The sequence below is a fragment of the Mastigoproctus giganteus genome, chromosome 7 (genome assembly GCF_048544385.1).
Source record: "Mastigoproctus giganteus isolate SK-2022 chromosome 7, ASM4854438v1, whole genome shotgun sequence".
NCBI lineage: Eukaryota > Metazoa > Arthropoda > Arachnida > Uropygi > Thelyphonidae > Mastigoproctus > Mastigoproctus giganteus.
In genome coordinates this window covers 230,930,130-231,506,845 of record NC_143581.1, presented here as the reverse complement: position 1 = coordinate 231,506,845, position 576,716 = coordinate 230,930,130, and the positions used below count along the sequence as shown (strand labels likewise).

The window sequence follows — 576,716 nt, the reverse complement described above, 5'->3', positions numbered from 1 at the left end:
CAAGAAAGAGAAGAATGATGATATCCAGCTCAGGATCCTGGGTGTGCCAAGTCCAAACTCACCAGATGTGAGACCCTGGGGTGAACTGATTTGAACTGGAAACTAATACAATTTATAAACCACACTCACGACCTTTTATATGGCCTTAAGGTCAAGCTCGTGACCTTAAAAATGACATTTTAGAGAGATAAATAGCTTAGTTATACAGCCAAAATTTGAACTTCCGAGATCTCGAAACGAATTACCAAAAAACAATGTGTTATTAGGTTCACATTACGATATTTTAACATATGATGGTGTCTCTGGAACTTATTAATATCGTAAAGCGTTAATATCAACAATCTACAATAACAAGAATTTCATGGCTTTGCTCTTAAGCTCACTATTATCGCACCATTAGACCAATTTTAGAATTTACATCTAAAATTGGAATTAAAATTTTAGATGAAATACGGAAACACCTAAGAAAAAATAATATCGTATTTTTCGATAGTTATAATATATTCGATATAATATCGATATTTACCAATAAAACCAACCATAAAAGATCCCACCATTCCAATGGGAATCGAATGGAATTCGTAGTGGAAAAAAATGATATTTCAAAACATTTAACTTGAAGTTATTTAAACGACTTGCTCAAAATTTATTAAATGGTTCTTAGAATTTTGAGTAACTTGATTAAGAAATATCGATGATGCCAGAAAGATCATTGATGTAGTGGTTTTAACAAGTTTAACAATGGTTTTAACAAGTTTAACGATGGGTCATCCTTAAACGTTGAACAGCAGGAAACCTAGAATCCTGAAGTACTCTGCCTCATCCAATAAAAAAGTCTTGTCTTAAGGCCTCTTGATAATATGCGACACTTGCGGTCAGCTAAGCAGATACGAATTCATTTAAGTAGAGGGTCACTGACATAGGAGGAGGAGATACAATTTGTGAATCAAATTTTCGTGGGCCGCACAGAATATTTTCGTCGGATCGGTATACACAGACGACAGCGACTCGATCTTCTGCGCCAAAGACCGCTGTGACCTCCCGCCAGAAAGTCAATAAATTAGTGACTACAGAATCGACGGAACTCATGTAATGATGTTTCACAGAGAAGTATTCTTCGATAAATTATAAATAGGTTTAGATACTAAAGATGAATTTATAGATACTATGATTTCAAATAATTTTCCAAATTCTTCCCGCTTATTATATCAGATAATAAACAAACTGCCTCCGAGATACAGATCGCTTGGACGTATTTAATCGATTTTTTTTCTTTCTTTCAATGAAACTCGATTTTCTCCGCACATTTTCAAAGTTCCAAAATGAACTTTAACCGCAAGCTTAATGTATAAAGGTTTAAGGTTTGACAGTTTTTACCAAAACTGTCATCCAAATGCTGAATGTTAAAACAGATATCAAGAATTTATTCAGCTGAAGGATGATTTGAAGCAGAAGATCAAGTCGATGTTGTGTATGCAGACGATCTTTCGAGAACATATTCATGTGGTCCACGAAAATTTGATCACAGCATTCGTATGATTGGTATTTTTCAACTAGCTTTCAATTTCCAGTTGCACTGACCTAACTGGCAGTGCAACTTGAATTGCCGAAGCTTTTGATACTACTGATAACTTCTGCTGGAAAACAAGTAGGAGTCGTCGTTTAGTTGTCTGCTGGAAAACAAGTAGAAGTCGTCGTTCAGTTGTCTGCTGATTGGTATTTTTCAACTAGCTTTCAATTTCCCGTTGCACTGACCTAACTGGCAGTGCAACTTGAATTGCCGAAGCTTTTGATACTACTGATAACTTCTGCTGGAAAACAAGTAGGAGTCGGCGTTCAGTTGTCTGCTGGAAAACAAGTAGAAGTCGTCGTTCAGTTGTCTGCTGGAAAACCATACAGTCCTTCACATGGTTTTTCTCGCTAACAAACCATCAGAGAGTACATCTAATGGTACGTGTTCTCTTCTCTTTAAAAGAGAATGGACAACGCATTATTTGAACACACATTTTACAAGAGTGGTCTAGCAAAGATCGATATTCACTAGAATCCCTGGTCACAGAAGACTGAAACCTGACATTTACTAGTCCTTCCCACACAGCCACCAGCTAAGGGAACACATTTCTGCCACGGATGGATACACATTTCGTGTTTATAGAATAATTCTGTTTGCCCTTGAAACCGTGACGCACTCTCGGAAAAAATGCGATATCAGTCAAATTGGCTTGCAAACCGTGTGACAAGAAGTAAACTATGTGCAGTGCCACTCAACGTGTGTGTGTGTAGATTAGAGAGAGAGAGTAGATTGCCATTATGCTGCCTAAAGATAATCTTCCGTTGCAACGTAGTCGGCATACATCGTTTGGAGAAATCTGTATTCGAATCCCGCCGACGACTGGAGGAATTCTTAACTTTCGAATCAGGGTTTTACTCAACCAATCTGAGTAAAACCTTGATTCGAAAGTCAGTCCAGGATGTACGGTCCTCCCGTATCAGTTATTCGGCTGTGAGTTATTTTTCCGCCCGCAAAACATTCAAATCGGCCCGTGAACACGCAGTTCTGTAGACAAATAAAATATACGAATATGCCCGACGATTTAATTAAAATCGGAGAAATAAAAAAGTCGGCAATTCATATTTCTTTGCCCGTTCCTCTGTCCGTAGGCAACAATAACTCGACTCCTAGTGAATGGATTTTCATAAAAAATTGTATTTGGCACTTTTAGTAAGATTTGTCGGGCATCCCCAAATTTTAAATAAAATACAGGTTAGAGCTACCGATAGAAATCCAGAAATTATTTCATTATGCACACAAATCACATAGGCTATCCATTGACAGTAGACTGTCGAAAAGAAAAGGGAAAAAAAATGGCATGCCACGTGATTACTGTATTTGTTTACGTTCGCCGTTTTCAAAGTGAATTCTGTACGTACTGATATCACGAATTATACCGCTGTTTCACATTTATTTTAAATTAAAAACCCCTCACTATGGCTCCTAAAGTTAATAAACCTCATACAGAGAAGAAAAGATGAACAACATTTAAAGCTTAGTGGCAAAAACTCGATATAATCCAAACTATTAGATTAGGGTCACCCGGAAAGTTAATTCATATACCCCTGTGTATTGTGTCTGTAAATTGCGCGTGTTCTCTGCTCGATTTGCCTGTTTTGCCTGACGAAAAACCCCAAAAAACCTTGCTATCTACGCCTGACACCCACTGCTCAGACACGGAGTGAAAAAAAGCCTATAAAAGTTCTTCGCGTCATCGACGGGATTCGAACCCGGGCCTTTTCCACCCGGTGTGGGGAGAATGGTGATGATATCACTGTGCTACCGCACAGGCTAAACGTGATATAATGAAGAAAATAGAACGGGGCGTAAGCAGGAGGGTATTAATGGCAGAATATAACATTGGATCGTCAACATGTTTATGTTTTTTTTTTTTATGTGCAGTTAATAAAATCGCATTCTTAATCTCTCTATTTCTGCATTAAATGCATTAAAAATAAAACTTTCTAGATAACGGGAGAAATCGAAATAACGGCACCTTGAATCCCTGAAGGTGCCGTTATTCTGAAAGTCTACTGTACCGTATATTATAGCGAAAGCACTGGTGATGTATTATGGCGGATGGGCAGAAAAGAATTGTTCTCGGTCATTTGAAATGTTTTGTTCACAAAGAAGTCATTGCTTTTGCTTTTTTTTTTTTTTTAATACAAATCAGAAGAAATTATTTATATTTGTTAGCGCGCCTGAAATATAAAGCACTGCGTACATTAACTTATTAATTAACAGTCATAATCATCATTATCTACTAAAGAATGGAGGATAAAAAACAGGTCTCAAGGTCACTCACTCAGCTTTCTGCAGTCTGGTTTTAATCTCGTCAATGCAATGAAGAACTACCGATTCCTTTTCAACTTCGATATGCCATCAGGTGGTGTAAGATTTTCCAACTAGAGAAACCGACCTAATCAAACGTTTCGCGGTACATACCATGAAACATTTCATCTCGGGGGCTCACATCTGGTGAGTATGAGCTTGGAAAACCCAGGATCCTGAGCTGGATATCATCATTCTTCTCTTCTTGCTTTCTTGGTGATTCCCTTCTACTTCTGACACTCTCTCTCTCTCTCTCAGGGTAATGCGGGAATTTTTTTTTTTTTTTTTGGCTGGTGCAGCATAAGCCTCAGGCTTACTTGCACCATATGGCTAATAATAATAATAATAATAATAATAATAATAATAATAATATCCAATGGAAATAAACTGATTTTTAGATAACACATAAATTAAAAGTGGTTCATTCTACTTTTAACGAATGACTCTATCAGCACTTCTATATACAATACTCTTATTTTGAGAGAATACACAGAGGTACCGTTTTTGTTTACAGTGTCATTAATTCCCACATAAATACCTTCGTTCACTGCTCACTAAATTCCTTTCAGCGCCTTATTAACGGAAAACCAGACACAAATGTTAGCTGTTTTATTACTTGTACTTCGTGCCAATTCGGCGGCTAGTACATGTACATCATTTCCATTTTCCACTTTTATAGTCAGCTAAGAAGCATCGCATTCATGTTGCTTTTAACTTCTCTTCATTTATGAAATTACTTTTCAGTCTGGTTTTTGGACTGTTTGCTCCACGTTTAATGTTATATGACTTCTTCATCCCGGAGCTAGGGTGTGTGGATTTGTATGCAAATAAATAAAGAAACCGTGGGTTTAGCCCTCATGTAATAAATACTCTCTAGTCTCGTATTTGTTCTTTCATTCATGTTGAAAGAGATTATTATGTTCTATACTTCCGCTAATTCGGCATACACTATAATTGAAAGTGACAGCCCACTTATTCCTATATAGTTTTTTTTTTTCTTTTCGTTTCCATTCCAGTTCTTTCTTCCATTTCAAATTTATATAGCAGCCAATGTTTGAGCCCCCGAGTCTTATGCTGTATCCATTTCCAAACCTCGCCTTTAAAAGGCTGCAAGCTATTTTAAATAAAACAACGCGTAATTTTAATTTCAACAGTGACTGATTGTGATTTTACCAGGGGGCGCAACGCGCAAACGATGTCAACCGTCTTCAAATGGCTGTCAACAGCTAAATATCTCGCAGTTTCATGCAGACATCGTCACTTCTTTATTGACGCCTTTGAAGGATTTTTTTTCCCTGCTTTTATGGGAAAGTTTGTTGGGCTAGTGAGAGGGATGACACCAGTCTTACCATTCAATGGGAGTGGAGATTAAAAGGATCGAATATTTAATTTTAGACTAGAACGGATGAAGGTCGGATAAGGCGATAATTATCTTCCTTTTGTGTGGCGAGGCAATCAATCCCTACAACGAAGTTCTGTTATTAAAAAGGGGGACTATGAAAGTTCAATGGATCATGTGTGAGAATAAAATCTTGATTATTAAGACAGTGTAATGAGGTTGAGTATAGGCTACGCGCGCAGTTAAGCTGGAAGTGAAGAAGGTAAAAGCCAGATGATATTTGACGTGGCGGACACAGATTATAATCTGTGCCTTGGGCACGTGGTTGACATTGATCGGTGGGCAACCTATCAAGAGGTTACTGGAAATTTTATTGCTTGTTAAAACATTATCCTTATTTGCACGACTGGTTTCGTTCGTAAACTAAAAATGTTAAAGTTTAAGGGATGATTAAGATTTAACTCTTAGAGATTAAGATTAAAAGTATAATTCTGCGTTATACATTTCGAGTCAGGATAGCTCATGACTTTGGAGTACCATTCAATAAATTTTGTGTAGACCTCGTAAAATGGGTGAGAAATATTTACAACTAATTATTTGACCGAATAATTTCATTAATTGTATTCGGAAATCATGTAGTATTGAATCACGGTAAACGGAAACACTTGCACTATTATGGTCTCGCATGGACCACTCGATACGTCAGGCACAATACTGGTAGAATCTCATAGTAATGCACCATTGAATAATCTCGGACTGCGAAGTTACGCTGCTCGGTGTGGAAGGAGACTGTTCCATTTTAATTGAAAGTATTCCAATGGAAGAAGAAGACGTCCTTGATATCACTGTTTCTAATAATGATGCTTAAAATGACAAACCAGTATAATTGAAATATTTCCAATCTACAGTATACCTGCAGTATTTATTTTAATAAAGGTGCACACCAAGAAACAGTTAGCAGACAAATGGATTAAACTCATACAACAAAAAGGACTGCAAAGATTTCGATCGATAAAAAAATCCAAAAGTTTTCTGTTCTGGAGAGCAGTTTATTCATGATAAAGTTAAAATTTGTGAACGGGTTTTACATGTGGATAATCAACTATAAACCCGCACTGTAAATCAACTGTCGACATTGATTCACGTTTTTGTTTACGGTTCATCGGATCCCTTCGCTGTATGCCTTAAAATATACCTTTTATTTTCATAATATCACTGACCGGCGACTGCATCCTCCTCCCAAAAGTATTTGGTTGCTTTTCGTAAGATAGTCAAGCATAGTGCAGATAAAAGCTTGCAAAAACACCAGAAAGAGCAGAAGCAGCTGCACTTTAAAACGAAAGTAGCTTAGTAAGTTCTAAAGACATATGACTGATGATGCCAATATATCGGCTTGTCTTACGACTGACGGTTTTCAATCATCGAAGGCAACAGCGGCAGGTATTACGAAAATATGGAAGGTTGAGAATGATACAATAATTCAACTAGGGTCAGGTAGAAAAGGAAATTAAAAAACGTGAACCTTCAAAGAAGATTCTTTAGGGTTCTCATTTTTGCATCAGACTTTACATCAGGCCCAAAGACTTCTCTACAAAACCTGGTCACATCTGCATCTTATGGATGTCGACAGAAAGTAAAAAAACAAAACAAACATGTTACTGTCAGTAACATGTTTGTTTGTTACATGTCAGTAACAATGGCCTCCGTAGCCGAGTGGGCAGGAGCGGGAGTGCAGTAGCACACGCTCTTTGAGTAGACCGGGGTTCAAGCCCCTGACTGCTGAATACGGTCGATCTGCCAACCCGCACTGGACCAGCGTGGCAGATTATGGTCCATTTTCCCTCAGCATGAATTGTTGAGGAGGCTTCCACCCTGCAGTGGGTTGATAATGGCTGCACTTTACTTTTTTACTTTTTACTGTCAGTAGGAAGTTTCAGGGGGTTAGTTATTATGGGAGAGCTATAGCAAACGGCCTCCGTAGCCGAGTGGACAGGAGCGGGAGTGCAGTAGCACACGCTCTTTGAGTAGACCGGGGTTCAAACCCCTGACTGCTGAATACGGTCTATCTGCCAACCCGCACTGGACCAGCGTGGCAGATTATGGTCCATTTCCCTCAACATGAATTGTTGAGGAGGCTTCCATCCTGCAGTGGTTGATAATGGCTGCACTTTACTTTTTTTATAGCTGCCAAGATTCATTGAACACCAGACATCGTTTACGGTGGCGCACCCCATCGATCACAGATTCCAGATCAATGGAAAGATGTCCATGGAGCGACGGCATGCGTTACAAAGTATTCATATATTAACATTCGAATTCCAAGAACGCTCGAATTAAGTTTGAATGGCTAAATCTGCTGCTGTGCATCATCCCAATAATAAAGTTCAGACTAGGATCCTTAGAATGGCAAAAAATCTCAATGTCGCGTCGGTTGTATACATCTATTAACAATTCTTTCGTCTGCCAGTTCTATTGAAGTGGTCATTTCATTTTCAGCACAATAATGTTCCGTTTTATTAAGCCCGGCTTCTACGCACTGAAGGAGATTCCAGAATTAGCCCAGTTGTTCCACAGAAGAGATAAAAATCCCAAGAGATTGAACTGAATCAGCGTGGCAAGTGTGGTCTACTTCGAATGCGGTTATAGCGATTGAAGTGAAGGAGGAATGGCGCCTCCGAAGCCAGGTGGGCAGAAGCAGCAGTGCGTAGCACACGCTTCTTGATTAGACCGAGGTTCGAGCCTGACCACCAAATACGGAGGAAGCGGAAAGGTCAGGGAATGACCACCGCATATCCCCAGAGCAATATGGCCTTAGTTGCTAACGCTCCTAAATAACAAACACCGAAGGAGGAATGGCACCAGGTTCCAGCTGGCTACTATCGTGATTTATTCCTCGAAGAATCAAGGATGTCATTCAGACACACATAGATAGATATCAACGGACCATATCATATTCTTTGTTACTTTTCACTGTTTACCTAAGAATTAAATTCCGAGGCAGACTCCTATTCCACTGTCAAATTAAGATCCTGAAGATTTCTAATTTCAGAACGGGAGGAGAAGGGTCATATTTTTTGTTTGAATTTGATTAACTACTTTTCGACTTTTTGTTTAAAAAAAAACTGTTATATATTTGCTGATTCGTGTGTAACTGAAAGAGGTTGCAAAACGTTTTTGAAGGCCGAGAGAAAGTATAAAATCAATTAATAAATGAAAAGAAATAACAAACCAACCTAGTAACATACCAACAGCGTATCATTCTATTAGCAGAATAAAATCACGCAAGTTAAAACTGTACTATTGGATTTTCGCTGCTATCTGACACTGGAGGGGGGTATACGTTCAAGAAATGGGAAGATAACACCAAAAAATCAATAAATATAACTGGGGCAAGCTATGGATTGTTCTAAATATGCAAATAAGGTCATGAGGTATCAGCATACTGTGGTTGTGAATTTCTGACATCCTATGGTCGATTTTTCTGTTTCTTTTTTACGTTTAAAATTGCCAGTTTTCAGTAGGAAAATCCCTTCAACCCTCGTCCGAGAAAGACTGACCCCAGTAAAAGTTTCCCTCATGTCGACAAAAGTATTTCTGAACTTATAGCAGTGGAATCGAAACCACATGACGCTAGACAGCAGTAGCAGCGACCATAAACTCAATGTTTCCTTTCAGAAGTTTCCTAAACTTTCTATTATTCCAGGCTTCTTATGATTCATTGAGAGAGAGAGAGAGGTTGAGAACGTGAGAGATTTGTGTTCAGGTGATGTTAGAATGCTAATTTTTTTCACTAGTAGGATTTTAGGGTACAATTTGAATTGTAAATGAAGTATGAAAGGGTTTACTGAGAAATTACTTTAAAAAGTAGACTTCTTGGCCAGAAAAAGCGGCTGTGCTGATTCCCATCAAGGTAGTCGTTTGTTGTTCGTCCAATGAATTATGAACTGCCTCATCAACATTCCAAAAAACTAAATTATGCATTCATTACTTCTGCAATTTGAAGAGATCCATTCTCTGCAGAGAGTATTCATATTTTTTTACGTTTTATAATGCCGATCTAAATCGCCACTGTTTTAAAAAATATGCAGTTTCTTTTTCTCACCTACTGAAGAGACGAACACCATCGAAACAGCTGTCGAATACATATTTTCGGAAGGGAAGTGCCTTTCATTCGTATTGGATTACCCCGGCGACGATTCATAATTACAAATGTGCACTTAACTGCTCATTTCTATATATTTGTAATAATTAATGTTTATTATCAAAGTAACCTTCTTTAAATATATACAGCGCTAAGCAAATGAATCCATTTAATTAAATAAATGGTTCTTATTGTTACTGAGGGTTTATCCTCGGGTGTCTTACTATAGCCATATTATACTGACGAGCTCATGATATCCTGATGCCTCATGAGAAAGAAGTATTACACCTCAATTTCATGCAAATAAAATATACTGTATATCGATATATACACACACACACACTCAGTAATCATTGAATTATGACCACCCCATCCGTAATGGTCTATGCGTAATGGACTTGGCTCGCAGAAGTGTAAAAAGCTGAACAGCCTCATACGTTAGAGTAGTGGTAATTTGCATCTCGTCGTGCAAAGTCAGAGTGATAAAGTAGCAGTATGGGGTGTAGTAAACATATCACGGAGTTTCAGAATGGAATGATTGTGGGAGCTCGTGCATCGTGTGCTTCCATATCAGAAATGGCATGTCTTGTCGGTTGCTCACGGCCCACTGGTGTACAAAGAATGGTGTCGAACGGTCAACCCACCTGTCGCGGACAGAACTGCAGAGGAATTGCGCAAGGTTCATGGCATACGAAAGGTACAGTGCGTTGTACGGTGTCAACGGCAGGTCACTGTGCGACAGCTGACTTCGCAATATAATATGGGGGAATACAAGAACAATAATATCCCAAGTGACGAAGCGCCGCACACTCAGACCTATGGATTTCCAGGTTCCACAGCAGACAACTCAACAGACACCCTCTCCTCGCCGCTAATCATCGTTGACGGTTGTCGTGTCAACAACAATACTGCTTGGACACTGAAGAACTGGAAATGTGTGTGTTGGTGGGATGAGTCCAAATACCTGGTGCAACACGCTGACGGGCGGACGCCTTCGTGTTTGGCGCATCGCAGCATGTATGATGGGTCCATGAGTTCTTGGACCCATCGTACATGGTGCACACTATCCAGGCATATGGCGGCGGTTGCTTAATATGGAATATGTTTTTCTGGACAGAACTAGGACCCCTAGCGCGTATGGACCAACGTTTCACTGGTGAGGTCTATTGGCGGCTCTTAGTAAACCATGTTGCATTTTTTTCCGGACAGAAACGGGTCCTTCCAAGACGATAATACGCCGTGTCATCGAGCCCGCAGTGTGTATGAGTGGTTCGAGGAACACAGTGATTATATCACCCATCTTGATTGGCTTCCAAATTCGCCTGACTTCAATCCGATTAAACACCTTTGGGATGTTCTGGAACGGGAAGCGTATGGGCACGCAACCGTCATCTATTCAGACGTTGTGAGCCTTGCAAGCAGCAGGCTGCAGATCCCTACGAACGTCTTCAGGCATCTAGCAGAGTTAATAGGCGAATAGCGGCTGTTATCCGTACGAACGTTGGCCGAACACGGTAATAAGTAGGTAGTTGGTCATAATTAAGTGATCACTCAGTGTGCGTTTATATAGTATTAGCCATGGCCACATGGTGCAAGGAAGCCTAAGGCTTATGCTGCGAAATATACTCGTATATATAAATATATAGAAAAACATAGTACAAAGTCGGTTTGCCTTTAGCCTAGAAAAGCAACAGAAAATGGAGCGAATACTTGGTTAGACCCAAAAATAACGATCCCTAGAGATATCGGCCTGAAATCCTTCAGGCCGATATCTCTAGGGTGCAGATTACCGAAGATTTCTTAGAAAAATATACACCCCCGGCGATAGCCTTGCATTCCTTCCATCACAAGCTGCAATATCTACGCACAGCAATTCCGTTTGTTAGTGTGCGAAAGGCTTTATGGTCGAAAAGAGGTTGACCATAACAAGCTTTCTAGACACCAACTTCAAGATGTCCCCAAGAAAAAAAATTTAATTAAAATAAACAGTTTCCAGGCAACCCGAACGGCGGAGTCTCTCCAACTATCTCCATTTCATAACCATGGTCCAAGCCCATATGACTACTAAATAGTGATGTTTTTATAGAATATCTATGAATGGAGAGTCTAATATTGACGTTACTGTGACATCTCTTCGTATGTGCGATTCTGTTTTTAATTGGGAAGTCAATCCTGGCTTAGTAAATAGTGATCACCGTGCATTTTCTTTTGATCTATGTTTCGAGGGAGGGGAAAAGGGCTTGGCTATGAGTGATCTGTCTAGATTTTGTATGGACCGTGTTAACTGGAACAATTTTAAAAATTATTTGACTACAGTTTTCGATAATGATAATAATGAGATACCTGGGGAGAGTTTAAATGCTATGACAGCTTATGAATATGTAAATTATGTACAGTATCATATTTTCCAGGCTTGTGTGCACACCACCAGGAGGAAAAGGACTAAGAAATTGTCGGTCCCGTGGTGGACTCCAGCTTTGTCCGCTCTTAATTCCCAGGTATGCCAGGCTAGGAAAGTATATAAAAAAAATAGACATCTCTCTAGTGTTGATATGAAATCATTTAAAAATGCCTATAAAGAGAGAAAAAAGGCTTTTCATAAGGCTATTGCCGAAAGCAAGAGAACTTGTTGGCAAAATTTGGTTAATGAGGTTGGTAACAGAGATCCCTGGGGTCTCGTGTATAAAATTTCTCGTAATAAATTGCTTTGTGGAGAAATATACAACACTGTATTGAACAATAATGATGAGACATCGGATTGGTTTTCTACTATGGAAACGATTGTTAGAAGGTTATTTCCTCAGGATCTTCCTCAAGATGATTCACCTGAGGAAGCGGAGATACGCCGGATTAAATCTGAGTTTACAGGAGCAGGTGACTCTGATGCTGAACTGTTCAGTATGGTAGAGTTGGGTGTAGCTGTAGCTAAATTGAACGTTAAGAAATGTCCGGGTTTGGACTTAATTGAAAATCAAGTAATTAAGTTTTATGATTATTTTCCTCAAATTATGTTAAATTTATTTAATAAATGTTTCAATGAGGGTACTTTTCCAAGACGGTGGAAGATGGCACTGCTAAAGATATTGCATAAGCCTAGGAAGCCTAAGACTGATCCGAGAGCATGCAGACCAATTTCTTTCTTGGCGAACATGGGTAAGGTTTATGAAAGGTTACTTTCTCCCAGAATTTTAGGGACGTTGGAGGATAAGCATCTGTGTTTTGCTGATCAGCATGGATTTAAGAAGAGGCACTCTACAAAGGACGTCATAACATCTCTTTTAAACTACGTCAAGGATTCTTCTGATAAATATGTTCTTATGGTCTTTATAGACTTTGAAGTAGCATTCGATTCGGTATGGTGGGAAAGTGTCCTTCGATCTCTTGTACCAACACAGTGTAACAGTTACATATTTAATACTATACGGTCATATTTTCAGGACAGATTTATTACTGTGCGTGTAAGTCATCTGTCATATAGTGCCGGTGTTTGAGAGGTTTTCCGAAGGCTTGGTTTCGGGACCTCTCTTTTGGAATGCAGATTTGGATCAGGTTTTGATGATTTAATGCAGTGGGCTGAATTGAACAATTTGCAATAATCTGCAAGCTAGACCTGTTTTATGGTTTTTAAGAAACAATTTGGTTACGGCAGACCTCCAAGAGTTCTGTTTAGGTGGAGTTCAGATTCCTTAGAATTGGGTGCAGATCCCAACTCTAGAACTAAGTATTTGGGATTAATCATAGATGACAAACTTTCCTTTTTGCCACATGTTTCACACTTAAATGTAAAAGTAAGACACTTTACTGCCTCCATTGCTAGGATTTCTCATAAGGAGTGGGGATTGAATAAGAGGGTTTGTCATTGTATTATAAGACTATTTTTCTCTAGATAGTGGCATATGCGGCTGTTGCTTGGTTTTCTGTGGTAAATAAAACTAGGATTCGATCGAAACTTTTATTACTTCGGCGCTCTATGTTATTAACTTTACTGAAAGTACCTAGAACAGCATCTACAAACGCCCCACAGGTAATTGCTGGGACCATGCCATTGGATTTATTTAGTGTCTACAGAGGCTTTTTGTACAAATTGAAAAAGGTTATGTCGTTAACGTTTTTGGGCATCACAATCGATTTAGAGAATAATATTAAAGAAGAAAAACAACGAATATGGAATAAATTAATGGATTTATGGCAGACCAGATGGGAAAATGGTGATGTTAGAGCTGTGACGAGGAAATATATTCCCCAGGTGAACTATGCATTGGCAAAAACCGTGGCATCTTGGTTTACGCCTTCTATGTACACTTCTTATTTGTTAACAGGACACGGCTCACTTAAGGCAAAATTATATGAAAGTGGATTGGAGACAGATCCGTTCTGTACATGTGGCGAACAGGAGACTTGGATGTATGTAATTTTTTTATGTCGGGAGTATGAAGAACAAAGGCAGACTTTGATGGCAAATATTCCTGGCTTATCGTGTGATACAGTACATTTACTTATTGGAAATCGTGACTGTTTTAATTCATTTTAGGAGTTTTCAGCTGCTGTTTTGCAAGAAGAACTGTTCTTGGAGCCTTTCTTTGAGGGGCAAACCTGGTTACTGGATTGTCTTCATGGAGTTTCTTGTTAGACCCGTATGTCGGTTCTGTGATTTTGGAGAACATTGCCTTCAACTATTGGATTCTCACTCTGGCTAGCGGCTGGAGTGCTGGACCTGATTCATGGTGTTGGGTCTGGTGCTCTGGTTAGTTGTCTTTTGTGCTGCGATCATTAATACTTCCTTCTGGATTCTGGGTTGTTGGATCTGCATTGCGTCAGGTCTGGTGCTCTAATGGTTCTATTTTTCCATGGCGGACAGTTGGACATTTGCTGGACAGTATCTGTATTGAGTTTTAGGTTCCAGTGCTTGTGGAACAGCAAATGAGGAAATATTCAGTTGAATTGTTATTTTTGAAGTTTGTATTGTGCCGTCCAGACTATTGATTATTAGTGTTCACTGCTGGTTCCCTGGTATGGGCAACCCGGGGAGCGGGATTGCTGGCACCCACTGGTATTGCACTACCTCCGGTGGGTGCGGAATTTCATGCGCGAATTGCGCTACAGTAAAACTGTAGCGCAATTCGCAAACCTGCTTTGTAAAGACTACACATTTACAAGTTTTCAAGGTTGAGTTGGGCTTATGCCTAGGAGCTACCTTAATTGAAGAACACACACACACACACACACACACACACACACACACACACACACACACACACACACACACACACACACACACACACACACACACACACACACACGAGTGTTTAATGATATGTACAGAGCATCGAATTATATGTAAATATATAAAAGAATGAAAATGAAATGTCATGTGATCTTCTATGACCTTATGTGGTCGTTCCACATTATAAGCAAAAAAATAAGTTATTTATTTGTATCCAAATAGAATGAACAGATCAAAGGCTTCTACTTTAAGTCTTTTGGCAGACAGAGAGAGAGAGAGAGAGAGAATAGTAAGTGTAGATTAATTCAGTCATTACTTTTAACCTTGCGGGTAACATACAACTTAAATCACTCGCTCTTTGTAAGGAGCGCAGCTTTCATCGAAGATACACTGTAAGAAGTCTTTCCTGTAGCATCTCGTAAACTCTCGCGAGGTCACATGACGCAGCTGAACAACGATTAGTTTGACAGCAACTTTCAAAACACAACGGAAATAGGATCCACTGATAATTACACTAAATTATCCCTGGAAGCAGTTAAGCTGTTACATTATAAATGGTGCAACGCTTAAAGTCGTCTGTTGTGTCCGGACAAAGTTCAATTCTTACGGAGGTGTCGACGACACGCATCTCACGGTCGCTTTAAAGACAGTCATTAGAGATAAGTGATTAGCTACCTTCGGGAAGGTTGCCGCGCGAAGAATTCGTTGCTTGGGGGCTTACAATAAAGGGGGAAGGGGCTGTCGAGATTTCAGTACGTTTGAGAAGTGATCTTCACGTGAATAAAGAGCGGAGATGCTCCTATTGGACAACTCTGCTGCTGGAGGTTTCCGATTTTGCTGTAAAAGTTCTTCAAGGCGCACCGGTGGTCTGCGCACCAACGATTCCAAGAAGAGAATAGGAATGGTATCCGGAAGAGTTTCAATTAACAATGACCAATCTTCCAGATACCGTTCTTATTTTCCCTCTCTTTCTCCTACCAAGGATGGATACTTGAAAGAATCTAAGTTTTAGATATTTTGCCATTTATACTGCAATCTCTCTCTCTCTCTCTCTCTCTCTCTCTCTCTCTCTCTCTCTCTCTCTCTCTCTCTCTCTCTCTCCTTCCTTCCTTCCTTTCCATCAATCTAAGTTTTAGATATTTGGCCCTTTATACTGCAATTTTTTGTATAGCCCTGAAATTCGAACCTTGACAGTTTCGTCTGATATCAGGATACTACAATGAAAATGGACATGGAAGACTATGATAGATATAAGCTGGTCTGTAACCAAGTCACAAAGGAGATTAGGCAGGCAAAGGCAGATTATGAGAAATCCTTGGCAAGGGACGTAAAGAAAAACATAAAAGAGTTCTTTACCTATGTAAACTCTAGAAGGAAAGGGATGAATCAGATTGGTCCACTGGATATTGATGGTTCAACTGCTGATGATCCTGCTCAGGTGGCTAACAAACTAAACGAGTATTTTGCATCTACATTCACACATGAAGAGGTATTCAGGAAGGGGAATGCCAGAGGTGAAATAAACTCTGGCAGTGAGCTAGATGATTTTAAAATAACTGAGAGGAAAGTGGGGGAGAAATTGTTGACAATAAACATAAAAAAGGCACACATGAGGAGTTATGCAGGAAGGGGAATGCCAGAGGTGAAGTAAACTCTGGCAGTGAGCTAGATGATTTTAAAATAACTGAGAGGAAAGTGGGTGAGAAATTTTTGAGGATAAACATAAAAAACGCACCCGGGGTGCATGGGATCTATCCAGTTATATTAGGGGAGGCAGCAAAGGAAGTAAGCAAACCCTTAGCCATAATTATGAGAGCTTCTTTGAACTCAGGGGAGGTACCCATAGACTGGAGATATATATGCAAATGTGACCCGAATTGACAAAGGGGGATCAAAAGCTGACACAAGTAATTATAGACCTGTGAGTTTAACTTCTGTTCCAGGAAAATCAATGGAGGCACTGGTTAAAGAAGCACTGCAGGATCATCTAGACAAGACTTCAGTTATAGTCTCGGACACAGCATGGTTTTGTTAAGGGAAAGTCTTGCCTGACCAATTTGATTGGATACTCTGATGCAGTCACAAAAGAACTGGATGCAGGGAATAACTTTGATATTATATATTTCGATCTTAGAAAGGCTTTTGATACTGTTCCACATGGAAGACTGCTGCACAAATTGGAGCAGTGTGGCACTGGAGGAAAATTGCTGCTATGGATAAAGGGATGGTTGAGGGGAAGAAGACAGAGAGTGGTAATCAATGGACACTGCTCTTCGTGAACTAATGTTATTAGTGGAGTCCCTCAGGGTTCAGTGTTGGGTGCATTGTTGTTTTCTGTATTTATAAATGATATTGATGATGGTATATCAAGCTTAATGTCCAAATTTGCAGACGATACAAAGGTTGGCAGGGTTGTTAAGGACACTACTGACGGTATGCTACTGCAACAGGATCTGGAAAGGTTGAGCAAATGGGCTGAGAGGTGGCAAATGGAGTTGAACATTGACAAACGTAAAGTTCTACATATGGGAAACAGTAGCCCCAGAGCAACGTATCAACTCTGTGGTACCACACTGACAGTGGTAGAGAATGAAAAGGACCTGGGGGTAATTGTGCAGGCAGACATGAAGTTTTCTGAGCAGTGCAGACGAGCTGTAAGAGTAGCTCATGGTGTCTTGTCAATGATATACAGGAATTTTTCTAACAGGGATAAGGAGTGATTATTCCCTTGTATAAGGCAATGGTCAGGCCACACTTTGAGAGTGAGGCCTCCAGACCTGTATACAGGTCTAGAGGCCTCATTTAAAGAAGGATGTAGAGCTGCTGGAACGTGTACAGACAAGGGAAACAAGATTAGTGAATGGAACAAAGGGTTGCTCTTACGAAGAAAGGGGCTTAAGTTTTGCAAATTACAGTGTCTGGGGACTAGGCACCGGCGAGGTGATCTGATAGAGGTGTATAAAGCCTTGAATGGTTTGAGCATGCTCAATGCTGATCGGATTTTTCCTCTTGCTCAGAATAATCACCTGAGAGGGCATAAATTCAAATTAAGGAAAGACAGAAGTAGGATAGATGTGCGGAAATTTGCCTTTAGCCAGCGAGTAGTTGGTTGGTGGAACAAACTTCCATCCCTTCTTGTGGATGATAGCCTAAATAAATTTAAGCCTCAGCTGGACAGGTATTTTGAACGAACTGAAGGGTGAAATGGGAGTGGTGGTTTTTTTTTTTTTTCTTTTTGTCTGATGCTGCATAAGTTTGCTTTCTCCAATGCTAAAAATGCTAAAATTACTGCCATCATTGGGTGCTTGTGTCCTGATTTGTAAGGTAAAGCTTTCATTATTCCACTTAAAAGAATTTGGGCTCGAACATGGTGTGACCTTTTTCAGATATTACCACAGCCTTCTTCGTGCTGATCCTGTGATGATTTATTTTGCTTGGGACTATGCAAACATTCAATGCAGTTTTTATATCCTCTCACATCTTTTATTATCTTATTGAAAACAAAATATAATTCTTTTTCCCCCTGGCATTATCTCGCAGTAAAGGGATTTGTATAGTATTTTTTGTTATAACAATAACAATCATGATAAAGTTTACTTTTACTTTTCCTAATAACAGAATGTGAACTTGAACGTTTTAGCTGTTTGTTTTGGGGATTTTATGTGTATCAACTGCATTGATCATAGTGAATCACATGGTACATCGTGTGTTATGTTCGTACATGCTTTCATTAGCCGATTACTGTATTTTCATGTTGTGCAAGCTGAAGAATCTTAATAACCCACTGGAGAACCTTACTACAACCCCAATTTAAACTTCCATAGAATTCTTCTCGTCTCCGACAGGTTTCGAATTCAGATCTTTCCCTTTAACTATTTTCGAGGTTAGAACTATAGCTGTCAGAACGGAAACTTTACCGTGATCGATTAATTCAGCCACGATGTTAAAAAAAAGCCATAAAAGCTCCTCCTGTCGAGATGGGAGTCGAATCCAGTGCAGAAGGACAGCGAATATAACTACTGCGCTAGCAGCAAAGGCCTACAACGAGTGACGAGTAGCGAAAAAAACGTATTGTCACAGAGGACGAAACACAATCAGCCAACAGAAGAAATTTCAATGGCCTGTCACCAATACATATCCTGAATTACAATTCATGCGTATAGTAATTCAGTTCTCGGATAGATCCAAACTCTACCAAATTGTTCTCTATTGCTACGCTTCAATCAAAGTTGCATCAGAAATTAACTGAATGTAGCTGAGTCGTAAGGGATTCTACTTCCTACTCCCTTAAAGTTATCTCAGGGTGCTTAATTACACTTCATTACGCCTACCATTGTGGTCTTTTAGTTTGCTAAAATTTCTAAAAACAGTACAGAAAGTGTTGCCGAAGCTCGCCCAAGTGTATTTAACGCTCCATTAGGTATTGATTTAATTAGTGGAGCTTCGTGTAATGTTCCCTAATCGCAAGGGAACTTAAAGAGCAAAGCAGAAATGTGCGGAACAACGCAGAACCCAAACAAGAATGTTAATTACAGTTCCATTTACGATGGCAAACTCGAGAAAAACAAATATACGAGTGCAAATGAACTGTTTGCTTTGATCCATTGAAAGTATTCCCGGTAAACTCTCTCAGAAAAGAAAGCAGGTGGAAATTTAAGCATTTAAGTATCAGAGATGATGTTCTATTTGTGTATTCTAGACATGGTGAGTGTTTACAGCAAGAATCTATGTGTATCATTAACCGATCAGCGGTGTTATTATGACAAAAAGAATAACTCCGAAATGAGACATCTGCACGAGGTAAAGATAAAAAAACAAATGCTTCCCTACAGGACTAATACTCGTAGCAATTCTAATCAATCATGAAGAGGAAAGCCACATCGATTCCTATTTCTTTCCTTTTTCTCCACTAGGAAAGAAAGTACTCTTTTTTTATTTTTGGTTAGATGGTTTTGCTTTTTTTCCATGAACAGAAAACAGAGAGAGAGAGAGAGAGAGAGAGAGAGAGAGAGAGAGAGAGAGAGAGAGAGAGAGAGAGAGAGAGTTGTTGGTTTTTAGGATCATCAGCGACTTAGCCCATATTGCCATTGTGTATTATGTTTGTACAAGTGTTCCCGGGCCGATTTGCATGTTGTGCGGGAAGCAAAACCCGAATAGCTCATGGAGGACCGTACTACTTCCTCCTGACACTGGCTAACTGAAGTCCCCGACTGAACAGACCTTTAGAAATTCCTTCTGTCATGGACGGGATTCGAACTCAAACCTCTCGAGACGAGTGGCAAATGGCAAAACTACTGTACTGTACGAAGGACGAGAGAGAGAGATACACAATATTACCAAAAGTAATGGAAGATCATAGTTTAAATACATGATATTTTTACTAGTAAATTAATAAGAGGAGTTTACCTCAATATAGTACGTGGAACACTTCCGTATGATACCCTCCAGAAATTAAAACGGAAAAAACGAAAAAATCGACAACTTACCGGTCCATTAAAGTAAAATATAAATAATTAAAGTAAAATATAAATAATTAAATAATCAATTTAACACAATTCAAAATCAATTCAAAACAATTAAAATTCAAATTAACGCAATTAAAAGAATAACGAAAATATTCAAAACGATCTTCCTTCCTGAAGCTGACAATGCTTTTCGACCGACTGTCGTGATCACAGGAATGAAAATCACCGAATCAGGCTAAACCTGCAACTTAAATAGTGATTATGTGTCTTCGCGCATGCGCGTAAAGGTCCACGCATCGGAGATCAAATATGGCCGCCGAACATTAACAGAATTCTCGTGTAATTTAATTTCAATGGTTTCTGCAATTAATAGTCGCGTATAATTACGTTGAACGTTAAGTATTTTGGCCTCGTTAAATAAAAAAGTATGTTTTTCGTTAATGGCATGAAAGGCTAATTCTGACGCTGCTGAACGAGAAGCACGAACTGAGGCTTCGTGTTGATTTACACGAATATTAAGAGAAAACCGCGTCGAACCCTGATAAGACGAGTCGCAATCACCGCAAGAAATGTTGTATACTAGATCATTAATTTGTGTTGCGAACGCGGAAAGAACCGAGCGATTGTTCAGTATAGTGTGTAACTTCCGTATAGGCCTAGCTATAATTTTAAATTCGGTATCTTTAAAGAATCTGTTAAGCTGTTTGTGCCACTGTTCAACGTATGGGACAGAAATAAAGTATTTTTTGATATTACTATTGTTGATTGGTGCAGTATTTTGTATCCTATCCTTAGCTTGTACCCTAATTCGATTTATTGTGTTAATGGGATAACCCCTGTTCAAGAATCTGCTAGTTAATATTTGTATTTCTGAGTCCAAAGCAGAATCCGTCGTTGAATATTTATAGGCATTTAGAAATTGATTAAAGATAATCGATCTTTTGTAGGTGAACGGGTGGTAGCTATTATAATGTAGAAGCATACCGGTGTTTGTGGGTTTTGATAGATGCTAAATTGTATTTTGTTCGAGTCCCGGGTAAGCGTGAAATTTAGAAAGTTTAATGATTTAGTATCCGTATCTTCCCTTTCCAATGTAAATTTGAGTCTAGAATGAATATTATTAAACGAATGTAAAATGTCTTGGATAGTACTACTATCGGTAATAACTAGAACATCGTCTAAATACCTCCCATAGTATGTGATACGGGGACGAAAAGGTGTCAAATGTATCTGCTCAATCGTTGAGAGATAGATCTCTGACATTAAGCCACTCAGGCTCAAACCCATTGGTAATCCAAAAATGGATTACCAATGAGTGGCTTAATGTCAGAGATCTATCTCTCAACGATTGAGCAGATACATTTGACACCTTTTCGTCCCCGTATCACATACTATGGGAGGTATTTAGACGATGTTCTAGTTATTACCGATAGTAGTACTATCCAAGACATTTTACATTCGTTTAATAATATTCATTCTAGACTCAAATTTACATTGGAAAGGGAAGATACGGATACTAAATCATTAAACTTTCTAAATTTCACGCTTACCCGGGACTCGAACAAAATACAATTTAGCATCTATCAAAACCCACAAACACCGGTATGCTTCTACATTATAATAGCTACCACCCGTTCACCTACAAAAGATCGATTATCTTTAATCAATTTCTAAATGCCTATAAATATTCAACGACGGATTCTGCTTTGGACTCAGAAATACAAATATTAACTAGCAGATTCTTGAACAGGGGTTATCCCATTAACACAATAAATCGAATTAGGGTACAAGCTAAGGATAGGATACAAAATACTGCACCAATCAACAATAGTAATATCAAAAAATACTTTATTTCTGTCCCATACGTTGAACAGTGGCACAAACAGCTTAACAGATTCTTTAAAGATACCGAATTTAAAATTATAGCTAGGCCTATACGGAAGTTACACACTATACTGAACAATCGCTCGGTTCTTTCCGCGTTCGCAACACAAATTAATGATCTAGTATACAACATTTCTTGCGGTGATTGCGACTCGTCTTATCAGGGTTCGACGCGGTTTTCTCTTAATATTCGTGTAAATCAACACGAAGCCTCAGTTCGTGCTTCTCGTTCAGCAGCGTCAGAATTAGCCTTTCATGCCATTAACGAAAAACATACTTTTTTATTTAACGAGGCCAAAATACTTAACGTTCAACGTAATTATACGCGACTATTAATTGCAGAAACCATTGAAATTAAATTACACGAGAATTCTGTTAATGTTCGGCGGCCATATTTGATCTCCGATGCGTGGACCTTTACGCGCATGCGCGAAGACACATAATCACTATTTAAGTTGCAGGTTTAGCCTGATTCGGTGATTTTCATTCCTGTGATCACGACAGTCGGTCGAAAAGCATTGTCAGCTTCAGGAAGGAAGATCGTTTTGAATATTTTCGTTATTCTTTTAATTGCGTTAATTTGAATTTTAATTGTTTTGAATTGATTTTGAATTGTGTTAAATTGATTATTTAATTATTTATATTTTACTTTAATGGACCGGTAAGTTGTCGATTTTTTCGTTTTTTCCGTTTTAATTTCTGGAGGGTATCATACGGAAGTGTTCCACGTACAATATTGAGGTAAACTCCTCTTATTAATTTACTAATATTATTATCAACGTAGAACATATTGAGTATTACAGCTCTGATTCATACTATCTAATGATATTTTTACGTAAAATATTGAAATGTCAGGTATTATTGTAAAAGGCGTCCTCATAGTGTCTCTGTATAGGTAGAATGCACGTCTCTGTATAGGTAGAAGTCCCCTCTCCCTATCAACCAATGACAACCCCCAGAGCACTTTGACGACTGAAATAAATGCTGGGTTTACTAGACAACCTAACTTTGCGCAGATTGCGGCCATTAGACCGAAGGCACCGCAGCAGAACAAGACGAGTGAATCTGCCCCATCGATACCCTCTCGCACAAATCAATCCATGTTTGAGAACAATCTCGCGGACTATAGGGTTCAAAAAACAAATCAAATCAATGATGAGCACAATAGAACCGAGACCACAACTAAACGTGTTGCGAGGCTTGCCGATAGATTTAACATATCCTCTGTACAAACCAGAGGAAAGATATTTATCTCAAGACTCAATCCGCAGACAGGTCCAAATCTTATTAAAGAAATGTGCGACAGAGGATTGGGGATTGACGTGGAGGTCAAGCAAATACGCACACGACATCCTGCATATTCCTCTTTCATACTCTCCTGCCCACTAAATAGTGAAGGACGGCTCTTGGACAGAAACATCTGGCCATTAGGAACGCTAGTGAAGACATACAGAGAAAGTTCTGGGAGGCCCACAATTAGGAACAGCACCGCGAACCTACGAAGAGCCCAATAGCAATCAACAGTCAATTTTTCTCTCGCAAAAGACTCGAACCGGATCATTATCTTCTTGCAAAACGTAAGAAGCATATCGAATAAGCTTCACGCACTACAAACCTTGCTACTCAACTCGGAGAATGACTGCGTATGCTTAGTTGAAACATGGCTCCATAATAATAGACACCTGGACGCCCTTGCACACTCCTCCGGTTACAACTGCATCGCAAATGGAAGAGAGGGTAAAAGAGGAGGCGGTGTAATGATTCTTTTCAAGAAAGGATTTTCAGTAGTCAAAGAACTCGAGGCGCAATCGGAGAATTTCGAGGCTATCATTGCCACTCTTGGTACGGAAACGAGGAGATTGCAATTAGGCGTAATATACCTACCACCGGAGCACACTAAAGAAAACAGAGCCGAGCTTCTTACGTGGCTCACCTCAAATCTGAGCACGAACACAGACACAATCATAATGGGGGACCTCAATATGCCACTACCAAAACATCGGGAGACAAAAAGCGAGTTGGACGATACAATGAATGCTTTAAACATGATCCAATTGAAAACATCAGCAACAAGAGGAACTCACTGCCTGGATCTCATATACTACAATACCCCAGATATAAAGTTGAGGAATAGCTACATGAAATTCACTTCGGATCACCAACCACTCACGTGTGAAGCCACTTTAAGAAGAATCCGGGACATCCGCCAAACTGGTCCGCATCCAAAAAGCGATACAAAGATAATTTTCTCATCAAAATATATTAAAAGTGACGTCATTCTGAAACATCTGATGGCATATAATTGGCAAAACCTATACCTTTTGGCCACTGATGATGCCTTATCAGCGCCCTCACAATCACTCATGCATATGGCTGAAGAAGGAGCATCTAAGGAAATTAAATTATCAGACAGGGCAAAGCCCTGGTTCAACTCACAGTTGAAAGCAATCTTCAAAAATAAGCAAAAATTGTTCAGGAAATGGAAAAGAACTAGGCATCCAGAGGACCACACCCGGTATAAACATGAAAGAGCACGTTTCATGAAGGAGAAGAAACGGGCACACATCGATATGGCTAAAGCAAAACTAAAAAAAGGCAAAAGAATTGTCAGCAAAAAAAACCTCGCGCATAAAATGACTGAGGCATCCTTTAAGGAATGGACTGAAGCCACTTTCGGAACACCCCTCAAGGAAAACCAAATTGACAGCGAAGCAAACAATAACAGGATACAACATGTAATCAAGGGGTTTAAGGAATCTATCAATAGTAATCGGATTGTCACTAACAATGAACATCTAAAGGAAATCAGTATTAGCAGAGACAACTTAAAAAGTGCAATCAGCAGCCTCCCAAATAAAGCAACGATTGGGCCAGATAATTTCCCACTATTTATGATCAAAATCTGTAGCTGTTACATCATCGATGTTCTACTACACATATTCCAGAGAATTTGATGGAGGCGAACTTCCCGAAGCTGTGGAAAAGCTATTTTGTAAAACCTATCCCCAAAATAAAAAACCCAAAATCTGTAAAAGACTTCAGACCAAATCGCTATCGGATGCTCATTGCAAAAAATCTTTGAAAAAACAATCCTGCACACCATCATCGAACATTGCTTTAAGCACAGGCCAGAATACCTGCACTCAGTACTTCCGCAGAGATCGACCATCACCAACCTCATGGGGACACTGCTAAGGATCCAGCAAGCACTAAACAGCAAGCAGCAGGTGGACGTAGTCTATTTAGATGTGGCATCCGCGTATGATAACATATCCATCCCAGCTCTCATAGTCATTCTGCGTGACTACTTTCACATTACAGGAAATGCCCTCCATTTATTTAAGAGCACTCTTTGGCGCAGACAAATTGCGGTGACAAACGAAAACATGTGCGCAACGTATGAGGTTGATAAAGGTGTCCCGCAAGGAGGAGTATTGTCTGCCACACTTTTTGCCATAGCCCTCAAACCCTTCTTAGCCCAGCACTTCATCACATACGCCGATGATATAAAATTTTTTATTACCTCAGGAGATCAGAAATCAGCTGACTACCACAACCAAATTGCTAATACTAAAATAAAAGAACTTCAAGAGTATCTTGATTGTATCGGACTGCAGTTGAACGAAAAAAAGACGGCACAAATGACTTTCACAAATAAAATAAAGCCAAACAAAATGGCAATATTTGTGAACGGCATCCTCGTCCAAAAGGCACAGTCACACATTGATCTTGGTCTCAAGTGGGACGAAGGCCTGACCTTCCGCCCGCACTTCGCATACATCCGTAACAAAACATACGCGGCGCTTTGGGCAACCAGGCAGGAGCTCACCGGTATTAGAGACCCCGGTCTGATGAAGCAATACATCAACAGATGTGTTACTCCTATTCCCCTATACGCGGCACAAATCTGGTCTTCAGCTCCCGAATGCAGTATCAAAGCCTTTCTAGGACTCGAATACTGGCTCTTGAGATGGCTGAACAGAATTTCAGCTAAGCCTTTTACCATCTCAAGAGCTATACTATACTCCAATTTAGAGGTCACACCCTGGAGACAAATAATCACGTCAAGGAACATAATGACCCTCGCTCAGCTTTTAACGGGACGACTGGACGCACCGAAAGCCCGAGAGTGGATAAAAATACCCGGCGAAAAATCAAGACGAGTTGCAGATAAGGAACCGCAACTCAAAGCGGCATTTACGCAGTTGGATAGCCTCGGAAGATTCTTTCCAGCAAACACCATCCAACTATTCAACAACCTAAATATCAATCCTGAAAAGCTCTGCACTTGCAAATCCTACAGAAAGGAAGTTCTCAGAAACTCTTACTCGCAAATACAGATGTAAGGATACAGTTTCAGCACCTTGTTCGGCCAGACACAAGCCACTGGGCTTTAGGAAACCCGACTCATCAGGAAATAGATGTCAGGATTGCCCTACCTACACAACTCTAATCCCCACAGAAGAAGACGAATGCTGGAAAATTGAACTTTCAAATTTTTTATTTTGCTGTATCGCTGTCATTCCTGTGGTTTCAAATGCTGTACATTGCTGGCTGTAAATATTTGTGTTTATGTAAATATGGTGAAACTCCCATTTGTGTGTGTGTGTTTAAGCAGAAGGTATGCTTCAATTTTCATGATATTATGTTCTTACCAGTTTACGGTAGTAAAAGCCTTTGTGAGTAATCGATAACTCAATTATTCTATATTCCAGATAATTATAAATCAGATATTATGTATTTCATGTATTTTATAACTGTAACATATTTGTATGTTTTGTAACATAGTTGTATATGTATGTTCACCCTCTAGCCTGTGGCTGTAACCGGGTGTTCTCCTAAGAGAAATAAACTGATGATAATAATAATAATAATCTTTCTGTTTAAAATGTGAAGTGGAACTCGCATTTAGCGAGTATGGGAGTTGACCACAGGAACTCTGCGAATTAGAAAGGGGATAAGTAGTTGTGTGTCACATAAGCCTGTGAAAGGACGCTATTTTTCGTAGGCGCTTTTTTCCTTCTATAAGACCTTGTTTATGGTCTTGTAGAAAGAAAAAAGGTTTCATCAGTTTTAATCTGTTAAGATTTCTGTAGAAAAAAAATCCAACGTGAAGCCATAAAACAAATACTTAGCTAAGTGGCAAGGTTATCTTTTATAAAGATCACTACGAAAAGTAATTGAATAGATATCTTTAAGCCTCCTATCCTGAGGAAGAGCCCTTGCTGCACTTCGTTTTTTCCAAATTATTAAAAACAAGGTAGTGTGCTTAAATTTTTGCGTTCTTCAGACAAAACAACAAGAAAAATCACTTATTTTATTTTCATACAAATTCTGGTCGTTACGGACCCTGTGAATTTTCGAAAAAAAAAAAGTTTCAGAATGGTCAAACGTGTCGCCAAACAAAATCGGCACTATAGTGCAGAAAGATTGCTCAAGGTGATCAAGAAGCGTACAGGAGAAGTTATCACCGTGATTACAATACGAAGAACATTACAAATGGATGGTTACATGGACGATCTATGGCACACAAACCCATAATCCCAAATGTTATTACTCAGCAACGGTATAAGGCTCGCTGAAAGGGGATATCCTAGGAGCAGAAAATGCGTTTTCTGGAATAATAAATGACTAGCGTATACTATTTCCACTGCGTATGGAGGCATAGTCAGGGCCGGATTTACATTTAAGCTAAACAAGTATTAGTATTAGTATTAGTAACGGCCGCATGGTGCAATAAATCCTATGGCTTATGCTGCACCAGCCAAAAAAAAAAAAATAATAAATAAATAATAATAATTAATAAAAAAAAAAAGGAAATTAAACCTATCATCCTATGCGCTTCCCTTACCCGAAAGTACTATCCAGATGACCTTTGAATTTCCCCAAACTGTCGGCCTCTACCACCCATGAAGGCAACTTATTCCAGTAATTTATAACTCGCTGGCTAAAATAAAACTTCCTGCAGTTCAATCTAAACATTTCCCCCCCCCGTAACTTGAATTTATGTCCCCTAGTTCTAGCATCATTTATAATCTTGAAAATTTCGTCCTCATTCATTTTACTGATGCCTCTCAGAGCCTTAAACACCTCAATCAAATGTCCTGTAAGGTGTCTAGTTTCCAAACTTTGCAACCCACATATTCGAAGTCTTTGCCGATCTTTTTGCCGATCTCACCAGGCGAGTTACCCGTCTTTGCACAATTTCAAGAAGCTCGATGTCTTTCTTTAGGTGCTGTCTCCATACTTGAACACAGTATTCCAAGTGTGGTCTAACATAAGCCTTATATAATGGGATTATCACGTCCCTATCTCTACTTGCAAAAGTTCGATAGATCATCGATAGGACACCATGGGCCTTCCTTGCAACCTGTTTACAATTCTCAGAGAATTTCATGTCTGACCATATCGTAACACCCAAGTCCCTTTCCTCCAGTACTGGGTTTAGTTGAACTCCACCAAGTGAATAAGTTATTTTGGGAATAGCTGCCATTTTTCTGACCATTCCTGAAGTCTATCTAGGTCTCTCTGAAGAAGCTCAGCTTGACAGTGATCATTAACTACTCTACCAATTTTAACATCATCTGCAAATTTAGACATCACGCCCTCTATCCCTTCATCGATGTCGTTTATGAAAATTAAAAACAACAGTGGTCCTAATACTGGTCCTTGGGGACCCCACTTCTTACATCAACCCAATCTGAGGAATAGCCATTTATCACAACCCTCTGCCTCCTGCCCTGAAGCCATCCTTCTATCCATCTAAGGATTTTCCCAGTGATTACAACCTGTTCCAGCTTATAAAGCAACCGCTCATGTGGGACTGAGTCAAAAGCTTTGCTGAAATCTAAATAAACAATGTCGAAATTATTTCCTAAATCCAGCTCGTGAGTAACCCTTTCGAAATTGCGAACCAGATTTGTTAAATGATTTTCCCTTTACAAAACCATGGTGAGTATCCTTAAGAATTTCAATTCGATCCAAATGATCCTGAATTCCACTCTTGATCATTGCCTCCATGATTTTCCCTACTACTGAAGTCAGACTGACAGGTCGATAATTTCCAACTTCACTTTTAGAGCCACCCTTATGTATGGGAGATACATTCGCACTTTTTCAATCCAAGGGAATCTCCCCAGAGTCTAGTGATGTCGCATAATTAGCCTCAATGGTTCAATGCACTCGCTTGCCGCCTCCCTTACGGCTTACGCTACGGCTTACGGCCTCCATCTTAAAAAAATCCTTTTTTAATATTTTCACAGGTTAACTGTAAGAGAGAAGGGTCTAATGCCCTCATTTAGTAGTCGGTATTGAAGCACAGCGGTGTGTCCACCGCTGTGCTTCAACACCGACTACATGACGCCTACCTTAAAGTACAATGGTGGACATGTGATGGTGTGGGGATGCTTTCCGTTTTATGATGCTGTGTGAGTGCTTCCTCAGATCCTCAGATCTCCCGAGAAAGGCATCAGGAATTGGTGTAACGTTTTCTGCGTATGCTGCATGCTATACGGAAAGCCAAAGTGGGCATATACCATATTAAATTTTTTTTTCGTAACTCCAAATTTCTTTTGGTGTTCCAATAATTTTGCTAACATAGTGTATATATGTATATATAAAGAAGTGGCGGTCTTCGTACTCCTATAATCCAATTCTTGTCAAATATCACCACTTTTGGTTTACACCATTCTCTAACTCGTTCTCGAAACTGTAGATCAGTTTCGAAGTTTCGAAGATCAGTTTCGAAGATTCTCCCCCCTTTCCCCGTGAAAGTGAACCCCTTCAGCGCGCTGACGTAGTTTCCGACAAGTATTTAGCTGTGCCTGAATCAGCCCCGGCAAGCAGTCCCATTAATTTTCCCCTTGTCAGCACCCACCTTCTTATGTGAGACAAAGCGGGATAACCTTTGAGGACGCGAGCAGTCGTAGGGTGAGTTGTGGGTTAATTAGTTGTGGAAGGAACGAATTGATTTCACTGTCGGACAGAGATTTATGCAAACTAAACATCCAAATACCGCACTGCACGCTCGAAGATAGGAAAGCGGCAATATAGGCGCAATTTCCAGTTGTTGCTTTCGACAGAAAATTGTCGAAGAATCGAAAATATCGTACCATCATCTACTGTCGCCTTTTGGCGCAACGGCTTCTCGTTAATTTACATAACTTACAAGGCCAAAGCTAACATCACTGAAATAAAGCAAATGACTTCGTCGGAATGTGCAGCTCGTGTTGTATGGTGTTTCTGCTACAAAAGAAATTCTGCAGTTATTTGGCAACATGATATGCATTTCTCCGCAGACGACAGAAACCCCAAATATCAGGATGTTTCACACCACCAAATATTTGTGATGTGAAACAGCCATCTGAATGGCTAACCGTGGCTTCATTCGATTTTGACTGAAATTGAGAGTCCAAATTTCACCACAGGCACAGCCAAGTTGACACTGGGCTCAGGTCGACTGTTCCATAGTAAGATACACCAAATTTCGACGAAATTCCCACAAATGAAATGCAAAGTATGCACCTGATATTTACGATATATGAAGACAGATCCAATGCCGAATGCCATCGGGACTTCGCAGCCCGTGGAGAAAGTGGATGTTTAGTGCAGAGAATTTAGAACTCCACCTCCAAACGAAATTATTACATCTGAGGAACAGATAAAGTAATTTCCTAGAATAAGAGGTACCCTCAATGTCAAGAGCTAATACTCTTGGCATTTTGAGTTCATTCTTTTGCACGTATTTCAAAATTAATTCATAAAAAAATAATAATAAAATCCGTCATATTTTGTGATTTGTGTACATATTTGTTAATTATCACCAATGTTTATAGGTCGCTACTGTTCGTGGCCACCAATATACTGCATCCTCTAATGCAACATATTTGCTAATTATATATTCCCCGTTCCCTTGACAATCCAGTCAACGACAATTATGCCTGGTCTGTTTTGCGGGATCGTCTTGTCAGTTATTATGATCCCAGTATAGTTTAAGATTAAGGGTCTCTAGTACTAGCTGGGATTCGTACTTGTAATACAGTACACTTTCTTTAATTAACTGATATTTTTGCGCTAGCTTCTGATGTATTATCCTGGCGATATGGTCATGCCTATGAGTGTATTCCGTCTGGGTAATAACGCTGCATCCTGCGGTGATGTGCTGAATTGTTTCTGGGGGCTGGTGGCATTGTCGACAAGGGCTTGGTAGATCGGCGCTGTGTTTTCCTGGAAGTAATCCCAAAGGTCCTTAATCGCCTTCTTCTCTTGTTCAGTGAGGTCTGTCAAACTCCTCGTTCCTTCGTTCCGGGCTACCTGGACATGCGATTTTCTCTCTCGATAACCGACTTCAGTTTGTAATCGCGGCTCATGAAAAGATCTGAGCATTCATATTGTACCGTTTTAATACCCGCTTCATGTGGATTAAACAACTCATTATTCCTAATCTTTTCCAATTCAGGCTCCAACAGATATCGGAAAAATCTGGTATTAGCAAACTATCGGTATTTGATATCAGGGTATAAACCTGCGTTTCCGACAACAGTAAGTTGAAGGGACCGGTTAAAATTTGCTGTTAAAATTCCAAAGAAAGTTAAACAGTAACGTTTTAAATATCGTATCAAGAATTTTTTGATGCCCACATCTCCAAACCAAATCACTATAGGCTGTTACATTGCTATAGTACTTTGGTAAATGATGTGGTGTACTGTTCGTGCAGGTTGTTTGTGTACTGTTATTTATATGGTGAATAATGTGGTGTACTATTATGGTGAAATTAGGTTGAAAAAGGGCCCTTTCCATACTGCTTCCACACTGCAGCAAGTGCGAGATTCTACAGAATGTCATCAAAGCACCGGTATTGAAGAAACGAAAACCAATGGTCTAAGCCTAAAGCATAACAAACAACCCGAGACATAACACTCTGATATATAACGTTCTGCGTACATCGGCCACACCCAACCATGGCCATCAGATCAGAAGGCTGTGTATTATGATTCGTCAGCTTTGCAGTGTTCCGGGACAAATTTCGATGCGTTATGTTTCTGGCAAGCCGACACCGCGTACACCGCGTATTGCGTGCAATTCGATGTCGTGCAGGTCTCAAAGCATCATCCTTGAACTAATATCAGTTCTTGGCTTCTCCTCGTTGACAGAATTCAATGAGGACTCATGGGATCCCCATTCCATTTTTCTGAGCACCCTCCGATATTTGTGCCAATTTCTGCGGTCTATCTGTACGTTTCCCGGTAGCGTTACGTATTTTTGAAATACTGTACGGTAACGGAAGCTTCTGACTCGATCACTGCTGAATTTTACACTAAATTTTTGTCTCTTCCATTTTTGCTTTTCAAGTGTATGTTTGCATTGACCATGCACGCAGTAACTACACTAAAAATTTGGATGTCAGTCATAATTTTTTTAATTAAAGGTCATGCGAAAAATGAAATGAGTCACTAAAATCTGCACCATTTAAACACTTCACAGTAAGAAAGAAGTTTAAACAAAAAAACGGGTTGACACAAAAAATCAACCATTAACCGAATAAAAAGGAATCGGATCTTTTGAGTTTAGTAAGATAAAATCACATTCTAAAAATCTTACTTTGATTTTTACAGTTCTGTTTGCAGGTGGGTAGGTTCATAAGTAATCCTGTTTGCCCATAAAAGTATAAAGAAAACAGATATAAAGTTGAAATACTGTATATATATATATATATATAATTTATTAAAGAAACACTGGGAAGAATATGTATGATGACATGGCGATATATATATATACCGCCACATCATCATATGTCCAAATAGGGACATATGATGTCCCAATTTGGATTTTATACCTTAAAAAAAAAAAAAAAAAAAAAAAAACAGACTGAGAAGGCAAACTTTCCATCTGAGATCTGTAATTTTCATCTATGTCATATGAGCAGTGTGTGACCTGGGATTATCACGATGTAATGTAATATGATTTGGCGCCCTGTTAGAGATTCCATTTTTGTTTGATATCCATATTAAGCTTATCAAGTATTTGGCAATATCCTTACTCATTTATAGTCTTAACCTTTTTCTGAAAAATCAACCAAAATTGGGCTTTCTTCTGTCCAAAACATAGTAGCCACTATTTTTTTTTTTTTTTTTTTTTTTTTTTTTTGTGTGATGATCTAGGAAGATGAGGGAAGTGTCCATTCCATAGACTGCTGTTTAAAATAAAGGTCATAATGGGAGGTCCAGATTTCATCATCTGTTAACAGACCTTTAAAAATCTTGAAAGTTACCGCAGCTGTTGGCAGATCTCCTACCCGGAGAATTTTATTTCTCTTGTTAAAAGCTTCGGTAGCCATTTGCAGATATTTTCCTATTATACTAATGTGTCTAAAATAGTTAATCCACTTCTTTTCCAACACCAGTGCTTGCATCATTACAAGCACTAGGGTGTTGGAAAATGATACAAATATTGTCCGGTCCTTTTGAAATAGTTCATCCAAAATATCATTGTGTTTTTCATTGCACTCAGACTTTAGTCTTCCGCTTCTTGGCTGGTCACAAATATCAGCGATTCCTATTTTAAAACGTGAAATCCATCTAGGAATATTACATATATCAACAGTATCTTGGTATATTTTCCTTAATCTTTCATTAATCCGAACAGCTAGTTTTCTCCTAACTTGAAAAGAACCTCCAAACGGACGTCAGCTTGACTGTTCTTAACGTCAGATCAGTAATAGACTGAAAATTTTATTTTAGCATGTTTCTGTACTAGCAATATACAGGGTTATTCAAAATGAAGTCCGGGGTTTCAGAATTTTTTTGGGGAAAGCGCATGTGTCATAATCATTTGTAGCCATCTCGAAAGAACGCATAATATCTCAAGTTTCGTTCCCACGCTCGCGATGTTCGGTCTTCATTTTGAATAACCCTGTATATGGGTACATGTAATCATTTGCAGATGACCCCGGACTTCATTTTGAATCACCCTGAATAAAACTGGATGATGCTATTTCAATTACCAAAAATGTTATCGCTCACGAAGCATTAATAATGGATCTATCCTTGTCTTTATAATTATTTTGATTTTTTTAAATTAAATTAACTCCATTTTATACTTCGCAATTACGTACTTTTATTAGATTTTTCCATTTATAATCAAAAGAGTATTATTATAATGTACTTCTATTAGTATTAGTAGTGGTAAGTGCCGCTAGGAAGCAAGCTTATATGGTATCAGCCAAAAAAAAAAAAAAAAAACTATTCACATCATCTGTCCATCCTCTCTCATAATGTCTTACCTTTCTTAAGTAAATTTATTCAAACTACCCACTTCCACAACTCCAGATTGAAGTGTGTTACAACGATCAATTACTCTTTGGCTGAAAGCAAATTTCTTTCTTTCTTAATGCTATGGTATTTCACAACTTAAAAAATATTTTCACATTAAATTATTCTAAAGCGACATTAGGCGAAACTGGGATCGAAATAGTATCCTCCAGGGGTGCGGTGATTTATAAATAAATAATATCGTTTCCATTCTTAACTTTATATCAAATAACGAATCTTGAAATCAATTTATGCTCCAAATAGAGATATAAATTCACATTTTTTTTAAAGCACGCTTTCTGAAAAATGACCGTTTTACTCGCGGGGTACGTTATATTTATTTAGTCAAGCCTCGAGCCCTTTTCCTATTTCACAAGGTGATTCAACTTTTATAAAAGTTGTTGCCTTGCCTTAAAGCCATAATTACATGCCCACTTGGTTCAAGCACATGGCTGAGTGGTTTCTTTTGCATTCATTAGATAAAACTGTTCAAAAATTTCAGCGCTTAATATATAAAACTTCATATAGTAACTTACAAAGTTTTATGCAGTTTTAATAATGTGTTTATTTAATTAAAACTGCAGCCATTACCAATTCACTGCCCACAATGTATAGCACGCGGAGATGGGGGAAACCCCTGGTGCCGTTTGACACTAAACACACTCTACTACCAATTCACTGCAGGATGCAAGCCTCCTCAACAATTCATGTTGAGGGGAATTGGACCATAATCCGCCACGCTGGTCCAGTGCGGGTTGGCAGATCAACCGTATTTAGCAGTGAGCGGTTTGAACCCCGGTTTACTCTAAGAGCGTGTGCAACTCTTTATTTAATTACAGGTATACGCAAGTCAACAAAGTTGTGTCAAAAGGTGGACAAAATGAGGAAAGATGGACAACATGAGTTACCGTGCAGTCATCCAATATCTGGGAAAAAAAAAGAATATCAAAAGCAATTCATTAGGATATGGTAAACCAGCACTGGGGAGAGAGGCCCCTTCCTATTCCATGGTTAAGAAGTAGGGAGCAGAATTTAAACGAGGGAGGTAGAGCCTGGAAGATAACCCCCCACTGTGGAAGACCCGCAACGTTCGTCACTCCAGAAGTTGATGACAGCGCTAATATACAAATATATGCAAATATAGTTACAACGTTTATGACCATGGACGAGACGTGGGTCCATCACTTTCAGCCGGAGACAAAAGAGTAGTCGAAACAGTGTAAACATAACTCTTTTCCTCCTCCAAAGAAAGCTAAGTCGATTCCTTCTACTGGGCAAGGTGATGGCATCAGTTTTTTGGGATGCTGATTGAGTATTGCTAGTGGATTACCTTCAGAAAGGATACGCAGTCACAGGGGCGTATTATGCAGACCTTATGCGGCGTTTGTGTGAAAACATAAAGGACAAATGCCGAGGATAGCTCGGCAAAGAAGTCTTGTTCCACAACAACGCGCCTGCTCACAAGTCAGTCTTCGAGATTATAAGTATAAATTAATAAATATACATAAAATGTAAGTAAATTACAGATGTAAATTAAATTACATCCCGTCAGAGTGGGTAAGTCCTAAAAAATGCGAATATAACGAAATCCTTAATATAAAAATAAATAAAATAATAAAATAAATTTTCTGTTTATACTCCGGGACGACCAGAGGAATTGAGAAGATACAGAAAATAATACGAGAAACAGCATTGTATTTAGGAGTCACAGGCTTGAATCCCGGTCACTCAAAGCATGTGTACTTATGGACCGGGGGACGTTCGTATATAGATCCATTAAAGAAATGAGGGAGTTTCAATTATCGTCCCCTCTAGTTTTGCAAAAAGGAGTAACTGATAATCCAGAGTCTGCGCGGCACAGTGGTATCGTCACCGTCCACCCCCACACCGGGTGGAAAAGGCCCGGGTTCGAATCCCGTTGACGACGCGAAGAACTTTAATGGGCTTTTTTAACTCTGTGGCTGAGTTAGTCGGTATCAGGCGTAGATAGCAAGGTTCTTCCCCCCTCCCCTCGAAACTGGGGTTTTTTTCGTCCAGCAAAACAGGCAGATCGACCAGAGAACACACGCAAATTGCAGACAGAATACATAAACGGGTATATGTAATCATTTACGGGTGATCCTAATATAATAATTTGAATTCGAATGCGGAAGGAATACGTATCTGATAATAGAACACGGCAAATTTATAACTCAACTATGGATAAATTTAGACAGTTGCCTCTTCAGCAACGGCGAGATCGATTATCACATTAACGATTCTAAATTTTTACTTTATCTATTTATTTCTTTTTTTTATTATTATTATTCTTCATTAACCTTTCAATTAAATTTATTTCATTGTGATTGCTCAGGGTTATTCAAACCGCAGAAGATTACTGTAGACAATTTATAAAATACATTTTATTTCTTGTATGAAAAAAATACCAAATCTCGTGAATATAAAAACTTTCTGCGTTAATACTGAGAGTTTAGTTTATGTTGCAGTTTTGCTCCACTGTACACAGCTGTGTAGTATTAAGTTGTATTTTTTTCTGAGCATGCGTGTAGCTCTCTGAACTTTTTCCCATTCAAACTCATGCCACCTCGTCACGTACGCCGGATTAGATGTGGACAAGACTGAGAGATGCGTGTATTGCTTTTCCAATAATACAAGATTTTATCCTTGATTATCTTGCTCAGATGAGTAAAAGAGACGAGTTGACTAGAGTGAAGCTGTGTTTAGCAGAGGACATGGCGCTTATAACAGGACTTCCTTCATGCAAGAGTAGCATATATTGTTAAGCGTTGTTTCGTGATATTGATCTTGTAGCCTGTGCGGCGATGAGGACTTTTTCCCCGCTCGGTTTTCCACATCTCCATAGAAACTGTTTTCCCCTCTCATCGTCTTTCAAGCTGGACATTAATGTGAAGGCTATGATGGAGATCGATTACCTAAACTATAACAGCTGTGACACAACGAAAGTGTTTGTTCATCGTGCGTTCCAATAATGACCGGAAGGGACCTTGTCCTGGTTCCATCCATTTTTCTTATTTGTTTGAATAAGAAGAGTAACAGTAAGCACGCAACTAATGACCTCTGTGAGGGGCAGAAACTTTAAACTACTTTACAGCTGAGGCGAAGCAGCCCTTTGTTGTCCATGTCCACAGTTTCGTATTTAGGAATTTATCAAATCAACGGAGGATTTATCTTTTCAGATATGCTCTGCATCTCCAATTTACTGCTCCACTGAAAGCCTGCTCTCCTGACCTTAAAATGCACGTTAAGGACCAAACCCATGTGGTAACTCATTTCCCGTTAAATCCACTAAAACCAAATAAAAGATTTATCTGAAGCTTTTCTTATACCGCTGTTGTACAAAGCACACAGCACAAAAGATACTCCAGATAAATGCACAGTTCACATTTATATGGCAGCGGGCGTACTACCCTTTCTATACCGACAGTATGACCGATGATCCTGCCAGTGCAAGACCTGCGAGAGGATTTCACTGTTCCCAAACGTAGGATTACTGATCTCCGGGTTGCCAACCGCCTACCACCAACGCACTTCCTGTTTCTGGATGCGGGAGAGTTACTTATATTCGGAGGTGTGAACGGGATAAAATTTCATCTAATGAGAACAGCGTTATGTCTATCGTTAGGACACCCAGCAGCATATGAAGATGCATTATAAGGTCGGATGCATGTTTGTTAAGACCATTGGGAAGGAGTATTCACTAAACCTGGTAGTCAATCAGCGTGATTGACTTATTTCAGTTAGTAATAACCTGTATAAAACCGATAAACGATTTACTCATTAACTGAGTAAGTTAATAAGCGTTCACAGACATGAAATCTCTTAAGCGATTTTAAAAGTGGCCAGACCAATTCTTATTTTACCTGATGAAGGAAGAGTATTTAATACTCTAAATCAGCGGTTCCCAACGGAGGCGATATCTCCCCGAAGGGGGCAAAAATTGTTTTTGGAGGGCGAAAAAATCATGGGATTACTATGGTTTGTGGCCCTCCAAAGTTCAACCCTACCCAACGACATCTTATTCCTTAATATTTAATTTTTCTCATTGGGTTTTCTTTTCCCCGGAGACAATTCATTTTAGTATATAGGTGTATTATATTAGGAGTGAGTGAGAAATTTTGATAACAGGAAGACAGTGGGGATGATTTAATTGAACCACCTTTGCTTTTCATAGGCATTAAATGCCTAAGTGCTTTCAGAGTTAATATCTCCGAAATCCTAGGCGTTTGTACCTTTTCGACAGCTGCGAGCCTGGAGGCGAAGGTGGGGGGGGTTGTTTATGTATTTATTCTTTTGTTTCATTGGTCAATATATGAGGCATGGATGGGATTAGGAAATGTTTGTTTCAGTCTATTGTTTCTGCTTTCTAAGAGACAATTAATATTGATCCACAGTGTTTTCGTGGGTGACATGGCTATGAGAGTTAAATAAAAATAGTTTATATTTCATTATTTAATTCTTTGTAGTTATTCAGCCCATCACCAATCATGTCTGGTGCTGAAAAGAAAAGAAGAAGTCGCCATTATTTGAATGAATATCTAGCTTATGGTTTTATTGAAAGCCCATTAAATTCTAGGCAGCCTATGTGTCTTATGTGTAATAGTTCTAAAAGACTTGATGGTTTCATAGCATCATTTGGAAAAATGAGACTATGAAACAATCATTTGAAAAATAATTTAAAACAGAATTTTGATCAACATAACATTGTTACTTCTTATTTAAGAAGAAAACACAAACAAATGATAATGGAATTATTGTGTCTTGTAAAATTGCATAATTCATTGCAAAAACTGGTAGTGCTCATAGTTGTCAAGACGGTTATACGACTCGCATTAGAGACTGTAATTTCAACAATAATGCATCAAAATCCTTCCAATAATTTAAAAGCACTGCCAGTGAGTAACGATTCAATTCGAAGACGAATCGATGAGATGTCAATTAACATTGAAGAGTAACTGACAAACTAAAAACGAGAAATTTTTCTTTTAGATTGATGAATCCACAGTTACTGAGAATAAGACCCTTATAATGGCATGCGTTCGTTATTTCGATGATGATTGTAAATTGCAAGAAGAAATGTTGATCGTAAAATCTTTAGAAACTGGCTGTACTGGAGCATCTAATGAAAAACAAGTACCATTGGAAAGTTTGGTATCCTGTGCCACTGATAATGCTATCTCCATGGTTGGAAGACACCAAAGGTTTTATAGCCACTGGGAAGTATATCTCGAAGTTCTTGCAATACACTGCATTGTGCACCAACATCCTCTGGTTGCAAAAAATATTAGTCCAGTTCTTTATCAATCTCTCAGTATAGTTATTAAAACCATCAATAAAATAAAGTCACATAGCAAATATGAAGGCCTTTTCAGAAAGGTTTGGGTTGAAAATGGAGAACAGTATGTGAGGCTTCTTTTACATACAGAAGTCAGATGGCTTTCTAAAGGAAACTGTCTAGCAATATTTGTAAACCTTTTTGATATGATAATTAGTTTTTCAGAAAGTGAAGGAGACACAGATTTAGCAAAGGAGATTTAGCAAACACAAAAACAACATACTATATGGCTTGGATTTTTAGAAAACTTAATTAAGTATCATTTCAACTTCAAAGGAAATTAATTACGGTGATAGACTGCAAACGCGTATTAAAAGCCTTCACTGAAAAACTGGAAATATTTGAAAGCAATTTAATGGTGGGTAAGAGTTAGATGAAATCAATGAATCTCTCACCGAGAATGATCTTAAGAATTATTCAGACCATTTGTGTTCTTTAAAAGGTGAAATGAAAACAGATTTTCAGATTTATTTTCTTTTGAAGTGAAGCCATGGACGTTAGATCCAATTGGAAGCGATGCCGGGTCTGGTCTGCTAGTGAAGAAATTCAAGAACTCATTGAATTAAAATGTAACGAAGAATGCAAGTATAAATTCGAAAAAGGTGGAATGGCTGAGTTGTGGGGATCGAAAACAACTAACCTTCTTTATCCCAATGTGGTCTGAAATGGACAAAGTAATTCTTTGTTTTCCAGCGTCTTACATGGTTGAAAGTGGTTTTAGTTCAGTAAATAAAAAAATTACTAAATTAATGAAACAGAATTGTTATACGTTCAAGAGGAGACCATAATTAAACTTACTACCATCATATTGAACATTGAAATTTTAGCTAAGAAGCATCAGGCTCAGGGATCCCACTGAATAAAAAGAGTAAGTATGTAGTATTTTCTTGGTCAAAATTTCATGGGGGGGATTAGGAAAAAAATTATCTAAAAAAGCCCTTTAGGGGGCGATAATTAAAAAGAGGTTGAGAAACACTGGTCTAAATAAACAAACACGCTTTAATTTCTTCAATGATTTGCATTCAAATAAAAAGTTGAGACAGTAACTGCACACTGATATTTAAAAACAAATGCACGAAAAATTTTCCTTTAAATGAACAATTTTTTCGATGTCCTTGGGTCAATACAATAGACCGTTTGCAGTAGTTTATAGCCTCATTCCAGATAAAGTATTCGCGAAGAATTCGACAGACTGTTAAAAACGACCAGCAATTTTTACTTCAGGATATTGAGATTTCGCTCCGGCTCATTTATCGGAACAAAGTGGCACAGAAATGGGATCTATGATGGCTTCTGATATCTCTTTAGTCAATCATTACCAGAAGTGTCTGAATATTGTTTCAGTATCAGAGGGAGAGATAAAAGGACAAATAAGGCATAATGCTTCCAAGAAGAACTGGGAAAATAACCAAGAACGAATTTCCCAATTTCTCTGAGTAACTGGGAAAGCCAGATTTCAGTAATTTCTTAAATCAGTCAAAGAACTATTTTCCGGACAACTGGATATTTTATCAATGAAGGCAGGTTGGGATTCGTAACATCTATGCATATTAAATTGACCGAAAGCAGTATAAATGCATTGCCTCGGCTTACTTTAAAGAAACTCTCCAGGAAATACACGAAAGAAGAGAAAATGGAAAAATAAAGAAACCTGCAGTTATATTTTCCAATTCTTTACGACCAATCAAGCCATGCTTGTATAGGCTAGACACGTCTTCTGCCTAACGGAAGAATCCGAAAGTTTCCTGTTGTAATTGGGTTATGTGCTGTTCGCCAAGCCTGATATCAGAGTGTAGGCTTGAAACAAGCCAGCAGCATTATTGCTAACTCAGATCTGGTTTAACTGGGAGATGGGAAATTATCTGTGTGCAGCACACTTACACTTTCGTTACGTGGCTGGCTTTGTGGACGTTATTAAATTTTGACTTCGCATTTCGCCAAATATAATCTTGATCTCAATCTAGACAGCACTAACCGAATTCGTGGGTCGTTATCGCGTAAGCTTCACTTGTTAGCATTCAATTACGGTAGGCCTAGGCCTAGGCCTAATCAAACTTTTTGAAAGCCACAAATCTCCTAATTTCCTCCGTGTGGTATCTGCATTGTTTATTGCGGTCCGTTCATTTAGTAAATGTTCGCGAGCTGTCACCGGTGCAATGTAAACAAAATCAGATTCATTTACAAATGGTTTTCCACGCACATATTGTCATGGAAACCGCGTCGATATTGCGAAGGGCATTCAACAAGTGAGTTTAACTGCACGAAAGGTGGAAATAATGGCCACGGATTTCAATTTACCCTCACAATGGACTTTGATGTCATTTGCAGTCAGCGAAAGTACATCGTCCACATCAGCAACCAGTGCTGAGTTTTCTTTTCACTTGGTATCGACTAATCAGAGCGCCGAATCAAAACAAACAATAAACTTGTAAGAAAGTTTGTTGTACTGACGTTGAGCTACTTTAAAGCATTTCACGAGCTTGTACCGAATATCCTACAAAACAGAGTGAATTTACGGCTGGTATATTCTGTAATTTCCAATGCCTTTCTCCTCTTTTGGAAGAGCGAAGGATCGGAAGCGATCAATCACACACGATGATATCCTTGCCGTGGTCCAGGTGTCTTTGACAGTTCTCCCTTAAGACAAATTACACATATCTCGCGTTGATGTACCGTTGTGGCGAGGGATCTTGTCATTCCATCGAATTATAGGCTTCTTTTTCTTCCGAAACGTGACAAATAGCCCACTCCTCATACTGCCCCTAGCACAACTCAGGATGGCGCATAGTTTTATAAGCTAGGCTATTAATGAAGTTTGGATATGGAGGCGGACGTCGAAACAGCAAATACGTTTTGGTGGTAGGTACCATATTTTAAGTGCTGAACAATTCTTTATTGCTGAAGCTCAAAACATGTGCGGAACTCTAAAGGAATGGGAGAACTGAAAAGTCTATATTCTAAAAAGACGTTAGAAGCTTGTATTCAGTAAGATATTTTATCTATGGTTTGTCTAGTGGGCTCTTAAATATTTGGTCATATCTGTGGACCGTCTGTGCATTGACCTTCAGCACAATTGGAATGATAATTATAATTAGCAAAATTTTTCTCATTCTTGAGATGGTTTAGAAAATGGAAAACACAATTGCAAAGTTAAACTTAGAGGAAACAGCCTGCCAGGATAGAAAATATAACTGTCTTACTCTGGCGCTCCATCCACCAAAGATCTTCTTAACCTGAGCTATATGAAGAATGAGTTAATTCGCAGCATTGTCTACGAATCGCGGTGTTTGAAAATCACAGGGTGTTGTCTCTCATCCCTAACTAGACGTAGATTGACACTCCCTAACTCTGCTGAAATGCAACGTCAACATCAGTCTGGCAGATAATCGCTTACAGTCAAAAACGCTCTGGCATAATTTATAACCCCCCCACTACTACAACCAACACCAATATCAGGCCACAACATTCTGTCATCCATTTAAAAATTTATCGCGCGTTACATCATCTAATTTCAGCAACATGAATATTTGATGAGAGAAGAAAGTCTCTTGGTGTGTATCCACAAAAAGCTCTTGGCCTTGGCGGCAGCGACTCGGTGATGGATGAGCTCGTGTATGCGGTTAGACCAACAAACATGACCTTACCATGTATGAATAGATGATGAATATCGAACAAAATGTGATTACAGAATCGGGCTAATCGCTGGTAAGAGAATTTTTTAATCTGTTTAAAACAGTTAAATCCCGCTGGGCTTCATTTAACACAACGAGCAATTGGCGAGATTGAGTTATAATCAATTCACCACTTTATTATAACTCAACTTTCTTGTTTTCTGATTTGTTTTTCATCTTCCCTTCTTTTTAGAGCTTCATGATGGTTTCTACATGGCGCTAATAGCCAAACTTGGTGTTTTCTATAAAGAACTCAAGGACTTTCATTAAAAGCCACCGTAAGTGCCTCATAAACAACGTTTTCCTTTCTCCGAGTTTTATGGGAACTCTCTTTGACATTAGCGTGAAAAATTTTAAATTTGCAAGCTGCTCGCAAAGTTTATAACCTTTTCTTTCTATACACCGTAGGAGTTATGGCTGTGGTGAAGGCAGTGAGACGAGCAATTATTTGTCGCCTTGGGCCAATGGGACACAATACGTTCTTGCTTCAAACTCACTGTAATGGGAAATCAATAGGCAGTGGAGAAAAGGATACAGATTTATACAAGGAAACTATTCGACACAAAGAATAGCAAGGCTCATTTTGACTGAAAATCAAACGAAACAATATGAAACTGTCCCGTGGTCCTATTCCTCCGCTGAATTCAATGAACCTCTAAACTTCGACATTCCCTTGACATTGGAAATCAAAAACCTTCTTACCAAAACTTTAAATCAAAACATTATCGATCGCAGGATGCTAACTACGAAGAAATGGAACCATTCTTCAAGTTTACGATGCAAACCCGGTGGGTGATTTCAATACCGCCTTATTTTAAACTTTAAACTTTTAAAAATAAGTTGATAAAATTAAATTCGAACTGAAGAATAAGCACTATGGGAAACATAAAATAACTTTTTAACCTCCGCCAGAAGAAAAATTTAAAGTGCGCTCCTCTTGTCCATAAATTCTACAAATAACTTCCACGGAAGATATTTTAGGGAATTTCTGGTCACGCAAGAAGTAACTCAAACGTATGTTTACCTGAGCGCAGAACTATAAATATACGTTGCAAATCACCTCACCACTTAGTGCCCAACAACTTGAAATTATTCATAAACCTCGCTTGCAGCAGTTCTCTTTTACAACTCGTGCAAGAGTCATGTCTGCGAAAGTATCGAAAGCAAATGTTCTCTTCTGTCGCTGTAAATAATCCTCAGCCTCTTTTGGAAATTTGCTAGTGACGAGGAAGTTTTATAGCAGCGTAATATACGCGACTCTGCGCCTAACCATCTTTTAAATCACCTACTGTCACATCTGACGCACTGTTTTTAAAAATTTCGCAGTCCAGAAAAAACTGAGGAAGTTAAAAAGGAAGCCGGTTTAGCGCTATGTAATTGGTCGTTCGCAAAGTTTAGAAATGGAATGGAAATTTATGCACGTGGGAGGATTTGGGCAAAGCATAAAATATACATTGAATTATACCCCGTGAACTTTAACCTATAATGCTGCATTTGATTTTATTCAAATCTCGGCAAAGTTGCATTCCGAACTGGGCTCTTGTTTAAGTTAATGGTTCCATTTATTGGAGATGCGAAGAGTTTGAATTTTTAATTTTTAAATACTCCTGTACAAACGTTCCACACAGTAAAAAAAATTACTGAAAGATTTCCATATTCTCTCAACAAATGCATTTTGTTGAAAAAAAATTTCAACAAAATACATTTGCATTATGGCACAAAAATAAAACAGAATTTTTTTTCTGTACTGAATATATTATCTGAGGAATGTGATAAGATCAACATGGCCATATGCAGTTCTGAGCGGACATTAAAATAATAATAATAATATGAAAGTATTATTAAATTTTCCACCTTAACACCCGTGGTTAAACTTTACAAACTATGCTTCTTTAGGGGGTTAATACCAAAATGTTTAAACTACAGTATTATTAAATTGTCTTTTGGGCATAAGTTTGTACAATGCATTCTTATGAGATGCTTTTAAAAAGTAACGAATTTTTATTTAGGGCATGAGATTATGCAGAGTGCTGTAAACGTTTTTTTTAATAACATATTAAGTGATGCTGAAGACGTATAATTTGTGATATTTTCTTTCCCCTGTTTCAGGTGAAGACGAGCAGAGGAGTTCAGCAAACATGATAAATTAGCAGAAATTTTATTTATTTATTTATTTACAAAGGATCTCACCAGAACAAAAACTTTGAAACTACGGCAACAAAAACTGACTATCAGCATCACTAAAATCCATAATCGAAAGAAAACAACTGTAGCTGTCTCATTCAACGCCTGAATTAATGAGAAACGTTAAAATATCTTATTTATCTCATAACATATATAGAAAAACTCATACAAATACAACGTGTGCAGAAAAAGTGCCCATACTACACAGATATCTGTGGAGGTGATTCTCAACCCTGACGAGGGGCAGGGAATTGACAGGGCATTTTAAGGAGCCGTAAACTCCTTAATTACACCTCTTAGGTATAATGTTTGACCCTAAACTCAGTTTTAATACGCAGCTGGATAAACTCGCCTCACGGGCTTCGAGTCTTCGTTGGACAACAAAATAAAATCTGTTGTACATTAAAGATCACAAAATAATCAAGAAATACATCAGAACAATTATCTACCCACTGTAAATGTACGATTCGGAAGTCTGGGCCTCAGCCACCCAAACGACTAAAAAGCCTCTCATCGCATCTGAATATTGGCTACTGAAATGGGTCAATTGGAAATCCAATCTGCCGCCACAAGCTAAAACAACAGCATTAGCAAATGCAATGGGGGTTTCCCGTCTCTCCCAGCTTATTGATTCCCGGAGGTTGGTCGTCACAGTGAAAATGGTTGCGGGATTTATCTCGGAGCCATCCGTATGGGATACATGCTGCTGCTCCGAGCCATGGAATGCATGCTGCTGGAGAATCCCTATCTCTGCCTTGAGGACAACCCCTAGACTGGCCGCCCGGATTGGACACTTTTCCTGACAGATCGATTCTTCCTTTTCAGATGCTCTCCCAGGTCTACAATCTTGATGCTGATCTTAACAAATTCGCGTGTGATAAAAGATATAGAAAGAAGGCGCTTTCCATGCAATGATGTCGGTTGGATTGAGCATTTTTTTTTTTTAGTTTACTTCACATTATATATCTTAGCATTGTTAATCCCTGGCCTGCGTGCCGTGACGGGTTGGTTGTTGCAACATTAAGTTCTCTGTAATACCTTTTTCTTAGGTTGCAATAAAGATTCTCTCTCAATTAAAGAAGTAACAGTACCTTTAAAGAAGTACTGTTACATTACAAAATACTTTATTCACACTAACGGAAATTGCGCTTTACGTTTTCTGTAAATAAAGAAGCTTGATAATCGCTGGGCTAATTAATCAGGATACGAATAATGCAAATCGGTGAGAATGCGGCATATACAGTGTCTCAAAAATTGTAGAGCTGAGTGCATAAAAAAAAGAATACTTGCGAACTACTCCCATTTATTTCTTTAAATATATAAATAAATCTGTTAGATTTATAAATCCACTATAAATCTGTTGGAGAACGTCTTCACAGTGTAACAAACCCAAAATTACCTAAATCGATTGAAAGCACAGTCATCATATAAAGCTAGCTTTGATCAATACTCGCACTTCAACGCATCTCGAAAACGCATTTCCGCATCGAAGGCAAAGTGCTACAGATTATGAAGGCTATTTTAATAACCAAAGGCATTTAATAGTGCAACATCAAGAATTTCGAGTCGAATGAATATCTTACTTGGAGCGTACCGCAAGGAAGTGTTTTATCAGCGGTGCTGTTTGCAGCGGCCCTGGAACCTTTACTAGCACAGAATCGTAATTTTCTCTTATGCCAATGGCATAAAATATTTTGTTGTCGCTAATGAAAGGGCTCGCTTGCGCACCTGACGTCAATACACACACATGCCAACGCCCAACTGTGTGATCTACAATCGTACTTATCGGGAACGTACTTATCTTAACGTACTTATGTGGGGGAAACGGGCCGACGTTTAAAGGACCGTCTGGGGGAACACACGACCGCTATCAAGACTGCTAACTATGCGAGGTCTGCTGTGGCAGAGCATTTCTGGGAAAAGCAGCATCGGATCTCCCCTGAAGACGCGGTCATTACCGACCGCGCCCATGGATTTTGGGAACGCAAGTGGCTCGAGAGCTTGCGAATCGGTTCATCCAGTCACAATACTATTAATAGGGACAGGGGGATCCGTTTACACCCCCTGTTTGAGGCAGTTGTCCTCAGAAGGGATGACCGTTTCTGTTTGACACGCTCCCGAGCCACTTCCATTTCCGATACGCGCATGGAGAATGTAGATCATGTGTCTGATGATCACGTGCATGAGTGCCATGGACCGGCTACTTAAGGATGTGTTTTAGCACTGGTAGTATGCTGTTGAAGAAGGAGACGGCAGTTCTCCGAAAGCTCCAGATTGTATTGTTTTATCGCTTTTAACCTAGTTTATTTTAATTAATTTTATTGTTTTTAACTATATTTTAACTATAATTTAATCAGTGTTTTATTTTATTTGCATCATATTTCATTGTATATTATTTCATTGTATAGTAAATTTTTAGTTTAATTCCTGGCTGGTGTCTATCATTAATTATTATAGTATGGAAATTCCCAGCCCCATAGGCCTGTTTCAAGATAAAGTTATCGGGAACAGGTTTACTTGAACTCTGACAAAGTCAGCACAGCTCACTTTAATAAGATGAGAAATAATCAAGCCGATTTAATTATTAATGGGTCAGAGATTAAGAAAGTCGTGGGACAAGAGCCTCGCCTTTCAACAGTACTTTTAAAGCACCACCAGAACAAAAACCGTAGATCCCATATATGTGATGGAAAACAGGAGATAACTGTAATTTGTAACTAACAGCGAGTAACCCAATACATCCAAAAATTACTAATTTCTGTTTCCTTATTATGCTTCGACAATTTGGTCTTTTGCCCCAAATATAAGGAAGGAAGTTTTAGGGCATAGAATACTGGGCGTTTAGGTGGATAAGATTGCTACCAATCCTTTACAGCGTCAAGAGCTACATTATATGAAAACCTGAATGCAGGCCCTCAGATTCAGATGATCACCATAAGTAACGTCTCCAATCTCACTCAAATTTTGATTGGCAGTTTAGATGGCCCTCAAATTTATGACCTCATGATCAGACCACGTCCTGAAGAAAAGAAAGACAAACCTGTGCTCATAGCTTACGTACTATTTTTCCCAATAAACTTCGCATACAACACAGTTTTAAGGTTAAGTTAGTTAATGTATGGACTGCGTTATATTTCAGGCGCGTTAGCAAATAGCGATAATTTATAATTAAAAAAATAATAATAAAAAAAACGACCAAAAAGCAAAGATATTAATATAAGAGCGAAATATAAATTATCACGAAAATCTATCTACTAGGATAGACTTTCATGAAATTTTATTCCATATTCATCCCGGTTCCACCTGGCATGCTCCCAGCAATTTCTGGTCCCCCATACCTGTATGTAGGATAATTCCCATGCTCCTCCAGTAACATGTACCGAGAGCCATGATCCTGCTGGTATTATTTAAAGATGTACCGTGGATCTAAAGATCCACTGTTGAAAAAGAAGGCGGTCGCCTTTAAAAAGCTTCAGTGTTTTTTTTATTTTATTTTATTTTTATCTTGCATTTATATATATTTAATTCCAAGTTATCTTCAATAAATTCAGCAGACCAAAGAAAATCATGGCCGAAGGACAAGAACTGGAAGAACTGGAAGAACAGACACGTTTACCTTGGACAGGAAATTTCAACAGATGGAAACATCATGATGGAAATTGAACGGTACATAAAACTGGAATGGCAAGCTTTTGGAAAGGTTAGTATAGACTTCAAGACAAACTTGCCACTTTGTCTCAAACGAAAAGTTTTCGATAAATGTATCCTCCCTGTCTTAACATATGGTTGTGAAACATGGTTACTGAATGCCAAAATTATACAAAGACTGAGGATTACACAGAGAAGTGTGAAGCACCAAATTTTGAACATAATTAAAAGATAACGAAAACCATATGCATGAATTCGTCAATATCAAGGTCTATCACACCATTAAAAGAACATTGAAAGAGAAAAAGCACTTTTTCTTTTTCATCATTGAAGAAGAAAAAACACTTAAAAGGGAAATGAGAAAGCCACATATCAAGGAGAAATGACGATAGATGAGCAAACGAATTTTGGAATGGATATCATTTGACTGTAAACGTCCAAGCCCAAAGATGAGATGGATCGATAAAATTCAGAAATTCAGTGTTAGGCAACAGAAAGCACAAGACCGCCGTTGCTTTCTGAGGAGGCCTTCATCATGAAGTGGATCAACATTGATGATCTTGCGTTTAATTTACTTTCGATTTTTTAAAGTCGTTGTCGTACACATACGAGTTAGTGTATTTGTTGCAATTATTATGAATGGTTACCTTCCCAACACCGAGGCCTATTTTAAAAATGTATCTATCCACTAGAAGTCGAGTTATGTATGCGGAAGGACAGCCAGAGAAATAATAACTGTCGGATTTCTATTGGTCAGATTTTACTGTAATTTGTGACGACTCCACAAATCATCCTAAAGGAGCAAATATAAAATTTTATGAAAATTATGCATATATTCGTACGTTAATGCACCCTAAAAGGAATGTACAATGGATGATTTAATTCCCATGAATAAACCAATTAACGGTAATGCATATAATTGTATGTATAAAATTATATATCGTTTATTATTACTTTTTATTAAATATTATTGACAGATGCAAGTGTACCACCTCTTAAATTAATATCTGTTTGGCCAATAAAGACAATAATAATAATAACTTGCTAAAACTTTACCGCAAAAAAAATAAATAAAATAAAATAACGGTAATGTTCCGACATTTCTCAATAATACACGCAGCAAGGACAGTATTTATTACTCTGAAAAACAGAATAGTAAAGCGCGATTTTCCCAGCAAAACCTATTTTAACAACTGCAACTTCTTCGAACTTTTATCCCCCCCCGACCTGTATACCTGACTTAACTTAATTTTATAAGTAATTTAAATGAGAATGGCCGTGAACATGATGCCATTACCATCGAAAATTCCTTTTCAAAGCTGCCGCTGGAAAAGATGACATTTGACAAAGAAATAATTAACATCAGTTAATTGTTTTCAGTTAATTCTGAGATTAATAGATTGCGTCTGTCTAACAACGTAGGATCTGATTTAAATTCCATATTTTTCATCAAGATGTCAAATCCTGTATATTCTTGATGCAATCGCTGATATTTTTAGCAGATGCTTATACAAATTGTTTTTTTAACTGGTCGACGTCTAATCCCTAATAACTGGTCGACGTCTAATCCCTCTAAACTGAAAGAATGGACACCCATAGCCTGTTCTGAAGCTCATACAAAGAATTTTAATCCGATCAATTACTAAAAACCCTTCCAAGTTCTGTTTCGGAAATTCATTACGGTAGAAATGTGATTACGGTAGAAATGTGCTTCCGTTATCACTAACTTACCACAAACCACCTTTCTGCCACTTGTTTGTTTGTTTGTTTTAGAGTTTTATGGCGCATTATTTCTGCCACTGAATCTATATACAATAGCCCTTCGCCGAATATCACTTATCTTGATCTTTCATCTATTCATCACTCTTCTCCTGAGTAGAACACATTTCTGGAGACATTCTTGCTTTTATCTCACTCACTTTACAACAGAACTGTGATTATTTCTAAGGTGTCCTCTACCTTATCCAAATCAGTTTCCATGAGTTATACCCGCGGTCGAACTCTGTCTACCATTCAATTCTCAGCCCTCCTTCCTCCTCTACACCTGCAAATGAATATTCCTCTTATTGCTTATGCCGAACTTAAAGTTTGATCCTAGTCTCGATCCGCAAATGAAGCCCTGGAAAACAATATCCCAATCAAAGCAACTACCACACACACACACACACACACACACACACACACACACACACACACACACACACACACACACACACACACACACACACACACAAGCTACTGTCAAAAGTAGCCTTGGCATAGTGTTTGATTCGAAAGTTTTATTTAAAACTCATATTCTGAATGCCAAGGTTAAGCTAGAGAGGCAACTGGCTATTAAAACAGAAAACAAAAGCCAGGAAATAGCCTGCTTCTGGTCACAAAATACAAACCTTTAGAACATTTATATCTACAGCAAAACTTCGAAAACTTTCCTTACACTCACTCATGGGTGTCATAGAAACATACAAAGTGGCCTCACCAGTGATGCTTCAGTGACTTGAGGACATTCACATGAATGTCCTCAAGTCACTCGTTGTGATTAATAAAAATTGGACATTCGTGTCAGGGTGGACAAGTGTCTACCCTGACACGAATGTCCAATTTTTATTAATCACAACGATAGCTAAAAGTCTTATATTTTGGCCTATTTTTACAATACAAATTATAATAATCATACATAATGTCCACAAACATCCTTTAAAAAACGCGAATGTGTGATGTTGTTGTAACAGTGATTTAGGAACATCAGCGACTAAGGCCATATCGTGTCTTCTGAGGTCTGTTTTCTGTTTACTAGACGAAAACTCCCAGTTTACGGGAGGACCATGATACCCTCGCCTAAGACCGAATAACTCGGCCATGATATGAAAAAGGTCCATAAAAATTCCTCACGTCATCGACGGGACTAGAACTCAGATCTTTTCCACACAGACGGCGATCCTACCAACTGTGCTACCCACAAGGGCACTACTGTGTGAATAGGATACGTGACACAAATTACATCCAAGTGATAGAGCTATTTTCAAGTTTTAATTTGAGATGTTCAGTTTTCGCACTTTTAATTACTCTGCAGGTGTACTACTAACAATCCATTTCCTCCTATATTAGGCACAAAAATCCCTGTAAACGCGGGCAATTGGTTCATAAATGTATTGCTAAAATTCCATAATGGTTTCTGGTTATAGGTGGAATACACCTAGTCATTCACGAATCCCTAGAGAATGAAGGGGTAAGATTAGGCTATCATGGGGGGGGCACTAAATCGTGATAATTTAAATGTGATAATTTATGAACTTCAAAGACGTGTTTATAACATAGTGTACCCTGAACGAAAGTTCAAGTTCAACATTAACTTAAATCTCGGAGAAAAACTATGGCCCGAATTTACAACGCTTATGAAAGTCATGATCTACAAGGAGACAATGAAGAACTTATTTTGTTAACTGATTTCAGTCAAACTGAAGGTTCCGAAGATTTACAAGATGTCGAACGATGAATTCAACAATGTTTTCCTAATAAATCGTCACCTACTTGTTGGAAAATGAAATTTATGGAAGATGCAGAAATCATACAATGGTTCCAAAAATGAAGAAGAGATCGAATCAAATCGAAGGCCAAAAATTTCTCGTGCAGGTGCTGAAAGCGCCCGTGATACAGAGTTACATTATACTGAACAACAGCCTGATTCGACAGCCAACAACGTAACGTTTATATTATAAAAACTGGCGGGACTATGATTTGAATTCATTATCTAAACGGCTTAAATGACTGCGGTTATGTAAACGAATGTACGTGTATGTTTTAAGTGAAAAAAGTATTCTAAAATAAATAAAATAAAAAGTATACATGTAATATGTATACTTCTTTTTATGATTCTCCGCTTTACCAACTTTTTCAATTAACCGACCAACTAACAGCCCTGATCACGTCGGATAAGAGGGTTTCTATTTCACAAATCAGTTCAATGGCCTTTTTTAATACCTCACTGTCTATAACTTGCCCACGCTCTTTATATAATTTCACGTTCGTTGATTTTTCATGATACAACTTAAAATTCATTTGTTACAAAAGGGACAGACTATCTCAGTCAGATGCAAATTAATGACGTCACTTCCTTTTAGCAATATTACTGTCCGTACTCCAATTTATAGAATGAAATACTCTACCCTTACTCCAAGAGTCCCTTATGTCCTTTTATGTTATGTATTATTATTCTTTTTTGTTATCTTATTTATCTTTCCCAAATATATTCTGTTGCATTAAATATCCATAAAATTTTGAATCCCCGAATGGGAATTTGTGTACATAAACATAAAGACTATTCTTCTTCTACTGACCTTGCCATTTTTAATATCAGCTCTGGTAGTGTCTTCCTGCCCTGACTTACGACTTGAAAAACTGCAAAAGAGAGAGCGAGAGAAGAAAAAAAAGCTAATCTAAAAAATAAATTATAAGCTCCAAAAAAATAGCCTTCTCACTAGAGGACGGCGCGCAAGGCTACAGCTGGAATAAATTATCTGACAGGATGGCCGTGGTGAGAAGTTTGCAAGTTCAAAGAGAAACTGGATGATCTTTTTTTAGTTTTTTTGATAGATTCAGAAAAAGTCTGTTTCTTGGCATCATTAGGCGTGCTTTTGTCAATAAATTAAAATGAATAATTAATATAGTAATAATATTAATACAGACAATATAGGTAGAATAGGCATTAGCACTGGTAAATAAAGATAACTTTATGCCATGACCACATGACAGCGCCATTAATACACATATTAGGCCATATACTGAGGTATACGACTTAATATTTATAAAATACCTCGACGAAGCAGAAGTAACCAGTATTTAATTAAAATTTATTTTATAATTCCATGATTAAAAATTGGGTGATGATTGGTGAGTGTGGGTTACTTATTATAGATATAAGATTACGAAAATTCGTGGTACAGGAGTTTACAATGTGAGATGTGATGAAATTACGGTCCTTATATGAACTTCGGTTTGTTTTAACATCTTAGATACGTGCCGAATAATTAAATACACATTCAACATTCAATCGTTGAAAGATTAAATAATTAATCTACCTTTGGATGGATCTTCTGGCAAAGTAAAATTTCACAGCAAACATGCATTATGTACGCAATTGGCGTTAGTTTGAACTTTGAACACACATCCACCAGAGACTGCAAACACGGAAAGCTGAAATAATAAAGAAATTAATTAATAATACGATATGAGGCGAAAAAATACGCTACGTAATATAAGAAAATAAAAATATTAATAAAAGAATTGTAGAAAATAAAGTTCGATGTAAAACAATAGAAGTAGAGTCTGTTGATCGGGAACACAAAGAGAATTACATTTTAACGTAGAAGCGCAGTTCGCTAAAGGAAATTTATGTGATGGTACTTCATGCACCATTGAACAAGTTTACATATGCGAACTTATTCAAACAGTAATGAACATTTGCCTTGTTGATTAAGCACGAATTGGATGGGGGATATCGGAAACTTCAAATGCACAGATTACAACGTCTCTCTCTTTGTGCCTCTCGATATAGCTTCCACAATTACCTTCGCCCAATTGATGCTGTATTAACGATGATGTAATAGTTGATGTTACGGATAGTTTCGCTACATTTGCGCCTCCCATACTGCTACCAATGTTTGCGACTGCGCGATTGCCAATGTTTAATAAGATGTTATGGCATTTTGTTTCGAAAGGTATAAGCCTTTCCTCTCAAATCCACTTATGTTTCTTGCGCTTCTGCGATGTTCGCTCGGCGTGAAATACACACGAAACTTAACAGACCATCAAATACAACAGAAATCCCGGAAGACACTACAGCAAGCATCGAAGCACAACGTTGTGTTTATGAACATTTACAGAAATTTATATAAGTATTTAGGCTTACGTGGGCCATTTACATCTTTCAGGCCATTTCTGGCTAATTAAAACTTTTGGCAGAGCGCATACCAACTAAATACAATATTTGGAATATCAATATATAATAGCTCACAAGGATTCAAAGGTGAATAAAGAGAGATGAGATAAGAATTGTCGTTAGAATATATAGGTGAAGTATGCGAAAAATTGTTACCTTTACATTAAAAGCATAAGTAGTGTTATTTGACTCAGCTTGTGACTACAACTTGCAAAAACTACAGTATTTTTTAATCTAATTATAATAAAACATTTGCGTAGAAAGTCCTAGTGAGAATACTCCAGTTACATTATAGAAAATAAACCTGTTGGCAGGTTTCTTTTCTATAATGTAACACAATTGAAGTTGTTTTTTTTTTTTTTTTTTTTTTTTTTTGGTAGTTGTTGGCGCATCGGCTTCTGTGGCCATAATGCACCTCCCAAGGTTTTTGCAGTACTTTGATCCAAGCCCGAGGCGGGATTCGAACCCGCGACCTTTGGGTTGCCAGGCAGGCACTTTACCCACCCGGCTAGCCCGGTCGGCAATTGAAGTTGTACTGCCGGATGACCCACCCAGATATATATTTTTTGGAGGTGGGGGGAGGGCCTTGTACGTTCCACATTACTAGCTTTTACAAGAGTAAACGTGTGACAGTATAATTATACAGGGTGTCTCAAAAATACAAGGCATAACTTCAGGAATGAGTTCCTCATATGTAGACAATAAAAATATTTCATATCAACATAGTTCCGGAAATGCTTGGTTTCCGAGTTTTGAAGGTCTGTCTATGACACTTAACTGTTCACATCACCTTATAGTAATTGTTCAAAATGTCCACCTTCTCACATCGGCGCCTCATGGACTCGCAAAGGCGATGCCAAATTTCTGCCATGTTTGTTTCGCAACCTGCCACAATTCGATTGCGGAGAGTTTCCACATCAGTTACCGGAGTCGAATACACCAATGACTTTAAATGGCCCCACAAGAAGAAATCTAGTGGGATTAAATCAGTGAGCGTGGAGGCCAGGCAATTGGTCCACCTCTACCTATCCACCAACCAGGAAACCTTCGATTCAGGTAATTGCGGGCTAGGTGGCTGAAATGTGCGGGAGCGCCATTGTGCATGAAGTGTGCTTGTTGACGAATGATCAGTGGCGTGTCGTCCAAGAAATCAGGCATGTTGTTTTCCAGAAAGTTTCTGTACGCCTGCCCTGTGAGTTTGTTTGGAAGTACATGGGACCCAAATAATTTATAACCAAAACCACCCGCCGAGATGTTGAGGCTGAACCGCTGTTGGTGATGTGTTGGAAGAATTGCATCTGGGTTTTCCTCAGCCCATACACGCTGATTGTGAAAGTTTTGAATTCCGTCTCGTGTGAACTGTGCTTCATCTGTGAATATCACTAAGGCAGGAAAGTGAGGAGTTGTACCACACTGCCGCAAGAACCACTGGCAGAACATTACTCGCGCAGGGTAATCTGCTGGTGACAAGGCCTGTACCCCTTGCAGATGGTAAGGATACAGTTGGTGTTCTCGCAACACTCTCCAAATAGTCGAACGTTGAACAGCCAGTTGCATTGCTATTTTCCGTGTGCTGATTCCAGGAGTGGCATGCACAACATCCAAAATTTCCTTCTCTTTCCTTCTCTACTTCAGGAGTCGTAGATCTTGGTCGTCCTCTGTCGGCAGAACGAGGTGTAAAGGTTCCATGTTCACAAAGGCGGCGATGGATACCTTTAAATGTTTTCCTGTCTGGACATCTTTGTTCTGGGAACCTTTCGTGGTACAAGCGACGAGCCTCCAGAGCATTGCCGTCCGCCAAACCGTACATATAGTGCATATCCGCTTGCTCCTGATTTGAGTACATGGTCGGAATGGAAAACCACCAGATTCTGTCAATACCTCGTAATGAAGGAAATAACCTGCGTAAGATAAGACAATCCGGTTAATAACTCGGAACCAAGCATTTCCGGAACTATGTTGTTATAAAATATTTTTATTGTCTACATATGAGGAACTCATTTCTGAAGTTATATCTTGTATTTTTGAGACATCCGGTATAATACGAAAGAATATTCTTATGGGACTTAATCCCCCTAAACCTCTCCGTGCTGTGCCTATTGTAAGGTAAACTGCAGCCTTTATCAACCCACTGCAGGATGGAAGCCTCCTCATCAATTTATGCTGATGGAAATGGACCATAATCTGCCACGCTGGTTCAGTGCGGTTGGCAGATCGACCGTATTTAGCAGTCAGGGGCTTGAACCCCGGTCTACCCAAAGAGCGTGTACTACTGCACTCCCGCTCCTGCCACTCAGCTAGGGAAGCCACTTTTGCTTCGATTGTTGAATTTTATATGATGCGAAAAAAAAAAAAAAATCTGGCCTTGATGTGATTTTAGATTTCGCATGGATCAATAATTTGGAGGTTATACCAGATTTTAAATAAATGTTTAGATAAATAAACTTTTCTGGGATTTATGAAACGGTGGCGCTGTCGCATACTCATACACGAATAGTGTATGTTTGCTTATTAAACGCCTTTAGCATACATTAAAAACAGATTTATGTAGTTTTGACCACAGAGTCATCAGACATAGGAAATACTCCAAGCTGAAATTAATAATAAAGAAATTCAAACGTGAAATTTAACGTCTCCAATTTATTATTAAAAATGTTGCTGTGATTAATATGGCCATGCAAGTAGCCAAATACTTAAGGAGATAGAGATCAAAGAGAGCAAGAGGTTGGGTGGAAAAGCAGATTACATTAAACACGCATTTTTCACGCATTACATAATTTTATATACCGGATATATCGACTCAACAGTCTCAACTTCCCTGCGAGTAAGATAAATTCGCAGAGGATTTATCTCTTCTTTCTAGTCGATTTTACTGCTTTTCTGGAGTTTGTTCTCGATATTTACCCTTCCTCTGTTAAAAGAAGATAAAAGGTGCGGATAGTCACTTTTTTCCAGTATAATGATTTTAGATACTTCTATAGGAAGGTTTACCTGGGCTAACTGTCATGTTGCATCCAGTGCAGGCGCTAGTTAACCGAGAAGTGGCGATCAATATGCTGTTGGCAAGTTTTAGAAAATGCATTTTTTGAGGTTTAACAGTGGTTAAACCTAAAAATAAAATCTTTACAAGAGTTAAACTTGCAAATTCTTGATGATGAAAGTTAAATAGGCGCTACAATGCAATGAATTGCATCTGCCTATATTTTTCTTTTGTAAATTTTATTATTTTTCTAAGGAAGAAGAAAGCATTTTATTTGATGATTTTCAAAACAGGTAGCTTCATCAGTGCCCAAGTTGCCACAACAACTAACAATTCTAGGACTGCTCGGCAACAACTCAACAGTTAACTAAATCAAAATAATTAACTTTACACACCAATTCAGGAAGTAAAATGAAATTAATTTAAAAACTTCAGACTTCAATGCCTGAGATGGTTACTTTTGATTTAAGGTAAACATTGATGCAGTATTTTTAAACCTTCTGTTTACAGTACATTTTTTAAAAAGAAATTGTTGCCTTGTTAACCAATATTGTTCTTAATTTATGCATTTTTGTAATGTTCAATTAATTTCAGTCTTATTGCTATTGATGGTGGTATAACTGCCCTATTCCGATACATGATTTTTAAAAGAACAATGTCAGCATGACAATGATCTTTCTCCGGATGGAAATGGTTTCACAGAGCTATCTGGAACCCGTTATCTGGTTGATAGATTGCTTATGTATGATATTTATTACGACTTATTCATGTCAAGGATTATAGGAAAGAAATGTTCTTTTCCCAGCATGACAATGATAAGGCCAGCATGACAATGATCTTTCTCCGGATGGAAATGGTTTCACAGAGCTATCTGGAACCCGTTATATGGTTGATAGATTGCTTATGTATGATATTTATTATGACTTATTCATGTCAAGGATTATAGGAAAGAAATGTTCTTTTCCCAGTCTTGGACTGATCGTGTCATAAAACTAACATAATTGTACACATTGTATTATTTACTTTTAAACTTTATTTATTCTCAATTTAATGTAACAACTTGTGTTTATGCCTGTACTGTACTGTACACGGCTATGCTGTACACTTTAACTAGGAACATGTCTGCTGTGTATAGATTTAATAATCAGCGAACACCTCGTACAAGGAACTCCAGACAGTCGCAATCCTGAACACCCGTAGGATAGTCAGAGAGTTCCTGGACCAACAGTAACACCAGACATAACATCAACCACCCATTGTACTTGATAGCAATACCTGTCGCGATGTGGAATCCCCAATTAGGGAGAAATAATATAAGAGCAATAAAATAATAATAATAATAATAAAATGTGATGGTTGCATGAGGCTTCTGGATGTATGGAGGCCGGAACTAAACCTTTACTATATATAGTTCTCATTGAAATGGCAGATATATAGCAGGGATAGAAGGGTAGATTACATTTCCAGAGGAAATAAAACCAAATCCTCTCCAATGAAGCGACCATCTTCATTCTTCACTGGAGAGGACTGGGTTTGGACCATGTCGGAGTCTGATAAATTGTGAAAATGCCTTTTCAATCGAAGCTGTAATTAGCCGATCTCGGGTGTTGGAAACAACATTTTCCTAGTGACTTATCTCGGATTTTTTAATGCAAATCGGAAACACACCCACATATGTACCGTCATAACATAAGATAAACCGCGTAAACTGATACACCATGACTAAAGCTGATCTATCATTATATTTTAATAACAATTATTAAAATAAAACATTAAATATAATAATGTGACAATGGATTTATAATCAGAATATATGGCTAACCTTTCATACTTTTTAAATTAATGTTATCAATTAAAACAGCTACACAAAGGGGGATTTTTTAAACAAATTAACAGAACCGAACCTGAAAGAAGCACAGAGTAGGTTTTTCAAACATATGATATATTGGAAAACATAATGCATTAAACATTTTTATTTACTTTAAAACAAATTAAGTCTTATTATGACACTATTACATATACTATACTATATTATACTACGTGCCTTAAAAAGTATTGATGCCTATTGGACGCGCATGCATATCAACAGCAGCCAGTATCTGTTGCAGTAAGGCTTACAGCATTAAAAAGAGATATGATTGTGGTTGCACGTCAGTAATTCGTTAGTTCGAACTGCAGAAAGCCATTCGAAGTCAACAGTAGCCTATGTGAAACACAGTGACAATAATTAAATCGCCAAGAAGAAAAGGATCGACAAACCACGAAGAGGGTGGTTACATAATTCCTAAACACGTACATAACTACAAAACAGTTCCAGATACCAACAAAACTGTCCATAATTGAGTGCAATGTCCCTAAAAAGTTGGTTTTCCAGTTGAGCACGCAATTCCTCAAACGACATCAACAAACGCCAAGAGTCGTTAGAAATTATGAGTTTCTTACTGATTGTGAAACAATTGACAATGAGTGTTGGATAATTGCAATGCACTAAACAGCGGGCAGTTCTGACGGACTAGTTTTGGGAATGATTTCTGAAGTGGATTCATCTAAGTGTGGTCTAATTCTTGCTGCTTGGCATTTTGTCGAAATGCTGGAAACTGTCGTATATTGAAAATATGTCACCTTTTTCCAAAATCCGTGGTGTTTCAAGCTCTACCATTTCTACAGAAATGAGTCTTCATGTTCCAGCATGTTAATGTTCCATCCCATGAAGTCATGTTAGTACTTACTTGGTAATGTTACATAACTGGTCTTGCGCTATCACAGTCCCAATCTGAATGACACAGAACACTTCTTTGGGATGAGCTGAAACATCATAATAAAGCTGGGACAACAGAACCCACTTCGACTGTTGAGAAAGCGTTTTGAAGCGCTTGTGTCAAATGTGGCGGCTACTATCTTAAAATGATCGAAAATTATCCTTGAAGGATCCATAATAAAGAGGTGGGTGGTCCACACTACAAATTTCGGTAATAACATCTATTTTATTCAATATTATTAGTGTCTGAATATTTTGGGAGGCTACTGCAATTAATGAGAAAAAATTTGTTTTACAATTTAATGGATTGTATTTTTTTTCCAAATTAATGAAGAATTGTTATTTTGTTCCTTTTTAACCGAAGTTATCGTATGTAAATATCTGACATCGTTTAATAAACATTTTAGTTTAATAAAGTTTTTTGAATTCGAGAAAAAGAAAGAAACAACAGATAAAAGAACACAACTAGACTGACGGTGAAAAAAACACAAAAATTACAGCCTTTATTTTAAGCTTGCCAATTAACATCAAATCAAAGCGCATTTTGTGAAGGCTACTCAAAGACACAATGAAGTATCAGTGATGAACAACATCAATCCGCTAATTAAACTTCAATTCTCTGCCTAAGCAGCTATTGGTAGATGGAGATATTATTCATCTGTTACTGCCTCATTCTTCATGCTGTCATCGGCCAAGCAACCTTTCATCTATATTGTCAACAGAGGAAAATGTGAGGCAAAGTGTGTGTGATGGATTAATATCACTTTCATTTTTTATGTGTTTAATTTTTACGAAGTTCTTGTGGAAGAAAAATCGGAGCAGATCCAGGAAAAAAAAAATTAAATTAGGACGTCGACTCCTCAGCCATGAATGTCAGGAAAAGATAACGCGAGCCGCTACGAACTTGTTATCAAACTTTCTCATGGTAGTCGGGAAGCATTTCCTTAAAAATGAAACGTTTCTTTACATTTTGAAAAGGTATTACTTTCATTCTTTCTTTCTTTCTCGATACTTCTTTAAATATTTATAGGTCCATGACAGAATGATAAGAAAATCATTTGGCTCTGTAGCTTTAGCTCACATATCGTATTTTTGGGAACAGCAGACGCACTAAAATTAAAAAATATATATTATGTAGTTCTAGAGAAAATTTCAAAACGTTTCGTCATTGGTATCCAGGTCTGAAATGTGACTCCCTTCTTTACAGAGCAACGCAGATGCATCAGCGCACCGCTATAAAAAACATTGCTGATTCCGCATTTCTTACACGACTTCAAAAGAGTCTCTTCTTATTCAAATACAGAGAGGACCTGATCATAATCATATATTTAATATAAATTAAAGTAAAATTAGAACATTGTGCAAAGCGGCAGTTTTTTGCTATCAGCAATGATACAAATAATACAGTTTCGATCAAGGTGTTGCCCAATGACTTTTAAGACATAAGGTGTTGTAAATACGAGCCCATCACTGTGGCAAGATATACAAAGGGTACTAGGAAAGTTTTGCAATACAGCTTTGTTTATTTAATTTTTTCAAAGTAATTTCCTCTACATTCAATACACCTCTCCATCCTCCGAAACCAATCTTTAAACCAGTTCTGCCAAGTTTCACTAGGGAGTAAAGCACACTCGTTGTCCCAAGCCCATAGAAGGTCCTCATCACTGGAAAACCGCCTCCCTTTTAGCTTCATTTTCACATGCGGGAACAGTGCAAAGTCGCAGGGAGCAAGGTCTGGACTGTAGGGAGGGTGCTCGAGAAGTTTCAGTCCTGTCGTGGTCAAATATTCGGTGCAGGCTTTGGCGCGGTAAGCTGGAGCATTATCATGATGGAGGTACCAGGTGTCCATTCTTGACTTTGGCCGCAGGTTCTTCATAGATCCAATGACTTTAGGCAGGCATTGTTCAGTATACCACTTAGCTGTGACTGTCTTCTGCGTGTCCAAAACAACACGTTCCACAATTCCACTCGATTTGAAAAATACAGCTATCATTTTCTTCTTTACAGATCGGGATTTTCTGACAATTACGGGTGGGTCGTCATCATCAAAGACCCAAACTTTGTTTTGAGCCTTGGTCGGCAGATCGTAATAGTACAGCCAAGTCTCGTCACCTGTCACGATGTTGTTCACATACTGAGATTGTCCCTTATCAAACTTTTTTAACATCTCCCGGCACCAAGTCACACGTCGTGTCATCTGCTCTTCAGTCAGTTGATTCGACACCCAGAGAGAACAAAGTTTCTTCACGTGCAAATGATCTTGCAAAATCGAACGAATTGCTGTTGCATTTAGGCCCAAAGTATCCTCTATCTGTTGGTAGGTCACTCGCCTGTTTTCGTCAAGCATTTTCCTCACAGCGGTAACGTTTTCCTCCGTAACTGACGTTCGTGGCCTTCCCGGCCTCTCAGAATCCTCCAGAGTGAAATTTCCCCTTTGGAATTCTCTATACCACCTGAATATCGTTGTACGATGTGGAGAATCATCAGCTAGTGCAAGAGTCATTTCTTCTAAGCACTGGTCTATGGTTAAACCACGCACGAAATTATACCGCAAAACTGTCCTTATCTCATTTCGTGACCACGATGCCATCGCAAGCACTTTACACTCTCACTACTAATGAATAACTGAGCCCATCGACTTGGCGCGGCGGTTACTATGCACGTATGAACATGTCTCAACATGCAGCAACAAGCAGCTTCCTGTGATTCATTGTTGCATCATATTGCAAAACGTTCCTAGTACCCTTTGTACAATAGTTTTATTTTATTTTATTGAAGGATGCGACATCTGAATCTGGTGTACTTATTTTCAGCTCCAGATTATATTCTGGGTTTTCGCTGAATTCTGTGGTTTATTCAATGCGGCAATCTAGTAAGATGATATTGTGATGGTCTTACGATCAATGAAATTTTATTAACCAGATATTGTTTTAGCTAGACCGTAACTCAGCAACGCAATTGCCCCAGGAGAATCTCTAGGGGAATTACCATTGTAGAGTTACGGTCGGTCCCCTTGCAAATTGTCACATGTATGCTAAATTGTCACTAGATGATGGTGATACATTTCGGTGATCAAGGTCTAGGGAATGTGGCGATCTTAAATGAGAATTTGGCTTACTAACGGGCGAGACCAATCTCTGAGACAACGGATATAATTATTAACAACGAGTATTGTTACTCTCCAGGGTAATTATAATTACCCTAGAGAGTAACAAATCTGGCGGTGTTCGACAGTTATTCAAGTGGCCATCCAAGGACGCTCTCGATAAGGATCTAGCATCAGAAAGATCATGAGATGGAGAGTACTCTTGTTAAGTGAGGAAATGTTGGCGGACGGACGATTCAATTGTTAGGTAAACTGGAAACGGATTCCCTAATTGAGAGAGAGAGAGAGAGAGAGAGAGAGAGAGAGAGAGGAATACAACCAGGGAATGTCTACCATTAGAATTAATGATGTTGCTAACCAGTTGTCAGTTCATAGGAGAACCATTGATGTACGTTATAAAAGAGGGATCTAATCATTTCAACAAATACTACTTGGTCCAGAAATATAAAGCCTTTCTGAAAAAAATATCTCGAGATAGGCCAAAATACTATTTTGAGTGTAGTTTTGCGTAGGCATGATGGGAGAGGCTATATAAGGAAGTCGAAACTTCAGAGATTCAGCAAGGTTTAGGGGACGGGATTCCCAGCTTGACCTTAGTTAACAGAACAGATTTATTTTGTAAGGATGGCATTCACTTGAACAAGGGAGGATTTTTTTAATGCCATCGCATAGGCTTCAAGGAAAACTAATAGGGGAAGGGTGAACAGTAAAGTTTCTAATAACGCTAGAAACTTTCCTGTCTACTAAGGATATCAAACAAAGTTACATCTTCACTTACCTCGAAAGTATTTGTATGACACCTCGTAATTCCATATACATGTTGTTGTTGTTTTGTAGGGTTATAAGCGCATCAGCAATGTAGAGCCATATTCCGCCGTATACAATACGTATGTAAATCGTGTGTGTGTGGTCAATTTGCTGTTTGCCGGACGATAAACCTGAGTTTCTTTCTGGGAGGAAAAAGCTTACTACCCTCGCCTAAGATCGACTAACTCAGCCACGTTGTGAAATGGGCCCATGAAAATTCCTCACGTCATTGACCGGATTCAAACTCAGATCTTTCCCAGCCGATGTAAGGTATAATGGTGATTATACCAATTGTTCTACCCTCGACGGACCATATACATGGAAATAACCAATGAATTAAAAACAATTCTCAAAAAACAGTTCTCAGAGCATGGTCAAGTCTAGGCAATGTGCGGTGTTGTCCAACAATTAAAAATACGCATCTACGCAACGATGGATATTTCTATTCTTAATTAGGGGTCAAAGGAAAAGTCGCTGCTTTAATTATAACTTTAATTATATAACTTTATAATTATAATAAATATAATACTATATAAAATTATATAATACCATTTTACTAAAATTAATATTAAATTTAGGTTTAAAATATTTCATATATTATTTTACTATAAAACTATATAATAACAACTTTATAATAAATTATATAACTTTAATTATAAGAAAGGGGGGGGACAAGGATATAGGCAACTGGAGCTATTACTATATGCTATTTGATACTAATGCATTATAGGAAGTGTTTAAGGGATTAATCTTGGCGATCACAAATATATTTACCTTGGTTCAGATGTAACACAAAAAAAGCATGCCAAAACGGATGTTAAGTGAGCTGAAAGATTTAACTGAGCAAAATAAAAAAATAAAAAAGTGAGACAGCTATGAGGAAATACGTAATAAAACCACGGACGGAGTAAGCAGTGCAGATGAGTATGAAAAATCTTTGGAGAGAAGAAAACTAAAAATAGAAAAAAAGAGACGAACACAAAGAAGCAGAAACTAAGTTCGATAGGCTTACAAGAAAACGTGGTGGTGGCATAATACTCCACTCGCTGTCTCATAGACGTACTGTTTCTGCTGCATGCCTTTTCTACAGATACTTCCATGGGCACTGTTCTTCTGAATTGGCTTCTATAATTCCCGCTCTTTCTTTCAAAACAGTCCGAACACGTGCTGCCACCAGCCAACATCCATTTACTGTCCAACTTCAAACCCACAGAACCAACTTTTCATCTTCCTCGTTTATTCATTCAACTGCCGTAACCTTCCTTCCTACGTATTTCCAGAAAATTACAGTCTACAGAAGTTCAAGTTCAATGTCAGCAAATATTTTCTTTCGTCTTCTCAACCTCCAACCCAAGCACGGTACTAAGTACTATAGGTTCTAATACCTCTCGTGTTTGGGGTTTACATAAAAAATAAAAAACTGTTGAGAAGGGATTAAAGTGTCTTTTTTAATATTTGAATCGTAACTAAGAGCTTAAGAAATTTTATGGGTATTACAATAGCGAAAACCTAAATCTGACAAACAATCGATACATAATTAAGATTTTCCTTGAGACTGTAATACTTTTCAAATTGTCTGAGTTTATCAAGTGAATGGAACACTGAATCCACTTATTAGCAAATTGATGCAATTAAAATAACAGCACACGATTTTAATGAAAAAAAATATATATATTTTTAGTTTTTATCAATTTCGAGTATGAAACAAATTAGTTTCGTTGGTTCAGGCCAGAACACCAACTAAAGTACTGTTTTCAATCGATCAAGCTCTTTTACGTTCACAGAATACGTAAGTTATTTAATAATAATTCTAGTGAGCGGAATTAGTTTATTATCGCATAACAAACACTGCACTTCATCTTCATTCCTCAGGAGGCTATTCCATGCTATTTTGAAAATTCCTATACTGGACACAAAATATAAAAGTACAGTTACAGCTACCCTTGTGTAAACAGCTTTGTCTCCTCTCTTTGACTGTCTTGAACTTTATATAGTATTGCATTCCATTGAATTACTGGATTTATAATGTAACATTAAAAATCCAGTAATTCTGTCAATCCCAATGCTTTTTTTTTTACTTCGGTTCTCTTTCGTGTGTCCAGATCTAAATTCAACGCTCAAATATGTGAAATACGAATTTGAAATTCGTATTTTCAAAACAAAATTCCAAGAAATAAAACTGAAGGAACAAGATACCCGAGTAGCAGTCTACAGAGCCGTGCAAATGGGGGGTTGCATTGGATGCGCCGCAATCTAGGGGGAGGGGGGGCAATATGTCTATTATTTTTTGTCTCAACATAAATACTAATAAACTAAAAAACTAATAAAGTTTATTTATGTTAGTATTTATGTCTCAACATAAATACTAACATAAATAAACGAAGCCCCTTAACCCCTTTTGCGTCCAAGCACTCAAGCACCTTTGCACGGCCCTGAGCAGTCATGTTTATGATACTAAAATTTCTCGCACACGTTTCATGATGGGATACCACGAACTTTTTTTAGGTGGGTATAAAGCTAGTTTATCTGTGGTTCTCCTATCCTCCATTACCGAAGAGAGAAAAGGCACAGCGCTATCGGCAATTCTCCGACATCCACGCCATGGGGAAACGATACATTATACTGATAATTTTCTCATTTATCTTACGGCAAACGCCATCGATTTCCCCTCCTCTAATTTCCCCTTTCTTTGACTCGCAGCAAGTCGAAGTATTGCTCGAGGATCGATGTCATATTTTCGCTAACTAGGCAATTTCCTGTGAACAATATTAGCCAGAGTCGGCTCTTTCCATGATTCTGCCGCCCACACTTTCCAGTTTTATTACCATACCGTACTTTGTCATGGGAATTGTGTGTTTTGTATTTGGCAAAAAGCGTTCTGTAACCTTTTTCAAGGTATTGTACACGAAAAATGCGCTCGACATCGTATTGATACTGATATCCAGTGTCGCACGCGTAAAAAATTTCTTTTGTATAGAAATCGGATTAAGGTGCGACCAACTGACAGTCAAATATCCTCACATATGCTGCACCCCGCTATGGGTTTCCCGCTTCAGCTGTCAGCTGCTATATGCGAAAACTCGTGCTCCAAATAAAGTTGAAAACATTATTGAATTAGTTCCAACATTCGTCACCTTGTGGAGCCACAGGTAAAGTATATTGATAGATAATTTCAACAGTTCAAAACTGATGATGCTACGACAACTGTTAATAATCACGTTAGTTCAGCAAACTACCGATGTCCACTGTCATATGATGCATTCGCTAGATTCCCTGTACGCTATTTCGAGTTTTTCATAGTGCGTAGTATGCAAGAACTGAACCCACGAACACACATATACATTTTTAAAGATTTTATATACACATTTCCGACCGTATGAACTAGAATACCGTAAGATGTGGATGACTTCAAGCTAACGCCTTCGATAAAAAGATTATAGTCACGGTCCAGTCACCAAATTATGAGCCCCGGCACAAAATTATGTGTACTGGAAGAAACCCACATCTCAGCTTCCATCGTAAATTGTTTATAATTAGGTTTTGCTTCTAAGGAAACTTTTCCCAGTCAAACCGGATTCCTCTTGTTTTCCTCTAACTACCTGGAGATTCGTTCCTTTTCGTCCATATTTTATGCCTGAGTATACCCTAAAAATAAGGTTTTTAACACAATGCACCAATTCATGAGTGAATTTTCTTGCGCCATCTGTAAATTGATATTTATTTCATCCACCAGGCAGTGTTGTTGTTGTCCTTGTTGCCGTGTGTTTTGCGCATCAGCGACCATATCGAGCCGTATATATATATATATATATATATATTGTGACTGTAAATTGCGTTTTTTTTCCATGGTCGATTGGCGCCTCCATAGCCAGGTGGGAAGGAGCAGCAGTGCGTAGCACACGCTTCTTGATTAGACCGGGGTTCGAGCCCGTCACCACCACATACGGAGGATGCGGAAAGGTCAGGGAATGACCACTGCATATTCCCAGAGCAATATGGCCTTAGTTGCTAATGCTCCTAAAAACCAAATAACCAATAACCATGGTCGATTTGCTTGATTTACAGACGAAAAACCTGAGGCTTTCCTTGATTAAAACCATGCAGCCTTTGGCGTCTCCGTAGCCAGGTGGGAAGGAGCAGCAGTGCGTAGCACATGCTTCTTGATTAGACCGGGGTTCCAGCCCGTCACCACCAAATACGGAGGATGCAGAAAGGTCAGGGAATGACCACCGCATATTCCCGGAGCAATATGGCCTTAGTTGCTAATGCTCCTAAAAAAAAAACAAACCAAACCATGCAGCCCTCACCTAAGACTTAATAACTCAACCAAAGGACCCATCAAAATTCCTCCTGTCACTGACGGGATTCGAACTCAAGTCTTGTCCTCTCGGTGTGGGCAGGACGGCAATTATATCAACTGCATACTACCTGCGAATTTTACACACATAAGCAAATAGTCTGAATCACATGTCTCATCCGGTTTTTACTGGAATTACGAGAACGAGAACTGACTTACAGCGACACCTATGCATATATGACATAATACATATATTACAGCGACACCTATAGACAGTTTACGTGACTGGTATTAGCGTAAACGTCAACGAAACCTGTAACCCATTGTGTAATGCTGTGCGTGTTTTATCAGGATGAAAATAGCTGCGCAATAAATAGTTCGATTCGTTTGGGCAGCGATATGAATCAGAACCCCTAATGATCGAACGATTCCTCCATTTGCGACAACTTACTTCTTCCAATTAAGCCCAAATCGTTATCTTTGCGTGTGGGCAGCAAGAACTAATTAATCATCCATTGTAATTAGTGTCTTTCAGGGAGCACAGATCTATTAAGGTATCCTCCATAATGTGGGAGTTTCCCCGTTACTAACCATTTAGATGTTTGTCTACATCGGATGTAGCAGATCAGTTCCTCAATACTAAACAAAAGCGATGATGATATACAGGCTGTGAAGTGTATTGCACCAGAGGACTGCAGACTTTACACCAACACATAATGACAGTAAAGTCAAGGAGTATCAACTTTTAATAAATGGCAAAATTTCAATCGATATGGTTTATAATAAACAAAAAGAAAAGTGTTTTTGTTCTTCGGGACGGCCAGTGGGAAATAAGAGTTCACAAATTCACTGTTATGGCAACCATAATTCACAAAAACGCTGTTATAGTTCACAATGGACAACGCCCTGATTCAAATAGCATACACCACTCAATATTGAGGCGCCTCAGTAGCCAGGTGGGAAGGAGCAGCAGTGCGTAGCACAAGCTTCTTGATTAGACCGGGGTTCGAACCCGTCACCACAAAATACGGAGGATGCAGAAAGGTCATGGAATGACCACCGCATATCCAGGAGCAATATGGCCTTAGTTGCTAATGCTCCTAAAAACCAAATAACAAACAAACAAACCACTCAATATTCAAAACTACCTGACAAAATATTCATGATTTTGAATAAAGTTCTTCTTGTAAATGTAAATACAAATATAATATTAAATCCGTTTATTTTACATAGGAGAGGATTGTCCCAATGACAGCCAAATGATTACAAGGTGAGCAGGCAGGATAAATAAAACATTTGATTTATAAAAATAAATGGAGATCAAGAGAATGAATGGGATACTAACATAAATCTGTTACACAGCCTACAGTTGAGGTAGTAATAACCAGCTGTATATTGCTGACCTCGTGGGTAGCACGATTAATAGAATCATCGTCCTCCTCACATCGGGTGGAAAAGACTTGCTTCGAATCTCGTCGATGACGTGTGGAATTTTTATGTGCCTTTTTCACAATGTCGCTGAGTTAGTCGGTCTCAGGCGAGGGTAGCATGGGTTTTTCGTCCAGCAAACAGAAAATCAATCACACAACATACACTGTTTACAGACAGAAATGTTGAGCAATATGGCTTTAGTCGCTGATGCTCGTAAAACCCTGCTATAACAACAAAAACAACTTCATTTTGCTTCAAATAAAACTAGATATCAAACAGGAGATTGAAAAGGAGTAGATCGGGGATCTATAAGGCATCTACAGTCACAAACAGGCAAGATATGAAGAAAGCCTGTGTAGCAGAAAAATTAAAGCAAAAGTAATGTTTAAAAATTGCTCTGCATTGATATATACCAGGACGAGAACAGTTCGTAGGCGAGCAACCATTGTTCAGATAATACGATCCTTCAGAGATTAATTAGCTGAAAAGTGCTTTCCTGAATTTCCTATCTGTAAAGTTTATCCTCGCAGCATTTATACGAAAGAGCTGAAAGTTTTTTAACGTTGCTTAAAGTTTAAAAATATTAGACAATTCTTATTTAAACTGGACAATATCTATGAGACAAAAACAATCAGGAAGTAAGTTTCGGTTTCACAGGCTTTGGCCAATTGAAATAACTAGTAGAACACTTAAGCTGTTCAAGCCTTCTAAGAGTATTGGTCGAAACACTGTAAAGACCATCAATAGGGAGGCATGGGCTAAGGTGATCCGTGCCCGCCTTCCCAGAAATGAAACTGCTTCAGAATGAGCATCTATTGAGTCTGTTATGAGCCATACTTTCGATGTCTCCAGGGGTGGTGCACAGATTTGCTAGGCGAGTAGACGTTGAAACAGTGCGAGGTTTATACACAGCGTTGTTGAAGTAACCGTGCCACCATTCCAAAGCCCATCTTAAAATTTAACATTCCAAACCGAAAATCAGTTGAGAAAGGAGGCTCCAGCCTCCTATCTCAACTGATATCTTAAGTAAAGCGTAGGGCCGTGTGAGAGTCGCCTTTGAACATGTTCACTGCTCCATTATCGCTTTCAATTCTCTCTCTCTCTCTCTCTCTCTCTCTCTCTCTCTCTCTCTCTCTCTCTCTCTCTCTCTCTCTCTCTCTCTCTCTTTTTTTGTGATCGAGATCTGAGCCGATTTAGAAGGATTCAGTTGTAGGTAAGTTCAAAGTAATCTGAGAATCTCTCAAGAGGAGAAGATGCTTGGAGGTTGGCAGCATGCATCCTAAGGAGGTCATCTGAATTCATATGCTGAGAACATCATGTCATCAGGATAGTTGCAAAACACTGTTGAAATAAGGTTGCTGGAAGCATCTTCCCTACACTGTGGGATCTTTTTTAGAACTCTTTCTGCGTTTTTGTGCCTGCAAATTATTATCTTATCTTATTTATTTTTTGTTTTTATACTTAAAACAATACTCTTATTTTAAGGTGACCACTTACTATTACAAGTAGTAATTGGTCATTAGCCCTGTACTGATTTTAACACTGATGCTCTGAGAGCTGATTCTGAATCTCACGAAGCTTCTATTTGAAATATGAACTCTTAAGGAAATCGCAAATACCAAAAGAGCAGATTTAAATCCCCCCCTTCTCTCCCCCGTTGAAGTATATCGAGCTAGCTGAGTTCAGTCAATCATGTAATGGCATGCGTGAGAAATGACTTGGTTAGCATGTCTCGTGGTCAGAGCCAGCTGATCCTTTATCACCATCCATCCAGGGAACATAAACTTGGTTTGTGTCGAACTCCCGTTGTGCTGCCTGAATCTTACCGTCCGATAAGGTGAATAAGAAAGGCGCGCGCGCTTACGTCAGTGCAACTGTCACGAGTAATTTATCAGACTGGAGAAAGCATTAGTGAATTAACTCACTCCAAAGGTGGCGTACTTTATTTATGGGCTTTTGTTTCCGTCCTCATTTATCACTGCGATAAGGACCTGACAAATTAGCTTATATTAATTTAGCTGGTCCGCAATCTTTTGTTAAATTTATTACTGGGCACGCGAGAATTTCAGATCACTTTTGAGTAGTCGAGGTTGACCTTGATACAGATAGTACGGGTTAATACCATCCACAAGTTCGTCCAAATTGAGAGAGTCTCTCATCCTTTTGGGAGTTTCCTTCGCACGCATATTAATTGTTCCCTTCCCTAATGCTCTGGTCGCAACTCGACGACTGTTTCTTTGTTCGGATATGCGGTCAGCAAGATCCCCACACAATTCCACATCCGATGTATTCAGTTTCTCCGAAATTTCCCGAGGGAAGTGCCTCATTAGCCCATTGTAAACACATGTCATTGTAGATAGATACCTGACCAGAGGGTGCTAATAAAGCGGGTAAGAAAATAATAGGTGATGTGGTCGTCAGTTATTATTGTATTTGCTTTCTGGCGATGGATGGATGGAGGAAGAGGAGTAATCGTTTCGTGACTGTGAGGTAGCCTACCCCGCTATTAAATGGCGTATAAAAGAATAGAGATGTGCAATGCTTAAGGAATCTACGTAACCGAGCATGAAAGAAAACGTTTGCCAAATATATTAGTGTACAGCATTTAGGAAGAGGGATTCAGATTTATTAAAGTGGCTCCCAAATGCAATGAACACTGATCAAACGTTTCAGAAGCTTAAAACATGCCAAGCAGCTGAACAGCTGTTAATGTACACAGCTCATCTACTTTGAGAAAATAGACCCCCCCCCCCACACAAATAGCAAGTTACGTAATGTACACGTAACTTTTACTGCATTACATATAACGTACGCGGCGTTGGAAAACTCCTATACTGTACTCAGGAAGTGTTCAGCAAAACTTCATCAGGCGGTGACCATGTGAAGGGTAGCTGTGCGGCAGCAGTACTTGGAGGGGGGGGGGGGAGGATGTTCTAATATTCTTAAGAACAATGGTTCTTAAGAATATTCGGAGAGTTGAAATTAGTTCAAAGAACCAGAGCTGATTTTTCTTGCACAGACCTCTACATTCAGTTTTACCAGGCAGATTAACAACAACCAAATCTTCTGGACACTCTCCTACGTATATAACACATTAAATTACAGAGCAGCTAGATATCATCTTTTTTGACATCTCTGCTGCATATGATAATATCTTTATACCCGTGCTCATCATCTTGGAGAACTATTTTAAAACCGGAGAAACCTATTACAAATACTCTGTCCCATGCTGAACGAGAGAAAAATTTACGCTGAAGAACAGCAGGACTTACAAGCCTCTTTCACAATCTCAAAGGGTGTTCTGCACGGTACCGTGCACTCTGCCACCCTCTTCCTCGCTGCTTTCCAGTCTTTCCTAGCTAATAACAACAAGTTTACGACGTATGAAGACCACAGAATTTTTTTAAACTCTGGCAGACATCGAATGACAGAAGAAATATATTAAGCCAATAGAATATTATGGAGCCTTGAGAAATATGTATACTGCATTAGATTACATCTAAACCCAAGAAAATAAAACAACCTCACGATCTCTAAGAGGAAAATTAAAAATAACGTTACAATTCCGGTAGGGGGCGCTTTAGTGTTGAACATTACCTTTTATCTGGATCTAGGGCTAATGTGGGATGATGGTTTAAGCTTTGTATCACAGTTCACTCACATGAAAGCCAAAACATATTCTGTTCTATACGCCACTAGACAGGAGCTAATAGGAATTCAAAAACCAGCGCGCACTACGAAACACAACAAGAAATGCGTCGTTTCTATGCCCTCATATGCTTCGCGGATTTGGTCCTCAGCTCCAAGTAATGGTTTAGGATATTGATTTCTCAGATGGCTGAAAATCCAATATTCAAAATCAGCACCTGAGAATACGTTCACCATTTCACGAATACGAATCATTCTGCACTGGAACCTCAACATCAAGCCTTGGAGGCTGCGAATTATCACAAGGAATTTGGTGACGCTTGCCCAATTTCTCACCGGGAGATGGTGGACGCGCCAAAGATCGCCAGCATAATTTCACGCCAACGACCCAACGCGAGACTCTCTAAGCCTATCTGTCCGCTCCTCATTCACGCTCTTCGGCGATGATTTCCAGAAAACACACTCAAGATATTTAATACACGGAAGATTTATGCCGAAAGGGAAGATACTGCATACTGAAAACAAGGTTTTCGGGACTCTTTTCACCTCACCCAATTATCAAGAATACTTCAAATTTGATGGTCGCTGTTCAGTGTGTCTCTATGAACGCAACTACACCAGGCTTTGTAGTTTGCATGATACTTCAAGATATTCTCAATACTAAACTCTCTGAATAATTGAGAGCAGGTCTTGTGCTAGTTTCACAGTGTCCGTATCGACAGAAACTATTGTATAATTGTATAATGTCGACTGTCTTGTATTTAAAGCAGGCTGATCCTGCTAGCACTTCACCCAAGACTTGCTTTGATTTATATTAAATGTCCCTCATCAGTAAATTTAAAGATACTCAAAATATAAGCTGTTGTCGAAAATTTTGTATATAAGACTCGTGTAAATGCCCTTCTAGCGTGTTGCAGTCTGAGGCATGTATACACACTAAGCGATCACTGAATTATGACCATCTACCTAATACTTCGTAGGCCTTCCTTTTGCCCTCAGTACAGCAGCTATCGGAGGTGGCATTGATTCAACAAGATGTCGGAAGCGTTCGGGAGGTATGGCCAAACAACTTGTGTGTAATGTGGTCAGCAATACAGGTATGGAGATGATTGGTGTATCTAGACGTCTGATATGCCTTTCCATAGTGTCTCACAAGTGTTCTATGGGATTGATATTGTGGGAAGTTCGGAGGCAAATCGACATGCTGAAAGTCAGAACTGTGTTTCTCAAACCATTCCTGCACAATAAGTGCCCGATGGCTCGGCGCATTGTCATATTCGAAGACACCATCGCCATTCGGGAAAAAGCGTAACGTAGCGGGGTGTACAAAGTCAGTAAGCAGTTGACGATAGCGGAGACCACTGATACGTTGTTCCACATGCACCACGGGTACAAGTTCCTGCCAGTGAAACATGCCCCACACCATACAACCGCCTCCACCGGCCTGCACTTTGATAACATGCATGATGGATCAAGAGCCTCACGTTGTTGACGCTAAATCCGTACACAACCATCCACGGTGTGGAGTAAATAACGTCACTAATCCGACCAGCACAGCTTCTTCCAGTCTTCTAACGTCCAACTTGTATACTCTTTGCACCAGGCGAGTCTTTTACGCCGATGAACCTTGGTTAGGAGAGGATGCCGTAGGGAGTCGTCTGCTGGTATAGTCCATACGTGCGACGCGTGGTCATGCCAGATATTGGGTTGCCCATGTTGTATTGGGTAGTCAACTCTTCAACAGTGCTGCATCTGTTTGCCTGTACACGTCGTCGGACCCGGCGCTGACCTCTAACATCAACCTTTCGCTGACCTTGGCAGATTTGCCGTCGAGTCTTTGTTTGATTATTTTGGCGCCAGTCCTGGTAAACTTTAACTACGGCGGTCTCGAACACCCCACCAGTTCAGCCGTTTGGGAAATCGAAGCACCAACTCGTCGAGCTCCCCACAATCTGTCATTTATCAAAGTCCGATAAATCCTTCCTTTTACCAATCACGCTCGGAATTTACTACCTTTTGAACCACTGACACCTTATCTATGCTACGTAGAAGAAGAACTCTTTATAGAGTTCTTCGACTAACTGTAGGTCTACTAACTGCGCACTCTCATACTCACGTGGTCAACGGGTCACATTCTTCATAGGGGTGGTCTTAATTCAGTGATCACTCAGTGTATATTATTAAAGTGAGATAAAAATGATAAAAATTAAATAAATATGACTCATGTAAATAATAACTTTCTAACTTACGGTATAGTTTAGGGATGAAGCCTCAGGCTACGTAAATAGTTTAACTAATGTACAAGTTAGTGCATTGGCATCATTTCTGTACATAGTCAACTAAATAAGTAGTGATAAATTGGCATCATTAAGTATATCTCATATTGTGAATACCTTCACAACGAGTTGCCATGATATTGCACTACCTCGAATAAGTAACGCTTCACTATTGGAGAAGACTATTGTTACTTATTCTCAGTGGATACCATCACCCATACGGCATCGTTTCGAAGCTTATTGGCTCCTCATCAGTGTGCTCATGCAATATCATGGCAACTCGTTGTGAAAGTATTCACAGTGTGAGATATATTTAATGATGCCAATTTATAACTACTTATGTAGTTGGCTATGTACAGAAATGATGCCAATGCACTAACCTGTACATTAGTTGAACTTTCTAACTACAACTCATGTAAATAAGAACTTCGTAAATAAGACTCGTGCAAATATTTCAGCAGGTGGGACCATTATGTACTGAAATGCAACCTCATCTGCATGAATTTTTTATAACTTTATAAGATGTTAAGCATATTCCCTACGTGCAGAAAAGCGCAAATCACCAAATACAGATGCTTCAAAATTACGTAACCTCAATGGACTGGAACTTAACCCAATTAAATATGCTGGACTAGTAGCGACAAAAAACAGAAAGAAAGCAAAACAACACAGATATCCAAACAGGCAACACCCTACTGATGGAAGTTTTCTCCCACACGAACCAGGGCCTTACGTGGGACGAAGGCATAATCTTTGGAAGGTACTTTGATTACATAAAAGCCAAGACATACGCAGCCATGTGAGCGATTAGGCAAGAACTAGTGAGGGTAAGGGATCCTACACTAATGATACAATTCATCCAAAGATGCCTCTTTCCGATCAAATTCTATGTCTCCATTATATGGTCCTCAGGTCCAGAATCACAGTTCAGCAGATACTACTAGCTAGAATACCAGATCGTGGGAAGGGTCAACCAGTTAACTATGCTACCGTTCAGAATCTCAAGGTCGATTTCCCACTCCAACCTCGGTTTAATCTTTGTAAAATACAGATTACAGTATAAAATCTCCATCTGCTAGTTCCCATTAAAACTTATGTGGCCGAGAACACAGATTTGAAAGTTTCAATAAGAACGCAGTTGTCAGCTGCACAAAGGCCATCCTTATTGAATTTCATTATGGTGAATATAACTTTATTGAATGATGCTCAGCATGTTTTTCCTGAAAGATTCCAGAAGATTTGTGAGTGGCTAAAAGGAAACTCGAATATGCAGCAAGGAAATGAATTATAATAACACTAATCGGAATAGAAGTGGGGGAGTGGATCATCATACCCTACCCATCATAATAGCTAGCAATAAAATTTTTCAGTCTTTAGATTAAGGCAAGATTGCTGGGATAAAACAGATAGGGAAGTAACACTTACAGATTCATCCCTAAGTCGACAGTCGATCTAGAGAAGAGGCCAATGTGTTGACTTTAATTACTGGTCATGGATTCAAAGAAAAATTTAAATACTTTAATTTGATGGAAAGTTACTTATGCTGTTGTAGACAGGATGCGTCTAGTTCACATGTTATGTTTGAATGCCCGAATTATTGCGATCTAAGTTTTAATCTGAATATGATTCATGTTAAAAGGTGGAGGGTATTACAGAGGATAACGTTAGTAAACTAATTTTGTATAAACAGTATTTCAGAGAGTTAAACAGAGCTTTCAAAAGAGGTAGTCTAATGAATGACCGTGTAAGATAGCGTATATACAGGAACGGATGAGCTCTGTACAATTTATAGGAAGTTATCGAGTGGGATAGCAATGTATATAATTGTATACATTGTAAGTGGAACGCACGATACACGTTTTATCTAGCTTTAACTTTTGTGTTAACATTATACCAATAAGATCAACTGGATAATGCTCAAGCTATATCTAGCAGATTGTGTATTGAAATGTTCTTGATTTTCAAGTGTAAGTTTAAATTGTACAATGTTAGCGAATGTATAATAATGATGTAAGTGTGTATGGACGTCAGTCCAGAAAGTACTGTATTGTAGGGTTTCCGATGTTGGGTATGTGATAAATAACTGTGGCTACCAGTTTATCACACACAAATAGAATCCTCCTCCTGCCAAACTTTCGGAAGGCATGCCAGCACATTTTGCATTTTCAGAAGAAATGATTTGTGCTGGAGAACATTTTTATTGTCTCTCTCTAAAATTGTATGCAAATTCAGCCTGAATTTGTAAATACGATTATAAACTGCAAATAAGTATTGACGATATCCCGGTGAGAGCCATAAGTATCTGTAAATAATTATACCCGCTTTCATCTGTCACTTGTGACGTAGCAAAGTGGTCAGGGGCGAGAGTGCAGTAGCACGCGATCTTTAAATAGACCGGGGTTCAGGCCCGTAACTGCTAAATACGATTAACGTTTGTATTGTTGAGTTATTGTAAACTCTGGTGGTCGTGCCGGAGTATACGCAAGAACATTTTCTTTTACCTGAATATATAAGGACATCACATCATCTTCTGTAAAAAATAGAAATGCTATCAAACTTCCTATGTTAATTACTTTCTTGAATGCATATGTGGATCGCACTGAGATGGATGCATTTTAATTTGCATCATATCCTCCTTGCCTTCATGCTGTGAAGGGATATAAGAAACAAAAACAGAAAGATGGGCAAAGAAGGGGCTCCATAGTAGATACTACAATAACCTTCATCAAAACTACATAGATAAGATGGCTTCCAACGCTTGGCTCACGAACGGAAGCCTTTCCCCAAGACCGCGGGATTCATGCTTGCCAACCAAACCAGGTAATCAACACCAGAAAATACATCGCAAAGGATCCGGCAGTAACAGACGGCACACGTTGACCTTGCCACCTGGCCCTAGAAACAATCCAGCACATCACCGCAGGATACAAGGGTCACCAGACAGAGCACACTCACAGACATGACCAGGTGGCCAGGAATCAGTTGATCGTAGAAAGTGTACCGTATTACAAGTATGAATCCCAGGCCGTACTGGAAACTCCTACTCACAAACTACACTGGGATCATGCCATAATAAGGGACAAGACGATCCAGCAGAACAGGCCAGAACATAACTCTCATTGACAAGAAGGAAATGGCTACCCACCTGATCGACGTAGCAGTGCCAAACACCAGCAACCTCCAAAAATTATACGAACGAAAGATCAGGAAGTACTAATACTTAAGACAGGAAGTCAAAGATATGTGGCATATGGAACAAGTAATGACCATCCCGATCACCGCGTTAACCAACGGTATGGTGCAAAAAAAAATCCATAATAACCTATCAGAAATAGGCCTCGTAGCGAACACTTACCTGGAACTCCAGAAAGCTGCGATTTTGAACACCTGTACAATAGTAAAAGAGTTCCTTGACCAACAGTAATAACAATAATAATAATTAATACCCAGACACACAACCAACCATACCATGCACTTGGTACCAGTACTCATTGCGGGGTGGAAAAAATCTCATAAAGGAGAAAAGGTTTTATTTTTATTTTTTTATTTAATATTATTTTTTATAATAATAATTCCACGATAACATCGATGGTCGACTTTGGATTATGTATGCCGTCAGCAATGTGACATCCAGCAATAACACCTCTCTCGAAATTAGTCATGTAGGCATTTATGGTATCTTATGTAAGACGGCTCCCAAACATTAGTTCAACTTCGCCATCGTACACTGATGACACAGAAACTCTGCAGAAAAGCCAGAAATGTGTGTAAATCTATTTTTTGCCATGTTATCTCGAAATCAGTCAGCTAGGCTCCGTGTTACATGATGAGAACAAAAATAAATCAATCAATCAATTCTTTATTTTAGATTTGCCCACCATGGCAGTCTACGAGAGGAGCATTTTATATAATATTTGTTTGATAATAGAGAACTATTAAGTGCTCGATAATTCCTATATTCTACTATATTATGAAATAAAAGGGATTACCTTTATTTTAGATATAGGAAGCTTCTTTTCCAACCAACTCTCCTAGTCCAACGCGCTAATAATTCTCTGGGAAGGCGATATCAATTTTGCAAAACATGTGGGACATCTTCCCACATCTGAATACTACGGTTCTGACAGTGGGGAAGTTGTTCCTCTTGTTTTGTAAAATTGATATCGCCTTCCCGAGGAATTATTAGCGCGTTGGACTAGGAGAGTTGGTTGGAAAAGAAGCTTCCTATATCTAAAATAAAGATAATCCCTGTTGTTTCATAATGTGGTTACAAAGGAACTGGATGCAAAAAATAATTTTGATATCATATATTTGGATTTCTGAAAAGCTTTTGACACTGTTGTGCATGAAAGACTATTGTATAAATTGGAACAGAATGGTATTAAGGGTAAGTTGCTACAATGGATGAAAGGATGGTTGAGTGGGAGAAGACAGAGGGTGGTAATCAATGGGTGCTGCTCTTCGTGGACTAATATTATTAGTGGAGTCCCACAGGGTTCGGTGTTGGGTCCACTGTTGTTTTTTATATTTATCAATGATATTGATGAAGGTATATCAGGCTTAATGTCGAAGTTTGCAGATGATACAAAGGTTGGCAGGGTTGTTAATGACAGTAATGGCAATGTGTTACTGCAATGGGATCTACATAATTTGGGCAGATGGGCTAAGAAGTGGCAACTGAAGTTTAACCTTGGCAAATGCAAAGTACTGCATATGGGTAGAAATAACCACAGAGGAACGTACCAACTGTGTGCCACTACACTTAAGGTGGTAGAAAATGAAAAAGACCTGGGAGTAATTGTGCAGTCAGATATGAAGTTTTCTGAGCAATGCAGACAGGCTGCCAGGGCAGGTCATGGGGTTTTGTCAATGATATATAGGAATTTTGCTAGCAGGGAAAAGGAGGTGATTATCCCTCTGTATAAGGCAATGGTCAGGCCACGCCTTGAGTATTGCGTACAGGTCTGGAGGCCTCATTTTAGGAAGGATGTAGATTTACTTGAGCGTGTACAGAGAAGGGCAAGAAGATTGGTGAGGGGAATGAAGAGATCCTCTTACCAAGAGAGGCTTAAGTTCTGCAAATTGCAGCGGCTGGAAACTAGGCACCTGCACGGTGATCTGATTGAGGTGTATAAGGCCTTGAATGGGTTGAACACGCTGAATTCTGATGGGATCCTTCCACTTGTTCAGATTACGAACGTAAGGGGGCATAAATTCAAATTAAGAAAAGACAGATGTAGAATAGATGTGCGGAAATTTGCCTTTAGCTAGCGGGTGGTTAATTGCTGGAACAAACTTCCATCTGTCGTTGTGGAAGTTGTAGGTTGAATAAATTTAAGGAGGAACTGGACAGGCATTTGGAGGGAATGATGTGATTTTTTTTTTTTTTTTTTTTTGGCTGATGCTGCATAAGCTCATACACATGCTTTCTTGCATCACATGCCACTACTTCTACTACTACTACTACATTCAGCTGCAGTCATATACACTACAAACACACAACGTGCTTGAGAGCCTACAGAAGGCGCGGAGAAGTGAATCTTTATGCAAAACGATAAGTTTCTTTCTCTCCTTACATAGAAACGGCTAATTTGAATTCGTGCCGACGGTAGCATAATTAAATCTATTGAACCCAGAGAAATGGGACATGCTGCTCTTCACTATTGAGTCGAGATGCAGTCTTCAATCGGATTCTCGACATAGTTTAACTTGTTCGAAACCGGGAACCAGATTCCATTCCGCTAAGAAAAATACGTCTGGAAGTGAATTTATGGTCTTGAATGGAATCACTGTTAGCAGAAATGACTACGCTCAATTCACTTAACAATATCTGGGATAATACCAGAATGGTATTCAATATCGCCATAATTAATTAACAGTCTTGGTTGCTTAGCATGAAGAGCTTATTTCATGCCTGCATTGTTACCCATGGATCATCTTATACCTCGAGGATTATAGTCACATGTTTGGTAGCTGATGAAGTTATTTGTATAACTCCGTAATTTCAGATTTAATCTGTCCAGTCTTTGTACATAGACGCTAGTTCTCAAAACTTCTAGTTTAATAAAAAGCTTTATACACTGAATGATCACTGAATTATGATCACCTACCTAATACTTCGTAGGTCCTCCTTTTGCCCTCAGTATAGCAGCTATCCGACGTGACATTGATTCAACAAGATGTCGGAAGCGCTCGGGAGGTATGGCCAACCAAGCTGTGTGTAATGCGGTCTGCAATGCAGATATGGAGATGAATGGTGTATCCAGACGCCAGATATGACTTTCCATAGTGTCCCACAATTGTTCTATGGGATTGATATCGAGGGAGTTCGGAGGCTAATCGACATGCTGGAAGTCAAAACTGTGTTCCTCAAACCATTCCTGCACAACAAGTTCCCGATGGCTCGGCGCATTGTCATCTTGGAAGACACCATCGCCATTCGGGAAAAAGTGTAACATAGTGGGATGTACAAAATCAGTAAGCAGTTGACGATAGCGGAGACCACTGATACGTTGTTCCACGTGCACTAGGGGTACAAATTCCTGCCAGCGAAACATGGCCCACACCATACAACCACCTCCACCGGCCTGCACTTTTGATACCATGCATGATGGATGAAGATCCTCATGTTGTTGACGCCAAATCCGTACACAACCATCCACGGTGTGGAGTAAATAACGTGACTCGTTCAACAAGCACACCTTCTTCCAGTCTTCTAACGTACAACTTGCATTTTCTTTGCACCAGGCGAGTATTTTATGCAGATGAACCTTGGTTAGGAGAGGATGCCGTGGAGGTCGTCTGCTGGTATAGCCCATACGTGCGAGCGTGCGACGCATGGTCATGCCAGATATTGTTCCGAGTTGGCCCATGTTGTATTGAGTAGTCAACTCTTCAACAGTGCTGTGCCTGTTCGCCTGTACGAGTTGTCGGACCCAGCGCTCACCTCTAATATCAACCTTTCGCTGACCTTTGCAGTTTCACCGCCAGGTCATTGTTTGACCATTTTGATGCCAGTCCTGGTACACTTTAACTCACCGGTTCAGCCGTTTGGGAAATCGAGACACCAGCTCGTCGAGCACCCACAATCTGTCCTTTATCAAAGTCCGATAAATCCTTCCTTTTACCCATCACGCTCGGAATTTTACTACCTACTGAACCACTGACATCTTATCTGTGATACGTAGGTCGACTAACTGCACTCTTTCGTACCTCACGTGGTCAACGCGTGACATTCAATTTTTATAGGGGTGGTCATAATTCAGTGATCACTCAGTGTATATCATAAAGCTTTTGATAAAAATCTTTTTTTATTTACGTGTTTTGCCGTTTTTTTTTTTTTTTTTTTTTCTCGTGTATACAACCCTTCGTGACAGCATAATGCATTTGCCACTTGTTTCTCGTTGGTGCAGGCGCCACCATGCGGTAAGTAATCATTTCGGCTTTCCATTTTGTAAAGTTCCTTAATTTGACGTGTGACATTTAAAAAATCGATCATGCTTCATATGAAAGCACCTACCTCTCTTCGCGTTTTTTAAATAAGTAATAAAGTAAGTGGTCTGTAGTAAAAGGAAATAAAAATATGTTATCCTAATATTTACTTGACATTTTATTAAGTGTATGCCAAAAGAGAGACCCGAACCGCGAGGATTTACACTTTTCTCTAAAATGGACCGCGAAAAACAACTGCTGTAATTTTAATTTCTGGAATATAAATAGAGATTTCCGGTTATCTAAGTGCCGAATAACAAGGTTTACTGGACAGCAATTTATCACAGAAGCATGCCAGGAGTTATTAGCAGGGGGATTTATGAGTGTGTAGCGATGTTGAACTGTGTAAAACTACATAAAAATAAAACTATATTTCGTGGCAATTATATTTATGTTTTTAGTTCACTTGTGGCGAGTCTTGTGGTTTGATGTAGCTGAGGCAGTACTCCCGGAGGATTCTTCTGCCTTATAAAGGCTATTAGGAAAACACTTAAAGCACTTTAACGCCTTAGTTTTTCGAAACAGTACGTTTAAGTGTTTCTAGCAAACCACCTTACCAAATGTCATTCTCGTTTAGCAAAATGCCACTTTAGGAAAATTCATAATTTTCCTAATTTCAGGAAAATTATAGTGCTATACTGCAACTCCGTATTTATCTTGACTTAAAATTGTTAGACCAAGTTTGGACTTGTTCTAAGAACTGTAAAGACTATGGTGTGACAAGGCAGGATTTTAAAGAAAGTGTAGAAGTAGTTTCTATAAATAAATCAAGAAATGATGAGGCTTCGAATTCGGTTGTTGAGATTAAACCGTTGTTGTGGAATGTAATTAGAAGAAATGATAGGTTATATGCAAAATGGACAGCTTATAGGTACAGAGTTGATCTTTCCAGTGATGCAGTGTTTCAAATGTCTAAATTTTGGGCATATTGCGAAATTTTGCAAAAGGGAATGAATTTGCGGACACTGTGCGATAGTTGGACACTCGAATAAAGACTGTACTAATAACAATGAAAATGCTGTGTGTGTAAATTGTAAAAATATATAAAAGGCAAAAATTGTAAGAGGCAAGCAGCTCATACTGCTTTCGATAGGATTTGTCCGAAGCATGTTAGGGTCCTAGAAATGTATAAAGTAGGTTTAGCTATGGCTAGTTCATTGAAAATAATCCAGCTTAATGCATAATGTGCTAAATGAGTTGCTGCACAATTAAACTATCAAATGGAGTCTCTCGATCTTGACCTGGTATTGTTACAGGAACCCTATAACCGAACAGGAACCGAATATTATCTCATGGAGATTATCCTAAGGTAGCTATATCTAAGTTTACATCTTGTTACAATGTACTGTCAACCTTCTGAGAGTATAGAACCGTATATACGCACTTGGAGAGGATATGTGAAGGGCTGGTGACATAACATATTGTTGTAGCAATGGATTCGAATTCAAACTCCATTCTACGGGGCAGTCAGGAGTCTGATGATAGAGTTGAGATGCTTGAGGATTTCCTTTCCTTTCTGCCACTGGTTTGGAATTTGTAAATACGTCTGGACAATTACCTACATATTCTGCTATTCACGGACAGTCCCATATCGATGTTACATTAAGTGCAGTCTCTGTTTTAAATAGAATATATGAGTGGAAAGTGTTGGATCAGTTAACAACCGGCAACCATAATGCGATTTCATTCGAGTTCAAATTTGAACAATGTGAGAGATTTGCTGTGGAACATAAGTGGTTCTCTGTACATACCGCCAAATGGGAGAGATTTAATAGGGTCTTTACAACTCGTGTAAGTGAGGTTGTATGGGATGCTTTGTCACGTAATGAATATGTATTGCGGGACATAATTTACTCTGCATCTAGTTTAAGTATGAAGAAACGAAAGCAGATAAATAGACCTCAGTTCTGATGGAATGGAGAACTTAGTCAAAGGAAGAAAGAATTGAGGTGTGAAAGACAACGTTTACAATACTATAGGCGTACTGGTGATATGCCGATGGCGGAGTTGTATTTAGATATGTGTAGAGATTTAAGAACTTATGTAAATGCCATATCTAAAACTAAGAGTACATCTTGGAAAAGATACGCAGAGGAAAGAGGATCAAGAGACCCTTGGGGCTCGATTTTTAAAATTATTACCGAAAAATATTATTTCAAAGATTGTGCGGTTAGAAATAGAGAAATAACTGCTTTCAATTGGCAGGAGTTCGTGAGCATGATTCTTGATGAGTTTTTCCCACAAATATTCTTGGATGATTTATCTGAACAACAGTTAGAGATGTTAAGGAATAATGATTTGTATAATGTGAATGACCAAGAGTATGAGTTTTCTGTTGAGGAGGTTACTAATGCAATGTTCCAAAATGTTCCAGGCGGTAGATGGTCGAGCACCTAGCCTATACTTCATTGAAGTGAAGGTCTTTAAAAGGGCTTATAATATGAGATCTGATTTGTTTGTGATGTGGGAAGATACCCTGCATTATACAATAAATGTTTAATGCAGGGTATCTTCCCACCTGCATGGAAGATTCGAGATCGATCATAAAGAGTTTAGACAAAGATCCAAGTGAGCAATTGATCGTACTGCCCAATTGCTCTTTTATCTGTAATGGTAAAAACTTATGAAAGGCTGTTAATCAGTCATTTAATGATTAGATATAACAGGATGGAGTTGTCTTCTGGTAGTCAATATGGCTATAGGAAAGAAAGTTCCACTGAAGATGTCTTTTACCGTATGGTAAAATATATGCAGAAATATTCTGGGCGATACGTCCTAGCTCTTTTTATTGATTTTCATGGTGCCTTCGACATGTTGTGGTGGAAAGGGGTTCTGTCAAAATTAAGAGATGTACAGTATCCTGATAACCTTTATGGTGGAAATCAAATCTTACTAGCGCTTTTGGGAGTGCATCATTTTGAAGGTCGCCCTCTGCTTGGATTGAAGTGGGTGCGGAATCTGCCTCTTTTTTGGGCAATTAAGTTAATACAGGACGTCCTCCTTGTGTTGAAGATGGGTACCCCTTTGTCGCTGCTAACCGGTTAAGGTGGCGTATGCAAACCACATTTGGTATACACTTGGCCAAACTGGGGAAGTTTAACTCTATTCCAGGTGCGCCGCTACACAGAACGCCTACATATTTACATGCATACATATTTTTCTATAGAGTCTTTGAGTGTTTTATTGCTTTTTATGGATTTGTATGAGATGGTTATTAATCACGAGTTTCCTAAGGAGAACTGGATGATTGTATATGAAAAGTTTTTTGTATAAATGTATATTTGTATATATGTAAATATATAAAAAAAATTACCTGGATTGCAGTAGACTAAATACTGTATTGCTATTTCCTCTGCTTGTCGGATGGTCAAGCAACAAAAGAGTACAATGGTGCTACGGTTTTGCCCAGCACGAAAAGCACTCGCTCATATACGCAATTATCGGATCTTCAGTTGACAATTCTTCCTCTTTGCATATAAAGCTAGATAGAAAATAAAAATAAAAAAAAAAAAATTTAAAAACGTGTGATGGCTCAGGACAAAGAAAATCGTATTTTAAATATTTGAAAGGAAACATTTCGAAAGAAGGAATCACTGTTGGACCACAAATTATAAAACCTATTGCTGCACGTCTCTTAAAATATACACTTGTCGTATTCACAGGTGGTTTGTTTTATCAGGATGATGCAGCCCAGTGGGTCAGCTCGGGGAACACAATAGAATATGGGTGGAACTGGCCGTAGTTAGAGCCTACGTGACCGCTAAATCCGGTGTAATGTGTTCTTGAATTCTCTATCTTTTGAACTCCTCTGACCCTATACAGATGTCTCGGAGTTTACATGGAAATTTTATTTTATATCGGTACACATAATGGAATATCGCTATGATGGGCGACTATTGCTGGTTTTCACAAAACGAAGATAATAAAACCATATGGACATCTCCAGTCCATATGGTTTTATTATCGAATGTATCCTCAATTCATATAGGGAGTTTCAAACGGTGACATGAGTAATTACAAACCTGTTAGCTTAACATCTGTTCTAGGGAAAATAACGGAGTCACTGGTTAAAGAAATAATGCAGGACCATCTAGACAGGAATGCAATTATACTGCAGTCACAGCATGGATTTGTTAAGGGATGGTCTTATTTAACCGATCTGATAGGCTACTATGATCCAATGACTAATGAAGCAAAAAATAATTTTGATATCATATACTTGGAGATCAGGAAACTTTTGATACTGTTGCACATAAAAGACTGTTGTACAAATAGGAGCACAGTAACACTGCTTTGGATAAAGGGATGTATGAGTGGGAGAAGACAAAGGGTGGTTATCAATGGGCACTGCTCTTCGTGGACTAATATTATCAGTGGAGTTTCCTGGGGGTTCACTGTTGGATCCATTGTTGTTTTCAATATTCATTAATGATACTGATGATGAAGGTATATCAGGATTAATTATGAAGGTATATCAGGATTAATTATGAAGGTATATCAGGATTAATGTCAACGTTTGAAGATAATACAAAGGTTGACAAGGTGGTTAACGGCAGTAATCAGGGTGAGCTATTGCAACAAGATCTAGGAAAACTGGGTGAATGGACTGAGAAATGGCAGTTGAAGTTTTAAAATTGACAAATGCGAGGTACTGCGTATGTGTAGCATTAATTCCAGAGTAACTTATCAACTGTGAGGTACTACACTCAGTTTAACGGAAAATGAAAAAAACTTGGGGATAATTGTGCAGTCAGATATGAAATTCTGTGAGAAGTGGAGACATGCTGCCAGAACAGCTCATGGGTTTTTTCAACGATATACAGAAACTTTGCTAGTAGAGATAAGGAGGTGATTATCCCTTTGTACAAGACCATGGTTAGGCCGCATCTGGAGTACTGAATACAAGTGTGGAGGCCTCACTTTAGGAAAGATGTAGATCTGCTGGAACGGATGCATATGGTGAATGGAACAAAAGAGTGCTGTTACCTAGAAAGGCTTCAGTTCTGCAAATTGCAGCTTCCGGAGACTAGGCACCTGCGGGGTGATCTGATTGAGGAAGCTGAACATGAATGGAATTCTTCTTCTTGCTGAGACTACACAGATGGGAGCATAAATTTAAGGTTGAGGAAGGATGGTTGCAGGACAGATGTGCAGAAGCGGATGGTTTGAATAAATTCAAAGTAAGAACTAGACAAGTTACGGATGGAAAAAGTGTGTAGTTTAGTTGTTTTTTATGCTTTATTTTTTGGCTGATGCTATATAAGCTTGCTTTCTTGCATCATTTGCCACTACTACTAAAACCAAACATAAGGGGAAAAATAATTTTATTGAACTTTTAGTCGCGTTTGTATTTTTTAAAATTAAAATTTCTGCATAATGAAAAAATAGTGCTTTATTAATGAATAAAAGTTTATTCACTTTTAATGAAAGGTGTTATTACAAATTTGATAATAAGTGAAAGTACGCTGGCGTGTCTTCCAAGAAAACAAAAGTTAACCAAAAAAAACTGCGCATACCACAACTTGCTTGATAGTTTCATTTCGGACAAAATATCTTAAAATTCGTTTTATTTAATTAATTTCATTTTTTATAATACTTTTATACAAGAGATGAATGGTCTTAACCTAAAACTGGCTTTAAATCTAGGATCACGTGTTCTTGCCCACTTGAATCTTTGGGCCTTTTCTTGTATTGAAACTTATTAGGTTAAAAATTTCGAAGAGATACCGACCCAATTCAGCAATTAAGGACTGAATTGGGAAGTACAGTACTTTATTAGAAAAATTATCGCTAGATTTCGATTTATCGATCTCCAATCCAATCGTTCATCAGAAGATATTCTGAATATCTGTATATTCTGAAGCAAGGAATGGTCTATTATGCCAATGCGCTTTTTGTACGTAAGTACATTTATTCACTGATAATGAAAAATAACGGTAGAATTTTATTGATGATATTTCTTGATAGTATGTAATATTTCTGACATTAAATGGTTAAAGGGCATTTGTTATTCTGACAATCTCTCGGAATCAACCCACAGTCGATACGTTCCACCGGTATTCAGTAGACCTTTATGAGTAAGAGGTCATTTGTATTATTATTATTATTATTATTATTATTATGAAAAAAATCTTAAATTTAAATATTCATTACACCCTTTCTAATCAATACATATAACAAGTCTGATTGTTCACATGTTTCATCAGGTGGCAACCAAGTTAAAGTTGTTTCGAAAGAATATTTAAGAAAAAAAATTACCACTGCGATTCGAAGTAATCCATTTGCCATGATATTTTAAAACTTGGATGTATGAAGTCACATACAGAGCATAAACGGTATATAAGAAACGGTCTTGATGAAAAGTTTCCGGTATTTAAACACGTGTTCCTCCATTGGCGGGTGATCAAAAGAGTGTATGTTCGCGTCATCCACTTGTGTCTCTGCTAATGATCATCATCGGTAGTGCAGAAGAGCTGTAAGGTGCGAATGCTTAGTTTCTGCTTCATTTCAATTCTCTAATGATCTCTCTCTGAAGCGAGCAAAAAGTCATCGAACACTTTTTCTTCAGAGTTTCATCGGACCTTGAAGGAGTGTATCCGGCGATACATGTGTCAAGAGACATTTGTTTCATTTTAAGTGCTTCCTAACCAAAAAGAACAGCGAAATGAAAATCAGAGATAAGGAGGTAGAAACATGACGTAAGAATATGTCCGTAAATTTGAGCAGTCTGCCAGAAGCATATCCATCACGCCCCTCCTCCGCCACACACACACACACACACACACACACACACACACACACACACACACACACACACACACACACACACACACACACATGCAAGGAAGTAGCAACTAATGGGTGTCACTGGCACAGTGCCAGCCTTCCGATATTCATTCCAGTCCGTGCTAGATACTACACGAGATTCCTGAGCTGCGTAGACCTCCTTTTAACCTTGGACGAAGAAACGATAGACGTATATGTGCGAATAAATCTATGTGTCACGTACTTGAACACAGGGCTTATTGTTGATGCCTTGGTTTCTGCAGGTTTTGCTTCTCCCTTTACAAAAATGCAGCAAAATATACACAGAGCTACATACAAATACCGTTTCTTATTGATAACGATTACATACACTGGCCAAAAAACAAAAAAATCGAACTTTTATTCAGTATCTAATCGGGCCGGCTTTGTTTCGAATAATAATATGTGTGCGGCGCGGCATGGATTCTATCAGGTGTTATTGTGTTTTGGTCTAATTGTAACCATTCTTCCAGCAAAATATCGGGTAGCTGAGGCAAAGTTGGAAGTGAGACGACTTTATAGCCTATAATAGCGCTCACCAGCATATCTCCCACACATTCTTAACAGGATTGAGATTAGTTGAATGTAAGGGTGAGGGAAGATGCTAGAAATCCGTGTTATTGTTATTTTTTTTTTAGTATGGTTCTCTGAACCATTCTTGCACGATTCTGGCATTTGTCATCCACAAAGTGGCCATCACTTTCGAGATTGAAGGGTGCAGTAGATCTCATACAAAATTTAGGTACACCCTGGATGACATGTGACCTTCCACCGGTATGAACCCAGTCTGTGCCAAAAAAGCATTCCCCATATCATGATACCACCTCCAGATGCTTGAGTTGTCTTATCAAGGCAAGAAGGGTCTATCACTTCGTGAGGATCTCGCCACACTCTCTGACTACTACTATCAGTGCAAAACAAAGTGTATCGAGATTCATCTGATCACATGATTTTCTTCCATTTTCCACTGTACAACCACGACACTCTCGGTTCCACTACAAGTGGATTTTTCTGTTTTTCTCTGAAACAAGTAGCTTCCGAATAGTAGGCCACTGCTAATACCCAATTTCTTCAATTCCATGCGAGTGGTACGGGTTGAAAGAGGACAGGTCTGGCAATTCAGGTGTTATTTGCTGCACACTGGATGTCCTACTTTTCCGTACGTACAGTTCTTCTTAGAGTACGACGGCTTCACTCTTGAACTAATATTTTTCTACCACATTTACGCTTTTGAGATGTGGAAGAACCACTTGCTTTCCTGCTTTTCAGTCATTTAAAACCTTTGAGATGGAAGTTTTTGAGAAACAAGTTATGTATTTCGTTTCTTGACTGGTGGTTCCTGCTAAACGTGCAGCCACGATAAGATCTTTTTAAAAGTCTGATAGATCACCCATTTTTCCCATTCTGAGCTTCAGATTACTCAGTACTCAACGAGGCCCCACGTCATCACCCAAGTCAGAGTTTCTTTGCATCTATTTGCATTATTCGCATTTATTTGCATTTCTTCTGTCTGTGACTTTGTCTCTTAATACAAAGGTACGCATTTTTATGGCCAGCGTGTGTATTAGTAGACAATCATAGCTCCCCCCCCTCCCCTTTTTTGAGGTCACTAACCTCACGTTTGCATATACAGTAGCTGGTTCTTCCCTGTTAATCTTAATGAAGTCGGTGGATGTCATATGATATATACAAAAAGTATTAAGTAAATACTTAACTATAAAGTATAAGTAACAACCAAAATTATTAGGATACCAAGATTCCCATTTACTGATTATGCAAATAATGAAGTGTTAAATGTCAAAGTAACTATAGCTGGCGCGGCGTCAACAGATTGCATATGCCAACTGCGGTAGGCGAGACGATAGCATACAGGTGTAATGAAGCTGCATAAAGTAGGAATGTAATTTACAGTTGACACGATGAACTCGGGGAATTTGAATCGGAGCACTGTATGCAACGTCATGCTCAAGTGGAAGGCAGTTGGCTACACCAAAGGTTGAATGTCGACCAGAGAAGCCGCGTATTTTTCGTCCGTGCTGTCTGGAAAAACTACAGCTAAAGTTGTCAAAAAATCGCCGAGGAAGCGCATGAATGTACAGGAGCAATGACCATCTGCATCCAGACGAATCAATGGAGAAAGGGGTTTCCGTGAAATATAATTTTCGCTCGGTGCAGTGATGTGACGCTTGGAGGAAAATGGCATCTGGAAGAGTGGGAAAGGATTATGTGGAGTGAAGAATTTTGATCCGTTTCATTCATAACAGTACTGAGACATTCTCGACAAATCTCTTCTTTGAATGCTGATGCAATTTTATAGCAAAAGGCATTATATTTGTACAGGATAATATCTGTCATATGTAGGTATGTATGGGAAGAATAACGTGACTGACGCACTTTCCCGATATAAGCCTAACAGAACCGCCACGGTTTTAACTGGAAATAGTCCATGGAAGCCAACGTCCTTGTCCAATTAAACATTATTCTGCTGGATGAATGGAGAAATATTTCGATCAACACGTTCATTATGCATATGGTCTTCGCGGAAAGTCTGGCACGAAGACTATAAGATGGATTATAGGTAAAGGGAGGTCATCAAAGATATTAAAATTTGATCTGTAAATGGCGCTTGTTTTAATGTCCCAGTACCTTTTACACAGTGTTGGACAATATCATGTTGTATTCAGATTGGTATCGCTGCGAATACCTTAGTTATGACAATATACCGTCTAATATTTTAGCAAGGGAGAGTGCATTTTTTATTTTATTTAAAGCGGGAATATATTGCGTCGCGAATGACATAATTTTTTCTGTTCTCACGTGGAGAACAGAAAAAATTAGTATTTTTTCTGTTCAGTATTAAATTGCATTTGCCTCGCTCGAAGAATGACCTGGCCAGTTAATGCATTTAAGAAAATGATTTTATCATGCTTTTAATTTCTTTGGAACGTGAAGCCCCTAATTAGTGATGGGGATATTGTCATATTTTATTCTGGACTCGAGAAGCAGATAACCAAAAGGACAGGCTACCTCATCCATCTAGATTACCTTGAGACAACCTTTTTTCCTCGTTATACGAAAAAGAAAATGAAATGGGCCATTGGATCCCGTATGATAACGCATCAATCAGCCAACGCACGTTTTCAGAAATTAAGATGCTAAATGAATCGTATTGTCAAATAGCTTTCAATTACCTTCTTCTAGGAAGTGCGCAGAATATGGCTGTGTCGTGTTTTGATGGATGGTGAGAGCAACCATTTTGAACGTTTAAAAATAAAATAAACAAAAACTCCACAAATACAATGAGGAACTTAAATATTTCGAAATATCGACCAAAGGGGCGGGAGAAAAAAAGAAAGGTGGCTAGGAGACTTCCAGGATTAATATGTACAATGACTTCCACCACGCATTGTACATATATGTAACAAGAAACTCGTTAAAAACGATTGTACGCTGTAAGAGTCATAAAAGTTGTCACAGGTGAAGATGTCCCCACTACATAATGCATTGGATGTTGGCATCGCAAGAATGCGTTGCCTTCCTTTGTAAGATAAATGAATCTCCGATGGTGAAATGATGAAAAATATTACAGTGAACTCCGGTTATGGCGTTATCCCAAGATTCGCGTGAGAGGTAAAGTTAATTCCTACAGGACTGTGGGATACATATGACCTGCAGCCGTGTCTTTGACAGCGTGGACTTCTTAAGAAGGAAGATAAGATAAATGAGTGCCGCGGGTCCTGCAGGGTGCACGAAGCTGTGATAAATTCTTCTATTTACTCGTCTGTCATCTTCGCTTAACCTGCATCCACCTGTGAGTGGGCTTCTCTTTAGAAAAGTAATGGCAACGGCGGTGCTTTCGTGTTGTTCGTCGATGCAGTGCTTTTACACTTCGAGCTGAGATCTCCTCTCCGATATACACAAACAAATGCACCGCTCAAAAGCCAATCGAGCCCCCTGTGGAATATTGTGATGTTGGAAAACAAGTGCAGATTTACTCGTATTAGAACCTAATTAAAGTAAAAAATTAAACCCGAAATACAGTCATCACGAATACCTCAAATTCCAATATAGGAATCAACAGACTTAAGTAAAGATTCCGAATTAACAGAAGCGACAACAGAATAAGAAAGCTACTACCGTACTTGGAAATCGCATATCTAAATATACACGGGATTAGTTTTCCCTTGTAAGTAATGATGGGCAAAGCGTATAAAATTATAGGGTATATGCCATCAACCCCAGGATCCTTACTAGCTTGTAGACTGTTCACCTTGAGTGTTACGAAATACAACATAACTGTTCACTCATTCAAGTCCTTTACTGCTCATCCATTCATAAAATACTGTTTCTTCGTTCGGTGAAATCAATCATTGATTATGTCTGTGTAGGACAAGGGCATACAACTGTCGAAACGTCGTCAAACAGGGAGAGGTTTACAGACTGAGTTATACGCATTGTTTCATTCACATAACACTACTGAGCACAGCAATGTTAGTGTGAGTGGAAGTCGAATAAACCAGTATTCAGAGTTATTAAAATTGAGATAGCGGTCACTTCTGAATATCTCAAGTTGAGTTGTAAAATAATAGCTATTAGCACGAAATTGAAAACGTATAAATCATTAAAATATAGTAACTGAACTTAACTTACCGGAACGTTTAGCTAGTGAAAAAAAAATAAAAGGACAGTTTCAGTGAGGAACTTTAATATTAAAAAAGCCTGACAGCTGATGGAGCTGTCAGGCTAACCTAACCTGAGTGATAAGGAGCAACAGTGTTGTAGAACACGCTCTTCGAGTGGACCGTGATTCGAGCCCGCACAACTACTAAATACGATTAACGATAAAATTCGTGATTTATTGTAAACCTCTCTGACCTGGTCGTGCTGAAGTATAAACAAGAATATTCAGTAGAGTACTTGATTTCTTGGAATACTATCAAGAGCAGTTCCACGAGATTCAAATACAGAGCTGCTGCCGAATTCGAGATAACAACGCTTTCAGGAAAGATTCACAACTGCTCAATCAGCAGTCGTAAATCTTCTCTGAAATTGTATTACCGATTTTGTAGCAATTTAAAAAAAAAGGAAAAATTATTCTGTATTCCCAATTTTCACACACTCCCTCCTGGATCATGATCAAATGCCATCTTCTTCACTTCGATGAACTATTTAATTTAATATTTTGATATATCCCCAAACCGTTCCTCTGGCCAATTTAGAAACTAGTTGGTCTTGGTGATATATAATGAAGCCTACGCAGAAATATAACACCGCGCAGGCTTATTTGAAATATTCACTGTCACAGGGAATATTGCTACACACGTTTTCAGGACATCATTTCTTCTCAACGTCGCATCGCCAGATGACTCTTCTTGTAGGCATGGCTATGAGTCAAGTTTCCACTGCACTATGGCAACGGGGAGAGAGAGAGAGAGAGAGATGTATTCAGAAGACACTGAATTGTAATGGTTGATGCAATGTCATATTTTGAACTATAAGTGTGAATAAATTCTTTGCACTTTCGGATTTCGTGTTTGTAAAGTGAATAAACTCAATAATCCGAAAATGCAGATATGCATATTATCGAGATATGTTTATTCACTGTTATAGGGAATATTGCCACACATGTTTTCGATAAGACAGGACGTTATTTCTTTCCATTATCAAAGTTACTGTGAGATCACGACGATTGTTTAATAGTAAGTTCAGTGCTGACAGAGCCTGGTTTCAATGTGGAATATTTCCGTACAATTTCTGTATTAAAGTAATTCTAATGTCACCTGTTGGAAAGAGAAGAATTCTCTAATGGGAAGACTGCCTTGAAACAAATCTTTAATCTCGAATGTTATAAGGAAAACTACTAGAAGGGAAAGATATCCGGCGGGTCTGTGGCTTATGCAAATAATGGAAGCGACTGTATTTTACTATTCCTAGAAGCCTCGGGCTTTAGCTACTATTACTCCGAACTTCTAACTGCAACCAGACACTTTCTCTGCTGAGATCAATTAAAGTTTCGTCGATCTGTCATCAGAAACAATAGTGGTAAATGCATAACGCACTAGTGTGATGGCAAACTAGCATTCATTCTCTGAATCCCCCCCAGAGAAATAGCTAAAGTAATACGAACTCGCCAGAAAGGAGGATTAAGATGTGAGTTCGCTGTAAACTGTTTACTCTGATGTTTCAGTCGCACAAGTCTAAGAGGTGCCAGGAAGCCTTAGCTCATACATAAGGATAAGTCAAAGTTTGCTTCACAACTTTAAGTGTTTTTTGACGTGTTCGCTGCCGTCAACATGTACTGACAGTGGTAAAATAGATAAATCGGAGTGTTCATGATTGTTGATTAGAGACTGCTGAAATAGCCACCTGCGGCACTGCTCTAGTGTAAACCGAAATTGCAACATATTGCGGTGCAGAAACAACACAATGCATATTATGGATTGACGAAATGAAGTCTACGAAGCAAGCTAGAAAGAAATTTCGTAGAATGTTCGACAAAGCTCCAGTGGACAGACATTCGAACTATGAAAGGCATAAGACTTTTGTAACTACCATATATTCGATGCGACATAGTAAGATAAAGCCTACCGTAAGGGCAAGTGATCGAGCTGGCCACAGAAATGGGCCCGCACGCCCTTTCCATTGATCTAACCAATGAGAAAAAGTGTAAAGTGTAAAGTGAAAAGTGTATTTAGTGTCAAATGGCACCAGGGATTTCCCCCATCTCCGCGTTGCTTTCATTGTAGGTGAACCAGTTCGCCTGGAAGGCCAGAGATTTAAGTGTGTGGATTGTGTATATGTGTAGTGTTGTGTACCGTTCTTCTAGCCTTTTAGCCGCTGCACCCTGCTGAGCCTCAACGTTGCCTGCACTTGCCCCGGAGAGGCAGACCAGGTACCCAATAGTTTATATTTCTATTATTCTAGCAGGCCCTAGCACCTAGTTTCCTGAGATTTCAGTGGCTAGAGCCTTAAAAAAAATTTGATAGCGCTGGAGTTGAATAGCCGAATTTGTGTACGCTGTTTAATTTTGAAGTGTAGGGCGTTCGCTTGTATATAGATAGAGTGGGGGGAAGGTTGAAGAATGGGAGGCAAAGACAGAAGTATGGGGTCAATAGGGAAGGTACCCTACAGGTAGGTTAGTGGAGCATGCCCATGCTCCACCAGGAGGAAAGAGGGGATGGCAAGGAGACAGTAGGACTGTCACCTTCCCCCCACCAGGCAGGGGAGTAAAGTGAAAACAAGGAACCTTGTGGCTGAGTAAGTCGGTCTCAGACGTAGAGAGCAAGGTCCCCTTCCCCAGAAACTGGGGTTTTTCGTCCAGCAAAACTGACAAATCAACCATAGAACACACGCAATTAACAGACATAAGACACACAGCACGGCAGATTAATTTAATTATTCGGGTGGCCTAAAAATAATAGGTTTTTTTTTTTTTCCGGTCGCCAATATTTATTTATTAAATCTGTTTATTGCTCTGCCAAAGAGCCACCCCCTGGACAGCTAGAAGCTAGGGGGGTGATATTACACACAGAGGTTAAGACAGGGACATGTGCCTGGCGGTTACATGGGGCCCATGTATGCTTAACCCGACAGGTACAGAACTTAGTGTTTATTATTTTACATAATTAAAAGAATTAAAGGATATTATTTTCTCTAAATTGCTATAAATTACATAAGCATGAGGGAAATATACAAAATATAAAGAAATGAGGCAGTCCTTCACCGGTTGTTACACGTGGTATTTCTTCAATTCTGCAATCTTGAACGTAATAGTCGCCAGGAACACCAGGCGTCTTTGGAGTAGTAGATTCTAAGTAAGAGAGGACCAGTGATGGCTTCACCTATCTTTAACGGGATGCATTGTGGTGGCATTTTCCTTCTGGTGGCGTCTCATAAGTGTATGTTTGCATATGTGTTCTTTAGTTACTGACGTCTGTATGAATGCTGTTCGCAGAATCTATCCAGGTCGATGGCTAGATTGTTCATCAAATCTACCGTGTTTCCTGGGAACATGCGCCTCAATCCTTTCAGGTTGTTCAAGCTGATTGTGAGTGGGAGCCTTGGGTCCATTTGATTCCTTCCGGCAATGCGTGGAGTTTTTATTAAATCAGTGATGTCAGGGGTGTCGAGTCGTCTTGTGATTAATCTGGCAAGTGTAAGAAGGTTTGCTGCCACAATCTGTTGTTTCCATGGGGTGACTTCCAGATTTATGTAGAACTGAGCCCTAGAAATGGTGTATTGGTTGCCAGTCCGCCAGTTGAGCCATTTCAGGAGCCAGTATTCCAGGCTGAGGAACTTGTTGAAGTGTGTTGTGGGAGCAGAGGACCAAATGGTTGCGGCATATAGAGTTATGGGATAGACACATCGGACAACATATTTCTTTACCAGGTCGGCGTCATGAATTCCCGTTAGTTCCTGGCGGATCGCCCACATAGCGGAGTACATTTTTGTTTTTGTGTTCAGGAGGTGAGCCTGGAATGTCAGCCCATCATCCCACACTAATCCGAGATCTTTGTGCGTTTTAACTTTCTGAATGAGTGATCCATTGATAGTAAGATTAATGTCGTTGCGTGACTTCTTCCAGGTGAAGGACATTTGAGCTGTCTTTGTTTGGTTAATCTGTAGTCCGATGGAAGCCAAATATTGTTGAAGGTTATGTATGGTTTTATTTGCCTGCAAGGTAGTGCTAAGAACCTGAGTTTGGTCAGAGGATGTAATATAATGTTTCAGGTCATCGGCGTATGATTGGAAGTCAGTTTGGGATGCAAGGAAGGGCTCCAGCGCTGCGGCAAATAGGGTTGGTGATAGGACTCCCCCTTGCGGGACACCCCTATTAGTAATGCAAGTTGTCTGAAACCTGCGATGTGATATGATGAGATGTCTATGCTCCAGGATTGATTTAATGATATGGAGAGTCCTTCCAGTGATGTTAAAGTACTGCTGGAGAATGGTGATTAGAGCTGTTATATCTATTTTGTCATAGGCCGCTTTTATGTCAAAGAAAATAACATCAAGCTGTGTCCTGTTGTTGAGGGCTTTCTGGATTCTGGTAAGGGTGTCTAGGAGGTTGCTGTTAGTAGATCTCCCCTTAATCACAGTGTGGAGGTACGGAGGCCTGTGATTGAAACAGTGGTCTGCAATGGTGGGCTGGATTGCTTTTTCAAATATCTTTGTGGCATTGCTTTTTCAAATATCAATATGGCATGTGGCAGCAAAGCTGCTGGTGTCTCCAAGTCCAATTGTGAAGTCAAACATGGAAAACGGTTCCCGTCCAGGTCTGGTCCAAGTGTATTCCATTTTTGGTAGATCTGTCCTGTTACATTTTTTTTTTTTTTTGTTAGTGTTGCGCGTCGGCTTCTGTGGCCATAATGTACCTCCCAAGGTTTTTGCACTACTTTGATCCAAGCCTGAGGCGGGATTCTAACCCGCGACCTTTTGGTTGTCAGGGAGGGCACTTTATCCATTCGGCTAGCTCGGTCGGCTTGTTATATGTGGGCGTAGTCCCATTTTCATGGATTGGCAGTCTGGGCAGGAAGACTTCCTTTGTCCTGCGTTTGTGAGTCATTTTCTGTCTTGTTATATGAGGGAGTAGGAAGTGAGGAGTTACTTCCACTGTCCAGAAAATCCAGATATCGTCATCACAGAACTCGGCGTATCACAAAAACAGTGTGGAGATAAGCCTACGAGTTTGTTTAGCGACGACTGCACGTTCCACGTCACATGGAACGTGAGAGTACGGGGAATTGAAAACCCCAGCATGGTTTTGGAACACATCCAAGCGTTTCGTTTTGAAAGTTGTAGAAAAGTGTACGGTTCGTTCTTATGACAGTAAGACCTCTCACCAGTCCAGTGTATTGAGACATGCCGGAGAATTATCTGATCCTTCAAATTTCTCAAGATGATACCGGCAGCAATGAGCTCTTTCAACGAGGTGGCGCATTCCCCACCTCATTCCCATAAAAATGTTCGAGGCTGTTTGGATTTCCACTTTCCAGATCAGTGGGTAGGACGTGTAAGTCTAATTCTGTGGCCAATTTGTTCACCGTACCTCACACTAACGGATTTCTTTTTTGGGGTTACGTAAAGGATCAGACGCACAAGCTCCCTCCCTCTTGTCAACTGATGTGAAAGAGAACGATCACTGCAACGATCGACACATGTGGACTTGTGTTCTTGTTAGCGCTCCTAGAACGCCAGTTCAAATCCACCTCGTTTTACTGCAGGTTTTAACGGACTCTGTAAAATAGACCAGACGTGCAGTACTGTAATGTTTGTGTATTTTATGTGTGTTGTGTTGCGCTGGCCTCTTGGCTCCCCAGAAGTGGCGATCATCAGGAAGTCTGTTTCCAGATACTCATCCACACCACGAGAAATATGGCTAGTTCCAGTAGATGAGACACTTAAGGTCTCAGTTTATGAGACAAAGAAAAAAACACTCTGGGGGTCCATTCCAGAGTTTTAAATGCAACGATCGACACGGTGATCGTTGCTGTGATCCATCCAGCAGCAATTTTAGTGACATCAGCCATGTAAATACGCGTAAAGAATTACTGATGGAGTTATATCGAAATATTGTTGCTTCCACTGCAACTTTTGGTTTCAATTAATTTTCTCCCGGTACAATGTTTCTTCTATGTAAACATAATAAGAAGTTATATGGCACCCAGTGTGTGAGGCTACTTCTGACTTGCCCTGTATTAGGCACATAAAAGTAATACTGCAGAAAGAATCCCGTGAATATACGTTGTCCCCGTAAAGATGAAATCAAGGGAAGTTAGTTGTGCTGAGAAGACAAAATAGAAAAGGAATACATAAGTGGACAGCATCCGAGTAATTACACTTAATTTTTGCTACATAATCAAAAACTCCTCTTCACCTCCATAAACTATTTAATTTAAAAAGAAAATGGTTCAAAGTTGACAATTAATTTCCTTTATAAAGATATTAATTACCAACTTAAATCAATAAATAAATATTTATTTATTGCAAATAAAGCAAGCTCATCACAGCACATGGCTAGGGGAAGATAATACAGAGAAAATAAAATAATCGAATACATAGCTTTCAGTTGCAGTTACTGGGTTGAAGGCAGGCTGTTGTTTTTATTTTTCTTCATTTGATCGTAAATCTGACTCCTGTAGGCTTCAGAGTTGAGTATCCTTTTGCAGTCAATGTTGTGATGATTTATAGGGTGAAAGAATGCGTTGGGGATCATTCTGTCCATTTGTTTGAATCTGGAGAGGTTGGATTTAAATTGTTGTTGGTTTTTTGAATTGTCTCTGTTGGGAGCAGCTATTATATTGGCTAAGTTTCGTGAATCGCTTGCAGAAATAATTAACTTTGCAAGAAGTATGGCTCCAGAGTCGCTGATCATCTGTTACAGAGGCTACGTTTTTAAGTTTTCATAAAACTGTCGCCTGGATACTGTATGGGGAAAATAAGGACATTCTCAAATTGGATAATCTTCATAATCCGATATGTAGATATTCGGATTATTGAAGTTCGCGTTGTTGTATGGCTTTTAAGAGCAACACGAATGATGACCCCCAACTGTTCTATTCATTAATTTAGCCTTTTTGCAGGGTAAATGCTAATCATAATAGAAGCGATATTTTTTCCCCCTCAGAATAAAACGAAGAATCAGTTCATTCTGAAGTGAAACAGCTTTCTTTGAAGAGTTTTTTGCCGATTAAAGACTGGAATTATAAATATTGTTTATACACTCCCTTGCTATGCTGATTATCGACCCCGAAAGTGACTGCACTAATAAGCAGACTTCCTATTTCCTATTAGCGAAGTCCTAATGTCTTCTTGTAACAGCTTTCTGATTGCTTAAGGTATTAAACGAATTTCATCCCAGACAATTTTAATTTGGACGGTCCTCTTGTGAAGTGTGTAATTAATATTTGAAACACATGTCTTCAGCTGGCAACACCTGTCGCTATCCGCGTTAATAACTGTTCGCACTCCTTCCCTTAATGACTGAAGTTTCAATCAAGGCGCAGATGTTAGTCTTGTAAAGATACGAGGGGGTCTTCAAAATAATCATTTTGCCGCGACACCATCGCTTAATTCCATCAAGCGACACTTATTGCAAGGAGAAATCCACGCTTCGGGCTCTGTTCGTTAACCTTGAATTCCAGTAATTAAAACAAAATTTTGAGAATTAAAAGTGTCACTAGCGAGTAACATGCTTTTGATGGAAAGAAATTGAAGGCAGCATGAAAATACCAATGAGCGCAAGTAGCAAAATATGCTTCACAAGATTGAGGAAGAGCCTTCGAAGCCTTCTCACAAAATAGGAAAATTATATTATGCCCTTTACTTTTGCTCCTCACCTTCGGCAAATAAAAATTGTCACTATATAAGCTTCATTCTATCGTTCGTTGGTGGATAGCTTACACAAGAGGATGGAGTGTGCGATGGAGGCCAAAGGAAAGTGACACGCTATTGAACCGAGTGGCAGACACATCAATGTAAACTGAAGTGTATTAGGATATTTTTCCAGAATGGTGTATACCCGAACACCTTGATATTACACGAGAGAGAGAGAGAGAGTCTAACAAAAAAAAAAAAAAAACACTTAGAAAGTGCATAAGAATTAAGATGTTATTTACTGGATCATACAGAAAGGGAGTACAAAAGAATGGGCCAAAACGTTTGGGTTATTTATGAGACAGTCTTCAGATTCAGGATTAATCTCCCTTGGGTTGGGGAAGTATTAACGTTTCTCCATTATTACAGAAGGGCATTATGAGATCATTTTGAAAAGTGTATCTTAAATGGATAAAAAGGCGAATTTATAACCGAAGAATATTGTTTAGCCAACCTGATAAACTAATATGATATGATCACCGGTATCAAGAGATTTTGAGTCTGTTAAGACTCAAATTATTAGATTTTTAGACTGCACAAATACAAATCGATCCATTAATACATAATTGTACTCTGTTGTATAACTGTACTTGTAATACACAATTCCCGCAATATGGCCACAGCTGCTGATACGACTAAAAATCAACAACATTCTCAAGACATTCCGAGTAATCTAAGACCCCTTAACTCAGCAATGTTGCCAGATGGCGAATAAAAAACTAGTGTGTCAGCCGGAACCGCGTACAGAAAGGCAGAGAACGTTAAACCCGCCAAAGGATTAGTCGAAAGGTTAGCAAGTAACTTCATCGGAGCCACAAAAACATTAAGGAAAGTAATTATTATTTTTTTTTTTGAATTTTTTGTCCCTCCCCGGTTGATATCTATTAATTTCGACATCGAAAACAAATATGGCCTCACTGTATCTAACAATTTGAAACGACACGCTGATAATCAAATTATACTTACGGTGAAAGTGTCACGTGAAGGAATCAATCATTAAACGAGAATATTTGCTCTTCATAGATTCGGGAAAAAGACATTTATTTCGTGAATTATGGGGCGGGCACCATCCAATCTCTAGTCGTACGACAGCTAGAATGTATGGTTTTCTTCAAGTACTTACGGCAAGTAGAACCCATAGAAACAGTGCAGCTGGCTCCTTCTTTTTGTTACTGTGAAGCGTAATGAAATTGGTGTGTGTTCAATACAGAAAGCCATCAAGAAGCAATAAGGGGTGGTATGTTGTAACATATGTTTGGTGGAATTTGGCTGTAAATACTTTATGGCCGCTTGTGGAACACACACTCGGCAGACAGAAACAAAGAAAGAAAAAAAACTGTAGTGTGGCAAGATTGGCAGAAAATGAAACCAATACTGGCGGCGTATTGGACCTACTGATCCAGAGAAAGAACTTCTCGTTCGACATATAAATCTAAATACAAGCGGCGCATAATACTGCTCGAACATTGTGGGATTCATTCTGAGATGGGGGTTGTGGCAGGGAAACCATACAACCTTGATCGCATTCCTAAGTACTCGTTCTGCAGGCACTAATAGGTATTTTCTTAGGTATTTTTGACTACTGGTCGTAATAACTGTGTGTATAAAATGACCCTGTTGTGTCAATACAGCACCTGCCCTCGAAGTCATAATTCCACTTCTAAATCTTTTTTAAGTCGTGTCGCTTATCCAATTAATTATTTTGAATGTACAGTGAAGAAATTACCACAGATTGGAGGGGAAGGACTAGATAAAACAAAAAAAAAAAACATAAAAAAACACGAGGCACACCTTCTGAACTGGCAATGCAACGCATGAGAATCGCGAACATGTAATTACCACTTTAATTATTATTAATAACTAGGGGGCTTTGCCTCTCGCTCGCTGCGCTCGCTTCTTTTGATAAAATAAAATCAAATCAAATACGTACAGAAGCTTACGACACTGTGTGTCTCTTCCTAAGATGTGAATATATAAATACGTTACATATGAAAATCAAGAATGGTACCGCGTTGTCATGCTAGATAAACAAAGCGCGTACACAAGGTTTGTCTAACACGAACAAACTAAAAGAGAAGCTTGTTTTACCACAGTAAAACAAGCTTCAGTTACGTATTTTATTATTTTTTACGTATTACCACGTTACCTGTATACCTCTTCTCCTAATGGCTGAATAAATATCACTAGGAGGAAAACTATTTTAATATATAGAAAGAAAGATAACAGTGCATAAAACAAATGCTTATGCTTTAACCTACATTTCTGATGAGTGTTAAAAACTTGTGTCCGTTGGAAACAGATATTAAAATCAATCAACATTATTTTATTATGACTGCTTTTTAAAGACCTCTTTAAAAGCGAGACGTTTGGTCACCCCTTTCATTGAAAAATTAGTTTCTCAACACTCAGAAGACGGAACGTTACAAGAAAAGGTGAATATCGACCAGTAGGGCCTACATATTGTGATAGCAGAAGATATTTATTTATGAATTTCACTTTAGATACATAATATATGCCCTGCTGGGTAGCATAGTTGGTATAATCAACTGTAATCCCCACACCGGGTGGAAAAGAATTGAGTTCGAACCCCCTCAATGACGCAAGGAATTTTATGGGTCTTTTCAGCAATGTGGTTGAGTTAGTTGAACTCAGACGAGGGTTCCAGGTTTTTCGTCCAACCACAGAACACACGCAATGTACAGACATAATACAGTATATGTATATGGCGCAATATGGCCTAATTCGCTGATGAGCCTAAAACCCTACAACAACATAATATGTGATTCACCCCGGAACAGAAGTCTCATGCTGCAAATATTCGAATATTTCCCAGCATGAGACCAAATATTTTTCCAACTATTCGAATATTTTCGAATACAGTAGTTGGAAATATCGAATATTCGAATAGTTGGTTGGTGTGAATACTTTATGTAAAGTTCCATCAACAGGATTTTCATGGATGAGACCTCGCAGATGACAGTGGTTACAATTACTGTCCTTCCACAGTGTGCGGAAAAGAGCTGACTGGGTTCAAATATCCTCTTTACAGGAGTCGAAAAACACCTTACCGTCTTTGCACAGGATAATGCCACTATTAGAAACTGTGTAGTTCACTGCTTCATTTACGAAGATATGACGGCAATGGAATGGGACTCTCTAAGAAACCGAACTACTCCCAAATGAATTGGAAAGAACTGTGTAGGTCCGTTAAGGGGGGGGGGGGCTGCACCCTGTCCAGTTAAAAGCGTTTCTTCTGCTGGAGAAATGGAGAAATATTTCGTTCGACCAGCTATACACTGGTGAAAATGTGTTTCATGGAAACAATATTAGAGAATAGAGGGGAGTCAGTCCCTATTACCGTACTAAAATGTGACCTCTAAGCCGTTGTTTATTTTTTATCAGTATCCCTCTACAATGTTCAAAATGCTGGGTATAAACGTTAAAGTCACTTTCACCTAGTGCATGTATTAAATATCCCGAAAATCAGAAGTATGGCTCCTATTGGAGATCAAGTGCCATCTGAAATCTTATTAAAATAAACTGGACTGACTAACACGTCTCCCTTCGAAAGTACCCCCTGTTAGTTTGGCAACTGTGATTCGAATAAGCCACGAGGGACTTCATCTTTAATTCAATTACTGCCACCAGTAAACAGGAGGGAAGACACTAAGGTGCTGAAGAGAGCATTCAGTGAAGGAAACAATGTAACAAGGTCTTTCGCATTCATTATTCAATGAGAAGCTCGATGGAAGCTGTATGGTCAAGTCCTTATTTAACGATCCGTCTCCGACAACAGACACTTCTGAAGCTGGGTGTCCCCAGACGGGTCGTCAACTGACACGATTAACCCCACTTGACAAAGAGTGTCACAAACAGCACAGATTCTCCGGACAGAACTATTGGCTCCGTCGATCTAAATCAAATTAGAAGCGATGTGATGATCCTCTTGGGGCGTACAAGCCCCTCTGAATATTTGATGCGGTTAAGACAATGCGTTGCGGTTCGTTCAATGGGGGTTGGTTGTGCTGTTTGTAGGGTCGGCACCGACGCAACTGCAAATGAGAAAATAAATGTATTCGCGTACCTGAAAGAACACAACCGTATTCCGCAACTGCAGATGACAGAAAAAAATAATTACTGTATCAATAACTATCGAAGGATGAAAACATGATAGAGAAGTGAGGATATGCTTTGATGTTTCTAAAGAGCAACTGGTTTGTTGGTTATTTTAGATTTTACACGAAAGCTATGGGGAGCCAATGTAACATGTCTGTAAGCCTGGGGTGGGCAATCTGTGGAATGCGTGCCACAAGTGGCTCGCGCAGTTTTTTTCAGTTGTTTCAGTTTTGTCCAACTCTTGATTTTTTGAAAACATAATATATATAAAATATATGTTGTGTGTGTGTATATATATACACAACATGAAATTGTTTTATGCTAAGCGCTTTTAATAAAAAAATTTAAACAATTTTATATATACAATAAATTTAATTCTCTCTCTCTAGTCACAGCCAGGTGCGGCGAGTGCTAGCACAGGTCCTGGGGCAAAAAGTCTTGCCGAGCTGGCCGGCATCTCCCTATGGGAGGGGGAGGTTGGATTGAATTTCCAGGCTAGGGGATCTCGCCTGGCTTTCTTAATCCAATCCACTTATGGGTAGTCACAGAAATAGAGGCATATTTCTTTTCAAACTCAATATAACTGAATCGTATAAATATCATCTTCCACAAAAGGTTTTATAGAATTCTGCCGCCACACAATTTTCTCGATATCCCTGATTTTATATTTGTAATTTCTTTTGGAAACCTGTGCACATGTCGGATCATCAAAAAGAGAAGTCCCAGTCTGAATTGTTTATAGTTATTTTAATATCCAATTTAAAGTAATTAATTTGATATCAAAAGACGCAGAACTTATTTCTTACTGGTCCATTCCTCCGCAAAAATTCCATAGCTAACTTGAATCAAATGATGTACCCTGCTGGGCAGCGTACATTTTAAGTGGAAGAAATTTATCGACTGGTACTGAGACGCAGCGTGTGTGTTTTCAGTAAGATCTGATAACAGAGAATGTCCACGCTGATCAGCGATTAATAGGGTGGTTAAAATATTTGAAGGAATGAGTGATGTCTACAAAATAAAAAATTAAAAAAAAAAGTTGGGAGAAAGAAGTTGGCGAATACCTGAAAACACTGCGTTTATACATGAGACAAGTACTGATTGCATAGAAAAATATGCAAAACGGACAGTTCTCCCAACAGCTCAGTTTAAAACAGACAGTTTCTTGTTGTATCTACTTTTCAACAAGAAACATATTTCCCACAACATTCAAATACAACCCTTCACTGCTGTTAACAAAAATAAGCGACTCGAATTTAGGCTCTTTTCGGAAATTTTATTGTTATTCAAAACCCGCACACCACATTTGGTTAATAAATAAACAGAATACGTGTCTGAACCAGAAACGCCGAAGTCATGGACATCCAGCCCTTAGCTTGCAGAAAACTTCGCAGTGTAGTGTGTTATTTTGAATGCTGAAATTTGATGCAGTCAATCTTTCATGACAACCAATGAACGTCGACTATTACTTGCAACTCCTTCATGACTATTTCATTACGACTCTTCGGCATTGGAGAAATCATCTTCCCAAAAGATGGGACAACTCAATAAATGGCTAATACAGTTTTCGATTTCCTTGGAGAACATTTTAATGATAAGGTCTTCAAGATTTTATTATATAAAGTGGTGATTTCTTTCAGGATAATATGTACAAGAATAACTACGTTCCATTGTAGTTTTGCAGCTTAACTTACAGATGGTGCGGGGAGAATCGCTGAGGAAGCAAAAGTTCGGAAACTTTCTATTGATGTGATCAAATGCATGGGGATCAATTTTGAAAATGTTTTCGCATGAATAAAATCACATGTGCCTTATTGAGATAGAGAAACAATGTAGTAAGTCAAACACTCCAATACATATTGATCCCCATGCAATTCAAAGTAGAGCGCCGTTTTTGATGCCCGCATGGCAACCGAAAGGCGGACCATGCGTACACCTTTTTAATTTGACCAACGTTTTGGACTTGCAGGTTATAAGCCTGGTTTTCTTTGAGATGTACTGTCTCCCTAGCTATCATCACTGGAAGAATATCCACAATCTTAAGGAACCAAACGTAAGGAATATTTGTTTCTATATGCACAATCGATTTTTAAAACCTCTTTACTCTGAGGACTCTCTCTATCTCTCACATCTTCTGGCCTCCTTTTCTATTACGAGTTAATGTAAGGAAGTCGTACGGGTTTCTAGAGTTTGACTCCACTCTCGGAAGAACAATGAGTGGCATGTTTTTCACGATGTTGGGATAAATCTGAGGCGCAAATGTGTGTGCATGCGCTTCCTCGAATGCAGTTGGGCTCCACCTTCCTGCGTCCTGCGATGACAAAATGAAAGATGTGAATGCTGTTCTCCTCGCTGTCAGAAGCTGTAACTGATCTCTGGAGAACGATGAGCTAAACAACACACTTTGAAAGATGGCCGGAGGATGAAATCTACCGCGCAAGCCAAATTTCTACTCGACCGGTATTTTTCCACGGAAAAGTGAAGGACTGAGAAATTTTCAAGTGATATTGGAAGGTAACGCGAGAACATCATCGATCGGCCGCCGTAGATATCATACGGAGACATTAATGAAGTGTCGTAGAAACAGTCGTTGGGGGTGCTCAGAGGATTTGGTGAAACCTTCAGGGTTTCGCTGCTCCTCAATAATAGTGATCAGAATAAATTATCTCATTCTATTTATTAACAGGAAGCGATGGCACATGTTACTATCCACGTGGTTCATTCCTCATAGATTCTATTGACATTCTCTCTCTCTCTCTCTCTCTCTCTCTCTCTCTCTCTCTCTCTCTCTCTCTCTCTCTCTCTCTCTCTCGGCTCTCCACCTGCAGGAAAGTGATGGAAATACTTATGGAAGAGTTTGCCTTTGTCAACAGGGAACTTGGAGCATTCTACAGTCAGCGAGAGTTGCATATTACGCTCAAAGGTGATGGCTCAAATAACAGCGACTGTCACCTAGGAAACAGATATCTTGCAGCGATTCACCGGGCAGGCCTACATCTTCCAATCGTCTTTCGCGTCCGTTTTCAAGATTTGTGGTGTCGCAGAATCATTCTGTGGTGTGTGTGTGTGTGTTGGAAGAAGGGGGGTTAAAGAAGGGTAGAAAATATCTAGAGAAGAACTGATAGGTATGGAGTATTTCGCGAAACGACAGACAAACTCCAACAGACTGATAATTAGATGAGTAATTCGAAAACATTATATGAACATCTATCCAATCTCAGACCTATAAGCATTTAAAGTTACGCAAATAGTTATTGCTGAAAGTGAGCAAATGAAAAGGAAATCGAAAGACTTGAAAATCCTTCGACAAAAATCCTTCAAAAATATTTTCTACGACACATCAAAAAGGAAAGAGCTTTTGCGAACGGTGGATGCTGCGGATTCATACGGGGGAATTCTATAAAGCAAAAAAGCCAATATGAAAGGTGTAAGATTCTGCATAGAGAAGGCATGGAACAGTATCTAACATAACTAAAATGTGATCACCGTGTTATTTATCTAAAAATTACTCTAGTTATCATTTAAAAATTATCTAAAATTTATAAAAAAATTATCTAAAAATTACTGTAGTTACCTATTTCACATTATTAAAAAATCAGGTATGCGTATAAATTACTGTGATTTTTCTTTTAACTTATCTGCTTTTCAGCAACAAACATCTGAAACTGTAAATGATCATACTTTTACATTTGGGAAATGGATGATCATTTAAAGTTTAAACCCTTTTAATCTTTAAAAATCTTTTTAAAGTTTAAATTTTAATTTTTTTCTTTTTCAATTAGGTAATTTTGAATCGTAGTTCACTCGGATTCAAAATCACCTGATTGAAAATTTCCTGAAGTTCAGTTATCGTTTCGTTTAATATCCTAAAAATACCCCAAAGTTTTCGAACTGTAATAAAAATAATCGGTTTGCTTACAGACTTCTACAACGAGTCCCCTTTGAAGTCGACCAGATACAAGATAATACTCCTTGACCACCGAATATGCCATTGCTGGAAGAAATGCTGAGTTATTACTTTCAGTGCATGTTTCGGGTTTTATTGGATTTCCAAAAATGCCAGTAACCTCTTCCCTTTGAGTTTATATTTTAGTCTCGGAAAAAAACAAAAGAAAAAAAAACGAGGAGAGCTACGTGTGCAGAATTGGGGGACCATGGCAATGCTGTACTTAGTCAGAGATCGTTATACAGCGAGAGCATTCTGAGCAGGTGCCTCTTTAGATGGAACTCGTAACCACTGTGATAGTCGCAAAGAAAACGTTGTATCCTTTTGTAAAAAGTTTTGATTTAACCTTGCGGGACTGATTCCTATAAATGCGTGATCCTAGTAAAACACAAAAATTGCAAACGGTATTAAGTACAGAATAACACTGAAATAAGTTACAGCGTAGACTTGGCATGAATTTCTCTGAAGTACACACAACTAACACCAGTGATAGAACTCCATAATGTCGTGTTGCCACCCCAAGCGAAGTCCAGAAACTTCTGAATAGCACATCGCGAATATATGGTTATTCAATAAATAAATAAATAATAACAACCATCTCCCAATAGCGTTGTGTTCTGTTGGCATATGTGATGTGGGTGAAGTATGCTTCAAAAGCCTCAACGCCTGTTGAGGTTGCAGTGAACGCCAGTTGTGTACTTTCAGCAAACCGTGTTTATTCAATTCAACGAGTTTATTTTTGTTCGTTCAGTGCCGGCGTTTAGATCTGTCCAGCAATAACCAACATCATCCCGACACACACACACACATTCTCTCTCTTTGGGCTATGATTACGTTTTCTGTCAATCTCCAGCCGTGCACAGTGTTTACTTTTTTCTCCTCCTCGGTGATTTATAATCTGATTTTCTTTCGCTTTTCCTCCGTGTTTTTATATTTTTCATTATTCTCGTGTCCATGAAATATTTAAAGTGTGAATTCTTTATGTTTAGAGATGCTTCATCGTTCTCGAGCAGCTAATCTCCTTTCACGTTCTTGTTCTCGGAGCGTCCGAACACTTTCTGCGTTCATCGTTCGCGGCTATTTTAGAAGATATTTGGTTTTAATATATTTTTTTAAATGTTTCTTCTGAAAAACGTGTCATTCAACCAGGAGATTTGATCTGGTCGCTATAGACACGATGTGGCGGGATACATAATTTAACGAAAATAAACTTTTCTTCCACGGAAGGAGACGTTCCAGCAAAATGCGAAGAAGTGAAAGAAAACTTCAGAAAACGAGTTGCAGTGATCGTGTGTAAGGTACAGTGAGAGAGGGAACTTGCACCCAAGAACACGGTATCATCATTTAGCAATTAGAGTTATTAATGATGGTGTATTCGACATTATATGACAACAAAATAAGACAAACAATTTTATCTTACACAACAAGTTTTGCCAGAAAAATAATATGCTAGACTTAGTTCATTATACGGAATATTTCTATCTAATCACAAAACAATTACATTCATTGTACCATTTGAGGGGGGAAAGAGGGGGACAACACAATAAACGCGGGTAAGAACTTTAATAAAGCAGACTGGAAAAAAATAAATGATATCTTATCTCAAATCAATCGGATCTTATTTAAAAAAAATATAAAGAATTACTGTACTTTATTTCAAAAATTAACGAAATTATAAATGTAAATAATCCAAATAAATCGTCAGTTAATATTTAATTTCGAGTCTTGTTTAATTATGAATTAAAAAGGGTACTATAAGACAAAGACTAAGACACTAATAACAATGTCTTTAAAAACAAGTTCATAATGCAAAGGGGGAAAAAAAGCGAAACAGTTAATATATCGTTATGTAACATCATTAATTGAAAATTTATCCTCGTATTTCTGGAATATGGTTAATTCACTTGGAAAAAATCGAAATAACATATTTCTCATTCAAACTATCAAAATAGCATTCATCGCGAGAAATAATCGATACGTTTTCCAATTATTTTGAGGAACTAAATTTAGCTTTAATACATCTATCACAATTATAAGGCAAACTACAGAAAGATATAAAGATAAAGATTAAGTATTAATGTACCTTAAAACTCTTAAAGATATTCGAAAAGGCAATAGAGGCCGACCTTGTTCAGCACTGCTTGCGTAACAGCCTTCCCCCACTTGCTTACGGTGGTCCAAGAAAGATCCACAACCACCAACGTACGTTCTTGACACGTTTCTACGAATTCAACATGCACTCAGTAGTAAAGCACAGTTGGACATCCCCTTCCTGGAAATAAAAGCGGCCTATGATAGCTTGGCGTTATCTGCTCTAATACATACACTCAGACGATACCTTAACATAGAGGAGAAACTATTGGAAGTCATTAAGGCAGTCATTAGGCCTAAGCACCTCTTGGTCACCTACAAAAATAGAATGAACAGAGAGATATCGCAGGGAGACTCATCTCGGCGACCCTACTTGCGGCGGCGCTGGAACCTTTTTTGGCCCTATCTACAGCCCTCACTTCTTATCCAGACGACATATATTTGTTCATTATCTCAAAAGATGCAGTACACACCCAAATAATGCTAAGAGACCAGGAATATCTGATACTAACTGAAAAAGATACTTATAGTGCCTTCACTCAATATGCGCAAGACCTCTTCACAAGAAGGCGGACTCTCCCGCATCCACCACCACAACAACAACCATGAAATGATATGTGGACCTCCTTCGGACAGGACACAGCCTCACGAGTGACTTTCTATTCAGCTGAATTCCAACCAGCCCAATGAGACCGCAGAGCTTTCTGCATATGCCAGCCATAATGGCAATCGGTGCCGGCGCTCTTGCTGGACCCATCTTTCTTTCCCCCTCCCTCGGCGGTAGGGGAGGAGACAGGAGGTTTTTCCCTCCTGCCTTCTCCCCTACTCGCCAACCCAGATTTCCTCCTGGTGGGGCATGGGCATGCCCCACTGACTTATAATGGGGTCGCCTCCTCTATCGACCCCATTTCTTCTGTCTTTCTCCCCCCAGTCTTCAGTCTCCTCTCCCTCTCTACCTGCTCGCCAGCGTATATCCCACAGGTCAAAATTTAATAGCTCCAAATTAAGTTCGCTCACATTTCGGTCTTTCAATCTAGCGATCAACCCACGCAAACGGTTTTTTTTTTTTTTTTTTTTTTTAAGGTCCTTGCCACTGAAATCTCAGGAAACTAGGTGGCAAGGCCTGCCAGAGTAAATAACTGTAATACTAGTGTACCTGGTCTGCCTCCACGGGGCGAAGTGTGGGCAACGTCGGGCCTCAGCTGGGGTCCGGCGGTTAAATGGCCAGAAGAACAACGGTACACACCTCAAGATCCATATACTTTTAAATCTCTGACCTTTACAGTGAACTGTATCACACCTCAATGTAAACTACGCGGAGATGGGGGAACCCCTGGTGCCGTTTGACCCTAAACACACTTTACACTTCTTTACAGTTGTGGGATACCATCGTTGGGAACTGAGGGCATTTGTTTCGTTGTGCTGTCATGTGCTGGAGTGTTTGGTCTTTTCCTCTTCACGCTGACCAGGCGCCTTGAAGAGAACCACTCTACAGGTTCATTGCCACCTAAGTGATATAACAGGGCTTACCATCGAGATGTGCATGAGTAGATTTTAGGGAGGCAGGCCAACCGGACCTCTCCTAAATCTTCTGAGATAGAAAGATATTGGATCCATCAGTGTTTTGGACTGAGTGTCTGATAACACACAGAATGCTTGTTCCCCTCTAAGCCCGCTTACCCTCAACACTATGCCACTAATCTGAAAAGATCCTAAAGCAGATTCTCGTGCAGAAAAGCGCAACTCACCAAATACAGTAGCTTCAGAATTACTTAAATTCAACTGGACTGAAGCTTAACCCAATGAAATCTACTCAACTGGTAGAGACAAAAATAAAAAGAAAGAAAAACAACATTGGCATCCAAATAGGCGGCGAAGAAAGTTTCTCACATGGACCTAACCCTTACGTGCGACAAACTTAACCTTTGAAAGGCACTTTGATTCCATACAAACCAAGACGTACGCCAGACGTAAGACATGTTTGCGATTAGGCAAGAGCTAGTTCCGGTAAGGGACCCGGATACTAATGATACAATACATCCAAAGAAGCCTCTTTCCGATCCCACTCCATGCCTCCGTTATCTGGTCTTCAGTTCCAAAAGCACAATTCAAGAGATACTTTGCGGATGATATAAAACTGTTTTTATATCGTATAAGAATCAAAACTGACTGTTATCTGTAGAATTCATTAAATACGTTCAGGATTTACTACTATTTTCAATATTTCAACTGGTCAAACTGGATGATCAAACGTTTTAAACGTTTGATCATCTCATTTAGGGAGAGGGGGGAAATCATAACATCGTACAGTTATCATATTAACAATGAAATAATACAACGAGATAATTGTCTGATTTGTACATAAATTTCGATCTAACTGTTCGCCCCCCCTAGACAAATCAAATAAGAAAATCCTACCTAAAAATAGATTTATTAAACGATTTGTAGCTCCTCTTAATAATTCTAAACTAACCAAATCATTATCATTATCAGTATTATTGCATTATATATTATTATCAGTATTATCGCTCAGTGGTCAGGAGCGGTAATTCCATCCTGCAGTGGGTTGATAATAGCTGCAGTTTACTTTTTTTTTTTTTTTTTCATTATCCCAATTAGAATCTACAAGACCAGTGTGGATCTAAATCTCTAAAGATAGTGAATAAAGTTGAAAGGACAAACGTGCGGCCAAATACTTGCTGAGATAGAATGCAATACCTCATTACTAGAGGGATCGATATAACGCTCACCTACAGGTATAAATTAAACCGCTATCAGTCAGAAGAAAAATTCAGGAGTTAAACTAATATCCATAGTCTATATTTAAACGACTCAGTATTATCAGATATTAAATTAGAAGTGTCTGCTTTAGGAGAACTCGGAACATGGCGACATTGGAAATCACATGCAGAACTAATTATGGAAAAAAACGGTCCACTTTACTTCATGCTCCATTTAGTTTTGAATAATTATCAATTAAATTCTTACTCAGCGACGTAAATCGTAAATTGTACGCTAAATTATACGGGATTAAAGTTCTCATTAGAAACTCTCAAGTACTGTTACCAATATCAGTAAAGATTATTTCCTAATTTTCGTCGGCTTTATTTATTTATTATTTTTTCCATATAGTATGCGAAAACCGTATGTTTCAGCTCATTTTTGGCAGGCAGGCCGGGAAAAGGTTTGCCATCACTGATCTAGATAAACCAGGGATTGATAAAAGCTAAAACATGGATTGATAAATTCGAGGTGCTGCACTGGTATAGCAGCAATTCTGGAACATACCAGCTGAGTGGAACTACACTCAAGGTAGTGGAACAACGAAAACGAGTATTTGTACAGTCCGATTAGTTCTCTGAGCAATGCAGACAAGTAGTTCCTGCACTGCTCAGAGAACTTATTTACAGTTTTTCCATCAGAGACAAAGAGATGATTATTCCGTTATATAATGCAACAGTGACACCACCTGTGTGCTGTACTTGGTAAGAACAGCAACAGATTGCGCCCTCGTACTATGACTGACAGTGGTTTAAGCCAGCGTGGCTGCTAAATACGGCGATGTTTCTTGTATTCTCCATCTTGGGAACTTGTCTGACCGTGTGGTCGTCTCAGAATATAAACAGAAAATTTATTTTATTCTCACCACGAAAGGCTTCAGTTCTGCAAATTGCAGTGCTAGGAAACAACGCACCTGCGACGCGACTTATTGGCGAAATATTTGTCTTTAAATGGATTGAGTAAACTAAATGCTAAATATTCCTTACTCTTACACACACACACACACTGAAGGGGTGAAACAATAGCCGGAAATGTGAGGAAATTTGTGTTCAGCAATGAAGTGGATATATATATATATATATATAATTTTTTTTTTTTTGTGCTGATGCTGTATGCATTTGCCAATACTATATTAATTTCAAAAAAGAAGCCCAGGTCGAAGTCGAATATGGTCTGCTCTTATTATCATGTACGCACATTTTTTTTTTTTTTTTTCGTAGCTTAGTTACTGCTGCACACTCGATGCAAAAACGAATTTTTACATTGAGGAAAAATAAATATAAACAGAATAAATATAAAACACACATACACACATGCCTAACACGGCGGGTGTTTATGCTATGTATAAGATAAGCAAAAATAAAAAAAAAAACTTCTTAATGTGTACAGCTGCGTATTGCCGTGCAGCTCTAACACTGATGTGCTGCAAATATAAAGCATCAGCCACTAAGCACCAAATCGTACTACATGCATTGGCTCCTCATTGGCTTTTCCCCCCTTCTTCTTCTTTCTTTTTATTCAGAGAGAGCTTTCACTTCATACTGGAGATTGAAGACAGAGTATTCGAGAAGGAAGGTAAGATGATAATGCAAAAGCACTCAGCAAGGATACTTTTATTATTGCAAATGTCACAATCTGAAGGGCAGACATGTTTTGAAATTCTGGCTTGGGATTTCTTTTCCCCCACAATTCCGAGGATCCTTTTTGTGATTGCACTGTTTTCTGTTTAATATTGGTGTCGTGCGTATAATTCACTTGTGCCCATCATTTCTTCTCGAGTACAAACTATTTTTAGCGGTGTAGATCATCTGGAGAAACACGTTTATCCCTCTTTCCTCCAATTTGTCTTATTTTTGCTTCTCCCGTTATTTAGAAAAATATATATTCATTAAAGGTGATGAAAATCCTTGTGAAATATTATGAAAAAGTATTTTTGCATTGCTATATTGTTTTAATTTTTTTTCCCTTTCATATTATATCTAATGGCTATGGCGAATTCTTCACCCCTCTTCATATCCATGGTATTGACAATATGGACCCCGCAGACTAAAACAAAATCGGCGTGGTTTAAACGTTTTCAAGTGGTGTAAAAGTCTGCTAGCCCATCTCGGTATACACATGACGATATGGCGGTGATCAGTGTCATCCACACTGATTAAAAAAAAAAAAAAATAATAATAATAATAATAATAATAATAACAATTAAAAAATTAAAAAAATATTTCGCAAGTAAAACGCTGGTTATATAAGGACCAAATTTAATACCTAAAGCTGAAAATCCTTTTAAAGTAATAATTTTAAGCAGGGAAAATCTGTTACGATGTGGACATTTTTACAGACTTACGAATTTGAATTCCTTAAGGGGGATGAAAGCCACAGAAAAAAAAAAAGAATTTTTTTCGAGGTTTTATTCATTCGATAGGTCATTTTTCATAGCTGGCTTGGGAAAATGGCAGCATGTTTGTTATTTACTGTTCATAAAAGAAAAATATTTTCTTTTGAATTTTTTATGAAGACGAAGAGGAAAAGGAGGAGGAGACTTTAGCATATGTATTTAATTTAAATTTTTAGTTTTATTGAATTTTACTTAGAAGGTAATAATCCAGTACCATCGGTTACTAAATTTTATGAAAGCCACGTCAGAGTTCACTGTAGAACCCGTCTTCGAAAAACAAACGAAGCGCTAAAAATCCTTGTTAGCATTAGACTACATCAGCGAGATGCAGATGTTTTGTGGATACAGAAACATTAGACTACATCACCAAGACAGAGTTTAGTACGGCACTGAAGCTGACTAACGTTACTAGTAGAGTCCCTCAGGATTCAGTGGGCTACTTATGGTTTTCAATATTTTTTAACCATATTGATGGAGACATGTTATTAAGTTTAATGTCCAAGTTTGCAGATGATACGAAGGTTGGCACGGTGGTTAATGATAGTAATCAAGACATACTTGTACCACTGCAAAAATGAGGCGACATTCACAATTTCTTGACATCTGCTCACTGACTGTGATCTCAGCCTTACTGTTAACCTTCTCATTCACTGAAGAGCATTAGCATTAGTTGAGGCATATGATGCAAGAAAGCAAGCTTATGGAGCATCAGCCAAAAAAGAAAACCTTCCCGGTCACTTCAAATGTTTGTCTAGTTCAGCCTTAAATTTATTTAAGCTATCAATTTCCACAACAACAGATGGAAGTCTGTTCCAGCAACTACCCGCTGGCTAAAGGCAAACTTCCGCACATCTATTCTACAACTTTCTTTCTTCAATTTGAATCTGTGTCCTCTCAGATTCTTAATCTGAGCAAGAGGAAGTATTCCATCAGCATTGAGCCTGCTCAATCCATTCAAGGCCTTGTACACCTCAATCCGATCACCTCGCAGGTGCCTAGTCTTCAGATGCTGCAACTTGCAGAATATTGGCCTCTCTTGGTAAGAGAATCCCTTTGTTCCTCTCGCCAATCTTGTTTCCCTTCTCTGTACTCGTTCTAGCAAGTCTACGTCCTTCCTAAAATGAGGCCTCCTGTACGGAGTACTAAAGGTGTGGCCTAACCATTGCCTTATATAAAGGTATAATCACCTCCTTATCTCTGCTAGCAAAATTCCTATATATCGTTGACAAAACTCCATGACCTGCTCTGGCAGCTTGTCTGCACTGCTCAGAGAATTTCATATCCGACTGCACAATCATCCCCAGGTCTTTATCATTCTCCACCTCCATGAGTGTAGTACCACATAGTTGGTACGTTTCTCTTGGGTTACTGCTACCCATATGCAGTACTTTGCATTTGTCAAAGTACTAAATTTGATAAAGTTAATATTTTAACTTTATCAAAGTTAGTAATAATTTGACAAGTTTTAATAATTTGTTAATAATATTAATTATTTTAATAATAAAGTTAATAAATTGAAAGTTTTGTCAAAATAAATAAAAACCATTTCTGACTATGTACTCATAAAATTCCAAGAGTCACCCCCCCCCCCCCAGTTCCAAGGCAATGTGGACACTCGGTGTCCAGTTTGTACCTTCGGCAGGACGAATTTTGTCCTGTTTTTATACCTTCATCTTGAACCTTGCACACATTTTTGCCACAAGTGGAGTGACAGTCAACGCATTATATCTAGATTGTTGAGATCCACAAAAGATACGACAGAATAAGGCTATTTTTTTTTAAGAAAGACTGCTCAAAATTCGTCGACGAAAACATAATCGTTGTTTATCATTTGAGCATTTCGAATAGATCACTCTTTTTTCGCCCCCATATATTAAGATAGAATAAATGTTAAAAATAACTATGAATGCAAATACGAGGGAGGGGGGTTCAAAAAATATTTGTAATCACCCAGTAGTAGTTGTGATAGAAAGATGAAATTTCTTTTGTATGATACCTTGAAATCTCTACAGCAAACCACACAAATTTTGGCTTCAATTTAACAATTCATGTTTTTTTCTTTGCAGCGCTGAATGAAGCCAAGATCACAATGGATAAAATGAAATACAGATCAGTAATTCGGTTGCTCTTTCTGCAAGAGAAAGCACCCATAACAATCGACGAAGAAATGGTCGCTATTTATGGAGAAGATTGTCCAGGTTACAGTGCTGTTGCACATTGGTGTAAAAAGTTCAAATGTAGAACCTCAATGCCTGAAGAAGAAATCCAAGGACGCCGAGAAACTGCTGGAACAGAAAAGGGCGTTGCAAAAATTGATGCATTAATCATGAAAGATATAGCTGCAGAGCTCCGAATTAGTGTAGCGTCTGTTGAGAACTCATATCAATAGTTGCATATGAGTAAAGTGTCAGCTATATGGGTTCTCATGCTTCTGACTCCTTACTAGAAGAAGGATAGGATACAATGTGCACATGAAATGCTGTTGATTTCCCAGGAAAAGCAAGAGGAGGGGTTTTTTTTTTTTTCTTTTTCCACAGCTAGTCATCATGGATGAAACTTGGATCCATCACTATGATCCCGAAAGTGAACAAATTAATGTGCGCAGTAGATTATATTTCACGCTCGTTAAGCGCATCCGCCAAACTGTCCATTCATTTCTCCAACCAGAACAGCAATAAACATTAATATCCGTGTTTCATCTACAAGATACGGTATATGGACAGAGTATGTAATATATATGAAAAAATATATAATAATTGCCCGGATTTCTATTTGTTCGATTTTTAATGCAAATTTGAAATACTATACAAATCTTTGCAAAAAGCCCAAATATAGAGTTTCATGAAAATCCACTCAATGAGAGTCGAGTTATCACACGTGGACGGACGGACAGAAGGACAGAAACGTTGAAGACACCAGGCACATTACGCACATATTCTAATGCGCCTAAAAGTGTTTGAAAAGACTCTTAATCAACTCATCGGAGGCCAAGTTATCACATGAAGACGGACGGACAGACATGTTGAAGACAGTACGTGCATTAAGCACATATTCTAATGAAAGTGTTAAAGTGTTTGAAAGGACTCTTAAAAATCTACACCCTTCTAAGACCTTCGACTAGTGAAGTCATTTTGATCACAAATATTACTAATTTGCCAAAGGACCAAGAACGTAGACTAATTCAAACCCATGACAATTATAAATACTTCAACATTTTTGCACGGGTCGTCTTCAATAGACGAAGATCAGTAAGGAGTCTATTAAACAACCAAGATCAATAACTTGAGACAGATTCTGGGCACCCGTCCCCAGTACCACGACCATCAACCTCACTGGAGCTCACTCAATTGAGTTATTCACTACTTGCATCCAAGTTCCATCGGACTGATATCTACAACTAAACCCGCAGGCAGGCGAGATTAATCAATCGGATTGTGACATTACCTGATTTAGACTTTGAAACCAAAGGACTTGACTATCCCTTACACAGGAAACAAGGCACAGATTGACACCAGAAACCAATAACTGAGTTGAGAAGCAACAATTTGGATTATGACATCAATCAATTTGGACTTTGGAAACCTCAAGACCTGGGCAACTCCCTTCAAAGGAAATCCACAACTCGGCTCATCACGACAGAGACCATTGGCCTCATGATCTACACTGGGTTCTCGTACCCAGTGTACTTTTTCCCCTGGACCCTACTCGCCTGATGGATTAATTTCCATCGTTTCTTTGGAGATGTTTCTATCTACATCCCGAAAACGTCTGTCCATTCCCCACCCACTTGACTGAATCCCTTACTCTGCTCTGCCTTTGCATTTTTTTTTTTTTTTTTGTACTTGGTCTCCCGTCTAGGAAGCTCAGGTAACCTTGACGGAGACCAGCCAGAGAAGCAATTTTAATACCTGACTCACCTCCTAGTGGTGTGTACGGACAACGTGGGGTTGCCCGTGCGCACCACTAGAATTTGCCGCCGAGCGCTTGGTGGCGCCCGGCGGCAAATCAGCCAGAAAAACAACAGAACAAGACACAAAACTACATAAACCACACACACACATTTCTGATATTTTAAAGAGTATTGTTTTCTTCACAAGAGTACTAAAGGGACAGTTGTAGGAAACCACCGGTGGCGTCTCACCCCAAACACTACGTACACTATGTACTGAAGTCATAGGAACAACCTTAAGTCTTCCCAACCAATGTAGTTGTTCTTCTTTGGACCCTCTTTAGGAGTTCTATGTCATTTTTTGTGAGGTTTCCAGACCTGAATACTATATTTCAAATGGGATCTCGCCATAGTTTTATAAAGAGGAATATTATTATCCTTCTCTCTACTGGCAAATGTCCTCTTAAGAATCATTTCTTAAGAGGACATTTTATTATAACACAGTATTATTGAAAATTAGACAACCATATGATTAACGATTAGAATACAAAAATTAACGAATTTACATAGGCTCATTTACATTAGAAGTTAATAACAGTACATACTGAGTGATCCTGGCCCCTACTTACATTTCAAGGAAAACTTCATATCTGCTTGTATCATAATCCACCCCCCACCCCAAATCTTACTCATCCGTGTCCACTAGTCTATATATTAAACCCAGCTTTCTTTTCCCCAAATGCAAAACCTTATATTATCAGATTTCAGTTCAGTGGCCATCTTTCTGACAGTGTTTTTTTTTTTTTTTTTTTTTTTTGGTAGTTGTTGGCGCATCGGCTTCTGTGGCCATAATGCACCTCCCAACGTTTTTGCAGTACTTTGATCCAAGCCCGAGGCGGGATTCGAACCCGCGACCTTTGGGTTGCCAGGCAGGCACTTTACCCACCCGGCTAGCCCGGTCGGCTCTGACAGTGTGTGTAACCAATCTAAGTCATTCTGAGGAGGCATAGCCTGCTCTCGATTGTTAACCATCCTACTTAACTCTAAATCATCAGCTTTCCCTATATACTCTGATCAGTATCATTGAGGAAAATTAGAGAGCATTGAACCCTGTGCCCATTAATTACCATTTCTCCTTTCACTCAGTCATACACTGATACTCAAGTAGATCAAGGACTGTCTGAAGGTTATAAGTGAGATCTTCCCAGTAATCGCAGATTTATCCAGTTTGTACAGCAGCTTCTCATGAAGAACAGAATCAAAAGCTTTACTAACAACTAGTTATACAATATCGAAGTTGTTTCCACCGTCTAAATGCTTTGACTTCATTATAGTAATTAATCAGGTTTGTCAAGCCAAGCGAGACTTTCCCTTCAGATATCTCTTTACGACTTCATTTTTATCGAGATGTTTCTGTACCATCCAAAATGACTGATTCCATTATCTTACCCACTACAGAAATGAGAACACACGATTTATAGTAAGTCAGAAGAAGAATTCTTTATTATATACATAAAGCACACCGCAGTACACAACACCCTTCACGGCTACAACACAGGGGTCTACATGAAGAGATAATTACACAACGAATGAACGAATGTATTTGTTAATTTAGTTTTCGATGGCGAAAACTAAAGTAATAACATATTAGAACACAATATTACTAAAAATTAGACAACCATATGATTAACGATTAGAATACAAAATTTAACGAATTTACATTAGAAGTTAACATATTTATACAACAGTGTGCTGCGAAGTACTTGTCCTTTTATAGTGTAGGACAACAGCGTGGAAACTGATTGTGATCCAATACTATAGTCTGTCAGTTTTTAATACTTTATTCCTACTTTCACAGCTATTTATGATGGGATCCAAACAAGTACGGTCTCATTCTGAGCACAGATATGCACAGTTTATCTGTGGTGAAGCAAAAGTGGTCGTGAATTGATATGTTTAGGTCGCCAGTCATATCAACAAGGCGCAGAAGGGTTGGATCACTGGAGTGATGTACTGTGGTGTTAACTGAGAAGTCCTCGGGAGCAGTTTCTACTGCATTGCGACATGGGGCTGGAAAGGAGGTCCATGGGGGCTCACATCTGGTGAGTATGGGCTTGGCACACCCAGGGTCCTGAGCTAGATATCATCATTCTTCTCTTTCTTGGTGATTCCCTTCTACTTTTGACTCTCTCTCTCTCTCTCTCTCTCTCTCTGTCTCTCTCAGGGTAACTCGGGAACTTTTTTTTTCCTGGTGCAGCATAAGCCTCAGGCTTCCTTGCACCATTTGACTATTAATAATAATAGTAATAATAATAATAATAGTAATAATAATAATACGTCTTCCTATATTTTGCACCGCCACTAGTTATTCCCAACTTATCCCTACCCTTATGAAAGGGGAGATATTTGCATTTCTCCAGTCTAAAAGTCGAATAATGTGACATTGCACCACCATTATACTGCATACATCTTAAACGAGTTATGTTGTGTTTTTTTTTTTTTCCTGAAACATTTTCAAGAACATTGCTTCACCTGAAGTATAATGACCAGTCCTCCCCAAATCACCTCTGAAGGTGAATAATTTTGCATTTATATAGGTTGTATCTGCAATTGGATGTGGAAGAACAATAAGTAGGGCATTATGGAAGGGCCCAGCTCGTCCAGAATGCTGGAAGACGAAAATGAACATTAAGATGAAATGCATGGATATTGAATAAATCGACAAAGGCAATACAGGACTAAAATAAATAAATGTTAATGTCACTAGATGAAGTTTTAGTCAGTTCCGTATAACTTTTTGTGATTATAGGTGAGTACATAAAGATCTTTTATTAAAAGATCTATGGTGCGTATATGCAGCTTGTCGGCACGTTCGTTCGTTTATTGCCTCATCTCCTTAACTTTCACGTGTTCCTAGGGCTGCCAGTCAATGGAAAGCGAGTCACGTAAAACTTCAAAACGATCTTTACGTCTTCAGCCAGCACTCTCTTGTATTCTACGTGAAAATTGGTCAATGACAAAATTCGAACTGCATGCATTATGCATCGCGAACAATTGCTACGCTTCCTTCGTCTCAACAAAATGTCATATATTGTCCCAAAATGAATCAGAAATTCAAATTTTTCAGAATGTGTACATATTCTCTCCCTTCATTGGTTATGCTGCTTGACAAAAGTATTCCATTACACTGGCTATAAGGCAGAGGAAACGAACGTAGGATGCGCTAAAGCACTCCTCGGCATACGTGGCTATGCACTGCAGAGTCAATTTGATTTGCCTTAATCAATATTAAGACGGACTGACTAAACGAGAATCTAAATTAAACCAATCTTACTAACAGCAATTTTATCATTTCGGACGAACGGAACGATTAACCACAGAATGAGAAAGAAAAAAAAGTGAAATGAAGGGAAAATGAAAAATTGAAAAATAAATCATAATACAAATTAAACTTGGTGTGATTAACTAATAACACATTTTGATAAATAATGTTTAATATAAAAAAGGAGAGAGAGAGAGAGAGAGAGAGAGAGAGACAAAAAATTATAAAAAGTTTTAGTTCATTTTTAAACTGCATTTAGTGGAGTAGGAGGTTCACATGCCCTCCTTACAAGGTTACGGTTTATCCCTCGGGCAAAGGTTTCATCAGTAACATACGGTGATCTCCTTTGTGTCCAGAGTTCAGCACAAGACGTTTCATCTTCTGCCTGCAAACAATTCAATTCAGTTGTTGGAAACTTCCAACCCATTGTTATCAGACGGATGAAATAGATTTTTTTTTTCCCTTCCAGGGAGTAAACGGCAACTTTTGAAGTTTGACACATTTGAAGTTCTTGTGACTTTTCGTCATCCACTTTTAGTTTAAGATGAACCTTTGAGTAATGCACCGATAATGGCTTCTTCGAACGCCTTGAGCCACTAGTCGATGTCATCGTACTGTTTGCTCCCTCCTTTCCTACTGCCTCAATCATTTTAACACACCAACAAAAACTCACACTGAGATATCGGGCTACACATGGGACATTACTTAGATCAATACAAGAATTAGGATCACTACAGATGACTGCAACACAAATCAATCACCAAGTCTTGAAACACATTATGGCTAAAAGGAGGTAGTTAAAGTTTATTAATAAATAACTTTCGATATTCAGAGGAGAGAGAGGGGATGCTCCATCAATGAAACTGCAAGACGTGGTGTAAGTTTATGACTCGTTCAACTGCTCCCAACCCCTTCTTCACAAGGGTGCTAATTTCTAAGATTTTCTCTTGCATTGCCAAGAGCTCATTACAAACGACTATCAAGTAGTTGGCAGAACGCCAGTTGTTGAATTAATGTTACTTGTACGATACTCAAGGATGACAAAAAAAAAAACAGATAATTTATCTTTTCAAATCCTACAAAAACTTTTCTCCTAAACGGTAATTTCACTATAGAGTACCACTACAAAAAGAAAGAACACTATTAAGTTTATTCTTCTATGGCTTAACATACACTGCCTGTAAAAATACCGGAGAATACAAGTTAACAGCAAATTGGTCCTTTGTAAATTTTAAACAGCAGCAATTTGACTTGGTATTGATTCAAGAAAAAGAAAAAAAAAAAAAAAAACCAGCATAGCTGTCGCTAGTGATATTACTCTATTCCTGTGAGGGCATAACATATTCAAAATTTTCGGTTTATTTCGGGTTTAGCATATTCAAATTTTTGCTCTCTGATATGGCCTAAATGATCTGATAATGAAAACGTCTATATACAAACAATATCAGGATCCTTGTAAACAAACTGTAATCCTTTTTAAACAGGTGGGAGAGAATAATTACTGATTCTATCCTCACTTAATTTAAAGATTTTGTATAAGCCTTTAGGTCCTAAAGATAAGTGGTATTGCTATTTATAAAATATGGTAATTCTTTTGTAAAACAGTGGTGAAGACAGCAACGCTGATGGTGCATCCATTGGGCTGAGATATACGATTATTAAATACAACATTTCACCATTAAGTTCCAGGGCTATTTTTAAAGAAAATCATGTGTTAGAGAGGGAAAAGGAAACTTTTATATTTTTCAAAATAACCGCCTTTAGCAGCTAACACTTGTGAGATCGCTCGCAGAGCAGCTGGAAATTTTTAAACTGACCGCCACCAATTCTTTGTCACTTATTTTTTGTTTATACAAAACCGATTTAAATAACAATAAATAGAAATAGCAGTATCCGCCATGGGGTAAAATAATATAAATACCTTACTTTCATGAAGAAATTACAAGTTAAGTGAACTTACAAAAAAAGTAATCAACACTCACCAATGAGGAGGGGAAAAGGGAGAAAAATTAAAAACGTCAGTTAATATACGCAGTGCGTTAGCAAACATTAGTAATTTAATACCGTGGTCACAGTACCAGCGTGGGGTGGAAAGCAGAAACAACCTTAACAGGTTTGGCACAAAGTGAAATTTCTTGACTAACTGAGATCATGATTTGAGAGTGCAGAATCATCAAAGTGAAAAGTGATATGGGGACTGGTGGTTAGTTCAAATACATTCGTAAAATGTTTCCAACAGCTTATACAGTTATCTCACAAGATGATTACTTGGAAAGAAATATTAATCTGATCGTTACATTATAAGCTTTTTTCCCCGTTTTAATTCAGTTTTACTGAAACTGATTCAGTTGGGAAGTTATTTTCCAAATCCTGTATTTTGACTGGAACGTACAATTCTGCAAGTTATACCGCAAGTTAAAATTCTCATATTTTGGTAGAGCAGTGTAAGTAATAAGTGAGAGATTCAATTAAAGATTTATAAAAGATGGGTGGTATCCAATCTGACTACTTTTTAATTTAATAAAGAAATCACTCATGTAATTATCTACGTACTGTAAAAGCAGATAGGACCTAAATAACTAGAAGACAGAATGCCGACCGGGCTAACCGGGTGGGTAAAGTGCCTGCCTCGCAACCCAAAGGTCGCGGGTTCGAATTCTGCCTCGGGCTTGGATCAGAGTAGAAAATGCAAAACCTTTGGGAGGTGCATTATGGCCACAGAAGCCGATGCGCTAAAAAAGAAGAAGAAGATAGAATACATCTGAAACTAGAATTCCTCATTTTCCCAATTGCTTTTTTAACTTCAGATTCTTCTCTTCTGTGCTCATCCAGCATTCGAATGGGTGATTCCTGTAGAGTTTTCATAAAGTGCCTTCGTGATGGGAACGAATCCATTGAGGCGGAATAACACAATCGAAAAGTTCGCTAAGCCAAGATTTGACCTTAAGATCTCCGCTGGAGGAGCAAGAAAGTAAATATCATTTTGAGAAAACAAACTGTTTTCTCTGGGAAAGATCGATACAGATCGCATTTATCGAAATAGCTTCGCAATAAGTTTACTCAAAGTAGACAGCGTTATGACACTTGACAGGAGCATTTTCAAATCTCTTGATGAACATCTTAAAAGAACAAAAATAACTTCGACACTAATGTGCAGAGAGAGAGAGAGAGAGAGAGAGAGAGAGAGAGAGAGAGAGAGAGAGAGAGAGAGAGAGAGAGACTCTCCTATCAGTGAATTGGCTGAGAGATTTCACAGGACAATTTCAGATTAATGAATGACTAGAATGTGGTTAAGGCCAGAATATTGACCAGTAATGAGTAATACAATACTTAATAAAGGTAGTTTTCTTTTATTATTTCCTATGGAAAGTCATTTGTCTGCGGAAGAGATTTGTTAACTAATGAGAAGAACTTGAGACAGCATGATATGAGAAAGGATTCGAGCACAAAATGACATTACTTCAAATCATTTTGCCCATGTCGCTAATTATGTACATTCGCGCGATAACAATCGCACACAAGCATCAATAAGTTTAAAAATGCCTAAAGCTCTTATTGTCTTCACCTTCTCCGTCCGTCAGCATGTAAGAACAAGGCTCACAGTTAGCAGATTTTCATTAAATTTTATTTTTGACTCTTCACTTAAATATGCCAAGGCATCTTAAATTTTATTAAAATCGAAAAAATTTAAAACTGATTTTTCCCCCTCCCATACTATCTTGAGTTATGGCTCGGATCAGGAATTGATAGACAAGGAAAAGTCGGATCTACACCACATTTGCACCGTATGATCTTCTTAGTCCGAGATTTTAGGCCCAATTCCATAGCCTGCCTGATTCCCCTAGAAAAATTCTGTTATAAATCTGAAAAAGGAAGCTCTGGTTCTTTAGAAAATTTCAGGGCCTTTGTACTAAATTTCTCGTCCATAGGCTAACCCATATCTCCAGTGCCTCCTGTCTCCCCCTAAAAATCAACTGATCCAACCTCGAAACTCTCTGTCATGTGAAAATTGTGAGTTGAAATTTTGGTACCCATTTCTTGAGTACTATATAGTTTTATCAAGTTTAGAGGTTGATTTAATTTTTTATGGTAAATTTATTATTTGATAAATAATGTTTAATTTAAAAAAAGGAGAGAGAGAGAGAGACAAAAAATTATAAAAAGTTTTAGTTCCATTTTTAAACTGCATTTAGTGCAGTAGGAAGTTCACATTGGCAGCTTAGGCCATAATGCACCACAGTTTTTCAAACGAACCTGAAATGCAAAGCACTTAGAACATTAACTAAGTTATTCGTTTTGATAGCGAATAGTAATGAAGCCCTCGTGGTTAGCATACCCGGGGGAAAAGACACGAGTTCGAATCCCGTTAATTACAAGAAATTTTTAGGGGCCATATTTGATGGCCTAAATTGCTGGTGTGACTACAACAATAGTAATAAAAACAAATTTAAAAGTATTTATTTTAACCTTCTGACTGTCCAAATGAAATATTCGATGTGAAAACTCACTTTCCACGTCATAAAAGGATGTAAAAATGGAGTTCCCCAAGGTACAACCTTGGGGAACTCCATTCTTACATCCATCAACTTTTCTTCCCTAAGTATCAATGATCTTCAATGATGATCTGATCGTTACATTATAAGCTTATAATACAATAACGAAATAATAACGAAAACGAAATTTCCCCAGAAATTAAAAAATCTAATTCCACTTTCACGTTCGAAGCCCTGAACTGCATAAACAGCCACAAACACTCTGATGACAAATTCCATAAATTCTACGTCATTCTCGGTTAATAGTGGAGGGCTACAGAGCTTAGCTAACTTTAATCCTTCAAAAATCCAATCCTACATTATATCTCACAAAACGAACGAAATCTATTTATTTGTTTATTTTAATTTATTTTTATTTATAATTGTGCAAAAAAGGGTTCTTCTCCTATCACACGTGAGCATGCATCCTATGTTTTGTTTGCCAGCAAACTGATCTAACTACAAAAGAAATTTAGAACACAGGCCATTGTAGACACAAGAAATTTAGGGGGGAAATACACCCCTGATGCCTCGTGATCTTATTTTACCAGGATCATATTTTTAAATCAATCGAACCCAAAATCCCCTCACAGTACGCACATTTCTCAATTTGGGAGAACAGTAACCTCACGGCCTCTCTTGTCACGAACGCATCACAACTATCGCCTCCAGAAAACTGGGTTTTCTCTTTCTGTCTACGTTACTTTTTCTGAACGAGTCTTGGCGCAAAGAGTCGTTCAGATAATTTTTTTTCCTTCCCACCCCCTCTACCGGAGAAATCACCTCATTAGTGTACAGCTGACATCTGTGTCTTTTTTTATAAAACTTGGACGAGTTAGTCGGTCTTGAGTAAGAGTTTTTCGCACAGACCATTGTACCATTACTCTCTTACAAACTCCATATCACATTTCAGTTTCTGCTAAGCATTTTAATGGCATTCTGCTCAAGTAAACTGGAATAGGGAATAATGACCAGATTATATGCACTTCAACCACGTACAATTGAATCTATCATCATCAATTCTCATATATTTCGTGGTACTTCCTGTGCCGTTTCTTCCTGGTGATCGAATTGGAGTCCTTATTATACCGGCAACTTCTCAGCATAATTAAATCGATCCTGGAGCATAGAAATCTCATCATCTAACATCGTGGTTTCCGGACAACGTGCACTACTAATAGAGGTATCCTAAAAGGGGGAATCCTATCATCAACCCTATTTGCCGCAGTGCTAGAGCCCTTCCTGGCATCCCAAACTGATTTCCAGTCACATGCTGATGACCTGAAATTTTACAATACATCCTCTAACAAAAAAGCAGGTTCTTGCCACTAATCTGCAGGAAAAATAGAAAAATAGAGAAATAGAAAATCCATCAACTTGAACAATTTCTGGTTTCCACTGGTTTACAGATTAACCAAGCAAAGACAGCCCAAATGTCATTCACATGGAAGAAGTCACACAATAATATCAACGTTACCATCAACGGATCACCCATTAAAAAAATTAAAACGCAAAAGGATCTGGAGTTAGTATGGGACGAGGGTCTGACATTCCAGGCACACCTCCTGAACACGAAAACAAAAATGTATTCTGCTATGTGGGCAATCCACCAGGAAGTAATGGGGATACACATTGCTGAATTTGTCAAGAAATGCGTCTTTAGATGTCTCTACCCCATTCCTCTTTCTGCAGCATAAGATACTATACATACAAAAGATACTATACATACCGTCAACTTAAAATTCTAACTTTGTGTGTGAAGCTGACGTGGATAGTATTATGGACAGCAATCTAATCGCTGAAGAAGTGGTAGAGAAAGTACTATAAAAAAATCTGAGATTCACCAGTATTCCTTTAATATTCTTTTCATAAATTACGAACAGTTTCCCTAACAGTTTAAATACTTATATTTTCACTGTTCTCCATTTAGCTTCTCCAATATTGCTTTTCCTACCGACTTTTTCGATAAGCACTATTCATCTGAAATGGCATCTGTAATTCTACCACTCCGTTCGACACCAGTCCGAAAATATTCAAAAACTAAGTAATATCTGTTTAAGTTCAAATCCAAATTCACAAGAATAACCACTCTTCTTCTTTTTCATTCCTTCTATTTCTGGCTTTAGAATATTTATAACAACTCTCCTACCCATGTATATCGCACAAAAAAGCAACCTAAAGAAAATGAAATACAAGTATAAATTTGGCTTAAACTTCAAACCTATTCACGATATTAGAGGTAATGTAGTCTTTAAACAGCCTTCGTGGATAGCACAGTTGGTATAAGCACTGTACACTCCAAACTAGGTTGAAAAGACCTGCGTTCGCATCCCCTAAATCATTTTAAGAGTTTTTACAGATTTTTGTTTTTTTTTTTTCCCCCACAACAACACTGGGTTAGTCGGTCTCAGGCAAGCGTAGCGTGGTTTTTACTACCGGAAACTCGGAGTTTTCGTCCATCAAAAAACAAAACAAACACAGAACACGTTTAATTTGTATACGTCACAATATGGTCTAAACCCTTACAAAAATAAATATATATTTAGTTATTTTATCTATTGTATTGTTTCTTCACCAATCAAATTCAACCGAGGAGTAGTTATTCTATAATTCACAGTGCATTTTATAAACGGCTAGACTTTGTGTTATGCAGCAGTTTCAGAAGAAGCAACAGTCAAAGAGAGTAAGCTGAAAGATCTGGCTTACTATTGATGTTAACTGTAAACTAATGGCCTGATTTTTCGGGGTACAGGAAAAAAACTAGTTTCTAGGAAAAATTATGATGTCTGCTCAGCAGCAGCAAATTTGGATTCCAGAGGCTCAGGGGCTCTAGCTGTAGTGTCGAAGAGCCAACTCATCACCAGGCCACGGGACACTCAGAAGCTTGGCTTCCTGAAAGGACACTCTCTCTCTCTCTCTCTCTGGTACAAAATGGCAAAAATCTGTCCGGAAACTAAGTTCCCTCAGAGTGATTCAAGGCTGATCTGGTGAAAAAATACAGGTTTCAATCACAAACCACAATTCGTACAAAGTTGCAGGAGGGGGATACCCAGCAAAGGATTTTATACTAAAATGCGAGGATCCAGTTCCAATGGAAGATCAATAAAGCGGGCAAGAATCTTGCGACACCCTGCGAACCAAACATTCTCATTAGGCAATGAAAGAGTTGTGCCAGAAATTAAGTTCGTCACCTTCTCCAACTACCAACATTTGGCCTCTTCTACACAGCTGTAAGTGAGGGGGGGGCCTCGTTAATTCTTTTATATTGACCACTAAAAATCATTTGGCAACCAGAGAAGCATAATCTCACCGGTACTTTAGCACTAAAAATATTTATAACTAACCCCAGTAGTCCAAATGGAGGACTCTGGCCCATTAGGAAAACGGAAACTGAGTTTTGTTGTCAGATATTTAAAACTTCAGCAGTTTAAAAGCCTTAGCTATTAAAACTTTAGCTATTTTAAAACTCAACCACTAATGTCAAATGCTAAAAAAAAAAAAAAAAAATGGTGGGCGAGAATGCTGTGAAGTGCTTCCAAGTAGCAGCAAGGCCGCCGAGGAAAATATAATACTAATGCCTATTTACGCAGAGTTAAAGCACCTGCAATGACGCCATCAAAGTTCATATCTGCACACTGATAGCAATGTTTACTATTTCAGTGAGTGAGGAAGTGCTATTCATTAATATCTTTTTTAGCTTTTCATTCAGCGCATTTCTTATCTCCAAGCTATTGGAAGAACACGTGCGTCTTCTGAACTCTTCTGAATAATAATAATAATAATAATAATATAATTATTATAATTATTATTATTAGTAGTAGTAGTGACATATGATGCAAGAAAGCAAGCTCATAAAGCATCGACCAAAAGGGGGAACTCTCCCGCATCACCTATCCATCCCCTTCAATAATTTGTCTAGTTCTTTCTTGAATTAATTCAAACTACCCAAACGTTCTATATCAAAGTTCTTCAGCATATCAAAGTTCCTCTATAACAACCTTCACTGCTCTGAGAACTTAATATTTCACTGCAGAATTATCCCCAGGTCTTTCAAATTTTCCGCTACCCTGAGTGTAGCAGAAATAGGTATTTCGCATCTATGCATATTCATGCATGAGGAGTTCTTTACGAAGGGAAATTCCATGTCATCAAAATCTAACAGGGAGCTAAATGATTTCGTGATAACTGAGAGGAAAGTAGAAGGAAAATAGTTGAAGCTTAATATAAAAAACGCGCCAAGGGTTGATGGAATCTATCCAATTATATTGAGAGAGCCAGCAAGGGAGGTAAGCAAACCCTTAGTTATAATTATGAGAGCATCCTTGGATTCAGGAGATGTGTAAATATATCATTTAATTCACAAAGGGAGATGAAAAGGTGAAATGAGTAATTACAGACCTGGTAGCTTAACTTCTCTTCTAAAGAAAATTAACTACTAAACATTAGCTTAACTTCGTTTCCAGGAAAGAGTGGGCAATCTCGGGAGAGAACTACATTGTTTAATCTCAAGTAAAAATCTCAAACTTTTCGTCCAATAACCAGGGAAATCGATGGTTTTAGCTGCCTTGGCACTTAATACGCGCGATGTTAACATTGATAACAGGCTGTTTGTGCAGGGAGAAAGTTGTCAACTTGGAAAGTGGAATGTTGGGCCAAGTTATATCTTCCCAATTCTGGATATGGCCTTCATTAAATGGGAAAAATCAAAGTCTACTGATATGCAAGCATCTGCAAAGAGAGAACGTCAAAATGCTTTAATTTTAGAGAATTTTAATAAGAAAAATTGTCGAAACTCTCATGTGTTAATACCCAAAAAAGGAACTGGCTATCCGATTACAAAAGACAGAAGATAGTTATTAAATGTTTATGATCTTCACTTTCCGCAAATTTCTCTATGGAATTTATTCAAGAATGGACTGACGTAAGAGAAAAGACTGACTTCACTTAGGTCGGTTGTTGTACGATTTTAAGCCCATAAGCAACTTAGGCCATACCGTGCGGTATATAAGATATCTGTAAATTGCGGGTCTGTTGTCAATTTGCTGTTTGCTGGACGAAAACCCGAGTTTCCGGAGGGGAGAAGAAAGAGAGAGAGAGAGAGAGTGAGTGTGAGGGGGAAAGCCATGTTACCCTCGTCTGAGACCGAGCAACTGACCCCCGCTTTAAAAAAAAGGTCTTATTGCTCGCGTCATCGATGTATTCAAACGCAGATCTAGAAGAAGAAGAGATTGAAATTTGGCCGAAGTAAGAGCAGTAACGTTGGAGCTGACTCTTCTTAAGAACTGGCTGAATATGGGCAAAATTTCATGTAGAAAGAGACGCTCCGGTAGAAAAAGGCTACGCAAAATGTTAAGATAAATTTAGAGAAACGTCTTTAAGGACAACCGTTGATATGTGCCGCCAGGAAGTGGACACTTCATTGTATCAAGATTATTCATTCAAGTTCTTCCTGATCCCCTTAAGTCAAAAATCCAAGGAAGCACTGAGTAGTAACTGTTTAACAATGCTAGGGTTATTTCATCAGATCATCAACGAAAGGAGCTGGGTATATCCACAGAAAAAGAAATAGGATAATGCAAACACAATTGACCCATTAGCACACAAAATGTTAAGATAAATCTAGATAGACGCAAAAGAGGTAGAAGTGCGGATGGAGAAAAGTTGAATGCTCCGACAAAGGCCTACAAACTCCAACTACCATATGGAAAAGAGGCAAGATTTCTACTCTTGAACTTTACAAAATAGAATTTTAACTGATTTTCGACTTCCGGTAGTAATTTTCAACTGCTGGCAGAAATTGAGCTTAAAGAGTAAATGCAAACAAGTTGTCAAACAGTTCGTTCTTATGCTGAACACCTTTTGGAAGTGTATAAGGCACTGGTGGCTTATAAACTAATCAGAAAAGAACATTTTGGGTTTCAATTCAGTTGCGTACGCCTAAGGGGTTTGCGTTATTCAACGGTATTAAGCTGAAGTGACAAACAAACACAAACATTTTAAAATTCGGATTACCTATGAAAAAAGATGAGCCACACGCAGGTTTATATTGTCTGCGAACTGCGTGTCTTTTCTAATTGATTTGCTTGCTTGCTGGACAAAAAAGGGTGACAAATCCCTCCCATCCAATTCATGGCATTATCATCCCACTGCACTCACTTCTACTTGTTCGAAAGTAAAGGACAAATCAATTAACTGCCAACTTCTGAATTATACTGAACCATTCATCTGATCAATGATCGCCAATATGAATTCCATCAGAGTCGATCCACTAGTGATACACTACCTTTTGTTATCCATTTATGGACAAATTCAATGGAAAAGTTTTGTGAAACTCAAGCAGTTGCTCTTGACATTTCAAAGCGTTTTGATTATATTTCTCCTAAAGATCTTCTAAACAAGCTTCCATCTTATGAACTGCCGACTGTTTTCTGTAACTGGGTATCCAGTTTTTTCTCTAATCACTCACTGCGGGTGATGGTAGATGGCTCACTCTGTCTTCTTACTTCTCTACTAATGCTGGTGTTCCCAAAGGTTTTAGTTCTTAATCTCACTCTTTTCCCCTTATACATTAATGACTGTCTTCCGCTAACTGGAAATCCTATCCATAGTTTTCTGATGACAGCACATTGCATCCCACCTTCCACTTTGAGAAACCTTTCCTTGAACAGTTTCAACTTCACGAATATCCACTACCAATTCCTTAAATGCTTATCTCCAGGTAATTCTCCAACAATGGGACAATGATAACTTAGTTGATTTCAATCCTTCTAAAACTCAGTCCTTTCTTACATCTCGCAAAAATGACTCCTATTTTTATCTTCGATGACTGATTTCTAGGCAAGTTGAAATATGTTTATTGGGTATTATGCTGATTTCTAAGCTCTTTCTTGCATAAAGACATCTCAAATATTGCTTCCTCTGCATCTGAAAACTAGGTTTTCTCTTTTGTTTTCGGCATTACGTTTCATCCAAACACCTACTCACCCTGTACAAATCTCAAATCCATTGTACCATGGAATATTGTTTCAGCATGTGGGCCGATGTCCCATAACCTCTCTCAGGCTTCTAGACTGCATTCAAAAGGGGGAAATTAGACTAACGGCCCATCTCTTAGAAAGTCTCTCCACTCTCTGTCTCACAGACGTTCTGCTTCTGATGCATTCCTTTTCTATAGATACTTCCATCGGCACTGTTCTTCTAAATTGGCTTTCAGTTCCCTCTCTCTCTTACAAATCAGTCCTAATACGCGCTGCACCAGTCAGCGAGCATGTTGGGACTGATTCAAATTTCATTCTGGAGAGCCAGTGCCGTCTCAGCTAGTGGAGATAAATAAAAAATAAACAATAAATTAAAAATTTTTCACCTATTTATCGATAGTATAGGTGTCGCTGTCGGGAACTGTAAAGTCACGTTCTTTTTGGGCTCATGGTTTATTTGTATTATTAAGTGTTTGCCTTGAAGTTCATGAAAAATGGATAAGCTATGTCGTATACTGCATTTGATGCCTGACTCCTTCTTCCCAAGTTCTCGCTGCTAAAAAAAGTAATTTTTATTCTTTAATTACTTCACTGCAACACTCGCTGAATGGTGTATGTATTGCCGCTATTTATGCTGCTCCCTCTCCGCTTTCTATTGTTATGCTGAACTTTGAACTTGGGGCAGTAACCTACTTTCTACCTGGTATATGTGACAAAGTCTGTCAAAGAATATCTGTGGGCAGTTATTCTACAGTTGGAATGTGCTGTTCGGCGGGTATTCCAAGCTACAGATCTCTTTTTCTTTTTAAAAGAAAAATCTGAGAAAAAAATTAGATAAAATACTTTAGAGAATATCCTTTTGAACGAATTTAGCTGAAAGTGTCCAGTTTTGCTGTGTGATCTATATGAGGACTTCCAATCCCCCCCCCCCCCTCCAGTGAAACAATGTCGGATCCAGAGAGAGAGAGCGCAACATATTATAAATGGTTACAAAGTTTCAGGATTGAACTGCTTTCACATTTGAGTGTATTAACACTGTGAATTCTCTGGTCCTCGGATATTTCTGTTCAAGTACAGTGTCAAGCATTTTTATATATATAAATGAAAGCTGTGAAATATTTTTAATATTAATAGGCACAGCTTGCACTTTCGGATTATAACACCTATTCCTTACAAAAATATTAAAATATTATATATTTTTGCGTAGCTAACACAATCCTCAATTCTTCCAGAAACAGTGGGGTGATGGGAGGGAAATAATGTATTTCTATGCTGAGATAATAAATCCCTTCAATGAAGGATTAAATAACTCGATCCTGTGAGAGATAATCACAGATGCTAAAGAAAGTTTATTAAAAGGCTTTCTCTCTTCTGTTTTTTTTTAACTGAACATTGTTAGGGGCTCAGTTTCAACGGTATTTTAGGCAATAATCATTGTAGATGACCTGTTATGCTGATCGTCCCGCAAGGGAACTTCGCCAACTACGCCACCTACGGGTAGCCAAACACTTTTAATGGGAGTTTACCATAAAATATTTTATCTATCCTTTCATTAGCCTCTGAAAAGATTTCTCTTTTCGTGAGGATTGCAAAAGGTAGCAGCTTCGATACAGAATGTGATCCTCGGGTTGATAGGCCTATCTCGCTGGCTGAAGAAGCCCGATAACAACACAACACCACAATGAAGACTACTTGACCTGTTAGTTCCTGCGTGCGACGAACGCGACTGCGCGAAAACTGATACAGACGGCTCTGCTCCGCGAGAGAAGGAAACAGATGTGTCGCGGGACAAGTGAGAGAGAGAGGAGGCACGAGAGGAGAGCTTACTGTAGTTCAACAGTACGACGTCTGGAAGGAGCTTCAAGAATTCCATTCCAACCCAAAACGGAGTACCCAAAGAAAATCGGAAAAGGTTTTATCCATCATCTCCCTAACACCACAGCTGGAATGTAGGGCACTTTTTATTTATCCAACGAAGTTAGAAAAGTATCCAAGAAGAGATGGCAGAGACACACTGCAAGAACTACAGCATCCCTACTTTTAATGCATCCCACTATAATTACAGCAACGACATGAATGCATTCCGGACATTGTACGCTGAGGATTACGTCAAGATTGTTTTCTACGTGGTCATAATAGTGGCGGCTCTCATTGGAAACACCACTGTGATTCTAACAGTGGCCCTCAATCGCTCCATGAGGACGACCATCAACTTTTACGTGGTCAATCTGGCTATCGCAGACATGATGATTTGTCTCTGCTGCATGTGGGTTCATCTTCTCTACAACATCACAAACTACTACATTCTTGGAGCCTTCATGTGCAAGATTAATGCCTTTTTACAAAGTAAGTGAGTCCGATTTCTTATTACTCTTTATTGTAGAGGTTCGCATATTGATCAATTCCGTAAACATATGCTGCATTTTGGTGAAGTATGGATGCTGCGCAGTTTAACAAACTTTACATATTTGCAATCAAGAATATTTTCTTATTTCAAATCGGAAAACGTTAGTTATGCCTAAAATCTCATTTTAAGCAGATTTTCCTCCTTGCTAGTAGTTGGCAATTTTAGTTGTAAATAAACAAATTTTACAGTTTGAAATGGAACTTTGTATTTACTATGGATATTGTTTAAATGAGATCTGAAACTGTTGATTAAGCACTTCTCTGTAATCCTGAAGTATATTTTGAGGAAAAAAACTATGCACGATATATTGTCATTATTCTCTAACGACCTTCATTAATCAGTAACTGTAAAGGAAGGAAACAGCACCCGTGTCTGATAAGAGAGGCAATAGCTTAGCACACAAATTGGGTAGTCTTACTAACCGACAGCTTCCTGTAAGACTTAAGCCTTAATCACATTTGTACACGATCCCACTGACTCAAAGAAGACAGATCATTAACATCACAAAAGGAAAGGCCAAATGCGTGAGCCAATTTGAGGGAATTGATTTCTTCCCAGTCTGGGAGTGTAGGGGCTTATTTAGAACGTAATCAATGATTGCATTTAAAACGAAGTGGGTGGAAAGGCAAGTAGTACAGGGCAATACTTCGAGCAAGGATAGTACTGAAAGAGGCAAAGATTTTGTGTATGCCCTATGAAGATGACACCCGCCAATTTATTTTGATAGTTTACAACGCACCAACGGTTGATTTACTTCGCTGTCTCGCATTCAGAACGCGAATGACAAAGTTGGCGCAATGAATACAACCACGCGCTGCTCCGCAGTTCGGCTGTCTTAAAGATCGAGCTGACAAAAACTTCGTTCACTTTTATCATCAGACAGGTTGGCTGCCCGAATAAATACCTTTATTTGTTGCGATACGGTCTATAGTTTTCATTGCAAGAGCGAACTTCCATGGCTTTATAACCCCCAGTACTGTCCTAAAGGTTTAGTGTACGTCAGGGAATAGCTGATCCAATCGTGAGCATGAGGAAACTGTCAAAACCCTTCTATACGACTTGAAATCTATTCGGAGCTAAGCTTTCAATAGTGGCATACCCGCCGCTGGGTGGGCGGAATCACACCGAACAAATTCCACACTCGTGAAAATAAGGGACGCACTGGAAATAAAATAATTCGAAGTTTGTGGAAGAGGTCACAAAATTTAAACATCCTTTCTAAAAATCCTCTCGCATTGAGGATTATTACCTGTTGTAGATGCCGGTCTCCTTATAGGACACACAAGATGTTTGAGATTTTATTGATGAAAGCGGTTCTTCAAGATTATTTACTTTAGGAGTACATAGAATCAAAATGTATCAAAAGTAAAATTAAAAATAAAATCTTCCGCTACATTAGAATTATTAATACATATTTGGTTAAACATTACTTTTTATTTTCTTAAACGTCTTGCTATTAAATTCTAGCCTAAGATTCTTTTGTGTTGTTCTAGTATTAGGTCGCATTTTCTAAGCTCACAAGTTCAATTTGAGCTAGCAGATCAACCGGTTTTCTGGGGGGTATTTGTAACCAAATAGGTGTTTTGTTTTTTTTTTTAGTTCGATATTATAAACTGCAGCGTAGGAAATTTTAAAAAATTCTTCAATCTATTAAAATTAGTATTGTGTGCTAAAAATACTACAATATTTTTAGCACATCTGACGATTTTTAGCACATCATAGAGTGAGAATGGCTTGATTGTAGAATAGTGACGTTCCTCCTCCCCTCCATTTATTTCTGGATGTGAATACAGAGCTATGGCTACTTGGAGTCGTAGCGGCAATGTAATGCTCACTAGGTTGTAGCCAAGTCTCGGTGAGGCAAAGCATATCAAACTTTTCGATAAAAAAATTTTGTCCATGGTTTAAATTTTATTCCTTAAACTTCGGATGTTCTGATACAGTAGTGTGCCCATGGGGGTCAAAGGGATTCTTTTAATTGTCCGGACTCTCGTCGATTGGTTCTCTCGATTACGGGCTGTTCCCTTTAATGTGATCCTGGTAGTAAGCATATCAGTTTGGTGGATTATGTTTTGAGGTAGTCTTTCCAGAGGTGGTCCCCTACAGGGAGACAACTCGGGTTGGAAAGTATCAGGTGAGCGTGTACTGAAGCATCTACCATTTAGCTGGATTTATCGCTGCTGTGGCTATAGGCGACTCAGCTGTCTTTGATTCTGGGGGGGTCCTTGCGTTTCCCAGCGTGTCATTATGGGGTGTTGCTCTCCTGTATGATTGTTTCAATTGGCCATATAGATGGACTTTTGACGTTGTGATACTGGCGTCGCATTCGAGCTTGAAAGAGGCATAGCTCAGGTGTTTGGCTGGGAGTTGTTCCACTGCGACGTAAAGTTGCCACTCATCTCTCAAGGCTGTCGCGATTTGATCAGCCGTGATCTGAGAGGAACGTCGAAAGACGTATATGCTGCTTTTCGCCTTTTCTCGTAGTGCTTATTGCTTGGAGCTGTGAAGTGGTGGATGTTCCTATTACATAAGATCGGCTTGCTCTTCGTCTGGGTGGGGAGCTGAGGCCCTGCGGTTTGGGCAGGTGGTATATTCCGTTTGGGCTGATCAATGGATGAGTTATTGGGCGGCTGCAATTGCGTAGCATCTTTCTGAACTGCATGAGTATGCTGCATGCGTGGTGTTTTGGTTAGATTCGATTGACTAGACTTAAGCTGAGTTTCAATGGGGATTTCCTTTCCTTCTAACTGGCGATCTGTATGATCGGAAAGGTTTGAAGAGGAACCTTGAATGCTGCTCGGGTGCACGTTTATATTTTGACCATTCATTAGGTATGTGCGTTGAGGAATGAAGTTTAAGACATTCAGGACAGCTGTTGCTGCTCTGAGAGGGATGGGAGGTGGTGCATAGTGTGCATAGTGCAAGGGTCAGGCGCCACCTGTGATTTCTCACATCTGCGCCATATGTACACTGTGAAGAAATACAGAACTACTGTAAATGCCAGAAAAGTGTTGTCTGTTGTATATGACATATTGCGTTAGGTTCTGTTGGGTGTCCTGGCATATGGCCGCGGGGCCCCTGGTGGAAGCTCACGTTGCCCGCACACACCGCTAGGAGGTAGCCAGGCTGCCCTTTATTCTCTGGCTGGTCTCCGCCAGGGTTAAAAACCAAGTTAAAAAAAAAAAAAAAAAAAAAAAAAGAAAAAGAAGAGAAGGCCTGGGGAACAAGAGGAAGGAGGTCTGAATATGAGGAACAAGCTAAAGTGGACAGATAGAGAAGGCAGTCCACCCGAGTAAGGAGAAATAGGGGATGGGTAGAGGGATCAAAAGTCACAGGGGCAGGAGCCACTGTGCGAGTGCCAAAGGCCAAGCACTCTCTGAGAGTCAGCTTTTCAAGGAGTGCCAACCATGATGCCAGCATAGTATTTTAACCTTCAGTCTTACTCTTTTATCAGTTGTGAAAATGCTATCCGACCCCAGTTTGTGTCTGCACTTGAAGGTCGTTGTTCTGAGCAGCTGTAAGTTCAGCAAACTTTGCCCGTCTGATGGTAAAGACAGCTTGTGCGTAACTTGTTAAAGCTTTGTACGTTGTTTCATTCTGAAGCAGGTATGTTTCATGGTTAAGAGGGTTATCCTGGATTTCAGTAAAAAATTTGAGCCTACAATCATCGTAAGCAGGGCAGCACAATTCCTTCATTTTCTTTTCAATGTAGTTTGGATCAAAGATGCTTTAAAGATGTCGAGTATCGCATGTATTTGGGCTGGCTGCTCCGCGTCTTTTTCTTCCGATAGCTGTGGATGCCCGGCGTTTATGGTAGCATGAGGGTTCATCGCCATCTCGGTTTGCGACTCGATACATCTTCGACTGGGAGTCATGTGTGCAGACGTTTGCGTTGTTGCATCCTTGATATCTCGTAATCTTGTCGTCGAAACTATTTTTCCGTTAGTGGCATTCATTTGAGGCTGGCTGATGCACCTCTCCCTTTGTACTATTTTTATCGGGTGTATCTTGAGGGATAGTACATGGGGATTTTCGGCGAGTTATTTGGGGTACATGTGAGGGGGTGGAGGCTCAGTCAAGTGGGTCTTCCGCATCTCAGAGGCGTTAACGTGGCAGAAAAACAATAGGGCAAGAGCAAAAAAAAAAAAAAAATACTAAGTCGTACTCTAAGGAATGTAAGGAAAAATAGGGTATCTAGTGTGCAGCAAATAACACCTGAATTCAACCAAGCCCAGGGAATTGAAGAAATTGAGTACTGTAAGTTGACTCCCTATTCGGAAGCCACTTGTTTCAGAGAAAAACGAAAAAATCCACTTTCACTGGTGCTCAGAACGTCGTGATTGAACAGTGGAACAATGGAAGAAGCTCATATGGTCAGAAGAATCCCGATAAACTTTGTTTTGAACTGATGGTAGGTAGAGTGGAGAGAACTTCACGAAGCGATGGATCCTGCTTGCGTTGTTAAGCCAACCCTAGAATATGAAGCTGGTATCATGTTACGGGAATGTTTTGTTGGCATGGACTGGTTCCGTTGATATCGGTGGAAGGTCGAATGTCATCTAGGTAGTACCTAAATTTTGTATCAGATCAACTGCACCCTTCAGTGTTACACTTTTATCCCGAAGGCGATGGCCAGTTTATGGATGCCAATGCAACAAATCATCGTGCCAGAATCGTGCAAGAATGGTTGAGAGAACACGACACGGATTTTCATCATGTACCCTGGCCCCCACATTCATCTGATCTCAGTCCTGTTGAGAATGCGTGGGATATGGTGGAGAGAAAGCTATTCGGCAACGAAGTCCTCTTCCCTTCAAGTTTTTCGAAGCTACGCGATATTTTGCTGGATACAATTAGACCAAAACGTACTAAAACACTTTATAGTATCCGTGCCGCGCCGCGCCGCACAATTGCTGTTATTCGAAACGCGGCCCGATTCGATACTGAATAAAGGTGCATATATTTTTGCCCATTGTGTGTGTGTTTGTATTTTTCTCTGTAATTCTGCCCAAATGTACGGAGAGCGGTGAACTGAAACTAAAGCATTAGTTTTGGTTTCGGTTCATCGCATTCATTGCTGAATCAGACTGGATCACTGAGGAACCAAGTGGACGCCGCAGACCGAAAGGAGACTACTGACTCGCCAGGGATTCAAGTGTACACTAAGTTGCCAGATGATACGGGCCTAATTGTCTGCGGTGGCCAACTGTGGACTGCTCTGTTTCAAAAGGATGAATGTTTATTATGAAACTCCATTGTAAGAGTTTTTTTTTTTTTTTTTCGTTTGCAGTAAAGATACAGGATCCATGGTAACCCATTCACCATCTCTAGATCTATATTACATGCAAACATGAATATGAAACCATGGAAACTCAAAATTCTGGAAAAAAACTTCATCACTCTTGCCAAACTACTGATTAAAATGATAGATTCCCCCAGCGTGCAAGAAATCATCTCAGCATCAGGTATACATCCTAGAGAGCAACATAATCGACGTTATAGGTCGACTTTTACCAACCTTGACAATAACATGTTTCCAGCAAATATTATTGAACATTTCAACCATCTGCAAATTGACCCCAACAAATTATTGGATGACAAGAAATAGGAAGAATATCCTGGAAGACTTGCATCGAAGCCTTTGCCTAAAGTGAATCCTGTCACTCAATCTACCAGTCCATAACATGTCATCTATGGACCCATACGTTCAGGAACTCCTGTACTTGAAGACTTTGGCTGTCTTTTTAATAGAGTGAATTCATACTGCAAACTTAATTTTCCTGTGTATAGATGTTCAAACCTAAGTTATCTCCCTCATGTTAATATATATATTTAAACTATACCAACTTCAGTCAAGTGCATTGTCAAACACTTCTAAATATGTTTTTATAATTCTATGTACACCCTTCTAGCCAACCAGCTGTACAGGGGGGTGAAATCAAATTTAATAAACTGAATAATAATAATAGGTGAACCCGAATCAGAATATATCTGCTTGAAGCGAAAACCGATGATGTAAGAAATAAGTTACAGGCAAGTTTTAAAGGGAATATACAGAGAATTATATTACAGTGTTATTATTCATGTGAGATCTAAAGACACTAACTGACAATTTGGTGAATGAATAAGGATTGAAAAAATACCATCAGTTCGGCCAGAATGTAATTTATATGTAGTTCTGTCCACACAAAACAGGAAAGATTACATGACGAAAATCTTACAGATTAATTCAAGAATTGAAGAATTCTGAAAGGCTTTTTGGGAAAAATCTTTTCTCACCATGCCACAGTTAGTAGAAGAGACTTGTTTAATAAAGATGAAATACATTTGAACAGAAGAAATGTAAAAACTCAACTCTGGCTAATGCCACGGAGCAGGCTTTAAAGATACAGGGAAACCGTTAATTGGGATGTTACGGAAGTCACCGGAAAAATTCAAGTTACTGAAAGGAACTGAAGTTATACCCGCCCTTCCAATTAGAGAACTTGTGTACAACTTCAAATTAATATATTCAAGTAAAAGGTAATGAAAGAGATTCACAGATTAAAAGCAGACCCAGACCACAAGAAAAAACTCGCTTAAACACTTATAAGCGATGTATCAGAGCAATAAAAAATAATGAAGTAAAAGAATTTTCCTAGGTATACAGTAATGGCACGAATTTTGAAAACAAAACGAACGAATTTGGGCATCGGATCACGTAAGTCATACTGTATGGATAATTATAATATGGTGCCATCTAGGCATAAGGGACGAAGACTTTCATTAGGATGAATATACTGTAGTGGGTACAGAGGGATAAGAAGGAGGGGGAGTCATCTTCTAATCAACAGATGCCTGCAAGCGACCAGACTCTTCCCAGAGAAGAACAAGTTTATATCACTTCACACTGGATATGTGCAGTGTAAGTTAGAACAATGTCATCAAACGAGCAGGGTTCAAGTTAATTTAGGTGGTAAAAATAGGAGCCGATTCAGAAAGGAGAGAATTACTTCAAACAACAATCGACCTATTGATTGGAGGTACTACTTGTATGCTATCAGATACGAATGCATTATGGAATGTATTTAACGTTTATCCCGAAAGCCACTAACGCATTCACTCCAGCGGAGACGTATCAAAAAAGAACGATATCAGAATTAGCATTAGCAAAGGCACGTGATGCAAGAGAGCATGTTTATATAGCATCAGCCAAAAAAAAAAAAAAACCCTTTATTTCACCCATCCAATCGCTCCGCACGTTTGTCAAGTTCAGCCTTGAATCTATTTAAGCTATCAACTTCTACAACGACAGATGGAAGTTTATTCCAGCAATCAACCACCCGCTGGCTAAAGAAAAACTTCCGCAGATCTATCCTACAACCGTATTTCCTCAATTTGAATTTATGCCCTCTCAGGCGATTATTCTGAGCAAGAGGAAGAATCCCTTTAAGCATTGAGCATACTCAAACCATTCAAGGATTTATACACCTCAATCAGATCACCTCGCAGGTGCCTAGTCTCCAGACACTGTAATTTGCAAAACCTAAGCCTTTCTTCGTAAGAGCAACCCTTTGTTCCATTCACTAATTTTGTTGTCCTTCTCTGTACTCGTTCCAACAGCTCTACATCCTTCTCCAACTGAGGCCTCCAGACCTGTATACAGTACTCAAGGTGTGGCCTGACCACTGCCTTATACAAGGGGATAATCACCTCCTTATCCCTGTTAGAAAAATTCCTATATATCATTGACAAGACACCATGAGCTACTCTTGCAGACCGTCTACACTGCTTAGAAAACTTCATATCTGCCTGCACAATTAACCCCAGGTCCTTTTAATTCTCTACCACTGTCAGTGTGGTACCACAGAGTTGATACGTTACTCTGGGATTACTGCTTCCCATATGTAGTACTTTACATTTGTCAATGTTAAACTTCATTTGTCAATGTTAAACTTCATTTGCACCTCTCAGCCCATCTGCTCAACTTTTCTAGATCCTGTTGCAGCAGGGTACTGTCATTAGTATCATTAACAATCCTGCCAACCTTCGTATCGTCTGCAAACTTGGTCATTAAGCCTGATATACCATCATCAATATCATTTATAAATACAAAAAACAACAATGGACCCAACACTGAAACCTGAGGGTCTCCACTAATAACATTAGTCCACGAAGAGCAGTGTCCATTGATTACCACTCTCTGTCTTCTCCCACTCAATCATCCCTTTATCTATAGCAACAATTTGCCTCCAATGCCACACTGCTCCAATTTGTGCGGCAGTCTTCCACGTGCAACAGTATCAAAGGCCTTTCTAAGATCCAAATACATGATATCAAAATTATTCTTTGCATCCAGTTCCTTTGTGACTACATAATAGTATCCTAGAAAGTATCCTAATACTATGATGTCTCCTACATCAGAGTATCCTAGCATCATAGAATGGACGAGAAGAGAGGCAGAATATTTAAGGACAATAAATAAAAACATGGGAGAGTTAAACCTACCAAGAGACACTGATTCATAAGATGATTATAAGCATATTTGTAACATAAATATCGATCGGATACGGCAGGTTAGAGTTGAATACGAGAAATCCATGGCAAATAAAGCTAAGAAATAGGAAAATGAATTTCCTAGGATTAGAATAGAAAATAGAAGAGAGGAAATCAAATAGGGCCCTTACAAGAAACCATGAGTGATTGGACAACTCAAACAAAGTGGCAGATGAGTGATATTTGTGACTTTTTACGATTGAAATCGCGCTCGACCCAGGAAGCAGAATCAGAAACGTATCAGTGACAACTATCCTTTGAACAGTTGCCACTAATAACGTTTCTGCGAATTTTAATTACCAAAATTTGACTGTCTGTTTAAACTCGAGAAGCATAACTCTGAGTTTAAAACTAATGTGTCATAAATTAGTTTTAAATTAGTTATCAAAAATATCATTTTAGTAATATTTGAATTTTTGAGTTATTATGAATTTAACAATATTATTATTATAACAATAAAATGAGAATATAATTAATGTTATGCAATTATTGTTGGATTTTCATATTTTTTAATAAATATTAAAAAAAAATAAACTGTAAATGTAACCGTTAATAACAAAAATTTAATTCTATTTCGAAAAATGCGTAATTAGTAGTAAGCGAGAGGTCTTCAACGGTTCACTCGCTAAAATCCATACAACCTGTGACCTTCAGCATTTTATCTGTTTTAGCTCCCTAATTAAAAAAAAAAAAAAAAAAAAAAAGAGGTTGGACTCCAATGCAGCAACGTTTTCTTCGATATATAAAGAAACTAAACACCGGTGAGTAATACTTTCGTCGTCGGCAAGATCACTATAGACAATGACGGAAGTGGGTATCGCACCATTACACTTCCATCACCGTATTTAACTCGTTGAGCCACAACATTGCGTGGTATTTTTCTTGAAATAAGCAAACTATTGTGCACTTCATTTTCATGCACTACTCTAAAACACTTGTATATCATTAGAGAGGCGATGTTTTATTTATCATGTGATTTTCGTATGGTATCATAATACTTTTGACAACATATTGTATGTAAAATTCCAATTAAAGAGACTAAACAATCATAAGAGAAAGGGCCAACAAGTCTGTATCTTGCATCAATGTTTCATATTTCACACTCGAAAAAGGGAAAGATTTCTTCACACATAAAGTTTCTATGAAATACGTGCTGTAGGTAGAGTCAAATCATGGGAAGAGGCTAATGTGAAATTTCAATCATCTTTAAACACCTTAGAAAAACTACAGCTGGAGTACAGTGCAATCTTCAAAGGGTGTCCCATAAATCAATGCAACAAACAGAAGGGAATGACTTTAGCCAGGTGGATCATTAAGAAGTCTATTACTGATTCCCACCGAGTTCAGGTGCCATCGCACAATGCGCAGATTATCAATTATTGGCTCGGCATTCGGAAACGGAAATTAATACCTCCTATATCCCCTTTAATCGGAATTGAGCAGTACTGCCCTCTGCTGGCTGCCCAGACTCAATAATGAATGGCTAGAACAGTTTGTTAACCGCTATCCTCTACTCGCAAAGCTATGGAGAATTTTAGATGAGATCGATCGAAAAGATTTGTAGTGAACTGGATGCTCACGCGATCGCACACTGAAATCCTCATGGATTTTTGTAGTGATGCAGTAAGCTGAAGTTTTTATAGGATTTTCACAAGCGTGGCTAAGTTAGTTGCTCTCAGGAGAGAGCTGTATGTTTTTTTTTTTTCTCTCTCCCAGAGAAACTGTCGGTTTCCCGAATGAAAAACCGGCCGAAGAATACACCCAATTACAGACAGAAAATTAAAAACATAAATTCATGCAGAAAAGTATCTGGACTTCTAGGCAAAAGTGCCTGAAGTCCAGGTACTTTCGAAGATGATTCATTTCAGTCCAATTTATATACTCGAACAGCATGTTCCATGAGCAACTAATCCATACTATCGTGCAAAAAATACACTTCATGAAAATCGATCAGAATATTGCAATGATTTTGCGGAACTAACCAAAAACATCACATGACTCTCTTGGTAAACGACAGCGGGCATGTAAATTGCTGCTTCTTATATGGAGCAATATTCCCTTTACTGATTCATCAACAGATATATATCAACTCCAACAGGAAATTCAGGTGTGCAGAGGTCGAAATAAGATCAAGTATTTACTGAATATTGTGCCCAACCAACATGTTGTTTTAGGGATTTGGGCGAGTCACCGCCTAAAACCATACTGTGTCGTTGTGTATTATGTACACACAAGCGCGCGCGCGCCCGTGTGTGTGTGTGTGTGTGTGTGTGTGTGTGTGTGTGTGTGTGTGTGTGTGTGTGTGTGTGTGTGTGTGTGTGTGTGTGTTCACGGCCAGATTTGAATCTTGTACAGGCTCAAAAACACGAAATAACTGAAGACGATAAACCACCACTTCCTCTTGTCTCTCTTATCTGAGCTGGGCTAACTGTAGCTTCGATCGAAGGGTCCTCCAGTCATATACGGGAATTGAACCTAGACCTCTTCAAATGAGTGACAAGAAGCAAAAGAACTAAATTGTCGTGGCAGACATCACTAGGATGACATGTACATTAATACAGATGAAAGCAACGTGCAGTGCTAGCCGGGCGCAAGGTCACCCAACTATGACTGCAGAAGGACAAATTGCAGTAAAGTCTCCGGATAGACCGTCTCTTTTTTCAATATCAGATACACTCGCACATTCGACTGTGGCAAGTCTAATCAAGGCCAGAGCCATTAAGCATTCGAAAATACACTCAATCATTACCACTTGACAAACAACCTCGTTTCGCTACAAATCTTCCAGCTTATGTTCATTTACTCCTCGTGTCCTTCTCGGGTCAGTAACCACTCGTCTAATGGTTCAGAGTTGCTAATCCCAATCAATCAATTTTAAACAGTGTATTTATTCCATAGCTTCACGCAAAATTTGCTTCATCTATCTTCCTTGATTGCCTTCTGGGTTCTGCACATTTCAACGGTTTTTGTAACGGACCACATATATTTTCTGGTGTGTGTGTGTGTGTGTGTGTGTGTGTGTGCGTGGGCGCGCTTGCGATTCTGCTACATTGATTAATCACTGTCCACTTGGATTGTACTGTCTTAACTGCGCCCGCGTGGGTAGCACAGTTGGAAGAATGGCCATCCTCCCTACACCGGGTGGGAAAGACCTGAGTTCGTGATAACGTGAGGAATTTTTATGGGCCTTTTTTCGCAACGTGGCTGAGTTAGTCGGTCTCAGGCGAGGGTACCATGGTTTTCCCTTCCGGAAACTCGGTTTTTCATCCAGCAAACAGAAAATCGATCTCAGAACACACGCAATATGGTCTTAGTCGCTGATGCTCCTAAAACCCTAAAACAACAACAATATCCTAACTGATGATTCGGTTTGTGATGTGAGCTATGTACATATTTTCGATATTTTCATTTGGCCCATCTCGTTTGGAATCTCTACAGTTATGATAATATCGAAGTGTTGGAAGTTCGCTTTGGACGTGTCGGAACGGAGATACGCTGGCTCCACATACTTACATTACAAGGGCACTTATTATCATAATTATAGCTTTCAAAATGAGATGAGCCAAATGGATTTCTTGACACATATGCACAGTTCACATCACAAAACCGAAATCCGAAAATACAAAATCTAACTTAAATACGAAATACGAGCCATGGAATAACCAAGACCCTGAAATATCCAAGATTAAGTTAGAAGACAGACACATTAAATGGCAGATTCCCTCCGTTTCTTCCTTGGAATTCTCCGCTATCTATCAGGTATCTTAATCAAGGTAACTACTATTGATTAATTAATTGATTAACACAGTAACTATTAATGATTAATTAATTGATTAACAAGGTAACTACTATTAATTAATTGATTAACAAGGTAACTACTATTAATTAATTGATTAACAAGGTAACTACTATTAATTAATTGATTAATTATTCCATTTTCGTCACTCATTCCATGTTTGTAACTACTACCGATTTCTCGGTGGTCTTCGAAGAGTAGTTCATTTCGTGCCGCTCCACGCTTAATTATTTTTTCTTATTTTATTCTCTTTCCTTTTGTTCATTATGAACCGGTGCTTTGATTTTGTCTTTTAATTTTGGTTCTGCTGTTATAATTCTGAAGCACGTTTTTAAATCAATATCGAATAGGCTCCGCCTTTTTCTACTTCCCCAGTTTCATCGTTCTCTTCCTTTTCAATATTTTCACAAGAATTTGTTAGCAGATATTAGAGGTGAGTTACTCACATTAAGGAAGTCTTACTATTAATTTTCTTTACGACAGTAACAGTAATTAGAAGCCTTCTGACTGTAATTCTAAAGACAGTGCTAAACACTTGTGAAATGCTGGTACAACGTGAGAAATCCTTTGAAAAGAATGGAAGTTACCTTAAACTTAATAAAAAAAAAAATAATAAAAAAATTAAAATAAAAAGAAAAAGAAAACCTTAAGGTCACAGACCGTCCATATTGGAAAATGCCTGCGTTCAAATCTGGTCAAGACGAAGAATTAATGGCTTTTTTCACAAGTGACCGAGTTAGTCGGTTCGATCAAGAGTTGCATCGGCCCCCACAAAGAACACCAGAGGTTTTCAGTTAGCAAAACAGGCAAAGCAACCAATTAATGTACAGGCAATTTACAAACAATACAAACACTGACGCCTCATAGCTTTAATTTCTCTAGGGAAAAACAAACCAAAAATAACCTCATCATGAACAACACTTCGCTTTCTAAACCACAATACATATTTAATGGCGATAAATTCATTTATCAAGTTCAACTTTCTTTTTCTGCATAGTTTCATTTTATCACTCTGTTAATCGAAATGTCTGTTATACAACAAATTTTATTATTTAGGGTGGTGTTACTATTTTATATTTCTTTATTTTAATTTCATCTTTATATTAAGCTTTACAATTTAGATTTTATTTGTTATTCTGTATTTACCGTCTTCATGAATTGCCTTTGTCTCTTTCATACATTTTATGTTGGATTTAATTCCTGTTTAGTATGATAATAAATAAATGGATAAAGATTTATAATCGCATCTCTCTTGAAGTCTAGGACTATTATAAAATGTTATCAACCTTAATTAAATAAAAAAATAAATAAATAAATTTTATTTTTATACTCCGGAATGTCTACGTAAGATCAAAGGGGCTCACAAGAGAGAGAGAGAGAGAGAGAGAGAGAGAGAGAGAGAGAGAGAGAGAGAGAGAATACAAAAACATTATATTTAGTAGTCATCATAGCGATACCCTCGCGCTTGACTAAGGAGGCCATAAACTTATTTGCAAAATTTACAGAAAGTTTGATCCCTACTCATCCTTAAGGTTCATGAATCAAGTACACAAGCTTTTTCTCTGAAACACTGCCAACATTTTTCGAAATTTTTAACGGTGTTTCATACCATTCAGATGAAATTTTTGAAGCCCGATTTCTTATTTCTTTTCCATTGCTGAATGAATTTTTATCCATGGTTTATAGAAGGCGAAACGAATAACAAACCCAAAACACTTCGGTGCAGTTAAATTACCGAAACTTTGAGTGACAAAACAGACCAAACTTCGGCTACGAAATGGATGAGTTCATGAGTTGAAAGAAATAATTCAACTGAATGTATAAATATAGTGCAGCCGCATCAGAAACTGAATATTTTATTTTATTAAGTTATACATTCAACTGAATGTATAACTTAATAAAATAACCAATTTGAAAAAAAGAGAAAGAACAAGAACAACAGGAAACAAAAACGGAGAAGTCGGCATTTAACACGTAAGGCGCAAGACACAATAGGAAAAAGCATGAATTTTTCTGCACGAAGTGTAAACAAGAATTTAAAATAGGAGCATATGCGGTGTATGCAAGCATATTTTTAAATATAGTAATTCTTTATCCTCTCGTATAAGATTCGACAAGTTGGCAATTCCGATGATATTGCTCACTTAAACTCTCTCTTTCTCTCAACTACACACCACACACGTTCCCTTTCTGCTGAATGTCTTCTCTGTAGGTATTTCCATAGGAACTTCTCTTCCGAAATGACATCTGTAGTTTCGTCTCCCTCGTCCAAACCACTCGGAACACGTGCTTCAACTAGTCAACATCCATTCCCAATTCAACTCCAAACTCATGAATATTTCTATTCTTTGAAAGGGCCTTCTTTCGCATGTATTTCTTGAAAATAACAATCAATAGAAATTCCAGCCTAACGTGAGCAAATATCCTCTCAACGTCTATCCCGTACACGGTATTAAACTAGGTTCAATAATATTTCACGTTTAGATCGCCATCAAAAATGAAATATGAGTTTCATATTTCATTTAGTTCTAATCCTCTGGAACTAAAGGAAAACAAAAAGAACTTTGAACCTGCCATATAATAATAAACAGAAGAAGAAGAAGAAGAAGTCTATTTAATGTTCTGGTATAGAATAAATGAACAAAAAGAGTACTTAACGCCGTACACCTTGATTAGCGATTATCAATCCTAAATATTCAGGGGTCAGTTTTGTTCGCTATCTCTCTTTGTACGAAACTAATTTATAGTAGTGGGCGGTTCCTTTCCAATAATAAAACCCTTAAGATTTTTCGTGTCTAAAAATCGCATCAAATGCTCACAGACGATTCAAAGCCGATGCAAGGAAAAGGGAGAAAGACAAAAAAAAAATAAAATAAAATAAAAAACCCCTCTTAACTATTTACGTAGTCTGAAAGGTAGTCACAAAAATTTCGCGCTTTAGCAGCTGCGAGAAAGACGTGGAATCAGTTATTTTTTGAAGCAGATTGTATCTTTTATGTTAACCTATTGATACAGATACTCTCAGATGATCTATATACGTTGGGAGCCTATTGATTCGTCCTCCCGAAGTGTAAGTCAATAGCTGTGTAAAAAATCTAATGCAAAAGATCGAGGGAGATTAGAAGTTCTGTTTGCGTTATAAATTGAAACAGCTATGCAAAGCAAGCGGATACGTGGAAAACCGGAAGACCAGGTCCCAGTGAAATAGGCCTTCTTGGAGAATGGGTTCACATAATCTCAAGGGTAAGTGGATATTCACATGCATCCTTTCTTTATTCCTGGAATAAATCATTTTAGTTTGTTTACATTTGCGATAAAGCTTCGTTTGGTTGGGAATAAGAAAGACCTTAAGTGACGCAGAGAGTCAAATACGATTAGGTAGTGCAGCAGTTCGATGCGGATGTGTCCCTTAAATGCCTCGATTGGTTTTCATTTGACTGGGGGATAGAGCAACGACACAGCAAACAGCAAGAAACACTGTCGCTTCATGGCACAACCTCAGGAGGCTAATGAACAATATAAGAAGCGCTAGGAAATTTTACTTACGACGACCTGAGTTATTTTCATTCGGCCAGTTCAGCTATCATGAGAGTCATTTCTTCCAATCAGTAAGCTTTGATTTTTCTCTTCCACTGCTAATCGTCCTCCAAGACACCAGAATCTCCTACATGGTTCTCGGAATTATGAGGTCAGGATCACATCCCTTTTAAGTCTACAATTTTAACACATATACACGAGGGCGCGCAGACACGGATTTGCCAAAATAAGTCAAGCTTAGTAGAACTTCGTATCATATGGCTTTCCTAGTAAGTCTATCGAAATTATAAAGACAGTAATCAAGTGTAAGAATGTACAGTTTCCTCTTGACATTTATGAGCCTTCTTAGAAACAGCTTCTGCTAAAATGAAAAGTGGGATAAACGTCCTATGCACGAAATTTTACCACGGTGTTGATGTAGTAGATGATACTGAAAGCATTTTAGTAAAAAAAAATTAAAAATTATGTTATGGCTTTCTACTAAGTGCATCTATTATTATTAAGAGTATTATCCTCTCTTTTCATTCTTTGTTCTCTCTTCGACTGCTTTCGCCAAGATATTTCACACACTTGAACTCTACTTCGGTGAAGTGCTGTTCCGTACAGGGTAATGCTAACTACCCTCAATTAGACCTTGAGTGCTTTAGAACCTCTCTGAGTGTTGTCATCGCTGTGTGAAGGTTGACGTAGAATGTACTGCCTCTTACCATCCTACCACTCATCAGCATAGATCGCACTCGAACTGGATCATATTTGGATACGTGGCAATTTCTGACCTCTCTCAAACATATTCGTCATTAAACTCACAACCACAATGGAACGTCACTGTTTTGTCAGTCTTCATAATGAATCAATGCAATATTGTTTTGTATAAAGTGAACACTTCTCCAGAAGCTACTGAAAAAGCCAATGTTAATATCATACACACACCTCGGCTTCTGATACAGAAATAAACTATATGATAAATTTTCCCTCAATTTTCGACAAGTTGTGTAACTGAAATTGAAAGCCTAAGTGCGCATGGCTTACGCTTTCAATTCCTTGGAAATGATACATCCAATTTTCAGAAATGCATGGAGTAAATAGCATGGTGACAAAGAATATTAACAAATGGAAAAAATGGATAAATGAAAACACCTACCGAATAATGCCTGGTCTATGTCACAAAAGACCGAAGACCTAAAAATTAGAAAAAGTTAATAAGTTGAATTAGCTTCAGTTCATTTAAATAAATTAAGTCAATAAATATTTAATTTATTAAAATGATAAATTTCTAATAATAATAATAACAATAAAATTAATAATAAACGTTAATATAAAACGCAATATTCAAAACTAAATTATTGTGATTTACAAAAAGATAGACTAACACATAACAGATAAAATGGTGAACACACCGGTAGACAAAATTACGGTTTAGTCAAGTTACTGTACTTACAAGATGTAAATCGAACTGGGAATTGAAGCAAATGGAAGTGAGAAATTTTAATAAAAATATGGGCGCTTTTAAGTGGAATTCAATTCGATTCGAGGGCGAGTAAACTAAAATGGGATGAATTATTTTAAGTAATTATTTTAACTAAAAATTAAATGGCTTGGCATATGTACCTTGCGCCAAAAACACGTGCAGCCGCCACAAGGAAGTAAAAAGTTAAATTGAATAAGGAATTTATGCGTCAATGTATTTATATATATAATTCTCTGAGAGACATGTTTCCTGCCAATAGCCTTCAGATCATCAACAAATTAGGCATCATCCAGATAAATTTTGCAAAGATAAGCTATACAGAAAGAAAACCCTAGAGAACTGTTATCAGTTGATAAATATGATGAACACTTGCACCTAACCAATAATGCCTTACTACAAATAATTTTGTATAACTTAAGACTACTGTATATGTATAATTTCAAACTTTTGTATATTATTTCAACCTTTTATTTATAAGTAAAATTTTGTAAACATTCCGGTCGAACTCGCATGTACTCTACTTGTAATCCATTGTACAAGTGGCACCTCGTACCTCAGTCTGTAAATAACACATCGTTCTGGCACATAGCCGTCCTGGGGTGGTCAGCAGTTTTATGGAAAAATAAACTAATAATAATAATAATAGACGGTTATTGCGCCAATCACGGGCATGGTGCTAAAGAGCCTCCATAAGAACCTAGCAATAATAGGCCTTCCAGAGAACACTAACATGGAACTGCAGATTGCCGCAATCCTGAACACCTGTAGGACAGCAAGAGTTTCACGACCAACAGTAACAGTAATAATAAAAGTAAGCAGACACAACCAACCTCCCCATGCACTGGATACCAGTACCGGCACGGGACGGAAAAAATTCCATAAAGGAGAAAGGGTTTTTTTATAATAATAATCAAGAAGAACCTGATACTTCCTGCAATAATGGAAAAAAATCAAGCAGAATGTGAGCAACGAACTAAAAACAACAACGAATACGGAACCAGAAGAAGAGTGGAAGAAAGCCCTAGCATAATTCGAATGTACCCCACGAAGACCCACACCGTACCGAAGCAGAGACCCAACAAAATCCTGTTGCAAATCACAGACCACCTAAATAACTGAATAATACTAGATTATCTCAACAATAAAGAGGCAACACTAGATACCATCCACACAGCCATTTACTGTGCCGCTGTAGTAGGCACCAGGATTGACAGAAAGGAAACCAGGGACCAATATAACACAAAACGCAAGGGCAAGGAACCACCAGCCTGGGAAAGAAGGCTTCAACAGAAGACAGAAGATATAAGAGTGAAGATAAGCCAAATGAACTGACCCAGTACCAACGGCGTAAGAAGTTGATCAGAAAAGTGTAGGCCATCCTCAAGAAAAATAATACCCACAGCAAATACGAGACCTATAATCAGAGAATCGAAGAATACTTTGACATCCTCAAGCAGAAACTCCTGGCACTCAGCAAGAGGCTTCTATATTACGGGAAGAGTGCCCAGATGAAAACAGACAACAGGATATTTCACGAAAACCAGAGAGACTTTTACAGGAAAATCAAACAAGAGGAGAAGGAAGGCAAAGGACTACGCCAAACAGGAGATACTAGAGGAGTTCTGGGCAAACCTGTGCAACTGCGACGTTAGTCATAACGGCCGTTCCCCCTGGATAGATCTAGAAAGGAAGAAAACCATAAACGTAGAAGAGATGACAGAATCAGCGATTCGGGAGGAAGATTTATAACAGTCAATCAGGAAGTCCCACAACTGGCGAACACCAGGAATAGATAACATCCATAATTACTGGCACAAGAAGTTCAACTGCACACAGCCATATAGCAGAGAAGTTCGCCCAGATAATAATGTATCCTAACACAATCTCAGAGTCTCTGATTCAAGGAATCACCTACACGTATTGACACACTTCCTAAAAGCAACCATGACAAAGACACGACAAACGCAGCAAAGTACTGGCAAATCACCTGTTTCCTAACAATGCATAAGATCCTGACCAGCTGCACAACTAAGAAGATATCAGCCTACTTGCAGAGCCAGAAAATCATGGCCGAGCAGTGATGGCGCAAGCCTACAAGAAGCACCACAACCTGTATACGGCCTACATCAACTACTGCAACGCCTTTGCTTCCGTGCGCCTTAGCTGATTAATAGAGACACTGAAGACCTACAAAGTCAACCCGACACTGACAAGTTTCCTAGAAGCAATCATGGCAAAATGGAGGGCCACCATCAAAATCGAGAACATCACGACCAGACCAATACCCATCAGAAGAGGAATCTTCCAAGGAGATGCCCTGAGCCCACTACGGTACTGTCTAGCATTCAACCCACTGTCCACCATACTCAATAACAGAAATGGATATACCCTAAAAAAGGGAGGAAGAACCTATTCAACCTCTCTCACCTGAGGTACATGGATGACATCAAACTCTATGTCGCAATCGAGAATCATCTCCAATGTCATGATCCAGCTGATTCAGCGAAGCTCGATCAGCGAAGCGTGCAGCACTGACATCAGGATGCAATTTGCCCTAGAGAAATGCAAGACTTATGGATCACATCGAGGAGACACCCATTTGGATGAAATTACCAGCTTAAGACCGAGGAGATCAAGGCCCGTCTCACTGAGAAAGATCATCAGAGACTGAGAAGCCTGCTAAAATTAAAGCTGAATGGCGGAAACATGGTCACCACAGCCATAAACACTTATGCAGTCCCAGTACTAACGTACTCCTTTTGGATCCCAGATTTGAGCCAAAACCGAGCTGTAGGAGATTATGAGATCGATCAGGTAATGATGACCAAAAGGCGTTACAACATCCGAAGTCGGCCATCGAAAGACTGACCACAGCCCGTAGAGAAGAAGGGAAGGGACTGATTGACCTCACTGAACAAGAGAAGGAGATTAAGAACCTGTGGGATTACTTCCAGGAAAACATAGCACTAATCTACCAAGTCGTAAGAAAATAGACAAACGGACCACAACACTCAACCTCAACAAAGGAACCACACTCACACAGACAGAAGATGGGCGAAGAAGACACTCCACAGCAAACACTACAATGAACCCATCAGGAGTACATAGATAAGATGGCTTCCAACGTTTGGCTCACGAACCGAAGGATCTTCCCCAAGACCGAATGATTCATGCTCGCCATCAAAGACCAGGTAATCAACACCAGGAACTACATCGCCAAGGATCCTGAAGTAACAAATGACATATGTGGACGACGCTACTTGGCCCTATAAAGAATCCAGCACATTACCGCAGATACAGGGTGATCACCCAGACGGAGTACTCACAGACTTGACCAGGTGGCCAGGATAATACACCAGAAGCTACGCAAAAATACCAGCTGATCAAAGAAAATTTGGACATCACAAAGTACGAGGCCTTAGGCCGTACTAGAGACCTCTATTCACAGACTACACAAGTACCACATATCAGATTATGTCTGATATGTGGTGCGATCCCGCACCACATATCAGACATAATCCTCATTGACAAAACGGAAATGGCTACCTGCCTGATTGGCGTAGCAGTATACGAAGGAAAAACCAGGAAGTTCTCAGCTTGAGACAGAAAGTCAAACAAAAGTGGCATATGGAACAAGTAATGACCATTCCGATCACCGTGTCAACCACTGACATGGTGCCAAAGAGCCTCCATAAGAACCTAGAAACAATGGGCCTTACACAAAACATTTACATGGAACTCCAGAAAGCTGCGATGCTAAACACCTCTAGGGTAGTAAGACAGTTCCTCGATCAACAGTAACAATAATAATAGTAACCGGACACAACCAACCACCCCATGCACTTGGTACCAGTACCCGTCGTGGGACAGAAAAAATCCTATGTAAAGGAGAAAAAAGTTTTATTTCTTTTATAATAATAATAGACAAAATAAGGAATTTATAGACATATATAGACCAGAAAGAAAAACAGCAATTATAAATAGGTTATTGACTTCGTTATAAATTTATCCAAGAACAGTCTATTGATTAAATTTATTAGACATTTATCTCGACATCAAATGAATTGATGCTATGAAATATTTTAAGAACAACTGCACTTTATTCATTTATGCCTTAACGTTTCTCTTTCCACTACAGCGCATTTTTTTCAGCAGTAGTGATCATCATTAACATTAATTACTATATTTAACAACTACTCTTATTCATTTCGTATATCTTCATGGAAAACAACCACGTAACGTCCACCCTGGCTATAGTAGCCATCATTATTATTCCTAGATGTTTAAGTATCATAATATTCCTTATATTAATTAAACTGGTCCGAAAACTATATGAGGGCGTCATCAGATGCGGAAGAACAACTTTAGTACAATTTTGTAAGTAGAATATTTAACAATTTTACTATGCATTCGAAGACTATAAATCAGACTATAAATTATTCGAAGACTATAGATTATAAATACGTGAAATCAAAATTTTCATCCGGCATTATACAAGACAAACTATTTCCACAAACGTTGCAAGTATAAACGCAATCTCCCGTCATCAGGGATATCATGGGAATAAAATTTGAACTTTTGACCAGAACGCAGTTACTCTCCGAAAGACACTGGAAATAGTTTATATTTTAGAAATTCTATTATTTTTTTTAGTAATTCTATCATAATTACTCTTATTCTTTTATTATTATTCTTATCAATTATCAAATTAATATTAATTTCATCAATTCCTTTTTATCGTTACACACACCTCGTAAAAAAACTATCTAATATGCCGGGCAACTCGCCGTTTGAACCTAGCATTTTTTTTTTTTCATTCGTGACAAAAAATTAAATCTCGAAAATTTTTAGTAACAAAAATCTGTGGATACTACTAAATTCATATTCTTCGGGACATTCTTATAATGACAAGAAATTATCGATTTTGGTACCAAAAAAAATTAGGCATATATTACTAATGGGAAAAAATATTGAAAATGAATGGTACTTTTTAAAAAAGAACTCACTTAAAATCATAATTAATGTTTTGTCAGCTATCCAAAAGAATATATAACAACAGCTTCACACCGTCCAGGCGTGAAGCACGCTAGGCTGTTTCTTGAGATATTTCGCGATACGAAACGTAATTACTGCCTCTACCAACTTGCGTTATGTATGAAGGTTTCGCTGGCACCCCCCCCCCCCACCTTTTTTTTTTAAACTGCATCACCACACATTGCATGGGTTTCAAATCCGCTGAATTACTAGGCCAAGATAGTGGTTTAACATATTTGGACATTCTGAACGCTCTTTTCTCGGTTAAACGCGGCGGTTCCATCTTAGAAAATGAATTCTCCCTTGACAGTTCTCCCGCTGAGTGTATCATTTGAGAAGAAAGAAGGCCTCAGTATATTATGGAATCTACCGCTGTCAAAGAACTCCAATCTTCCCACAACATGGCTGTAACACATCTCCACACTAGCTGCAAACTTCACTATCTTAATCGTACATGAAGCATGCAGCGATTCACTGCAACGACCTAAAACTCTACAGCAACTGCTGCCACTCAAATTAATTTTTCTTTGAGCACTAAACAAAACTTGGTGCCACTGTTCTCTACTCCAATGCTTGAGTTGTTTAGCCCAAATAATGCATGCTATTGTTTAATGAGTATTGGTTACTTAACTGTCCGATATGGTTTCAGAGCCATTTTCTTAGCTTTTTCCCCTTATGCTTCTGCCAACTATTTCCATTCGGGTACTTTTGGCAAGGATTCAGGAAATGAAAGCTGTTTTGCCGAAGCTGATTATCTGCCCTTGTAATTGACATATTTTCTTACACATTGGCTAATTTTCCACTGTGAGCTGCTCTGCTCCCACTCTGCCATCTACTTGTTGCTTTATGCACTCCATCAGTTTTAGTGATTTGTCAATATCATTACAATAATATGGCTTTCGTAGAACATGCAGCTTTCTGATCCGTACTCTTTGAAGTCGACCTAGATCTCTTCCTGTCTCTGCAAAAGTCGTACGCAGATAACCTGAAGCTGGTCATCGGCACACAGGAAGTTCCACGTGCGACAGAGTCCTCCAACAGTGTTTTTCTGTACACATCGGAGCTAACTACATAGCTGAAACCATTCAAGTCTGCACAAATAACTTTCCAAGACCCAAGACCAACATCATTACCCTCCTATAAGTTCACTCGTCAACGGAGTTTAGCAGCACGAGAATCTTGGGATGGTTTTGGATGATCAGTTTACCTTCGACTAGCACTTTGCTAGTTTCAGGAAACCCTCTCTGCTCTGTGGAGTTCTACACAGGATTGATTCCTGTGCTACCAAGGAATCAATATGCTGTAAGATGCATGCGTTCCTCAGTGGTATTCTATGCCTCGGGGATTTGGGGTTCAGCTCCACCGTTACGACTTAGAATCGTCCGTGGCAAGGAGTATTAGGTCTTGCAGTGGCTTAGTCACATTTCAGGAAACATTTTTTCTATCTCCACGGGCATCTACGTAGGATGGACTGCCTGAAAGCTTCATCTCTTCAGAACAATCATTGTCATTCACTCTGGGTTGCTGTCACATAGGACCGAAGTCCCAAGCAGGACAGATACGTAAACACAACCGATGAGCCTTATTTACTTTTGGAAGTAATGGCTCGTCTCTCTAGTCGCAAGTAACCAGATTGAAAATTCTCCAAAGGATGTTTCGGCGGATTTACTTGCTTATTCTCTGTTGTGCCAAATGTCACCTAGGATTTCCACGGAACACTAGAATTCTTCGATAAGTTGCGCATACACTGTGAGCGGATGTAGAAAGGCCTGCAGACCAGTTATTCAGCAAACATTTCACTTGGTCCCAAGCTCGTTCAGGTAGTTCTAACTTTCCACCTCGGACGCTCTCAAATAGTCATGAAGGAACTCAGGATTGGGAAATAATTTGGGGGCAACATGTATATGGACTCCAGTGTGCTCCTGCTTGCATCCCACAGCCACCGTGGGAATGCCCTATCTCCAGGTCCTCAAAAAATCATGCACCATGTTTCCCCTCCTCTAACGGTAAGTTCCCATCAGTTATATTTCCATAATTCCGTCTCGCACAGCAGTGTGCAAAATGCATGCAATTTGTCACTTGCAATTTTTCACATATCATGCACTTTAATTTCACCTTATATGTAATTTCCACCGATAAATAAGATACTTTATTTTACATTATCACCTATCATATATTGTCGTTTCAAGAAGTGTAGAAAATGGGGGACGAATGAAGCAAGTTGCTATTAGTTTGTCCAGCACTGTACAACGTGTTAAGCGAAAAATAAAATATATCCTGTGTGATTCAGCGTCCTTTGTATTTAAAATGTCTTATTTGTTTGGGATTTCTTCTGCCACTGAACTATGACCGCAGCAAATCTCGTTGGAGGCTTTAACGTTGTGTGAGATGGAGATAAAACAGCAGCTGCCATTGTTTCAAAATGTAGATGAAATACAATCCATTTTCGAGGGTTTCGACATCGTGGAACTGGTTCTGATGTCGTATATCAGACGAGGAGGCACTTTTAAGGTGATTACTCAAATCTTACCGACTCTTTAAAATAAGTTGAGAAATTTATCTCGCTGAATATTCCTTTCACCTTACTTTTCGCAAGCACGACTTAGGAGATATTTCGGTAAAGTAAAGTGTGTTCAGTGTGTAATCAAACGGCACCAGGGGTTTCCCCCATTTGCGTGTAGTATATGTCATTAACCTGTAGCATTGACAGTGTCAATGCTACAGGTTTAAAAGTGTATGGATTTTGTATGTGTAGTGTCGTGTACCGTTCATTTGGTCATTCAGCCGTTGGACCCCTATTGGGGGCCCACCGTTGCCCACACATGGCCCCGTGGAGGCAGACCGGGTACACATATTTTAAATTGTACTCTGGCAGGCCCTGCCACCCAATTTCCTGAGATTTCAGTGGCTAGGGCCGGAAATAACTACAGAAAATCACAAAATCACTCCCGAAAAAAATATTTTCGGTAGTGATTTTGTTAGCAAACAAAACACAGTGATAAGATAATAATAATAAATATTCATTTATTGCAAATACAGCAAGCCCATCACAGCACATGGCTAGGGGCAGATACGAATACAAAGGAAATGACATAAAATAATCGAGTATATGTACATAGCAAATTTTATATAGATATTAACAATGGCTAGGAATTTTAGTTATAAATTAAAAAAAAAAAAATTGCGAAAAGGACATTTGGCTTTCAGTTGCAATTACTGGGTTGGATTATTTTTCTTCATTTCATCGGAGCTCTGACTCCTGTAGGCTTCAGAGTTGATTAACTTGTTGCAATCAATGTTGTGATGATTTATGAGGTGAAGGGATGCATTGGGGAACATTCTGTCCATTTGTTTGAGCCTGAAGAGGTTGGATTTGAATCGCTGGTTTCTTGCATTTTCCCTGTTGGGGACAGCTATTATATTGGCTAAGTTTGGTGAATCGCATGCAGAGGTGATTAACTTTGCAAGAAGCATGACTCCAGACTCGTTGATCATCTGTTGCAGAGGCTTTGTTTTTAGGTTTTTATAAAGCTGTTGCCTGGATATTGTATGGGGAAAACGAAGCTTACTATTGAGCCATCTAAGAACCCAATATTCTAGGGCAAGGAATTTCTTGACGGTTACTTGAGGAGCACCAGACCAGATTTCGGAAGCATAGGACAGAATGGGAAAGATGCATCTTTGAACATGCTTAATGACTGTTTTTCTGTCTTGAATCGCTGCTGTTTCTTGTTTGATTAACCATTTTGCTTTTTGAATTTTTTGAGCAACATATAAATAGTGGGCATTAAAGGAGAGATTTTTATCAAAAACAACTCCAAGGTCTTTGTGAGCGTAAACATTTGGGATTGGGACATCTGCAATTTTTATTTCTATGTGGTTGGGTTATTTCTGAAGGGAATAAGTAATTTGGGCAGATTTGCTCGCATTTATATTCAGATTGAGATCTTTCAGGTACTTGATGATTTCACAAATCTGTGAATTCGCATCATGATAACTTTGCGAATATCATCACTGGCTTTGGAGATTATAAATAACTTTAAGTCATCGGTATAAGCCAGTAGATTTGGATTTTCTTGTAGAAGTCTTTGAAGAGATGCTGAAAATATAGTACTGGAGAGAACGGTTCCTTGGGGAATGCCTGTTGAGGTTGTGACGAGAATATCGTCAGTACTAGTGGGGAAGAGGAGAAGTCTGCGATTTAGGCTGTATTGAAGATAGGAAATAATCATTGTGTCAACGAGAAAATGATTTTTTAGTATTTGAAAAGCTTTTTTGAGATCTATGTTGTCGAAAGCACCTTTGATGTCAAAATAAAATAGATCGCATTGTGCCTTATCTTGAAGCGCAGTTTGGATGCGTACAATGGTGTCAGCTAGGCTTGTAGTTGTGGAGCGCCCTCTAGGACCAAAATGCATATTGAAAGGTCCATTAGCGAAGATTGCATGTTGAAGATATGGGAGCATGATTTTTTCATCCATATTTAATGCTACAGCACGGCGTCAAAGCGTAATGAGGGTTGAACGCTCATCAAAGGAAGGTCAGTAAAGGAGGCAACATTTCCGAACCAACAAAGAATCCGCCCAACAAGGATTCAACTGTTTGGTCTACCTTTAGCAGTTTTACTACACTATAACGCCTCATTCATAGTATGAACTTTATGAGTGCCACCATACATCTTCGTTGCGGCCTTGAAGGGATCCAATGATGTGCATCAACGCGAAATGAATTCATTTTAAAGTGCATATCATATTAACCGAGAAAATGAAATACGGATCGCTGCTAGAAGGCTGTTGCTAAGCAACAGTAAAAACGCTGTGACTTATTGACACTCTAAACCTAGTCAAGTGTTTTCAATTCGGCCGGTAGACCTGTTGCCCTAGTAACAAAGGGATAAGGTGCGGTGCACCGAAAGGTATAGTTTCTGCTAATATAATTACCAATCCTAGAAGCACAATATTTTCAGGAATTTTCTTAGGAGGAAAGAATGGCGTGCAGTTGAATTTCTTGTTTAAATTATGGGAATTCAGGGCGTGGCAGGAATCATTAACCACTGTTGGAGTCACACCCGTTTCACTGAGACAATTCAACTTCGTCTAGGAGGTTGTTCGGCGTGACGACTATCACGGCTGCTATGATCGCATAATCAGTGTTCACTTGAACTTCTCGCATTTACAGATACCTGTCACGCAAAGATTACGTCACCGTGGCCACCTTAGTGGGTTTCGGGTGTCGTCGACTTTTGATGTCGCCAGCACGAACAGGGAAAAACACCTCCTCCTTAGCCAGTAGAGATTCGTTTCCTTGGAAGCGGAATGAAGTGTGATTACCATTTCTCTTCCAGCTAAAGGGCTTCCTTCAGAAATAGCCCCCGCTCTTCTCTTCCTTCCCCTTCCCGAGTTTCGAGCCTATGTTCTATTTTACTTGCTTTCCGCGGTCATCGGCATCCATCAACTGACAGTGGACGCGCTGTACTCAACTTGTAGCATCCCGACTTCACTCCATTAGCGAACGATGCGGAGCCAGTTCATGTGAAGTACAAGAGCAACCCACTATCCCTTCCCCCCTGACTCAAAGTGCTGCGCTCGGCATAGACAGCCTCCCACGTGATATTGTTATTAATGAGTTCGCTGAAGCATCTTGGAAAATAGTTCCTCGCTAAGCAAACTACATACGACTGCGCATATTTCTTACTTTCATTCCTGCCCATTGGCTAATGTCTGTTGTCAACTTCAGCCGTCGCCCACACTACCAGAAGAATGCTTGCTGGAAATTCGGGACCACATCTTCTTGCTTTGCACATTCCAATGTTCTTTCTGTACGCTGACTTCATTTCCTTTTACCGGTCTATTTTCCAAATGTGGAAAGCTGGGTTAGGACAGATGTACTCCAGTGTGCATTTCATTATGATAATTTTACTGTCCATCGCGCTATATCTGTTCGTGAGAGGCATAATGGTGAATTCAGTTACCTTCCTAGCCAGCTGCCCATTGAAAGTTACCTGGGATCAGGGGCGTATTCATGGCTGGGCTGAGAAGGAATATCCCCCCACCTTAAATTAAAGAAACAGGGCGCAGGAGGCGTTCTAAAAAAAAAACAAACTCAAACGTCTGGTCGCCATGCGTCCCTTTACGATGTTACTTGGACCTGGTGGCCATTCCCCCCCCCCCCGCTTACGATGATACCTGGATACTCCACTACCTGAGATGTATTATGTCGTATTCAAGACATACCCTCGAATTTATTTAAGCTGGCAACTTCCACGACAGATAGAAGTCTGTTCCGAAAATCAACCACCCGCTGGCTAAAGGCAAATTTCAGCACATCTATTCTACAATTGTCTTTCCTAAATTTGAATTTATGTCCATTCAGGTGCGGAATCTGAGCAAGAGGAAGAATCCCATCAGCATTAAGTTTGGTCAAACCATTCAAGGCCTTATACACCTCAATCAGATCACCTCGCAGGTACCTAGTTTCCATACGCTGCAATTTTTAGAACTTAAGCCTACCTTCGTAACAGCAACCGTTTGTTCCACTCACTAGGTACTCTGGGTAGTACACATGCAGTACTTTGCATTTGTTAAACTTCAGTTGCCACTTCTCAGCCCATCTGCTCAACTTTTCTAGATCCTGTTGCAGTAGCGTACCGTCCTTCCTGTCATTACGAATCCTACCAACTTTCGTATCCTCTCTAAACTTGGATATTAAGCCTGATATACCTTCATCAATATCATTGATAAATACAAAAAACAACAATGGGCCCAAAACGGACCTCTGAGGAACTCCACTTATAACATTAGTCCACGAAGAACAGTGTCCATTGATTACCACTCTCTGTCTTCTCCCCCTCAACCATCCTTTTATCCATTGTAGCAACTTGCCCTTAATGCTTAACTTGCTTTATTAGCCCACATTGTACTTAAATCGTTCACTGCATGTTCCCATCTTTAAAATGCCACAATGCAAATTATTATAGAGTAGATATTGCAAAAAAAAAAAAAAAAAAAATTAGACCTAGAACTGAATGTTTGACATCCCACAAACTGGAATAACAATATGCAAAAAAAAAAAAAAAAAAAAGTGTAAATATCTGGTTACGCATGCATGTTGCTTCATGTAATCCAGCACACATATCCCAGTTTTAAAATTAAAATGAATGTAAATATTTCCACCTCCCTAGCTCCTAGTTCAAGGGATGGATCATGAATAGAGCAATAAATAGCTACTACTACTGCTATACCGGATGATTCAGGAGGAATAGTAAATATTTTGGAAGGTTATAGTATCGATTATTCTGAATAAAAGAGTTAATATAAACATGTGTCTAATTCTCAATGGATACGGAGATACAGCTGTTTGAAACTGGCGCGCACAAAGCCAATATGATAGGTATTAAAGAAGGATAAATGACTTATTGTTTGTATTTATTGACTTTTTGAATAATATAAAACACAAATAATTGACAAATTTGTTAAACTTCAGTTGCCACCTCTCAGCCCATCTGCTTAACTTTTCTAGATCCTGTTGCAGTGGCGTACCGTCCTTACTGTCATTAACAATCCTACCAACCTTCGTATCGTCTGTAAACTTGGACATTAAGCCTGATTACCTTCACCATTATCATTGATAAATACAAAAAACAACAATGGACCAGACATGGACCTCTGGAGAACTCTACTAATAACATTAGTTCACGAAGAGCAGTGCCCATTGATTACCATGCTCTGTCTTCTCCCCCTCAAACATCCTTTTATCCATTGTTGCATCTTGCCCTTAATGCCATACTGCTCCAACTTGTACAGTAGTCTTCCATGTTCAACAGTATCAAAAGCTTTCCTAAGAGTAAATAAATAAATAAACCTTGGTATTCTCTCAAAATGGCCACTACACGGGAAGCAACATAGGTGGTTTGAAATTTCGTGGAAATTTCAAATGCAATATATATCATGGAAGGCGCCAAACTTGAAATAAATTTTAAAATAAGCCTGGAAATGAAAGTAACTAATAGTCTCGAATATCCATAATGTTTTATTATTATTATAATTTTTGAAATAATATTTATATACGAGGTGTGGCAATAAAGTTCCTGGATTGGTGCAAAGAACACAAAGGGAAGGAGCTCAAAAATGGTTTTATATTTAAAGTAATCACAGCCTGATTGAATACATTTATTACACCACTCTAAAAGTTTCTCTTTGTATTCAACATCCTGAAATCTCTTTCTTTGGAGAACAGTTTTCACCTTAGGAAGGAGGAAGACGGTCCACTGTTGCTAGATTGGAAAAGTAGGGTAGATGGTTGATCCGTACAATGTCATGTTTCGTCAGAAATGTTCACACAAGAGATGTATGGGTGAGGGCATTGTCTTCAACAAGAACCAGCTACCTTTCTCTCGAAACTGCGGCCTCATCTGGGAAAGGCCCTTGAATAGTCTTTGAAGAACGCAGCATTGACCCCCCCCCCCTCCAGGTAACAATTCCACGCGAATTACTCTGTTAAAAAACATGATCAGCATCGACTTGATCGTGGACTTCTCTAAACGAAGGTTTCGGGCCTTAGTGATGATACTGAAGTCCAGTACTTGCTCTGACGCTTCGTCTCTGGGTGGTAACTGAAATAATGGAAACTCATCTCTAGTGAGTACAGTCGCGGAAATAGGATTGTTTTGACAAGGCTGGTTGAAGTCTTCGCATGATAACACTCTTCATTGCTTCTGCTCATCCGTGAGGCTGTGCGGCACAAATTTTACATAGACCATCCTTTTTCCCTAAATCTTCGCGCAGAATTTGATGAATTGTCTTCTTCTTCGTGTGCAACTCATCAGCCATCATTCTGCGGGTCACGATTTCCCGAACTTTTGCAACTCTCTCCGCATTTCGAGAGTCTGGCGGAAGCCCATTTCGTGGATCATCGCGAACATCCTCATATCCCTATTTTTGAACCGCTTATACCATTCAAACACACTGGTACAACTTAATGTTAACGTTTCATCAACATACAGTTTTAACATTTAAAATCTCTGTACCACCATCTTTTGGACGAAGTTTGAACTACAACATACCACTTCCGTTTATTTTCAAACTCGCCGATGACCACAACAGCACCAGTAAGGAATTTTATTGCCACACCTCGCATATATGCGCATACTGATTGAAATTTCACTCACTTAACTGACTTTTAAATTGGAAAATGGAAGATTAAAAGAATAATAATGTTATTTTATGTTAATTCGTTTTTTTTTTGCAAAATCAACATTTTTTTTAAAATAAAATGTGTAAAACGCACTGAGTTTTAAACAATATATTCATTTATTTTTTTTAATTTAAAAATTTAGAAGAGTAAACTCAAACTTAAAAAGCATGTGATAAGTATTGCAATCCATTAAAAAACGATGAAAGATTGGCACTATTCAAACAGAATTCAAAAAAATCCCAAATTTCCGTTTTATTAAAAGGAAAATGGGCCCCTGTCAGATGCCCTGCCGATGTTTTTACTACAAATGGGAAATCCATGTGTGCCGGGTTAACTAATTTTCTATACTTAGATCGTTCTATTGGTTAAAATTCTTTTACTCGGTCACATTTCATATTTTACACCCTTAATTTTATATTTTTTGTAATTTCTTTTGACTTGATCTTTTTTCTTTTATAGGTTGTTGTTATTTTTATTCTCGCTTTTTAATTATTTATTTTTATAGAATTCTTTGTTGTTGCTATATTAAATCATTATATAGTCATTACTGATAGCTATTTTTGTTTACTTAATTTATTCACTTTATTACTATTTTTGTTCTTCACTTTGAGAGCATAACCATCAATTTACTAAATCCAGAAAGCCTGTTCCCCACTACGTATTAATTTAAAAATAAACTAATGTTATAACTTTGCTTTCAAGTTACCAGGTAGTATTCATTTACGTTGTGTTTCATTGAGTTTATCTGTTTTTTTTAAAGGTATGAGTACTTCGCCTTTTTCATCGTGGCAATTAATTCTTTGCACATCGTCATTGTGTGTGTGTGCGCCTGTAACGCTATTTATAAAATAAAAATAAAAAATAGAATAGCCAAAATCTGTGCAACCAAACACCACACATAGTTTCCACTCAACCACACAAGTGGGGCGTGGTTGAGTGGAAGCGCCGGGATATTCTTGCTGATGGTGAGAGCTTGATTAATGGAAAATGAGATCGCTGGCAGTCAAGCCCAAATTATGCGCTCTTCATCGAGAGCCAGCTGTACAAGAACCGGTATAATAAACTCGTGCCCGGAAGATGCACTTGTCAATGTTACAAAAAAAGACCACTGATCAAGAGAGAGATACACTTGACTTCTGATATCGAAACTAATATAGCTGCCATGCTGCTTAGCAAAGATAAAAATCATCGATTATAAATTGTCTGAAAGTCTAATATTAATAAATTCATTGTAGACCTCATTCAATGGTATAAAGTTTATCTTCTTACTCTTTTAAACAGAGTTCGCGATCAGAGTGCAAAAAATTGTCTAGGAAAATTACAAAGGCTTGGTGTGCGGTGGTTCCATATTGCTATGTGAAATCACCATTCCTATGTCTATTTTGTCTTTTCCAGTGTCTATCTCGCAGACTGGAGAAATTCCTCCAGTTTACGGATGGGCTCGGATTATGAACTCTAGAAACAAGTGACGAAGAAGATTTGTTAGTTAAGTGTTGGCGCATCGGCTTCTGTAGCCATAATACAACGAAGAAGAACAAAGATTATATCGGACTATAAATAAACCAAGTAAAGACAGCTCAAATATCAAAAATAATGCGATATTTCACCTAGAAGTTACGCAATGATATCAATATCAATATTAAAGGATCGCCCCCCCCCCCATTCAAAAAGTTAAATGCACAAATACCTGGGATTAGTGCATATCTACGTATGTATGTATGTATTTAACTGTCGAAGTGTGCCACCCGGACATACGTCCATCTCCACCAATATAGCATATAGGCATAATACCATGTTTTTATATATGGCCTGTTAGTGCAAGTGTCTATACACATGTGTGTGTGTAATGTGCTGTAAAATGAAACAGGCTATTCTGCCACCGGTGATAGTCCATTGGACAAATACCACCTGGTGTCTCCCTGGCACGGCACGAGGAGCCGAGCCTGGGTCTACAAACTCTGACGGTGCATATTGTACCTAGATCCCGCACCCACCAGTAAGTGTGCAAGGCTGGTGGGTGCCAGCAATCACGTTCCTTGGGCTGCCCACACGCAATTAGCAAAAAAAAAAAAAAAAAACGTGCACCAACTAGGAGAATGCACCTTACTAGTGATTGCAACAATCCCACTTCATGATCATCCCACGAAGCCTGCTAAAAAAATGTTTTTTTAACAGGCTTCTCCAGACATAACGCCTATCCGTCTAGAAGGAGAGAGAGAGAAAAAGAAAAAAAAAAGAGTGTACAGGTGTTTACTCAATATTAGTAACCACAGGTATACGCCTCCTTTTATTAAATGTCAACCTACCAAACCGTTGAAATTCCTCAAAATTCCTTTCATTATACAGCCAAATTAATTCAGAACTCCTAATAAAATTAGGTGCCAAATTAAATAAGACTTATCAAAATTCCTCATACAAATTGCATTCATATAAGACATTATCCCATGTTTCCAACCTTCCAAACACAGTAAGGATCTTCTACTAAATCAAACTGATGCAACTTACTTTTAATGAACCATGCCCCGTAATCAAATATGAACATTGCATACTTGGATAAAACCAGTAATGCAATTTGTTATTAAAATTTAATTCAACACTAGTTATAAATTAATAAGTTACTGGAATCCCAACGGTCCTCCCATAATGTAATTAATTTCACCAAAATTTCTTTCTTCTGTTTGCTAATTACAGAAAAAACCTCATTACTAAATGTAATTTGTTTTTCCTTACGTATAAAATAACAAAATGCTCTATACACGACTGCTAAATCCAAAGGCAATACCACCGCAATCACCTATAGAACATTCGTCGAAATTTTCTTACAAACACGCAAAATAGTTAACATTATTATTTGGATTGATAATAGTTTTTGTATAAATTTTATATTGACAGTACGAACGTACCAGATTGATGCAGCATTCGCCACAATCGGAACAAAAATAACTTTATAATATAGATAGAAAATGCGTTTACCTAATCCCCAATCTTTTCTGGTAACCCAAACTATAGAGGCAGTGTCATTTTTTATTTTCCTACTTAAATAATTCAAATGTTATGAAAACAATAACTTATAATCTAAGCATACAAATTAGTGCAATTGCATCATTCCTGTACGTAGCCAACTACTTAAGTAGCTATAAATTGGCATCCTTAAGTATATCTCATATTGTGAATACTTTCACGAGTTGCCATGATATTGCACCACGTCGAATAAGTAACGCTTCACCATAGGAGAAGACTATTGTTACTTATTCTCATGGATACCATCACCCATACGGCACCGTTTTGAAATATGGTATGGGATAAAGTTCTCGGTTATCCTCATACTATCCCTATTAGACGTAGAAAAGAGATAGGAAGGTGATAGTAGAGAGGTAGAGGAAGGAAATGCCGTAGAAGGAAGAAAGGGTCAGTTGCTCCTTCAACTCACACTCAAAGCTCATATATTCCTCGAATAGGCAACGTTTCCCCAGTAGAGAAGACTACAGTTATCTATTCGAGGAAACCCAGCTCCTTCGACTCACACACAAAGCTCATATATTCATCGAATAGGCAACGCTTCCCCAGTAGAGAAGATTGTTGTTACCTATTCGAGGTAACTCAGTGGCCATCAGGCTCCCCAGACGGCACCGTTTCCAAGCTGGTTGGCTCCTCTTCGGTAGGTGGGCAGGTACCCTGGTGTTGTGTTGCAATGATGACAACCCAGTTGCGAAGTATAACTCCACAATATGAGAGATGCCTGATGGTGTGTGGTAATTTTTAGGAAGTTATCTTATAATCTAAGAATCTAAGATAACTCCTAAAAATTTTACCTCGGAAACAAGAGGAATTTGTTTACTGTTTATTAATAATCGAGGTGGTCTGTTATAGTATAATTTTCCTTTTAGTAACATCATGACAGTTTTAGTAGATGAAATTTTTAGTTCGTTTAACGTATCCCAATCAGTCAAATCCTGAACAATAACCTCCATTCTACTTTCTAAGGCTACTCTAGATCTCCCTGTCACGCACAAAACTAAATCATCGGCATAAGCCACATTATGACAATTAGAGATTGTTCTACGTAGCCTCTGGTTTAAGAACAGCTTCCATAAAATAGCACCTAAAATAGATTCCTGTGGATAACCGCGATCAATGACTCTATTAAACGTTAGATGTTGGGATCTTATAATAATCTACCTATTCATTAAATAACGTTTAATGATTTGGTATAACAAATCAGGACAATTTAATTCTCTTAATGAAAAAGTAACACTTTGATACCATACAGCATCAAATGCTCCTTCGAAATCTATGAATAATTCTAGCACATATTTCTCCCCAGAATTTGCACTAAAATTAATCAAATCATGTATTTGCATAGCGTTTAGTGTGTAACGGCACCAGGGGTTCCCCCATCTCCGCGTAGTATACACTGTGGTGTGATACGGAACACTGTAGAGGCCAGAGGTTTAAAAGTGTATGGATATTGTGCTGTGTAATGTTTTGTACCGTTGTTCACCTGGGCTCCTAATGAGACCCACCATTGCCCCAAGTGGAGGCAGAAGAGGTATACCAGTATTTTAGATATTTACCTGGCAGGTCTTGCCACCTAATTTCCTGAGATTTCAGTGGTTACGATGTGCATAATATTATGAGGGGCTGACATTCCAGTCTTACCATCTAAACACGAAAGGAAAAAAAAAAACGTTTCCTGCAATGTGGGAAATCCGCCAGGAACTAACGGGGATACGATATATGATTCTGAACTGATCAAGAAATACGACCTCCGATGTCTCTATCCCATATCTTTATATACAGCAACTATAAGTCTTCTGCCCCTACAACAAATTTCAACCAATTTCATAGCTTTGACATAGTCTGCTGAATTGGCTCAACCGACAGACTGACAACCATACACTATTTCTTGGGCCAAAATGTTTATTAATCTTTAAGTCACGCCATGGAAACAACTGATTGTCGCAGCTAGCCTAGTTGCACTGGACAGGCTAATCACAGGATGCCTTGAAGCTCCTGATATCACAGACTGATTAAAACTTTCGGAAATGTTGCAAGAAGCCAAGTAGACTCTAGGCTGGCGTTAAGAAACAGTTTTAAAAACCTCAACGGTCTGAGAAGTATGTTTCCTATTAACACTGTAGATGCGCCTAACGCCTAGCATTATTTCTGTTATGGGTATTGCATCGGTCCTCTATATCAACCATTTATTTCTATTCACTGACTGCAATAAGATATATACATATATATAATCTGGCCAATGATCTCTTTAAATTCTGTCAGCAGAAAGCATATAAACACCTGAAACTAATGGAAACATTCACATAAATTTATCGTTATAACTTCAAGGAAAATCAGATGCTTTGGCATCTGATTTTCCTTTAGCTGGTGTCAGGATAAATATAATAGCAGGATAAATATAAAATAAAATAATGCCGTTGCTAATCTCTACCCTGGGTATCTAAGACATTAAAAGACGCCCGCCTGGCATAGTAAGCTGAGACAGCAGAAAGGAGCAGAAATCGCGGTTGGCAACCTGTGATAAACTCTTGAGACTCAACAAAAGAAACTCTACTTTAATGAAACTTTCTTAAAATGTGTATTTAACTCACACACACATTGTTATCAACGTTCACATTGTACTTAAATCGTTCACTGCATGTTCCCATCTTTAAAATGCCACAATGCAAATTATTATAGAGTAGATATTGCAAAAAAAAAAAAAAAAAAATTAGACCTCCAACTGAATGTTTGACATCCCGCAAACTGGAATAACAAGTTCAGGGGGATGGATCATGAATAGAGCAATAAATAGCTACTACTACTGCTATACCGGGTGATTCAGGAGGAATCGTAAATATTTTGGAAGGTTATAGTATCGATTATTCTGAGTAAAAGAGTTCATATAAACATGTGTCCAATTCTCAATGGATACGGAAATACAGCTGTTTGAAACGGGCGCGCACAAAGCCAATATGAGAGGTATTAAAGAAGGATTAATGACTTATTGTTTGTATTTATTGAATAATAAAATTTTTTGAATAAAAAACTTTTTGAATAATAAAAAACACAAATAATTGAGAAATTTTTTAGTTCACAATAAATGTTCGAAAATCCCACCGCCAACCTCAATGCACTTTGCAACTCTTGTGGTAATATGATGTGTTGTTCTTCTGAGGTCGTCTTGGCGTTCCTTTATGTGGGAAGCAGTATCCAAAATGCGAGAGAGCAATTCGTCTCTTGCATTCACATTTATTTTCTTTGTAAACTGCGCTTTTCATCCATCCATTGTTCAGAGAAAGTTCGATTTAGAAATCGTATTACCAGACGGATGTAATGTGCAGGAGTTCCGTCATGCTGAAAGTACATGCAAATCCTTGTAGCCAAGGGAACATTCTCCAATAGTAGTGGAAGTTGGTTTTGCAGAAATTCTAGGTAAATGGGCCCCTGTAAGACGATTTTGTAACACAACAGGCCCAATCAACCGATTGTCGTTGATACCGTACCACACTTTACAGAGAAGCGAAGTTAAAAAATTGTTTTTCGAGTCGCATGTTGATTTTCGTCTGACCACCTATGAAAGTTACGGGCAAAACCGTAGCAAAAACAAACACCATGTCGGCATATTGAGCATGTGTGAAGATGTTCTTAGCAACACTTCTGACACCAAACAGCGTCAGGTTATAACTGCTTCTTGGTCACATCTGATTCAGGGAGCTGTGCGCGCCAGTTTGAAACAGCTGTATCTCCGTATCCATTGAGAATTGGACACATGTTTATATGAACTTTTTCACTCAGAATAATCGATACTATAACCACCCAAAATATTTACTATTCCTCCCGAATCACCCTGTATATAATCTTAACTTAATTTAGTTAAGGTTCTGAAATGGTAAATGCCTGAACAACGAGAAAAAAAAAAAAAAAAACAATACCAGCAACAAATAACATATTATTGGTGGTACGCCCAATTATATAAATTATATAAAAACAAGACGTACATTATTGATGGTTTTATCGATTTTTCACCTTCCAAAAAAATTAAGTTTATTAATATTCATAACGGATTCAAGGAACACAGAAAACAGGCGCAGCGACCAAGTGATTCATGCAATTTACGGAGACAATGATACAGACCTATTTACAATTCATTGCCATAATGGTACTTATGTTCCGAACTACCAAAATCAGCTCATGTATCTTTTTCACAGATAATGATTAAAATAACTGCACAGTTATATCACGTTAAACTGTTTTAAACTGATTTAAGATATTTATTTATTTGCTCGGCCTGCCAGCAGGACCAGCTAGTCTAAAACAACTTGGCCAAATTGTTTTAAAGTGTGCAGCAAGGTGGAAACATTTCAATAAACACTTTAAATTAATTAAATGTGGCATTACTGTGCATTTTATTTTAATCATCTTTTGAAACGACGGTCCACGTCCCTTTTCAGTGCATAATTTTATTACGTTGAAACGGAGGAAGATTCCCTGGTGTGTGAGTGTGTGTGTGCGCGTGACCGCGCTAAATAAATTAGCACGTATTTAGCAGATCTGTGCACTCTGTTACGTAATCTGAGACGCACTTCCACCCGAAAGTGATGTTATTTTTGGGAGGTCTCAACCGAGCAGAGAGATTTTACAAAAACAGTGAAGCATACATATATCGGGTAAAGCTGGATATTGCAAGCGGACGTGTCGGAAATATGCAATCAGATTTGGGATGATGGCGGTCGAGAGAAGACCCCTACTCAGGGATTTGGCGGCTCCCTTGGATGCATGTCATATTGAAAAGGGCAGGTTCCTTCATAGCTGCGGCGTAAGAGAATTGGGAATACTGCTCAGACGGGACACACGACTCGGCTCCAATAATATTGCCTTTCCAGGGTCAACTGGGGTGAGGAAGTAGTTCTAAAGTTTTGCAGAGAGAGAGAGAGAGAGAGAAGAATGTATAAATACATGTGAATATCTATTTCATTCTCGGTCTCATCTCCATGCCAGATTACGTTCAAAGAGAAGTGAATGCTAGTGACGTCACATTCGGTGTCTTTGAACATAACCGCCTCTTCATTGGGTGTGGGCGTCGTGTGCGACCTAATCAAAGTGAACGCAATGTAGCGGAACAGGATGAGCAATCTTTTATCGTTTAAACTCGCCTTCGTTGGGAAAACTTTGATTCTTGATTTATATTCGAGTCGCAGCATCTGCGAGGAAGTGAGTATTGCCCCATCGATCTGGTCATTCCTCGCTTAAAATTTTAGATACGCGACACGGGACTAAAAAATTTGTAATTTGGAGTTTTTACCTTGTTGGGTTTTGGCGCCATTTTCCGTGCATGAACATTTTGAATTCAATGAATCCCGGTGGTACTGAATTAGGTCATTTCACGTATGTGATACATGCATCACAATAGAAATGGTTCTCACCCAACCTTAACGCTTGAGGTTCAGGATATATTTTTATACACGGGTAGTCACTTTTCAACACGCAAGAAAGAAAAATGCGACCTCCACAATGTGCTACCTCTACCAAAAATGTTTGAATAATATTAGTAATGTATATCATCAAATCCAACTGAGGACTTTGAGTGGTTTTTTCCTAACCCTCCCTTTTTTTAACCGATATTTTTTGACCCTTGAAAAAAAAAAAAACGAATAAAGTGATATCGATCGGAAAACATATTGCTATGAACAGACACTGAACATTAAAATTCAACTTATTTTTGAAAAACATAAATAAATAAATTAGTAACCAATTTAAGTAAAAAAGAAAAAATGCCATATTCTCAGAAATCTTCCGAGAATCCAGTGATCTAAGTCATATAAACGACAAGTTTAGTACTCTTTTAATAAAATACTTGTAAATATAATAAATATTTTCACATGTATTATATATACTCTTGGCGGGTGGTTTACTCTTGCCGGATGGTACGTGAGGTTATACAATCAATTCTCTTTATATAAAATAAACAGATGTTATGTTACAAGCTCAAAAGCTTGGAACATATCATCTGTCTGCCAAAAAAAAATAGTCCAGTCTAATTTGATTTTCTTACTACATCAATTATAATTAACAAGCATCCAAATACAGCCAGCTAGAGCAAGCGTTTCGTAATCATAATATGTAGCCATGTATACGAGGGATGATCTCTAGGCTGTGCCTTTTTATGTGGTACGCAGATTTTAATTTCCTTTTGTAACAACGCTGTTGCTAGTACATATTGTAAAGCACGGATATCAGATTACGACCTGCGGTCCTGACCAGGCCAGCCGAAGTACAGTATAAGGCTCGATTAGAGTTACGATTATTAGCTGTGGACTCCTGCATCGGTTGGGTACCCTCGAGTTACCCGCAGGTCGGTTCCAGTTTTTGTAGGTAAATAGTTTCATACAATACAGTAATACCAAAAATTAACTGTTTTATTAGTTTTTCTGAGTAACATTATTTACTAATTTATGAGGTGTATATCGTGGTCCCCCCCCACAGTAAAACCATGCTACCCTCCAGACACCCACTAACTCAGCCACATTGTGGGGGGGGAAAAAGAAACCCGATAGATATTCCCTCTCGTTATTGATGAGTTTCGAAATCAGGTCTTTTCCACCCGTTTTGGGGAAGACGGCGATTGTCCCAACTGTGCTAGCCACGAAGGCTCAGAACATGTTATTTTTGTTTAAAATTGAAAGACCATCATTAAAAGTTTCCAAAAAATTTTAGATATAAAGAACACTAACTTACGATTGCATTCATTGCGGTAAATTCAAAAATTACTGTATAATTTAAGTAGCTTATCCTCATGCATACAAAATACTCTGCATTTTTACATTACTGTCCGAATTTAATTCTTGCCATCCCTGCCAACGGTGCCAATGTAATATTTGAAGCAGTTTTCTGCATCTGGATTTCTCGTCCAAGGAGAGTACATCTGAACCCAGAAAATGCCGATGGCCTTTTTCCGCACAGCAACTTATACTATATTATGCAAATTATATTATGAATAGGTTTCATTCTTTTTTTAAAATTTATATATGTTTTTGTTATTTTTATGTATTAAACACAATACAATTAAATATCTATAATACTGATTGATATATTTCAACTTAAAACTAAGTATTGTATTATTACTGGTGTGTAGAAAATTCAGTATTAGCAAATTTTCTTATACGTTATTATTACTATTTTCTTAATTTAATTTTTTTATTTCTATTTACTTTTTTATTTTGTTTTAGCGGGTTGTGGGTACAAACAATGAGGGTGTGATTCTAGTCACTGCCAGTGCAGATCGGGTGTGAGTCTAATGCAATGGACCCGTGCAAGACTCTAGTGGACAGGTTCAGGTCCTTTTTTTGATGGAACAAGAGGAAGTCCCATATAGTTAGTCAACCACTCATGTTCCACTATAGTCCACCCAGTTCTATAAACAAGCGTTTTACTCCGCACTCCCCTCATTATGCATTTGTGGTATCCACAGATTTAAATAATACGACATATTAAAAAATTCACACACACACATACATTCGTGACTGAGTTGTTTAATATGTCGTGTTCGTATTATCATCTTCAAACTGTAAAGGCTTCGCCTTGTCGCTGCAACCATACATCTCTGTCTACTGCTGAATGTTTCATTTCCTCATATCTCCTAAAGTTCATTTTCTTCATTAGGTTTTCCAAAATATTCTTCCTTGGTAGTCCCCTTCCTTTCTTTCCCAATATTTTTCCTTCTGATATATTCACTAAAATTTGTTATGTCTTAGGGTGTGTCCTAAAAATTTAGATTGTCTTTTTGACGCCGTCTGTGAGTAGCTGCCGCTTTTCTTGCATCTCATTCAAGACGGATTCGTTGGATCGTCGCTCGGTCCAGCTAATCCTCAACATCCTCCTCCAGACCCACATCTCCAATCCTCCAGTCTCTTGATATCTTGCTTGCATAATGTCCAGGTTTCACTTCCATACAGCAGCACACTCCAAACGAACGACTTAGCAATCTTTTTCCTGATCTCCCTGTCGATGTGTCTGCTGGTTAGAATATTTTGCTTGTTACTGAAAGCTTGCTTGGCAAGGGTGATTCTTCTTCTTCTGATCTCTGTAGTGCACCGGTTGTCCTGGGTAATGAAATTCGCCAAATAACAAAACTGTTTCACTTGTTCCACTTTGTTGTTCCCCATTTTGAGGTTTGTTTGAGGTTGTTCATCATTTTTGGTGACGACATGTATTTTAGTCTTTTGTGCATTTATCTTTAGATGTGAATCTTGTAGCCTTAATGATAGCCTTTCCAACATCTTACACAGTTCCTGCTCTGAGTCAGCTAATAATGCTATGTCGTCCGCAAATCTGATGCAGTGAATCTGTTGTCCATTAACCTTGATACCCTTTGCTTTCTGCTTAATTTTTGTTATGGATTCCTCGATGAACATGTTGAAAAGGTACGGGGATAAAGAGCAACCCTGCCTCACACCTCTCCTGATCCTTGCTTCCTTTATGGTATTATTAATATCTATTTCAGTACGTTGTGGCTTGTACAGATGCAGGATAAGCCTTCTGTCTCTCCAGTCCAGGCCAAAGTTTTTCATGACTCTGAAGAACTTCTTCCAATTTACGTTATCAAAGGCTTTTTGTATATCAACAAAAGCAATATATGTTCTCCTATTCATTTCCATTCTTCTTTCAAGAATTGTTCTCATTGCTAGAAGCGCTTCCCTTGTCCCATCCAGTTCTGATAAAGCCTATCTTTCATGTCTCCTCCCATATTCTTGAGTTGCTCCGCCTGGACATTGTCTGGTCCTGCTGCTTTCTTGATCCTTAATTGACTTAATGCTAACTCAAATTCACTCCTTGTAATTGTTGGGCCTTTAGCGTCCTCTTCCACCTTGTCTTTTGTTTCAATATAGTCATTCTCATCAATTGTTTTTTCTCCACAGTAGAGTTCTTCTAGATATTCCTTCCAACGCTCACCAATTTCCTCTGTGTCCATCAGTAGGTTCCTTGTTTGTCTTTAATCATCGTGCTCCTCGTTTTGGGATTGTATTGTAATGACTTAATCTTTCTATACGCTTTGTCTGTTCTTCCCTTTGTCAAGTCCTCGTTAATGTCTTCTGCCATTTTATTCATCCAGCCTTGTTTTTCTTCCCGACATTTGGTTGTAATTAGGTTCTTTGTGTATCTACTATAGTTCTCCTGACCTTTCTCTGTGGGTGTTTTCCTATATTTGTTACGTCTTTGTATGAGTTCTAGTATTTCTTCGTGGTCCATGGTTTCCTTGGACCAAAGCGCCTCCTTTCTAATGTCTCCTGCTTTACTTTTAATATATCTTGCTTTATCAAATCCCAGTTAATTTCTCCTGTTATGTTAGCTATGATTTCATTCGTTTTTTGTTCGTAATTCCTCTTAGCATATTCATATTGTAATTTATCCAAATCCCAGCTAGTCCTTCCAATTCGTTTGAATTTCTTAAATCTATGATTGCACTTTGTCATCAAGAGACAGTGGTCACTGTCAACTTCTGCTCCAGGATAACCGTGGCGCGACTTAATTTGGTTGCGGTATCTTGTCTTGACTAGTATTGTAATCAATTTGATAGCGTTGTATATCACCTGGTGCTCTCCAGGTATACCTTCTTCTCTTCTGCGCGAGTAGCACAGTGGTATCGTCACCGTCCTCCCCACACCGGGTGGAAAAGGCCTGGGTTCGAATCCCGTCGATGATGCGAGGAACTTTAATGAGCTTTTTTTCACTCCGTGGCTGAGTTAGTCGGTCTCAGGCGTAGATAGCAAGGTTTTTCTCCCCAGCAACTGGGGTTTTTTCGTCCAGCAAAACAGGCAAATCAACCATGGAACATACGCAATTTACAGACACAAATACGGGTTAATGTATTTAATTACGGGCAACCCTAAAATAATAATAATAATAATAATAATAATAATAATAATAATAAATACCTTCTTCTCTGTGGGACTTCAAATAAGGTATTGGTTGTCACCAAATCGTACTGTTCACAGAAGTCGAGCAGCCGGTCGCCTCTGCTATTCCTGTTTCCTAGTCCAAACTTCCCAACTCCTGCTCGATCCGACCACGGCATTGAAGTCTCCCATGATTACAACGTTGTCACCATCCTTTGTCAATTTCAAGAGATCTTCGATTTTCTCATACATCTCTTCTATTTCCTGGTCCTCACTGTTAGATGTCGGGAAGTACACCTGGATAATTACTAGGTTTCTCGGTGATGTTTTAATGATGATTTTCACCATTAGTAGTCTGTCATCTACATGATAGGTATTCATAACATTCTTTGCCCAGTTTTTCTGGATTAGGATACCAACACCATTTCGTCCAGTTTCTGTCCCTCCACTGTAGATCTGTACTCATCGCTGAAGAAATCACCATTACCTTGCCATCGGGTTTCACTGAAGCCCAAGATGTCAATTTCCCTATCACGCATCATCCTTTTCACCTCTTCCAGCTTCCCCAATCTCAGTAGAGTTCGTACATTCCACGTCCCAATTTTCATTTCCTGTTTGTTGCAAGGGTTTCGCTGGCTGAAGAGCTGAGAATTCTTGCTTGTTTTCCTGCCGGATCTTATAAAATATATAAATATTTTATATATATATATATCTATATATATATAATAAGATTTAATTTATATATTTATATATATATATATATATATGTAAATATATATATTTAATAAGATTTAATTTTATAATATTTTAAAATATTATGATATTATAATAAATAAAACAAAAAAGGGCAATCTATTTTAAAATACCAATAAAAGAAATAAACTGCGATGCCAAAACAAATAATTTTGGGTGCGAAAGCTCCAATCAGATTCTCAATTGTTTCTATCAACTGAGACCTAAACTAAATTAACGTAAGCCATCGATAGTATTGATCCTACGTACCAGCCCATGCTTAAGTTGAATTCTCTGCAGCAGAGGTGCCTAACGTGCGGGGCGCCCCCCCCCCCCCTCGAGAGTGCACTTTGGAGGAAGGGTGTTGTTTGTATGAAGCACTTTTTTAACGAAATATCGACAAATATATATTTTTAAAATCCTTTGCTTGGTTGTTCAGTTAAATATGTTGAAGTATAAATAGTAATTGATGAAAGTATTTGTACTCACAGCTAAAGCGCCTGTCAAATCTATTTACTTCCACTTCTTATGGAGGGGGGGCGTGAAATCTCTGAAAATATTTTAAGGGGGACTCAAGGTATAAATTTTAGGAACCTCTGATCTAGAGGGCAGTGTTTCCACCAATTTATATAGCTGGGGACCTGTTTAGGTTGCTGGAAACCTTTTTTTTTTTTTTAAGTAAATATTTTGCAGCCCAAAAATATAATCACATTAAAAAAAGCCAGTAAAAAACAAAGCAATTTTCGCTTTTTATTTTATTTTATAACACTTAGTCATTTATTATTATGTATTCCCGTTATATACGTAGTTGTTGACTTGCTAGATTCATGAATGTTGTCCGATTATCTGTATATTTTCTAAGGACCGTTTTTTTTTTTTCTCCCCTTTTCTATACGGGCCGGTACCGAGCCAAGAATCACACTGGGAAACGCCACTAGAACAAATCTTCATGCACAATGGTTGACATAATCTTCATTATGGAAATTTGGCTTGAAAGTCAAAATTCCGTGTGTTCTGTGGTCTATTTGCCTGTTTCACGACGAAAAACTCCAGTTTCTGGGAAAAAACTTTGCTTCAGACCGAAGTGAGAGAGGGGGAGAGATGTAGCTATGCTCATGAGCACAATTAGATACTCTGCGTCTAGCCAGACCTAGCTATTTGAAGCCTTACTGGTAGATTAAGTTAGTGCTTCCTAATAGACATATAAGTAATTCATATCCTACCTAGTTCAGATGAGGAAACAATCAACTCTACAAGAGAATGGCTTATGAACCGGCTGCATACGTCATCCTGCCATATAATTTGAGTGACTTCAATCTAACTCCGCAACTACATTAGTTACTGGAAGCAATACTCAGAATAACTACCCCTTCTAGACTAAAATTAATAACTGATAAGCCAACCAGAGGGAAGAACAGACTCGACTTAATCCTAACTTCTCCCCAGACTGTAACATAGATTTTAAGTCAGAGAAAGCGTTCGTGTCAGCCCACGAGCCAAATATCTCTTTTGTACTGATACCGATGTCGAATTTCAATGTCCGAAATGTGTGAAGACGAAAAAAAAAGAATTATCTCTCGAAAATTCCTGAACGCTGAGAAATTCCAGACAGTAGCACAAAGCATCACATGGAATATGCTTAAATTTTCAGCAGATCTCATAACAAAATAATTAACACCGTTGCATCATTTGTAACATCTACAAGGCTAAACATTGCACCCAGGTCCAGAGCATGCTGTCGGGAAAGCTGGCTGGGACCGCATAGCACAAAAATAATAATAAAAAACAAAAGTACCCCACAACTGAAGGCCACTTTTCCCCAGAAACAAACTCCACAATTTTGAAACAGAAGATAATATGATATAAAGAAGAATGCCCACACAAAACAGCAATAAAGAATTTGGACAACCCTAAAGACAAGGAAAAACTATCTAAATGGATCTTAGATATTCCTTGAGCGACATGGTGCGTAGGTAAACTGTGTTATTTTAAGATAATAAATCACTCAAACCTATTGGTTTAGTTATGTTTATTTCCCACTGTGATAATTGCAGGGTCACAAGAACCTGTTGTAATTAGGAATCTTGACTATTCGGTGGCCTTGGTGAAAACCTAGCTCTAAAGCTCTAACATTTTTAAATAAATTGGAATGAATCAAGAAACTTTAAATTATGTTTAAACGCTGAACGTTGATTAATAAAAACACGGCCTAACCGATTATTTCTCTTTATTTATCCACAAATCTCTGTAAAAAAGAGTCGGCCTCCGTACCCGAGTTGTCATAAGCGTGAGTGCTGGGCACACGCTCTTTGAGTAGCTTGTGGTTCAAGCTCCTGACTGTTAAACACAACGATCTGCCAACTTGCACTAGACCGGCGTGGTAGATTATGGTCCATTCCCTCAACATGAATCGTTGAGGAGGCTTCCATTCTGCAGCGGGCTGATAAGGGCTGCAGTTTATTTATTTTATTTTTTTTTTCCTCTTTCCCTCTGCAGACTCCGATGGAATTACCAATTTTACAGTACAATAGAACCAAAAAAAAAAAAAAACCGGTCCCAAACCGATGAGAAGCCTATTCAATGCGAGGACCGTACAAACTAAACTGCTACGGAGGGCATGGTGAAGACAATGTCTGCTTCCGCATTTGGGAACGTGCTTAAAATAGGCAAGTTGGAATATGCGAAAAACCACGCGACTCTTACCTGAAAATGATTAATTTTTATTAGATCAAGACGTCTGCAAATAAGGAAGTAATCCGCGGAACAAGCATGCATAAACACCAATAAAGTTAGTAGTTGGGGCATGTTTCGCTTTCACCTAGAGATATCCTTAAATGGCTAAAACAAACTTAAAACAGATCTTAAGTTTCAGGGCTAAGACCAGAAAGTATATTTTTAATAGTGCTGATTTTCTCCGCGATTTCTTTTTCGTTATCTACAGAAAAATGTCATGCAAAAAGAAAAATAAAAGAAGTCTTTTACATTAAGAAATTTAGCTAAGTAGCTTTAAATAGAAGCAAAGAGAGAAATATAGGGGTTTTATAGAACAAATTTTAAATAAAATTAAGTAGAAAGTAAGGTGTAAGGTGTATTTAGTGTCAGACGGCACCAGGGGTTTCCTCCCCATCTCCGCGTTGCTTTCATTGTGGGTGTACCACTTTGCTGGAAATGCCAGAGGTTTAAAAGTGTATGGATATTGTATATGTGTAGTGTCATGTACTGTTGTTCATCTGGTCGTTTAGCCGCTGGACCTCTGCTGAGGCCCAACGTTGCCCCAACTTCGCCCCGTGGAGGCAGACCAGAAACCCAGTAGTTTTAGTTTCACTTTGGCAGGTCCTGCCACCTAATTTCCTGAGATTTCAATGGCTAGGATCTTAAAAAAAAAAAAAAAAAAAACGCGCGCGCTCCTTTATAGGCACGTACGTACAGACCGATCCATATATATGCGATACATATATTCATCATCGTCGGTTTTGATGATCGTTAGGTGAGGGGGATAATGCTTGCATAATAAAGGCCGAAAAAATGGGCGAACGGTAATTTTGACATAATTAAGCTTTCCTGTGTGTGTGGGGCATTCGCTGGCATAAAGATAGAGTAGGTGGGAGACTGAAGGCTGGGGGGGGTTAAGGCAGAAATATGGGGATGTTAGAGTAGGCAACCCCAGAAGTCAGTGAGGCAGGCCCATGCCTCACCAGGAGAAAGTAATGGACGACGGGGGGGGGGGGGGGACCGTCCCACCACCGGCGCAGAGGGAGGGGGTGGAAAGGCACCAGGCAAAGGAGCCCGGTGCGATCGCCAACAAGCGTCTGCAGGAAACTATACAATGACCCTGTTGGTGGTGCAATCTGGTGTCATGTCCGAGTTGTCATCCTTGGGACCTGGGTCCCGTCCATGTTAGTCCTTTACCTTAGTGTGGTTTATTTCCTAAGCCTTCCAGTTCTCAGGAGTGTGTCTTGTTCACATAGACCCAGATAGTGGGGTGTCTAACTTTGGTGGTCATCTCCATTTGTCTTTTATGGGACATGGGTCCCGTCCATGTTAGTCTATTTTGGTATAGTTTGTTTCCTGAGTTTTCTAATTCTTGGGGGTCGGTCATTTCTGGTGTCCCAGTCCAAGCGAGCTGAAAAACAGATGTTCTTTGGTTATAATGGTAGTGGGTTGTGGGCTGCGGCCATTTGGTTTCTCCTCCTCCTCGCGAACAGTGCCTGTGGGTAATCCGAGAAGGCTTGGTACTCCTCCTTCGTGTCGAGGAGGTGATGTTCTTGTCCCTGTGGTAAGTAGTGGATTCTGGTGAGTAAAACACCACGTAGGTCTTCATAGAACCTGCCGTCATACATGAGGTGCTGCCAGCTATCCAGTCACCCGCAAGTGCAAGTTGGATCATCCTGGATCCCAAGTAGAGACAGTTTGGCATTAATCGCTCCGTGTCCAGTTAAGAGGTACGTTACTTGTAGACCTGGGGAGAACCAGTTGGGTGAGAATGGGTAGTTTTGTTCAATATTGGGTAGAAACTTCATTGTGATCTCTCCCTTTTGAGAGCTGCTCCACCTTTCCTGCCATGCCTGCTGCAGGTGAGTTTGTATCCTCTTCTTTTCTACACTTCTGTTGCTGGTTAGGTCAATATTGAACCCCAGAAAAGTCTGTGGGGTACCTTTGTCTAGGTAGTACAGTAGTCTGCGTTGTATGATTTCTAAGTATGGCGGGAGAGTGCCAGCGAGCACTTGCAGAGTATGGGTGCTCACCATGCGGCAAGCGCGAGTGATAGTTAGGAGGATGGATCTGTGAATTTGGTCTGTTTACTGCTGTAGAGAGTAAAGTGTAAAGTGTGTTTAGGGTCAAACGGCACCAGGGGTTTCACCCATCTCCACGTAGTTTACATTGTGGGTGAATCAGTTGACTGGAAAGTTGACCAGTTGGCTGTAGAAAGTTGTTGTTGTTATTTGGTTTTTAGGAGCATTAGCAACTAAGTTTATATTGCTCCGGGAATATGCGGTGGTCATTCCCTGATCTTTCCTCATCCTCCGTATTTGGTGGTAACGGGCTCGAACCCCGGTCTAATCAAGAAGCGTGTGCTATGCACTGCTGCTCTTTCTCACCTGGCTATGGGGGCGCTCTGTTGAAAGTAAGGTAAGGTGTAAGGTGTGTTGGGGGTCTAACGGCTCCTGGGGTTCCCCCATCTCCGCGTATTTTCTATGTTTCGGGCAAGCCTGAGTTTTTTTTTTTTTTTTTAATATATATGGTTCATGAGCTATGTGGCGTGTTGTGCCCTTTCTTCATCCGGCCTATTAGCCGCCAGGCCCCTAGTGGAACCTGACGTTTCCACACGCTGCCACGGGGAGGCTGGCCGGATGTACCCAATCAGGCTATTTTACTCTGGCAGGTCCTGCCACTTACTTTCTTGAGATTTCAGTGGCTAGGACCTAAAAAAAAAAAAAATATATATATATATAAAATAAAATACATTGGAGAAGTCGCGAGCGAGTTTAGTTAGTTAAGCTGTAGAGAGTAAGTGTAAGTGTGTTTAGGGTCAAGCAGCACCATGGGTTTCCCCAATCTCCGCGTAGTTTACATTGTGGTGTGTTACAGTACGCTGTAAATGCCAGAGATTTAAAAGTGTGTGGGTCTTGGATCGTTTAGCGTCGTGTACCGTTGTTCTTCTGGTCGTTTAGCCGCTAAACCCGAACTGGGGCCGAACGTTGCTCCACTTACGCCCCGTGGAGGCAGACCAGGAACCCAGTAGCTTATATGTACTCTGGCAGGTCCTGCCACCTAATTTCCTGAGATTTCGGTGGCTAGGACCTTTAAAAAAAAAAAAAAAAAACAGGGCACTTATGTTTAGAAAAGCCAGGAGAGGTTAATATTAATTTGGTATATTTATTCTTTACTCGGCCTTGTAATTGCATAAAAGTATCGGTAAGGGTTTCCACGTGTTTCAACTCCGCTACCGTTCGTAATTTTCCCGTCTTTGTGATACGATAGTTATATACCGTACTAGATAGCGTTAGTTGAACTTCGTTAGCAGTTAAATTGTACGTTTAAATAAATACATATAACGACTTAGATTACAAACGTAATATAATTAATTATATTTAACATAATTAATAACATAACATAATTAATTATAATTAATTAATTAATTAATAGATTCATGACTCAGACCAGAGCAGCAAAGCAAAAGGCTCAAGCTAATGGAAGTGCTGTGGCTCAGAGCAGAACTGAGGGGGGGCAGTTGTCCTCTGACTCACAGCCTTATAAAATGCACTGTTTGCTTGATGTTTGCAGAGCAATCGGGTACGGGACATGATACTGCCAAGGGGGGATGTCTTTGTGTGTGCGCGATGCAAGGAGTGTATCGATATCAGGCAACAACTCGGCGTTCTTGTGGGCCTATATGAGAGCTTGAAGTACAGGGTGGATACCCTCGAAGAAACTAAATTGACGGACCCATCAAGCTCTCAGCTGCCCACATCAACGCCAGAGCTTTCACTTGGGCATCGCGTGACACAGAGACAACCCCCAAGGCAGAATGCGCTGGTCCCGAAGGAACTAGTAGTTGTTGGTGACTCTATTGTCAGGGAAACGGGGAACATGCTTTGTGAAAAAGATAGGTGTAACAGGACCAGGGTATGTCTGCCAGGGGCTAAGGTAGATGACGTTGTAGAGCGAATATCATCTTTTAAGGGCACAAAAGGTGATATAGTTGTACACGTTGGCACTAATAATATTAAGAGTAGGAGACCGGCAGAATTACTTAACAAGTACAGGTCACTGTTGAACAAAAGCCGAGAATTAGGGTTAGTTAAATTTGAAAGTGTCTGCAATTCTGCCCAGACACGATAGGAGGGAGTATATGATGAGAGCCTTGTCGATCAATTCGGCCCTGGAAAGATTGTGCAAGGCTCAAGGGGTAGAATTTTTTTCAGCCTGGACTGTACTTGTTAACAGGAGAGATTGCTTCTACAGGGATGGGATACACTTAAATAGAAAGGGTGCAAGAATATTTGCTGATGCTATCGATGTAGTGTTAGGTGGGTCGGAAAACTGCTAGCTTGGGGGTAGACAAAGACCAATAGATTGACAGTAGCCACTGGCAGAGGTGAAAGAGATTCTTGCACTGCTTCTATTAGAATGAGCAGAAGCCTGAAAAACAAGATGCATGGTATTTCAGAGACTGCTGGGAGCCATTGCGGTACAAGTAAACACATGGGTTGTGTTAGGGTAGCTAAGAATAGAAACAGGTGCAGGTATACTTGCGTGTACACCAATGCTAGGAGTTTAGTAAATAAATTTGATGAATTTGAGGTATTGCTCAAAACATCAAAGGCAGATATTGTTGGGATATCAGAGACGTGGTGTCACACAGATATAAGGGATGCAGAACTGCAATTTGGGGAGTACAACGTCTACAGAAAGGATAGACAGGATAGGAAGTGGGGAGGGGTTATGCTATTAGTTAAGAAACACATAAAAACCAAGGAAGTGAAGCCAGTCGACATCGCCGGACAGTGCAGTGTTGAGTCAGTTTGGTGTGACATAAGCATTGGGAGATCAAAATTGAGAGTAGAAGTGTGCTATAGGCCTAATGACTCTGATGAGTATAATAAGGAACTGTACAGGGAAATAGAGTGGGCCAGTAAATCAGAGAGTCTTATAATGGGAGATTTTAATTCCCCAGATATTGACTGGAATTTGGGGGCTGGTTACGCACACACTAGCAGGGCTTTTGTGGATTTATTGGATGATTGTTTTCTACATCAGCATGTTCGGGAGACAACTAGAGGGAGTAATCCTCTTGATTTGATTATCAGCAGTGATTCTTCATACATTAAGAATCTGCAGATAAATGAACCACTAGGTGGCAGTGATCACAGTGTGCTGAAGTGGGATTTACTCAAAGAGGTAACTACCATTAGGGGTAAAGGGAAGGGTTATTGCTTCCGTAAAGGCGACTACGATGGACTGAGACAGTATTTAAATTCTATACAGTGGGACCAACTGATGACGTTACCAACAGCAAATGCAAAATGGGAAGCATTCAAAGAACTTATCTTGGAAGCTACTAGGCTTTACATACCAACTAAGAAATATTGTTCAAGGTTTAGGCCAAAATGGATGTCAGATGAACTAATGAGGCATATGGCAGAGAAGAAAAATGCATGGGATACTTAGAAATTAACACATGACACAGAAGCCTATGATAGATACAAGTTGATATGCAACCAAGTTACAAAGGAGGTTAGGCAGGCGAAGGCAGATTACGAGAAATCCTTGGCAAGGGATGCAAAGAAAAACAGCAAAGAGTTCTTTACTTATGTAAACTCTAGAAGGAAGGGGATGAATCAGATTGGTCCACTTGATATTGATGGGTCAACTGTTGATGATCCTGCTCAGGTAGCTAACAAACTAAATGAATATTTTGCATCGACATTCACACATGAGGAGTTATTCAGCAAGGGGAATGCCAGAGGTGTATTCAACTCTAGCAGTAAGCTACAGAATCTTGAAATAACTGGGAGTAAAGTGGAGGAGAAACTGTTGAAGGTAAACACAAGAAAGGCACCCGGGGTGGATGGGATCTATCCAGTTATATTAAAGGAGGCAGCAAAGGAAGTAAGCAAACCCTTAGCCATAATTATGAGAGCTTCCTTGGACTCAGGGGAGGTACCCATAGACTGGAAATGTGCAAATGTGACCCCAGTTCACAAAGGAGGATCAAAGGCTGACACAGGTAATTATAGACCTGTGAGCTTAACTTCTGTTCCAGGAAAATTAATGGAGGCACTGGTTAAAGAAGCACTGCAGGATCATTTAGACAAGACTTCAGTTATAGCTCAGACACAGCATGGTTTTGTTAAGGGGAAGTCTTGCCTGACCAACTTGATTGGATACTATGATGCAGTCACAAAAGAACTGGATGCAGGGAATAACTTTGATATTATATACTTGGATCTTAGAAAGGCTTTTGATACTGTTGCACATGGATGACTGCTACACAAATTGGAGCAGTGTGACATTGGAGGCAAATTGCTGCTATGGATAAAGGGGTGGTTGAGGGGAGAAGACAGAGAGTGGTAATCAATGGACACTGCTCATCGTGGACTAATGTTATTACTGGAGTCCCTCAGGGCTCAGTGTTGGGTCCATTATTGTTTTCTGTATTTATAAATGATATTGATGATGGTATATCAAGCTTAATGTCCAAGTTTGCAGATGATACAAAGGTTGGCAGGGTTGTCAAGGACACTACTGACACTATGCTGCTGCAACAGGATCTGGAAAGGTTGAGCAGATGGGCTGAGAGGTGGCAAATGAAGTTTAACATTGACAAATGTAAACTACTACACATGGGAAACAGCAACCCCAGAGCAACGTATCAACTCTGTGGTACTACACTGACAGTGGTAGAGAATGAAAGGGACTTGGGGGTAGTTGTGCAGGCAGATATGAAGTTCTCTGAGCAGTGCAGACGGGCTGCAAGAGTAGCTCATGGAGTATTGTAAATGATATACAGGAATTTTTCCAGCAGGGATAAGGAGGTGATTATTCCATTGTATAAGGCAATGGTCAGGCCACACCTAGAGTACTGTATACAGGCCTGGAGGCCTCATTTCAAGAAGGATGTAGAGCTGCTGGAACGAGTACAGAGAAGGGCAACAAGATTAGTGAATGGAACAAAGGGGTGCTCCTACGAAGAAAGGCTTAAGTTTTGCAAATTACAGTGTCTGGAGACTAGGCACCAGCGAGGTGATCTGATAGAGGTGTATAAAGCCTTAAATGGTTTAAGCATGCTCAATGCTGATGGGATTCTTCCTCTAGCTCAGAAAAATCACCTGAGAGGGCATAAATTCAAATTGAGGAAAGACAGATGTAGGATAGACGTGCGGAAATTTGCCTTTAGCCAGCGGGTGGTTGGTTGGTGGAACAGACTTCCATCCCTTGTGGTGGAGGTTGATAGCCTAAATAAGTTTAAGGCTCAGCTGGACAGGTATTTTGAACGAACAGAGGGGTGAAGTGGAAGTGGGTTTTTTTTTTTTTTTTTTTTTTGGCTGATGCTGCATAAGCTTGCTTTCTTGCATCAAATGCCTCTACTAATGCTAATGCTACTAATGCTAAAATAGTTCAGTTTTCAGTTTAGAAATCGTTAATTTTGATTAGTTGTGTGGTATTTACGCTGGCGTATTAGTCAGAGTAGGGAAAAGAGACTGAAGACTGGGGGGAAAGACAGAAGTATGGGGTCGATAGGGAAGGCAACCCTAGGTGGTCAGTAAGGCATGCCCATGCCTCACCAGGCGAAATATATGGGGTGATAGGGGAGGGAGGAAACAGGAAGACTATGTACTCCCCCTTGCCAGGCATAGGAAAAAGGTACGAGGCAAGGGAGCTGGTAGGGATCGCCATTTGGCTACATGGCAGTGAGGCTGCATCAGTCGTAGTGTAGTCATAAGATCATGTCCGGTAGTAGAGTCGCTCGTGGGACAGTGTCCCGTCCAAAGTGAATGTCTTTTTTTTTTTTTTTTTTTTTTTGGTTCTCTATCTTCAGTTAGTATATTTGTCAGTTTCACTTAGGTCTCATATTTGTTGGTACATAGGCAGGGTTTCTTGGTAGATAGCTAGTAGCTTCCACATAATTATCATTCCGGGGTGTGTCTGAAAGGATGTTGTTTTGATTTGTTATCTGGCTGGTCGTCTTCACTCCTGGTGTAATGCATTTAGCGTTCTCCTTGAGAAGAGTTCTTGAGCGAAGTTGGTTAGGGCTCTGTATTCCTCCTCTGAATCAAGTAGGTGAAACTCTTGCCCTCTGGGGAGGTATCTTATACTCGTGATTAAAATGCACCTGAGATCCTCGTATTGCGGACAGTCGTACATGAGGTGTTCCCAGGTTTCTATCTCTCCACATGTACAGCTTGGGTCCTCTATAAGGGCGAAGTCCATTAACTTTGCATTAAAGGGGCCGTGTCCAGTTAGCAAGTATGTTGTTTGCAACCCCGGAAAGAACCAAGTGGGCGATTTTGGATAGATTTTTTCAAGTTGCGGCAAGAACTTGTGGGTGATTGCTCCTTTGGTTGTTTCTTCCCACCTGTCCTGCCACACCTGCTGTAGAGAGTAAGTGTAAGTGTGTTTCCCCCATCTCCGCGTAGTTTACATTGTGGTGTGTTACAGTTCGCTGTAAATGCCAGAGATTTAAAAGTGTGTGGGTCTTGGATCGTTTAGTGTCGTGTACAGTTGTTCTTCTGGTCGTTTAGCCGCTACGCCCCAACTAGGGCCCCGTGGAGGCAGACCAGGAACCCAATAGCTTATATGTACTCTGGCAGGTCCTGCCACCTAATTTCCTGAGATTTCGGTGACTAGGACCTTAAAAAAAAAAAAAAAAAAAAAAAAAACGGGGCACTTAAGTTTAGAAAAGCCAGGAGAGGTTAATATGGTTCACATTTCAGTTTAGAACTGGTTAATTTTGATTAGTTGTGTGGCGTTTACGCTGACGTATTAGTCAGAGTAGGGGAAAGAGACTGAAGACTCGGGGGAAAGACAGAAGTATGGGGTAGATAGGGAAGGCAACCCCAGGTGGTCAGTAAGGCATGCCCATGCCTCACCAGGCGAAATATATGGGGTGGTAGAGAAAGTAAAGTGTAAAGTGTAAATTGTGTTTAGGGTCAAACGGCACCAGGGGTTCCCACCATCTCTGCGTAGTTTACATTGTGGGTGAACCAGTTGACTGGAAAAGCCAGAGATTTAAAAGTGTATGGACTTTTATGGGCATAAGGTAATTTAGACATGTTAAGTTTTTGGTGTGTAGGGCTTTCGCTAGCGTATAGATAGAGAGGGGGAGGCAGAAGGCTGGGGGGAGAAAGACAGAAATATGGGGCCAATAGAGTAGGTAACCCCAGTTTTCAGTGGGGCATGCCCATGTCCCACCAGAGTAGAAGATATAGGGTGGAGAAGAGGGGAGGACGAAAATGTCCCCCTCCCCCCAAGGAAGTAGGTATAAAGGTAAAGGGGACTAGAGTGCCCTCTTCAGATCGCCATATGGCTATTGGCGGCTATTGCTGCATTTCTGTTTTCAAGTTTCTTTACTCATGGGGCAAGCTCCGTCCTTGTGCTTGTGTCCCTCATCTTTAGTTTCAGCCTTTACATTGTGCTGGCTGGTGTTCCAATAGTGGTACTTGATGTCAGTCATTGTAGATGGTGATTAATGTCCTTCTCCTGACGAAGAGGTCTTTTGCGAACTGGGATAATGCTCTATATTCATCCTCAGTATCTATGAAATGTAGAGAAAGTAATGGAGAACAGCGAGGAGGTGCTGAGGAAAGGGAGGCTGTGAGAACGCTAGACATTGGATTGGAAACGCCTCTTACAACATGGCGCCAGCAATTAGAGAAAGGCTAATTTGTAATCCATGTTCTTACTCATTATGCAGGAGAATTGGGATCTGTTAAAGGGTTTTAACGTGATGATCGTTTACTAAAATCATTTATCGTGGTATAAAGTGTTTGAATAGTCTATTTCTTGATGGATAACACCTGCGAAGAAAACATTTCATTTAAAGACATTGTTAATTTATTTCCCAGCTACTGCAGAATCCACGAGGGGAAATTTGAAATCTAAAATGTAAATAGACTTAAAAAAGAAAAGAAAAGAGTTTTATGTATGCGCTATCTTCACGCGAATGATGCGCACAAACACACACGCATATGACATAAAAATTTTTCATAAATGGTATATTTCCCATTTATGAAATTTGGTGCAATCGGGTAGTACAGGAAAATACCACTCGGGAGAGTTTGAACGTTGCTTTCAATAACACCCTGCTTTCGTTTTTTTTTTTTTTTTTTTTTTTTTTTTGGGCGAAATTAAGGTTCTTGGGAGGAGAGCTTTTCATGTAGCGCTTTAAACAGCGCTCTCTTCCTTTATCTGCGAGCTTCTCTCCTCTTCTTTATCTACGAGACTTGATCCTCAAGTTATGAACAAGCTTGTCTAAAGTGCGAGGCCCGTAGGCATTGAATTCCAGTTACTGCCGCATCGCTAAATATCAATTTAGATGACTGAAAATCCCTTCTGGCTCAAGTTCTTTTAGCCATCACTGAGCTATTGAGAATGATGAGTTCTACTCTTTCTTTGGCGAATTTGCTACCTCAGCATTTCTCGCAGCACGTGACCGGGGTTGATAGCTCAAATTGTGCTGAATTGGGTGGAAACCTATAAGGTGTGCGGTTCGATATCTCGACAGTCACGTGATACGAGTCATTTCGCAGGATCTCCACGAAGTCTCAGCAACATCTAGAACACAAACAACTGGGGACGTATTCATTATTCGCTAATCGACAGTGGCTGACCAAAGCATACCTGGTAGGTCACTGCAAACTACATAATGCCCAGCCTTGCAGTCCTACAAACTGGTGCCTATCTGAAACCTAGATTATTATTACGATGAATTATAGCGTATAACAGTTCAATGAATTTAGAATACAATATGATGGCACATACGAAAAGCTCAGGAGTCAAGCCTACTCTGGGAATAACTTTTAATGCCTTTCTTAAGAAAAAAATTTATTTATTTTAAGGGAATTTTTCCAAATATATTAAACCATTATGCACTTCAGTATTAGAGTAAAGGGTGGAATTCTTCTCTCTTTCTCTGGAACTCTGTTTTGCCGATTTGCATGTTGGATGAAATGAAAAGCCGGAATAACGTATAGGGAACAACTCTACTCACTCCGCCTGAGATCAGCTAACTATAAATTTGACTGAGGAGGATTTTAGAAAATTTTCCCGCCCATTCATAGGAACCGAACCCAGATATCTAAACTAACTGTAGGTGGTGACGGTACTATTACCATCTACCACCTTAAACTGTCACGGAAGACTTCGCTGCCGCATTTTTGTTATTTTTTAATGGAGCTTCTAACCGTAAGGAAATCACCGCAGTTTCAGTGCAATTTATAGTTTCGATAAAAAGAAATCTCAAGCAGTAGAACTGAAGGGGGAGGGATGGTCACCCATGTTGCTCTTTTAAAATAAATAAATAAATTTTCTGTTTATACTCCGGGACGACCAAATGATCAGAGGAGTTCACAAGATAGACAGAATACAAGACACAGCACTTTTCTAGAAACTGTTGTATATTCTAGATGGCGTAAGCAGGTACATTCGAATGTAACGAGCAAATGGATCGACACTAATGAGATTGTGCATCAAGAATTTGTTTCTTAAACGTAATTGTCAATCAGCAGTTTTACGAAGAAGTTCTACAGCGGTTACAGGAAGATGTACTAAGAAAATATTTGGAAAAAATGTGTCTTGGCACTTTCTGGCCAAGAGTAACATGGTTTTGGTCCTTCACTTTACATTCTAGAGATTCAGCTTCCAGCGATTTTCTCTTGTTCTCCAAAACTAAACTTCTTTTCTTCTGAGTGTCATGCAGATAGCTTCGAAGTTTTCGATTTTGCTTTCCTTGGTATGCACTGCAAAACCGAAAATTCCAAAGCTATCTGCACAGCAACCAAATGGAGGGCATACACTTTTCAAATAGATATTATCTAAGTCCGATTTGGACACAACAAAGACACCAGAGCCGAAATGTTAGCATCGATCATTCTAACTAAAACACCATCCCAGCGGTTGTTGACTTCAACGTGTCATTACTTCAAGAATACTAAAACTATTTGCACAACACTACGCGAGATTTAGGCTTGGAACTTGAATAAAGAAATAAACAAAAATTAGATCTAATTTACCATAAACTTCCTCAAGTCAGTCTCCTATTCCCAGGTTTTTTTCGTTTCATTTCAGATCACGACGCGACTGCGTTTGAATTTCTCGTAAGCATGGGCCGTTCTGAACCATACTTCACATCATCTAGAATTAGTGATCTAAAACAAACTGATTGGCGTCTCATCAATCATACGACACCCAATAACACTGTCAACAGCTGAGTATCACATCTCGATACTCTAACAGCAGCGTCTTTCAGAATAGAGCAGAACAATAAGAACTGTAAATGGACCAAATTTTAGTTCTCCAAAGAACTTACACAAGAATTTTCTTCGAAACAAGTATTTCTACTTCAAAAAATGGCAAAGAACAGAAACGCACCAAAAACTAACTTGACTCTATTTATCGTGGAGTTAAGGCCATTATAAAATGTTCGCCAACAAACAACAGTCAAGAAGGATTTTACGGAAATCGCAATAAGAATTTCACATACATCATAATACCAACACTACTTGGTAGCTTAAACACAGACCAACAAAATTTAATACCTTCATTCTGGAAACGGCGAATAGGACTCGCCTCCTGATTACTGTAATCTCTGAGCATTCTCTAAAGCTTCATAATAAGAGTATACAGGAGACAGATAGATTCCCCTTTATAACATCAAACTATGTAATGTGCGTTATTGACCTCATAAACATATGCGTTATTGACCTCATAACGCATATTTTTAATGAAACCTTCCTGGTTTCTGCAAAACCGCCCAAAAGCTGGAAAGAGCACTTCATTAGATTAATACCAAAAACAGCAAATTAAACTCATCAGACGACTTGCAAACAATATCAATAAACTGCAACCTGCTCAAAATAGTTCAAAAATCAATACTTAACAGATACTGCTTTGGCCAGGGACCACTGCTTTAGCTATAGACCGGCCGAAGTTTCCAAGACATTGGTGCGTATTACAAACGTCCTAAAAACCTTCTTTTCCCAATACTTAAATCTACTTAAGAAAAAATCTCCGTCTTGGCTCTCCTACGCATCGCCGAAAATCACTTCAGAATTACAGGAAATCTACTGGCAGTGCTCAATGCTAAACTCAACCGGCATTATCTGTTAACAATGGGTACTACAACGTTTTATGCTATTCTTTTCGAGATTGCCACTGATCTGCTGCTTCCCACGAATCAGAATATCCTCTCGTACGCAGACGACTTTCAACTGTTCACCTATTCAGACAGGCAAATATAAAGCTAGTATTATTAGTACTACTGGTCTCCAAAAAAATACCTCTAAAACAGTATAAAATCTCTTTCACCAACTAATGCAAGAAAAATAACATTCAGATTTATGTAAACGGAAAACAGTAATTGAAGTCAAGAACCACAGTGATTTTGAGTTACTTGGGATTAACACAGGGTTTCCTTCCGAGACGCCTCTTGGGCGTCCTATTTCCTTCTCAAATAACCCAAGATCACAGTTGTCTTGACCTTCTCAATTACGTACATCGATAACGCTGCATGAGTGTCACTTCGAGCACCTGCCAGTAGATTTTCTGTAATTCTAAAGCGATTTTCCTTTATACAACATTGGAAGTTACACTGTGGAAGTTTGCTATTGCCACCAAAATATCCAGACGCTCGCAAAACTGCTAGCGAGGAAACTGGAATTTCTTAACATAAACGGAATGGTCACTTTTCCAGAAAGCAAAATGCGACAACTGCTGCGGTCATTAGCAACCTCACAAACCTACAACAATCACATTTCTGGCCCTTTTACAGTTTATTCTGTTCTTTACATTGACAAGAGGCGGAGTTAAACAGACGTTCCAGGTGCCACCCTTTACATACACACACACACACGCCCACATCTTTCGAGTCTACATCATATGTGCCGTTCAAATACTCTGAATTTTTTCAGCACAATAGAAATTAATAGAGAACTGCTACGTGATGACAAACACTACAGAAAAAGCATATCTGAAGAATAATATACTCTGCTACAGCTGTAAATGGACTAAAATCTTTATCCCACACACATCAATTCTCATGCCTTTGTAACTTTATGCAGCCTTGAATCTTGAATTTTAAATACTGAATTTGCTCTATAATTTTATAGATCCTATACTTCATTATTTCCTCCCCCCCCTCGGAACCAGCACTATGTTGTACCAGGAATGAAATTAGTGTAAATTTGAATTTTACATATTCGTAAATCACTTACAAGGGGGAGGGGAAGATTTCATGACATTTCAGAGATCCAAGAAAAATCGAAGCACGTACCGAAGGACATCACAAAACAGGATACCGAAGGACATCACAAAACAGGATACCGAAGGACATCACAAAATAGTGCCCTTGAGACTGCATACTTGCAGGCTCAAGGCGACTATTTCGGAACTGGTAGCACTGAATACCCATTAAGTTTCAACATTATTTTTAATACAATCCATGACATGCACGCTCCATTCAATGCCTCCTGTGGTCTTCCGTCAAAAGGATGTCAGAAGGATTTTGGATGAATCTTGATGCTAAGAAAGCTCCAGGTTCGGATGGTATTTCTCCACTTGTTCTCAAAACCCTGTGCTCCTGAACTTACTCCTGTTCTTTGCCGCCTTTTTTCACTTTCTTATGCTAAAGGTGTTTTTACTTCTGCTTGGAAATTTGCTCATATCCAGCCAGTTCCCAAAAAGGGTGACAAATCCCTCCCATCCAATTATCGTCCCATTGCAATTACGTCTACTCTTTCTAAAGTAATGGAGAAAACAATTAACCACCAACTCTTAACTACCTAGAAACCTTCCGTCTGATCAACGATCGCCAGTATGGATTCCGTCAGTGTCGATCCACTGGTGATATTCGGGCTTATGTTACCCATTTATGGACAAATTCAATGGAAAAGTTCGGTGAAACACAAGCAGTTGCTCTTGACATCTCAAAGGCTTTCGATCGCGTTTGGAATAAAGGTCTTCTAAACAAGCTTCCATTTTATGGTTTGCCAACTGTTTTTTTATAATTGGTTCTCGAGTTTTCTCGCTGACCGCTCATTGAAGGTAATGGTAGATGGCCCTCTGTCTTCTAACTTCTCCACTAATACTGGTGTCCCCCAAGGTTCAGCTCTTTCCCCCACCTTTTTCTCTTGTATATTCATGACCTTCTTCCATTGACTGGAAATCCTATCCATAGTTATTCCTATGATAGCACATTGCATTCCACTTTCCAGTTCGAGAAACCTTGCCCTGCTCAATCAGCTTCAACCTCTCGAATATCTGCTACCATTCCATAAATGCCGATCTTCAGGTAATTCTCCAGTGGGGCAAAGACAACTTAGTTGATTTCAATCCTTCTAAAACTCAGTCTTGTCTTATCTCTCGCAAAAAGGATTCTCTTCAAGTGATATATCATCTTGCCTAGAAATCGGAGTGTCACCTTTGGGTGACACTCCGATTTCTAGGCAAGATGATATATCACTTTTGGGGATTACCCTGACCTCTAATCTCTCTTGGCACAAGCAGAAACAAATATTGTTTCCGCTGCATCTAAAAAACTTGGTTTTCTCTTTCGCTCTCGGCGTTACTTTTCTTCCCAACAGCTGTTCACTCTGTACAAATCGCAAATACACCCTACCATGGAATATTTTTCCCACATCTGTGGCGGTGCTCCCAAAACCTCTCTCAGGTTTCTAGATTCCATTCAGAAGAGGGCAGTAAGTTAATTAATGACTCATCTCTAGCAGAGTCTCTTGACACAGGCTAAAGTCCTAGGGGTGATCATTGACCATAAGCTGAGCTTCCTTCCACATCTACAATACCTAGGGGTCAAAACGAAAAGATTTTCAGCTGCAATCATGAGGATCTCCAAGAGCAACTGGGGACTCTCCAACAAAACACTCTCTCTGTATTATAAAGCTGTTTTCATCCCCATTGTGACTTACGCAGCAGGAGCGTGGTTTCACCGGGTTCAACGAGTACATATGAAAGTCAAGGTCAACTCCATTCAACGTGCTATGCTCTTGGCCACGCACAGATTATGCCGAACAGTGTCTACAGCTGCCATCCAGGTGATAGCTGGCACTCTGCCGCTTGATCTATTTGTTATCTTCAGAGGGCTTAACTTCAGAATTAAAAAGAAAATACCAACGAAGATACAGGGCCTAGAACTAAATCTCAATACTGACCCCAAAGCAGAAAGAGCTCGCTGTTACAAGGAACTCATCAACATTTGGCAGTCTAGATGGAACACCTCACACACAGGCTCCGTTACCAGAAAATTCCTCCCTGATGTTACTTTCACAACCCTGAAAACGGTAAAGACCTGGCTTTCTCTCACCTTGGAATCCTCCTACTTGGTTACCGGACACGGGTCCCTCAACGAAAAGTTACATCAACTGGGTTTGCTACCAACAGATCGCTGTTTCTGCGGCAGTTCAGAGAATTGGAAACATCTTCTTTTCGAATGCAGGTTGTACGATGACTTAAGAAGGACCCTGCTGCAGGCTGTGCCAGGTATCTCAAAACAGCAACCAGAGCCTCTACTCCAAACACCTGACAATCTAAAGGCATTACAATCCTATGCATCCGAAGTCTTTAAGCGCAGGAAGCAGAGCTACATAGTTGTTACTGCACCTAACAATACCTCTTCAGTGACTTAAAGAGTTCTATATTCGCATGCCACCATCTTCTTCATTTTTTTTTTTTTTTTTTTCTTTTCCACGTGCTGTCTGGAGTTCCCACTCTAGTGCAGCCAGTTTATTTATTCATTCATTTTCATTTCATTTCATTCAATTATTTATTTATTTTATTTTATTTATTTTTCTCTTCTTTATTTTCTAAATCAAACTATTCTTTTCTTTATTCTTATTAAATTATTATTTTTCTTATTTATTTAATTTGTTCTTCACGCGCTCTGCCTTGAGATCCCACTCTAGCGCAGCCAATTTATTTACTTATTTTATATCTATTTTTATTTTATTTTTATTTTTTTTTTTTTTCACGCGCTCTGCTTCGAGTTCCCACTCTAGTGCAGCCAATTTATTTATTTATTTTATTTTATTATTTTTATTTCTATTTTTATTTTTATTTTATTATTTTTATTCCTTTTTTTTTATTATTATTTTTATATATCTTTTTTTTTTTTTTTTTTAATTAATTTTTTTTTTTTTTTCACGCGCTCTGCCTTGAGGTCTCACTCTAGTGCAGCCAATTTAATTAAATTGCTTTTTTCTTCTTCTTCTTTTTATTTCTCTATTTTTTATTATTGTTTTTTTATCATTATTATTTAATATATATATTTTTTATTAATTAATTTATTATTACTATTTTACTCTTTTTTTCTTTTTTTTTTTTTCCCTAACTGCACCACGGGTGGTTTTTTTTTATTTTTTTTTTTATTTATTTATTTTTTTTTTTTGGGCTCTTCTGTCTTTATCTCCTCCCTCTGGAATGGGCCCCCAGAGGAATCTGTTCCACCTTCTGGCAACACTAGGTGGGTCAGAGTCTCTCTTGAGACAGTACGTGTTTTTCTGGGACTGGCCCACCTTCCCGTGGTGTGGACGAGTACCCAGAATCATCTGTCCAGGCGACTGATGCTTCTGGGTAGCCAAGTGGCCAGAACATAACAACAGAACACACACATAATACACACAAACGTACGTCACACACATATCTGGCCCATTTGCAGTGATACTGTACTTCACAGAGATACGAGGCGGAGTTGAACAAACGTTCTAGGTGCCGCCCTTACATATACACATGTCCACATGTCTTCACTCGCTGTCTCATAGACGTACTGTTTCTGCTGCATGCCTTTTCTACAGATATTTCCATGAGCACTGTTCTTCTGAATTGACTTCTATAATTCCCGCTCTCTCTTTCAAAACAGTCCCAACACGTGCCGCCACCAGCCAACATCCATATACTGTCCAACTTCAAACTCACAGAACCAACTTTTCATCTTCCTCGTTTATTCATTCAACTGCCGTTTTCTGGAACATTCAACTGCCGTTTTCATATGTATTTCCTGAAAATTACCGTGTACAGAAGTTCAAGTCTAATGTCAATAAATATCTTCTTTCGTCTTCTCAACCTCCAGCCCAAGCACGGTACTAAGTGCTATACGTTCTAATACCTCTAGTGTTTGGGGTTTTCATAAAAAAAAAAAAAAAAAAAAGAAAGAAAGAACCTCGTATACTAAATTAAATAATCATATTTACCACAATCTTTTGTAAATAGGTATGAAATATGTAAGAAAGCAGAAGTACAGAGGAGTAAATTTACTAGTCACAGTTGTTTTGCTGCAAATAAAACAATTACTCACATACTGTACTTATTAATAAATAAGTATGAAAAGATAATCTACCCTAACGTACCAGAATATATTAGCAAAATATCAAGCAGTACGCAGGTTCTCCATTAGAGTTCATGACTAGTTTACTTACTGCACAGCATGAATTCGATTTGGTGTGTACCGCATGCCATTCCTATTCAAAAGTGATCTCAAGATCTCTCGGAGTCATCGGTTGGGGCGACCCATTTTGGATGTATCGTTCCAGATTATTCTACAAATTCTTAATAAGATACATGTGTTGCAACTCAGTGATAGGTAGCATCTTTCACAAAGATGCTACATATCACTGGACTACTCGACTTGCCACACACACTGTACAATTTGTGGATTGCATATTCTGTCGCCTTGGACGCTCAAAATGCCCCAATTGTTTGTGTGTTGTGTCGCGTGACTACTACCATTGTTTCAAACATCACTTCAGAACATTATGAAAAACACCGTATGGACATCAATCCGTTGGGGTCGTTAATGAGATCACTATTATAATTTAGGAGGATCCTCCTGGACTGGAGAAGCGTTATCGTCTGCTTACTCTACGAAGAAGCTGCGAAAGACGTGATGGGCATCTATAGACCAGTGAGTCTACTTCGGTGGTTCGGAAAGATCAAGGAGTCTGTGATTAAGAATATAATACAGGTTCATCTCGATATGAATGGTGCCCCTAACAACATGGGTTCATAAAGGAGATTAAAGCATGGGTTTGTAGAGGGGTGTCTTTCCTGGCCAATCTAGTTAATTATTATGTGGAGTCATAAAATAGTTGGATGCAAGAAACAATTTTGACATTATTTGCTTTGACTTCGGTAAAGCTTTTCATACGGTTCCTCATGGAAGGCAATTTAGATTAAAGAAAACTTGGATTAACGATAAGATAGTTCGGCTGGTTAAAAGAGGACACAGAAAATAACCACAAATGGATATTTCTCAGGGTGGACAAGGTGTAGAAAGTAGAGTCCCTCAGGGATTAGTACTGGGGCCGTTTCTATTTTTTCACTTTCTTAAAGGCATTGATGAGGAAGTGTAGGAGAAGGTGCGAAAGTTTGCAAATGATTTAAAAGTAGGAAGGATGGTAAACGACATAACCAAGACATTTTGCTTCAAAATGACTTAGATCGGTTGCCGAATTGTATTAAAAAAATGGGAAATGAACTTTAGAGCTTCTCAATGTAAGGTTTGCCCATGGGAACAAGTTACAAGCTAGAGGAACTGGAGTTAAAAGTGGTTTAGAAAGAGAAAATACTTGAATAGTTGCGATTCAAACAAACATGAATTTTCAATACATTATAAACAAGTGACTAGAATGGCACACACTATCCTTCTTATAACATACAGGACCTTAGGTAGTACGGAAAACAATTATTCCTTTATACAAATTTTGTATAAAATGATAGTACGACCGCATTTAGAACATTATATTCAGTTCTGGAGGCCACATCTGAAGAAACACAGAGCACCTAGAGAAGTGCTAAGCTAGGTCTATATGAAGAACGGTTTAGGTGCGTACTGCAAAGCTTGGCAACTAGACATCTTGTAACTCCTGGCTTGGTGCCGTGAAGGGTTTTGTAACGTCATGGTAGTGGCGTGTCCTGTGGTACCTCAAAATAAAGCTCATAGGAAGAAATCGTATGGTGGCATTTAAGGTCCTGAAGGAAATCAGTAAATGAATAGAAGAGGAATATATTTTTACAATGGTAGAACAGAGAAAAACAGCGGAGGAGGGGAGACTGTTACTGGGGAGTGACAGAAGGCTCGATCTCAAGAAGTGTACGTTCGGGCAGCGTATTGTAGATCACCAGAATAAACTGCCTGCCACAGTAGTCGAGAGGGAGACGATGGTAAAGTTCAAAGCAAATTGAAATTTGGGTAAAGAATTTCACAGCAAATTGAATTTCCATCACCCATACCATCCCTATCGCCACTTTTTGGCGACAAGGAAGGTATGGGTGATAGAGTTTTTTATTCCCCCCACTCCTTTTTTTTTTTTTTTTGGTGGATGCAGAAATAGTTTCCTTGCATCATTTAGCCATTTAATACTAATTAGGCAGACAAAATACATTGAGCCTGATAACCTGATTTAGTGCTTAGCCCACAGCTAAGCATTTTATGAACGGAACAATGGAAGACAGGCTGGCACGTCCGATTCTCGTTTTGACGTGTGCCAATAGTTTTGATAATGATGTTTACCATAAGTAGCTAGTTTGCATATGCAATTTATAATCTGAGTTTCACTTTTAAGTTAAATGTGTGTTTTCCTTGCAGTTCTCCATATCATGCAGAATCAGTTCCCTGCCGAACAGGAGTTTTTTGAGTGTTCAATGAGAGTTGTGTCTGTCCTAATGGCAAAATCAATTGAAACAGTTACCAATGTCCCCGTAGGAGGGTTTATTATTATCCTCTCAATAACGAACCCATGAAGGGGAAAACTGGTAAGTGCGAAATAAGGGGTGGATCAAACTCACGTTTACTTGGCGAGATATTAACATCTTCGGTGTTTTATTTTAGGCCTAATGGAAAATCAATGCGCTCTTTTTTCATGCAAAACTCGTCTGATCCGGTAACGAGGAGGAATTTCTGTCGCTTTCGAAGGTCACCACGATATTAAGGAAGCGGATACAGATCCGTATGGGGAAGGAATTAACGATAAATTATAACTGTTATCAATACGTTAGAAGCAACAAGTTTCTACAGAGTTTGAATTCGTCAGACAATACTGCTATGGGTCGTTTGGCTGCATCTTACTTCCACTGGGGAATGAATTATGCATTGTCCTTCTGCTGATATATTAATATTCCTACTTTTAAGTTAACCTATATTTTGAATGCTATCTTCTCTGGCTGTTGTTGTTGTTATTTGGTGTTTTAGGAGCATTAGCAACTAAGGCCATATTGCTCCGGGGATATGCGGTGGTCATTCCCTGACCTTTTCGCATCCTCCGTATCTGGTGGTCACGGGCTCGAACCCCGGTCTAATCAAGAAGCGTGTGCTACGCACTGCTGCTCCTGCCCACCTGGCTACGGAGGCACCCCATCTTCCCTGGCAATGTCTAATCTGTTTCAGTGTGCGTGTGGTCATTACAGTCTCTTAAAGCTGTGTGACTTGTACTTCTCTCCATTTCCATTTATTTTACATAGTGATTTTCTGTGACAGACAGAAAATCACGTGTAAGAAAGAAAGCTGGGCTCACAGTATTTTCTGTGAGCTCAGCTCTCTATAAACTACTCACCATTTTTATAATCGCGCCTCACTATCCCCCATAATCGTAATCCATCATCCTCCATAACATATTCTATATTCACAGATTTCATCAAAATCTCTCATTGGTGCAATTTTCACGGAGTCTGGAGTAGCAAGATTTAAAACTTCACTTTCCTCTGGTCCAGTGAAGCTATTTGGTTTCGCCAGTATTTGCGCCTGCTTCCCCACTACCCCCACATTTCGAGGGGGGCGAACGCAGAAAATCGAAGCTAAAACGGACAAGAGTTTAAGACAAACTGATGTCGCTGTATCAAAATACTGTGCATCCTTCTAATGACATATGGTCACCATATAAGCAAATGACGATGTTCATTTTCGTGGCAGCTTGAATCCGCCTATGTCTTCGATACAAGTTGTCGTCTCGAGAGGCATTATCCTTTCAGCTGGCACATTTTTATCGTTAATTGATATACCCAGAAGGGGACATAATAATTACCGAACTACTTCAATGAGAAATATTTGTGTTATTCAGCTAACGTTGCTGGTGAACAATATAACTTAAATGGGATGTTAAGTCATCACTTGAGTATCTATTCATTTCGTCACTGTAACGTCCCGAGCCCTGAGGTTCCAATAAACATCTTACAACCGCATACTCAAAAAAAAAAAAAAATCAACGACTACATGGCACAATGGAACACTGAATTAACATTCTCTTTTATGAACTTGCCTTCCTCAAATTATTAATAGTTAGATCATAATCATAATCACATTACAGAAACATTAGTGAGGTTTACATTTATCAGAGAAAGAAAGGAATTGGTGCAATTATTTAAAGAAAATTAATATTAATATTTATTCAAAAAAGTTGGGCTTTAAGAACTGGCTTTTGCACTCTTTCACCTTCAAAGCAATAATCAGTTGCACAGTCGAAGACAGGTATGTTGGTGATGCCCTAATCCAGAATTCCAACTAATTACTCAAGATGTTTCACAGACCTCAGGTTACAATCACTGTTGCCGAGGCCAAATCTACACAGTCATTTACCTCAAAGTGGGTGCCCTCAAGCCTGCGTGATTTGGAGTGTTACCATGCCGATATATATAACAGAATCATTTATAGATAACTCACTTAAAGTAATTATCACGGAACTGTCAAAAAATATCAATGAGCATCACTTCCCAGATGGATCCAGATGTTACAGCCTATTCCAGGCCTCGAGAAGCAGTGCATATAATGACACTGCTTTCCTCAAACTTCAGTTTCTGGGCAATGCATTCGGGTTAACTATACAATCGCTTCGAATACCATCGCTTGGAATATCACTTCGAAATTGTACAATCTCTCTCTCTCTCTGCTTACTTGATAGTTTAACTTTCATTCGGCACTCGCGGGCAGTATTTAATAATACCATCCTCTCAAAACGTAGGGAAAAGGCCTAAATTCAAATCCCATTAATGACGCGGCGAACTCTAACGACCGTTTTCATAAGTACGTGGTTTTTATCCCGGAAATCCGGATTTTCATCCAGCTAACAGAAGAATACGCGGAAATACGGGCACAGTATACAGACGCGCGAATTGTTTTGTCGAATAATCCAATCACGAAAGGGAGGGGTGGAACACACTTCCATTCTTTTATTTATCTCTACCGAAATCCATGTGCAGCTCACATGAATTTTTGAAACAAGTAACGATGGCTGATGATGCCTGATAACCAAACCTCCACAGCTATAATTAAGCTGTACATTCCTGCTCAGCTTAAGGATGTTTCTATACTATCCAATCGAAAATTTGACTGCTATTTCAAATAGCTGGAAATACACTGAAGCACACGTCAGGTATTTAATAATAACCATCAAATATGTGTCGCTTTAATTTTAATTTTATTATCTCAAAATTTTACTATACAGTATTCCGCTTGAAGTGCTCTGGCATACATTCTGAGCAACATTTTCGATGTCGTATTTGTATGGGCGATTCGCTTGTTGTTATCAGTCATTCATTCTTCCTAACTTGGCGACTTCAGAAAAATATTAATTTCAAAACCATTTATTTTGTAAAGTCGCGCTAACAGAGATACTGTTTTTTGTTGAGAAAGAAAGGATACATTTGTAGGTGTAGGAGAATCAAAATAAAAAAAACGAATATGCGCCAAACTGGAAAAGAACATTGGAGACCCTGCCAACTGTCACATTTGCAAAATAAATCACTCCGCACATCTCTGGAAACAGACAATTCAAGACACACTTGTTCGAGCGTTGGCAAAGGATGAGTTTTTCTAACAATCTGAATCGCAATGACTTTCCAGAAAATATCAGGAGATTCTCAAAAGCGTTTCCAACTCCATAGAGATATCTGCAAATTCTAAGGAAGACATGAAAAATTTCTGGCAGGAATATTGAGTATCCAGCGCACGTGGCACCAAAAACGGCATGCAGCTTGCATCACATGCTTCAACAGGATGCGAATGGAAGGTTCTGTAAGTTAGTTTTATCTCCTCTACTTTGCCAAAGACAACTAACATCATCAGCTCTCCGTTACCAAGCAACCGAGTGAAATGATCCGTCAACCATATCTGCAGAGAAATTCCCTTCAATTAGTTGAATTTCAATAAGAGTAGACAGCTAATATGTGGTGTAATATAATCCACCCATCTAAGATATTATCCTCGCTGGCAACGTGCCAGGAATAGCCCATTTAAGTAAAAAAAACAAGTCTAGTACAATTTAAACAGTTACGCTCACAGTATACGCGTAGCTAATGAAAAATACACGCATATCAAAGGTAATATCTGACCGGTATAAAAAAAAAATATATATTTAATGTGTACTTTTATGTGTGCTATGTAGTTTATGTACCATCTAGCTATTATTTTACAAATCACAAAATCAAAATGCATGAAACTATCAAATACTTAACCGGTTTATTTCAAAATTATAAAACAAAATAGGCATACATCGCAAGGTTTTTATTCCAAAAAATGTGGGTTTTTTTCGTCCAGAAAAACAGGCAAATCGACCAGGAACACACGCAATTTACAGACACAATACACACGGTTAGTTTAAATTACATTTCCAGATGAACATAATAAATAGAATTTTATAGAAACAGCACCAGGAGACAGGAACCATCACAAGAATAGCTGGCCAAGGTGGCCCAAGGACTAACGTCAACTAGAATAGACCGCTATCTGGCTCTAATAGCACAACTCATCCCTACTATGTCCTGCCATCAAGTCTCTTGAGTTTGAGTTTATTGCGGCCACAGATGAAAACATTTCCAACCGGACTGTGTTAAGAAGGCTCAATTGAAGTGGATTCTACACAAGGTAGCCAGTGGTATGAATCCCATTAACACAAACCACCGCAGAGCTAGTGGAAACAGGTGCATGAACATGTGACTTAAATGCTGATATTCAGGTAATTCTCCAGTGGGGCAACGATAACTTAGTTGATTTCAATCCTTCTAAAATTCAGTCCTGTCTTATATCTCGCAAAAATGAGCCTTTTACTCCTATGCTTACGAACTTGCGCACACCGATTTCTAGGAAAGATCATATATCTCTATTAGAATTAATCTCTCTTGGCATTGGCCTATTACACATACTGTTTCCTCTTCAACTAAAAAACTGGGGTTTCTCTTTCGCTCTCGTCGTTAATTTTTTTTTTTCAGACAACTGTTCACTCTGTGATATCACAAATGTACCCTACCATGGAATATTGTTCACATATCTGGTGTTGTACACCCAAATCTCTCAGGCTTATAGATTCCCAGGCTTATAGTTTCCTCTTCAACTAAAAAACTGGGGTTTCTCTTTCGCTCTCGTCGTTAATTTTTTTTTTTTCAGACAACTGTTCACTCTGTGATATCACAAATGTACCCTACCATGGAATATTGTTCACATATCTGGTGTTGTACACCCAAATCTCTCAGGCTTATAGATTCCATTCAAAAGAGGAAAGTTAGTTAATTAATGATCCATCTCTAACAACGTCTCTACTCTCTGTCTCATAAACGCTCTGTATCTGCTGCGTGCCTTTTTTTCTATAATTCCACCTCTCTCTTCCACACCAGTCATCATCCTTTTACTGTCCAACTTCAACTCACACACCAAACTTTTATTCTTCCTCATTTATTCCTTCAACTTCTGTTTTCTGGAACAATTTCTCTTTCAAACGTATTTCCTGAAAATTACAACCTACAGAAATGCAAATGTAATAATGTCAACAAGAGCCTTCTTTCATCTTCTCAACCTTCAACCCACGCATGGTGCTAAGTACTATACGTTCTAATACCTCTCGTGCTTGGGATTTCCATAAAAAAATTCCCGATGACTGTGTCAACCACCGGCATAGTGCCAAAGAACCTCTATAAGAAACTAGCAGCAACAGGTCCCAGAGAACACTTAAAATGGAATTCCAGAAAGCTCCGATCTGAACGGCCGTGTAGGACAGTACGTCCTACACGGGTGTTCAGGAGTTCCTCGATCAACAGTAAATAATAACAATAATAGTAACCAGACACAACCAAACCACACATGCAACTGGTACCTTTTTCTCATTTATTCGCAAATATGATTAGTTACATTCTTATAAATGTAGTGTCTTATCGCTCAGAGCAGAATAAACCGTGTATTCACAATTGAACTATTTTCAAACAAAAGATATCAACAAGTGGTTAATTTGTGATTTTTTAAAAAGACGCTATCACAGCCTGTTTCAGGGCATTATCACATAGCAGATTATCTCTGTTAAATCCGCCAGATTAAGCTTTTAGCAAAACTACCTGAGAGCAGTGCAATATCTGGGCAACGGACCTTCTCAACTTCACATAATCGTAATTCCTGCAATAATATTGTTTACAAACACTAAAACCTTCCGTAAAAACTTTAACAGTATAAAAAGTTTACAAATATTTTTTTTATTATGAAGTATGGTATATTCAAGACATGTTTATATTGTATACGTTTTAAAAACATATGCAATATACAGTATACTATTCACAAGCTTCTCAGAATTTTCAAGTTGTTCACAACATGTCATCCTCAAAGGCATGACGTTGTTGTTGTTGTGAACAACTTTGTTTACCCATTTCTAAGGGTTCTTCCATACCTTTTCCATGCTTCTTTTACTCGTGCCCCTTGATTGATTAACTTTTATCGACCACCAAGGGACGCATTTGGATACCGTGCACCGTTTTCTATTGACCTTGGCTGTGACCAACGCTTTCTTCAGGAAGGTTGTGAGTTAATCTGCTTTCTGAGTATGTCAACTTTGAGTGGGAGTCGGGAGGATTCAAGCAGAGATTAAAATTTATGGTAGTGGGAAATGTTTCCATTCTACTGATTTCACTGCATAGCCAAGGGTATCACTATGTAGCCGTTGGTTAGGAGGACGTTGAACTATGATGTCGTACTTTCCATCGGGTAATACGTTGTACCAGCAAGGCATCAGCAACTTGGGTCATATTACGCCGTATATAACATGCATGTAAATTTGTGTGTTCTGCAGTAATCACAATTTGTGTAATCACCGTCCTCGTGGTTAAGTGTAGTAAGTATAATCACCGTCCTCGTGTAATAATTATTCTCGTGGTGGTTAAGTATAGTAAGTATAATCACTGTCCACCAGTGTGGGGAAGATGATAAAACCAACTGTGCTTACCACGAGGGCCAGCGAAGCAGAGGTGGCGTTCAATTTATATGCAACTTTCAACATTACAGTATATTTTTGACACACATAGATTCAAATAGCGCGATATGGACTTTGTAATATTTTTAACAGTTTTACTGCGAATCATTAAAAGATTTTTATCCATTGCTCTTTCGAAAAATAGTTTTATAAATATTCCATAGTAGATTATTATAGAACCCCATTCTCTCCAATTTTTACATAGTACAAAGAACTGTAATAATAAAATTTAATATGTGATATCTTACTGATAAATAGCACAATTTTGAAAATACCATAATGTAAATTTATTTATAGAGTTCAAAATTTCAGAATCTCAAAATATGTTATTCTTCACAGTATGCCGAACTGAATGTACTAAAGCCACCACAAAAAATTACAATACTAAAAATTCAAAGTTTTAACACTAATAAATATTACTAGAATATTATACATGTATAATATATTTTACCCTATCTTTCATTAACAAATTAGCTTTTCTCAGCTTTGATAATATTATTGTAATACAGTACTATAATATTACAGCATTACAGTGCTGTAATAATAGTAATAATAACACAACTTGAATCGCCTACTCGAACACTGTTTCACATATGCAACCGTTTCTGAATTAAACAAAAGAAATACAGTGGAAAAATAGTGTCGGTTTGTGTCATTACATGGCATTACAAAAATGGCACTGCAAACATTTTGTGGAATTCGTTTATCTGTTCCTAGCTAACCTATGCTGTTGAATATACTTCCCTGTTTCATATAATGGAAACAGCTCAGCTAATTTAGTCATACGAGAGTTGTCAAGGTGACTATCTTACGTGGGTGAGCTAGAACAATTTGCGGAGAGGCCATTTAGTAATTACACAGTTTGCACTTCATTTGCGCTCCGTTAAGTACTAAAAGATTTCTCTGTGGCTTATAGAAAATGCAAGCAAAAGCGACATCACCATTAATCCTTTCTGCATGTAACCATGCAGCTGTAGCACAAAACGAAGAACTGGAAGACTCGAATGAAGGCAGATCTTCCAACAAGTGTGAACGCTCACGGTGGCTAACAGCAAGGAGTAAATTCAATGTTTACTCCTTATATGTGTTTATTTTTATTTATTTTATTTTTTTTCTCTATAAGTATTTTATATTTTTTCTTTTTTGTAAAATAAGTAATCTTTATCTAAATATATAAGTAAATTAGAAGAAGAAGAAGAACTCTTTATTGTATATACAATGCACACGTCGTATACGATACCCTTCACAGCCACAAGCCAGGGGTTTACATGAAAAAATTGCGATATGAGTAAAATTTGCGGCCTCCTATCGCACTTGGGGCCCTGGGCCCAACCTCTACCCAGCCTCTGTCCCTAAATGGGCGCTACCCGTTTATCGGTTGGGACTTAGGTGATCCGCGCTAAAAGCTGAGCTATATATCTGCAATATTCTGGTAACAAATCGGGCAGCGGGAAAGGTTCTCGCTGGTCAGACGCTAGGCTTACAGCGGGCGGGTGGGCGTACACACACACACACACACACACACACACACACACACACACACACACACACACACACACACACACACACACACACACACACACACACACACACACACAAGCGTAGGTCTACTCAGACTTTCCTTGACATGAAAGGGCACCCTTCCAACATTTGAATTACCAAAGTAACTACAGTACTTCTAATTGCTATCCAGTGATCTGCAACTCTGGCTATTAATAACTCCCGTTTTTCTGCTTGCATGTATATTCCCCCTCCCCTCTCCTCTCCTTTCTCAGCTTTTTGGCTCAAAGTCATCATGCTGTCTCTTATTACTAGCTTTATTTTTCGAAAAACCTAGAATCAAAGCAGCCTTTTCATTATATGTTGCTGTCAACCAAAGAACCCTTGCGATATCATACGTTCTAAGCATAACCTTAATCTTCTTCCCTCGATTATTTATTTCTGCGTTCATTCGCATAATTTGTGTCACTATATCATATTCTATAGTTTATGTTGTTGAGATATAGCCCTTAACCATTTCAACAAAATTCACGCCAGTGTACAGGGTGATCATGATTAAATTGTGTCACTCACCTGTAAGTGGAGAGCTATGAATTGCCCTGAGCCGAAATATGAAATACGTGTTAAATTAGGTTAGATGCGTATTAAGCTCCGAAACAACTGACACGGAGGCATCACTATATTGTGTCTATAATTGCATATAACCTTCGGCCGGTTTGCTGGGCAAAAACCCAAGATTTCACAGCGTTATTTCATCTAACTTTGAATCCCTTCAGTAAATAGGATTCGAACTCAAGCCTTTTCTCACTTATTATGGGAGTAGTAGTAGTAGTAGTGGCATGTGATGCAAAAAAGCAAGTGTATGAGCTTATGCGGCATCATCCAAAAAAAAAAAAAAAAAAAAAAAAAAATCACACTATTCCCTCCAAATGCTTGTCCAGTTCCTCCTTAAATTTATTCAACCTATCAACTTCCACAACAACAGATGGAAGTTTGTTATAGCAATTAACCACTCGATGGCTAAAGGACGGTGGTTTATAAATACTGTGGTACCCTCCGCGAAATTTGGAATATACAAGTATCCATCTGCCGAAAAATGATCGATCATGATGTACTGGGTGGATGTACAACATAGAATTAAACCTCAAAAAATTTTTATACCTACTTAATGTGTTTTTTAAAAGTAAAAATGTATAATAATTATGCAAGCAGTGTTTTGATTTCACTTAAAAAAAACTTGTAATAGGTCAATTCGACGTTTTGTTTATTTTTAAAGCAGATGATATATAGGAAAAGACTGCTGGCTGAAGGTCTGGATTAAATGGACCGGAAAGGCACAAAACTTTTTCCAAAAAAGTGAACACCCGCCATTCTTAATGCTGCATGCAATCAGTATGCAACACCAAGGCATATTAGGAGAAACCCTAAAGACCGCAATTAAAACAAAGTATGCAACAGCGACATGAGTAGTTACGAATGCATCTTGGATGCGATGAAACCAGAATGGAAACTTAATAGATGGGCACTGAAATGAAAGGTCATGTTTTGTATGTACAGATCTTTTACCAAAAGAACAGTAACTCCTTGGCCACGCTTCGAGAATAGCTTTATAATTACGATTAACTTTCACAGTTTAACATTTCCTTTTCAGCAAATGTACTAACAGCGGTTTAGAAGACAACTGCTTTCTCAAAATGGATTGTGCAAAACTAAGAGAAACTTTTAAGAAAGGTGCTTTGTAACTCGTGGCGGACGAAGTGGTCAAGGGGCGAAAGCTTTCAATAACGAACTTGCTGCTGCTACTGTTCCGGGTGTTGCTATACGAAATGCACACACATCTGATAATGCTATACCAATACCGTGACAGTTACATGTCTTACTGCAGTGGTTCTTTTCAAGGTGCACGTGCTGCACTAGTTAACTCTACAGGAACCCCAGTGGTGAAGCAACTATATCACTATACAGCGGAAGAGCCAAAAGGGTCAAGGGCCACCCGGACGATTGGTTTTGGCACACGGTTAATAAAGAGCGTTCGCGAACGTTTCCGGGAGACCAGAATTTGTAGTTTTGTCACTGGTGATTCCTCAACAACTCGCCATCTTCGCTGTATGGTTCCGACGAGGATTTAGGTGGATGTCATGTAGCCTTGGAACATGGTGTAATCTATTTCAATTTCTATCCAGCTAGTTTTCATCTAATGAGGTGGCGTGAACTCTCATAATTGTAAAATTTTGAGAACATTGTCTCCAAGAAATTATCGGTGGAGTTCCTTTCCAGTGTCCATTTCCAGCAGAAGTGTATGCAGTAAAATCGGAAAATTTTGACACAACCGTCAAATCAGTACGAATAGCTGTCAGATCGAGAAATGAAATTTTATCTTCACAACTCTTAGAGTAGCTTGAGAAATAAATTCTTTGTGCAGCAGCTGCATGGTTACAGGCAGCTGCACAGGACATAATTTGTTCGTTTATAGCCACCCTAAGACACTCGCGGTTGATAGAAATGAGGCAGAGGACTAAAAGCGTTAGGAAGGATACCTTAACAGTAATTAATTCTCAGCGATCATTTGCATTCTCAGAAGTTTTTAAAAGAGTTCTTAGAGGTAACAGGTATAATGGTAAGCAGGAATAGAGCAGTGTTTTTAAATAACTCAAGTGAACCCCCCCCCCCCAAAAAAAATGCGGTGAGTGAACAATCGTAAGCTTCCCTATAAACTGACACGCATCTCAGAGCAGCTAACGTTGCGAAAAGTGCTTAAGATAAAGTACCGCAGAAGAACACATACACTGTACGCTTGCAAAAGTATAAAGGACCAGTAGATAGCCACTTTAGGTATATATATATATATATTCAGTGGGGCCTCGACTTCTAATGACATCGACATCTGATATTCTCAGGAACCGATAGCTTTCCGATATATCTGGAACGATGCATTGGTGGAAATTTTCAGACGCGTGGCGCGCGGAACATCATTGGTACGATTATTCTAACCAATTAGCGCCTTTGTTATTGTTTAACACAACATTCCCGCGTGTTACAGTACTTCGAACAGTTTCTTTATCTTGTATTTGATGCGCTTGTCCAGTGTGGAAGCAGAGTGCATTTTTGTTAATTATACGAAAGCGGTCCCTTCTGGAAGCGAATGCTAAGGAGAACGTACCTCACTATGGATGAGGCTAGTTTACCTGGACATAAGCCTGTGGAAGATAGGCGCACTCTTCCGTTGGGTACCAATGCCTCTGGAGATATTAAGCTGAAGCCTTTGCTGGTGTATCACTAACATCCTCAGAGTATTTAAACAACAAAACGTGAACAAAGGCATGCTGGGAGTGTTTTGGCACAGTAATAAGAAGGCCTCGGTTATAAGATGCCTTCAATGAATGGGCGCTTGAAGTTTTCTGTCCTTCAGAAAAATAAGCTTCCTGCGAAGGGACTGCTCCTGCTGGCTAATGCGCAATGCCATGATCCCGACCTTATTCTCTTGAGGCACAATTTTACTTTGATCAAGTCAAATTTTTTCCACCCAACATCACTCCTCTTCTTCAACCAATGGACCAGAAGTGATTGCAAACTTCAAGAAAATCTATGCCAATAAAATGTTTCCAAGTTGCTTTGCAGCGAACTCTGCTGAAAATGCTGTCATTCTCAAAGATTTTTGGAGGTCGAAATTCAACGTCCTAGATGTGAGGCTAATCGTAAGTTCTTGGAATGATGCTTAAATTCAGCCTGTAAAAACATCTGGCCTTTAATTATCCATAACTTTGATTGATTTGAAGATAACGGTGCTTTAACATATGATATTGTCACTCTTGGTAAATCAATGGGAAGGTTGACGAAGGGGATGTGGAGGACCTTACTGACGCTCATGGGCGTGAGCTAACGACAGAGAAGCTATAAGAGTTGGAGAAATTTACGAAGAGTGACACTGAAGAAGCAGAGGACACCCAAAAGTGTCAGCTGAAGACTGTCATATTTTGTTGGAAGCGTTTAAGAGAAGTGGTAAAAAAAAACCTCAACATTGAAAACACTGAACTCAATATGTAAAATGGAAGACGAAGTCATTTTCTTACTTCAGGAGGCTAAAATAAGTCGTAAAAAACAGTCCACTTTGAACAGTTTCTTTGCCAATAGCAGCAAAACACAAAAGACTGAAAAGGCACATGACGTCTGATCTAATTCCTTCACCATTGATTTCATCAGCCCTGCACTTCAAGTCTAAGTTAAATGCTAATTTATTGTTTGGTTTTAATTTTAAGATGTTTTATAACAATTTATTAAATAATCTTTATAAAACACTAATTTTTAATGTAAAAATCAAGTATAACATATAAGAAATATCTATTTTATGTACTGCCAAAGGTTTGGAACGAATTACAGGAAATCAATGTACTATTGGTTTCAACTTACAACAATTTCAACGTACAATGGGTTTTGTGGAACAAATTACCATCAGATGTTGGGGCCCCACTATGTATATATATATATATATATATATATATAAATAGTGCATTAAAACCAATAGAGATAACAGAATGATAAAAATTGTTTGGACAAACAAATGCACCAAAGCGCGCAAAGCAGCAGCAAAGGATGCAGATGTATATAAAATAATATAAATGCCAATGCAAGCAACACTAAAGGCCACAAGGAAAAAATAGATTAACTATAGAATAAAGATTGAAGCCAGCAAATGGCAAACCGGAGTTAAAAACAAGACCATCTAAAGACTGAATAACAGAGATGGGTGTAATTTATCGCGCAAAGCAGCAGATAACTAATTCTTAAATTGATATAATAATATAATATATAAAATATTGTATTAAAGAGTAAAAACAGAAAACATCAGAGAGTTAAATAAACTCACTGATATATATATATATATATATATATATATATATATATATATATATATATATATATATATATGCATAAGCTCTACTGTCTTCACAATGTCCATCCGCACGTAACAACTCAAGTGGAGATGGATTTTCATAAAATTTTATTTCTTCGACTCGTATATATAAGGATTATACAGTTATAAAAGTGATTGGCTAAGTTTGGGGAACGTAAAACTGTAGAGCTTTATTAAGTGTTCTCTACATTTATAATTTTAGTAATTAATTGATAAGAAGATAACAGGATTTACTTTTCACTTCTATTAATCACAGAAAAAGACAAAAAAAAATCAATTAATTTAAGAAATAAATCCTACGCGCCTGAATTATAGCGTACTGCGTACATTAACGGACTTGTTGGCAATAAACGGTCTACAGTAACATATCTTTCATAAATCTTTCTTGGTGTGCTTTTCTTCCATTGCGTTGCATTGATCTTCACAAGATGTACACAACAGTGCGGATTCAGTTTTATAATAACCTGGCCCGGCTGAGAAACATGTCAGACTTGAAAGGTAATGAATCTATAATTTAAAATTCAATACATGTTACCACAAAAAAATGCAAATCTTTTGTTTATTAGGGTGGTGGAAAGAAAAAAAAAAGTAAATAAAAAACAAGAAAAGAAAGAAAGAAAAAAATATATTAACTTTCCAAACTAAAGTAATCACTGACATTTCACCACACTACATCACTTCGGCCAGAAACCAAGTTATTGGAATCTAATGATGCCTTCCGTGCACTGACCAGTTATGCCAACGAGGTCTTTCGTCGTCGCTGGCATCACCTGCAACTCCCGAACACTACTCCTGGATAACCTCCTCTAGACAGCAACTGATACCCAGCACCGGAAACTTCCAAACATGAAACTGCAAATTGCGGCCAGCCCTGTCGACGCCACTCCGTGATTCTCCATTGTGACGATCCTGGACTCTTTAATTTGAACTTTACCTATCCTCTTCTTCCTACCACAGTCCTTCTCCAGGACTCCCACAACTGCACCTAGCACTCTTCCTGCTCCTTTTCGCCTGGGGGGGGATGCCTACGCTCTGTCATCCCCTGCTATCTTCCCTGTCTTCCACTTTCCTGTCTCTTCTCTGCTCTTTCCTTGGCCCTCCCCACTCTCGCTCCTGCAGGAGTGTGGACGGCCCGTCAGATGTCTTTTACTCCCTGGTCCGGCTCCTCGTGCCAGTGGACGGATGCTGGGAGGATACTTCCTGGTGATCGCGCCTCCCAGTAACGAAGAGGCCAGTCAAACAACACACTACTCACACATAACCCACACTGACTGGCTTTGCTATGTTAACAGAGTATTTAACTCGGATTTGTGGGAAACCACGAGAACCACATAACAATAACACTATGTCCACTATGACATTTCACCTTCTGCTATTATTTGTTATTATTGTTATTATTTGGGTTTTAGGAGCATTAGCAACTAAGGCCATATTGCTCCAGGATATGCAGTGGTCATTCCCTGACCTTTCCGTCATCCTCCGTATTTTGTGGTGACGGGCTCGAACCCCGGTCTAATCAAGAAGCGTGTGCTACGCACTGCTGCTCCTTCCCACCTGGCTACGGAGGCGCCTTCCACCTTCTGCAAATGGAATTATCACATTACTCAGCGAAGATGGAATTATTACATTATTCTGCGAAGATGGAATTATGAAATAATCTTTGAAACCGAGGTAGTAATTAAATAAGTTTTCTGTGCCTGAGATAGCGTTTAAGTACTGTAGTTCAGTACATTAGCTATTAATTAATAACAAATTATTTAAGATAGAATCAACCGCAATAAATGCATATTTCCAAGAGGAAAACGAGTTCAATTATCACTTGGAGGCACTACTTTCTCCTGTCTGGTAACTTACGTTTCACATAAACAGTGAAACGCAATCTTCAGCTTCGAGAGGAAAAAAATAAAATACTGTCAAAGACACTATTTTATTTTTTGCTCCAGGATAAAAAAATATATATGCCAAGGGTTTGACAGTGTGTAAACTGCTATGAACCTCGTCTCTAACGACTATTAAGAGTGTATGCAAATAGATCTAGCAGTTCTTATGTCGCAAAACACTAGATTATATTCAGGCAACCATCCATAACCTCTTCATATACCCACGGACAAACTCACGTTAAACAGCCAACAAATAAAGATAAACCAGCTGCAGTTAAATATTTTAAGCGCCTGCCACTTACAGCTCGCCGAAATCCTCTGAAGAGCCTCGGATGTTCGGTATCATGTCGAGTAAAATCTCGCGTTGACAACTGCAGCGCCATCTATGGATGTTCTGTGTGCCATTCTGTGTGCGATTGGAACGATAAACATCAGTAGTTGTCAGGCGCTGCAACTGGAACAGCTTTCAAATAACCGTCTCCTGTTTGTCCAGACGGGGCGCTGGCGTTTCTTTAACAGAAAGCGAATACGCAGTCGAAAATGACCAGACCAAAGGTTTACGACAACGTTATTGCAGTCCTAATAAAGTCCAGTTTCTACGCTGTCCGCGCAGTGTCATACGAAAACTATCTCCTGCTAAGATACAGAAATATCTTTGAACCGAACCTAAAAAACTTTCGACTTTGTCAGCGCGTGTTCTTTGTATAGCCCCAGGAGAGCTTTTAAACAGTACAACCCATCCTTCCTATAACAGTAAACGAATAAAAGGAACTAAGAACTCAAGGAAAAATATAATGTTTCCTTTTTGACAGAATCTATATTATAGTATTCGTTCTCTGCGATCTTGTAGCGAAATACCTTAATACAGTATCACTAGCTGAGTAGCTGAGACTCATGAAAGCATTAAACCGCCGAGATGGTGCTGAGTGACATGTCACTCAGCACCATCTTCTCAGCTTCGTAATAGGAGACATAAGGAATACCATCTACGACATAAACAAATCGAAACGTTTCAAATAAAATTACAAAAAATATATATATAATAATAATAATAAAAAAAAAAAAAAAAAAAAAAAAAAATATATATATATATATATACCATGTTGAATTACTAAATCGGTATATATATATATATATATATATATATATATATAGGAGCGGGTATCAAAAAGTTCGTACCCATACCTAGAAATAATACCCCTAGAAAGGTGAAACTTCGCAGGAACTTTAATCCTTTTCTATGTACTCTCCATGTATAGCAACACATTTCTCCCATCTATGGATCAGTTGTGTTTAATGCCTTGATCATAGAAGTCCGCACTTTTTGCCTGAAGCCACGATCCCACTTCATTGATGACTTCCTGAGACGAATCAAAGCCACTACTTTGGCATGTCTTTAGTTTCCGGATCATATTGGTACACCCAGCATTCATCACCAACTGTTCAAAAAAGTTCTCAATATCCGCATTAAACAAATCCAACAGTTGGCGAGAACATTGCATTCGACATTGCTTCTGCAAAGGCGTCAGCAATCTTGTAACCCATTGTGCGGAGACCTTAGACATGTGCACATGGTCATTTAAAATGCTGTGGGCAGACCCATAACTAATTCTCACTACATTTGCGATTAAATGAATTGTCACACATGTCACTCAGCACCATCTGCTCAGCCTTTGCAACTGTCTCGCTGTCTGTGGATGCTGAAGGCCTTCCTTCTCTTGGCTCGTCAAAAGCACTTGTACGACCGCACTAGAACTCCCGTTTTCACTTTTTCACAGTGTCATAGGATGGACAATTCTGCCCATACACAGCTTTCATTTCTTGGTCAATTTCCTGAGCTTTCTTGCCCTGCAAATGCAGGAACTTGATCACTGCTCAATACTCCACTTTGTCAACCATAGCGTGCTTCTTCAGATTCCGGGCTATACCTGCGGTGCACGATCACCTACGGGAATGCAATTTCACATGTTAGTTATTGAATATGTAGACAACATATATTAAAAACGCCATCTTCCTATTAATTTTCATCTAGGTCATGGTACGAACTTTTTGATACCCTCTCGTATATATTATACGTACAAAACAGATATTATACCCACACAAAACAGACACCTTCGCAAGTAGTTCGCTCGGCTAGTAATGATAGAGAAAAAAAAAAAATGATTCCGGTTACGTAATGATCTTTCTCATAATTCCAATCGCACTTGTTGAGCTTCTGCATGGAAATTTTAGGATTTTTATCATTTTAATATAACTTAATTTACCTTTTAATATCTATTATATATTAAATCTTTTAATATATAACAAATAACTATAGCTATATAATTATAACACTAAACTATTAAACATTACACATATTAAGCTTCACCCTGAGAGACAGAATAGCGGTTTCGTTACTTATCATTCGTTTGGAGATGTCTAGGTTTTCGATTCCAGTCCATGAGTGGAGGAATTGATAAAATCTTCTTTAATGGAAATTGTAATTAGCCGATTTCGAGCAGAGTAGGGTTTATATGTGAGCTTTTTCGGATTTTTTCAGCCTGCACAAGATGCAAATTGGTCCGTGAATATATACATCTACAGACATAATAAACAATGAGCAATATGTTCTAAGTCGCTGATGAGTCTAAAATCCTACAACGAAACAAAATTAAGCGGTTTAGCGTAATTTTGTTGACGCTAAACCGCTCTGTAACACGAAACCATCAAAACATTGTACTCGTATAAGGAAATGGTCAGGCCACATCTTGAGTACTGCATACAGCTCTGGAGGCCTCATTTTAGGAAGGATATACAGCTGGTGAAACGAGTACAGAGAAGGGAAGAGACTGGTGAGGGAAAAAAAGGGTGCTCTTACCAAGAAAGGCTTCAGTTCTGCAAATTGCAGCGTCTGGAGACTAGTCACCTGCGAGGTATTCTGATTGAATTGTTAAGACTTTGAATGTTTTGAACAAGCTCAATGCTGATTGGATTCTTCCACTTTCTCAGATCACACACACACACACAATGAGGGGGCACAAATTGAAGGAGGGTTGCAGAATAGATGTACGGAAGTTTGCCTTTAGCCAGCGGGTAGTTGAATGCTGGAAAAAATTCCATCTGTTGAGGAAGTTGAAATCTTAAAAGAAAGTCTAAGAACTAGACAAACTATTGGAGAGAATGGATAGGTGAAATGGTGTTTTTTTGTCTAATTCTTATATAAGCTTGTTTACTTGCACCATATGCCATTACTAATACTAATATATTTTAATTTATCAATTTCACTAAAATCTCAGGTGGAAATTTACGTACGCAGAGTATTTTCTTTTCGATCACTACAGACAGCCAATCTGTCACCGTGACTGATGTTCATTAGTGGCTACTTCAGAAGTAATAACTGATGCGAACAGTGGTTCGCACTAAAATTCCTTGATCAGCAGACTGCTGGCTCTTTACTCTATATAAAAATGAACAATACATAATGATCTTGATTAGCTATTGGACCTAATAGGGTTTCAAACAGAATAGGTGTTGCTTTAAGTGCTTCTCAGTTAAAGCAGCACCTTCTTAACTCTAACTCTCAAAGAGCATCTATTTAAATCTCTTAACTCTCAAGCAACACTATCTATTTACCTCTCATCTCGATTCACCTCGTATACGTAACTTCGCACCTAGGTCTAGTCTACCTTTATTTTACTTCTGATGCCCGATAGGAGAATCTTTCACATATTAAATCTTTGACCCAACGCAGTTCGAAGACGGATTCTTCTTAATTTCGAATAATACAGTTATACGAGTTGTGGATCTGAATAAAATTTACGAGTTTCATCAGTATTTACGTGTGCGTATGATACGAATTATGAATTCTATTTAGTAGCCTTATGATGTTGTTTAATGCTCCAGATATAAATCTGGAAACAATTCTTCAAGGATTATTCTCAATTTTCCGTTCGCAAAAGCGGAAATGGTGCTCCACTTTGCTAATATTTTCCAATGAAAACAAGAGAGGCAATGTTCGCAGTGAGGTACATATCAGGCGAGTTCGATTTTTTTAATTGAATTTTCATTTTCTGTGATTGACAGAATTGAAAAAGTAAATAACTAATTAGCCTGCTGCCAATTATTTAATAATTAATTAACTACTCTTTTCACTGCGCTGCACATACCTCAACGTAATATTTACTCACCTTTTTCAAACTGGGCCCAGATAATGGACTAATGGAATCCCATACATAAGTATGGGGTTCCACAGCAGCAGCAACCTAATAAACCCTCTCCTCACCGCTGATCATCGTCAACGGCGGATGCTGTGGTGTCAACAATGTGCTGATTGGACACTGTAGGAGGATTGTAAACGAGTGTGCTGGTTGAATGAGTCAAAATACTAGGTGCAACACACCGTCTGCGCGGTGTGTTGTACAGTGGTATCGTCACTGTCCTCCCCACACCGGGTGGAAAAGCCCGGGTTCGAATCCCGTCGATGACGCGAGGAACTTTAATGAGCTTTTTTCACTCCGTGGCTGAGTTAGTCGGTCTCAGGCGTAGATAGCAAGGTTTTTTCCCAGAAAGTGAGGTTCTTTCGTCCAGCAAAACAGGCAAATCGACCAGAGAACACACAAAATTTAAAGACAAAATACATATATGGGTATATATTATAAATAATGGGTGGCCCTAATATAATAATTTGATTTGATTTTTTTGCTTGACTACAAAAACCTCACAATATCTCTGCCTTCGCCTCCGCCGATGATTTGGTTCTTCTAATTCCAGATCGATCGTGTCTTCAACTAAAACAATCAGCCAATATAACTCTTTCGGAGCTAATCGAGTGGTCTAGTATAAATAAAATGCGAATGTCTGCCACAAAAACAAAACTGATGGTTTTAAGGGCAAGTTAGATTACAGAAGACCTCCTAATATAAAGACAGACGGTAAGCAAATCGATTTTGTATCTGAATTAAAACATCTTGACGTAATTTTAGATGACAGGTTAACCTTCTCCTCTCATATTAATCACCTCACCTCGAAGATTAAGAAGTTCACTGCAGCAATTATCCGCATTTCCAAATCGGACTGGGGACTAAATAGGAAGACTCACTTTCGAATACAGCAGTATTCGTACCAATAACAACATATGCTTCGGAAGTCTAGTTCCATAGAGCAGTTAATGTTAACCCCGTTCCAAGCTCACCTCCATTCAACGGATTATGCTGCTTGCCATGCTCCGGACCTGCGGGACAGTGTCCTCTGCTGCTCTGCAGGTCCTTGCTGAACTCTTACCACTAGACCTGCATGTCATCTTCACAGGACTATGCTATCGTCTAAAGCACAGAGTTCCTGGCGTCTGAAGCAACCTAACTGCTAATGTCAAAGACGAGAAACGGAGAATCTGGAATGAACTTATCAATGTGCGGCAATCTCGATGGGATTCCAGTACTACTGGTCAAGTCACCCGCTCTTTTGTTTCTGCAGTTACCTTCCCTCTCAACAAGAACGTTCGCCAATGGTTTTCTACCAGCTTAACAAAATTATATATACTTACTGGGCACGGCTCCGTCAACTGCAAACTATTTCAATTTGGCTTGTCTGACACCAACCTCTGCTCGTGTGGTACTGAGAAAACCTGGACGCACATTCTGTATCGCTGCAACCTGTACCACGACGATAGATCTACACTACAAACTGCTGTCAGCAACTTTTATGAAGGAAATAAAGTGGCACTGACTGAAAATTCTCTATCGTTCTCAGCTCTACAATTCTCCTCTGCCGACCGGGCTAGCCGGGTGGGTAAAGTGCTTGCCTGGCAACCCAAAGGGCGCGGGTTCGATTCCCGCCTCGGGTTTGGATTAAAGTACTGCAAAAACCTTGGGAGGTCCATTATGGCCACAGAAGCCTATGCGCCAACAACTACAAAAAAAAAAAAAAAAATCTCCTCTGCTGTTTTTACCAAAAGAAAGCAACTCTTCTCGAATCTATCATCATCTCATCTCAACAACAAGGAACCAACCCAACACTTGCAATGTCTATCGATATCTCTAAAAACTGATATCACCTGCCATCTTTTTTTTTTTTTTTTGTATAGCACTACCTTTAATGGTTTTCGTCCTTCCTAGGACAGAAAAAGACTGCTGTCCTGTGGTTCCTTGTGCAACAATTTATACTTCTTATTAGTTGCGTGATGTGATTTGCTGTGTGGTCATGTTACATGTTCATTTCACTTATGACATTGTAATTAACATGATTCTATGTATATCACTGTATACAATATAATATGTATGTATATAGCGGATTAGCCAGTTTCTGGCTAGGGGCCACTTGTTTTGTTAATAAAGATTTGCTTGACTACAATCCGAATGAACACCTGTGAGATGTTTTTGAATTGAAGTGAGACTTATGGACATGCAACCGTCACCATTCCAATACTTTGGAAAAGACTTGCAGGTAGCAAGACCCATACGAATTATCTGTGATCTAACACGGTAGACAGGTGGTTATAATTCAGTGATCACTCAGTGTAAATATATAGCACATGAATGAATGTACACTATCTGGGAACGTTGTCTTCATTTACCCTCATTAGCTTTTCTAACAAACGCCTCCTCTCTGAGATATAGCAGCAGTTGTGTCACTTTTTTGAAACTTTATCAAACTATGTGATAAAGTTTCCTCCAAGAAAATGTCTCGCTTAAAGCGAAATGCTAGCTGCATTTTTTCGACCTCATGATAAACTTCTGTGATTTAGAAAAAAAAATGGGTGTTGAGAATATCACCTTATTGGCATTCAATTATTTAACGAAACTGAATAATTCACGCGGTGTAATAGTGCATATTTCTACAATAAGACTGTTAAAAATATATTTTTAAACGGAAAAGGCTCTTAGAAAATAACTCTACATGTTATTTTAGCGACAGTCTTAAGATTTTTTGTGCATTTTTTTAATTACTGAAAGGAACGCCTTTCATGAATACGATCGAGTACCCAAGGGCGCTATTCGACCTTCAAATAATGAACAGCAGCCGCTGTGGTTGAACATTAAATCAGCTTCCAGTTCGGAAGTTGGAAAAGAAAGTTCTACTTTCATCGCCATAGATATCGATTTTTAACATGATTTCGTAGAAATGGTGAACTCCTCTCAGATAAGTCCTCCATATGGTCATCTTTCTTTCAGTTAAGGAGCAAAGAATAATCGCCTTTATTAGGGTGTTCCTTCAATAAGCAGGCAAATTCCCAAAATATCCAATATTCATGCATTGTTAAAAATCAGCAGGGCGTGTCATCGTCAGAGGAGACGAATGGATTTCTGTGATCAGAGCAACTTAAATCGATCAGTTCCACGGATTCTTGTTATTGTTTAAAATCGAGCTTATTTCACTTCAATATCTAGTGGCAAGGATGCTGTTATTTTTCAGTAAACTGAGCTTCGCAGTGAAGTCATTATACGCTATCCGGTAAAATAACAATGAGATACTGGAGACTCTCCATTCATAGGCAAGATGATTGTATTACTACAGATAAGACGATTTGTTTTCTGAACTTGGCTGGCACCAGTAGTAAGTTCTTAGCACACATACGATTGACGTCACGATAAGCTGTTGCCAATTTTGTCTATTGTTGCACACTTGTTTGGTGTTCCATGTCAAAGTTCAGAAGTCTGAATCCCTAAGAGGGTAGTAATTGTGTTTATTGGCAATTAATGAGCTGACTATTGAAGGTGCACTTCTTATATCCCCTCATTAGCACCTAGGGGAACCTCGAAAGAGGTGCTAATGAGCGGTATGCGCTTAGATAAGAAACTATTTCGCTGCTGCATCCAATTAGCAGCCTTTCACAATTAAGAAAGCATTTTTTCCTCTTATTTAACGAAACCGATGTTTATGAGTTACTGTTTTGGTAAAGTTTGCAGTTACTGCCTTGAAGAGGTTAGTTACAAACAGCTCAATGACCTGTGGGACAGTATGCGCGTGCAACTAACTTGTTGAGAGGAAGAGAAAAGGTAGGCTTGGGTTCTACTTCACTGCCATTCCGTTTGAAACGAGTGTCAGACAGAGGGATTAATTAAACTGAGCGTGAGGTAGTTGCGTGATATAGCGATATGTTTGAGGAGTGATTCATCATAGAGAATTCACTCGGGCTAGAAGAAAGGTTTTTGGATAATTAAACAGTGAATGCACAACTGCATGAAGGGACATCCCACGTACTCGTGGGATATCCCTTCATGACGTAACTATTCAAAAGAAAGACTAAATAAGAGGGTAAATCTGGCACAGCATATTTCTATTAAAAGAAGTTTGGTTTTCATTCCACCCTTTTATTGAGCACACCATTATTCGCTTCACGGAAGTTGGATCCTTGGTTTCATATCTTAACGGAACGAAACCAACAACATCCTTATCGACATCCGGAACATAAGTTATTTCTTTGTCCTTTTGCATGCTCTCTCTCTCTCTCTCTCTCTCTCTCTCTCTCTCTCTCTCTCTAACGTCTTGCTAAAGCAGGCTCATCATCATTCTTTCGAGTCTTATTATTAATTATATTTATTAATTCATCACATCTTTACAGCCCTCGTGGCAGCGCAGTGGACCTTTTTCGAACTAAGAACCATGGCTATTCCACGGGTGGAACAGGCCTGGATTCGAATTCCGTGAACGACGGGAAGAATATAGGAATAGTTATGAGCTTTTTCAAACTCGGGTTTGAAAAAGTTGCTTTTGTGCTTTTGCAAACTCCGGTTTTTCGTCCAGAAAACAGCAAACCCACCAAAGAACAGACACAGACAGTTGCTTTGGAGCTGCAATAAATACTTACTTAATACCTACATTTTTGTATACGTATTTGAACTTCGTTTTAGGTTCATTTTGCTGTTCTGAAAGCTGGCTATCTCTGAGCTATTTTACAAATGCTTCTGCTCTCTCCTAAATGGACAATCATGAAATGACAGCTTAAACTGAATTACAATTATAACGGATAATTAAAACTGACCAACAAATGGTACACATTTGTTGGTCAGTTTTAATTACCCGTTCTATTCAATGAATTTTTTACTCATATTAAACCTACCGTTGTTGGTACGTGTCGTCTCACAAGAAATTCACTAAAAGTTGTTTTTGTTCATATCTCATAAGATATGACCAAAATCCAACCAGAAAAAACACCCCACATATAGTTTCACTCCACATTTTAATTCAAAACCTAATGTAAAGTACATCTAGAACTAAAGTCTAACGCTATAACAACTATAAAACATTACTTGCCAAGAAGGTTACGGTCCCATTTTGCAGGAATCAATGAACGAACTATGTCAGCCCCTCAGTGCATCGACTTCATATTTTTGAGGAACTACAATGCAAGTAATCTCCGTATTGCACTACTCGAAATAAAAAGCACTGCACCAATGGAGAAATATACCATTACCCATACTGCATGTTTCTCCCACTTTGAGGTTCTCGTTGGTGGGTAAGTAGGAACCCTGCAAACCTGAATAAATTAGAGAGAAGATACTTTATCTCATCACTTTGTAAGAAGCGAAAGGATATAACAGATAATAATAATAATAATAATAATAATAATAATAATAATAATAATAATAACTATGAACTTTAGAGCAAAAGACTCATTCTCTACGGAGAAACAAGAAAAATCTCAATTTTCTGCTTAATGCATCGCATCACTTTTGGCTTCTATGGCGCCCTGAACAATACAATCTTTCCATACCTCCAATACATACTTTCTACCAAACCAGGACCTGATTTAAACTTGTTGTGACCCTAAACTATAACATGTATGAGGCCTTTCTCTCTTACCTGTGACATATTAAAAAAAAGGATTTTTTTAAGTTGGAGCGTGGCCCCTTTTAATGTGAGGCCCTAAGGTATAGCTTGTTTAGCTTATGCGTAAATCCTACCCTGTACCAAATGCTTACAACCAAACTTCTCCCCACTATTAAGGTCTGAAAGCTCTTATACTAAATACATTCTTGCAATTTACATCGACTTTGAGTTAATTATTTTTTTCCACTCCTTCAGGTGGTCAAGCGCCCTCGAAAATCTACGTTTACCTAATTGTCCTCAGCAGTTCTATCCCTTGTTTAAGAGTTACTTTACTAACCGCTATATCCTTGTTAAATCCAGATATAATTAAGTCACTAGAAGGATCTTTCGAGAGTCCTCAAGGATCTATCCTGGGGCCTCTTATTTAGAACTTGGCATAGTAGACTGTCGAAATAACGGCAACCCAAATAACGGAAGATTCGAGCTAACGGCACATTGAGATCGGATGTTTACATACAGCGCAGATGTCTTGCAGCGCCAAAAAAATAAAATCGCAAGCCACATGATTACTGTATTTGTTTAAGTTCGCCATTTTAAAAGTAAATTATGTACTGATATCACGGGTTATACCGCTGTTTAACATTTACTTTAAATTAAAAACCCCTCACCATGGCTCCTAAAGTTAATACACCTCATACAGAGAAGAAAAAAAATAAGAAGATTAAAGCTTAGTGACCTTGATATAATCCAAACTATTGCATTAGGGCAGAGGCAGACTGTGTCGAAAATTCTTACGCGGTAAACAAATAGAATGTATTAGAGGCCTGAGTGTAATCTTGAAAATCACACAGGTCTCCGACCCACCGGATTTCCCCGGTAAGTCTTATGGCCAATTTTGCACAAACGAAAATAACAGCATACGCAGATGACCTTACCATTTTGATCAAGGGTCAATCCAAAGCTACTCTAGAAACTACTGATAATTTTGTACTGAAAAACCAGTATTCCCAGACTTTGGTAAATAAATAAATTATAAACGCATCAAAGACAAAAATAATGGAATCCAAATTGGAGTATACATCGCCCTCCTCAGATTAAAATAAATAACATACATCTTCCATTGGTATCTGAAATTAAACTTTTAGGAATAACTGTTGAATATCAACTTAATTTCATTTCCCATCTAAAATATTACAGCCAAAATTAGAAGTTTTACAGGAGCAATCAATAAAATCTCACGTTCTGAATGGGGACTTTCTCAAAGAACGATGCGTATATACTATAATGCTCTGTTTATCCCGATTTACATATATTGATACCGATGTACGGTTTTACAGGATGAGAACAGCAAAATTACAATCTAGTTTGCCCTCGTTGCAACCGACTATCCTGCTTTGCATGGTAAAAACATGCCTTGTGGTCTCTACTCCTGCTTTGCAGGTTTTGGCCAGCACTATGCACCTTGGGGTCTACATGTAGCCTATAAAGGACTGTACTACAGAATTAAAAACCGAATTCCTACTTCTTCAGAATAGAAATAAACTTAAATACAGATGTTAAAAAACAGCGACGGAAATAAAGGAGCAAATTCATTGGGACACATCTTCCCATGGACTTACATACAAGAATCTTTTTTCCTGATGTTTCTTTCCTTTTTTGGGCAAAAGAATCAGGCTTTGGTTCTCCTTAGATTTGTAAACTTTATATATACTCACTGGCCATGGATCGATGAATAGAAAGTTATTTAAATTTAGGCTCCGAGAAACGGAGCTTTGTACCTGTGGACTAAATGAAAGCTGGTATCTTCCCGTTTCTCCCCTGGATAATGATTTAAAAGATGCGACGTTATTCCGTTATCCCCATTACTCCTGGCCAAAGAATCCTTACTCGTAGAGAATGAAATGGCTTTCGAAGCAATGCACTCCTTTGATCATGATATCTTTACAAGGCGACTATCTCCTTCAACCTCTACAAACTGAACTGAAGAACACTCCATGGACATAAATACTGATGTTAACGTGGAAACTTCTGTGGTCTGACTTTATGGCTCTTCTTGACTTTTGCTGACAATGTCTAACAAACTTACAATTCTAACAGACTTTAGTGGTGCTTGATATTAAAAACTTATTATCAAGATTTGTAAGGACACTGCATACTTCAGTACCATTAAGTTATAACATCTTCCGATTACTTGACCTCAACTTTGTAATCACCAGTCACAAAAATGTGACCTTTCTTATATCATATTTTTGTAAGTATCTGCATTGAGTCTTTTATGTTAATATATTTAAATAGGAGTATATATATTCTTATGTACTTAACAATGTACCTGATAAATACACTGTTCGACAAAATTAACAGAACAGGTAGAAAACGTGGTGTAACTTGTGTAGCGATAATGCGGCACAAAATTTGGTACGGTGATGTACCATAAAGTAACGATGGAAGGAGTAGACAGAGAGAAACGTCGGACAGGTATAAGGGACATTTATAGGGGTTGTATAAGGAGTAGGCTTTCAGGAGCATCGTCGACTAAGATCATATTGCTCCATGTATATTGTCTGTAAATTTAGTGTGTTCTGAGGTAGATTTTCTGTTTGCTGGTAGAAAAACCCCGGTGTCCGGGAGGAAAAAAACCATGCTACCTCACTGTTGTTATTATTGGGTTTTAGGAGCATCGGTCACTAAAGCCACGTTGCTACGTGAATATTGTCTGTAAATTGCGTGTATTTTTAGGTCTATTTTCTATTTGATAAACGAAAAACGCGTATCTCTGGGAGGAGAAACCATGAGAAACCTCGCCTGACACCGACTACCTCGGCCACGTTCTGAAAAAGATAGATAAAAATTCCTCCAGTCATTGACGAGATTCGAACTGAGGTCTTTTCCAGCCGGTGTTGGGCGAACGGCGATGCTACCCACGAGGGCAAGGTGTACAAGAATTACTAAAAAGGCCACATTACATAAGTCGATACAGCATGCACGAAAAATATGGTCACATGACATCATCACAGTGTATGATCCCCACAAACGGTTAAACAGGCCTGACAGCGGTGAACTATGATCGATATAAGGATGACTATAAGATTCTGTGGCCACAAATCCCATTCTTCGTCTGCACAGTGGTACGTCACCGTCCTACCCACACCATGTGGAAAATGTCAGTGTTAGAATCCCGTCGATGACGCGACTAACGTTTATGGGCATTTTTCACTCCGTGGCTGAGTTAGTCGGTCTCAGGAGTAAACAGCAAGGTTTTTCCCCGGAACCCGGGGTTTGTGGTTTAGCAAAGAAGGCAAATCCACCAGAGAACACACGCAATTTACAGACACAGTAAACATGGGTAGATGTAACAACTCTTTAAGTGACGCTAATAAATAGTTTTTAAATCCTATTCTTCGAAAGGCGCAGACCTTGGCTCACCAAATGACCGAGGAGTTGGCTGTCGGCGTGTAATGCTACGCCCACGGACGCTCCACACATGTCCGATCGGATTTAAATCTGATGATCACGCTGGCCACTGCCGTTGTTGGATATTTTCAGTTTAAAGATATTCCTTGACCACTTCAGCTCTATATGCAGTGGCGTTGTCATATATGAAAAGAAAATCTGGGCCCAACGCACCCCTAAAAAGTGGCACATAGAGTTCGAGGATCTGTTCTAGGTACCTCTGCGCAGTTACGGTACCACTATCAAAAACATGAAGAGGGGTCCGGCCGTTGATCATTAATCCACCCAACACGAGAATGCTGCCTTCACCGTGTGTCCCTCCCTTTCTCTAATGTTGGAGGAATGGTACCACATTCTTCGTTGTATCCAGATGAAATAACGTCCAGAATCTGAATCTGTTTGTAGGATAAAATGGGACTCATCGGAGAACAGAACTAAACCCCATTTGTCAGATCTCCAAATAACATGTTCATGGCACCAGTTTCAATGAGCTCTGCGGTGGTTTGGGGTTAAAGTGATACAAATCACTGGCTTCCTTGCGAAGAGTTCACTTGAATTAAGCCTTCCTTCTTTGCGAAAAATCCAATTGAATTGAGTCTTAACACAGTTCGCTTGGAAATATTTTCAACTATGGCTACAGCAACCTCAAGAGAGAGAGAGTTGATGACAGGATATCGTAAGATTCCGTCTTGCTGTTAGAGCCAGATAGCGGTGTGTTCTGATTGACGTAGCCCTTGGGCAGCTCTTCTTGTAATGGTTCTTGTCTCCTGAAACTGCTTCCACAGTACTGAGACGACACTGTGTGACACATTAAACCAACTTGCCACCTCTGCCTGCAACTGCCCGGCTTCAAGTCATCCAACGGTCCGTCATCTCAAAGAATTATCTACCCGATCTGCCATTCTGAGTACTGGAGATGTGGCTATGCCACTGAGTAAGCCAAAAAACGGAAATGAAGTGATGTGGTCGCAACCGTGTTTTTATCGGTATCTGATTGAACTTCTTATTGGATACTCTGAATTTTCATGCCAGGATGCCTATTGTATCAAAAATTTGCTTTCGGCGGTAGGGTTCGCAATAAAATATTCATGAAAAACATTTTGTTCTGTTATTTTGTCGAGCAGTGTAGTTTTGGCCTGTATTGAACTACCTTACGGCATAGTCTGCGCGGTAGCACAGTGATATTGTCACCGTCCTCCCCACGCCGGGTGGAAAAGGCTCGGGTTCGAAATCGTCGATGACGCGAGCAACTTTTATGGCCTTTTTTTTATTATTCCGTGGACAAGTTCGTCAGTCCTCAGATCTGAACTTGAGAGTCACTCTTTAGCACGAACAGTTAGGTTATTTCCTGTAGGGAAAAAAAATAAGAAAAGTGGAATTTTTTTCGACTCCATTAAATTACTAATTAGAAAGTATCTTAAAGATAAGTACTGGATGCTTTCAATAAAAGAGAATTGGTTAATATTAACTTCAGGTTTGAAGAAAAATCAAGAGGTAAAAGCAACTGCTCAAGACGTAGATTGAAAGGTCCCCCCCCCCCCCCCCAGAACCCGGGATTTGTCGTACAGCAAAGCAGGAAAATCAACCAGAGAACACACGCAATTTACAGGCTCAATACACATGTGTAAATGAAATAACTTTTCAGGTGATCCTAATAAATAGGTTTTTTTTTTTTTTTTTTTTTACTTTACGGCTAAGTTTGCCACTCTCCACTTTCCCCTGTATCATTGTAATTTTGCTCAAACTTTTTTATTTTTATTAATTCTTAAAATGTACGCAGTTGGAAAATAATCTTCCACACTCAACGAAACTGGATAAACTGTACGAGTATTGTGTAAGAAAAACAATGGTTTTGTTTTTATTATTCATTTGAGCTGCTGATAATGTCAGTTTGGTTTTTATGTTTCGGAGGTATTTTCTTACATTTGTCCCTTAATTTATAGAAATATTATAATTTTATCTTATGTTTAATGGGTGTTGTAATTGCTTTAGTTTTGGTGTTTTTTGTTTTGTATTTAAATTATCGTTTTTAATAGTTTTGTATACAAGTTTTCTGATTTTGGTTTCAGAATTTTGAAACATAGCATTATTTTTTGTGTTCATTTTCTTGTTTTTTTTTTTTTTTTTTCTCCTCCCACTCCCTGAACTGGGGATCCAGGGAATTTACGTTTTTCCACATTTACGGGTAAAACACTTTTTCCTGTTGATGTGGGACCTCGTCTCTTAAGTTCGTTGAGCTAATAGGCCTATCTTCTGCTTTTAGGGACGAGTACCTGGAAGTGCCGTTCAAGTGATTGTAATTTCCAGGTAGACAAATGGCCAGAGCAACACAATCAATACAACATACATAAATCATATAATTCACATATCTGGCCTTTTGTACAGAACGCTGTATCGTCACGGTGACACATGGAGGAGTGAAACTAACGTTCTAGGTGCCGCCCTAACAAAATATACATAATACATACATTAATGAATTTGATTTGATGAACATATTTTGATTGACAAGCATATAATCAGCGAAATGTTGGTTTTACCTACGAGCTGCGAAAAGGGTTTGATGAAGGGGCATCTTCGAAAAGATATCAACTGGGAATTAAGATCTCTTGCTTTTGCAACGATAAATATAGCCCAATGGATTACTTTTTGCCATTCCAGCAGTATAAGGAGAATAACATGCATGTAAGGAGCCCATCTCTATTCTGTATGTGGGAAATAATTTTATTAACATTTAATTATTATTATCCCACTGAATGAATTTATCATTCTTTTGGGACCATAATTAACTATTAATCTGTAGAACGTCACCCGATAATATAAAATAAAAGGCATTCACCACTGCGATCAATAACAAACCGAAATTAGCTACTGTACTTACTGTCAGAAGCAAGTACTCTTTGAAATACTCAGTTGAAGATTATCGTGAGCTGTTTTCTTGGACGGCGATAAGAAGAAGAGTGCCTGCACATCAGAAGCAGTGTTCGAACGATCTTAACGATATAATGTTGGATTAGGTATGTCTGAAATCCCATAGTTTACTAAAATGTGTAGGAAAAAGATGTGGACACAGGGCATTCACCTAACGCTATTTCAACGTATGAAGCTCTGGCTGAGTTTGGAAAACCTTTTCACTATTGACAAAAGATGATAAGCAGAGTACGTAAACACAGGACCAAACACGATTCTTCACCAGAAAAGCTAGTTAGCGCACGTCCATATTCTACTCTCATGACGAAATAGACTGACTAAACCTCTACTTTCCAAACTTTTTTGTGCCAACGAAAAATGTACGTGCCAAAAATAATTCGACACTCCACCCAGAATTCTGTAATTGCTTTAAATCTTATCTTTAAATTGATTGGAAAATGTAAAGGTATACAACTTCCTTTGTTTCGGGCCAGAAACATGTGGACAAATTAAAAGAGAAAGGGAAGATGTGCGATATCTCACCTCTAAGAACAAGCTTAACGAAGGGCAAGTGAAACCGACTGTGTCAATGATTTGCTATCAGAGAGAAAAGAACGCGGGTCAACGAGTACGAAACAAGTGAAGAAATAAATACTCGGCAATTCAATTTAAACCAATCAATAATATCAATATACGCAGTGAAAGGAAATCAGAGTGAAAATCTGGCGCCCTTTTGGAAGGTTCTGCACTAAACAAAACGACTGAAATTCTTTAACGTCTGTTGAACACAATCTGTGGATTCTGCTTCTGGGTAAACCACTTAGTTAATGCATCTTTGGGGGGGAGGGAGAGACCTCACTTAGGTATATCACGTCCTAAAGGGGTTCAGTAAATGATCGCAGGCACCTATTTTCACTGGTAGGAGAATTAAGCAGGCAGCACAAAACGTGCGATGGCGCTTTAGATTACGTGTAACTTTAGGAACTTTAATAAAACTTTTCCTGACTTTTCCCTTTTGATTTAAATACGACAAATTGACAGTTTACGGTGTTAATAAACTAACATTATGCAAGCTGAAAAGCGAAAGCCAGAACAGCTTTCAAACATTCTTGGACTCTGCTATGTTATTTTTTTATTCATTTCATAAAGGTGTTGAGCACGCTCTTCCACTTTATTTATATACACAGTACGGCCAGAAAGTTCAAGGAATGAGACTCTATAAGTTACATTGTAACTTACCAATTAATTGTTTACGTCCCCTTCAAAGTATTTGGGCAACTCTACATGAAGTCAATCTCTTCTGCGATGGTTGGAAGCAGAACTCGTCTGGATGCTATTGATTGATACTACTAGACTCTTTCTGAACACCCACCAGCCCAATGGCAGGCCCTTATTGAAAATAGATAAGTTGAAAGGTTTATGATACGGCTTGAATTCTGTATTTCTTAGGGTTTTTATTTATTTTTACATCTAGGGAGAGCATGTTGCACAGGGGAATTCTATTAGATGGGAAGAAGTGTTCGAGGCAGTCAAAGTTACTAAGCTTAGAGCGCCATTTGCGTGTTACGAGTGCAACGTTTCTTCTTCACTTTGAGGGTTTGTCAAACTCTGGAGATATCAGGAGGTAGCAAGCTCTCTCTTTACGAGTTGGGACAAAGTAGTAAAGTTCTAGTAGCAATAAGTTTTTCCAACGAATGCCTTTCAGATTGGCATCACATTAACTTTCAAGAAGGTTAGTGGATTCCGGGTAACTTTATTTAGCTATCGGAGGATCTGGTATTCAATGTTGAGGAATTTCAGTAGATATGTAGGAGGGACAAAAAAACAGATTGCAGATACATACAGGAAAACTGGGGTAGTGTGCTATTTAGTGTATCGCATGATCATTTTGGCGTTGTTTATACTATTTGATGTTTCGCAGCGCTGCTAATATTTTGTTTTTGTTTCTTTAAAATGATGGAGAAAAATAAGAATCTCATCCAGATGAATCCGAAGTCGATATCATATTTGACGTTTTGAAGTGAGTGTTAGCGATTTTGGTCAGTTAAGTCTTTCTTCTGTTTCTCTTCGTAAATGCCATTTGAGCCGATTTACTATGATTAATTTCAAGATCAACTGAATTTAAGTAGATCTGAAGTTGAATTAACAGTGAGTGGCCTGTCCAGTTTTCGTCGGGATTCGCTTCGGGTCATTAGAATAGAAAAAGAGCTTGAGATCATCTGCATATGATATCATATCAGGATGATCGGAGAGGAACAGCTCAAATGCGGCAGCAAACAACAACAGGTTAGAGAAAATTCCACCTTGTGGAATTACTCTTGAAGGATGGCGGCCAATTTTAGAAGAATGTTACATGGGTATAGAAATAATTTTGTAGAACATAAAGAACATTCTACAAAACTGTTCCAGCTGCAGGATCTATTTTTCCCTTACCAAAGAGCCATCTCACACTACGTTTTCGGTGAGCAAATTATGACACAACATGGATCCTCGCGATGGAATAAGCCCCCTACTCCATCTCCCACCTTCACCTTCCCCCGGTTTGCTTCAGAATGAATTTCCATCTTCTTTCCATTCCTAAGTTTCAAAACGCGGCTGAAAGAAGCACATTTTGGGTCCTAAAATTAGTATCAGTAAACGACTTCTAGACGGCGCCTCCGTAGCCAGGTGGGAAGGAGCAGCAGTGCGTAGCACACGCTTCTTGATTAGACCGGGGTTCGAGCCCGTCACCACCAAATAAGGAGGATGTGGAAAGGTCAGGGAATGACCATCGCATATTCCCGGAGCAATATGGCCTTAGTTGCTAATGCTCCTAAAAACCCAACAACAACGACTTCTAGAAATGCTTTGATGGGGAAAACGCAAGCTCAGTTCAGTTCAGATGAGTTTAGTTTTAACTTATTTATTAAGCCACTTCATTCTTTCTAACCGTGCCTCGTTCATGTATAGGGCTTATAAAGAAAGTCTGAAGATTCAAGACGTTTCTCATAATCTGCTAGATGCATATGCCATTCTAAGGTCAACAGAAGCCGCAATGCAACTATCTAGAATCAACGTAATGGTTGCTTCAATATATACATAAAAGAAAGGAAATTAAACCTTTTTTTTTGTTTGTTTGTTTGTATTACGTATGATGAAATTAAGAAATGGTTGGTGCGTTCTTTTGGGGAGTTTTGTACTTCCCAACGCTTTGATCATGGTGTGCTAGTTTAGGACCAGCACACCATGATCAAATTTAGGACAGAGAAAATAAGTTAACAGGTGACAAAAAGGAACGATAGCATTTGTAAGTTTCTAAAAGACATCCTGTTAAAGAAGTAACTGAATTTTATGGTGCTTCAGAAAGAGCAGTAATAAGTTTCATTTCATCCGGATTGTGTAATGGGTCAGTGATTCTTTGGAGATGTTTTAACAATTATGAACTGGGTCCCTACTTGAAATACCAATCTGAATGAATAAGACTGGCTATACAAACATTTTGGATAATTAGGTCCTGCCTCTTGCTGAATATTTCGGAACACTCACAAATCTCGATACTCCAGTAATACAGGATAACAACTCTCTGGTTCACAGAGTTTATACTATTTTAAACTGTCATGAATAACAAAGGGAAATGGTAGGGCATTTAAATTGGCCAGCCGAGTGACCACGTTTAAATCCAGTAAAGAACCTATGTGACTATCTTCAGACTTAATAAGGTTTCTCTCCCCCCAACATGAAAAATAAGAAAAATTCCTTGCCTCACTGACGGCATTCGAACTCGCGAATTTTCCAGCCGGTATGAGGGAAGTGGACTTATACGCACTGTGCAACCCGCGAGGGCTCGTATGCAATAAATCAGCTTTGTGTTTCCTAATTTTTGGATCACTACATAGTACGATTGCATCTAAAACTTGCAATGTATGGCATTCGAATGCATCCGCTGATATATAGATAAAGAGACGCTTATTAACTGTGGCATAGGAAAACCACAATTAAATATTAAGGTACGCAAAATGTGTTAAATGCTGTCGTGGGTGGGTGGAGAGAAGAGAGAGAGACAAAACAAGAAAGACTAACGTGTTCCTGCAGGAAGGTGCAATTTCTTCATTTTGTATGCAGAGACGTGTCTGGTAAAGAACACAATTGGTGACAACTGCTCAGTTTTTAATGTATCCGTAATTCCGGAAGTCTAGTGTGGAGGTAATTGAGAGTAATAAGGATGGGCTGCGGACGGAATTAAAGTTCCGCATTGTGCAGTACTTGTAGTTGTCATTCATCATTACAGAAAATAATGACTGATATCGTTAAGTTAAGCGTAACCACGAACTCAACAGAATGCAACATGCAGCTTTCAGCAATACAGACGGAGGACTGTTTCCATAATTAGGAAGCCTTGATGATCTGAACTTGAAAGTCACTCTTTAGCACGAGCAGTTATGTTATTTCCTGTAGGAAAAAATTAGAAAAGTGGAATTTTTTCGACTCCAGTAAACTGCTAATTGGAAACGTATCTGAAAGATAAGTACTGGATGCTTTCAGTACTTATCTTTAAGTACTGGATGCTTTCAATAAAAGAGAATTGGTTAATATTAATTCCAGGTTTTAAGCAAAATCAAGAGGTAAAAGCAACTGCTGAAGTATTGGTAGGCGATATGGATACGAGAAAAAATTTGCTTAAAATGTACTACAACAAGTAAACAAAAAATCACAACGCCTGTTATAATTATCACGATTCTAACTACACGCTATGGCCAAAAATCAATAAAGAAATAAATAAAACAATAAATAAATCACCTTTATGCAGAGAATTTGATCGCCTTTATTTTGAATAACAGCAACCGTACGGCGAGGCATGGATCCTATACGATTACTGTAATGGATTCTACAAGAGAGAGAGAGAGAGAGAGAGAGATCAGAGACTGCGTGGATATTGAGAGGAACTTGCGAGTGAATGTGAGTTACTTTAACTGACCAAGTCATTACCGAGCAACAACTCAAGAAATTTATTTACAAGCTGACAAAGAGGAGAAAAAACGGGAGAGTGTATGTAATCTGATGGTAGACACAAAAAGCCATTCTTACAATAAGGTGAACAAAATTAGAAGAAAGTGATGACAAAGACAAACACAGTTGGTTGTGACAACATCAAAATTCCGCAAATAGGCACCAACACGTCCAAACAAATGAAAATAATAAATTATTTTCAGTGAAGCACATTCTTTTTTTAAATTATGTATACATAAAATTGTGTTCAGTGAAATGTAATATGAAATTTGTGGTCTAGGTTATGGATTTTTATCGGTATAGTGGTATGTAATAAGCAATTATAATAGCTGCCAACTCTACTGGTTTACTACGAAGAATCCTTCCTTTTTACTCGATATGACCCTTCTCTGTCTCACCGTCGTAATACGGTAACAGATTTTCCAACTCTTTGAAAAAACTCAGTTTTTCTCCGTCTTTTTATTTTCACAAAATAATTAAAAATTTTGCAATTTCCGCTTAATTTGTTAACAAATTGTCCATCAGGTGTTCTGTGTTAGTCTACGGTAGATTTATAGGTGAACAGGTTTGCCTTGATTTCCCTTAGATCCCTACGTTTTTGTTGTTGTTACTGGTATTACAACGTATCAGCAAATTAGGCCATATTTGGATAGGGTATTGCCAAATTTTACACAAATGATCTTTTTAAGCGGTGACTACTGTATTTCTAAATTAATGTCACTTTTCTTTTAAAGCTCAAACTCTGTTCAGCTCATAATCTCTGTAAAAGGTAAACTGCAGCCATTATCGACCCACTGCAGGATGGAAGCCTCCTCAACAATTTATGCTGAGGGAAATGGACCATAATCTGCCACGCTGGTCCAGTGCGAGTTGGCAGACTGACCGTATTTAGCAGTCAGGGGCTTGAACCCCGGTCTACTCAAAGTAGCGTGTGCTACTACACTCTCGCTCCTGATCACTCAGCTGCGGAGGCCGATCTCTGTATAGAGTCTCAAATATCACAAATCTTGTAATCCCTACTGGGAACGAAAAAAAAAAAAAACTATAATACTAAAATAGACATGTTTGCAATGTACAAACAATAATAATTAATACTATGCAAAATGATTCAATGCAAAATATAATACTATTATATCTTGCATTAAACAAGAAACAGCCCTTAGTGTTTCCGCACCTCCTTTTGGTTTTTTTGTGATCAACCTTCAGCTCAGCAAGAGACTTTCAAGATTTCATTCCAGGGAAAAGCCTTTCGTATCTGGCATGCATGGAAATGAGGCAACCTACCGATCCACACTCTAAATCAAATCTTTAATGTAACACATCTAAAATGTAATTTAACATCCTTCAATGAGCTGAGATCAGTCGTGTAGCGATCGCATTTTAAACAAAATAACGCAGTGGAGAAAAATATGTTTTGATTTAGAACAAATAGGTATATTAAGTGTCCACTTTATTAGATACACCTGCCCTTTTCACGAAATGGAGCGCTCCTTCAATAACAGCATCACGTATTCGACCCATGCCGTATAAAGCAAGCCAGGTATTTGAGATTTTGGATGTGTGAAACTCAGTGCTAGAATGGGCAAGACGAAAGATACTTTTGACTGCGTCGAAAGTATCGACATTAGCCCAACCAAATAACAATAACATCCAACGACGGGGATTCTGTGGTTGGAAACAGCGCGGTGATGCGAGAGGCCAACAGAGGCAAACAAAACTCGTGCTGAGCCCACACCGGGTTCAGCTCCTGTTAGAAAAAAACAAGGAGATAGGGTTTGAGTTGGCTCAGAAACACGAGCACGTGACATAATGTATAGTGCAGGGCTATCCAGAATGCGGTCCGCCTAAGGTTGTCATCCGGCCCTCGTTATATCGTTAGGGACATTCGACTTTGGTCGTACAGCGCGTTCAGCGCCTTGCTGTCCTGCGTAATACGTAAACTTGGTTTTCTCTTTCGCTCTCGGCGTTACTTTTCTTCCAAACATCTGCTCACTCTGTATAAATCGCAAATCCGCCCTACCATGTTCTCACATCTGGGGTGGTGCCCCCAAAACCTCTCTCAGGCTTCTTGATTCCATTCAGACGAGGGCAGTTAATTAATGATTCATGTCTAACGGAGTCTCTCCACTTACTGTCTCATCGACGTACTGTTTCTGCTGCATGCCTTTTCTACAGATACTTCCATGGGCACTGTTCTTCTGAGGGCGCCTCCGTAGCCAGGTGGGAAGGAGCAGCAGTGCATAGCACATGCTTCTTGATTAGACCGGAGTTCGAGCCCGTCACCACCAAATACGGAGGATGCGGAAAGGTCAGGGAATGACCACCGCATATCCCCGGAGCAATATGGCCTTAGTTGCTAATGCTCCTAAAAACCAAATAACAAACAATGTTCTTCTGAATTGGCTTCTATAATTCCCGCTCTCTCTTTCAAAACATGTGAGAAAAATTGCTGGATACTTGCGATATATCTTTGTAAATTTTTCTCACTGGCTCGAAAAGAGAGTTGAAAATTTCTTAATTTGACCCCTAACTCATAAAGGATGGACACTCCTGGTATAGTGTTTCCCGTCTAGCGTCACTGGGGTCCCCAACCCAACAAAGCGTCCTAATTTTGTGACGTAATGCAAATTCTGTAAAGGCCAGATAAGATTAGTCCATTTATGCACAAGGGGCTGTCACTAATGCAAAGAGACTGCCACACCGAAGAAACGTTGTTAATTTATGGAATACTCATTGCTGGCAGAAATACGAGATTTCCTCATGCGGACTTAAATTCAGCATGATTTCGCCAATAGATATCCCGAAGGTAAGGAAGGACATGGGCAAGTCTGTGTGGGAAGAGGAATATCACCTTCCAGGATTGCAAAATATTTTGTACATTTATTTTAGTTTACCATTAATTTATTTTAATGATATTACAGTATTACTATCAGCTTTATGAGAGATTCCCATCTTTTTCATGTAGCCTATTTTTGATCGTTAGCTTAATTTTATGAATGTTGTGACGATAAGAACTGTATCTCATAGCATGGCTGCTTATATTTTTTGATGTCTGAGTGCTTATTAAGTTTAAGCTAATTGTCCAAATGTCGATGACTGTTGTTTTATATACTTTATTCGTTTACTGCTGAGACGAACATCCCAGAATCAAGAAATCAACTTTCATCACGTATTTAATAAAATAAATTGAGCCAATAATCATGCTATCATGGCATTAAAAAAAAAAAATGAAAGATGGTCTGCAAGATTGGCAATAAACAAAAGCCTACAGAAAAAGCCTTTAAATGGTTCCACAAATGATAAAAAGACCGGCTTCCAACAGAGAAGATGATTTGTTTTTCTTTATCTTTTTTTTTTCTTTTTTCCCGTGACGAACTCACAACGGCATTCGTCTCTATTTTTCTAACTTCTCGTCAAAGAGACGAAGGTAGTGCCGCGGTTTGATCCCTCTATGATGGAAGTTTCTGGTGTACAAGAAAGTGGATAAATAGAGTCAAAAATTGAGCTGACTACCCACTTTCAAAGAATTATTGAAGCATTCCTTCTCTCATTCCATGTGTTTTGTTTTTTGGGTCCAATCTTGTATAATCAGCTTAAAAATACAAATGCTGTAGTCAATGCTGTAGTCTCTATCTCTACACGATCATTAAATATGAAGACTACACTAATCAATAATAATAATCGGAAAAAAATAATACTTATGAAACATTCGGAACATTCTTGTATTCCCAATTTTTCAAAACTCCGTAATTTTTCATTTCGTAGCAGTTAAATAAATGAAATATTTTAGCATAAGAAATGATGAACGCAAGTTTTCAGCTTGAGTAAATATCAATGATTTAAATGCTGGACTAGCTACCAGTAATTTTAGGTTACTGAAAGGTTGCGATTGATGTCAAAGAAAGAAAGAAAGAGATTCTGAAATTAAGAAGTTGATCATTTTATTGCTAATCGTAAAAAAAAAAAAAAATAAATAAATAAACTGCTCATAACACGCGCGTGGGCGGTTTATCGTAATAGAAAATTGCAAGCATGTTTCATGCTAACTCTTCTCAATGCCACTAACTGAATACTCCACTTTTCATCTGTTGACGTTCATTAATTAGAGAAAAAAGTTTCAGCGGCTGCCGAATGAAATGCAGTATATTAATGTACTTCGTAGTATGCTTTCGTAAATGACCCAAATGTCTTATAATAGCATCTTATCTATTTTTCTAACTTTTCGTCGGGAAGGCTACGTTTAGTTTGCACTAAAAATTGCATCGAAAGAAACGATAATGGAAGATTGAATAAAGGATTAAACTACAACGCTGAGAGAAATTTTTTGAAGATAAAAATAAAAGTAATTTGCGTGTTTGGGGAGAAAAAATTGTAATTTAAAAAAGGTGGATTGAGTGAACAAAGAACCACGTCTTCAGATCAGCTTTTTTTGTCTTTTATTTCTTTACTGAAAGGTTGGGCGCATGCTTGACAACGATCGCTAACAGCGTACAGAGCCAATCCACTGCCCTCCAGCAATATGGCGTTGTCAGATACTGGCGAGGTTAATTGAACAGTCATTCGTAAATAATGGGTTTTCAGATAATTTAGCCAGCTAGCAGACAACACTCAATTCTACATTACTTTGCCGATTTTAACCGATTTTAATGAATGTTAAATGACATGAAATTCTAAAATTACGTGAACGTCCGAATAAAAATCATGCGAAATACAGCCAAATCTAATACATGACGTCATAACATGCGGCACGTTTTCATTTTCACGTTTTTTGCCACACATTTTGTCAATTTTCGTTGTTATTTTCACATTTTTTTTTGCCACATATTTTGTCAATTTTCGTTGCTTTTTTTTTTTTTTTTCCACAAATGTTTCTCCCATTTCCAATCGTTTTGCTATGCAACCACCACAGGCAGTGGCTATTTCATTCTGTTCCCTTAAATTTTTGCATAGGTGAGATTCATTTTGATTAAAATAGGTTTTGATTACCAAAATAAAATATCTGTTCACGTCTGCTAAATGGTTCAGTTATTTTTTGCAGGATTATACATTTAAAATTAAACCTTATGCTAGAAGTTAAAAAATGCAAATTTCAATTTTGAAATTTTATACAGGTAAGTGTGAATGAATCACTATCCTGTTTGGAGTGGGATAAAGCACTGCAAACCTATCTTGAATTCGTATACCAATTCTCATCGCCGTTTTAATTTCAAACGGGGCATTGTGCAGTTTACCCAAGAAGAGCGCGGATTCAGCTGAGCGTTTCTTCAAGTTTCAACATTACAAGAAGCACCGTTGTTTATTCCAGGAATCTTTTCCAAACAAGAAGATTCTTACTATTATCATTTTAAAAGTCGTTTTCGAGAAAATGGCAGTTTACAGGAAAACACGGCTGCTCTGAAGTAGTGTTAACAGAGGAAAAACAAGTTAGGTAAAGTATACATCAGGCGCATTCGATTATCAAATAAAGTAACTCAGGATTTAAAAATTTATATACTGTACTAAAGAAGTGTTTACAAAACCTCACCACGGGATGTTCACTTGAGTAGTCGTGAAATGAGATTTGTGTAGCAATTCTTCTTCAGGGAATGAGCAGGTACACAGGGGAATATGAGTTACCCGACTAATCTACAGTGGAACCGTGATTATTTGTGTCTCGATCAACGGTGCATTTGATTATCTGCGCTGCTCCTTTTTTATATTTTTACTTTTAACTTTTTTGCTTTAAAAGGATAATTTTTTATTTTGGATGAATGTCGGCTTGTCGAAAAGAGCAAAACAATAGATATTACAATATTTATAAATAAAATATATCGTAGTTTCAGGATGGGTCGCACAAAGTCCACTCCTGAAGCCTCAGAGTCGAAATCATAGATAATTATAGGGGGCAACTGTCTATTTTCTTATCTAGTTTTACTTTTTTTATTTTGCCAATGCAACAAAAGCCGGTGGTTTTCTTGCACTACATGGCTAATACTAATACTAACTGCTCCTTAATATCGGTTACTTTTATCGAGTAGCGCAAAAAGGGGAGATGCAATGGTGTGTTCGCACTCCTCAAGAAATTCATATATTTCTCAGTGGCAAATTATTAAAAATCGGATTATTAGTCGCATTATATTTTCTTTAATCATAAAAGTGTAATTTTATAAATTACAATTTTAAAAAATTACTAAATTTTGGTATAATAAACAAGTTAGTCAGTAAATGTGCGCACTGCGTTAAATTTCAGCACTGCGTTAAAAAAAAAAGAGTAAAAATAAAAGCATTTTATGCGAGAACGAAAAGAATTTCGTTTCTGCGCATCCGCCACATTGCCCATTCACTCCAATCAGGGCACGGCAACAAACGATGCTCAGTGCTTCAGTGCATAATATATGCACTGGTGTTACCTCCACGGTGGTGGAAATTGTATATACTTCTACACAGTAAATCAATTATGGAAATCCATATATTAGGAGTCAAATTAATAGGGATAACCTCATGTGATATGGAAAAAAATAAATAATAATTGCCGGATTTCTATTGGTAGGACTTTAATATTTGGAAGGGCTAGACCAATATTTCTAAAAGAGCCAAGTATAAAATTTCATGAAAATACACCATTTTTCATGAAATATGTATGTAATAATTCCTCTGTGAGTCGAGTTATTACATACAGACGGTCGAACGGGCAAAGAAATAATAATTTTCAGATTTCTATTGGCCTGATTGCTATTCAATTTGCGATGGCTCACAAAAATTGCACTGGCATTACCTCCGCGGTGGTGGAAATTGTATATATTTCTACAGAGTAAATCAAATATGAAAATCCATAAATTAGGAGTCAAATTAATACATGCGAACGTGTGGAGAGACAAACGGACGGATGGTCATGGTGAAAACAACGGGCACTTTACGAATATAAAATAACGCTCCTAACGACAGATTACAGTCGATATCAGTGCTATTAAACGAGCTGCGATAAATGAAATCTTTAGTATTAATAAAATTGGGGCAGCTCGAACTTCCCCTTCCCCAAATCTGTTAATACTAAAGGAAACTAACATATGAACACTGTTCTATGCTTCATGACAATTACGAAGCCTTCATCAACGAATCGACTTTTCGTAGGCGAACCGCCTCCAGTGTCTGGAGTCGACTCTCGCGACTCCAGGCTTCAGTCGCGCACATCACATTGTGGTCCACAATTCGATTCGTAAACTTCTTCCTACACCTGTCCGATCATTTCCGTCTAAACGGCAATAAAGTGTTAGACTCTTTTTCTATTCCGTACAGATTTTTTCTTTATAAAATGTTGAAGGAACGAAAATGTTCGCTTTAGTTATTTAGAGATAAAGAGAGAAAACCTTTTCAAATAGCAACTAAGTATACGCTGATAACCTAGGGTCGATCCATTAAACATCAAACCAACCAACCAACCTAGTGTCGATTTAATTTTTTCCTTTTAAGAGTAATGTCCGAATATCCGAAACTATAATATAAATATTTGGTACGGAGGAGATTCGAATTAGAATTGAACCTGAACTTTCCCTGCAAATATCAGAATATACTCTAAAATGTGGTGTCGATATAACTTTTAAACATCCGAAATATAGAAAATCATTCCATTGGGAGTCGAATCGTTACATGCGAATAGACGGACGGACAGTAGGTGCTTCACACATTTCCAAATGTGTGAACGTTGCACTTGACAATTCTCCAAGGAAGTCAATAGATAAGTTGTAAGAGGAGATTGTGTGCATTGGGCAATAAAAAATTAAGTCCGTGTTTACTGCATTCAGATAGTCCATCAACTGTTAGACCCTGATAAAGGTGACGTGATACTGCAACTGGCTGCATAATTTTCCATTTAATGAAATTAATACCATGTTTTATTCTCTGATAAGGCGCAGTGTCATTTATCATATGTAAGCAACCTTTTTAAAATAGCTGCATTTTGAGTTCTGTTAATCCCCTATCCGTTTCGAAAAACCTTTGAATTCGGTTAAATCAGACTGTGATCAGATATCACGAGTGTATTTTATTGAGACAATTCTTTTCAATAAAACGAAAAACAAATATTAATGATACCAGACGACTATGGCACAATGTGTCGCTCTGCTGAAAGAAGAAGAAAAATAATTCCAACAAGACATGCCACCTTTTACTACTATACAGCCAATTCGACTATGAAACCTTTGGGAGAATTTTTTAGTTAGCGCATTTTTTCAAAACCATTATGGCCGCCACATTCATACAGCCTGTCACCTATGAATTATATTTTGTCAGAAACATTGGAATAAAAAATGCACAGTAATAATAAACAATCGGTGGAGGAACTTCAAAAGAACGTTGAAGTGAGTATCCAAGACAAGACTTCATGACACCTCGGCTAGTGGCACGCAATACGATAAACAGGCAGATGCATGTTTGTCTGTACAAGGACACTTATTGTAATGTCCTGTACACATATTGGATATTTACAACGTTTATTGAAATTAATATCAGTATACCTGTATAGTGCACTGGTGTTGCAATGCCTCCAGTGGACACGGGATTCTTGTGATTTTCGCCATCATAAGAGTAAAACAGGTTCGCCTAGTTGGCAGAGTTGACCAAGGTTCATACTTATTTGCGGCCCATCTCTTCGTGATCTTGATGGACATTGGCAGGCTTTACACATAATCCTAGTAGTAAAGTGGCCAGACACAATTAAACAAGACAACAACGCTTATACCGTACAAACATAAATTACATATATTCCTGGTCGTTTTAGTAGGTTCTGTATGATCACTCTGCTTTGTTTGTTTGTTTGCTGTTGGCGCATCGGCTTCTGTGGCCATATTGCACCTTCCAAAGCTTTTGCATTTTCTTCTTTTATCGAAGCCCGAGGCGGGATTCGAACCCGCGACCTTTGGGTTGCCAGGCAGGCACTTTACCCACCCGGCAAGATCACTCTGTACAACGACGGAACGACTTCAGCACTAACGTTTTGAATCCGCCCTACATAAGATATAATAATTTATAGAAGCATTAATCAATAAGTCATTTCAAATTTTTAAATCTGCATTATTTTAACGCCTGCATATAGAGTTTTAATTTAAATGTATAACCCAGTACATCTTTATATCTGATAGGATGATCAATCAGACAGACTTGTTATCTAGAGTGAGCTTTCTGCCTTCGTTATGATGGTTGCTTACCATCTTTCTGCACGAAGTACGCAGCAATATTTTTTTCCAAATAGCGTTATCTGTCCGAGAGGTTGGAAGAGATGTGCTTGCATACAAAGTGTTAATGGCTCTTCTTATCTGCAGAATGATTTACGTAAAGCCTATCCTACAGTAATGACGTGGAACGTGTCTAAAATACGCGATACAACGCTGAACACATCTACTCATTCCGTCTTAGTAATTGCAATTTGCTTTTTTTTTTTTTTTTTAACTTTTCGAAAATAAATTGTGGTAACCACGTCGTAGTGAAATAATGTTCACAACGATAATTCTCAATCCAATATGAATACAAGCTACATTTTTAACTCTCCCTGCCCTCCACAGTTCTATATTTTGACAAAAGCTTCCAATTTCTTTTTCAATGGCTCGCCGTCTACCACATTTGCAACGGTAAATAGATTTCGATTACTTAAAATGTCAGGAACTGCAAGTTAATGTAAAAATGTCCCATTTAATCATTTGCAACACGACAAGTACCAGAAATAAATCCCCAATCGTTGTAGAACGTGAAGTAATTGAGACCGAAATGATTCTCCGTTTGATTAATAATTTTTGTTCGATAATAAATGACTTTCTACTTCATGTTTAGTCCAGCATCTTTAAAGGTAATCTTTCTTATTCTGTTTCAATTAAGCTAATAAATGATATGAGTTCTGTCAAAGAAATCGTTTAATAAGCGAGTTTTATTCTTCAACGGGAAAATAGCGGGATAATTGAGGGTAATTTTTCTGAACATCTCATCCTCAGTGCGACTTGAGAAGGTCATATGTTGCGGATCACACGCATTTAGCAAAATGGCTAAAATACGAGTTATTGCTACTTTACTACACTAGAGTCCAAAAGTTAATAACTATGTCTTTTGTTCTAGTTTACTTTTTAAATGCAGCTGCACAAATTTCACGTCCCGATGTAATTTAAAAATATCAATCCGAATATGACGTGAGATTACAACCTTAATTAAACGGAGAATATAAAAATTAGAATGGCTTTAAAAAAGTGCGCACCACAACACTAACACTGAAAAACAATGAATTTTTTTAAATGGAAATATGGACTCGGTGAATTTTTGCCATTTGTTTCTTATCAACCGCAGTTCGCAATAAATTTCATGTTTTAGTTTTTATGTAATTAGATTTTGATCTTTTTGTTTATATTAGTTCAACTGCTGATTGAGAAATTCTGGAGTCAGAAGATTTTCTATATCTTGCTGCATTGGTCATGTCCGGCAATGTCTCTACTATTCTATCCCACCACCCTGCATGTCACACGCATATATAAACTAAACCACCCAGACAGATCAATCAGTCGAAGTTAGTAATGTGTGAAATCTTTTTTTCTGATCTTTTTTATAGATTACAAAACTCGTGCTCTTAATACAGGTTTTTGTGTAAGTTGCAGTTGAACGTACCTTTTAAAATGTCACCACACTGCGTTGACATTTTAAAAATAATTTAACAGTTAAAAACAAATAATTATCATGGATAGTAAAGAAAGTAGTAATAGTAGCAGTACTGGCAAATGATGCAAGAAAGCCAGCTTATATAGCACCAGACTTAAAAAAAAAAAAAAAACCCACTTCGTCCATTCATATCCTCCAAGATGTTCCTACTTCTGACTTGAATTTTTTTTTTTGTTCATAAAAGGTATATGAACTTTATTAGAAGAGCCATCGTCATGATCGCCTAACTGCAGATTACGTGATTACGACAAGGAGTGGGCTCCTCAAATATGCTGCACTAATTGCGCAGTATATATAAGGAAATGGAAGTTTGGAAATCCTTCAAGAAAGTTTGACCATTTTTTGGGGCAATGACCGAGAGCAGAGAACTACAAAATCTTGAGAATTTATCAGAAACCTACAAATTTCAATTGCAATTTGTCTCTAAAAATACACTTTCTCCATTTCCCGGATAACCTTGGACTCTTTATCATCACTTTTTCATCAAGATATAGCTGCCATGAAAAAACATTAACAAAGGAAAGGTAGGAGTCAAAATATGCAGGCAGACTATTGCTCTACATTTTTCAGAAGCTCCTGATAAAAATGTGATTATACTTTTACGCGGTCTATTGCAATACTTGTCAAAATTTCAATAAGCGCAACCTGCATTCCTCTGTAAATCTGTGAGTGATAGACGACATCTAACTTCAATTTGAATTCACCTTATCAAAATCTAATCTATGAGCTAATCACATTTTGGGAGGGGGAAAAAGTCAACAGCTAAAATTTTGTTCTCCAGTGTAATTTAACGCGGCATGGAATGTATTTGATATATTCTGGATGTGTTCCTAGGAACGGCAACGTATATCAAAACGAACTGAGTCGGACATGCTTTTTACACATATACACTTATATATTATAAAGGGGAGTTGTGCTCCATAGGTAAAATTTTTGAATCCATCAACTTCAATTAAACGTACTACTCATTGAAAACAATAATGAAACAAATCAACATTAAAAGAGGAAAGCAATAAAAATAAACGTCTTGCATTTTCTTCTTTTACTCTTGATATCGGCAGCGCTTAATCCTTTTCAATAACTTGCTGCTCCATTCTATTAACTTCAAGACGGATTATGTTATGAGACTATGTATTCTATATCTTCAATGAGAATGGTCAATAATTTCTCGAGTGGCGCGCTATGGCCATAGTTGCCGATGCGCCTAATAAATCCCTAAACCAACAACAAATCATTTCTCGAATAAACTGGAGCTTTTTGTGACATACTTTTTGTCCTGAGCTGCCTTAGTTACTCTGGCTGCATTTCCTCTTCCGCCTACTCTTGTCCTACTTTGCCCCAACTCAATCACATCCTCAGCTCAGCATCTGAACCCCGTTACTTATGTCTACTTTGTTGAAGTCAGTTTCATTCGCCAATAACGCAACCTGTAACTGAATTTCAATCATATCAGTAAGTTAATGTAAACTATAAACGCGCTTAAATACCATATAATCCGCCAAACAAACACACACCAGTCATCGTAACCTGAGTGATTTCCTTCCGTGATGCCACAATGCTATCTACAGATTTCTGGTGAGTTTATAGTATTAAGGAATGAACTTTGTCTCGGTAATCAGTTGTCGCATGGTCCGCGGAAATAATGGGATTTGAATGCCGCTGTCACCCTTTGATCTACTGATTGCAAAGAGATGGTATCTGTTGGCATGAAAATGAAATGCCTTCATTTTATTAACTGTTGACAGATCCTTGCTTGAAAAACAAGCAAAGCACTGCTATTTATTTATTTTTATTTTTTTATGTAAACCCCAAACACGAGAGGTATTAGAACCTATAGTACTTAGTACCGTGCTTGGGTTGAGAAGACGAAAGAAGATATTTGTTGACATTGGACTTGAACTTCTGTAGACTGTAATTTTTAGGAAATAAGTATGAAGGAAGGTTGTTCCAGAAAATGGCAGTTGAATGAATAAACGAGGAAGATGAAAAGTTGGTTCTGTGAGCTTCCAGTTGGACAGTAAATGGATGTTGGTTGGTGGCAGCACGTGTTCGGACTGTTTTGAAAGAGAGAACGGGAATTATAGAAGCCAATTCAGAAGAACAGTGCCCATGGAAATATCTGTAGAAGAGGCATGCAGCAGAAACAGTGCGTCTATGAGAAAGAGAGTGGAGAGACTCTGTTAGAGATGAATCATTAATTAACCTAACTGCCCTCTTCTGAATGGAATCAAGAAGCCTGAGAGAGGTTTTGGGGGCACCACCCCAGATGTGGGAACAATATTCCATGACAGGGAGGATTTGCGATTTATACAGAGTGAGCAGCTGTTTGGGAGAAAAGCAACGCCTAGAGCGAAAGAGAAAACGAAGTTTTTTAGATGCAGAGGAAGCAATATTTGTAATGTGCTTGTGCCAAGAGAGATTAGAAGTCAGGGTAATCCCCAAAAGAGATATATCATTTTGCCTAGAAATCGGAGTGTCACTGAAGATAAGCATAGGAGCAGAAGAATCCTTTTTGCGAGATATAAGACAAGACTGAATTTTAGAAGGATTGAAATCAACTCAGTTGTCTTTGCCCCACTGGAGGATTACGCGAAGATCGGCATTTAAGGAATTGGTAACAGATTTTCGAGAAGTTGAAGCTGATTGAACAGGGCAAGGTTTCTCAAAATGGAAAGTGGAATGCAATGTGCTATCATCGGCAAAACTATGGATAGGATTTCCACTCAATGGAGAAGGCGATTAATATATAAGAGGAAAAGAGTAGGGGAAAGAACTGAACACTAGGGGACACCGGCATTAGTGGAGTAGTTAGAAGAGAGAAAACCATCTACCATCACACTCAGTGAGCGAACAGAGAGAAAACTGGATAACCAATTACTAAAAACAGTTGGCAAACAATAAGATGGAAGCTTGTTTAGAAGACCTTTACGCCAAACACGATCGAAAGCCTTTGAGATGTCAAGAGCAACTACTTGTGTTTCACCGAACCTTTCCATTGAATTAGTCCATAAATGGGTAACGTAAGCCAGAATATCACCAATGGATCAACACTGCCGGAATCCATACTGGCGATCGTTGATCAGACGGAAGGTTTCTAGGTAGTTTAAGAGTTGGCGGTTAATTGATTTCTCCATTACTTTAGAAAGAATAGAAGTAATTGCAATGGGACGATAATTGGATGGGAGGGATTTGTCTCCCTTTTTAGGAAGTGGCTGGATATGGGCAAATTTCCAAGTAGAAGGAAAAACACTTTTGAAATAAGAAAGTGAAAAAAGGCAGCAAAGAATAGGAGTAAGTTCAGGAGCACAGGTTTTGAGAACAAGTGGAGAAATACAACAAGGACCTGGAGCTTTCTTAGCATCAAGATTCTTCAAAATCCTTCTTACATCCTTTTGACGGAAGACCACAGGAGGCATTGAATGGAGCGTGTTGGAAATGGTGGGAGGTGTTTTACCAAGATCATTAATATATGAGTTGGAAGAAAAATGGGATGCTAGCAGGTCAGCTTTATCCTTGGCTCAAGTGACAACAGAACCATCTGGTTTGGACAGAGGTGGGAGCAGAGATGGGCAAAAGTTGCAATAGCTTTGGCAAGAGACCAGAATGCTCGGCTACTATTATGGCAAGAGACTAGAATGCTCGGCTACCATTATGGCAAGAAGCAAGTTTTCTACTCTTAGCCTGTTCAAACTCTAGTTTGGACTGATTAATAACTGCTTTACAATTGTTGCGAGCTTTGGTATAGGCAGAAAATGAAACTGAAAAATTAGAAACAAGCCAATTACGATTTTTAACATTCTTCTCTTGAACAGCCTTAGCACATTTATTGGAAAACCAAGGTTTAGATAAAGGACGAGATTTTAAAGTGGAATGTGGGATAAAGGATTCCATTCCTGCAAGAATAATTTCACTGACACGATCTGAGCAAACGTTGACATCAGAAGTTTTGAAACAGTAATCCGACCAAGGAAAAGAAGAAAACAAATTTCGCAGGTCATCCCATTTTGCATTCTTGTAATGCCAAACAACACGAGGTTGGGAATAGCCATGAGATAAAGGCTCCATTGCAGAAGAGATAATCCCCAAATTGTGATCTTTGTTTTTTTTGTTTTGTTATTTGATTTTTTAAGAGCATTAGCAACTAAGGCCATATTGCTTCGGGAATATGCGCGGTGGTCATTCCCTGACCTTTCCGCATCCTCCGTATTTGGTGGTGACGGGCTCGAACCCCGGTCTAAACAAGAAGCGTGTGCTACGCACTGCTGCTCCTTCCCACCTGGCTACGGAGGTGCCAAATTGTGATCTGAAGTGCCTAAAGGACCTCTCACTTCGACCGTTTACTTAGAAGGGTTGTTTGTGAGAAAAAGATCAAGCGTATTGGCTGTATGATTAGGATTGTCCGGTATTCTTGTAGGTAAATGAACAATCTGTGCAAGGTCATTAGTAATTGCAAAAGCCTCAGCATCTCGACCAACTGGGTCGGTGTGACTAGAAAACGGAAGCCAGCTGGAGTTGTGAACATTAAAATCACCAACGAAAATTCCCTCACTGTTAGGAAAGTTGGACTGGAGAAAGTCGAGTTGCAAAGAGAGGAAGTCAAAAAGCTCCAAGTGATTAGTGGAGTTGGGAGAACGATAGAGACAACAGATGAATTTTACACAATGAGGTAGAGAGATTTTAAGCCAGAGAAGATCAAAGAGAGTAGATTCTAAACTGCGAAGTCTCTGACAGGGAATATCAGAATGGACATATGCACAAGTACCACCTTTAAGGCGAAATGAATCATACAGCGAATAATTTGGGCATTTGAGATGAGCAGTAGTTGAATCAACCGATAACTGAGATTCTGTAAGAAAAAGGTACATGGCTTTGGCAGACTGCTAGTGGAAATGGACATCGTTAAGATTAGATTTGAGACCACGTATATTTGTGAAATGAATTAGGAAGTGCTTCGGAGGTTTAGTCCTTTTCGCAGATAAGCTTGCTCTATTAGTTTGACAATTCATGGTGTATTCAATAGTAAGAAAAAGTTGGTGGGACATGCTGTATGAAGTAATGAAATATTTGGATATGGCATACACATGGTAAGAATATAACCAGATCCTTGACATAACGTGGCCTCGACAATGTTCCCCCGCATACACACTACTCGGACTCCCTCCAGTCACTATCTGGCAGAGTAGATGTAGCAAGATTATACATTAGCTGATCCGGAAGCCTCCTAGAGAGTTACCAATAGATTCGGTCCGGTGTACTAACTAGCGGCCGGCCTGCGAACACCGTTTTAGAGCTGTACCCTCGAAATGTAAGGAATATTGGATCTCACCACGACGTTCATCATAACCTCAAAAGTCGTAAATCATACTGCATGATGGAAGAGATAGGGAAGGGTTGACCGGACCTTAGCTCTAGAGACTAAACATGGGTTCCACCACTTCAAACCTCCAATAAGCAAAGTGGTGGTATTGCACCGGTTGATGAGGGTCATCTACCACCTAGTACTGCCTGGTAACATATAGAGGCGGAATTTCTCCATATGGTGTGTGCGCCACACCTCGACCCCTGCTTAAGTTGGTTCACACCTGGGTGGTCACCCACCATGTACTTGTGCATGGAGGTTATACCCAGGATTACTAACAGTCCCACCATCGTGAAGGTGCAAGCAGAGGATTTGGCTGTCACATACCGTCCGGACTTCGCCGAAATTGGGTCCACTTGACTTGAGTGTCACCCGAATATCAGTTCCATCAGCGTTTTAGACTCCCAGATAGCAAGTGCAGCTTGTCTGGCATATCTGAGAGAATGTCTTTGACAACCTCAAGGACCAAACGTTATTAAATCTTCTTGTTTATAATATCTATAAGAAATAAAATTATAATTTTTCTCTTCCTTTCATGGTGGAGGGGAGCGAATATTTTATAACATCGAAACGACGTAAATCGCAGACTATCCGTAAACGTAAGGGAAACGTCATTACGCTAATTTATCAAGCGTCTCCTTTTTCGAAGTGGGTGGGGGTAGAGAAACACGTTTCCTACTCATCGACACGGATTTCTAAAAATCTTATATGACTTCTTGCGACTATTATTATTTTCTTTTTCTTTTTAAGTTAAACAGCTTGAATGTGGCGTAAATACATCAGTCGCTCTAAGAAACCTCATTGAAACGTCAATGCAATTAAAATTATTTCTCCTGTATAAAGTTCTCTCTACTGTTCTTTGAAACAGTTTTATATGGCCTAAGCGACGTCATATAAAATCATGTCAACGTCACTTGAGAGCGTCACACTTGTAATGTGCTCCTATGAACGGCAACCAAAAGACAGTTCGTTCAAGGGCAGACTGTTTGAGGGCATTACTCAGAATTTTAAATTTTCTGCATAGGGAGACAAATTATGTGCAATTATAGCAGCGGGTGAATAAGTGTGCCGCCATAGCCAAGTGGTCATTCGAAGGGGTGCATACGCACACGTGCTTTGAATGACTGGGGTTCAAGCCCATGACTGCTAAATACGGAGCATTTTCTCGTATTCTGTGTATCTTGTGAATTCCTCTGACAGCGTGGTCGTTTCGTAGTATAAACAAAAAAAATATTTATTTTAAGAATGATCTCTCCCTCCCTCCCAAATCCTCAAAAAAGCTGCAGTACAAAAGAAAACATAATCGGTAGAGATGAACTCAACAAACCAATGCCACAGGATGATGATGCAAACAACCTGGAACAACAGATTCTCACTGGGCGAGTCAACAAATTTTTCCAGGGTGATAAATGTTGCCAAGAGCACTCACGCGGATATTCGTAAGCAACCAGCACCGATTGTACTATCGTGGTGAGAAAATAGAAGTATTCGTAGATGATGAAATTATTATTTAAAAATAAATCACAATAAGAAGAAGAACAAGCACTTCAACTTGCAGATCGCCAATTTTGAAACAGAAGCCTATTCACAACGTATAATGAGTTTATATATATATATATATATATATATATATATATATATATATATTTATGGTATATGTGCAATTATGTGCAATTTTATATATATATATATATATATATATATATATATATATATATATATATATATATATATACAGTCGAAGCTCTATATAACGACCCCCAGGGAAATGAGAAAAAAGGTCGTTATATCGAGTATTCATAAAAAGCATTAACTTAACTAATTCATAAAAAGCATTAACTTAATCAACAACATAGGACGTTAAAAAGAGGGTCGCTATAAAGAGCTTCGACTTTATTACATGTTGATAATCACTGATATACGGAGTTTATGGGTAGTGCCATTGCAGTAGCAATACATACACTGTCCATAATGTAATGTAATATATATATATATATATATATACACAAAAACTTATCGCTGTAAACAGGATGATCAATGTGTAATATGCATTACATAAATTCGAAATTTCTTAATTTCTATTATATATTTTTATATAATTCTAACTTCTATTATTTGTTATATAACCCCAAAATTAATTTTGCAATAGTCCATATTGATCATTACAGAAACAGAGAACCCCTTATAGTTGTTTTTCCTTTCAATTTGGGTGATTGACAGAAGAAGTCACCCAAATTGTAGGTTTACACCGATACGTGTAAGAGTATATTACCCTTTGTGTATAAATGACATACTTCACCAATGCGTTCTCCATAGATTTATCTAGATATGTCTTTTACGTTAATCTTCCCCATAAATGAATACATATACTAAACAAAATAATACGATTATACTATAAATATATAATGTTAGTCGTATAAGTCATACCAATTGTTAGTCAGCTCCATTAGGCTTTAATACTTGAAATGCAGCCATCCAAGTTATAAATACACCAGCAAAAACGGATCCAAAAATGATTGGATCATGTACTAAGTAAAATAATGTGCGTATAATGTTTTAATCGTTAACTATTGCAATAGCATTAAAGCCACAGATCAATAGCACCAATTTAAAGATAACAGCGTATTTCTTTATAGCGGCAAAAACATAAAATAAGAAATAATAAAGTATATATAAGCATATTCAGTTACGCAGGGGCTTGAAGTTCGTTTTGCACATCAGCTACATCAGATAAGATTGTTGGCATAATAGCAATGATAACAAGGAAGGAATAAGAAATAAAGGCCAGGGCAATTGAACTTGCTGTACCACTGTATCATCCTTCCAAATGTATCTTCTGGCGTCCCCGCTTGAATTGAAAGTGCACTCCAAAAAAAAAAAAAAAAAAAAAGAAATAGCAAGAAACTGGTTTAGGTTCAACAAATGATGCTCTTAAAACTCGTCATAGCATGCCGTGCGGTATCAAATGAGGCAATTGAAGCTGCATTGTTTAGAAGCATGTTGCAGAACCGTTGGACTGAATTGGATAAAGGAGTAGTCATCGCCGGTTCTTGCCATAAGTTATTGGAGTGCCACATTAGGAATGCAAGTGGCTTGTTCCAAATCTGCAAGGCATATTTCTATTGACAGGGCCCAGTTCATTTTTTTTGGTAAATTGAATGACCACAGTGTTTCTGGCCAAACAAATTACTTCCATGAAGTTCAGGAGATGTGGCAATATATTTTATACCAATGTCGAAATAGGAGGCTCTCGAAATGCAATTAGTGGAACCTGCTCCTGGCCTATATTGTGTGAGCAAGGAAGAAGAGATTTTGCTAGTCAAGGCAAAGGAAGGCTTTGTCTTGACTAGCACATAAAAACATTCCCGCATTCTGCAGTGCAGAATGCTGAAAAGCAAAGAAAATTTTTGTAGAAGAAAGATGATACTATTAGAATATGAGGAGGAAATGGTAACGCAAAATTAAATTGCTCTCAGAACGAAGTTTTCAAAAATAAATTACATGGCAAGCACGGATGTGTGGTAATCCGTTATGTAAAATGGTGAGTAACTTGTCCTATTCTGCAGCAAAGTCTATCCTTTTTGGTCTGAAGATGCAGCTGCGTTTTCACCATGTACTTCATGTTCATGTTCTTCATGTTGTACTAGAATGTATTGAATTAAGCAAGCTCAACGACAATATGAATGATATTTAAGTCCTGGGCGGTTCCTTGTACTCACAGGCTTAAAGTAATGGTTTTAGGAATGTGCGATTCCTTGTGCTGCACAACAAAGGATTTATATACTATTGTGATGGTGATTAGGAAACATGCGGGTGCTTCCGATTTTCGCAAATGACTGGAATAGGAATGTGACGCTAGTCTCCTATTTCGCAGAGTGGGTCAAGGGATTCTTTCTGCTGTTCTCAGCATTTGTTTGCGCATCTTGGCTGGACACTTGACGAACATTTGGACGTGACAACCAATTTCTGATTTTACAAATAACAAATTTGTAACTTGACAAACAACCAATTAGTGACTTTAGAATCGTGTTGCTGACCCAGGCCGTTCGCTCACAATACGATTCTACCCTACATTATGTAACATATTTGCCATTACACTGATCGGCTTTGCAGGGTACAGTATGTTCATAAACAGACGGCATAATCCGGCTTGAGGACGCTGTCGCACACATACACAAAAAAAAAAAAAAAAAAAAAAAACTGTATCATGTTATTATACCTCATTCTCTGGTTTTTATGTACGATATACCAAATTTTAACCTGTATGAAAATATATGGCGGGCTTCCCAAAGGTTGATTGACAGGAACTGCCCAGTACAATAAATAAATAAATAAATAAATAAGTAAAACAGTTCCTGGCGTCATTTTACGGAGATTTGAAGACGTGCCTTTAGTAAGCAGCGTGAGAAGCCGGTGATTATAAAATGCAAGAATTAAGCTGTATTACTCGCGAGGATCGAATATGAGTGTAGGAGAAAGGGTTTTTTTTTTCCTGATTTTTTATAAAAGTTATAAATTTTAATTTGATGATTTTTATTGTCTCCATTTTGGTTGACGAATTACGGTTTTAAATGATGCCTCCGCGATACCTTAGTGAGTTTTCATTTTCACTTCCTACTGCTTTCAAATTCATTAAAAGCGGTCTGCATAAGCATTAGTCTCCAGAACTTTAGTCTCCAGAGCAGCAAAACTCCAGCAACCCCCCCCCCCCCCCATCTTTGCAATCATGCAATATGAGTGATGTCTTTTGAGGTTATGATGGACATCATGGCGAGATCAAATCTTCCTTACATCTCGAGGGTACAGCTCTAAAACGGTATTCGCAGGCCGGCCGCTAGACAGTCCACCGGACCGACCTATTGGTTACTCTGCAGGAGGTTCCGCATCAGATAGTATATAATTTCGCTGCCTTTACCGGAGGGAGTCCGAGTAGTGTGTTTGGGGGAACGGAATTATCGAGGCCACGTTATGTCAAGAAGCTGGGTATATTCTTGCCATGTACGCCATATCTAATAACTGCATTACTTCATACATGTCCTCGCCACCTTTTATAACTTCTGAATACACCATGAATTCTCAAAATAATACAACAAACTTATCTGCGAAAACATCTAAACCTCCCAAACAGTTCCTCGTTCATTTCAAAAATATGCGTGGTCTCAGTTCAAGCTCAATGTATCCATTTCCACGTACAGTCTGCCAAAGCACATGCACGTGTTCTGACAGAATCCCAGTTAGCAGTTTATTCAACTAATGCTCATCTCAGTTCACCAAATTATTCACCCTATGATTCCTATATATCCGTTCTGATATTCCCAGTAAGAGACTTAGTAATTTGGAATCTCCTCATCTCGATATTGTTATGCTCAAAATCTCTCTACCTCATTCTGTCGAACTCATCTGTTGCCCCTATCGTTCTCCCACTCCACTACTCACTTGGGACTCTTTGACTTCCTCTCTTTGATACTTGACTTTCTCCAGTACAACTTTCCATAGTGATTTAAATGTTTATAATCCCAGCTGGCTTCCCTTCTCTAGGCACACGGACCCAGCTGGTCGAGATGTGAGGCTTTTGCAATTACTAATGACCTCGCAGATTGCTCATTTATCAACGAAGAAAAGATCAGGAAGTACACAGCCCTAAGACAGGAGATATGGCATGTGTAACAAGTAACGACCATCCCGATCATAGAACCAACCGGTGGCAATAAATCTTCCAGAGAACATCTACAAGGAACTCCAGAAAGTCGCAATTCTGAACATATGTAGGATAGTCAGAATACCTCGACAAACAGTAACACCAAACATAGCGATCACCCTACGCACTTAGAAACTGTACCTGTCACGGGGTGGAATCCTCCATCAGGAGAAATAATATTACAGCAACAATAATACTACTCATAATACGAATCGACACATTTCAATATTACAGTGATAATATAAGTATGTAAGAGAAATGGATAAATAATAATAAGAGAGAAAATACGATAAATTAAACATAAGGATATATATATATATATATATCTGGAAGCATAAAATGAACTTTTCTTAATGCAGTTATCTTAGTAAATGATTTGTGATTATTTAGGTAAGCAGAAGCCTTTCAGGTTACAATTTTCTAAGTGTTAACTCAATAGACTACCCTGCAATATTGCCTGCAATATTTCCTGAGTGAAGGATGTCTGTTCCTTTTATTAATAATTCTGCGGTATTTGGCGCTCATTCTCTGCAAATTTTCATTTTCTGACGACATCCAAGGAAACAGTCACCAAGAGTCATGCCGATTGCATCTGTGAACCGAAATTCCGAGACAGTTTATTTTATTGGCATTTTCTTGTTCTCTCGCTGTCAACGGCTAGCGCAGGTAATGAGGCGCACTAACTTCTATCTGGATCATTCCGGAAAATTGCTGGAGTAAATACACTATTAACATTCTAAAATGGAACAAGCAAGCTCTTTACGACAGATAAATGCGGATTTTGTAACCACTAAAGCAATGGTTAATACAGCCCAGATGATTACTTACAACGCAGAAAAGCTACAACCAGCATCATTTAATAAACCTATAGCGAAGCAGGTATTAGTAGGACACAATTTCTCTACATTTTTAATAATGTGTAGAAAGCATATACTGTAAAACCGTCATGGTAATTTGTGCAACAACTGGAATATGTAAAAAATAATAACAATAAAGGCAATGTCCAGTTCATAACTTCGGTTTTAATTTACATTCCATCCTTAAAGGTACATCAGAAAGCATAACTGTTGTTAAAATTTTCTTTAAAAAACAGCGTTAAATAAAATGGATAATTAAATAAAAATGAAGATGTTATCCGAGGTATGGTAAAATTCAATCAGGAATATTAAAAAAAATATTATAATGAATAGAATTAAGTAATTAGAAGTAGTTGTCGGGCCTATGAGCTGCGATGGCGAAAAATTCATTTATTCATTTATATACATTATGAATACAAATAAATTCACAAGATTCTTCAACAAAATGGGTGATAGCAGAAAAAAGACTGAAATATGCTGGCAGTGAACTGAAAGCAGTTTGTTTTATAAACTTCTATAAGAGGGAAGGAAGGAAGGAAGGAGGGAGAGAGAGAGATCTTGGAAATTGTGTGGGATTTTTGCATGATCTTGAACTGTCAAATTGTTGGTGTTCGTTCCGAATATAGCACAGGAGTAGGCATGTTTTGAAATAATTCAGTGAAACGAAAATGAATTGTGAATTGCATTTATGAGAATCCTGGATTATGACTAAATCATATCTGAGTCCTGTATTAGGATCAACTTGAATTTCGCTTGATTCTGGAAGATGAATTGAGTCCAAAGATCTTGACCTTGAAATCATTCTGGTCTAGAAACTTCTGTAATAGTTTCAGTTGTTTGGTCAATGTTCGCAGTTCTGGTTTCGATTTAATGGTATCTCTGTAGTAACCGAGGTTTTATTTCCTTTTTTGGTTTTATTTATTTAATTTAATTTCATTTATTTATTATTATTTATTTATTTATTTTTTTTTGTTGGCCCCTCGGAACGGAATCACTGCTATCCTTGATTGTCAAGGCAGGATTTATTGCGGAGCATACATACACTAGTGTTCAAAGGAAGTTCATCATCCCTTAAAATTGTAATTGTGACGGAATAACGTACGTATATGACAATATTTCTTACATATTGCATCAGATAAGATCAATACGCGTAGGTGATGACTTAATATTGCATCGGCTATTACTTTCAGCTATATAAGCACACTATGCAAGAGTTGCAGCCATTCCTTGCTTGTCAGGATGGCGAGTTACGTGCAGTTGACGCCACGAAGAAAGAATGCTACTGCTGCTTTACGTGAGGAAGGATGTTCTTCCCGTCATATTGCTTATAGAGTGTCTTGTAATCAGTCGACAGTGCGTAGATTTATTTCCAAACTCAAGAATACTAGTTCTGCTGATAGGAAAAAAGGAACCGGACGCAAACGAGTCTTTACGCCAAAACAGGACCGCGTTTTGAAGCGCTTATGCCTTAAAAACCGTAAAGCTTCTTTGTCTGAGCTGAAAAGAGAATGGGAAGAACATACAGGAGTGGTAGCAAGTGCAGTAACAGACAGAAGACACCTCTTCAAAAATGGACTTGTAGCCCGTCGCCCTAAGAAGAAGCCCCTCCTCACACAAAAAATGTAAAAGGCCAGATTAATTTGGTATAAGGACCCCCGAGTCAGTGGAAGAGATGTCAAATGGACCCCCGAGCAGTGGAAGTCAGTTTATTTTCTCAGATGAGAAGAAATTCAACCTGCATGGCTCTAACGGGAGACAAATTCGCCGTAGACGTGGTGAAGAATACCATCCAGACTGTATGGTGTCTTCAGTGAAATTCCCTACCAGCCAAATGATATGGGGGTGCATTTCGTATCGCGGAGTAGGTCATCTGCAGTTTATAAAAGGTTCCGTAAATGCCAATGGATACCTGGCTATATTAGAAGGCAAATTGCTGCCAACCATTAGAGACCATTTCAACCTGCCAAGTAACTGCATCTTTCAGGACGACTCTGCTCCTTGTCATCGAGCGAAAAGTATAAGTAGACACTTCTTTAATTACTTTAGCTTCATTTCTGCATTAGAGGTTCGACAGTAATGTGTTTACATTTGTTACAGGTGAAAAAATGGTTCGAAGAACGGTCCATTACAACTCTTAGCTGGCCAGGAAACAGCTCGGACCTGAATCCTATAGAGAACTGTTGGCATGCAAAGAAACCAAAGACCCTTCGTGAACTTCAGGAAGCCATAATTCGTATTTGGAACCACGAACTATCAGTTGATTATCTTCAGAAATTGATCTTGTCAATGTCTCGAAGGTGTGCTGCTGTCATCAGGGCCAGAGGCGGTTCAATTAAAGATTAGTTTGTACCTGATGAACTTTTCGTTTTGTTTTCCATTTAAAATGATAAACTGAAGCAAATTGAGGGCTTCTGATAATATTTCTGTCATAAATGTCGTATTTACCAAAACTGTTGTATAAAGGTTGCAAATGCTCATTTTGGAATATTTTGAGAGCACCTGTCAAATATTACTTAGCTTTGCCCTAACTATTAATAAATATCGTTTGTTTATATTTCTATTTTGATGCTAGTCATTAAGGTAACATACCATCGCGAAAAAGGGTTAGAAATGTGAAATTCCTAGATGATGCACTTTCTTTGAACATCAGTATACCTCTCTCTCTCTCCTCCAGCACGGAAAGACAGCTCCATAGGCGCGCTCATCTACAAACGCTACAGCAACATAACCTGGCTTAGCTTCTCGTTCCAAGAAGGGAAATCAGACGACTGCAGTTTCTGCAGCCATCTGGAGTGAGAAGCCAGGCACTTAACACAAACTACATAACACAACATCACCGTACGGTACATGAACATCACTATACTGATTGGCCTTTATCTAGTACGCCATTTACGCAATATACACGGTGGAACGACAACAGTTTGGAAAGGATTTTCTCAACACAATAAATTTTTAAAAAAATGTTAGCACACGTTCTCCGATGTTTATTATACTAAGATACAAAAATAAGCTGTTTGTACCATGATGGTACAAATACGTACCGTATTTGTAGTATCGTCAAGCTGAAGAAGGGGCACCTTGCCCCGAAAGCTCTTTTGTTTTTTGTTCTTAGCTTATTTTTGTATCTTAGTTTAATAAACGTATCAGTTTTCAGTTTTTTCGGTAGTAACAATACATTTTATAACTATTATGCAACCGGAAACTAAAGGCCTTTTCTCAAATGGGTAATATTCTGAATCAAGAAAATAAAATGAACATGGCGTAGCGAGTGAAAATTTATGATAAAAGTATAGTGCAGGCGTATGAGTTAACCGAAAGTTTCAGTTCACGTGACTGCTAAATACGGTAATGTTCTTACACTCTATCTCGGAGTGTAAATAGATGTTTTTCTTTAAATGAAAATTTACAGTAGCCATGCACTCACTGATCACAGAATGTGACCACCCCATCCATTATGGACTATGCACATAGCTAGCAGACAGGTGACGGTGATTGTTTAATATGGGGCATGTTTTGCTGGCAAGGCCTAGAATCTCTGGGGTGTATCAATTTCACTGGTGAGGTCTGTATGTATGGAATGTATTTGTACCCTGTTTACTGTGGCCCGGATATACATCTGTACACGATATCTCTGAGATAGTATACAGAATCCCTGTAAAACGGGCCTGACGTGTAATCTAAATGCATGTTTGTGTATGTATTTAGCGTGTGTACTATATGTTGTTTATGTCAGGCCACTTTGCCACCAGGGAGAAGCTGTCACCTGGGGAGCTGCTGGCTGGTGCCCGACCCTCGGCACGTGGATAACGGTCTATGTCCCCTGTCTATGTAATCCACACAATCCCGCATCCACTGGAAGGAATGTAACCAGTGGATGCTAACAATCTCGTACCCAGGTCGCCCACACCTGGGTACCAGCAAAAAATTAAATAAAATAACATAAAAAAATCCCGCAGCCCATAGGTTACCAGCAATATCCCGTACCTAGGTATCCCTCCCAAAAAAAAGAGAGAGAAGAAAGAGCATACATGGATATCAGGCCAACTGCAAGTCACAAAGTACTTATAAATTGTTACTATACACCATACCAAGACTATCAGAAACCACCACATTTCTTCTACCAAAGGCACGAATACAAAACTTCTGGAAGGCACTAGAATTACTTGTTGTTGCCAGTAATAATTGTTCTTACCCTGCCTGTAGTTGTGGGACCTGGTCTATCATTTCTTGCCTCTCGTCGGAGTAATAGAGGCACTCATATAACACATGCGCCCAAGTTTCATCTAAGCCACAATCACAATGACTATCAATCTCTAATCCAAACTAATGCAATTTTCGGATTTAAGCGACCCATGTACTGTTAAAATTTAAGACGTGACCATAGAAGAATAAAACCATTTCCCTGAAGATGTACATGAAATATACTTCACATTAGGAATAAAATTCATTGTAACTCTACCAGTCTCACTATCAGTCCATTTACTTTCCATGAATCATATAACTGCTGCAGTATTCTCTTTTTCTTCTTAATTGGTCAACACAGTTCTACACGCTCGAAATATAGCTAATAGCATGAATCTCTGCAAAGACAATAATTTATCAGTACTTGGATCATAATCACTTTATTATACCATATTCCAGATGCGTAGGCAACTATAGGCAAAAAGACAGCCTTATAGTAAAGGATGTGAAAGTATTTTTCTGTAGGCCCCACTCCGATCTTGTAATTCTAATAATAGCAGATGTAAAACTTTTTATTTTCTGAGTAATACCAGCAATATGGGGCAAAAAGCTAAACCGATCATCAATTATAATGCTTAAATATTTACTTCTAGGAACATGTGGTATTTGTACTCCATTTATTAAAACTCAAATAATCAAAATGATGATTAAAAACCATCATTACTGTTTATTGGATGAAATTTGTAACACTAATATTAGATAAAGTTTCTAAATCCCATAATACAGGTGCAACTGCTTCCTCCAAGGTCTTCTTAGAGCTACCTGTATCACCAGTAACTAAGTCGTCCGCATACGCTATCTTATGGCAGTGTGCATGATGACTGGCTCTATAGGAATCTATAGAGCCAGTCATCTAATACCAAGTTCCAAAAAAGTGGACCCAAAACTGATCCTTGAGAACCTCTATACACCCTCCTACTATATGACAGATGTTGAGCTTTAACCTGAATACTTCGGTTAGAGAAATAGCTCCTAATAACTTGGTAAAGCTGGAAACTATATCCGAGCTTCCTAAGAACACTCGAGACACTTTCCCACCCCAGAGAGTCAAACGCCCCCTCGAAATCAATGAACAGTGCCATAACATATCTCCTTGAATGAATTATTACAATATTCTATCAAGTCTGCTACAGCATCCTCTGCAGATTTCCGAGTTTGAAATCTATACTAATTTATCAATTGACAATTTACCAACTGTTGTATTTGAATCAACAATAGCCTTTCATATAACTTGCCCAGATTTGCAAGCAATGATATATATCTATATGTCCTAGGATCAGTAACCTGTTTCCCTGGCTTCCTTAATATCTTTAATAGAGCAGACTCCATATTTCTGGAAAGACACCCTCCAAAAGATACCTATTGTACATATTAAAAACAGCTGGAAACATTTTGACTTTAGCTACATTTTGAGCCAAGTCATGTCTGGGACCCTTATTATTATTCTACTTAGACACAGCGACTATTAGTTCTTTATCAGTAAATAACTCAGTATGCTCGTTAGCTCGTTAGTATTGTTCCTCGTCGACTTTCAACATGTAGTGTTTTTTTTTTTTTTTTTTTTCCCCGATCATCTTCAAGAAATAGCTGATCAACAATAGCTCTCACCGTAGAAACCCAATTTATTGTCTCACCATCCTCACTAACTACTGTATTAAAAATATTTTCTGCCATCTTATTTTTAAGTATCCTATAAATAAGACCCCACGAGTCTGTATTTCCTATGGTAGATACCACATTTTTCCATACCTTTAATTTCTTATCCATAATCAATTTATAACATTGTCTCCTTTTAACCCTGTATATTTTCTTCAGTAACTGTACTTCACTCATCTCTCCTCCTCTATTAGACTGGTAGTTTTACCTGGCTATAAAACTTCTCGTCTAAAATGAGTCAATTCAGTGGACCAACACGGCACAACAGTACTAATTTCTTGAGCCTTTAATGAATTGATTTACTGGTGAGGTCTACCAGAAGTTCTTAGGAGACCAGGTGCACCATGCTGTAATTCAGGTGCACCATGCTGTAATTCATTTTATCCCTGTGAAAAACAGGAGATTGCAAGAAGAAAATACGCCGTGGCATCGGGACCATACTGAGCACAAGTGGTTCGAGGAACACAGTGACGATATCTGCCATCTTGATTGGCCTCCAAATTCGCTGGACCTCAATTGAAATGGTATGATATCTAGTGGAGTCAATGCCTAGGCAAATAGTGGCTGTTATCCGTGCAAACGCTGACCCAACACTGTATTAGATAGTTGGTCATAATTCTGTGATCACTGAGATCACAGAATTATGACCAACTATGTACTGCACAATGCTTGAATTTTAGTTTGCTAAATGCATTATTTTATAAAATCCTTTTAATAGACAGTATTTTTGGACAATTCGTAGTCTTTTTTTTTTTTTTTTTTATATGGAGCCATTATTCTGCATTAGTCATATCTTTAATCTGGTAAGAAAAATTCCTTTTTTTTTTTTTTTGTTTTTTTTGTTAGCGCATCGGTTCTGTGGCCGTAATGCACCTCGCAAAGTTTTTGCATTTTACTCTGATCCAAGCCAAGGCGGGATTCGAACCCGCGACGTTTGAGTTTGTAGGCTGGAACTTTACCCACCTGGTTAGCCCGGTCGGCTGGTAACACATTAGGCGCATAGTGGATGATGAATCAATTTCGTAATAAATGTTTCTAAAAGTCGACTGTATCTGAAGATACAAGTAGAGCGTCGAAAATACGAACGTCAATAATCCGAACGAGACAACATTTATTTTTTTATTTATTTATTTTTTTTAATGCTGGTGCCACGAAACAATTGCAGTAAGCACTAGTTGTCTGATCACGTTTGGGAATTGAATTTTGATTCTATTAGACGGCATTTGTAATAAGCGAAAATCGAAGGAATATTACCCACAGGTTATAAAAATGAAGATATAAAGCACAAATTTATACTATTATTTTACGTTACCAATTAACAAAATTAAATGATACGTGACAATCGAAAAAATATTATTCACAGGTTAGCAAAATAAATTTTATATTTAGGCTTAGGTACAGAGTTTAATTAATATACTGTGGGGGGGGGGGATTTTTGAAAATGTTATTTTATATATTTGGTTATATTTCCCCTTTTAACAACTCCCCTTTATAATAACTCCCCACTTGCGCAATCTGACTATTTTACTTCACAGAAAATTTCCAAGTTCTAGGGGAAAATCTCCTTGATGAGTTTAATTCCCTTTGGATAGGCTTTTTCTCAGAATAACAAAGAGACACACAAATGTTGTATAATAAAAATACAGTTTATTGGACACGTTTACATAGATACATCAAACAAAAGAAATTTATTAAACTCATGACCAAATAGATTTAATTTCATCTTCTTATAACAGAATGTAAATGAGCAAAGTAATTTGCCTATTGAGCAAACTCAAGGAGGGCTATTTCCTTTACATAAATCATAAACAACTATCTCCTCTTTTAAACTAACAAAATGTTTCTACTTCCTTACTCCTGAGTTCAATTAACTTTCAAAAGAATCTATTAACATTCTCCTTTCATTACAAAACAATTCCTACTCCAAATTGATAAAGCTCCGATACTCTTAATTTCAGTATAAATCATTACTCTGGTTTCTAACAGATTATAGCCTACAACCTTCTCTAATCTAGGTAATCAATACTATCAAATTTCTACAATTAACTACTTGCACATTCGGGGGTTACTGACATCCGTCTATCCCCTTTCAAAATTCATACTTAGTCATTCACTTATTTAACCAAATATTAACAAGTATCAATCACTTCAAAAATTTTATATCTATTCCCTTCCAAAATTTATCTATATATATTGACTTGCCCTGGGTAATGTCCTTCAGTTCATAACATTCACTAACTTATTCAGACTAAGGCGCATTTAGGGCTAGAGCCTCAAGCTGCGAACAAATTTAGACTATGTATATAAAGTGCTTAGCATCATAATACACAGCCATTTCTGAATAAACAGAAAATTTTTAAGGTGGCATCGTTTTGGGTTATATCTCATATTGTGAATACCTTCACAACGAGTTGCCATGATATTGCACTACTTCGAATAAGTAACGCTTCACCTAAGGAGAAGACTAGTGTTACTTATTCTCAGATAGGTACCACCACCCAGACAGCACTGTTTCAGGGCTATTTGGCCCTTCGTCAGTGAGTGGGTAGGTACCCAAGTGATGCAATGATGGCAAAAACAGTTATGAAGTATAACTCCACAATATGAGAGATGCCTGATGGTGTATGATGTATTTAGACTAAGGCGCATTTAGGGCTAGAGCCTCAAGCTGCGAACAAATTTAGACTATGTATATAAAGTGCTTAGCATCATAATACACAGCCATTTCTGAATAAACAGAAAATTTTTAAGGTGGCATCGTTTTGGGTTATATCTCATATTGTGAATACCTTCACAACGAGTTGCCATGATATTGCACTACTTCGAATAAGTAACGCTTCACCTAAGGAGAAGACTAGTGTTACTTATTCTCAGATAGGTACCACCACCCAGACAGCACTGTTTCAGGGCTATTTGGCCCTTCGTCAGTGAGTGGGTAGGTACCCAAGTGATGCAATGATGGCAAAAACAGTTATGAAGTATAACTCCACAATATGAGAGATGCCTGATGGTGTATGATGTATTTAGACTAAGGCGCATTTAGGGCTAGAGCCTCAAGCTGCGAACAAATTTAGACTATGTATATAAAGTGCTTAGCATCATAATACACAGCCATTTCTGAATAAACAGAAAATTTTTAAGGTGGCATCGTTTTGGGTTATATCTCATATTGTGAATACCTTCACAACGAGTTGCCATGATATTGCACTACTTCGAATAAGTAACGCTTCACCTAAGGAGAAGACTAGTGTTACTTATTCTCAGATAGGTACCACCACCCAGACAGCACTGTTTCAGGGCTATTTGGCCCTTCGTCAGTGAGTGGGTAGGTACCCAAGTGATGCAATGATGGCAAAAACAGTTATGAAGTATAACTCCACAATATGAGAGATGCCTGATGGTGTATGATGTATTTAGACTAAGGCGCATTTAGGTACCTATCTGAGAATAAGTAACACTAGTCTTCTCCTTAGGTGAAGCGTTACTTATTCGAAGTAGTGCAATATCATGGCAACTCGTTGTGAAGGTATTCACAATATGAGATATAACCCAAAACGATGCCACCTTAAAAATTTTCTGTTTATTCAGAAATGGCTGTGTATTATGATGCTAAGCACTTTATATACATAGTCTAAATTTGTTCGCAGCTTGAGGCTCTAGCCCTAAATGCGCCTTAGTCTAAATACATCATACACCATCAGGCATCTCTCATATTGTGGAGTTATACTTCATAACTGTTTTTGCCATCATTGCATCACTTGGGTACCTACCCACTCACTGACGAAGGGCCAAATAGCCCTGAAACAGTGCTGCTAGGGGGAGCTTGATGATGTCCGGAGTTTCCAAGAATAGGTAACAACAGCCTTCTCCACTGGGGAAGCGTTGCCTATTCGAGGAGTTTATGAGTTTTTGAGTGGTGTGAGTTGAAGGAGTTACTGTCCCTTTCATTCTTCTACACTGTTTCTTTTCCTCTTCCACTCCTACTATAACTTTCCCTCTAGCTTTTTTGCTTTTCTAAGTCTAATAGGGACAAGTGGATATTCGAGTAGATATTCACATACATACATCAAATAGCCCTGAAACAGTGCTGTCTGGGTGGTGGTACCTATCTGAGAATAAGTAACACTAGTCTTCTCCTTAGGTGAAGCGTTACTTATTCGAAGTAGTGCAATATCATGGCAACTCGTTGTGAAGGTATTCACAATATGAGATATAACCCAAAACGATGCCACCTTAAAAATTTTCTGTTTATTCAGAAATGGCTGTGTATTATGATGCTAAGCACTTTATATACATAGTCTAAATTTGTTCGCAGCTTGAGGCTCTAGCCCTAAATGCGCCTTAGTCTAAATACATCATACACCATCAGGCATCTCTCATATTGTGGAGTTATACTTCATAACTGTTTTTGCCATCATTGCATCACTTGGGTACCTACCCACTCACTGACGAAGGGCCAAATAGCCCTGAAACAGTGCTGTCTGGGTGGTGGTACCTATCTGAGAATAAGTAACACTAGTCTTCTCCTTAGGTGAAGCGTTACTTATTCGAAGTAGTGCAATATCATGGCAACTCGTTGTGAAGGTATTCACAATATGAGATATAACCCAAAACGATGCCACCTTAAAAATTTTCTGTTTATTCAGAAATGGCTGTGTATTATGATGCTAAGCACTTTATATACATAGTCTAAATTTGTTCGCAGCTTGAGGCTCTAGCCCTAAATGCGCCTTAGTCTAAATACATCATACACCATCAGGCATCTCTCATATTGTGGAGTTATACTTCATAACTGTTTTTGCCATCATTGCATCACTTGGGTACCTACCCACTCACTGACGAAGGGCCAAATAGCCCTCAAACAGTGCTGTCTGGGTGGTGGTACCTATCTGAGAATAAGTAACACTAGTCTTCTCCTTAGGTGAAGCGTTACTTATTCGAAGTAGTGCAATATCATGGCAACTCGTTGTGAAGGTATTCACAATATGAGATATAACCCAAAACGATGCCACCTTAAAAATTTTCTGTTTATTCAGAAATGGCTGTGTATTATGATGCTAAGCACTTTATATACATAGTCTAACTTATTCATTATAATATAGTACTACTTATACATATGTGTTCAATCAAAAGTTCTGATAAATTGGTTATCAAGTGTCTATAATCGATGTGATGGTGAGAGTACTTAAACAAACTAATCACTTACTGACATAACTTGGCAGACTTCACGGTACATCCTTCTCTAAGCGAGTAGGGGATCCTTTCTATCTGGGTCGCATCTCACAATCACTGGGGGCGTTCGACATAAGATGCTGGATTCCTTCCTGGGTACCTTTGTATTTCTTTATGGACGCATTAATTTCATCTGATCAGAATGGCTGTACTCTTTTTGTCCGGCTTCGGATTTCATCAGCTCCAGCGTACTTGCTCTCAGAATATCAGGCAATCTCGTTCCTTCATAATGGAGTTGACTCCTTCTCATCTACTTTAAGGATCTTGAAAATTTTTCCCTCTTTTCTATGGCACGTGTTCATCTCTCACTTCAAAACTCAGTCTACTTTTGACTGACTGTCTGACCGACTTCTGCACCTCAACTTCATCTTCCACTTACTCGACTGCTTCTCTCACTACTTATTAGATCACTGACTTAACTGTTCACTTAAAGCTTATCTACCCCTCATACTGACTACACATTAAACTTAGCCACTTTTCTCCGCCGGCTACTCTATCTAAAAAAACTCATTCCTTTCTTTTCTTCTCCAACTCTCATCTTACTGCCCCACTCACTGACACTGAACCCCTCTCATCTTACTGCCCAACTCACTGACACTGACCCACTCTCCTCTTACTGCCCAACTCACTGACACTCACCCACTCTCATCTTGCTGCCCAACTCACTGACACTGACCCACTCTCTTCTTCCTGTCCTCCGCACTTCTTCTCCCACTCACCCGACCAAAAACAATCTCTTACTCCTGAATTTTCCACGCCTCCCCACAGTGGGTTTCTTCCAATCACCTCTTTCCTATATTCATTTTTATCCTTTCATTTGTTGGCAGGTCAGCCAGCCTAGTGGCACGTGATTCACAATACCCCTCTCCTTTTTTATTTCCTACCTGTTAACATCCGTTGAGCTCTTTCATGTAGGCCGAATGCATCAAAACACCTCCTCCTGTGTCATCACAGCTTGTCTCTATAGCACTTCAGAAAAACCACAAATTGTGACACTAGCTACTATAGCATCTATTTTTAGAAACTAGTGTGCGTTTTGCCGTATGCGTTTCCGGTGCGTGACCCCTCATAAAACTTAAGTTGTTTTTGCAGCGCCGGACCCCCTGCTGGGTTTGTCATAGTATTCTCCGTCAGTTTTCTGTTTTGACGGATGCAAAGCTAATTTTCCTGTTTTTCGTTCTTCCTACCTTTTAAGTTTTACAATCCTTACTGGATAATTCTTGTTTATTGAACTGACGCTATTAACATTTCTCCCAACGGCAAGAATCCAAAAAGGAAAACTAACTTCAGAAGTCAAAAAAAATATTTTATTTTTGTAAGATTTTCAGATCTTACAATTGCCGCTCCTCCCCCAAAAAAAATTATACCTGTGTAGAATTTTTTTTTCTCATTTTTTTTTTTTTTTTTCTATACTCCTTCACCTTCCCTGGAATTTAACCGCCTACATCTATTTACATCTCTCTAATATACAACCACTTATTTTATACTACCTTCTGATGCCAAATATTTACAATTATATACAAGTACATTAATTAAATGTATATTTTGGGCTTTCCTAAAACTATTCCCATCCCATGTACTCATCAATTAATCCTCCCACTAAATATAATTGCTGGAGTCTGTTTGATTCTTTCAGTTTAATTGCCCTTTCTGCACTGTGATTCGCAAGTCCTTCTTTCCACTGTCCTGCTACTCCCGTTTGAGGTTTCCTATTTTTATTTTCTAGTCTCCCTTCCCTTTGAGATATTATTTGCCCTGAATTTTGCCTAACCTTCTCTGTTAATTCTACTAATTCCACATTCACTATTTTGTTTTCTGCTTGTTGCCTTGTTTCGTCATTTTCTCTAATTCTTCTCTTTCTCCTTAATCTTCTTAATTCTTCCTGCGCAATCAGAACTTTATCAACATCTTTTTTTCTTTGCGGTAACTTTTGACTCGTTCTTTGCACTTGCCTCTCATTGCCTTTCCTTATGTTTCCTTTCGCTTCCACCACTGCAGTCGGTGTCTTACATTTATCATCATTTTCTCTCATCTGATAACCAACTTTGATCCTATGGGATCTACTTTCGTTTTCGCTTGGCCCGGATTTCAGGTTTTTTGGTCGCCATGGATAGAACCGACCCCTCTTCAGTTTCCATTCATTTCTTGGGTCATCAGCTTTATATTCATCTCTGTGATGTACTCTTCTTGCTGGGCAAAATCTAGCTATATGCCCATATCTGTTACACCTATAACACTTGACTAGACTTGGATGATTCCATTTATGTCCTAGGGTGGCCACAACTATAGGTTCTCTATTTATAAACTTACTTCTATGTGTGTGTGGTTTCCTCCTTGTGCTGCCTGATTTATTGCTCCTTTTTTCACATGAATTATTTTTCCAGCATTTAAGGTGCAGAGCATTCATGCTTATTTGCTGCCTTTGATTTGTGCCCCTGTCGTGACAGTATTCATTTCTGCTCTCGTGATGCCTATTTCTGTACCAGCACTCCCTACCGTATTCCTGCCAATGGCTCCCCTTTCTATAATTAGTGCGCGCTTCCTCCCTTACCTGTTCTGAGTTTTTTGGCCTACTCGATCGATAGTCTCTATTTCGATCCCAATAATCTCCCCAGTTATTTTTATAACCCCGTTTTTCTCTCCTCCCCTCGAATCCTTCTGCTAGTTCGCCTCCCTTGCAGTCACGGGTCCAGTGATCTGTCCTTTGGCATCTATAGCACCACCTACGAATTCTACCCTTGCCACCCTCTCCAGTTTTCCATCCTTCTCTTCCATCTCCGTTTTCCTCTAAGTAATTGTGCCTTCCCCAGGTCCTCGTATTCTCGCCTAACTGTTCCTTGTTCCCTTCCTTTATTTGTTTCTTGGTATTAAATTCTTCTAATAACTTGTTTAATTTGGCTTCCACCCCTGCGATCTGTTTCTCTAAACCATCTAATTTCTTATCCCTACTGTTTTCGGGTTTTGTTTCCCCTTCGGATACTAATATGTTAACATCCTTTCTAGTGTTCCCCCTACCGTGAAAATCTAGTTTCTCCTCTTCGACGGCTAGTTCTGCCGCTTCTGCTAAGGATTTTGGCTTTCTCCTTAGTATCTCTCGCCTATATCTTTCTCTAATTCCCGATAAAAACTGGTCCATTAGAATTTTATCGAAGGCTCCATTTTCATTTTCGGAAACTTCGGTGTTTAGTTTAATTGTTCTAAACTTCTTATAGTATTCTTCCACGGTTTCGCGACTGGTTTGTGTTATGTTGCTTAGCCTATTGATTCCTTCCAGGAAGGTAATTTTCTCAGAGAATAGCTTTCTTAATATTTTCTCGAATTGTTCGAGAGTTTCAACTTCTGTGGACTGCGTAGTTTCTAAATATTTTCTCTGTGCTGCGCCTTCTAATTTAAACTCGGCCATAGTGACTACCTCTAATTCTGTTAGCCCTTCCTTTTCTTTTATCATTATCAGTTTACGCAGGAAATAGTCTACACTTTCCGATGGTTCGCCCCTAAAAACTTTTAAGAACTTACTTAATCTAAGGGATCCATTATTGTTACTCACTATGCTAGAACTTGTTTCCACTGATTCTTCCCTTCCATTATTTTCTGTTCTTTCCCTGTCCCTACTGCTATGTGCCCTTCTTGTAGCCATCTTTAATTTAATTGACAAATTAATTAACAGTAATATAATTGCCCTTTTTAAGTTTAATCTGTCCTAAATGCTTATCTCTTAGCCTAATAATGAATTCCTATACCCTTAATTACTCCTAATGCTTCAATATTCCTTTCTTTATATTCACCTTTATCTACTCAATCCAAGTTCAATCTGTGATCAATTCACTAATACATAATTAAACGTGTTTCAATGTTTAACACTTTAAATCTATAAATTTCTTATCTTAGCAAATTTATCTGATGATCAATCCAATACCATATAAATAATCAACTCAATGCTTAACTTTTTATCTCCACCATTATTTACCTTAATATTTTTCAACCAATATTCAATTTTATATTATACAACAATTCTAAATCGATATGATATGTATTCTGGCTCGCCAGCTGAATTTTTTTCTCAGTTTCAGCAACTGGGCTTAACTTATTTCCTTGCTATTCTGGTACACTGCCTTCCGTTTGGGAATTATATCCTGGCTTGCTTTCGCCAATTGTGGGGGGGGGGGGATTTTTGAAAATGTTATTTTATATATTTGGTTATATTTCCCCTTTTAACAACTCCCCTTTATAATAACTCCCCACTTGCGCAATCTGACTATTTTACTTCACAGAAAATTTCCAAGTTCTAGGGGAAAATCTCCTTGATGAGTTTAATTCCCTTTGGATAGGCTTTTTCTCAGAATAACAAAGAGACACACAAATGTTGTATAATAAAAATACAGTTTATTGGACACGTTTACATAGATACATCAAACAAAAGAAATTTATTAAACTCATGACCAAATAGATTTAATTTCATCTTCTTATAACAGAATGTAAATGAGCAAAGTAATTTGCCTATTGAGCAAACTCAAGGAGGGCTATTTCCTTTACATAAATCATAAACAACTATCTCCTCTTTTAAACTAACAAAATGTTTCTACTTCCTTACTCCTGAGTTCAATTAACTTTCAAAAGAATCTATTAACATTCTCCTTTCATTACAAAACAATTCCTACTCCAAATTGATAAAGCTCCGATACTCTTAATTTCAGTATAAATCATTACTCTGGTTTCTAACAGATTATAGCCTACAACCTTCTCTAATCTAGGTAATCAATACTATCAAATTTCTACAATTAACTACTTGCACATTCGGGGGTTACTGACATCCGTCTATCCCCTTTCAAAATTCATACTTAGTCATTCACTTATTTAACCAAATATTAACAAGTATCAATCACTTCAAAAATTTTATATCTATTCCCTTCCAAAATTTATCTATATATATTGACTTGCCCTGGGTAATGTCCTTCAGTTCATAACATTCACTAACTTATTCAGACTAAGGCGCATTTAGGGCTAGAGCCTCAAGCTGCGAACAAATTTAGACTATGTATATAAAGTGCTTAGCATCATAATACACAGCCATTTCTGAATAAACAGAAAATTTTTAAGGTGGCATCGTTTTGGGTTATATCTCATATTGTGAATACCTTCACAACGAGTTGCCATGATATTGCACTACTTCGAATAAGTAACGCTTCACCTAAGGAGAAGACTAGTGTTACTTATTCTCAGATAGGTACCACCACCCAGACAGCACTGTTTCAGGGCTATTTGGCCCTTCGTCAGTGAGTGGGTAGGTACCCAAGTGATGCAATGATGGCAAAAACAGTTATGAAGTATAACTCCACAATATGAGAGATGCCTGATGGTGTATGATGTATTTAGACTAAGGCGCATTTAGGGCTAGAGCCTCAAGCTGCGAACAAATTTAGACTATGTATATAAAGTGCTTAGCATCATAATACACAGCCATTTCTGAATAAACAGAAAATTTTTAAGGTGGCATCGTTTTGGGTTATATCTCATATTGTGAATACCTTCACAACGAGTTGCCATGATATTGCACTACTTCGAATAAGTAACGCTTCACCTAAGGAGAAGACTAGTGTTACTTATTCTCAGATAGGTACCACCACCCAGACAGCACTGTTTCAGGGCTATTTGGCCCTTCGTCAGTGAGTGGGTAGGTACCCAAGTGATGCAATGATGGCAAAAACAGTTATGAAGTATAACTCCACAATATGAGAGATGCCTGATGGTGTATGATGTATTTAGACTAAGGCGCATTTAGGGCTAGAGCCTCAAGCTGCGAACAAATTTAGACTATGTATATAAAGTGCTTAGCATCATAATACACAGCCATTTCTGAATAAACAGAAAATTTTTAAGGTGGCATCGTTTTGGGTTATATCTCATATTGTGAATACCTTCACAACGAGTTGCCATGATATTGCACTACTTCGAATAAGTAACGCTTCACCTAAGGAGAAGACTAGTGTTACTTATTCTCAGATAGGTACCACCACCCAGACAGCACTGTTTCAGGGCTATTTGGCCCTTCGTCAGTGAGTGGGTAGGTACCCAAGTGATGCAATGATGGCAAAAACAGTTATGAAGTATAACTCCACAATATGAGAGATGCCTGATGGTGTATGATGTATTTAGACTAAGGCGCATTTAGGTACCTATCTGAGAATAAGTAACACTAGTCTTCTCCTTAGGTGAAGCGTTACTTATTCGAAGTAGTGCAATATCATGGCAACTCGTTGTGAAGGTATTCACAATATGAGATATAACCCAAAACGATGCCACCTTAAAAATTTTCTGTTTATTCAGAAATGGCTGTGTATTATGATGCTAAGCACTTTATATACATAGTCTAAATTTGTTCGCAGCTTGAGGCTCTAGCCCTAAATGCGCCTTAGTCTAAATACATCATACACCATCAGGCATCTCTCATATTGTGGAGTTATACTTCATAACTGTTTTTGCCATCATTGCATCACTTGGGTACCTACCCACTCACTGACGAAGGGCCAAATAGCCCTGAAACAGTGCTGCTAGGGGGAGCTTGATGATGTCCGGAGTTTCCAAGAATAGGTAACAACAGCCTTCTCCACTGGGGAAGCGTTGCCTATTCGAGGAGTTTATGAGTTTTTGAGTGGTGTGAGTTGAAGGAGTTACTGTCCCTTTCATTCTTCTACACTGTTTCTTTTCCTCTTCCACTCCTACTATAACTTTCCCTCTACCTTTTTTGCTTTTCTAAGTCTAATAGGGACAAGTGGATATTCGAGTAGATATTCACATACATACATCAAATAGCCCTGAAACAGTGCTGTCTGGGTGGTGGTACCTATCTGAGAATAAGTAACACTAGTCTTCTCCTTAGGTGAAGCGTTACTTATTCGAAGTAGTGCAATATCATGGCAACTCGTTGTGAAGGTATTCACAATATGAGATATAACCCAAAACGATGCCACCTTAAAAATTTTCTGTTTATTCAGAAATGGCTGTGTATTATGATGCTAAGCACTTTATATACATAGTCTAAATTTGTTCGCAGCTTGAGGCTCTAGCCCTAAATGCGCCTTAGTCTAAATACATCATACACCATCAGGCATCTCTCATATTGTGGAGTTATACTTCATAACTGTTTTTGCCATCATTGCATCACTTGGGTACCTACCCACTCACTGACGAAGGGCCAAATAGCCCTGAAACAGTGCTGTCTGGGTGGTGGTACCTATCTGAGAATAAGTAACACTAGTCTTCTCCTTAGGTGAAGCGTTACTTATTCGAAGTAGTGCAATATCATGGCAACTCGTTGTGAAGGTATTCACAATATGAGATATAACCCAAAACGATGCCACCTTAAAAATTTTCTGTTTATTCAGAAATGGCTGTGTATTATGATGCTAAGCACTTTATATACATAGTCTAAATTTGTTCGCAGCTTGAGGCTCTAGCCCTAAATGCGCCTTAGTCTAAATACATCATACACCATCAGGCATCTCTCATATTGTGGAGTTATACTTCATAACTGTTTTTGCCATCATTGCATCACTTGGGTACCTACCCACTCACTGACGAAGGGCCAAATAGCCCTCAAACAGTGCTGTCTGGGTGGTGGTACCTATCTGAGAATAAGTAACACTAGTCTTCTCCTTAGGTGAAGCGTTACTTATTCGAAGTAGTGCAATATCATGGCAACTCGTTGTGAAGGTATTCACAATATGAGATATAACCCAAAACGATGCCACCTTAAAAATTTTCTGTTTATTCAGAAATGGCTGTGTATTATGATGCTAAGCACTTTATATACATAGTCTAACTTATTCATTATAATATAGTACTACTTATACATATGTGTTCAATCAAAAGTTCTGATAAATTGGTTATCAAGTGTCTATAATCGATGTGATGGTGAGAGTACTTAAACAAACTAATCACTTACTGACATAACTTGGCAGACTTCACGGTACATCCTTCTCTAAGCGAGTAGGGGATCCTTTCTATCTGGGTCGCATCTCACAATCACTGGGGGCGTTCGACATAAGATGCTGGATTCCTTCCTGGGTACCTTTGTATTTCTTTATGGACGCATTAATTTCATCTGATCAGAATGGCTGTACTCTTTTTGTCCGGCTTCGGATTTCATCAGCTCCAGCGTACTTGCTCTCAGAATATCAGGCAATCTCGTTCCTTCATAATGGAGTTGACTCCTTCTCATCTACTTTAAGGATCTTGAAAATTTTTCCCTCTTTTCTATGGCACGTGTTCATCTCTCACTTCAAAACTCAGTCTACTTTTGACTGACTGTCTGACCGACTTCTGCACCTCAACTTCATCTTCCACTTACTCGACTGCTTCTCTCACTACTTATTAGATCACTGACTTAACTGTTCACTTAAAGCTTATCTACCCCTCATACTGACTACACATTAAACTTAGCCACTTTTCTCCGCCGGCTACTCTATCTAAAAAAACTCATTCCTTTCTTTTCTTCTCCAACTCTCATCTTACTGCCCCACTCACTGACACTGAACCCCTCTCATCTTACTGCCCAACTCACTGACACTGACCCACTCTCCTCTTACTGCCCAACTCACTGACACTCACCCACTCTCATCTTGCTGCCCAACTCACTGACACTGACCCACTCTCTTCTTCCTGTCCTCCGCACTTCTTCTCCCACTCACCCGACCAAAAACAATCTCTTACTCCTGAATTTTCCACGCCTCCCCACAGTGGGTTTCTTCCAATCACCTCTTTCCTATATTCATTTTTATCCTTTCATTTGTTGGCAGGTCAGCCAGCCTAGTGGCACGTGATTCACAATACCCCTCTCCTTTTTTATTTCCTACCTGTTAACATCCGTTGAGCTCTTTCATGTAGGCCGAATGCATCAAAACACCTCCTCCTGTGTCATCACAGCTTGTCTCTATAGCACTTCAGAAAAACCACAAATTGTGACACTAGCTACTATAGCATCTATTTTTAGAAACTAGTGTGCGTTTTGCCGTATGCGTTTCCGGTGCGTGACCCCTCATAAAACTTAAGTTGTTTTTGCAGCGCCGGACCCCCTGCTGGGTTTGTCATAGTATTCTCCGTCAGTTTTCTGTTTTGACGGATGCAAAGCTAATTTTCCTGTTTTTCGTTCTTCCTACCTTTTAAGTTTTACAATCCTTACTGGATAATTCTTGTTTATTGAACTGACGCTATTAACATTTCTCCCAACGGCAAGAATCCAAAAAGGAAAACTAACTTCAGAAGTCAAAAAAAATATTTTATTTTTGTAAGATTTTCAGATCTTACAATTGCCGCTCCTCCCCCAAAAAAAATTATACCTGTGTAGAATTTTTTTTTCTCATTTTTTTTTTTTTTTTTCTATACTCCTTCACCTTCCCTGGAATTTAACCGCCTACATCTATTTACATCTCTCTAATATACAACCACTTATTTTATACTACCTTCTGATGCCAAATATTTACAATTATATACAAGTACATTAATTAAATGTATATTTTGGGCTTTCCTAAAACTATTCCCATCCCATGTACTCATCAATTAATCCTCCCACTAAATATAATTGCTGGAGTCTGTTTGATTCTTTCAGTTTAATTGCCCTTTCTGCACTGTGATTCGCAAGTCCTTCTTTCCACTGTCCTGCTACTCCCGTTTGAGGTTTCCTATTTTTATTTTCTAGTCTCCCTTCCCTTTGAGATATTATTTGCCCTGAATTTTGCCTAACCTTCTCTGTTAATTCTACTAATTCCACATTCACTATTTTGTTTTCTGCTTGTTGCCTTGTTTCGTCATTTTCTCTAATTCTTCTCTTTCTCCTTAATCTTCTTAATTCTTCCTGCGCAATCAGAACTTTATCAACATCTTTTTTTCTTTGCGGTAACTTTTGACTCGTTCTTTGCACTTGCCTCTCATTGCCTTTCCTTATGTTTCCTTTCGCTTCCACCACTGCAGTCGGTGTCTTACATTTATCATCATTTTCTCTCATCTGATAACCAACTTTGATCCTATGGGATCTACTTTCGTTTTCGCTTGGCCCGGATTTCAGGTTTTTTGGTCGCCATGGATAGAACCGACCCCTCTTCAGTTTCCATTCATTTCTTGGGTCATCAGCTTTATATTCATCTCTGTGATGTACTCTTCTTGCTGGGCAAAATCTAGCTATATGCCCATATCTGTTACACCTATAACACTTGACTAGACTTGGATGATTCCATTTATGTCCTAGGGTGGCCACAACTATAGGTTCTCTATTTATAAACTTACTTCTATGTGTGTGTGGTTTCCTCCTTGTGCTGCCTGATTTATTGCTCCTTTTTTCACATGAATTATTTTTCCAGCATTTAAGGTGCAGAGCATTCATGCTTATTTGCTGCCTTTGATTTGTGCCCCTGTCGTGACAGTATTCATTTCTGCTCTCGTGATGCCTATTTCTGTACCAGCACTCCCTACCGTATTCCTGCCAATGGCTCCCCTTTCTATAATTAGTGCGCGCTTCCTCCCTTACCTGTTCTGAGTTTTTTGGCCTACTCGATCGATAGTCTCTATTTCGATCCCAATAATCTCCCCAGTTATTTTTATAACCCCGTTTTTCTCTCCTCCCCTCGAATCCTTCTGCTAGTTCGCCTCCCTTGCAGTCACGGGTCCAGTGATCTGTCCTTTGGCATCTATAGCACCACCTACGAATTCTACCCTTGCCACCCTCTCCAGTTTTCCATCCTTCTCTTCCATCTCCGTTTTCCTCTAAGTAATTGTGCCTTCCCCAGGTCCTCGTATTCTCGCCTAACTGTTCCTTGTTCCCTTCCTTTATTTGTTTCTTGGTATTAAATTCTTCTAATAACTTGTTTAATTTGGCTTCCACCCCTGCGATCTGTTTCTCTAAACCATCTAATTTCTTATCCCTACTGTTTTCGGGTTTTGTTTCCCCTTCGGATACTAATATGTTAACATCCTTTCTAGTGTTCCCCCTACCGTGAAAATCTAGTTTCTCCTCTTCGACGGCTAGTTCTGCCGCTTCTGCTAAGGATTTTGGCTTTCTCCTTAGTATCTCTCGCCTATATCTTTCTCTAATTCCCGATAAAAACTGGTCCATTAGAATTTTATCGAAGGCTCCATTTTCATTTTCGGAAACTTCGGTGTTTAGTTTAATTGTTCTAAACTTCTTATAGTATTCTTCCACGGTTTCGCGACTGGTTTGTGTTATGTTGCTTAGCCTATTGATTCCTTCCAGGAAGGTAATTTTCTCAGAGAATAGCTTTCTTAATATTTTCTCGAATTGTTCGAGAGTTTCAACTTCTGTGGACTGCGTAGTTTCTAAATATTTTCTCTGTGCTGCGCCTTCTAATTTAAACTCGGCCATAGTGACTACCTCTAATTCTGTTAGCCCTTCCTTTTCTTTTATCATTATCAGTTTACGTAGGAAATAGTCTACACTTTCCGATGGTTCGCCCCTAAAAACTTTTAAGAACTTACTTAATCTAAGGGATCCATTATTGTTACTCACTATGCTAGAACTTGTTTCCACTGATTCTTCCCTTCCATTATTTTCTGTTCTTTCCCTGTCCCTACTGCTATGTGCCCTTCTTGTAGCCATCTTTAATTTAATTGACAAATTAATTAACAGTAATATAATTGCCCTTTTTAAGTTTAATCTGTCCTAAATGCTTATCTCTTAGCCTAATAATGAATTCCTATACCCTTAATTACTCCTAATGCTTCAATATTCCTTTCTTTATATTCACCTTTATCTACTCAATCCAAGTTCAATCTGTGATCAATTCACTAATACATAATTAAACGTGTTTCAATGTTTAACACTTTAAATCTATAAATTTCTTATCTTAGCAAATTTATCTGATGATCAATCCAATACCATATAAATAATCAACTCAATGCTTAACTTTTTATCTCCACCATTATTTACCTTAATATTTTTCAACCAATATTCAATTTTATATTATACAACAATTCTAAATCGATATGATATGTATTCTGGCTCGCCAGCTGAATTTTTTTCTCAGTTTCAGCAACTGGGCTTAACTTATTTCCTTGCTATTCTGGTACACTGCCTTCCGTTTGGGAATTATATCCTGGCTTGCTTTCGCCAATTGTGGGGGGGGGGATTTTTGAAAATGTTATTTTATATATTTGGTTATATTTCCCCTTTTAACAACTCCCCTTTATAATAACTCCCCACTTGCGCAATCTGACTATTTTACTTCACAGAAAATTTCCAAGTTCTAGGGGAAAATCTCCTTGATGAGTTTAATTCCCTTTGGATAGGCTTTTTCTCAGAATAACAAAGAGACACACAAATGTTGTATAATAAAAATACAGTTTATTGGACACTTTTACATAGATACATCAAACAAAAGAAATTTATTAAACTCATGACCAAATAGATTTAATTTCATCTTCTTATAACAGAATGTAAATGAGCAAAGTAATTTGCCTATTGAGCAAACTCAAGGAGGGCTATTTCCTTTACATAAATCATAAACAACTATCTCCTCTTTTAAACTAACAAAATGTTTCTACTTCCTTACTCCTGAGTTCAATTAACTTTCAAAAGAATCTATTAACATTCTCCTTTCATTACAAAACAATTCCTACTCCAAATTGATAAAGCTCCGATACTCTTAATTTCAGTATAAATCATTACTCTGGTTTCTAACAGATTATAGCCTACAACCTTCTCTAATCTAGGTAATCAATACTATCAAATTTCTACAATTAACTACTTGCACATTCGGGGGTTACTGACATCCGTCTATCCCCTTTCAAAATTCATACTTAGTCATTCACTTATTTAACCAAATATTAACAAGTATCAATCACTTCAAAAATTTTATATCTATTCCCTTCCAAAATTTATCTATATATATTGACTTGCCCTGGGTAATGTCCTTCAGTTCATAACATTCACTAACTTATTCATTATAATATAGTACTACTTATACATATGTGTTCAATCAAAAGTTCTGATAAATTGGTTATCAAGTGTCTATAATCGATGTGATGGTGAGAGTACTTAAACAAACTAATCACTTACTGACATAACTTGGCAGACTTCACGGTACATCCTTCTCTAAGCGAGTAGGGGATCCTTTCTATCTGGGTCGCATCTCACAATCACTGGGGGCGTTCGACATAAGATGCTGGATTCCTTCCTGGGTACCTTTGTATTTCTTTATGGACGCATTAATTTCATCTGATCAGAATGGCTGTACTCTTTTTGTCCGGCTTCGGATTTCATCAGCTCCAGCGTACTTGCTCTCAGAATATCAGGCAATCTCGTTCCTTCATAATGGAGTTGACTCCTTCTCATCTACTTTAAGGATCTTGAAAATTTTTCCCTCTTTTCTATGGCACGTGTTCATCTCTCACTTCAAAACTCAGTCTACTTTTGACTGACTGTCTGACCGACTTCTGCACCTCAACTTCATCTTCCACTTACTCGACTGCTTCTCTCACTACTTATTAGATCACTGACTTAACTGTTCACTTAAAGCTTATCTACCCCTCATACTGACTACACATTAAACTTAGCCACTTTTCTCCGCCGGCTACTCTATCTAAAAAAACTCATTCCTTTCTTTTCTTCTCCAACTCTCATCTTACTGCCCCACTCACTGACACTGAACCCCTCTCATCTTACTGCCCAACTCACTGACACTGACCCACTCTCCTCTTACTGCCCAACTCACTGACACTCACCCACTCTCATCTTGCTGCCCAACTCACTGACACTGACCCACTCTCTTCTTCCTGTCCTCCGCACTTCTTCTCCCACTCACCCGACCAAAAACAATCTCTTACTCCTGAATTTTCCACGCCTCCCCACAGTGGGTTTCTTCCAATCACCTCTTTCCTATATTCATTTTTATCCTTTCATTTGTTGGCAGGTCAGCCAGCCTAGTGGCACGTGATTCACAATACCCCTCTCCTTTTTTATTTCCTACCTGTTAACATCCGTTGAGCTCTTTCATGTAGGCCGAATGCATCAAAACACCTCCTCCTGTGTCATCACAGCTTGTCTCTATAGCACTTCAGAAAAACCACAAATTGTGACACTAGCTACTATAGCATCTATTTTTAGAAACTAGTGTGCGTTTTGCCGTATGCGTTTCCGGTGCGTGACCCCTCATAAAACTTAAGTTGTTTTTGCAGCGCCGGACCCCCTGCTGGGTTTGTCATAGTATTCTCCGTCAGTTTTCTGTTTTGACGGATGCAAAGCTAATTTTCCTGTTTTTCGTTCTTCCTACCTTTTAAGTTTTACAATCCTTACTGGATAATTCTTGTTTATTGAACTGACGCTATTAACATTTCTCCCAACGGCAAGAATCCAAAAAGGAAAACTAACTTCAGAAGTCAAAAAAAAATATTTTATTTTTGTAAGATTTTCAGATCTTACAATACATACAGTACTAACTAAACACATCACTTTGTAATCTGATATTTCTGTTCGCTGACTTTTTTTTTTTTTTTGGTGGAAGCGGGTTGTAAACTCGAAAATAGTAAATAAAAAAAAAAAAGATAAGCATCAATCAATAACAAAGAACACGGCTCGCAGAAATTGCAACTAACACGATATGCGCAAGTGAGATATGGAGTAAAATGTTTACGAAGTTTAGATACAGGAATGAAGAGATTCTGGACATCTACAGAGTTTTATTTTACCATACTGAAGTTATGGTCTTCTTCTTCGTCTTTTAAAGGGAAGCAGAAATTTTTAACAATTAAATCGAGATTTTAAACAGAGTTTCAAAGGGAGAAAGCATATCTTCGTTAGCAAGATTTTATGAGGTTGAAAAGTCAACCATAACAGAAATTAAAAACAAGGAAAAAAATTTCAAGTTCGCATCGAAACTTGAACAGATAATGACCCATCCCTCGAAGATGCAGTTGGTTGTTGTAGTTGGGTTCTGGGAGTATCAGCACTAAGGCCATATTGCTCCATATATACTGTCTGTAAATTGGGTGTTCTGTGGTCGATTTTCTGTTTGCTGAACGAAAAACCATGCTACCCTCGCCTGAGACCGACTAACTCAGTCACGTTGTGAAAAGAGTCCATAAAAATTCCTCCCATCACTGATGGGACTCGAACTCAGGACTTTTACATTCAGTGGGGAGGGACGGTAATTTTACCAACTGTGCTACCCACGAGGGCTAAGTATGAGCAACAAACTGAATACTGTCCAACTGAACTACTCTTGCTGAAAAGAGCGAGAGATCTGGCAGCACAGCAAAAGATAATTAATTATTTTCGTTAAAGGCCTATACATATTCTGTAATTGTGACTGAAAGTTCCATTTGTTTTGTTACCTATGAATAAAAATAAGTAAGTACAACTTAGTTTTTTGTTTTTTTTCTAAACTTACTGAACCTTTTTTTTTTTTTTTTTTTTTTTTTCAGTCTCCGGAACTGTATTTTTGATAAGTTTGAAAATCCGTACAAATCGAAAGTCCGAACTAACCCCGGTCCCAATTAGTTCGGATTATCGACGCTCTACTGTATTTTAAAATGCGTGTTATAAAAGTTTAATAATTAGTGCTATGGTCACATATTTCGCAGTGATTTTACTTTACCACGAGGTAAGCCGGATTCTGTGATCAACTTGTCTGTGATATTCCTGATCCAGTGGATCGTAGAAGGCCATGCAGATTGGTTATTAAATTCAAAAATAAGGTCGGTTTCACGTTTTATACATTTATTTGGCTGCAGTCAAGATTACTACGAAAATGTCATTCTGTTCGTTTGAGCCCCTGAATTTTTATTTTATTTTATTATTTTTAGTGTTTCGATCAGATTTTAGTAGGAAGACATTAAATCATGCAAATATGTACCTTCATATGGGAACATCTTTCTACTTAAATTTTAATTCTTCACGTTCCGGAATGAAACCAGGAGGAACTGGTGAGCTTTGCTAAGTACATGAAGCGTTGTCTATATTAAGGTTAGAATTATTTAATCACTATACATTGCCTTCCCGGTGACATCCTTTTTTATTTATGTCTCTCATTTACATCACTTCGTTAATTTTTTTTCTGTCAAAAGAATCAAGGAACAGTCAGCCGAAAAAAAGTAGAGGAGAAGAAACAGAGGAAAAAAAACGTCTGCATCTGGATTTATCACAAAGCATTTTATCCATTACAATATGCATTCAGCTGTTATTATTTTTCTTATAATATTCAAATTTCACACGCGAGTTTGTCATTTGTCCAAAATAAACGCATCAATTACTTAATTTGATATTTAAAAATAGACTCATTCCATTTTGGTTAGTAACATAAACTCCATTCCTGGCTAGGAGTATTTAAAAAGGTATGATTTATCCTTGTAGATGCAACTACGTGGCTAATAACCTATATACCTGACCAGTCAAAACATTATGACCATTCCAGTGTTTTAGCATCGGCCGTTCCTCCCTGCTAGTGGCATATGTGTCGCGATGACAACTGATAAATGTGAAACTCCAGGTTCGTGGAAGTCGATCCTTACGAAGTAATTGATCATTATGGTAACTGTGTTACCAGATGACACAGATTTCTTCCAGCAGGATAAACGGTTATAGTAGCCGTGTGGTAACGTCAAATGCCGGCATTTTCTCTTTCCGCGGTTCGAATCTTATGTTTAAGGCCACCGTAACCAAGTGGTCAGGCGCGAGGGTGCATAAGCATATGTGCCTTGAATGACCGGGGTTCAAGCCCGTGACAGCTGAATACGGTGCTGTTTCTTGTATTCTGTCTATTTTGTGAACTCCTCTGATCGTTTGGTCGTCCGGGAGTATAAAAAGAAAATTTATTTAAATAAATGTATTTATAATGTGCCCTGCAGCGTTGCCAGTAACTTTGGAGAATGACCTTGGCTGCAGAATTCGATGTTCTACAGGACATCGAATTCTGCACTGCTGGAAGCCTGGAAAGTAAGTTGCTGGAGATTTCAAGAACTGCTGAGAGTCATCATGGAGCAAGTTTGTTTGTTTGTTATTTGGTTTTCAGGAGCATTAGCAACTAAGGCCATATTGCTCCGGGATATGCGGTGGTCATTCCCTGACCTTTCCGCATCCTCCATATTTGGTGGTGACGAGCTCGAACCCAGGTCTAATCAAGAAGCGTGTGCTACGCACTGCTGCTCCTTCCCACCTGGCTACGGAGGCGCCCATGGAACAAGTAAATAAATGGTTAGGGTAACTAAGAGTAAGAAAAGGTGATGTATACTTGCATGTGCTAAGAGTATGCCCTCGTGGGCAGTACATTGGTAGAACCACCGTCTTCCCCACACCAGGTGGAAAAGACCTGAGTTCGAGTCTCGTCGATGACGTGAGGAATATTTATACGCCTTTTCCACAACGTGCTGAGTTAGTCGGTCTCAAAGAGGGTAGCACGGTTTTTTCTCCTGAAAACTCACGTTTTTCGTCCACCAAACAAAAAATTTACCACAGAACACACGCAATGTACAGCTAATATACACAGAGTAATATGACTTAGTCGCTGATGCTCCACACGACAACAGCTAGGAATATATGAAAAAATTTGATGAATTTGAAGTGCTGGTCAAGGCATCAAAGGTGGATACTGCTGGGATATCAGCGATGTACTGTCACACAAATATAAGGGATGCAGAATTGGAATTTGGGGAGTACAATGTGGACAGACAGGATAGGAAGAGAGGAGGAGTTGTGTTATTAGTTATGAAACACAAAATCTAAGGCAGTGCATCCAGTTGACATGGGTAGCTAGTGCAATGTTCAGACAGTTTGGTGTGACATAAGCACTGGAAAAGCAAAAGTGAGAGTACAGTGTGTTATAGGCCTAATGCCTTTGATGAGTACAACCAACAACTATAGAGAGAAATAGAGTGTCCAGTAAATCAAAATGTCTTATAATAGGGGATTTTAACTTCTCGGATGTTGATCGGAACTTGTCGGTAAGTCAGCCCTACACTAGCAAGACTTTTGTGGATTTATTGAATGATTGTTTTTTACAGCAGCACGTTCGAGAGGCAACCAGAGGGATAATACTCTTCACCTTATTATCAGGTCAAGCAGTATTATCCCTCTGATTATTCAGAGGGATAATACTGCTTGAACAGTCATTATTCATGCATTAGAAATTTGCAGATAAAATAACCCCTTGGTGGCAGTTATAATGCTATAGTAAACAAAAATCAATAATAATAATCATAAACCCCAAACTACAGCATGATCATGAAGAAAGAGCATAACTTCGGAATGTGATTTCTAAGATCATTCCAGGTAAATAAATGTTATATAAACAAGTAAATAAATGTTATATAAATATGCGTACGATTCTAAACAGTTATGAAGCTATGGCTGTTTGAATTTCTAATAAGTTACTTATGTAAGTAGTGTATTACATTTCAGACAAATATAAATAATTCATGATTTATAACAAAAACAAAACAAAAGAAAACGTTTCTGCGCATTCGCCATATTATCCATTCACTCCTCCAACCAGCGTATGGCAACAAGCATAAATCAAATTGCACAGCCTATGTGATATATATGAAAATAAATATAATTGCTGGATTTCTATTGGTCAGATTGTAATGCAATTTGGAATGACTCGCCAAATTTTTTAAAGGTCCAAATATAAACTTTCATGAAAACCATCAATTCATTTTAAGTCCAGTTATTACATGCTGACGGACAGAAAATGGGGAAAACAACAACGCATTATGCATATATGCTAAGCGCCTCAAAATAACTAAGAAGTTTAAAACAGAAAAACAAAATAAGAATAAGAAAACGTACGGCCTCCGTAGCCGAGTGGTCAGGAGCGGGAGTGCAGTAGCACACACTCTTTGAGTAGACCGGGGTTCAAGCCCCTGACTGCTAAATACGGTCGATCTGCCAACCCGGACTGGACCAGCGTGGCAGATTATGGTCCATTTCCCTCAGCATGAATTGTTGAGGAGGCTTCCATCCTGCAGTGGGTTGATAATGGCTGCACTTTACTTTTTACACAGAATGAATGAACATTTTATTAGATAAGTAATTTTATTACTTTTATTATTTTTGCCATTTTTCTTATCACTCCATAACTATTTATAGATTGGAATGTTAACATAAAATTCTTACAAGGAATTGTCTCTTCTAAAAATTATGTATATTCCCCATGACTCGCCCTCGTGGCTAGCATGTTGGTAGAATCGCCGTCCTCCCTACACCGCCGACCGGGCTAGCCGAGTGGGTAAAGTACCTGCCCGGCAACCCAAAGGTCGCGGGTTCGATTCCCGCCTCGGGCTTGGATCAAAGTACTGCAAAAACCTTGGGAGGTGCAATATGGCCACAGAAGCCGATGCGCCAACAAACTACCAAATCAATCATCAACCTCCCTACACCGGCTGGATAAGACCTAATTTCGAATCCCGTCAATGACGCCAGGAATTTTTATGGACCTTCTTCACAATGTGGCTGAGTTAGTTGGTCTCAGGCAAGGATAGATTGGTTTCTTCTCCCGGAAACTCCGGTTTTTTGTCTAACTAATAGCAAATCGACCACAGAACACATGCAATTTACAGACATACTAATACGGAGCAAAAAGTTGCCGATGAGCCTAAAACCCTATGACAATAATCCTCGTGACTCACACTGTACAGCCAGAAAATCAAATTAGATCAATACTGCTAAACACAGCAGTAGACGCTTCAAGTGCATAAAAGTAAGACATTTACATGAACTATTAGTATCTTCAGGAATACTCAGGAAGTCATCCACACTAACGTAGTTGCACACTAGAGCATACTAAACTTGCTCATAACAAATCTATACTACGTTTGTGCTACATTAATGAAAAACTGATTGCAAGAATACAAGGTTTTCACATTTTTCTTAAATAAGATGGGTGAAATGAAAATGTATATATTGTACAGATGCGTCTAGGCTATCGATTTACGTTTTTCACTTCGGATGTACATCCCGGATATACAGAGAAACAGAGTTGTACGCTGACAATTTAGAACGATTTAACGTAACTGCAGTTTAATTTCATCAGTTTCCAAAATGTCGGCGACTGAAACAGTGAGTGTTGCAATTAATTAATACGTGCAGAAGTCTGAATGTACTAAATTATTAAACGAAATGACAGGAGGAGGGTGAAGGTAATAAATTATTAAACGAAATGACAGAGAGAGAACGTCCACGTCGTCGTTGGTGGATAAGACTGTGGATCAAGCGGCGAGAGCAATTCAGAGCATCAACAAAACTGTTCTACAGGCACTCACAATTTTTGTGAGCTTCCAAAAATATATGCATATGCTCATCCTTACAATTTAATGCCTTTATTACAGATTATTATACAGCTGACAGCTCCAACTACAGTTTGAAAACAAAATGTCCTTCACGACTGTTCACTAAATGTCCAGAATGCAACGAGAATATATGTTTACAGGTGTAACTCCCTTTTCACTGCGGATGAATCATCCACTCGATTCACAAAAATAGGAATTCTGTCTACTTGATTCACTCTTCACATTTGATCTTCACTTTGGATGAAATTCAGATGGAATGCAATTTATACTTTTTCACTTAAAATGAATCATCCGGAATGCACATCCAAACTGCAAAATGTAAATTTGCCTGTAGTAACAACTTTGTCGGCCTATAAATCTGTACTGCCACTGTTTCACAGCGCCAAGCATTAAGACTCAGAACAGACATAAGCTAGCGAAATCGCATCACGTCTATACACAATAAAAAAAAAAAAAAAAAAATGTTATTATAGTGGCATCGTTTCATTATTATTAGACACTTTGATTAAGCATTATACTCTTAGAACACTAAAACATAAACTAGATAACATAGAAGTCGAACCACTCTCAGAAGACAAGAAAGTCTTTTATGACTGGATTCTCGTTTAACTTTACAACTAGTTAGGATCGTGACCTAGTCATTACTCCGAACTGAAATATAGGAAATATAAAAATAAATTGGCTAGAGATTAAGATGCTAACAGTCATGCTGTTCTATAGAAATCGTATCTAATTCACATTACTAGTTTAAATTTAACTATGTACATAAAAATTTCAAGTTTTAAATTCAAAATCTAATCCGGATTATAATCACTTCCATAATTTCCCCATCTATTTTAAGATGGAATTCCGGGATGAATGAAATATTAGAACAATGTCTCCAAACCAAGAACAACAATGTGATTTGTAAATCATTTTAAACAGTAATTTATAAAGAAGGTTAGAACTACATTGACCCAAGTCCTCTAGGAGTGGCTCGCTGGTAAGTTGCCAAGACCAGCCGACAGCGGAATTGGATAATAACTGCGTAACGAGCTCAAGGTCAGTGAAGATATCCAGTTGGCACAAACTGCCAAATATGCACCCCCCCCCCCCGCCCCATCGTTATGGCGAACTTTCGGAACAAAGAAACTTTATAAAAGAAATTTGCAAACGCCCTTCAAATACAAAAAAAAATTATTTCATTATATATATATATATATATATATATATATAATTATGAATAAAAATTAAAATTAAGTAAAGAAAGAAAATGGATTTGAATTTGAATAGAGATAAAATGGAATATCAATAATATGAATTATGGATCAGGGACACTGCAAGAGCAAAGGTACCCTACAACCATAATGTATATATAGAAAATTATTTTAATGTTATGTGCAAATCTTTAATTTAACTTATGCTAATAATGAAAATACCGTGTACCCTGGGAGCGATGTATGTTGAATAAAGGGGGGGAAGAACGGAAAAGAGTAACGTTATAAACAAAGTGCGAATTTTGAAAAATGTAAAATTTGAAAAGAACGAAAATAGAAATAGCAGATTATTGAAAAGAACGACCAAAGTAGAAATAGCATTGCAGTATCTTTCATAATTTCTGTGTCATCTTCAGAGGTCATCCACCTAAATTATGAAAAAGAACAGCAATACTCTTACTTCTGTTTCTGACATGTTCTGTATGTCAAAAAAAAAAAAAAAAAAAAAAAAAAAAAACACGTGTACGCGGACACGTTGTAAAAAATAATTTAGAATATAAATTTTGAAAAAATAAAATACAAGTTAAGCAAAAATATTATTCCAAAGTATAACATACAGAACATGGATGACCTTATGACCTTATGACCTATTCTGATGACCTTATGACCTATTCTGTCTATCTATATATATATATATATATATATATGTATATATATATGTATATATATAATGAAATAAAATAAAATAATTCTTTATTTTTAATGGTAGAAATTACTTTGATATTACTTTCCCACTTTTGATTTTTAAAGTTTTCGAGATTTTGGGTCTAATGACTGTCGATCTCGTTTTCAGTTTAATTCTCAAAATCGTTTCACACATTTCAAATCGATCAGAACAAACACGGAGGATTCATTTCGAAGATAGTCATGAATTTTAGAATCAATTTTTTTTCAGGTGTAAAAGTTTTTGCGTACAGGAACATTACATCTTTTCCGTTCATCAACACAAGTCATTTTGCAATTAATCTTGGCTAAAACAGTTCAGAAGTATATATTAATCGTATTTGCATGGTAGCAATTCAATTCAGAATGAATTCTGCATATAGCGCATACAAAGCATGACCTTTTCTGGGTGCGAAAGGAACTTTCCGGGAAGGTAATCTCCAAAGAGTATCAGGGCAGTCGTAATTTTTATACGACGTCACTGGTACTCACGCTAATAGCATGTCGGACTCCGTTTTCGCCATTATGATACATTCCGCTATTAATCAACTGAAAGACTGCGGAGGGTATGCTCTGCCAATCCTCCTACAGAACAGTGATCAGTTGATTGCTGATGCGGGACGTGTTTGTCTGGCTTTCAGTCCAGGTGAAAGCCCGACAAACCTCTGCCCTGGGTATTTCAACTTTTGTCCCCGAACCATTCTCGAAGAGCACTGGCAGTATGGCATGAGGAATTATCCTGCTGAAACAAACATGGATCAGTACCAAAGAGCTGCTACATCATAATCAGCATGGAATTTTCTATGATGTTAAGTTAGGCACTAGTGTTCGTGATTCCCTTCACCACCACCTCAGGCCCGAGGCCATGCCATGAGAAATAGCTGCACATCCTCCGAACTTCACTATTGACATAATACACTCGGACAACAATCATTCTCCTGGCATCCTTGACAACTTGCCCATTTTATCGGAATAAGTGTAGCGAGATTACTCCGAAGGACCGATTTCACTGTTCAGTGGTCAGGGAAGATGAAAAGTGATATGTGTATCTGTAAGAGGCTGCTCCCTGAACTTAGTTCAACTCCGCCACGTATCTCTGTAAAGAACAATATCGGTACAAAAGGGCGAGATATGAGATTAGTGTCGGTTTGGGTGTATTTTGCTGTGTTGTTCTGGCCACTTGGTTACCTAGAATCATTGGTCACCTGGAGAGATGATTCTGGGTACTCGACTACACGAGATGAAATGTGAGACCGCTAATTGGTGCTGTCTGGATTATGCACTGCGCCTCGAAAACCGAAAACCGAAGCGCAAAGCATAAGCCAAACCATCGGCAATCGGCACATAAGGCAAACCAACGCCTCAGACCAACTAAATTAGCTATAAAAATTCCTCGGATGATTGACAGGATTCGGATTTTTTCCATGGTGTGGGAGAACGGTGATTAGAACCAATGTGCTACACGCTGCGGGGTACCTTAGAAATATTCTCACTGTGGTGTATTAAGGCTATGAGGGGCGGCACTAAAAGGAAGTTTAATCGTTTGAATAAATTGTCTTTATGGGTATTGAGGCTGACGATAGTTTAGGGAGATTAGATGATCTGCTGGACCGGTCCCAAGTAGTAGCAAGAAACACGTGTGTGTGTGTGTGTGTGTGTGTGTGTGTGTGTGTGTGTGTGTGTGTGTGTGTGTGTGTGTGTGTGTGTGTGTGTTTTGTCAAAAACCTGTGGCTAACTTGCACTTTACGGCTAATACTCTAATACTAATACCAAAACATAGTGGCATAAAATACCAACCAAACATCCGGGACCCAACACCGTAATGGTGTATTGCATGGCCCTGCGATCAAGATCTTCGTCAACTGTCATAAGGTTGTGCAGACTTTAATACAAGTATAACACATGTACTAATAACATTCTCTTGATTTTTTTATGTAATAAATGTTCTTGATGTATGTGCCTGAGGGTTTCTTTTCGTTGTTTTCAGTGATATGTCTAACGTCAAGTGTTCTCACGCTCTCGGCCATTTCATGTGATCGCTTCATTGCAATCATATTTCCTCTACACGTACGGATTACCAAGCAAAGGACCAGTGCAGTTATCACAGTGATCTGGCTTGTGTCGGCCCTAGTGTCCATCCCCTTTCTGATATATCGAAAATACCACAAGTTTCAGGTAATAATATCCGTATTTTATCAGTTACAACATTGCATGGCTAAAATAAATATGTGTATTGCGTTCTTATGTCCGTAGTATCTTGGTTATTATTATTTTTATTTTTTCTACACGTGTTAAAAAAAAAAACTGGTTCATCCTCGATCCCTGTATTATGGTACACTACATCAAAGACCACTATTACACAAGAGGAATGGGGTTAACAATAATCTATAATATTGAGATGTAAGCATAGATATGCTCTAATATCGATTGGTAGAATCGCTTATATTTTCTTATTTAATCAGCTGTACAAGTACTGACGCTACTTGTATATCTAATTTAATAGTATTACAGCAATTTGTATTTGTGCTCTGCTACCCTTACCGCATCTCTTAATTCAAAATAAAAGCTTAATTAGCTTCATTTCTAGAAAAAAGTTTAAATGATTAATGTTAAATCTTATTCTCAATTTTGTTTTGTAAGTTTATATTTCTAGAATCTTCTTTTCAGTTCATACTTCTACAACCTGATATTTGTCATACTACAATTTTCTGTTATCGCTGTTTGCATTCATTTGGCGAATATCAAACCCTCCCATGAGATCACATGGCAGGTGACATGTGGACATGATATCACAAAATCACTCAAATAGCTATTAGGCTGACGGTATCTTATTGAAAATAAATAGCAATAGCATATTCCTCATTGAAAAATGCTATTTATTTACAGAAAAATACAAGCCAACCTATCATAATCATCATCATTAGCCATTTTCAATTCACTACAGTATAAAGTAGTGGATTTTATACACAATAAAGGCCTCTCCATCAACTTTCCAGTTCTTTCTGTTTTGTGCGATGGGCATCCATTTACTGCCCACGAACTCTTGAATTTCATCTGTTCATCTCCGTTGTTGTCTCCCAGATTTTCTTTTAGCTCCTCTTGGGTACCATTCTGTTATAATCCCTCAACCCGGACTGAGATCAGCTCTCACACTCATAGCCAACCCTAATAGACTAGCCCTTAACGACCGTTTTCCCTTGCAGATGCTTATCACGGTCCAAGCAATCGACGGCGATCTCTACAAATTTGTCAAGGATCGCAAATACCGAAGACAGATCCTTGATGGCCTAAACTCAACCAGGTAAACTGCACAGTAATGTGGGCAGTATAATAAATTTAAAAAGTATGTCTTCATAATATCAAAAATACTGTATAATATCTTTATGAATATATTGTGAATAATTTAACTGAAACTTGCACTGGGGGATGAACCCGAATCTCGATGTGGGGCCCGTCCTCAAAGCCTTTGTCCATCAGCTGATGTGAAGCCCCTGGCATTCCTGGTGTGAAAGGTACTTTGTAGACACACTTTCTTTTATACACAATAAAGATATATATATATATATATATATACAAATTTTGTATATTATTTTTTTTTCTTATTCCATCTGTCACCATGTCTTGCAGCTGTGTCCTGCCCAAGACCATTTAAGTTCTTTAGTTTTGATAAGAATGTACAAGGTTGTTAAAATTAAAGTATCACTATGTAGAGCGTTCTGGAACGAGTTCTAAGGCTCGTACTGAAGAGAAACAATGCGCTCGCTATTTATTGGGAAAAAAATAGTTACAAAATTTGTCACTATATGGCGCTGTGGCAATACAAATCGCTTGAACAGCGCTACAATTGTTCAACGTGTCCTCCATTTTGATCAACAACAGTTTCCATTCGAAGAACAGCATTTTCTACAGCAGAACGTAATATGTCAACTGGAATAGCCAGCACATGACGTCTAATGCTGTCCTTCAGATCTGCCAGAGTTTTACTTCCTTCCCGATACGCCTGGTTCTTTAAAAAACCCCACAACCAGAAGTCGCATGGGGTGAGGTCCGGTGATCGGCGTAGCTAAGTAGTCTGGACACAACGGCTGATGACCGGTTCGTCTGTAAAGTGTTGCCTTACCAATCTATGGACACAACGGTGGATGAGGGGTGGAGCACCATCTTGCATGAATATGGTATCCTGAAGGCACCCACGTTGTTGCAGCTCTGGTATTGCGAAATTTGCAAACATTTCATAATATCGCTGTCCAGTGACGGAACAGGTGCGGGGCCAGTCGGTGTTACCTGTTCAAAAAAATATGGCCCAGTCATGAATGTGGCCGTAAATCCACACCACACTGTCACTTTCAGAGAATGCAACGGAACCTCTTGGATAACTCGAGGGTTTTCTGTTGCCCAAATGCGATAGTTGTGCGTATTCACTTGTCCATTTAAGCAGAAGTGGGCTTCATCACTCCAAAGGATGTTCCATGGCCAAGTGATATCCATTGTCATTCGCGCCAGAAACTGAAGTGCGAATGTGAAACGAATATCTGCATCACCATGCTATAGCTGCTGTAGCATGTGCATCTTGTAAGGATAGTACAGCAACACCAGACGCATTACTAGCCTTACAGTGGAGTACGGCATGTCCACTTCACGACAAACAGCTGGTACACATCCGCTACCACATGGAGATTGACTTGATAAATCCACGACAGTCATTGCCACATCTTTAACACGAAAGGAGTCCACTCGTTCTTGACCTCTACCTGGTTGAACATCAAGATGTCGTGTCGCTTCAATTTCGCAACCAATTTGCGGACAGCACAAACAGTCATAGATCCACTTGGGCCTTATGCGCTTCTGACACCGGAATTGTCTGATAGCCGCAGCTGCATTGTTGCTGTTCTGGTAGTACAGCTTCACTAATAGCGCCTTTTCCTGCAACGTTGTTGGCATTGCTGCTGTAGCTCGGGCAAACATCTACTGTATGATTTTGAAGAGACTGATTTGCTTTTATAGAGTACAGTAGATCTAAGTAGTGGCGCTGTGGCAATAACTTACAATTATGCAAATAACATAAGTTATTTGCATAATCGTAACTACGATAATTACGCGCCATATAGCGAAAAATTTTGTAACTGATTTTTTTTTCATAGCGAGCGCATTCTTTATTGTACCTGTTGTCCAAATTTCTCTTCAGTACTGGACTTAGAACTCGCTCCAGAGCCCTCTAAATAGGGATACTTTAATTTTAACAACCCTGTACTTTATTTGTGTTTGCTGCCTAATCCATGTGTTTCTTTTCTCATCTAACAGTCTGATTCCTAATATAATATAATTTGTTCCATTCTTCTCTGTGTAGTTCTCAGCTTCTCTTCCATTCTTTTGGTGAGTGCCCAAGTTTCACTTCCATAAGTCATGGTGGGGAGTATACATTGGTTCATTATTTTACGTTTCAGACAAATTGGAATATCGCTCCTCAGTATGTGATTATATTTCCTGAATGCTACCCATCCAAAATTCATTCTTCTCTTGACTTCCAGCCATTTATCTTACTTACAGCTAATGACTTGTCCCAGATAAGTATATGAATCCGCCTTTTCAATTACTGCTCCTTCAATGATTATATCCCTTTCTGTGGCATACTTGTTCATCATTACTTTTGTTTTAGCCATATTCATCTTTAATTCGAAATCCTTACTAACTCTGCACAACTGATTAAGTTTTTCCTCTAATTCTTTGGGATCATGGCTTATGATCACAATGTCATCTGCAAATGCAAATCGTAAATGGTTTAGGTACTCTCCATTCACATTAACTCCTTTCTGCGACCAGTCTGAAAGCTTCCTCAAGGGCAGCAGTAAACAACTTCGGAGATATTGTGTCTCCTTGTCGAAAGCCAACCAATAGTTGCGTCAATATTATGCTGCAAATAAGCAAAAGATACCCATGCTAGGCGCACGAGTTATTGTGACTGGTAAGTGTCAAAGAATTACCGTGAAACGATCACATCTTTACATTGCCCGTTAATAGTCGCAATAGAGTTATTATTTTTCGTTTTATCTATTTATACAGACATTTGATAGTTTTATAAATAGAGTTCTATAGTTTTAGAGATATCTAGTCAAAACGTTCCTCTGGTCATTGACGGGATTCGATCCCGGGTCATTTCCACTCGGTGTGAGGCAAATGATGATTATAATCACTTTGTTACCCACGCGGATAAAACCCAGTTATCTGTCTCTTAAAATATTCTTTAATATTTAGTATTAGCAATATTGTATTAGGAAGCGACATGCATTCTGCAAAGGGCAAATAAATAAAACAAAAATGAAAAATAAATAAAATTATATATATAATAATACAAATTAATAATAATTATCTCTCTCTACATTAAAAAAGTTTTCCTCCAGTGATATTTATTCCAGCCAATGGGAAATTACGTCACTTGTTCGATCCCTAATTGCCTCCATAACGTTCACAAACCTCATGCACGTGGTTCTTTTTCTGATCCAACAATATTGCTCATGCATTACATGGGTTATTTCCTGATTAGATATTGATCAGTGCGTTTCGACAGGTGTCTCGAACCCGTGACGTTTGATTTACTAATTATACGTACTAATTAACCCAATGCCGCGAACTAGATTGGAAATCACCGATTCCGAGAGAAAACGACGCCGTCATGAGTCTTCATGGCAATATAGAGAAACATGCCGAAAGGTTACGAACTAATCATAGAATAAGTTCAATGACGACGTAGCAAGTGGAAAATCAACACTACAGGAAGCGGGTAGCGAATATGGACGAAAAACAGACCGAAACTCAGCAAACCGTTACACAGCTCACACGTAACATAATCAGGATTTCACGAGATCCTGATTATAAAGAAACCACTGAAGTCTCATACTGAGATTTAGGTGATATGGTACATGAATGTCAACATTGCGGTGGATTATCTTATCACAGCGAACTCGGAAGAGCCGCACATTCGTGTTGTCACGGAAGGAAGGTATGTTTGCCAACGGAAGATACCTATCCAGATGCTTTAAAGACTTTGTTCTTTAACAACACGGAAAAAGGGATACAATCCCAAGAAAACGTTCGATTCTCCAACAATCTTTACGCCTTCGCGTCTTTTAATGCCGAAAACACTGACTTTCAAGGTGGCGGCGGCCCTTACATGGTGCGAATGCGAAAGGAACGACGAGTCCGTAAAAATTCTTCGTATCACTGACGGAATTCGAAATCAGGCCTTTTCCGAATTTCGTATGGGGATAACGGTGCCCATATGCACTTGTGCTGTATGCGAGGGCCATTCTACAACTGCAGACCCTTACATTTAGTTGCCATTTTCTGGATCATATAAGTAACTGATCTAAGTCCTTTGAAACAACATGGCTCGGCTCGGATTTTTAACCGCCCTTCCCATCTTCAAATCATCAATAATTTTGGGCAGCTTATCTAGGATACTGATCAATATCATTTTTGAAAATCAGAAAGAGAAGACCCACCAGTGATCCCTGAGGAACCTAAACTTACGCTGGTTCACCCACTTCGGGATGAACCAGCGTAACAGTTTAGGTCCCGAAAAAAGACAGAAGGTTTATAACAACCTTTGTATTATTTTTTTTTAACCATTCTCAATCCAGCATAGGATCTTACCAGTAAATCAAACTTCTAGTTTATAGGGCAACTTTCCATGATGGACAGTATCGAAAGCTTTCCTAAGGTTTAGATATAAAATGTCAAAATTTATATGAAACCAACTAAGTACAGGTTCATTAAGGATTAAGGGTTTGATCAAGATGTCATTCTTGTTGAGATGGTTCTTAATGGAATCTTTAACCATACACTCCATTCCATGATCTAACAACTTCTGGGGTAGGGACTACCACAGAAGTTGTTAGATCATGTTTGTTGTAGACACATTAACAACTCAGGGTGTACTGCACCGTACATACTGTTTGTAAATTGTGCGTTTTCTATGGTCGATTTCTCCCAGAAACACGGATTTTTTTGTCCTGCAAACTCCAAGTTTCCGGGAGCAAAAAACTATGCTACCTTCGGCTGAGAACAACTAACTCAGTTACATCGCGAAAAAAATCCAAAAAAATTCCTCACGTCATTGATGGGATTCGAATATAGGACTTTCCCACCCGGTGTGGGGAGTTCGGCAATGCTACCAACGATGCTATCCAGGTACCACAAAAGTTAACATACTCGCCAGTTACGCCTTCAAAGTGAGCCTTTAGACTAATAGAGCAGATGTAAGATAAGCATAATTTAGCATAAGGATTTAGAATAAAAGTATTCCCAGTGAACCATGAGGCCAAAAGAAATGATATGGTGTAAAGCATTAAACCAACTCAGGTTATCTTAGCCTTTATCGGTTCTTTTGGCCTCATGGCTCACTGGGAATACTTCTTTCTAAATCCTTATACTAAATAATTTATTACATATGCTCTATTGGCCTAAAGGCTCACTTTGAATGCTGTTGTTGTACAGAAGTGTACTTTATACAATCTTACATACTGTTGTAATTCGAGAGTTTCGTGTCAGGCAACGTTAACTACAAAATCATTTTGTAGTAAACATTTTTGTAATTCACCAAGAAAAAGTCATTTGACATTTTCTTGGTTTACCGGAAAAGTGCTTATAGCCTAAGCTAACGTGTAAACTATTAGAGAAATACTGTACATTTCTATGACATGATATGCATTATTTGCATAAAGTTACACTAAAGTTGTCTTAAAAAGAAAAATGCAATTACAAAAATGAGCATTACTCTATTCAAAAGAGAAGTTCTGTCGGCACTGGGCTTGCTCATTATTGCTCTGTGGGTTATTTTATTTATTTATTATTATTTTAAGGCTTTTTCCCAGAAAGCTCAGGCGACTCTGGGGTTAGCCCTTCCAGAAAGAAGTTATCCCTACTTCCTGGCTCGACTCCACATGTCGATGGACGGGCAACGTGGGTTCAGTTGTGTTCCACAGTCCACCTTCCACGCACACACACACACACTACCCTACACTCTGACCTTTACAGAGTTCTGTATTTCTTCACAAGAGTAGTAATGGCGGAGATAGGGGAACCCCAGTGTGCTAGACAATATATACTACACTTGGATAGGTATGATGCCAGCGTTAGTTCACCGGTTGCGCAAAATTGAGCGATTGATCATAATGTATCTTCCAATTCTGTGCTATGATCTTTCAACTGCAGTTCGCAATTTCCTGGTACTATACTTCTGACCGAAGAGCTGAACTTCAGTTCACAATTTGCATAACAGGAGTAGAGAACCGAAGATACTTTAAAGGATTAAAAGATTATTTAGTTCGCTTCCATATGCACCTCCTCTCTCTTTCCCTCACCCACCTCGACAGTCTTATTAAAAACATCCAAGGACTCCTTATCATCCGTTAGCCAAAGTGTTTCCTTTCCTCTTTAGAGCCGGAAGACTGCATTTATACCGGATATTTTTACTAATATTTTTATACCGGATATTTTCGTGGACAATTTAAAACATCAGCGTTGCTTTGTCCTTTATTAAAAGGGCAAAGCTGCGCTACCTCCTATTTCTCTCTGCCTTTTCATATGAAAACGAGAGGCAGGAATAGGGGAAGAATTCCTTAAAGAAATCCCCTTTGATCCAGAATATTTACCTAGGACTTTCTTGAACTACAAACTGTTTTCTGGAATTGGCAAACAGACAAACCGACATTTTAGAATGCACACAATTGAATCTCAAGGTCCCCATTTCAATTTCACTTTCTAACGTCCCCCACCAAAAAAAAAAAAAAAAAAAAAAAAGATGTACATCACGAGGTGTTTTATTTTCTCAAATTCTCTTTTATCCCTTACACACACACACACACACATTTCGGTTGAAAGAGGAGATTATTCGTGGAGTTATTTGAATAGATCGGCACGCTTTGAGGTCGTGATGACAGCCGGGCTAGTTGGAAGGTCAGAAACAAGCGGAAATCGATAGCAATATATATGGAAATGCGTGGCTCATATTTAAGCTGAAAATGTCATCAGAGAAATGAAGAATAAGTGGCGAAGGGTAATCTATCCAGTAACATCGGGTGTGCAAGAGGAAACAGATTGTTTGGAGAGACTCTTAAAACTGTCCAAGTGTCATGGCTTGTTAGCGGCAAAATGCAATTGATAAGTGACGATGTGATTATCGTGTAATATTCCGGAGAGAAAGCGGATTAACGTGCCATCTTAGAAGCTTCGGAAAGAAAGAGGAGGAACTCGAACTCGTTTTCAGGTGTAGCGACAACTGAATGATGGCAAAGATGGCTCATTGCAAAAGAAGACAGGATTTTGTTCTGAATATTTATGTTTTCTATTTTATCAATAGACGTTCAAGTTCCACAGCTTCAAAGCTTCCCAAAAATCCATGCCCAAGCCGATTCATAGCGGCACAACCACGAAATAATTCCACCAAAAATTTCGCGATCACGTTTCTAATTGCATTCCCAGAAAGAGGTCCCTACTTCTTTAGAGTTCCATATTTCTTTATATATTGGGGTGATGAGCTATTTAGAGAAAAAGTAGAATAAGGATTCGCCACTGACAGGGCACAAGATTTTTCAGCAGCAAATTTTATGATAAATTGTATGCTGATTTTATGCAAAATATGAGCGACTTGCTGGCAAGAAAACAAACGTGACCAGATAAACAAGGTCTACAATGGCCAAAAAAAGAAAAATAAATAAATAAAATTGTAACTGGTCTCAATATTTGTTAAACTATACAAATTTTGCAAGATGTTCCATCGATGTAGATAGATGCATAATTCTAGAAGATGGTTTAAATGACACTTTATGCAATTCTCAGCGTCATAATCCTCTCATAAGGTGTAAAAAAAATAAGCATTTTTGCCAATTCTGCTACCAAATTTACAATACATAAATGATTATGTATTGTAAATGAATACAAATTTATGAAAACACTATATTAATTGTATTCGAGGTTATCGTAATTGAAAACAGGTAAATTATACTATATAATCTGCAAACATAATTAGATTATGCAGTACTACTAATAATTATTTTAATCGCTTGAATGATATTTCTGATCTTATAAACTCCGGTAGCAATTAACTAATATATGTAATTTAAATAATGTGACTACGTACCCATGTATTCCCACCACCCAGGTATTTCACACGTTTGTAAAGCGAGATATTTATCTCGAAATGATTTAAATAAAAATAAATAATATATATTACTAATTTTCGTTTTATTCCCTGAATAGTCAGAGTTATTTGAACAGATAGACACGCTTTGGGGTTGACATGTGATGATGTCGGGTTAGTAGGATGGTTAGAAACATAAGAGGTCAACTGGATAGAAGAGTGCAGAAAAAAGAAGGGTGCTACACCTAATTCAAACAATTATTTGAATTAGGTATAGCAGATATTCAAACAAAAATGTGCAGCATTTTTACAAAAAAAATTATAGAAACAAAATATCTTGACGATTTAGCTCAATGTAAGCTGATCTTCAAATTATAACTGAGCTCCGTTTCATAACGTCGCTTGCAATTGCCTATAATTGGGCTGTCCCATTTCACATCAAGCATTGTGCCAAGTCGCGGTACCATTATTTCTTTTTTTCGATATACCGATGTAAACTAATATATATATACACCAATGGGCCAAAAAATTATGACTGCTGAGTCGTTATGCAAATCGAAGCAACTGCAGGTGAACTAGGGCGCGTGCGCGGGTCGGGACACGGCATAAAAAACACCTGATACTGAGCTCCCTTAATCAGTGTTACTCTTGTTCTTCAGATGGGAAAGCAGCGGACTTAAGCGAGTTTGACAAAGGCCAAATTATAAAGGCCAGACGACTGGGTCAGAGCATATTCGAAACGGCACCGCTGGTGGGATGCTCAAAGTCAGCCGTGGTTAGCACCTACCGAAAGTGGTCCGAGGAGCGAAAACCCGCGAACCGCAGGCAAAGTGTTGAACGACTACGGCTCATCGATGCTCGAGGTGAGCGAAGGCTCTCCCGGATGGTACGTGACAACAGAACGGCGGCTGTGGCGCAACTCGCCAGTAATTGGAATGTTGATGATGGGAGTAATGTGTCACAAGACAATATCGAACCCTGCTTAAAATGGAGCTGCGTAGCCGCAGGCCGCTCAGAGCCCATGCTAACCACGGATCACCGGCGACAGCGCCTACAATGGACACGCGAACATCGAAACTGGACCTTGAGTGATTGGAAGAAGGTCGTCTGGTCCGATGAACCACTTCCTGTTGCACCATGTGGACGACCGGGTACGTGTCCGTCGTTTACCTGGGGAAGTGATGGCGCTTGGATGCACCGTTGGAACGAAACAAGCCATTGGCGACGGTCTCATGCTTTGGGCATTGTTCTGCTGGCATACCCTAGGTACAATTATTCATGTGCCGGGCACTCTGAGCGGCCTGCGGCTACGCAGCCCCAGAGTGCTGCCAGAGTAAACTACAACTACTGGGTACCTGGTCTGCCTCCACGGGGCGAAGTGTGGGCAACGTCGGGCCTCAGCAGGGGTCTAGCGGCTAAATGGCCAGAAGAACAATGGTACACGACATCACACACCTCAAGATCCATATACTTTTAAATCTCTGGCCTTTACAGTGAACTGTATCACACCACAATGTAAACTAGGCTGAGATGGGGGGAACCCCTGGTGCCGTTCGACCCTAAACACACTTTACACTTTACGCAGCTCCATTTGGCTACCATCCTTGCCTCCACAGGGATGGTAGCCAGATCGTGGCAGTTTCTACTGCCATCTGAGCTAAACAGCCTATCATTCAACATGGGCAACCTAACCAGATATTACATTACGATACACTGACACCAGTTCACTATCGTCACAAAATATACCACAGTTTGGTCGGGTCGCTAACACATTATTTTTTAACCTTTATTGCTCATATTTACTTCTACGTACAATTTCTGAATTAGAGAACATTGTTTTTCAGTGGATCAACTTCCTGGAGTACACTTGTGTGGAAGAGTGGCCCTTTGTGTTCGATTACGATGAGGAGGTCAAAAGATGTTTTAGGAGATATCCTTCGATGCAACTGTATTACACATTCGTGTCCATGACGTTGTTCTTCTTGCCTATCGCCATCATGGCAACTGCATATTCGCTCATTATCCGAAAACTGTGGATTGCGGAGCCTCCTGGGGAGAGAAATCCAGCGAGTCTTAATATTCATCAACGGGCCAAGAAAAGAGTAAGATAACATTTCTCCTTTAGAAATAATTTGTGGCTTATTTGTTTTTAAAATCATCCTACTGAACTAATATTTAAAATTCCCAGTCATTCAGAACGGTGGCGGCATTTTTTTAATACCAACTTTTATTTTATTCATTATTAAATAATATATAATAAGTTAAATAAAGAAAACTATTAAATATATTATTTTTTAATAAAAATATTAATAGACATAACTAGCTTCATGATTTGGTAAAAGAAGCAGTTCGCAATTTTCAGGAAACTTCGTTCAAGTTAAATGAGAAAAATTCTACGGCGGATCACGATTTCATGCTTTCAGAATTACAAATATTTTTGTTATATGTCTGTTTTATCTTTTTTTCTGCCAGCAATCGAGAGCTAAATTATTGATTTTGTTGAATGGTTATCAGCAATGTCATAGGTATGTAATGCCCACTAGTATGTTATACAAACTCACAAAACACTCATAGGATGCACGTTCTAATAACCATTAAGACGTTTACACAGCATAAATTTAGAAAAGTTATACATTCCCTTGATTTAGAGCTTCAAAAATACTTTAGTGTTAGAGTATCTTTAATGAATTACTAGAAATAGTCGCGGCATAACTGCAAAACTTCTAATCTTACCAGTACATATATTTTTATAGAGAAGAGAAGTGAAGACATACTATATCGAATAACAACAAAACAAAGAAAGGAAGCGGCGAGTTTAAACTTTAAAATGAGGGACACAGAGAATTACCAAAGAAAAAAGAACTTTCAAGAACTACTTAAAAGCTTGACGTATAAATATCGGGCGACTTCCATGAGGCTTGTGAGGTTTTAGGGCAAGAGCGTGGCGGAGAAATCAAAGCCAAGCAGCTAAAGGCACATGGTAGAGAAGACTAGTCTAGAAATGTATGCAAACAGATGACGGCGCATGAGAAAAAAAAAAAAAGGACGTACAAGTTCTAATCCTTGAAAAGAGTCCTTCGACGAAACTTCTTGCTCAACCACAGACGACGAAACTTCTTGCTCAACCACAGATGACGAAACTTCTTGCTCAACTACGCTACAAATTTAATTTTCCATTAAGACTGCAATGCATTCCTCTTTAGCCCCTTCCGTAAAAAAACAAGATGGATACTCATAAAAGTGAAGGTTTAGACCAGTAGGAAACGCAACGACGCTGTATTGATGGTTCTCATTGAACAATTTGAAACGGATAAAGAGTTGTAACTGAAAGAGCTATATACGAGTATATGCCAATCTCCTGTAATAAATAGAGGTGTAGATCGTATGTGTGTGAGCGTGTGTGGGAAACCCAGTTGGCATGGAAGGGAAAGGACTTGGCTAAACAAAAGAAACAAAGTATTATTTAGCAGTGAACGGCATTGTTAAGTGAAAAATTGTAGTTAATAGTGAATTGAAAAATTTATATATGATATATTGATAAGGCTGAAAAGAAGAAAAGTGCAGCGAAAAAAATGAGGAACAAAAGATAATGACAAGAGGAAGTTAACGAAATTAAAAATTGAAATTTTAAACGTTTACAGATTCTATTACAAGAGGTGGTTCGGACGCTGCCCGTTGATCTTCATACAACTGCTACAGTAGGTCCACGCAAACCTGTTAGAGAATCGTTCCCATTAATTAGACTAGACTTCGGAAGCATCTAGACGTCCTTGTGGATAGCACGTGCGGGGCCGGATTTACATACAATCTAAACAAGCTACAGCTAGGGCCTCATATTACAAGAGGCCTCGCTCCGTCTTAAACAATCCTTTTTTTGTTTAAATATTTTAAAAGGTGAACTGTAAGAGAGAAGGTTCTAATATATGTTATAGCTTAGGGTCACAACGAGTTTAAATCCGACCTGAGCACGTGTGTATAATCACAGCCATCTCCACATCTGGTAAAAAAGGCCTGGGTTTGAAACCCGTCAATGATGACGCAAGAAAGTTTTATCGCTTTTCTCACAATGTGAAACCCACACACATACATAAAAAACGTACTTGCATTTGATGGAAGAAGGAATCCACAGAGAGAAGACGCCATGAAAAGAAATGTGAGGTATTCAGGAATGTCATTTACAGAGCAGAATCTTGAAAGGGCCGAAATAATTATAGAAGAGAATAGGCGAACGTATTAGAAAATGAACGTTAAGTAGCTCAGAAATTAAGAATAGTGAGACGAAAATATACGTTTGTAATATGTCCAAGAGTGTATTTCAGACAGTACTATAATTGTAAAGGAGAAAGAGAAAAAAAAAAAGGGGGGGGGAGAATATATGGGAGATAGAGAAAAAAAAAATGAATGGCTTTGCAAAGTAATTGGTAGAAGTGAAATTAAAATAAAAATATTGAGAAAAAGTATAAAAGTAAGATAAGCTGAAAATAAATATTTTACACAAGGATAATTGCAAAGTTATTTCATTATGAAGATTGAATAAAATAGGCAATTGAGTAGAAGAGTTTGGACTGAATGACAGATGCGTCCCGTACAAATTACATAGGTATTATGAATTGAACTGCAAGTGTCTGTAAAAGGTGTATTGTGGATTGCAGGTTTATGAATAATATGATGTTATATAGACTAATATAATAAGAACTTAAAGGAAAGAAGATAATTGTGAAAATACAGTATAAATTAATTCACATTACATTTATATTCAGAAGGCAGTCTGTTAGAGAGTATTTTACATAAGCAAGGTGTTGTTATACAGCTAAAGAAATTGAATTTTAAGTTGGGGAAATACTGTTTATAATGACAACTGTATTCCTTGAAAATCATACGTGGTGTCAACAGAAAGTCGTGAAAGCTTGATAATATCATTAATGTTACAGGTTTGGTTGAAATTAGAATCATTGATTAAGAGGCAGCTTTATATACCGAGGTCAATCACATGGATTTATGGCAAAAGCTTTATGCTGTGAGAGCTATATAAACCCATTATGTAGGAAAGGCATAGACTCAATCTGTACGTAGCAATGAACAAACTAAGTTTATTGAAGCACTTCGCCAGGAATTTCCATGGTATTGTATTACTCGAAATAAAAGGTACTGCCCCCAAAGGAGAAGTATACCGCTGTTTTATCTAATATCTGTGTGTGCCACTACCCTGATCAAGGTTTTAATTATGGGACAAAAAAAAAGTCGAAATCTGGAAAAAAAAAAAAAAAAAAAAGACTGTTAAGTGGTCTTTTTTCAAAGAGACCAATTCTCAACTACTTCAGCTTAGCTCCGATTTGATTGGCCTAAATTATAGTAATACCTATAATTAATAAATGTAAGTATTTAACATATAGCAGTTAACTGAAGTTAAAAAAAGGTAATAAAGGGTTAACAAACATCATATCAATTAAATTAATACCTCACACAAAAGACCAATTTGGTCTTTTGTGTGTGAGGACCAATTTTCGTTGGACCAATTGTGGTCCAACGATTAGCCCAGCCAGAGCTAGCATCATGATCAATTTAACAATATTATGTCAAAAACATTTGCCAAAACAAATAAAGAAAAATTGGTTGCAATACATAGCAAATATATTATCTGTATAACATATAGCCTTGCAGATTAACAATCTGATGGAGAAAGATGACATCGCTCTTCTCCAGGAACCTTATGCCGTAAATGAGCAGGTAAGATATTACCCGCAGCAGTATAGAGTGTTGTCGGAAGGGGGATTCCTCTAACGCCGCAATCATCATAACAACAAGAAAACTTGTAGTTACAAAAGTGATGTCTTTGTGTAACCGAAATGCAATATGCATTGAGGTGATTGGCGGGTTTGGGAGGTCCTACCTGGTAACAATTTACTGCCGGCATTCAGAGATAATAATACCATATGTTGAGTAACTTGAAAAGTTAAACAATCTGGTAGGTTCTAGCTAGTTGATCGAGTCTCTTGACTCTAACTCCAATTCTCCTTTCTTGGATAGTGAAAACACTGACGAGAGAGAGTTATTGCTCGAAGAGTATATAGCTGCCTCAGGGATGGAGGTAGTTAATTCGGGCAGGCACTCTCCGACATTCTCTACTGTTAATGACCAGTCTTATATTGACCTTACTCTTGCTTCAGAAGCTATTAAAAGTAAAATAAGAAATTGGAAAGTTATGGAGGATTACACCATGAGTGACCATAACGCGATTCTGTTTCTAATCAAAAATGAAGATGATATTCGAAACATCTATGATATTGATCGATATGCTGAGAAAGATGCGAATTCGCCTAGGTCCGATGCACAGTACTTGAGGTTAACTGTAGGTATAAACTGGTGTGATTTAGATGTTAACAAATACGTACAGGAATTAAGTAATGCTATAATTAATTCATGTAAAGTTAGTATGAGGAGTAGTCATACTGTAAGCAGACCGCTGTTTTGGTGGAATGCAGAACTTACAGAACTTCGAAAGCAAACAAATAGATTAAGAAGGCAATGTCAGAGACACAGGCGATTTGAAGATGTTGATCTGTTGAACAACTATTTAAATAATTATAGAGAGTAAAGAAAACAGTAATGTAAAGCTGTTAGTAGTTCTAAGAAATCCCATTGGAGCAGGGATCCAGATATCCTTGGGGAATTTTAACATAATAACTAATAAAAAAGGAATAATAAATATAACTAGTACAACTGGAGATAAAAGTAATGACTATAAATTGGTCTGATTCAGTAAACAGGATACTGGACGATCTTTTTCCAAGTATTGATGAGCACCAGAACTCTTTGTTGCAGGCACAAATGAAAGAACAGAATAACTTGTATCATTGAATACGGTTGAGGAGGATTTTTCAATGGAAGAAGTAAGTTCGGCAGTGGACCGGGAGAGGGTAGGCAAATCGCAGGGTCCAGATAAAATTCAAGTAAGAGTTATGAAACGTGTGTTTCAGTAAATTCCACAAATATTTGTGGACTTGTATAACGTTTGAGGCAGGGTGCTTTCCCTGGTAGCTGGAAGGACGCCTATTTGAGATTACTTATTAAAGGAACGGGTAGATTATTGAATGAAACCGGAGCATATGAACCCATTGCTCTTTTTTCAGTTTTGAGCAAAGTGTATGAAAGACTGATGATAAAAAGCTTAATGAAAATATAAAAATAAATCTATGTGTTCTTTGAGCCAGTAAGGCTTTAAGAAGGGTATAAGTAACATTTGTATTGATTGATTATTGTAACCTCCACTGACCTGGTGGTCGTGCCGAAGTATAAACAAGAAAAAAAAAAGTACATAAGATGCTGCACATAGATTAGTCCAGACTGTGGAATGAATTGAGCGATGCAAGATATGTCTTGGCGATATTTATTGATTTCAAGGGTGCCTTCGATCGGCTCTGGTGGAAGAACGTCCTGTCTAGAATACGGAAAGCAGAATGTCCATATAATCTGTATTCAAAGATTATTTCTTTAATAGAATAGTAAGAAATAAATATTGTAAGATTGAAAGAGAGGTATTTATAGGATGTCCACAGGGCTCGGTGATGGGCCCCTTCGTCTGGAACATTGTTTTGGACGAAGTCCTAGAGACTGAGTCAGATGATGTGGAGCACTTAGCGTTTGCCGAAGATATAACCATAATTGTTAATGGGAATTCTCGTTCGCAGCTTAAAGCCAGAGCTGAAAATGTTCAGTGTGCGCTGCAGGAGTGGAGTAACTTTAACAAATTAGAGGTTTCTATGGGGAAAATGGTGCAGATGCTGCTAAAAGGCATTTAGTATGAATCGACCTCCCACCTTGCGGCTGTTTGGAGAGACGGTTCGATATGCTAGAGTGACAAAATACTTGGGGCTTCAAATAGAAGAAAGATTATTTTTTTCACGGAGCACGTGAAATATATCAAAAGTAAAGTAAGACTTCTATATGCCAAGCTCCGGAGAGTGGTCAGGACTGATTGGAGCATCAAAGGTCGATCTTTGAATCTACTCTATAACTGCCTATTTGTTCCAATTGTGACCTATGCCTCTGGAGCTTGGGACCATAGTTAGTAACACATTAATTCAGAAGTATCTCATTCAAGCCCAAAGATTTGTGTTACTATGTGTCACTCGTGCTCGTCGGACTGTTTCTTCTGATGCATTTCAGATTGTTGCAGGGAGATTACCTGCACAATTCGAAGTTTTGCTTGAGAGGATTGTTGTATTACACAAAGAACAACATACAAAGGAAAACAATCCTTGGCATTACTTTGTGTCCCCAAGAAAACTATGTGTATTCTCAAAGTGATTTTAAGGAAGAAAAGAGGAAAATAAAACAAGAGATAATTAACTTGTGGCAAACAAAATGTCAAAACTCGGATAAGGGTCAGCAAACCTTTATGTTTTTCCCAAACGTGGAAACTGTAAACACAATAGTTAAGCCTTGGTTGCAGTTCAGCTTAAAATCTATATTTTTATTAACAGGACACGGTCTAGCTCATAAATTGTTTCAGCTGGCATTGAAAGATTCTGACCTTTATTCCTGCGGCATAGTGGAAACCTCAGAGCATATAATTTTAGACTGCTCACAATATTTGGATTTTAGAAATACTTTAGAAAGCTCTGTTGGTGTGGTCTTGGAGAGGGGTCGTCTTTGTGTCCTGTTTGCTAATAAACGATTGTTCTCATACTTAAATAAATTTGTTGACGCAGTATTCCGAAGTCCGCCTCCACCAGGCAGGGACGGAAACCATGCTCATTATGATGTGTAGAAATTTCGAAGCAGATCATTCTTAGACCGCGCTAAATGACTAACGCGTTAGTTTGTTTTAGAATTATTTTTGAGTTCATTATAACAATTCAATATTCAAAATTCTAAAACTCTGTTGCCGTTATAAAGTAAGAACCAAGCCACGGATGTACTATTGGACAGGAAGTGGTTGGCTTAAGGCATTTCGAATGGAATGCCCACAGCGCTGTCCACGATGAGATGTTATTCCGGAAATGGCATATTCCCGATACACTCTTGATACTGTCCAACGTGGATAGCGTAATTTCTGTACTACCTGCGCGATAGAGTGACCCATGCGTCGACATCCACTATCATCCCTCGTTCAAAGTCGGTTAACTCACGACGTTTATCCATACTGATATCGAATTACCGTCTACGTGAATTCAGTGATGCGGTGCACCTATATATCTGCTAAGAAGTGCGTTCGATTAGTGAGAAGGGTGGCAGCGTCGCGTTGTTCGGGATCTAGGTATCTCATGAATTCTGTCCTTTGTGTACAAAGCTACAAAGTTTGAAAAAAACATGAAGGAAACGGGAAGCACAAAAAAGAATCAAGGTTGCCATATAAACGCAGTAAAAAAAATTAGTTAATGTGCTTAACTATTGTTTTTTTTTTTAATTAGTTAAACACATTAACTAATTTAATGTGCTTAACCAGTCTCGTGAGTCATTCTTGATTCTGGTGAGTCATCTAATAGTGTATAGAGTTGTATGTATAAAATTATGTATTTATTTAAGTATTGGCGGATAGTGTACCACCCTCCTAGATAAAATTATGTATATTAGTTCAAAAAATAATAATAATAATAATAAGGATAATACATCAGAAGGCTAGCAAGGAAATACCAGTTGATCGAAGAAAGTGTACCGTACAAGTACGAACCTCAGGCAGTACTAGAGACCCCAACTCACAAGCTTTACTGGGAAAGCGCCATAATAACGGATAAGATAATCCCGCACAACAGACCGGGCATAACCCTTGTAGACAAGAAGGAAAAGGCTACCTATCTGATTGACATAGTACCCAACACTGGCTACCTGCAGAAAATCCACGGAGAAAAAAACTTAGGAAGTACACGAACCTAAGACAGGAGATCAAAGAGATGTGGCATATGCAACAAGTTATGACCATCCCGATCATCGTGACAACCATGGGTATGGTGCAAAACACCCTACATAACAGCTTAGCAGCAATAGGTCTCCCAGTGAACTCCTACAAGGAACTCCAGAAAGTCGCAATCCTGAACACCTGTAGGATAGTCAGAGATCCTCGACCAACAGTAACACCAGACATAACAACCACCCTGTGTACTTGGTAGCAATACCCATCACGACGTGTACCCCTCAATCAGGGAGAAATAATAATAATGTCTAGCACTGAACCCACTAAGAGCAAGTACGGATATACTCTAAAATCAGGGTGGAAGCAACTGTACACCCTCTCTCACCTGAGATACATGTGACATAAAACTTTATGCAGCAACCGAAAATCAACTCCAAAAGCTGCTCCTGATCAACGAAGAGTTCAGCACTGACGTCAGGATGGGATCTGACGTCAGGAAGAGATGAAGCCACAACAGAGGAGAAATAACAAATGTCTGAGGATTAGGCAAACTCAGCAGTTAGAACACATGGAGATCAAGGCCCGTCTCACTGAGAAATACCAACAGCGATTTAGAAACCTGCTAAAATCAAACTTTAATAGTGGACACATGATCACAGCCATAAACACTTAGTCCCAGTACTAACTTACTCCTTCGGGATTACAGATTGAACCAACGCCGAGATTATGAGAATTAGCTTCGCAAGTAGTTCAGGTTGAAGCGAATAAATTCAAAGGTCAACTGGATGCTTACCTTTGTGAGAAGGCATATAATTTGTATTTTCTCATCTACTTCGGTTACCCCCCCTCAGTGCAGCAAAAGTCTGTGGCTTCTTTGCATTATATGGCGAATACTACTGTATTACTATTATTTACATTATATATATATATATATATATATATATATATATATATATATATATATATATATATATATATATATATATATATATATTGTTAATTTAAGCTTCTGTGTGCTTTTTATCACTTACAAGCCAGAGTGACAGTTGCTGGATTTTAGGCGCTTAGACCACATGGCACTATTTTGTATTATGTATGTAGAAGTGCATGTTGACGGCCGATTGTAATGTTATGCAGGATGAAAAACTAATCAAGTCACTTCGCTGGAAGTTGAAATGTCGAATTTTGCATCATCGTATTGGCCTCGTGTCAATTCCTTCATTCTGTGGAGATCACATCGTCTGTTAACCTCAGTGCCCTCGTGGGTAGCGCAGTTGGTAAATCGCCGTCCTCCCCACACCGGAGGCTGTTGTTGTTGTTTGGTTTTTAGGAGCATTAGCAACTAAGGCCATATTGCTCCGGGATATGCGGTGGTCATTCCCTGACCTTTCCATATCCTCCGTATTTGGTGGTGACAGGCTCGAACCACGGTCTAATCAAGAAGCGTGTGTTACGCACTGTTGCTCCTTCCCACCTGACTACGGAGGCGCCCACACCGGAGGCGTATTATAGCCAAAATAGCTTATGCACCATTAAACCTCCACAACAACAACAACAACAACCCACACCGGGTAGGAAAGACCTGGGTTCGAGTCCCATCGATGACGTGAGGAATTTCTATAGGCTTTTTATAACGTGGCTCAGTTAGTCGGTCTCAGGCGAGGTTAGCACCGTTTTTTCTCCCGGAGATTCGGGTATTTCGTCCAGCAAACAGAAAATCGACACCAGAACACACGCAATTTACAGACAGTATACACAAAGCAATATGTCCTTAGTTGCTAATACTCCTAAAACCAACAACAGTTTACCTCAATGGGGAAGCCAATTCCCTCTGCCTGAAATCGGCTAATTACAGCCTCGATTGAAGAGAACTTTAGGGAAAAAAAAACCTTCGGGTATTTCGTCCAGCAAACAGAAAATCGACACCAGAACACACGCAATTTACAGACAGTATACACAAAGCAATATGTCCTTAGTTGCTAATACTCCTAAAACCAACAACAGTTTACCTCAATGGGGAAGCCAATTCCCTCTGCCTGAAATCGGCTAATTACAGCCTCGATTGAAGAGAACTTTAGGGAAAAAAAAACCTTCAGCCACAGACAGATATCGAACCCAGATACACCAAACAGCGAAACTCCTATGCTATCCCAGAGGACCACTAACACAGAGACTCTTACACATACATGTATGCAAACAACACTATACTTGGACTTCCAAGAATTGCAGCATAGAATTTACTGGAAATACAAAGTCCAGAGAACTATAGACTATTAAACAATTCGGACATATGTGGACTGATCCCTTTGGAAGGGCAATAGAAAACTAATTTATAATCCGCGAGGGGATAATTGTTGTTATGTATAAGACAAGAGCAGAGCACTGAAGCGTCGAAAGCATACAGACAATGGGGGACATTAGCAAGTGGAGACTCTGATATAGCCATTGTACGGTGCTGATAGAATCAGTGTATTCACACAATGTGGACAGTGTACGTATCGTCTTTCTCCTCGCAAGCCTATCGGTTAATGAACAAGCATTTGCATCACTCCTGAAACTGTCAGCTCATCAAGACCAAGAAACACGAAGGTTAATTTAGTACCGTGTTTACAAATGCCCGAAACATTAGCTTTCGGCAATGGTGTCGAGATTTACAAATGCTCTCGCAACCGCTAGCAAGGGAGACCAAGTATTGCTCATTAAGTTCCAATAATCCGAAACTAGCTTGTGCTTCAATTTGTTACTCTGGCTCGACAATCCATAACAAATATTTGTGCAACCAATCCTTTATCGGTGTTATATGGTCACTCCTGCTTACAAGAGGTAATCAAGCCTTCATTTTTTTTTCTTTTATTTTCTTTTCTTTGAGGAGAAGGAGGGGAAAACAGGTGAATAGCATAGAAAAAGAAGGAAAAATCTAGCCTATCCATGTTTTTTTTGGGGAGGGGGGGATTGGAAGATTATTCTGTTTACAAATAAGGCACATGCAAAATCATGCAAGAAAGTGCTTATAGAAAAAAGGAAATAAAGTCTCTGTAGCCGAGTGGTCACGTACCCGAATGCATTAAGTACACGTGCCTTTTGAGTTCGTGGTTTAATCTCATCAAATTACTAAATACGGTGCCGGTTTCTTGTATTTTCTCTGTCTTGTGACCTTCTCCGATCGTATGGTCATCCCGGAGCATAAACAGAAAATTTATTATTATTTATGTTTTCATTGCCTCGTTACTCTCCTGGAATAATCTCCTGCCTGCTTTTAATTATCTTGCCTGAATTAATTATCAAACCAGCCGTAACAACAGGGATAAAACGTTGTCATGCTGGTAATTCCCCAAAATCTTCAGTTTTGCATTACACACTGCAACAACTGCAATCAGGACAGAGGGAACTAATATAAGGAATTTTTCTACCAGCAGAACATCTCATCTGCTTTAAATTAGTTTCCGTATCGGTGCACCTCTTCAGAAGGTAAACAAACCTGGAAGATACAGTTTTTACGGGTTAGTGTAGGAAGCTGACTTCTGTAATCCAACCTCAAAACGAACTATCAGAGGTTTATAATGTTCCTCTTAACCCATGATCGGGAACACACAGAGTATAGAAGTGGGGAATAAAAGAATTAACACTGAATTTGTTCCATGATTACATCTTTCTGCCAATTGTTAGTTATGGTGTACATGCATGGTTAGACAGTGAGTTACAAAAGGTGAACGTCAAGGCTGTTAGCAATACAGCGTGCAATATTATTGAAGCTATGTGCGGCCTGCAAAACTGTTCCCAACGACGCGTTGCAGGTCCTGACCGGGGGACGGCTGCCTCTAGACCTACATTTAGTTATCAAGTCGTGTTTTTACTTAGGCGTGTAGTGAGAAGTCTATCAATTGAAATCGACTGCGGTGGTGTATAGACGAGAAGAACAATATCTGAGTTCTCTTGGTAAGTCAATGGCAGGAGAAATAGAATGATAGTACTAAGGGTCGCATTAGAAACAGATTCCTTCAGCGTGTAAATATTAATAGATATTATAGAATTATAAATCTTGGTCCAGATGGTTTAGTCCAAATTTATAAGCAACCTTTTTCTTCGTAGAACATGGATACATTTTTTTGTAAGTTACATGAGTTAGGTATTGCGGACCGTTCTGCTTACATCTGTGGGAAAGATTAAACTTGGGGATATATATGACTGTTATTAGTACTCCGATCTTAGGGAGGAATTAATAGCAGGGTCGCCGAATCTATATGCGTTGAATCTCGGACGTGAACAACTTCTGGTAGGAAGAGAGGCGGATTTTAAATCCTTCCAAGAGTTTGCTGTCCAGTTATTTCGAAGACAGTTAATCTTGCTACAAATAGAGGAGCAAAGAAATTAACCGTTCCATCGTGCAATGAGGCCGTGTGACTAGAGAAGGGTTTTTCAAACTATGCTCCGCAGAGCCCTTGGGCTCCGCCATAGTTATCTGGGGCTCCGTGAGGAAATTTTAGAATGTTAATATTTTTTTCTAAAACTGTAAAATTGAATCAGAATACGCTGTACATAAAAGTAAAAAGTAAATTTGGCCTTTCCTGGGAGACCTTGGACTGTCAATGTGCGTGTTATATACGTAAAGATCTGGTACTAGCGGCCGACCATTTCTATTTTTAGTGTATTTTTTATTAAGGCTCCGGAATGTTTTTTCTTTCTGATGTAGGGCTCAGCATGTCTAAAATGTTTGGGAAACCCTAGACTAGAGAACAACCAGGTTGACTGATCATTAGAACGAATTTCAACAGGGTAGGCGCAGGATGTGTGGTACCGTTCTAATTATAGGTGGGAGCTTAACCCTGTGCGGGCAAATATGCCTAAATCGTTTCAGAGTGAGAGAAAAAGATAATCTTCTTCGCGTAATATAAAGAGGAACTATAGAACTATTAGTTGCAGCTATTGGCGTTGCACTTATTGTTATGCATTGCATCAATCTTAACGCAGAGACGATCACTTTACTAACAAACAACATGTACAGGCATTAGTTTCAGATAAGGAACATCTATTACAGCTCATTATTGTACTGCACTGATCACTTAGCAAGGCAATCACGTCATTATTAATACAGTTCACTGGTTTCTTGTGCTATGCATTACGATTTTAGTAAATGCAGTTCCTTGTGCTGCATGACTTCAGGTAGATTATCCATTGCTTTTCTCAGAAAAAACATTTCGAATGGCTCATAATAACGTGTAGTTCCTTGTGCTGTGGCAGACTATAAGTACGATTTCAGTGAGATCACGCAGTTCCATGTACTGCGTGCGACTTGGATTCCTCACTTCTTCTTGGAGAGTTCTTCTGCGAATGGACTTTGGACATTGTTGCCTTTTGTTACTTTTGAATGGATGTACCTCATTCTCTGTGCGATATTATGAATTGTATCTGTAATACTGTATATATGGTATTGTAAATATACGGCTGGGTTGCCCCAATTTGACAGGGACCGCCTCGTACAGCCAATAAATAAATAAATAAAATAGGCGTCCGTGCCGAATACTGACCTCAGCGACGCAGGAGACGAAAAAGACCAGTAAATATTCGTAGACAGGAGGCCGAAGTTATGTGCACTGGAAATGAAATATTTTTCCGACGTGGAATGCTTTGGTAAACCAATTTTCCCCTTTGAACATCCTAGAGTCCCTTCGATGGAAGTTGAAGCGTATTTTTTGATGTGTTCTAACTTGCCTCATCGTATTTGCCCATGCCTCGTCTGCCTGTCAATTCCTTCATTCTATGGTGATCACGTCGTTTGTTACTTTCCAAAGCGCCTCCTCTCCTTTCTCAATGATTTCTTAAAATGCGAGTTCTTGTCGTGTATTCCTTCGAATGCATGACGTATGCGAGCACTGATCACAATGAGCTTAGCTAGACGGTAGGATTAAATTGGGATTTGTTTATACGTCTAATAGTTTTGTTGTTTTATTTCAATACATATAAAAATAACATTATCTCGTAAATAACATGGTTCAATATGGAATGAACTATACTGCGATCTCTATCTAATAGGTTTTAGACTGTAATACAAAATTACAAATACCCGCACAGGGTTTGAGAAAGTTTTAAAAAGTTAGGAAGAGTTTTTAAATGTTCGGTATAGTTTGTTTTATTCTTGAATTTTCTTTTATTTAATTATTTTTAAATATATCTGTGTCTCACAAAAATATTTAATTTGAAAAAAAAAAGGATCAAAAATCTTCAAAAGCAATGGTGCAGACTATCACATTTCGCGCAATCTTAACCTTGAATCAGTTCGTAGGATTTTCGTATAAATTTTATGTGTTATTACGATTATTTTTGTTCTCTCTGCCAAAGTATGGAGAAATACAACAGGCGTCCAACTGGCTTCCGACTCCGTATTAACGCTATGAAAGAGAAGGCATAGTAGTGAACTTGACATGCCAGTTGTTTTTCTCTGCCCTAGTTTGATATTTGTTGACATCGTGCGGTGTTATTTCTGGTCAGAAGGGAAGGCTAGCACCAAAAAATTTATTTGGTATTTTGAACGACAAAATAAAATGGTTTCGCAATTCTCGAATATTAACATTACAGATAGTTCTGTTATCAAAGCTTGAGGAAGAAAATACTTGGTGGGTGGGGTTGAATTAAAAAAAAGTAGAGGAAGAAAGAGATTTGAGAGTTACGATACGGTCGAGCGTGAAGTTCTCTAAGGAAATATAAACAGGCAACAAGAAAGTCCATGATGTCCTATCGATGATTTATCAAACATTTGCTTGTCACAGATAGGGAGGTCATAATCCTACTGTAATAGGCAACTATACACCACGCTTGGAATAATGTGTCCAAATATGGATACCGCACCTAAAAAAAAAAAAAAAAAAAAAAGAAACATCAAGCAGCTGCTTGAAAGGAATCTAAAAACCGGCACCCCACTGATGAGATCTGTAAAAGGGTGCCCATATAACGAAAGACTTAAATATATCGGCTACAGATCCTAGCAACCAGGCACCTTAGAAGGGGACCTAACTGATATCGATAAGGCTTGAGAAGAGGTAATAAACTTAATAAAGACGAAATTTTCATTTCATGAGATTCCAAAACTAGAGGACATAAATTCTAACTACAGGAAAGAGAATTAGTACTAAATTTAGACTGGATTGTAGGAAGTTTACTTTTAGCCATCAAACTTATGAATTACGGTAATAAGTTACCTTACCTCCGGGAGAAGTTGAGCTGACAGCTTGGAAATATTTAAAGGTCAGCAGGATAGTTACCTACTCGAAGAAGGAAATATACAGTTTGCTTATTTTCATATATTTTATCATTATTCCTGCGCGCACGCACACAATTATTGAAACTAGTCCAAGACATGAAATAAAGGCAAGTAAAGTTATGTAAAGTAGATTAACATAACAAATTAACACTATAGGAATACATGGAAAATTAGATAATCAAGGTATCTAACATGCTACCAGTCGTATAAAGAGAGAAATAACCAAATGCAAGCTAAGAATGCAAATATAAACCAAGTATGACGATAGAGCTAGAGGGGGCAAAAAGAAATAGGCTGGTTAATTAAACAAGTGGGGGAAATAGTAAGAGTACTGTGAGCTAAAACAAAGAGAAAGCCCTAAAACACCACACGGCTAATAAAATTAATGCCACCAATTATTAGTAAGAGGATACACTCAATGGTACGTTACCAAGGCTAGCCATTCAGTACATCCAAATAATAATTAGCAGACGGTGTCTGCTTCTAACTGTACGCATCAGCTAATTATTATTTGAAAGATAGGCCATGAGGCCTTAGTGAGAAAAATAATTTGTTAACAATTTAGTAGACAGACAGAATAACAGCTAGCCCAATAGATAGCAGTCAGAACAATTTATATGCAAATTAATCCAATTTTATAATTATATAAAAATACAGCGAGAGAGAGAGAGAGAGAGAGAGGGTTAGAAGTGGGTATGCAATAAGCAGATGCTAAATTAGGCGAAATGAAAGAGTAGAAATAGAATAGTAACAGTCCCACAATCACTCTTGAATTACTCTATCATCATATGTAAAAATTAGAATAAGAAGTGAAAAGAGAAGAGCACAGTTTTGCCCATAGAACTCTGACATACCGGACAGTAACCGCTTTTCCCATAAGGTGAAGCCCTGGTATATAAGTAAGCATAAAGTAATAAAAAAGATCAGTAATACTAAGCATCATGAAATGGTTACGTTTCTTCACCATTGATCCGTTCCTCAACCTACATAACAAGATGTCTTGAAAATCACTACTTCCCAGGGAAACGGGATGCATTTTTTGTAATAAGGATAGGTGGACTAGAACCAGATTACTGCTGGGAGCAACAATTAATGATGTCACCAACATATTTTCAGATTTTAAGGTCGGTAAAGAGAATATTATTATTCATTTGGAGAATAATGATATTCAACACACGCGATTATTATATTGGAAACTCTCTAAGTGTAAGTACTGATATATATCAAGGACTTCGGTGTCCTATTTCGATCCCATACCTCTTCCCATGTTGATCACGTAATATCTCAGAGTTACAAGTTTCTTGGATGAATTAAGCGTTCTTCCTTGATTTTCAACAGTGACAAAGTTATAATTCTTCTCCACAAGCAGCTCATACTTCCCATTTTTGATTGTGATATTATTTGGTCTCCACAACAGGAATATCTTTCTCACAGATCTGAGAGAATTCAAATTAAATTCGTGATATTCTTATACTTTTCAAATCGCCTTTTCTTTCACCGTCGAAACTGTGGAGTTTCTGTCGTCACTTCAGAATTGTTCCTCTTCACTCCAGAAAACAACTCCATGGGTTTCTTTTTACTTATGATACAATAAACTATATTATCGATTCTCCATCTCTTCTTGAACAAATACCTTTCACTTATGACAGTAATGACAGTACACTGCTGCAACAGGATCTAGAAAAGTTGAGCAGATGGGCTGAGTAGTGGCAACTGAAGTTTAACATTGACAAATGTAAAGCACTGCATATGGGAAGCAGTAACCCCAGAGTAACGTATCAACTCTGTGGTACTACACTGACAGTGGTAGAGAGTGAAAAGCACCTGGAGGTAATTGAGCAGGCAGATATGAAGTTTTCTGAGCAGTGCAGACGGTCTGCAAGAGTAGCTCATGGTGTATTGTCAATGATATACAGAAATTTTTCTATTAGGGATAAGGAGGTGATTATCCCCTTATACAAGACAATGGTCAGGCCACACCTTGAGTACTGTATAGAGGTCTGGAGGCCTCATTTTAAGAAGGATGTAGAGCAACAAGATTAGTGAATGGAACAAAGGGTTGCTCTTACGAAGAAAGGCTTAAGTTTTGCAAATTACAGTGTCTGGAGACTAGGCATCTGCGAGGTGATCTTATTGAGGTGTATAAAGCCTTGAATGGTTTGAGCATGCTCAATGCTGATGGGAATTTTCCTCTTGCTCAGAATAATCGCCTGAGAGGTCATAAATTTAAATTGAGAAAAGGCAGTTGTAGAATAGATGTGTGGAAGTTTCCTTTACCCAGCAGGTGGTTGATTGCTGGAACAAACTTCCATCTTTCGTTGTAGAAGTTGATAACTTAAACAGATTCAAGGCAGAACTAGACAAACATTTGGAGCGAGTGGATGGGTGAAATGAGAAGGGTGTGGGTGTTTTTTTTTTTTTTTTTTTTTTTGGCTAATGCTATATAAGCTTGCTTTCTTGCATCATGTGCCCTTGCTAATGCTAATGCTAAACCCCGCTTTAATTCTGGTTATAAAACTAATTTTTCACTGCTTGTCCGTCGTACTCAACATTTACTTCGAAGTCCTCTTTACCGTTTCCTTCATGTATTGAATAATCACAATATTGATTTTACAGTTAAACCGTCTATATATAAGAAATGCTCTTTACTCTGTTTTGTTAATCAAATTTTTACATATTTCAATACTAGTTTTGTATTGATTCTCTGTAATTCTCAGCGTTCTCACCATTATTTAGGTTTAGAGTCTGCGTGCCCTTTGGATGAAAAGTTGATAAATACATACAAAAATTATCTTCAGGGTTGATTGCCCGGTTAACAAACACTTTATCCAGAATCTTCCGCGTGTACAAAATATTTTTATTGGTCTCAACAAACAACTTTTCCCTTTGCTTAAGAGAAGCAGTGCGTTACCTGCCTTCGTATTAGATATCCACCAACTGAGAAATGTCTCATCAAAGTTTCTTGCGACGACCGACTAACGGGTTAAAATAAATTTATTAAAATAAAAATACAATATATACATAAGATAAAAGCGTTAAAATACAATAAGATAAAAGAGTTAAAATATATATAATAAAAGCGGTAAAATATATAGTAGCTTTCGAAGCGAAGCGCCTCTTCATCAGCTAGTCTTTGACTGGTTGACTTCAGTATATATTAATGGTTACAATAGCTCAAGTCAGCTGGGCATGATCATGTATCACGAGTCTGGTGTCGGTAAAGCAGAATTACGTGCACGTGATGATCGCCAGCGCTCATCGCACTGCAATACAGTACATTCTATAATAGGGTGTAAATGTACTCCCCTCGTCCGATTCATAGTATTATTATTGGTGGCTGTGTGTAATGCTTCAAGCCATGAGCGCTGGCGGTAATCAGGTGAATAGTCGACGATTTCAATATCCCGTTGGGGATCAAGATTGTGCTGCTCAACCCAATAATGTTCGGCGACTGCGGAGCGTTCAAAATTAGCGGTTCGCAAAGCCACCTCATGTTCAGAAACCCGATCTTTCAATCTTCTACCAGACTCACCTATAATCGCCAATAAAATAACCACACTGCAGGGAGCCACAAGCTCCACATCCTCTCTTCAATACGGATTTAGGCAAGGGCTTGGATGCGAAGACGCCTTATTAGAACTCCACCACCTCATTGACTGCTCCACTTCCAAGTACGTTATGGCAATCTTTATCGATTTTGAGGGCGCTTTTGATACTTTATGGTGGGAGAGTGCCCTCAGTAGACTCCGTTCCAATCACTGCTCTCTTCAGCTTTATAAACTTGTTGAAACTACTTTGCCGATCGCACCGTCACCGTCATCACTAAAAGCAAAGATTCACAAATCTGTCTCCCGTGATTGTCCCCAAATCAATTTTGGGTCCCTTGATTTGGAACCTAGTTCTCGATGATTGGCTGCTTAGGACGACTGAATTTCAAAATGTGCAACAACTTGCGTATGCAGATGACATTATCATTTTAGTGAATGGAAACTCAAGATCTGAATTACAACTCTATGCCAATAAAGTACTCTTTGAACTATCATCCTGGTCCTCTAAGAACAAATTAAAATTATCCTCAACCAAATCGAAGGTCGTGATTTTTAAACACAAATTAGACTATGGCAGACCACCAGTTGTAAAACTTGACAAGAAATCACTTCCACTTGTCCGAAGCACCAAATTTTTAGGAGTCATCATCGACGACCGCTTTTCCTTTACTGAGCATATTCAACATCTGTCCGTCAAAGTTAAGAGTTTTACCGTAATGCTGCTCCAAATTACCAGACAAGACTGGGGATTGAACACAAAACCCTACATCTATTTTATAATGCTGCCATAATCCCAATTACAACCTATGCTGGCAGACGTACTGCACTCAAAACTGTACAAACCAAGTTATCCACTATTCAACGTTGTTTTCTCCTTAGCCTACTTCACGTTTGCCGAACAGCATCAATTTCAACCTTACAGACTCTTGCAAGCACTATACCACTTTATCTGCATGTTGTGTTTAGAGGGCTTTGCTTTTACATCCGCAAAGGCATTTCTACGGAATTTCAGGGAATCATTGTTAACCCTCAGGCCGATCCCAAAACTGAGCGAACCAGATGCTGGAATTTGTTAGTGAACACCTGGCAGAATATATGGAATTCTACCGAAAAAGGAGCTATCACCAAAAACTTCGTTCCCGACGTAACTGCACTACTCTCATAATCCACCAGAAAATGGTTTTCACCCTCACTGTTTAACTCCTACATACTAACTGGGCTACCGGAAGACTCTTCTCACGTACTTTTTGGATGCTCCATTTACGACGATCTAAGATCGGCTCTTAAGGCAACAGTACTAAACTTGTGTCCCGGAGTTGAGAAGATACTCATTTCTGTCAACAATTTCCAGGCCCTTCAAAGCTTCTGCAATGCAGTTTTTAATCGCAGGAATGCTCTCAACCTCAATGTTAATTCAAGAAATCAAACTGAAAACACATCATAAATCATAATACAACTGTGCGCAGCCTCGTCGTCCTGATGACGTCATATACAAAATTGTTGTGGTTTTCAAGAACACGCAAAGATTTTATCAGATGCTGCACTTTTCTGACTCATCCTTTATCAAGACTCTCTTCAACTAAACCTCTGCTCAGTGATACCGTCATCGACCAGAGACTTCTGACACCACTCCAGATTAACAGAATTCAGAATTATATCTAGACCTTGTTCTGTCGATCATGATTGAATGACATTACTACTTCTGTTTGACAATACACCTTTTTCTCTATGTGGACCACTTTGGGCAGCACTGCATAAAGACGTGGGCAAGAAATGGATAAAGATTTTATTTTATTTTTTTTATTTTATATATATTTTTTTATTATTATATATTTTTTTTACTTTATGCTATTCTCATCCTTATTTCTTCGTTTTCTGCTGTCCTGTCTCCTGGGAGTGTGTGTGTGTGTTATTTGTTTTTTAGGAGCATTAGCAACTAAGGCCATATTGCTCCGGGATATGCGGCGGTTATTCCCTGACCTCTCCGCATCCTCCGTATTTGGTGGTGACGGGCTCGAACCCCGGTCTAATCAAGAAGCGTGTGCTACGCACTGCTGCTCCTTCCCACCTGGCTACGGAGGTGTGTGTGTGTGTGTGTGTGTGTGTGTGTGCTCGCTGTTTCCGGCTTGCTGGCACTTGGTTCTTTTGAATGGCTCCAAACCCTCTTTGGACATTCAGTACGTGACTGTTGAGGTTGGCCATGGTTCCTGCGCAGTTGTGGCCTACCTCCCCGTGAGATAGACGGACACTGGGCAGGCTTCACACACTGCAGGAACATAACGTTACACACATTTCTGGCCTGTTACAGTGCTCTGTAACCATCACAGTGTACAAACACGGAGTTGAACTCTCGTTCAGGTGCATCCTACATAAGAAACTATACATGTCTACATAACACCCCCACAATCCGGACACGTAATACGGTATACGGAATCACTCCGTAGGAAAGGAGGAACAGGTGTTTTCTTAGAAATCCCTTAGAAATAATGGATTGTAATTTCCTCCCCGGAAGTTGCACGCATCATATATGATGGAGATGCAAAATCCTAACAAGACGTTCCGATACACCCGGATAATAGGGAATGTAGGCGGTGGAGATAAAGTTCTTCCATGGTAGAGATAAAGGTTCTTCCATGGCGGTAGAGATAGAGTAGGCCGCCGTAGCCTAGTGGTCAGGCGCGCGGGTGCATAAGTACACGTGCCTTGAGTGACCGGGGTTCAAGCCCGTGACTACTGAATACGGTGCTGTTTCTTGTATTCTGTCTATCTTGTTAACTCCTCTGACCGTTTGGTCGTCCTGGAGTATAAACAGAAAATTTATTTATTTATTTTATTTATTTATAAAGTTCTTCCATAGCGATATTGGCCACGATAGGACTAGCAGGGGCACCCATAGCTCTGCCCTGCATTTGGCGTCATACACCTATACCTATACACCTACGTATGAACTTTCTAAACATGTTGCCAAGTTATTAGCACCCCTTGTTGGGAAAACTGTTTACAATGTTTCCAATAGTACGCATTTTCTGCGTATTATTAAAGATTTTATTATTTCTGAGAGCGAGGTTATGGTTTCCTTTGATATGGTTTGGCGCCTCCGTAGCCAGGTGGGAAGGAGCAGCAGTGCGTAGCATACGCTTCTTGATTTAGACCGGGGTTCGAGCCCGTCACCATCAAATACGGATGATGCGGAAAGGTCAGGGAATGACCACCGCATATCCCCGGAGCAATATGGCCTTAGTTGCTAATGCTCCTAAAAACCAAATAACAAACAAACAAACTTGATATGGTTTCTCTGTTCACTTCTGTTCCTGTACAACAAGCCATTTCCAGCGCGAGACGTCTTTTCAGCAGGAATGCCACATTGGGAGATAGAATGTTGTTCTCTACAGATGATATTTGTACTGCTCTCAATCTCTGTTTAACGGAAGGGTGTGATCATGTTCAATGGCTCTCTGTTTCGCCAAATACAGGGCACAGCTATGGGTGCCCCTGTTAGTCCTATCGCCTTGGAAGAACTTGAGAGTCAGATTTTCTTGAATTTACCAATTCCTATCACTCACTGGTGTCGTTATGTTGATGATATTTTTGTAATTGTACCCCGGGGATCAGAATCTGGGCTGCTGCAATATCTCAATTCCCTGTCGCCCGTCATTCAGTTTACGATTGAACTAGAAGTTGATAATACCCTTCCTTTTTTTTTTTTTTTTTTGGATGTGTTAGTCCAACGAGTGGATCCGCGTTTAGTAACTACCATTTTTATGAAGCCAATGTGCGCAGGCCAATTTACCAATTATGGCTTTTCGCACGCCCCTGGTCATTTACGTAGCACTGCGCGTACATTATTCTCCGGCGCTTGGATGCACTCTAAATAAAATAAATAAATTTTCTGTTTATACTCCGGGACGACCAAATGGTCAGAGGAGTTCACAAGACAGACAGAATACAAGAAACAGCACCGTATTCAGTAGTTCGACTGGTAACAGGCAATTGGAGATTTCAAAAATTAGGGCGGAGCTTTCAAATTGAGGCTATCCACTTCACGTTCTAGATAGATGTGAGCTTCAGTTTCACGAATTTGTTACGAAATCTAACCCGCCTCGAGCCAATCAATTTATCTCTACCGCCTACATCCCCTATTATCCGGGCATATCGGAACGTTTTGTTAGGATCTTCCGTCTCCATCATATACAATGCATGCAACTTCCGGGGAGGAAATTACAATCCATTATTTCTAAGGTGAAAACACCTGTTCCTCCTTTCCTAAGGAGTGATTCCGTATACTGTATTACGTGTCCGGATTGTGGGGGTGTTATGTAGGTGAGTCTGGTTGAAGATTGAAAGATCGGGTTTCTGAACATGAGGTGGCTCTGCAAACCGCTAATTTTGAACGCTCGGCAGTCACCGATTATTATTGGGTTGAGCAGCACAATCTTGATCCCCAACGGGATATTGAAATCGTCGATTATTCACGTGATTACCGCCAGCGCTCATGGCTTGAGGCACTACACATAGCCACCAATAATAGGGAGTACACCCTATTATAGAATGTACTGTATTGCAGTGCGATGAACGCTGGCGATCATCACGTGCACGTAATTCTGCTTTACCGACACCAGACTCGTGATACATGATCATGCCCAGCTGACTTGTGCTATTGTAACCATTAATATATACTGAAGTCAACCAGTCCCAGACTAGCTGATGAAGAGGCACTTCGCTTCGAAAGCTACTATATATTTTAACGCTTTTATCTTATTGTATTTTAACGCTTTTATTTTATTTCTATTTTATCTTATGTATATATTATATTTTTATTTTAACCAGTTAGTCGGTCGTCGCAAGAAACGTTGATGATATAATGCAACCTGACGTACAAGGCCTGTTTTCTAATGAGAAGTTTCTGTGGAAATTCATTATTTCGCTATCTCTTCCATCTATTTTATTTATTTATTTATTATGTAACCACCCTACGAATATAGGTGGCGCTACGATCACACTGTCCTTGGTGAACTCTATGTACACTTGGAGGAAGTAACCAATTGTCCACAGCAATTTAACCTCGAAAAGCCGTGCATGGTAAAAAGTTTTTTTTTTTTTTTCTCGTTGTCATGGAAACTCAGGTTTCCAGGCGCGACATTTCTTTATATGACGTCCGCTGCGGAGTTCAAAGGAAACGGACAGACGTCACTCAGCACCACTGTTCAGTAGAGGATAATAAAGTTCTCCATAAAAAGTCAATGAGGTACTGGGCCTCATTTGACCCCGAGTAATTTCCCTACGAAGAAATAGAATTGGCATAGTTCCTGTGGGGCGAAAAACCCTACTTTTAGTTGATTTTGACCGGAAATATCTCTCTCTCTCTCTCTCTCAGCACAGCTGCTGACGTTTTCACTATATGAAAACGAAACTACTGTACGTTTAGATGTAAACGTACAATAGTTTTTCCTTTATCTCCCCTGTAAATGTTAGTTTCCCATGATTTACTTGTTTGATCAATATTGCGTATAAGCATAACAAATCAACAAGAATTATAGTAATTAGGATACAATATAACTTCTACTTACAAACTCAAATAAGCAATTCTTAACTATTTGTATATCGTATCTGCTTAATCATCACATTTCACTGCTCGATTGAGAATTGAAAGCAAAAAAAGACTGAGCGGTGGGGGAGATGTCATGAATAAGAGTCATCATCATCAGCCATTTTCAATCCACTGCAGGATGAAGGCCTCTCCAGCAACTTTCCAGTTCCTTCTGTTTTGAGCACTGGCCATCCATTTACTACGCACAAACTCTTGAATTGCATCTATCCAACTCTGCCTTTGTCTTCCAGGTTTTCTTCTAGCTCATCTTGGATACCATTCTGCTATTTTCTTAGTCCATCTGTCATCATGTCTTCGAGCTATGTGTCTTGCCCAAGACCATTTTAGTTCTTTAGTTTTGATAAGAATGTCCTTTACTTGAGTTTGCTGCCTAATCCACGTGTTTCTCTTCTTATCTAACAGTCTGATTCCAAATATGTTTGTTTGTTATTTGGTTTTTAGGAGCATTAGCAACTAAGGCCATATTGCTCCGGGAATATGCGGTAGTCATTCCCTGACCTTTCCGCATCCTCCGTATTTGGTGGTGACGGGCTCGAACCCCGGTCTAATCAAGAAGCGTGTGCTACGCACTGCTGCTCCTTCCCACCTGGCTACGGAGGCGCCCAATTCCAAATATAATTCGTTCCATTCTTCGCTGTGTAGTTCTCAGCTTCTCTTCCATTCTTTTGGTGAGTACCCAAGTTTCACTTAAATAAGTCATGGTGGGAAGTATACACTCGTTCATTATTTTACGTTTCAGACAAACTGGGATATTGCTCTTCAGTATGTGACTATATTTCCTGAATGTTATCCATCCAAAATTTATTCTTCTCTTGACTTCTAGCCATTTATCATTATTACAGCTAATAACTTGTCCCAGATAAGTATATGACTCCACCTTTTCAATTACTGCTCCTTCAATCATTATTTCCCTTTCTGTGACATACTTGTTCATCATTACTTTTGTTTTAGCCATATTCATCTTTAGCCCAAAATCCTTACTAACTGTGCATAACTGATTAAGATTTTCCTCTAATTCTTTGAGATCGTGGCTTATGACCATAATGTCATCTGCAAATCCTAAATGGTTTAGATACTCTCCGTTCACATTGACTCCTTTCTGCGACCAGTCTAATCTTCTGAAAGCTTCCTCAATGGCAACAGTAAACAGCTTCGGATATATTGTGTCTCCTTGTCGAACTCCTTTCTCGATTTGAAATTTCCTACTGTCTTTGTCTAGTCTAATAAAGGAGGTAGCACTCTCAAATATTTTCTTCAAAATCATAATATATGGGGTTTCTATGCCTTGTCTTTCCAGTGCCCGAAACATTGCCTTATGCTGTATGGAGTCAAATGCCTTTTCATAATCCACAAATGCCAGGCATAATGGTGTTTTATATTCATTTGCTTTCTCCATTAGCTGTGATATTACATGAAGGTGATCCATAGTTGAGAATCCTGTCCTAAAGCCAGCTTGCTCTTTCGGTTGATTCTCATCAAGTGTTCTTTCTAATCTGTTAGTAACGACCCTTGTGAACAATTTGTAGATGTGGGATAACAGGCTAATTGGTCTATAATTTCCAATTTCTGATTGATCTCCTTTCTTATGCAGCAAAACTATGATTGCATAATTCCACTCCTTGGGCATCACACCTTTTCTAATGCACCTTGTGAAGAGTCTTGCCAGTTTTGGTGTTATGTTTCTTCCTCCCAATTTTAACAACTGTACAGTAACTTCATCTTCCCCCGGGGCTTTCTGATTCTACATTTTCTTGAATGCATGTTCTACCTCATCAGGAAGAATATCGGGTATGTCGTATGTGTTGCTAATTTCCGACCCATCTTCCGCACTGCTGGCATCATTCCCTCGCTCCTTGTATAATTCTCTATTTGAATTATGCCTTCTCTGCTGTTTATAAGTAAACCATCGCTATTCTTCAGTTTCAGTATCATTTGTCTTTCTGTATTACTGCTCATGGTTGCTGATTTAAATCCTTTGTTTTCCCTTAAAGCTTGTTCTACTTTTCTTGTGTTAAATCTTCTTATGTCCTCTCTGAGTCTCTTTCTAATGGCTTTGCATAACTCAGTATACTCAATTTTCTCGCTGTCAGTGTTTTTCTTCCTCTTCATTTGTCTTCTTCGGTTCATCATGACAAGTGTTTGACTAATTTTTTCTTCTTTGGATTTCCTTTTCCTTATAGGTTTCTTGTGCTTTATCACTTTCAGAAAGTTGTAATATTCCTTGTCGATATCTTGGTCCTGAGCAGTCTGCAGAAACTCAAACTTGTTCTTAAGTTCCAGTACATACTGCTTTTTCTCCTCCTCTGTTATCTCAAAGACCTTTGTATTATTTACTCGAGCCAGTTTTTTCCTTTCCTTTCCTACATTTATATCAAGTGTACATCTTACCATTCTGTGATCACTTCCAACATTTACCTTATTCAGGACGGTAACATCATTCACAATATATCTTCTGTAAGTGAGAATGAAGTCGATTTCATTAGTTGTTTATCCATTTGGACTCTTCCTTGTCCACTTTCTGTTCACCCTTTTCTTGAAAAAAGTGTTCATTACTGACAATCCTTGAGATTCTGCAAATTCCACAAGTCTTTCACCTCTTTCATTTCTTTCACCAATTCCAAAATTTCCTATAGTTCCCCTTTCTGCGCTGTTTTGTCTTTTTCCAACCTTAGCATTGAAGTCCCCCATAATAATAGTGTAGTAGATTTTCTGCTCATATAGAAGACTCTCAATTTCGGTGTACATTTCTTCAACCTCTTCATCATCATGGCTCGATGTTGGTGCATAAATCATTATAATCTTTAGCTTGTACCGCTTAGAAATCTTGAGTATTAGTCTTGACACCCTTGGTGATGTACTTTTGAATTCCAAAATGTTGTTTTTAAAATCTTTATGGACCAGAAACCCAACTCCACCTTCACTCCTTTCTCCATTGGTGTACAGCAGATTTCCACTTGATAAATTTATAAGTGATTCATTTCTTCTTCTTGTTTCAGCCAAACCGATGATATTCCAATAAGACATTCCAATATGAATAAGAGTAAGAGGTAATAACTAATTTATTTTTGTGACAGGCACTATTAGATGGACACCGTTTTATGCTGCAGTGCGTGATCGTGCAAGACTTTCTTGATGCCAACTTAAAAAATATAACAGCAAATAATGTCTTGTTTTCATAGTAGTAACGACTGACCTGGCATGAAATGTGATAAATATGCATCACTTCGCTTGACATTTTCCTAAGCTTGAAGCAAAACTGAAATTTCAAACGTTGCTCGTCCATTCTCGCACGACTAGTTCTAATCGACCGATGCACAATCGTCGACGTCGACCCATCCCAACGACAGCTTGGGGTAATTCTAACTTTGGAGAATCTATGGCAAGGCATATAGCTCCGTAAATGATATAGCTACTATATAACATAGCGCCCTGTATTAATTCCGAACACAAGTTTCAGCATTAACTGTTACCGACAAGTAATGAAATACTATAAATACTAGATATGAATACATATAAAGGCTCTTTTGATCGTGATCACCGCGGCATCGTGAGCAACTTGGGGGGGGGGGGTTGAATCGAATTTTTTTGAAAAAATTGCCCCAAATTTCATTATTAAAAGTAAGTGGAATATATGTATTTCTTGCCAAACTCTACCCCAAATGAAATCAGCTTTATTTATTGGGGATGAGGAGGGTGGCTGTGTCGAAATTTAAGAAACCACTGTCGAAGACGCTTGTAATATATTCCCCACCATCAATTACCAACCAATCAGATGATAACGTCCTCATTAGTATTATAAACATTATCTCTGACCATCAATCGACAGGTCTTAACCGTCAAGATTTTAAATAATAAAATAAAGGGCAAGGGGAGAAGATGAAAGAAAATTTTCGTATATACTCCGGGAAAGCCAGGAGTGATCAGGGATCAACCGTATGAACAGCAGTTCACAAGCATTTTTAGATATCATGTGAATTTGAATTTCAGGAAAGCTTTTAATGCTGCTGCACATAATAAACTGCTGTACAAATTTGAGCAGTGTGGCGTCAAGGGAAAGTTACTATTATGAAAAAAGATGGTTGAGTGGGAGAAGACAGAGGTGTTAATCAATGGACGCTGCTCTTCGTGGACTAATGTTATTAGTGGAGTCTGCCAAGGTTCGGTGTTGAGCCTATTGGTGTTTTCTATATTTATTAATGATACTGATGAAGGTATATCATGCTTAATATCTAAGTTTGCAGATGATAGGCAGGTTGGTTAATAACAGTAATAACGTATGCTACTGCAACAGGATCTAGAAAAATTAGGCAGATGGGCTGAGAATTGGCAACTGAAGTTTAACATTGACACTGACAAATGCAATGTAATGCATATGGGTAGCAGTAACCCAAGATTAATGTACCAACTGTGCAGTACTCAAGGTAACGGAAAATGAAAAAGTCCTGGCGGTAATTGTTTGTTTGTTATTTGGTTTTTAGGAGCATTAGAAACTAAGGCCATATTGCTCCAGGGATATTCGGTGGTCATTTTCTGACCTTTCCGCATCATCCGTATTTGTTGGTCACGAGCTCGAACCCCGAGTCTAATCAAGAAGCGTGTGCTACGCACTGCTGCTCCTGCCCACCTAGCTACGAAGGCGCCGGGGGTAATTGTGCCGTCAGATATAAAGTTCTCTGAACAGTACAGACAGGCTGCCAGGACAGCTCATTGGTTTTTGCCAATGATGCACATGACTTTTGCTAGGAGAACAAACGGGTGCTCTTACCAAGAAAGGTTTCAGTTCTGCAAATTTTAGCCTCTGGAGACTAGGCACCTGCGAGGTGATCTCAATGAGGTCTTTAAAGCTTTGGATGGACTGAGCATGCTCAATGCTGATGGAATTATTTATTTATTTATTTATTTATTGTACTAAGCGGTCTCAGCCAGCTGTCCTGGCATCCCCGCCACTAATCACAATACTGTACACATAATTAAAGACTTACAGCACTAATTCCCACTCCATTACAAGACATTAAAGGTCTGTGCTTCATGTACCAGCACATTATAAGACATTGGAGCCCTGCAGTTCATATAAAATGAAATTGGAGTTCCTGCAACAAAAAAGTAGCTAGTGAGAAATTGCCGTCAGTGCATACAATTTCAATGTAATGTAGAGTCTGAGAAAAAAGTCTTTTTAATAAATGAAATATAACCCGGAAAGCTGAATTCCACACTGTGGGAGCATTCTCCAAAGTAAATTGCAGTCAGACTGTATACGTATTCTTCAAAGTAAATTGTAGTTAGAAGATGAACACGGATATGTTGAAAATGGGTCTTCATAAGCGTTGCAATATGCTTAGTTAGACGTTGACGTTTCCAATGGACTCGTCGAGTACACTGGCTAAAAAGACCAATCAGTGATGAAATGCACAACCAGAAGCACCAATCCTCGTCGAGTGCTTAGACCTGAGACCACTAAGGGAAGTACCTGTCCTTCTCGAATACTCTGTCTTGAAAAAGCACTCAGTGATGAAATGTGGGTTAACTAGAGATGAACTGGCCTATTTGTACTAGTTCTCTTGATCATTAGAAATAGCGTAACCTACTTAACATATTGTCGAGAGGTTATATCATATTTTACAGTATAATCCCCCTTTTTCTTGATGGGATATGTTTTTTATTGTACGTTGTTAAATAACTATAAATACAGGAACTGCCCGACTTACATAAGGGTTGCGTTCCGCGAAACCCTACGTAAGTCGGAATTTTCCCTATTCTTGTGCAGCACTAGCACCTGTGCTCGCTGAATTGATTGAATCAAAAAAGAATTGTTCAACAAACATGTAAATAGAATTATTTATTGTATGTTTTCAATTTTTTATCTCATACGCAGGAAAAATTACAAAAGCGTGTAATTTAAAAATATTTGAAAATTATAAAATTACAAAATAAGAGAGGAGACAGGAATAAAGCCAGTAAATTTTTCCTCTCGAGTATCGTTGCCAAAATAGATGTCTTCAGCTGAAAAGGAAACCGCCGCGGGTGTTGAGGGCTGTGGAGATTTAGAAGGGATCGGCCGCTCAACCTTACGAAAGAACATATTAATGGATGACTGGACAGTGGCTTTTTTATTTTCATCGTAGATTTCTTTGTAGCAAGCAAGCATATCATTCACCCCTCTGTTAACTTTTAAGAATCGTTCGCTGAAGAAGTCAACTTTTCCTCAAACTTGAATAGTCCCAACAGCACAGCAATTAACAATAAAGGGGAATACCTCAATCAGTCCCTCCAACCACCATAACACCAGCATCACAGGTCATCCATTTAAGGAGTAACCACAATACCATCCAACAGACCCAATTTCTCCTAAATGAGCTTCCATAAAGCGTCAGCGGTCTCTTCAATAACTGCTTTGAATCACCTGATAGTGGAAGAAGCATCTGGAGGATGTATCGTGAGGTTAAGTAAAAACCATAGTGTTCACAGGTAGACTTCCACCTATAATCAGAACAGTACCACTCATCCTGAGTCCACCCTGTCTACCGTAATAATATTCCGTTCTAATGTAGCGCATTATGACCTTTTCGAGCCTCCCCTTTTTTTATATACTGTCATTCAGTATCTGGTACATGCTTCCCCAACTGCCACAAGATCCTCCTTCTTCTGATTAGCTCGACTGCAAAATTTCGAAGTTCGTAAAAACCTTCTTTTGTTGTTGTTGTTATTTTGTTTTTAGGAGCATTAGCAACTAAGGCCATATTGCTCCGGGATATGCGGTGGTCATTCCCTGACCTTTCCGCATCCTCCGTATTTGGTGGTGACGGGCTCGAACCCCGGTCTAATCAAGAAGCGTGTGCTACGCACTGCTGCTCCTTCCCACCTGGAACAACTAATACAGTGAAACTTCTCCTAACGGACACCTCTCGTTAACGGACATCTCTCTACAACGGACATTTTCAAATTCCCCAACTCACCTCCATTGGTTTTAACGTGTTTGCAGCTTCTAGCGGACATTCTCTGTAACGGACTCGAACAGGCAATCTGCACTGTTTCGTTTAGATTAGCACTTAATTTGATCTCCCCATAACGGACAGCGGGCGAGCTCACGGCCCTTTTTCTAGGAACGTTTCTTCCACGTATTGCCTCAATCGTGTGTTTATTTTCTATTTCCGATTCTCTGAATTTTATCAAGGTTTACGTCGCGGTTCTAAACCCTTTTTCAAGAATTTTAAGGCACGTGTAAAACTTCTGATGAATTCGGTGTGTGCAGGGAGGGGGGGGGGGGAATATGGTCGGCCTTTCGTCTTTTCAGTTTCAGTTTTCAGTTTTGTTCAGTGTCGTGTGAAGTGCACAATGTCTTCTCGTAAACATTTAACTTTAAAAGATAGTCGAACTCATTAATGCGTATGATCGGCAAAAAAAATAGTGTTCGCAATCTCGCTGCAAAATTCAAAATCGGGAAGACGCAGGTAAGCGACATCCTAAAGCAAAAAAAAAAAAAAAAATGAACTGCTCAAACAATTTTGGCAACACGTAAATGATCAGGTTCAAAAATCAATCCTGAAAACTGTTGGACTTCAAATTTGTCGCGCACGTGCTAAAAAAATTCCCATTAATGGGCCTATCGTTAGGGAAAAGGCTTTGGAGGTTGCGAAATCTATGGGAGTAAATGAGTTCAAAGCTTCTGTGGGATAGCTAGATAAGTTCAAAACTCGGCATAAAATTTCTTGGAAAACCGTAAGTGGTGAAGGTGGATCTGTTGATACTGGGGTTGTAACAGAGTGGACCGTCAAATTGGAAGATTTATGTCGTGATTTTGAAGCTAAGGATATTTACAACTGTGACGAAACAGGGTTGTTTTTTTAAAGCTCTTCCTGAAAAAACAATGAGTCTAAAAAACGAAAAGTGCCAGGGCGGAAAAATTTCTAAGGAACGCTTGACTGTACCATTGTGTACAAATATGCTGGGAGACTTTGAACAACCTCTTGTTATAGGAAACCCACAAAATACTCGTTGTTTCAAGGACATAAAGTTGAATCTTTTGGATGTTGACTGGAAGTCTAATAAAAAAGCGTGGATGACACGAGATATCATGAGCGAATGGATAAGTCACTTTAACCAAAACATGATTAGTCAAAACAGAAAAATTATTGTTTTCATGGATAATGCTGCATCTCACCCGCACATTGAATTGTCCAGCATTCAAATCATTTTTCTGCCACCAAACACATCTGCAGAGTGTCAGCCCTTGGATCAAGGGACAATAAAAAATTTTAAACTTCACTACAGAAAACGTGTTTTAAGACATCTCATTGCAAACATGAACGATGTAACATGTGCGAGTGACCTTGCAAAGAAAATCAGCATCCTTTTCTTAGATGCTGATTAGAAAACAAACTGTCGTGAACTGTTTTGTAAAGTCTGGCTTCTCAAACGCAAAAATTGAAGTTGTGAACAGCAATGTGGAGCACCACGAAGAACAAGAACTTCAACATCTATTGATAATGTACGATACTTCCGCTACAAGTGACCCTGGCTACAAAGATATAGACTCAAACCTCACTACAGAAGATGGTGCTCTAGATATCAATGACATTATCATCGATATTTTTCAAGAAGTTCCTCATGAGGATGAAGAAATGGAAGGAGGTCATTCTGTCGAAGAACATATTAACGACGAACCACCGATGAAAATAGAAGAAGCGCTCATACAAATCAATCGTTTAAAAATGTTTTTCGCTGCTGAAGAAGAAAGATACTGAAGGACTTTCAATGGTTTCTTCACTCCAAACAAATGTTGAAAACAAAATTATCAGCCGGAAGAGGGTGCAGAAGAAAATAAGTGATTACTGTATGTATTTTTCTTAAGATAAAGTCATAATATGCATAGCACAATTGTATGTATATTATTTTCAAAAATATTGTGCAAAATCTGTATATAATTTAATTTAATTTTACATTAAACGTTTAACGATTTTTCTTTCTTTCTTTTTTTTTTTCTCTCCCTCAGACTTCTTGTTAGCGGACACTTCTCTCTAACGGACACATTTTCGTTCCCCATGGCTGTCCGTTAAAGGGAAGTTTCACTGTAGTTGTTCACATCCAGGAGTAAGAGAGTGGTGATTAGGCGCTTCTTCAATTAATTATCCCTTCAAGTCACAAAACTAAACACAATCATAGAAAAGATGGTTCCAATCTCACGGGAAACCGCAAGTATAGAGTACGCTCAGTGATTCCAAATCCCTTTAACTCTGCAAAGAAGGAACTATGTCCAGTCAAAAGACAAGTTGTATGGAGATTGGATTAAACCAAGTTGCTCACTGTTTACCATTATCATTTACTATCGGAAAATAATTGTATTCATGGTCAAAGTTATTCAAATTGTAAACCCTTCTAACCAAGTGGTCGTGCCGAAGTATAAATAAGAACAATTACAATATAGTCAGTTAATTAGATACCAGTAGCACACCATATAATGCTTGAGGGGCTGCAGTTATACAGGGATCCTGAACTCTTGCAAAAGGAAAAGAAAAAAGTAAAGTTATATAAAATTTATTTAAAAAACTGGCAGTTAGGCATGGCAACAGCGAAGGATCGTGATATTCGAATTACATTCACTTTATATTCTGTGAGAAAGCGACTGGAGATGCGGAACAATGATTGACCTACTCCGTTTATCGGGGCAAAGCTGTGGCCGCGAATTACACAGTGATATAACAGTTTCAATTGTAGGAGAAAGAACAGAAGGTGGTTTAAAACTTTGAATGTAATTAAATCGCTAAATGAACGCAGTGCTATTCATGTTACATGTTAATCAAAGCATATTAAGTTCCCCACCTTTAAACTTCAACCTGCATCACCTTCTAATCTCTCGGAAAAAGTATAAAAAGAGAAAAGAGACCATTTTCGATCTATCCTTTTCTTTGTCCCGTTAGCCTTGAAGTGTCCTCTGGTGATTAGTTTTCGCGGTCGGTAACAAGTTGCCTCTGCTGACAGGATCAACTGACACTGCTTTGAATTGCTCAGCTCCCAAAGGAGGGGAAATGGCTGTCATTAAGGTAATTGCCAAGCTAAGAGCGCAGGCAAGAACATTACTGAGGCGAATCCGCAATACATTGTGTGTTGTTATGAACACACTGAGACCACACTACCATTCGCAGCCAAAATAAACTCCATTTACTTAAGCACATCATTTTTCTATTTTGTTTCTTCGACTTGAAAAGAAATATCGGTCAACGATGAGACAGTTGCTGTTGTTGTTTTAGGCGCATCAGCAACTTAGGTTATATTGCGCTGTTTATAATAGTTGCTTGTGTTCTGGGTCGATTTGTCTGTTTGCTGGGTGGGAAGGTGGAACGAGTGCAACTGAGACCAACTAACTCAGCCACGCTATGAAAAAAAAAAAAAAAAAACCATGAAAATTCCTCAAGTCGTCGACGGGATTCGAAAGTGGGTCTTTACCACTCGGTGTGGGAAGGACGGCGATTCTACCAACTGTGCTACCAACGGAGGCCATTGAAGCTGCATTCGTGCGACTATGCCTCTGGACAGATATTATTGGATCCACGTCTACTCTGCTCCCCCTCTCTGTACACGCAGATGGGAGAATACATTCATGCTCTTATTAATGTAAGACTTTTAATTTTTAAGTTCGTTAAAAAAATATTTTTACTGGTAATTTCGAAGGAAGAGAAGCAAAAGTGTGAGAATGAGGAGTAGATAATAGTGACGATTGGCTAACAAAGATGCAACCTTGAAGATAAACACACTTGAAAAATAGTCCCTTTTGACCCTTTTCTCTGCAATCAATTATGAAAGATAAGAACTATTCGACGTGCAAAAGTCGTAGATTTGATAAAAAGAAAACACTTTTATTCAGCAGTTAATCAAAAATTGCACTACAGGAACTTAGCGATTTAGGTACACGTGCATTTTCCCTCTACCAAATATTCTCGAAAAAGGAATATTTATGAAAATTTTAAATTTTACATATGAACAATAGAAAATAATAATTTTTGTTAAAAGAAAGAAATCACAGCATTGATTATAGTTAGAAACCATGTTTAAATATTCTTTCAAACCAACAGAAAAAGCTAAGCGAAAATTTCTCCACAAGTTATTAATCAATGAATGTTTGCTGTAGGAAAGGATTTTTTTTTTTTTTCAGCGAATAATCCAATTTCTGCCAACCAGCAGCGGTTTTCATTTTATTTATTGTTATTTTTTTCAGGTCGTCAAGATGGTCTGCGTTGTGTTGCTAGTGTTTGTACTCTGTTGGATGCCTTTACAAGTGGTCGTATTATATTCCCAGTTTTCGCCTTTCATGCGCTGGAGGGGATCGGTAATTCACTTTTTTATATCATGTTAATATATTTACAAGTACCAAATAATTTCAAATAAAACTTTGTGAAGAGAGAACACAACAAAAAACCCACTCAAACAATATTATGATACACTGGGTGGTGTTAATTTTATCCTATAGCCGTAAAATGTCAACTGCAGAGGAATTTGGAATTGACAAAATCCAGGTTATGCAAAAAGACAAGAACTAACAATAATTAACACAAGGATGAAATTGGTCTTCTTTCTTCTTCTTCTTCTTCTTCTTCTCTGCTATTAAATTGATTTAATGAGTAGAGCAGAGAAATAGTAAGTTTTTAATTGTGATAAGTAGATCAGCGGTTCTAATCACTTTTTGGGCATATATCTTTTTTGTGTTTAGCTAAGTAATTTTTACTTCTTAGTAAGGATAAAATTAATTTAACATTGCAATTGTTACGGTATAGCCTAATGCATATCTTGAGCTTGATAACATAATCTATATCGAAAAACAACAGCGTGATACGTATCACTCTGTTGTCTTTCATTGATAGTACTGTCAATTCATCTTGTTAAGTTTCATTGTTAATCAATTAAATTGTATTTAAACCGAATTCATGCCGAGACTACAGCAACAAAGCAGCGGGAGTGCTGCAGCTCGGAGGAGTACAGAAGGTGACTATTCTCCAACGAATCACAGCCTAAAAAATGAGCGACTAACGATTTGTTTGCAGGGCTTTCTGGAACAGGACTTGATGTAGCCAAGGAGGATGATATCTTTGTGTGTACTGGGTGCAGAGAATGTGAAGAAATTAGGCGCAAACCCAGCGTTCTGATGGGCGTTTTCGAGAGTGTGAAGAGGAGGGTAGATGCCATCGAAGGAATTAAAATGGGGACATCAAGCTCAGCTGCCCAACTCAACGCCAGAGCTCACTCTTGTGCATCAGACAATCCAACGGCAATCTTCAAGGCAGAATGCTCTGGTCCCAGTTAGTTATTGTGGGTGACTCAATTCTCGGGGAAACAGGATATGCTCTGTAAGGTGGAATAGGACCAGGGTATGTCGGTCAGGGGTAAAAGTATATGACTTTTATAGCAGATATCATCTTTTAAGTGCACAAAAAAGATATTGTTGTACACGTTGGCACTAATGACATTAAAAGTAAATCTGCGGATTACTTAACAAGTATAGTTCAATGTTGAAAAAAGTCGCCAATTAGGGTTAATGAAAGTGTCTGCAATTCTGCTCAGACGCGATAGGAGGGAGTATATGATGAAGGCCTTGTCAATCAATTCGGCCCTCGAGAGATTGTGCAAAGTTAGCGGGAAAGAATTTTTTCTCAGCGTGGTCTCTACTTGTTAACAGGAGATACTGCTTCTACAGACATGGGATACACTTAAATAGAAAGGGTGCAAGAATATTTGCTGATACTATGGAGGCAGTGTTAAGTGGGTCGAAAACTGCTAGCTGGGGGGGGGGGATTCACAGTCTAATAGATTAACAGTAACTGCGGGGAGAGGTGAAAGTGATTCCTGCACTGCTTCTATTGGAATAAGCAGCAACCTGGGATTTCAAGGACTGCTGGCGGTCATCATGAAACAAATAAATACATGGTCTGTGTTGGGTAACTAAGAATAAGAATAGGTGCATGTATATTTTGATGCTTATTCCAATAGAAGCAGTGCAGGAATCACTTTCACCTTTGCCTGCAGCTGCTGTTAAAGTACTGGTCAAGACATCAAAGGCGGATACTGTTGGGATATCAGTGACATGGTACCACAAGGATATAAAGAATGCCGAATTCGAATTCGAGGAGTACAATGTGTAGAAATGGACAGACAGCAGCCAGTAAATCAGAATGTTTTATAATGGGGGATTTTAACTTCCCAAATACTGACTGGAACTTGTGGTTGGTTACTCGCACACTAGCATGAATTTTGGGGATTTATGAGGATTGTTTGCTACAGCAGCAGCACGCTCGAGAGGCAACCAGAGGGAGTAATATTCTTGATCTGATTATCAGCAGTGTTTATTCATGCATTACGAATCTGCAGATAAAGGAACCACTAGGTGGCAGTGATCACATTGTATTGATTTGGGATTTACTTAAAGAAAGATGTCACTATCATCAGGGGTAAATAGAAGGGTTTTTTGCTTTCATAAAGGTGATTACTGTGGTCTCAAACAGTTTTTAAATTCTACAGAGTGGGACAAACTGATGATGTTACTAACAGAAAATTCTAAATGGGAAGTACCCAGAGAAGTAATCAAAGGAGCTACTGGGCTTTTCATACCACCAAAGAAATAATGTTCAAAGCTTACCCTAAATGGATGTCCAATGAACTATTGAAACACGTGGCAGGGAAGAAAATCCACGGGTTGCGTATAAATTATCAGCTGATACAGAAGCCTAGGGTAGATATAAATTAGTCTAAAATCAAGTCACAAAGTTGGTCAGGGATGCTAAGGCAGATTATGAGAAGTCTCTGGCAAAGAATTAAAAAAAAAAAAAAAAAAAACTGAAAAGACTTCTATGCTTATATTAACAGTAGAAGGGGTTGAATCACATTGGGCCACTTGATGTCTGTGGGTTAACTGTTGATGACCTGCTCAGATTTCTGATAAACTGAATAGGTATTTTGTATCTACATTCACACATGAGCAATTCTTTAGGGAAGGGATTCCCAGAAGTTTATCATACTCTAACGAGATGCTAAACGACTTTGTGATAACTGAAAGGAAAGTGGAGGAGAAATTGTTGAGGATAGTCATAAAAAATGCACCTGGGATGGATGGAATCTGTCCAATTATAATAAGGGAGGCAGCAAAGGAGGTAAGCAAACCCTTAGCCATAATTATGAGAGCACCTTTGGATTCAGCAGAAGTCTCTATGGACTGGAGATATGCGAATATATCCCTAATTCAAAAATGGGGGATCAAAAGGCGACATGATTAATTACAAACCCGTTCGCTTAATCTGTCCTAGGGAAAATAATGAAATCGCTGGTCAAAGAAGTAATGCACAACCCTTTAAACAGGCATTCAATTAGATTGTAATCACAACACGGAATTTTTAAGTGGCGTCTTTTCTAACTAATCTGATAGGTTACCGTGATGCATTGATCGAGGAACTGCATGAAAAAAAAATAATAAATCATATACTTAGATTTCAGGAAGGCTTTTGATTCTCTTGCACATAAAAGACTGTTGTACAAACTGGAGTAACATGGCATTAAGGGCAAGTTACTGCTATGGATATAGGGATGGTTAAGTGGAAGAAGACAGAGAGTAGTCATTAATGGGCACTGCTCTTCGTGGGGTTATTAGTGGAGTTCCACAGGGTTCGGTGCTGGGTCCATTGATGAAGATATCAAGCTTGATGTCTAAGTTTACAGAAGATACAAATGTTGGCTGGGTGATTAAGGACAGTCATTGGGGTGAGCTACTCTAACATGATCTAGGAAAATTGGTTCGATGTGATGAGAAATGGCAGTTCAAGTTTAACATTGACAAATGCAAGGTACTGCACATGAGTAGCAGTAACCCGAGAGTAATCTATCATTTGCGTGGTACTACACTCAGAGTAGTGGAGAATAAAAACATCTGGGGTTAATTGTGCCCTCAGACATGAAATTCTCTGACCTGTGCAGACATGCTGCCAGGACAGCTCGTGGGGTCTTTTCAATGATATGACAGAAATTTTGCTAGCAGGGATAATGAGGTGATTATCCCATTGTATAAAGCTATGGTTAAGCCTCATCTGGAGTACTATACAGGTCTGGATGCATCACTTTAGGAAGGATGTAGATCTGCTGGAACGGGTGCAGAGAAGAGCAATCAGATTGGTGAAGGGAACAAAGGGGAGCTTTTATTATTATTATTAGCTATATGGTGCAAGGAAGCCTGAGGCTTATGCTGCACCGGCCAAAAAAATTTCCCTATTACCGAGAGAGAGAGAGAGAGAGAGAGAGAGAGAGAGAGAGAGAGAGAGAGAGAGAGAGAGAGAGAAGAATCACCGAGAAAAAGAAGAATGATGATATCCAGCTCGGGACCCTGGGTGTGCCAAGCCCATACTCACCAGATTAATTCTGAAAATTGCAGCGTGTCGAAACTAGCAACTGCGGAGAAATCTGATTGAGTTGTTTAAAGCCTTGAATAGATTGCGTAAGCGGAATGTTAAATGTTAATAGTATTCTTTCGCTTGCTGAGACCACACATGAGGGGGCATAAGTTCAAGTTGAGTTGACAGATATGCGGAAGTTTACTTTCAGTCAGCGGGTGGTTGATTATTGGAACGGGCTTTCATCTGTTATTGTGGTGGATGGGTTGAATAAATTCAAGGGAGAAATGGAAAAATTCTTGGAGAGTACGGATGGGTGAACTGTTTTTCTTTTTTTTTTTTTTTTTTTTTTTTTGCTGATTCTATATAAACTTGCTTTCTTGCATCAGTTTCTATTACTACTATGCAAAAATACTATTCATATCACAATACAAAACAGTGTACATGTCATGTTCCTCAAATTGTCCAATGTCGTGACCATCGATATCAACAAAATTCTGAAAACCCAAAATGAATTTTTAAACTCACCTGCACTATTTATTTGTTACTGATTTCGTGGGAGCCTAGATCTCCAAGCCTTCGTTGACAAATATGCTGCTACTAATTAATTACCCGGGTATGGATTTTCAAATTACGAACATTCTACAATAAGTGTAGTGTAGCATCCCAGCCTATTAGATATCCTTCGCAGAAAATGATGTTAAGTGATTTTTACAGAATAAACACACTTAGAGATAAAGAAATAAGCAACATTTGACAAAGCAACTGCGAGATTTAACAACCAATTATCTCAATTAACAATTTAATTTTTTTCTGCTCATTCTCATCGTCCAATTCGCGTCATAAATAATCAAATTTCTCATACCTATACGAGATAATCAAATGCGCCAAGATCACTGTTTCTTGCGGTATCTACAAATTGTATCTGACGTAATAAAAATGGCTCTAATTAACTGAATAATGCATATAAAAATTTATCCACGATGTACCAAAGTAGTGTCCATTATGAAGAAACAAGAATTGCAACTTTGTCTTACTTTCCTGGCAGAGGACGTCATCCAAATACGACAGCTATTATTGACGATATTCATGTTGTTGCCGAGAGAGAGAGAGAGAGAGAGAGAGATGTTACCTCGTATGTAGTGAATACATACGAAGCTTGGAAAATGTGAGGAATCGTACTCAATATTTTTACACAACCTTAAACTTAAATCATAATTATAGTTCTGACACATTCAATTCTGTTAAAATTCTTCAGCTTAATGGTCAAAAATAAAAAACTGTTGCAGATGAACTTCGGAAAGTCTCTCTGGAGAAATCTATTGATATTTTGTTAATTCAGCAGCCCTATTATTTGTGTAACACGATTACTAGGTTTCCTACACCAAAAGAGTCTTATAGGCTCCACATCAACATCCTCGTTCTGCTACTGTGCTTTTGGAGATTAATTTGATTGGCCGTGTAAGTTCCCAATTTGTAACTTGCGCATATATCTCTAGTCCATTTGGAAGTACTGTATCTATTTATTTTCAGTTTGTTGTCCTCCTTAAGATGAGTTGAATGGAATTATATCTTTTCTTGACCATGCTTTCAGAATCATGTGCCTGGAAATTTTATTGTAGCTGGTAATTTTGATGCCAAGTCTGTGACTTGATTCTCTTCTTTTTCCATCCCTCGTGATCGTCTTCCTGAAGATTTTATCCTGCAGCACCGACTTAATATTCTTAACAAACCTGATCTACTTCTACCTTTTCTTCTTTTATTGGTCAATCCAAAAACAAAACCAGTTCTTGGACAGTTTGTGTTGATTGGACTTCTTCTGATCATCGCGCAATTTTCTTTCAGATTCAACCTGCTCCTTCCATTTCTTCCCGGTATACTACCGTATCATCTCGCTTTTCCTTGCGAAATGCGCCGGGTGGGTAAAGTGCCTGGGTGGCAACCCAAAGGTCGCGGGTTCGAATCTCGCCTCGGGCTTGGATCAAAGTACTGCAAAAACCTTGGGAGGTGCATTAGGGCCACAGAAGCCGATGCGCCAACAACTACCAAAAAAAAAAAAAAAACCTTGCGAAATGCCAATTGGCAGAAATTCTCTAATATTTTGATTGCTGAATTTTCTTGTTTTTCAATTTGCTGAAAATATGCTTCCAGATAACTGTGCTACTCTTGTTTACAATACTCTGCTCAAAGCTGCTACTCACTCTTCTAAAAGGAAATCTAAAAAAAAAAAACATGTAAATAATTATCTATAACACTGTAATAAGTAATAACACTGAATCTCTTTCTTGGACAGATACTGTAATTCACTTCTGGATGCTCTCTTCTTATCTGATGATCCCTTTTAGATTTACCCTAGCATACAGATATTCGATCACTTAATCTTAATTACTTTACTTCCTCGGTTGCTGTTCCTTTTACCGCTCTTGAATTTATCTTCTGCAATCGCCAGGATTAAACTAAATCGGTGTCCTGGCGAAGATCTTATCGAAGGGGAGTTCTTGATAAAACTTCACTCCTGCTGTCTAAATGTTCTTCTAAATTTATATAATAACTGTCTACGATGGTCTGTTTTCCCAAATTCCTGGAAATCTGCCATCTTACGAATTCTGTTGAAGCCTGGCAAATCTCCTAATCTTCCCCGGACTTTCAGACCTATCGCTTTGTTATCTAATTTTGGTAAGAGCCTAGAACGCTTTCTCTCATATAGAATCCTGGCTTCTGAATTTCATTAATGAATCGTCTTCTAAATAAGTCCTGGCAATTTTTGTCGACTTCAACGGCGCCTTTGACTCTCTTTGGCGGGAGAGTCCCTCGAACGTCTTGGATCTCTGAACTACCCTGCTAGCCTATACAGACTTATTATGAATTATTTTATAGACAGATCAAATTTTCACACAGTTTCTCGGAAAGTCTAACGTGATGTTCTAAACCAATGGTTGCTAAAGGTTTTCCCAAATTATTCATTACTCGCATACGCAGATGGTTTAGTTCTTCTTTTTTATGGAAATTCTCGCCATTCATTAGAAGAAAATGAAAATTCTGTTCTTCAACAACTTTCTGATTGGTCAACGCTTAACAAACGTACTATTTCTCACAGTAAAACGTGTATGATTTTGCATGCACTTTTGCCAACTCGTCCTCTCTTAAACATTAATGGTAAATCTCTCCCTTTTCTACCACAAAATTCCTTGGATTACTGATTAATAAATCGCCTTGCCTTTCTTTCCCATCTGAATCATATGTCTAACAAAGTGAGAAAAATTGTCTTTCAAATTGTTCGCATTTCCTGTCGGGACTGGGGTCTGAACCATAATATTTTGCATACACTAAACAAAGCTGCTGTTTTACCAATTACCACTTATGCTGCTGTAGTCTGGTTTAGACACACTAATTTTTTTTTTTTTTTTTTTCATGTAAACCCCAAACACGAGAGGTATTAGAACCTATAGTACTTAGTACCGTGCTTGGGTTGGAGGTTAAGAAGACGAAAGAAGACATTTGTTGACATTGGACTTGAACTTCTGTAGACTGTAATTTTCAGGAAATACGTATGAAGGAAGGTTGTTCCAGAAAACGGCAGTTGAATGAATAAACGAGGAAGATCAAAAGTTGATTCTGTGAGTTTGGAGTTGGACAGTAAATGGATGTTGGCTGGTGGCGGCACGTGTTCGGACTGTTTTGAAAGAGAGAGCGGGAATTATAGAAGCCAATTCAGAAGCCTGAGAGAGGTTTTGGGGGCACCACCCCAGATGTGGGAACAATATTCCATGGCAGGGCGGATTTGCGATTTATACAGAGTGAGCAGCTGTTTGGAAGAAACGTAACGACGAGAGCGAAAGAGAAAACCAAGTTTTTTAGATGCAGAGGAAGCAATATTTGTAATGTGCTTGTGCCAAGAGAGATTAGAAGTCAGGGTAATCCCAAAAAGAGATATATCATTTTGTCTAGAAATCGGAGTGTCACTGAAGATAAGCATAGGAGCAGAAGAATCCTTTTTGCGAGATATAAGACAAGACTGAGTTTTAGAAGGGTTGAAATCAACTAAGTTGTCTTTGCCCCACTGGAGAATTACCTGAAGATCGGCATTTAAGGAATTGGTAACAGATTTTCGAGAAGTTGAAGCTGATTGAGCAGGACAAGGTTTCTCACAATGGAAAGTAGAATGCAATGTGCTATCATCGGCAAACCTATGGATAGGATTTCCAGTCAATGGAAGAAGGTCATTAATATACAAGAGGAAAAGAGTGGGGGAAAGAACTGAACCTTGGGGGACACCGGCATTAGTGGAGAAGTTAGAAGACAGAGAGCCATCTACCATCACCCTCAATGAGCGATGAGAGAAAACTGGATAACCAATTACTAAATTGGTTATCCAGTTATTGGTTATACCAGCAAAGCATTCAAAACACTGGGATTCATCAAACGGAACACATACAAGTTCAAAAGCTACAGATATGCGGTTATCCTCTATAAAACTATTGTTCTGCCAATCCTTGAATTCAGTTCACCCATCTGGAATCCTCACACAAAGACTTTAACTAACAAAATTGAAGCAGTCCAAAAAAACTTTATCCGTTACCTTACGTACCGCAATCCTCTATTCTATCACTCAGTGTATTATGAATCGCTGTGTGATTACTTTCATCTGAGGCCTCTGTGCACTAGAAGAGTTACTGCTGACATCGCCCTTCTAGCCAAAGTAATCACTGGAATTTACGAAGCATCTGATATCCTAAGTAAAATAAACTTCAATGTTCCTTGTAGACAAGTCAGGAACCTTGCACCGTTTCGCCTTGACTCTGCCAACACGGACTTAATGAAGTTCAGTCCACTGAACAGAATCAGCAAATCAGCAAATGACTCTCGCATTGACTTCTTTGACAACTCCCAATCACTGATGAACTCCATCCACAAGTGTGCCTCTTCACTTAAACTGCAAGGTGACTAGCTCACATCTAATTATTGTAGCTTATTATTTGTTATATTATTTTTCTATTCTCTAACGGATTAATTATTACTTGTTTTACCGGTAACTTAACTGAATACAATCCTCTTTTGTACATATGCTTTTATCGTTTTAATCTATATCAATGTTTATCGTCCTGTTGGATTTCATATTATTGTTATTATGTTTATTGATCTGATCTCAGATACACTGTTAATGGTTACCTGTTGTGTATCTTGTTATTAATAAAATAAAATAAAATAAAAATAAAAATAAAAACAGTTGGCAAACCATAAGATGGAAGCTTGTTTAGAAGACCTTTATGCCAAACACGATCAAAAGCCTTTGAGATGTCAAGAGCAACTATTTGTGTTTCACCGAACCTTTCCATTGAACTAGTCATAAATGGGTAACATAGGCCAGAATATCACAAGTGGATCGACCCTGACGGAATCCATACTGGATCGCTGATCAGACGGAAGGTTTCTAGATAGTTTAAGAGTTGGGGGTTAATTGATTTCTCCATTACTTTAGAAAGAGTATAAGTAATTGCAATGGGACGATAATTGGATGGGAGGGATTTGTCACCCTTTTTAGGAACTGGCTAGATATGAGCAAATTTCAAAGCAGAAGAAAAGCACCTTTGGAATAAGAAAGTGAAAAAAGGCGGCAAAGAATAGGAGTAAGTTCAGGAGCATAGGTTTTGAGAACAAGTGGAGAAATACCATCGGGACCTGGAGCTTTCTTAGCATCAAGATTCGTCAAAATACTTCTGACATCCTTTTGACGGAAGACCACACGGGGAATTGAATGGAGCGTGTTGGGAATGGTGGGAATTGTTTCACCCAGATCTATTTAATACATGATTTGGAAGAAAAATGGGATGCTAGCAGGTCAGCTTTATCCTTGGCTGAAGTGACAACAGAACCATCTGATTTGGACAGAGGTGGAAGCAGAGATGGGCTAAAGTTGCACCCAATAGCTTTGGCAAGAGACAAGAATGCTCTGCTACCATTACGGCAAGAAGCAAGTTTTCTACTCTTAGCCTGTTCAAACTCTAGTTTTGATTGATTAATAACTGCTTTACAATTGTTGCGAGCTTTCGTGTACACAGAAAATGAAACTGGAGAATTAGAAACAAGCCAATTACGATATGCAACATTCTTCTCTTGAACAGCCTTAGCACATTTATGGGAAAACCAAGGTTTAGATAAAGGACGAGATTTAAAAGTGGAGTGTGGAATAAAGGATTCCATTCCTGCAAGAATAATTTCATTGACACGATCTGAGCAAACGTTGACATCAGAAGTTTTGAAACAGTAATCCGACCAAGGAAAAGAAGAAAAGAAGTCTCGCAGGTCATCCCATTTTGCATTCTTGTAATGTCAAACAACACGAGGTTCGGAATAGCCATGAGATAAAGGTTCCATTGGAGAAGAGACAATCACTAAGTTGTGATCTGAAGTTTCTAAAGGACCTCTCACTTTGACCGCGTACTTAGAAGGGTTGTTTGTGAGAGAAAAAGATCAAGCGTATTGGCTGTATGATTAGGATTGTCCGGTATTCTTGTAGGTAAATGAACAATCTGTGCAAGGTCATTAGTAATTGCAAAAGCCTCAGCATCTCGACTACCTGGGTCGGTGTGACTAGAAAACGGAAGCCAGCTGGAGTTGTGAACATTAAAATCACCAAGGAAAATTACCTCAATGTTAGGAAAGTTGGACTGGAGAAAGTCAAGTTGCAAAGAGAGTAAGTCAAAGAGCTCCAAGTGATTAGCGGAGTTGGGAGAACGGTAGAGACAACAGATGAATTTGACACAATGAGGTAGATAGATTTTAAGCCAGAGAAGATCAAAGAGAGGAGATTCCAAATTGCAAAGTCTCTGACAGGGAATATCAGAACGGACATATGCACAAGTACCACCTTTGAGGCGAAAAGAATCATACAGCGAATAATTTGGGAATCTGAGATGAGCAGTAGTTGAACCAACCGATAACTGAGATTCTGTCAGAAAAAGTACATGGGGTTTGGCAAATTGCAAGTGGAAATGGACATCGTTTAGATTAGAATTGAGACCACGTATATTTGTGGAATGAATTAGGAAATGCTTGGGAGGTTTAGATCTTTTCGCAGATAAGCTTGCTCTATTAGTTTGACAATTCATGGTGTATTCAATAGTAAGAAAAAGTGGGTGGGACATGCTGTATGAAGTAATGAAATTTTTGGATATGGCATACACATGGGAAGAATATACCCAGATCCTTGACATAACGTGGCCTCGACAATGCTCCCCGCATACACACTACTCGGACTCCCTCCAGTCACTATGTGCTAGAGTTGAGGTAGCCACTAGCTGATCCGGAAGCCTCCTAGAGAGTTACCAATAGGTTCGGTCCGGTGTACCCACTAGCGGCCGGCCTGCGAACACCGTTTTAGAGCTGTACCCTCGAAATGTAAGGAATATTGGATCTCGCCACGATGTTCATCATAACCTCAAAAGGCATTAATCATATTGCATGATGGAAGAGATAGGGAAGGGTTGACCGGAACTTAGCTCTAGACACTAAACATGGGTTCCACCACTTCAAGCCTCCAATAAGCAAAGTGGTGGTATTGCACCGGTTGATGAGAGTCATCTACCACCTAGTAAAAAAAAGTAAAGTGCAGCCATTATCAACCCACTGCAGGATGGAAGCCTCCTCAACAATTCATGCTGAGGGAAATGGACCATAATCTGCCACGCTGGTCCAGTGCAGGTTGGCAGATCGACCGTATTCAGCAGTCAGGGTTTGAACCCCGGTCTATTCAAAGAGCGTGTGCTACTGCACTCCCGCTCCTGCCCACTCGGCTACGGAAGCCACCTTACCACGTAGTACTGCCTGGTAACATAGAGGGGCGGCATTCCTTCATGTTGTGTGGGCGCCACACCTCGACCCCTGCTTACGTTGATTCATAGCTGGGTGGTCACCCACCATGTACTTCTGCATGGATGTTATACCCAGGATTACTAACAGTTCCACCATCGTGAAGGTGCAATCAGAGGATTTGGCTGCCACAGAACGTCCGGACTTCGCCAAAATTGGGTCCACTTGACTTTTATTGCTTACAGTTCAGCCCAAGCTTGGTTCGATCCGGCACAATTTCCTCCTAGTACTAGTTATGGCACGTAGAAATGTATCTACCTCTGTCCTACAAGTTCTATCTGGTTAGGTACTTTTAGACATATTTAATTTACCGTGGACTTTCTTACTTCTTTCGTAAGAGCCTCCCTGCAGAATTCAATGGAATTCAAATTGAGGTGCCCTCCAGCCCTAAACCAGAAAAACAGCGAATTTTGTCGGCAACTTTGCTGGTCTGATTCCAAAACGGCTTAATTACAAAATTATTTATTCCAGAAGAGTAGTTAGATTTGTTAATAAAAACACTCGTAAATAGTTTTCTCCCAGCATGTTTTCTAGCTTTCCTTTAACAGGGCACGGTTCCTTAAATTTTAAACTTGCCTACGTATTTCCTCGTCAGGAAGTTTTATTTTAGCCAGCGAGTTATAAATTACTGGAATCAGTTGCCTTTATGGGTGGTAGAAGCCGACAGTTTGGGGAAATTCAAAGGTCATCTGGATAGTACTTTCGGGTAAGGGAAGCGCATGGGATGATAGGTTTAATTTCCTTTTTTTTTATTAATTATTATTTAGTTATTTATTTATTTTATAATTTTTTTTTATCATTGTTTTTTTTTTTTTTTGGCTGGTGCAGCATAAGCCATAGGCTTTCTTGCATCATGCGGCCGTTACTAATACTAATACTAATACTAATCTGTCTTAATTTCTCTCCTATTTTCGTTTTCAGTCCTTTCAGAATTTCTCACGCTCTGTCTTTCTTAAAAGACGACAGTTATCGTCTGAATTATAAACCATTTTATATTATCTATCAATACCTAACTTAAATTCATTCATAATTCCCAAATTCTTTCAAAACTTCACCAAGCACCTTCCCTAAATTTGTTAAATTTTAAATTATAAGGAATGTATTCGAACATTTTCTTGTTGCTATTAATCTGGTAGCACAAATTGTATAAGCTGCAATATTCATCCCAACTGTTTGCTCCACTTTTTAACATGTGTTAAAATTTAACATTTAGTAAATATGTTCATATTTTGTAAATAGTGATTAAACTTATATTTAAATAACATCTTTGCTTTATTTAGATTCCGTGGTAAAGTAAGACAATAATATAATTTACGTCATTATTTTATAAAATTTATTGTGCTGAACACCTATTTCATGTCTTAAACTGATTGGACATTAATTGCTGGACTAGGACATTTATTGATTTTAATGGTTAATTTTTTTTTCTCTGAATATGTAATAAAAGATTTGTATAATTATTTTTATATTTGTTTAATTCTGTACATCTTTGTATATTTTGTATCTGTATAATTTTGTATATTTTGCATCTGCATAACTAAATTTTCTGTATAATTTCTCTTGTTGCAGTTTGTATAACTATTTGTTTAAGGACGTATAATTTACAGTATAATTCCTTCTCTTGCAAAGAGTTCAGTGGTTAACTATTTCAGGTTATCTATTCTCTAATTGGTCCCCCTATTTTTAAAGAAAGTATAACTCCAAACAAAATTTCCTTCAATTTGAATTCCTAATTTAACCTGAAATGGTTTCCTTCATTTTTACTTTGTTTTTATACCTACAGGCAGGTCCTCTATGACCACAGCGAAACACGACGGGTTTGAATTTACGTTCCAGGTGCCGCCATTCATCAGACTATACTATACTATACTGGCTTATAAGAGGAACCATGGAGACCGCAATCAAAACAAACACCATGACTATACTATACCTCTGAATGATTTGTGGTTCCACGCCTTCAAATTACCAAACTGATGCAATTTATAATTGCCCAATATTGTTGACAACAAGGTGTATACAAAGAAATAAGAAAAGCAACAAATAAACTTAAAAATATATTATAAATAAATTTCCGTTTAAATCTATAGTCTAGAACGGCCGAAGCTCGAAGAATTTAGAAATTTATCGTGACTGCATACATATTGAATATTAATGGTATCCGGATTTTCAGCACCGCAGTTATAATGGGTCATGCATTTTTTGTGTCAGTGTCCGACCCGATGAAGAATATTACTCATTATTTCAAAATTTTAACTTTATTCTATTTAATTTTATTTTAATCTCAGTTTTATTCATTATTTTAATTTTATTTTAAGCCTCTTTCCATCCGTTTCAATTTCGCTTAAATCTTTTTATACAGATCATTAAAGATAGCTTTCTATATGTGTAAAATAACAAAGTTAATGACGAAATACCTAAGTAATATTTGCATTTATTTTATTTAAATTCTTATTTTTCTTTCCCATTTGAAGGCTCCCGTTTGGTTTCCTAGTGTGACATACTTCGCCACATACATAGCATATGCCAACAGCGCCCTCAACCCCATCATATATGCAGGTTTCAACAAAAATTTCAGGCAGAGTCTCTGCACGGTGTTGAAGTGCGGGTGTAAGCGAAGAGCAATCGCAAGACCGCGTAAGTAACCTCTGATTTTTATCTCTTTTATCAAGTAGTTGCTTTCGTTGTTAAAAAAAAAAAAAAAAAAAAAACGAAGACCATTAAATACGGCATAAATAAATATGCAAATATAACTCGGAAACAAATAGAAATCAAATTTGAAATCCATTAAAGAAAACAACAATAACAAGAGTGATATTTGCTTAAAACATTTATGATTAGCGCCATGACAAAAAGATCAAATGGCAAAAAACAGCTGAGCTGATATATATGTTTCAAATTTATCAACAAACTTTCGGACATTTGTTCTCAGCGAATCTTAATCCTTGTTGGTGACGGCTATTTTGAAGTGGTTCAGCGACTTTCAAAAAAAAACACAAAGGTTCTTGTTAAATACAGCAAAGCTCTCTGTTTGGGATCAAGTGGAGGAGATAATGGAGCCTTGAAGAAATACGATCAAAAACCAAAAGATATGTTATTCAATCTTCATAAACGGTTTCGACTGAGTGAAAGTGAGAATATGGGAGGAGATCTGTTGGAATGGGGAGTTAATCGATTTCACTTTTCTCAGTCAAAGAAATACAAGGCAAAGACTGTCACGGTAAACAAATTAAAATAATGTTTCATTTACGCTGATGAATATCAGTAGCCGATATCCAACTACTGTGTGTGTGTGTCAGAGACGGCGTATTTCTTCCATAGTATTGCGTATCACTTCTGTAATAGGAGCCATCTATTCATGAAGATTTCCGCTTTGGCCCTCGCACATCGTTTTTGCAAGAAATGCGTCACTTATCTTGCGAACTTCGGATCCAACTTAAATCAACTTTTATCAAAATCAAAGAAAACCGCTACTTGTTGATTCAGGTAAGTAGAGATGAATATTTAGGCCTAACCAACCCACGTAGAACTAACATGTAGAATTTCTCCCACATGACAGAAGATGCATCAAACATGAAAAAACTAAATACGCCCTCCTTCAAACCAGTTTATACGCTAATCACAATTATTAAGATTAATATTTAGTAAAATTTATATTAGCAAATTATTTTAACTACATATTATCAATTTTATTAACTTTACGTTCATAAGTTAAACTTAACTTTTAATAATTTTTTAATTAAATTCAATGAAATATTAACTTATGATGATGTTTTATATGATGTATGAAAGGTAAGTGAAACTGTTCAATTTAATATATTAAACTTAAAATTAAAATTACTGAAAATATTTTATTTTTTATTTAAATTGCTCATTGTTCACTGTCGTCTAGTACAAATAATTTGAAATTAATGCTCAACTCAATGAAACTGAAAGTTAAATGCAGCTAAATCCGATAAAAAATAGTGATTTAAGAAACATTCAGTGATGACTGACAAATACAAGTAAGCCGTTTTCATGAGAAAGTTGTCCACCTTTTCCCCCTATAAACGAATGGTTCAACTGGTTTAATGGTTTATTAACGAATGTATACTGCCTACCAGAAACTACTAATGTAAGCACTAAGACGGGCTACATTTAAATAATTACTACTGTGTACGAACCCATCTACTAATTAAACACAGTGAAGATTAGGAGCGAAGCCACAATAACTGTACGATGTGATCAAATGTTCAAGAAATTGTAAACTGTGTAAACTTGTCACTTCACGGATACAAATGAAACAGTCCTACCAGTCTTACCCCTATGAAAATTATGTTTAGGATTTAAAGTGATCCTAAACCTGGAAGAAAAATATATACACTTTTTTTTTTGTGTGTGTGTGTCTTCACTAACTTTCAGCTTTCTTCCCTTGCTTAAGCATTTTGCTCTTGTAGTTTAGTGCATAAAGTTGAATGGACCTTTCTGCACATATGGACTTCAGGTAGGTGAACATGGAGTTACCTCTTATTAAACAATATATTTTTATTTATTTGTTTATTTATTTTGTATTAGATGTTCTCTTAATTCTCTTTCTTCATTTACTACTTTTGAATATGATTTTCTTATCTTTTTTTTATTTTGTTTTGCCTGAATATTAATTTATAATTTTCTGCATGAAGAAATCACTAGCGTTATATCTGAAAGAACACGTGTACTATTTGGAAACAATTCCTTAATTTATTACGAGGGGTAGTCAAAACGTTCTGAGAACAGGATATATAAAATGTACTAATAAATTACAGGACAGGTTATTTTGATAGCTTAATATGTTATAAAATAAAACGAAAAAAAAAAATTATGTCAATGGCTTATGCAGTTTCTAAGATTTAATTTATGCTGATAGGTGTAAAAAATATATGATCATGAATCCATATTAGAAACCATACAGCGGAGCACTGGAAACACAAGGGATTGCAACTCAATTCGAACGAATGGTTGAGTTAGAAAAAGATTCGAACTCAATCATCAGTTTTCTTGAATATAAAGGATTGTTTTCAGTCGATTACTTTGTGCCTAAAACCTTAATAAAGGGAAACATTACGCTAGCCTTATTCAAAAGTTAAAAGCTACAAGTGTGGAAAAAAGATGAGGAAAGTTGGGTCGTGGAGTTTTCTTCTCTTTGAAAATGCACCCTTGCGGAAAGCTCAGACTCTGCAAACTAAAATTCAACTTCATGAATCTCTCTCTCTCTCTCTCTCTCTCTCTCTCTCTCTCTCTCTCTCTCTCTCTTGAAGGATTAAACTCTTTGGAGATTAAATACAAATACGCTAGCCTTATTCAAAAGTTAAAAGCTACAAGTGTGGAAAAAAGATGAGGAAAGTTGGGTCGTGGAGTTTTCTTCTCTTTGAAAATGCACCCTTGCGGAAAGCTCAGACTCTGCAAACTAAAATTCAACTTCATGAATCTCTCTCTCTCTCTCTCTCTCTCTCTCTCTCTCTCTTGAAGGATTAAACTCTTTGGAGATTAAATACAATAAATGTATTGAACTTTGGGGGTGAATACGCTGAAAAAAAAATTGTACCTGTTCCTTCTACTCGGTTCTCAGAACTTTTTGGCCACCCTTCGTACATATCCGATACGATCAAAGAATTCCTTGACCGCATTAGTTCTCCTTCAGTAAATAAAGATTCCTTTACTTCTACAAGGAAAATGTGTTCTAGGTAATTAATTAATTAAAAAAGGAACTAAATAAACTAATTTTACAATTAAATTAGTAATTATTTGACTCTACAGACTCCATGAACAAACCCGTAGTGCTTCTCTAAATGTGTACAGTGTTGCTGTACACAAATTATATCAAGAAAACTTTTTAAATTATCTTCGACAATCGAATAAAAATACAGTTCTACTGATATACGTGTGATTTCTGAGTCCGTTAAATCATTTTTAGAGTTGCAGATTAATTCAGTGATATTTAATGATTGGTGACAAATTTCTGTCTTTAACCTTTCTTTATCTTCCAGGTTATCCAAAGAAGTATTACTCGGATGGAGGTCAGTTCCACTACTTAAAGTGGATTCTGAAACCAGCACTCTCTGTAAAGTCAACATTTTCCAGTTATGGAGGTAGCATTAGAGACAGCGGATTCTACAGAAGTCCCAGACCAACGTCTTTTTATGTCTGAGAACCCTGAGTGGAAAATCTAGTCTGATTTTAGGAAGAAAATGAAACCTTTCTCTTTCGCTAAGGAAACTTCAAATCGCATGCATTTGCGTATTCGCGCCTGCACTCATTTCAATACTATAATAGGCTGATTAATTAAGAGCCAAAAGCGTAGCAGGAATGCCAGTATTTTAGGTGGAATTCTTTTTCATCTCTTCATATTTACCAGTGCATTTTCAAACTATATGAACATACCCCAGCTCAAGCGAACCAAAGAAATTAATGGCAAATATAAGAAAGATTCATAAGCTTCGCCCTCAGCTAGTGCAAAAAGGCACACTGCTTTCCAATCGAGTCTGAAATAATCACTTTTATCGACAAACTGTGTAGCGGTGTCGAGAAAATCTACTGGTGTCCGAAAAATCGACGATCCAGCAAATGGGATCCAGCGAATCTGTTACTCGATGTTTCGACTGTCAACCCATGGAACATTCAGCTAATTACTGGCGATGCATCTTTATCGTGACTTTATAGCACTTTGAGAACAAAGTGCTAGAAAGCAGAGGCTATAGCACTAACGGCCTTGATCTTAGTAACGAATATTAATTCGCCTTGCATCTCATCTTTCAGGCGTTTTTCATTTTTTTTTTATTCTTTATTTCTTCTGCTTGAAATGTTTTCACAAAGGAAATGTGATAAGATCTACTGACCATTTCTTTCGTCCATATGCTACAATTTTCTTTAACTGAATAATAATAATAATAATAATATACGACAGTTGTTAAAAGAACAAATTATAGACGCTATTCATCTTTTTATACTTTTAAAGCATTATTATTCCATGCCTAGATCAAACTAGATGATGACTACTGAAGTGAGGTCAGTAACAGTAAATAAAGATAATGGAACGGAATGAATATAAATCATCAAGAGATACTGAGCACTAATGAGAGGTATAAATTAACCAGTAATAAAGTTAAGAATGGAGTCAAAATGCCAAGGCAAACTATGTTGGCAACCAGGACGAAGGGGAACAATAAGAACTTCTTTTGCATATGCGATAGCTAAAAGAAAGGGATTGAACTATATTGGTCCACTTCAGGACAGCTTTAGTAATAACAGTAATGATCTATGGTCCACACGATAGTGCGAGACAAAACTTATTCGAAGCAAATACTAATGGGTTTAACTGTTCATTAGAACTTGTGTATTGAATTTCAATCAATCTGATTGTCTCTTGAATGTATATTCAATTCAGTGCGTTTTTTAAGCAAATATAGCCCTCCATTTCACATGCTCTTCTTGACCGAGGGTCATACTTGACTAAGCACTGATTTAAAAAAAAAAAAATGTATGATCAAGTCTTCTTTTAGATATGAAAGTATAATGGCCGGATAACAATCGGGAACCAGACGATTGCATAATAGCTGATAACCCAAGAGGAACTGATGAGTTTATGCAGTGAGAATAAAAAAAGCAGCCGGGTAGGCGGTCAAACCCTGATCTATTATAATGCGGGCATTTCTGGCTTCAGGTAACGCCATAGTAGACTGGGTATGTGCAAATGTCTCTCCAATTTACAAAGATAGTTCACGAGTAAAATGAGTAACTGACCTGTAACTTAAACTTCTACAACAGAACTGTAACTTACACCTCTATGGCAATAAAAATTATGGAATCTACGTGTAAGGATAATCTGGACAATGGAATTATACGAGTAACACAGTATGAGAAATCATTTAAACTGACAGGGAAAACATCTAAAGGGTGTTCATATCTAACTAATCTGATAAGCCATAATGAGAACTGGCATCTTTAACATCGTCCCACATGGTTACCTTTTTTTATAAATTGGAATGCACAATTAGTAGGAAGATAGTACGATGGATAAAAGGCTGTCATCCAATAGAAGACAAAGAGTTGTTAGAAACGGCTATTATTCTGGCTGGACCCTGGCTGGATGAGAAACAAGAGACCCAATACTAGGTCCCTTGTTTCTCATCTTTTTTAAGACATTAATAACGGCATAACTTACTAAAAGGTTTAATGATGGGAGAGTGGTAAATAATGGTAACCAAGACATTGTTTCAACAAGAGCTAGAAATATTCAGTTGGTTTAAAGCACGGTAGTTAAACGACGAGACAATGTTTAGAAATAGAAAGTCTCATACAATATTGGAAATACAAATTCTGCATTTGGCAAATAGTAATCACCAATTTTTACTGTGATGTGGTTGGCAAAGGGCCTCGTGATACAAAAAGTAAACGATTAGAGGAATGAAATGACAATTCTCTTCGAAGGGGTAAAAAACCTTCAATGACTTCCTGTAAAATCTAATTGATGCAACATATGTCTATCGTGGATACTTCATCAGTAGCACGTGGAAATTTAGATTATTTACAGTTACAGTTTAGCGCTGAAGTTATATCGTATGTAAATTTAATAACAGATATGGATATTTACAAGGTTCTCAGGACTGTGGAATTATATCTGATATGAAGAGGGAAATTCTCTGGTGTTTCTTCTTGCGGCACTCACGGGACTAGTTATCAACATTCATGTCTTCGAAAGTTTCAGGTTTCGAAAAAAGCCCAGATGCTTATTATTTATTTATATTGTTATAATTTACTATTAAGTCCAAATTAGAATCAAGTAAATTATATTATGAACCATGGAGTATAGAAATAAATTATGTTATTTTTAAGATGCATTTCACGAATTCTGTATGGATGTGCTTTTTCTCAAACGGCCCCGCTAGAAAATTCCAAAGGCACCAACTGGGATAGCCACGTTACTATTACAGTACTGGGATACCACCACTACAACCAGTTTTCAGATTACCTTGTCCTGGACTGGATTCTATCAAGAGGCCGGGCGCTGCGCCATCCTTCCCATTTTGCATAATCGGAACAAATTAGCGGTTTCCATAGAAGCGCAAATTTTCCATTGCAGCTTTAGGGTAGTGCCAAGTTCATTGTCCTACATACAATATAAAGCAGGTGTTATATTAAATATCATTCTACTGCCATCAGTAATTCGGTCCTTCCTGACTCTCTCACACTGCTCCAGTTTTCATTTATTGCCTTTCTGTTGAGTTTCTGTCAGTGCATATTGATAATCACAGTTCTACACAACGTTGGACTAAAACACACACCGTGTAATCAAGGTGGCTGCTTTAGAGAGGATCGAGTGATCCAATTTATAAGGAGATGGATTCCATGCACATCTTCTCTCTCTCTCTCTCTCTCTCTCTCTCTCAGGTGTTCTTTCCTTTCATCAATTGACCTCTATTAATCTGTCGTTCACAGGACGACGTCTTTAGTCTGTGATAATCAATATTGTCTTGGGGCCTCTGAAGAATCCCATATGATGGGATGTCAGTCGTTGAGCTATCGACATGCAAGGCTGCAGATCTTTTTCATGTATTGCATTGTTTGCCACTAATTCTTGTTAACATTTTGAACATTATCATCATTGTTTCAGTATTAAATGCTTCTTCCTTTAAAAGCCACATTTGTTGCATTTATATCTTTAAGTATTATTTCCAATATTTATATTATATATTTTAGTGAAATATTTCCAGCATCCTGGAAGAAGATTCATCCAGGATCAGTGAGCCGTTAGAATTATTACAATGTATTTGTATTCTAGTGACAAATGGGCCTGGAGTACTGGGGTCCATAGTTTAATAATTTTTCAAATAGATATTTACAGTATACCCAGTATAAAATAAAATATAAGTACAAATTCAGTAGCTTTCGGAACACGTGTCCCTTTATCAACTGACAAATTTGAATACATTACAAGCAAAGTGTGGCACGTTACTCATGCGCATGACGCATGAGTAACGTGCCACACTTTGCTTGTAATGTATTCAAATTTGTCAGTTGATAAAGGGACACGTGTTCCGAAAGCTACTGAATTTGTACTTATATTTTATTTTATACTGGGTATACTGTAAATATCTATTTGAAAAATTATTATTTGTATTCTCTTCTTCTATTACAATTACTGAGCGTCACTGTTATTATTAATTCAGAATGCTAAGCTATTCATTATAAAACTTTTACCTGTGTGAGCATTCTTATGCGTTGAACTGTATTTTGAATCCCACACAAAATAAACTTCTTGCGCCTTTGGACTGTATAAAAATCAGTTATCTCTGTATTGCGATTAGATAACGTCGTGCAGGGGTGTGTTCCTAATGGACCCGTTCCATACTCTTCCCAGAATTTCAAAACTTAGTTCAATACTTTGCCAAATTCTCTAAACAAGCTTCACTGTCAAATGTATTTACCAATTATAAGAACTTTGTTTGTCCTTCACGTGCTTTTTTGCAATGCAGTGGTCTTAATGCTCACAACAGAACAAACTTATAATTTTATATTTTTTATAAAACTATGTAGCATTAACTAAATAATAATTTCGAAACTCTGTAATTACCAAATGTTGTGTAATTAGAATGAATGGCAAAAACGTTGGCTGGACAATCTAATTCTCAGCCAAATTGTCATTTAATTTAAAAGATATTTGGTGAACAAATTTCCTATTTGAAAGTTATCTACATCTAGCATAACGCTTTTTATACTTGTACTTCAAATAGTGTCACAGACCGATCCTGCCAAAAAGATACACAACAAACAATAGGAGCTTCTGGGTTTATTTATAAAACTTAAAAATGTATATTATTATATAACTGGACTGCTCCGAATTCAACACACCCTTGCACGTAACTGAGAAAAAAAAAGTTCTCTTTCATTTTTTATCGTGTACTGTAAGACTAATTTTGAAGACTGTTTGTTCGTTAGACAAAGAGTTTGATGTGTTATCACCAAGTAATATTTTAGTAAATAAATATATATTTCTGTAAAATTATCTTGACCACTATAAATTTGAAAGGCGAATCTTAACACGAGCCATGTAAAAATCTGTGTCTATCAATAAACAATTTAAATCAACCAGGACTCAGATCATTTATCATACTGAAATATAAGCTTGTTGGAATAAACCGACAAAACACGAAACAACAACAACTGGGGTTTTTTTTGGTTTTTTTTTTTTTTTTATCTTCTCAGGACCCATTTCCATATTTCGCAGAAAACACTACAGATATGAAATAATAATAACATTTTAAATTAAATATAAATTAAAAGCCCTAACCGAAATTGGATAACTACGGTGCAAACGAAAACTTTACAATGTGTTCACTACGTCCAACGATTTTTTCGTAGATCTTTGCAAAGTCATGATATCTCTTCCATTTCAGTTTCAATAACAGGAAGATAAATCTGAAGAATACGAAGAGTGTGGGAGCACAATCATAAATTATCACACATTCAAACTTGGGCGAGGTGATCAGCTCGAATTACAAAAAGAAGTTGATCAAATTTTTTTTGACATCGATCGGCTGTTGTAGTATGGTTTTAGGAGCATCGGCGACTAAGGCCATATTGTTTCGCGTATATTGTCTGTAAACTGCTTGTGTTCTAAGGTCGGTGTCGGTTTTCTATTTGTTGAACGAAAAACCCGAGTTTCTGGGGGGGAAAAACCCTCGACTAATTCAGCCACGTTGTGAAAAGGGTCCATAAAATTTCCTCCCGTCGTCGACTGGACTCGAATTCAGATCTTTTCCACCCGATGTGGGGAGAAATGCAATCCTACCAACTGTGCTACCCAAGAGGGCTACATCAATGGGATCGTGCACCGGTAATTGATTCACTCAGCCTTTCTACAAAAATTTTCTTAATGGATAATGAAAAGAATACTAAAGTGTTTGAAGGAGGGTTATCTGGGGGCAGGACCAACTGATTATGTCACCAACTTCAAATTCTAAATGGGAAGTATTCAAGGAAATAATTATAAACGTTACTAGGCTTTTCACGCCAACTAAGAAATACTGTTCAAGCTTACAAGTTTACTTATTACTGTTCAAGCTTACAAGTTTACTTATTACTGTTCAAGCTTACAAGTTTACTTATTACTGTTCAAGCTTACAAGTTTACTTATTACTGTTCAAGTTTTGAAAGTTTACTTATTATTGTTCAAGTTTTGAAAGTTTACTTATTACTGTCCAAGTTTTACAATTTTAAAGTTTTTCTTATAGGAATAAACGGATGTCGGAAAACAGGAATAAAGGGAAAAACAAGTAAATACATGGGCTGTGTAGATTAACTAAGAGTGAGAATAGGTGCATGTATACTTGCATCTACACCGATGCCCATAAACCATCTACACCAATACCCAAAGGGCCCATAAAATTTCCTCCCGTCATCGACGGGATTCGAACTCAAGTCTTTTCCACCCGATGTGGGGAGGAAGGCGATGTTGATGATTTGGGGGGGGAAGCAATCCTACCAACTGTGCTACCCAAGAGAGCTACATCGATCGGATCGTGCATCGGTAATTGATTCATTCAGCCTTTCTACAATTTTTTTTTTCTTAATGGATAATGAAGTTTAGTAAATAAATTTGATGAAATTGAGTGCTGGTCAAGACATCAAAGGCAGATATCATTGGAAACGAAGAATTGGAATTTGGGAAGTAAAATTTGTACAGAAAAGATAGAAAGGGAGGAGGGTTATGCTGATAGTTAAAAAAACATAAAATCTAAGGAAGTGCATGCAGTTCAAATGAGTGGACAATGCAATGCTGAGTCAGTTTGGTGTGACATAAGCACGGGGAAAGCAAAATTGAGAGTAGGTGTGTGTGTGTGTGTGGGTTATAGGCCAAATGACTCTGATGAGTACAACGAAAACTGTACGGAAAAATAGAGTGGGCCAGTAAATCAGATTGCCTTATAATGGGAGATTTTAACTTCCCAGATATAAACTGGAACTTGTCGATTGGTCATTCGCACACTAGCAAGACTTTTGTGGATTTATTGGATAACTGTTTTCTACAGCACAATGTTCCGAGAGGCAACCAGAGGGAATAATACTCTTGATCTAATTAACAACAGTGATTATTCATGTATTAAGCATCTGCAGATAAAGGAACAACTAGGTGGCAGTGTACATACTTGGGATTTACTCAAAGATGTAACTACCATCAGGGGTAAAGGGAAGGGTTTTTGTTTTCGTAAAGGTGACTACAGTGGTCTCAGACAGTTTAAAATTCTATACAGTGGGACCAACTGATGATGTTACCAACAGCAAATACTAAATGGGAGGAATTGAAGGACGTAATATTGGAATATTACGCATTTTTGTTCCAACTAAGAAATACTCTTCAAGGTTTAGGCCTAAATGGATGTCACATGAACTATGAGACTCGGGGCAGAGAAAAAAAGTGCATGGGATGCATATAAATTATCAGAAGACACAGAAGTCTGTGGTAGATATAAGCTAGTCTGTAATGAAGTCACAAAAGAGGTTAGACAAGCGAAGGCAGATTACGAGAAATCTTTGGAAAAGGATACAAAGAAATGCAACAAAGACTAGAAAAACTGAAAAATCTAGAAGGAAGGAGATGAATTGGATTGGTGTACCTGAAATCAACGGTTCAGTTGTTGATGAACCTGCTGATGTAGCTGACAAACTGTACTACATTCACACATGAGGAATTCTGCAGGAAGTGAAGGCTAGAAGCCTTTCACACTCTAACAGGGGGCTAAATGATTTTGTACTAACTGAGAGCAAAATGATTTTGTACTATCTGAGAGCAAAATGATTTTGTACTAACTGAGAGCAAAATGATTTTGTACTAACTGAGAGCAAGATGGAGGAGAAATTGTTGAAGTTAAACATAAGAAAGGTGGGGTGGATGGGATCTATCCATTTATATTAAAGGAACCCGTAAAGCGAAACTGTGTCGCACTGAGTCCTCCGTTTTCAAAATGTCATCTCAAGTGAAGGATTCATCTAAGTTCTTATATTAAAATCTAATCCTAAGTTAAGTATTCCATCTCATCTTTACAGTGTCAAGTTCTCTCCTGGTGGCGGAAATTTGAACTTTTTTTTTCCCTGCTACAAATCGCTTCCCCATACCCTAAATGGCATAACCACCGATTTTCACAGCGCTATCTCTAACCGTTTTGACACTAGGGTCTCGTGAATAGGGAAACTTATTTTATAACCACCCAGTATATAGTTGTTGGAACAGAAAAATGGCTGTAACCCGGAAACAAGGCGAAATCAGACCTATGTTTATATGAACATTTTTTTTATTGTTTTTAGGTTGTAAATCCATTCCTGAAGTGAACCCCGCGTGTTAAAATACACTGCGTGCAGCTTCTGTAAATTTGTGATATAGTTGTTGTATTTGCGAATACAGTGACATCATTCACATTTACAAAGTTTGTGAACTTTGAAACGTGGATGATGTCACTGTATTCACTGAATATAGCGTCAATTGCATCAACTTTATCACACAAAATGTTCACATTATCGAAAAAAAGCCAGCGCAAAAGTTTCATTGCTAAACGCCAGAGAATATCATACAAGACAGCATACTACCAAAGTGCAGTGTTTATTAAATTTATTATTATTGTTAATTTAAATTTATTGCCACATGCAATTCATGTAATTTAATGGTCAATAATGAAGCCAACATTTCAAAACTGTATCAATATTTACAGAATGAAAGTCCCTTCATATGAGGAAAAACTGTGCGTGTGAAGTTAGAAAGCATGAAATTGGCGATACTGAAATTTCAGAAAATTATTTATTAGAAAAACTTTAGAGCCTGGAGGTAAGTAAGGCTCCTGGAGTTGGTGGATTATAACCAGTAATTTTGAAGGAAGCAGAAAGAGAGGTATTGCACCATTTGAGCTAATTATGAGAGCTTCACTGCACTTACGAGAGATTCCCTTTGACTGGTGAAGTGCCAATATAACGCAATATATAAAAGGGGATCTAAGGGTGAAGTGGCTAACTATAGACAGCTCAGTTTGATTTCGGCGGTAGGGAAAATCATGAAGGCGATAATCACAAGTGAATTATAGGATCATTTAGATAGAAATGAAATTCTGAAGTAAACACAAAGGGCACACAGTTAAGTCGAAGCATTTCGTGCTCCTGGGAACGAATAAGTTTTTTGAAAAATTTTGCTCTTTTATTAACCTAATTAACATATTAAATCGCATTCAATATATAACTTTATAGTCCTAGTCAAGTTCTTTAGTTTATTTATAAATTTATCTAGACATTTTCTACTATCCGACTCACTGTACGTAAAACGTTTGTACAATATTAATGAAATCGTGAAAATATCTAACTGCTACCATATACACTGGTGTGCAAAATTTAAGGACCAGTCAGGTTTTCACCTGTAGCTTCTCACAGGAGTGGCCTAGATATGGGAAAAGCATACCAAAGGAACTTCGTGAGGTACAGAAATGATGAAGGAAACAACACTGACACAATAACGGAAACAAAACGGTACAGAGGGACTTTATTCAAAAATGGCAACATAGCACTGGTTGCCATGATACAGATGCATCACTGCCAAAGATGGAACAAAGGGAAGAGATGGTCCTCAGTAGGAGACCACCCCTACTGTCGATGCAGGCTTTGCACCGCATGTCCATACTTAGAACAATGTTGTTGATAAGTTCTTGCGGTAACATTGTTCATTCCTCTGTCAGCGCCATCTTCAGCTCGTGAACATTTTCTGGTAGGGGTGGACGTGCCACTAGGCGTCTCCTCAGAGCGTCCCATATGTGTTCAATGGGATTTAGATCGTTGGAACAGGCAGGCCAATCCAAACGAACAATGTCCTCACTTTTAAAAAGCATATCAACAGCTGCAGTGCGATATGGTGTGGCGTTATCATCCATAAATACGAACTCACGGCCAATGGCACCTCGGAATAGACGCACACGGGGAAGGATTACATCAGAACAGTAGCGTGCACCGGTTACAGTACTGCCTTCCAGTATCTGGAGATGTGTACGTCCATCCAAGATAACGCCTCTCCAGACGAGAAAACTCGACCGCATATCGATCCCTTTCAGTGATGTTTGCGGGGTAATACCGTGTGGCAACTTCTCGCCAGATTAGTTGACGTCCAGAATCGCTGCTGAGACTGAATCTACTCTCATCAGTAAAGAGTACCTTAAGTAAATATTTTGTGGTTTTAACCTTTAGAAATAGTATTGGTCCTTAAGTTTTGCACACCAGTGTACTGTAGTGCGTAGTACGGGAATTCTAGTTTTAATTGTGGTAAATAAGCACCTTGAAAGTTCGAATCATGTAGATAATAAAATTATTTAGCGTTAGTTAAATAATTTTATTATCTATTATAATTCGCTAATAACTTTAAACGGAACAGTAAAGCGATATAACGTAAACTTGATAATGTAGTACATAATAACATAAACTTGATAGGTTAGTATATATTGGTCTGACGTAGCCAAGTGGTCAAGAGTGCGAATGCAATAGCACACGCTCTTTGAGTAGACCGGAGTTCAAGCCCGTGATTACTAAATACGATTAACATTTGTATTGATTGATTTATTGTAAACTCCACTGAACTGGTGGTCGTGCCGGAGTATAAACAAGAACTTTTAAGTTTTTATAAAACTTAAACTTTAGCCTAGTACGTATTATTGCTGCATAACTGGTGAATTAGAAAGTGTTATTATTGCATTTAAGCATATTAGTTTAGTTTAGTATTCACAGTTATATTGAATTTAAAAAGAAATCATGTCTTCGACTAAAGCAGCAATGCAACGGTCTCAAAGTATTTGGTATGTTGTGGCTGGGGGAAGATGGAAGGGGACGATTCTTCTACCAAATATGGCCTAACGAAATTTTCTGTTTCTGCAACGTTTGTGAATGTGTGTTCGGTGCAGAGAGTGTTAGGAAATTAGGCTCGAATCAACGTTCTGATGAAATTTATGAGAGCTTGAAGAGTAGGTAGGGGATGCCGTCTAAGGAATCAAGGGATCCATCAAGCTCTTAGCTGCCCAAATCAAAGCCAGAGCTCACTCTTCAGCATCACGCAATATAATGGCAATTCTCAAGGCAAAATGCGCTGGTCGCACCGGAGTTAGCTATCGTTGGTGACTCTATTGTCAGAGAAAGGGAAAATACATTGTGCAAAAAGCATACAGTAGCTGTAAGAATTTGGAAGAATTTGGCTATTCAAGGCCTCCGTAGCCGAGTGGTCTGGAGCGGGAGTGAAGTAGCATACGCTCTTCGAGTAGACCGAGGTTCAAGCCCCTGACTACTAAATACAGTCGATCTGCCAACCCGTACTGGATTAGCGTGGCAGATTATGGTCCATTTCCCTCAGCATGAATTGTTCAGGAGGTGTCCATCCTGCAGTACCGAATGGGAGTCATTTTACAACAGTAAGTAAGCCAAATGAAAACCGACCTGCTAAACTTAGGCTTAAAGAACTCACTCAAGCATGGAACATAGATATCAGCAATATATTTCAGGACATGACACCTCCTGATCCGCCTTGGACAAATATTTCTGTTAATTTTGACAACTATTTTCAACAGTGGGGTAAGAACACTTATCCCCCTCCAATATCTCACAATTACATGAAACCACTCTTCTAACTCAGAGGTCTGTAAAATCTATACAGATGGATCAAAAACTGAGACCTAAGTAGGTGCTGCAGCAGTCTTCCCTTCATTCACCATTTCTGTTTCATTACCAACAGAATGCAGTATCTTTACTGCTGAGCTGTATGCTATTAATTTAGCTCTTGATCGGATAACTGAATTTTTAATTATGACTATAAAATACACCGACTCACTCAGTGCTGTCACTGCTGTAATAAGTGGTAACAACTACTCTCACCCTGTAATAAAACAGATTCGTTCTAAGTTACTTGCCTGTAAGGAAATGAACCAAATTGTGACATTCTGCTGGATCCCAGGACATTCTGGAATAAGCGGCAATGAAAGAGCAGATCATGCAGCCAAACAACCAGAAACCACTATTTCGCAAACTATTCAAGTTCCATATACAGATTACAAACACATTATCCGTAACGCATGTAATAATAGCGGGTCATTTATCTGGAAAGGTTATCCAGGAAATAAACTCTACCAAATAAACCCGGAACCAAAGCTGTGGCTCTCCAGCTTCCGAAAAAACAGGCGAGATGAAATAATTTTAGGAAGGCTAAGGATTGGGCATACTCACCTCACTCACCTGTATCTATTAATGCTCCCCAATATACATCATATCAAGTACAACTGACCATTCGCCATTTGTTAGTGGACTGTCCCCACTTTCAAAATATCCGCTTAAACACCTTTAAATCAATCGCTAATACACAGTCATCAATAAATTTATTGCAGATTCTGGGAGATGATTCTAATGAAAAAGAACTATTTACTTTCCTAAATCGTATAGGAATATTTTATAAAATATAGTTATTACGTTAAAGCTAATATTTCATATTCACCATTAGAAAGGCATAATATGGCCCTAGCAGCCTATGTGTCGTTAAACACAACAACAACAACCATCCTGCAGTGGGTTGATAATGGCTGCAGTTTTTGGCTATTCACTTCAAGAGGTCAAAAAGGATACGACTTTTAGATTCACGACACAGTCTAGAAGTGCTTCTACTGTACACTGGGTGGTGAGTTTTGCGCCTCAATTGCATAAATATATTGCCACATTAGACCGTATTTACTTATCATTCAGTTCCCATCGACATGGACCTTTCAAAATAGTTTCAAAATGTTTTCTTTGTTTAGGATATGGCCATGCAACCAAATTGTGAATCCATAATTCACCACCTTGTGGTCACTGTGCAAGTGGGGGCCATGTACATGAGGAGTGTCCCAACAAAGAACAGGAGCCCCGTTATATCAAATGTAAACGTAAGAAGAGGGGATTATCAACATTCTGTGAAAGACATACGTTGTCCAGAATATCAAAGAGAACTTGAATTAGCAAAAGATAGAACTTCATATGAATAGTGCATCCAACCAGAATCTGGTTTGTGACTGTAGAGAGTGTTACAGTATCTTCTATTGCTTCTGCTGGTATGAAAAGTATTAGGATATTGCAAATTAACGGGCAAAGATCAAGGCTGGTTACAGATGAGGTCAGGAGTTCGGCTGAGGAGAATCAATTATATTCTAAAGCAGCAAGAACCATACTGTGCCAAAGTTCGGTCTGATCAGTCTGTTCAGATATAGGGTTATTCTTTATCTTCTCGGGTTGTCCAGCCTGTGCAGGAAGGACCGAAAACAGAACTTTTAGTGTTAAACAGATACATAGATATTGTAATTATTTATGGCTTGTGTGATGATTACATTTAAATCAATGACAATTTACTAATATTGTTGTGTGTCACCGTCTATGGATTTCCATGTATCGTTAGATTATGTGGAGCATACTCTGAATGTATTAAGATCAAATAATGTTATTATAACTGCTAATATCAATGCGAAATCAGGCTTGTGGCATAGTGTAACAACGGATACGCGAGATCTCCTTGAAGAGTTAATAGCATGTATAATTTGCATGCTATAAACAGGCTTAACCAACTGTCTACATTTTGTGGGCCATTGGGAGAATCGAACATTGACATAACCTCGGTTTTTGCTGGTCTTCGACGCCCAATATGGGATTGGCAAACAATTGCAGCGTGAACATCTAGTGATCACCGTGCTATTTGCTTCATTGTTGATGTTGGTTCAAGGCTTGTTGACAGTCAACAATGTCCATTGGAACATAGTAGGTATTCCCTTAAAAAGTTGGATTGGACAGTTTCGATTACTCCGCTGTTGCTGATATTACTATGGATAAGCAACATCAGTTGGTGGAAATTTTTGCAATAGTTATAGTTAATCATGCAGGAATCTATTTTTAAAACTGCAAATAAATCAGCTAAGAAGAAAGCCTGGAGTCCCAAATCCTGTCCTTTGTGGTCAAGTGCATTGACAGCTCTTCGTCGAACTGTGTATCGTGCGCGACGACAATATCAGCGTCATCCTGATTGGAGGCCTCAGGAGATAAATAGGTTGCATCGAACAAAAAACATATGCAATTTACAGACATATTATATATATATTTTTTTTTTTTTTTTTTTTTGTAGTTGTTCGCGCATCAGCTTCTGTGGCCATAATGCACCTCCCAAGGTTTTTGCAGTACTTTGATCCAAGCCCGAGGCGGGATTCGAACCAGACAGGCACTTTACCCACCCGGCTAGCCCGTTCGGCACATATTATATATGATGAAATATGGCCGAGGGATCTCAAACCCTACAACAAACAGTAAAGTATGCGTTGGAGTCGATCGTGGTTCAATTTTATATGATTAGTAAAGATGGTTAAAGATTGTGTTATAAAAAAAAAATTAAACTTCTCTGATCTATGAGATCGTTAGTATTAGTATTAACCGTATAATGCAAGGAAACCACTAACTTCTGCTGCACGGGCGAAAACATAAAAAAAAAAAAAAAAAAAAAAAGAGATCAGAATATACAAATTATCCGCTTGCCTCCTCGTGTAGGTTACTACAGAGTTTACCATTCAATTTCTTAAAACTGTGAACCTCACCTACCTACTGAGTCAACTTGTTACAGTAATCAACGACTCGCTTAGCTAAAAGAAAACTTCCTTTTAGAAATCCACATAATTTGAATTTATGACCCCCTAGTTCTGGAATACTTTATAACAGTGAAACTTCCTCCTTCATTCATTTTAATAACCCCTCTCACAGCATTATCAACCTCAGTTTTCCCTCCAGGGTGCGTCATTGCCAAACTCTATAGCCCACATAATCGAAGTCTTTCATTGTACGGTCACCCTTTTTCCGACCTCGTCAGGCAAGTTGCCCATCTTTGGACCCTTTCAAGAAGAACTACGTCTTTTTTAGATATGACCTTCACACTTGTATTCAAGTGCGATTTTACAGTTGCATTAACAGTGGGATTATGACCTCCCTATCTCTACTGAACATTGTTCGACAAATCATCCATAGGACACCATGGGCTTTTATGCCCGACTCTTTACACTGCTCAGAAAATATCATGTTTGCCCGTATCGTAACTCTCAGATACCTTTCGTTCTCTACTATTTTTAACACAAACCCACAAGTGTATAAGTTATCTTGGGGTTGCTGTTCCCCAGTAGGACGTTGCAACTGGTTACAATAAAACCTAGCTACCACTTTTCTGACCATTTCTGAAGCCTATTAAAGTGATCCTGAAAAAGCATCGCTTGGCAATGATCATTAATGGCTCTCCCAATATTTACATCGTCTGAAAATTGACACTACTTCCTTTAACCATTCGTTGATTTCGTTTATGAAATTTTATAAACAGTGGTCCTAGAAATGATCCTTGGAAGACCACACTTCTGATGTTATACCAATCTGAAGAATATCCATTACTCACAACACCCTGCCTTCTGCCCTGCAGCCACCCTGCTATCCATCTTAGATTCTTTCCAGTAATCCCAACACGTTTTAAATTATACACTAAACTCTCATGGGGGACTGAGTCAAATGCATTGCTAAAATCAAAGTAACCTACAACAAAAGTTTTCCCTACATCCAGTAACTGTGTGAAAATAGCGTGTAAGCTTAGGTAAACTTTCTAAGATTTCCCTTAAAAAATGCATGTATTTCATAATGCCATTTATATCTAAATGACCCTGGATTGCACTCTTTTTAATCATCAGCTCCAAGGTTTTCACGATCAGTGAAGATCAGACTAACCGGTCTGTAGTTACCGACTTCACTTTTAAGACTGCCGTTATTTAGTGGCGATATGTTGGCGCTTCTCCAATTGACAAGGATCTCTGACAAGTCCGATAATGTCCTCAAAATTAACCTGAATGGTTCAATGAAAACTTTCGTCATCTCCTTAAAATTAATGGGTATATATATGCCTTCACTCCAGGAGCCTTACTTGCCTTTAGGCGCGAAAGTTTTTCTAATAAACAGTCATCAGTGTATTATAACTCACTAATTTCATACATGTCATCTCACTCACAGCCGCTCCTCAGCATGGGTCTGTCGTTCTTCAGTAAATAGAGATGCGTACTACCTGTTCAATTTATTAGCAACGTCAACTGGGTTAGCTAAGACTTTCCTAAAACCAGTATGCAAGGGGTCCATCTGATTCGTTTTCTTCTTCTTCGTATTCACATACATATAAAATTCCTTGCCCCATTATTTTGCCGTCTTATCCAGTGTTTTCCCCTACTCTGCTTTGTCATCCCCCCAAAAACCTTATTTGTAGTACTATTAAAGATAAACTCTCAGCTGTTGTAAGCTTCGGTAATTTTCATCGCTCTGTAACTTCCCCAAACTATCGTTTCTGCTATATTAGACTGGCTATTCATTCATTTCGGAATTCTCCTCGTGCTATTATTTTCTAATGGCATATATGTGTTAATGGTGTCTGTCATTATTGCGCTGAATTATTCTATTAGTTTAATGTATTAGCCCTTCCTCTGAAATCCGCTCAATTAATAGATGCCATGTATCTCCTTAAACTGCCATATTCCACTTTGGCGAAATTACCCGTGCCTTCAACTTTAACTACTGCAACACCGTTCTTCATCTTTCGACTAACGACTTCATGATTACTATCGACAAATGGATCCTGTACTGTAACTCCTACGATGTCATCTGATTCGTGCGTAATATCTATAATGTACTTACCCATATACCCCTATATTTTCCCTAATATGCTAGTACCAGTAACTAATCATCTAATGTATTTAAAAGTTTTGTTCTCCACAGTGAGTTTTCCTCCCATGTATTCCAATCAATTTGATGCACGCTGCAATCACCCATAATAACACATTCACACTTGCTCATTCAACCTGCATGCAGAGACTCTCATTATACTCTTCACAAACATTCCTTGGGTCGTTGATGGTCCTTGAGGCTGTCACAGATATTCGATCGATTATGAAAAGTTGGGCTTGCTATCTAGGAGTCTAAAACGCTATTGGAACTGATATTCATGTAACACTTGAGTCAAGTGGGCCGAATCTCAGCAAAGTTCGGTCGTTTTGCGAAAACCAAATCCTCTACTTTTTACTTCAAACCAAATAACCAAATCCTCTACTTTCCCTGGCGGGACTGTCAGGCATTTCCGTCTGAGCCATAACGTCCTTGTTTTAATAGACGTTTTAAAAGTTCGTGGGTTGTGTATGAATAGTTTTTTTCAGAAGTCTGGTAACATGTTACTTTTCAACATAGCCCATTCGAGTCAACACACTTTTGCCACCGATGGAGCAATGCTTTGATTCTAGCTGCAAACAAAGTTTTTTCATGGGGCTCCAAGAATGCATCCATTGCAACAATGATGTCACTGTCGGTGGGATAATAGATGCCGGCCAGGTATTTTTTCGAATTAGGAAATAGGTGAAATTTCGATGGGGTGCTAAATTTGGTGAAATTTGGGATACCCCAAGACTACAAAGCCACACCAATGCAGGCTGGTTGTTGTTGGATTTAACAAGCATCAGACTAAGACCATGTTGCTCCGTGTATATTGTCTTTAAACTGCATGTGTTTTGAGGTCGATTTTTCTGTTTGCTGGGCGAAAACACTGTACTACGCTCGCCTGAGACCGACTAACTCAGCCACGTTGTGAAACAGGTCCATAAAAATCTGTCCTGTTATGGACGGCATTCGAACTGAGGGTCTTTTCCACGCGGTGTGGAGAGGACAGCACTAATGCAGTGCAACTGTGACAATGACAGACTCGTGAACAGGCGAGTTCTTGTAGAATAAGACTTCTTTGCTGAGTTCTCTACGGCATTTATCTATGATGTTTTCACTTCAACACCGCACAACGTATGCGTAATATGGCCATTTGAATGTCTTCCCTGCCTGAAGGAAATCCACTAGAAATACACAGCCAGGATTCCAAAAAACCGACGCCATCACAGCACCACTGAACATGTTGATGAACAGTTATCTTAGATTCCTCGTTGAGTTGAAAGTCAAATTCGCACTGAATGTAATGTTCATATCACAAGGCAATACCATGAAGGTATCTGACACTATAAAGTCCCAACATAAAGTTGTGGTGTTTTCCATGGATCCAATTTACACTTGCTGGTCCATCATGCAGTTACAAAATGATTAGAAGTCCAATCTAGGAAATATAACAGTAAACCAGAAATTGTAGTCATAATGAAGAAGTAAATTTTTCCACAAACCTGAAAAACTCTAACAGTAGAGGGAGAGATTTCAATGAGTCTTTACGTACAGTCTCCGGAACCACAAACAGGTATCAAAGTGAAACGAGTAGTAGTAGTAGTACTACCAGTAGTGGCATGTGATGCAAGAAAGTAAGTGTATGAGCTTATGCAGCATCAGCCAAAATAAAAATTAAAAAAAAAAAAAAAAAATCACACAATTCCCTCCAAATGCCTGTCCAGTTCCTCCTTAAATTTATTTAACTTATCAACTTCCACAACGACAGATGGAAGTTTGTTCCAGTAATTAACCCGCTGGGTAAAGGCAAATTTCCGCACATCTATTCTACATCTGTGTTTTCTTAATTTGAATTTATGCCCCCTTAAGTTCGTAATCTGAACAAGTAGAAGGATCCCATCAAAATTCAGCGTACTCAACACATTCAAGGCCTTATACACCTCAATCAGAACACCGCGCAGGTGCCTAGTCTCCAGCCACTGCAATTTGCACAACTTAATCCTTTCTTGGTAAGAGGATCTCTTCATTCCCCACACCAAACTTGTTGCCCTTCTCTGTACACGCTCAAGAAAATCTACATCCTTCCCAAAATGAGGCCCCCAGACCTGCACGCAGTACTCAAGGCGCGGCCTGACCATTGCCTTATACAGAGGAACGATCACCTCCTTTTCCCTGCTAGCAAAATTCCTATATATCATTGACAAAACCCCATGACCTGCAATGGCAGCCTGTCTGCATGGCTCAGAAAACTCCATATCTGACTGCACAATTACTCCCAGGTCTCTTTCATTTTCTACCACCTTAAATATAGAACCACACAGTTGGTACGTTTCTCTGGGGTTACTTCTACCCATACGCATTACTTTGCATTTGTCAAGGTTAAACTTCAGTTGCCACTTCTTAGCCCATCTGCCCAAATTATCTAGATCCTGTTGCAGTAGCACACTGCCATTACTGTCATTAACAACCCTTCCAACCTTTGTATCATCTGCAAACTTCGACCCTAAGCCTGATATACCTTCATCAATATCATTGATAAATATACAAAACAACAGTGGACCTAACCCCGAACCCTGTGGGACTCCACTAATAACTTTAGTCCACGAAGAGCTGTACCCATTAATTACCACCCTCTGTCTTCTCCCACTCAACCATCCTTTTATCCATTGTAGCAACTTACCCTTAATACCATTCTGCTCCAATTTGTACAATAGTCTTCCATGCGCAACAGTGTCAAAAGCTTTCCTGAAATCCAAGTATATGATATCAAAATTATTTTTTGCATCCAGTTCCTTTGTAACCACATCATAATAACCAATCAAATTTGTGAGACAAGACTTTCCCTTAACAAACCCATGCTGTGTCTGAATTATTGCTGCAGTCTTGTCTAGATGATCCTGCAATGCATCTTTAGCCAGTGACTCCATTATTTTACCCGGAACAGAAGTTAAACTAACTGGTCTGTAATTACTCGTGTCGCCCTTCGATCCCTCTTTGTGAACTGGGGATATATTTGCACTTCTCCAGTCCGTGGGGACCTCCCATGAGTCCAAGGATGCTCTAATAATTATGGCTAAGGGTTTGCTTACTTCCTTTGCCGCCTCCTTTAATATAACTGGATAGATCCCATCCACCCCAGGTGCCTTTCTTATGTTTAACTTGAACAATTTCTCCTCCACTTTGCTCTCAGTTATTACAAAATCATTAAGCACACTGCTACAATTTGATAACCTTCTGCCATTTTCAAACCTTAATAACTTTGCACCCTCATAACTCCTCACGTGTGAATGTGGATGCAAAATACCCATTCAGTTTGTTTGTTATCTGAGCAGGATCATCAACAGTCAAACCATCGATATCAAGTGGACCAATCAGATTCATCCCCTTCCTTTTAGAGTTTATATAAGTAAAGAAATCCTTGCTGTTTTTGTTAGCATCCTTTGCCAGATTTTTCTCGTAATCTGCCTTCGCCTGCCTAGCCTCCTTTGTGACCTGATTACAGACTAGCTTATATCTGCCATAGGCTTCTGAGTCGCTTGATAATTTATATGATCTCATGCCTTTTTCTTCTCTGTCAGGAGTCTCATTAGTTCATTTGATAACCATTTAGACCTAAACCTTGAACAGTATTTCTTAATAGGTATGAAACTTTTAGTAGCATCCACGATTAATTCCTTGAATGCTTCTCACTTAGAATTTACTGTTGGTAACATTGTCAGAATTTAAAAACTGTCTGAGACCACTGTACTCACCTTTACGGAAGCAAAAACCCTTTTCTTTACCCCTGATGGTAATTAAATCTTTAAGTAAATCCCACATCAGTACACTGTGATCACTGCCACCTAGTGGTTCCTTTATCTGCAAATTCTTAATACACGAATGATCACCGCTGATAACCAGAACAAGAGTATTCCCCTCTCTGGTTGCCTCTCGAACATGCTGCTGCAGAAAACAATCATCCATTAAATACACAAAAGTTTTACTAGTGTGCGAGTGACCAACCACAAGTTCCAGTCACTATCTGGGAGTAATTACAGACCTGTTAGTTTAGCTTCTGTTCCAGGGAAAATAATGGTGTCTCTGGTTTAAGAAGCACTGCAGGATCATCTAGACAAGACTTCAGTTATAGTTCAGACACAACATGGGTTCTTTAAGGGGAAGTCTTGTCTGACAAACTTGATTGCATACTATGATGTGGTCACAAAAGAACTGGAAAAAAAATAATTTTGATATTGTATACAGTACTTGGATTTTAGGAAAGCTTTTGATACTGTTGCACATTGGAGCAGTGTGACATTGGGTGCAAATTACTGCTGTGGATAAAGGGATGGTTGAGTAGGAGAAGACAGAGTGATAATCAATAAACGCTGCTCTTTCTGGACTAATGTTACCAGTGGAGTCCCTCAGGGTTCGGTGTCGGGCCTCTTGTTTTTTGTGTATTTATCAATCATACTGATGAATGTATCAGGGTTAAGGTCCAATTTTGCAGACGACACAGAGGTTGGCAGGGTTGTTAATGATACTAATGACAGTACACTACTCCAATATGGTCTAGAAAAGTTGAGCATATGGGCTGAGAGGTGGCAACTGAAATTTAACATTGACAAATGTAAAGTATGCACATGGGTAGCAGTAACTCCAGAGTTACGTACCAACCGTGTGGTACTACACGAAAGTGTAGAATGAAAAAGACCTGGGTGTAATTGATATGAATTTTCATATATGAAAACTTCATATCAGAAAACTTCAGATACGAAATTTTCTGAGCAGTGGAGACAGGCTGCAAGAGTAGCTCATAGTGTCTTGTCAATGATATACAGGAATTTTGCTAGCAGGGATCAGGTGATCGTTTCCTTGTATAAGGGAATGGTCAGGTCACACCATGAGTACTATATACAGGTCTGGAGGCCGAATTTTAGGAAGGATATAGAGCTGCTGGTACGAGTACAGAGAAGGGCAACGAGATTGGTGAATGGAACAAAGGGCTACTGAAAGGCTCAAGTTCTGCAAATTACAGCGTCTGAAGACTATGCACCTGCGAGGTGATCTAATTGAAGTGTATAAGGCCTTGAATGGTTTGAGCAAGCTCAATGCTGATGGGATTCTTCGTCTTTCTGAGATTACTCACCTCAATGGACATAAATTCAAATTGAGGAAAGCCAGTTGTAGAATAGATGTGCTGAATTTGCCTTTAGCCAGTGGGTGGGTGGCAGTTGGATCATTTACCATCTGTCGTAACGGAGGTCGACAACTTAAGTCAAGTTCAAGGCAGTACTAGACAAACATTTGGATTGAAAGGATGGGTGAAATGGGAAGGTTTGTTTTTGGCTGATGCTATATAGGCTTGCTTTCTTGCACCTCATGCCTCTGCTAATGCTAATTACACCCTTCCTTCCTTCCCCAAAGGTCTACGATAAAGGTATCGTTGTAAAAAGTGCTGTTCCAAGTACTGCTGTTTTTTGAAATTGGTGGACTGAAATTTTATCTGCACCATGATATTCAGGTGATATTTCTAGGCCTTTTGGGATAGCTCCAAGGGCGCCAACCACTATGCGCACTACTGTTTTGTCGTTCTATTTCGATTTGTAGGCCTTTATATTTTGTTATCTTTTCCGGCTGTTGTCTGCTGACTGTAGTCTCAGGGTATTGCGATATCGATTATCCACGCCTTCTTTCAAACAACTGTTTCAACCAGTCGGGTGTAATATGGGGAGGTGTTTTTGTCTGTCTGTCTTCGAAAATCCCATAGCATTTTGGCCACATTATTCTCCACAACCTTTTCTTGATCGTGGTCCTACCAGTTTTTGCTAAACGGGAAATTATATTTTTTGAAAATGTTTGTCTGTTTTGACTTTCTAAATAATCTGCCTGTGCGATCCTTTTGCAGCCAGATCCAAGATGTTCAACGGATCATCAGATTTAAGAAAAAGAACTTGCTATCTACGAGACCTACTAACTCAGCCACGGAGTGAAAAAAAAGCCTATAAAAGTTCCTCGCATCACCGACGGGATTCGAACCCGCGACGTTTCCATTTAGTGTGGGGAGGACGGTGGCGATACCACTGTGCTACATGCGCATAGAGTAATAAAGAAAATAGAACGGGGCGTAAGCAGGAGTGTATTAATGGCAGAAAATAACATTGTATCGTCAACATGTTTGGTTTTTTTTATGTGCAGTTAATAAAATTGCGTTCTTAATCTCTCTATTTCTTATTTGGCCTTATTATTTCTGCATTAAATACATTAAAAATAAAACTTTCTGAATAACGGAAAAATCGAAATAACGGTACCTTGAGTCACCGATGTGCCCTTATTTCAAGAGGCTACTGTAGTCTATAATCAAGTCAAAAAGGAGGTCGGGAAAGCGAAGGCAGATTGTTTAGAAACGGATGCAAAGAAAAACAGCAAGGACCTCTTTACTTATGTAAACTCTAGACGGAAGTGGATGAAGCAGCGTTGGTCCATTTGATATTGTTGGTTGGACTGTTGATGATCCTATTCATGTTGCTGATAAACTGAAAGAGTATTTTGCATCTAAATTCAGACATGGGAAATTCTTTAGGGAAGAGAATGCCAGAAGTTTATCAAGCTCTAAGAAGGAACTAAATGATTTTGTAATAACTGAGAGGAAAGTGGAAGAGAAATTGTTGAAGTTAAACATAAGAAATGCACCTGGGCTGGATGGGATCTATCACGTTTTGTATTAAGCAAGGCAACGGAGGATGTAAGAAAATCCTTAGCCATAATTATGAGAGCGTCCTTGGATTAAGAGGAGGTCCCAGCGGACTGGAGATGGGCGAATGTATCCCCAATTTGCAAAGGAGAATCAAAGGGTGACACGAATAATACAGACCTGTTAGTTTAACTTCTGTTCAGGGAAAATAATGGTAAAATACATAATGCGTAATGATTATCTAGACAAAACCGCAATTACACTTCAAACACAGCATGGGTTTGTTAGGAGGAAATCTTATTTGACCAATTTGATCTGTTACTACGATGTGGTCAGAAAGGAACTGGATGCAAAAAATAATTTTGATATCATATACTTGTATTACAAGTATATCATATATTTGAATTACAGATATATCATATACTTTTATTGTATTTCAGGAAAGCTACTGAGACTGTTGCACATGGTAACTACTGTACAATTGGAGCAGTATGGCATTAAGGGCAAGTTGTTACCATGGATAAAGGGATGGCTGAGTGAGAGAAGACAGAAAGGATAATGAATGGAAACTGCACTTCCTGGACTAATGTTATTAGTGAAGTCACCTAGGGTTCGGTGTTGGGCCCATCGTTGTTTTCTACGAGGGGTGATCATTTCTATTTATCAATGAAGACATATCAGGCTTAATGTCCAAGTTCGCAGATGATACAAAGGTTGCCGGGTGATTTATGAGTAATGACAGTAAGCTACTGTAAGAGGAACTATAAAAGTTAGACAGATGGGTTCAGAAATAGCAACTGAAATTTAACATTGCATTTATCAAAGTCCTGCATGTCGGTAGCAGTAACCCCAAAATAACGTTCTAACTGTGTGGTACAACACTCAGGGTAGTGAAAAATGAAAAAGGCCTAAATGTGACCAATATGAGCAATGCAGACAGGCTGCCAAGACAGCTTGTGGGGTTTTGTCAATGATATATACACGTACTTAGCTAGCAGAGATAAGTAGGTGATTATCCCATTCTATGTGGTAATGGTCAGACCACATTTTGGATACTGCATACAAGTCTCGAGGCTTCATTTTAAGAAGGATGTGGAGTTGCTGGAACGAGTATAGAGAACGGCAACGATATTGGTGGGCGAAAGAAAGGGGTGGTCTTACCAAGAAAGGCGTCAGGTCTGCAAATTGCAGCGTCTGAAGACTTGGCACCTGTGAGGTAATCTGTCTGAGAAAGAGGAAGAATCCTTGATGGAATTCTTTCTCTTACTCAGATCACACACATGAGGGGGTTCATATTTAAATTGAGAAAAGACGATTGCAGAATAGAAGTGCGGAAGTTTGCGTTTGGCCAACTGGTGGTTGTTTTTAAAACAAACTTCCATCTGTTGTTGTGGGAGTCGATAATTTAAATAAATTGAAGGGCGAACTAGACAAACTACTGGAGGGAATAAACAGGTGAAATGAGAAGGGTCGTGTTTTTTTTTTTTTTTTTTTTTTGTGGTTGATGCTGTATAACCTTTTTTCTTGCATCATATGCCACTGCTAATACTAATATGAATATTCGTGCTATTCCTATTTTCACAAGGTAATGATCAATTTCTACTTTAAATTTAGTCAGACTGACTGCCCATCAATACTGGAAGGCAATTTATTTCAAAGTTCGACAACCTGCTGTCCAGAGGTGAATTTCTTGAGATCCAATGTACAAGTACTTAGAAAAAGACCTTATATGCATATGTGCAATTTTTTTCTACTTATGGTTATTTAGAGAGAAAACTTTTATGAGATCCAATCTTCTGTTATTCTCTGAGATTTTAGAGAGAAAGAGGAAGTGTTTGTTCACACTGGATTATATTATATATTTATTTATATATGTTTATAATTTTTTCGCTAATTCTAGTCTCGCCTAGACGAAGAACAGATCTTCCTCTTTCATTTCATTTAATACTTTCAGTACCTTATACATCTCAATCAGATATCCCCTTCGATCACTAGTTGTCAAACATTGCAATTCACATCTTCCAACCGTTCTTCGCTTTGTACTCGTTACCAGTTTGGTCGCTCATTTCTCTTTCTTAGTCATTTTCCACTACAATCTTCCCCTTTCATATTGGGTTGGGACATTCAGAGAGGACGGAAGCGATTGAAGTGGAAGATTAACACTTTGGGCGGCCGGAAAAACATTATATAACTCACTGGGGAACTCTACTCCTTCCGCATGAGATGGGCTAACTACATCCCCGGAAGCCTGGACATAACGACGAGTGCTGTCTTATGTAAGCGGGCATTAAACGTTAGTCCAAATCTGCCATGGTTCTCTGTAATGATATAAAAACTCGTAAACTGGTCAGAAATGAGTATAATGCTATGTTTGTGCAGTGTGTGTGTTCTTGTTGTGTTCAGTGGTTTTTCTGCCCACTTTACTACCAAGAAGTAGCGATCACTAGGAAGGCCACTTTCCAGAGAAGGCCTAAAGAATTAGCATTAGTAGAGACATATGATGCAAGAACGCAAGCTTATGAGCATCAGTCAAAAAACCGCTCCCATTTCACCCCGACGTTCGTTCCAAATGCCTGTCCAGCTCAGCCTTAAATTTATTTAGGCTATCAACTTCCACAACAAAGGATGGAAGTCTGTTCCATCAACCAACTACCCGCTGGCTAAAGGTTAACTTTCGCACATCTATCCTACGTCTGTTTTTCCTCAATTTTAATTTATGCCCTCTCAGGTGATTATTCTGAGCAAGAGGAAGTATCCCATCAGCGTTGAGCATGCTCAAACCATTCAAGGCTTTATACATCCCAATCACATCATCTCGCAGGTGCCTAATCTCCAGACACTGTAATTTGCAAAACTTAGTCTTTCTTCGTAAGAACAACCCTTTGTTCCATTCACTAATCTTCTTGCCCTTCGCTGTACTCGTTCCAACAGCTCTACATCCTTCTTAAAATGTGGCCTCCAGACCTGTATACAGTATTCAAGGTGTGGCCTGACAATTGCCTTATACAAGGGAATAATAAAATCCTTATTCCTGCTAGAAAACTTCATGTATATCATTGACAAGATACCATGAGCTACTCTTGCAGCACGTCTGCACTGCTCAGAGAACTTCATATCTGCCTGCAAAATTACCCCCAGGTCCTTTTCATTCTCTACCACTGTCAGCGTAATACCATAGAGTTGATACGTTGCTCTGGAGTTACTGTTTCCCATATGTAGTACTTTACATTTGTCAATGTTAAACTTCATTTGCCACCTCTCAGCCCATCTGCTCAACTTTTCTAGATCCTGTTACAGCAGCGTACTGTCATTAGTGTCCTTAACAACCCTGCCAACCTTTGGATCAAACTTGGACATTAAGCTTGATATACCATCACCAATATCATTTATAAATACAGAAACCAACAATGGACCCAACACTGAAACCTGAGGGACGGCACTAATAACATTAGTCCACGATGAGCAGTGTCCATTGATTACCACTCTCTGTCATCTCCCACTTAACCATCCCTTTATTCATAGCAGCAATTTGCCTCCAGTGCCACACTGCTCCAATTTTTTCAGTAGTCTTCCATGTGCAACAGTATCAAAAGCTTTTCTAAGATCTTTTATAAGTATTAAAAGTATTAAAGAGTATTAAAAGCCTTTCTAAGTTATTCCCTGCATCTAGTTCCTTTGTCACCACATCATAGTATCCAATCAAATTGGTCAGGTAAGACTTTCCCTTAACAAAACCATGCTGTGTCCGAGCTATAACTGAAGTCTTGTGTAGATGATCCTGCAGTGCTTCTTTAACCAGTGCTTCCATTAATTTCCTTGCAACAGAAGTTAAACTAACAGGTCTATAATTACTTGTGTTGCCCTGTGATCCTCCTTTGTGAACTGGGGTCACATTTGGACATCACCAGTCCGTGGGTACCTCCCCTGAGTCCAAAGAAGCTCTCATAATTACGGCTAAGGGTTTGTTTACTTCCTTTGAAGTAAACAAATGAAGATAAAAATAAAAAAGGCACCCCTGGTGCCTTTTTTAGTATTATCTTCAACAATTTCTCCTCCACTTTCCTCTGAGTTATTACTAAATCATCTAGCTCACTGCCAGATTTTAATTCACCTCTGGTATTCCCCTCCCTGAATAACTCCTCATGTGTGAATGTAGATGCAAAATACTCATTTAGTTTGTTAGCCACTTGAGCAGGATCATCAACAGCTGAACCATCAATATCCAGTGGACCAATCTGATTCATCCCTTTCCTTCTAGAGCTTACACACGTAAAGAACTCTTTGCTGTTTTCTTTGCATCCTTTGGCAAAGATTTCTCATAATCTGCCTTTGCCTGCCTAATATTCTTTGTGACTTGGTTACAGATCAGCTTATATCTATCATAGGATTCCATGTCCCCCATTAATTTATATGTATCCCATGCATTTTTCTTCTCACCTTGAACAATATTTCAAAGTTGATAAATTCTTTGAATGCTTCTAATCTTGAATTTGCTGTTGATAACATCATCAGTTCGTCCCACCGTATAGAATTTAAATACTGTCTCAGACCACCGTAGTCACCTTTACGAAAGCAACAACCCTTCCCTCTACCCCTGATGGTAGTTACCTCTTTGAGTAAATCCCACTTCAGCACATTATGATCCCTGCCACCTAGTGGTTCCTTTATCTGTAGATTCTTAATGCTTGAAGAATCACTCTAGAAAACACTAGAATCACTACTAGAATTCGCCGACCGGACTAGCCGGGTGGGTAAAGTACCTGCCTGGCGACCAAAGGTCGCGTGTTCGATTATCGCCTTGGGCTTGGATCAAAGTACTGCAAAAACCTTGGGAGGTGCATTATGGCCACAGAAGCCTATGCGCCAACAACTAAAAAAAAAAAAACGACTAGAATTCGTCTAGTTGCAGATGGAATTCTAACCGAGACCTCTCCAAACGCTGGAAAGTGATATATATCGTGCACATAAGATTGCTGCCAAGTAGGATAGGATTTAATTACAGTACTTTTTTTTTTAAAGCAGCCAACTTCTATAGAGTTAACTAACAAATAAGTTAAATTTATTATAATCGTAAGTATTATTCAGATGCTCATTGGATTTTATTTTATGAATATTAAAACGTACTTTACGTACTTCATATTGTCAGTGGAGAATGCAGTTTTGTATGCCGTACGTTAAAATTAAAAATATATATACTGTATTATTTTGTTAAATATATATTTGTTAAGTATATAAGGAAGATTATCCTAAAAAGACATACCTAGATAAATATATGGAGAACTCATGGGTGAAGTATGTTACATATACACGAAGGATAATATACAAAAACGTATCCCTATAACCTACAATTTTGGTGACTTCCTCTGGGTCAACCACCCAAATTGAAATGAAAAACAGCGATAAGGGGATTCTCTGCTTCTGCAATGGTCAACGTGCAGCACTATGGCAAAATCAATTTTAAGATTATATAACAAATAATAGAATTTAGGATTATATAAATATAACCGAAATTAAGAAATTTCGAATTTATATAATGCATAATACACACTGATCATCGTTTACCCGACAGACAACAAAGGATATAAATTTAAAACATAAAGCAAGAATAAAGCATGTGGCAAAAGCATACTTGCCATATCCAAGCAAAAAGAACCACATGTAGACATTACAGTATCATTACATTACATTACAAAAGCAGACTTGCCATATCCAAGCAAAAAGAACCACATGTAGACATTACCTTAAAAAGAAATGGAATTGTGCATAATGTGTGGCCCTGCAGTGAGAATTGGAAAGTGGCGAGACCTGTATGTTGGACGTGGTGAAAATTGGGTTGATATGCAGGAATTTGTCCAATAAGTTATATATAAAGTTCAGGTATAATGAAACTTGGCGGTAGCGACGTTGTGGAAATGGCTGATGGAGTATAAATGACAGTACTTGAACTCCACGAAGGCGAAGATACAGTAGTATGCCTAGAAATAGTTTCTCCTGCATCTTCCAATTGCACTAATAATTTCGGAAAAATAAGAGTGAAGAGTATAGGATAGCTGAAAGTCTGATGCAAGATATAAGGTAGAGCTCGGGTAAGCCCAGGATCGCAAGCCCGATCTTCTAATAGGACCCTGAGATGAATTTGCAACTCATTATGCATGAACTTGTGGTGTGATGTCTATATATACAACGATAATGGACAAAACATTTTAAAATAAAAAATATATGCATTATTACTTGTATCTCTTTGGATTCGATTCCAGTACAACAGGCCCATTCACTCTTATTTGTATATATATAAAAATAAAAAGAAAATAAAAAAATAAGAATAAACAGGGAAAAAAATCAAGGTGACACAGAGTGTATAGCAATGTGGAATACTAAATAATAAATTAAAACGTTATAAGAAATAACTATAGGTTGCTAGCCGGTGGGTACATGTTTTTCAGACCGTAACACATCAAGAAAGCATAGTATATACTATACACATTATATTACTGTATTTAATAATAATTAGTATAACTCAGACCACTTTTAGTTGTCTGGGTTATATGGAAGTTTTTACGGGTTCCAGCAAATAGACAAGTTTCGCTTTTTTATTAGAGATTTTGTAGGTTATTACTTGGTATCGGTAAGGGTATCAAACCAACGTGTTGAACAGGTTTTGCAGCTCCCGAGAACGCGAAGTTTTTAATTATACTTAGCCACTTTATTGACTTAATGGTTAGATTAAATTATTTTCTATAGACCTAGTCAAGCTCCGTTTCTGCGTGGGTAGCACAGTGGTATCGTCACCGTCCTCCCCACACCGGGTGGAAAAGGCTCGGGTTCGAATCCCGTCGATGACGCGAGGAACTTTAGCGGGCTTTTTTCACTCCGTGGCTGAGTTAGTCGGTCTCAGGCGTAGATAGCAAGGTTTTTTCCCTCAGATACTGTCGTCCAGCAAAACAGGCAAAGCGACCAGAGAACACACGCAATTTACAGACACGAATACGGGTTAATGTAATCATTTACGGGTAACCTAATATAGTAATTTGATTTTTTTTTTTTTTAGTCAACCTCCGTTCGAGGTTTTTACGGCAAGTTAGATTACAGAAGACCTCCAAATATAAAGATAGACGGAAAGCAAATCCCTTTTGTTCCTGAATTAAAACATCTTGGCGTAATTTTAGATGACAGGTTAACCATCTGCTCTCATATTAATCACCTCGCCTCGAAGATTAAGAAGTTCACTGCAGCAGTTATTCGAATTTCCAAATTGGACTAGGGACTAAATAGGAAGACTCTCTTACTACATTATACAGCAGTATTCCTACCAATAACAACATACAAAGTATGCTTCGGGAGTCTCGTTCCATAGAGCCGTTAATGTTAAACTCCGTTCCAAACTCATTTCCATTCAACGGATTATGCTGCTTGCCATGCTCCAGGCCTGCAGGACAGTGTCCTCTGCTGCTCTGCAGGTCCTTGCTGGAGTCTTACCACTAGACCTGCATGTAATCTTCAAAGGACTATGATATCGTCTAAAGCACGGAGTTCCCGGAGAGATTCTCGGCATCTCATGCAACTTAACTGCTAACATCAAAGACGAGAAACGGAGAATCTGGAATGAACTTATCAGTGTGTGGCAATCACGATGGGATTCCAGTATTACTGGTCAAGTCACCTGCTCTTTTGTTCCTGCAGTTACCTTCCCTCTCAACAAGCACGTCCGCCAATGGTTTTCTCCTAGCCTAACAACATCGTATATACTTACTGGGCACGGCTCCATCAACTCCAAACTATTTCAATTTGGCTTGTCTGATACCAATCTCTGCTTGTGTGGTGCTGAGGAAACCTGGACGCACATTCTGTATCGCTGCAGCCTGTACCACGATGACAGATCAACACTACAAGCTGCTGTCAGCAACTTCTCTGAAGGAAATGAAGTGGCGCTCACTGAAAATTCTCAATTGTTCTCAATTCTACAACAATTCTGCTCTGCTGTTTACACCAAAAGAAAGCAACTCTTCTCAAGTTTATCAACATATCAACAACAAGGAACCAGCCCAACACCTGCAATGTCTATCGATATTTCTTAAAACTGATATCGCCTGCCATGTACTTTTTTTTTTTTTTTTTAAAGCTGGTACCCCATTTTGAGCAGCTGTGGATACAGGATTAGCTAACACCCAATTGTATAGCACTAAGTCCAGTGGCTGCGGTTTTCGTTCTTCCTAGGACAGGAAAAGACTGCTGTCTTGTGGTTCCTGTGCCACAATTAATACTTCTGATTAGTTGCGTGATGTGATTTGCTGTGTGAACGTGTTACATGTTCATTACACGTATAACATTGTAATTAACACGATTATATGTATATATCATTGTATGTATCATTATATATTCTTTTAATTATATGTATCATTATATATTATATCATTATATGTATCATATATATATATCATTGTATATATATCTATGTATGTACATAGCGGATTTGCCAGTATCTGGCCAGGGGCCGCTTGTTGTTTTTTTATTAATAAAGAATAGTACCAAGTTAATAAAAATAGTCAAGCTTCGTGGTTTATTTTGAATTTAGATAGCACGATTTGTAATGTAAATAATACCTCATGTCCGTAGATTAACCGTTCGTAACTTGTCGCCATTTTTATAAGATACAAAATGTGAACCAAACTAGATAGCATTAGCATTAGCATTAGTAGAGGCATTTGATGCAAGAAGCAAGCTTATGCAGCATCAGCCAAAAAAAAAAAAAAAAATCCACTTCCCCTTCACCCCTCTGTTCGTTCCAAGTACCTGTCCAGCTGAGCCTTAAACTTATTTAGGCTATCAACCTCCACCACAAGGGATGGAAGTCTGTTCCACTAACCAACCACCCGCTGGCTAAAGGCAAATTTCCGCACGTCTATCCTACATCTGTCTTTCCTCAATTTGAATTTATGCCCTCTCAGGTGATTTTTCTGAGCTAGAGGAAGAATCCCATCAGCATTGAGCATGCTTAAACCATTCAAGGCTTTATACACCTCTATCAGATCACCTCGCTGGTGCCTAGTCTCCAGACACTGTAATTTGCAAAACTTAAGCCTTTCTTCGTAAGAGCACCCCTTTGTTCCATTCACTAATCTTGTTGCCTTCTCTGTACTCGTTCTAGCAGCTCTACATCCTTCTTAAAATGAGGCCTCCAGACCTGTATACAGTACTCTAGGTGTGGCCTGACCATTGCCTTATACAATGGAATAATCACCTCCTTATCCCTGCTGGAAAAATTCCTGTATATCATTGACAATACTCCATGAGCTACTCTTGCAGCCCGTCTGCACTGCTCAGAGAACTTCATATCTGCCTGCACAACCACCCCCAAGTCCCTTTCATTCTCTACTACTGTCAGTGTAGTACCACAGAGTTGATACGTTGCTCTGGGGTTGCTGTTTCCCATGTGTAGTACTTTACATTTGTCAATGTTAAACTTCATTTGCCACCTCTCAGCCCATCTGCTCAACCTTTCCAGATCCTGTTGCAGCAGCATAGTGTCAGTAGTGTCCTTGACAACTCTGCCAACCTTTGTATCGTCTGCAAACTTGGACATTATGCTGCTTGATATATACATCAATATCATTTATAAATACAGAAAACAATAATGGACCCAACACTGAGCCCTGAGCGACTCCACTAATAACATTAGTCCACGATGAGCAGTGTCCATTGATTACCACTCTCTGTCTTCTCCCCCTCAACCACCCCTTTATCCATAGCAGCAATTTGCCTCCAATGTCACACTGCTCCAATTTGTGTAGCAGTCTTCCAAGTGCAACAGTATCAAAAGCCTTTCTAAGATCCAAGTATATAATATCAAAGTTATTCCCTGCATCCAGTTCTTTTGTGATTGCATCATAGTATCCAATCAAGTTGGTCAGGCAAGACTTCCCCTTAACAAAACCATGCTGTGTCTGTGCTATAACTGAAGTCTTGTCTAAATGATCCTGCAGCGCTTCTTTAACCAGTGCCTCCATTAATTTTCCTGGAACAGAAGTTAAGCTCACAGGTCTATAATTACTTGTGTCAGCCTTTGATCCTCCTTTGTGAATTGGCGTCACATTTGCACATTTCCAGTCTATGGGTACCTCCCCTGAGTCCAAGGAAGCTCTCATAATTATGGCTAAGGGTTTGCTTACTTCCTTTGCTGCCTCCTTTAATATAACTGGATAGATCCCATCCACCCCGGGTGCCTTTCTTGTGTTTATCTTCAACAGTTTCTCCTCCACTTTACTCCCAGTTATTTCAAGATTCTGTAGCTTACTGCTAGAGTTGAATACACCTCTGGTATTCCCCTTGCTGAATAACTCCTCATGTGTGAATGTCGATGCAAAATATTCATTTAGTTTGTTAGCTACCTGAGCAGGATCATCAACAGTTGACCCATCAATATCAAGTGGACCAATCTAATTCATCCCCTTCCTTCTAGAGTTTACATAAGTAAAGAATTCTTTGCTGTTTTTCTTTGCATCCCTTGCGAAGGATTTCTCGTAATCTGCCTTCGCCTGCCTAACCTCCTTTGTAACTTGGTCGCATATCAACTTGTATCTATCATAGGCTTCTGTGTCATGTGTTAATTTGTAAGTATCCCATGCATTTTTCTTCTCTGCCATATGCCTCATTAGTTCATCTGACATCCATTTTGGCCTAAACCTTGAACAATATTTCTTAGTTGGTATGTAAAGCCTAGTAGCTTCCAAGATAAGTTCTTTGAATGCTTCCCATTTTGAATTTGCTGTTGGTAACATCATCAGTTGGTCCCACTGTATAGAATTTAAATACTGTCTCAGTCCATCGTAGTCGCCTTTACGGAAGCAATAACCCTTCCCTTTACCCCTAATGGTAGTTACCTCTTTGAGTAAATCCCACTTCAGCACACTGTGATCACTGCCACCTAGTGGTTCATTTATCTGCAGATTCTTAATGCATGAAGAATCACTGCTGATAATCAAATCAAGTACTCCCTCTAGTTGCCTCCCGAAGCGTAAGGTTTAACGGAAAACTAGATAGCCGGTATAGTAGTACCAATTAATCAGTAAAATTTATTAATCTTACTAAATTTCATTGTCAATTAATTGTGCTTTAACTAAATAAATATAGCGACCTAGTTTTTACAAACGTAACATCATAAATTAATACATATAAGTTGACAGGGGATAAGAATGTCATATAACGTAACTCGGAGATAACATTCGATACCTAAATATATATATATATATATATATATATATATATATATATATATATATATAGTGTTATAACTGCATTGGAATATACAGTATAAGTTTAGGGTTATATTTTGTATTGGAATTTTATTGAACCTGAATAGAAATCATGACTCAGACCAGAACAGCAAAGCAAAGCTAAGCAAAAGGCTCAAACTAATGGAAGTGCTGTGGCTCAAAGGAGAACTGAGGGGGACAGTTGTCCTCTGAATTACAATCTATTGAAATGCACTGTTTGTTTGATGTTTGTGGACCAGGAACGGGACATGATATTGCCAAGGGGAATGTCTTTGTGTGTGCGCGATGTAAGGAGTGCGAGGAAATCAGGCACCAACTCAGCATTGTTATGGGCTTATACGAGAGCTTGAAGGATAGGGTAGATGCCCTCAACAGATTTAAATTGAGGGGGCCCATCAAGCTCTTTGCTGCCCACATCAATCCCAGAGATTGCACTTGATCATCAAGCAACACAGCGGCAAACTCCAAGGCAGAATGCGCTGGTCCAAACTGAACTAGTTGTTGTAGGTGACTATTGTCAGGAAAACAGGGAACATATTGTGCAAAAAGGATAGATGGAACAGGACCAGGGTATGTCTGCCAGGGGCAAAGGCTGATCACGTTGTAGAGCAGATATCATCTTTTAAAGACACAAAGGGTGATAATGAATTTGAAAGTGTCTGCAATTCTTCCCAGACACGATAGGAGAGAGTATATGATGAGAGCCTTGTACAATCTCTCCTTGCACAATCTCTCCCTTGAGAGATTGTGCAAGGCTCAAGGCGTAGAAATTTTCTCAGCCTGTTCTGTGCTTGTTAACATGTTTGAGGTTAACATGTTTGTTTGACTACTTCTAAAGGGATAGGATACACTTAAATAGAAAGAGTGTAAGAATATTTGCTGATGCAATCGAATGGTATCGGTGGGCGGAAAACTGCTAGCTTGGGGGAGATACACAGACTAACAGATGAACAGTAGCCGCTGGCACAGCTAAAAGTGATTCTTGCACTACTGCTATTAAAATGAGCAGCAGCAGCAGCAGCCTAGAAAGCAAGGCAATGGGGATTTCCAGGACAGCTGGGAGTCATAGTGGAAGAAGTAAATACATGGGCTATGTTAGAGTAACTAAGAGTACAAATAGGTGCATGTATACTTGAATATACACTATAATGTATATAATGTTAGGAGTATAGTTAATAAATTCGATGAGCTTGAAGTGCAAGTCAAGACATCAAAGGCAGATATTCCTGGGATGTCAGAGACATGGTGTCACACAGACATAAGCAGTGCAGAACTGGATTTTGGTGAGTACAATGTGTACAGAAAGGATAGGCAGGTGAGAAAGGGAGGAGGGGTTATGCTGTTAGTTAAGAAACACATAAAATCTAAAGAAGTGCATCCAATTGATGTTGGCGGACAATGCAATGTTGAATCTGTTTGGTGTGACATAAGCACAGGGAAAGGAAAAATGAGAGTTGGTGTGTGTTATAGGCCGAATGAGTCTGATAAGTATAATGAGCAATTGTGCAGAGAAATAGAGTGGGCCAGTAAATCAGTGTGTCTTATAATGGTGGATCTTTATTTCCCACAGATTGACGGGAATTTGTGGGTTGGTCACTCACACACTAGCAGGGCATTTGTGGATTTATTGGATGATTGTTTTCTACATCAGCATGTTCGGGAGGCAACTAGAAGGAGTAATACTCTTGATCTGATTATCAGTAGTGATTCTTCATGCATCAAGAATCTGCAGATAAAGGAACCATTAGGTGGCAGTGATCACAGTGTGCTGAAGTGGGATTTATTAAAAAAAGTAACTACCATCAAGAGTAATGGAAAGGGATTTTGCTTTCGTAAAGGTGACTACGGTGGTCTGAGACAGTATTTAAATTCTATACGGTGGGACCAACTGATGATGTTACCAACAGCAAATTCAAAATGGGAAGCATTCAAAAAATTAATCTTGGAAGCTACTAGGCTTTTCATAACAACAAAGAAATAATGTTCAAGATTTAAGCCTAAATGGATGTCAGATGAACTAATTAGACATGTGGCAGAGAAGAAAAATACATGGGATACATGTAAATTAACATATGACACAGAAGCCTATGATAGATATAAGCTGGTCTGTAACCAAGTTACAAAGGAGGTTCGGCAGGCGAAGGCAGATTACGAGAAATCTTTGGCAAAGGATGCAAAGAAAAACAGCAAAGAGTTCTTTACTTATGTAAACTCTAGAAGGAAGAAGATGAAACAGATTGGTCCACTTGATATCGATGGTTCAACTGTTCATGATTCTGCTCAGGTAGCCAACAAACTAAATGAATATTTTTCATCTACATTCACATATGAGGAGTTATTCAGAGAGGGGAATTCCAGAGGTGTATCAACTCTGGTAGATAATCTTGTAATAACTGAGAGTAAAGTGGAGGAGAAATTGTTGAAGGTAAACATAAGAAACATATTAATAAACATTCTATCCACATGGCGTGGATGGAATCTATCCAGTTATATTAAAGAAGGCGGAAAAGGAAGTTAACAAACCCTTAGCCATAATTATGAGAGTTCCCTGGACTCAGCGGAGGTACCCATGGACTGTAGTTAGGAAAATGAGACCCCAATCCACAAAGGAGGATCAAAGGGAGACACATGTAACTACAGACCTGTGAGTTTAATTTCTGTTCCAGGGAATTTAATGGAGGCACTGGTTAAGAACCATTGCAGGATCATCTAGACAAGACTTCAGTTATAGCACGGACACAGCATGGGTTTGTTAAGGGGAAGTCTTGTCTGACAAATTTGATTGGATACTATATATTTGGATATTATATATGATTGGATATCATATTTGGATCCTAGAGCCTTTGATAGTGTTCACATGGAAGATTGCTGCACAAATTGGAGCAGTGTGGCATTGGAGGCAAATTGCTGCTATGGATAAAGGGATGGTTGAGTGGGAGAAGACAGAGAGTGGAAATCAATGGACACTGCTCTTCGTGGACTAATGTTATTAGTGGAGTCCCCCAGGGTTCAGTGTTGCGTCCATTGTTGTTTTCCGTATTTATAAATGATATTGATGATGGTATATGGTATATCAGGCTTGATGTCCAAGTTTGCAGACGATACGAAGGTTGGCAGGATTGTTAATGACACTACTGACAGTACAATGCTGCAACAGGATCTAGAAAAGTTGAGCAGATGGGCTGAGAGATGGCAAATGAAGTTTAACATTGACAATTTTAAACTACTACATATGGGAAGCAGTAATCCCAGTGTAACGTTTCAACTCTGTGGTACCACACTGACAGTAGTAGAGAATTAAAAGGACCTGGGGGTATTTGTGCAGCAGATATGAAATTTTCTTAGCAGTGCAGACGGTCTGCAAGAGTAGCTCATGGTGTCTTGTCAATGATATACAGGAATTTTTCTAGCAGGAATAAGGAGGTGATTATCCTCTTTTATAAAGCAATGGTCAGGCCACACCTTGAGTACTGTATACAGGTCTGGAGGCCTCATTTTAAGAAGGATGTAGAGCTGTTGGAACGAGTACATAGAAGGGCAACAAGATTAGTGAATGGAACAAAGGGTTGTTCTTACGAAGAAAGACTAAGTTTTGAAAATTACAGTGTCTGCAGATTAGGCACCTGCGAGGTGATGTGATTGGGATGTATAAAGCCTTGAATGGTTTGAGCATGCTCAGTACTGATGGGATACTTCCTCTTGCTCAGAATAATCACCTGAGAGGGCCTAAATTCAAATTGAGGAAAAACAGATGTAGGATAGATGTGCGGAAGTTAGCCTTTAGCCAGCGGGTAGTTGGTTGATGGAACACACTTCCATCCTTTGTTGTGGAAGTTGATAGCCTAAACAGATTCAAGGCAGAACTTGACAAACATTTGGAACGAGGTGATGGGTGAAATAAGGTTTTTTTTTTTTTTTTTTTTTTTTGACTGATGCTATATAAGCTTGCTTTCTTGCATGATGCGCCCTTGCTAATGCTAGTCCTAATAATAGGTTGTAGTGATGAAGAGGAAGGTCTAAAAGAGAACGACAAAAAAAAAATACTAATAATAATATTTAATAATGGAATCTTCCATCTACATTGAACTTTTAATGCAGATGGAAGCAATCCTGAGGCATTCAGATAGCATGATATTGGCGTGTACAAATTTAGAGATACTGGATTACCAGTGTGTAAGGCTGACTGCATTGAAATTAGATGCATCTCTTTTGTTATAGACATTTACAGCGATGAGCGAAAACATTATGCCCACCTACCTAATATGATGTCGGTCTTCATGTTCAGCCAAAACAGCTCGTACCCGGCAAGGCACGGACGCTACAAGATTTTTAAATGTCTTGTGTTACCAACACGTAATCAGCAGATCTAACTCCTGTAAGATCAGTGGTTGAGACGACGCAGATCAGAGTTGCTGTTCCAACACAAACCACAGATGCTCCATGGGATTAATGTATGGGGAATTTAGAGACCAGGGCAATACCTGGAAGACTTCATGTTCAGCGAACCAGTCTCGAACAATCCGGGAGGTGTGGAATGGCGCATTACCCTGCTGAAAGACAGCACCGCCACAGAGGAAGACAGTTGCCATGAAAGGGTATACCTGATCAGCAATGCTGTTTAGGTAAAGTGTAAAGAGCATTGATGTCTAGCGGTACCAGGGATTCCCCCCATCTCCGCGTTGCTTTCATCGTTGGTGTACCAGTTCACTGGGAAGGCCAGAGATTTAAAAGTGTGTGGATTTTGTATATCGTTATTCATCTTTCATCGTTATGTAGCCGCGGGACCCTTACTGAGGGCCAACGTTGCCCACTTGGCCTCGTGCAGCCAGACCAGGTACACAGTAGTTCGAAATTTTTACTCTGGCAGACCCTGCCACCTTGTTTCCTGAGATTTCAGTGGCAAGGGCCTTTAAAAAAAAAAAAAAAAACTCGGTAAGGGTGAGCGTTGGAATTAGAAAAGCCAATTGACATTTATGCGGTTTAATTTGGACGAAATTAAGTTTTTGCAGTTTGTGTGGAGTTATACGCTGGCGTATTAGGCAAAGTAGGGGGAGTGAAGGCTGAGGGAAACACAGAATTATGGGGACGGTAGAGAAGGCGACCCCAGGATGTTCAGTTAGGCCCGTGCCCCACCAGGGGAAGAATAAGGTTTGGCAGGGGAGGAGAGGAGAGGAGACAAGACTGTCTCCTCCTCCCCGACAGGTGAAAGGAAGTAAAGGTACCAGGCAAGAGCGGCGGATACAGATCGCCATCAGGCATTGGCAATAGAGCACATGAAGAGTCCAAGCGATCTGAACCGGATCTTCGTTGGTGATAATGCTCAATGTAGGAGTGAGTCAAATCCAGTCGTAAGGTCATACATGAGGCAAATCTAGTCCTATGGTTGGTCATGTAACCTGATCAGGTCGCCCAGTGTGCATATTATGAGGATGCTGCCTTGGGTCCTGGTGATATCATTTTCTTAGTTCGTGCGTCGGACATTTGATTTAGCCATCCAGCTAGTGGTCCAGTGCGAATAATTTTTATCCAGTTCATATCAAGTCCTGTGTCAGTTTATCTGGTTCAGAAGTAGGTCTTCCTTGTTGTCAGTTCCCTCGTGAACAAGGCTAGATGATGGGCGTTGTTCGTGGTTGTAGGTTATTTTGGTATGGTTTTCTTATGTATTCCAGTTTTGTCCAGTCCTAGTTTCATGATTCATCATCAGCTTACGGGTGCTGTGCATGGTGGTTTGCTATAAGTACTCTCCTTCTAGCGAAGAGTTTCTGTACAAAGATGGTAAGGGCTTTGTACTTATGTTCCGAGTCGAGAAGGTGCTGTTCCATGTTCTGCGGGAAGTAGGTGATAGTAGTGATGAGCATACATCACAGGTCCTCATAGTAGTCCCAGTCACACATGAGATGTTGCCATATCACCTCGCGGCCACAGAGGCAATGGGGATCCACAGTGATTCGGAAGCTAGACAGTTTTGCATTAAATTGCCCGTGCCCGGTGAATCAGAAAGGTGACGTGGAGCCCCGATTGAAACCAATTTGGGGTTTTTGGAAAGACTCTGTTTACTCTCGGGAGGAACTTCTTGGTAATTTCCCCTTTAGTGGACTAGGTCCAATGAGCTTGCCTGTCCTGTCGGAGGTGGTCGAGAAGTCTAGTTTTTTCAAGCTTCCTGTCGTTGACGAGATCCAACGTGTAGTTCAGGACAGTACACGGTATTTCTTTTTCCGTATTATATGTCAGGGCACATCTAATCATTTCCAAGTCCAGCGGGAGGTCTCCCGCCAGAACCTGAAGTGTGTGCATGCTGACCATCGTACAGCTCGTGTGACTGTCAGAATTACTGACCGCTGTATACTGTTCAAGGTTCTACTATTTACCACTGCGGTTACCTTTATGTAGGAAACTGGTGAAGCATATGTGATGACCGGGATGAAGGTAGATTTGAAGTAGAGGGACAGGGTCCGCTTGTTTAATCCCCAGTCCCTCCTGGTCACTCTGGTGACCAATGCAGAATATTTCCGTATCTTTTGTTTAATATACTTTAGATGGGGCTGGAAAGAGATTTTTGTCTATGATGATTCCGAGATATTTGATTTCTGTAGAAAGTTTTATTGTGGTGCCTTGGATTTTCACTTGCGGTGGTCTGGCAAGGTCGAGTCTGCCCTTGAGAGTACTGAGCAGGTCTTACTTGGCGAAATCCGTAGATAATGGATTGTAGCGCAGTTTTGCAAAATTCCTATCGCGTGGTTGACTTTTCCTTCGATCTGCGCTCGTGAATCTACAGCACCAGTTAGTATCAAATCATCGGCGACGGCTTGGGCGCCGAATTCGCCAATATCAAGGGCCAGGAATTCATTCCATAACAGGGGTCCTAGGATGCAGTACTGCGAGGCCCCTCCTGTCATTCTACGTCGATAATGTACAGCTGTCCCAGATGTACAGGATCGAATTCCAGAACTAATTAGATTTTCACTTAAAACAATGAACTGGTCAATGTTTGAAGATTCTGTCTGCATGGATTTTCCGACACATAAGAAGCAAGAATTAATAAACCTACCTGCATTGGTTGTAGTTAGGTATATTCAAGATTCTATTACAAAGGCGGCCTATAAGTCTGCTAGAAAAAAAGATAAGTTCTACTAAATCATGTCCATGGTGGTCACGAGATTTAGCGTTGCAACGTAGATCGATACATCGTGCTAGGAGGCAATTTCAGCAGCATCTGTTCCCACAAGATGATTCCTTGGAAGATACGGCAAATCAGACTTCAATAAGAAGAGAAAATTCTTTACATGTAACTCAGATAACTATGGAGCCATTTACACTTAATGAATTAGAATGTGTAATTGGAAAATTAAATTTTAAGAAATGTCCAGGATATGATTCGATAGAGAATGAATTTATAGCACGGTTTTATAAATTGTTTCAGCAGTTGTTACTATTACTATATAACAAATGTCTTGCAGAAGGATATTTTCCATCAGATTGGAAGGTAGCTTTATTGAAGCTAATCAAAAAGCCTGGTAAGCCCCTCTCAGATCCTGGATCCTACCGGCCAATAGCGCTTCTAGCTAACCTTGGCAAGTTACTGGAAAGGTTGATGGTTCTACGCATTATGCAGTTAATAGAGCAGCGTGAAATGATTTCAAATAAACAATATGAGTTTACATCTGGAAAGTCAGCAGAAGATGCTTTAGTGGACTTTCGAACACACATCGAGAGTTCTGCTTCAAAGTATGAATTAGCCATTTTTGTGGATTTTCAGGGAGCCTTTAACCCAGTATGGTGGGAAGCTGCTCTTGCTCAGTTTAGGATAGCTGAATGTTCTCAAGAATTATATAAATTTTTGGAAGTTATTTTAGTGACAGATACGTAATTGTTAAATCTAAAACTTTTTATATTAAAAAGCAGGTTTATCGTGATTGTCCCCAAGGTTCAGCCTTAGGTCCTTTCATATGGAACCTTGTCTTGCAAAATTGGTTAGCTCGCTCTTTTTCCAACTGTAGGACAATAGGCTTTGCCGATGATTTAACAATTATAGTAGCTGGGAGTTCGAAGAGTAGTCTTGAACATAATGCTGATATTGTGTTGACTGATTTGCATCTCTGGGCACAAACTATAAGTTAACTATTAATCCGTATAAAACTAAAATGTTGCTTTTTAAAAGCAAACTGGACCCTGGTCGACCTCCACAAATAAAGTTAAATGGTACTCAGTTACCAATGACATCTGAAGCTAAATATCTAGGAATATTAATAGATTATAAACTTTCATTTTTTACACATCTAACATATTTAGGAGCTAAAGTGAAAAAAGTTCTCTGGTGCTGTTATTCGTGTTTCTAAATCTGACTGGGGTTTATCCCGCAAGACTCTCTCATTATATCATAAGGCAGTATTTCTCACCATGACAACATATGCAGCAGCAGGCGCTTGGTTTCATCGTGCTGCGTTGGTGAGGTTTCAAGCAAAACTCAACTCTATACAAAGATCAATGCTTCTCAGCATGTTCAGTGAGTAGGACCGTATCTACTGCAGCAATTCAGGTGTTGGCCGGGGCTATTCCTTTGGACTTGTTCCTGATATACCGAGGACTATGTTATAGGCATAAGAAGAAGAAGATTCCCGCTACGTTTCATAACATTACAATTGATACTCAGGCAGACATTAAAAGGGAAAAGAAGTGGTCTATAAAGGAGATAATTAACCTAGGGCAAACGAGATGGGACCTGGAACTGCGGGAAGGGTGACAAATTTATTTCTTCATAAGGTCACGTTTCTCCTAGATAAAAGGATAGCTGAATGGTTTACGCCTGGATTGGAGTTGCTATATATAATAACAGGCCATGGTTCATTGAAAGAGAAACTATTTGCTCTAGGATTAACAAATACTGAATTGTGTTTTTGTGGAGCCAAGGAAAATTGGTTTCACATTTTGTGTGAAACCAATTTTCTTTTTTTATTATTATTATTTATTTATTTTATTTTATTTATTTATTTTTTTTAAACTCTGGAGCGGGCCCCCAGAGTTGTGTTTTTTTTCCCCTCATAAACTGAGACCTAATGTGTCCCATCTGCTGGAACTGGCCCACCGTGGTGTGGACGAGTATCTGGAAGCAGCCTTCCCGACGATCGCTGCTTCTAGGTAGCCAAGAGGCCAGCACATCACAACAACACAACACAACACAACATACATAAAATACACCAACATCACACTGCCCACACAGTTTGGGTTCAAACCCGGAACCTCAACAGTGGATGCTCTCAACAGCCTCCTAAGTTTGGCTGCTGCCTGTGATAGGAAGTATTTCTTGGTTATTTCGGTCGATTTTGCTGGGGCATTCGACACCATCTGGTGGCCGAGCGTCCTAGCCAGACTGCGGAAGGCAAAAACACCCATCAACCGTTACAAAATAATAAAGTCATATTTATCCAAGAGAAAAATACAAGTAGTGACTCCATACAAGAAACTGACCAGGCCTGTTTACAGGGGCTGCCCCTAGGGATCGGTACTGGGACCACTCCTCTGGAGTATGGTATTGGATGAGTTTCTGTCCTTCGACTTGGGGGAAGTCCACTCACAGGCATTTGCAGATGACCTGATACTGACTGTTGCCGCAGACAATCGACTTCAATTGGAAACCCAGGCAAATCGAGCAATTCAAATTCTACAAGACTGGATGAAGGTCCATTTTCTTAAGATCTCACCGGGGAAAACCTACTCAATGCTACTGAAAGGAACATTAAATCTCTGTAGACCACCGCAAATTAAAGTAGAAAATACAACTGTCAAACTAGTCAGTGAGATGAAATATCTAGGAATCATACTGGACAAGAATCAATCTTTCAACCCACACTTGAAACATATCCGAGAGAAAATAAGGAGATATTCTGCCCTCGTCTCAAGAATAGCTAAAAGGGATTGGGGACTCAAGAGGCACACCTTGGGACTGTATTACAAAACAACATTTATACCAGCCATAACTTACGCGTCACCCATCTGGTTCCAGAAAGCAACTACTGCAGTTAACAGAAGGACACTCGATTCCATCCAACGGACAATACTCCTCTCTATTACACGGGCCTGCTGCACTGTGAGTACACATGCTCTGCAGGTTCTGGCGGGAGCACTCCCCCTTGATCTCGAGGTGGTGCGTTGTGCCATGGTGCAGCATCTCGCAAAAGGGCTTCCCTGCACCTTCCTGGGCCACTCCATTGAGCCTACAGGAAACCTAAAAAGAGAGAAAACAAAACTCGCCACCCACCTACAGCAGGTCTGGCAGGATAGGTGGTCAGAATCCACAAAAGGGGAAATAACGAGGAAATTTCTGCCTGATGTGGGAAGATTATACCCAAAAGCACCATCATGGTTTCACCCTGGACTGTACACTACGTATCTTTTAACAGGTCATGGGGCCCTGAATGCCAAACTAAACAGTTTTACATTAGTAAACGATCCCCTCTGTGTCTGTGGGGAAGTGGAGACATGGTCTCACATAATGTACAACTGTGAAAATTATGAGGATCTCCGCTGCCTCCTGATGACAAAGCTGACTTACTTCCCTCGCGACAGGGAATCAAACCTGTTGGACTCGCAAGAGGAGTATAAGGAGTTGACAAAATTCGCCCAGGGACTGTTCACCCGAAGGAGGACACTTATTGCTATCTACAAGGATCAAGAACAGGCACCACGACTAAACTAACCATTCTTGGACTGATACAAGACCTTCCTTTGGGACTCTATAGAATTTTTTTTTTTTTTTTTTTTTTTTTTTTTTAAGCCACGCTCCCTTCCCTTTGCCTCCACTCCCCGGGCGGGAGGGGGAGGTGACTTCTGGTCTCCTCCTCCCCTCGCCGCCCCTCTCTTCCCTCTGGTGGGGCATGGGCCTGCTCCACTGATTTGGGGGTCATCTTCTCTATGGACCCCTTATTTCTGTCTTTTTCCCCCAGTCTTCAGTCTCCCCACCCCTCTCTCTCTCTTTTAATTATAATTACTAGTGTCTGAACCATTGTTAAATTGCATGAGCCCTACACCCAAAAACTTAACAACATTTATTTGCATAAATAGTACTTCTTATGGCTGACCCATAACTATCTTTTTTATTTTTTTATTTTTTATTATTATTATTTTTTTTTTTATATATATATTTTTTAAGGTCCTTGCCACTGAAATCTCAGGAAATTAGGTGGCAGGACCTGCCAGAGTAAATAACTATAATACTGGTGTACCTGGTCTGCCTCCACGAGGCAGAGTGTGGACAACGTTGGGTCCCATTAGGAGCCCAGCGGCTAAATGACCAGAGGAACAACGGTACACGACACTACACATGTACAAAATCCATACACTTTTAAACCTCTGGCATTGACAGTGTTCTGTTTCACACCCACAATGTATAGCCCGCGGAGATGGGGGAAACCCCTGGTGCCGTTTGACACTAAACACACTCTACACTCTACACTCTACTCCAAGTGTGGCCTAGTTTATAGAGTGTGTTAAAATCTACAGTAATACGAGGCAGATTTAAACTAACGTTCTAGGAGCCGCCCTAACAATAACACGTGTCCACCCACTGTCACCACACTCTTCCCTCTGGTGAGGCATTGGGCAGGCCACACTGTCAACAGGGACCATTTTTCCTGTCGGCCCTTCCTTCTCTTTCCTACCCCTTACTTTTCTCCTACACAACGGGTTTATATACAAATATATATTTTGTATAGTTTAAGTACAATTAGTAAAATAGGTAAGATATATTTCATATAGGATAAGCTGGTAACTCCTTAGCCCTATAATAGCCATAACTGGTCCACGAGGCCAAACCTAGTAAAGGATGATCATTAGTCAAAGTAAAAGTAAAAGTAAAAATAAAACAAATAATAAACATAATAATATATATATCAAGTAAATTATAGGTAATAGGACACGTTGAAAGGGACTTTAGTTTAGTTTACTTTACATAAGTTATTTATTTATATATTCATATATATATATAATATAGGTCTAAATCTAAACACATCAAAATTATTGCCCGACCTATTTGGCCCTAGAACAAGCTGAAATCTGGTTCTAGCCACTGAAATCCCATGAAAGTTGGTGGCAGGACACGCCAGAGTACTCTAACATTAGAGGTATTAGGGCTTGGCGGCTAATATACCAGGAGAACAAAAAGGCACAACACAATATACAGCACATGATCCCCACAAATCTCTGGCTCGATACAATGTACATCCGCGGAGACTCAGGGGATATTCATGTGTTGTTGAGGCGGATCCCAGGGTTCCCCATCAGCCGCCGTTGTACATCTTGTGCAGAAGCTTGCGTCAAAACCGGCCATTATGTAGTGTGTTGGATGTGTAAGTGGATGTCTAACGGCTCCTGGGAGAAATCCCAGGAGCCGTTAGACACGAACATACTTTACACCTTACCCCTTAACCTCCTGTAGAGAGATCGCCAATAAGACTGCCGTTGTGATCGGACGTACGATTCATCGCTCCGTAAATTTTTAGTCAAAAATGTGTTTTAACTATAGTTTAAAATTTACAGTGTGTTTCACATGAAGATAAACAGTAAAGGAGTTCCTTGGTGAGAAACGTTTGGTATTTTTTTGGGTGTTTTTCCAGATATAAGCGTCATAAAGGCTGCCGTAGCCTAGTGGTCAGGCGCGCGGGTACATAAGTACACGTGCCTTGAGTGACCGGGGTTCAAGCCCGTGACTACTGAATACGGTGCTGTTTCTTGTATTCTATCTTGTGAACTCCTCTGACCGTTTGGTCGTCCCGGAGTATAAGCAGAAAATTTATTTATTTATTTTATTATCTGTATACTTTGTTGCCAGACCGCATAGTCACCATGGGGTTGACGACAGGGCTGTAGAGAGGTAGCTGTTATTGCGCTGCTGCCACGTTTCTATCTGGCACTTGACTGGAGAGATGTCCCAAACAGTGTGACTTTGGACAGAACTTCTTTCGCAAAAATTTCTACGTGTTGTGTGCGTTTAATACAAAAAACAATGACTTTAGCGTGTCCTCCCCCCCCTTTAAGCCATAGACTTACCATGGACAGAACGTATCATCACTTCTACACGTGTAGTGATAAAACTAAGCAAAAAATCGTCACCTGCGGTATAGAATCGCCCTTTAGAAAGTAGTCCGGACTCCTGGGGCTAATTTTAAACTTGGCTGTCCCCCCCACCTGTGGACAGTTGGGGTTAGCCCAAAAATTTAAAGGCGTACTATCAGCCTTCCGCTTTTTTGCCAAAACTCTTGAAGCGCTACCTGACAGGAACAAAACAATCCCGATAAACCGAATAGTCTCGTTTATCCGAATATTACTAAAATTGAGGGTAAAATAGGGAAATCTAGAGACCCTTGCAGCAGACCCAAAACGATGACTGTGCCACGATACTAGACCAACACGAGGATTCTGGGGCCCTCTCAGAAGCCAACGATCCTGAAATTGTAACGGGAAACGCGTTCCCAAACCGAATTATAGGACACACAAGAGAATTCCACAACGTCAAAGGAGGCTAGCGAAGAGAAGCAGGAGGAGCCAACCCTGGATCCTGCTCTGCCAGAGGGTACGATAGATGAAAAGCCACTACTCTATTTCTAAAGGCAGCTTTGGAAAACATTTTCAAAGAACAGACAAATAAAGTTACTACCGAGATAAGGGCACAAATAGTGACCCTTTGGAATAACCTGGACATGCTCCTGGTGGAGGCCTACCTCGAGAGTGAACCAGCAAATGCAAAACCCCAGGCCTCCTGACTGTGGGGCAAAACAAATGTCACAGCCTGCACCCACATGTGCTCAAGCGCTGAAGGCCACTGCTCCGGATACCATATCCCAAAAATCACAAATGACAACTACAACCAAACGCAAGACTCTCTTGCTGACACCACACGTCGTAATTCTCAAACCAACTTCAACTGAGGAGTATCGGGCCAGAGAAGATGCCAAGTAAACCGTAATAAAAAACCTGTCAGAAGACTTGCAAACTACAAAGATAAAATCTGTCCGTAAGACACGGAATACAGTCTCTCCAAGGCTATTGTCCACCAGCCAATGTAAAAATTCGGGAATTGCTACTGTGAAGGGCCTATTGCATATACCACGTTTGTATACAATAAAGATTATATATATATTATTATTGAAACACAAACTAAGGAAGACGCTAACAAAATCCTGAACAACCCAAAGATTCAGACAATCGGCCTGGAAGCTGCGCTCCCTAAAAGAAAGGGCCCCAGCATTGTAATCTTCAACACCGACAAAGACCTAACTCCAGAGGCACTGCAGGAGGAATTGTACGCCAGGAATCTCCAGCATGAGCATCCGGAAATGGGATCAGCCACTTTGATAATCCCTAAGTATCAAAGTCCAGAACAAGAGGCAACACAAACTGGGTAGTGGAACTCACACCTGAGGCATGGAAAACCATAAACCAAACAACCAGAATCTTCATACACTAGGGCAGCCACCGCTTTACAGAGCACGTGTCTGTCCCCAAGCGTTACCGGTGCTGCCGTTTTGGGCACACCACACACACCTGTGTCCAGACGGAGGCTACCTGCGGCCACTGCGCGGAGAGGGGCCATGAGTTCGGCACATGCCCCGAAAAGGAGGAACCGCCAATCTGCGCCAATGGCAAATCACAGAAGCTGGCAGCGGAGCACTCACGTAGGGACAACTAGTGCCCTGTCTACTGCAAAGCTAAGGGTGCATATCAAATGAGAATTGATTATGGTCATAAGCCTTAAACCATTCAATCTCAACTGGGTCAATTTTGCGCAACTAAACGCGAAGCGATCAAAAGTAGTAGCTAGACAACTTACCAAAAAAGCAAATGAAGAAAGTTTAGACATTCTCCTTATCCGAGAGCCATACGTACACAGCAAGGAAGTAAGAGGATATCCACTGGCTTACAAAATTGTACTGGGTATGCGTCAAAACTGGGTATGCGTCATAGTCAGAAACCCGGACATCACAGTCACTAAAATCCCCAGCTATTGTACATCATGGGCTGCTTGCGCCACATTATCACTTCACTTGGCGAGTTTTATGCAGTCTCGCTGTACTGCTACCTAGGACGGGGGATATCCTCCCAGCTATTAGGTATCTGCAGAATATTCTCACTGATTTCCAGAACGCTAGGATCGTCGTGGGTGCTGACGTCAACTGTCGATCCCCAGCTTGGTTCAGAGAAACTACAGAGAGCCGAGGTGCCACAAATGGGAAACACCTGGAGGACTTCTGGAAAACGGTTCTTTTACCATCCTCAACCAGCCAAACAACCCTACCACCTTTTCCAGTACGATATGGCAATCCACGTCGACATTACATTGGCCTCAAGATCTCTCTAGCTGGCCACCACTCTGAATGGACGGTCAGGGAATGCTGGACCACATCGGACCATAGGGTCATAACTTTCGAATTCCACCGCACCATAGCTAGACAACAACCTGTTCGACAAACACAACACAGATATGACACAGAGAAAGCGGACTGGCCATTATTCCAGACGACGCTAAGCGAAACAGCCCAAACCCATCAAACGGAGGAAATAAAGCCTGACAACATCGAGCCGCTTTAGTGGGCCTGATCACCGCGGCTGCAAACCGCTGCATTAAAAGGAAAAATCCTACTCCTGGGGCTGTCCCCTGGTGTTACGCGCATATACAGCCGCTCAGACATGAAGCCAACAGAAGGAGAAAGCTATTCCAGCGAGCACGATGGTCCTGGCCTGCAGCAGAAGTAGGCCAGCTCCAAGAGCAATATCGCGAAGCAAGAAACTAGTATACTGCCCTGATCCGTCGGCGGAAGCAGCACTCTTGGGAGCAAATAGTCTCTACAATGGGTAACGACGACCCCTGGGGGGTCGTATACAAAGTTACAACAAGAGAAGGGGGGGGAGAAGTCAATCCCGCAACCAGGACACCACAACGGACTTACACCAAGACGTGGCAGGAGACCATAACAATATTTTCGACAGCATGTTCTTAGGACACTTCACTCCATCTACTCTGTAACAAATATCATTATGACAGGATAACGAATCTATTCCACCACCACCAACATGAAGAGCCACTCACCAGAACTGAATTTGATATCGCCGCTAGGAAGCTACGAAACAAGAAATCACCGGGTGCCGACCTCTTGGAGCCCGAGATTGTTAAGAAGGCCGTCGAGACCATTCCCGAGGTGATACTTAACCTATTTAACCATTGCCTCAAGGAGGGATACTTTGCTCAAGCCTGGAGGGCTGCTAGGCTGCGCCTTATCCTCAAAAAATCCAAACAAGCAACAGGACCTCTTGTAGTCTACCGACCAATAGCGCTTCTCTCTGTGTTAAGAAAGCTCTTTGAACACCTTCTCAGAGACAGAACTGAAACTCACTACTCGGCTTCAGGTCTGCAGTCACAAAATCAGTTTGGTTTCAGCCAGGGCTGCTCCACCCAGGACGCCCTGGAAAACATTACTAGAACTGCAGAGACAATTACCAAAAAATACCTTCTCGTAATAGCAATAGATTTCGCCGGGGCATTTGACACCTTGTGGTGGCCAAGCGTCCTCGGCCGACTCCGGAAGGCCAACATCCCGGCAAATCTCTTCCAATGCATAAAGACGTATCTCACTAACAGGTTGGTCGCCGTTGAGGCCCCGTACTGCTCCATTACTAGACAGATTTCAGAGGCTGCCCTCAGGGCTCAGTCTTGCGACAGCTACTCTGGAATATGGTCCTCGACGGCTTTCTGAACCTGGACCTTCGCCGCGTCACATCCCAGGCATATGCGGATGATCTGGTCCTGGTATTGAGGGAGGATACCAGAACCATACGGGAAACTTCAGGCACCCAGACCATTAGTGTCCTACATGAGTGGGCCGACAATAATAACCTCTGCATATCCACTACCAAAACCAGCTCAATACTACTGAAAGGAACCCTAGATATAAAACCTCAAATCCGCATTCATGGAACCGCCATAAAGCTCACAAAGGAACTAGAACATCTCGGTGCCATATTGGACAAGAACCTCTCATTTACGCCCCACCTGACCTACATTCAAAGAAAGATTAGAGGATACTCTGCCCCCGTAGCTTACTGGTCAGGCGCGCGGTGCATAAGTACACGTGCTTTGAGTGACCGGGGTTCAAGCCCGTGACTGCTGAATACGGTGCTGTTTCTTGTATTCTGTCTATCGTGTGAACTCCTCTGACCGTTTGGTCGTCCCGGAGTATAAACAGAAAATTTATTTATTTATTTATTTACTTGAGAGGTTTGGCCGCAGGGACTGGAGCCTGCGAAGGAGAACCTTCAAATTATTCTACAAAACAGTCTTCCTGCCTGCCATTACATACCCTGCCGGCGTTTGGTACCGAAAGGCCAACACCGCCGTTAACAGAAGAAAATTGGAAACCACGCAGCGGTACATTCGACTCACAATCTCAAGGGCTTGCAACACCGTAAGCACACATGCGCTCCAGGACCAAAGGCAGCTCTTCCCCTCAACCTGGATTTTGCTTACCATGGTCTAGTATACCAAATCTTCAAAGGACGAGGAGCTACCCAATTACACTTCACTGTGGACCCTGCAAACGATTCCAAATCAGAACGTAAATGTCTCTCCATATACCTCCAGCAGGTTTGGCAAAACCGCTGGCAAGCACGAAGCAAGGGTAAAATTACTAATTTATACATAAATAAAATTTATACCCAATATATTTGTACAACTAGCACTCCCAAATTATCCACCTTGGCTCTTTCCCGGACTCCTTGTTACCTATCTGCTAACTGGACAAGGCGTTATAAGAGACAAACTCCAAGGATTCGGACTTAGCGACACCCCCTTATGCCATTGTGGCCAACGGGAAACATGGAGACACCTAATATACGACTGCCAACTGTACGAAGATCTCCGCTTCCGACTCATAACCAACACCCAAATAATATTACAAGACCAGGAACACCTCCTACTAACTGAAGAAGACACCTACAATGCTTTCACCCAGTTCTCACAAGATCTCTTCACAAGAAGAAGGATGTTCCCACAACCACAACTACAACTCCAGCCGTAAAGAATCTACCGGGAATGAACTAGGGCAAACCACGGCATGGATACCAACATAACATCGAACGGCATAAACTGCTCGCAAACAGACTAGGCGCTGTCGCCGGTGAACCGTGGTTAGCATGGGCACTCGGAGTGGCCAGCGGCTACGCAGTCCCATTTTCAGCAAGGTTCGATGTACTGTGTTTTATGACACATTACTCCTCGAGCCACTTTCGGTAGGTACTAACCACGGCTGAACGTGAGCATCCCACCAGCCGTGCCGTTTCAGACATGCTCTGACCCAGTCGTCTGGCCATTACAATTTGGCCTTTGTCAAACTCGCTTAAGTCCGCTGCCTTTCCCATCTGAAGAGCAAGAGTAACACTGATTAAAGGAGCTCAGTATCAGGAGATTTTTATATCGTGTCCCGACTAGCGCAGGCGCCGTAGTTCACCTGCAGTTACTTCGATTTGCATAACAACTCGCTGGTCACAGTGTTTTGGCTCATCGGTGTATATCTTTTGTATTGGTAGAGATTTCTATTTTAAATCCAAGTACACTGAGTGAACAGAAATCATAGGATACCCACTTAGTAACGGTTACGCCCACCTTTTTCACAGATAGGGGCAGACACATGGCGAAGCATTGAGTCCACTAGTTCACTAAAGCGTTCCACAGGCATTTCCATTAAAGCTTGCTGCACCGTTATCCAAAGCTCGAACGGACCTTTTCACAGCATCCCAAAGATACTCCACAGGGTTCATTTCCGGTGAACAGAGAGGCCATTCCATGGTGGTAAAATCTGTGGAATGCTTTTTAAACCATGTTCGAGTCACCAGGGCTATGCGGGGTGGTGCATTGTTCTGCTGGAAGAGACCATTGCCCTCTGAGTGCACGATGACCATGAAGGGATGCAGATGGTCTGCAAGGATGGACAAGTAACCTGGACCGTTCAGCGATGCGTATTGATGTACCAGAGGTCCCAACGTGTGCCAGTTGTATACGCGCCAGACCATTACTTACCGTCCACCTGCCTGAACAGTCCTTGTTGACATGACGGGTGCATGACTCGTGCGGTTTCCGCCAGATACGCACCCTCCCGTTCGCGTGAAATAACTGGATATGGGACTCATTGGAGGCGCACTATAGCCATAGCAGCTAATGCGCCAATAAACACACACACACACACACACACACACACACACACACACACACACACACACACACACACACACACACACGACTCATTGGACCAGGATACTCGTCTGGGATCATCCAAGGTCCGGTGCCGATGTTCTATCGCCCAGTTGTGGAGTAGGGTCCTGTGTCGTGGTGTTAGCAATGGGATTTTGGTGGGTCGGCGGCTCCCATAACATACTGCGGCTAATGATCGCCTGATGGCCTTGGTGGAGACTTTTCTGGCACATCCCTCGTGGAATTCGGCGGTGATTTGTGCTACTGTCGCTCCCGGGTTGGCTGAAACAATGCGAGACAGACGTCGACGGCTACGTCCATCCATCACCTTTGCGTTGTCCACGATGAGATGTTATTTCGGGAAATGGAGTAATCCCGATAGACCCTTCATGTTGTCGAACGGGGACAGTGCAATTTCTGTATGACCTCCGATAGAATGACCCATGCGTCGGGCGCCCAATATCATCCCTCTTTCAAAGTTGGTTAACTCACGGCGTCTGTCCATTCTGATATCGAATTACCGTCTACGTGAATACAGCGAACCTATATAACTGCCAAGCGGTGTATTTGCCAGTTAGCGACAGGGCTGACAGCATCGCCTTGCCCTGGAACCAGGTATCCCATGAATTCTGTCCTTTAAGTGTAATTTGGCAATGTTATCTGAAGTGTTAATTTCTCCCAGGAGGGTTGAAACAATAAGCTCTTCTGGATATAGACTATTCTAATCCTGAATGAAATGTGGACAGTTAATGACATATTATGGGATTTATTTTTTATGATCTTAAATTCTGTTATTTAACCTCAAAACTGATTTTGCCGTTGTGCATGTTGATCATTACAGAAACAGAGGATCCCTTATCGTTGTTTTTCTTTTCAATTTTGGTGGCTGACCCTGGTTTAGTTGGACTGGAGGAGATTTATCTGGTCCATTTTCTTTTCCTGATTTTTCATTCATTCTCTTCTATTTGAATTCGCTGTTTCCTATTGCTTTGCTTAGGTTCCGATCATTTTTGTGAAATGGTACTGGAAGTCGCGAATGAGATTATTGGAAATTGTAATATTCTAACATATTCAAATATGTAACCCTTCTATTTTCTGTTCCTCCAACAGCTTGGTCTGATGATTGGTATCGGTAAAATTCCCGAAACGTCACATTAATGTATAATAATGTAGGCAAATAGCCTAATAAACTATATTATTAATTTTCACGTGGTATAAGAGTGATTTAACATAATAATAATAACCTTAAGGGAAAACGACCACGTATGTTAATTCTATTAATGTGCGTATAATGTTTAATTATTACAACATCGTTAATGTCACATATCTACAACTACGATATAACTGTAAATTTTATATCTTATAGGGCATAAAACATAAAATTAGCAATTAAGTATACAAATATATATACTTAAGACACTCCTGATCTCGTATTACGCTAATAGCTCAGAGTGGGGAAATAGTTGTAGGAAAGTAAACAGTATATGATTGAAGAATATAAAATGCTTGGGTTATCTGGAAGCCCAATTTCCCGTCCGTTTTAGTCACAGCCCTTTTAACTTCATCGTACAGAGGCCATCTTACCAAACGTACTAAGAGACCCTTCCCTATACAGTAAACGGTAAGAACGAAATGTATACAAACAAGTATAACTCTCTATTAGGGTCACCCGGAAAGTTACTTCATCCACCCATGTTATTGTATCTGTAAATTGAGTGTGTTCTCTGGTCGATTTGCCTGTTTTGCTGGACGAAAAACCCCGGGTTCCGGTGAAAACCTTGCAATCTACGCTTAAGACCGACTAACTCAGTCACGGAGTGAAAAAAAGCCCATAAAAGTTCCTCGCATCATCGACGGAATTCGAACACGGGCCTTTTCCGCCCAGTGTGGGGAGGACGGTGACGGAAAAATATGATACCATTGTGCTACACGTGCAGACACAAAGAAGTATAGATCAGTACAAACCAGATGTACACAAAATAAAGAAGAAAAAAAAAGTGCGCAGACAACGGTACAGTTATCACAAAAAAGTAAAATAAGGCGCAGCAAGACGTTTCAGATGTTTCAAGTTTAATCGTCAGATGCCATATCAGCAATTTGCTACTGCATGAGACAGACACACGTTGGAACTTCGGAAAATCAACCGTGGCCAGTGTAGTAAATAGCTGGATAAACGAAGACGATATAAGTATGAGAAAACGACTGGCGGGACGAGGGGAGGACGGATCGGAATCGCTGATACCTGAATAAAATGGTGAAAAAAAAAGCGATGTCCTTCAAAAACGTTAAGCTGGAGTTACAGATATTTACAGCAGCGTCCACGGTCCGCTGGGAACTGCGCGGCATAGGTTTTCATGGCAAGGCTGACGCCGCTTCTGCTGCTGACAAGCCCGCATCACACCACCGAACGCCAGACGACGTTCTTGGTCAAAAGAAAAGTGGAAACAGGTCTCATGGAGCGATATGTCTTACAACGTTCAGGCAGTACAGTCAGTATGCTTGGAAAATTTCATCAGTGCATCATTCCCACAATAAAGGTGAAGTAATGTGGGGCTGGTTCGAACTGAGACTGTTGGTTGTAATAGCAAAATCCGTCAATGGTGAGTGGTATACTGACATCTTAGATAATTTCGAGGTGTCCACACTTTCGCTGCATGTAAATGGAATCTCTTCCCCATCCATCCCCGATAGTGAGCAGTTTGGAAACTAGTCTGAGGAAAACGAAGTCCGACCACTTTGGCGGCCCAGAATTCGGTCGAACACCTTTGGAATGAATGAGAACGCGGTTAAAGAGCTGCCAATACGTCCCAATTATGTAGCTGAACTGGAGACTTCATTGAAGACCTCATCGCTACTCTCACTGGTGATAAAGGTGAGCCTATCTATATCTTATTTATTTCTTCCTTAAGACAAGTGCGTTTTTCCAAAAGTGATGGTATGCAAATTCTTTTGATAGGGAAAAGTATGTCTATTTTCTTGTAAATACAGTTCCATGCTGCTATTTAAAATTAATTTCATACTTCACAATTAATTAAATTAGAATTTGGTTAATTGTGTATTATGAAATTAATTTTATTTTCTTAATGGTATACCAAATTTGTTTCGAATCAATTTGTTTGATTCGAAACAAATCAAAAAAATATTTTGATTTGTTTCGAAGATAGCACTTTTAAGTATTTACATGCAATGCTGTAGTTAGTTTGTAGGTATGTATTCTTGCGCTAGATGGTGCAGTTCATTAAAAAAACCCTTTTAATGGACCAACATATTATATCTTAATTAAGTGAGTAAGCTAAACTACAAAATCGCAATTTAATCCAAACGTCAGTTTAAAAAATACCGAATACCTGGGCCACACAATGTAGTTAATAGCTAAATTCCTGTAATAATAATTGCCCATAGATTATAGTAAAGATGATAGTGATTGTCCGCACTAGCAGTCAAATTAAATATAACGTTATTAGGAGTAAATAACCTCGCATTCCAACTCCTTGATAAACCTGTGAACCTGCAAAACACAATTTAAAGTGAGTGAGCTAAATCTCGACTGTATGAGATATATTCTGATAATTGCATAGCATGTGTTAATTAATGCGTCATTAATGAGAATTCCACTCTAATTGGACTGGTTCTTTTAATGCGAAATACGGTTAATTTGAGTTGAAGCAAGGAACATGAAACTTCTCTTCCAACACACACAAACATCCATTTTCCAGATGATTCCTGGAGTGTTTACATCAACTATTTTCTTTGCACGTAATGCAAAAAAGCTATATAAATAATGCTATATTTAGCCAGAATATTCACCAAATGGTGCCAATGAAGCAACAAGTACAGCGATAAGAAGCTAAGCTGTAGAAATTCTTACTATATTATTGTAAGAATATTACTATATTCTTAATATATATTACTAAGGATGCACGCCTTTAATTAAACAGCGATTCAGACTCCGAACGCAGCAACTCGAAGAATAAGAGACATCGAACTGGAACTGAATTCATCAAAAACTGTTCAAATCATATATATCAAAAGAGGTAAAATGACACTGAAGCTTTCACACATGTCACGAGCGAAAAGGTCAGCACCCACACAGACACAATCCTTACTCCCGATGATGGTGTCAGTTCAGGTAACAATTTAACAATACCTAAAACATATTCATCTATGTGGGCATTCAGGCAACAACTAAATCCTAATTTCATGTTATCTTATATACAGAAATGACATACTAATTTCCTAGCTCTTGTCAGTGATTTGGTCATATGCCCCATCTACATATCAAAACAAGTTTATAGGTCTCGAATACTGGCTCCCCAGGTGCCAGTACGGAATAGCTGGTAAGCCTTTTCCCCATCTTTAGAGCAATAGGTTGTGAAAAATTAGACAAGGCCCTGGAAGGAGTAAATCGCATCAACGATACCTGTGATTACTACTTCTCCAAAGAAGAAAGGTCCGTACACTTTACAAAAACTCACCGCAAAACAGGCAGTTATCCTCTCGGTAAACTCCTCAATAATATTGCAACGGGAATATTTTTCGGTTGGAGAATAAAAACTTGAAGATATTCTCCATCACTTGGAAATGGTTTCAAGTTCGAATCATGTGCCCTATTCACAAAATAGCGGTAAAGGAAGTTTCTAGACACTTTGTGTTTCTTTTTGCTGACCGATTTATACTGACGTAGACATCCGCGGACACAGAGATATATTCCGATGAATCCTCAACCCAGATAGTTGAAAATCTACGGTACAAAGGTAACATTTACTGTATGAACAATTGTTTCTCCGTGCGAAATATATGAAGATTTGAGATGCATCCTCCTGATTAGGATACATTACCTTCCTAAAAACCAAGAACAGCACATCCTCGAAAGAGAAGAAGATTATGCCTTTACGCGCTACGCAAGATTTATTCGCACGACGGAAGACCCTACCATGGATATAGTCACTATTCCGATCATCGTCAAAACCAAGAGAAGCCAACACCTATATTTTGGGAATCAATGCAGAGGCCTACTAGCAAATGAGACTACACCACCAAATCTAAGAAGATCTAGTATAGGACAACCACAGCTACATTCCTATTTATATCCCTACTGACTTATACACAGATCACCGGATGACATCACCACTGAAATTGACATCACGGCGGGACCTGAATAAGAAGAGCAAGAAGATTCTGCCAAATGGCGATCACGCTTGTGCTCTCTTGCACGGCAACTTTTGTCCCACTTCCATCCCTTACTTTCGCCTGATGGATGTATTCCTTTGTACCTGGGGGATGCCTTCTTCATCCCCCATATTTCTACCTGTCCCCCCCTTTTCTTGACTCTAAAGCCCACCCGCTCTAACTCTTTCTTCTTCTTTTTTTTTTTTCCCCCTTTTACATTGGTCTCTGTCAGGAAGCTTAGGCGACCCTGCAGAGACTAGCCAGAGAATAATGGGCAGCCTGGCTACCTCCTAGCGGTGTGTGCGCGCAACGTGGGGTTCCATCAGGGGCCCTGCGGCCAAATGCCAGGACACCCAACAAAACCCAACGCAAAACTACGTATTCAACACAGAACACTTCTGGCATTTACAGTAGTTCTGTATTTCTTCACAGTGTACATATGGCGCAGATGTGGGAAACCACAGGGGGCGCCTGACCCTAATACTATGCACACTATGTTTCTCCTTGGGACAGGAAATCGACAAGAGCCCACACGCAATTTACAAACACAAATACGGGCTTATGTAATCAAATCAAATTATCAATATTTTGATAATTTGATTTGTTTCATCTTGGGTAAAGGAAACCGTCTTAAAATTGTGGTCTGAGTTTGAAAATAGGTCCAGCTACCATGCTGGCAAGTGTGCACGTTTTTAGAATTGTCTGATATTCTAGTAAGCGAATGAACAAATATATACAAGGTCGTTATTAATCGCAAGAGCCTCTTTACCAGCCTGATCGGTATAACTTAAAAAAATGAAAACAGCTGGCATTAACTTAATCACCATAAAAAAGGAGGGGGAGAAGTTAGACTGAAGAAAGCTTCAAAGATATAAGTCAAGCATTTCTAAGTAATATGTACAGCCTTACTAGCTAGGTCAGTACTGGATCATATTGGTATTAGTATTAATAGCAGTAAACGAAACAAAAAAAAAAAAAAGTAAGCTTCAGCATCTTCCGGGGGGGGGGACACAGAAACTAAAACTCCCACATTCTATACTGACATTTAAGTATTCCCACTGTAACAAATTTTTCGTTCCATTTGGTAATTAACATAAATTTGTTATTATCTGCAAATTTTCTCCTTTTGAAGTGAAACTTCTTTAGGCGCAACCCAGGCAGTTTTCAAATGGGAGTAACTTGCATCAGTGGATTGACAAAAATCGCCACGAAAATGTGACACGAAATGATTCATCGCCCCTCACCATTGTACCACTCCGTGCCAGGCACGAGCGACGCGGCACCATACGTAGCAGCGACGCATGACGCAATCAGTACCTCTACAGCACGGCCACGTTGTAACTCGCACTCGTCTCGCGTTTATGTTTTAAATCGCTATATCTCAGCTTCTAGCAGTCAGATTTTAAAATTTTAAAAACCAAATATTTCTTTCGTCATTCTCTACCGTATTTCATAAAAAAAAATCGACAGAAAAGAATTTATAATTCAACATGCCGAAGACTAATAGTGAGTGTTGTAAGGCGTGAAGAGCATATATACGTGCAATGCGACCACCGAGTACAAACGAGAGATCTAAGCTATTTCGACAGCAGAAGAAATTACAGCTTGCGATGGGGTTGAACAAAGAAACCGGAGGTCCATCCACATCTTCATCTCCCCAAAAATGTTAGAAGTGAAATTGGAAGGTGTCATGAAAGTTGATAAACGTCAAAGGATTCTAAAGAAGTTTCACTTAACTTCCGCTATGCGTGTTCGGCACACGCACACAATATTTTTTTTCCATACACTAATCTTAAGTTGTAATAATGAAATAAAGTTTCATGATATGTCTCCAGGTCAAGCCCTGCTAATTTACCAACTTGTGAACAAGAATACAGTTCAAGGCGTAATTAATCAATTACGCCTTGTACTACCATCAAGGAGTAATTAACCAATTACGCCTTGATGGTAGTATGTAGCCGAGTGGTCAAGTGAAAATGTGTATAGGTAAGGGCGGCACCTAGAACGTTTGTTCAACTCCGCCTCGTGTCTCTGTGAAGAACAGTATCACTACAAATGGGCCAGATATGTGTGTTACGTATGTTTGTGTGTATTCTGTGGCCGCTTGGCTACCCAGAAGCATCAGTCACCTGGCCAGATAATTCTGGGTACTCGTCCACACCACGGGAAGGTGGGCCAGTCCCAGCAAAACACGTACTGTCTCAAGAGAGACTCTGACCCACCTAGTGTTGCCAGAATGTGGGACAGATTCCTCTGGGGGCCCATTCCAGAGGGAGGAGATAAAGAAAGAAGAGCCAAAAATAAAAAATAAATAAATAAAAATAAAAATAAAAAAATCCACCCGTGGTGCACTTAGGGAAAAAATAAATAAATAAAAATATATATATATATAAATAAAATAAAATAAATAAATAAATTTAAAAAAAGTGGTCAGGAGCGGGAGTGCAGTAGCACACGCTCTTTGAGTATACCGGGATTCAAGCCCCTGACTGCTGAATACGGTCAATCTGCCAACCCGCAATGGAGCAGCGTGGCAGATTATGGTCCATTTCCATCAGCATGAATTGTTGAGGAGGCTTCCATCCTGCAGTGGGTTGATAATGGCTGCACTTTTAGTAGCGAAGGCCCTGACGGCATCCCTAGTTTTATTATTAGCCTGTCCATCACTGATTCGTTAGTGCATATCATTTCCAGGTGCGTTTCCCAGCAATTCCTTCCAAGACAACGGAAAACTTTCAGGATTAAGCTGATACCTAAAAAATCTTGCAGTAATAACCATACCAGCTAACGACCAATTGCTGTTTCGTCAATAATTACTAAAATTATTGAAAAAAATCATGCTCCCATATCTTTAACATTCAATCTTTGCTAATGCACCTGTCAACATGCATTTTGTTGTGGAGGGCGCTCCCCAACAACTAGCCCAGATGACACCATTGTGTGCATCCAAACTGCCTTCCAAGATAAGGCACAATGCAATGTATTTTACTTAGACATCAACGGTGCTTTTGACAACATAGATCTCAAAAAAGCTTTTGAAATACTAAAAAAATAATTTTCTCGTCGACAACATGATTATTTCTTATCTTCAGTACAGCCTAAATCGCAGATTTCTCCCCTTCCCCACTAGTACTGACAATATTCTCGTCACAACCTCAACAGGCATTCCTCAAGGAGGTGTTCTCTAGTGTTATATTTTCAGCATCTCTTCAAAGACTTCTACAAGAAAATCCAAATCTATTGGCATATGCCGATTATTTAAAGTTATTTATAATCTCCAAAGTCAGTGAGGATATTCGCAAAGTTATCCATGATGCGAATTTACAGATTTGTGAATCATCAAGTATTTGAAAGACCTCAATCTGACTATATATGCAAGTAAATATGTTCAAATTACTCATTCCCTTCAGAAACAACCCAACCACATAGAAATGAAAATTGCAAATGTCTCAATCACAAATATCTATGCTCACAAAGACATTGGAGTTCTTTTTGATAAAAATCTTTCTTTAATGCCACTATCTATATGTTGCTCAAAAAATTCAAAAAGCAAAATGTTTAATCAAACAAGAAACAGCAGCGATTCAATATAAAAAAACAGTCATTAAGCATGTTCAAAGAAGCATCTTCCCCGTTCTGTCTTATGCTTCGGAAATCTGGTCTGGTGCTCCTCAAGTAATCGTCAAGAAATTCCTTGCCCTAGAATATTGGGTTCTTAGATGGCTCAATAGTAAGCTTCGTATTTCCCCATACAATATCCAGGCAACAGCTTCATTAAAACTTAAAAACAAAACCTCTGCAACAGATGATCAACGAGTCTGGAATCATGCTTCTTGCAAAGTTAATTACTTCTGCATGCGATTTACCACCAAACTTAATCAATATAATAGCTTCTCCCAACAGAGAAAATTCAAGAAACCAACAATTCAAATCCAACCTCTCCAGGCTGAAACAAATGGACAGAATGTTCCCCAGTGCATTCCTTCACCTCATAAATCATCACAACATTGATTGCAAAAGGTTACTCAACTCTGAAGCCTACAGGAGTCAGATATTCGATAAAATGAAGAGAAATAAAAACAGCAGCCTGCCTTCAATCCAGTAACTGCAACTGAAAGCAAATGTCCTGTTCTGAAAACTCTTTTTTTAATTCATCAGTATAATTCTTGGTTATTGTCAATGTTTATATGAAATCAGCTATGTATTCTCGATTATTTTATGTTATTTCCTTTGTATTATTATCTGCCCCTAGCCATGTGCTGTGATGGGCTTGCTGTATTTGCAACAAATGAATATTTATTTATTTATTATTATAACTTAAGACATGGTAGTGATTTAAAAACATCTTTAGAAACAATTCACCTCTGTATTCTGAATATTTAAATGTTAATATGGAGAGTACAGAGGCAAGTTTTTTTTATAAAGATGTTTTTAAAACAATATCATTGAAATTAACAACTAGAAGCCTTGAGGTATAATTATTCACAGATATTATTCTTGTATATATATATATATATATATATATATATCTGATAATTAAAATAAATTTGATATTTAAAATAAAATAAAAACATCCGCCAGTAGTACGGCAAAAAGGTAGAGCGAAACAACGTAAAATAATAAAAATAAACAAACAGGGAAGGGAAAGTAAGGGTAATAAGACAAAAAAAAGTAGTCGATAATCCCCTATATAATTTAGTCATTAAACCCAATTGATATAAAAACGGTGTAATTTTAAAATAATGCCTCCCCAGAAGGTACCAGTTCCAAAAGACGTGAAATATCACCAAAAAGGGGGTTAAAGAAACTACAAAAAATTAAAATATCAAAATGATAGACTGACCATCATGCCCCATATCGACAGAGGACCACGAGGCCAATAATGGTGATGGAATTCGCTGCATATATATATATATATATTTTTTTTTTTTTTTAATATTCCACATTCTAACCACCGAGAATTGGCAGGAATCTTGGAAGAGTGCGCTCTCAGATATTCAATCTAATTATATTTTAAACATAGGTGGGGTCGATAAGAATGAATGGAATCCTGGCTCTTTACCGTGTAATCCAGCACTTTTTTTTTAAATTAGGAAACCACTGACAAAGTCTAATTTAGATATCTGGAAAATCGATGCACATTAAATTACATAACCCTATATATATTTCGTTTACTCCTATTAAAATTATATATATATACAGTATATATAATTTTAATCATGCTGTCTTCGAGTTAAATTGCACGCGAGAGCATATCATTTATCGGATGCTTTCTAGGCGCTTTCTCGATAGTTTAGGGGTTGACGGTTAATGAATTTCTCCATGACATTAGAAAGATAGAAGTAAAATGAGACGATAATTGTATGGAAGAGATTTGTCGCCCTTTTTAGAAACACCAGTGGAATTAGAAAGTATACAAAGGCGACGACACAGAACAGGAAGAAGCTCAGAAGCAAGTGGATAAATGAAATCAGGATCTGGCGCTTTCCTAGTAAAAACACAGTTCAGACTTCTAACATCCTTCTGTTGAAAGATCACATGAGGTTTTGAATAGAGTGTGTTGGTAAGGACAGGAGGTTTTTACTAAGATAAATAAAAAAGAGAGAAGAAAAATAGGATGCTAGTAAGTTGGGGGAGGAGGGGAGAGAGAGAGAATGCTAAACTTCAATTGCCATTTCTCGGCTCATCTTCTTAACTTTTCTAGATACTGTTGCAGCGTAGTTCAACCAAAAAACGTTTGTTGTATACATCCCGCCAGCGAAAGCTCAGTACCAATAAATTCATATTTTTTAACAATTGATTTAAATATATATCTTCTTGTCCATATTTTTTTTTCTTTTTTTTTTCCTTAAGTATTTCCACCGCCTTCACCGACACTCTAACAGAATCTTTTTCCATTTCAGGTTCTCTGCTCTCCCGTAACACTTGCACCACAGGAGTAACCTCAAGTCCCTCGCATTGCCGTAGTAAAGTCCTGAATGGTACCCGCGCTCTCGAGATGAAACAAATTCCCAACAGTAAGGGAGTTAAAGACACATCGGTGGCCACCACGCTGTGCGAAGACATGGAAATCACCACGAGTTTCAATTAGTGCCACGCGGTGTGATATATTTGTATCGATTTTAAATCTTGTGCAACCGAGCACACACGTTAAGACGATTATGATGGAATGAAAGGGGGGGGGGGAGGAATGGAGTCAAATCCTTTATAGCGGGGAGAGAGAGAGAGAGAGAGAGAGAGAGAGAGAGAAATAATGTAGCAAGGAAGGAAGGAAAATCTACAACAACCACTTCCAAAAGTTCACTGACATCACGAACGTCCATCTTTTGTTGAGGTAGTGTATATACGCACACTACACTAAGAATTAAATAGTATTTTTTACTTCAACCCTTCATTTACCATTAACGAAAGACAACAAGTTTACACTTTTGGAGAGCTGAAATACTTCGCAGTGCATCTTGACAGTGATTGTCCCTTTCTAATGGACTAGCTTTCCCGGAAGAAATCTTAACCTTACTGTTCACCTCAAGCTCATGCAGAGGGAAACAGCGCACAAAATATCCAGAAAAAGAAAATATTGGCTGCAGGGAGTAAATCAAAAGGTGTGTACGGTTGACTTCTATCTGTTAAAATTTTAAATCTCAGTATATGAGAATAAACATCAGAAACTGTTATGATTGGTCAAGTAATCCTTGGATCATTGACCAAATTTATTTGAGCAAAGCCATTAATGTAAAGATATCTTCATCTTCGGTGGACAGAAGAAGTGATCACTTACCGGCTAACGATCAATATTTTATGAGTGTGACTGCAATATATTTCTCACTGTATTGTACATACTGATCTGTGTTTAAAATATTTATAACTTTATTTCACATAATATCCAGAACGTGGGTTTCTTACTGACCACTCAGTGATGGTTTTTTTTTCTCCCAAATTTCGAATTATGCTGTATTTTTATTTACAAATGTATTCATTAACACAATTCACGCATGCTCAGTAAAAAGTGTTATCTGTGTATACCTTTAAATTCGTTCATCAAGACGTTCAAATAATGCATATCAGATACTCCAGTTAATTCTGGAATGCTAGTGTGAGTCTCGACCTGAAATGTAAAGTCTCTTTCGGAGGGCACTGTTCAGTAAAATAAAATGTATCCGAATACTCTTCATGTTTCTGAATAAACCAAAGTTATTTGTATAATCAATGGAAGAACGCATAAATAATTACTTTATGAATATACTGTAGCCGAATGATTCTGTTGCTTGGGCTAAATTCTTCATTTCAACGTACATGTACGCCTATTGCAACTGAGAATTCTTACCTAACTTATTTTTCCAAGTTTCGATGGGGATATATATATATAACCAATGAGAAGATGAGTTATGTTTGTAAAACTCATTTTAGGAGCACCTTATATACTCAGACTTCCATCATCTCTCTTGGGGAAGTTCTTCATCGAAGTCCTCCACCACGTTGCTTCATCTAACTGGCCCAATCACAATGTAGGATTTTCTCTTTGCTCTGCCGATATTATCGAACAACTCCGCGTTTTGCTCTGAGCTCGTTTACAAGGTCTAATCTCTTATTAAGTTTTCCACCTCGTCTGCAGTGTGCGTGCAATCACATGCTTCGGTAGTAAAAGCCACTTCGATTTTTTTTCTTTCTTTTCAGAAGCGAATTTTGATCATATGAAAAGAGAGGAGGAAATTAAAGAAAATCTAATTCTACCCATATCAAACCAACTTTACTTATTTTTATCAAGCAAGAAATAACATTCTAACAATCATCCCAAAATAAAGATGCGTATATAGACTAACACAGTGGGATGTTGAATATCCCACTAATTATTAAGTTTGACTGAGTTCTTTAGAATTTCCTACTAAGCAATTAAGGCTACTAAGCATTATATACGCCTCTGTCAACTGCGGTTGACAGGCCAGAGAACTATCGACCGATTGCCCTATTAAGTGTAAGCTATAAACTATTGGAACGTCTATTATTAAATAGGATTGGCCAAAAGATTTTAGAACATATACCTGTTGAGCAAGCTGGATTCAGACCAGGTATAGGCTGCGCGGACCAAGTCCTCTCTTTAACAACTCACATAGAGGCTGTATTCCAGGGGAAACTTAAAACCTAGGTCGCGTTTATAGACCTCTCTGCAACTTATGATACTGTGTGGCGAGAAGGAATAATTTATAAACTTTTATAAGTCATACCATGTAGAACTATTGCTCGGTTAATCAACAATATGCTGACCGATAGACTGTTTAGAGTAGTTAGAGGAAGTTCAAGCAGCAAATGAAGGAAGCTGAATAATGATAATGGTTTGCCTCAGGGCTCGGTACTGGCCCATCTGCTGTTTAGCTTATACATTGCAGATATGCCTATAACAAAGGCGAGAAAATTTGGATATGCTGATGACTGGGCCCTGGCTACGAGACATTACAAGATAAACCAAACAGAACAAATACTCACAGATGATTTGAAAATACTAAGTGAGTACTTTCGAAAACGGAGACTCCAACCTAATAAAAACAAGACTGAAGGGACTTGTTTTCACCTATGTAATAAAGTGGCAACAACAAATATCAGAGTGTTCTTCGACATTTGTTGTTGTTATTTGGTTTTTAGGAGCATTAGCAACTAAGGCCCTATTGCTCCGGAGATATGCGGTAGTCATTCCCTGACCTTTCCGCATCCTCCGTATTTGGTGGCTTACGGGCTCGAACCCCGGTCTAATCAAGAAGCATGTGCTACGCACTGCTGCTCTTGCCCACCTGGCTACGGAGGCGCCTCTTTGACAGAGTAGTACTCTTAAAAATAGTAAATACTCTAAATATTTGGGTGTTACTCTGGATAGAACCCTGTAATATAAACAGCATTTGGAAAAGACTGCAGCAAAGATAAGAACTCAGAATAATATTCTTCAGAAATTATGTGGTTCGACATGGGGATCTGGGGTGGAGACGCTTCGCTGTACTGCAATAGGCTTAGTGTTCTCTGCTGCAGAATACTGCGGCCCTGTTTGGATAAACAGTTCACATGTCAAATTAATCGACACCCAATTAAAATATGCTATGCGGTTGATTACTGGGACAAGATCGACACCGACTTTTTGGCTACCAATCCTAAGCCACATACCTCCTCCACATCTACGTAGATCTGCAGCTCTTCTCCTGGAATATAAAAGGATAATAGAGATCCCAAGTTTACCAATCCATAATTATTTTGCTGATATCATAAAAGAAAGACTACCTTCTAGGAAACCTTCAGTCAGAACAGCATTGAAATTGATAAGTGCAAATTTGTATCTGATTACTGAATGGAAACGAGAATGGAATTCCCATCGATCACTAGATACAAAACCTCGACATGCATAACCAAGAAACCTGATGGATTTGATCTCCCTAGAAGAATATGGTCAAAAGTGAATCGAATTAGGACTAAACATGGAAGATATGCTGATGCATTGTACAAGTGGAAATGGATTGACGCCCCGGGATGTGACTGCGGTGACGGAAGGCAGACCATCGAACACATCATAGAGGACTGCCCTCTTAGGACTTACAAAGGGGATCCGAGAGACTTCCTGGAATTAACGCCCATGTCAAGTGATTATATTGATAACTTGGACATACAATTATAGTAGTCCACATATATTATATATAAATTTTGTACAAATGTTATACAGTTGTTAATTTTTTTTTTAATAATTCTTATTTTAATATTATAAATAAGACCAATTGTGAACTTAAACAGAATTGAGTATATTCGTGTGGTTTGAGATGTGATGTGAGATATTGTAATTTCTTCTTGACTGATGGAGCGGTTGTTGTGGGATGTAAGAATTGCTATACGATAAATAAATAAGTAATCCATTTCTACCAGAACAGCACAATATAGCACAGAGCATAGGAAGTAAAAGAGGAATCAACGAAGCAGCATGGAAATCCTAAAGCTTTTCGTGTGTTAGCAGAACAGATGAATCCCATTGCAGTGGTGTCGAGAACAATGGAAATTGTTGATGAAGCAGTGGAAACATGCAATGTGGTAACACGAATCGCAGTTCACATAGTTCAGCACTGAAGGTGAATTAAGATGTGAACTGTTGTTTATAAAACACATCAGCATCTAAAGCAGGGGTGGGCAACAGCCGGCCCGCGGGCGACATACGGTCCGCGACGATGTTGAATCCGGCCCCCTCGATAAATGCATAAATATAGAAAATCCATACCTGACTACACTCGCCGTAAACGTTCGGCTTAATTCGGTTCAATCGGGAATCGCGGCCAGTACAACAGTAACCAAGTGATTCTACGCAGCGTCAAAGTTATTTCCTAATTATTATTGTAGCATCGATCGAACGAAGTTCCTTTGGGTTTGACTTCTTATTGAAAAAAATAATATTGGTGCGAGATATTTTATGTTTTATGCCTTTTCTAATTATTACAATTTTTAATTTAATATAATTTATAGCCCATAAAATGAGCCAATTAAAAAAAAAAAGAAAAATTGATGCCGAATGCCACATTTTCAATGATAATTGGACATTCAGATATTTTTTTTTAAAAATACATTAATAATTTGGTAATTCAAGTAATATTTGTATAACATTTTTTAGGTTCTGATTTTTTTTATTAAATCGTTCAATCTATTCCGGCACGCATCATGATGCGAAAATTTCATTCGGCCCGCATCATGATGCGAAAATTTCATTCGGCCCGCATCATGATACGAAAATTTCATTCGGCCCGCTGACGAAAAAAGTTGCCCACCCCTGATCTAAAGCATACCACGTTGGGTGTATTATGTCTGTGTTTGTGTGTGTTCACATAATCACGGACCGATTTGCGAGCTGAAAGACCCGAAATAATTCTTGGGAAAACTATATTTCCTCGCTTGAGGATGTGAAAATGCCGCACGATGTAATGAATTGCAAATATATTCGGAGCTCTATGGCTGCTGATGGCGGGTTCTCGTGTAAAATATGTTTCATAGTACGGCATTTTCTAGAGAGACATGTCCCCAGTGAGGGTGTATGTGAACGTTCTAAGGCATTAATGCTAGAGCCAGATCGCATACAGTGTACAGTTTTATTTGTAATGCGACTACGGGGATTCCTACCCCCCCCCCCCAACTCTGCGTCAAGCAATGTGACGAATACAAACTCTGTAAAGGCCAGATTTCTGTTGATTTGATTTGATTTCATTTGAATTTTATTGGCGCATTAGCATCTAAGGCTATAATGCGCCAAGACCAGGTAATATATAAAAATTTCTCCTTTCAGTGACCTAAGTAGTTAGGCCACCATGTCCAGATATATAATATAAAGCTTATCAATAAAAGAAATAACGATAACATATAAATTTTAAATGCGAGTAAAAACCTTTATTGATTTAAAAAAGCTAAAAACAGCAGACAGACACATTGTCATTGTCGGATAAAATCTGACTGAGTGTATACGGCTCAGTCAGATGATTAAAAGCGGTAAAACGGATATTGCTAAAATCTGGACAGTCGATTAAAAGGTGTCTAATTGTTAAAATTGTCCCACAAGACTCACACATAGGAGGGTCATCAGCCCTCACCAGATTTCTGTAGGTTAGTGAGTGTTCGTGTAGGTTATGTTGGTTGTGATATTCAACCGGCCTCTTAGACTAGGGGGTTGTGTTTTCACACAGAAACCTCTAGTTTACCGTCCAGCGCCACGAAGAGGTGGACAGGGCAGTAGTCAGTATGAAGCACTGGCGAAGCGAACCCTGTGGTACGCAAGACTACAGAGAAGGAGGAGCCCAGTAAAAAAAAAAAGTGTAAATTGAAAGGAAATAATTAGGAGATAGGAAGTGGGAGAAGATTAAAGTATTATTATAATAATAATAATAATAATAATAATAATAATAATAATAATTAAAGTGATAGAGAGAAAGAGGGGGTAGTGAAGGCGCCCACCTGGCTGAAAAGGGAAGAGAAGGGGCCCCCAGGCCAGGATGCCCATCCTGCTCTGGGGATGGTATTTTTTTTTTTTTTTTTTTTTTTGTAGTTGTTGGCGCATCGCTTTTGTGGCCATAATGCACCTCACAAGGTTTTTGCAGTACTTTGATCCAAGCCCGAGACGGGATTCGAACCCGCGACCTTTGAGTTGCCAGGCAGGCACTTTAGCTCTGGGGATGGGAGATGACAGTCGGCAGTGCGGTGACACACCACGTCCCAACTAGCTGGAAAACAGCACATCTCAAGCTCATCCTGAAAAACCCAACTAAACCACCTGAACAACCAAACTCTTACCGTCCCATAGCGCTGCTATCAACACTAAGTAAACTCCTGGAGAGAATACTACATCGAAGAATACTCAGCCACTACAAAGAAGCTAACCTAGAGTCACCCAGACAATATGGGTTCAAACCCGGACTCTCCACGATTGAAGCAATTCGGAACCTCCTAGAAAGCGCAGCACAATGTAATGAAAAGTACTTCCTGGTAATTGCGGTCGACTTCGCCGGGGCGTTCGACACCCTCTGGTGGCCGAGCGTCCTGGGCAGACTCCGCAAGGCAAAAATCCCCATGAATTTATATAATTGCATTAGATCCTACCTCTCAGATAGAAAAATCAGGGTAATGGCACCGTTTCGGAGCCTGACAAGATCGGTCCGCAGGGACTGCCCGCAGGGATCTGTCCTGGGGCCGCTCCTGTGGAACATTGTTTTTGATGAATTCCTGGCACTCGACTTGGGTGATGTCAACGCACAAGCTTTCGCGGATGATCTCGTCCTAACGGTGGCAGCGAGCTCTAGATCACAGTTAGAAGCCCGTGCAAACCATGCACTGCAAGTGCTCCAGGACTGGGCAAACCTGCATACACTGGAGGTTTCCCCGACCAAAACGAACCCAATTCTACTGAGAGGAACACTCGACATCAGACGGCCGCCCCAGATAAAAGTAAGGGGAAGCACAATCAAACTGGCAAAACAGATGAAATACCTAGGCATTATCCTAGATTCCAACCTGTCCTTTAAACAACACCTCTTATATCTGAAGGAGAAGCTGAGAAAATACGCAGCACTAGTAGTCAGAGTAACACGCAGAGACCGGGGACTAAACAAAAGAACATTATCCCTCTACTATAAAGCAATTTTCGTCCCAGCAATTACTTATGGAGCCCCAATATGGTACGTCAAAGCAAGAACTGCAGTAAATAAAAGAATCCTCGATACAATACAGCGAAAAATACTCCTCATCATCACCAGGGCGTGTAACATGGTGAGTACCTGTGCGCTGCAGGTCCTGGCGGGAACTTTCCCTCTGGACCTGGAGGTGGCGAGATGTGGGTTGATGTACTACCTGGCAAAGGGAACACCGACCACGTTTGACACTTTTACACTGGACCCTACAAACAACCGCCGAATGGAAAAACAGAAAATCATGGAACACCTGAAAGAAACTTGGCAGAGAAGATGGCAAGAGACGACCAAGGGTGAAGTCACACGGAAATTTATACCCTACGTAGACAAGACCTATCCAAAAGCCCCCAAATGGTTCTACCCAGGACTGAACACCACCTTCCTCCTGACGGGCCATGGTCCCTTTAACGCAAAACTGAATGCATTCGGACTGACCGAGGACCCAACTTGCACCTGTGGCAATATGGAGACGTGGCAACATATCATGCACAAATGTGAATGCTATGAGGAACAAAGATCAGTACTCATCACCAGTATAAAATTTGTACCAAAAGAGAATGAGCATCACCTCCTGGATTCGGAAGACGAGTACACCGCGTTCAGCCGCTACGCCCAGGACATCTTTAACAGAAGGAGAACAGAAATCACTATCCGCAACAATATGGAAACATTTCAATAGAAGAACTCCATTGAAACTAACCAAGGAGGAGACTACAGCATGAACATACCGCATGACTACAACCGATCAGAAGAAATTACCAACAAAGATAACTCTCCATTCATGACCTGGTGAAAATGGCCAGGACTGATGCTCTCAACGAATATGACTACCTGAATTGACATCAAAGCAGTACTACAAGCTGACCAGAGTCATCACTCGTCTTCCTGATCCCATAAGATGAACACGAGACAAGTGAGACTGAACCAAGACTGTGACTTACCTGAAGTGACACTGAACTGAACATCCAAAAACCATGACTGTGACCGCAGCTACGCTGTTGCCTCGCCTTTTGGCGATCTGGGTTGGACACCTAGTCTGGCCCACTTTTTCTCCATATCCTGGCGGTGGGAGGGGCAGGGACTGTCCCCTCTCCCGTCTCCCCCGTTTACTTCTCCTGGTGCGGCATGGGCGTGCCACACTGATATCTGGGGTCGTCTACCCTATTGAGCTCATACTTCTGTCTTTCCCCTCCAGTCTTCAGTCTTTCCCCCCCACTCTCTCTCTCTATACATCACAGTGTACGCCCCACACGACAAAAACTTAAACTTCCAAATTATAACAGCCAAATCGTGCATCAATTCCGAAACTTAACCTCATTAGCGAACCACCCCTTAAAATCGCGTTACTATTATTATTTTTATTTATTTTATTTTATTTATTATTACTATTTTTTTTTTTTTTTTTTTAGACCCTAGCCACTGAAATCTCAGGAAATTAGGTGGCAGGGCCTGCCAGAGTAAATAATTATGCTGGGTGTACCTGGTCTGCCTCCACGGGGCTGAGTGTGAGCAACGTTGGGACCCAGCAGGGGTCTAGCGGCTAAATGGCCAGAGGAACAACGATACACAACACAATACTTCCAAATCCCATACACTTTTAAATCTCTGGCCTTAACAGTGATCTGTTACACCCACAAAGAAAACCACGCGGAGATGGGGGAAACCCCTGGTGCCGTTTGACACGAACACACTTTACACTTTACTTTACTTACCACGAGAAGGCTAAAATTAGTAAATTCTTTATATATATTTTTTTCATCTGCACTACAAGTATTAACAGGCTGCATCCCCCTTGACCTCCAAGCAGCCTTCGGGGCTTTCCCATGCTATCAGAAAGAACAAAGAAACCGAATTCCTGGGGATAAAAACTATTGTCGATGCAGATCCGAAACAAGAACTCCGGCGAACTTGGCAGGAACTTGTTTCCTCCTGGCAAATCCGTTGGGATGATTCTACCAAATGCAGTAATACCAAGCTATTTCTACCTAGTGTCTCCTACCTCACAAACAAAGACTTGGCTGGTTCTTCCCTAATTTACATACTACCTTTCTTCTGACAGGACATGGGTCATTCAAAAAGAGACTTCAAGACTTTGGGCTTGTTAACGATTCCCCTTTTTTAATTTGGAGAACTGGAGGACTGGCACCACGTAATGCACTCTTGTGTGAACATGACTGTGCACCATGTCCAAAACCCAAACATCTAAAACACTTGTTCACCACCGTGAATTTCCGAAACCTATGGGAACCGAATCCAAGGAAAATTCTTTCATTATGAAACAAGCATTTATATAATCGAGGGCTGAAACCAATGACCCAATTAGTTGCATTAGTTCCAGATCCAGAATTAAATCTGAATGTTACTTCATATTTTACCTCATCCTGGGTAAATTCATAATCTTTAAAATTTTTATAGTATAAATCCTCCAGGATTTCGTCCTTTGTAAACTCTTTGGGCACCCCGTATACAAGCACTGTTGGATCTGACATTTTAGGCCTCTCGATCGATAGACCAACCTCCTTTAAAGCTGAAACATTCGCTATCCTAGTTGCATCTTCTGTGTTTGTGGTTTCTAATAAAACCCCTTTATTCCTCAGGAGACGAATATTTTTAATCTTCATATTCTTATAATTCTTCTTAATTGCATCTGCTACCGCATTCCTGACGTCTTGGCTCGAAGCCAAAGCACAATTCTCTGTAGGTCTAAGTATAACAATGTTTTTAGGGTCCGAAATACCACGAGGACTAATCGAGGACACAGGCACAACGTTATCTGCAGCTGCAACACCCATTGCGCGCCTCACAGTAGCCTCCCTAACAATGGTATCACCATTAGAATTCTCACAGACCAAATTCTACCTAACTGCATCAGCAAATAATCTGTGAGGAGCTGCCCGTTTCTCTATTAGCTGATCAAAATGATTTTCTCGAATTTCTAGTTCCGCTGATTTAGCTAGACATTCTGACGCAGAGAATTCGTCTTCCGGACCAGAGTTAGTGGATTCGGTGAGGAGAAAGAAATCTTCAGACAATGTAAAACTGACTTCAGACTTTTAATCGCTCATTGTCAATCAATAAAGCTGTTGTGACTGCTTCCAAATCTGCGCACAAACTATGGATGCGATTTGAGGCCAACTTTGTTACTTTGATTGAATCAGCTGACATAAACTCTCCCAAAGCCTTTCGGATTTTGGCTACCGTTGCATACACAGCAGAAGCCTGAAGGGACCCTCCAAGGTCCAAACCCTCGGTAAATGACGAATCCTGAACCACATAATTTTCACTAGAACTATTTTGATTATCCTTATTAATCGTAGAAGTAATAAGATTGACATCCATTTCTATCGATGGAGTAGACTCTTCCACCACACATGAGGATTTTTATCTTTGTCCAACCGAGGAAGAAGAGAAGCACTCTTGGCGTTTTAGGGGGTTTTCGGGATTTTTTTACCTCTAAACAGTTTTACGTTGTCTGAAGATTTCTTTCTCCTCACCGAATCCACTAACTCTGGTCCGGAAGACGAATTCTCTGCGTCAGAATGTCTAGTTAAAGTTTTTCCCAAATCCGTATCCATGTTTAAGAGTGTATGTTTTAGTGAAGAAAAACAAAAGCTATAAATAAATAATCTTATAGCTGGATAGATTTCTCTTCTTCAAAATATCCCGAAAGATAATCACCCTACTTCAAAATATGTATATTTTGAATTATATCATATTTAATATTATATTCAGTACTATGTATTACTGAGATGGCACTAGTTAGTGTTTTTCATCTCCTTGGATATATTTAAACAAAGATTCTCAGGTAGCCATTTTCTCCCATGAAAAGTCTATGGGCTAATGCTAAGTCTATGGGAAATTTCACAACGGTATATATTCCAGTGTTAACTATATGTATTCCTATGTATAGTATTCAAATAATGAAAGAGAATACTTCACTCAATGATATCAGCACAACCCCACGATCCCGACACCCAAAATTTAACCCAACAACTCATCAACACTTCATCTTTAAGAAGCACATGATTTTATAGCAGGGGGTGGCTTAAAATACTTCAAATAATCTTAAGAACAGGAGCACATTTCCACGATTAATCCAACCAACAATCCCTCTAGTGGATAACAGTTAATAGCGGACAGCTATTAACTGTGTGCCAGATCGCCTAGGGAGAACTGAGCAGGGTATGCATAAGTACTTGAGAGATACACCGCATCTGCCATGGTGCCTACATTCGCTGAACCGGAATCCCATCATACCTTGTGGGCTCATACGGAAAAAAATCCATCCATCAGCAACCAACAAATATGATGGATGTAAAGTTCATTCTCGAACAGAAATGAAATAACATTACCTGGAACACCTGTGCACACCTAGCCGAATCCATGCCATACTGGATTGTTGCTATCATCATCGCAAGTGAATCTTACTGCTATTAGGTAGGTTTCCTACTATTTTGAACAGATAATGTGTAGTGCAGATCGTTCTGTAAATGAATTGGGCACTGTACTGCGTTGTAATATGAATGAATGCGAGGTATTTAAATTCTAAAGTATATGCTCAGTCCTGGATTTTTACTAACGAATTCCTTAAACTCTAATGCGGTAATTAATACCGGTTTCTGATGAGGGTAGCTAAAATACAAAGAAAATTTTTTTTATCTTATTAAGGATTATTGGAGAGGATTACAGTCTTTGGCAATCAGATCTTATTCACAGCGACGAGTATAGAAAACACTACGACGGAGGGCTTGGATTTTGTATAAAGCTCACAAGTGATCACTGTCAAATGTACTCAGCAATCTATGGAGTCATTGGGTTAGCAACAAGTTGGGTGATATCACTTAAAATAAACGAAGAAGTAAACTGTAACCATTTCTTCCCATAAATAAATTCCATTTGAGAATGAGGCCAACATCCGTGAACCACAGAATTACCATAGCAACCGGATGATAACCGTATTCTATATAAATCTATACCAACAAACTTTGGCTCTTAAAATACATAAGTAATCCTCTTGATGTAATCCGATTACAAACGGTATTAATGAGCTGAAATGCATCATAGATACAAAACGTGGGGGGGGGACAAAGTTGCAATTTAAAAATATAGCTAATGCGATGCACGGAATTACTATATGCATGGCAACTCCCAAATTCTTACATAATTGCCGATTAACAGTGAAAGTGGTAGCTCACGGAGAAGAATAAACACTAAATATTTACATAAATTGAATGCGTTTTTTAATTAATTTTTCTCTTTCCTTACAAAGAGCCTTAACAGATGTTTTACAAAAAAATTATCTTGTTACAAAACATTTGTTAAGACTCTTTGTAAGGACAAAAATACCTAATTAAAATAAAAAGGAATGTTATCCACAATTCTAACAGCGCACAAATAATTCTTAAAATTTCATTTTAACTGAAAACTTTATAAATCAGTAAAAAAAAGATGAGTGCAATGAACCATTTATAATGGTTTTTTGTTAAACTTATACTGATATGAATTAGCGACCAATTAATTAGAGGCGAAATTAATTCATATTCATAGTGCGGAAACATTCTTTTTTATTTTAAAATAAAAATAATTATAAAAATAAAAAGGAATCTGAAGAAAACATTTTCTAGTTGCTATAATGTCACAAATGGAGCACTGAGGAGGCCGCCGTAGCCTAGTGGTTAGGCGCGCGGGTGCATAAGTACACGTGCCTTGAGTGACCGGGGTTCAAGCCCCTGACCACTGAATACGGTGCTGTTTCTTGAATTCTGTCTATCTTGTGAACTCCTCTGACCGTTTGGTCGTCCCGGAGTATAAACAGAAAATTTATTTTATTTATCTTTCCTTAACCCTGTGCGGAACACAGAGTTAAGGGGAGATAGCAGTCCATTCGCTCACTGTCCACTTCTACATGCAAATGAGCCATGCTGATGGGCACGTTGTTGGTTTCCATGAACAAACAGATTTTTGTGTTCGTTCATGGAAACCAATCTTTCTTCAGCTGTGATGTAGGGAAGGACTCTTCGTCTTAGGTTTTAATCGCTACGCTTTTGACCTGACAGTGAGCGGGTCGCTGTCAGGTCAAAACCCACAGGGCGCTACAGTGACCTGCTCGCTTGTGGTGTAGTGGTCCATAAATGCCGATGCATCCTGGACCTTCAGTCGATCCCACCAACTTCATACCATTCTCGCCAAAGGAAAAAATTGCACGTTTGCGTCAGAGGAATTCGTCGATAAAGTTCAAAGCGAACCTTGACTCACCCATGCAGAATATTTGATTCCACCGGTTTAGTTACACTGTTCTTGAGCTGTGGGTTCCATGACGACATGCAGTTAATGGAATGCAAGCAGCTGAGTCAGTGGACCTAAGATCTCTTTGGCGAAGAGGGTTTCGTGTGGTCTGACTTCATGTACATCTTTCTATCGTTGAAAAGAAAACGGAGCCGTTTAATAACATTCCGATGTCAGTTCTAGCAATCAGTCTGCGCGGTAGCACAGTGGTATCGTCACCGTCCTCCCCACACTGGGTATATAAAAGGCCCGGGTTCGAATCCCGTCGATGACGCGAGGAATTTTAATGGGCATTTTTCACTCCATGGCTGAGTTAGTCGGTCTCAGGCGTAGATAGCAAAGTTATTTCCCCAGAAACTGGGGTTTTCGTCCAGCAAACAGACAAATCGACCATAGAACACACGCAATTAACAGACATAAGACACTGCACGGCAGATGAATTTAATTATTCGGGTGGCCTAAATATAATTTATTTTTTACCGCTAGGTGGCGGAGATGACAGCAGTGTAATATTTGTGCTCCGTCTATTTGTCAATTTTTACTTAACAACTAGTCACTTACTAGATATGATTAATACCGATAGAAAGCATATGACTCCCTCCATCTGAATATTCCAACAGAAGAAGAAATTAATGCTCAGGTAAAGTTTTATTAATGATTTTCTGCATGTTTATCACTTGCTATTTCATCCTCGTTCACCTGCAAGTGTCCCTCAAGGTCACACACCCTGCTGCGCTAAAGAATTAGGCACTACCGCCTAAAGAGCTTTCCTACAACAGCCAACCCTCCCTGGAGGATTAAAGAATTCAGTTCGCTATTACAATTTACCCTTCAGCATGGAAAAACAACCAACGGATTCAACGGAACTGACGTGCAGCGTTTGTATGACAGCAAATAAATACACGATCAAATGTTCACGGTGCAGCATCATAATTGGAAGTTGCTGTTCTCAAGTGGATATAGTGCGTTTAAATCAGAAACGACGGAAGAAGTTTCTTTGCACAAGTTGTAAGTCCACAAATGAAAATGATAGAACGGAACAACTGAATAAAACAAGTGAAGCGCCACAAGGTATCATAGACACTAGTGACTCAGAAAATGAAGACCCCTCCTCACAGTCCGCTAGGAAGCTAAATCACTCCTTAGCTCAAATCTTAGGCTGTGACACATGCCCAGAAGAATGTGAACACAAGAAAAAAAAGTGACGACCCCCAGGATATTTGTAACATTTTAGACCACACTATAGAAGCGAGCTGTATTGCATTTCAAACAGAAGATAAAAACGAAGCGAAGCACAACCAATTGGCCAACGACATACAGAGGCAGGGAGACTTACTAGAAGAACTCCTTCTCCCCATTTTAAAAACTCTCCAGGACATCCAAAAGGAAAATCACGAACTAAGAGAGCAAAACATTAAACTAATTGCCAGTCAGAAAGTAATGGATAAGAAACTAGACACCATCCTAACACAGCTACAACATATTAACAGACGACATAAACAGACAGCTGAAAACTTACGAGCTGGCCCTGCTACCCATCTTAAAGAATCAAATAAAGAGCAAGATACTCGTCTCAGGACTACCCTCCCAGGCGAAATAAAAACAGTATTGCACGAAGCTGTTCCCCGCAGAGAACAGATACGCTCTGAAATTGTAGAAAGTACTGAAAACTACTCCCCGAACAGAAAAAATCCAGACTGCAGAACGGAAAACAGAGCAGGGACAACAGTCGCTAGCACTGCGTTACCCGCAAGTCAACCCTGCATAGATATGAATCGCTGTTCCAACTTAGAGCCATATGCACCGAAACAACCTACCTACGCACAGATGGTTACTCTCCCATCAAAATCAGCTGACCAAAGTCCTACTAAAAGAGAACGCCACCCACTACCTACCAATCAGCAACGTGATGCAACGCGACCAAACGGAGATCCTATGCATAAAATCCCTGTTTCCTCGCCGAGGTTACCCACAGGATATCGTCCTTGTCTTGCCGAAAAGTACAACATCACTTCGGTTCAAACGAGAGGGAAAATATTTGTGTCGCGAATCAACCCCAATATTACTCCTGGTGTCATCAGAGAAATGTGTGTTGAGGGAATTGGTATCGATGTGGAGGTACGTCAAGTACGAACTAGACACCCTGCCTACTCCTCCTTCACCATCTCTTGCCCCATTAATTGTGAAGCCCAACTACTGAACAGAAACATATGGCCCAGTGGCACCCTCGTTAAAAGATACAGAGAGCATTCGACAAGGCCCACAACTAGTGCAGTGAACACCCTGGCAAAACAATAGCAATTAACGAACACCTCGCCAGTCTTCAAAGAAGATACAAAAGTCTCCATTTTCCTACAAAATGTTCGCAGCATATCCAATAAACTCCACACCTTGCAGAGCCTTCTAATCAATGCAGAACACTCATTTATCTGTCTGACAGAAACGTGGCTCCAAAATAATAAGCAGCTGAACGCTCTGGCAGACAATTTAGGCTACAAGTGCATCGGTAGAGGGAGAGAAATCAAAAGGGGCGGAGGAGTAATGATGCTATATAAAACCGACTTCCAGATTGGGAAAGAACAAAGCTCTAATTCAGATAACTTCGAAGCTGTTATCGCCACATTCTCTGGTGAGAACAGCAAGGTACAGCTTTGTCTTATCTATATGCCACCAGACCATACGAGGGAGATCAGAAATGAGTTCTTTACCTGGCTGGTATCAAACTTAGACGTAAATATTGAGACAATCATCTTAGGAGATCTGAATATGCCGTTACCGAGGAATAAAGATGCAAAAGCAGAGCTAGACGCCACAGTAGAAGCACTCGGAATGAAACAATTAACAACACCTGCGACAAGAGGATTACAGTGCTTGGATTTAATTTATTACAACGTGCAAGATGTTAACTTAATAGACAACTCCTTACAGTTTTCCTCCGACCACTCTGCGCTTTCAATGGAAGTTGCTCTTCGAAGACAGATTGCCGGTCAGAACTGCGAAACACATCAGAGTAATGAATCAAATTTGATATTTTCCACAAAATATATCAAATGCGAGGTCATATTGCAATGCTTAGCGCAATATAACTTTCAAAGTCTACATAAGATGTCCACTCAAGAAGCCATAGATGAGATTTCGAGGTTACTCTTGCAGATCGCCCGTCTAGGAGCAGCAAAAGTATTAAAGATCTCCGACAGAGCGAACTCTTGGTTCACTCCACAAGTAAAAGTTATGTTTAAAAAGAAGCAAAAGCTCTACCGAAAGTGGAAAAGAACTGGGCACCCGACTGATCGGATTATGTACAAACGCGAAAGGGCACAGTTCATTCGACTGAAAAGACAAGCGTACTTTGAGGTTATGAAGGAAAAATTAAAAAAGGGAAAGAGAATAGTTAGCGAGAAAAACAACAAAAAAGAAATGACGGACCAGCTGTTTAGAGAGTGGACAGAAGTCACATTCGGAAAACCTTTGAATGAAAAGCAGAAAAATTGTGAGGAAAACATCCGCGAGATGCAGAAAATGATTGAAAAACTGACGGATCCCACTGGCACTAACCAAACTAGAGCTAGAAACATATTACGTGAAATTAATATCAGCAGGGAAAACTTAAAGGAGGCTATTAACTCGCTCCCCAGTAAAGCAACGATCGGGCCGGACCAGTTCCCGCTATTCATGATAAAAATATGTAGCGCTTACATAATCGAACCGCTCCACCACCTCTTCCAGCGAATACTAAGTGAGGGGGTTATCCCGGAAAAATGGAAGAGATATTACGTAAAACCAGTTCCAAAAATAAGCAATCCTAAAACCAGTAAAGATTTCAGGCCCATTGCAATCGGATGCTCTCTGCAAAAAATATTTGAAAAAGCAATCCTGAGCACCATCAATCAGCACTGCTTTGGGGACAGGCCAGAATACTTACATTCTGTGCTTCCTCGAAGGTCGACTATTACTAATTTAATGGAGACTCTACTCCGAATACAGCTAGCTTTAAACAATAAACAACAGTTGGACATCGTTTTTCTGGATGTTGCAGCAGCCTTCGACAACGTCTCAATCCCAGCTATAACAGTAATCCTCAAGGAGTATTTCCTCATTTCAGGAAGCACTTTAAGCATTCTCACTAACACCCTTCAAGAAAGACAAATTATCGCAATAAACGGGAAACAAACAGCATCTTACTGTATCTCCAGGGGAGTACCTCAAGGGGGCGTATTGTCCGCCACCTTCTTTGCAATAGCACTAGCCCCATTTTTAGCTCAAAACTGTGAACAATTTATTACATATGCTGACGATTTGAAATTTTTTGTAATCTCTAAAGAACAAGAAACTGCACCCCATCTATCAGAGGAAGCAAACAAGGTAATCAAGAAGCTGGAAGAATATCTGCACTACATTGGCCTGAAACTTAATGAAAAGAAAACTGCCCAAATGACCTTCACCCACAAAAAGAAGAAAAATGAAATTACGATTTTTGTGAACAATACCAGAATCCAAAATTCCCCCTCACATGTTGACCTTGGCCTTAAGTGGGATGAAGGATTAAACTTCATACCTCACTTCGAACACATTAGGAAAAAGACATACGCAGCACTGTGGAGCACTAGACAAGAACTCACCGGTCTCCGAAGCCCTCATCTCATGATTCAATACATCCTTAAATGCGTTACACCGATTCCGTTGTACGCATCGACTATCTGGTCATCAGCCCCTGAGAGCAACATCAAGGCCTTCTTAGGAGTAGAATACTGGCTCCTGAGATGGCTAAACAAGATTGCCGGGAAGCCGTTTACCATCTCAAGAGCGGTCTTGTCTGCCAATCTGGACATCACACCCTGGAAGTATATCATCACAACCACAAACATCTTAATTCTGGCAAAGCTACTAACGGAGAGAATAGATTCGCCGAAAGTGGGAAACGTGATCACTCGCCCTCGGATGATACGACCGAGAATAAAGAGGGAAGAACCAAGTCTCAAGTGCCAACTGACTCAATTGGACTGTCTGGGGAGATTTTTCCCAGCAAATACTGTGAATTATTTTAATAATTTAAATATAGATCCAGAGAAACTATGTACAGACAAAATGTATAGGACAGAAATCTTTGGTAATGTGTATCGGCAAGTATAAATATAATAAGAAGACTAATTTAATAATTTATATAATAATATTTAGCATTTAACAACCATTTGCAATTAATTAAACCAACTTAACAATTAATTCATTAACCACATATTCTGTGTTTTTGCATTTCCAGATTTTGTAAATAAGTTCATGTAAACATGCTTGTAAATACTATAATGTAACCACACCCTCTAGCCACGTGCTGTCTATGGGTGTCTCGAAAGAGAAATAAACAGATAATAATAATAATAATAATAATAATAATAATAATAGTTTTATTAGTTCTAGCGATCAGTTAACGGCAAACAGCGAACATTCCTACAGGAACGATGGATGCCGTTGACCTCGTTGCGTACATCCTACACTGTACGACGATCCGCCAGTCTATCACAAGCAATAGACACGAGTAAATTACTTTTTTCTTTTTTTTTTTTTTTTTAATCAATATTGCAATTTATTAGGAACTGCACCACCTGGGAGAGCCATTAGTGAGTGCTGCGTTTTACCAGTTACATTCAGAGCATCATCCACACAGTTCGGTACATGTCAAATTCTTACAATTCATTTTTTTTTTTTTTTTTTTTTTTAAGTTTTCCACACACACACACACACACACACACACACACACACACACACACACACACAACAAAGTAACATATAAACAATATAAATACTCTAAACAAAGAATTATATCATAATCTTACATGATATGATTTTCTTAGAGGTTAATTTCTGAGCATATAATTGTTGCTTCTCTTTATTTTAAATCCCTGTCTTTGCAGAATGTCTTCTGATTAATCCGTAAAATATTATATATACAGTTCGCGCCCGTCACCATCAAATACGGAAAGGTCAGGGAATGACCACCGCATATCCCGGAGCAATATGGCCTTAGTTGCTAATGCTCCTAAAAACCAAATAACTAACTAACTAGATTATATATACAGGAGGATACTGAGGGTATTAAATGGGAATAGTCTCATGAGTCGAACAGAGTTTTTGAGTGGTGGGGCAACCATACATCCATATCTCTGAGAGTTTCTATTGTCTTCGAGATACCGAACGATATGATTAATTCATGGCAATCAAATATCACAGTGACGAGTTTACAAAAAACAATGAAGTATTTCATTGTGAAGTACCTGGATATTATCATAGACAGCAAACTAACTTTCCACCCTCACCTCTCTGCAAAAATGCGTAAATACACAACAATGATAAGTGGACTCCGACGCACAAACTTCTGGGCGTTTCAAGATTCTAGATCGCCTGTCACAATGGAACTCTGCATAGGAAGCAACAACCCTTGCAACTAACCTCTATACTGGCACAGCACTGTGCGGGATCTCCCCCTTCCCTTGCAACCCCTTCCTGGGGTAAGATTCTTGCTGGCGCTGCTCGGCAATGAGAGACGGCAAACCCCAGTTGGAGTAAGATTTCATATGCTGGTACTTCTAAGAGCGAATTCTCCACCTAGCTAACCCGTGTGTGGGACACTTCATCTGCATACCCCCACTAGATAGGCTCTTCTTGCTTAGGGGCATCAGAAAAAAATCAAACCATACTACGCCGTATTTATAATGTCTCTAAATTGTGTATTCTATGAACGATCTGCCTGTTTGCTGGACGAAAAACCCGAGTTTCAGGGGAAAAACACCTATATGAAAAGCAGCGATTTATAAGTATTAGTGAGAGATTTTTCTAATAACTTCAGCAATCCAGTGGATATAGGGTGTGTAATCCCTTTGGGAGTTTTAGATCTTTAAATTTGGGAATAGACTTTACACACTATGATCACCAAACCCTAGGTATTTTTTCTGTTTTCAAAATGTCGTTGTACTGTATATACAAAACCGTTGTATATGGAGAACACCATTTTATAAACACTGCCTATTTTTATAATAAAAGGTAAAATTTGTCAGGACATGTAGTTAATTTTATAAGAAGCTTATTAACTTCAAGCAGCGTGCTCAAATCTTCGAAGGTAGTACAGTGATTACATCACTCTCCTTTTTATTGGCTATTCTCGTACTACGGCCATGATAAATGGTCTCGGGTGGGACCAACTAACCTGGCCATAGTGTGAGTCTTTACATAATGTACAATAAAAGAGCACATTCAATCATATTAAAGAGTACGTTTCTATTTGATACAAATGAAATTAAACAATAATCGAATACATAGAAGATTTCATATATTAGTTTACAAACATCGAAAACCATGCAGAGTGGTGTTATTGCTGATCATTGTAAGGTTATTGAAAAATGTGGAAAATGGAAAAGAATAAATATCGGTTATTAAAAATATGGAAAATAAACGTATATATTCTGTATTTTCCGGGAACAGAATTAAAACATAATTATTAAATAAATGAAAGGATGAATTTTAATCAATTTAATTACTTATTTATTTAATTATGTGGAGTTAGTAGGAGTGTCCTCGCCTCCCTTGTTTTCTTCCCTTCATTTTTTTGTGGGCAGCAAAATTTAAATTTGGCTTAATACTGATAATAGAACAAAGTTTCCCTTACAAGTTGCCCTGGTATTACCATCTGTCAGTTTCTCTACTTTAAAGTAGAGCATTAAGAGAGGGAGAGAAAGGTCCTCTCGTGATCTTTAATAACCACACGAAATGAGTCTTAAGATTGCTCATTAGTCGAAGATCTGTCGATCTAGCTTCGCTACTGCGTTTAAAATTATTCATTAATTGAGCAGTGTTAGATCCAGCTAACCCCAAAAAACATTTGTGAAGGTACAGGATAGTCCGAATTTCATATAATTTCAAATAAGGCCATGTTGCATTATCTATTTTACTTTATTATAATTATTAAATTATTATCCAGAAGTTTGTAGCTTTCATGTAATTGCATTAGGCTTTTGGATAATAATGTATTCTACAAACACATAGAATAAATTTTAAAAATTACAATTAAAACTTATGCCATTAAAGGAGTTGGAGGATTATAGGCCTCTGCAGCCGAGTGGGCAGGAGCGGGAGTGCAGTAGCATACGCTCTTTGAGTAGACCGGGGTTCAAGCCCCTGACTGCTGAATACGGTCGATCTGCCAACCCGCACTGGACCAGCGTGGCGGATTATGGTCCACTTCCATCCTACAGTGGGTTGATAATGGCTGCACTTTACTTTTTACTTTTACCGGCTGTGGTACCGCGAGAGCTTCAATCTTGTAAAACTAGGTCAAAACAAAATGTTTCTATCCAGACTAAATCCAGCAGAGTGGGGCGCTAAAGTGGTGCGTTCATTACGTAAGTGCACCTTGACTAATATAAACTTATGTACATTACATAAGTTGACAAAATAACGTGATTTTGTCAGTAAGCCTGGCGCGAAATCTTTATAGCTGCAGTGATTCTGCTTGGTTGGAATATATTCTTTCCTAAGTTTCCTGGTGATGTAAAGATCAAAATTATGGTAATCTACATGCGTACGTAAGGACACGTCCTTTTATCATATGATTGGTCCAGTGAGTACTGCCGACGCGTTTTCTGTTTAGTCTGTTTTGGTTTCAATTTCATTTTCAGAGTTGACGTCTGTCTGCGCTTCAGTGAAAGTTTCAGAGCACTTTGTGCAGAATGGCCAAAGAGAAAAGTAAAGACTCTATCAATTGAGAAAATTATTCAAAACTCGACACAGGAATTGTTAGTAATTTCAAAAGAAGGTTTTCAGGAATGCTTCTAGAAGTTGCAGAAGCAATAATTCAATTTCTCCAATGTTGACATTTCAAAGGAGAGCCATTCGAACAGCCGATAAGTTTCATTTCCCAAATATCAGTTCAGTTCCCGAACGTTTTGATCACACACATCGTACATGGTTTGCGAGTAGTTATATACCCAGATTATAGAGAAACCCAGTTTCTGCATAAAATAAGTAAAAAAAAAAAAAAAAAAAAAAAAAAAAAGTTAATAATAAAATAAAAATATAAAAAAAAAAAAAAAAACAGAGAAAAAAAGAGGGTCCACTGTCGTTTGCGGTGAAAATTCGAACAAAGTAAAGTCACGTTTTTCGAAAAAGAGAGAAAAAACTTGCATCAGCTCTTTCAAAACCAAACCAAACAAAAATAAAAAATAAAAAATGAATAGTTTTTGTGTTATGTTTTGTAACAGCTTCTCGGACGCCTCCGCAGCCATGTGGGCAGGAGCAGCAGTGCGTAGCACACGCTTCTTTATTAGGCCGGGGTTCGAGTCCGTGTCCATCAAATACGGAGGGTCAGGGAATGATCATCGCATATCCCTAGCCCGGATAAAGGATGAGGGTTGGCGTCAGGAAGGGCATCCGGCTGTAAAAATTTCATGCCAAAACAGTAAAAACGCTGACCTCATATATATAACGGGGGAAAAGCGAGGACAAAAAAAAAAAAAAAAAAAATTGTAACAGCTTCTCCTCCAGTAGTCGCATACTGCAGTGAAACGGGAGGGGGAGGAAGAGAACCAACGCGTCTCATATACGAGACAGATCCTTTTAGAACCTCCTATGGAGTTGTCACATTTAGTGCCGTCAACCGGAAAGCAAACATCGTACAGGAGAAACAACAGCACCCGCCTCTCTGCCGTATCAATATCTGGAAATCGATATTCGTGTCGCTGTTGTCCTCGCCCAAGTCAATAGCCGAGAGTGGTGCCAAGTGGATGATGGCTTCTTGGATTGTTTTATTGAACACAGATAACTAAGCCACTCCCCAGGGGACTCGCTACACCTGCAAGGGTGTGGGGGATATGCATTAGACGAACTTCATAAACAAGGAGAAGGGAGCCCAGTGAGAAGTGGAGAGTCAACAACGACATTCTTCACCCATCAGTGAGAAAGTCTCCTTTTCGCTGCTCAGCAACACACGTAAAGGATTCAGATGTTGCTTCTCAACCAAAGTAAATAGTTATAATCATTTCAGTTGCACTTCTGTTATTTAAATTTCTTATTAAAGTAAAAAAAAAGAGGAAAACAATTTAGGACTTATTAAAACAATTTAAACTTATTTATTGCTCCAGAAAGAATATTGTATTTCCTGTGTGATGATTAGAGAATTTGTATTTCTATATACCTAGACTTAGGTATATGTCTTTTGATACTGCTACTCATGGGAAGCTGCTATACAAACTGGGAAAAAACTGGGATTTCTGGTAAGTTAACGCTAAATAACGAGCTCGCTGAAAGGTAGGAGACACAGGTTGTCATAAATGGTCAGTCTTCAGAATGGACAGTGTAACAAATAAGATCCCTCATAGCTCGGTGCTGTTTCCTTTTCATAATGATATTGACGAGTGTATTCAGAGAGGCTGTTTACTTTCTTTATGATTTATAAGTGGGAAGTGTGATTAACAAATCAAGACAAGCCATGATACTTCAAAAAGATTGGATTGGTTTCATATACAGTTTGTAAAATGGCAACTAAAGTTTAATGTTTCTAAATGCACTTGGGACAGAACGCTTGGAGTCGCGTAACCTATAAGTTAGGGGGATCGCAGCTAAAAGTACTTGCACAACGATTTTGTCATTTAATGAAAAAATCCTAGCGTGTAGCACAGTTGACCAAATCGCTGTCCTTCCCATACCGGACGTAAAAGACTGAATTCGAATTCCGTCAATGACATGAGGAATTTTTATGGGCCTTTTTCACGACGTAGTAGTAGTGGCATATATCTCCGGCACCACCACCAGGTCACAGGAGTTTACAATTAATCATTAATACTATCATTAATCGTATTTAGAAGTCACGAGCTTGAGCCATGGTCTACTCAAAGAGCGTGTGCTACTGCACTCTCGCTCCTGACCATCGGCTACGTCTCCGGTGAGGATAGCATGGTTTTTTCTTTCGAAAACTCGGGTTTTTCGTACAGCCATCAGGCAAATCAACCAAACATGACATGCAATTTACAGACACAATATATACGGAGCAATATAGTCTAAGTTGCTGATTCTCCTAAAACCCAGCAACAACAACCAGATGAAAAAGACTCAGATGTTAAGATTCAACCTAACATAAAAGTTTTTGATATTTATTGTAAACAGCATCTAGGAAGGCACACGGTGTCCTGTCTGTGATTTATTGTTTTCAGGTCTGCAGACCGCACATCTAAAATGACATAGAACTTTTGGCGAGGGTTCAGAGAAGGGTGACCAGAATCGTAACAAGTGCAAATCGATCCACACATGAACAAATGGCTTAGAAGGTGTTGACCGCAGAGTTTGATAACTAGACATCTAAGGGGAGATCTGACTGAGGTGTATAAAGCGCTGAAGAGTTTAAGAAAAATTATTGAGGAAAGTCCGTTCCTCCTCGTAGTGAAACAAGAACCAGAAGGCAGAAATTTAAAATCTCAGGGAATAGCAGAAGTTCACTTACGTGCATTTGTTGTTGAACACTGGAGTGGCAGAGGCAGTGAGTCTGGCTAAGTTCAAAGCAGAACTGAATGTTTACTTTGAATGTAATTAACAGAACTCTAAACATTTTGTTTTGTTTTATTATTTTACTTTATATTATTCTTATTTATTTTTTTGCTGATGTAGAAAGTCAGTTTCCTTGCGTCATTTAATGTTAACTAATACTGGTAATATTTCTTTATTCATCCACGAATTTCTTGTGGGTATTCTCGAATGATAAATGCAAGATAAATCAACCCAACAGCGTGCAGTAAATTCAATCCTAATGGATATCACCGTGATTATTTGTAAACTGAAATGAGAAATGGTTAGTTAGTAGTGGCAAATGATGTGCAAGGAAGCAATCTTATGCAGCATTAGCCGAGGGGAAAAAAAAAAAAAAACACTTCTGGACATCCGCTCTAACAATTTGTTTAATCCTGCCTTAAATTATTCAAACTACCCATTTCGACATCAGCAGATGTGGAAATGGGTGGTTGGCTGAAGCACATTTTCGCACATTTTTCTGCGCCCATTCTTTTTTATTTCAAAATTCGCTTTAGTTTACTTAATCCATTTAACACCTTAAACACTGCAAGGTGATCTCATCGCAGGCGCCTAGTTTCCAGATGCTGCATTTTGCAGAACTGAAATATTCCTTGGCAAGTGTACCCTTTTGTGTACCTGACTAATCTTGTTGCTCTTCTCTGCACTCGTTCGTATCCTTCCTACAATGAAGTATCCAGATCTTTATGCACTTACTCAAGATACTGCTTGATTATTGCGTTACGACGCAATAATCACCTTCTTGTCCCTACTGGAAAAATTCCTGTATATCGGTGACAAAACCCATGAGCTGTCCTAACAGCCTGTCTGCACTCTCAGAGAACTTCATGATTGTACAATTATCGCTAGGTGTTTCTCGTTTCCCCACTACCTTGAGTGTAGTACTACACTCAAGGTGGTGCTAGTTGCAAAGTTGATAGATGAACAATCCTTGTTTCATATAAAATTCGTATATTTTGTTTACTTATTTTAATCAAGTGGAGATTTTTTCTTCCACCCAAGAGCAGAATATTTGATCTTAAAAGCTTGTGCTTATATTCATCACCTTAAAAGGTGATGCTATGAAAAGGTTGCATATAAAAGACTGAGACAACAGCCGCCAGCTTATTGGCTTCTCCTCAGATCCTTAAATGTATTTAAGCTAGGAGTGAAGGCTGGGAATTTGTAAACTAAATCTTCACATGTTGGCAACACTGGCTTCAGTCATTTGTTTCTTGACGTTGAGAGATCTGTTAACCAGCGTTTATCAGTGTGAGCTCAGTTTGTTTTTGAGGTTATCGTGTCAAACATGTGCTGAAAAGTGAGCAAAATGTCTTCAAGCAAGTGTTTGAACAATCCGAACTTATTTTGTGGAAGTTATATTTGTTATATTTGTGGAAGTTATGTACTCCTGTCATGTACTCAACAGAAAGACAACATATTACAGAATTTGTAAAAAAGGTTTTGGAGTGAAACTCGGTGACAAAGATAATGGGCTCTACATAAAGTTTTCCGAAACTGTTTTGAAGCATTGAGATTGTGGAAAAATGATATGCCATTTGAAATTTCCATAATATGGCTGGAAATAATATAGGCTCCGGCCATAATATGGCCGGAGTCTACAAACCACTGCGATGACTGTTACTTTTTCTCAGTTAATATAGAGGGATAAAATGCTAGGAGTAAGAAGAGAATTGTGTATTCTAATATTCCAACTTACGTTAAACCAGCTGCATGGATATAACCTGCCGATTCCGTGCACTCCACTTATAATGGAGAATTTTGCAGTAAAGAGTGCTGAATGTGAAGCTTCAAACTGAAGTCTACACACCTGGAGACATTGAGTCCAGCTCTAAACTGTTTTCGCAGCAAGAGCTCAATGATCTGGTAAGAGATTTAAATTTACCAAATAAACCTGCAGAACTTCTTGGTTCTAGACTTAAGTCAAAAAATCTTCTAGCACGTTTTTCTCATGGACAGACACAGAGAACGAGAGCCAGTCCTCTACTTTTCTGAAGACGATTCTATGTTTTTTGCAGTAATAAAAATGACTTAATGAACTATTTAGGAATTAGTTACAATCCTACACAGTGGAAACCTTTTATTGACTCATCAAAGAGGTGTCTCAAAGGTGTGTTGCTCCACAGTAGAAATAAATAGCTCACTCTGTGAATCTGAAAGAAACATATCAGAACGTGAAAAAGTTGTAGACAAATATTAAGCATCATGAACATGGTTGGTTGGTCTGTGCTGACTTTAAAATGCATGTTATTTGCACAACCATCTGGCAACACAAAAATGCCTTGCTTTTTCCGTGAAGGGGATAGTCGAGCAAGGAGTAAGTACTGGAATGTCAAGGTCTACCCAAAGAGGGGCAGTTTGTTGTATGGATCAAAGATATGGTTCATAAACAACTAGTATACCCCAAAACTGTCCTCCTTCCACTCTTGCACTCTTCAAACTGGGTGTGATGAAACAAATTGTGAAAGCTTTACCTCAGAAAGGTCCCTGCTTTAAAATTCCCATCGATCTTCCAAGAGAAGCTAAAACAAGGTATTTTTGTTCGACTTCAAATTCGAAACTGATGAAGGACCGAGATTTGTGCAAGAAAACCAAAAAAAATTTGACCCATCTTAGATCAGTTTTTAAAATAAGAGGTGAGTGTTTAATGTACTATTTACCACACTGCCCTTTGTGGCCTTAGTGTTTTCAACATATATTTAAATTTAAAAGTCTGGAAAAAGTAGCATTTTGTTATAATTTCAGTGCACAAATTCTGCTCAATTTAATAAAAATTTATGAAAAATTAAATTTTCTTTCGTGATTTTTGAAGAAGCCTGTTATGATGGAAACAAATGGGAGTCATTTTAAAACCAGTATTAGAAAATGATTCAGAAACACCCTTTTCTGTGAAAACATAGAGAATTTCTTTCAAATTGCAGAGTAGTGTAATTTTCTATTCGCTTGGAGAAAAATACATACTGAGAAACCTTCCATCGATGCGAGAAGTCTATGGTGATGAAAGCATGGCACGTGTGAAGTGTTTTCTGTTGGCATAAAACATATTTCGAAGGAACTGAATTGGTAGCGTATGAGCACTGCGTGAGACGACTTTGAACTTTCCGAAAAAAGAAAGTTCGACAACACAGTTGGAGTTATTCGAGAAAATCACTTCACTTTTGTTCGTGACCTTGCCTGTTTCAACAGATAACATCCAGATACAAACATGTAACATTGCACAGGGACTTAAAAATGAAACGAGGTGATGCCATTAGATTCCTAATTCTTAACACCTGACTGCCCATGCTCTCCCCCACCTCCCCTCTCCTATACTTTTCGCATGGCAGGCAACTATCGTTCTAATTCTGTCTGCCTCTTAAGTCTCTCCCCAACAGAAATTGGGTTGCCTCCGCAGGAGTGCCCCTCTATCCCCTGTCCTTCCGATTTCTAGGTGGAAGTCTCCCAACCGTCCACTTCCTGTGCCTTTCCCTTTGACCCAAACTCAAACTGTTACCTCCATGGTCCTGTTCAATTTGTTTAAGGGGTAAAAGTGGTTTCCCACTTTTACCCCTTCTTCCGTCGATTTCCTCCGGTTCGTCTATCTTTTTTTTTCCTACTGGGCCCTACCTGACAAGCTCAGGTGACGTCCAGGGTTCGCCCCCGCCAGAGTACTCATATGTCTACTTACCCACTTCTCTGGCCCGTCTCGTCGAGGTAGTGACGGGCAACGGGGGGGTACCTTGGTTTCGAAGCGCTCCGAGGCTGATAAGTCATTATTATTATTATTATTATTATTATTATTATTATTATTATTATTATTATTTCTAAGGTGGCACCTAGACTTCCGTCTATCTCCACCTGAGGCTGATAAGTCAAATGAACATAACAACATACACGATCTGGCCTTTACAGTGAACCGTATGCATCACAGAGATGCTACGCGGAGTTGGCGGAGATCGCCGGTGTCACTAGGCATCCATATCTCTCTCTCTCTCTCTCTCTCTCTCTCTCTCTCTCTCTCTCTCTCTCTCGGTAAACTCGGGGATTTTTTTGGCTGGTGCAGCATAAGCCTCAGGCTTCGTTGCATCACGTGGCTAATAATAATTCCATCGGGTCTATTGCCAATGAATTTTACTGGAGAGGTTGGACAGCATAAAACGTAACGGTAGGTAGGAGTTTCCATTACTGCGTCCGGCACATGAGATAGAGATAAATCCTTGAAGACTATGGGCGTCAATCACACTGGTAAGCATCTGAAAGAAGAACATTGCTGGATGAACTCTCTAGGAGGTGATATTTATGTTAGTATATAAAACAGTCCTGGAGATAGTGAATGGGTTGCCCGTGACCCTATTCATCCATCGCATTATCTAGTACTCGACTTCCAGGAATCCGTTTACATACGACGGCGGAGCAGAAGGCAAATTAGTTGTAGGTACCGTTGGACCTATTTCTCGATTACATCGACGTTGAATAACCCCGTCAGTTCTTGTCAATTTGTCCATGTTGCCGAGTAAGTGTTCGTTTTAATGGTTGAAAAATAGTTCTGAAAGCGAGGCCCTCATCCCATGTCGTCTAGGTCAGTGGAGACTTCACTTTTTTATCTGCAATCCATTGTGATACGCTCTGATGTCATTTTTGATTCGCTTTTTCGTAACAAGTAATTTGAACTGATGTAGATATGTTTAGCTCCAAACCTATTTCCATTAGATAGGTTACAAGGCTGTTAATCTGGGCGGAGCCTCGCCGATTTATGTGGCGAGTCTGTTCCACGTCTTTCAGTTATATATAATTTGAGGTCATCTGCATATGACGTAAAATCAGCGTACCTAGCGAGGAAAAGTTCAAGGGCAGGAGCGAACAGCAGACTGGAAAGACACCTCCTGCAACACTCATGTTGGAAAGATTTGTTGCCGATAATGAGAAAGTCGTGATATAAGGATGAGGATGATGGTTTCAACAGGCGTCCTATTATACCAAAGTATTTTTTCCAGAATGTAGATAAGAGCGGGAATTGTCCGACAGGCCCGAGTCATACCCAGGACAAATCTCTGAGCAGCAATCAGTTACGCCTTACTATTTAGATGTCTAACAACTGAGCCTCAAGCTCCACATTTCATTATTATTATAGGCCAGAATACACATTTGTACAGAATGTCTAAGGCTTTCTATTTAATGTCCCATTCCGTTCTAACAACACATCTTAGTATACAACCTTTACCTTTTCGCTCATATACTTATGATGTCGTAGGAAGCTCAGCTTATAATCTAGTAACACTTAGGTACTTGACTTCCGTAGCATATCCAATAACCAACTCTCCAGATCTTATATGCGAGCTCAAAGATGCCTTTAATAACATGCACTTTACGTCGGTGGGAGAAATATGTAGCTTATGTAAGCCTGCTCATTCTGGAATTATACTCAAAGCTGCTGCTTCTTTGTCCTCAAACGCCAATCTTAAGTCCTCAAAACATCACCACTAATACATCATCTGCCTAAGCTACTATTTTGTTGCTTATTTAACAGTTCATCTAAAATATGATTACACATATAGGGACCTAAAATAGGGTTTAAAATAGGACCTAAAATAGAAAACCATTACAAAGAACCTTGGAGGTTTCCTTGTAATGGTTTTCTTGATTTGCATGAAATTATTTCGAACTAATACCTTTCTATTTGAAAATAGTCACACATCAGCTTATTTAAATTATAGGAACGCTCAATTTGACGTTACCTCATAATGGTCTCCCACCTGAGGGCAAATTTTTCTAACGAATGTTTAATTTTATTGAGTACATCAAATGCTACATCCTCAGTCGACCTGCCTCTCTAAAATCCATACCGTCTTTTAATGCCTGATCATTTGCATTTCATTGTACCTTTTTTCCCAATCTTTTCGAATATTTTTCCAATAACTGATAATAGTGCCACCGGCCTGTATGCTTTCGGATCTTGAACGTGTCTCTGTCTTGATTTATCAAGACTATTTTTTTTTAATCACGGCAACTTTCCAATTTTCAGTGAAGCTGCCATCTTTCACACAAGTTATATAAAGACATTATACCCGGCCAGCCCTCAGCAAACGACTTGACGAACTCAACTACACTACTGTCATAACCAGGCGTCTTCTTCCCCTTATCTCTTAATGCCTCCTGCATTTCCTTTCCAGCATTAGGCAAGGAAACCGTCTTGTCCCTGGTAGTACGAATTTTCCCTCCCAACACTCTTTTGCCAATGATTTTCATACCTGGCATCATCCTTGAGGAACAACTCATGCAGAATTCCCATGCATTAATTCCTGCCACCCAAAAACAGGGCCAGCATTAGGCAAGGAAACTGTCTGGTATATCTTATCCAGCTTTAACTTAAAAATCACAATCTTATAAGGCCTCATACATCTCTATTTGACACGTCACTCACAAAAGACTTCCAAGGGTTATACTTACTATATCTAATCAATCCAGCATACTCTTTACTAGCTTGTATATATCGAATACTTGCTGTACGCTCCTCTAAACCAGATCTCCTGGCCCTCTGCAGGCCATCACATCTTTCCTTTTTTCAGTTAATTCCCTGGTCTACCAGGGAACATAGCACAAGCATCTTGTTTTCTTCTTTATTGCCCTGGATGAAGCCTCACGCAACGTCATGGTTATGATATTCACCTTCTCATCCCCATTGCCACTATTCCACCACAACTCCTTATGATGTCCACAGACTCATAATGATCTCCTCAAATCTTTGCCAGTTCGCCGTTCTCACCACGTACCGCTCAGGTTCATATCGGGTATTTGTCACATCCGTAACATGACATGATATGTTATACAATGATGATCGCTTGTGATCCATCTCTCCTGAACACGCCAATCTACAATCTTCGAGACAATAGCCTGAGATGCGAGCGTCACATCAATATATGACTCGCCTTCGACATACAAATTAAATGAAATTCATTTTATTTTCCTCCTTAAGCAGACAACGCTTTGACTATTTGTCTCGATCACAGGTTGGTCCATGGTCATCATCATATTTACACTCATTTGAGCGTTCCCTGAGCAAACGTTCAACAACGCAATTTAACTCCAGTATTTACATCGAACTATTTGGCCATCCGAGCGGCAAGAACTCGTGCTGCTGCAGGGAAGTTTACCATCCCAAGCCCCGTGGAGGCAGGTCGCTACTACCTTTAAATTTACGCCAGCTTTATAGCTCTAAGATCATAGAATTCAGATTGCTTTGATCCATCCACAATCTAAAAACTATATTAATTAAGAAGTCAAAAGAAATTTTTATACATCAATTTAGAAGTCTAAATATACCATGTACATATAATACAAAACTAAAATAAGCAACGACAAGCAGTTGCAACACAATGCTAGCATCCCCAAGCATGCGGGAATAAAGTTAACCCACCGGTTCAAGTAGTGCCCTGAGCACTACGAATAATATTTACATTTTTTAGATATGTCAAGAAAACTTTAACCTAGTCCATGGTCATCATCATCATCATCATCATATTTACACTTGCTTGGGCGTTTCCTGAGCAAAAGCTCAACAACGCAATTTCACTTCTTCCGACCTATTTAGCCTTCCCAGCAGCAGGAGTGATCCCGCTACTAGGAAGTTTACCATCCCTAGCCCCGTGGAGGCAGGTCGCTACTATCATTATTATTTACACTATCTTAACTCTCTATTTACAACAATTATAGATCTTTCTACTACATTAATTATCTCATTTAGAAGGTCAAAGGAGAATTCCTCTATTTTCAAAAATGCTATTTCTATTTACACTATTTATATAATGCAATCATTGCTGTTGCGGTCACTACTAACATCCGCTAGCATGCGGGAATAATGCCCCGTAGGGTCAGGTGTCGTCGGGCGCCACCCCAACGACACCACATGTATATATAATGCAACGACAAGTTGCTGCGGTCATTTCTAACATCCGCAACATACGGGAATAATGAACCCAAGGGTTCAAGTAGTGTCAGGCGCACTACGAATACTATTTACCTCTTTAAGATAGTTTACAAAAGTAATATAATTTTCTTTATTATCAAAGAACCTCCGCATCTCATGAGGAGAGGATTTCCCTAAATGGCTAATTAGCCTTCGCCTTGGTATGTCATAGTGAGGGCATTGGAGTATAACGTGCTGGCTATCCTCAGTCTGCCCGCAACGACAGCAATCACTGTCTACGAGACCTAACTGAGACAGTCGCAGCCGTAGCCCATGTCCTGTCACCACCATTGCCTGGAAAACGCCCAGTCCAGGCCACTTGCTTATTTGTTCCAGCCTTGAGATGTCAGGTATCATCTCGTGTGTTATCCTGCCCTTGACAGAAGCTGCCCAACGCTCCTGCCAGAGGCGGTGGATGTCCAGTGAGATTCGCTTGCTCTCGTCTTTCAGGTCAGTTCTGCTATAGGTTTTTCCCGCATCAGGGCAGCAGCAGCAGATGCCCATGAATTCCAGGGGTTGGTTATTCCTGGTGCGGTACTTCATCAGTCTCCCTAGAATCAGAAGATCAACTGGCATAGCTCCTGCTATGATCTGTAGGGCTTCCGTGGAGACGGTGCGGCACGCCCTGGTCACGCACAAGAGGGCAAATCTCTGTGCAGCCATCAGGTGACGCCTCACCACGCAGCCGTCAATTGCCTGGCCCCAGGCTCCACAGGCATATGTTATTATAGGCACGAAAAGACATCTATAGAGAATGTCCAAATTTCGTCCTTTAATTCCCCAGTCTGACCGGGTAATACGCCTCAATTTCCCGTACAGATTTTTAATCTTGTCCCGCATGGCCTTCGCATGGGGTACAGATTTTTAATCTTGTCCCGCATGGCCTTCGCATGGGGTATGAAGTTCAATCTCTGATCCAGGTTGACTCCTAGGTATTTGACCACTGGAGCAAATTTCAAAGGGAGCCCACCAAGTTCTATAGTGGGTGGTCTGGTAGGGCTGAATTTACCCTTGAGCATCAGGCATAACGACTTCGTCGACGATATCATCAGCTTGTGAGTTGCTGCCCAGGTCTGGACTTTGGTCAGTGCCCAGTTGGCCTTGGTCTCAAGCTCCAGGCGAGCGTCTGCACCCACCAGAACGGCAACATCGTCTGCGTAGGCTACTATCTCCACGCCATTCCAGTCTTGGTTTAGGACGTCGTCCAAGACGAAGTTCCACATATAGGGCCCAATGATGGAGCCCTGTGGTACTCCTCTGGAGACTACGTGGGTAACTTTCTCGAAGCGGTTCTGTACCAACACGCTTCGTTCCTCAAAGTAGCTACGTATGAGGCGGTATAGTGCGCCCGGACAACTCACAAGTCTCAATCTGCTTAGAATGCTCTCCCACCATAGGCGGTCAAAAGCCCCCTTGAAGTATAGAAACATGCCCAGGACATATCTGCTCTCCGAGCAGCGAACTGTTGAGAGCAAGCGCATCACAGCGTCCTCAGCGGAACGGCCCTGCCTGAAGCCGAAGTGCCTGTCAGACTCTTGATGTTTTTCTCTGTATATGGCATTTAGGCGACCCATGATTAGTCTCTCAAAGGTCTTACCTAGAACTGGGAGTAAGGCAATTGGCCTGTATGAAGACGGATCTGTCTTCTCTCTGTCATCTCCCTTCAGGAGTATTACCAGTTTAGCCTCTTTCCAACATCGTGGAAAGGTACATTCCTCTAGGCACTGGTTATACATTGACAGGAGCAAGTCAGGACAATGTTTATGGAATTCTTTCAAGATCTCTGCAGTAATGTTATCCGAGCCAGGAGCCTTGCGGTTCCTCATGCTTCTTACGGCGAACTCCAGCTCCGCGGCGGTAAACATCTCAAGGGATGTACCAGAACTACAATAGTTCTGGTTTGCCGCGCGGTGTGCTGTCTGTTCAGCCGTCTCCCCAGTGACATCGTCATCAGGAAAGAGCGTCTGAAGTACCGTGAGCATTGTATCGCCCCAGGTCTGAGTCTCGCTCAGTTCTCCTAGGACAGAATGCTGGACTTGTTCAGGTCGAACCCTCTCCATTGCTAACCGATACGGCAGTCCCCGAGGATTCGTGTTGCCTCGATCGGAGACAAAATCTTGCCAAGCCTTGCGCTTGCAGCTTCGAATTTCTTGGACATAATTCCTCTTTGCCGTTGCATATCGTTCTCGGTAGCTGGCAAGGTCTAAATAACCTGAACGCCTGGCTCGTTGAAACTTTCTGCGAGTTTGATTCACTAGGCGTCTGAGTCTAGTCAGTTCTCCGCACCACCAGGGAACTGACGTGGTCCTAGTCCGGCCTCTCCTCATAGATGCATTACAGGCTCTTTGTAACAATTTATTTACCATTGAAGCTCGCTGGGCCGCCAGGCTGCAACCCCAGCGCTGTCTCCAGGTTTCATTGGCAGTTACATTGCTCAAAACTGATTTGAACTCACTCCAGTTGGCAGTACTCACCACAAACCTATCAACTTCACAGTTTTCTGTTTTCCGCTCAAATCGGCGTATCTGACACCGGAGCACTCTATGGTCGCTCGTAGACCAGTCGGTCTCGACAGACCATTTAACAATCTCAGGAACTAATGCACTCGTACAAACAGTCACATCAATGTTTGATTCACCTTGTAGTGTGGAAAAGGTGTACGGTTGATCGGGGACATTCAGGATATCTAGCCTGTTTGCCAAGAAACAGTCTTCGAAGAGCGCACCTCTGTAGTCCGAGATGTCGCTCCCCCAGCATACTGACTTGGCATTGGCATCGATACCCAGAAGTATCCTTTGCCCTCTCAACTGAGTGCATAGTTCGTCTATGTAACGGAGATAGGCCTGTGGCTCTTCCCGGAACTGGGCGTATATGCTGACCAAGTATACCCTGCCAAAGGTACCTATAACCTCCGCACAGACACAGTGCGTGGAGCACAGCTTCTGCAACTGGGTAACTACCAGCGTCTTGTTGCAGACAACGATCGCAGCCTGGCAACCCACGCCAGCCTGAACAACCCTATAGTCTAAGGGGTAACCACAAACTTTGTTATTTACAGTGTATGGCTCTTGTAGAAGGATACAATCAATCTTCTCACTTCTGGAGCGCTGAGCTAGTTGTAAGGAGACTGGATACGACCTCTGGCCATTAATCTGGATGATGCTTAGCCCGTCAGTTGAAGGTGTTATGGGTGTATTATCCATAAACGACCTTTTTCTTTAACTGTTCGAGATAGCTCTTCAGTACAGGACAGTCTCTGCTGCGTACGGAATGGTCAGAGGGTTTTCCTCTCTTCTTACAGTTCGAGCAAGTCGGCTTCTCGGCCGCCTTGGGACACTCCTTATGAAAATGATTTTCTCCTGCACAATGTGCACACACTGCTTTGAATTTGCAATTCCTGGCTAAGTGCCCGAAGGCTAGACATTTAAAACACTTCACTGTAAAGTGTATATCGCGCACTTTGTAGGAAGACCAGTGAAGGAACACTCTGCCTTTGTTGATCAGGATGTTCCTCACATCCGAGGAAACTTCCACGATCCAATTCTCGGTATTCCTTTCCGCGACCGTCGCCGTGGACCTTATTGTGGTACTCTGTAAGAACTGCTCTTTCGTGACGTTATAAGAAGTCAGATTCCGCTCATGTAGTTCTGTGAGGAAGTCCTCTTTCTGGACCTCCGGGTCTACGTCGTAGATGATCAGGCGGTGACCTGGTTGCTTTGGGACCTCAGTCTTCAGGCCTCTGGCTTTTATCATCTCGCACTCTAGAACTCGTTGAGCATCGGCTTGGCTGGAAACCTCCAGCACAATACCGTTGTCTTTTATTGTTCTCATCCGTCGGACGTTTACTGTCTTCAAGGCAGGCTTCACAGACTGTAAAACAACCTGCTTTACAGCCTCACTGGTCTTGAGAGAGTCTGAGTTCGATTTAATCAGCACTGCGTGCACTTCCGTCTTCTTCTGGGTATTTCCCTGCGGGAAACGTACAACCTCTGCGTACGATGTGGGAGCTATGTTGGCCGAGGACTGTCTCGTCTCCAACACCGCTTTCAATGTTTGGTTTTCGGCGAAGATCTCCATCGCCTTGGATTCAAGCTCGTCCCACATGCCCAGTATGGCGTGCATTGCTGTGCGATTCACTTTATTGGAGTCATTGAACAGGAAGTTGCGCAGGCGCTCTCGTACTATCTTCATATCATCGAAGGGTTCCGTCGGCCTCGCTTCTTCAGGAGAATCAGGTCGGAGCCCCGCTGCGTCACGCTGACGGGGTTCAACAACCGAAGAGTCACTGGAGTCGCTGTCTATAGAGATCTCCACCATGTCATTTGTCACTTGGTCATTCACTACACGTGTCACTTCTTGCCTAGTGCTGTCAGCACTACCGTCCGCAGTGCTGGTGGCACACTTTGCACTCTTCACACCCTTTGTACGTGGTTGTCCAGACATGTTCATGGTCTTTGCAACTGTACTTTTTTTTCACTTATATTTAATTATGGTTAAATAAACGAGCACACAATGTCTTGCTCCCAAAAGAGTCCCACACTACACTGTTTCGATCGACAAGTCCGCCGATCTGGGCCTATTTTAGCCGACCAGGTCTCGCCTGGTCGCCCACCCCGGACTACGTGGAAGTATAGGCCCTCACCAATCAGCAAGGTAGTTACACAGTATAACAAGTAGTCTCTTGTTGAAATCGCTGAGATTCTAATATACGCAAATCTAAGCAATAGGAAAAGATCACTGTGCACCCAGACCGCTAAAATGGTACCGGGGCCTAGACCATGGTCAGTCGTTCCACCGTTTTCCGTCTATCGACTCGCACAAGATGTGACAGCCTACGTTCACCAAAACCATCCATGATGTGTGGGCGACAGCCATTGGCTCGATGACTGCTGCTCTGTCCACTATCCGTCCAATTTGGGACACGTTAACTACAGCATACACGATTCGCCGTTTCCCTAATACTGCAACCCTTCTACCGGTATCCGACAATCATCCCATTTTCGAAGTCAGTCATATCACGACTCTTTCCCATGTCGATCAAATAAAACCCGCATGCCACGAACCTGCAAAATCACGTTTTTCGGTTCTCACCGAGACACATGCGCCAGCCACCAGGAGGGGAACGTCCCACCGCTAAAACACGGGGATGATTATAGCGTAACTGTGGAGGGGAGTAGGGTATGCGACTGCAGCTGATACAAGGATTCAATCCACTTCATGTCATTAACTGCAAACTGTAGCTATTTGTAATTTATGATGTGCTACAAGTATTTATAATACTGCTGGTTAAAACAAGTAACGCGGACATAATAGGGCTTACGGAGACGTGGTGCCACCTGGAAATTGGGGATGATGAGTTTCGGTACGGCTTGTATAATTTATTTAGGAAGGATAGGTTAGATAGAAGGGCTGATGGGGTAATGCTTCTTATCAGAAGCAGCCTGAGTGCGACGATAGCTTTCCCAGATTCAGACATTTCACATGCTAGTATAGAGTCTGTATGGTGTGAGATAGTTGGAAACAAAGGTATAATGGGAGTAGGAGTAATCTACAGACCAGGTGATTGTGAAGATTATGACAAAAGCCTCTACATGCAAATGGAATGGGCAAGTAAGCGTCAATGCCTTATTATGGGTGATTTCAATTTGCCTCTAATTGATTGGAGTAAATGGGAAGGAAACTCGACATGGGGAACAAAATTTTTAAATCAACTAGATGACTGTTATTTGTATCAACATGTCAGGGAAAGTACTAGAGAAAAGAATATCCTAGACCTCATCATCACACATGAATCAGATGACATAACAGAGCTGACAGTAGAGGAACCAGTAGCAGGAAGTGATCACGGAGTTCTACGGTGGATGATGATGAGAGAGGTAGAAGCAATAAAAGGCAAAGGAATGGGTTTTAATTTCAGAAAAGGAAATTATGATGCCTTAAGGTGGTACTACATGGCCTTTATTAACTGGGTAGATATCGCGCAGAGAATGAATACAATTGAACTGTGGCATGCTTTTAAAACATTAATCACAGACGCCTTGAATGCGTATATACCATTAAAAAAATACTCCACGAGAAGGGTTCCAATTCGGATGAATAGTGAAGTTGCCACATTACTTGAGCAGAAAAAGGTGGCATGGAAAGGTTATAGAGCAATAAAAAGTACTGAAGCGTATAACAGCTACAAGATTATCTGTAATAGAGCCACAGAAAAGGTTCGACAGGCAAAGGCAGTTTATGAGAAATCATTAGCAAACAGAGCAAAGCGGGGGGGGGGGGTAATGAATTCTTCACATATATAAATGCCAAGAAGAGCAGGACAAACCAGATCGGACCTTTACGTAAGGGAAAGGGGATAGTATTAAATACACCAGCTGCCTTTGCAGATGAACTCAACAGTTATCTTGCATCGATATTTAAAAATTAAAAACCTTTTGTGGCAATGGGAAATTGTGCGAACGAAGTTGAAAAATATGTAATTAATGATATTGAAATTTCGCAAGATTATTTCATGCAAAAACTTTCGAGTCTACAGACCAGTAAGGCTCCTGGAGTTGATGGAATATACTCTATAATCTTAAGGGAGGCGGCAGGTGAGTACATTGAACCATTGAGGCTAATTATGCGAGCATCACTAGACTCTGAGGCGATTGCCATGGATTGGAAAGGTGCCAATGTACCTCCCATACATAAGGGTGGCTCTAAGCGTGAAGTGGGAAATTATCGACCTGTCAGTCTGACTTCAGTGGTAGGGAAAATCATGGATGCAATGATCAAGGGTGAAATTCAGGATCACTTGGATCGAATTGAAATTCTCAAAGATACTCAGCATGGTTTTGTAAAGGGAAAATCATGTTTAACAAATCTGGTTCGCTATTTTGAAAGGGTCACTCATGAGCTGGATTTAGGGAATAATTTCGACATTGTTTATTTAGATTTCAGCAAAGCTTTTGACTCAGTCCCACATGAGCGATTGCTTTATAAGCTGGAACAGGTTGGAATCACTGGGAAAATCCTTAGATGGATAGCAGGATGGCTTCAGGCCAGGAGACAGAGGGTTGTGATAAATGGCTATTCCTCAGATTGGGTTGAGGTAAGAAGTGGGGTTCCCCAAGGATCAGTATTAGGACCACTGTTGTTTTTAATTTTCATAAACGACATCGATGAAGGGATACAGGGCGTGATGTCTAAATTTGCAGATGATGTTAAAATTGGTAGAGTAGTTAATGATCACTGTCAAGCTGAGCTTCTTCAGAGAGACCTAGAGAGACTTCAGGAATGGTCAGAAAAATGGCAGCTATGCTTTAATCCAACAAAGTGTAAGGTATTACACCTGGGAAACAGTAATCGCAATATAACTTATTCACTTGGTGGAATTCAACTAAACCCAGTACTGGAGGAAAGAGACTTGGGTGTTACGATACGGTCAGACATGAAATTCTCTGAGCATTGTAAACAGGTTGCAAGGAAGGCCCATGGTGTCCTATCGATGATCTGTCGAACTTTTGCAAGTAGAGATAGGGACGTGATAATCCCATTATATAAGGCTTATGTTAGACCACACTTGGAATACTGTGTTCAAGTATGGAGACCGCACCTAAAGAAAGACATCGAGCTTCTTGAAAGGGTGCAAAGAAGGGTAACTCGCCTGATGAGATCGGCAAAAGGGTGTCCTTATGAAGAAAGACTTCGAATATGTGGGTTGCAGAGTTTAGAAACTAGACACCTTAGAGGAAACTTGATTGAGGTGTTTAAGGCTCTGAGAGGCATCAGTAAAATGAATGAGGACAAAATTTTCAAGATTATAAATGATGCTAGAACTAGGGGACATAAATTCAAGTTACGGGGGGAAATGTTTAGATTGGACTGCAGGAAGTTTTATTTTAGCCAGCGAGTTATAAATTACTGGAATAAGTTGCCTACATGGGTGGTAGAGGCTGACAGTTTGGGGAAATTCAAAGTTCATCAGGATAGTACCTTCGGGTCAGGGAAGCGCATAGGATGATAGGTTTAATTTCATTTTCTTTTATTGATTATTATTATTTATTATTTTATTTTATTAATTTTTTTATCATTGTTTTTTTTTTTGGCTGATGCAGCATAAGCCATAGGCTTTCTTGCACCGTATGGCCATTACTAATACAAATAAATTTCTGGGTAAAAAATATACACAGAAATATAAATTACAATCACAAAACTGTGCAAGCTAATTATGGACAGACAACTTCGACGCACATGTAAATTACAGTATAAAGACATGAAATAGTAAAATCAGCCAAATTGAACGCAACTGCCATCGCGGAAGAAGAACACAACCTCATTGGCACTCTCGTTTGTTACAAGGGGAAATGATGTCACGAAACCTCCGATGCCATAGCAACCACAGACATGATGCGAACTACATTTCGTTAAGATGGACGAGAGCTTCCTCAATTAGTAGAAATTGAGCGACAGAGTGATTAATTGCACGAGACAAGTATACATTAAAAGAAGTTAGATCCATTGCGCTTCATAAGAAAGATAATTAGAGAAGGACATTCCTCACACTTATTCCTTCATTCAGTCTGCAGGAAGCGGGAATGAGAAGGAGATGAAAACAAGCTTTGGGGGTCATCTGCCTACAAAGAATCTCCCAGCAAGAAATGGGCCGCGTTCGGTCATTAATGCTTCCGTTTTCCTTTAATTCAGCAGAACAAGTAGGAGCAGAATACGACTGCTAAGATAATTTGGAACCTTCCCTCTCCCTTCCTCACATCAAAATGGGTTCCCGCCATGAATCGCACTTTAATGACAACAAAATTTTTTTGTTGAAGGTAGAGTAAGAATGATTATTTTGGCTTTCTAAATTAAACATTCCCAAATAGGGTCTTTCCTCATTTCCTATACAACGGAATGAAAAACTAACCCCGTAATCACATTTACTGGAATAGAACGGCGTGCCAGCATCTTTTTACCGAAACAAACAAACAAAAAAAAAAGTGATGCTGATAACATCACTGTTGTTATTTTGGTTTTTTTTAGGAGCATTAGCAACTAACGCCATATTGCTCCGGGGGACATGCGGTCGTCATTCCCTGACCTTTCCGCATCTTGCATATTTGATGGTCACGGGCTCGAATCCCGGTCTAATCAAGAAGCGTGTGCTAGGCACTGCTGCTCCTGCCCACCTGACTACGGAGGCACCATAAAATCACTGTATTGGCCGTTACTTTTCGTTCATGTTAGTTCGCCAAAAGGAAAACTCTGAAAATTGTATAAATCGAAGAATACATAAGAAAATCACACATGTGCAACCACACAGAAAGCCTCATATTTATCCGACAACATTCCTGTGAATGGTTCAGTCGTTCGTGGGGAGGGGGGGTAGCGAAGCTATTAGTAATTTAATTTAACTTAGTGCAATCTGAACCCACACATTTTCGGCTGCACTTGAAATCAATTTTCATATTAGGACGATGCTAAACCAGCAACGCCGCGTCTTACACGCTAGAATATAACCTATGTACACGATGAGTCTAAATTATTGTCGTGGTTTCCGTGGCCTTTAATTTTCAAACCCGAAACAACAAAATAAAACTGCTTACGGAATATAAAAGTGTAACTCAAAAAGTTTTATTTGGCAACGCTGTACTTTCCGCATTGACATCTGGGGGATATTGACGGCATTACTTCAAAATGGCGACTGTTCAAGAGAAAGCAATGCGCGTACTTTGGTTTTTCGAAACAAAGTCCGTTATCACAACCAACATAGTTACAGAACTCAGTATGGAAAAGATCCACCTTCAGATAATGCTATCCGACCTTGGTTAAAGCAATTTCAAGAGACTAGTAGTGTTCTGCACCGAAAAGGATCGGGAAGTCCGATCATTTCGCCGGAAGATGTTGATCGAATCAACATAGCGTTTTCTCGTACCCACAAAAATCAACTAAACGAGCTTCTTTTGCAGTTAAGTATACCACAAACGACTGTTTGGAGAGTTGTTCATAACCGCCGTCACCTCCATGCCTTCAAACTGCAGACTGTGCAGTTTGTAAGCTTTGAAGCCGAACGATAAACCCCGCCGTTTCCAATTTGCCCAATACATTTTGTCAAACTTCGAAGCTGATGAAAATTACCTTCGGAGATGTAGATTTAGTGTTGAAGCAACGTTTGACGTATCAGGGAGGGTAAATCGTCATAACTGCAGAATATGGGGATCAGAAAACCATCACGCCATTCCAGTATTCGAAAGAGATAATCCAAAGGTCAATGTCCGGTGTGCTTTGTCATGTTCGGAAGTTTTGGAGCCCTTTTTCTTTGCGGAAAAAGAGTGACAGCGGTGATCTATCTGAACATGCTACAGCTGTATCTGTTATCCCAGTTGGAAAATCAGTCAAATATGGTGTTCCAGCAAGATGGTGCACCGCCACATTGGGCTCTTATTGGCCGACAATTTCTTGACATGCATTTTCCTGGGCGCTGATTCCGTGGCCTCTGCAATCATCTGATCTTACTCCGCTTGATTTCTTTCTGTGGGGATACGTGAAGGACATTATGTACAAGACCCCCCGTGACCTCCCTCGATGAACTGAAGCTCAGAATTGTTGCTGGATCGAAACAGTTACACCGCAAATGCTGGAGAACTCTTGGAGGGAAATTGAATATCAATTGGACATCTTACGTGCCACGAAAGGCGCGCATGTTGAAGTTGTTTAGCTTTCTGCAGTATTGATTCTATTGGTAATAAAACTTTTTGAGTTGCACTTTCATATTACGTAAGCAGTTTTATTTTGTTGTTTCCGGTTAGAAAATTATAGGCCACGGAAACCCCGACAATAATTTAGAATCACCCTGTATTTCTATGCGGCAGTCTAGAAAAGCATTTTAGATGTCCCATTGGACACAATTCGTTTCGGCATGTGCGAGTAGATGGTTGCATGTGACGTCCTTACCGCACACACCGCGACATTTCTGAAACTAGACGAGTGGCGACAAGCTTTCAGAATTAGTTATGAGAAACTAGCCATGCCGACCGCTCGAACAGTGAAAAATTTATTAAGTAACCCAATTTTTTTTTTCATTTGCTTTTCTATATGCTATTTATTTTGTATTTCATCTAGATATTATTTCGTTCAATAAAATAAAACTAAGTAAGACGTCACTATATTTTTCTTTATGAAAACGCCAAACACGAAAGGTATTAGAACCTATAGCACTTAGTACAATGCGTGGGTTGAAGGCTGAGAAGATGAAAGAAGATACCTGCTAACATTAGACTTGAATTTCTAATGTTAACAAGTAAAATTGTAATTTCCAGGAAATACGGTGAGAGGAGGGTGCACTTGGCCAAGAAAAAATCAGGAATTATTCTGGAATGATTGCTGGAATTAGCCGTGCTGACAGGAGATTAAAAAGGAAGATACTTGCTCTTATTTATAAGGCGCAATCTTCCTCCCAGTTATTACCTATGGCTCAGGCATATGGTACTATACAGCAACTTTAGATAAGAATAAAAGAAAATTAGATTCATACAGAGGATCGTACTCTTAACCACGACGAGGGCATGCTGCACTATCAGTAGGCCTGCTCTGCAGGTTGTTTGTTATTTGGTTTTTAGGAGCATTAGCAACTAAGGCCATATTGCTCCTGGTATATGCGGTCGGCATTCCCTGACCTTTCCGCATCCTCCGTATTTGGTGGCTCACGGGCTCGAACCCCGGTCTAATCAAGAAGCGAGTGCTACGCACTGCTGTTCCTGCCCATCTGGCTACGGAGGCGCCGGGTGCTCTGCAGGTCCTGGCACGAGCACTACTACTGGATTTAGAAATAATTAAAAGAGGACTCCAACTATAGCCTCAAAAGCTAATCGTAGGGATCACCATAAACCTTGAGACTGATATCAAAACAAGAAAAGAATATCAACCACACTACTAGCAATGGCAGAGCAGGTAGGAAGCGAGAAATCACTAGAAGATTCCTGCCTCAGGTAACCCTAGTTCCCCCAAACCACTCACTTGGTTTTCCCCATGACTCTATGTTACAATTTTGTTAACAGGACATGGTTCCCTGAACGCAAAGTTGTACCAACTGGATTTCACCCAGGATACCATATGTACCTGTGGAGCTGATGAGGATTGGGCCGATGTCCTTTATGACTGCCTCAATTACAATCCCCACAGATGCAGACTTATATCCAAGACTAAAATTACAAACCGTGGAGATGGGCTACTATCTCTGATGAAAAGAGTAGCTGTTTATAGGAAACACATTACATGGCCTTCTCTGAGTTTTTTTTGCCAAAAAAGGTTTTGATACTAGGAAAAGCAACCATGCTTCGACTACCCAGAGTGTGATAACTCCTCCTCCCCACTTAGAACTTTTTTACTTTCCTGAGTGTGGGTTTTTCTTTTTTCCCCCTGGGGTCCTCTCTGGCAGGCTCAGACATCATCCAGAGTTACCCCCCCCCAGAAACCTTTCTATTCCCTACTACACCCAGCCTACTTTCCGGTGCAGAAGACGAGCAACGTAGGCCCCACTAGGAGCGCTGTGGCTAAATGGCTGGAGGAACAACAGAACACAACCCAACATTACATTACGCAGACCAACACCGAAACGTACGCTATCTCTGGCCTTCACAGAGGTCGTACCGACGCAAAGTAAATAAACGCGGAGTCGGGAAGACACCGGTGAGGCTTCACAATCATCACTATACGTTATGTTCCAGAAAATGGAAGTTGAAGGAATAAATGAGGAAGAAGAAAACTTGGTTCTGTGAGTTTGGATTTAGACACTGTGGATGCTGACTGGTTGGGGCATTTGTTCGAATTGGTTTGAAAAAGGTGGGAATTAGAGACGCCAACTCTATAATTCCCACAATTCTAAAAGTAGCTGTTCAGAAGAAAAGTAACGACGAGAGTGAAAGAGAAAACTCATTTTTTTAGATACAAAGGAAGCAATATTTGTGGTATGCCTATGCTAGGAGGGAGATTAGAAGACTATTTAATCCCTAATAGAGATATGCGATGCGATCTTGTCTAAAAATCTGAGTGGCATCGAAAATAAGCATAGAAGCAGAAGAATTCTTTTTGCGAGATAAGACAGGACTGTGTTTTAGAAGAATTGAAATTAATGAGGTTATCTTTGCTCCACTGGAGATCACCAGTTAAGGAATTGGTGGATATTCGAGAAGTTGAAGACGTTTGTGCAGTGCATGGTTTCTCAAAACTGTAATGAAATGTACTATCTTCAGCAAAACAATGGATAGGCGTTCCAGTCAATGGGAGATCAGTAATAATCCAGAGGAAAACAATAGGAGAAAGAACTGAAACATTGGGAACACCAGCATTAGTATAAAATTTGGAGAAGAGAGCGAGAGACATCTATCATCACCCTGAGTGGGCGGTCAGAAAGAAAACTAGATATCCCAATTACAGACATTGTGGAAACTTATTTAAGAGACCTTCATTCGAAACACGATCAAAAGCCTTCTATATGTCAAGAGCCACTGCTTGAGTCTCACCAAACGTTTCCATTGAATTTGTCCATAGAGGGCTAACATTAAGCCAGTATATCACTAGTGGATCGACACTGGCGGAATCTATATTGGCGATCACTGATCAGACAGAAGATTTCATCGTAGTTTAGGAGTTCGCGGCTAGTACACTTCTCCATTGCATTAGAAAGAATAGAAGTGAGTACAAAAGGACGATAATTGGATGGAAGGTATTTGTCACCCTTTTTAGGATCTGGCTGGATATGCGACAGTTTCCAAGCAGAAGGAAAAACAACAGTGTAATGAGAAAGTGCAAAAAAAAGGCGACACAGAACAGGAGTAAGTTCAGAAGCACAGGTTTTGAGAGCAAGTGGAGAAATACCATCAGGACCTAGAGCTTTCATGTTCAAAATTCTTCCGACAGAAGATTACGGGAGACATTGATTGGATTGGACTGGATTGGATTGGTTTGGATTGGGAGTGATAGGAGTTGGTTTACCAAGATCGTGAAAACAGTTTGGAATCTTCTACTTTTCAATTTGTATTTTCTAGTAGGAATTCTCCTACTTTTCAATTTGAATTTTTCTAGTAGGAATTCCGCTACTTTTCAATTTGTATTTTTCTAGTAGGAATTCTCCTACTTTTCAATTTGTATTTTTCTAGTAGGAATTCTGCTACTTTTCAATGGAAGAAGATCAAGATCAGTACAATACATGAGGAAGACAACGGGAAAGAATTTATCCTTAGCTGAGATGGCAACAGGACCATCAGGTTTTGACAGAGGTGGGTGTACAGATGAGCAAAAGTTACGGCCAATAACTTTAACAAGAGACCATACTACTTGACTACTGTTTGGACAAAAAGTAAGGTTTCTGCTCTTGGCACGTTCAAAACCTAGTTTGGACTGATTAATAGCCGCTTTACAATTGTTGTGAGCTTTGGTGTAGGCAGAAAATGAACCTGGTGATCTGAATGCAAGCCAATTGCGATAAGCTACATTCTTATCACGAACAGCCTACATTCTTATCTTACTGTAATACCAAAGCTTAGGTGGAGGAAGAGATTTTAAGGTGGAGTGTGGAATAAAGGATTTCATTCTTACAGGTATAATATCACTGACAGGATGTGAGCAAGCATTGACATCAGATGATTTAAAACAGTATCCAAAGGAAAGCAATAGAAATGTCGCAGATAATCCCATTTTAAATTTTCGTAAAGCCGAACAACGCAAGACTGAGAATGGTCACGAGAGAGCCGCTTCGTTGGAGAAGAAATTATCACCAAGTATCTAGTGGACAAGTGCCCTTGACCGTGTACGTGGAAGGTTTGTTCGTCAGAAAAACATAAAGAGATCAAGAATGTTGTGGTTGTGCGGTTGGGAGTGTCTAGAATTTTAGTAGGTAAATGAACAATTGTGCGAGGTTATTAGTAATTGCAAAAGCGTCAGCTTTTCGTCCAGCTGGATTAGTATGACTATAAAACTGAAGCCAGCTGGAGTTGCGAACATTAAAATGCAAGGAAAATTGCATCACTGTTAGGAACGTTAGACTAGATAAAGTCGAGTTTGAAAGAAAGGAAGTCCAAGAGTGTCAAGTGATTAGTGGAATGGGGAGATCGATGGAGGCAACAGATGAATTTTACAGAATGACGTGGCGAGATTTTAAGCCACAGAAAATGGACACGAGGAGATTCCTCGTGTCCATTTTCTGTGATTCATGCAACGGTTTTACAGCTCACAGTAGACTGATCCCAAATTAAAACTAGACTGCCAACTAATACCAGTACATGGCAACAGCAAAGCGTTCCGTTTTTCAGGATTAATACTTTATTATACACTGACCCCTCACACCTCCGAACATATCAAACAGTTGAGAACGAACGAACGAACGATCATTGAAACGACCACAAAGCAATAATATGTATTTCCGAATTTGCGCTAGACTTTAGTATAAAATCACTCTTCAGTAGCAATGGTCACATGCTGCAAGCAATGGTCACATGGTGTAAGCAAGCCTTTCACTTATGCTACACCGGCCAAAAAAAAAAAAAAAAAAATAATAATAATAATAATAATTAATAAATAAAATAATAATAATAATAATAAATAAAATAATAATAATAATAATAAATAAATAAAATAATAATAATATTAAGAAAAAAATTTAAAAAAAAATAAATAATCAAGAAGAGAAAAGGAAATAGACAACCTATGCGTTTCCCTCCTCCCGTGGGTAATTATCCAGCTGACATTTGAATTTCCCCCAACTGTCAGCCTCTACAACCCAGGTAGATAACTTATTCCAGTAATTTATAACTCGCTGTCTAAAATAAAACTTCCTGCAATCCAGTCTAAACACCTTCCCCGTAACTTGAAATTCTGGTGAACACTTCGTCCTCATTCATTTTACTTATGCCTCTCAGAGCCTTTAACATCTAAATCGAGTCTCCTCTAAGGTGCCTAGTTTCCAAGCTGTGCAACCCACATATTCTAAGTCTTTCCTCATATGGACGACCTTTTGCTGACCTCATCAGGCGAGTTACCCGTGTTTGAACCCTTTCTAGAAGCACAATGTCTTTCTTTAGGTGCGGTCTTTGTACTTGAAAGCTATTGTTAGACCAAGCGTGGTCTAACAATAGCTTTATATAACGGAATTATGACGTCCTTATCTCTACTAGCAATTGTTCAATAAATCATCGATAGAACACCATCGGCCTTCCTTGCAACCTGTCTAGAATGCTCGGAGAACTTCTTGTCGTAACACCAAATCCCTTTCCTCCACTACTAGCTTTAGTTCAACTCCACCACGTGTATAAGTTATTTTGGGGTTGCTGTTCCCCAGATGTAATACACTTACACTTTGCTGGATTAAAGCATAGCTGCCATTTTTCTGGCCATCCCTGAAATCTATCTAAGTCTACCTTTATAACCTGTTCCGGTTTATAAAGTAACCGCTCATGAGAATTAAGTCAAATGCTTTGCTGAAAGCCAAATAAACAATTTCGAAATTATTCCCTAAATCCAGCTCTTGGGTGAACCTGTCAAAATAGCTAACCAGATTAGTTAAACATGATTATCCCTTTACAAAACCATGCTGCGTATCTTTCAGAATTCCATTTATTTATAAATGATCCTGAATTCCACCCTTGATCATTGTTTCCATAATTTTCCCTACTACTAAAGTTAGAATGACCGGCCGGTAATTTCCCACTTCACTCTTAGATATCCTATTGTATCAGTATACAGCCTATATTGATATAAGGTATAAGATATGTTCGTGTCAGACAGCACCTGCGATTTCTCCCATCTCCGCGTGTGTTCGCTGTATCGAGGACAGCACACTGTCAAGCCAGAGACTTCAAAGTGTATAGGCCGTCTGTGCAGTGTGATGTGTTGTGCCCATTGTTTGTCCGGCTTATTGGGCGCCAGGCCCCTAGTGGGGCCCGACGTTGCCCATACCTCGCCACGTGGAGGCTAGCCGGGTGTGTCCAGAATCACGACAAGTTGCTCTGGCATGTCCTGCACCTAGTTTCCTGGGATTTCAGAGGCAGCTAGGACCTAAAAAAAAATTCCACTTGTTTGACGTTAATTCTTAATGAGACTGCTGTTAGAAAATCGCTAGTTGGGGTTGAAGGCTAGAAAGATGTATAAAAAGGCCTAATACGTCGGGCAAAATTTTGTTGTTATTAAATTGAGACGTGTGGGCTATACGCTAGATGAAATATAATAGTGGGAGGGAGGGAGGGGAGGCTGAAGACTGGGGATAGAAGTAGAAGTAAGGGGGTCGATAGAGGAGATAACCTCTGCTAGGCAGTGAAGTATGCCCATGTCACACCAGAGAAAAGGATGGATGGCAGGCGGGGGAGACGAAGAAAAGTTATCTCCCCCTGCCATGGATAGGGTATACAAGTAGAGTGGGGGAGAAGCTGAAGACTGGGGGTGAAAGGCAGAAGTACGGGGACGATACAGGCGACCCCAGATGGCCAGTGAGGGCTGGCCATTGCCTCACAAGGAGAAGAGATGGGGCGGCAGGGGTGTGTGTGTGTGTGTGTGTGTGTGTGTGTGTGTGTGTGTGTGTGTGTGTGTGTGTGTGTGTGTGTGTACTGGTTCAGGGTGGTTCCCAGGCAAATGCCCATCTCCACCTAAATCATTTAAAACAGAAAATCTGTAAAGTGGACCTGATAAATAAAAAGATAGCTAAGAAATAAGACAAAACATATTTTTGAAAAGAGAAGTAAAATAAAAAATATAAAAAAAAAGTTTTAAGTTAAGTTCATAATCTAAGCTAAGTTAAGTGTATAAACAAGAAATTTTGAATAGGAAAGAATAAAAGTAAACATAAGAGAGATGTTTGTGAGTGTAGTATCTTGTTTATGTCAGGTCACTTTGCCATCAGAAAGCAGCTGAACTCTTCAACTGCAATCTGATGCCCGTCCCTGGCACGTGAAGCCGGACCTGGTTCTGTCTTTAAAAGCTGAAGCGCCAAAGCGCAATTAAACACTCAACAGAGAGAGTGCTAGACTGTTGAGTGCCAGCTGTCCAGCCTTGGGCTGCCCAAACCCAAGAACTGAACAACAGCCGAACAAAAAAAAAAAAAAAAACCACTTAAGTGGTCCATGCCCAGGAGCCCCAGACCCGACCAAAAGCTTCCAGGTCTGAAGCTCCCAAGCCCTGATGCAATCAATAAAGATTCTGGTTGTAGGGCGGCAGGGGAGGGAGGAAACAGAGCATGTCTCCCATCCCTCCTGCCACGGATAGGGAATTAAAGATGAATATGGTTAGGGTACCCCATTCAGATCGCCATATAGCATTTGGCAGCGGAGCTGCTGCTGGTCCTAGTCCGTTCCCAGCAGAGATAGGACCGGAGCGTGATCGTTCATGGGATAGTTCCCGTCCATTCTGCAGTCTTTACAATCAAAAGGACTGAGTGGTCAGTGAGTTTGCTTGTCGGCGTTTGTGGGGTATTTCTTGTGTCATTTCCCATCCATGTGGTATTTGTGTAACTGTTGGTTATAGAGTCATTTCTCATTGATTCGACTTTAGATCCACTTCAGGGTTTAGTGCCTTGATCATCGGAGGCCATTGGGTTCCAGGCGTCTTCTGTGGGACGATTGCCTTCGAGGTTTGTTCATTTCCTTATTGTGTCAGTGGTTGGTTGCGGTTCGCTGCGATAAGAGCTCTCCGTCTTGTGAACAGGGCCAGTGCATAGTTGGAGAAAGCCTGATGTTCCTCCCTGGTGTCCAAGATGTGGTGCTGCTGGCCGTATGGCAGATACTGTATTTTGGTGATGAATGCACTTCGGTGGTCGTCATAGAGCTGGCAATCATACATGAGGTGCTGCCAGCTCTCCAGCCCCCCCCCCCTCAGGTGCAGGTGGGATCTTCCTGTATTCCGAGTAGGGATAGCTTTGCATTCAAAGCTCCATGTCCTGTCAGAAGGTATGTTACGTGTAGGCCCGGGGAGAACCAGGGTGGGGAGTTTGGAAAAATCCGGCCAACGTTGGCCAGAAACTTTCTGGTGATATCGCCTTTTTGCGAGGTGGCCCATCTATTCTGCCATACCTGCAGCAGGTGAGAATGCAGCTTTTTCTTCTCCATAGTCTTGCTATTGGTGATGTCGGTGGTGAATCCCAAACATGTCTTTGGGATATCCTTGTCCAGGTGGTGCGTGAGGCCCCGTTGAATGATCTCTAAGCCCAGTGGAAGGACGCCAGCAAGGAATTGCAGGGCATGCGTGCTCACTGAGCTGCAAGCTCGAGTAATGGTTAGAAGGATTGATCGGTGAATCGAGTCAATGATACTATATTGATACAATAGTATATCCTACTGATAATCAATATGTTCTGTTGTATCAATATACGTATATCCTATTGTGAGAATATACAGCAGTGGCTTCACCACTTGTCACCCATTTTGAAAGGTCTGGGTTAGAATTGCATCACAGATTGGGGGAATTCTAAAGGCCTCATCAGTCAAGGTTATGGTTAGCCGATTTCGGTCAGAGGAAGTTGCTTTGTTCCCCATGAGTTATTTAGGGTTTCTCGCTCCGCGCAACATGCACGATGGCCTCACACTTTTGCGGACGTAATACACAATGGTGCAATTAGCTTCTATAATAGTAAGTTGCAGAAGCATCTAAAAACCAAAAGAACCATGTCACAATGTCACAACGAATTTCCTGATAGAATACTTTAAAACAAATGGCTAATCTACCATTCATTTAAAAGATGTGACATGCTATGACAGTCTCTTTCAGGACTTTCTGATCCTTCATCAGGCAGTAAGTGAACTACTTTAAACAAATGGCGAAAGAACAGACAAAAATACTTTTGGAGATGCCATTTGTTTGAAAACAATGCAATAATAGGGTAACACGTTGCAAAGGCAAAGTTTCTTTTGCTGTGAACGATGTATTAACCAAGCAGATTAAACCCTGCTAGCATATCGAAAATGAATTGTGCTTACAGGAGAGGGAAGAAAAAAACTATCTCTTTCCCCAATTTTCTTAGGAATACCAAGAGCTCATCGAAGCTAGTACTGGCATAGAGTAACAAGAAAAATTTAATTTTTCGGGATACCTTTTGTGCATTGAAATTTATATGGGGGAAAAAGTATTTAAATGCTCCTAAGCATTGGATGGTCCTACCAATGAGGTTTTATTTTTAAATAGAAATAGTGCACTATATTTATTTTACATATTTTTTGCTCTCCCTTCTAATCAGCGATTTTTGGGTGACTCTAAAAACACTTCTTTTGTATTGAATTTGTGGCTTACTGTACCTCGTGGAATTATAGTCACTGATTACGGTAACACGCAGTTGCCAAACTTGCCTTTCGAGAAGGTGGAGGTCGGGTAACTGTAAACGGGAGGAAACTGTAAGATGTAAAATCTTACAAATATATTATTTTATAGAAAAGTGAGATTTATTTAAAGTAAAACTTATAACATGGCAATATGGGGGAGCGAACCTTACAAGCCAAGGGATTAAATTAGACAACGTCTATACAAGGGGAGCGGTAAGTGAAAAGCTATTAGCAACCTGGGTACACACCTGACTCCCAGCTCACACAGGCAAACCAAAACAATAGAAACCAGTAGCTACTGCTATTAGTAGAAGGTGTCAACTCTGGAAAACAATGGCGCGGTGGACCATGTGCTGTCGGGACATTACTTTAATCGGTGACACCTCGATAAGAGACAAGGTAGTGAATACGGAAGAAATGCTGGGAACTAGATTTAAGACTGGCGTCTGGCTGTCGGTGATGGCAAGTTTTTAGATCGTGGGAAATTAGTCTGCTACAGTATAACTATAAGCGGCTGACTTCAAAGGTACTGACAGCCTGAGAAAGTTTACAAATTTCTTAAAATAAGAAGTTAGATTGAGCAACAAGGAATCAGCTTGAGAAAATAAAATGGGCAAATAAGAAGAGAGAGAAAGTTGATAAAATGAGTAAGATTGGTTAAACAGAAAACTAGGGCGACTTTGACCTCAAGGGGGGGGGGTCTTGTCTGGCATTCTCTTCTCAGCAATCATGGTGCCATTTGTGACTAATAAGTGCAATTGGATCACATATGCTGACGATGTCAAGCTCCTTACTAGAATATCGCCATCCAACTCGGCAGCCGAAATCACTCAGCAAATCACTAGCAAACTGCAGGACATGGCTGACTACCTCAATACCTTCAACCTTCAAATCAACCCCCTAAAATCGGCACAAATAACGTATTCTCTAAAGGACAGCCCAACAACGTTGCAGCCTGTGCTTAACGGCTCCCCAGTTCCAAGTGTTCAAACACACAAAGATCTGGGGGTCGTCTTCAACTCCAAACTATCTTTCAACGATCACATAAACCTCATACAGTCGAGGCTGAATTCACTACGCTGGGTCGCCAAACAACAGCTGCTCCACACCACCGACCCACAACTGGTAAAAAGATACATAGTATCAATCCTTTACCCGACAATACTGTATGCTTCAGAGATATGGGCATCGGCCGCCGAATCCAACATTAAAAGAATATTCTCTGCCGAATTCTGGCTTCTAAAATGGGCCAACAGCAAACTCCACCTTCCCCCAGCTCTCAGATCAACGCAGTTAGCAGAAGCTCTTCACCTACGCAGGCTCCGGTCCTACATCGGAGAAAGAAGGCTGCTGTTCACCATCAAGATGGCCATCGGTAAAATTACAGAGCCGAACTTCTGGGATCACTGCTCTTGGCGCATTCCTCCTCCTTATCTCCGGTCTTCAGCACAGCTGCTAGCAAACCGTAACCGGCTAGTACTAACTGACAGATTCCTGCCAAAGCAAATGCTGCCCTCACTGCAAGCCATCGACGGGGACCTCCAAGAAGTGGTCAAAAATAAAAAATACAGGAAGGGTATCCTCGTCGAACTGAAAATGTAAAACTGTGCTTTGTTAATAATCTGATTTATCTTTTTTCTCATGTGTATCTCTTTTGTAAATATGTTTTGTTAACCCCTGGCACCACCATGCCGTGACGGGACTAATTGTGTCTATTGCTGCAATTAAAGATTCTATTCTATTCTATATGTAGGCGGTACAGAAAAGGAGATGAACAAAAAGTGAGTGAACAGGGGGAGACAAACACAGATCCCCGAGTTGAGTTATGTGGGTGTTTATGGAAATGAGTTAGGGGGGAGACAAAGTTTAGATTCTCGTCAGTGTTTGGGAAAGTGAGTTAGGACGGACAGTTGAGTTTTTGTCGTGTTAGAAAATGTGAGTGGCAGACACAGATCCCCGAGTTGAGTTATGTGGGTGTTTATGGAAATGAGTTAGGAGGGAGACGAAGTTGAGATTCTTGTCGGTGCTTGGAAAAATGAGATAGTAGAGAGACCCATAGTTGAGATCTTGTGGGTGTTTAGGAAAATGGGTTAGTGGGATTCTAAGTTCAGTTTTTTGTAGGTGCTAGGGAAAATGAAATAGTCAGCGGACACAGCAGTCGAGATTTTCGTCGAGATAAGTAAAATGAGTTAGTAACATGGACAGTTGAGGGTTCTGTTGTGGTAGGAAATATGTGTCAGTTAACAGTTGAGTGTTTGGTCGTGGTGGGAAAAGAGTAGGGTAGCGCCCTGGGAAGTTTTCTTCTTAAAAAGGTTCTTAATAGGTGGAGCGGAAAAACGAGGGTAGCACCCTATGAGTTTTTCCTTGTGATAAGTTTTAATAAAGTGGAATGGAGAAGGAGTTAGTGTTAGATGCCCTATGAGTTTTCCTTGTGATAGGTTTTAATAAGGTGGAGAGAAAGGGAGTGAAATCCGCAGAATCAGTAGCTCGAGAGAAAGGAGCGAAAATAGGAAATTATTAGCTCGATGAGAAGGAAGGAAGCAGCGAATGGATGGTAGCCCGAATAAGGTGGAGAAAGAACGCCAGTCCCATGCAGCCAAGAGTTCCTAAAAAAATTATCTGTAGCAAATTCAGGTGAAAGCAGATGAAGGAGATCCTCAGTGAGCCAAAAATGGAAGTTTGAAACCTCCCCGGAAAGGAAAGAAAAAAGATAATAGTAAGTACTGTAAGTTAACAAGGACTGTGGGTGAAACAGATTAGTGATTAATTAATGAAAAAGGGATAGCACTAGAAGTAAATTGATTGATAAATTATCTCTTAAGTAAATTATATATATACTAACAGAGTTATTATGTAAAAAAAAGGGTTATTGTTAAATGCAAGAGAAACGAAAGATAAGTAATAGATTAAATTGGTGTTCAAATGATTATAATATGTTAGAAGGATAGTAAATTTTATATGAGAAGTTTTGACTGTTTTAAGGATAGATAATTGAATATAGTGTTTGTATTGATGAAGAATTGTTGGTCCAACTGAAAGACTAATAGCAAATAGAGACTTTAGGAAAGTTAAGATTGGTCTTCAGTGTATTGTAACAGAATGGCGAGAACACAGAGCATAATGATGAAAATAGCATATTGATTGTTAATATAAGAATAATATATGCAAGGTATCCTTGACTTGACTTAACCTTGTATGCATATAACTGGGGACACTTAATATTTGAGTGCGATTTGTATGACGACCTGCGACTACAGCTAATAACGTCAATCCAATATATCCCAGACAACCAAGAACCCAGACTGCTAGACACTCAAGAGGACTACAAGGCACTCAGTTAATATGCCCAGGATTTATTTTCTAGAAGGAAAACAATGATAGAAATATACCAAAGGCAACCCAACTAGAAAGAATGCAGGAGGTCAAACAAGTAAAAAAAAAAAAAAAACAAGCAAAAAACTCACCATACCACAGAACGACAAGACTTTAGGATGATTTGAATGGCTTACTGTCGACCCAAAACTCACTCCCTTGTGCGGTTTTTTTTTTTTTTTTTTTTTCGGGAGAGGGAGGGGGAGGGGGTTTTGCTCTTCTCCTCTCCTCGCCTCCCCATATTTTCACTCTGGTGGGGCATGGGCATGCCCCACTGATAATGGGGGGGTCACCTCTCTATCCGACCCCTCTTCTTCCTATTTCATCCCCCCCAGTCTTCACCCTCCCCTCCCAACACTTTCTCTTGTACAGCGACTGCCCCACATGCCCAAATTTAAATCACATCAAATTTTGCCCGACCTTTTAGGCTCTCTAGAAATAGTTCTTTCAGCATAAAATCCCACGCAGCGCTTTCTAAATGCAATTTTACTTAAACCGATAACTCCAACTTAGCGATAACTCCAACCTTTATTTTAGGTCCTCGTCACCGAAATCCCAGGAAAGTAAGTGGCAGGACCTGCCAGAATATAATTAGTCTCTTGGTACACCCGGCCGGCGTCCCCGTCGCTAGGTATGGTAACGTCGGGTCCCACTGGGGGCCCGGCGGCCAACAGGCCGGATGAACAATGGGCACAACAAACTACATACCACATGACCCATACATTATTTTTAAACCTCTGGCATAGACAGGGTACTGTCACTCGATACAAAGAACATACGCGGAGATGGGAGAAATCCCCGGAGCCGTCAGACCCTCAACATACCTATACTTATACCTATACCTATGCATATTACATGTTTTTTATTCAATTGTATATTATGTTGTATATATGTATGTAAATAAACTTTGTTGTTTATTAATTTGTGAGTTGTTATTCCTGAACACTCAGCCTTTCCGAAGGGAATTATACACAATTGAGAATTTCCCACGAATCCGGAATTCTCCTGTAAAGCAAAATCAGATGCGTAAGTGGGGGAAATAAGAATAAAGTGGACAAACACATAATAGGGAACAAAACAAAAAAAAAAAAAGAATAAGAAACAAGGAACTATATAAATAATAAAATAGTTCCCATCATCTACTTCATTTTCCACCCCCCACAAAACACAGCAGTTTTATTATTTTTTTTTTTGCCAAATCAAGTTAAAAACAGTTTTTTTTTTTTCTTTTTACAATGCCTGACGCCCAAATTCCACTATAAATTAAATTTCATTGGAAAAATACATACTTTATATTAAAATACAGAGACAGGACTGTTTACCAGTAATATATTCTTTCAAACATTAGCTTACTTAGCATTTTCCTGTCTGTAGATTTCTTTTTGTATTTTAGATAAACTGATTTTTTCAAGAAAGGTATTGTAGCAGCTTATGCCCCTCTTCAGAAATGTAGAGTCAAAGTTTTGTTGATAACAATGGCACTGCTGTTTAGACTTGACTGCCAAGGGCATTTCCAAGGCTTCATCAGAAAGAGATCTGAAATGAGTTTTATTTTATTATCTGGCTGAATATTCTCTCACACTCAGCACTGTTATGAAGAACAGTTAAAATTCCAAGCATGACTTGGGATGATCTGTTATATTTCCTTCCCTTGTGCAGTTGGCATTACTCCAAACAAAGACCACAGTACATCACTTCTTTCATTATTATCAAAGAAGTGACAGAGATAATATTGTACAGTTCTTTATCACCAATAGCAGTAAATTTTTTTTTTTTTTTTGCAAAATTGACACGTTCCTTGAGCTGACTAGTTAGATCTCTATGTCAAGAATTCATTACCAACTATTGTCTTAAGGGATTCAACTTGCTTCTTTCCAAATGTGGTGAGCAGAAAACTTATAAGAAAATCAGTTTGTGTAATTTACAAACTGGTGCTCTCGTGGGTAGCACAGGTGGGAAAGACCTGAGTTCGAGTCCTGTCGATGACGGGAGGAATTTCTATGGGCCGTTTTCACAACGTAGCTGAGTTAGTCGCTCAGGCGAGAGTAGTGTTTTTTTTTTTTTTTTTTTTTTCTTTCTTTCCCTTCCGGAAACTCGGGTTATTCGTCTAGCAAACAGAAAATCGAGCTAAGAACACACGCAATTTACAGACAATACACACGGAACAATACGGCTTAGTCGCTGATGCTCTTAACACTCAACAACAAACAACACAAACTAATTTTATTTACTGCTGACTGTGCAGCTAAATCCATCCGTGGCATAACGCCTGGCATGTACTTTCGTTTCTGGGAGAATTTACTTCATTTCAGTTTGATTCTAATACAAAAATAAACAATTAAAAAGACACAATTTCGTGCGACCAAGGAAATCACCGCAAACGTTTGTTCTATCATAACATAACCCAAAAGTTCGTCCTATTTTCGTCACCAGTGTATGTGACCTTAATTCAAATTCTTGGTAATACGGCCGTACAATATATTCCATATACCAAGCAAGATCACTTGGCTTGTGTCTGGAAGAGCTTTTCCTTCAAAACCACGAGAAAAATGTAACGCGTTTCATGTAAGCAATTAATAGTAGTTAAGAAAAGTAAAAAGTGAACTTCGCTTTCAGGGGCACTTAGCTTGGATTACAATTTTAACTTAATACAAAGTGTATGATAAAAATCAAATGATCACTGGGAAAAAATACTCAGTCTTATGATAATGGCCAGACGGCACAAAATGGAGCACTGTAATTCACAAACTGATTTCCTTTATCTTCGAATAAGCACCTCAACCCTTCCAGCACTAAAATACAAGTAATGCGATCTTCATAATGGTGGATTTTCAACAAGCACAGATTAGTTTCACAATTCAACGGGAAGAGGTGGAAATCACACTGATCTATGCACACAAAAAACTAAACTTGACCCGGAATGGCCATGGCCGTGACATTCATAAAGGTCATCTTATTCATGAAAACACATAATAAGGAAAGGTGAAACGAATGAATATAATGCAGCCTCAGAAGTAAGCCGAGAACACAAATACAGTACAGGCGAAACAGAAGCAACCCGAAAAATAATATTATCATATAATAGCAAATATCATCTTTTAAGGGGCACAAAACGTGACATTGTTCTACAGTTGGCACTAATGACATTAAGAGTAGGCGATCTGCGGACTGAACATATCAATGGTGAAAAAAATTCGAAGTTACGGATAAATTTGAAAATATCTGCAATTCTTCCCAGACACGAGAGAAAGGAGTATATGATGAGAACCTTATCAATCAATTCGGCTCTGTAGAGATTGCACACGGCTCATGGGGTAGAATTTTTCACACTGTGGACTGTGGTTGTTAGCAGAAAAGACTACTTCTACAGGGATGGCATACACTTAAACAAGAAGGGTGCAAGAATATTTGCTGATGCTATGGAGAAAGTGTTAGGTGAGCCGGAAACTTGCTGGCTTGTGGGGGGGGAGGGATTCAGAGAATAACAAATTAACAGCACCGCCGGCAAAGGTGAAAGTGATTCGTGCACTGTTTCTATTGGAATGAACAGCAGTCTGGAAAGCAAGATGCTGGGGATTTCAAGATCTGCTGAGAGTCATCACGGAACAAGTAAATACATGGGCTGCCTTACGATAACTAAGAGTAAGAACAGTGCTGCATACTTGCATGCACACCAATGCTAGAATTACAGTAAATAAAATTGATGAGTTTAAAGTGCTGGTCAAGACAACAAAGGCAGATACTGTTGGGATATCAGAGACGTCGTATCACACAGATATATGGAATGCAGAATTTTACTTCTTCGAGTACGATGTGTACAGAAAGGATAAGAAGGGAGGAGGGGTCATGCTGTCAGTTAAGAAACACATAAAATGTAAGACAGTCCATCCAGGTGTTATGCGTGGAGAGTGCAATAATGAGTCAGTTTGTTGTGACAAGTACTGGGAAAGCAAAAATGAGAGTAAATGTGTATTATAGGCTTAATGACTCTAATGAGTACAATGAATAACTATACACAGAAAGAGAGTGGACCAGTAAATCAGAATGTTTTATAATGGGGGATTTTAAATTTCCAGATATTGACTGGAACTCGTGGATTGGTCACTCACACACTACTGCTAGACTTGCAGATTTATCGGATGATTGTTTTCTACAGCAGCACGTTAGAGAAGTAACGAGAGGGAGTAATACTCTTGCTCTGATTATCAGCAATGATTATTCATTTATTAAGAATCTGCAGAAAAAGGAACAACTAGGTGGCAGTGATCACAGTGTGCTGATGTAGGATTTGCTCAAAGATGTAACTACCATCAGGGTTTAAGGGAGGGGATTTTGCTTTCGTAGAGGTGACTATAGTGGTTCCAGACAGTTTTTATATTCTATACAGTGAGACCAACTGATGATGCTACCAACAGCAAATTTTAAATGGGACGCATTCAAGGAATTAATTTTGGAGGCTACTAGGCTTTTCATTCCAATTAAGAAATACTGTTCAAGGTTTAATCCTAAATGCATGTCAGATGAACTAATGAGGCTCGTGGCAGAGAAGAAAAATGTATGGGATGCATATAAATTATCAGGAGACACAGAAGCCTATGGTAGATATAAGGCAATCTGTAATAAAGTCACAAAGGAGGTCAGGCAGATTACGAAAAATCTTAGGCAAAGGATTCTTATCTTATGTAAACTCAAAACTCTAGAAATGAATCAGATTGGTCCACTTGATATAGACGGTTCGACTGTTGATGATCCTTCTCAGGTAACTGACAAACTGAATGAGTATTTTACCTCTGATTATTTCACACGTGAGAAGTTATTAAGGGAGGAGAATGGCAGAGGTTATCAAACTCTGGCAGGGAGGTAACTGATTTTGTAATAACTAAGAGCAAAGTGAAGGAACAAGCTTCTATCTGTCGTTGTGAAAGGTGATAGCTTAAATAAATTCAAGGAAGAACTGGAGAAACTTTGGGAGCGAATGAATGGGTGAAATAGGAAGGGTTTTTTGTTTTTTTTTTGGCTGATGCTGCATAAGGTTGCTTTCTTGCATCATATGTCTCTACTAATGCTAATACTTCATGCTGGACTTGCAAACTTGTGGTTGGCTAACAAGTACACAAGCTCAAAGAAGAGCGTCATTCTGAATTAAACATTTCAGCTGAAAGAATTTTTAATGCTACGGGAGTTTACCCAATAATAATATATTACTCATATCACGCTTCCTGTGGGTTAATATGAACTCATGCCATACTGCATGGCATCCTAGTTGCACGTTCCCTGTATAGGTGTATGAGATAGTATACCTAAATATTACCAAGTATACAACCACAACAATGTCTTATACTTGTTCTTATCAAGCTGAAATGAATTTAAAACTGAGTAATTCCTTGCCGCTAAATTTTGAATATGGATTCCGGGGCTGTCCGTTGCTTAATTAGTTAGCGAGTGTGCTTCAGCTTCAGGTGGGGGTATTAGAAGCCAAGAGATAAAACGGAAATAACACCGGAAGATTAGACACTGCACCCGCATCCCACATAAGAGGATTAGTTTTAGCTGTCATTCTCAAAGGGCGTACATTAAGGGATTTAACAGACAGAATTTATCCAGAATAAGATTTAATTGCTTCGCTGGTTTGGTGTTGCATTTCTCTGACCTGTTCTTTTTACCCGCCGCTTCTGTTATTAATGCTCGCATCTCAAATTCGTGGAAACTGTTTCCTGTGCTCCGCTCAATTTATGATCATGTTTTTGCAGTCAGAAATGTCGTATTGTAAGATGGAATTTTAATTACGAATAGAATTTTAATTAAGAAAATTACGAAAATTTAATTAATTTCAAAATGTATTGTTATATGCTCACCTCTGTTTCGAAAAATTATTATCATTTAACGTTAAAAACTATGGATAATAAACCCTAGAACCTTAATTCAAATAAAAGAAAACTACATTAACAAGAATGCATTACGAGTATTAAGTTTTAAAAAAAGTCTACTTTAAAGCTTAAAGCGCTTTTGATCGCTTCTTCAGGAAGTAGTAGGATCTGCAGAAGGATGTGAAAAGGGCAATTATAGTGTGGTTCGATTAAAAAAAAAATAAAATAACAATGGGCGGCGAACACTTATTCTGTACTTTGGGCACGTATGTTGATGGCTTCGGAAATAATTTTATGGTCAATGATTTCATAATAATCTAAATTCCTGGAGGGGGAGGTGTTCTAAGACGGCATGAGTTGTCAGTTCATTCACTTTAGAACGTGTTGAAGAGAATTATGTTGGTAAAATCGAAATGAAATCGCATTTGCTGTTGTGTTGAGCCAATATAATAACATTGTTTCAACAGCAAATATGATTTCAATTCGATACTTCGAACCAATGTAATACAACAAATATGATTGTTACCAATGTAATGTAATAAGCTTGAATTGCAAAGACTCTATGCGATGAGATAAACATCATTGTTATAACTATATCGTAATCGTTCAATTAGAAATTTTACATGCTGAAAAGAACATAACTTGAAATCGGTATTAATAAACACGTTTGAAGACTCGAAATAACCGAAAAATGAACAGCAAGCACATAGTGTTTCTTGGTCTTTAAGCAGAAAATTTTTTTATTATTATTAGAGTAGAATTTGATTATTAGAACAGAATTGTGATTACAGTATTTTGTTGTCGCTCTTGTATCATGGTTTAATTAATTAATTTACGAGGATAACTTCTGGAAATTTAAATCTGAGGGTGAAAAATTACATTTCATTATTTTTATCCTCTTCAGTATGTAAACATGAAAAGCATTAAGATTGAGAAATAGGAATTTTTTGCATGAAACAAATTTTTTTACGAAAACTGGAGCCTGTGTATATTTCAACAGCTACCATCTCTTTCTGAATTAACCACAAATTACAGGTTTACTGATGCATTTTATAGAGAAAGAGTTTCAATAAAATGCAAAACCTTTAATAACCAAATATATTTATATAACGGTAAATCACGAAACATTGCAATACGAAGTAAATTCGTAATATTTCAAAAGGTCTACAGACTGGAGAAGAAGAGAAGGGTATTTTCCGTTTCTTTTTCTGTCTGCCCAATTTTCCAAGCAGATGAGTCAGATAATGCAGTGACGCTCCACCTTGCTGGAACTGAAAATATCTGTGTACCTCTCGTTAGTGCAAGGTATACGAGGTCTGTCCAGAAAGTATCCAGCCATTTTGAATATCCTGAGAACCAGTCACGTAGCCTTGATGTAACTTGGCAGCTCGTCAGAGGAGACCTTACTGCACATGCGTAAACGATCACTCTCCCATGGGGCTAGTCAGTCAGCAGTGAGACGCCATTGAGTGAGCTTTTGTACTGTGACCGTCGCATTCACAATGACCGAGCGAGTAGATCAGCGAATTTGCATAAAATTTTGCTTCAAACTTGGACATTCGTCCGCGGAAACTATTCGAAAGATTAAGAAGGGATGATTCAATGAGTGAAGCTCAGATCATAATGTGGTACCGACGCTTCAAAGATGGGCGGGAATCCGTTGAAAGCGATCCACGTTCTGGAAGGCCGTCAACAGGCAGAACACCCGAAAATGTTGAACACGTGCGGGCTGCAATGAACGAAAATCGGCGATTGACAGTGAGAGAATTAGAAGATAATGTGGGGATTCCACGGACTATTCTTTCAGAGATTTTGACGGAGGATCTTGAAATGAAACGTGTGGCCACAAAATTTGTTCAGCGGCTTCTGTCACAAGGTCAGAAGGAATTTCGTGCTGAAGCTGCACAGGACTTGATTGAAACGCTAACAATGACGCAGATTTCCTCAAAAAGGTCATAACCAGAAATGAGTCATGGGTCTATGACTTCCAGCTTTTCCCAAAGCTAAAAACGCCGTTAAAAGTCTGAGATTAAACGCCGTCTGTGGTCTGAGATTTCAGACCACAGACGAGATTAAAGAGAACGCGACGAGGCAGCTGATGGCGATCCCAAAAAAAGGACTTTGCATATTGTTTTGAAATGTGGAAGCAACGCTGGGATAAGTGTGTGAGGTGCAAAGGGGAGTACTTTGAAGGAGACTAAGGCGCCATTGTCGTAGGTAAATTACTTTTTTTATATATTACATGGCTGGATACTTTCCGCACAGACCTCGTACATGCTGATGTACGAGGTAAGGGAACGAGTAGTGACAGTCCCTCCGAAAACAAATGGCCAAATCAGTTCCTTGGAACATAGCCTGCACTAGACTTATCCTAGAGTGAAGCGCCTTTTATTTAATTAAACGTGGCTTAACAGAACAATAGTAAACACAGTTGTGACGCGACTGACAATACCATTAAGTTTGAAAGTTTCTTTATATGACCATAGAAGTTAGAAAAAGAATTTAACGCAGTTGCACAAGCCTGAATAATTCACGACATTCAATTCGACGATTTGGATCATCTTCATCCATGTTGTGCATTAGTCTCGAATCTTCAGTATGTTGGCTTTGGAGATAATGCTGTCAGGGTTGTGCAGAAACCCTTTTTTTTTTTTTTTTTTTTTTTGTAAGGGGGATGAGACTTGCAGTACAATGATTATCTGCCTCAAATGGATCGCGATCTCGAAATGGTTACATAACACCTTTTAAAATCTACTTACGGCAGTTAGGGTGCTGGAATGTCAAGAGCGATTCTCCCATTTTGAATTTGAACTGTTTTAAAAATAAAAAAAATAAATAAATAAGTTTTCTCTTTATACTCCAGGACGTCAACACGGTCAGATGAGTTCACAAGATACAGGGAATACGAGAAACAGCACCGCAATTAGCAGTCGCGAGGTTGAACCCCGGTCACTCAAGAACTCGGCTACGCCGGTCTCCAAATTGCATTTGGCAAGATCATATAAATACTTTTAATATTATTTAAAACTCTACAAATAGCAATATAAAAATGCCCTATAAAATTTTAGCAGATTAAGAATTATTAAAAGAAATTTTTAAAAATTCTATATTAGCATTAACGGAGGCATGCGATGCAAAAAAGGAAGTATATACAGCAACAGCCAAAAAAAAAAAAAAAAAAAAACCTTCCCGTTTCACCCATCCATTCACTTCAAAAGTTTGTCTAGTTCAGTTCAGCCTCGAATTTATTTAAGCTGTCAACTTCCACAACGGCAGATGGAAGTTTTTTCCAGCAATCAACCATCCCCTGGCTTAAAGCAAATTTCCACACATCTATTCTACAATTGTCTTTCCTCAATTTGAATTTATGCCCACTCAGGTGCGAAATCTGAGCAAGAGGAAGAATTCCCATCAACATTAGCTTGCTCAAACCATTCAAGGCCTTATACACCTCAATCAGATCACCTCACAGGTGCCTAGTCTCTAGCCGCTGCAATTTGCAGAACTTAAGCTACATAATTAGAAAGAAAAAAAAAAAATACCATTTTAACGCTTGGTTTCCTTCAAAGAAACAAAGTGATCACTCAAGTAAAACAAAATAAATTCTTAAAATCATGATTACGTACACTGAGTGATCACTGAATTATGACCACCTACCTAATACGTTGGCATTCGAGGTGAGCGGACGCGCTTAGACAGGGCTCCTCAGTTAAGTGGTTTACTTTTGAATAGTGCTTTTAAATATTTGATTTATTTAAATATTGTTGGATTATTTTGTTATAGGTTTTCCTGTAACTGTTTGATTTTAATAATATTATAGATATAATTTATTAAAGTTACTTTCATTGATATTTATTTAATTTTATAATGGTTGTTACGAGATCTGCCTTAAACACGTCACAGGGTATCGTGAGTCACACGGAAATAGCAGATGGCGATTTACGGGTGAGTCATGATTTAATCCGTTGTGGAACCTGTGGAATGTTTTCCAAGGTCGACCTGGTGACTAATCCTAGCTCACCTGGGGATTCTTTTCTTTGTGATCGATGTAAGGAGTGCACCGATCTTAAATTACAATTTGGTGCACTGATGGAACAATTTGAGTCCCTGAAAAAACGAGTGCTTGCCCTCGAAAATAATGCTTCTGGGAGCTCGTCAGGGACTCAAAACTCCAGCAATCTACCAAGTGATGCACACCCGATTCGAGCCTCAAAACAGAAAAACCAAGTGCAAACTACCCTGGTTAGAAAGGACATTGTTTTATTAGGAGACTCCATTGTCAGAGAAACGGGGAATATTTTTTGTAATAAAGATAGGTGGAGCAGAACCAGGGTATGTCTGCCGGGAGCAACTATTGATGATGTCACCAACAGACTGTCAGATTTTAAAGGGGGTAAAGAAAATATTATTATTCATGTGGGGACAAACGATATTAAACGTACACGATCTGACGATTTGTTGGAAAAATACAGGACCATGCTGAGGAAATGTCGGGAGCTAGGCCATAATTTCCATGTGTCTGCAATTCTGCCCAGACACGATAGTAGGGATTATATGTTAAGAGCCTTGTGGATTAACTCAAGACTTGAAGGAATCTGCAAGGCTTTAGGGGGTAAATTTCTATCAGCATGGCCCACACTTGTAGGTAGAAGGAATTTGTTTTGTAGAGACGGGATACACTTAAACAAAGGTGGTGCAAAGGTTTTTGCCAATATTATTGAGGATACCTTAAAGGCTCAGGGAAACTGCTAGTTAGGGGGGATGTGGGTAATACTGACACGCGTTTATCTGATAATATTGGTCAATGTAACTCTTGCACATACCTTAAGAGTTCTTATCTGTTACCCCAACTGGACGTATTATCTAGATGTTCTGGGGGCAAAGACGTTTCACGTGAGCAGGTAGCTAATATCAGGGAAGGGAGCCTAAAAAACTTCAAGGGTTGTGTTAGGGTTGTTAAATATACAAGAACAGTAAATCTTAATTGTTTATACAGTAACTTAATTGTTTATACAGTTAGAAGTGTCGTCAATAAAATGAGCGAATTCGAACTGCTGGTTAAAACAAGTAACGCGGACATAATAGGGCTTACGGAGACGTGGTGCCACCCGGAAATTGGGGATGATGAGTTTCAGTACGGCTTGTATAATGTATTTAGGAAGGATAGAGTAGATAGAAGGGGTGGTGGGGTAATGCTTCTTATCAGAAGCAGCCTGAGTGCGACGATAGCTTTCCCAGATTCAGACAGTTCACATGCTAGTATAGAGTCTGTATGGTGTGAGATAGTTGGAAACAAAGGTACAATGCGAGTAGGCGTAATCTACAGACCAGGTGATTGTGAAGACTATGACAAAAGCCTCTACATGCAAATGGAATGGGCAAGTAAGCTTCAATGCCTTATTATGGGTGATTTCAATTTGCCTCTAATTGATTGGAGTAAATGGGAAGGAAACTCGACATGGGGAACAAAATTTTTAAATCAACTAGATGACTGTTATTTGTATCAACATGTCAGGGAAAGTACTAGAGAAAAGAATATCCTAGACCTCATCATCACACATGAATCAGATGACATAACAGGGCTGACAGTAGAGGAACCAGTAGCAGGAAATGATCACGGAGTTCTACGGTGGATGATGACGAGAGAGGTAGCAGAAGTAAAAGGCAAAGGAATGGGTTTTAATTTCAGAAAAGGAAATTACGATGCCTTAAGGTACTACATGGCCTCTATTAACTGGGTAGATATCGCGCAGAGAATGAATACATTTGAACTGTGGTACGCGTTTAAAACATTAATCACCGATGCCTTGAATGCGTATATACCATTAAAAAAATACTCCACGAGAAGGGTTCCAAGTTGGATGAATAGTGAAGTTGCCACATTACTTGAGCAGAAAAAGGTGGCATGGAAACGTTACAGAGCAATAAAAAGTACTGAAGCCTATAACAGCTACAAGGTGATGTGTAATAGAGCCACAGAAAAGGTTCGACAGGCAAAGGCAATTTATGAGAAATCACTAGCAAACAGAGCAAAGAGGGGGGAATAAAGAATTCTTCACATATATAAATGCCAAGAAGAGCAGGACAAACCAGATCGGACCTTTACGTAAGGGAAAGGGGATAGTAATAAATACACCAGCTGCCGTTGCAGATGAACTCAACAGTTATTTTGCATCGATATTTACAAATGAAAAGCCTTTTGTGGCAATGGGAAATTGTGGGAGCGAAGTTAAAAAATATGTAATTAATGATATTGAAATTTCGCAAGATTATTTAATGAAAAAACTTTCAAGCCTACAGACTAGTAAGGCTCCTGGAGTTGATGGAATATACCCTATAATCTTGAGAGAGGCGGCAAGCGAGTGCATTGAACCACTGAGGCTGGTTATGCGAGCATCACTAGACTCTGGGGAGATTCCCTTGGATTGGAAAAGTGCAAATGTATCTCCCATACATAAGGGTGGCTCTAAAAGTGAAGTGGGAAATTATCGACCTGTCAGTCTGACTTCAGTAGTAGGGAAAATCATGGAGGCATTGATCAAGGGTGGAATTCAGGATCATTTGGATAGAATTGAAATTCTCAAGGATACTCAGTATGGTTTTGTAAAGGGAAAATCATGTTTAACAAATCTGGTTCGCTATTTCGAAAGGGTCACTCACGAGCTGGATTTAGGGAATAATTTCGACATTGTTTATTTAGATTTCAGCAAAGCTTTTGACTCAGTCCCACATGAGCGGTTGCTTTATAAGCTGGAACAGGTTGGAATCACTGGAAAAATCCTTAGATGGATAGAAGGATGGCTTCAGGGCAGGAGGCAGAGGGTTGTGATAAATGGCTATTCCTCAGATTGGGTTGATGTAAGAAGTGGGGTTCCCCAAGGATCAGTATTAGGACCACTGTTGTTTTTAATTTTCATAAACGACATTGATGAAGGGATAGAGGGCGTGATGTCTAAATTTGCAGATGATGTTAAAATTGGTAGAGTAGTTAATGATCACTGTCAAGCTGAGCTTCTTCAGTGAGACCTAGATAGACTTCAAGAATGGTCAGAAAAATGGCAGCTGTGCTTTAATCCAACAAAGTGTAAGGTAGTACACCTGGGAAACAGTAATCCCAAAATAACTTATTCACTTGGTGGAGTTCAACTAAACCCAGTACTGGAGGAAAGGGACTTGGGTGTTACGATACGGTCAGACATGAAATTCTCTCAGCATTGTAAACAGTTTGTGGGGAGGGCCCATGGTGTCCTGTCGATGATCTATCGAACTTTTGCAAGTAGAGATAGGGACGTGATAATCCCATTATATAAGGCCTATGTTAGACCACACTTGGAATACTGTGTTCAAGTATGGAGACCGCACCTAAAGAAAGACATCGAGCTTCTTGAAAGGGTGCAAAGAAGGGTAACTCGCCTGGTGAGATCGGCAAAAGGGCGTCCGTATGAAGAAAGACTTCGAATATGTGGGTTGCAGAGTTTGGAAACTAGACACCTTAGAGGAGATTTGATTGAGGTGTTTAAGGCTCTGAGAGGCATCAGTAAAATGAATGAGGACAAAATTTTCAAGATTATAAATGATGCTAGAACTAGGGGACATAAATTCAAGTTACGCGGGGAAATGTTTAGATTGGACTGCAGGAAGTTTTATTTTAGCCAGCGAGTTATAAATTACTGGAATAAGTTGCCTTCATGGGTGGTAGAGGCCGACAGTTTGGGGAAATTCAAAGGTCATCTGGATAGTACTTTCGGGTAAGGGAAGCGCATAGGATGATAGGATTAATTTCCTTTTTATTTAATTTTTAATTTCATTTTATTATTTTTATTTATTTATTAATTATTATTATTTATTTAATTTTTGTTTTTATCATTGTTTTGTTCGGATTTTTTTTTTTTTTTTTTTTTTGGCTGGTGCAGCATAAGCCATAGGCTTTCTTGCACCATACGGCCGTTACTAATACTAATACTTCGTAAATCCTCCTTTTACCCTCAGTACAGCAGCTATCCGATGTGGCATTGATTCAAAAAGATGTCGGAAGCGTTCTGGAGTTATGACCAACCAAGTGTGTGTAATGCGGTCAGCAATGCAGGTATGGAGGCGATTGGTGTATCCAGACGCCTGATATGCCTTACCATAGTCTCCCACAAGTGCTCTATGGGATTGGTATCGGTGGGAATTCAGAGGCCAATCGATATGCTGGAAGTCAGAACTATGTTCCTCAAACCATTCCTGCAAAACAAGTTCCCGATGGTTAGGCGCATTGTCATCTTGGAAGACACCATTGCCATTCGGGAAAAAGTGTAACATAACGGGGTGTACACAGTCAGCAAGCAGTTGACGATAGCGGAGACACTGATACGTTGTTCCACATGCACCAGGGGATACAAGTTCCTGCCAGTGAAACATGCCCCACACCATACAACCGCCCGCCTCCATTGGCCCGCACTTTTGATACCATGCATGATGGATCAAGAGCCTCATGTTGTTGACGCCAAATCCATACACGACCATCCAACGGTGTGGAGTAAATAACGTCACTCATCCGACCAGCACACCTTCTTCCAGTCTTCTAACGTCCAACATGCATGCTCTTTGCATCAGGTGAGTCTTTTACGCCAATGAACCTTGGTTAGGAGAGGATGCCGTAGGGCTCGTCTGCTGGTATAGCCGATACGTGCGACGCATGGTCATGCCAGATATTGTTCAGGGTTGGCCCATGTTGTATTGAATAGTCAACTCTTCAACAGTGCTGCGCCCGTTCGCCTGTACGAGTCGTCGGACCCGGCGCTCACCTCTAACATCAACCTTTCGCTGACCATTTTCAGTTTTGCCGTTGGGTCGTTGTTTTACCATTTTGACACCAGTCCTGGTACACTTTAACTACGGCGGCTCTCGAACCCCCCACCAGTTCAACCGTTTGGGATATCGAGGCACCAGTTCGTCGAGCACCCACAATCTATCCTTTATCAAAGTCCGATAAATCCTTCCTTTTACCCATCACGCTCGGAATTTTACTACCTATTGAACCACTGACACCTTATCTATGCTATGTAGGTCGATTAACTCCGCACTCTCGTACCTCACGTGGTCAACAGGTTGCATTCAGTTTTCATAAGGGTGGTCATAATTCAGTGATCACTCAATGTACATTACTCATCTATTACAGATCAAGTGACTTAATTGGCATCCAATTGCAGCGCATAAAAGTAATAAATAAATGTATCAAAGAAAATCGACCATCAAAGATGTCCATGGGGCAGGTCAATTTAAAAATACCCCTGGGGCTCACATCTGGTGAACATGAGCCTGGCAAACATAGGGTTCTGAGCTGGATATCATCATTCTTCTCCTTCTTGGTGATTCTCTCTCTCTCTCAGGGTAACGCGGAATTTTATTTTACTTTTTGGCTGGTGCAGCATAAGCTTCAGGCTTTCTTGCACCATATGGCTAATAATAATAACACATTAACAAATCATATGACACATCACTGCCCTCGTAGTTATCGCGGTGGCTACTATCACCGTCTTCCAAAACTGTGTGGAGAAGTCCTCAATTGGAATTCCATCGACGACGCTGGAGTTCATGGCCTTAGATATATTGGCGCTTAACACACACAAAAATAACACAGCATGGCATATCACCAAAAGTATTATCACACAACAGTAACAGTTATGCTATTTCTATCTAAATGTAAATGCAGGCAAATTGCAATCAATCAAACTCTTATGTATTTTATTATAACATCTCGTCATTGGGATTATTCCCATATATTGATGTTTTGCCTCTATTCGATCTTCAGCAGGAATCTACTCTGCTTTTGGAAAAAGAGTTAGTCATATGTCCAGTCATTTCGATAGTTATTTTAACGCTGAACCTTATGCCTTGACTGGTATTCCTATTTTTGGATGCAGTTAGCTGGTAAAAATCTTAATGGATTATGTACACTAATTCATCTTTGAATATCATTAAAGACATTCAAAAATTAATGATACCTCGTTGAATCACAAAATATTTATTATTTATTTTATATCACATTTTTATTTACTTCATCAGAAACAGCCATCAAGTTTTAACAATATCAAAACTACACACCAGAACACTTTTTCTTTGAGTTCCATTCAAATCAAAAGCGCTAAAGTGATCATCGCTGGACGGTTTCTGGGTTCTAATAAACACTAATATTCAACTCGCTAATGAAGAACCCTATTAAAGCCCTAACAGCTCGATTATTAAGAACAGCAATGCGCAGGATACTATTTTACGGCTTCTTACTTTGAAAGCTGTCAGGAGAAATCCAGTTGACAGCTACCGATGTCATCAGACATGTCCATGTCAGTTGAAGTGACAGCCGTTCACTACCAGATTACTCTCGCCTTTGAATTTTTCGTTACTCTTCTTTCCCAAACTTACAAAGCGTTTAGCGCTGTCCACACAATGCGATATCAACTCAACAGCTCCATCTGCTCTTTATTTTCTGAATACAACTATGCGAAAACAATAAAAAAAAATTAAATTAACTGCCTTAAAGCTTACTCCTAAACAGCCGCATTTCTTTTGGGACACTAAATCGAAAGAAAATTCAGGAAAGAAAGTAATGTACAATGTTGTATAAATAAACATATATAGGGTTGTTAAAATTAAAGTATCCCTATGTAGAGCGCTCTGGAACGAGTTCTAAGGCTCGTACTGAAGAGAAATTTAGACAACAGGTACAATAAAGAATGCGCTCGCTATTTATTGGGGAAAAAAAATAGTTACAATATTTGTCACTATATGGCGCTGTGGCAATACAAATCACTTGAACAGCGCTGCAATTGTTCAATGTGTTCTCCATTTTGATCAACAACAGTTTCCATTCGAAAAACAACATTTTCTCAGCAGAACGTAACATGTCAACTGGAATAGCCAGCACATGACGTCTAATGCTGTCCTTCAGATCTGCCAGAGTTTGACATCCTTCCCGATACACCTGGTTCTTCAAAAAACCCCACAACCAGAAGTCGCATGGGATGAGATCCGGTGATCGCGGTGGGAAAGATGTCTTGAAAGAACGGCTGATGACCTGTTCGTCTGTAAAGTCTTGCCTTAGCAATCTTTAGACACAACGTTAGATGTGGGGTGGCGCACCATCTTGCCTGAATATGGTATCCTGAAGGCACCCACGTTGTTTCAGCTCTGGTATTGCAAAATTTGCCAACATTTCATACTATCACTGTCCACTGACGGAACAGGTGCGGGGTCCAGTTGGGGTTACCTGGACCCGCACTTCTAAAATTTCTCTTTAAAAAAATATGGCCCAATCATGAATGTGGCCGTAAATCCACACCACACTGTCACTTTTGGAGAATGCAACGGGACCTCTTGGATAACTCAAGGGTTTTCTGTTGCTCCAATGTGACAATTGTGCGTATTTACTTGTCCATTTAAGCAGAAGTGGGCTTCATCACTCCAAAGGATGTTCCATGGCCAAGTGATATCCACTGCAATTCGCGCCAGAAACTGAAGTGCGTATGTGAAACGAATATCTGCATCACCATGCTTTAGCTGCTGTAAGCATATGCATCTTTATGGATAGTACTGCAACACCTGATGCATTACTAGTCTTGCAGTGGAATACGGCATGTCCACTTCACGAGAAACAGCTGGCACACTTGCGCTACCACGTGGAGATTGACTTGATAAATCCACGACAGCCATAGCCACATCTTCAACACGAGAGGAGTCCACTCGTTTTCGACCTCTACCTGATTGAAGAATCAGGTAGAGGTCGAAAGTTCTGATAGTATTAGTAAAGCTGTTCTGATAGTAAAGATTCACTAATAGCGCCTTTTTTTTTGCAACGTTGTTGGCATTGCTGCTGTAGTGCAGGCAAACATCTACTGTATGATTTCGAAGAGACTGCTTTGCTTTGATACAGTACAGTAGAGCTGAGTAGTGGCGCTGTGGCAATAATTTACGATTATGCAAATAAAGTAAGTTATTTGCATAATCGTAACTAAGATAGTTACGCGCCATACAGTGACAAATTTTGTAACTATTTTTTTGTCCCAATAAATCGCGAGCGCATTCTTTATTGTACCTGTTGTCCAAATTTCTCTTCAGTGTGAACTCGCTCCAGAGGCTTCTACATAGGTATACTTTAATTTTAAAAACCCTGTATTTAGGAGACAATAACGCTATGTGAGGGTCCGTATTCAGTCCCGTTAAAATTAAATTTTTTTCATTATTTATTAAAATGACGGGTGTCGTGTATGCATCTGAAGGAATTTGGAGGTGGGGGGGTTGAATGTTAAAGGGAACTGTTGGTGAACAAGTTATCTTTTTGTCACAACTCATTAAAATAATAAATCTGAAAATCATCTCTCCTCGTTTTCCTTTGTTCCTCCCAGTGCAGATTTAGCAACTTCAGTTTTCCACCTATCGCAACGAACCACTTTAACGACTTAGTGAAAACTTATGCCATATGTATCGATACGACAAATTACGCTGTTTTATGTCCAGTGAGAATCGTATAGACGTTATAAATTTATTCGTTTTCATATTTCACTAAGAAGCAGCGTTTCAGAGAAATGAATGTATATCACAAACACGCACGGATACGTTACCCCAACTGGAAGCACTGGTCACAATAAAAACACTTTTCTTTTTATGATTTATAAGACAAACATTGGACTATATTCTTCCACAGTGAAATTCTACATCTGGTCTGAACTCTCTGAATTCTCTATTTTAATTTATCGGATTATTCCAAACTTTATGAAATTCTTAGAGTTAATCATTTTATCTTTCGTACGAACATATATATTTCTTGTCGTCTTTTTGGCATTTTAATCAAAAGGAGTACTTTCTATATAAAGCAATAAATTGCTATAAACATTTTTCGTTTTGATATATCGGAATTTATTTTTCTTCACGCTCATCTAAGAGAAATTTCTGTTACTATACAAAAACCGTGTGCTTTTGGCGTTATAACTGCTAGAAAATTAAAGTAACTTTGAATATGAATTGTTATATTTGAAAGTATTACGAATTTCTTCAGTTGTGATAACTGCATAAAAATAACATTCTTTAAGGCAAAACTATGCTTTAAAAATTTTGTATTAAATAACCCAGTCCCACAATTTCTTTTAAAATATTAACGTACAGGGTGACGAATTTTACCATTTCTTGGGATTCAGATGCTATAGTTTTGGCCTCATACTAGCATTAACAAATAAACACGATCATTTATAAAATTCACAATGATGTAAACCATATAAAAATCGTTAAACTAGTCCTTATAAACAGCGCTTACTTCATTATTATTTATATTTTAACTAATGATATGCTCATACTGACACAAGTATCAAATTTTTCACATGTGTGAAATTAAAAATTAACATTTTTCATTAATGTTTGGAGCCCTTCTTGAAAAGGGGTATTATTACAAATGCTATCACAATGCTAATGCCGCACCAGTGCTCACCTTTAAACAATTTTTAATCATTAAAATTCGTTGGGAGCCAGACATTTTAATTTCTTTCCAAAAGAAATTACATTTGTACAGTGCCATTCGAATTTTGATAACATTTATTCGCTAGCAATTTACGTTTTGAAGTACAGTGTCAAAGGCATTTACCAAATAAATTATTTATTTGCAAAATAACTTTCTCTTAACAGTTCTGCCTTTAAAAAAATGTCATATGTGCAGTTATCATAACTGAAAAAATCCCTAATATTTAAAAAAAAAAGTTTTAACTTTTTTCCTATGTATCAGTTAAGTTGGAGAATTCTAAAACAATTAAACCAATAACACAATTTTTGTTTTTGACTAGGCTCTTGGAATTGTTTTTTCTTTTTCTTTTTTTTCGCATATTTTTAAACTGCTGATCTCCATAATATAGAGGAGGAACAAAGCAGTGGGTGGGTTAAACTTAACGATGGAGAAAGCTATAATTTATTAAATTAAAACTGTAGCTTTAATTTTTAAATTCTTTATTTAATTAATTATTGTTATGTACTGGACCGTTTTGGGGTCCAAAATATTTATCTCAGTGATCAAAAATGAAAATGTCATTTGAATTTAGTGAAACAAATTTTAAACCACTATCGGAACGCTTATATTGACCTTCAAAAACAAACTTTCCCTTGCCCAATATAGCGTCTTGGGAACGGCTATAATTATTGAAATTAGACAAATTTTGACAAAATTAATAAATGAAACTAATTTTTAAAAATTAATAAATGAAACTGATTTTATAGCAGAATTAACAAAGAATTACATCGCATATATTTTATAAGTTAGTATACATTGTCTTCTTAATTTGCAAAGATTATGTCCCATTCTGTAATAAGTATTTCTGAGTGTTATCTCCGCAGGTGGTTGGTTATTTTATTTTATTTTTTTTGTTTTCAGCAAACAAATTTTAAATTCTTTCTTGTTGTTTCAGACTTCATGGTGTGAGTTGTCAATTCTTACCGACTTCGAAAGGAACTATAAAACTAATTTAAAAAAAAAATAAAATAAAAAATGTGAAACCTGCTTTCGTTACTCCTAATTCCTATCTCTAAATGAAAGTCAGAAACTTATGTACATAACGTGGCAAAAAAGACTCATTAAATGTCAACATAACCTCGGCGAAATGTTCGTAAATGTATTATTTAATTAATTAGACGCCCAATTGATAAAGCTATGCTTCTGCGGACTAGTGAGTTCGCAAATTCAAAAGGATTCTCTTAAGAACCAAGACAGAAGAAAAAAACTGTGTGGGTTTGCAATACAAATCTCAGAACTTAATTACGCTATCGGCTATCAATTAATGAGGTTCGCCACTAAGAAAGCTGTCTGAAGGGAGATCTATTAATTGTCGACAGCTGAATTTTATAAACGAGGACATGAAGCAAAATAACCAAGCATGAAAAGAAGAGTCTAATTGCATTGCACAGAATGGAGTTATGATTTCATATCATGAACAAACTCAAAGAGCCAAAATGATGAAGGAGGGAGTGGCTCTCTTAGATACCACGCAGTAAAGACAATAGACAAGACATTTTACTTATGGACATTACAAAGCTCTTATTACCTTAATAAACTTTAAGTACTTCCCTGTCCATTCGAAAGATGGCAGGCCATCTCTTAAGATTTTCTCTACATGTTTGGCCCGACAAATCTTACACTTTCTCTCAAGCACAAAAAATACATACAGTCTACCTTGAATGTAATTAGTGTCACAAAAACGGCCCATAACAGCTGCACATGATCGAGGAGCAAATCCGGCATGCTCTAAAGTGCTATTAACGATTTTTAATATCTGACAGAATGTTATGGCAAATTGCAACCATTAGAATCGTCTATGATGTAAAAATCGAATCGGACTTCTCTAAGTGAATTTTAATATTAGCTCCAACGTGCTTCGAAAATAGCCAGAATTAGCTGACTGGAGTTTATTGAACTTCTCGGGCCTTCAATTAATGATGAAAAATTTAGGAATTTTAGGAAAAACTGAAAAAGAAGTTCGAGATCACAGTAATAACCAGTTACGCGTCAGTTGTGCTCCTTCATAAAATGTTTGAATTATTCCTATCTTTGAATTTTATAGACCAAAATTACCAAAAATAAATAAATAAATAAATAATTCAATGATGAATTATTTCTTCTGACTATACTTGTGTAAAATTGGCACACCATGATACTGCGCATAATGGCGTGCAATTATACTATGACTATAATGTAATAATTATACTGCGACTATATTATACTGTGTATAATTGTCTGCAGGCGAAGAATATCCTAATCAGACCTCCACGATTCTACAATTTTTTTATCAAATATCCTTGCTGATTTGTAAGAAAATCATCATTTCAAGACATCATCTCATAATTTTATTCTGGAACCATTGAGTAATCGCACCATATACAATGCAAAACATACTACAGAATTATCCAATGCGGATGATCAAGTCGGCTCCTATTAATGCATAAGTAATTATTGTTTTAGGCATCAGGTTCATGAGGTTCGTAACTGTGTGAAACTGTACAACTTATAATAATACCTTGTAGTGTCTCATTTCATCCACTAACAATGTGACTAATACCTTTCATAATTTTTAATGCAGAATAAAATCTCTAAAGAAGATTTAAAAGTTTACCACTTCGTGTCATGTAAAAATCGTGAATAACGCATAAAGTGGAATACTATGCACACAGTACAAGGAAACCTCTCCTTCTTATATGCGCAAGGATTTTCATACGACATGAAAATCATTTTCATACTTACACATAGGAGAGGGGCAGGTTACATAGGTGCAAAGTATTTCTTTTAAAATTAATCCTGTAAACTTTTGACTTTAAAAAAGTTACAGATTAGGCATTTGTAAGCAAAAGAAAACAGGATGTTTTCTGTAAAAAAAAAAAAGAAAAAGAAAAAGAAAAAAAAAAAAAGAAAGAAACTGGGGGTGCTTCCAAAACAACAGTATGCTTTAAAATAGTTCACCTAAAACTCTTCTTCTGTCTATGGATTCTGTTTGGATATTCTAATAGACATCAATGATTTTGATTACTTCAAAAAGAAACTGTTGTATACTTTGTCCTCTTCAGAAATCTTGAGTCCAAGTTTTGTTCATAACAACGGCTCTGCTGGCTAGACTTGGCTGTCAGGAACATTTCCAAAGCGTCACCAGAAAGCGATCTGAACTAGTTTTTGTTTTTCTAACATGGCTGAATATTTTCTCACACTCAGTACTGCTATGAGAAATTATTAAAATTCCAAGCACCACTTGAGATAATTTGTTATATTTCAAGCTTCCTTAAACACGTGTCAGTTCTCCAGTTAAGAAGTACTGCCAATTCGTGTAATCAATTTTCAATCTTGGAAATTGTAATTTTCCACTTCATTTCACACAATTAATTTCAAGGTGGAAGTGAAAGATTTTAAGACTGTTGGAAAAATACATTTGTACATAATATTCTTCAACAATATCCAGGAGTAATGACCTAAGTACATGGATGTGATGTACTCTGGAATGGAAAGCTATGGTCGGATTAATAAAATGTTGGTATAAAAAATTTAAAAGAAACAAACAAATTGCTTTATTCAATCAGAGAGAGAGACTTTCTGCACGAGTGAGGATAACATGCCAGAATTATTAGCTTGCTTGGCCTGTTTAGGATTGCATTCACCAGAAGTTTACGATTCTTCTTCATCTGAAAACTTTTGGATCATGAACTGGATTTGGATATAAGTCAACAGAACTCACTGGTGATCGGTTGATGTAATTTTCAATTTGCTAACTCTGAAAACTAATAATATTGCTTTTCTCGCCAACCTCTAACCTCTTCTTTCAACAGAGTCTGCCATTGTTCTACCAGTCCAGTTAACTATTTAAGAGAAGACATCCAACGTGTACGCACATGCTTCAAAATCTTTTATAACTTCGGTGGCATGAATCAGTTCAAATTGCTTAAATCTATCTTTCCTGTTTAACACTTCTTTTTACGTAGTGTTAAAATTTCAACAAATATTCACCCATTTTCACAGGATGGCATGCAGATCCCTTTTCAACGCACAAATTAATAAAATGACGCGGAAACAACCTATTACCACTAAGTGCTCAATGCCTCTTTTAATACCCTTGTACTCCAGTTATTAGGCCTACCATAACAGGTGCATTATCAACACAAAGATGCCCAATTTTACCTTCAGAATCACCTTACAATGCTGGCATTGAGTATCAAAAGTCATTCCATTTGACGATTTTTTTTAGATACAAAAGTCACCACAGTTGGGTATAGCTTGGAATCACTTGGATTATTGCCATCTGTAACAATCGACAATTTAGTAAATGTGTGCAATACGTTATTTCAGGAGCATAGTTAATGGTAATAATTCATGATTAATAACAATAAAAATAAATAATAACGAGCAAAACGCGACTTTTAGGTACACACCGAGAAAATTTTGTTTCTCTCATCCACCATATTTCCCATTCATTCTCTAATCAGTGCATGGCAACAAATATAATATCCAGCCTTTATTCACTCCTTTTCAGTCCAAATACCTGTTGTTTTCATTTTGATAAATGACATTGACGACGGAATAAAAGGACGTGATGTCAAAATTTGCACAACGTAAAGATTGGGAGAATCGTTAATGATCAGCGCTGACTATTTCTCTACACCGTATAAATTATAAATAAACAAAAAAAGTCACGAGTTTATTTCTGCACAAAGATTCAGATATTGCAGTGTCAATTTTTTCTTAAAGGAAGAAACGCAGTGACGTAGCGATTGGGAGGATAGAAAGAAATTTGCCGCCGGGTGGCGATCTAGGGGAACGCCATGAGTTAAGTTAATTTTCTCCTACCTAAGAGCATTGGTGAGACAGATCGACTTAGTGATGTGGCCCTACTAGGTGCAGAAAACAAACTCTAGAAAATATTGATTTGAATGACGTTATTGACCAATCTGCGACATTAAAAGCCAGGAAACTTAATCTTTAGATTAAGTTTCCTGGCTTTTATTTTTTTATTTTATTTTTTATTTTATTAATTTATTTTTATTGTAACGGTATTTCATAAATAAAGATGACTGCATTCAATTTTTTTTAATCTCTCGGTGTGTGACACTATTTTATGTTTATTTTCAACTGTTTTCTTTTGAGAATAAAACAGTAACAATAACTATTATTATTTTATTTTTGTATTTAAATAATTTGCATAAAGGAGTCATTAATATATTGCACTACCCCTGGGACCCATATAACTTCGATATTCCTCTGATTTTCGATTGTTTTATTTGCTTTTCTTTCTTTTTATTTCTAAAACATTATTATTATTATTGTTTTATTTCTAAAACAGTAGTATTAATTATTATTTATTTTTTGTATTTAAAGCTCTTCGAAACAAGATATTGCAATTACGTCGATCAAACCATCCATGATCAGCATTAAAAGCTTCTTCATTCGGATTGTTGCTAAATCATTGTTCTACATAAGTATGAAGAACAATGTGTAAATTAGGCGCCATTCCATAATGGGCATATATTGTTGATTCATATCCTCAATCCAGATGGCTAAATTTTCCATTCTTTCCATAACATTGCTTCTTGTTCTTGTTACTTTGTTGGCTCCATGGAAGTAACATTTTTTGCAGCACTTCTAAATACTACTGCTCTTTTCCCTCTATCTCTCCCCCAGATCTCACTGAAGTTGGTGAGATAAATCTCGTGCAATGTCACCAGCTTATAAACTGCGATTAACGTTCAGCTTTTGCTCCAAATGAGTAATTTTTTAATCTTTTTCTTTTCTATCATAAAATTATCAGGTGTTGTAAGCTGTTTAATTAAATGACGTAATTAAGTAGGATATACAGATTTCTATAAAAGACGTTCTCTGCACGTTTTAAAGTGTTTTCTTTTCAGAATAAAACAGTAATAATTATTATTATTTTATTTTTGCATTTCAATTATTTACATAAAGGGGATCCCAAATATATTGCATATTCCTTGGGAGCGATACAGAACGTGCCATATAGACTATAGAGAATCGTTTAGAGAACGTGCAATCTGAATTGAGACATTCGGCAAGCGAGAGGCTGAAAACAGCCTATCAGCCTACGTATGATCCGGCAAGGTTCTCAAAATGTTACCTTAATGTATAGTGATTTAGTTAATAGCTAAATAAACTAACTTAATATTCAAGTGGTCTTATAAAAATATAAATTCCACAGAATAGCCGACCGGGCTAGCCAGGTGGGTAACGTACCTGCGTGGCAACCCAAAGGTCGCGGGTTCGAATACCGTCTCGGGCTTGGATCAGAGTAGTGCAAAAACTTTGGGAGGTGCATTATGGCCACAGAAACCGATGCGCCAACAACTAACAAAAGAAAAAAAAAAAAAAAAAAATTCCATAGAACACTGACGTGACTCGACGCTCCACAGGATTCATTTCAGCAAGCAAGAGTGCATTGCCCGGTTTATGCTGTGGACCCCGCTTCCTTAGCTGATGGAGTGCTCTTGTTTGAGTGTCTTTAATGCATTTGTATGAGTGTTGTGGCATGCAACTCTGCGTATCGTGGAAATGTTTGCAGGTTTGCCTGTAGCTGCTTGCAGCTTACCCCTCAAATTCTGCTGAGTCTAATGGCAAAATGAGGTAACCAGCTGTTTCAAGACGAGTTGGCACCTGTCAGTCAGTATTTTATGCCTACCCGGCTTCCATTGGACTCAAATGTCACCTCTGAACCTCCATTTCTTCAGCAAGCTGAGAAGTTGCGAATGTTTAATTCCTGAGTAACAGCACACACACAATGAATCCTGGGCTAATACTAATCACCTTTATAGGGAAAAAAAATATAAAATAGAACCTGGATAAGAAGTTTTTCAAGGGACTGGATGTTTAGAACTTTTTACGAGAGAAAACTTCTTAGAAGGGAAAATGACCTTAAGGGTATGAAATATTAACTACACAAATAAAAATGAAAAGATACACATACATAAATTAAAGATCATTTTTAAGTACTATTTCAGAATTTATAAATATTTTACTCTGCCATGTTTAAACTGAGGATTCCTAATTGCTTAACATTCTGTTCATTAAACTCATTACCAAGTTGGAAGAATGAGCTCCTTTGGAATTTAAACATACATTACTTTAAAAGGTCATAATTACAATAAGACAGAGCAACGATCCATTAAGTAATTCAGAACTGTTCAAAACTATCAGAACTGTTCACAACCATCAGAACTTAACGCTTAACATGGTCGACATATCAAATTATAGATATCGATGAAACCAATTACAACATGTCACTTCTATTATATCAAAATGTTTCTACTGAAAAGGTTTTAGGGCCGAAAGTCTCAGACTACAGAAAATTCACTAAATAACAAGTTAGTGCATAGCATCATTTTAGTATGTTGTATAAATCACTGACAGAAGTAGGTGAAATGGCATCGTTTTTATTATATCTCATATTGTGAATGCCTTCACAACGAGTTGCCCTGATATTGAACTTTTTATGTATGTATGTATGTGTACCCTGTCTATGGTGGCTGCCAGAAATAATCCATCTCCACCTGTTTAATTGTGCAGGTATACAGAACTCTGTAAAACGGGCCTGACATGTGGGTTAATGTGTGTTTGTGAAGTGCTAGTGAGTGTACTGTAGTGTGTGTTGTTTGTGACAGGCCTCTTTGCCACTAGGGAGCAGCCATCACCTGAACAACTGCTGCCCGGTGCTCGTTCAGCGGCACGAGGAGCCGGACCTGTATCCCAGTATTTTAATAGCACCAACTGGAGGTAGTGCTAAACCAGTGAATACTAATCCCTTTTACACAGGTTGCCCAGACCTGTGTATTATTAATAATAATAATAATAATAATACAATACAATACAATTTTATTTATCAAGAGAATTCTTTTGCAATAACCTGCGGGATTACTTCGAGAACACCACAGCACCACTCCACCAGGCCATAAGAAAGATAGATAAGTGGTATACTCCCTAACTGAAATTAAACTGATCATCCAAAATGATTCCCAAATATTTCGAATTTTGCACGTATGGAATCAAGTTATTTGAAACAAAAACCCTAGATGGTCAGCGAATATCAAATCTTTTCTTAAAAACCATTAGCTAAGCGAGGAGCCCCCCTCCCGCCCAGATGGCACAAGAAACTAAGCTAGAAAGATGGGCAAAGAAGACACTCCATGGCAGACACTACAATGACCTCCATCAAGATCACATCGATAACACTGCTTCCAATGCATGCCTCACAAGCGGGACGCTCTTCCCCGAGACTGAAGTATTCATGCTGGCCTTCCAAGACCAGGTAATCAATACCAGAAACTATAGAAAATACATCGCAAAGGAGCCCGGAATGTCAGATGACACATGTCGACAATGCCACCTGGCCTCAGAAACGATCCAACACATCACAGGGGGATGCAAGGTGATCACTCAGACTGAATACACTCGTAGAGACACGACCAGGTAGCCAGAATAATACATCAGAAGCTAGCGAGGAAATACCAGTTCACCAAAGAAAGTGTACCACACTACAAGTACGAACCCCAGGCAGTACTAGTGACCCCAACCCACAAGTTGTATTGGGACCGCGCCATAATAACGGATAACACCATCCCGCGCAACAGACCGGACATAACCCTTGTGGACAAAATGAAACAGGCTACCTACCTAATTGACATAGCGGTTCCCAACACTAGCAATGTCCAGAAAACCCATGAGGAAAAGATTAGGAAGTACACGAACCTGAGACATAAGGTCAAGGAAATGTGGCATACGCAAGAAGTAACGACCATCCCGATCATCGTGTCAACCAGCTGTATAGTACCAAAGACCCTACATAGCAGCCTAGCTGCAATAGGTCTCCCAGAGAACACCTATAAGGAACTCCAGAAAGTCGCAATCCTGAACACCGGTAGGATAGTCAGAGAGTTCCTCGACCAAAAGTAACGCCAGACATTACAACCATCCTGTGTACTTGGTAGCAGTACCCGTCACGGAGTGGAATCCCCCAATCAGGGAGAAATAATATAAGAGCAACAATAATAATAATAATATTATTATATCAACTGTACATGCCACTCTGTACAGTTGATATAATAATAGAGAATTTCCTGCAGGAAGAAGTGCAATACCGGTGGGAGAAAAAAAAAACGTTTTAATCACAATATGTTATATTATAAAATAAATACGATGATGTGAATATAATGTAACTTAAGTTATTAAATTTATACGTTTATTGCCGCCTAGATGGATTCATAATAATTTTCCTTTTCAGGAAAACACTAGATACAAAGTTCTGCGATGCATTATAAGTGTCTTGCGAGCTCAGGAGAACAAGCACATTATCTTCAAGTAAATCAGGTACAGAAGTAAACAAAGATCTATCCGATTCATATATAGGATAGTAAAGAAGAATATACAACCAGTTTTCCACTTCACTACAAAAACAGAAAGGATCTGATTCTAAATTAAATCTACACAGTTTTTCTTTAAAAGATCCATGTCCTGTAAATAAAAAATATGTGAACATTCTAGAAAAAAACCAACAATTCTTATCTGCATTGAAGTTAACATCCTTAATGAAAAGACGAATAACAGCGCCTGAATCACTCGAATTTGTCTGGAACAAGTTTGTTGCCAAGCAGCAACAAACTTGTTCCAAATAATCCCTTTATTAATTTTAAACGGGACTAGAGGATCTCCAGAGAGACCCATAATTGATATAGACTGTTCCTTTTTCAACCAATACAAAATTCCTCTATATGCAATATACATATCTAAAAGAATTGCACCAGTCATCTTTTGTAATGCATTATTAGACACTGTTCTTGCTACTCTTGTTAGGGCCAATAAAATTGACCGCTGTAAGAAAATCAGTTTGTTCCTCATTCTAACGATAGAAACTCTGTGCGACCACACTCCAGAGGCATAAGACATGACTGGTAGAAATACTGCAGTATAATACAATCTAAGAGTTCTTTTAATGAGTCCCCAGTCAGACCTGCATACCCTGAAGAGAGCAGCAGTAAAATTTCCGCCTTTTTCAGAAAGATTATTCACATGTAAACTGAAATTAAACTGATCATCCAAAATGATTCCCAAATATTTCAGATTTCGCACGTATGGAATCAAGTTATTTGAAACAAAAACCCTAGATGGTCGGTGAATATCAAATCTTTTCTTAAAAACCATTAGCAGCTTTGTTAAAGATGTTGATATTTTAAGCTTATTTATTGAAGCCCATTTTTGCAGATCTTCAATTACAACTTTAGCTCGTTCCTCCAAATTATTTCTAGATCTTCTGGTATACATACCACAAGATCATCTGCATATGCCAAGCGATAAATAGATTCAAAATCTTTTACAAGCCACTGATCCAGTACAACATTCCAAAAGAGGTGGTCAAAGAACTGAGCCCTGCGGACATCCTCTATAAACAGCTCTCTTATAAGTCAAGAGTTTGAGCTCTGACCATAAAATATATGTCCTTAAAATATAATCTAATCATTGAATAAATATAATTGTCACACTCAGCCAATCTCAGGGACCCGAGGGCACTTTTCCATCACAAGGTGTCAAAAGCTCCCTCAAAGATAGCCATTTCATACACAGATTGTGAAGATCTGCAATGCCTTGTCAAATCAACTATACATCTTCTGCTGAAGACCCCTTCTTAAAATCATATTGATATGCAGAGCATAAATCCTGTGTCAACAACTTATCATATATTCTTGGTACGAAAAGTCTCTCAAATCGTTTCCCCATACTAGATAGCAATGAAATAGGACGGTATGCCCTAGGATCAGATGTCAGCTTTCCAGGTTTTGTATTATCTTAAGTAATGCTATCTTCCACACTTTTGGGAAAACTCCTGCCAATAAACATTTGTTAAAAAGGTTTAACAGAATATTAGGATAAAATTCGAAGAATTTTATAATCGCCATATTTTCAACAAGATCAAAACCTGGACATTTATTAACTTTTAATTTTGCAGTTGTAGCTAATAATAACATTAAAGAGAAAAGTTCCATATTTAAATCACCAACATATGAAATATTATCCTGACGGATCTTGACCTGATCAATATTCTCTAATTCTAAATCATCTTCTGGAAACAAGTGCTTAGTTATAAATTCAATTGTGCTATACCAATCAACTGACTCAGCTTTAACAGATCTAACTGTATACATCATTACCAATTAATTTGTTATGAGTCACAAGATAAATAAGTCTCCAATGTTCCGTGCTGCCAACAGTAGTAACCAGATTTCTCCAGTTTGTTAATTTTTGTTTCACTATCTCCTTATGATACATTTTTCGTTTCTCCCTATACTCACGTCTAAACATATCAACCTCTTCGGTACGCCAGTCCCTGTGCTTTTGAAAATGTCGCCCTGATATATTTTTTTTTTTTATTTATTAACACACAACTGTATATACATTCTCAAGATATCCTAATCAATTTATATACAATATTAATCAATTTGTATACAATATTTATATACAGATTTTATATACAAGCTCTTAGATATACTGTAGTCTTTCTGTACATTGATTGTGTGTGTCCTGATATGAAGGGTGGCTCCTAGACACAAGCCCATCTCCACCTTTTACTCCTGAGAAAGCTCAGAACGTCTGCAAAACAGGCCTGAAAAAAAGAGCATTATGTCAGGCCATTTCGCCACCAGGGATTAACTAACACCTGGATCCACCATTCTCTATGTGTGCTGTAATGCACAAATCCTGCACCGATATTGGACAACCTTCGAGTGTATTTGTCGAATATGCAACACCAGTGGATTCTCGGTGGATACCACCCCTTGGTGGTGGTGGTGGTATCCGCCGAGAATAAATAACATTAGTATTGTCCACTGGAAAAGCGTTGCTTATTAGAGGTAGCGCAATATCAGGGCAACTCGTTGTGAAGGTATTCACAATATGAGATGTTAAAAAACGATGCCATTTCACCTACTTCGGTGGTTTCCTACGAACTAAAGTTATGTTCGATGACCAAAATGTTTATATCATTTTATATTTTTAGTATAAAAAATAAAGAATTTCTATATTTAAAAAACGTATTAAGTGGGAAAATATCATTATAATAATACCGTGTATTCTTTATCACGTACTTTTTATGCGGGAAAACCTTTTACCCGGGAAACTTCTTACGCTGGAAAATAATACATTACAATATACAGAGTTGAAATTGGGAATTAAGAAATCAAACCTAGTACAGGAGAAAACTTATTACGTGAATTTCTTCTCCGGGTTCTACTGTATTTCATTGTGGCATACAGTTACTGCAATTTATGCCTATGTTACCATGCTCTTGGTAGCAGAGCGTTATTTGCAATAAAGATTAAATCCAACATAAAGCATGTGCAAGAGGGAAAAATAAACCAACTACTTAGACGAGCCACCACACTCTGAATTAGCTCAATATTTCGTATACTGTTAGCCAGGACTCCGTTATTTCAGTGTGCTGCCACTGACAGCCATATGAAGAGTATGGTTCTGTACCAGAACTTTATTCAAAAATCTCTCAATAACAAAATTGGATTGCAATGTGTAATTTAACAATGGACCGCAGGACTCGAAAAATATGATTTGGTTCAATGAATCCTGCTTCACAGACAGCGCATTACCCCACAAGGCGATAGATCCTGCATGGGGCACTTCAACACCGGAAGTCTGTAGACATGGATTACGATGTCGTGGATGCAACACCACGAGCAGCCTTTGAATTATGGGTGTTATTGCATAATTAAAAGAATGAGGTAGTACTGCGACATCTTCCAAGGCATCCACATTCACTAGGTCTCCTCCTAGAGAATTGGTGAGATGTCCTTGAACGTGATATTCGGTTACAGAATGAAATATCTTAATCGCATTCGAACTGCAGGCTGCATTAAGCCCAGAAAAGTGTAACACTCCCATTCCACTTTCCAAGTAATGAATCTTGCCATTCCATGAACAAGATTATCATTAGCACACAGGTTACCTTACATATCTGAGAAATGAGAAATATTTTCAAATATTTTGGCTAATAAATATGAGTATAAGAGAGGTGATGAATACGCCGTAATTTGGAAAGTTTAAATATTTGTAATTTCGGTTCCGTAATTGTGGAGTTCATCTTTTAAAAGGACATGTTAGCCCATGGAAATGAGTTAACTTCCTTGTAAAAATTAACTTCCCGATTACAGATCACACAGTATTCGGCAAGTGACCCTAATCCAGCGAAATGTGTCCATTCACTTGAATAGTACCAACAGGAATTAGCCCTCATAACTTCCCACTGTCTCCCATAACTTGTATTTAATGCGTAATTAAGACAATATAGCCTCCTCTCTACGGCTCACCTCTTAATTATCTCATGCATAACATGGCTCGTCATCATCGGCGAACTAATTATAACCCTTTCAAATTACATTAAGCGTGTAAAAGTCTAATAATCCATGAACAACGCTTTCTTATCTATCCAGATGATACCTTAGGGCACATCCTTTTCTGCGCTATACGGTCTGAAACTCTAAGAGGAACATTAACAATGGACTCGCACTGAGGTTAAAAAAAAAACATTCAGAAAGAAAAATAATGAATTTTATCGGATTTATGCCATGAGTTTTAGATTCATAAAACTCATAGCATAGACGCATAAAATTGCATTCAAAATGCATTTAAATATCGAGCGATGGTCTCTCTCCCAATTAGTTCTTGTTAATTGTCCTTAAAATCACCAGCAAAGCATTCAAAACACTGGGATTCATCAAACGGAACACATACAAGTTCAAAAACTACAGATATGCGGTTATCCTTTATAAAACTATTGTTCTGCCAATCCTTGAATTCAGTTCACCCATCTGGAATCCTCACACAAAGACTTGAACTAACAAAATTGAAGCAGTCCAAAAAAATTTTGTACCGCAATCCTCTATTCTATCACTCAGTGTATTATGAATCGCTGTGTGATTACTTTCATCTGAGGCCTCTGTGCACTAGAAGAGTTACTGCTGACATCGCCCTTCTAGCCAAAGTAATCACTGGAATTTATGAAGCATCTGATATCCTGAGTAAAATAAACTTCAATGCTCCCTGTAGACAAGTCAGGAACCTTACACCGTTTCGCCTTGACTCTGCCAACACGGACTTTATGAAGTTCAGTCCACTGAACAGAATCAGCAAATAAGCAAATGACTCTCTCATTGACTTCTCTGACAACTCCCAATCACTGATGAACTCCATCCACAAGTTTGCCTCTTCTCTTAAACTGCAAAGTGGCTAGCTCACATCTAATTATTGTAGCTTATTATTTGTTATATTATTTTTCTATTTTCTAACGGATTAATTATTACTTGTTTTACCGGTAACTTAACTCAATACAATCCTCTTTTGTACATATGCTTTTATTGTTTGAATCTATATCAATGTTTATCGTCCTGTTGGATTTCATATTATTGTTATTATGTTTATTGATCTGATCTCAGATACACTGTTAATGGTTACCTGTTGTGTATCTTGCTATTAATAAAATAAAAATAAAAATTGCTACTGCGACTTTTCCCCCAGAGTTTGTGGGGTGACATCCCCACCATCTGCTAAGTAAACCAGATTCTAATATCGTGGCCATCAGTGTAATTGAATGAGACAACTCGCACAGGACAATTTAATTAATACGGCACTCGTGTGGAAAACACCCATGGGTAGTGTTTTATCCACTTTGTTTGTGATTCTTTGTTCTCCGGGCAGGCCAGTGAATGAATAACACATGGGCCTAATGCCTTTCATTAAATATGCCCACAAAAACACAAATAAATAAAAATATTCATTAGGGATAAAAGTGAACAGGAGAGATTTTGTACCTTCTTAATGAAAGCGTCCTGAATTATACGCACTTTAATAAAATAAAGGAGTCGTTCATAATTTAAGTAACCTGCGCCACCTAGGAGAAGAAATGAGATTTATTAACAAGTTGACGGTTCATTTTTTAATTCTTGATTTCTTTGCAACATGCCCTTTAAAAATGATCAAGGCAGCTCTAAGAGGAACATAAACAATAGACTAGGACTGAGGTCAAAAAAGCCATTACACAGAAAAAGGAATGAATTTTATTGGTTTTATGCCATGAATTTTATGAACCTTCATTCTTGTGGATGAAGATTCATAAAACTCTTGGCATAAAACCTATAAAATTGCATTCAAAATGCATTCAAATATCAAGCGATGTCCTGTCTCCTAATTAGCTCTTTTAGTTCAATTAGCTGTGGGATAAATTTGTTTTTTGGAAATATTAATGTTATTAACACTCAAAACTGAAAATTTAGTGTTAATCACCATTGTCCGGTGAAAGTGAACAATCATTCAGGTAGGGAATAAATGCCATCATTTCCTGGCTTACGTGCAGAAAGTCTTTGTTTTGCTTAACCACAAAATTTGATGTGCGATAAAACTAACCTGTGTATGCCTATCCAAAGGCATACACAGGTTAGCAGAAGAATTAAATGCAATAAATTAAAACAACCTGCAATTAACCGCGGACACAGCAATGTGTAAAATTAATGTGAATCAAAGCATTTTCGACGTGAATAATCGCAACACCTAACAATCAAATATTGAAAAAAAAAGTCGCGAGTTCGGATAAAATTTGAATGTGACCGCAATTCTGCCAAGACATGATAGGAGGGAGTATATGATGAGAACCTTGTCAATAAATTCGGCCATGAAGAGATTCTGCAAGGCTCATGGGATAGAGTTTTTCTCAGCGTGGTCTGTGCTTGATAACAGGAGAGATTGTTTCTATAGGGATGGGAAACACAAATAGAAAGGGTAAAGGGTGCAAGAATATTTGCTAATGCTATCGAGGTGTTAGGTCGAGGTGGATGGGAAAACTGCTAGCCTGGGGGGGCACAGATTAACGGTAGCCACAGGCGGAGGTGAAAGTGATTCTTGTACTGCTTCTATTGGAATGAACAGCAGACTGCAAAGCGAGGTACTGGGGATTTCAAAGGCTGCTTGGAGTCATCATGGAACAAGTAAATACATCGATTGTGTTAGAGTAACTAAGAGAAAGAATAGGTATATGTACACTTGCATGTACACCAATGCTAGGAGTATAGTAAATAAATTTGATGAATATGAAGTGATGGTCAAGAAATCAAAAGCGGATATTGTTGGGATATCAGAGACGTGGTGCCACACGGTTATAAGCAGTGCAGAATTGGAATTTGGGGAGTACAATGTGTACAGAAAGGATAGACAGAACATGAAGGGAAGAGGGATTATGCTGTTAGTTAAGAAACACATAAAATCTAAGGAAGCGCATCCAATTCACATTGGTGGACAATGCAACGTTGAGTCAGTGTGGTGTGACATAAGCACTGGGAAAGGGAAAATTAGAATAGGTGTGTGTTATAGGCCTAATAAATCTGATGAGTATAATGAGCAATTGTGCAAAGAAATAGAGTGGGCTAGTAAATCAGAATATCTTATAATGGGGGATTTTAATTTTCCAGATATTGATTGGACTTGTGGGTTGGTCAATCGCACACTAGCAAGACATTTGTGGATTTACTGGATGACTGTTTTCTACAGCAACATGTCGGAGAGGCAACCAGAGGGAATAATACTCTTGATCAGATTATTATTAGCTGTGACTCTTCATGCGTTAAGAATCTGCAGATAAAGGAACCATCAGATGGCATTGATCACAGTGTCCTGATGTGGGATTTACTTTAAGATGTAACTACCATCCGGGATAAGGGGAAGGGTTTTTGCTTTCGTAAAGGTGACTACAGTGGTCTCGGAAAGTTTTTGACTTCTATACCGTGGGATCAACTGATGATGATGATGTTACCAACGGTGAATTCAAAATGGGAGGCGTTCGGGGACTTAATCCTGAGAGTACTAGACTTTTCATAACAACTAAGAATTACTGTTCAAGAATTCAGCTTAAATGTATATCAGATGAATTAATACGGCTCGTGAAGAATGGGATGCATATACAGGGTGTCTCCAAAATATTGGTACAAACGTTTAGGGGAGGTAGGTAACATCTAAAGGAATGTGAATCGCATAGGAACCCATAACCGGAAACGTCACGGGAAAGTAGTAGCAGAGGCACAAGAAGCAGAAATGACACAAGACAGTAATTAGTGGCAAACACATATTTCACATAATATTAACAATGGAGTACGAGATGGATGCATTTCATGATGTTACAACAGATGCTCGAAGGTTCCACAATGAGACGCGATGCATGCGTGACACCGACGCAGCATGGATTGGCGGACATGGTCGAACACACCTGGAGTTTCTTTGACAGTAGCAGCATAGCAGCAGCGCAGACGAGTCTCGCCACGAGATCCATTTCCGTCTCCACAGGCGATTCATACACGATAGATTTGAGGGCCCCCCCACAGAAAGAAATGAAGGCTCGATAAATCAGGTGAGCGTTGGGGCCAGGCAACGGGTCCACCACGGCCAATCCATCGACGCCCAAAACGCCTGTTTAAATGGTCACGAACACATCTTCCATAATGGGCAGGCGCCCCGTCATGTAGAAACCAAATGTTGCGTCTCACATTTGCTGGAACATCGTCAAGTAACCCTGGTAGAACTTGTTCAAGAAAGATCCGATATTTAGCGGAGTTCATGCGGGATGGTAATAGGTATGGGCCGACTAAGCAGTCACCGACCATACCTGCCCACACATTTATTGCGAAGCGATGTTGTGCCGCATGGGGGTGCACATTTGTGGGTTGTCGTGAGCCCACACGTTAGCATTGTGCTGATTGAATAAGCCTTCCCGAGTGAAATAAGCCTCATCCGTGACCGAAACATAGGCTGGAAAATTCAAGTCTTGAACACTTTCTTAGAGAAACCACTGCGAAAAAGCCACACGTGCAGGATGACCTTGGGGGAGCAGTAACTGAACCATCTGGAGATAAAAGGGGTGTAAGGAATCGTCGTGCCAGACACGCTGTACACTGCAACGAGACACTCCTAAGGCAGAGGAAACGGCACGTGTGCTGGTAGTAGGATTATTCTGGACGACATTCAACACACTTTCTTCCATGCCGGGAGTTCGCGTCGAACGTGGTCTGCCCGCACTACTCCTGTTACCTCTAAATGACCCATAACCGCACAAATTTTAATGCACACGCGCAAACAAAGTGGTCCGGTACATGTCTGCCTGGGAAGCGTTCTCCATAAATTCGTTGAGCGGCTCGTCCATTGCCTTCTGCTGATCCATACATTAGATGCGTGTCTGCCAGCTCACAGTTCGTATATCTATGCATGCTCTTCGTGCGGCGACTACTGCTTGAATGAGTAAACCAGAAATTTTCCCTTTCGAGAACTGATGAACAACGCCGTGTACCGACTTACGGTGACGTTTCCGGTTATGGGCTCCTATGCGATTCACATTCCTTTAGACGTTACCTACCTCCCCTAAACGTTTGTACCAATATTTTTGAGACACCCTGTATATTATCAGTCGACACAAAAGCCTATGGCAGCGACCAGATAATATGTAATCAAGTCACAAAGCAAATTAGGCAAGCAAAGGCAAAGTACGAGAAATCTTTGACATAGGATGCAAACAAAAACAGCAAAAAGGTCTTTATTTATTTTTGTAAACTCTAGAAGGAAATGGTTGAATCTGATTAGTCCACTTAACATAGATTGTTTGACTATTGATGATCATGCTCAGGTGGCTGATAAACTGAACGAATATTTTGCGTCTACATTCACACATGAGGAGTTATTCAAGGAGGGGAATGCCAGTAGACTATCAAACTCTAACAAGGAGCTAAGTGATTTTGTAATAACTGAGAGGTTTAACATTGACAAATGCAAAGTACTGCATATGGGTAGCAATAACGGAAGAGAAACGTACCAGCTGTGTGGTACTACACTCAGGGAAGCGGAAAGTGAAAAAGACCTGGGTGTAATTGTGCAGTCAAATATGAAGTTCGCTGAGCAGTACAGACGGCCTGCCAGAGCAGGTAATGGAGTCCTGTCAATGATATATAGGAACGTCCGCCCACTGCGATTGCAGAGGGCGGACGTTTCTGTTTTTGCTCTGTAGACGGGGCTCAAACGCTAAAGGTCTGGATAAAGAATTCAGTACACTACTTTTTGCTTAATTTATTTAATATATTGTAAATTTAACGATGGTTGTAGTAAGATCTAAACGGAAAGCTTAGACCGAAGATATTGAAAATGACCGAAATGATGCGTAGTCTTATTATAAGTAGTGTGATTAAAGGGAATGTATTCAATAGTCGATAGTCATAACTGACAATTCTTTTATTTGTTTCTTTGTTCTTGATATAAGGAGTACCGATCATCTAAACACAGCACATTAACAGAAGAACTGTAGTCGCTAGAAAGAAATATAACTGGGACATTATCAGAGACTCAAGAGTCTAGCATCCTGCCAAGTGTTACACCCTCCCTCAATTCGGGTCACAGAGCAAAACAATCAAGGGCATACTGTTCTGGATCAAAATGGTTTAGCTTTAATTGGGATATAGCATTTTCAGGGACACGGGTAACATTTTTTGTAATATGGTTAGGTACACTAAAATCTGGGAATGACTGCCAGGAGCAATAATTCATGATGTCACCAACAGATTGTCAGATTCTAAGGTGGAAGGGGATAAATATAGCATTATATTAGTTATGTGAGACTAATAATATTAAACACACAAGAACTTGACAAATTTTTGTGTAAATACAGGGCCATGAATTTAAAAAAATGCCGAAAGTTATCAGAATGCATGTATATCTGCAATTCTGGTCAAGCACGACACAAGAAACTACATGTTGAAAGCATTGTGAATTTACTCAAGACTTGAACGGTCTCATCAAGACTTTTTTTTTTTGGCAGAGGGAATTTTTATCAGTGTAGACGGCAATTATAGGTATATGTGATTTGCGGATAACAAAAAAATGCAGTGCCAAATATACAGGGTGATTCTGGAGGAATAGTAAATATTTTGGGAGGTTATAGTATCGATTATTCCGAGTAAAAAAAAAGTTCATATATACATGTGTCCAATTTTCAATGGATACGGAGATACAGCTGTTTCAAACTGGCGCGCACAGCTTCCTGAATCAGATGTGACCAAGAAGCAGTTATCACCTGACGCTGTTTGGTGTCAGAAGTGTTGTTAAGAACATCTTCACACATGCTCAATATGCTGATATGGTGTTTTTCTCGGTTTTTGTGATTGAAGTGCTACTGCTGCTTGTAGAGAATACCGTCGCCGGTTTCCTAACCGCAGAATACCGGATTCATGAACGTTTACTAGTGTTTACCCCAAACTGCGTGAGATTGGTACGGTTCTCAGCGCTCACATTTCTTCTGAACGGGAAAATAAACAAAATGTGAATGAAATAGGACACATTCTTCAGTCGGTAGAACGCAGTCCTACTATTAGCACACGAAGAATTTCTACGAGTATCGGTGTTGCAGTGCCTGATTAAGGCACGATCTAGCAGAGCTCTTGCCCTGGGCGCCATTCTTTAAGGGACACCAAATTTTACAAATCATGAAAAAGTATACATATCCTTAGCAAAGAGTGGTGCCGAAATATCTTTCTGCCCAGGGCGCAAAAATACCTTGGTCCGACACTGGGTGTTCCACAGACAAGAGTATGGAGAACATTACGGCTTATATCCATTTCATATAAATCCGGTGCAACACCTTCAATTTGGTGAGTAAATGCTAATCGGCGATTAATTCCATTAATACTGTTCAGCGATGAAGCTACTTTCACCCGTAACGGTATCAACAACACCCGTAACTCTCATAGGTGGTGAGACGAAAATCCACATGCCACTGTAGAAATAACTTTTCAAAATCGCTTCTCTGTAAACGTTTGGTGCGGTATCATCGACAATCAGTTGATTAGGCCTGTTGTGTTAAAAAATCGTCTTACAGGGACCGTTTACCTAGAATTTCTGCAAAACGAACTCCCACTAGTATTGGAGGATGTTCTGTTGGCTCCAAGGACTGGTATGTAATTTCAGCATGACGGAGCTCCTGCACATTATACCCATCTGGTGATACAATATCTAAATCGAACTTTCCCTGAACGATGGATTGGCCGCGGTGATCCCGTTCATTGGCCACCAGTCTCCAGACCTCACTCCGTTAGATTTTTGTATGTCGGGATGGATGCAAAGCGCTGTATACAAAGAAAAGGCGAATACAAGAGACGTATTGCTCGGTCGCATTTGATATTGCTGCCCTCAAATGAACGCCAAGACGACCTCATAAGAACAACACGTCATGTTATAACAAGAGTTGCAGAGTGCATTGACGTTCGCGGTGGGATTTTCAAACATTTATTGTGAACTGTAAAAAATTTGTCAATTATTTGCGTTTTGTATCATTCAAAGAGTCAATAAATACAAACAATAAGTCATTTATCGCTCTTTAATACCTCTCATAATGGCTTTGTGCGCGCCAGTTTCAAACAGCTGTATCTCCGTATCCATTGAGAATTTGACACGTTTATATGAACTTTTTTTACTCAGAATAATCGATACCATAACCTCAAAAAATATTTATTATTCCTCCTGAATCATCCTGTATATAGGTAGTTCAGGTAGGGGTGGCCAAATGTCCGGTTTTCAATGTTCCGAAAGTTTCTTTTCGGAGGCAAAAATGTCCAGGCTTTCTGAAATTTAAATCGAAAAGTTTATTACTTTTTAATCTGTAGGATTTTTTTTTTTTCCAATAACAAACTAGATCCGCCAAATACGACTAATTTCATCAAGAGCTGATTGTAAAAAATACATAAATAAATAAATGAGGATGACAGTTCGGCATATATATATTCCCTTCCTTCTCTTCTATCTATAAACGATTTTTGGAGTGCATTCGCTGTACAATCCTGTGGAGCACCGTTCAGTAGGCTGATAGCTGGAATTCCGAGTGGAAAAATGCCTGGAAAAAATATGTGTTCTGTGATGGGACAATCTGCCTTGCAATCTCCATTGATCCCGATAGAGGACACGATGCTACTTTCATTATCAGTTCGTTATTTATTTTTTTATTATATTTTTTTTTTCATTTTTAAAATTTTGTTCTTTAGAAGATATAACGTACAATAATTGTAAAATTTAATTTTTGTAATATTTTAAATTTAATTTTTACTTTTTATGATATTTGGTAAATCTAACAATGGCTGTGACAAGATCCACCTTGAACACTTCTTCAGAAGGTATCATGACGAATTCCGGGTGAATCATGATTTTATCCTTTGAAGAACCAGTGACATGTATTCCAAGTTCGCCCTAGTGATAAATACAGCTCACTGGCGACACTCTTTACTTTGTCACTGAGTGTACCGATCTAAAGTAAAACGTTGGTGCATTGCTAGAAGAATTTGAATCACTGAGAAAACAAGTGGTTGCCCTCGAGAATAATATAACTGGGAGTTCGTCAGGGACTCAACTGGGCCGTTTTAACGCATGGGCGCACCCGACGGACGCCAGGGGACTCACTTAGGGCTAGGAATGCGACTAAGAGAGACCCACAGAAAAAATTAAAACAAAATTTAAACTGAATAGGGGCATTTGCAAATTCGCCGGGGAGCCCGAGAGTTCTTAAAACGGCCTTGGGACTCAAGACTCTAGTAACCCACCAAGTGATGCATTCCCGATTCGGGTTCCAGAACAGGGGGAAAAAAAAAAAAAAAAAAAAGAAAAAAAAAGTCCAAACTGCTCTGGTTTAGAGGGACTTTGTTCTATTAGAAGGCTCCATTGTCAGGGAAACCGGGAATATTTTTTTTTTTTTTTTTTATGATGAAGGATAGGTTGTCCAGAACCAGGGTGTCTGCAGGGAGGAACTATTAATTATGTCACCAACAGACTGTCAGATTTCATGGGGGATAAAGGGAATATTATTATTCATGTGGGGCCTAATGACATTAAGCATACACGACCTGACGATTTATTACATAAAATAATTAATAATTTGAAATCAGACACTATACCAACAATAGTAGAATCGCTGTTGCATCTACTTCACAGCAAAGTATAGAGGATGAAATTGAAGAAGCAGACATAATGATGTTCTTGTAAATGTTAAACGGTATATATACAGGATTGTTTGAGTGAGTTATTTTTGTTGTAATTGCATTTATTAAAGAATTTTACTTTGTATCGTGTTTTGCAATATTTTATAGATAATTTGTGTATTTGGCCAATTTTTCATGTGTTTGGCCATAAACATCTCCAACTATCTGGCAACCCTGTTATAGATTTTGAGTTGCAAAATTGAAATATTGCTTAAAATGGCGGATTCGCTGTTCTTTTCGAAAAAAAAAAGTAGTTTTTGTATTTATACAAGGAATTTTTTTTATTTATATGGCAGTAACATGAAGCTACGAACCTTTTTTTCCTCTCAAAACCTGCACCACGGATGGGTGTGTTTTTTTGTTTTTTTTTTCCTTTCTTTTTTTTTTTGTTGTTGTTGTTGTTCCTCTGTAATGGGGCCCCCAGAGGATCCTTGCCCACTTGCTGGCAATACCAGGTGGGTCAGAGTCTCTTTTGAGATGGGTACATGCTATACTGGGACTGGCTTACCTTCCCGTGGTGTGGACGTGTACCCAGAATCAATCTGTCCAGGTGAGTGATGCTTCTGGGTAGCCAAAAGGCCAGAACAAAACACACACCCACACAAACCTACACCAACATATTTCTGGCTCTTTACAGTTGATTATGTTCTTCACAGAGACACGAGGCGGAGCTGAACGGGTGTTCCAGATGCCGCCCTTTACATACACACATGTCCATGAACATACCTGTATTAAACACGGAACCTTTCGCCTTTCGCTTATATTCAGCTTCGGGAGCATCCCTTTTCATCATCCGACAATAATTGGTTAACATGGCAGCATTCCATTTTCTTTTGGATCTTTGTTCCATCGCTGGGATGTCTTGATGGATGCGCTCACCAATGTTCGTCACTGATGGCACCACAGTTTGGTGACACTAAATACACCTCACCTTACAGTTTGGTAGGAAGAAATTAAGGTGCGAGCGCAAGAAATGAATCTTCAACGACAGGCTGCTCCCCGGTTTTTCTTAAGAAATGAAACCTTCCACAAGCTGCCTGTAGTTGCCGGCTTTAACTTTTCCTAGAAAAGCAGTCGAAACATTTCGAAAGGCTTTCCATGCTGATTTCTTGCTATCACTAAGGACACATTTGAACTGTTCCTCTTTGAAAAGTTGCCTTATTTGTGGATCAATGAAAATGGCTACCTTAATCTTCTTTGTACTAAGTCTTTGGAATTTTTCTTGCAACTATGTGAATGCAGGACCAGTCACTTCCAAACCCTTCACAAAACTTTTCATGAGCCCCAGTTTGATGTGGAATGGTGGAGGCAATATTTTATTTCGATCTACCAGAGGTTCAAATGCTACGTTTTTCATTCCAGGTATTAATGATTTTCGTTGAGGCCAACTCCTCTTCTCGTAGTGCAAATCTTTGGCACGACTATCCCACCCGCAGAAAAAGCAACAATACGCAGTGTAACTCTTTTGTAGTCCTAATAAAATGATGATTACCCTTAAATCATGACATATCTGCCACTCGTACTTCTGAAGCGTACACCTAAGAGCATGTTTGAGTATGTTTCGTTTTGTGGACGGCATACGCAAGAGGTATTGAAGGTAGCATATTTCCATTGTGTAATAACACAGCCTCAAAGCTAACCTTAGAAGCGTCTATAAATAGTCGCCATTCTTCGGGAACGTGGCTCATATACATTACTGACATAAGACCACCAACGTGCTTACAATCAGTGAGTTCACCTTCTGTCTGATAGAATTTATCATAGTCTTTCTTTCGAGTACGAAATTTTATCACTTTAACAGAATGATCTAGAAGATTCCAATGTTTAATTATACGTTAAGCCTTGAGGTGAAAGTTCTGCTTAAGTTGTCTATTATCCATAGCGTATAGTTGAAAATTTGCTGGCCAGTACCTTTATAGGGTTTGGAGGTTCCAGTGCATGTGGAACAGCAAATGAGGAAATATTCAGTCGAACTGTGATGTTTGAAGTTTATAGTTGTGCCATCCAGACTATTGATTATTAGTGTTGTTTTTTTTTTTCCTGCTCGCTCCCTGGTATGAGCAACCCGGGGAGTGGGATTGCTGGCACTCACTAGTATTGCACTACCTCCAGTTGGTGCGGGATTTCATGCATGAATTGCGCTACAGTAAAATCAGACCCAGGTAATTCAACATACTTTTCGGGGCCTGCTTTGTAAAGACTACATATTCACAAGTTCTCAAGGTACAGTTGAGCTTATGCCTGGGAGCTACCCTGATTAAAGAACACACACACACACACACACACACACACACACACACACACACACACACACACACACACACACACACACACACTCTCTCTCTCTCTCTCTCTCTCTCTCTCTCTCTCTCTATACAGGGTGTATCGTAAATAGTGGTCCAGAGTAAAGGAGTCGGTACACTGTGTTCTTAGGTATCACGTACAGGAATTTCAGTTACTTTTAGTCAAGATTCGCAAAGATTAAATTTTTTGCGAAACGACCTCCCTGAGTTATTGAGAGATGTCGACCAAGAAATGCGAGACACAATGTGGCTGCAGAATGATGGCTGTCCCGCTCACTTCGCTGTTATTGTACGAGAACATTTAAATCAAACTTTTCCACAAAGATGGATTGGGCGGTTAGGCCCAATTTTATGGCCACCACGTTCACCGGATCTCAACCCCCTAGATTTTTTCTACTGGGGGTGTCTGAAAGAAAAGGTCTACAAAGAGGAAATCACTTCTGTCGAACAATTGCGTCAAAGGATTCAAACAGCGGCTGAAGAAATTAATGCAAACGGATTTGCTCGCAGACTCAAACGATCTTTTATTCGGCGATGCAGAGCATGCATCACCGCTAATGGTGGCCATTTTGAGCATTTCGTTTAGTTGAAATAAATAGTTAATTTGAAAAGAATGTTTTATTTCAAAAAACCCAATCAAAGAACTTAAAATAAAAAAGCTTTGAATCCAAAATATCTTAGGCAATTAAGCTGCTTTTTGTTTTAAATGCCAATAACTTTTTTTTCTGAACTGTTAGCAATTAATGTTGTACCATTTTAGAATCTTGATTTAATAATGATTTTTTTAAATTAATGGGCACTGACAGTGTAGTACATTTTTTTTAGACAATATGCACCTAAAGTCACATGACTTTTTGGAGATGAGTATCGAAATAGGAAAAACATGAATTTCTTTAAAAAAACCTTAGACTTTAAATTAGTCGAATGTATTTGTTTACGATAGTGCACCTATTCAGGAGTAATAATAAAAAAACAGAATTAAAAAATATTGATATTTGTTGAAATTATAGGCAAATTAGTGATGCAAGACACAGAAATTTATTTTTTTCCGAGAATCTTGACTAAAAGTAACTGAAATTCCTGTACGTGATACCTAAGAACACAGTGTACCGACTCCTTTACTCTGGACCACTATTTACGATACACCCTATATATATATATATAAAATCATATATACTTTGATGTACATAATCTTGAGACTGTATATTATGTGTAATTAATAAATGAATGAATGAATGAAAAGAAAAGTACCTGTAGGGCGGCAGTTGATGTCGTTCTACATGAGCGGGTCATTTGTAGTAGCATTAGTCGTTGAATTGGCTGAATTTGACGTTGTACATGCACTATAGTCATTCGGTGGTACCATACGGCAGCTCCGTATGTGACAATTGGTATAAATACTGCTGAATATAGAAGGCGTTGAGTCGGTCCATTAAGACCCCAGTCCTTGCGGGTAAAGCGTGCTAACAGCGATGTAATTTTTTATCTTTTCTTTGATAGTTAGAATATGGGGGATGAAAGTTCTCCTGTCGTCCAAAATTACTCCTAGGACCACGACAGTGATACAGTTTCATATGTCTGTTTGTTTGTTTCTTCATGACTATATGCATGCATACATACCGTAGCCAGGTGGGCAGGAGCAGCAGTGCGTAGCACACGCTTCTTGATTAGACCGGGGTTCGAGCCCGTGACCACCAAATACGGAGGATGCGGAAAGGTCAGGGAATGACCACCGCATATCTCCGGAGTAATATGGCCTTAGCTGCTAATGCTCCTAAAAACGAAATAATAACAACAACAATTTCGGTGCTAATTTCATTTTCTAAAGAAACGGTGCGAGTGTAAAACTGGAAATACCCTTTCATAACAACAGTGTCAATTTTGAAAATCTTACCAATCAGTATTAAATCTGAATTTATTCGTCCCCATAATATCTGATAATTGGAATAGTTTGATAATAGCAATATAGTGATGTTTCCAATTAGGATTGCTCAAGAAAACAAACTTATCTGTCCATGTGCATTAAAGCATTGTCTGTAAATTGTGTGTGTGGGTGTGTCGGAGGTAGTCCCCAGGCATCGTCCATCTCCACCTAGTCCACATTGTAAAATGGGCCTGACGTAACAGGAAAAAAATTAGAGATTTCAAAAGCCAGAAAATTTTGATTAAAAGAGTTTTATTTAATTTAATAATCATAATTTTGTATAGGAAAGAATAAACAATGCGTTAAAGAAGTGTTTGTGAGTATAGTATGTTGTTGTCAGATCACTTTAGCAGCTGACACCAGGTCCGCTGCTACCTGATGCCAGTCCCTGTATCTACTATAAAATCTCTCGTGCAAAGGCACAAATCCCGCACCCACCAGAGGAAGTGCAATACTGGTGGGTGCCAGCAATCCTGCTCCCAGATTGCCCAATCCTGAGAGCCAGCAAAAAAAAAAAAAAACAGTTTTGTCTAAGACGAAAAAACCTAGCTTTCGGGGGGGGGGGGGGGGACCTTGCTATCCTTGCCTGAGACAAACGAACTCAGACACGGAGTGAATAAGGCCCATTAAAGTTTCTCATGTGAGGATGACGCGATGATTATAACCATGCTGTCTACAAGGGCCAATTTATCGCAAAACAAATGGAATGAACAGACCTGTTGTTAGCATATATTTAAACTACTCAATTTATCGCAAAACAAATGGAATGAACAGACCTGTTGTTAGCATATATTTAAACTACTCAATTTATCGCAAAACAAATGGAATGAACAGACCTGTTGTTAGCATATATTTAAACTACTCAATTTATCGCAAAACAAATGGAATGAACAGACCTGTTGTTAGCATATATTTAAACTACTCAATTTATCGCAAAACAAATGGAATGAACAGACCTGTTGTTAGCATATATTTAAACTACTCAATTTATCGCAAAACAAATGGAATGAACAGACCTGTTGTTAGCATATATTTAAACTACTCTCATGAGATTTTAATATTACATCACCTAAAATAATAAACGCCACACAGCCAAAGAATCTCTCTTTCTCTTATAATCTCGCATTCCTTCATTAAAAAGAAAGTACTGGGTGATTCAATCATTACAGGTTCCATTTTTTCCTGTAAATCGCACATTAATTTTTAATTTAAGCAATATTAAAATACGAATCCTCAGAGGTCAGCGCGTTTATTTATTTTCAAGGCTGTTTCTTGGCTCTTTTAATTAAACCACGTCTGCCAATGCAATTTCTTCTTCAATAGCCGCCTCAAAGCTTTTCTATTGATTTTTCTAACGGAAAAAACAAAAAAAAAAAAAAAAAAACACGAAGACTCCCACCAAACTGATGAAGTTTCTGTGTATGTAGTGTATAACCGCCAGCAAAAATATTTCACTAAGCATTGGAGAAGTGAAAACAAACCTCAACCCAATAGCAAATAATGAATCCCCACAGAAAGAGGAAATGGACTGACGGTTGCGAGGCTAAAACTGCGATTCCTACTTACAATAGATTGTATTCATATTTGAAGAGGGTTTTTTTTGTCTTTGTTTTTTTTGGATAAACAAAAGGATTTCTGTAAATGCGAAATAATTATTAGTGGGAAATGAAAGAGCAACTTTGAATTGGCAGAAAAAACGCACAGCAGACAGAGGAGAAAAATTATTATTATTTTTTTTTTTTTCCAGCCAAGTGACAGCCATCTGAATTTTATTTTTGGCGGTCAAAGGAGACACTAAATCAAACAATTTCGTGGAAGCTTTTGATGAAAGTTGACAGGGATTGTTGACAACCTACAACCACAATTACCGAACAGATGCCCTGGATCGGACCTTCTGGAACCCGAAATTATCAAAAAAACGGTAGAGTACGCTCCGAACTTACTATTAAACCTATATAACCTCTGTCTCAGAGAAGGTACCTTCCCGACTTCCTGGAAGATGGCAAAATGTTAAACTCATCCTAAAGAATCCAAAAAAGCCACCACACCTCCTTCCGGACTCTTACCGGCCCATTGCACTTTTGACAGTTATCAGTAAGCTATTTGAACGACTACTCTACACACGGATCCAACATTACGATGATGAGGCAGGCCTGGCCTCAGCAAACCAATTCGGCTTCAGACGGGGAACCTCCGCCATGGACGCCTTAACTCACCTCCTGACCAAGGTAAACAGATGTAATACAAAGTACTTCCTAGTGATAGCCGTGGACTTCACTGGGGCCTTCGACTCACTTTGGTTGCCGAGCGTACTGGCGAGGCTGCGCGAAGCCAACATGCCGGAAAACCTCTATACACCATCAAAAGTTACCTAAGCAACAGAACCACCAAAGTCACCGCCCCCTATGGCACACTCTCCAAGCATGTCCATCGGGGCTGCCCTCAAGGTTCGGTCCTTGGCCCACTACTGTGGAATATTGTCTTGGACACCTTTCTTAACATCGATCTCCATGAAGTACATTCTCATGCATTTGAGGACGATCTCATTCTGACGATACAGGCAAACTCAAGAGTCGCGTTAGAGGTCCTCGCAAATCGGGCAATGACCACTATCCAAGAATAGGCAAAACGAAATCAACACAAAATATCCCCCACAAAAACAAACTCCATCCTCCTAAAGGGACGCCTTGATCTTAGGCGGCCTCCGCAAATAAAATTTGGGGAGGAAACAATCAAATTCTCCAACCAACTGAAATACCTAGGCGTGATACTGGAGAAAAACCTGTCATTTCAGGACCATCTGAAATATCTCCGTAAAAAAATAACACGCTACGCAGCCATGGTTGCAGGGTCACGCGTAAAGAATGGGGCTTGAAAAAGCGAGTCCTCAAACTGTTCTACAAAACTATCTTCACTCCGATCGTCACCTACCCATCCCGCGCATGGTTTCAAAAAATTACAACAGCAGTAAACAGACGTATCGCAGACCAAATTCACAGATCCCTCCTCCTAACCATTACTCGCGCTAGCCGCACGGTTAGCACCCATGCCCTGCAAGTGCTCGTGGGCACTCTCCCGCTGGACTTAGAAATCATACAACGCGGCCTACTGTACTACCTAGACAAAGGTACCCCACAGACTTTTCTGGGGTTCACTACTGACCTAACCAGCAACAGAAATGTGGAAAAGAAGATGATACAAACTCACCTGCAGCAGGCATGGCAGGAAAGGTGGAGCAACTCTCAAAAGGGAGAGATCACATAGAAATTTCTACCCAATATTGAACAAAACTACCCAACCACACCCAACTGGTTCTCCTCAGGTCTACAAGTAACGTACCTCTTAACTGGACACGGAGCGATTAATGCCAAACTGTCTCTACTTGGGATCCAGGTTGATCCAACTTGCATTTGCGGGGGACTGGAGAGCTGGCAGCACCTCATGTATGACTGCAGGCTCCATGAAGACCTACGAGGTGTTTTACTCACCAGAATCCACTACTTACCACAGGGACAAGAACACCACCTCTTACACACGAAGGAGGAATATCAAGTCTTCTCGGATTACGTACTGGGACTGGAGAGCTGGCAGCACCTCATGTATGACTGCAGGCTCCATGAAGACCTACGTGGTGTTTTACTCACCAGAATCCACTACTTACCACAGGGACAAGAACACCACCTCTTACACACGAAGGAGGAATATCAAGTCTTCTCGGATTACGTACAGGCACTATTCGCGAGGAGGAGGAGGAGAAACCAAAAGGCCGCAGCCCACAACCCACTACCATCATAACCAAAGAACATCTGTTCTTCAGCTCGCTTGGACTGGGACACCAGAAATGACCCACCCCCAAGAATTAGAAAACTCAGGAAACAAACTACACCAAAATAGATTAACATGGACGGGACCCATGTCCCATGAAAGACAAATGGAGATCACCAAACTTAGACACCCCACCAACTGCGCCTATGTGAACAAGACACACTCCTGAGAACTGAAAGGCTCAGGAAATAAACCACACTAAAGTAAAGGACTAACATGGACGGGACCAAGGATGACAACTCGGACATGACACCAGATTGGACACCACCAACAGGGTAATTTTATAGTTTTCCTGCAGACGCTTGTTGGCGATCGAACCGGGTACCCTTGCCTGGAGCATTTCCACCCCCCTACGCCGGTGGTGGGATGGGCCCCCGGCGCCCCCTACTTTCTCCTAGTGAGAGTCTGCGCGGGTAGCACAGTGGTATCGCCACCGTCCTCCCCACACCGGGTGGGAAAAGGTCTGGGTTCGAATCCCGTCGATGACGCGAGGAACTTTAATGGGCTTTTTTTCACTCCGTGGCTGAGTTAGTCGGTCTCAGGCGTAGATAGCAAGGTTTTTCTCCCCAGTAACTGGGGTTTTTTCGTCCAGCAAAACAGGCAAATCGACCATAGAACATACGCAATTTACAGACACAAAATATGGGTTAATGTATTTAATTACGGGCAACCCTAAAATATTTTTTTTTTCTCCTGGTGAGGCATGGGCCTGCTTCACTGACTTCTGGAGTTGCCTACTCTATTATCCCCATATTTCTGCCTTAACCCCCCCCCCAGCCTTCAGTCTCCACCCACTCTATCTTTATGCTAGCGAATGTCCCACACACAAAAACTTAATTATGTCAAAACTACCGTTCGCCCATTCTTTCGGCCTTTATTATGCAAGCATTATCCCCCACACCTAACGATCATCAAACAGATGATGATGGATATATGTATCGCATATGTATGTATCTGTCGGTATGTACGTATGTATAAAAGAGAGCGCGCGTTTTTTTTTTTTTTTAAGGTCCTAGCATCTGAAATCTCAGGAAATTGGGTGGCAGAACCTGCCAGAGTGAAACAAAAACTACTGGGTTCCTGGTCTGCTTCCACGGGGCGAAGGTGGGGCAACGTTGGGCATCAGCAGGGGTCCAGCGGCTAAACGACCAGATGAACAACGGTACATGACACTACACATATACAATTTCCATAAACTTTTAAACCTCTGGCTTTCCAGCAAACTGGAACACCCACAATGACAGCAACGCGGAGATGGGGGAAACCCCTGGTGCCGTCTGACACTAAATACACCTTACACCTTACCGAGCAATGGCGGAACACGATCTAAACTGAATCACACACAAAGACGTAGTTTGCACTTAATTGCTGTTTTGCATAAATGCTTATATATATGTAGCCTAGTGGTCAAGCGCCGGCCAAAAATAAATCTGATCCCAAAGCATACAGACACATCTCTCTCTTTTGGCAAACTATTTGAAAGATTGTTAACACCCAGAGTAGCAGATTTAATCGAAAGTCAAAACTTAATATCTCCATCCCAATTTCGCTTCAAGAAGGGAAAATCCTGTGAAGACCGCCTTGGTCTCATACCTTAACCACATATCAGCTTCGAGGGCTAAATATGAAATGACCATATTCGTTGACGTCGAGGGAGCTTTCGATTCCCTCTGGTGGGAGAGCGCTCTCAATCGTCTTACCAAAGCCAAGTGCTCTCAGCAACTGTTCCAAGTTATTAGAAGCTATTTCCAAAATAGACGCATCCAAGTAATCTCGAAACAGCAGTCTCTCTCAAGGACCATCTCAAGAGGATGCCCCCGGGGATCAGTTCTGGGATCCCTCTTCTGGAACATAGTTTTGGACAGCTGGCTCACGCAAAAACCTGACAATATCTCTGCCTTCGCCTATGCCGATGATTTGGTTCTTCTAATTCCAGGTCGATCGCGTCTTCAACTAGAACAATCAGCCAATATAACTCTTTCTGAGCTAATCAAGTGGTCAAGTATACATAAACTGCGAATATCTGCCACAAAAACAAAACTGGTGGTTTTTAAGGGCAGGTTAGATTACAGAAGACCTCCAAATATAAAGATAGATGGAAAGCAAATCCCTTTTATTCCTGAAATAAAACATCTTGGCGTAATTTTAGATGACAGGTTAACTTTCTCCTCTCATATTAATCACTTCGCCTCGAAGATTAAGAAGTTCACTGCAGCAGTTATCCGAATTTCCAAATCGGACTGGGGACTAAATAGGAAGACTGTCTTACTACATTATACAGCAGTATTCGTACCAATAAAAACATATGCTTTGGGAGTCTGGTTTCATAGAGCCGTTAATGTTAAACTCCGTTCTAAGCTCATCTCCCTTCAACGGATTATGATGCTTGCCAAGCTCCGGGTCTCCAGGACAGTGTCCTCTGCTGCTCTGCAGGTCCTTCCTGGAGTCTTACCACTAGACCTGCATGTCAAATTCAAAGGACTATGCTATTTAAACTAGTTAAACATAAGAAAAGCACCTGTGGTGGATGGGATCTATCCAGTTATATTAAAGGAGGCGGCAAAGCAACTAAGCAAACCCTTAGCCATAATTATTAGAGCGTCCTTGGACTCAGGGGAGGTTTCCACGGACTGGAGATGTGCAAATGTATCCCCAATTCACAAAGTAGGATCGAAGGGTGTGACGAGTAATTACAGACCAGTTAGTTTAACTTCTGTTCCGGGTAAAATAATGGAGTCACTGGTTAAAGATGCATTGCAGGATCATCTAGACAAGACTGCAGCAATAATTCAGACACAGCATGGGTTTGTTAAGGGAAAGTCTTGTCTGACAAATTTGATAGGATATTATGATGTGGTTACAAAGGAACTGTATGCAAAAAATAATTTTGATATCATATATTTGGATTTCAGGAAAGCTTTTGACACTGCTGCGCATGGAACACTATTGTACAAATTGTAGCAGAATAGTATTATGGGTAAGTTGCTACAATGGATAAAAGGATGGTTAAGTGGGAGAAGACAGAGGGTGGTAATCAATGGGTGCTGCTCTTCTTGGACTAATGTTATTAGTGGAGTCCCAGAGGGTTCGGTGTTAGGTCCACTGTTGTTTTGTATATTTATCGATGATATTGATGAAGGTATATCAGGCTTAATGTCGAAGTTTGCAGATGATACAAAGGTTGGCAGGGTTGTTAATGACAGTAATGGCAGTGTGCTACTGCAACAGGATCTAGATAATTTGGGCAGATGGGCTAAGAAGTGGCAACTGAAGTTTAACCTTGACAAATGCAAAGTACTGCATATGGGTAGAAGTAACCCCAGAGAAACGTACCAACTGTGTGGTACTACACTTAAGGTGGTAGAAAATGAAAAAGACCTGGGAGTAACTGTGCAGTCAGATATGAAGTTTTCTGAGTAATGCAGACAGGCTGCCAGGGCAGGTCATGGGGTTTTGTCAATGATATATAGGAATTTTGCTAGCAGGGAAAAGGAGGTGATTAGCCCTCTGTATAAGGCAATGGTCAGGCCACGCCTTGAGTACTGCGTACAGGTCTGGAGGCCTCATTTTAGGAAGGATGTAGATTTACTTGAGCGTGTACAGAGAAGGGCAACAAGATTAGTGATGGGAATGAAGGGATCCTCTTACCAAGAGAGGCTTAAGTTCTGCAAATTGCAGTGACTGGAGACTAGGCACCTGCGCGGTGATCTGATTGAGGTATATAAGGCCTTGAATGGGTTGAGCACGCTGAATTCTGATGGGATTCTTCCACTTGTTCAGATTACGAACCTAAGGGGGCATAAATTCAAATTAAGAAAAGACAGATGTAGAATAGATGTGCGGAAATTTTCCTTTAGCCAGCTTGTGGTTAATTGCTGGAACAAACTTCCATCTGTCGTTGTGGAAGTTGATAGGTTGAATAAATTTAAGGAGGAACTGGACAGGCATTTGGAGGGAATGGTGTGATTTTTTTTTTTTTGGTTGATGCTGCATAAGCTCATACACTTGCTTTCTTGCATCAAATGTCACTGCTACTGCTACTACTACTACTATCGTCTAAATAACGGAGTTCCCGGCGAGATTCTCGGCATCTCATGCAACTTAACTGCTAACATCAAAGACGAGAAACGGAGAATCTGGAATGAACTTATCAGTGTGTGGCAATCACGATGGAATTCCAGTACTACTGGTCAGGTCACCTGCTCTTTTGTTCCTGCAGTTACTTTCCCTCTCAACAAGAACATCCGCCAATGGTTTTCTCCTAGCCTAACAACATCGTATATACTTACTGGGCACGGCTCCATCAACTCGAAACTATTTCAATTTGGCTTGTCTGACATCAGTCTCTGCTTGTGTGGTTCTGAGGAAACCTGGACGCACATTCTGTATCGCTGCAGCCTGTACCACGATGACAGATTTACACTACTAGCTGCTGTCCGCAACTTCTCTGAAGGAAATGAAGTGGCGCTGACTGAAAATTCTCAATCGTTCTCAGCTCTACAACAATTCTGCTCTGCTGTTTTCACCAAAAGAAAGCAACTCTTCTCAAGTTTATCAACATATCAACAACAAGGAACCAACCCAACCCAACGCCTGCAATGTGTATCGATATTTCTTTAAACTGATATCGCCTGCCATCTACTATTTTTTTTCGTTTTTCCTAGGACAGAAAAAGACTGCTTAAATTTATACTTCTGATTAGTTAGTTGCGTGATGTGATTTGCTGTGTGAACATGTTTCACGTTCATTACCCTTATAACATTGTAATTAACATGATTATATGTATATATCATTGTATGTATCATTATATTTGTATATACAGGGTGATTCACTACCAGCGCGACAAACTTGCATGAGGTCTAGGGGTCGCAAAGACGAATCGGAATCACATAGCATTCAAGGGTCTGAAATGCCTTCGTCATGCGGTAGAGGACGTTGAACGGGAGGTCGCGTGAACAATGATCCCGCTGGAAGTCAGCATTTGCGAACCGGTTCTCGAGGCAGTAGGATGGACGAGTATTCAAACGTTGAACTGGCCGACGTGCAGCTCGCGTATGGAGCTGCGGACTGTAACGGGCGCGCCGCTCTGCGCTTGTACCAGGAACGTTCCCGCACAGGCGTGCTCCTCATCATACGATTTTCGCACGTGTGCACAGAAGGTTACGTGAGACTGGTTGTTTCACGAGAGGCGCCATGAATCGAGAGCGTACGACGAGGACGCCAGACAATAAGGAGAATGTCCTCCGTCTTGCAGAAGGCAATCCAAGTACGAATACTCGAGCGATAGGCCAACGATTGGGTATTTCCCAATTCACTGTATGGAGGATTCTGTCAACAAACCAAATGAGTTCATACCATCTGCAATGTGTCCAATCACTGGAGCCTGCAGTTTATCCACTCCGGACGACTTCTGCTACTTGGTTTTTTCAACAGAGTGCGGCAGACAGCGCATTTGCTGCGTCCGTTTTGTTCACGGATGAGGCAAGTTTCACAAAAGAGGGAACCTTCAATCAACATAACGCCCATTTGTGGGCTTTGGAGAACCCCCATGGTATGCGAACACGTGCAACCCAACGCCGTTTCTCTGTCAATGTTTGGGCCGGCATTGTTGGAGACCGCCTCATTGGACCGTACCTTCTGCCCCCTCATCTGGACGGTAGGGCATACTTGATCTTTCTACAGCAAGTCCTGCCTGAACTTATTACATTACATTAGAAATACCGGATCCTACCACTACCGGTGCCGTAGCACATCCGTGGCTAGGATCTTATTTTCCTGGCATCAGAATCTTAGGTAACAATTATGATATAAAATTAAATTTTAAAACTCAATTTTTAACTCAGAAAAAATTGTGACCACTTAGCCTATTCTGAGGAGCAATACATTTGGACCAGGTCTATGTATCCTGATCAGCATAGTTCCCGTCCCTAACCACGGGGAGGTGGGTCGCCACTATCTATCAGGGCTCTTTTATTAAAGACATCATTAACAAACTTATTAAAAAGAGCAAAGTTGTTACAATCTGTGAACAGGATCCCCAGATTATCCTCGTCTAACACTCCTACAAGCATTTCTAACCTCCTGCGTATGTCCAAGTATACATTACATTCAAGCATCAGATGTTTTGAGGTTTCATCTTCTCCACAAGTACACAATCCAGAGTGATGTAATCCAAGCTGTGACAATTTATATTTCAAGCCATGTCCAGTTAATAGAAAGCCAGCTCGTAATCCAAACTGTAACCAAGGTTTTAACCTACAATCAATCATACTTACGTCAGGCAAAAACATATGTTTGCCTACCTTTTTCACTGGTTTCCCAGCTTGCTTGCCAGAGAGCAATAATCTCAGTGTTTATTCTTCTTTTCTCGTCTTGGACTTCATTCCTAGAATATTCTCGCCCTTCATCTGGGCAAGAAGTCACACCCATTATAGTACTTCTGATGTTGTTCTTAGTGAAGTATACTAGCCCTCTTAATAAGACTTCGAAATAAGCAGGTTTTCGTCCTGCCATAACCTGGAGTGCGTCAGAGGAGACTGTACGGCATGCTCGTGTAGTTCCTAATAGAGCAAATCTCTGGGCCTGTACAAGATGCTTTTGTATCTTAGTCTTGTCAATTCGATGGACCCATGCCCCAGAGGCGTAAGTAAGTATCGGCACAAATAAACATTGATATAACATGTTTAAAGAGCGTCCTTTTATGCCCCAGTCTGTTCTTACTACCCTCCGGATTTTGGCATACAGCCTGAACTTATTGAAGAAACACATGTTCCTCAGTCGTTGTGCCGCTCAATGTGGTTCCAGCATGATGAAGCTCCCCCACATTACACAAATGGCGTCCGCCAACATCTAAACGTTACATTTGGACAGCATTGGATAGGTTGTGGTCGTCCGGTTCATTGGCCTGCTAGATCGCCGGACCTATCATGCCTGGACTTCTTCTGCTGTGGTCAAATGAAGACATTGGTGTACGAGAACCCCGTTGATTCAGTTGAAGACCTCGTCGCTCGCATCTCTGTAGCTGCCAGGGAGATTCAAGACATGCCAGGAATCTTCAAGAACGTTAGGGATTCCATGCGGCAGCGCTGTGAAGCCTGTGTGACTGCTTCTGGTCGAACATTCGGACACCTTCTGTAGCATGGCTTTTTGCCAATGTAAAACTTATTTCTGTTACACTAACGAGTTTCTGTTTCTGTTCTTTTTCTTTGCTTCTTTGTTCACGCGACCTCCTGCATGACGAAGGCATTTCGGACCCTACAATGCTATGTGATTCCGATTTGCCTTTGTGTCCCCTACACCTCCTGCAAGTTTGTCGCACTGGTAGTGAATCACCCTGTATATCTATGTATGTACATAGCCGATTTGCCAGTTTCTGGCTGGGGGCAGCTTGTTTTTTTTTTTTTTTTTTTTGGTTAATAAAGAAAGAATAAAAAAGAAAAATAGAACAACATATAAAAAGAATAAATAAATAAATAAAAAATAGTTGTCAGGCGCGCAGGTAGGTACATAAGTACGCGTGCCTTGAGTGACCGGGGTTAAAACCCCTGACTGCTGAATACGCTGCTGTTTCTTGTGAACTCCTCTGACTGTTTCGTCGTCCCGGAGTATAAACAGAATATTTATTTAGGCCGCCGTAGCCAAGTGGTCAGCGCGCGGGTGCCTAAGTAGACGTGTATAAATAAATTTTTATTTGTCCTACCAAATTTAAAATATAGGTGTACATTGGTAGGTGACAAATTCCCTTCACGGCAGACAATGCCAGGGATTATCATAAAATGCGAATAAAAGAATGTCTAAAATATACAAGAAAGGTTAAATATACACGAAAAGATGACATTTAAACTACATTACTCTTCACTACATTTCTGTCTAGAGTCCTGGCAACTGTAATACAAAAGTTCATCTAACATCACACCCACTGATCAACTTGTGCGAGATATACATTATTCAAATGCATATACACAGTTCTTGACAGAAATTCACACAACTACTAGGCAACAGTAGCCTCAGCGAGCCACACTGCGGTTTGTTTCCTATATTTCGGGTCTTCTATGAGCCTTTGTAGGTCAATTCCGATACGTGTTGGGCACTGAATTGATTCTAACGCACTGGCGGGTATAAACCTGTCGGCCATCTTCAGTCTGTTGGTCTTCATTCTCAAGGATTTTGTACCTCTTAATGCAGATGGCGGGATGTGCCACTCACAAAGCTGCCAGAAGCATGGTGATGATATCGTGCCAGTCATCATTTTGATTGTAGTTATTAATCGTTTCCAGGAAATGATGTCTGGTAAACGCTGCAGTTTAAGCTGTTCAGAGAGCTGCGTGGTCCTTAACTGTTGCGGGAGGTGGTGCTTATGGTTTGCCCACTTCAGCAGCCAGAATTCACTCGCATATATTCTCCTAATGTGGGCAGGGGTGGCTGACGCCCACAATTCAGCGCCATACAAAATGGCTGAATACACTGTGGTTCTTAAATATCGTGCGGTTGTTGCAGTCTGTTTCACTTGCAAGAGGTGCTGTTTTGTTGACCAACGTAAGTAGTTCATTTTCTTTACAATCAGGTCAATATGAGAGTTGAACGTAAGTTTCGTATCAAATGTTACTCCGAGATCTCTATGCGTCTCAACAACTGGGATAGGTTTGCCATTAAGTTTCGGGTGTACGAGCGTAGACGATTTTTGAGCGAGTACACCATGATTACAGTCTTCTGCAGATTTAGGGCCAAGCCAAAGTTGTCCAAGTACACGAATAAGTTCAGAAGCTTATAATTAATCTGCTCACACAACGCCCTGTTGTTCATGGACGGTTGGATGGGTGTTAGGATCTTAATGTCATCTGCATAAGTGCATACATCATCCCTACCGTTGCAGAACGGGATCATCATGGCGGTAAAGAGGATTCCTGATAAAACTCCACCCTGTGGAACTCCTGCATGGAGTTGGCGTTGGAGGATCTGACTATCTGTGCGGTAATAAATGGACCGACAAGTAAGTAGGGCCTGTGCCTTGTGTGACCGGGGTTCAAGCCCGTGACTACTGAATACGGTGCAGTTTCTTGTTTTTAATCGATCATGCGAACTCCTCTGACCATTTGGTCGTCCCGGATTATAAACAGAATATTTATTTATTATTTATATATATATATATATATATATATATATATATATATATATATATATATATATATACTTCCAGTTACATAACACCATTTGTGCACAATTGTATGCTCAGGATTAAGTAGACCCCGGCACAGCTCCTCGTGCCTAAGGACTGGTACCAGGCAGCAGCTGCCCAGGTGTTGGTTGCTCTCTGGTGGCGAAGTGGCCTGACACTAACAACAGAACAACACACTACACATAAAACTAACACACACAAACACTTTTTCGGGCCCATTTCGCAGAGGCTCTCATCAAGTGCTCCCTTCTACAGAATTAAAAACACTTTCAAATTTGATCCCGCGACTTTCTCTCCGCTGGCAGTAAATCCTCAAATCTCCTATTCTTGTCATTGAAGAGTATCTCCCATTGTATTCTTAAAATATTATAGCTGCTCTAGATCAATAACTTTTATTCCTAGTAGGTATATGCTGCCCCCATGCCACATAACCTTTTTATACATATATTTTGTGTTTGTATAATAACAGAGTCACTGATACTAGCTAACTCCTGTGAGACGAATGCTCTCTGCTGCTGCTCGTTTTGTCTAGTGCTCGCGGGTAGGCCCCAGCATTTAGCTCGGCAGCTGAGTGCTTCATGGATCTCTCGTTTTAATATCTTCTAAAATATCAACCCATTCTTCAAGCTCTCATATTAGCCCATCAGAATGCTGAATGTGCTCTTAATCTCCTCACACTCTTTGCAACGAACACACAAACGGCATCCATTATGGAAGTACCATGTCTCGTTACACACTACTTACCTACGTCATTTTTCAATATAATTTCCTAGAGGAACATATAATTTTCACACCTTTATTTCCAAGCTTTCAAGGCCACTGCGAAGGTTTGTCTGGAGGTGTCTTTCAGTGAATGGCCAAAGCATCTGCTTCTTGGCTAGGAAAGGTTCTCCCACAAAGACCATTCTTCATCGTTACAAACAACCAAAAGTCACCAGGTCATGGGAGTATAAGGAATGTGACATTGTCTCGATTCTGTTTTCTGTAAAACAAAATGATAATGAAAATTGTATGTTACTTAACAGTGCGATGAGACAGAACATTATCCTAAAGAATGTGATTCAGTCACGTAAATGTTTCTTCTGAAACGCTTGAAAAATATTTTCTTCATAATTTCTTTATACCAGTTTCATGTGACTGTAATACCATTGGAAACACAATTTTTAACCATTATTACATCAATATCCCAAAAATCAGCAACCACAATTTCTCCAAACTGCAGCAAGATGGAACTTTGTTGAACATGGTGGCGATGACTCGGCATGCTTCCATGGACAGTGCGGCTCGGATTGAGAATTGAGCTGTGAAATCCATGTCTTATCGTTCATGGGACAGGAGAAAAGCACCTCGAACTACGGAATTACCTAGAACAATAATAAATAGTGTACATATCGTTCTTATATGGATGCACTGGATAATGATGCAGATGTGCTGAGCTCATACATCATATATTGGTTTTCTCAGCTTACAATCTTCTCTCTACAGCACACATAGCTTCATATACTCCTCATTTATTCGTATTATTCTGTTACAGATAGCAAGTAGTAGTACCAACAATGGATACCCCCGGCATTTTATACTGAATAGCAGTATCTGATCCTATTCTGAACACACATCGGAAGGCTTCTTATGCAATTCTTCTTATAATTATACAATCACTTTTAATACGCACGTTTGTTGGCATTTCTTATTGATCTGGATAGGGTAGAAATTGAAAGGGCGTTGGTAGCTTAACTTTAAATCTTGTGATAAATCAATTCTGCTGGATTTATTTTATCTCGTGGTTATATTTTAGGTAACTGACATGGCGAGATTCCTTTTTTTTTTTAAATTATCCTGTCATGATATTTGATAATAAATTTTCTGTTTATACTCCGGGACGACCAAACGGTCACAGGAGTTCACAAGATAGACAGAATACAAGAAACAGCAGCGCCGTTTTCAGCAGTAACGGGCTTGAACCCCGGTCACCCAAGGCACGTGTACTTATGCACTCCGCGCGCCTGAAAATCTTTAATAAAAATCAAAGATTACAAACAATACATTGCGCGGCCACTTTAAGTACTATATTCCCAAATAGTACTACATTTTAGTAACATTTCGCACCCATTCGCTCTTAGGCGCCACTTTCTTAGGCCTAACAGCAAGCAGGCTCCAATCCAAACAACCAGGACAAGTCGTAAAACGTACTGAACAAGATGTCAAAAGCGTACCACGAGATGTTGGTCTACGCTGACTTTGAATCAATGTAGATTGTGTTCTGTGGTGGATTTTCTGCTTTCTCGACGAAAATCCCGATTTTACGGCTGAAAAAGAAAAAAAAAAAAAAAAACATTCTATCCTCCACTGAGACCACCTGCAAATCACCCACGGTGTGAAAAAAGCATTGTTGGGTCCATTATTCAACGATGAGCAGTCTCCATTGATTACCACACTGTCTTCTCCCCCTCAACCATCCCTTTATCCATAGCAGCAATTTGCCCCCCAATGCCACACTGCTCCATTTTGTGCAGCAGTCTTCCATGTGCAATAGTATCAAAAGCCTTTCTAACATCGAAATATATAATATCAAAGTTATTCCCTGCATTGAGTTCTTATGTGACTGCATCATATTATCCAATCAAATTGGTCAGGCAAGACTTTCCCTTAACAAAACCATGCTGTCTCCGAGCTATAACTGAAGTCTTGTCTAAATGATCCTGCAGTGCTTCTTTAACCAGTGCCTCCATTAATTTTCCTGAAACAGAAGTTAAACTCACAGGTCTATAATTACTTGTGTCAGCCTTTGATCCTCCTTTGTGAATTGGGGTCACATTTGCACATCTCCAGTCTATGGGTACCTCTCCTGAGTCCAAAGAAGCTCTCATAATTATGGCTAAGGGTTTGCTTACTTCATTTGCTGCCTCCTTTAATATAACTGGATAGATCCCATCCATCCAGGGTGCCTTTTTTATGTTTATCCTCAACAATTTCTCCTCCCCTTTCCTATCAGTTATTACAAAATCATCTAGCTCACTGCCAGAGTTTACTTCACCTCTGGCATTCCCCTTCCTGAATAACTCCTCATGTGTGAATGTAGATGCAAAATACTCGTTTAGTTTGTTAGCCACCTGAGCAGGATCCTCAACTGTTGAACGATCAATATCCAGTGCACCAATCTGATTCATCCCTTTCTTTCTAGAGTTTACATAGGTGAAGAACTCTTTTCTGTTTTTATTTGCATCCTTCGCCAAAGATTTCTCATAATCTGCCTTTGCTTCCCTTTGTGACTAGGTTGGCAGGATTGTTAAGGACACTATGCTGCTGCAACAGGATCTGGAAAGGTTGAGCAGATGGACTGAGAGGTGGCAAATGAAGTTTAACATTGACAAATGTAAAGTACTACATATGGGAAGCAGTAATCCCAGAGTAACGTATCAACTCTGTGGTACCACACTGACAATGTTAGTGAATGAAAGGGACCTGGGGGTAATTGTGCAGGCAGATATGAAGTTTCTGGGCAGTGCAGACGGTTTGCAAGGATATCTCATGGTGTTTTGTCAATGATATACAGGAATTTTTCTGGCAGGGATAAGGAGGTGATTATCCCCTTGTATAAGGCATTGGTCAGGCCACACCTTGAGTACTGTATACAGGTCTTGAGGCCTCATTTAAGAAGGATGTAGAGCTGTTGGAACGAGTACAGAGAAGGGCAACAAGATTAGTGAATGGAACAAAGGGTTGCTCTTACGAAGAAAGGCTGAAGTTTTGCAAATTACAGTGTTTGAAGACTAGGCACCTGCGAGGTAATCTGATTGAGCTGCATAAAGCCTTGACTGGTTTGAGCAAGCTCAATGCGGATGGGATTCTTCCTCTTGCTCAGAATAATTTCCTGAGAGGTCATAAATTCAAATTGAGGAAATACAGTTGTAGGATAGCTGTGCGGAAGGTTGCCTTTAGCCAGCGGGTGGTTGATTGGTGGAAAAAACTTCCATCTGTCGTAGAAGTCGTTAAATAGATTCAAGGCAGAACTTGACAAACATTGGGAGCGAGTAGATGGGTGAAATAAGGGGTTTTTTTTTTTTTTTTTTTTGTGGCTGATGCTATATAAGCTTGGTTTCTTGCATTATGTGCCTTTGCTAATGCTAATGCTAAAAATGCTAAAAATTTTCTGGTCCAGACACAGTTCTGTGCTACACAGAGTACACACCGCGGAGATGGGGGTTTGCCCCATCAACTAACACACTTTGCACTGCTAAAACACTTTTCACATCGTGCATCGTCGCAATTAACTAGCATTTTTTACAACTGCCAGCATGAGTCCAACGCTACATTCTCCATATTCTAGTTCTCCCATTGGCGTGAAACAGCAGGAACGAGATCTGTCACACCACGTAACGTTTTACGTTTTTGACACCCCTTCACTCTATCGTTGTTGTCCTAAATCAACTGTAAACATGCCTTCTTAATTTTGACAGTGGGTGGAACCCGGTATGGTCGTCGTTTGCACGACCACACCCTGACAAGGTACGACGAGTAGTGCGTTTTAAATGTGTCTTTGGTTACTACTGTATTAGGTTCTTATTTGAATGCAGCCTTTTTCGTAACTTGCATAAATCCGATGTTTCCGATTACACAATTACCGTTGGTCGAATGTAACTGATAATTGGACCAGTCTCGATACAACCGAGACACAGTCATACCTGAAAACTGCACCAGGGCTGCAGTTTCCGAGATACTCATACCGGTGCATCTGCAGCTGACTACCATTCCAAGTTCGAAGTCAAATTATTTTTCGTCTTCCCTACTTTACAGAACTAACTGACTATATAAAATATCCCCATATCGAGCATCCTGTAGGATGTTATAATTGGAGATATTGTTCGAAGCAATTCCTGTGCCTCCCTTGAAGTTTCTGCAAACAATGCCATATAGATTCTATTGGATTGTGCTACCACCCACAACCTCCAAATTTCTTCACAAAAAAAGCCATCTATGCTGCACAAAGGATCCCTCTAGCTAACTAGGCCCCCACAGATAAAATTGCCAGCAAAACCATCCGCCTGGTAACAAAACTAAAGTTCTTAGCATCATTTTTGATCCCAAGCCTACCTTCTCTCCCAACTTATCATACCTCCATACCAAAATAAGGAAATATACTGCTCTGGTTGCCAGCGTTAGACGTATGTCCTGAAGCGTCATACCTTAGCTGTTTTCTACAAAGCTGTTTTCCTGCCCATAATTAGATACTGTGCTGGGGTGCAGTTCAACTGTGACACCCTCGAAAAGAACATTAGGAAATTAAACTCGATTCAGGAACCATTCTTGTTAGTAGCCATGCATGCTGTACAATGTACTCATGCCCTTCAAGTCCTGGTGGGTTCTCTCCCCCTGGACCTGGACCAAAGTGGCCTCCACTACCACCTTTCTATAGGTCTCTCGTCCACCATTCTTAATTACTCAATAGATTCAGCTGTTGTATCAAACGAGAGAAGACACGTTTTGCATCCTTTCTTGCTAAAAGTTGGCAATCCAGATGGAACAACTCAATAAAAGGACCAATCGCCCACAAATTCATCCCAGATATCTCTAAAGTACACCCAACAACGCCTCGCTGGTTTTCTCCGGGGTTATATACTGTTTCTCCTCACTGGCTACGACACTATCAACAGCAAACTGGTATCCATGGGCATTACTGAGGATCCCAAATGTCACAGTAGACTCATTGAGCACTGGGAGCATCTTATGTACGTCTGTCCAACATCCGAGGATCTTCAGTACCGATTCATCACTCAAATTCAAGACCAACGACAAGAAAAGGAATTTTTATATGGAATAGGAAGCATATGCTCAACGAGGAGCACATGCTTCCTGTGACTGATGCTTTTGGTAGAGAAAATTTCCTGATTTGTTGATTTCAATAGACACCATGAATTTATCATTAGCTACCACTTGTTTTTTTATATAAAGGAAGAAAACCTTTCCATCCTCTGCAAAGGTCTCGAAGGTTTACGTAGCAGTTTTGTCTAGTTTTAAACTTGATGCGCAGCACTATTTTTTAAAAGTCTTTCATCTTCTTAAAAGCATAAATCGTAGTGTGCAATGCACATGACTTGACTTAACCACGCGTCACTTCGGAGCGAAAACCATTGGTTTTGAAACAAACAGCAAATCATTCACTAGTCTGAGTTCAACGACAACTAGCAGATAGATTTTATACATTACGATAGGTCGTGCCATCCTGCGGCTAATCCAAAAACTTTTTGATTTCATAAATGAGGATGTTAAAATATTACATTAATGATATAAAGTTTTGTTGGTAACAATAATAATTTACTGTATGCTTGAGCAAACAAACATCAAAAATTTCCATTCTGTGTTTTAGATTTAAGTTTGTTAAGAATGGATATTTTCGTTTCATCAAGAAGAAGACAGACATGCGATCTCTGATGGGACATCCTCAAGAAAAAAAGAATTCTACAGAAATTCTTGATTCACGCAAATATTGAATCTTCAAACAAGAGATAAAAATCATTAGACTCAAGATTCAGGTAGAATAAACCGTATTCTGAAAATAAACACTTTTTTATCCCCTGTAGAAAGAAACCTCCTTCCACGCATTGCGATGTTCTAGAGTGGCAGATCCAAGTGTTGAAATTTATTTTATTATTCGGTTGGGATGTGCTCAGGAAATCGACACCTCTGGATTCTAGCTGCATCTGCTTACTATGGAAGATAAGCGCTAGAGAAATAAATTGAATTTCAGAGTGTCGAGTAGCCGCTTGTGAACTGAAAGCTCGGAAAAATGAAAAGAAACGAATACAGGACTACATACAAAGAGAAAAGTGAAAATAAGGCCACTCACAAAGTTTAATTCTAAATTATTGAGACGACGGAGATGGGAGATGGTTTCAGAGCTCTCGCTGATTTTAAATGATTCACTCCATTGTCTGTGAAACATAAATCAATGCGAGAGATGGGACATATGAGCCGTAAATGGGACCTGTCTCTTGTTTTTCTCAAATATATCTCGTGTTTTGCTACTGCATATAATTTAAATATCACCATAACACGCTATACTGCTGAAAGTACTCTAAATTAATGGACTCAATATTTTTAGAGTAAAGAAGAAACCCATGGGGGAAATAGAACGAGAGCATTCCGAATATCATAAAGGGCTGTTTCGGGCAGAGCAGGAGTGGACAGTTTCGACGATTTGAAATTCATATCTTAAGGGCGTTAACATACTAATATCGAAAGAAATTTAAAATCGATATTATATTTTTGGGCTCTTTTTTAGTCATGGAAACCATCTCGCCAATTTCCTCTTCCCATTTTCTGAACCCAGAGGCCTTTGTATGCTCCAGTCAAATTGTGAATTTTGAAATAAAAAGCTTAATCTTATTTTCTCCTCTCTTCCACAGTCTATTCAGGGACTTGGAAGGAAAGGGATGAGAATATCACACCTTTATTGAAGCTTCTTATAGGTCAAAAAATACAACGGTTCCCTTGTGGTGAGGAAAAGCAATAATACAAATACAATACTATTATAACTATATTAAAGATTAAGCGATAAAGAAATAACAGTAAGATTTGTGAAATGTTCAAAAAAACTCCCTGTCCATATTTGTCTTGTGATACCCCCGCATTAATAATCATTTCGATAATACAACTTGAATATTCCATTGCTATTTCCAAGTAAGAATTTAGATCAACTTAAATTTAAAACTGGTTTGTTGGGGTACGATGACCTAATCTGCACGCAGGATTGATCGGAATTCTTCACTGAACGTAAAACCATATTTATTCAGCTGATAAATGTACCGAAATACATTTCATTCTTGGCCTCTACCACAAATGGGATTTGTTCAAATCCTCTTAAACTATTTAAAATAAAATATAAAAGCACTCCTGTAAAAAATGGATATTCATTTTTAAAGTGATAAAGAAAACAAACAAAATATTTAATTAGATGAGACAATCTTTTCTATATTCTATCTGATATATATATTTTTTTGTCTTCGCCTTTTTCCTATTATTATATGGGATCAGCGTTTTTTATTGTTTTGGCACGCAATTTTTACGGCTGGATGCCCTTCCTGACTCCAACCCTCACCCTTTACCCGGGCTGAGAATATGCGGTGGTCATTCCCTGACCTGCCGCATCCGGTGGGTACGGGCGCGAACCCCCGTCTAATCAAGAAGCGTGTGCTATGCATTACTGCTCCTGCCCACCTGGCTACGGAGGCGCCATATTCTATCTGATATAATGTATCAAAAAAAAAAAAAACACAATGAATCGCAAGCACAACTGATTTAATAAATAATCATAGCTTATATTGTTTTCCTCCCTAAGCACTCATTAGAATAATAAATTTCCAGAAAAAAACGCTTCCTTGAGTGTTTAAAGGAAAAACAAACAGGGGACGTGTGCATTGTCATTCTAGAAAGCAGAATTATTATTATTATTACTGTATTATTAGTTTATTAACCTCCAGAAACCGTGGGTCTCTCTCCGGGACGTCAATGAGCCAGGAGGATGCGAAATTTACAGACTGGGGTACGAGAAACCACATGTACAATATATGAGTACATACGGGCTCGACCTGGGGTATTTACAGAATCCAACTTACATAGGAATCAAATCAAATACAAAGGTTGAATAATAATACAGATAGGCAAAAGTAAGGAAGAAAACTGTAGAAGGCAGAAATGCCCAGGTGCAAGAGACCGCCACATATTCATTAGCTGGTAACTGTTCTTAAGGATTTCCTTTCTGTAGCGCTTGTCCTCACAGAATTTATCTGGGTGGATGCCTAATTTATTAAAGATCTGAAAGCAATTTGCCTGTTCAAACGTGAATGAATGGTTTCGTAAACTGATTATCTTGGTAGTAATCTCGACAAATACGAGCTTCATAGATTTTGCAGCGTCAATATAATAATAATAATAATAATAATAATAATAATAATAATAACACTAACACAACCCGAAGTCGGCCATCAGGAAACTGACCATAGCCCGAAAAGGAAGGAGCGAGGGAGGGGTCTGGCACACCTCCTTAAAACAGGGGAAGACAATTAAGACCCTGACGGATTACTTCCAGGAAAACACAGCGCCAATCCACCAAGCCATAAGGAAGATAGACAAATAGCACACACACAACTCAATCTCAACAAGGAGACCCCATTCACACAGACGGAAGAAATAAAAATAGATATATTGGCGAAGAAGGCACTCCATGGCAGACACTAAAATGATCTCCATTACACAGACAAAATGGTTTCCAACTCGGGCTCACGAGCTTTTCCCAGAGACCGAATAAATCATGCTTGCCGTCCCAAGACCATGTAATCAACACCAGTAAATACATCGCCAAGGTCGACGGTGCCACCTGCCCCCAGAAACAATTCAGCACACCACCGCAGAATGCAGGGTGATCACTCAGACGGTGTACACACATAGACAAGATCAGATCGCCAGGATCAGAAGCTAACGCAAAAATACCAGTTGATCAAAGAAAGTGTACCGCATTACAAGTACGAATTCTAGGCCGTACTAGAGATACCTACTCACAAACTATACTGGAACCAGGCCACAGTAATGAACAAAACGATCCCGCATAACAGACTAGACATAACCCTCGACGACAAGAGGAAATCGCTATCTACCTGATCAACATAGCGGTATCCAAAACCAATAACCACCAGAAGAGCTGACTTCCACAAGAACCTAGCAGTAATAGGCCTCGCAAAGAACACCTACATGGAATTCCAGAAAGCCGCGATCCTGCACACTTCTAGGATAGTCCTCGACCATGAGTAATAATAATAGTAACCGAACACAACCACGCATCCCATACTGTTCATGGGGTGGTTTGTTGTGTCCAGTTACTATTATTATTATTATTACTTCGACCAACAGTAATATTAATATGAAAGTAATAATTATTGCTTTCATTATTATTATTATTTCGTTCATTATCCAGTCCCCATCACGGGGTGCTAAAAATCCCGTAATTATAAAAAGTTAAAATAATATTTACCGCAGGATGCAGGGTGATCAACCAGTCGGCGTACACTCACAGACACGACCAGGTCGCCAGGATAATTCATCAGACTTGAGAGAAGAAATACTATGTGATCAAACCAGATTATAAGTACCTCGGGCTGCACAGCCACTACTAGCGACCATCGCCTCATCACTTACAGTGTCACCGATTCTGCCCTCCCTCGTCAAGTGCCTATCCAGGATATTGTAAGATTCTCTACTAAAACAGCGAACTGGGACCAGTTTGACAATGTAATTCAAGATGCTCTTCATGACCCAGCTAGCAACTTCTACCAATCAATGAACAGTGCGCAGAAAACAGACTTTGTGCAAAGTCTGCTCCTCAAAGCTTCAGAGGCTTCCATGAAAAAATGTTCCAGGAAACCAAGATCTGTTCCATGGTGGTCGCAGGAACTCACTAACCTGCGCATTTCTCTGAAGCGCGCTCGGAAAGAATACCAACGCAAGAGAAGGACTGAACCTGCTCACATTGCAGAACAGTATAGAGACCGATTCAAAGCAGCCCGCCGTGAATACACTAACAAAATTTACCATGCCAAGCAAAGCTCCTGGCGTTCCCTTGTCGAGACTGAGGGGAACCGGAATCCGTGGGGTTTAGTCCACAAACTCGTGAGGAATAAGCTGGGATCCACGGACGTCATACACTCTGTCCGCTCTGATGACTCGTCTGAGACTACACACTGGGAAGATACAATCAACCGGATTCTGGATGAACTAATATATCAGGACAACACCAACTCTGACACTGACATCCACAGGACGATAGCAGTACAAAATTCCAGCTTCCAGCCAGACAACATGGAGGAACCATTCACGGAGGAAGAAGTCGATGCAGCAATTAAAAAAATCAAAAAAGGTAAAGCTCCTGGTCTGGATTTTATTGAAGGCGAGACTGTGCAACGTCTCTGGGCCATAGCTCCAATGATACTTCTTCAGCTCTTCAACACCTGTCTGAATGAGGGTAACTTTCCATCACGTTGGAAGCATGCTAACCTGAGGCTCTTACCTAAGGATCCCACAGGTACCTCCAAGGCATATCGCCCGATTACGCTGCTTCCCATTCTCGGCAAGGTTTTTGAGAGACTGCTGCTCTCCCGCTTCCAACCCCGATATGAAGCCAGTGCCGTGGGGTTTAGTCCACAAACTCGTGAGGAATAAGCTGGGATCCACGGACGTCATACACTCTGTCCGCTCTGATGACTCGTCTGAGACTACACACTGGGAAGATACAATCAACCGGATTCTGGATGAACTAATATATCAGGACAACACCAACTCTGACACTGACATCCACAGGACGATAGCAGTACAAAATTCCAGCTTCCAGCCAGACAACATGGAGGAACCATTCACGGAGGAAGAAGTCGATGCAGCAATTAAAAAAATCAAAAAAGGTAAAGCTCCTGGTCTGGATTTTATTGAAGGCGAGACTGTGCAACGTCTCTGGGCCATAGCTCCAATGATACTTCTTCAGCTCTTCAACACCTGTCTGAATGAGGGTAACTTTCCATCACGTTGGAAGCATGCTAACCTGAGGCTCTTACCTAAGGATCCCACAGGTACCTCCAAGGCATATCGCCCGATTACGCTGCTTCCCATTCTCGGCAAGGTTTTTGAGAGACTGCTGCTCTCCCGCTTCCAACCCCGATATGAAGCCAGTGGTTTGGCATCCTCGCTTCAATTTGGATTCAAACAAGGGTGCTCCACAATTGATGCTTTATCTAAAACCCTCAAAGTTGCAGAACAGTCAGATGCAACTTATGTACTGGCAATCTTCATTGACTTCAAAGGAGCTTTTGACACAGTGTGGTGGCCGGGCGTTCTTCAGAGGGCCAGAGTCTCTAACTGCACTTGGAATTTCTACCACTGCCTCAAAAGCTACTTCTCTAACCGCAAGGTCAGCATCAAAACAAAATATCACTGCATCACCCGACATCTAACCCGAGGCTGTCCCCAGGGCTCCATCCTGGGGCCAGCTGTCTGGAATATGATACTCGACGACTGGCTCCTGAGGGACTACCCACACACTACTCAGCTTTCTTATGCCGACGACATGGTTATTATCATTGAGGACCCCACCCGCGCCACCATAGAAACCCAGGCTACGGTTGTTCTCGCTGCTCTGTCCGTATGGGCCACGGAAAATAAACTCTCAGTCTCCACTGAGAAGAGCAAAACCCTCCTATTAAAAGGCAAACTGGACTTCTCCAGACCTCCTACCATACGTTTTAATGGCCGCCCACTGAAAAACTACCGATCGGTGAAGTACCTAGGAGTAATTTTGGACGACAGGAGAACTTTCATTCCTCATATCCAAGCTATCAAAGAAAAGATAAAAAATTACATCAGTATGTTAGCACGCTTTACCCGCAAGGACTGGGGTCTTAAAGGACCAACTCTACGCCTTTTATACTCAGCAGTATTTATACCAATTGTCACATATGGAGCTGCAGTATGGTACCACAGAATGACTTTAGTGCATGCTCAACGTAAAATTCAGCAAATTCAACGACTTATGCTACTACAAATGACCCGCGCATGTAGAACGACATCAACTGCCGCCCTACAGCTACTAACAGGCCGCCTCCCTTTGGACCTCCACGTCGCTTCTATCGGACTTTCTCATGCCATCAAGAAGAATAAGGAAGCTGAATTCCTCACTATTCAAACCCATACCGATACCGACATCAAACAGGAACATAAACGTGTGTGGCTACAATTCATAAACTTATGGCAAACCCGCTGGAATAACTCCACAACTGGTGCAACTACTAAACTTTTCCTTCCTGTGGTAACCTACATCAACAAGCAACGTTCCACTTGGTTCTTCCCTAACGTCTATGCTTCCTTCCTATTAACTGGCCACGGGTCCTTCAAGAGACGCCTTCTAGAGTTCGGCCTAGTCGAGGATGCCCTCTGTACCTGCGGAGAACCTGAAGACTGGGATCACGTGATGCACTCATGCAACGTATACTTAGATCTAAGAAACCAACTACTCCTAGACCTCCACACTACATCACTTCGTCCAGAAACCAAGTTATTGGAATCTAATGATGCCTTCCGTGCACTGACCAGTTATGCCAACGAGGTCTTTCGTCGTCGCTGGCATCACCTGCAACTCCCGAACACTACTCCTGGATAACCTCCTCTAGACAGCAACTGATACCCAGCACCGGAAACTTCCAGACATGAAACTGCAAATGGCGGACAGCCCTGTCGACGCCGCTCCGTGATTCCCCATTGTGACGATCCTGGACTCTTTAATTTGAACTTTACCTATTCTCTTTTTCCTACCCACAGTCTTTCTCCAGGACTCTCACAACTGCACCTAGCACTCTTCCTGCTCCGTTTAGCCTGGGAGGATGCCTACGCTCTGTCATCCTCGCTATCTTGTCTGTCTTCCACTTTCCTGTCTCTTCTCCGCTCTTTCCTTGGCCCTCCCCACTCTCGCTCCTGCAAGAGTGTGGACGGCCCGTCAGATGTCTTTTACTCCCTGGTCCGGCTCCTCGTGCCAGTGGACGGATGCTGGGAGGCTCCTTCCTGGTGATCGCGCCTCCCAGTAACGAAGAGGCCAGTCAAACAACACAAACAACACACTACTCACACATAACCCACACTGACTGGCTTTGCTATGTTAACAGAGTATTTAACGCGGATTTGTGGGAAACCACGGGAACCGCATAACAAAAAACACTATGTCCACTATATCCACTACCTCGGGCTGTAATAGGGACCCTTCCCACAAGCTATACTGGCACCGCGTCATAAGAACGGACAAGATAATCCTGCACAACAGACTGGGATGAGCTTCACTAAGCGGGAGAAGGTTACCTACCTGATCGACATAGCGGTGCCCAACACCAGTAATCTCCAAAATACCTAAGAGGAAACGATCAAGTACATAAACCTTAGCCGGAAGTTAAAGAGATGCGGCATATGGAAAAAGTAACGACAATCCCTGCTTGCCGAGATCTCCAACTGATTGTGAAGTCGTGAACGGAAACTGCGAACCTTGAAAATACGGTTCCAAATTCCAAGGAGTGAAATGGACGTTAGAGAAGCTAAAATACAATGAATTGAGCCAGCTGAAGGACATCATAGCAAGAAGTTTGTAAAAACCGATGACAGAAGAATTTTCTACGAAATCAACTGATTATTTAACTTTTCTTAACTGCTTTCAGGTTTCTGGCTGCTTCCCAAACTTTGCCACTTAACCGTTCTATACGAAGTAATAAAGAAGTCTGAAACAAACAGAAGCATCACCCAAGGGACTGTAACTGCAGTCTTCTTTTCAGAGCAACCCAAAACCTACCACATTAGATAATAAGGCCCTGAAAAAGATAAGTAACAACAAAGGTGTGTTCGATTTGTCATCGCCCGCTTCACTTCCTGATGCATCATGAGATATCGGGAATTACTGCAGCTTCTGGATGTAATCAATCACGAGATGAGCGCCTTGAAAGACTAAAGAGGAAACTCTGTCAGTTTATTGTGTAGATGTGAGCCAGGAAAACCGAAAGATCACCAAAGTGAAACCAAAGTTAAGAAACTAATAAAAACAGAACTGTGATAAATAGATGCCTTGGGGTTACTTATTTCTATTATATCGCAAGGACTGAAGTTGCATGAAAGAAGAGTGTCAGCGATACAGATCAAAATGCGAACATCCCTTTCGCAATGAAAAGTGCTTAAAGACAAAATATTAGGCACAAGAAATTTGTTAGCAAAAATAATGGGTTGTTTAAATATCAAAATGATTCTTAACAGCAATGTCATGATTTTATTTATATCTCAACTGCTCTTAAAATATTGGATTAATACAGACCTTAGGAGTAGCAAATTATGTTTTTTTTTTTTCCCCTAATTCATTTGTGTTATGAATTACAATAGACAATAAGAGAACATTCTGAATTTTCTGAATTCTGAAAAATACTTTCAAAGTTTCTAAAAATATTTATCCCAATTTATCATCTTGGATGAAACAGAATCATCCTACTCAAAAATCCAGTTATTTATTAAGGTTATTTATATTTTAAAAAAAACCATAATTAGGAGTTATCGGTAGTGATAAGAAATTTCTTTAGAAGCAGACATACGTTTCCAAACCAAAGGTTGTAGGTTCACCTTTTGGATCAAAACACGGGTACCAACCTTTGAGTTTTAAAAAGGCTGATAATAAGACAATGTAAGCAACAGGAGTTTTCGAAAAATGCAGATTTCTTTTAAGTCCACTCTGCACTAGAAATTAAATTAAATATTTCACTGATATATTAAAATACAGCTATAGAACTGTTCTACTAATACAGTATGCTTTCAAACATTATCTTACCTAAGATTTTCCTTTCTATAGATTTCTCATTGGATTGCGGGTTACATATTAAGTGGTCATGACTGCGCCGACAAAGATACTGTAGTAGACATTCCTTCATAAATGTTGAGAAAAGTTTACTTATAACAATAACGTTACTGTCTGTTCAGACTTAGCTGTCAAGAGCATTTTCAAAGCTTCACCAGAAAATGAAGATCAGAATTCAGCTTTATTTTTCAACTGGTTCACTATCTAACACTCAGTATCACTATGATGAATTATTAAAATGAAAAGAATGACTTGGAAAATTTTGGGATATTTCATACTTCCTTGCTCATATGTCATTTCCTCGGCCAAAGACTACTGCATATACATTCATTCTTTCTTCGTTCAGCACAGTATCTAGGTTCTCTAACTGAAACTGACAAAACTGATTAGAATTAGTTCTATATATAAACCAGATGTTTTAGATAAGCATGACCTCCCCACCTATTCCATCTTATCTATTAATTATAGCTGCCAGCTTTTGACTTTCAAAACACTAGAAATCATCTAATAAGCAAGACGAAAAAGCGGTTTCTAAGCCAAAACAGGAAGAAAACAAAAGGTGTCTCTTCTGCAAAAAAAAAAGCTACCAAAAAAAAAAAAAAAAAAGACGAAAAACAGAAGTTTTTACGAAAAAACTGTTTTTTTTTTTTTTTTTTAAGTTCCCACTGCTCGAATTTCAATTCCACCGGAAAATACACATTTTATATTAAAATAGAGCCACAGGATTGTACAGTACGGTATGTACTGATTTTACATATTAGCTTATCCAACATTATTATGTCTGTAGATCTGCTTGGATATTCATCAATGACAATTTTGATTGCTTCAAAGAAGATACTGTTGTAGGCTCTTCCCTCTTCAGAAAAGCTGTCAAAGTTTTGTTCATAATAATGCTGTTCAATACTGTCTAGACCTGACTGTCAAGAGACATTTCTAAAGATGCACCGGAAAGTAATCTGAACTCGGTGTTTGTCTTTCTAACCTCATTGTTATATTTCAAGCTTCCTTGTGCACTGTCAGCTCCCCAGCCAAGGACCACTGAACATCAATTCTTTCTTCTTTCATGATAGTTGTGGTAGGCTTTTAAACTGAAACTAACAGAACCCATGCTGCAAAATCTCTTGTTCATCTGCACATTTGATGATACCAAAAAATACACGTGGAAAAAAATTTTCAAAATTCAAAATAATTCGCTGCGAAATGATGAAATTAGTGTTATTTCGGCATATATGAGAACATAATTTTTCAATAGGAACTTGTGCATCCTGTAATCAAAAACAGCCATAACGTACTTGTTTGCTTTTAGCCAGCGGGAGGTTGATTGTTGGAACAGGCTTCCATCTGTTGTTGTGGAAGTGGATTGGGTTGAATAAATTTAAGGGACAACAAGAAGTATACAAATTCTTGGAGGATAACGGATGGATGAACAGTGTTTTTTTTTTCTCTTTTTTTTTAAGCTGATGCTATATAAGTTTGCTTTCTTGCATCATTTATCATTTGCCGTTTCTACTACTTTCACTGAGAAAATGAACAGGTTATGCTAAGGTAATAATCAATTTCCGAAATGGAAATGGAAGATTTTAAAACTGTTAGTGAAATAAATTTGCACATAACATCCGTCAACACATCTAGGAGTAATGACCTCAGTACATTAATGTAAAATACTTTGGAATGAAGAGCTATGGTCGGATTTTTTAAATGTTGGCATATTTAAAAGAAACAAACAAATTGCTTTCTTCAAGCCAGAAGAGAAAAACATCAACAGGCATTCTGCATGAGCGAGGATAACACCTAGAATTATAATCTTCCTTAGTCTATTTAGGATTGCTTTTATGTTTCAGAAGTTCCTTTTCTCTTCATCAATTTGCCTTCTTTAAAAAGTTTTGGATAATTAACTGGATTTAGACATGAGTCAGTCGACTCACCAATGATCGCTCGATCTACTTTTCAATTTGCTAATTCTGAAAAGTGGCCATATGGCTTTTATCCCCATTTCTAAGGGCTTCTTTAAATATACTTCTCAAAGATTGCCACTGTTTCTACAGGGTGGTTCCTTTTGTGAAATAAATGATAAATAATAATTATTATTACATGTATCCAAAGACAGTCAATGTGTACACACTCTCTGCTTCAAACTCTTTTTTACTTCAGTAGCATGCATCAGTTGAATTTCTTTAAACTTTTTTTTTTTTAGCACTTCTTTCTAGGTGGTAGTGGTAAATTCTATCGAGTATTCTTCCACTTGCACAGGAAGGAGTATGCAGATTCCTTTTCAGTACACAAATTAATAAGATAAGGACAGCCTGTTAACAGCAAGTTCAGGCCTGACATAACAGGTACATTACACTAACCAACAAAAAATATTTTTTGTAAAACCCCCGCAATGAAAATATGCGATTCTGGAAGAAATAAACGCGCTGATTCCGAAAATCACCATAAAAAGTCTCTATTACGTCTACATCAAAAGATGAACCAACTTTTAATGTTAAAATAAAGGGATATATAGTGAGTTGCGGGCAGCACCCACCTGCTCTCGAGGGGCTGTTTATGTTTGGAGGATTGATTTACAACCCTGAAAACATGTCACGATCAGTTAATACTTGGAAAACGTTGGCACAGCCTACAAAAATGCTAAGTGTGCTCTGTTCAAATTGTAAATTGTTGCATCGGAATTTGAACCTAAGAACCATAGTTGGAAGTCTGATTATGTTTATCACAAGAAAACCGGACCAGAATCTATTGCTAAAATTAAGAGAATTAGCTTATACTGTTAATTAGCTTACTTATACTTCTACTGCTAAAATAAATCAGTATGTCATATATTATGCGAAATTGGCATATTTTGGTAAAACGCAACTCCCTCTATATTTAATAACTGTGACGCGATGTGAAACTATCATGATGATTTTCGAAATCTACACATAAAAATTGGTTAAAGAAAACATACGTAACTCGGGCAGTACAGACGTCCTCCAACGTGCTCCTCCGATGTCTGTAATATTTCAGCACAGTGATCCCATGGCTCAAGTTTGATACCTTCCTTCCAACGCGGATTTAAGTCACCAACCCAGATCTTTAAGTGATTCCGGAAAGATGATAAAAGGTGAAAATAAATTTATGATTTTAATATTAAGTATATCGAAAGCCAACAGCGCTCTACGTGCCTTAATCATTATCTTCTCTCAAGGTCGTCCGTGCGAACTTCACCTCACTGCGTGGGCTGATTGTTCTCAAACTGAAAGAACCCCCGACTCCCAAGGACAAACGCCGATTTGTCCTTGGGAGTCACGACCTAGCAGAGTTAATTCCTTCCTAGAATTTTCTAGGTCACGGGCTTGAACCCCGGTCTAATCAAGAAGCGTGTGCTACGCACTGCTGCTCCTGCCTACCGGGCTATGGAGGTGATGATGTTGTACCACACAGCAACAGACATGACCAAGTTACTTAATCGAAGATCATCGACCAGGGATGCGTATAGAGAAGCAAGAGCCCCCACCCCACTCCCCCACTGGAAGGCAACGAAAGAATCCCAACAACATTAGCAAACAAGCAATTATCAAAGACTCACCGCAGTAAACAGACGCTCGCAGAGAAATATAACATCTCTGTCGCCTTGACCAGGACCAAGATTTTTGTCTCACGGTTTGGACCCTCAACAAGCCCCGAATCCATAAAGAAAATGCTCCTTGTAGAACACAATATCCCCATCGAAGTAAAACAGCTTAAAACTAGGCAAACTGGCTACGCCTCATTTCTAGTAAGGTATTCACCCTCTGCCTACGAAAAAGTTCTGGATCCCGACTTCTGGCCCCCAAGCATACTTATCAGACCTTTCTCTGAAGAAAAAAGGCCATCCACCCAGCAATCCCTACTAACTCGTCCTCTACAATAGCAATCACCTATTCCAAAAAACCTCCATCCATGCCCCACATTCAGTGTCTTCTCGCAAAATATGCACAGTATTAGCAGAGTGGGCAGGAGCGGGAGTGCGGTAACACACGCTCTTTGAGTAGACCGGGGTTCAAGCCCCTGACTGCTGAATACGGTCGATCTGCCAACCCGCACTGGACCAGCGTGGCAGATTATGGTCCATTTCCCTCAGCATGAATTGTTGAGGAGGCTTCCATCCTGCAGTGGGTTGATAATGGCTGCACTTTACTTTTTTTTTTATTGTCAACAAATTGGCCCCTCTGCAATCTCTCCTCCTGCTCGACGAATATGATTTCATCTATATCCAGGAAACTTGGCTTAACCATGGAAGACAAATTATCTGCATGGCCATCCCGACCAATACGGCAATATTTGCAACAGCAGAGTCCATAGATGTGGAGGTGGCGTCTCCATCATATACAAAGACATCCACCACCTTGTGAGTGCACAACTCGGCGACTCTCCTGCATTTGAAGCCATTTCTGCAATTTTTAAAGTCAAAGAAGTGAGGACTCAAGTTGTAGCTGTATGACCATAATCCCGACACAAGGGATGAGCTAACTACCTGGATTATAACCCACCTCAAGCCTCACATGCTAAACTTTGTTTTATGTTTTAGGAGATTTCAACATGCCCTCCCCAAAACATGAACCTGCTATGAAGGACGTCGTACGCGCCTTCACATCTCTTGCGCAACCTACAAGACGACATCAAAAACTCGACCTCTTATTCCATAACTTTGACCATCTCACTCTCACAACGCCGATTTTTAAGTTTGCATCAGATCACCTCCCAATTGCCTTTGATTGTGAAAGCCTATGCTCTTCCCGAAAATTTGAACAATATGACCATAAAGAATCCCAACTGAAGATCTTCTCATTAAAATATATGCAACCTCAAATCATCCTACAAAGACTAAGAGTTACAGACTGGAAAAAAATTGCTGCTAGCCATCCTGGTCAAACTCTTACCAATTTAGCTAACTTGTTAAAAAAAGACATCGCCCGTGAAGGGACTTCCAAATCCGACCGCCTGTCTTACAACACCAAGAACTGGTTTACCAGCGACGCAAAACTCGCCTTCATCATGAAACAGAAACTATACAGGAAATGGCCAAGGACATGGGATCTAGCCGACTACCAGCTCTATAAAAAACATCGGGAACGCTTCCTACGCATTCGGAGGACGGCACAGAACGACTGGATTGCACACAGAACGAAACTTGGGAAAAGAATCTACACAACAAGAACCAACAGTCCCCCATTACCACTGACATCTTACTCGCGTGGGCTAACTCACTCTAAACTAAGCCCCTGCCCGCCCCAAAACCCTTTATTCGGATTAACTCACCAGCTAACCAAACATCACTGAATAAAATAGCCTACCACTGTCCCGGATGGATTCCCCGTTTTCATGATTAAACTATGCAGTGCATATATCACAGACCTCTTGCTTGACGCGTTCAACACCTCTTCCGCACGCCTATCATTTCCACATTTTCCCCAATGCATACAGATCTGCACGATAGGAAACTCCATTTCACAAAACTATTAGTTAAATACTTTTCCGACAAACTCCACATCACATTCTTAAAGAAATGTCTCACGTATGACATAATCCCCAATTTCGCTCGTATCTGCACAAAAAACACTGTTAAAAAATACCCTTTTATCATACACCAAGCCTCTATTGCCATAATTAAAGCTGAATTACGGAAAAGATACAGAGAAAAATATCTCCTTTTAGATCAAATACATATCCTTAAATTCAAACTTAAAAGAGAACTAACCCCCACGACTTGGTACGATTACGTACAACAGAACAACACCCGAATTCAAGCAACTTTAAATCAGATTACCCAAAAGCACTCCAAGAAATGGGATACACTCACTAGGAGACACAAAAAAAAAAAAAAAAAAACCCACAAACTCAGTTGTTAACATCTCTACACAAACATTTTCCCCTAACGAACTTGCCAGTCTAGAATACGGATTCAATTTCGCCATTAACAGCAACAACTACCCAGTTAAAGACGCCATGATAGAAATGCAAACCAAACTTGATAACCACCCAGATAAATATCGAATCATACATGAAACTAACGCTGTTTTTAACTCCCAATTAACTAGTAAACCTAACATTCCCCAACAACAATTAACCCACATACCAGACTTTATGAAAACCCCGAGCATTATAATACAAAAGGCAGACAAAGGAGATACCATCGCAATCATGGACAAAAACACATATATAAAGAAAATGTTACACATCTTATCAGATTCAACAACATACAGAGCTTGCAACAAGTTTAACATTAACAAGCTCAAAAATAAACTTGATGGGATGCTAAGAAGACTCAGAGCAAACAAACAAATTAATTTACATACCCTCCAGCAAATAGGCATACGGAGTAACATTCTCCCAGACATTTTTGGAATAGTCAAACTCCATAAACAAGATTATCCTTTAAGACCCATCGTTTCCTATAAACAGTCCGCCTATGCAAACCTATCCATATTCCTCGTCAAAATTATTTCACCTTTAATGAGATTTTCTCGGTTCAGGGTCTACAATACTAAACAAGCACACGAATATATAACTTCCATAACCATATCTGAAAACGATATTCTCGCGCCCTTCGACGTCGTCTCTATACACAAACGTACACATCGAATCCATGCTACTAGCCCTTAAAGAACTATTAATCAAAGACGACACATTAACAAAACGTACCGACTTAAATATTAATGACATTTTAGAACTCACATCACTGTTACTTGACGACAAACAATTTAAATTCCAAAATTACATCTACGAACAAATTTTCGGCCTTCCCATGGGCCTCGGTATCTCTGCCCCTTTATCCGAGATCTACCTCGCATCTATCGAAGAAAAAATTCTCCAACCCTTTCCCCCAGGAGTTAAACTATACATGAGATATGCAAATGAAGTCCTCTTAATAGGCAACAGAACCACCATCAATACTTTACTGAACACCTTTAACACAACACAACACATGAAAGACTCAAATTTACCCTCGAAGTAGAAACCGATAATAAAATTAATTTTCTAAACCTCACTGTATACAAAACAAACACATCTTTAGGCACCAAAATATACAGAAAAAACACACATACAGGTAAATTCTTACATTACCACTCACACCACCCTCTATACATCAAAAAAGCAGTTCTATACAACCAGATATACAACGCTGTAAAATATAGCCACACACAAACAGACCTATATGTAGAATTGCAATACCTCACCAAAAAATTCATCGACAGAAAATACCCACCACAACTAATAAAAGAAACCATCACCAAAGTTCATAATAACACTAATAACCCAAACAAAATTATTAACCACGTGAACAAGAATAAGATACATAAACCCCTTATCGCGCTCCCATATCATCAACAATTCGCTAGAAGACTTCAACAGATTTTTAAAAATACAGATATCAAATTAATACTCACATCTTATAACAAATTAAGTTCCAAATTCAATTCATACAAGACAACACATGAGTACGAGACACAAGATTACAACATTATATATTTGATCAGATGCCAATCAGATTGCCAAGCATGTTACATAGGCAGTACAACATCAAAATTCGGGACATCAAAAATTTCCAACACGCGTGCATACTACCACTTTAATAGCTTCAAAACTAATTCAGCAAGTACAGAACTAACACAACACGTCCAATCTCAAAATCACAACCCACACATCGATTCAGCCATCACAGTAGTTAAATTAAATTCTAGCTACAAAATCCTTGAAAACGAAGCCCTCGTTATCGAATGGTTTAAGCGCCATACATCACTCAACGTGTTAAACAAAACGATTCCCGCCAATTTCTCCCCCATTTGGAATTTAGCACGTATTAAGTTTCCACGTGCACTGAAATGCATTTCGGGAACCCAACCCGTGTATTACACAAGCGCGCCCTCTCTCTCCCCCCCACTATAGCTAACTGAAGACGAGTAATCTCGAAAGTCGCTCGTGCGCGACTATTACCTTCTAATTTTTCTTAATTCAATTTAATTTAATTAGGCAACCATAGAATGGAAGGTGCACTTTCCTTTCTTAAAAAATTTTTTTATAGCCCATAACTTAGTTTTAAACCCATAATCCCTGTAAGTTATTAAAATCCTATAACCATCCTATAACTAAGAGGTGAGTGCTGAAAATTAAGCTAAGCCATATATACGATCTAGTTTTACGAATACATAAAATGGACAACTGCACTAGAAAGAAAAGATCTGAATTCGAGGTGTTTTTTTTTTTTTTTTTTATTACTTGGTTGAATCTTCTCTTACAACAAAACAAAAGAGAATAAAAATCTCGACATCATCCATTCGCATTCTTGTAATGCCAAAACAACACGAGGCTGAGAATAGCCATGAGAGAGAGGATCCATTGCAAAAGAAACTATCACCAAGTTGTCATCTAGAACAGTGCTCTCCAAACATTTTTGGTCGCGCACCCTTATTTTACTTAAAAGGACTAGCGCGCACCCCAGAATAAAAAATTAAATATATAAGTTTAATATTTTTTTATTTATAAATCGTTTACATGGAAGGCATTATATCTAAAATCACGTTTATGAAATCACAATTTTAAAACATCACAAATTAAAAAAAAATACAAAACAAAATTAAATTGAAGTTCAAGCACAAAATGATATGAAATCATTAATGTAAAAAGTGTAATAAATGTAATGCAATACTACTTGTTTTATTTATAAACAATTTACATGGTATCCATTATATCTAGAATCACATATAATTTGAAAATATTACAATCTAATTTGATGCAAAAATACAAAACAAAACAAAACGAAATTGAAATTAAAGTACAAAGTGGTATAAATCAAACCAACAGCATTTCTTTAGTAAGAACAATGCGCTTGAATATTTTTCATTACTGTTGTCTACCTTGGTTTCATATTTTGGGACACAGCTACCCGAAGATCTGGTTCCAAGTTAAGTTTATTTCTAAACGTGGTTTTAATAATAGTCATTGCAGAGAAAGTCACCTTACATAGATACGTTGATCCAAAAGGAAGGATTGCATCGCTCGCTCTGCTTACCAAATAACCCACGGATCATCCGCGCACCCCACTTTGGAGACCACTGATCTAGACTCTAGAGGACCAGTAACAATTACCGTGCAAAAGCGTTGCTTGTGAAAAAACGATAAAGAGTGTTGTGTGCAAAGTTAGGACTGTCTGGTATTCTGGTAGGTAAGTGAACAAGCTGAGCGGGGATCATTAGTAATTGTAAAAGCCTCGGCAGCTCGTCTAGTTAGAAACTGTCCATGTAGTTAGAAAACTGAAGCCAACTGGAGTTGTCAATACTACAATCGTCAAGAAAATTTAGCTCACTATTAGGAAAGTTAGATTGAATAAAATTGAGTTTCAAAAGAAAGTCAAAGATTTCGTAGTGATTCTGGGAGCTGGAAGGACGATAGAAGCAACAGATGAATTTGACAGAACAGAGTAGAGCGAGTTTAAACCAAAGATCTCTTTGGTATAACACGAAAGATATTGTCCACCCTTCGATTCTACACTTTCACAATGTAATAACAGTGTTCTATGGGTTTGTTGTGTGACAGTGTGTAAACCTAACGGCAGCTCTGTGAGCTAAAATGGTGAGTATATCCGAAGCACCTTTAGGAGCAGCTGAGACTTTATTGTCTCTATGATCTGGGTAATCCATTCCTGATCAGAAACTATTTTTAGTTGGTTTTTATTTGATCGATTTTTGTCTACAGGTGCGGGGATGCCACAGTTTGGCCGCCTAATACAATTACTCTAATAAATAAATAAAAATATTGAGCGACACTTTGCCCGCCTAATACAATTCCTCTAATAAAAAATAAAAATATTGAGCGACACTTTGCCCGAGTCTGATCATCCAGTAATGCTTCTGTTCCGCAGTAGGAAATGTTACTGGGAGATTCAACATAGGGCAGACCGGGAATATATTCTGCAATAAACACAGATGGAGCGCAGATTGTCTGCAAGGTGCAAATGTTGTAGGTGGTAGATGACTTTCATCAACCGGTGAAATACCACCACTTTGCTTATTGGAGGCTTGAAGTGGTAAAACCCATGTTTAGTCTCTAGAGCAAAGTTTCCGGCATCCCCCCCCCCCCAATACTTCTCCTCCAACCCATGCACGGTACTAAGTACTATAGGTTTTGATACCTTTCGTGTTTGGGGTTTTCATAAAAAAAAAAAAAAATAAAATAAATAAATCCATTTGAGAACTAATGACTAAAAGCATAATTGAACTGCTGATTTATTCAGAAAATATCAAAACCTAAAAAACTGTAGCGAGATGGGGAAAAAACGTTCTTGTATCTGCCGTTTTGCCCAGATACTACAGCAAGGATTTCATACTGAAAGTCTTTTAACTGTACCCTGGAAGAATTCTACAAGGCTTATGAAGGGAAGTTTTCCTCCCGGTCATATTTACACTTGCACCCTGCTTTAAAAATATTTCCACCGAAAGAGACACAAAAATAGACAAAAATATTATCACTGTTCACAACCGGGTGGTGGGGGGGATTACTTAGGCAACTACAAAGGATGTACATGTACAGTATATTGAAATTACTCAAATATTACAATATATTTTATGTGGTAGATGACTCTCATCAACCGGTGCAAAACCACCACCACCACCACTTTGCTTATTGGGGGCTTGAAGTGGTGCACCCCATGTTTAGTCTCCAGAGCTACGTTCCGGTCAACCCCTCCCAATCTTTTCCATCATGCAGTATGACTAATGTTTTTTGAGGCTATGATAAACACTATGGCGAGACCCAAACTTCCATACATTTAAAGGGTACAGCTCTAAAACGGTACTCGCTGTACTGGTTATCACTGAACCGAACCTTTTGGTAACTCTCTAGGAAGCTTCCGGATCAGCTACTGTATAATCTTGCTACCTATACTCTGCCAGATAGTGAGTTGATGCAGTCTGAGTAGTGTGTACACGGGGGGCATCGTTGAGGCCACGTTATGTCAAGGATCTGGGTATATTCTTACTATGTGTATACCATATCCAAAATTTCATTCCTTCATACAGCATGTCCCTCCCCCACACTTTTTTTTCTTACTATTGAACAGACCATGAAAACTCAAACTAATACAGCAAGCTTATCTGCAAAAAGATCTTAGATCTTAACCTCCCAAACATTTCACAAATATACGTGGTCTCGGTTCTAATCTCAACGATGTACATTTCCACTCACAGTCTGCCAAACCCCATGTACTTTCTCTGACAGAATCTCAGTTATCGGTTGATTCAACTATTGCTCATCTCAGTTGCCCAAAATATTCGCTGTATGATTCCTTTCGCCTCAAAGGTGGTACTTGTATACATGTCCATTCCGATATTCCCTGTCGGAGATTTCGTAATTTGGAATCTCCACTTTTCGATCTTCTCTGGTTTAAAATCTCTCTACCTCACTGTGTCAAATTCATCTCTTGTCTCTATCGTTCTCCCAATTCCACTAATTACTTGGAGCTCTGACTTCCTCTCTTTGCAACTCAACTTTCTCCAGTCCAACTTTCCTAACAGTGAGGTAATTTTCCTTGGTTATTTTAATGTTCACAACTCCAGCTGGCTTCCGATCTCTAGTCACACAGACCCAGCTGACCAAGATGTTGTTCCTCAGACAGATTGTTCATTTACCTACAAGAATACTGGACAATCCTGACCATACAGCCAACACGCTTGATCTTTTTCTCACAAACAACCCTTCTAAGTACACGGTCGAAATGAGTGGTCTTTTAGGCATCTCAGATCACAACTTGGAGATTGTCTCTTCTCCAATGGAGCCTTTATCCCATGGCTATTCCCAATCTCATATTGTTTGGCATTACAAGAATGTAAAATGTGATGACCTGCGAGATTTCTTTTCTAATTTTCCTCGGTCGGATTACTGTTTCAAAACTCCTGATGTCAACGTTTGCTTCGATCGCGTCAGTGAAATTATTCTTGTAGGTATGGAAACCTTTATTCCACAGTCCACGTTAAAATATCATCCTTCATCTAAACCTTGGTTTTCCAATAAATGTGCTAAGGCTGTTCAAGAGAAGAACGTTGCTTATTGTAATTGGCTTGTTTTCAATTCTTCAGTTTCATTTTCTGCCTACAACAAAGCTCGCAACAATTGTAAAGCAGTTATTAATCAGTCCAAACTAGATTTTGCACAGGCTAAAAGCAGAAAACTTGCTTCTTCCCCTAATGGTAAACGAGCATCCTGGTCTGTTGCCAAAGCTACTGGACGCAACTTTTGCCCATCTCTGCTCCCACCTCTGTCAAAACCAGATGGTTCTATTGTCATTTCAGCCAGAGGATAAAGCCCACCTGATAGCACCCCATTTTCCTTCCAACTCATGTATTAATAATCATGGTAAAACACCTCCCACCATTCCAAACACGCTCCATTCAATGCATCCTGTGGTCTTCCGTCAAAAGGATGTCAGAATGATTTTGACGAACTTAGTTGATTTCAATGCTTCTAAAACTCAGTCCTGTCTTATATCCTCCAAAAAGGATTCTTCTGCTCCTATGCTTATCTTTGGTGGCACTCCAATTTCTAGGCAAGATGACATCTCTCTTCTGGGGATTACCCTCACTTCTTATCTGTCTTGGAACAAGTACATTACAAATATTGCTTCCTCTGCATCTAAAATATTTGGTTTTCTCTTTCGCTCTCGGCTTCACTTTTCTTCCAAACAGCTTTTTACTCTGTGGAAATCGCAAATCCACCCTACCATGGAATATTGTTCCCACATCTCGGGCGGTGCCCCCAAAACCTCTCTCAGGCTTCTAGATTCCATTCAGAAGAGAGCAGTTAGGTTAATTAATGACTCATCTCTAACAGAGTCTCTCCATTTTCTGTCTCATAAACGTACTGTTTCCGCTGCATGCTTTTCTACAGATACTTCCATGGGCACTGCTCTTCTGAATTGGCATCTATAATTCCCGCTCCATCTTTAAAAACAGTCCGAACACGTGCCGCCACCATCCAACATCCATTTACAGTCCAACTTGAAACTCACAGAACCAACTTTTCGTTTTCTCGTTTATTCATTCAACTGCCGTTTTCTGGAACAATCTTCCTTCATACGTATTTCCTGATAATTGCAGTCTACATAAGTTGAAGTCTAATGTCAACAAATATCTTCTTTCGTCTTAACCTCAAACCCAAGCACGGTACTAAGTACTTTAGGTTCTAATACCTCTTGTGTTTGGGGTTTTCATAAAAAAAAAAAAAAAAAAAAAAAACTAAATAACATTAAAATTAGATCTGTTAAACTTAAACTTCTAACATTCGTGCCCTTAATTTAACAAAGACGCTCACGGGACGTCTTAAAGACACTCCTTATTGTTTTTATTATAAAAATTTAATTTTTAGATCTTATACTGAATTAA

General features: G+C 39.1%; 1 protein-coding gene across 2 annotated transcripts; it reads left to right on the top strand.

The window, feature by feature from the left end:
• The first annotated feature begins 138,824 nt into the window (after window positions 1-138,824).
• Window positions 138,825-431,764, top strand: LOC150083766 (QRFP-like peptide receptor). Of its 2 annotated transcripts, none has more exons than XM_090378209.1 (6): window positions 138,825-139,406; window positions 301,886-302,073; window positions 312,880-313,137; window positions 348,509-348,619; window positions 362,999-363,161; window positions 431,517-431,764. In XM_090378209.1, exons 1-6 carry the CDS (start codon window positions 139,061-139,063, stop codon window positions 431,702-431,704), a joined length of 1,254 nt encoding a protein of 417 aa, XP_090234335.1. In that variant the 5' UTR covers window positions 138,825-139,060; the 3' UTR covers window positions 431,705-431,764. The 2 variants fall into 2 exon arrangements, with proteins under 2 accessions (XP_090234335.1, XP_090234336.1); XM_090378210.1 differs by lacking the exon at window positions 431,517-431,764 and adding an exon at window positions 366,530-367,415.
• Window positions 431,765-576,716: the final 144,952 nt, after the last annotated feature.

Coding starts and splice junctions, on each gene's coding strand:
- LOC150083766 (XM_090378209.1), top strand. CDS start 139,061: ATGGCAGAGACACACTGCAAGAACTACAGCATCCCTACTTTTAATGCA. Junction 139,407..301,885: donor GATTAATGCCTTTTTACAAA/GTAAGTGAGTCC, acceptor CGTTGTTTTCAG/TGATATGTCTAACGTCAAGT. Junction 363,162..431,516: donor AAGAGCAATCGCAAGACCGC/GTAAGTAACCTC, acceptor TTTCCATTTCAG/GTTCTCTGCTCTCCCGTAAC.